This window comes from Amphiprion ocellaris, chromosome 3, assembly GCF_022539595.1.
Source record: "Amphiprion ocellaris isolate individual 3 ecotype Okinawa chromosome 3, ASM2253959v1, whole genome shotgun sequence".
NCBI classification, from domain to species: Eukaryota; Metazoa; Chordata; class Actinopteri; family Pomacentridae; genus Amphiprion; species Amphiprion ocellaris.
The window spans coordinates 34042974-34523979 of NC_072768.1; the positions used below are offsets into that span (position 1 = coordinate 34042974).

The 481006-nt window shown below is 38.6% G+C and overlaps 6 protein-coding genes and 2 long non-coding RNA genes across 11 annotated transcripts; 4 read left to right on the top strand and 4 right to left on the bottom strand.

The window, feature by feature from the left end:
* Nucleotides 1-10949: 10949 nt before the first annotated feature.
* calb2a (calbindin 2a) lies at nucleotides 10950-35841 on the bottom strand. Its single transcript, XM_023297092.3, has 11 exons — nucleotides 35623-35841; nucleotides 31368-31444; nucleotides 31196-31285; nucleotides 29204-29284; nucleotides 26060-26116; nucleotides 22454-22531; nucleotides 20866-20921; nucleotides 20688-20727; nucleotides 20456-20509; nucleotides 13552-13623; nucleotides 10950-11788 (listed from the first exon to the last, which is right to left on the bottom strand). Exons 1-11 carry the CDS (start codon nucleotides 35717-35719, stop codon nucleotides 11672-11674), a joined length of 819 nt encoding a protein of 272 aa, XP_023152860.1. The 5' UTR covers nucleotides 35720-35841; the 3' UTR covers nucleotides 10950-11671.
* Nucleotides 35842-43633: 7792 nt separating this feature from the next.
* pnp6 (purine nucleoside phosphorylase 6) lies at nucleotides 43634-61427 on the bottom strand. The gene is made up of 6 exons (XM_023297106.3): nucleotides 61269-61427; nucleotides 56460-56629; nucleotides 55170-55273; nucleotides 49202-49377; nucleotides 48923-49113; nucleotides 43634-47139 (listed from the first exon to the last, which is right to left on the bottom strand). The coding sequence occupies exons 1-6, from the start codon at nucleotides 61319-61321 to the stop codon at nucleotides 46943-46945; spliced, it is 891 nt and encodes a 296-aa protein (XP_023152874.2). The 5' UTR covers nucleotides 61322-61427; the 3' UTR covers nucleotides 43634-46942.
* Nucleotides 61428-65583: 4156 nt separating this feature from the next.
* hydin (HYDIN axonemal central pair apparatus protein) lies at nucleotides 65584-186125 on the top strand. Its single transcript, XM_055008991.1, has 95 exons — nucleotides 65584-65646; nucleotides 68141-68248; nucleotides 69475-69600; nucleotides 71179-71298; nucleotides 73031-73165; nucleotides 73586-73785; nucleotides 76016-76140; nucleotides 85162-85363; nucleotides 85636-85840; nucleotides 87976-88075; nucleotides 90316-90434; nucleotides 91711-91934; nucleotides 92149-92216; nucleotides 92353-92594; nucleotides 95926-96026; nucleotides 97130-97265; nucleotides 99360-99524; nucleotides 99621-99773; nucleotides 103803-104041; nucleotides 105666-105960; nucleotides 106060-106203; nucleotides 107100-107243; nucleotides 109781-109873; nucleotides 110082-110302; nucleotides 116763-116931; nucleotides 119357-119566; nucleotides 121636-121860; nucleotides 121960-122134; nucleotides 123481-123611; nucleotides 125178-125305; nucleotides 125681-125817; nucleotides 127613-127740; nucleotides 127873-127986; nucleotides 129542-129622; nucleotides 130837-130986; nucleotides 131589-131828; nucleotides 133002-133131; nucleotides 133243-133368; nucleotides 133551-133721; nucleotides 135229-135402; nucleotides 135703-135869; nucleotides 136116-136190; nucleotides 137382-137565; nucleotides 137665-137806; nucleotides 139687-139834; nucleotides 139961-140054; nucleotides 140179-140282; nucleotides 142044-142166; nucleotides 142284-142374; nucleotides 142681-142784; nucleotides 143487-143651; nucleotides 144001-144207; nucleotides 144333-144530; nucleotides 145570-145796; nucleotides 145876-146058; nucleotides 147158-147277; nucleotides 147355-147514; nucleotides 147600-147772; nucleotides 147927-148125; nucleotides 149879-149972; nucleotides 150305-150401; nucleotides 150511-150679; nucleotides 151536-151618; nucleotides 152049-152204; nucleotides 155247-155352; nucleotides 156591-156795; nucleotides 157046-157278; nucleotides 157387-157532; nucleotides 166179-166395; nucleotides 166599-166698; nucleotides 167069-167320; nucleotides 167467-167609; nucleotides 169525-169749; nucleotides 169825-169985; nucleotides 171157-171251; nucleotides 171445-171673; nucleotides 172026-172226; nucleotides 172306-172432; nucleotides 172689-172854; nucleotides 174081-174228; nucleotides 174718-174925; nucleotides 175044-175265; nucleotides 176154-176323; nucleotides 176411-176609; nucleotides 176933-177085; nucleotides 177175-177345; nucleotides 178067-178176; nucleotides 178406-178628; nucleotides 179900-180109; nucleotides 180262-180425; nucleotides 182694-182844; nucleotides 182925-183155; nucleotides 183258-183482; nucleotides 185001-185282; nucleotides 185672-186125. Exons 2-95 carry the CDS (start codon nucleotides 68168-68170, stop codon nucleotides 185879-185881), a joined length of 15273 nt encoding a protein of 5090 aa, XP_054864966.1. The 5' UTR covers nucleotides 65584-65646; nucleotides 68141-68167; the 3' UTR covers nucleotides 185882-186125.
* A 2504-nt stretch (nucleotides 186126-188629) lies between these two features.
* necab2 (N-terminal EF-hand calcium binding protein 2) lies at nucleotides 188630-421633 on the top strand. 2 transcript variants are annotated; one of them, XM_055008046.1, is made up of 13 exons: nucleotides 188631-188997; nucleotides 195078-195102; nucleotides 277180-277288; nucleotides 284178-284203; nucleotides 284412-284509; nucleotides 319485-319621; nucleotides 321396-321520; nucleotides 345983-346062; nucleotides 359028-359084; nucleotides 396735-396847; nucleotides 407709-407786; nucleotides 408402-408493; nucleotides 413273-421633. In XM_055008046.1, exons 1-13 carry the CDS (start codon nucleotides 188671-188673, stop codon nucleotides 413299-413301), a joined length of 1296 nt encoding a protein of 431 aa, XP_054864021.1. In that variant the 5' UTR covers nucleotides 188631-188670; the 3' UTR covers nucleotides 413302-421633. The 2 variants fall into 2 exon arrangements, with proteins under 2 accessions (XP_054864022.1, XP_054864021.1); XM_055008047.1 differs by lacking the exon at nucleotides 359028-359084 and having other exon boundaries at nucleotides 188630-188997.
* Nucleotides 270102-276500, top strand: si:dkey-184n3.2 (uncharacterized). The gene is made up of 3 exons (XM_055008048.1): nucleotides 270102-274713; nucleotides 274995-275084; nucleotides 275548-276500. Exons 1-3 carry the CDS (start codon nucleotides 274624-274626, stop codon nucleotides 275869-275871), a joined length of 504 nt encoding a protein of 167 aa, XP_054864023.1. The 5' UTR covers nucleotides 270102-274623; the 3' UTR covers nucleotides 275872-276500.
* An 8252-nt stretch (nucleotides 421634-429885) lies between the features above and the next one.
* LOC129348129 (uncharacterized) lies at nucleotides 429886-433579 on the bottom strand. The gene is made up of 3 exons (XR_008600588.1): nucleotides 433083-433579; nucleotides 432291-432449; nucleotides 429886-431376 (listed from the first exon to the last, which is right to left on the bottom strand). It is a non-coding gene; the product is annotated as an uncharacterized LOC129348129 (long non-coding RNA).
* A 1007-nt stretch (nucleotides 433580-434586) lies between these two features.
* Nucleotides 434587-465366, bottom strand: slc38a8a (solute carrier family 38 member 8a). 3 transcript variants are annotated; one of them, XR_008600587.1, is made up of 12 exons: nucleotides 464697-465366; nucleotides 461284-461482; nucleotides 460299-460455; nucleotides 457490-457594; nucleotides 454393-454450; nucleotides 447088-447202; nucleotides 443808-443955; nucleotides 442463-442668; nucleotides 442330-442381; nucleotides 438858-439028; nucleotides 438688-438763; nucleotides 434587-434878 (listed from the first exon to the last, which is right to left on the bottom strand). XR_008600587.1 is itself a non-coding variant. In XM_055007723.1 (10 exons), exons 1-10 carry the CDS (start codon nucleotides 464892-464894, stop codon nucleotides 438926-438928), a joined length of 1341 nt encoding a protein of 446 aa, XP_054863698.1. In that variant the 5' UTR covers nucleotides 464895-465366; the 3' UTR covers nucleotides 434587-438925. The 3 variants fall into 3 exon arrangements, 1 of the variants encoding a protein (XP_054863698.1); XR_008600586.1 differs by having other exon boundaries at nucleotides 438688-439028; XM_055007723.1 differs by having other exon boundaries at nucleotides 434587-439028.
* Nucleotides 465367-467042: 1676 nt separating this feature from the next.
* On the top strand, nucleotides 467043-471582 carry LOC129348187 (uncharacterized). The gene is made up of 3 exons (XR_008600662.1): nucleotides 467043-467136; nucleotides 469003-471353; nucleotides 471417-471582. It is a non-coding gene; the product is annotated as an uncharacterized LOC129348187 (long non-coding RNA).
* The last annotated feature ends 9424 nt before the right edge of the window (nucleotides 471583-481006 follow it).

A 481006-nucleotide genomic window follows, 5' to 3' on the forward strand; every position in this document is an offset into this window, starting at 1 on the left:
GGTCCTCCCCACTCTTCTCCACGCTTTCCTGTCTGTCTCTACTTACCTATTGAATAAAGCCAAAAAAAGGCTTTAAAATGTTTTTAAAAAATGAATATGCAATCATAGTGCCTGCCCTATGCTGGGCTCTAGAGGTTTAAAGAAGTTTAAACTTCAGATATTGAAAAATCATTTCAAATACCTCGTTGGAATATAAAACTGTGATGTAGTCACTGTTTTGACTCAGTTGCATTCTGTGGAATGTGATGCAAAACATGGCCGACTGACCCGAAGACACTCGAGGTGACTGTCATAGCCTGACTAGGCAACTTTTCCTCCCAGCCAGCAGTACTGATCGTAGTTAAAGAGCACAGAGAATCCTCCCATAAATTAATATGCCATTTAATTCACTGTAGATTCTCTCGATTGCTGTCTTTCATACCTTTTTGCATGTGTTTCTCTGCTTGAATGATAACTGAGCCTATGCAGACTCAGCATATTGACTCATTAAACGTCTCACGCCCTCTGCGGCTGTGTAACGTTCAGTCCAAGTGAAAGACGGATTCAGTCTTTCCAGGAGGTTTTTCTGCAACTGAAAATGGCCATATTGATCAACTAATAGTACTTCCTTTCCCCATATCCCTTAAGGATCCTCTTTCATATGTTCTTCCTGAACCATCTTATATTGGCATAGTGGCAAGAAATAAACATTACTGGGCCACTGGGACTCAGTAAAAGGAAAAGGCACGATAAAGATCATTAGCAATCTGTGTGCAAGCCAAAGGAAAAGGGATTCATTTCTGCAGCTCGTTCAATGTTTTGGATTTCCAATATGATGATCTCACAGAAAATTTGAGTGCCTTAACTTACATGTTAATATGACTCTGGCTCACTGTACCTTTATGTTGAGGGTTTTGCCAGTTACCATGAATCAGTTTTACAGCTCTGGAACAAGAAAGTCCCATCATTAAGAATGGCTATAAATACAATATTTAACACAGGAAGAAGTGATAGTTTTTAATTTAAAGGAATAGTGTAATAGATATACACATACTAAAATAATATTTTCTTTGAGAGTTGGTGAGAAGAACACCGCTCCTGTTAAAGCAGCTATAAAGTATCAAATGACAAGGTCAAAATGCAAAAGAGGTCAAACATAAAGAGAATTATCACTTAATTCTGCAGCTGCCTTTGGCTTTATAGAGCTTTATATCTGCTTTCAGCTCATTTTTGAACTGTCAAGCTGCAAATTTACTGCTTTGGCTTGCTCACCACTCTCATAGCATTGTTTTCCACCATATGAGGAAGACAAAAATGCTCTGAAAACTACTGTATACTACCAGCTGGGATAGCACCAAACAGCAGACAGACACAGCTAAAGAGACAGATATTTCCCTCTAGGTGGCTAAAAAACTCAACTAAGCAAGAGTGAATTCAATTTACATTTGCCAGAAATTCAACTCTGAATGACTACATGCTGCATGTGTTCACTGTATCAGTTAAAAAGGTAACTAGAAAAGCACTCAGAGAGCGCAGTACTCCGCCAAGGCTGCTCAGTTGATGTATCATTTCCGATGGATGAAATCTTTAATAAAGAATGATCTTGTGCTGAGCACAGGCATGTGATATGCATGTGCATGTTATGTACAGATACCAAATTGCGTGTAAATTTCTCTTATAAAGGTCTGCTGATCAGTTCATCACTTTTGGCAACTTGTTCTGCAGCATCTGGGAAATCAGTTATTGCAGGTTCAAAAATGAAGTTAAAGGACCCCACCAGGAAACAGTCCTGACCCACCTCAGTTTTTCCATGGATTAAAGAAAAAAATTCTATTGTGCTAGTGAACCTCAGTGCCACTGGGGTGTTTTATTTTTAAAAGCCTTTGCCAAGTTAAGCTAAGTGTAGCTTCACATTTGTCATGCAGATGTGTGAATGGTACTTTATTAATAAATGAAGGAATCTCTATGTGCACGTCTTTCCACTCTTCTTATATCTCAACGGATCCACCTCAACCGGGTGAGTATATCGCTCAGAGCACGAGGAAGCACAGTGTCATGTTGGAAGTCAGATCAGATTTATACAAATTCTTCAGCTAGACCTATTTACAAATTTTTTTAAAAAGTGAGAATAACACTAATAAGTGTAATTAATTATAACTAGGCATGGTTATAAGTGTGTTCACAACTTTATAAGATACATAGAGATACCATGGCAATGCATACTGAAGAGAACTAAAATTGACAGCATTGCAATTACTGCATTTCACAGTCTCATTATACAGTTAAATAACCTTAGAGCTAAGAGTGTTTGATCTTACAAAATAAGAAATGACCATAGTTTACAAAAATAAAATAAATTCACATTGTGGCAGTAGCTTAGATTGACTATTTACTGACCACTAACATCATGGCCAGAAGATGAGTGTACATAATGCTTTCCTGCAACTGATAGCTGTTTTGTGAATGGCATCATCTTGTGAGCATCCTTAGAGTTAGAGGATACATCAGCAGGAACAAATCAACAGGGTCTGCTTTAGTTTGTTTCATGCAGTCTGCTGCAGTTGGGCCATAGGTCACAAAATCTGGCTTATTGCATGTGCCTGGTCATCGTGATATTTTAAAAACCCTGTTCCTATTTTGCTTATTTTAAAGGATAGTTATTGCGTTTGTCTAGACTTATCAGGTGAACATCTTCTTCATCCTCCAGATTGGTCACCTCTGCTTCACCATTCAGGAGTCTAGCAGACAAATGGCCTTTTTTGCCTCGGTACCTGGTACTCTCTATCTGAGTACTGGTGACTATCAGTCAGTTTTAACTGCATCTTTTTCAGCTGTAGGAATGACTATGATGTAGCACATATCAGTTTGGGACTCTTTTAAGTCTAGATGATTCAAAACCTCTGATAGTTTTAAGCTGTGTAGAAAAAAAAGCATAAGATAAACAGGATGAACAGCCAGAACCTTTGACACGTAGCACAACACTACGACTATGTATTATGCTAGTGGCAACAAATGTTGCCGTGCTTATGTTTACTCTTCTTATGATCAAAAGATGCATGCAGGCATAAAATTCTCATTATATATCAGTAGTAGACCCTTTTAAAACTATATGTACAACATATTTCAGTTATATCTGTCAAGGTAATTAAATAAATTCTTCTTGTTCAAATTTGAGGCAGACATCTCCTTCCATCGGTGCAGGCAGGAAATAAAGAGGCCTAGTCATGTGACCATTCACACTAGTTACATGACATTGATGCAATTTAGAGGAGACAACCTATTCTTTGATTTTAAAACTTGCATTAGCTGTCCAAAGCCAAAACAACACTTTTAGAGAATAAAAATGAAAAGAAAAATGAGCGGCAACATTTGTTGCCAGTGGGATTAAAGGGGTTAAAAATCAGCCGTCTCCAGCTAGAATAGTCAATTACTACATTAACAATGTCTAGACTGGATTTCCGATTATTTTACTGCTATGGTAATTGAAAAAAAAAAGTTTTTTATTTTTTCAAAAATGAGGACATTTATAACCCCAAACTTTTGAACGGTAATGTATCTAAAAAGGCATTAAAATATATATTCCAGATTGTTGAGTAGACACTGCACCAGTTGATCTTTATTCTCACAAAAACACAATCTTATGAGAGCTTCAGTCATTCGTGTCTACGGACAACTAACCTTAGTGTGATGCAATGAGCAGTGGGCTGGAAGGGACAATCCTCCTGGTGACATGTAGTTGTCATGTAGCCATTTATAATTATTTGAATCCTGCAGACCAACAAATCTGCTTTATAATCTGCTTAATAATTGTAAACAACTGCGATTAGTTATTCTAGTTCATTGAAATGTTTGTACAGTTTTGCGTCACAGTGCTATGGCTGCAGCACAGAGTCAGTGTGTGTCTGTGTTAAGTTGTGAACGTGCACGTGCGTCGTGATGTGACGTATGTTTACACGTGCACACACGCCTGTGTAAAGTGTTTGCATATGCATGGGTGTGTGGGATACACAAGAATCTGGGTTGGAACATCTATTTCGATCACTTATTTAATTCGCATGAGCTATATTTAAAGAGATCATAAATAAAATACCAGGGTTTCTTTCATCAATGAATAAATCATGGCCGTTATTCTCTTATATTCATATTCTCCTCCTTCTTGATCCTCCGCATGTGTAGCTGGCTGCCTCCGGTCTTCATTGCAGTGGTTTGTCACAGTCGGCTAGATGTATGATTGAGTGTATTTATGTGCAGTACAGTATCCTTTTGTTGCTCGCTCTGCTAACTCAGCTGCTCACTCATTGGGTTTGCTTGTGTAAACAGTAGCCTGAATAAGTGCCATTCCGCCGTCATGTAGAACCCTGAATGTGACACAAGATTCAACAGTGTTTAGCGTCCTCAGGGAAATTCGGTTTGCCAGAACGAGACAGAAGACGGCGCACATCAGCGAGCAGCGTGTCATCGCCCTCAAACAAAAGAAAGGCCTCAATTTGAAGAAATCACATCATATCTGTGCCCCAAATTGAATTGTTCCCAAATGGAGAATTTGAAAAGAATGGACTTTTGAAATTATAATTTGGAATTATCTCAGATTTTAAAAATGTATGGCGCCATAAAGTCTCCCATCTAAGACTGAGGACCACATTTTCTATCTCTCTGACTGCAGCAGTGACTTCTTCCACTGAAATGAAGCATTGGTCCTGGAAGAGCACTGAAGTCTCTTACAGCTTCCTTTATACAGATGGGCTCATTCACAGCTGTGTACAGTATAACAGCTACCAGTGGTAGAAGCTAAGTAAATTTACTCAATTGTGATATTTCAGTAGAATTTTGATGTTTATTTCCATTTTATGCTTCTTTACACTCCACTACATCTCACAGGGGAATATTATACTTTCTACTCCACTTCATTTATCTGACAGCTTTAGTTCATTTCAGTTTAGAGATTTCACACAATGAGTAACACAACAAACTTTTAAAATACAGGGTTTTTCAACCTTTGCTGCTTCTGACTTCTTACAAAAAGCAGTGTGTAGTCAAGGTCAAACTTCAGATGTCTATGAGTTGTTTTCAGCTTCATCAAATAGCGATTTTTTTTCCCCTTCTAAAGCTCACATTTTGTTTCAGTAAAAGCAATCTTCCATTGTTTTAATACCAGCTACAACAGTAACATGCTGCTGACACACTGACACTTCACTATTAATAATCTAATGCGGTCATATGTAATATCAGTCAGAGAGACCAAACCAGTACTTTTACCTAAATATTTTAGCTACTTTGTGTTGCTGATAATTTTAGGGTTTTTCATGCATGACTTTTTCTTGTAATTGAGTATTTTTATGTAGTTTTCTTTGTGCTTTTACTTAAGTAAAGGAGCTGAATACTTCTTGATCCAATCAAGTAAGTAGTAACATCCAGTCATGTTCATTCAGATGTCCAGTGACACAGATAGCTTTTCAGTCACCTTTCCTGACTGATTTCATGAGCTTTCAACATCACCTTATGGCTGACAGATGCAGTGTTGATTTTGCCATAGTAAACTTACCCTGTATACTGAAGAAGACAGTGCGACGGTGATGAAAGCTCTGGGAAAATGAGAGTAAATAGACCAGTGGAGTAAATTCAGGATGTAATTCTCAGTGACTTAAAATTCCGACGATGTCCTGTGCTACTTTGTTTTGTTCTGGAAATTATGATGGTTTCTAGGGCTCTTTAGTGTTCTTACCTATGCATAAATCTGCTTTTGAAACACAGCTTTAGTTTCAACCGAATGTGAGGCAGAAACATGTCACTTGCAAGCACAAAAGTCAACCTAATGAACAAAATTATAGGAGAACCAAAGTCATGAGGATTCATCCTCTGGGAATCATGAATGTCTGCACTTCAGTCAGTCAGTTGCATCTGACGGAATCGGTGAATAAAGTTCTTCATCCAGCTCCCTCTGTCCAGCATTGCAGTCGAAAGTTCTTTGCCTTCCAGACCTGTGTCTTCTTCTACCACCTTTCTTAATGTTGTGCTAGACCTGTCAACCCTTCTGACAGTATCAGGTTTCCATAGCAGTACTCGACCAGCTGCTGCATTGTGTCTCACCACATGCCCAGCCAGGGCTAGTTTATGTTGCCTAATGATGGTTGACAAGCGTGGATGTGGGCCATATTGCCACTTGTTGATGAGGTGCAATTTACAGGAGATGTTTTGTACCATCTGTAGCATTCTGAAATAAGTCCTATCAATTCTTTTTGAGAGTGTCTTCGATAGTGACCAGGAGTCAGATCCATAGAGGAAGATGTATTCCACTGACGCCTTGCATACTCCCATTTTGGTTGTTGTTTTAATTGGAGATATCCATATTTTTGACAGAGAGTTTAATGCTTCCCAAGCTTTACCAATTTTTGTTTCTAAATCATGTGCTGTGTTGGTGTAGCTTCCAAGATATAGGATATTGTCAACTTTTTCGATTTCGGACCCATCTAGTGCATGCAGTGTCTCTTCGGATGTTGGGTTAAGGTGCATGAACTTCGTCTCTCCAGCATTCAGGAACAATCCAATCAGTCTTGTTTCTTGCTATACCCAATGCAGAAGGTCTTCTGCTTCACTGAGAGTGTTTTCCAGGAGGGCGATGTCATCTGCGAATGCAAATTGTGAGAGGACTTCTTCAGGGTGCCTTGTACTTTGATGACACTTTAGGATCAGGCCATCGGAGGGCAATCTTGTGTGATTAAAAAATAGTAGAAAGGCAAAAACATGAAACCTAGACAGTATAGTCCATTGCAATTCCATAGTACAACTGTGCTATATATAGTGGACAGCATTAACAAGAGCACTACTGGTAATTTTGGATTGCCAGTAGTCATATTTTCAGCATAAAAATCTGCTTTACATTTGCCTTTTTTTTGTCAAATAAGTGTATATTTGTTATTAGTGTGCTGTTTTTCTTCGCCATGTTCCTTCTGAGCATATTTAGAGCCAAAGAACAGAGTTCATCCTGCATCTGCTTGAGAACAGTCTGATTTTAAATGTAGAATCTAGTCCCAGATGGTAGCAGAAGGCAGCGCTTAGTGAGACAGCGTCCAGGGATTGGAGATGCTTCTTGCCTTCTGCGTTGCCTTCAGTTCAGATGCTTCCTGTGGGTTAAAACTCACACTGGAGGGTCCTCTTTAGAGACTGGAGCGAGCGAGAATTCATTATAACTCAGTTGAAATGTCAGCGTTCATACAGAAGGTACGGAGCATGTGAAGATGATGTCTTTATTTGTGGATGACTGACACAAGAGAGATTTACTTATAACGTATTGTTCAATCTCTCAACGACTGCATCTTCAGCAAAATGTTTAATTAGCTGTGCTTCCTCCCTGAAAATCTATCAGCAGCTTCTTTTTAATGATGTGGAGTTGTAAGAAGTTATTCCCACCCCAGTGCACCCAGCTCCCTTAAGCGTTTTTTTTTTTTTTCCCCAGCACGCTCCCCCCTGCCTGGAAGTCTGATGATAACAGCTGAGTCATCTCTGCACTTCACTACCAGACAGTAATTAAACATCTCACATTGTCAAGAAGAGTGAGACAGTACAGCATATGAATGTGTGAGAGAGAAATGTGCTGCTGATAGCTTTTGACAGGGATGCACTGACCCACCTGTAGGCTGCAAATTATGATGATCAGCAAGTGTCCGAAATCTAAATTTACTGCTCTTTGTATTGATGGAGCTGTTGAGTGGGGTGATTTTGGACAGAGTTTTTTTTGTCACAGTGCAGCTGCAGGAAGGATGTGCATGTAGATTTTATATCAAATAAAGCATTTTTAAATATACTGTATATAAATACCGCTTTAAAGTTAAACTGTTTAACTTCTGAAAGAAGAAATGCCTAATTCCTGTGAAAAAGTCTTACGTCAAAGTTACAAAATGCACCAACCAAGCAAAGTGGGGTTCTGCTAAGCACCAAAGGCTGTGAAGCCTCAGACTCCCTGGGTGCCTTTTTTGGTAATTTAATGGCACATAAACCTGACTAAGGAGGGCCCTGTAGTATTGGCTAATTTTATGGCTCTGTCCTTTAGAAAGGGCCCCTGTTTTCTCATGGTGCATATTCCTAACTAAAGTGGTTTTTGGGGGTCCAGTAGTAAATGTATGGCGAAGGCCCCCTGACAGTGTATTTTTCCTGTGAATGCTTCCCTGCTGAGTTCAGTATGTTCACTAGTTTTGCTGGGATGGCTTTACTTGTGAGCTGGTGTGACTATTTATGGTGGTTGACAATAAAGAAATCAGCTAACTTCAGATTGCTAATTGATTTTAACTAACATTATTTAGCCAGTGTGCCAAATTTGATATGACCTTTGATGCAAATTACTGTTATAGTATGTTTTTGCATTTAAAATGATTCAGAAACTGGCACTGCAGTCAGGGCTTTTAGTGCTACAACGTTAGCTGGCTGAGTAGTTTGTGGAGTTAGTCAACTACAAATTCACATTGCTTTCTAACTTTCATTAATTATTCAACCAGTCTTGCAACTCCTCTGTGTGTGCCACTGTCACACTTTGTTTTAGCACGAAGCATTATTCTACAGTTAACTATTATTTCTTTCATTAAAAAACAATTAGATTTTCCTGCGATAACATTAGCTGGTTCATAGCATATGGTTGCTAATGCTATCAAACTTCAGATTGATCATGCTGTGTAGCTTTAATTTTTTAAACCAGTGTGCCGACTATTGAATTTTTTCTGCACCTGCTACTGCTGAACTATGTTTTAGCATTTGCACTTATTCTGTAGTTGTTTATTATTTGAGTGATAAAACCCACCATTGAGATTTTGCTGTTACAGTGTTAGCTGGTCCAAAAAGCCTATAGTTGACAATGTTAGCTAATGATAGCAAACTTAAAATTCATATTGCTGACTTTTCTACATACTACAGTTCACTAGTAGCAGTTTTCACCATTCATAATTTCTCTGTAGCTATAAAATGATAAAAACAAACCTTTGCTCATCAAATCAAATCAGGGGTTTTGCTTTCATTTATTATTCAGCCAATGTCATGACTTTTGACACTTCTCTACATGTGGTACTGTTACAGTATTTTTAATTATTATTCTGCAGTTGTCCCTGAGTCTCTCAGTTAGTATAATCAGGATTTTTGCTGCTACAGTCCTAGCTTATGCAATAGCTGATAATGTTATCATTTTTTTAGCAAAGTTTATATATTTGTATATATTAGTATTTGTATATATTACAAATACTGACATTATTCAGTCAGCGTGATGATGTTATGTATTTTTTCACTATCTATATTAGTATTACATTATGTTTTAGCTGTAATTGTTTCTGTATGACTTTTATTGCCCTAACACTGACTTTTACGCTGATCTCTCAGACAAATCTCACTAGTAATTTTTTTTTTTTAACTTGGTTAAACTTTTACTAAAAATATTACCATTATTCTGTATTTCCAATATTGTAGTCAATTGCTTCATGCTCAGTTTATAATTCGTAAGGTCTGTACCTTACTATGCAAAGCAGTAATATGACATGTGAATCTGCGTTATAAAATAAAACTGAATTGAAACTTGAAATGACTTGCTTGTTAGTTTGAGGAGTTTTACAGCATCTAATGCCTGCAAACAAAAATGATATGACTTGTTAACGTTTTGCCTCTTCATGACAGTAACGCAACATTTTAGCATTTAACACATTTCCTCTAATTGTGACTTCTGTTGCACAGTCTCTCTAAATAGTACTTTTATCAACTAAATTCATTTTGAGTGATATGTACACTTTTCCTCTGCAGCTGTGTGTCATATAAAGATTTCAATGCCTCTGATTAATTGATGTGTGTTTGCACCAGCTCCTCAGTGAGCAGGGAACTTGTGTGCTTGCTGTATTATTCAGTTGGCTTTAAAAGCATGTCAAGTCAATTACAGGGGTTTTACTAGAAATATCATGCCCTGTCCTACTACCTCAGGAGTCACAGCTCGCTGCAGCTGCAGAGAAAACCTCCCATCCTGGATGCAACTGGAAAAGTTGAAGGCTTCCAATGCATTACTGGAATGCAGCCAAAATTTTGGGCTTGCCAGTTTAGGTCATTGTTTAAGTTGAACCTTACCAGTATATTTTTATTGCAAGCTTTATGTAATTGGTGCTGCATCCATGTTTTTAGTGACATTTAAAGCTTTTAAGAGACACCGTGCTTTTCCTTTTAGGTTATGTCAAATCAGATTGATGCTTCAAACAAATACCAGGTTACATATTCCATCTTTAAGATATTTAAGCAACATTCCTGGACCTATCTAAGCTTTATTTGTTGATTACATTTACAATAAAGTCTGTTACACATGAACTGTGGTGAAACTTCAGGTCATGTTTTGTGCAGAAGTTCAGGATTGCTTCAGCAACTCAAAGGCCAGGGAGAGGCGTTTTGTTATGCTGTTTCATTTCATTCACACGGGGGGAAAGCACAGACATTGCCTCGCGGCGCTGACTCAGCAATATCACCGCACTTGTTTCCTCAGTCATTTTCATTATGCAGCCGGGAGAAGAACATCATGCTGCAAATAAAGCTGTCTGCCTCAGTTGCTACAGTGAAACATACATTATTTCTGCTGTCATCTCGACTCCGCTGCATGCTAAGCAGTAAATTTTAATTTAAAACGCACCTCAAGTTGCAATTGCTTGTGTCCCATTGCCCAACTATCGTCAAATGTGTCCAATTTCTATAAAGTAACTTTACTGAAGCTTTAAGCTGCACACCGTCTCGATCTTGGTGGGATTTGCAGCCATTGTTAATCCGTCTTATGCTTTTGCTAGCAGATGGAAGGTGAGGAAGCAGTTTAAAGCTGGGAGGCCTTGATAAAAATGGCCAGGTTGGTATGCAAAAGGGCAACACAACAGAAAAATAATTAGCCAATGTAACTGTGAGAGAATGACACGAAACAAAAATCTACCACTTGCAGTTACCCAAACAAAATCACATCCAAACGGCATCAAAGATCATTTTATCTTAAGATATTTTATTAATATTTTCAATTGACAGTATCAGCCAAAAACAAACATTGAAAATGAAAATCATGTCATGGCATTGGTACACAAGAGTTTCAATGGAATGAGATGGTTTCAGGAGAAATCGAGGTGGAAAAATCGTTATCAGTTCCATTACAGATTATAAATGCGATCACTTCAAACACATCTGTCTGCGGTTTAGTTTGACTATATATCGTATCTAATGCAAAGTTGAAAGAGCGAGGGAATGGAGGGGTCAATGAAGCCGGGGCAAGACTCAGGGGCTGCCAACAGGTCGAAAGGGAATTTCTCTGGAATTTAGGGGGTTTGGAGTTTTGGTCAGGAGTTGCAAGTCAGGCACAGCATGGATGGAGGATGAGGTCAGAAACGGGGGAGAGCTGGGAGGATAGTCTGAGGGTGAAAAGCTGGAGGTTTCAGGAAGGTCACGGTTGGGGTCGAGAGGTCGGTTTGCAGAAAAATGAGGGTTTCAGGAAGGAGAGCTGCTGCGTGCTGACAGTGCAGTTGTCATTCATTCTGTATTTTGTTATTCTGGGAGGGGTGGGGGTGGGACATGATCGGGGGTCTGGGGGGGTGGGGGTGTCCGGCACATGCACCTGGTATAAGTTGCCACTCAGCTGAAAGTGGGTGTGGTCTGGGGAGAAAAGGGCGGGGCAGGCAGAGAAAATGATATGCAACAAGGAGAGTAGGAAGAGTCACAGGATTTGGTCCCTGCAGAGGACGATTTCCAGCTCGCCACGGTAGAGCTTGCCTCCGTCGGACAGGCTCATGATGCTCTGCTTGTAGCCCGTCAGGTTCTTCTGGTCCAGCTCCTGAAAGAGAAACATCGAGGCTTCAATCGCAAACCATGCTAGGCTAGTTCAACTCAACCAGTACTGCCTGAAAGGGTCAGATTTTAGTTAGTTACGTGGGATTTTTATTTTATAGCAGCCTCGAGGAAAGTAAAAGACAGTACTACACTGTAAAAATACTACTTAACTGTCTTTACCTGTACTTTTTTAGCAATTTAAAGTTATTTTATAGATTGACTCTCAAAAAATCACTGAAAACAGTATCGATTTACATGTAAACAGTTAAAAAAACAACAAAAATGGACCAAAGCTGTAAATAACGTGAGTATTTTTACAAATCTTAATTCGTTTACAGTGTTTGACCACAACATTACACTATTTTTACTGTATTTAAATCTGCAAAAAAAATTGTTATTCAAATGATAAATACATTTTTAAATGGTTATCGCACATATTTTTCCTGTTTTGCTAAATTCCAGATATTATTTAGTAAAATCACAGAAACAAAGTAGTAATTTACATATAAACAGTTAAAAAAAAATAGACCAAAGCCGTAAATATCGTCCACATCCAAAGTCTGTATTTTTACAAATGATAATTAATTCATTTACATTGTTAGACCACAACATTATACTATTTTAACTGTCTTTCAATAAGCAATTATTATTTTACAGATATTTGCCGTATTTAAATGAGAGATTATGCATATTAAGGACTAAAAAAATATATATTATCTTACACATTTCCCCTGTTTTGTTAGAATACAGATAATAACCAGTGAAGTCATTGAAAAAGTATGAATTTACCCATTAGCTTAAAAAAGAAACAAAAACAACAAGCTAAAACCATAAATAATATCCACATCATAAATTTATATTTTTTAAAAAGGTAATTAATTCCTTTACAATGTTTGGCTGTAAAATTGCACCTTTTTTTATTGTATTTAAATCAGCAAAAATATAAGTACTTTATGGATATTTTATGGTATACAAACAATAAATACTTGAATACTTGAATTCCAGGTAATATTTTGTAAAATTTACAGAAAATATTAACATTTACACGTTTACTGTAAAAAAAAAAAAAAAAACAGGCCAAAACTAATTTTTAATAATATTCACATTAAAAATCTGTATTTTTACAAATGGTAATTAATATTTTTTAATAATAATGATAATAATTTAATTATTTTATTGTATTTAAATCAGAAAAACTGATCATTATTTTACAGATACTTGCTGTTATTTGAAAGAAAAATTATGTATATATTAGGCATATTTTATTGTATCTAAATCAGCAGAAAATATTATTTTACAGAAATTTGATGTTTTTTTCAGCATTTCTTTGTTTTTGCTTTTCTCACAAGTTATTATTCCCTTTTTTCTTCCTTTTTCAATCAGTTTTTTCTGGCACTCTTGCTCCCAGACTCTCACTTTTTTTATGGGACTTTTTTTTGTAACAATGTGGGTTTGGATAGAGATGATAAACTGTTAATAAGCTTGAATCATTTGATGGTATTAGCAAAGCTTTTGATCTGAGCTTTTGCAGCGCTGAGAACTGGAGCAGTCAAACTTACTCAACACATGCAGAACGTTTAATCATACAGGCATGTAGGAATGGAAGGCTGTGTTTGAAAGTACAATTTTAAGGTATATAAGAAGCAGAAATAAGTGCAAAGAAAGTGAATTGTGGACCAAAAGTCACAACATAGGTCTAACCATACAGTATATATATATATTTAGAGGCTGTAAACCATAAAGAGTGACACTTTATCTCCTTCTCACCGTCTTGTTTGTCTGGTAAAGGTCTTTTAGCAGAGCGTCCAACTCATGCTCATCAATGTAGCCATTGCCATCCTGGAAGAAGTTGACAGAAACACCACAAATGTTATTTTCATTTCCAAACCTTCAGAACAGTCTGAAAGGAAAAGCATGATTATTGAAAAAATCTGGGCAACATTATTTTTAATTATCAATAGTTACACCATAATCAGCCGACCAGTTTGCACACGCCTGATACACTTGTTTGTTTTCACTGGTCTCTCTTTAAGAGGTCATTTTAAAGATCTCTACCTTTGGCGACACCTGAGAGGAGACGTTGTTTTTGAACCTCACTTGCCAAAGATCCAAGCAGTTTCACATTGTCAAAAGTCAATAAAATTAGTTTCACTTTGAGTTGGCCAAAAACTGAAGTAGTTTTCATGGATTCTTTTTCAGTTCCATGTTTAAATGTATGAGTCAAGATCAAAATCAATATGTTGACTTATGTAGTGAACATATTTACTTTGGGGTGTCTCAAACAAGTTTTTTGCTTTGATATTATCAGAGACATTTAATATTTAGTATCTGTTGATACCATTTTTCTCGATGAGACATTTAAAGTATTGTACCTGTAGTACCTGGTTGCTGATTAGTATTTAATAATGTAGCAACCCGAGGAGATGGACAGTGCTTTGTTGACTAATAGAGAGCATTTGGGGGGCAAAGTTAGTAAAGGCGCACCATGACAAAGTCTTCTGTGATGCTTAATGACCTCTGGCCAGCTCACATGTATTAACTTAAGCCAGGACCATCTAGGAAAACATTTTATATTCTAGTCGAACAAGTAACAATTGTCTTGGTTGACTATACCAGGTGTCCAAGGCTTAAAATAGCAATAACAGCACAGTTTAAGTGCCCAGTGTGCTCAGATTGAATTACAAATTATTGAATTTTTGACTGATAATCCTGCATAAATTAATAAAGTCATTCAAATTTACCAGTTGTGTGACAGCGAGTGTAAATAAAAGGATCAATCTTAGATTTGTGCTAATACTAATGAGGTAAAAATTTCTTTGATTGGCCTCTATAATGGCATCTGTATCGGGAAATATCTAAAAGACAAATGATGCGCCAAATGTCCCTTTTGATTGGAGCCCACAGAGATTGCTGGTTAACAAAGAAAGCTGATGACCACCATCGTGATGCCAACTCTGATTGGAGTTTCAGGTTTTGTTGAGCCAGCTAACAGAAAAACAGTTGGGCTATGTCAAACCTGCTTCATACTACACCTCTCTGGGCCATAACAGAACTGCTGGATGCTGAGATATGCAACACTAACTGAGTATGACTTGTAATCTTGAGTGGGAACATTGCCACAGATGCCCATTTTGTATTAGTAAATGCAAGGACTTTCATTTAATTTAATCAGTGGCTCAGTCACCATTGTGTTGTCTCATTTTGCAAAAGATTTAAATGAAGATCTTTGAAACTACCACTCCAAGTAAATAGACAAACCCTACATTACTTTCTAAACAGTGCACCAGTGACTGTGTGTTTAGATTCTGAGCTGTTTTGTTTACTTTGTACTGTCCTGCTGCTCGACTTCATTCAGTATTTCATGGCAGCAGTCATGAATGTACCGGCCAAATGGTTTAAAAAGACTTCCCATTCACAACTCTGTGTAGGGGGGTTAGCTGCAGAGTCAATATGGAGCCTCTTTGCTAATTAGAGAGTTATGTCTCACGGTGGTGTTTATAGAATATGGGGCCAGGAAATATGTCCAGATTATTGGAAACCTTCCCTTGGCAAGTGACACAAAACCATGTTCTGTTCATCTAGGCTCGGTCTCAAGATGATTTCATAGCCGGGTGTCTTGCCAGTCTTATTTTTTCAACTTTGGGAGATGCTCTTTGATGTTTACAAAACTAGACTGAAGTGTCCTAGATCTTGGGAATAAAGTGTGAATTCTATTTATTTTCCCTTTATGGATGAAAGACGCGGCTCTCTGCAGAGCTCTGGGAAAGCATAGCAACATCAGGTACCAGCCAGTCTGTCTAAGTTGCGTGCCATCTTGCATTTTAGACATTTTCAAGTCCTTGCACAGTTCGGGGGCTGCGGCACTGTGAGCCATGTTAGTGTTCAGCTGACCAGCCACACTTTGCCCTGCTCACGATCTCTCGGCACCAGAGACAGCAGCTGCCAGTGTTTCAGCTGCAGGGACTGAGCTTATAACAAAACGATGAAACTAATTACACACATAAATGGTGGTGCTCCGTTCGCAGAGGCTGTCTACATGAATGGACTGCAGCGGCTCATCTAAAATTGAACATTCAACCCTGTCTTCTGCAAGTGAGCTAGAGAGAGTGCAAGCCTTTAGTCCAACCCGTCACATGAACTGGCACGCAACCCTCTCCACTGCTGATGGACTGCTCTTTCCTGACATCTTGGCCTCTAACTTTTTTTTTTTTTTTTTTTTGCTAAAGATAGTATGTTAGCCAAGGCAGGTGCAAGAAATCAAGTATAACTTAAGAAATATTTAACTTGAAGTGTCTATGTAGAGGTGAAACACTGTCAGGAACCGAAATGAGAAATCCAGTTGCTTTCTCCTGAAGCATTTAGGATTTAGTTTGATAGGTGGTTAGATAGATGGATGAATGGATGGATGGAAAGATGTAAGGATGGATAGATATTTTATTCATCTCCTTTGGGGAAATTCAAGGAATCCAGTAGCTCAGACATGTTACATTCAAGATAGAAGATAAAACAATTCACAAAAGAACAGATAGATGGTTAGATGGATAGATAGATGGTTAGATAGATATTAGATGGATAGATGATGTTAGATGATAGATTGTTGAATTGATAGATTAATGCTTAGATGTTAGATGGATAGATAGATGTTCAATAGATATAGATAGATGCTTACATGGATAGATGCGTTAGATGGATAGAAACATGGTTCGATAGATAGATGCTTAGATAAATGGTTAGATGGATAGATGTTAGATGGATAGATAGATGCTGAGATTGTTAGATGGATAGAGAGATGTTAGATTGATAGATGTTAGATGGATAGATAGATGCTTAGATTGTTAGATGGCTAGATAGATGTTAGATGGTTAGATGGATAGATAGATGCTTAGATTGTTAGATGGCTAGATAGATGTTAGATAGATGTTAGATGGTTAGATGGATAGATAGATGCTGAGATTGTTAGATGGCTAGATAGATGTTAGATGGTTAGATGGATAGATAGATGCTGAGATTGTTAGATGGCTAGATAGATGTTAGATAGATGTTAGATGGTTAGATGGATAGATAGATGCTGAGATTGTTAGATGGCTAGATAGATGTTAGATAGATGTTAGATGGTTAGATGGATAGATAGATGCTTAGATTGTTAGATGATAGAGAGATGTTAGATTGATAGATGTTAGATGGATAGATAGATGCTTAGATTGTTAGATGGATAGATAGATGTTAGATGGATAGATAGATGTTAGATTGATAGATGGACAGATAAATGTTAGATGGATAGATGTTAGATGGTTAGATAGATGGATAGATAGATGCTAGATGGCTAGATACATGGTTAGATGGATAGACGGATGTTTAGATAGTTGATTCATCCTCTTGGGGAGTTTTAAGGTATCTGGAAAAGTAAAAACAGATATAATGTGAAAATAGAACTGCTAATTAGTATATTGGCTAGGATTACCGGTTGAACGTCTATTATTGAACGTAAAAATAATGGTTTGCCTAAAATTTGAGGTCATTGCACTTACTGCAAAGCTTTTAGTACTTTAAGTCATAGCACATAGACTTCATCAACAGATTAAGATGAGGTGTGGCAGAAAACTAAAAATTTGTTAACTCTAAAAAAAAATTGGTTAAAAAATGTTTTGCATTGATTTTGCAAACTTTTCATTTCAGCCCCAAATTGAAACCAATACAAACCTCTCTCCATCACTGTCATCTCAACTCTACAAAATTCATTATGTAACATTATGGAAAGTGGAAATGGAATATTCTCTAAAGGGAAATGATTCAAAGTCAATTACAGACGGTAAATACAGAAGAGACATGCTAATATTTATCATATTGGATAATGCTGTTGTCTGGTCATTTTTTGACTGTAAAATCACTTTAATGAATTGTGAATGTTTTGGAACCAGCTCTGATCTGGTTAATTCACTTGGACTAAAATACTATTATGAAGCAAAACATATACTTTAGTTCACGTGTAAAATGGAGAAACATGAAGAGCATTTTGCACATGAGGGCAGAGCTAACTAGAGTCTCGCTACTTTGCCACATCAAGCCGAATTGTTTATTTCCTCATAAACTGAGTCAGCCTTCTTACAGCTACCTAGATTATAGTCAGTCCCTCCAGCACACAAAACTACACAAGATACCATAAACAAGAAAATTTATTCAGCAGATGTACAGCTCCTTGTTCTCTCCTTTCTCACTCTGCGTCGTATCGTAACTCTCCCTTCCCCTCCCCACCGATCTACTGCTAATGTGGAAAATATGGCCATTAAGTGAACCGCAGCTCAACCACCCTGAGCTGTTTACAGGAGGACAGGTGTGCCAAGCCTGACTCATTTCCCTAGATAGACGGGGAGTGCCAATGGTAAAAAAAAAAACACAAAAAAACATAATTTGCATATTCATGGTTTTTGGAAAACTCCTAAACAAACAGCGCTGAGTCATCCACACAACAATCTTGCATATTTTCTTTCAAACTCTCTTGCAATTACGTTTTTCTTCTCCCCACTCACTGTAATAGCAGATCAGCTTTCAGACTACCTATTCCTCTACGTTTGGCTAAATTAAATTAGTATCCCCTCACATATAAGCACAGTGTTTTTATTATCTGAGCCCTCCATAGCCCACAGTTGTAAAACTGCAGCATCCACTTGAAACTGTCTAGTACTATTTATAACGGACATTATAAAATGCTCCGTTTTTAGTATGAAAATATTATTACTGTAAGACGACAACTCTTTCTACCACTTGGTATTAAACCAATTTCAACCATTTTCCAAGTTAGTATTTGACTTGGAGCAATTTTCCTTTATTCTAAAGATGTTTAGTCATAGAAAACTTGAATAACAAAGTACATTATACATGATTTGGAGGGATTTTTCTAGTGTGGCAAGTCTGTAACAGTGGGTTTCAATGGGCATCTTCTTCACTGCATCGAGATTACATGTACCAGTTGTGCCACCTATGGCAATTTACGGTGTATATGAAAATATAATGTATAGGTTATGTGGTAAACATTAAAGTTTAACCCCATATGCATTCAACAACCACTTTATTAGGAACATCTGTGACATCCAATCCAATCCAATATAGCAGTTCTGACAAAATCTACTTTAACGGTCCTCATCGTGCTCAAACTGAAATGGGTAAAAAAAACTTTCAGTTACTCGGCACCCTCTACTTGGAATACCCTCCAATCTGAACTAAAATTGTCAAAATTTGTTTCATTGGAGGCCTTCCGCTCTATTTTAAGATATCGACAATGGAAATCCTTTGAACAGTGCCTGTGTTCTGAAATTATTACAGTAAAAATGACTCCTGTATTTTATGTATCTAATTACTTGTATTTAATATTTTAATGTTTGTTGTTATTATCTGTCTGTTTTTTGTTGACCCTGACGTTTGCTGCTGCCTGTCTTGGCCAGGTCACCCTTGTGAAAGAGGTCTCAATCTCAATGGGTCTTTTATCTGGTTAAATGAAGGTTAAATAAAATAATAAAAAATAAAGCAAATCTTCTTTATCTTGAGATTCTATCGACTTTGAAAGGTGATAATTCTCTATTATGTTTATTATTGAGATCATAGCATTTGGTGGTTGCGCACTAGACTGCATTACATTGAAATGTGTTCCTAATATTTTGTAGGAAAGCAAATATCATGTGAAAATGCAATATAGTGTGGTTTACAATTCCAGTTTTACCTATTCCAAAGTTGCATTTTACTGAGATATGTTAAACAGTTTCCTGTCAATATAATTTACTTTTAAGATGCATATTTTGATATTATTGATTCAATAATGCTTAATAATGTATGTACTAATCAAATTTAAATGGTGATACTGATGCAGTATTGTTTTACAAAATTTGCCTGATAACAAAAAGACAATAAAACTTATCATTTTCTTATTGAAAGGGCTGCTACAAATAGTTTAGACAAAAATGAATAAAGCCGATGCTTGGGTTATAGAACGTTAAAACGGTAATCAGCATAAAAACTAATAACTGACTCAATCTGTTGATTGACTATTTATATAAAGTGCATTTTTGTTATAGATGCACTCTAAGACAAGTAACTCTCTCAACTGTATTAACATACATTTGATTTTTGGAAAAAAAAAAAAACCCAACACAAATCTATCCTTAAAGTTGGTGATATTTCATGATGATCTGCCCCAGCATAAGAAAATACTACTACATTTTTAAAAATGAAATAGAAACTCAGTGATTTCTTGATAAGAGGATTTAAAATGAGATCAATCAAACCAATGCTTTGGTTTAGATGGTTCAAAGAAAGAGAAAAGTGATTTCATTCAACAGCGTATTTTCAAAGTGCTCCCATGGCTAAGACTAACGAGGGATGCAGCTGTTGTGAGTGAAATAACTTTTCCTCCTATTAAATATGATGAGGTGTTCAAACGCCATCACCCAGAATTGTGTAATGCCAATTTATCACTGAGAACATGGACAGAAAACCCCAGGAGCAGCCGGCTTCTCAGGAAGACAGATGAGAGAAAGCATCGCTGCCAAAATACATCGACAAGTGAAATCTAGCGGAACAAAAGCTAACCCGGACGGTCAGATACCAGCGGTGTGTTCGGGAGTGTGTGGAGTGTAGTTGACAGCTATATTATTCCTACTTTGAATAAAATGTCACCTACCTTGTCATAGTATGTGAAGATGGCATTGAACTGCTCAGAGGTCAACTTGACACCCTGTAAAAACAAGTTTGGACTTTGATTAGCAGGCTGCAGATTGCCAAAAAGCACCAGTAAAACAAAATTCTATTAAAAAAAAATTAAGCGTAGCATCAATATTAAATGGGTTTAAGCCTTTCACTGGCATTAATTGTGCATAATATGGCCATTTTGTTTTGCATTAGCATCTCCGTACCTGGAATTTGAGTAGGAAGTTCTCCTGGACGGGGAGAAGCCTTTGGGACAAGAAGGACTTCATTAGCGGACATAACAGTCGTTAAATTATTCAGAGCCGCTGACTTTGAATGAACATCAGCAGGCAATGTGTTTCAACATTTATATAGCGAGCAGAAGCCGGTAAAATTGCACATTACCTCGCCATCTCTAACAGACCCAGCTTCCCATCTCCATTCAGATCAAACATCTTGAGCTAGAAAGCAGAACAGAGATTGGAGGACACAGAAGACAAGCTGAAAGGAAAGGTTTTTTTCATCGGTATATGCAATAAAATGGGGGAAAATCTTAGAAACAGAATGTGCAGACATAATTTTTCTATCTTTATTATGCATCCACACCACTTTTTCATTGTGCAAGATGTTTCTTGTTCTAATAAAGGGACTGTCCATAAACCTTGCTTCAAATATTCCAGCCAGTGTGGCTGAATAATAACCCAAAAGGTCCCTTTTTTTAAGGAGACTTTGGAAGGAAAGAATATACCAGAAATAGTACAATGAGACTTTCTTAACTTTTCTCTCTAAGGAAAGCAAAACTTGGCTTAAGATTGTTCAGTAGAGCTTTCATTAAATGACAATCCATCTCCTGCCGGTATGATCAATAATTAAGCTTATTTTTCAAGAAAAAAATGTTTTTAAAAAATGACATTTTAATGTTCTCACATTGGAAAATTTGCTGCTTTGCCTTGTCTTATATTATTAAAACCAGTCATTTAAACATTTTGGGCTGTTACTCAGAGGAAACAGGTCATTCCACATATTTTTTGATGGTATTTTTAGTATAAAACTGTTAATCTCAAACATGTTGACAGTTTCTAGTCAGAGAATTTTCACTGAGAAACAGATTGAGAGGTTGACATTATGCTACCTGCAGCTGTTATTTATAATCAGAGTTTTACAATGACACAAAACCATGTGTTCGTTGTCTTGGCTGGGCATTGTGCCTGTTGTTGCATCATATGGGTAGCTATTTGTAGGCTAATCTTGGCCATTGTCCTGCACAATATTTGTGTACAGTTTTTCAGGTGGTTTCTCTGTCATAGTGGCATGTTTATTAAAATTATACATCCTTTATCTTAATTTTTCACCTCTAATTTGAGCTTTAGTGTTGGATGTCCCTGTTAGACAAGGGTTAAATGCTAAACCAGCAGCATCTGAATGATATCGAAGCCTGTGCTGGTACTTAACGGGGGGATTACTGGACAAATCTCTAAGAGCTCGCCGCCTTCACTTTCTGGAACAACTGCGAAGAAACAATAATGGCCAAGTTTATCTAGAAGAAAACCGCTGCAGAAAATCAGGTCAGGTCATCTCTGGGGCTTCCAGGAAGAAGCAGATGTTAGCACATCTGGGCTGCAAACTCACAACCTGCCGGACATGATGGGTCACAACCACTCAGCCGCACAGCGCTGCTGCTGCCACCAACATGACAGGCCTCTGAGCTGCTCCCGGCCACATGGGCTTCAGACTGAGACCTTTCATCAATGATTCTGTCGGATTCACTGACGTTTTCAAGACTTATTATTTTAGTTTAGCCGTCTGTCGAGACGATGATGCATAATTAGCATCTCGTTTTGGTTTTGTCACTATATTTTCTCCTCATTTTGTCCCACTGAAAACATTTCTATGCCGAGAGATGATCTCGCAATGCTAAAACCTCCTTTTCCTAATGCTATGCACACTGTACATGTGGGGTTTTCCATTGTGTATCTGAGTGTGTGAGTCTCACTATGGTTTGTGTGTACTCCTGCAGCTTCTGATCATCATAGTGTCTGTTAGCTTTCTCCAGCAGGTCTGAGAGAAAGCCCTGAGGACAAAGACACACATAGATAAGAAAAAAAAACAGGCAAGTAGCTCCATCTGATCATCAATTTCACATGAGAGAAAACATACAGAATTTAATGCACAGCATGTGTAGGTGGTATAATATGTAGACTCGAAAATACCATCACAGGTCAATGATTTCAAACACATATTCACATTTTAATAACATATAGTATCAATTATGCTATCATATTGTAAATAATCTTTTCATATTCAGAAAAATCTCATGTAAAACACACAATACTGTAAACACAGCAATAATTGCTGCGCTCAAACCCTTCACTGGACAAAAATCATATTATGTACAAGGAAACAAAAGTAATGACAGTGATAGCAGAGTTTAAATTATCGGTTTTCTTGTTTTTAAATTACTTGACACGGAAAAAAGAACAAATGAATGGCATGTGCAAATAAGAGAAAGAAACAAGGAAAAACTGAGGTTAAAATGGCAAAATTTGATTATAGAAGGTAAAAAAATCAGGACAGAGAGAGAGAATTATTAAATTATGAAGTGATTTATGGGTTTAGCTTTTGTTTTGTATGTCAGAACCTAATAAAAGTAAAGGCAGCCATTAGTTACAGTAAATGTAGAGCAGTAGAAAGATGACAGATGGTAAATGATAATGCCTGTTAAATGAAGGTGCTCCATTAGCATTGCGTCAAATGTATTATATCACTTGTATGGCGCTTGAGTCAATATTTTCCACGTCTGCTCACAATTGTGTGGTGAGACACACGTCTGCTGCCTTCAGATGAGTTCTCATCTGTATCTTTCCGAAGCTTTCAAAAAGCCACACCTGAGTAACTCATCTGCACCTGGTCAGCTGGAAGAAATACGATTCCCACAACAGCCCGGGCAGCCAAGTTTGTGCGTGACGCGTAATCGCTGACCCCATTAACGCTCAGCTCTCCATCGTGGACCACTAGCCTCTCTATATAATGTCACAAAACATTCCCAAGAGGTGTTGAAGTGAATAAAATGAGCTCTCTTTGCATCTGAATCCTCACCCGATGACATAAACACTCGTGGTCATTGGGGAATTCTGTTTCCTGTGGAGCAGTCACTTAACTCTCCTGAGTCAAAGCTGCTATCTGACTTGACTCGCCCATATGCACACAATGTATACATTCTCACTGATTATTTCATAAACTGTGATAGTTTGAAAGGGATGTTGCTTGTTAGCTCTAAAAAGTGAAGAAAATCTCAAAAATAAGAAGTTGACATGTCGGTAAATATGCTTATTCGCTTGGTTGTGCAGACAGAAAGGTGGAGGTTGCTGATATTGAGCTTGTTAGCTTGATAGCATTAGCCAGATTTACCATCCATCCACGTCCCTTGTGCATGAGCATGAGCGTGCAGGAGCTCAAACATGCACGGAGCATACTGGAATAGTGTTGTGTACACAGAATGTCAAAAAAAAAAGACAAAAGGTGCCTTAAACCTGCAGTGTTCCTAACAGCCAACAGAGGGCGACCCCTGCTTGCAGAAATACATGTAACTCTATAGAAGCCTTAGCGAAAATGACCCTACTTCTGCCTTGATTTGTTACCTCAGTAAGTATTTTCCTCATAAATTTATGGTCTTAATTGCTAGTTTCAAGTCTTTAGTACAGCATGAGGTGCATTTTGTATTTTATGCTCTCATTTAGAGTTTTAGGGTGTGGCTAACTCGTGATTAACACATTGCTACTATATGAGCAAGTGCAGTCTCCTTGAATGTGCAGACTCTCTGCTTCAGTGTTGTGTGGATCACTTTGTTTGGTTCCCATTTACGAAACCAGGCCTGTATATGAGTTTTTGTTTTTTTTTTAACACCAGCACTGCACAGAAAGCTAGAGGATAATGAGATATTCACTGAATTTGAAGAAATTGTGATTATAATTGCCAATTTTAGCTTCAAATGAGGAGATGAGGCTGTTTTACACTGCAGGAACTAGCAGATTGTTTGAATAAATCATTAAGAAGCCACATAAGTCAGCTGGATGGGTTCAATCCCGTGTTTCAGCAGCAGCTTTACAGGCTTTTGGTCAGACGATTTGCAGCTGTAATGCTTAAACTATGACTTGGAGGGCAGTGGTGTCTCTGGTAGAGGTGGATAGTTGACGTTCAGATTACTGATCAGAAGGTTGAGGAGTTCAAATCCCAGTGCTGCCACTGATGGGCCCTTGAGCAAGGCCCTTAATCTTATCTGCTCCATGGCAGGTTATCGTGACTGACCTTTGTAGTTTCACAAGCCGGAATATGGGGAACAAACTGAATTTCATGGTGCTGTAAGACGACTTCTTCTTCTAGTGCAAGCCCATACCTTTGTAGGTGTTCTGACTGCTAGAACTTCCCCTAAAGAACCTCTTTAGGAGCCATTTTGAGGAAAGAAAGAAGCACTTAGGTATCTCTGAGGGACTCTGGTAAACTACTGTGTGGATCACAACAGGGATTGGTTCAACTTGAAGAGAACAAGGGTCATTTTCAGCATAATTTTCTTTCATAACTTTCTCGACATAACATTTTGCATACATATCAAACCATCAGTTGTTAGATTTGCTACTGTTCATAGACCTAGAGTTATATCCACCGAATATTTGTTGTCATTTTAGTACCTTCAGAGTTAACATGATGGTCAAAGATGTTGGAAACATCAGTGGAAATTGTGGAGGCCGTTCCTGTTAACCTGTGCCACCTAATGCCTGACATGAGTGGAAAGCTGTCTATTTATACGACTGTCACGTCTGTACAGTAAATATGAAGCCAGGAGACACTTAGCATAGCTTAGCACAAAGATAAGGCAAACAGCAAGCCGGGCTTTGGCCAAAGGTAGAAAAGTGTACCTAGCAGAACCTTTAAAATTTACTTAACATGTTGTATGCAAACAATGTAATTTTACAAAGAGTCACATGCTCTTACTACTTCTTTGTGCCAGACTTGTTGGATGTCTCCTGCTTCCAGTCTTTATGCTAAGCTTCATGCAGGCTCCAGCTTCATATTTTTATGTAGCTAAGCAAATAAATGTATGTAGAAAATGTCAAATAAAGGTAAATAATAGGGTAACTGCTGATGATAATATAAAAATATATAGAAAAAAATGATTTTTTTTTGCTTTCTTTGATTTTATTGGTGCAAACAGGCTTACATGAATAATAATATGTCTACTGTACATAAAAATATGCATACAGATTAATACACGTTGTATACACTTTTATGCAGTCAAACTTTGCATTTAATAGATGTGAGGAAATCATTGATTACAGATTATGAGGCTTATTAGCTCCTCCTGTCTGCTAAGTACCGTTTAGGGTTGTTAATGAATGTATGTGTTGATGTGAATGTGTGTTGGGGGAAAAAAAGAGAACAAAAGATAAAATAAGTATGACAAAGTATGCAGATGAATGAATAAAAATGTTTAAATTAGGCTATAGGATGAAGATGAAATATTCCATCAAAAACATTCTCATGAATTGATTGCAGTACTTCTTGGTTTCATATGAATGTACTGTTGAGTGTGAAACTTATTTACCTTCAGCTCATTTGCTTCAATGTAGCCACTGCGATCTGTATCGTATCGCCTCCATGCCTGAACCAAGACAACAGAAGACATATTGAACTGAAAGTGTTTTCTCAGCACTGATGCACGAAGCACAAAGAATCTGTTCTCCACTGTGATTTACATTTCTCCCACCCCCCCACATAAATCCTCTCTGATCGACCCATGGCTCACTCTTTAACTGCGCTTAGGGTTTGACTTTTCTCTGGTGCAGAGCAGAAATCGTTCCAGAGGGGACGACCACAAAAGCCCGGACCGTCGCCGTAATCAGTTTTCAAAACAATCCCGTTTGCCCACATACAGAGCAGAGGGCAACGAGACGCAAGGAGAACAAAAAGAGGAGGCAGAGAAAAGTCATTTTAATGAATGTTTTAATCTAGCAGCTGTCCCTGTCCAAAGAAGGTCTCCTTATCAAAGATGGATGGTCTTCCCCCTTCTCCTCCCCCTCTGCTCCTCCTCTCCTCCTCTGGGCTCTGCAGAGAGGAGCTACAGTGGTGTTATCCATTATGTATGACTCTGAAAATAGAAGGTTCTGCTTCCTCATTCTAACCCTTTAAAAACCTCCCTCTCTCCCCACTTCCTCCTCCCTGCTCCCTTCAACAAAGACTGATTAATCCCCCCCCCCTCTTGTTTTATGTTCTCAAACTCCAGCTCTCAACTTCCCATCGACATTTCATTTACGTCCTCCCTGTTCCCACTTTCTCTCATTTGCCCTTTGTATCTTTCTCGCGTTCCACACCTTCTCTTTCATTCATTCCTCTCCTCTCATTTCATTATTATTCCCTCTCAATTTGACACAGGAGACAAGGACAGCTTCTTCCCCACATGTAATTGGTTTCTAATTGGCTCCGTTCTTTCTTTGCGGCAGATCTAACATGAAATCTGCCATTTTTTCCCCCTTATCTTCCGGAGGCACATCGTGGAATAAATGATTTCCTTTTTCTACTACCTTTCAGCACATATCTTGCTCTGCAGAGGGCTTTTTGTTACTCCTCCGATCATTTATTATTCAAACCTCACAGCAACACTTAAACTTTAGAAATTCTTCAACCATTTATTTATGAAAATTACCTCTTTTTTTGCTGGTGATTATTCACGTGGTTAATTGTGAACGTCTTGAGTCTCCACTTGATCACTTCAACATACTTCTTGGATAGTGAAGTTAACTGTTCATCATCAGCTAATCTGGTTTTCATCTTCAAGTTTGTATATTCTGATTGTTAGTGTTAGTTAAGCTGACTAACAAGCCACTGGTTTTTGGAATTACCATCTCATTAAATAGATGTGATCATCATTTTACATATATACCAACAAACACAATGACCGCCTCTTTAAATGGCACTTTGTTATCACCTCATTTAATGTTGGTGACGCCACAATTGCACATTTTTTTGGAGCAAAAATCCACCATTTGGCTGAATAAAGGCCAATTCATGCTTTCCATGTGTCCGCAAGGGTTTGCATAACCTAAATTTCAGCCCCTTTGTGGATGTGTCTCATTAGGAGGAAAGACTGTGCATGGATATTTTTCTGACATCCACACCTTTAGAATTTGTCATTTAAACAGTTGTAATTGAAACAATATAAGAGACAACGCGACTGTCCATGTAGTAGACCAACATGTACCTATTGTAGTATAAATAGGAAACTTCACCCAGGAAACTTGAGTTCAAGTCATATCTTGGACCATTATTCTATTTTTTTTCACTTAAGTCTCACTTTGACTTTTGTTTCCACTAACTAGCTGTTGACTTGTGTTTTCACTTGGTATTTATTGACGTATAGGCAAGAAAACTACCCGGTTTAGCTTAAAATACAGCCTGTCGCTATGTTTACCACATATTACAAAGATCCATTTTGGACATTTCCAGGGTTCACCAGAAATTAAACACACACTTAACTCAACTGCAAGAAGTTTCCTACGTTGTCGAGGTTAATCTTTTGTTTATCTCTGATCATAATGAGCGATAACGTGCATTCTGACTCATTAAACTGTGGCGGAGGTCCCTAGTGGCTGATATGTATAGGGATGATTTCCAATAATAAGGGCCAATTAATGGATGGATAATGTCTAAAACAGTTTTAGTAGGTGTTGTTTTACTACAATGTTACAGCATATATTCACATTATTCCGTATCCAGTGTCTCATATCGTGCAATAAAGGATATTCTATAATGCCTTTCAACTGTGCCAATGGTGGGCGCCAACGTTGGAAATTTTGGCATTATACCACTGGAGACACATACTGCATGTCATTCATCTATCCCAACAATTCCTGTCTCTTTCTATCTATCTATTAAAAAAAAAAATATATATATATATATATATATATATATATATATATATATATATATATATATATATATATATATATATATATATATATATATATATATATATAATTTATAATTTTTTTTTTTTTTTTTTTAAATAAGAAAAAAGCAGGCCAATACTTGTCTGCATGGGGACATTTACATGCATCTTCAGAGTTCTCAGATAGTCAAACTTGTATTTTGCAGCAGAGATGCCAAATATCATAAAAGTATTTCAAACTATTCACTCTTCCATTTAAATTTTCTTAAGACTTTGCACCTTGGCTGTCTTTTTCGATAGCATTTTCTGCCCTCTCCTTGCTTACTTGTCATATATTAGCCTTTACCTTTGGTTAGCCAATTATCCAGTCACTGCCTGTGATGAACTATGGCCATTTGATTAATAATACAACCGCTTTTTTCAGCAGATGTGTACCACCATATGCAATCAAGGGCAGCAATCTGTGCTTTTCTATTCCAGACTTCTCGGACTTATTTCACTAATTGGTACACCTTCACCTGCCCAGAGGGAATTAATCCGTGAAATTAGCCAGTAGGCGGGAAAGAGAACGTGAAGTCTGTTGGCTCTCCACGGTTGACCGAGCCTTTTCTATAATGTATAGTTGGTTGAAGCTAGTATGTCCTGACTAATGACATTTTATAGACAAAATGAAGCTTCTGTACATTTAAAATCCAAAATGCTTACAGAGAATTGATCAAATGACTGAGTCCATCAAGCGGAGCAGCAGCTTTGCATGAAAAACAATATACCGACCAGTCCATGCACGCTCAGAAACACACTTACCGCCATAAACTCGGCGCTGGAGCTGACAAACTGTCTGAAGCACAGCAAGAAGTTCTCTTCAGTTGGGAGAATCTGGGCCAGCTAGAGAGAGAAAGAGTGGTGAGAACACAAGATGGTGGAATTCATATGTTGGGAGAAAAAAAATAGAGATTGTGGAGTTTTTTTTGTCTGCAAAGCCTCAAATGGGCACCTCAGACATAAATAATAGAAAGCCATAACCTCAGAAGCCAGCTTATATACCTAGGATGGGAATATTTATTGTTTTTGGGTGTTCAGACAAAGACTTTATGCGCAATGTTCTCACCCGAGCAATTGAACCTCTAACTCATTTGCGGGATTTCTACTCCAGCAGTGGATTATTGATACCGCAGAAGCCTTCCTTCTCACATCTTTTTCAAATCACACTCTGAAAATGGTAAAATCGAGGGAAAGCAATACCCCGAACTGACGCTCCATAGAGACCATCATGAAGACCGCATTTATGCAATCGATCAGAGTATTGAACAGGCCTCTGAAGACTCCCATCTGCACTGTATTTTCAGCTCTGTGTATTATCTTAGCTTTCGTTCTTACAGTTTTTCTCACCGTTCACACAGCATCAAGCATACAGCTTTCTACTCTCTGAGCAACATTTCAATTACTGCTGCACATCCAAAAGCCTCATGCAATCATGGCTGCTGCCCAAGTAGAGGAAGTCCACGAAATGATTTTATTGTACCAAATATTTGACCATACTTAGTTCGTCTTTCATTTAGAATTTAAACAGATAATTGGCCAGTTTGGGAAATATGCTTATTCAGTTTCTTGGACCTATGGAACAGGCATTTAGTTAGCTTAGCAAGACTACTGAAAACTGCTACCTCTATTAAAAAGAGTCAGGAAAGGTTTTTAAAAAAAAAAAAAAAAAAAAGCTTCCCAGCAGCTCTAAAGCTCATTAACTGACATGTTATATCTAATTTATTCTGAAAATGTCCAAGAAATCACTCAAACCAGCCAACAAATAGTTGTACATAAACTCTATAAAACAACAAATTGGTGTTTTAACACTTTTTTTTTTTACAGATCCACAAATGAAATGTAACATCTTATTTATGTAGCTTTATTCACATTTTCTTTAGATTTAGTTACCGATAACCAGAACCAGACTCTTTTTGTCGCTATTTCCAGTCTTTATGCTAAGCAAAGCTCATTAGGTTTTTTTTCATTTCTATTATATATTAAACATTGTAAATATATCATTTCATCTTAACAAGAAAATTAAAAAAAAAAACAAAAAACGTATATATCTTAAAATGTTAAACTAAGGTTTTGTAGAGCCAGCTGCTTCTCTGTGTCTAGTCTTTAGGCTAAGCTAAGCTAAATGACTGATGACTGTTTGCTGTTTATGCTTCATGTTTCCTGTTGGCAAGACAGTAAAAAAGCATATTTCCCTGAGTGCCAGACTAAAGTGTGGTAGAGACTACTTCTTTGATGTCTTCATGCTAAGCAAAGCTAACTGTCTGCTTGCTATTTTCATCTTTGTAAAACAGATATGAAAGTGATATTAATCTTGTCATTTTTCTGTGGCCCGAAAAGTGAAAACCCTTTTTCCCAAAATCTCAAACAAAGGTGTGGTAAATTCTAGCAGTTCCTCTTTTACTCGCTGTGCCCCTGTTTCTGGTCTTCATGCTAAGCTAACTGGCTGCTTGCTGTTCAGGTTTTATATTTGCTGACAGACACAAGAGTTAAATCAATCCTTGCATCTTACTTTTGGCTACAAAGTGATTGTGCATATTTTCTTAAATGTCCAGATAAGCTTTGTTGGAGGATAGATGTTCCACAGTCTTTATGCTAAGTAAAGCTAACTGACTGTTGGCTTTGGCTACATATACAAGCATGGTATCAATCAAGCTCTTGACAGGAAGGCTAACAAGCTTATTTCCCAGAACTTTTCCTTTAATTAAAACACCCAGATTTGTAAGCAGAAAACCCAGAGCTGGTGCAAGGCCTTACCTCTGACATCTCGATCCGTCCATCTTTGTTCTTGTCAAACTTCTGCATGAACTCCTTCATCTTTTCTCTGAATGTGGGGTTTGAGGGGTCCTGGAAGTTGTACATACATGAATATAAGTGAAACCTGAGTGATCCATTTGTGGATCTGTGATTGACCTCTGAACAGACTCACCACCCCTGCTCCTCTCCGAGCCATCTCCAACTCCCTGAAGAAGTTCTCCAGCTCCTTCCCCTCGATGTAGCCATTACCTGGGAGACACACAGACCACAACTGTGTGTTACTGCAACATACCAAGGATCTGCTTTTTCCGGTATTGCTGACATGCAACAGCCTCATAAGATGTGGTCACAGTGTCCCAGCATCAAACAGATCCTATCGTGGCTCAGTTTTGCCCTGGTATTGATTCAAACATGAGCTGTTTACCAGTAACTCTCTTCCTTCCCCTCTAATAGATTCCACTATTGACTGACACGATGCAAACTGATCACTCCTCAAAGACTGTGTGTTCACAGGATTGTATGCCAGGAGAGGCTAAATATGGAAAATTGCTTTTCTTGGATTTTCAAGGTGATGATCCACATGCAACTTCTTTTATTCCTCAGAGATCAATAAGTGCATTCAAATGGAGAGTGTGGCAAATAGGGCAAATCAATACAGATAACGGTGTACAGTGAAAAATAACAGCGTAAAGTAAAAGGTTAAATTCTCGACAGTTTAAGCCAGAGTTTGCTTTTTTAAGATTATCCAGCTGTGAAAGTGATTTTCTTAAGAAGCTTAACAACGTGCTATCAGTCATTCTGACAAACCAAGTGTCATTTTTGTCAGGTGGTGCTCAACCTCAGATGGTATCAATCATGTTTTTAGATGCTTTCATGACAAATTTATCTTCTGGGGGCCATGAAGTTGATTTCCTTCCACTCTGATCTTCTTTTCTTCTTGTTCCCGGAGTTCTGTTGCCCTGACAGAGGACAAATGAGTGCGGACCGCCTTACCCAGGTACTATGTGAACCTGTGCCAGTATTCTATCAACAAGCCTGCTGAATGGCTGGACAGATGGCTCCAAACGATGTGACTAGCTGCTTCAGTAAAACCCTGGAAGGCAGAGCTGCCTCATTAAACACCAACAAAGATTATTATGCCATCCATTTCCTCTCCTCTCCCTCTAACTCGCTGCCTCTCTCTGTCATCTTCGATCTAACTCCTTCGCTCTATCCAACCAACATCTTAGCGTCTTTGTTCCATCCATGGAATATTTTATGCCTTTGTGTGTGTGTGTGCGAGCTCACATGCGTTCCTTAGCGATGTTATCAAAACTCATGAATACAAACTCTGCTGTTTCGATAAGTGGGACAGCGAAATGCCTCGCTGCTATCGAGCATCCCTCCTGTGGGTCTTATTGACATTTAGCACTCTGGAAAGGAATGGCCCGCTTGATAATTAATCAGAGTAAGATGTGATTAACAACAAGGCGAACGGCATAAAGTGACAATAAAAATAGATTTATGAATAGATTATCCGGGGCTGCTGTCGTACCTCCAATAGATGCAGCTATAGATCCATACAGCCCATTATATTGGCGTATGGGAGCATCTGTTGGTGGCTGCACTAAATCAAAAGTAGGATAAGTGCTTTTCCTCTCAAACAGCCCTTAAACCACAACAATATGTTTGCTATGAAACACTATATGTGCTGCAGCCTCATTACAGTGTGTCCATGTTGCACTAAACTGTCCCAAACCGCTGCAGTAAACATATTTACACTATATGAATATGTAAAACAAAATCCTTGCCTGCAGCTACATTTTACAGCTGATTTCCACTCACTCCCAGATCGTTTTGCTTAAATGTCAAATAACTAGTTTTATACACCATAATGAGAGCTCCCCAGCCAACTTGCTTTCATATACTTTCTGCACAAGCACTTAAAGCTTCCACCAACCGGCGAGATAAAAGGTTCACAAAACCACTTTTGGTCCAAACATGCGCTCTTTGGGATACTGCGTCACTGTGTTCCCGGGAGACGCTGGTAAAGACGCTTTTTCTTCTGGTTTAGATTCTAAAATTCAGCCCCAACACAGGAAACCTCTCAAAGTGGGCAGTTGTGCCAACTAAGTGCATATTTAAAGCCTATATAAAGTGCATTTGCCTTTCAAAGCAGAGTGCAGCCCTGTCTATTCAAACATTTTGTGTTGAGATCACAGCTGGGTCAATTCAGGAGGTACAGTTTTGTTTTTTGAGTGTGCTTCATACTCCAGATTTCCATATCCAGGTCAATGAAAAATAATTGACAGCAAATGCTCTATAATTAGCAAAAAAGGAACTGCAGTTGTTTCCTTTTGCGGCTTTGAAGTGACTGAATTTGAAAGGGCCTGACGGAGACAGCAGAGAAAGATGAGAGGGACACGGAGCCACAATCCAGATGAGATTTGATCCTGAGCCAACAGGGGAATGTGTGGTTTCTTCATCTCTGGGTGCATCGCCTCCTGTGTATTTTTATCTGCAGCTCAGAGACGTTTACTCAATCTGAGCAAACAAATTAGCTCTCCTTTCTGCCGAGCCACGAGCCACTCCCAGCAATGAGAGCAGAAATCAAACACTGTACCCAAATCTGTGGATGCTCGCTCGCTCGCTGGGATTTGATTAGCAAAGCAGCTCGTTGCAAAGCGACTCAGACACCTGGGCGGTGGTGGAGGGAGCCGAGATGCTCCGCCAACACCGACACACAGGGCAACTTTTCTCTCTGCCCCTGGTAGGGGGAGAGCTCAGCTGCAGAGCCCCTCCAGTCCCACCTGACTCCTCACTCCACCTTGATTTCCCAGTGGGAAACATTTCAGCATGTGTGCAGGCGTCAAAACACTCCACGCTGACAACAAACTCCCAGGAGAAAGTGTGTTGAAGCAAATAGGTGCAGCACAACTAGCCTCATCTGCAGGTGCAAGTGGAGAAAAAGTTGACCAACAAGCCGGACTTAAAAAACTCGGCTTTCAATAATGACCAGCTGCAGCCAAGAATCGGCCTCATCACATAAACGTCACAGTCTGATGATGTAAAATTTGAATGAGTTGACTGTGTTTGACGACTAATTATCAGTGCGTTGGTTAATAATGCCGGTTTGATGCTATTTCTTAATTATCTGGCGCACCAGAAGGCTCATTTATCGTGCACTATAAATACTCTCGCAGTCCAATAAAGGACAATAAGTTTTAAAGAAAAGGGAAAAACTGTTTCCTCTGCAGATGAACCACTTTTAAGTCTGTCCATCAGCTTGCAGCAAATCCTCAGTCCTCAGAGGAGTGTGCAGACCTTGAGGTGAAATGAAAATATCCATAATCAGGCTTCTGAGGCTTCATTACAGCAGCAACGTGCAGATGATTTGCAGGAAGACAGCAGAAAAAACCTGACACAAGGATCTAAAACATCCATCAGGATTGAGATTTGCTGAGACCATGCGCACCATGAGTCAATTTTCTTTTTTTTTTTCAGACATCACATCACATTAATCCATTTGAAAGCTCCTCTGCGTAAAGGGCACCGACCACCTGACACACTGAACTCATTGATGAAACGTTAATTAGGCTGTTTGTGATTGGAAACTGATCATTCACAGGCAATTAGCCAACTTTACGCAACCCGTCGATGATTATAGATCGCTGGAGGCATTTAAAACACAAATTAAATAGGGGATTGATTGCAAAATAAACAGAAAATGGAATGCATTCATTAATGAAAAGCGGCAGCACCAGTGATGGAGCGCACTGATGAAGCTGCGTCCATCTAAACTCCCATTTACTCAGCGTTTCATGAGCGTTTTATACAGTTTGCCCAACATTTAGACACATATCATCAGAGAATAACATCGACTCCTGGTAGATTTCGGTATATTTTGCCTTTTTCAAAAGAATAACTCCATCAAAATTCGTCTAAAAACCATTTAACTTTTATTCCTGACAGTATATTATCCTCTAAAAATAGCTGTTAAACATGCTTTAACTCGAAAAATATACCTTTTGTGCAACTTAATTCGTTTATCGAGCTGAAAATCAATGGCACAAAGAATATATGCGCAATTTAAGGACAAAATAATCTCACTTTATCTGTCAGGACTGCAAAAGTAAATGGCCAAAACACAATATTTCATAATTTTCCTAGATTTTCAACCCCCTACAGTGCCGATTTCATATTAAAAAAACCTCGACAAACTTTTTTTTTTTCAGTTTGATTCTCGTCTTTTATTCTAAGCCTCATAACGGTTTCAGTTTATTATCTTAATGGTGCATTTCAACCTTTTTTTCTTTAGTTTTTCCTGAGTGATTATTCTCGGTCCCTCTGCAGTCGGCTGAGTTTTACAGCAGTGATATCCCATTAAGTCATACATCATGGATTTTGAGTTGTACTTAACTTTTAGTGGGGAAACATCAAACTCTTACCGTCAGCGTCGAAATGTTTCCAAATGTCGAGGAACTGGGACGCGGTGACCTCGGCCAGGTGCAGGTGAGGAGGCTGCTGTGCTGCTTTGTTTGCCATGATGCTCTCGACGGATGCTTTGCTGCAGGTCAGACGCCAGAAAAATCCGCGACTAAACTTTTTTTTTCTTCTTCTTCTCTCTGTGTCTCCTGTTCAAACACACCCCACACTGTGGCCCCAGCGCGCCGCCCGCCGCTTTTTAACCCCGGCGCTGGAGCCGCAGCACCGACGCACCGCCGCTGGGGGCGCAGCGCCACCGACAGCATCCATCTGAGTCAGCGTCCGTCAATGTGTGTGCGTGCGTGTGCGTGTGTGTGTGTCCGAGCTTGATGTAGTTGTGCGACAGGACGTCTTGGGCACTGCAGTGTGTGTGCGTAAAAGGAGAGCTTTGCGCACAGAGAGCAGATCCAGTGTTTTGTTGCTCATCATCGTTGCATCATCTTTCTTTACAGTAGATCCCGTGTGTGTGTGTGTGTGTGTGTGTGTGTGTGTGTGTGTGTGTGTGTGTGTGTGTGTGTGTGTGTGTGTGTGTGTTTGCTCTACTTGCATGCATGTGAGTTCCCATACTAGCCTACGTGTGTGTATCTAAGCGTGCAGCTCCCAGAGCCTGTGTGAGGCTTCACAGACTTAATTAGAACTCACACACTAATCACATTTCCCACACTGCCTCCAGCCAGCAGTGATTAGCCCACATAATAAATGTAAATTCAGAAAAAAAAAGGGAGAGGTGGGGGTATTTTTCATTAATGGCCAGTCTACTGTGCGGAGGGGCAGGCGAAGCCACAGATCCTATTAGGAGAATGAGGATGAAGGGAAAAAAAAGTATTCATATATGTATTTCTTCAACTCATTTACAGCGTGAGGTGATAATATTCAAGATGAAATAATAAGACTGTAATGAGCAAGAGGACAAGTATCCCTGCAAGCATGTTCCTCCACAAATCTGCAGGAAACAGCTTCTGTGTGAGGAAAATTCAATTTTTAAAATCATGGGTGTGCTTTACAAGTCTTATTGGTTGATTTCAATGCTGGCTTTAATACATAAATTTGACTGATGTCGCTGCTTGTACAAAGCTGCCATTGGTGGCTCATTTCAGACGGCACTGTTCTTCTCTTCTGCTATCTTTGTGTTACCAGTTTAAGACTCTACTTCACTACAGTTAACAACAACCTCCGCATAGCAACTTACAACTCTGAAAATGTCAAGTTTTGCAGATGATTGGGGTCGTGCAGTAAAGCAGCCCTGCTCATTTTTTGGTGAATTGTCTAATTTAATTGCAGTGCATAATGCTCATCTCCCGTCGTGCAAAAGTTCCACCAAAGCAACACCAACCATTGCTACTTAAAGGGAACACCAAAGCTGCATCCTTCACTTGGCTCTGCCCAATACAGTTATGATCATTTTAAAGAAATAAAATGAAGATTTATTCCTCCTCTATAGCACAGTGATAGTGATGTGCAGTCGGACCATTCTTTACTCCAAAATGGTCTGGCGAAACAAGACTAGACTAAAAATTAACAATGGTTTGGATTCATTTTACAGCCAGTAACCAAGTACAAACTCCTAGGACAGGACTAACTAAATGGTCTGCAGCTGCTATTACTATTCAATTAACTGCACATAGTTTTTTCCTGATATATATCAAAATGAAGTTCAAATTCCAGAGCTGAAAATGAAGCTAACATTGAAGTGTCAAAACTGCAGTTCCTCAAAAAGCCACTGGCAACATGCATATATAGTATATAGTGTAAATCTCTTTTGTTCACATATGTGGTTGGATCAAAAAACTACATGCTAATTCAAAAAATTGGATATTGTGTAGAAACCATGCACATTTTCTTATATTTAGCAGAAACCGAATAACTGATGCCATCTTTTTCTCTGTATTAGAAGGTATTGTGGTCTAAATACTCCACTCTGAAAGCCTCTGATTCAGTTCACCACTCTGGCATTCATTACTTATGACAGTTATTCCACTCATCACTGCTTACTGTACGAAAAACTTAGCTGAACGTCTCTGGCAATGAGACGTGACCAAGTTGGTTTCCTTTATATATTTCATAAGGCAATGACCGGGAAAGAGCAACCAAACATAACTTCTTTCTTAAACTGGTCTCGAAGTCATTACTCAGCTCATTTGAGCAATTAGCTAATGCTTGAAGTCGTGCGGAAAACTGCTTTGTTTAAGTCCTCACACACCTGGAACATTTTACAACAAACTTTGACACTTAACCCAACTGTACCTGGAGGTTAATTTAAAACCAACCATGATTACAAAGTACTCTGCACTTCAATGCAACTCTTTAAACTGTTGTCGGTTGGTTGTTTTCTTGGTAATAAGAATGTATACAGCTACAACATACTTCTTTGTCATAACATTGCATCTTAATTTTTTACTGGCTTGCTCATATATTTAGCGCAGTTTGTAGCTCAAAATGTCGTCTGTCTGTGCACTCACGTTTTTATTTTTGCGCCTGACAAATGGGATGTATCTTCTTCTGCGCATTGAAATATGGGTCAGAATGAGCAAAAAAACATGTTAGCTTGCAAACTGCTGCAGATATAGTCGGACATCCTTGTATGTCTGCCAGACTGCATTTGTATTGGTACCAAATGACAAAACTAGGGCTGATATATAAGTCAGTGAGAGTTAAGCACCTAAACCTGCAGTTCCTCAAATGTCCACTTGAGTATGACATTGTTGCAAGGCGGTAATTAGCTTAGCTTAGCATAGCTAAGCAGACTGCTCAGCCTGAACACCTGGATTAGCTCGTTCTGCTGTGCCAGCAGAATTAACTTTATTGACAATTTTAACTGTTTCTGGAACAGGCCAGAATATTTTAACAGTGATGGCATTCATCCAAACAGGTCCGGCAGATCACTTTTAATCTCAAATATCCAATACACCGTCCACACTTCAGACTGACTAGTGCCAGTGTTTACATCCATCTCTTCTTCACGCTCCACTGAACCGCCTCCCAGCTACAGCGCCCCCCTCTGTCCCCACCTGGAACTCCCCCCATCTTCCCCTCCAGCACACCCACTGCCTCCCCCCTCTGGCTCCCCCTGCCCGTCACCCCCGCTCTACCAGAATTCAACAAGCTGCCAAATCCCCACCATCATCAGCTTCAGACAACCTCGGCAGCCCTCCCTCAGAAACTGCCATTTTGCTAACCTTCGCCCACTTCCACGGACCTCACAGCCTTGTCCCCAGAAGCCCTCCCCTAATCACACATCCACACTTCACCTGAACTTTGCCCTCTTCAACACCCGCTCCGTCACCAGCAAAGGCCCCATTCTACAATTATTCATCCTGGACAATAAACTGGACTTCCTCTGTCTAACCGAAACATGGCACAAACCACTGGACTTCTACCCACTCAACCAAGCCACCCCCTCCGGATACACGTACCTCAACTCACCCCGCCCAGAAGGTCGAGGAGGCGGCATCGCAGTCATCCACAAACAGGTCTTCACAACCATCCCACTTTCCATCCCTGCCTCCCCCTCCTTTGAACACCTTGTTTTTAAATCACCCGGTCCCACCCCAATGGTCACTGCTATCATTTACCGCCCACCTAAACCAAACCCCTCATTTCTCCCTGACTTTTCCCACTTTGCCACCCAGCTATTAGCTACATCTCTGTCAGTCCTCATCCTTGGTGACTTCAACTTTCACATGGACAACCTTCACAGTAAATCTGCCTCTGACTTCCTAGATCTCCTACAATCACTCAACCTCACCCAGCATGTCAATTTCCCCACCCACAACCATGGACACATCCTCGATCTGGTCTGCTCCTCTGGTCTTACAGTCCTAAATATCTCCAGCTGTCATCTCTCCATCTCTGACCACCTAGCAATAACTATGGACATCAGCCTCCCCACCCCCCTGCCCAAGGAAAAACGGACAATCTTTTTTAGAAACACTAGATCACTCTCCCCCTCTGTATTCTCCGCCTCACTGACCACTGCATTGTCCGTCTCCCCTCCCCCGTCAATCAATAACCCCACTGACCTCATCAACCACTACAATCATACTCTCTCTTCCTGTCTTGATCAGCTTGCTCCCCTCAAATCCAAATTAGTTACTTTCTCCCACTCTGCTCCATGGTACACCCCTGAACTCCACCTCATGAAAGCCCATAAACGACAGCTAGAACGTCTTGTCAAGAAAACAAACCTGACAGTTCACCGCCAAGCCTACTCCGACTTCCTCCAACAATACAAAGACGCCCTGAAATCTGCACGGTCCACTTTCTACTCTGACCTGATCAATACCAGCTCCAACAACCCCAAATCCCTCTTCTCAACTGTCAATAAACTCCTTGCCCCCCCGGACACCGTCTCAAAATCGTTCACCACCGACAAATGCAACCTGTTCCTCTCTTTTTTCCATAACAAAATCATCTCCATCCACAGCAGCCTTGTCACCTCTCCCACTTCACTTGATCCCCCCTCTCCTCCACCAAACCCTCTGAACTTTCCCCCCCTGGCCCACTTCTCGCCCGTTTCCCCCCTGGACCTGCCCAAATTCATCACTGGAACTAAAAACTCCACATCCTGCCTGGACCCCATCCCCACTGCCCTCCTCAAAAACTGCCTCCCTGTCATCGCCCCCCTCATCTCTAACATCATCAACACTTCCCTCAGTACTGGCTGTGTCCCCTCACCCCTCAAGCTCGCCTCTGTCACCCCCATCCTCAAAAAACCTGGTTTGGATCCAACCTCCCCTCACAACTTCCGGCCCATCTCCAATCTCCCCTTCATATCCAAAACATTAGAACGTGTCGTCGCTGCCCAGTTAAAAACTCATCTCACCTCCAACAACCTGTATGAAACCTTTCAATCCGGATTCCGCTCTCATCACAGCACTGAAACTGCTCTCCTCAAGGTCACCAATGATCTCCTCCTCTCCTCAGACTCTGGACAAGTCACCATCCTCATTCTTCTCGACCTCTCTGCAGCATTTGACACAATCAATCACTCCATCCTCCTGTCCCGCCTTCAATCCTCCATTAACATCACCGGCACCGCCCTCACCTGGTTCACATCATATCTCACTAATCGACAACAATTCATCAAGGTCAACAACTGCACATCACCCACCGCCCCCCTGTCCCATGGTGTCCCTCAAGGATCAGTACTTGGCCCCCTCCTCTTTATCCTGTACCTCCTCCCCCTCGGCAACATCATCCGCCGCCACAACCTACACTTCCATTGCTACGCCGACGATATCCAACTCTACATCTCCACCAACACCACCGCCACCACCACCCTCCCCTCTCTCTCCAGCTGCCTGGCCGACATTAAATCCTGGATGAGGAAAAATTTTCTCCTGCTAAACTGTGACAAGACTGATCTCATCTTTATTGGACCTAAATCACTCACACCATTTCCCCACCCCCCCATTACCATTGATAACACCACCCTATCTCCTTCTGCTCACATCCGCAACCTCGGTGTGGTATTTGACAGCAACCTCACTTTTGAACCCCACATTAATCAGATCACCAAAACTGCCTATTTCCATCTCCGCAACGTCGCCCGTCTCCGCCCCTTCCTCTCCTTCTCAGCCGCTGAAACCCTCATTCATGCCTTCGTCACTTCCCGCCTTGACTACTGCAATAGCGTTCTCTTCGGCTCCACCTCCAAAGTTCTCAATAAACTTCAACTCATTCAAAACTCTGCTGCCCGACTCCTCACCCGAACCTGTTCTCACGACCATATCACACCCGTCCTGCGGAACCTCCATTGGCTCCCCATTTCACACCGCATCCAGTACAAACTGCTTCTCCTCACCTTCAAGTCCATCCATAATCTAGCCCCCTCTTACCTTACCGATTTGCTCCTCCCCTACACCCCCCCCAGGAATCTCCGTTCCTCCCACACAAACCTCCTTTCCATCCCGCACAGGACCAGCCGGCGACATTGGGGGGACAGAGCCTTCGCCATTGCCGCCCCCACACTCTGGAACTCACTCCCCCATGCCCTCCGTGACTGCACCAACCTCACCACATTTAAATCCCTTTTAAAGACTCACCTTTTTAGATCTGCTTTCCTTAAGTGATTCTGTATTTTATCTTGAACTTGTTTACTATCTACTGATTTTAATTATCTGTTTTGTTCTATCTTATTGTATTTTATGTACAGCGTCTTTGAGCTTTTGGAAAAGCGCTTTATAAATAAAATTTATTATTATTATTATTATTATAAAGAGTGGAAGCCGGTGGAACCTGCTAGGTTTTACTGCTAATCTACGTCTCTGAAGTCCACTCAATATCCTTTGTATTTAATGTTTCTGTTATGCAAATTTAAATAAAACTTCCAGAATCTTCATTTTTGGCTAGTACTTCTGTGCGTTATGGGTCTACTTTTTCCAGAGCCACATACTGCATACGAGTAAACAACAGTGAACTAAATGTACGGGTTGGTTCATGTTTAGAGGCTAGCTCACTGTTTCATCTTGCTTTCAGTCTTTATGCTAAGCTAAGCTAAGCTAAGCTAACCTAGAGGCTGTTTTCCTGTATTCCCACTCCAGCCAAACCAGACATTCGGCATGCAATAATTGAGTGTAAGTGACAGCTTTAGTAGCTCGAGGATGGATCTGTAATGTGTTGTCATTGTGCTCCCAGTACGACGTGACTGTGCACTTTATGCCAGTTGTTAACATTTCATTTGCTCGCTGCTATAAATCAACACTGGTACCGCACTAGAAGCTGCAGGCAAATAATTAAGATGATCCAGATAAACCAAGTTGGCACCGCCGCACTTCAAGGATGCTGTGCTGAACTTGACCTGTCACATCTCCACAGAGGTGGAGCAGTAATTTTCCAGATCCAGCCTGCACAGTGCTGACACGCTGCTGGCAGCCGACTCGTTTTGGATGCAGCGCGTGAAAGTCAGCAGAGATATTCAACACTAGCGCTGTTTCTTCTGCTTGTACGAGTCACATTCACCTACAGGAGGAGGAGCACTGCTGTCTCACAGACAACACAGGTACATGGCAGCGCATGAGACCAGCCCCGGAGGAAAAAGACCGAGTGTGTGACGGCGTGTGACAGTGTTTAAGAGTGTAAACTCAGCAGAGCTGTCCCGCTCTATTTCCTCAGCCTCTCTTTTCACCCTGTAATAATCAATAGTGGGCCCTAGGCTCAGTTGGCACGGTGACAATAGATAGATCAACATTACATTACAGATGAGGCTTGCCGCCAGCCTGTAGGGACTGCCGAGTCAAACACACTTCATTCTCCTCTTATTCTCTTCAGGCTCCCCCTTCATCTGTCTTCATCCTGTTTTCCTCTCTCCTCCATCCAAAGCAGTGTCGACTATTTGCATCCGACAAGCATATCTTTATAGATGTCTCACTATTTTTTCTTTTTTTGTTGCAGTGAAGTTGTGAGGCGTCTTTTGCAAATGTGTGTAAATGCAATGGAGCCAAGTACAGGTGTTGTGTTTGTGTTGTCGGGCTGCCTGGTTCATTTGCATTAATATTTCAGCTCCACAGTGGGCTGCACCTCGACTTGCTGTATGTAGATGAATTATGTAAGAGAGCGGAGCGGCGCGTGGAACAGCCATTTCCACTTCATCTCAATCTCACAGCGACTTCATCTGTTTGAGGTGTGTTTAAAGTGAAGGATTGAGAGAGTGAAGCTGAAAACGGAGAGAGCGAGTGTGTGTGTGTGTTGATGAAGTGTGTGTTTTGTTGGTTGGGTGTGTGTTGGCCTTTATCTCCAGGCTTTTCACAGCTATCTCCCTGTTCACTGATCCTCATTATCATTGAAAGTGGAAGAAACTCCTTTTCTCCTTGAAAACAACTTCCATATTGACTGATTTTGGGCTGTACACACACACACACACACACACACACACACACACACACACACACACACACACACATACAGATACACACACATTCACACAGAAACAAACATGTGCACTCATCCATGACAGAAAATACCAACACCCGGATATCATCTGCAGGTTTTTATTTGACAGCAGCAACATTTGGCATGAAAATTAATTGCTTTATTATGTAAGTGAATTAGATTCTAACCTGAGACCTGAATACACTAAATATGATTAAAGACAGCGTACAGTATATAGACGTTCATCAGTCTAATACACATGAGGAAGACTAGAAAACAGAAGACTGAAACAAAAAGCCCAAAACATGGTACATACAGTCAGGCTTTATGGAGATTTTATGATTCAGAAACAGACAAGCCGTAGATCTTACATTTTCACGATGGAGGGCTTCATTCTGATTAGAATTCCCCTTTAAGACTCTTGATGTTCAGCCTGATACAAATGGTCTAAGAGGTGGACTGCTGATCTTAGCTATTCTCCGACCTTTTCCAGCTCTAATGAATGAAGCGGTCAAGAGAAGTTGGCAAGAGGCTCGAGATCAGAGCAGAGAAGATTGAAAGCTGCAGGTCCAGGTATTACAGCCCTCCCTGATATTACAGTGTTGTGGTCTCTTTAGTGCGCAAATAAAACTGAACCAAACGCAGGAAATAAACCCTTCATACATCACTGCCGCTTGACCAGATTAGTCTTGGACTTCTGGCGTTTCTTTCAGATTATATTGTGCTTTCATTGCGATTCATTAGATTTCTAAATATAAACCTGCTGATCTACAAGATCACTGAAACTAAGAGCTTTCCATTAACTGATTCAGCTCAAACTTGCCTTTTCAAACTAAAATCTGACAAGCTGGTTCCACTTTCTTACTTTTTCATAATAAATATATTAGATAGGTGCTCTAAATAATAATTTATTTTTAAATAAACAACTCTTGATCACAGTAAAATGCACATATACTAACTTTGGTTTTTAGCTAAAATAGGTATTTATTTTTCATTGCTAATAACAATCACAAAAGAACAAGGTAGGAGCCAGTCGGTTCCCAAGATCGCTTTATATTCTCCCTAAATAGCAGCTATTATCATGTGGATGTGAGTGTGGTGTTAATGGGCTGCACTGACATGTTAAGTCGAGCCCATAAGTGCACAGCAGCACCTGAATACATCTCAAATGGATGCAGTCAAAGGTGGTGCTTGTATACAGTACATTGCTTCTGCTAAAGGAAATTAAGACATCGCATGTAAGACATGAAAGTATGACCAACAGAGGATGATTGTACAGGCTGCCAAGTAAATCTGAATGATGAACAATAATCTAAAAATGAGGTAAGAAAACACTACGCAGATCTTTATCAACAAAAACCTCAGTAAATGTGTTAGCAGTCAACATTGATATCAGTTATAAAGTAAAATCTTCAACTTTTACTTTCATAGTAGAGTTTAGACAAAAAAATGTAGGTTCAGTCTTCAGGAAAGTCCCATATTTTTGTTTTGCTGCCTCTGATTATAGCAGGCAACGCAGGGAAAACCCCAAGCACCCCGCAGCAATACTGTCAGGATAGAAATACACACCGACAGTTATACAATACCCACCACCGTAGTCCTGTTACAATTATTGATCTGCGATAGAAGAGTCTAATTGTAGTTTTAAATAATGTAATGGTATACTGTGATTGTATGTCATGATCTTAGTGCTCATGATTCTTGATTTAGAGCTAAGCAAACACTCAACAGAAGTCGGTATGTCAAACACAGACTTTAGAAATGCTCATTAACTGTCATTACGAGACAAACAGTCTCTGCTTCCTCCATTCCCTGGTTCCAGATCTCACTCATGTGCACCACCTATCGTTGAATAGAATCATGTTTTTGTTGCTAAACATAACCTTGCTGCAGAGTTAAAAAGATGTACTGCAGGGTGTGGCAGTCACTACTGGACATGGCTGCAGTCAACAGTGAAAACTGGATAAAATGTCCATCTAAAGATTGATTTATACTCCTGGGTTAAATCTACTCAGAGCTAAGCTGTAGCCTGTGTGACCGATAATGTTGTGAACATTCGTCCATGTACGCTAGTGTGTCTTTGTTGCTACGTCGGTTTGTGGTAGTTTCTATTTCAATGTGTTGAGTTACTATATGTGTTTCACTGAATGACAACTAAAACAGAATGGATCATGGTGGAGTTGAGGTTAATAAATGTTGAACAACAGCTATGCTAAAAGGGAAGACATTGGAAACCAATTGGGTCAATCAAAAAAGCACATGACTACATTGGCAGATTACTGCTTTTTGCAATTGTAGAAACAAGTTCAGGCTTTCATATACTATATTTTGTTTAACAGAAGCATTATGTTTGCAATAAGTCATGTAAGGAGTAAGAAAATTTGACAATGATATATTGGCCGAATTGTTCATATTTATGTTGGTCAAATTGAAACATATAATGATAGGGACATTGTTTATAACAGTGAATTTCAGAAGCTAGTTAGCGACATGAAAACAAAGCTTGACTCCGCACCACCATCTGTTCAGCGGTGTAATGTGCTCTGCAACATGTGCTGCCGATAGTTCTGAGAGTAATACAACAGCTGAGTTGGAGCCGCTCTGCTGGACAAACTATGTTATTACACCGTTTCTAACTTACCCTAAGAATCTTTTTTTTCTGTATTATGTTCTGTCAAAGAAAGCTTTCATATCAGCGTATATCAGACAAGTACACTAAAGCGATAAATCAATGGTAGATTATTATCGGCTGATAATATCATTACATCAGTTGGACTTTAGTAAACACAGCATATTACTACTTACCTGAGCAAACGAGTAAGAGCTGGCACCATTTGGGGAGTTGTATATCATGTTATGGTGCAGGTTATGGTATAGCTACAGTGTAGATTCAATGCAGGAGTATAAACCAATCTTTAGTCTGGTGTTAAGTTCCTCTTCGGGTGTATCAAGGTTGTCTGGTCATCCCCTGATAATAAGCATTACAGAACCCAAGGGACTGGACTAGAAGTCAAAAACTGCCAAAATCTAAACACATAAAAACAATCATTGTCAGACTAGTTGCTAACTAGCTTGTTGTGGCGCTTTCAATTCAAAACTAATTCTGCTAGCTGTCCAGTCAACTGGAGTCTGGCTAACATTACCTGCTTTGCAAAGGTCTTTTTGTGATAGCACTGACTGGAACCCAAAGTAGCCACATAACTTGTTCAATATTCATCAAATACTGTGGACATTTCCAGCTCTTCTAAGAGTCTCCACATTAACCGCTAATAAGTTATAACCTATCCACCCAATCTGAACAACTCACCACGTACTTTATACCTTTTATTCAAAGTTATGATTATCCCATCAGCAGTGATTTATCTGCGAGGCTGGAAATCTTTTTTGTGTGCAAACAGATCCTAGCTGAAGTTACTAGATCTTGGTGATGAGGTGGCTGACCAGCCGCTGGAGGTCCTGAGTTCGGAGCACAGTGGTCTTCAGCACCTCTTCATGGTTCGCTTTCTCATTGCTGTCGTAGTCCGTCACGACCTTGTTGGTGATGAGCGACAGGCCCAAGACTCGCAATCCACAATGACGAGCCACCACCACCTCCGGGACGGTGCTCATACCTGGACGGAGGGTGGAGGTTGATCATTAATTATATACAAAAACGTACCTATAAAACTCACGTTATTTAGTATTACACATGAACAAATGTAGGAAACCTGCAAGAGACAGATTATGAAGCAGAGATATCCTGACTATAGGTCTATGATGGAACTACCAAGTCATATTTTGTAACTTCACAAAAGTCAAGATAACCTTGACGACATCTTCACTTATTCCCCTAAAAGTTGATGCTAGAAACTGTTTTCATACAATAATAAAACACTGCCCATGACAAATAAACTTAACTTGATGTGTAAAACCAGTCAACAGTGAATAAAATCCTGTAGTAAATGATTTATAGTTGCTTGGGAACACTAAAAATTAGCTGTGAATGCAGTACTAAGATGTTCTTAGTTTTTAAGCTTGTAAAGACAACGTGTTAGCAAACAGTTGTCTATTTACACATTAGGTACAACATTAGCATGAGTCAAGTTTCTGGCCACATGAAGACTGTAAGACCAATACTAACTCTCTGTTTAGCTTTGTTTTAGGGGAAAATTGGCTCTTTAGCATTTAAATATTCACTAGCTTGGAGCTAGCTTAGTATTTCTGTCATTTGGGATTAGACAGGTAGCGTACGGTGGGTTTTTGAAAGTTTTAGGACCAAAAACAAATGATCTGATAAAGCTACGAAGCTGACTAATAGGAATGACAGAGTTGAGTGATAATTATCATCCTTCATGTTCTATACAGCAGCTTAATCATTTGAACTTACACTGTTATTTTAATTAGGCTGTAATATAAGGATTATTCCTTCAAAAACCACACATTTCCCTACAATTTCTCGACAAGGAAAATCTCAAGTTGTTGCTAAGCTCTTCAGTTCTTATATACGGACAAGTTGTGTTTGGTGCTAAGCATCAATATCGTATCATTAAGCGTCACAACATTACGCTCTTTTACAGCTAAAATGCATTCTCAAACATTTTATTTCCCTTGTGCTGGAATCATGTTTGTAAGGTATCACAACTATTTTTTTGATAAACACATCTTTGTCCTTTTATTTTATAGTTTCATTGCGTCTCCTTTTACGCTGACCAATCATACATTACATGGGGTGGGATTTGTCACCCTGGTAACCCAGGAAATGAAGGATATATTTCAAACATGTAGTGAAAGGGTCGTAGTTTTAATCAAAACCATGACATTTTTCCTAAATCTGACCACATAATTTTGGGGCCTAAACTTAACCAAGTTTCCAACATGTAAACTGTCTTTTCTTAAACTGAACTACGTAATTTTTGTGCCTAAACCTAACCAGAAAGCAAGTGAAAATAGGAAGCAGACAATGAGAGACAGTGAAACATGGATTTTGCCACTCTTTCAAATTGACTGCTTTTCCCACTATGTCACAGGTCACAAATTTTATTTATTTCATTTTAAAAAAATGACGTTTCCCTCAAAACGTAATTGAGAATGCCATTTAGTTTCAAAGGAACATGAATTTGTGAAGAAAATATTGCATTATTTGCACTGCACAGTGAATGTGGGAGAACTGATGATGAGTTATTGAGGATAAATCTTGCTGAATATCTTAGTGTTTGCTTACATTTTGGCAAATCTGCATCATGGGAAGTGATGCATGTTTGGCTACTAGCAGTTCCTATTCCAACAGTTAGTACGACTGCACAAACTCTCCCTATCTAAATTATATTTCAGATTTGTTGTACAGATGTCCTGTTGAGAGGTTTTCCCACTGTGAGGTAGTGTGACTTTAAGTGAGCATGAGGGAGCAGCACTAACCCACAGCATCAGCTCCGAGCTTCTGCAGGACTCTGCACTCTGCGATGGTCTCATATGTGGGTCCAGCCAGCATGCAGTAAACTCCTTCCTGCAGGAAGCTGCTGCAGCCCTGCTCCTCGGCCGTCTCCTTGGCCAGGGCCCTCAGATCTCGGTCATAAGCGTCCGACATGCAGGGGAATCGCACTCCGAACCTGCAGCGACATTCAGCTCATGAGTGACACGCGGCAGTCATGCGCCGGATACAGCTGCTGTCAGTCTGCTTCGAGCTCTGTGCTGTACCTCTCATCATTGTGGCCACACAGAGGGTTCTGCCCTGCAAAGCCCGGCATGTTGATGTGATCCTTAATGAGCATGATGTCGCCCACATTGTAGGAACCGTTGAGGCCCCCTGCTGCGTTTGTCACAATCAGAGTTTTCACGCCCAGCAGGAAGAAGACTCGCACCGGGTACGTCACCTGTGCAGAACGAAACACACTCGGATTCAGAGACAGGCTGTTGTTTTGATGTTTGTCAGAATATTACAAAAGGGAGATACAAGACGGAGGCAACCTGGGAACAACGGCGAAGGAAACAAACCACACGAGAGGCCAATATTTTCGGAGCGCCTGCTTCTTTATGCACTGATGTCGATATAGCCGAGTATTGTTATGACTGGAGGTTCTTGTGTGTGTGGAACAGTTGTGGCTCTGCGCTAACCTTTATAGGGCAGCTGATGGCCCATAAATGACTGCTGCTACTTTTCACTGCACTCACATTTAGAAATTGCTTTTTCTACTTCACATTTCTCTACAGATTGAATTGCCAGTGAAAGTGTTTTGCTAGTTAGGGCAGGAGTGTTTTCAAGTACCCCTGTATCTTGATGAGGTCAGTGCTGTCACTTTGGAACATTGGTGTGTTGCATTTAAGTTATGCATTTTATAACAGTGGACTGTGTGGTGAGGATGAAATGTAGTAAGCTGCATATAATAACAGGACTGTAGTTACAATACTTAACTATAACTGCAGTAGGGGGTTTGTAAAAAAGTGGAATTACTCAGGAGACAATATATTTTTAGTCAACGTATGTTCAGTCCTTAATAATTACAACATGTGTGATTATACTGCCCACTTTTCAGGTAGAAAAGTAGGAAAAAGTCACCAAAAAAGATAGAACTCGTAAGAAAACAGTCACCATAGCAGCTCAGAAAGGTGCTAGTTGGGTGTTTTGAGCTAAATGCTAACACTGGCATGCTTACATCCATCCATTAGCTATTCAGCCTGCACAATATATTGTGATGTGCACATTTATTATAGTCACATCACAGGAGCTGCAAGGAGAATTAAGGCAAACTAACTCAAACACATGATGCCACAACTTTTTTTTGGTGCTTGATTGAACAAGAAATCATTTTTCATGATTAATCTGTAAGAAAAGTCACAATTTAAGGGTTCTTTAATATACTAAAAGAAAAAAAATAGAAGACAGTTTGTGGACATGCAGGCTCCACTTATGCACATTAAAATCAGAAGAGAACAGGAGAAAAACACTGAAAAGGAAGATCTGGTTGCAAAAGAAATTCAGAATCAGCTACAAACTGATCTACTCTGTCTTACAACTGTTGTCACGTACACTAAAATAATTAGTTAGACCATTTGAATCGGCACCACTGGGCATCCAAAGCAAGTGTTTATCATTCTCTTGTCTGTTTTCTATCTGTCCTCCTGTTCTCTTTCTCTTTTACCCTCACCCTAACCAGTCGAGGCAGACGCCGTCCTCACTGAGCCTGGTTCTGCTGGAGGTTTCTTCTTGTTAAGGGGAGTTTTCACTGCTTATTTTTGTCAAGTTCTGCTCAAAGGAAATAATCAGAGTCAACTTTTTTGTCAATTTTGCCATATGTACAGGACATAGACGAGGTGGAAATGCTGCTTCTCTCAGACCCCAGTTCAAACACGCAAGGCAGCAGAAAAAAAAAGTGCAATAGATAGTGCAGTTGTGTAGTAAAATACAGCCTGACAGGTGTGCAAATAGATATTTACAAATGTTGAGTAGATAGGTATTTACAGATGACTACAGTATGTTTTACAGAATAATAAGAAGTGCTATATATCATAAATATTTGGATTTATTAGGTTTTTCTCATGAGAACTTTCACCTTTCTGTGTCAAAGTCCCTTGGGATAATAGATACTGTAAAATAGCACAATATGAAACTGAATTAAATTGAAATGAATGTCTTTTCTGGTGTTAAACTACATGCAGAAGGTTCCGAACAGCTTTTTTCAGCCTTTTCTAAGATTTCCTTATTTTTATTTTCAATGCAGATGCACTCCACTACAAACGTATCCACCAATCATTCTAGAATAATCAAGTCTCCAGATAGACTCATTCAAATCATCCATCCATCCATTATCTACACCCCTTGATCCTCATTAGGGTCACGGAGGTGCTGGCGTCTATCCCAGCTGCCTTAGGATGAAGGCAGGGGACACCTGGACAGGTCACCAGTCTATCACAGGGCTACATATACAGACAAACAATCACACTCACATTCACACTAGCAAATAATTTAGAGTTACCAATTAACCTCAGCATGTTTTTGGACTGTGGGAGGAAGCCGGAGTACCCAGAGAAAACCCACGCTGCACCGGGAGAACATGCAAACTCCATGCAGAAAGATCCTGGGAAGGCAGGGACGCGAACCTGGGATCTTCTAGCTGCAAGGCGAAAGTGCTAACCACTAATCCACTATGCAGCCTCATTCAAATCATCTGTTGAAAATTCTAGTATTTTTTTAATATCACTATATACATCGCAGAATTACAAATTATCGCAATGTCAGTTTGTTTTTCAGTATCTTACAGCCCCGTTTCCTGATTTATCCTGTAGAGGGTCACAAGTGACACTGGGCAGATTGTGAGAATAACACAAACACGCACACAACTGCTCACACTCACACCTACAGTCAATTTAGAATCACCAACTAACCCATGATGTATGCCTTGTGTTGCGTTAGCATGCTCACAGTTAATGTTTAGTATAGCGTGTTGACCAGTTTAGTCACCATACTAACATTTATTGATTTGTACTAACCACAAACTACACAATTGTCTCATAAACTTGCAGTTAATTATGCAAACATGTGATCATAAAGCAAAGTATTGGATAACAACCAACAGTGGGATGTTCACTGAATCTTGATATAAACTGATGCTCATCTCATCTGATCTCCTCAGTTTTGTTTTCTTCAGTGTGCCAAGAAGGACTTCAGGAAGATAACATAGGACAAAGTCTAGCACAACTTCTCAGTAAAAGCCTGTTTGTAAAGCGTATTGTCTGGAAAAGATTTACCTCAGCTGTCTTGGGCGGAGTCTAAACTTTTAGAGTTCACCTCGTTCAAAATGTAGATGATTCAATTGGAGGCATTTAATAAACGGCTTATCTCTGGTCTGAGCTGCATACATGAGGGTTATAATGCATCTACTTTCTATTACTGTATGTATGAACGTGGATTTTATGATTCAGCTGGGTTATCATTTTATGTGAAGAAGGCACATCACAGCTGGCAATAAAATAAAACCAGGATTCATCGTCTCCACAGGCCAAAGGCCGTCCCATGGTGGGTCATCGCAGCTCTGCAGCTGATCATTCAACACAAACAATAAATTGTTAGCCAAAGCTGCGAGCTATGCAATGATCTGTCAAGCTCTGGTCAAAAGTCATTGAGATGCCAATTTGCACATCTTTATATGACAAAATTACAACATAATGACTGAGGAAAAGATTTGAAATGTCCCAGAGAGCAGCTTTATCTGATTAAGGAGTTTTATCTGATGGTTTTATCTGAGTGTGTCAAACTGAAAGTGCAGCTTAAGCCATTAAACTTAGAAAAATAACCCATTCTAACAACAGTTTCATGTAAGCACCGGTTACAAATACTTTTCTCTTCAATCATCAAAACAACTGAGGCCTTTTTGGAACTTAAAATAAGGAGAGTTTTCTCAAAATCAATCTTCTCCCTGCGGGACAAGAATAACTGAGTAAGCTTTTAGACACGTCCAGGGTTTAAAGATTAGTCCCACACCTACAGAGGCTGGGAATGTTTTTCTCAATGTGATTGACAAAGTCAGAGTTTAAACTGCCAGCTTTAGCTCAGTCACTCTGTATAATATATCATTTGCATCAGCAAGGTCTCAAAAGACAAAACTGACTTGGCTGGTGATGGAAATTGCGACAGAAAAGCTGCTCACGAGGCAAATTAGAGCAGAAACAAATGAATATGACTTCATCTCTGCACCGTTCAGTGTTCATGTGGGGATCATTCCAAATTAGTCTGCTTTAATTTAAACAAAGCATATTAGCAGATATTAGCAGCCTCGCTATATGGATGGCAAAGCCAGAATCTGGTCCAGATTGAAATATCTCAACAACCATTGGTAGAGTGATAATAGACTGATATTCATGTTCTCCCCTGGGATAAAACAGGGACTCATGAAAGCCTATTTTGTTTGAAGCTAATAACACTCCCATCAACCTCAGTACTTTATGTTTAGTGCCAATTAGCTAATATTAGCATGCTCATACACCAAGTTACTATTATAAACCTGAGAGATCAGCATGTTATTTTCATATTTATGCTGATTTTTTTATATTTTACTTTTATTTCTTCAAGTAATTAAACATTGTGTATGTGACTCGGCTTCAGACAAGGTCAGATATGATTAGATGTGTTTATGAAGGTAGTGGGTTTTTTTGTTTGCTTGTTTAGATGACTCTATATATGGTTTCTTCAACTTTGTTTGTTGGTCTTTCGGTGTGCAGACACTGAGTGCTCTTGTCTCTGGGGGAGAGACCTAAATGCATATAGTGATACCGCAGTAAACATCAAAAAGGCAGTTCACTTGTCTACAACATTAGCATTTTGCTCAAAACACATACAGCTGTACATAAGTACAGTCTCACACAGCCAACAGCACAGCTGTAGTATCTTAGTTTTGCCTTTCTTTGAGTATAAAGAAAGTAAAAGAAGTTTAAAGCCCCTTTTAGTCACTAATTATACCCTTAAAAAGCCAACTCTGTGCGTCAAAGCTACACATTAAGAAGTTTCTTCCATGAAAATAATAATTTCCTGCCAGTAACGGAGCTAGAAAACTATTAAAAGTAGCCAGGCTGAGGTCTTGCACACACTGGGGAGGCACAATGTCCTGTTAAATTTTATTTTTTAGCAACTCGCTGTAGGAAAAATTATATTTTTTTTTTGGTAACTTACTCTTAGTATTTGCTTTGGTAGGCAAGACTGCCATATAAACTAGGAATTAACAGATTTTCTTTTTGTGTTTTTTTTTTTTTTTTGGCTGATTAATTGATATTTGGAACCGTTATACATTAAATGTAATGTTTTAACTTGGTGATAGCAGAGAACGTGTCATTCACAACTAGTCTTCTTCATTAATAAAGGTGACTGTGACTGAATACATAAAATAGAAATAGGAGTGATTAAATTAGGAAACTCTTGACTGAGATTGATCAGTTTGCTGCAGTTACAACTGTTGTTCTTCTATATTTTATTATTATTTCACTGTTCTATCACTTTTATTGCCCACTATAGTTCAGACTTTGAAACATTATTAATTATTGTTTTCCAGACTCTGTTTCAGGTTTATCTGTGGCTGCTTTCTAACTTAGCTGTTAGCCTTTAGCGTAGCCTTAGCCACTGTGAGAGAATAATTGGTCTATCCCTAATATAGACTTTCATTTATACTATATGAAGCTTTTTTATTTAACCATCAATTGTTTGATCATATATTTACCTTAAAGTTCCTTTCTGTTAGTTCATTAAACCCCTGATTTTTTTTATGTGAATCAAAGTTGCATATTTAGAAGGTTTTTCCATCAAAATAATCCCCTCCCGCCTCAAAATGGTTGAGCTGTACCTTAATGCGGCTGCTTACTTTAGAATATGACGACGTATGAAGGCCCTCTTGAGCACACCAGCTCACCTACAACTCTGCTCAAACACTGTAAAACTGCTGTACGCTGCACAATGCAAATTGTAGTGTTGGAGTCAAACATGTTCAACGCTTCATCATTAGTACACAGTCGTTCTAAGGTGGAAATGCTCACATGGTTGACTGCTGATTTCACTCGTGATGTGTCTTCCAGCATGTAAAACACCATATGGACATGTTAACAAGGTGAAAAAACCCTGTATTTTCACCTCTCTTTTAGAAGGAACATGAACATGCAGTAGTCTTTATGTGGTGCAGCTCACCGTGTGGATGTTGTAGCCCTCGTAGAAGTGGAATCGTCCCTGCATGCAGATGCACTCGCGGCCCTGCAGCTTCCCAAACACCAGCTGACCTGCATGGCCCTGAACTGCACAGCACAAGTACAGGATGAGCAGCTGTTAGCACACTAATGTACACAGTCTAAACAATTATGAGTGTTTCTTTATATATATTTACATATATATGTACTGTATATACACTCATTGGCTATTTTAAAAGGTCCACCTCTTGCAAATCAGCCAATCATGCCAACAACTGAGTGCATTTAGCTAGGTAGACGTGGTTAAGACAACCTCCTGAGGTTTAAATCAAGCATCAGAATGGAGAAGAAAGTCGATTTAAGTGACTTTAAACATGGCTTGGATGTCGGTGCCAGAATTTTCACACACAGGCAATGCTAAGGTTTACAGCGAATAGTACAAAAAAGAGAAAATATCCCGTGAGCCGCAGTTCTCTGGCTGAAGATGATTTGTTGATGGAGGTCCAAGGAGAAAGGCTAGACTGGTTTGAGATGATAGAAAGCAAGAGTAACTCAACTGAACACTGTTAAACCCATCTCTTAACGCACCACATGTTGAAACGTGAAGCAGATGCAGCAGAAGACCACACCAGGTGTCACTTCTGTCAGCTAAGAACAGAAAACTAAGGCTACAGTTCATCAAAATTGGACGATAGAAGATTGGAAAAGTGTTGTCTGGTCTGATGGGTCTTGATTTCTACTGATGGTAGGGTCAGAATTGGACGTAAACAACATGAAAGCTTGGATCCATCCAGCCTTGTACCAACAGTTCAGGCTGCTTGGCACACTTTGGGAAAACCAAAGATAACAGCCTACCTGAGTATAGTTGTTGACCAAAGAAGGAAGGAAGGATGGAAGATGGAAGGAAGTAGATGGATGGAAGGAAGGAAGGAAGGAAGGAAGGAAGGAAGGAAGGAAGGAAGGAAGGAAGGAAGGAATGAAGGAAATAGATGATAAAAGAGAATAAAGTGAGTAATATAAGGTTTTAAAAGTGAATTAAATGATAAAATTGATGATAATAATAATAATAATAATAATAATAATAATAATAATAATAATAATAATAATTATTATTATTATTATTATTATTATTATTATTATTATTATTATTATTATTATTATTATTATTATTATTATTATTATTATTATTATAAATAAATTAAGAATTAAGGCAGGTCCAACCCAATACTAGTAAGGTGTAGCTAATAAAATGGCCAATGTGTTTCTATATAAATCTAAGAAACAGGAAACTTACCAGTGCTGGTGGGGAAATGTGGAATGTCTTTGTAAGGGAACACCTTCTTGTCATCCAGCAGCTCAGCCAAACCGCCCAGACCTGAACCACAGATGATGGCCACCTTAGGACGCTGCTCTGTGTGGCTCAGCAGCCAATCAGCTGTCTCCTTGTACTCATCGTACCTGTACCTGAACATAGTGACATATTTCTAGACCAAAGCCCTGATGGTGATAAATCAGTTGCACAAATTAAACAGCATAAACGCTAATTAACATCACGTTGATGCGGGCTAGCAGGAATAACATCGACGCTAATGTGGAGGATTAAAGTACAATTTACAATTTCATTTAGCAGATGCTTTTATCCAAAGCAAAGTACACTACCAGTCAAAAGTTTGGACACACCTTCTCATTTAATGGTTTCATGACTATTTACATTGTGGATTCTCACTGAAGGCATCAAAACTATGAATGAACACATATGGAATTATGTAGTAAACAAAAAAGTGTGAAATAAGTCAGAACATGTTTTATATTTTAGATTCTTCAAAATAGCCACCATTTGCTTTGATCACAGCTTTGCACACTCTTGGCATTCTCTGGATGAGCTTCATGAGGTAGAACCTGAAATGGTTTTCACCTCACAGGTTTGTCTTATCAAGGTTAATTTGTTGAATTTCTTGCCTTCAGGTCAGTCAGTCTGGAAAGTTGCATAAAACTTTGAATGTACAGAAACAATTTGTGATAGTCGGTGTTCTTGTGGCAAGAAACTTTAAGTTGTACAAATACAAGGTTGAAGTTCAAATGCCAAATAGCCCCACTCCATCACAAAAGTCCCCCAAATCCCCAAATGCAGTTGCAAAATCCATCAGGCGCTATGACGAAACTGGTTCACATGAGGACCACATGAAAGGAAGACCAAGAGTCTCCTCTGCTGCTGGGGATAAGTTCATCCAAGTCACCAGCCTCAGAAATCCCCATGAAGCTCATCCAGAGAATGCCAAGAGTGTGCGAAGCAGTAGTCAAAGCAAAGGGTGGCTATTCTGAAGAATCTAAAATGTCAATCAAAGTTTATTTGTATAGCCCTTTACGACAGCCCAAAGAGGGACCAAAGTGCTTCACAATGAAAAACAAGAGAATAACTTAAAAACAATACAGTAACTTAAAACAGAGACAGCAATAAATTATGCAATAATAAAATAAACAGCAATAAAACAGCACAAAAATATACATCTAAAAGTAATAAAAATAATAAAAGGTCACCATGCTGCTTGGTATTAAAAGCCATTTTAAACAATGAGGTATAAATATAAAACATGTTTTGACTGATTTCACACTTTTTTGTTTACTACATAATTCCATGTGTGTTCATTCATAGTTTTGATGCCTTCAGTGAGAATCTACAATGGAAATAGTCACGAAAATAAAGAAAAACCATTAAATAAGAAGGTGTGTCCAAACTTTTGACTGGTAGTGTACATCTGAGAGTAGATGCAAAGATCTAGTCTGGAGAAAACAACCTGGAGAAGAGCCATAAAACAAGTTCAAGTGTGATAATAGGACTGTCGTGCCTGCAGGTAGTGTGGAAGGTAATAGGAATGGTTATTTTTGCAGTCTAGTGTGTCTAGACAGTGTTCATTGGGTTTTTAGTCTTTTTTAAAGACTGAGAGGGACTCGAACAGAGTTTGATAACTCCACCAGGGAACCACAGAGGAGAAGAGTCCAGCTATCGACCCATCCTGTTGTGGTGGTTGTATCAGGCGCCTTCTGTAGGCCGAGCATAGTGAGCGGGAGGAAGTGTAGATACTAATGAGGGAAAGTAATGAATGCACTTAAATGAATACAGTTTGCTGCATGAACAAGCAATATAAAAAGACAGTGCATACACACTATATATTGAGGAAACTAAGGGAAGACTCCGCTGACAGGAAAATATGTTACCTGACAGCAAACAGACCTACATGAACTATAACTTTGCAGTAGACCAGGTTCCACTGGATGCTGCTTTAAGCCCTTCAGGTCAACAGTAAAACGGAAAGTCAGCTAGAAAAGTCAGCTGTGACTTTTGCATTGCTTAGATAAGGAGATAACTGGTCAAAGGGATTAACAGAACCTGTCCTACTGGTATATCCAGCTCCACAGTGTCTCTGTCATGACGACTATGTCTCTGAAACTCCAGCTCACTGTCATGGTAGTGCTATCCAGTATTCATAGGAGCCGTGTTAAGTACAAGATCAGATCAGCTGGAGCACAAGGAAAGGAACTCTGCTTAAATAATACATTGCGCAACACATTTACTGGTTTTCACTTTGCCATTTGAAGTGTACCAGTCAAATTATTCTTCAGGGTTGCTGATTGGACTGGGAACGCCTCAAGGTGCTACATTAGACAAAGCCTGAACCAGTCTGTAATTCTGGTTATAAATCTGGTTGTAAAGCTATAACCGTGTTAATGTTCCCTCTCTGCCTCGAGCTTTGTTATTAAAACACAATGACACTGGAGGCTGCAGCCTTCACCGGACCAGGAAGCAGTCTGATGTCTCTCAGCCCATTTCAGAGCTGCCATCCAGGATGACTGCTGCATCTGAGTGGCCTTGGGTGTTCAATCTCTGCACAGTTTCCCCTCGTTTCCTCATTTAAATGTGACTCAGGATAGATGTGGAAGTATTTTACTAACAGGCACCTGGGCAGGAACGTCGGGTACAAGTTTCTATACGTATATGAAAGTAAATTCATCCTACAGTATGTGAACAATCACCATGACTACCAGCCTGTCTGTTGCAGAACTTGTTTTTGATGTAGTTGTTCCGGTGGTAAAGGCAGCGTTACTCACACCTTATGCTGGAATGAAGCTAACAGAAAGTGGAGAATGAATGACAGCAGTTCAGTGTCGTTTAACCTGAACATCTTTTTATGATCAGTAATTTATAAACCCGAGATTCCGAAACATGTAGGCATCAGCAGAATGTGTAGCCGGGTCATAAAGACGTCTTTTATTCGACATGATGATATGTCAGGTGTCTGTAATTGTGCTATAATGTTTATATGAGGGCCAGTTAACTGCTTCTGTTACTTGATTTAGGGTTTGAAAGATGGACTGAACAATCTCACAGCTGACAACTGGAAAAACTCAACAGTGGACAGTTTCACAATGACTAAACCTCCAATCTAACATTAGATATCTTATATTCAGTCCTGCATTTTTTTATTATTTTTAAAAAAAATTTCTGCTTCTGCTGTCATTAAATGTCATCTAATGTTTAATATGATTTACGAAGGCTTTTGAGAAATCTGTAAAGTTCACCCATAACAAAAAAAACAAAACAAAAAAAAAAAAAAAAACTGCAGTTGCTGCGATTTGAATGTTGCACTTGGCCATATAGTCAGTTTAATAATATTTTGATCAACTTTGAAGCCCTAATTTGTCCCAGCCTTAAACCTGACATCTACCATTCAATTCAGTCAGTGTTAGTATTTTATAAATCTATTTTTTAAATAAAAAATTTTTGAAAATTATAAGTGTTTTTTAGTTTTTTTGATGTTTTTTATTTTTTAAATTTCTGATTCTACTGCCTTTAAATGTTGTCTAATGTATCAGTGTCCACACAATTTTATGTTATAAATTTTTAAAAATATATAAAAATTAATAAAAGAGAGGCAACTCCACATTTAAATGACCAGAAGCTCAGATGCTTTAAAACAAAAATGTATAAATGTTTTATATATGCAATTTTATTTTTAAAGAAAGATTTTTTTTCCCTTTTTTGTTTCTTTTTTTAAAATTCATGGTTCTACCATCATCAAATGCCATCTAATATTTATTATTTATGTTAAGATAATTTTCTAATTATTTAAATTATTTTTTAAAAATTTGTAGAAGAGTCAACTTTGCATTGAAACTATGCAGATGCTTTTTTGTACTGTATATATGTTTAATGCATTTAATTCTGTTTTTAATCTCATGCTTTATTTTTCTGTTAGATGGTATTTAATTTTTTTGGTTTGTTTCTTCTTCTTTTTTAAAATGCTTCTACTGTCATCAAATGTTGTGTAATGTTTATTATAACTATCAGGAGAATTTATAATTATCCTATTTAATTTCTTTAGAGGCAACTCTGCATTTAAATTATCAGAAGCTGTTCAAATGCTTTAAAAAACAAAACTAAACAAGAACATATATATTATTAAACGTTTCCTTCTTTTTCTCGTTATTATTTTTTTCATTTTTTTAATTTCTGCTGTTACCAGCTTCAAATATGGCCTATTGTTTATTATGGGATACACGTACCCTTGACATCACACCGTGTTATGTAACGTAGCAGGAAGTGAGTTCTGCGGGGTCTCCCTGCTGCTCTAACGGAGCTGTCCGTGGTGCTGACGGGACTTCTCGGTATCCCGGCTCCGGAGCAGGCAGCGGGGCGGTGTGAGGGAGTTCGGGGGGTTCAAGGGAGGCCTCCAGGCGCTGAGATGCACATTTTTTGGCAGCAACTTCACAACAGGTCCTCATTAAAACACGATCGAGTTTGACCTGACCTGCATGTTGCTAAGCTACGAGGCTCTCAGTCTCTATTGACATATTAATTTTTCTGTGTCTAGATACAACATGACACCTGTAACAAGCCTACGTCAGTGACAGGAAGCCCCCTGATTGGCTGCTGTAATCCTCGCAGTCAGCCCTGCTTCTCTAAACGCTCTTTAAACCGCAGAAAGATGCAAACTTCCGTCTGGCTGCGAGGCTTTTTTCGGAGCATCACTGATATAATAGCAGCACACGGTAGCCTTGACAACCGGGGAGCAGCCGTGACAACATCCAGCCTCATCGGTCTTACCTGCACTCATTCCCGGAGGCGGACGAGGAGCAGGACCGAGCCGCCGCGTCCATATCTGATGGCTGAGCTGCCGATAAAGGTGCCGTCTGCCGAGCCGAGTTTGACGCCAGTTGAGCGGCTGATGGAGAGTCTCTCTGCGGCGGAGGACGGGGCGGCGCAGGTCATGCTACGCGCTGACGTCACAGGTCGGAGAGGCGTAGGGGCGTGGCCTCCGCAGACACGCCGGTTCCCCATTGAAGATCCTAAATCCAATTTTCTAGCAGGCTGGGCAACTCACTGATGCGTTCACTGACCGGGCTGGGAACAGAGAGGGAGAGCATAGCAGGGCTGCACAGGAACAGCAACACAGACAGATGAGGAAAATACAGATAAAAAAAATACTAATTAGTTATGAGAAAAATCTAAAAAAAAATTCCGTGGGTTTACAGCTCAGCCTGAGCCTGCTGTGTGCCTGAGGCTGTACAAATAGTTTCCCTCCCTCTTTCTTTCTGTCTCTCTCTCTCTCACACACAGCCTGCAACAATTCAAAGTGCTGACTCATGGGTTGGAAGAAGAGAATGAAACTGATAGTGCACATGAAAAGCAAAACAAAAAGCTACAACTATAGGCTAGAAATAGAAAACCCAACCAATGTGGTGCAGCAACACAAGCTTCAATAAACGGCAATGTTTGTACACTTTTTTTGTTTGTTTTTTCAAAAATAAATACATTTTACAGAACTTTTCCTGTACATTTTACAGATTATTTTCCTCAGATTTTTGAAATACACCACTTATCTATAAAGTTACAAAAATGTATAGTGAATTTACATATCTCATATAACCTCTATCTCTGAATAATAATCATACATTTTTTTAGAAGAAGAAACATATTTAGACTTAAAAATTACTCTAAAATTAAAAACTCTCTAAAATGCTGTCTAAAATACTAAAAGCCAAAAAAAAAAAAATACACGTGATCTCATGTAAGATAAAGGCTAGGAATGACTGTATTTGTTGATTTTTTTTTTTTAAATGTAATTTTAAAAAACTATATGTTTGTGATCTTTATTTTTCCTTTATTTTACAATATTCTCTTTTTCTGCACCCAAGCTGCCAAAATATTATCAGTAGTAGTAAAATGATGTTTCTCATTTTAACAAATTGTATGATGTGAATTCAGCCAACCAAGATGAGAGGAGATCATGTTTTTGATATTATCATTTCACAATATAAAACAAACATAGTGGCTGTTTTAGAGGCTGTTGCCAGCATTTTTCTGGTTGTTGTATTAATTATATGACTTTGATGTAAACAAAAATACATTAAAGAAAATATGATAATATGAAGAAGGCTTTGAAATCGCACTTTGGCTTTAAAATGAGCAGTAATACCCACATAAGTTGGATTTCATTGCTCTTATATTCCCTCACACGAAGCAAATTGGCCTCCATGAGAAAAATACTTATCAGCCGTGATCAGGGTCAAACGGTCTCCACTTGAGGGGAATGACAAAGATTAAGAACCCCTGTACCACATCAGTTCAAATATGTCTGCCATGAATAGTCAGTCAAGAGGGATAAGTGGATTTGTAAACTTCTAGATTAAATTAGAAAATTTCTGCCGTCATCGTGCTCACTGGGGTTTGAAATCCCTTTTGTAGTCATGACTTGCCCTTACAGTGACCCTTTTAAACACACAGTGCTCGGTGGATGTTGTTTTTGTGTACATGCCTGTGTGTCTGTGTGTAACACAACATGCTATGAGGTGGGATGTGCACTTCATACATACCAGAGACGACGTATGATCCAATGTAATAGTTTTTTTGTTGATTCTTTCTACTGCGGGCTTATAAAGAGACGTTATTTCTCCCTAATTCAAGGAATTTGTCCTTTTCCAGAGTCTGCAATCTACCATGTAACACTCTGAATGAAGCAGACCGAGACAAGCTGCTTTAATTAAAATGAAGGACAAATTCAGTGTCCAAAACCATTAGTGAAGTCTTAAAATGCTTCCACAAATAAACGACCAAAAACCACACATACAATTTAAATCCAGAAAGTACATTTGCTCAAGTCTGACCTAGTTGTGAGGTCCTTGTACAGCGTTTTAAAACATATTTTTACATTTTGAAAGTGATAGGATTACATTATATTTGAGAAATAAATATGAAAACAACAAAGATAGTAAGCACTGAAATACAAGGGCAAACGTCTATGTATGTATATTAATATGTGTGTACACCTTTATGTATGTTCAAAGGAATGATCTTTAATAAATTAAACAACACAACAGGAAGTGATGTACAAACTAGTTAGAGTTCTCTATATTCATAGCATAAAATGAATTGTACTTTGAATAGTAGCATAGTGGCCTATATGTAAACCTAACAACTCAGATTTACTGTATTAGAAACAAAGGCCTCACAGTAGCAACTCAATGCAACATAAGTCAGTACATCTTTCTTTACTGAGACTGAAATATTCTATTTTGTCCCCCTTTATTTTTGATCACCAGTGCAATAATCCTCAACATGGAGCATAACAGTGTTGCCAAAAGATGTTCTGTTATTCTTCAGAGAGTATTTTTTTCAGCTGCTCTTTGCTGTAGCAGTTCTGTTGCTCTACCTTTCCATTTAAAACCCCCCAAAGGTTTTCTGTTGGATTGAAGTCAGGCTACATTCTTGGTCAGGACATAGTTTCCTTGTTTTTCTTCTTCAGCAACTCTTGTGTTATTTTGACAGTGTGTTTGGATGATTATATGTTATTCCCCCAGTAACTTTTGTACTCATGCAGCCCCGTCTCACCACAATCTCACCTCCGTGCTTCACTGTCAGGACTATACATTCACTGTGGTGGTCCTGACCAACAGGCCGGACCCCATCTGAGCCAGATAATGTGACCATTATTTATTTATTTATTTTAGTCTTATCTGACCAAACAGTGTGCTTCCAATAATCACCAGGTTTCTCTTCATGTTCTGTAGCAAAAGTTTAATCCTCTACTTTTGTGCTGAAGAGCAGGCGGGAGTATTTTTTATGGCCATATCCTTAATAGAAACCGTCACAGAAACCTGATTTCTGATTTTAGTAGTACAATAGTTGGTCCTTTACTTCCTGATTCCTGCTGCAACTGTGTTTTTGTAGATATTCAGTTGACTTCCTGTTTTGATCTTTGTGAAGTCTCACAATCAGATTTTCTGGACAATTCCTTTCCACGTGGAGCCATGATGTAGACGTGGAGACAGTCACAGCCGATAGGCCAAAAATTGGGAAAGTTCTGATGCTCAGAGGCCATTTTGTAACCTATTTATGTAATTTGATTAGTTGAAAATCACATATGTGCTCAGTTTTGTTGTAGTGATCACAAGTGTATTCGCTTTTGTTGTATTAAGTCTCTACTTTGGGGCCTGTATGTTCAATGTCTTTTTTAAAAAGTATTTTTTCTAAATATTTGATCTTTCATAAAAATGAAGACTCCTTGTCAACTTAGAAATAATGCAATTATTGAGAGGTGATACAGTTTTGAATCATTTGATACCTTCTGCTGTAAACTGTATATACATATTGAATATTGAATTGAATGACTGTATTGATCCCAAAATGGAAATTCTATTGTTACAATAGCAAACAGAAATAGCAAAGTGACAACCACAACAAAAGCAAATAAATAAGCAGCAATATCTATTAAGTAAGGTTAAAATTAAAATAAAAAAAGAAATAAAAAACTTAAGTACAAAATGCACATTAAAGTGTAAAACATAATATGAGTTAAAAAAGCACTCAAATTAATATACTATAGTAAAAATATACAGTGGTATATTGATATATATGCACACCCGTGTATGTTTCAAAACAATAATTAAATATCAATATGATAGTCTGTCATGAATTACAAAGAGTAACGTGATCAAACAGTAAGCAATGTAAAATATAGCTGCATTTTTTTCAACTAATTTGTTGCCACATTAAAATAATAATTTGAAAATCGAATATAGTGATTTAAGACTCTGGAATGGGTCAGTCTGCATTATAATATTATTTCATTATGATGCTTTCAGCAGTGTTTTAGGCTGTTAGGTCGGCATTTTTCTCCACAACAGGCTGGATTATTGTATTCTGTAGGCTTACAGGTTTTTATTTGAAAGATCTAACCTTCATTTTATCTTCAAACGTAGATAATATACACATTTTTGGGAGCATTTATCCCAAAATATACGTTTTATTTTGGGGCACATGCTCCCAGCAGGCGCCGTTTGTGCTGAGACGGCCTTCAGCCAATCAGGAAGCGGTTTACTGGGACCTCCCTGGGTGCGTTGCCACGGCAACAAACCACAACGAAGTTAACTTGCGGCTGAATTTGAGAGAGCATCATGTCAAACTGAAGTTCATTTACAGGGTGGTAAGACTTTATTCAGCTACCTTTTTTAAATCAGTACTTCAAGACAACAGGTTGAATCGTTATTTCTTTATTTTGAAGCGACACGAGAAAGTCCGTAAACTGGTTTTATTTTCGTCGTAACGTACAGCGAGTCAACAGGATGGATGTAAACCTGTGAATTGTGAGCTTAAAGTGTTTTTTGAGCGATTTAATACTAATAACGTCTGTTTTATTCTACTTAGAAGTAATTACAAACCCACTTTAACCAATTTCAAGTACGTTGTCCGGCGGAGTACATGCTAAACAGAACTTAACTGACAACCGTTAGCTTGTACGCGACTTCAAACAAAACCGGTGTCTTCTTCTGGTCAGTATTGATTTGTTTTCATTATTGTGCTTAAATTTACTAATGCACATTTTGGATGGACACCTTCAACCAAAACCGACCCCCTCCAGCATCCCATATGACTTACAATACCAATATTTCACAGACCATCCTGTGTTTTTCCAGGCCTTGCTAGCTTAAAAACGCTAATTTACCCCCAAGTTTTTCTGAATTTTAATATGTTTTCACTGAAAACTCATCCCTGTGCATCAACAGTGCATATTTAACAGTGTTTTTCCGTGGAAATATTCCCCTCCTGCCTCAAAATGGCTCAGTTTTAACTGTACACTGTTGCTCACTTTACAAAATGTAGATCTACACTGTAGTTTCAAGGTGGAAATGCTCAGCTACTGTTTATTTAACTCAGGATGTGTCTTGTAGCAGAAAAAAAACACCATATGGAAATGTTAACAAGGTAAAAAAAAATTGTTTTCAAGGTGTCTTTACTAGTTCTGTTCCTAAAACATCATAACGGGGAGGGTACAGAGGAAAATGTGATTAATTCTCAGCTTCTCCTAATTAACACGCTGCACACATCCTCATTTCCTCCCGGATGTTTTTAGACTTTCCAACTTTCACCACCTGCTCTCAAATGGGCAACTAAAGATCTTTGGTTTCTTAATAAGCGTGATTAATTGCAGTGTTCAGTGCAATAGGGATGACTCATTTAAGTAGAAGTTTTTAATTTTAGTTTTAAAAGAATAGTAAGTAGCTGTATCTAATTATATTTAAGATTCACCTTCGATTACTTCTCAAAATATATTGTAGCCCAGCGTCCTTCCCTGTTGAGCTCTGTAGTTCATTGAAAACACTTTCCCCAAGGAAAATTAAAAAAAAAAAAATTTAAGCTGTTTTTGAACATAAAACCCAGTCCAAATAAACAGGTAACGTTCCCTCAGCATTGGCCCACATTACCTACAAGTTCTAATAATATTTTAAAGAAATTATTTTAATCTGACATTCAAAGATTGTTTCAAGAATATTTATCATTTCAAATAATGTTCCTATGAGGTCAGAAAGTTTTAACATTTAGAGGATGTTTGGAGGATGTTGTGAGATTGTGTTCAGTGATAACAAAATGTTCTCAACTCAACGTTCAAAAAAATTTTTTTAAGATGTTTTCAGAAGATGTTTCTGTAATGTGACGTATTAACAAAGGTAGAACATTTTGCCTGTAGTACGCTAAGGACATTTTGGGGATGTTGTTGTTGAGATGATGTTCTCACAATATTGGCTAACATTACCAACTAGTTGTAATAATGTTTTAAAGCAAACATTTGAATCTAATGTTTAAAGATTGTTTTGAGGATATTTGTCATTTCAAATAATGTTAACTAAGGCAGAATCTTTGGAAGATGTTGTCCGATTGTGTTCCATGATAACACAAGAAGAACTTTCCCAAACCAACGTTCAAAATATGTTTTCAAGATGTTCTTGAAGCCTAAGAAGGTATTATGTGTTTTATAACACATTCCTGTAGTGTAGCATATTAACAAAGGTAGAGCATTTTGCATGTATTATACTAAGAACGTTTTAGGGTAGTTGCTGGTGAGAAAATTTTTCTAAATAACGTTCTCACAATGTTACATGATAACAATGGAAGGGAAGTCTCAATACAACATTCAGAAAATGTTTTAAGAACACTGCCTTTAAGGAAAATTCTGGGGACTAAAAGAAAATTTGCTGCCGAAAACAATAGTAGAAATTTGCAGAACTTTCGCAGAACATTTTGAGAACAAAATAATTCTAGCTGGACTGGCTCTTCAGTGATCATCTCATATTTTGGTCGTACTGATTCAGGTCCCGAGCTCACAATGTCCCATTAAGCAGCCAAGATGGCAACAAACCTGCACATGCTGAGACAACACTGCATGTCTCTGTTCTTTATGAATCCATATTTCACTGTCCCAGAATTCAGTATAGCTTCATTCATCTGAGTGTAGATTAAGCAACCAAAGTCTTCACAGAGTTGAATTTGTTAAAACCTAAAGCTCTCACAACCTAGGCACGATCTTAATTGGATCTTAATTTATGCGTAGGAATTGTTGATTTATTATAAAATGTTGGCTTAGTTAGCATTTTAATTACATCATGGCTTCTCTTTCCTTTGAATTTTTTTCTTTTTTGCAGGTGATTTTGCTCCAGAACACTTCCAAAATGAATGCGGGTCAGATTCCTAACAAGGCGTCTCTGCTTTGCAATGCTAAACTTGTTGTAACAGAAGACAAGCCAAGGCGGGTGAGGATGCCATGCTGTTTTTCGCCTTTTCTGTGTTGACTAACTTTTTCCACTGCTCGCCAGTTTCCCAACATTATGGGAACGTGACACCTTGTGAAGTCACAGAGAATTAAAAGTCAGTGTTGGAAGCAGGTTTTCCTCCTGAATTAACAGGCACCCAATTTCCTGTGACCCACGTTTTTGACATTGTCCCATTCTTTTAAAGATCCTGCTTCCAATGACAGATTGTCCTAATAATTACCTTGGCTTCTTATAGAGAACAAAAATCAATATCTGACTGCAGTGTTTTGTTGCAATGATCTCAGCTCAGCAATTTTAGCTGCTTTTTCACTTACACTAATCTCAGGTCAGAATGAGGTCCACATGAAACTGATTATCTGTCTTTGGTGTTGATTATATAGATTTCTACCCTTGTTTGGTGATATCTTTTCTATTTTTAATCACACAGCAAACTTTGTTGTTGTTCTCATTTCCCATATAATATAAAAACTTAAGTGCAACACATACTCGGTTAACATCTAAGATAATTCTCTCTTGTGGTTTCTGTTGTTCTCTATCTATTGCAAAATTAAATAAAAACACTATAGAAATGTATAATTTTATGTATACCGCAGCACAATGTTTACAGTTTTATGGGCATTTCTCTGATGAACACCAAATGATAGAAAAAGATTTGAAAATTTGCCATCTAAAGAAAAGCCTCGTCATTTTACAACCTGCCTCCTTGAAGTATGGTGTTTTCTCAGGAAACGTTGTTGTCTCTGAATAATAGATTGAAGTGTATTATGAATACACACCTGACCGGCAGCTATTAAATATTGCATATTCAATAACCCTGTGTGCTACATTATTCATTCAGATATTAAGCTAAAATCTTTTTCTGACCTAACCTTGAAATAGGCTAAGTGCAGTTAGATGTTTCTGTGCTCCTGCTGCACTGATAAAGAGGTGCCAGAGGAATGTATGGAGAATATAACACTCACAAAATGCTGCTGATGGTCCTCACTGAAGCAGGAGATATTAACATTTGTTGAGTACATGGGACATGAAATCAGCTCATGTTGCTAATAGAGGAACTCTTTGCATATCAGGCTTTAAGTTGACAGATTACAGCTTTTCAGCTTTTTGTCTGTTTTCTATTTTCTGTTGCAGTTGTAACAGGCGCTGCTAGTTTAAAGCCAGTGAACAGAGTTAGTGTGTGAGCCTGTGCTGCTGTTTGTTTGCAGGTGACTCCGTCGGTTTTCACCCAGGAGATGCTGCAATCCACAGAGGAGCGGCTGGCTAACACCGCTGAGGTGCACCAGCCTCGTATCCAGGAGTTTCTTGGCATGGACACAACTACGTATCACAGTGTAAAGACCTGCTGATGTTGCGATATCTCAGTAGCTTCATAGACGACTTCTAATGGGAGAGCAACCAGCAGAAATGGCTGCAAATGCTGCAGCGATCGTTAAAGCTGATAGTTGGCACTGATAGCTGCAATTCTATGATGTAAAACACCAGCAATGACAGTGACAGTAAAAGATAAAAGGGGGACAGGCGTTTGCTGTTACCACTGTTGTCTTCAGACTGGCTTCAGCTGCTGACTTTCATCTTTTTGAGAATAAAACCCAGGGGAGTTTAGTATAGAATTTGCGTAGAAAAGAATACATTGAAATTTGCATTTGCTTATGACAGGCTGTCAAAGCGCTTCCTTTTAGAGCATTTGTATACTCACACTGTAACCTCTACTCTTAATTTATCAGTTGGCCACAATGTGAGCTGCTATGTAGATAAATAAAAAGCAACAGAAAAAGCAGTAGGCCTCTTCGAAGGGAAACTAATTGAAACCAGAAGGGGAAAAAAAAACAATTTTCTCATTATTTCATCATTAATCCCCTGAATACTGAGCACGTGCTGTCTGCTGAGGGCATTTACATTGTACCTAAGCTGCTTCCTCTTAGTCAGCAGGCACTAATTAATGGGCAGAGGGCAACCAATGTGACTTAATGCTCGCTACTTTTACAGGCAGAAGTTAAGAGGGGGGGCTTGGAGCAGAAATGCCATCAAAAGTTCATGAGATGCCTTTGAAATTAATAAATGTCCCCTCATCACATTCAGTGGGACCCATTTTTGCATCTCACCTTGTGCACATTTTTTGTTGACTTGTCAAATATGCAGATGTGAATGTAGACTAACCTCCAGTATGCAGATATGAGTGGGAGCAATGACCAGTAGGGTCTTTATAGGTCATCCTGAGTGCCACAAAATCTGATATCCAGGATTGTTTTCACTCTGGCAGCAATGCAATGATAGAGGATGAATGTAAATAATTCAGTTTGACTTCGAGAGGCTGCATTTCCGCATATGCATGCTGTAAAGGAAACATAATATAGTATAGAGAATAGTCACTGCTAATGACTAGATGAGAAGCTGGAGCGATTAGCCTTTTAGCTTAGCATAAATATAACAAAATCACCTTCCAGCACTTCTAAAACTCACCTATTAACACTTATGTAGCTTTTGTCATTAATCTGAACACAAATAAATGTTTAAACTGCAGAATAAATGGCCATGTTTTTGCCATTTCACGTTATGAGCCCGATCCTAGTGATTTTCACCTTCTTCGGATCTTTTTTTTAAAGCTAATCAGCTGCTGGTGGCACTGTAGCTTCATATATCATGGGCACAGATAACAGAGTGCTATTGATATTCTTATTTATAATGTCAGACCTTCTTCAAGAAACTCTTTTCACTCTTGAAAGTGATTAATAACTTAAAATAACCAGAATGTAATGCATGTTGTAGTTATGTAGAGTGCCAGGCTTTCCTTTAAGAATGCACCATACTATCCCTTTTTCTGCATTTTTTCACTACAAATTTAAGGACTGTCTACATTATGCATGAGGTGAATTAAGTAATTAATCCTGTTGGTGTGTATGTGTTGTCAGTTTTCCTTGGTAGATGTACATCAGCCGCTTTTCCAGCCCTACCCGTCTGAGCTGATTTTCCAGAACTTCACTCCTGCACAGACCTACAAGTTACCGTTGCTCCTCCTCAACAATGACAAGGTGTGTGAGTGAACAGAGTCAAATTTATTCTGAAAGGACATTTAAATGCAGTAGGAGTTTAAATTATAATGCTGTACAGGAACCATATAAGACTACAATAAAACACAGTGAATAGATTAAGACAATAAAATATCAGGAATGGGGATACACCAATTACCAGCCAGACCAATTATTGTTGGCCGAAATGCTCTACTTCAGGTTTGATGCAGCTTCCTCTCTCTGTTTCACTCTGTGGCCTCAGAAATGTCTCTCAAGCAGCAAAAACTGAACAAGAAACACAAACCAGGAAATTAGCTTCTCTCACAGTGGCTAAGGCTATGCTAATGGCTTGCAGCTAAGTTAGAAAGCAGCCACAAGTTAACCTGAAACAGAGTGGAAAACAATAGTTAATAATGCTTTAAGAACTGGACCTTAGTGGGTGATAAAAGTGATAGAATAGTGAAATGTTTAGAAAATGGAGAAGATCAGCAGACGTTACTGCAGGAGGCAAACTGATCAATCTCAGTGGATCCCATATAAACCCAGGAGATAATCTAATCACTCCTATTTCTATTTTTCCTATTCACTTACAGTCACACTTCTTAATGAAGAAGCCTGGTTATGAATGACAGGTTCTCTGCTATCACATGCTGTGAAAACAATACATTTAATGTACAGGGTGTCCCAAAAAAATTGACATCATTCGAGATGTCCATATTAGAGTGACTACATGTTCAGGAGAAATGACACTTACAAGGATTTATTTTGGACATAAAGTGTTTTATTCCACAAATTTCAAATGAAAAATTCTGGGGGATGGTAATTTTATAATGTTCCAAAGTTACTACAAATGTTCAATGTGTGCGCCGCTTCTGAAACTTCTGAAACTGCCGGGTGTCCAGATCCTTTTTTCCGACACAAACGGCCTTCCTTTTGAAACTTCTTATGCCACGTCCAAACCTGCTTTCCTGTTGGCACTTGTTTATGAAATTTTCTAACAAATTCACATCGCACATTCACATTTGACTGAGTCTGAGCATACTTCAATACACGGAACGCCTTTTCTGTTGCAGTAAACAGCATGTCTATTCCTGAAAGCAGAAAAATAAAAATGATTACACTTTTTTGAGCAAAAAGTGCAAACGAATTTTAAACAAATTATTAGGTGATGACTTAATGTCAAATTTTTTGGGACACTCTGTATATTGGTTCCAAATATCAGTGATTGCCCTTGTTTGATTACCAATAATCAAGTCAGTATCTCAAATCATCCAAAAATGTTTTGCAGTTTTCCAACTGGATGACGACAGTGCAAGAGTTCTGTTAAATAAGGTGGCGCTACACCACTTAAAACCTTAAAACAAACCACATAGTGTAAAAATCAATCCTGAAATGAATAGGAAGCCAGTGGATTAAGTTTAAAGACAAGCTACTGCATTTTGTATCAGCTGCAGACGCTGAAGAAACGACTGCTGGTAAGAAAAATAGTTTTTTAAAACAACATGGTTGCCGAGCTGATAGTTCAATCAAAAATATCTGTGAAATGAAACGACACAAGCAGCAGAAAAAAAAGGAAAGATTAAAGCGTGTGTGTGTGGCAGTGTGGGTTGCAGACAATGATTGGAAAAGGTCATGGGAGATTGGAGGATATCTGTACAAGACACCATCAGGTGATGCTAAATAAATCATCACTTGTGAGCTTACCTGACTTTTTATAAAATGCGTGTAATGTTTTTTTTTTCTTTTTGTCCAGGTTTCACGCCAAGTGATGCTTCAGCAGCAGGACTCTGAGTATTTCTGTGTGGTCGGTCCAGAAGATCCAGGTAGAAAGGTTGCACCAGGATTACCTGCCACTTACACCGTCTCCTTCACCCCTCAGGAGAATAAGGTACACTGTAAATAAATGTTTTTAACTTAATAATTTACTGTTATTTTACAGCATTACACATAATAACTAGCAAAATAACAGTTTTACAAACTACTCTACGCTCCACAGTGGTAAGTTGTAGTATTGGAGTAATTCAGCCATACAACCAGAAACTGATTTTCAAGAAATGTAATGAGACAGAAGGCCCGACCGTACAAATCGGCAGGATCTTTTCCTTAAATTTATGATGGTTTTCAATGGTGGAAATACTTAACTATGTACTGCTCATTTTACTCATGATGTGTATTCCAACATTAAAAAAACAGCATACAGACATGTTGAAAAGGTTAAAAAAAAAAACACCATTTTCACCACTGAGGTGGTAATTGATGAGCTAATTGCCTGAAGGTATTTGCATCTCTTTGTACTTTCTTCATGCAGGACTACGAACACACAATTGTTTGTGTGACAGAGCGGGAGCGGTTTGAGATCCCGATCCGTGCCATCGGGCCACGAGCCATCCTCGACTTTCGTGATGAGATTCATTTACCTGTTTGTCCTGTGAAATCCTGCACGGAGAAAACTCACCTCGTCCGCAACATGGGAAACAGCGAGGCCAAATTCGAGTTACGCACACAGAGGTGAGAATCAGTACAGCGTGGATGTACACTACCGTTCAAAAGTTTGGGGTCACCCAGGCAATCTTATGTTTTCCATGAAAACTCACACTTTTATCCATGTGCTAACATAACTGCACAAGGGTTTCTAATCATCAATGAGCCTTTCAACACCATTAGCTAACACAATGTAGCATTAGAACACAGGAGTGATGGTCGCTGGAAATGTTCTTCTCAACCCCTATGGAGATATTCCATTAAAAATCGGCCGTTTCCAGCTAGAATAGTCATTTACCACATTAACAGTGTCTACACTGGATTTCTGATTAACAACAAATGGCCATTTTTTATCACTTCACATGGGTTATGAGCCCGATCCTAGCTATTTTCACCTTCTGCAGATCTTTTTCTTAAGCTAATCAACTGCTGTTGGTACTGTAGCTTCATATATCATGGGTACAGATAAGAGAGTGCTATAAATACTCTTATTTATCATGTCAGGCCTTCTTCAAGAAACTCTTTTCACTCTTGAAAGTGATTAATAACTTAAAATAACCAGAACTTTGTGAACATGATTAGCTAACACAATGTAGCATTAGAACACAGGAGTGATGGTTGCTGGAAATGGGCCTCTGTACCCCTATCGACATGGAGCACCATCATCCTGAACACGGGGGCCCCCCAAGGATGTGTGCTGAGCCCCCTACTCTTCACCCTGCTGACCCATGACTGCACTCCAGCTCACAGCTCCAATCTTATTATAAAGTTTGTGGATGACACAACTGTGCTGGGTCTCATCAGTAACAGCGATGAGACACAATACAGGAGTGAGGTGAGCAACCTGGCCAGGTGGTGCAGCACCAACAACCTCTCTCTGAACGTGGAGAAGACAAAGGAAATGGTTGTTGACTTCAGGAGAGGACATACCCAGCATGCTCCTCTCAACATCAATGTTGTGGCTGTGGAGAGGGTGAGCAGCACCAAGTTCCTGGGTGTGCACGTCTCAGAAAATCTCTCCTGGACCAGAAACACAACATCACTGGTCAGGAAGGCACAACAACGTCTCTACTTCCTGCGTAAGCTGAGAAGAGCCAGTGCCCCGCCCCCATCATGTCCACCTTCTATAGAGGCACCATGGAGAGCATCCTGTCCAGCAGCATCACAGCGTGGTACGACTCCTGCACCTCCTCCTGCTGCAGGACCCTCCAGCGTGTCGTGAAAGAATCAGAAAGGATTGTGGGTGTCTCTCTCCCCTCACTCCAGGACATCTACGGCACCCGCCTCACTCCCAAAGCACTAAGCATTGCAGGTGACCCCACACACCCGTCCCACAACCTGTTCAGCCTGCTGCCATCAGGGAGGAGACTGAAGAGTCTGAGGACCAGGACCAGCCGACTGAGCAACAGCTTCATCCACCAGGCTGTCAGGAAGCTGAACTCTCTCCCCTCTCTGCCCTCTCTACCACCCCCTTCCCCCACATACACAAACTCTGGTCAGTAACCTCTGATCTGCACTGAAATAGCACATTCAACCATCAAGCATATTTGCACTTCTTGGACTGTTACTTATTTGCACTGTTCTGAGTATTCTGCACTAAATCCGTCACTTTATCTCACGGTCATGTTTACATTTCACTCAGTTCAGCTTTTCTTAGTTCTTAGTTGTTGTTCGGCTCTAATTTTGCTTCCTTTGTTCTTTTTGCCCTTTAATATCTTATTTTCTAAGTGTTTATTTAATGTCTACTGTTGCACGAAGAGAGAGTAACGAAATTTCGATTCTTGGTATGTCATGTAAATATTGAAGAATTGACAATAAAGCTGACTTTGACTTTGACTTTGACTATGTAGATATTCCGTTAAAAATCAGCTGTTTACAGCTAGAATAGTCATTTACCGCATTAACAATGTCTAGAATGTATTTCTGATTAATGCTGTCTTTATTGAAAAAAAATCCTCTTCTTTCAAAAATAAGGACATTTCTAAGTGACCCCAAACTTTGGAATGTTAGTGTATGTATACTGTGTTTGAGTGATTTTCTGTATTATATTTACTCTATAACTCTATGTAGAGTAACTCTATAAACTCCGTAAGCTCATATATAGAAACGGTTGACTTACACATCAATGCCATCAGCAACTGGTCCAGAACTACATTATGTTTTAATTTAAATTTGCTATTATTACTGTTGACTACAATTAAAAGTTTTCTAGAACATTTCCTCTGCCAATTTCTGAAACACCAATCTCTAATTTCAGGCCTTTCTCAGTGACACCTTCCTCTGGGACTCTTGATGTAGGCGAGAGCATGCAAGTGACTGTGGTTTTCCACCCCATGACAACAGGAGACCACAGGCAGGACCTGCTTCTGCACTACCACACCGGTGAGATTCAGGCCTCTCAAGTACACATATATCCAGATTTCTCCAAACACTACGTTCTTCTCTTTTCTAAATGCCTCCACAGAAGAGAGGTGGTGAGTTTTCAGATGTTCTCGCTCAGTACTTCTCAATATATTGTAGAAAGCAGTGAAGTTTAGCTTAATCAAAATTTATTGTTATTAATGTATGCACACACAACAATGAACCTGCCCAGTGAGACAGTGAGACAATAGAGAAGTGTCACCTCACAATGGGCTTGGTTTGTTACGGGCCGCCACACACCCTCATATGAAGAGAAGATTTTATAAACTACAAGAGGTTGCATAATCAGCAGATTCAAATAGAGTGGAACTAAAAGGATGGATGTGTTTACTGTAATCACAGAGGCAAACACCATAATAAGATTCTCTATCTGCAGCAGTGGTGACCCTGAAGCAGAACAGGACTGTTAAACAGGACCACACACACCACACTATCTCCTCAGTCCAGCTCAGGATCTGATGCTAATGGCCGATAATCAGGCATTCGCTTTAGTCAGATCAGTTTGTTTCTTTCTGCGTGTGTGTGTGTTCCAGTCTTATCAGTGTTCTCCATCCACTGAGGAATAGATTCCACAAGCCAATTCAATTACATGCTCATTGTCTCTTTTCTACTTGTCTTCTTTTTTATGGGCTCCGTGTAAACACAACATGCTGTGTGCGACTGCAGAATGTGTTCATGTATGAGTATGGCTGGCTTTGGATTCAGAATGACAGCACATGTAGCAGATGAGTAGATACTAACAAGGTGCTTTGGGGAGGTGTGTGTTTGTGTGTTTGCGTCTGCTGGAGGCTGTGAAGTCAAAGGTGAAGTAATTAATGGTCATGAGAAGAGAATCTATAGCGTCCTGAGGGAGGAGGGCTGAGAGCACAGCAAGGATTTAGCTCATGATGGCTGTGGTTGGATCGTATTTACTGCTCAGTGAAGCTTCCTCCCAGGACTTGTTATCCTCCTCTCCTCTTTATCCTCTCCTCTCATCCTCTCTTTTTCATCCTCTCCTCTCCTCTTCATCCTCTCCTCTCCTCTCCTCTCCTCTCCTCTTCATCCTCTCCTCTCCTCTTTATCCTCTCCTCTCCTCTCCTCTCCTCTTCATCCTCTCCTCTCCTCTTTATCCTCTCCTCTCCTCTCCTCTCCTCTCTTCTTCTCTTCATCCTCTCTTCTTCATCCTCTCCTCTCCTCTCCTCTCCTCTCCTCTTCATCCTCTCCTCTCCTCTCTTCTTCTCTTCATCCTCTCTTCTTCATCCTCTCCTCTCCTCTCCTCTTTATCCTCTCCTCTCCTCTCCTCTCCTCTCCTCTCCTCTCCTCTCCTCTCCTCTCCTCCCCTCTCCTCTCCTCTCCTCTCCTCTTCATCCTCTCCTCTCCTCTCCTCTCCTCTCCTCTCCTCCCCTCTCCTCTCCTCTCCTCTCCTCTTTATCCTCTCCTCTCCTCTCCTCTCCTCCCCTCTCCTCTCCTCTCCTCTCCTCTTTATCCTCTCCTCTCCTCTCCTCTCCTCTCCTCTCCTCTCCTCTCCTCTCCTCCCCTCTCCTCTCCTCTCCTCTCCTCTTTATCCTCTCCTCTCCTCTCCTCTCCTCTCCTCTCCTCTCCTCTCCTCTCCTCTCCTCTCCTCTCCTCTCCTCTCCACTCCTCTTCATCCTCTCCTCTCCTCTCCTCTCCTCTCCTCTCCTCTTCATCCTCTCCTCTCCTCTCCTCTCCTCTCCTCTTCATCCTCTTCATCCTCTCCTCTCCTCTTCATCCTCTCCTCTCCTCTCCTCTCCTCTCCTCTCCTCTCCTCTTCATCCTCTCCTCTCCTCTTCATCCTCTCCTCTCCTCTCCTCTCCTCTCCTCTCCTCTCCTCTCCTCTCCTCTCCTCTCCTCTCCTCTCCTCTTCATCCTCTCCTCTCCTCTCCTCTCCTCTCCTCTCCTCTTCATCCTCTCCTCTCCTCTCCTCTCCTCTCCTCTCCTCTCCTCTTCATCCTCTTCATCCTCTCCTCTCCTCTTCATCCTCTCCTCTCCTCTCCTCTTCATCCTCTCCTCTCCTCTCCTCTCCTCTCCTCTCCTCTCCTCTCCTCTCCTCTCCTCTCCTCTTCATCCTCTCCTCTCCTCTTTATCCTCTCCTCTCCATCCTCTCTTCTTCTCTTCATCCTCTCTTCTTCATCCTCTCCTTTCCTCTTCATCCTCTCCTTTTCATCCTCTGATCTCCTACACCAAAGGATTAGAATTTCAGAATACATTTTTAAATAGCATAAAGAACAACATACTACCATGTTAGGGTTGCCAAATCTCATGTTTTGCCATAAAAACTAGGGATAGATTATTAATCAGCCTGACAGATTATCATGGCCGATATTCGACAATTTCACGATTATCGGTATCTGTATTTTTATTGACTGATTATCACTAAATTAAATGCTCTACTTCATGTCTGATGCAGCTTTTTCTCTCTGTCTGTCGTCACTCTGTGGTCTAAGAAACGTCTCTCAAGCAGGAAGAACTGAACAAGAAACACAAACTGTTGCAACAAACCAGGAAATTAGCTTCTCACAGTGACAACAACTTCAGAAGTTTGAGATTTCAAGTTCTTAAAATTGTAAAACTTTTTTAAGTGATTGCTCATTTCACATACCACTGATTGTAGTTTTTTGTAGTTCATTGGCTGAACATGATTTTTATTAGAAGTTGTCATAACACGTAAAGACTGATGCCAAATCGTTCTTGTCGAATCGCAGTTTTTATTGTGTAATAAGAGTCCAGTACTGGACTGGAAAACTGGGACGACTGGCTCCACCTTTTGCAAATGACTCCTCAAAACCAGATTGTTTGCATACTGAAGCAGAGAAAAAAGAAGTGACTCGCACTGCTTTCAATTTAGATCTCTCTGCTCGTAAATGCACTGAAACAAGTAAATGATGTTTATTTTAAAAGGTAAATTAATAACTTAGCAAAGCTGCACTACGTTTATTAGTTTAAGATGTTTCTAGCTTCGGCTCAGTGCAGTAAAACAATGAATCATTCATCCTCTCTTTGTTTATTCATTTAACATTATTTGATAAATGTTGATATTTACACAAACTGAAGTGAAACTATCTCTGCTTTCCAAAATTGTGTTTTTATGACAAATCTGCTCTGTTGGGAATAATCTTGTTAAAAATGTTTTATGGTTGTTTCCTGGACTTCATCCACATCATGCAGTTTGATGAACACAGGTCACATTTTTTGTTGTAGCCTCAGTTATCCTCACAATTAGCCAGTGTCCTCGACATCAAAAGCAAAAAGATGTTTCTGGTGCACACAAGGGGGGATCAATTAGAGGTGAAAGGAGAAAGTTGTTTGGAAACATCACTTGACGGCTTTTATCCTGTTCAGCAAAAATTACAAGAGTTTATTTAACTGGGGCTTAGTTGGTTTAAATATTTTATTTTCTTGCTGGAGCTCATCCTATTTTAAACACCTTACATGAATGGTGTTGTAAAATTGTGTGTTTTTTTTGGGCCGTGAGGATTTAATGTCGACTTAAAAAGACAAGGTTTCACCACAGTTTCATCAGGAGCTCAGCTTACAGTAACTTGGCAACTTTTACTGTGTGTTATGATCAGAAAGAGAGCAATTTGTCTGCCAGCTAGGCGTTCGGGGATAAAAATAGCAATGGCAAACACGACTAGATGGGTTGATTAATCACAAGGACGCTTCAGTCAGAAACAAATCAGCCTCACTCCTGACCCGAGCTGGCCACATCAAAGTCTCCTTTAAAGTTAATTTCCTCTCTGCAGCTTTCTGAAAGTAGAAGAATCCCATGGTGTTTAACAAATGCAGTGGAAGAGCTGTGCACCATGCAGAAAAAAAAAAAAAGATTTGAGTTCACTCCCATTAGCTATGCATCACCTGGGTGGATATTCCACGGTGTACTAACCCCGTGTGTGTGTGTGTGTGTGTGTGTGTGTGTGTGTGTGTGTGTGTGTGTGTGTGTGTGTGTGTGTGTGTGTGTGTGTGTGTGTGTGTGTGTGTGTGTGTGTGTGTGTGTGTGTGTGTGTGTGTGTGTGTGTGTGTGTGTGTGTGTGTGTGAGAGAGAGAGAGAAAAGTCGGTCGCATGCTGACACGACAGTCATTCTGTTATCAGTAGTAGTCCTGAAACGCAACCACAGCAAAGTCACCTTGTGGAAACACTGCCTGTTTTTGATTGGATGCTGCTGGATAAGAACAGTTCTAACTTTAGATTCATATTCATCCTTTCTGGGTTTATCATTTAATTATTGTGACTCTTTTTCCCAGAGCAGAGAAAGGCTGATTTCTGAGTTAAAAAAAACTCCCAGCAGCATGTGTCTTTGGATGAGTGTCGTGTTTCCTTCCTGGTTTGTACTGTAAAAGGAGATTTTTTTTTTTTTGCCTGTGCGTGACCTTAAAGAAGGTGGGTTGCTGTGCGGCTAGCTGAGCAGACGGCTGTTCTGAGGGAGGGCCAACAGCGGTGGCGTTAAGCGGCATTAAGCTTTTATAATGGGAGGGCCAGCGCAGGTCCAGAACACCACTCACAGCCCATCAAGAGACGATCATTTTTAATTTAGCACCTTTCCCTGTCTCCCTCACTCTCATGTATGTTTCAGGTCGGCCTGCTGCAAAAGGGCTCCGTGGAGACTTCAGCATAAGCTGGCCGACAGTCTGCATGTGCATATGTGCCGCACGGCCATGTGTGCTCATTTGCATGTACATTACACCACAGTGCCCTTTTTATGTCTCATTGGCGGTTTTGAAAAATCAACTCAGCTTTGCTCGTTTTTTCCATTACGGCATGTTAGACAATCCTTCTTAAAAGTGACTCTGCTGCTGCTGCTTCAGTAAAGCTCCCCTCCTTCTCCTCTGCCACCGCTGCTGATTTCAATGAGAAGATGGACAGCTCTTGGGGAGCGCTGAGGCATCTGCTTTGACAGGGCTACAGCGCTGAGAGGACGCAAGCAGCTGCACGTAAACAAACACGCATGCTCAAATTCACACGCTCATGCTGCAGATCTGCGGTTTGTGCCTTAATCAAAGGTAGCTGCGGGAGTTGAGAAGTTCTGCTGCTGTGTACATGGAGAAATTATGGGAGGCGAGTGAAGGTGGGGGGGAAGTGGACAGCCATGATGAAAGCTTAGCAATAAGCTGCAGCTCTCCCTGCTTGTCAGCTGCTGTCATTGCATCCGGATGCTCAGAGATAATTGCTTTTCTCTCTGGATCCCCCCAATTCTTGGTTTTCTCTCCCTCATTTCCTTCTATCACTCATCCTCCATCTCGTACGTTCTCTCTTCTCTTCTCCCTTCTCCAGCCGATGATATCTCACAGTTTTGTAGGCTTTTCTGGCAGAGTAAAAGAAAAAGAGCTGGCCTTTCCGTGGAACTCTGCCAGGCTCCTTTGTATTCCTTCTCTCTGCCTCAAGGTACATGATGGAAATCTCTGTGATAATTGGCCCTTTGGAAGCAAGCTCAAGCACTCCTTGAATTCTAATATGCGTGTTTTTTTCTGTAGGGCATGCATACTCATTGTATAGATTATTACCAGCCTGCATTTGTCACAGTCTGGTTTGTTTTGTTTTTTTTTGTCTTTAAGTCCACCAGGACTGCGGTCAGTTTGTTGTTGGTGCATTTAAAAGCTAAATAAGTCACAGTGGGAGAGTTTTGCTTCGAGTCAGGCTTTCATGTTCCTCAGAAATGAAGTATTTCAGGTCCCAATTAACGGCTTCTTCTCCGTCGTGTTAAAGCCCAGCCAGAGATGGATTAAAAGCTCTCCCACCCAGTCTACGCTGAGCAGACTTCAAACCTAATAGGAGGGCGGCTCATCTTATGAAAATTCAACACATTTACTTGTCTGTGTTTTTGAAACAGCCAACTGATGCTGGAATCAGATCCGGAGTCTGGTTTCCCATCTTACTTTTTTTTTTTTTTTTAGTGTGTTCTTTTAGAGGATGCTGTGTTCATTGATTTATCCTCCGCTGTCATTATTAAGTAAAACTTGAATGAACAAAAACAAATAACTCAAGCTGTTCCTTAAGCTGATTTTTGAGTTAGGTTTTTTTTTTTTTGTGTGTTGACAGATTTGACAGCTTATTCAGACAAAACTATTTTTAAAGAAAAGACTCTTGGAAACAGTTTAACTAAATGTCAGTCGAGCTGAAAGTTGCTGTTATTGATTGATTTTTCTTCTTTTGCGTTGTGACTTGGAAGCAAAGTTATTACAGGGATTACAGCGGAAGCACCGCGGGTCCTGTTCAACCCCACACCTGTTCTCTTGTTTTGTTGTTTTGTGATAAGGATGCCACTTTATTTATTTATTTTTTAATGTACAGCTCTCTAGCTCAACAGTTAGGATTATAATGAATATTTAGCTATATTAACACATAAATAACCTGACGTAAACATGGTGTAGACTAGGGCTGAGCAATTAATTGAAATATAATGGAAACTGCAATGTGGCCAAGTGCATTATTCACATCACAGCAGCTGCAGTGTGTTGATAAAGGCCATATGTGTTCAAATATACCACTGTAAATAAAGCTTTGTGGTGCTGCAGGGATACCTGGGGCTACAAACCATATTCCTCACATGTAAGGAAACATGCATATTTGGTTCAGACAAACAAGCAGCAAAAGCACATTATCATTTTTTATTTTAGTTTCAGTGGAGAGGAATTGACATTTTGCACTACAATAGTGCTCTGTAAAAAAAAAAAAAAAAATAAATAAATAAAAATACTGTAAGGAAACAGTGATAATTTGTTAGCAAGAGTGGAAGAAAAAACTGTGGAAGACTGTAAAAAAAACTGGGAAAAAAATGGTATAATAATTTTGTTTTTAGTCGGAATAATACAATAAAACTGTGTAATTTTTGGTCACATATTATAAAAAAAATTCTATTTGCAGATTTTTGATGTGGGCATTCTTTACTATATATTTTTTCCAGTCAACATGTAAACTATTGTTGTTGTTTTTTTTAGTGATTTTACTCAATATTTTCTGTAATTGAACAAAGTGAAAAATGTGTAAAGTAACAGTTAACAGTGATATCATTTTTTTGTCCTTAATGTACATAATTATCCATTCAAATAATGACACGTATCAGTAAAAAAAAAAAAAAAGAAAAATCTGATTTAAATACAGTAAAAATCATTTAATTTTATTGTCAAATGTGAAATAATGAATTACTCTTTGGAATAATACATGTTTTTGCATTAAGAATCCATATTTTTGTATTAATGTTTTGCTTTTTTTTTTTACAATTAGTATGTAAAATAATGATTTTATTTTATTTTTAAAATTCTGTTATCTGTAATCTATCAAAACAGGAAAATTTAATTAAAAATAATTGTAAATTATTATTTTTAAAAAAGGCCAAAAAAATAAAAAAATGAAATAAATTTACAACATGGCTCATGTAATCACGAAATCAGTCAGAAATAATTTCTCCACTGTTTCCAGTGGTGAATCTCAAACTTGTGGCTGAATAAACATTTAAAGTATTTTTTGTACAGATTTTCTACATTGCTGCAGGTTGGTTTTGGATTTGCAGGTCCAGAGCTGCAGTCCTTAAACCTGCTGGCACTGCAGCTTTACAACTGGATGTGGTGAACCTTGTTTTGGGTGTTTTTCATCAGCAGCACTTTGCCCTTTTTTATTTAAAGACTGCTGGATTCACATTAACAGCGGCACACTAGAGCTGTTTCAAACCCCAAAATGATTTTTCTGCACTTTCAAACCAGAGTTAAAGCTTCTAATCCTCGACCAAGAGCAGGATTTTATTCAACCATCCAGCAAAGCAAACATCAAGCCTCTGAATTATGCCACTAGTTCAATGAACCAGGTTTTCAGAACACTTTTATTACCTTTGTCAGAGTGAACTATGTTTGAACCAAATCCAAAAATTGTGAGTAGGAAGTAATAAATGGCAGGTGTCCACAGTGGTTCTGGCTGGAGACAAGCTTTGAAAACACTACAGTCACAATGAAATGAAACACCCACTGGACTCATGTAGGTGTCTGTGTTTTTATTAACTGTGGAAATGTTGTATCAAAGAAATTATGAACCACAGAAACACCTGGGAGAGAGCGAGAAAGAGAGCAGAATTAATACTATATTTTCTTGTATCCAAAATGACCTCAGATTTATTCATATTAAAAAGATTTCAACCTTGCAGGTGCAAATATAAACTATCTAAGGATAAGTAGAGCATTTCCGCAGGCTGAAGTTTCTCCTCCTTCCAATTTGAATGTAAACAAACACTCGTTAAATTTACATCTGGCCTCATTCTTTCGTGGCTTTATACAAAACCCTGTTTTGCATCTTGTTTCTGTTGCTGGTTATTGTTGCTGCTGCAGTGTGTTCACATTGCAATGCTGGCACAGACTCATTAGTTGTGCTGTTAACCATTAATGATTTCACCTGTTGCTGGGACATAATATCTGCTATTAGTCGCCAACATTGTGATTTATACGCTTCATATTCATTTAATTTTGTTGCATTTCACATTGCTGCCACTCAGAAAGGCTTCGGCAGCATCCTGAAGTAAACCTGTTTCAGATGCCAGTTTTCCAGGATATTTGGAGAGTGATTTCAATTGCTGATCTCTGTAAGGCTCAGTTTGGTCCAGATCCAGTGTTTCGCAGCGAGTCTCTGCAGCATGTCCTTGACTCCACTTTCACGTTCTTTTTTTAAAATCTCTGCCCACATTAGGCCTGAGACTCCCACAGGACCAGCACTGGGTGCTCACTAACCTGGCTGCTAGTCTTTTCTTTTTAGCTATTCAGTGTTAGAAAAAATGAAATGAATGAATGAAGTCAAAATTCAAAAGCACTGGCTACAGTTTTGTACGGTTTGTTTGGGCTCTTGTTGGATACAGACTATAAAACAGCTGGTAAAATCACTCCCTTTGGACTCTCTGGCAACATTTAAGTATAATAAATAAGTCTAAGAAGCACTGGCAAAGTCTATGAATGGATATTTGTCTGTGCATTTCTGCATACTGATGGTGTTTATCGTCTTCTGCCCAGGTGAAGATGTGTACATCAGCTTATATGGGTCCTGTGAGGAACTGGACATCCGTCTGGTACCTGACTCTGTCTGGTTGACCGACACCTATATCTCTTTGGCCAATGTACATAAAGTATCAGTCACCAACAATAGCGACACAATTCTTCAGTACTGTTGGACAGTGTCGGCCAGCCAGCAAGAGGAGGACCTGAGCTTATTGAGGTAAACATGGATGCTCACAAACCGTTACAACACATTTTTTTCATTAGAGAAGTCCTCTAGTATACTCTCCTCTACTTTCTGTGTTTCTCTCTGTACATGTAGCATTCCCTGCTGTGTTGTATTTCTCTCTATCAAAGCATGCGTTGCCAGAAATAGCTCAGATGTCTGTCATTTCTCTTTCTGATGGCAACGCTTTGTTCTTCTGCTCGTCTCTTTTTCCCTCTCTGACCCTTCTCATTCACTCTTTGTTTTACTTTTCACCTTCTCTTGAGGGAGAGCTCAGTGCTCCAGCAGAAGGATGAGGAGGAGGAAGAGGAGGAGGAGGAGGAGAGGGAACGGCCGGTTTTTCAATGTGACTTCGACCCAGTGCTCCATTACCTCCCGCTGCTGTCCAGAGCCTTGCAGGAATGCAGAACTCAGGCTGCAAAGGACTGTCTGTTGGCCCTCTCTCACAGCTGCATCGCTGTGGACCCAGTGGTGTGTTTGTGTTTCCCTGCCTTTGCATGTCATTTCCCTTCCACACAACTCATTAGTTGACCATAATTGTCCACACAGCGGCTATGATTTCCTGTCTCTGTACTGCGGAGACGATGACTTTCCTTTTCTGTCTACATATTAATGTTGAGGGAGTCAACAGCTTTCACTGAGCTGGCAGGGATCCAGTCGCTTGTCCAAGAGCACTAGAACATGATGGAATTAGCAAATTTTAGCATGAAAATCTACTTTGGAGAACATGGCAAACATATCTGCAAAACATCAGTATGTTATCATTGTTACTGTGAGGCTAATGTTAGCATATAGCTCTGACTCGTATTTAGCAAATACCTGCATCAGCCTCATCTCTAATGTTGTGTTTGCTGCAAATTAGCAAGCTTTAGCACAATGATGCACCATGGAGACCATGTAAACATAATATCTGCCTATCATCACTATGTTATTATTGTTACTGTGAGTATGTTAGCGTGCTAATCTTTATGCTAAATCCAGCCACCATGGTTGTCCACTCTTGTTATGGGTTGCACAGGATGTTTGGACTTTTCTTACTAAATGCTAAATCGCCAATGCTGTGAAAGTAAGGAAATGAATTTTGTTTTTTTTTTTTAAAGTTATTTTTTTGGCCTTTTTTCGGTGCAGTGAGAGAGAGACAGGGGAAGACATGCAGCAAAGGGCCGTGAGTGGGAATCGAACCCGGGCCGCTGCGTCGGGGATTAACCCCTGTACATGGGTCGCCTGCTTAACGCGTTGAGCTATATGGGTGCCCGGGAATTTTAATTTGTTGATGAGCTCCAAGATGATATGTGTCACAAAGAGTTAAGATCCAGCTCTGCTTTTGCATGTAAATCCCCTCTGACTGCTTAGTGACAGGAGGGTCACAGACTGGGCCTTCTCTGCTCAGGGACCTTCAGGTAGCCTGACCTGTTCTGACACCATCACCCTCCTCTTCTCTGCCAGTGTCTCCTCTGCTTAACTCAGCCTGGTTCCCTGGATAGAAACAGAGAGAGAGAGAAGCTGTGGGGGAGAGAGAGAGAGTAAACAGTCTGCAGGCCAGTCACAACACAAACTTTAGGAGGGCATTTATAAGAGAAATGCTCAGCGGTCTTCACACACATACACTCACACACACAGACACACACAGGTTAGGAGTGTGAACTGAGCAAGAATAGAATCAGTCATCTTCAATTTTATTTTCTACTTCACATCTGAGGCCTGTACTATGAAGTAGGATTTGAGATTAACAAGGTTTAACTCTGGGTTTCAACATCACAGGCCACTTCTGATTTGGTAACTTATGCTGAACATCTAACCTGCTCCAGGACACATTATGTTCAAGACAACCGATCAAGGTGCTTTAAAACACCTTGAAAGATCTGTGAAGCTCGATATACAGACAGTGAGAGTAGAAGATAGGAGTCTATATGCCTTTGTAGAAAGATATAATCCAAAACCAGAATGTGATTAAAACACTAAAGCCTGACTCCGGTTGACATTATAAGATCTGCAATAACGTTACTTACGGTACATACAGTTTGATGTTTTTATATTTGTTCTTTACTTGCTCCCACATTGCCAGGGTTGCAGCTCAAAGAATAAAACTGTCTTCAACGCCAGAAAACCGCACACCTAAGCAACACATTTATTTAATGGAATATACAGTTGTAATGATAGTCAGGTCTACCCATGCCCTAATAATTTGATAGTTATATCGATCAGTCTGTTGACATTCACACAGTTTGCAGCTGTTTGTCAGCCTTCCCGCCTGCTTTGGCTGCTGCAGCTCTCTTACTTTTAGTCTGTATTATGTGTTTGCAATCTTTGTGTTTCTCTAATGTTATAGTTTGCTCCTTGTTTGTGAAAAAAAGTCACTCCAGTGCAAGTAGACATGTCCATATGTATGATTGGTCGTCACAACTGTATATCTATAGTCAGATTTAGAAAATCCTGGTTGACTTACTGGGTTGCTATCCAGCTTTCTCGTCAGTTAGAGAAAAGAAACCCTGCAAATTTGGAACTTGCTTCGTAGTACACTTGTCTGTTCTTCTAATGTTTGCATTTCCAGAAAATATCAGTTTCATCTTGTTTCACTTAATCATTCTTGTCTTTCATGGCTCTAGGAGGGTGAGATCTGGCCCGGCACCACAGCAAACTTCCTCATTGTCTTCAAGCCTGAGGAGGCCAAACTTTACCAGCAAACTGTATACTGTGACATCACAGGTCAGTGTCATTTATGTTTTAGATTCAAACGATTCACAGTTTTGCGTGTATGTGTACATTACAGTAGCAACCAGCAATGTTTAGATTTAACCATGCTATCACTGTAACATTAGCCGTAGGCAACATCAGTCGACCAGCACAACACTTTGGTCCACGCTGAAATATCGCGAACTTTTTGACAGATTACTGTAAAATCTTGTGCACACAGATGATCACACTTACTGACTTTGGTTAGAATTGTGCTGTAGTGCCCCTATGACGTCTGTGTTTTTGCTTTTTGGTGAAATGTCTCAACTTACAGGTGTGAGGTGGCATGAATGAGCCCATTAATCAGCTCTGTTAGCCTTTCTCCTTATATTGTGGTGATGGGTCTGACCTGAACTCTGAGTGTGCCAAAACAACAGCCAATAGTAGTTACAGTACTCACCTCTAGTTTTTAAAAAATTTTATTTAACTTGTTTTTTACCAGGAAGTCCCTTGAGATTAAAAATCTAATTTCCGAGGGAGACCTGGCCAAGACAGGTTCTGTAGGTCTGTAGGAAATAGAGAAACAAAGGGCTGTTATGTTAATCTATATGGTGAATTATACATTTAGGATGCCAATGTTAGAGAGAAGAGGACAAACACAGTGAGAGGACAGCAAATTAGTGCTCGTTGTCCTCTTCGATTGTAACTTATATATATATATCATCTGTATGTTATGTTTGCTGCAAATTAGCCTGTTATTGTTACTGTGAGAATGTTAGCATGCTAATGTTAGCATTTAGCTTCGGCTAAATACAGTGACCATGGCTGCCCACTGTCCTTGTTGGTTGCACTAGCAGGGTCTGCAGTCTATCCCAGCTGACTTAGGGTGAAGGCAGGGGACACCATGGACAGGTCACCAGTCTATCACAGGGCTGCACTTAGAGACAGACAGGCACACTCACATTCACATCTGTGGACAATTTAGAAGTATCAATTAACCTCAGCATATTTTTGGACTGTGGGAGGAAGCCAGAGAAAACCCATACATGCACAGGGAGAACATGCAGACTCCATGCAGAAGGTCCCAGGCCGGGACACGAACCAGGGATTGTCTAGCTGCAAGGTGATGGTGCTAACCACTGAGCCCCTCCACGACTTACATATTGTCTATTTTATTCTTAAACACAGAGTAAATGGGCTGGAAAAACAGTGCCAAATCACAATTTGTCCTTTGTGTCCAACTTATCTTTTTAATGTAATGCTGGATTAAAGGTCAAGCTAAGAATGTGTATTAAGGTTTACAGCAGTTTGAGAGCAACACAACACAAAGTATGACATGTTTACTGAGGCGAAGCCCTCATAGAACCAGGGGAAGACTCTTTTCTTTTGTTTGTTCTTCACCACTTTGCAATTGATTGTTTTAACAACTTCAAGCACACACTATGCCCCTCCTGTAGATCAATAGCTTTGTCTTTCTCATAAAAGATTCTCCTTCCCTCTGTGAGTTGGTGCAAACAAAGGTTAGACAAGACAGACAAGTCTGGGTAGCAAACCGTGTCTGTCTGTCTGGTTATTGTCAGAGGACAACAACTCTTCTCAACTACGTCTCTTTTATGTTTCCTTCTCCTTCACTGTATGATATCCTTAATTAAACTTGGCTGAAACAACACAAATGAACACATGCTTTAACCACGGACGGACTCCTTCCTACTTGATCTCATTTTCATATTAGACAATGCGCTCATAGTGCCCCAATATATTCATCTCACCCCAGTGGTGGTAAAAGGTTGTTGGCAAATTTGCATGTGGCCTTCATCTGTGTCTTCAGAGCCGGAGGCCAAATTTACATTAATTTCCATGTTTTCTGAGGCAGGTGATGACCTGACCAGCCCAGGTCAATGACAGCCAGACTGGACACTCCTGTGCAGTGGGTCCTCACTTTGCAAAAAAGATTCACAAGCTTACTAAGCAAAACAGAAAGCCAGACCTCTTGCAGCCTTTAATAAGTCCACATATAGAAAGAAACATTGAATATTTAGATAGAGTTTTGATTCAGTACTTTTAACTACCTTCGCAACCTTCAAAATCCAACTGAACAAGACACTGTATCTTCAAGTTTGACAGAGAATCCTTGTCTTGAAACACTAAGTTGTCATTTTTAATATGTTTTTATTGTTTCTGTCTCAGTGTTTCACCCGACAGTAAGTTTTCTCCTCTCTCTGTCTTTAATTTGTAATAAATCTTTCTTCATGGCTGTCTGTGTTTGCCTTCAGGCCGTGAATCCCGTCTACCTCTCACAATCAAGGGTGAAGGTCTGGGACCCAATGTCCAACTCGACTATAACCTGATAAACGTAGGAAATGTATTCATAGGGGACAAAAACCAGTATGAGGTAAGAGAGGTCATGCCAAAGTGGACAGTTGGGTCTTTTTAGAAAATGATCAGTTAGGACAATTATGGTGGCCTTAATGTATGTTTATTAACTCTATGAACCCTACAACCTGCTGGCGGGTTTGAAGGCATGTAATCTTTTTTAAAAAATCTCCAAAATTACAGCATTTGTCTGGGGCAGAAACTGTAAGAATTAAAAGAATTATTTGATTTTAAAATCTACGATAGTCCTCGTACGAATCACATACAATATGTTCCTCCATTTCACCAAATCTAAACCTAAAACCATGACAGTCACTTTATTCTACATGTTCTCGTTTGAAAATTAGCCAAAAATAAATAGTTTGCACCAGATCCTGCCAGTAATGTAAGAAAATTCAGAGACTGCTGGGCTGAACTGCAGAGGATGTACACAGAGAGAGAATGACAGCTAAATAAAACACACTTGAGCAAAAACATAAACGCAACATGGCTCAAAAAGGATAGTGTGATAAAATGATATATATTTTCAGCAGGCTGAAGATACATTGAGCATGATGAAATGTCTTTCAGCAGTTAATGTGCAGAGTAAACAGAGTAGGAGCAAAGTAAGAAAATATGTATAGCATGTGAAGCCACAATTTTTTTCCCCAGTTTTGGTAAAACTTGTGGACACTTGGACAAATGTTCTACATGTTGATCACAGTTTTTTTTCCTTCTTTTTTGGGAAATAAACAAAGAAATTTTGATTTATTACATTTTTGGGTTCTCTCAACTTCTAGTCATGGCTGTTCTGTTTCCACTGAGTTACAAGATTTTATATTGCAGTAAAAAATGAAGCCACAGTGAGTAACAATGTGATAACAGGAAAGCATTCAAAGATAGATATATTGACCCATGTATTATCTAATTCTTGACAGTTTCTGCCATTTTTATTTTATTTTTTGCACAAATGTAATAATGGCATCAACTTTTATCTTTCACGTGCTCCTTATCGGGTATCTGTGCTTATATTTAGTAGCAAAAAAGTAGTCCAAACCAACTAAACTGTTAAAATTTCCAACATAAAACAGCTCTTCTGCTTTTCTATTTGTGGTGTTGTCAACAGTTTTCTGTTTAACAAAATCCAGCTCGAAGACTGCTTCTGGCATTGTTTGTCTTTTGTTAACACCAACTTCCAATGGATTACATCAGTAGTCATAAATGTGGTACCTACAGTTGTTCTATATTTTAACTTTCTAGCTCACACAAGGAGAAATAGCTGAGTATTAAATCAGTGGATGCTTCTCTTTGTCCAGGTGCAGGTGTCAAACAGAGGCCTGATTGATGCTCCTTTCAAGTTGTCAAGCCCCGACACCACTTCTGGCCGCTGTTTCTCCTTCAGCCCTGAGGAAGGTGTTGTTCCCCCCGGGGCCTGCCAGATTGTGAAAGTCACCTTCCACAGTCGCATCTTGGGAGCTTTCTCGGAGGATTTGCTGCTAACTGTGACAGGACAGCCTCAGCCACTTACCTTGACCTTTAGGTGAAGCTGGGAAGGACTGGAAGTCGTGTTCTGTCCGGACATTTAAATGTGTCGAAGAAATATTTAAAAAAAAACTCTGCCCTAAAAGTTGAGGCGATGTTAAAAATCAAAATGCCAAGCAGTCACTTTTTGCTGCACTTACAGTAGCTAATTTAGAGTCTCTCAACTTGTTTCCAAAGTTTCTCAAGATTTGTGTCTTTGTCTTTTCTTTCAGGGGTTCTGTCGTTGTGCCCACATTCCACTTGAATGTTTCAGAGCTTAGTTTTGGAGATGTTCCTTTTGGTGAGTTACATCATTGTTCATGAATATATTTTCATGCTGCTATCTGAGATATATCATCCAGAGAGTCACAATATTTATAAAAAAAAATGTATCTTCCCCGTCTTCTATCTTTCTTTCTCGATGTCTCTGTGCATAGGTTTCCCACAAACATTGTCTTGTACCCTCTTCAACACCTCCTTTGTTCCTATGACGTTTGCCCTGCGTGTCCTGGGTGACGGATTGGGTTCTCCCAGCGTTTCTGCTGCGAAACAGGTGTCCGAAGCGTCACGCAAGACTTGGCAAGGCCACACTGCCAGAGACCTTCATGCTCTGCCTGCAGAGTTCACTGTCAGCCCTGCATCCAACTTTGTGCGTGCCATGTCAGATGTCACCTTTAAGGTACAGTTAGCAGACAAATGAACAGAGAATTCATCCAGAGATGTGCTTTCATGTGAAGTTAGATTGTGTGTGGATATGCTTCACTGGGTACCATGAACATAACACAGATCTTGTGTTGTCAGTTTTTGTTTTTGGTACAAGATAGCACATTTTTACAAGTTGTGACGAGACCCAGTGAAGCACCTTTAGCTACTCTGGCCATGGTCCGCTATGCTAAAGTTAGCACTAAAGTGCAAATACTCTGTGACACTGAGTCAGAATGTAAGCGCTTCTAACCATTAAAACCCAGCAGCAATAACTTATTCACAACACAAACACCACATTTAAAAATGATTTTCAGACCCTAAAGCAGCTATAATGAACATAGTGGAGCATTTAGCAGCTAAAGAGCTGTTTATTTCCCTGAGGAGTTGGTAGAAGTGAAGACCTGAACTTAAATTTATTTATGTGGTCAGAAGCACTGGTTTGTTCGCCTTGTCAACTTAAAAGATGTTAATATGTCGGGGTTGTGTACACAGTTGATTTCCACTGCCCTCCAGTGGTTATTGCAGGTTTAATAACAAACCAGTTTATACTATTTTGGTGTATACTGTTTGTGTTTCAGTGTGTTTGGTTTGATTAAAAAACCCTTCTAGTCAAATATTATTTACTTTATCTTGCTTACATGTTGATACAGTGTTTTTTTGAATGTTGGCGGACATATCATTAGCGAAATAATCAGTCAGTACCGTGGCGCAACGCTTTCACCTTATGACTGCTGTGTACCAATAACAGTCTCAAAACACGGATTCAGACTTCTGGGGTTTCATGCATAAGAAAACCAAAGAACCAGTCTTGCAGGATGGTGTTTTCCGTACCAATATTCTTTTTCAGAATTGCTTTGAACATGTATGACTGAATCAGTCAAATATTGCAATTTTGCTCTTGTGTAGCCTAGACTAGTTTTACAGGACTTGAACAGAATCATGGGTGAGCAGGTGTGCTCCAGCTGCAGCAAGTAGTGGAGGAGTGGATGGAGAAAAAGACAGGAGCTTCACAGATCTGCACATTCTAGGGAAAGCTACATCTATGTCCCTTTAGGACAGGAATGAATTATTTCAGTGGAGAAACTTCTAAATATGTAACTTTGATCCACAGAGAACAGTTTTTACATGATCAGAGTTAAATTTAGCTGCAACAGAGAGCATTGCAGTCCTTCAGTTAAAGGTGTTCATTTCTGTAGAGAGAAATTTAACAAGTTATTTACTGTTTAGGGCTGCACAGTGGTTCAGTGGTTAGCACTGTCGCCTCACAGCTATAAGATCCCTGGTTCATGCCTGGGCCTAAGATCTTTCTGCATGGAATTTGCATGTTCTCCCTGAGCAATGTGTGTTTTCTCCAGGTTCTCCGGCTTCCTCCCTCAGTCCAAAAACATGCTGAGGTTAATTGGTGATTCTAAATTGTCTTTAGGTGTGAATGTGAGTGTGCTTGGTTGTTTGTCTCTATGTGTAGCTCTGTGATAGACTGGTGACCTGTACAGGGTCAGCTGGGATAGACTCCAGCACCCCAATGACCCTAATGAGGATTAGGGGGTGTATAGATAACGGATGGATGGATTTACTGTGTATGTAGAGGCTACATGTTATCTCATGTGACTAAATATTCTTGAACCAATTAATGAATCATGAAATCATGTCCACAGAAATCAAGTGCATAAACTCAGTGTGTGCCACTACCTACCGTGTCTGAAGGAAGAAATTATTAGTGAATGTAAATAAACAGTTTACTTATTATTCATGTTTTTTTTTTTACAAAATTTGTTTGTGTCTAAACTAGGGCTGGGACTTTAACACGTTAATTTGGATTAATTAATTACAGTGGAAATAACGCGTTAAAATAACAACGCAATTATTTGCACCCTCCTCAGTTCCCTCATTTCTGGCACACCGGTAACTCTGATGAACACTCCAGCCCAGTAGGTGGCGGTAATGAACCTAAAGTCTGTTTGTAGCCATGAAGAAGAAGCACAGGAAGCACTGAGTGAAGTCAGGCACTGGTGAACAGTGAAGGAAGATGAGATTGAGCTTGTTGGGCAGAAATTTTCCTTTTAAAAATCTTCCTGATGGCAGCTTGGATAAAAGCCTGGTTGTGTGTAAATTGTACAACAAAGAGTTTTCTGATCACTGCGTCACTTCAAGCTGACGGTATCACCTCAATGTAAAACATGTTGCTGTTAGCACCAGAGCTAACGTTAGCTACGAGTCATGCTAACGGCTAACGGTGTAGCCATCCCATAATAGACCACTTTTCTAGACAGTGCTTGAGTTTACAGAAAGTCTTAAAATGTTGAGTAAAATTGCTATAATTGCACTTAGATTTGCAGTAATCTGTGAATGTAGCAGACAGATGAAAAATGCAGATAAATAGAAATGAAACATTTTTGTGGTTTAAGTTTTTACTCCATCGAGGTTCTGCCTCCTTGGAGGAGGAATAATCTAAACAACAAAAATATCTCTTTTAATAACTTAATTATAAACTTTTTGCTAATAAAAAAATTACATAAATAAAAATTGATATTCCTATAAAAAGAACCATCAAAATTACACCATTTATCAGACCCAGCAAAGATGAAAACAGAATGAATCTCTGGATTTTCTACTTTCTGAAGCTCCTTGAACTACTTATGCTGATTTTATGTGCCATACAGTGGAAAAAACAACTAAATTCAGGGTTTAAGTCATCAAAATCACTTTTTTCTATATGACCCATTTTCCTTTTTTAAAATAAATTTTAAATTATAAACATGTACATGTCTATTCATTGATTCAACTGTCAACCACAATTTTATTTGAATTGAAAAACTTCACTTATTGTGTCAAATATTGCTATTTGACAAAACTGCAATTAATTGTGATGAATTAATTACAAAGCCTGTAATTAATTAGATTAATTTATTTAATCGTGTCCCACCACTAGTCTAAACAGATATTCAGCATTACTGGTTTTTCTTAGGTGTAATCAGTGAGACAGAAAGGGAGAAGAAAAACCTAAAAGAAGAAAGGAGGGACGGGATATTCTACTCTGTTTGATCCGCTGTTCTTAACAAAGCCAGTTGAAATTGTAATTAAGTCGTCAATTACATATTGTTCTGTTTCTAGCATGAAACACAATCACATCTTCTGAAATATTTAAGAAGCAGTCATTATCAAGGTGGTCTGATGTTAATATCACCACTACGTCCATCAGTTTAACCTAGTAGCTCTTCCTGGTGTTTATTTAAACTTGTGACACTGGTTTCCTGTTCTTTGGACTTCTTGTACTCTCATACAGTTTGTGTTTTGTCTATGTACAGGTGACGCTGTGTTCCAACACAGTGAAGAGATACAGGTTGGGGCTGACGGTGGACGTTGAAGGTGTTGGCAAGGAAATCCTGACTCTGCCTATCAACGCCAGGTTAGACACATTTACAGATGTGAACCTTTAATGTGCAAACATAAATCTCTGGAAGTTAGTTTTGTTGTGTTTCACAAGTTGCACTTGAATAAATATAGCTTTTGCACATTAAAGACCACAAACACAGATTACTGGGTCAGTTTTTTTCTATTTTTTTCTCTTGTGCCATAACGCCGTTTGATCTTTTTTTCACTGTGAAAAGATACTTAATAAAACATTAATGAACGACAGTTAATCATCATCCCTCTGTTCCAGTATGATGGAATATAATCTCTTCTTCTATAGTGAGTGTTGAATACAAACATTATATTTTGACAGAAAATGAATTTAATGTGACTTGACTTTTAACTGAAGTATTTTCTTAATGTGAGTACCAAACTCTAATCCTCTAATTACTTGTACTTTACTTGAGTTTTCCCAGTTATTACAACCTTGTAATTATATATTATAATATATATACGATTTAGTTCAAAGGAAAATATTGTACTTTTTACTTCACTACAGTTATTTGAGAGCTTTGATTCCAACTTTCTTTAAAGATTACATGCAAAAGATATGAATAATTGATAAAATACTATTATAGACTGCACTGCTAGTTGCTAATTTTGTATATCACCTTGCTCAGAGGTGAGTATATTCTACACCATGACACCTCTACTTACACTTGTGTCACAAGTTGCCATCATTCTTTTTCCAGAAGTAAAGTGGCTTTTTTTCTGGCAGTAACCTCTGCTGCGCTTCTTTCTGGCTGTTCTGATGCTTTGACAAGCTGTGAATATGGTCCATTGAACTTGCATACAGGTGTCGACAAATCAGTGGAGGATATGTTAAATATTCAGGACTCCATTTGCATAATAATACAATGGAATGTCACCTGCACCATCACTCAGAATAGGGCTGCGGTAATCTGACTTCCTCACGGCAATCAGCGTCATTGTAAATTTATGAATCGGTTTTAATTAATAGACTTCAGTTTTGGCATCATGCAACGCATCTACTGCTGAATTCATAAATAAGCCTCTGATCTTTTTTTTCTCTACTCCTGTCCCTGTTGTTTTGTCCTTCTGCTCCTCTGTATTTTGTGTTTTTCTCTTCGTTGATAGGTGTGTTGTGCCTGAGATTGTTGTGGAACCTTCAGTGTTGGACTTTCAGAGGTGTTTCCTGGATCACCCCTACAAACAGTCAGTGCAGCTGACCAACCCCAGCAACATGGCTGCCTGCTACGGCATACTGGATCAGGTGTGTATGTTTACTGTACATGCGTGTGGCAGGAGAGAGATAATATAATCAGATAAACAAGAAATAAAACAATTAGGCCTATGCATTCACCTTTTAACACATGATTCAGTTCAGGCTCATCTAACAACTTATATATTAGTCTATACAACATGATGCTGGAACAAGGAGACCATTAGCTTAGCTTAGCTCATCATAGCAAGACTGGAAATTGGCAAACGGCTCTCCTGGCTCTGCCCAAAAGTGAAGAAAATCCACTTACCAACACTTCGAAAGCTCAATAAGTGACACTTTGTATGTCATTTGTTAAAAGGCAGGCTCACCACATGTCTTTATCCACATTAGAGGAGCTATTAGTCACTTTAATTATGACTCCTGTCATCTCCTGTCCATGAAGATTCCTTTTTAATTCAATTCAAGTGTGAGTAATGGTGGACAAATGTGCTTCCTCCCAATAGTTTCTCGCTTTCTAGCTCTGGAAATGTTGTACTAAAAACACACACTGACCTTTGAAGGAATCCAAGTATCATTTGAAGGTCTTTGGCTGAACTTTGAAATGCATTTGTCTGTGTTTTGCATTCAACAAGAACTATTGATTTTGCCACAAGCACATCAGTTATAGGTACTTTCGTTGGCAGTTTGAGGAAAATCATTTTTCCAAACAAGAAAACCATTCCAGTGTTCAAATACGCAAACAAATAATAGTTGCATCTATTAGGGGTGTTATTTGTCAGGCTGTTTCTTTACCAAGGACGGAGCTACACTGAAATTTTAAGAAAGGTTAACTGTGGTATCCCTGGTTTATTTCTGGCCAAAGACGTGTTTAAAGTGTACCTCTCTCCTTTCCACCATGTTTTCTGTGTGCGTCTTTGCTTTCCACGGTCTAAATGTCTAACAAATGTCCTTGCAATATTACATATTGAAAGTATTCTCTTCTCTAAGTCATTCCCTCTTATAATGACTTAGATGTAATTCCGCATCGTTGCTTCATATAGAATGTTCTCATCTATAAAGTCCCTTCCTCTCTCTTCACACAACCCTCCCCATTCACTGCAGCCCGAGCACACCAGCTTCCCTACAGCTCCACTACACAATAAAAAGTTAGAATAAAGAAAGAAAAATTAGAATAATTGAACCAGAAACTGAGTGTGCAGAAGTGTATTGACACAGAACACACCACCCTACTCGCTGACAGGTTTGGCTTTTTAGGTGTGTAACTTCACTGGCACAGTACAGTTCCAAGGTGGAAATTGTCAGCCATGACGTTAACTTCATATTTTGTGCTTGACTTGTGTTTCCACGTATTTAAAACACCACATGGATATATTAAGAAGGTATAAACTTGATTTTCACTTAAACTCCTGTCTACTAGCTGTAGCTTCATATTTTCTGTACGGTCATGATAGTAGTATTAATCATCTAATGTAATTTGCCAAAATGATTCTATTAAGTGATAAAATTAGATATATTACAAATCAAATCAATGTATTTCCCAAAACTTTCTTCTTAATTTCCCCTCAGGGATTAATAAACTATTTCTCTTCAATTCTATTATTCTATTAAATGTCATTCGGGCTGCTGTGATGAATCAATTAATTATCAACCATTAAATTAATCACAAACTATTTTGATTATCAATTATTTATCTGGGTTTAATTTTTCAAGATGAACAAAAAAAAAAAAAAATCTAATTCCAGGTTTTTAAATTTGAATGTTTTCTGTTGTCTTTACTCCTCTCTAATAATGAAGTGAATATTTTTGGGTTGTGGACAAAACAAGACATTGGAATGCGTCATATTGGGCTTTAGGTGTAGCTTGTCAACATTTTGTTACATTTTATAGATAAAAAATACTAATTAATTAATTAAGAACACGAAAATAATCCCTAGTTATAGTTTTAAATTGCCAAACAAGAGACTTTGCAATAGTTTTTGAGACAGACGAGACAACAGCGACTGCATAAAGTGAGTTCATATGATTGACATTGTGTGGGATTGTGTTGTTTTTGATCCCACCAAGCTGTCACCAAGACCGTACATGCTGGAACTGTATGCCTCCATTAAAAAGCCTCATTTCTATCTGTGTCATTGTTTTCAGGAATATGAGGAAAGCCCCTCACTGGTTTTTGGCAGTTCTGAGCCCAGAGGAGTGATTCCTCCTGGCGCTTCACTGGAGCTTCCTGTGTTTCTGCTCGTTAAGACTGTTGGAAAGCTGCATCACACTCTACGTATCGCTGTGTTCGGCAGCCTCCAGCCTCCCTTGGTCAGCAGAATGTCTCTGCAGGATAAGAACATGTTTTTCCCTAAATTAATTAGCAAACTCAGGTTTCTAACCCGTCTCTTTTCTGTTCTGTTCAAGGAGGTGTTCTTGTCGTGTATCGGCCAGGGAGCAGTCGTTCATGTTCAGAGCACACAGCTGCAGTTTGGCAGAATACCGGTTCTGATGGACGTTGTCAGAACCCTGCAGCTGCTAAACCAGTCACCTGTTCCAGCCCACTTTACTGCTCGCATGGTACAAACACCAACACCCACACAGACTCACACAGATAGAAAAATGCACCTCTTCTTACATAAGTTAAAATTATGGAAATGTAATGTAACATGGGATCAGATCCAGAGTTTTGGAGGACATAGTAATGCAAAAAGAAGCATAATCAAGTCTTAGTAGTGGATTTTCTATGTAACATTGAGCTGAAAATTTTCAAACCCAAGGCAATTATCATTTATAGTGAATTTTCATTGGAACAACAGATTTGTTTTAGGTGGTCATGACCATAACATATCACAGAACACAGTAATTCATTAAGTGAAGGGATGTTAATGGTCATTTCTGACTAGTTTTTTGTTGTTTTTTTTTTTTATTTAACATATTTTACTGAAAATGCCTTGTTGACAATTATCCATACCCTCAAGAAATACAGCCTCTATACTATTCGAAGGATCCTGTTCATTTTTACCATGTTCCAGAGCATTTTCATACACTATATAATAAAAACAGCTGATGTACTAGTTCTAGTTAGTGACTAGACAACTCACAAGATGCAGATTGGCTAAAATGTAAAGCATCATCAAAAAGCCGAAAGTGATCCCTGCACTGACAATAATGATAATGTGAGAAGAACCCAAGGATCACGACCAGGACCACCATGATGAATCTGAGCAGTTGCAGTACCAACAACTCAATCAGATACTAAACAAACCTGGTCTCCATGGACACCCACCAAAGAGGACTCCACTTCTCCAAGGCAGATACATAGAAGCTTGCATAGCCTTTGCAGAAAAGCTCACCTGGACAAAAAAGACAGCTTTTTGTCATCCTTTTGGTGGTTAGATGAGATGAATATGGAATTATTTGGATACAGGAGATTAGCTTTTGCCTGGTGAAAGAAGGAGAAGCATTCAACCCCAAGAACATCATCCCCACAGTCAGTACTTTGAATGTGATGAGGGGATTTTCAGCCAATGGGCCAGGCCACTTTGAAAAAGTGAACAGCATCATGAGAAAAAAGGAAAACATCAGAAAGTCTGCAAATAAAACAAACAGACAATGATCTGGAACATATAGCCGAAGTGGTCAAAAGATGGTGAACAAAAAAAAAAAAAAAAACAGCAGCCCAGGAGTCCAGACCTGAATCCCATCAAGAATCTCTGGAGGAAACTGAAGACCAAACCTTTCAACCTCGAAGACCTGGAGATCTTCTCAAAAGAGGAGTGCAATGAAATCCCAGTGGAGACATGTAGGTGGCTTGTTAGCAACAAAAAGAACTGTGGTGGCAGCTAAAGGCTTTGTCACTGACCACTGAGAAAGAGTATGATGGTATTTTTGTAAAACAGCACATAGATGAACCTAAAATCCATAATTATCATTTCTAAAGCAATGTCTTACCATCTTTTGTTCCATCTTCATTCCATTTCCAGCCAGAAGAAACCTACCAGTCAAATAAGAATTCACTGTAAATCAAAACTTGGCATGGGTATGAATAATTTGAGGCTTAACTGTATCTGTCCGGCCATCTTACCGTTCACCTCCGTAGTTCTTCTATAAGCCTTCTATCTATCTTCTGCTGCCCCTGTGACTAATTAAATTTCAGTCTTATTGGATATGTAATTAATGAGGTAATGGATTCAATGCTTTGTTAGCTCTTGAAATAATTAGTTGCCAGTTCAATTTTAGTCCTACTCCTGGAGAATAAGTGATTTTCCTCAGAGTGGTGCTCTTTGCGTTGCCATTATAAACCAGTCAGATGGTGACATTTTGTCAATTCCGAATGACTAAAATTAAATAGCAAGCATGATCTAGGATGAATGAATTGATTAATCAAGCTTAGGTTGTTTCTGGTGTCACATTTTACGCACAAAACGATCACTTAATTTCTTCTGTGCAACAGATATTTCAACTTTTACCTATTAGTCTTGAGCCATGAAAATGACTGCTTTCATCTTTTAGCCTTTAATGATAGTTCAGTTTTTTCCATTTGTTGCTTATCAACTCTCTTCTAAGTCTTAACAAACTTGTAAAATTCACTGGCTGTTTTCTCCTTGTTTTTATTCATCTTGCTTACTCGCTGCAAACGAAACACTAAACTCTACGGCAACCTGAGAGCTACAATTCATCATATTTAGTGTTTCACTTGGCTCCTGAAAGCTCCTCTGTCGCTGCGCATCGCCTTATCAGCGTCGCCTGATATCTGCAGGGAACAAACTTGTGACTGGAACAATACCTCAACGCTCCCGAAGCCGCCACAGACACGACTGTGCACGCACAAATGGGTTTAATAAACACACACAGGCAACCCCAGTGTAACTGCAGTTGTGTGACCCTGTCCTCTCCTCTAAGGCAGTGTTGAGGGAAGGAGTTTCTCCTCTGCACTCTGAGGCGTCAATCGATGCAGATTCTTCTAGAATTACATTACATCTCGCTCAATAGGCTGGCAGAGAGCCACACAAATAGACCCGATGACAGAGGATCATGGGAATATTGCATGAGGTATCCACGCTTGCTTGTCATTTAAGTGACCATCTGTGAGAACAACTTCCTCCCTAATCCAACATAAGCTTCATACAGTGTCAGAAATGTAGAAAATATACAGCCAGAGCACAGACTTTTCTGCCGTCTGTTTTTCATTTCTATCAGCAGTGAGATAAAGAACTAGAACTAGATACATATATAACCTGAACCACCACAAATTTCCTATTGATGTTGTTGCAATCTGTGATATTTGACATGAGAATAGTCGCTGCAGCCTCAGTGCAGGATTTATCTAGTTTGATGCTCCGTTGATAGCCGTCGAGCTCACAGCACATATCTGAATTCTAAACCGTTCCGACTTCTTGCTGCATTCAAAAGCAATCAATGCTAATCAAGCTGTGGGATGCGGCGGGTCTGATGTGATTATTGAGATTCCAGTCATCTTGCTCCTCACTCCGGGGAGTCAACCCTGTCCTCTTTCTCCTCGTCTGACTCCTCCCACCCCTTTACCATGATCACCCCTGTATCGACCCAACCCAAGTCCACTTCCACCACCTCCTTCATGCAAACGCTGAGCAAAGCCATCTATGGCTCCCAAAGTCACTCGCCGGTCAACTGAGGCATTTTCTTTCAAATGTGACTTTTCTTCCTCAAAGTTTTCCATGAGAAAATCTTTATTTTTAATTTGTCTATTTTTCTTGCCATCTCTGCTTCACTAAGGCAACACAAATGTCAGCTGCAAAATTTGAGTGAAGACATTTTCCCCCATTGATCAACAGTTTACTGTGTTGTCCTGGAGGCAGTGAAATCGCCCAAGCTTCACTGCATCTGTAGGAAGCTCATTTTCAAAATCCCAATTAAAAGTTTATGTTCCACCCATCCATCAATGGAATGCTGTATAGAACATTGATTGTGATGTCGACCACTGCTTGGTCAGATTTATATACAGTACACTGAGCACAATGAGGAGCTTTGTGCTTTGTTTGAAAGATCGGAGATGAACATTAGATTTACGTCTGTTTTCTTATTGCACTGGACTTTATTCAGAAAAAGTTGGTAAATAAAATGAATATTGTTCATCCGTAGTCCTTGTTTCTGCAAAGAGAGTTTACAGTAGATGTGAGACGAATCACATTTTTAAACTATCCATGTGTTAAGGCTTTTGTACAGGGAGGTATATACTCCACTCAGCCTCTACACTGCTGCACATACGTATATCATCTTCCACATATTGTCCTCCTCATCGTAGGGATGTATTTTGTCTTACTTATGTCAGGCTGGGAGCTGCTGCTCCTCTTCTGTCTCTGGAATCTCATGCTGCACTGAAATGTTGATGTGATTATGCAGCTATATGATATACACATCTATCTCCCAAGGTCCATCTATGCTATAGGTTTCAGTGGCTTCTGCAGCATAGTTAGAGGAAAGTGCCCCCACACGGGAGTGATTTTCATGCATCACATTTCAGTCACGCAGGCGAGACTGTTGCTATGCCCCTGTTTCCAAAGGCAGGCATCCTGTGGTAACACTTCAGACTGTAAATGGACTCAGATTGTGTTTCTGTTTCCTCAGAGCAGTGCAAAGTCCTTTTGGCGTGTTGAGCCCAGTGAAGGGGAAGTGCCACCAGATGACCAGCTGGAGCTCAAGGTTGTTGCGCACTTGAAGGACACGCTTCAGTTCCAGAACACGCTGGAGGTGTCAATACAGGACAGTCGAACACTCGCTGTCCGTCTGTCCGCCACCGGCACCGGCACTACTATTGTCAGTGACGAGCCTCTGGGCCCCAGCCTCGACCTCGGCACACACTTCAGGTAGATCACGCTCATGAATCTTATTTTTTCCTACAAGGGTACTTCAAAAACTTCTCGACCCACCTGGAAACAAGAGGGTAACTCACATTTTGAGCCATAACTATAATTTATCACTGCTGTTGAAAACTCAAATGTATGAAATGAAATAAACAAGGAGAGAAAAGCTTTAAGCTTGAGTGCTGCAGGATGATGCAACTGTCTAAACAGCTTCAGGTGAACAGAAGCAGCTAAATGTAGCTTTGTGCTGTTGCCCCATGAACCTTACTCAGCTCACTGCACTGTCTGACTTCTGTTTTCCAAGCTTGCATGGTTGTCATTTTCAAAGTAAAGATGAAGTCATGCATGCTGTTGAGGAGTATCTGGAGGCTCAAGATGTGACAGGATACCAAAGCTTGAACATCAGTGGACCAAGTGCCTTGAAGGGAAAGGAGACTGCATTTGAAAATGATGCAAGAATAAACAAGAAAAGCGCTCAGAGAGCACAGTACTCTGCCAAGGCTGCTCAGTCATATGATTTCTGGCGGATAAGTCCCGATCAGTCCGCAGCGGTGGATTCGTAGTAGGATCGCAATCATGTGATCATCAGCAGGCAGCTGACGTAGCGTTCACTTGTTGTCATAGTTAGTGACGCCGTGCCGCTATCTCACAATGATACAGAAATCTTTAACAAATCCGTGAATCCAGACTATAAGCCACATCACTGCCAAAACCTAATCAGGTGGTCCTTGTGTCATTTCTGACCATCCCTGAAAATTTTATCCAAATCTGTTGGTCCATTTTTGAGTAATGTTGCACACAGATAAACAGACAAACATACGTTGATTGTCACATAACTGCACCACGGTCCTTGGCGGAGTAATTATCTTTCTCCTGTGACAGTTTACTGGTGAGAACTATTTGAAGTACCCTTGTAATATTAACTCGCTGAACCATCAAAACCCACCAGTGGATTATTTGAAAATCATGTCTTCTTTTACAATAAGGCCAAAATTGGACCATTTATAAGCATAAACAAAAAGAATCATCAAATTTTCAGTTTTCCAGTGGTCTGTGAATGTATCTCATGTGGCATGTTTCCTTTTTGCACCAGATCCTGCAAAAACAGTAACATTCAAAAACATTCAGGTGCAGTCACGTGACAAAAATTCAGATGAACTGCAGGCTGTGTTTACATAGAACAGAGAGGAGAAGACGGGAAAGACTGAGAGGAAAATATATCATACTTGATCAAAATATACCTGCAGCATGGTTCACAAATGGTATACAGAGGAACAAGTTGTCAGCAGGTTGTTAGAGAATACATTCAGCATGGTGGTGGTGTGAAGAGAAGCCACAATGGTTGCTGTTTTTTTAATGGTTTATGGTATTATAACTTTGTCATACTGCACAGAGGATACTTTTTGAGTTCTATTTCTAGCCATGGTTGTGCTGTTTCTATAGAGGGGCAAGACTTTATACTGCAGTGAAAAATGAGCCTACAGTGAGTAAAAATATGACAGTAGCAAAAAACAGCCAAATCCTGCTTCAGGGAGTTAATAATATGGTGATTTAGGATTTAAAAATGTAACAAGCTAACTAAAAAGCTACTTCAGCTTTGTTTTGACCTCTTCATGTTTTGTACCAGCCATGAGTCATGCGAGTATCACTTCAAGTTGACCAACTCTGGCCAACGGAGGCACCTGATATACTGGAGAAACGCCGGCTTCCCGTCCTCCACAAAGACCCGCAAAGGTGACACCTCACCAGGCCGAACCTTCCTACCTCCCATCCCCACTCCCAGGCAGAGAGGTGGGCTGAACCGTGGGTCTTTGATCTCGAGCAGAGAGAAGCCGATGTTCAGCCTCAGTCCGGCTCGTGTGGAGCTTTTTCCAGGCGACTCCGTCGACATGGTGCTGAAAGGATGTTCAGACTCACCTATGGTAAACCAGTTTGGCCTACAAATGAATAAAGTCATGATCAGTTATTCAGTAGATCCATGTTGCATCACATGTGTAGACTGTAACTTCTCATCTTTCCAGGTTGTACGTGAGCGTCTGGTGTGTCAAGCCATAATCGGTGCCCAGGGCTCTTATGAGCAAATCATGTCTGTAGATATTACTTGTCGCTTTGTGGCTCCAGTGCTCAGCATTTCCTCAAAGGAACTGAACTTCTACCTCAAGAAGGTTGGTCATGAACACATTCACCAGCTGTGCTCTCTTTAGGATTATTTAACACTGTTTATTGCATCACTCTCTACTGTATCCCGCAGAAATGTCATCACAATGTTATCTGTAAGCTAAAAAGTGAGTCACGTACAGTTTTGAGATGCTGTAGCAGGAATATAAATAACTTCAAGAACATTTTCAGATCAAATTAAGATTAAGTAGAAATTATGTAACATAAATACATGTTTAGTAGTGTTTAGATTATTTGTGCATTTTGTTTGAGACAGAACTGAAGGCTGCTGGTGCCCTTTCATAAAAAATGAAATTTATATTGCTTACAGATGTGTATATGTCTTCAATGGTGTAAGAAGTATTCATATCCTTTAATCAAGTAGAAGTACCAAGCCAGCAATGTAAAAATACTAAGTAAAAATTTCACTTTTTTGTCTTTTTCTATACTGGATCATTGGCACGTTTACTGAAATGAAAAATAGAATCACAATCTATAATGTAAGCCTGACTATAAACTTTTTTATGTAAGATGTCAGCACCCAAAAACATCAAAAACCACCGATTTAATCTGTAATAGTGTGCTGTCTTTCAAAAGCCTGTTACATTAATAATTGTGTAAAATCTCCACCTTTAAAGTAACTAAAGCTGTTAGATACATATAGGTAGTAGAAAGTACAATATTTTCTTTCTGTAGTGTGTTGACAGTATATCATAACCTCAAAAATACAGTACTTTAAGTTAAAGTAAGTCATGTCTTTATTACAGTTTTTGCTTTTTGGGTTTTTTCCTTTCCATCAGGGTGTTAAAGAGCTGCTTTTAGTGCATGTGAAAGATCTGCAAATTTACAAAAGAAGTTATTCTGACAAATAGTAAGTGACTCTCAGCTACTGTTCATCTTACAGGACAAAGGGAAGCATCTGCTGCCCGTCTATGAGAAGCTGCTTTTAAAGAATGTGTCGTGTCTGCCTCGATCTGTGGAGCTTTCGCTTGTGGAACCTTTTTCTCTGTGTGAGGCTTCAGGAGAACACAGCTCATTTACAGCAAAGGTGCACATCTTTACTTTCTCCTTTATTATAAGAATCTTCACTGTTGTTGTCATTTAAAGAAGGATCCTGCTGATTTTAGATGCCACCATGAACAGAAACTTAAATATTCTGTCATTTACTCATACAGTTGTTTCTGAAATTAATCACTGAGGATATTATTATGTTTTTGATTTTTTAATTATGTTTATTTAAACTCTTTTCAATCAGTTTTGGAAAGATCTGAGGTAGTCGGGCTACCGTTTGTTCAGCTTTAGAGCGCAGAATGTGCCTTTAAAACAGCCAGCTCCTCTCAAAACATAAAAAAAGACAGCGCTAAATTATTGATGGTTGTTGTAGCTCGTCCTACCTTCACTAACTAGAAACTACAGCTGTCAGAAAAAGGTAGTGAAGTTAAAAATATGTCCCTGTGAAATGTAGTTTAAGATTGGACAGAAAGAAAATTAATATAGAAACGGTTCCTCAAAGCTCTAAGTAAATTTACTCAGTTTCTTTCCTTCTCAGCAAAGAATAAGGACTGAAACAGTTTAAACACAATACAGTAGAGTGAGCTTGTTAATGTACATTCTGTGCAGTTTTATCTATTTTTTATTACCTACATCTCCTTCTATCCTATCATAATGCAAATTTTTGTTAAAATTTGCCTTTTTTCTCCATTTGATGTAGAATTAGGTAGGAAAATCACGAGAGGAAATGTCTATTAGCCCTTGTCAAACATAGGATACATAACATTTTGACTTTTCCAATCTATTTAAGTGACTACATTCTGTCATTCAGACCAAACAGACATTACATCCATTGATGCATAATTAGTAACAACGCACTAATAAACAAAAGACTCAATCTAAACTAATGCCAAGTTTTCAAACTATCCACAAAAATAATAACCTTGTCTTTGTGATTTTCTTAGTTCTGGAAATTCCATCTGTGTTTAATTATAATCTAACTAATAAAATGAAATATGTTACTGAAGCTGAGGGCAGATTAGAAACTGAATATAAACTGTGACTCTGTGACATCTCATCTGTCCGAGGTAAATAAAAGTCCACAGTGCTGTTGGATCCTGATCGATCCTGTCTCCATGTTGGGGATAGTTTATGATTAAAAGCAGTCTAATTATTGACGCTGCCCCGCTGTGCCACATATTCACCTCTTTTGCTTTGAAGATGCCCATATGGATCCTGCTGCTGTTTGATGCCGCAGGTATTTATAAGCTCAAAAGAAAGACTCCTGCAAACAGCCGGAGGCAACAAACTAAACTTCGGTTTCTGTTAATGTTTTGTCAAAACCTGGATGTACCTTTAGTGAGATAATCTCATTAATCTGATCTGTTACTCCATCCTCATCTCAGTTAAGTTTCATCTTTATGGACATTTCAGTTTGTAATATATGTGAACAAGAAAGGCACACTTTTGTGCACTCTATGTCATGTTTTTGGACCCATACTGGTGCTGAAATGTGGAGAAACCCTTTCCCAAATTTCTTCATACAACTTGAAGGATGTTGCCTGTCTGGTAACGCAACAACGTGCTGTTCAGATCTTCAAAATGATACAGGAATGTTAATAATAGTCACACTGATGGTGTGACTTTTGTGGAAAATGTGTCCAAGGTGTTCATTCAGACACGTTCACATACCATCAGATTGTCAAAAAACCATGCACGTCTTAAGGGAGCTACTGAGACATTATTGTTTTTTTCATTATTTCATCTCTTGACTAGCATTTGACCATGATTGCTGTCTATTGCATATTAATTTGTGTTGAGGAATTTTCGTTAGAGTTCAGGATCAACTTTCGTTCTGTGATAAATTCAGTGTAATAGGTGCTACTGAGTGTTATTTAAAGCAGGCAGGAACATGAATAGTTGACATAAATATTCCATAAGGCTCAGAAACCAAACTTTGCTGAGGTGATGGTAGGTTAGTCCACACTGCTTTATGATACATTATGCATGGATTCCACAGAAAAGGGCACCTGTAGTGAGTATGTCCTCTATGTAAACTTTAGCCTCCTTTAATTGACTGATCACAGGTAATGAATTGTTAACTAATTGTTTTGTTGACTTGCACTCAATGGTGTTATAATAAATCCTGATAGAAGTTCATTTCACGTTTCCCCGCACCGTCCATGTTTTAGTTTTATCACAGCTCAGACTTCCACCCTGTGAGTTGATTAAAATGCAGGATTGGAATCCACATTAAAATGGCTTTGAAACTCCTGGCAGGTCTCAGAGTGGAACTAAAGAGGAGCAGGATATTTTGATAAGCTCGGGTCCCATGGCAGGATTACAATAAATGTCTCATTAAATTGTGGGAATGTTTTTTAAAAAGGGTTGTGAACTCATGGTTTCGAAGTCATCAGATATAAAAACACGATTTATTGATTTTTCATCAAGCTGCGAGACCAGATTCTAAAAAAAGGAGCTTCTCTGATATGCTTTTGATTAATTTGTCTTCTGATTCTATAATCCTAAATATTGCAGCAGTGACTCCTTTGATGCCCTTTTGTTATATTTTAATTACAGTATGTCTTTCTCTAGTCTATGGTTGTAGGTGCCAGGAGTCAGACTGAGTTGTGGATATGCTTTAATCCAGCTTTCTATTCTGATCACATGTCTCGAACTGTGGACGAGGTAAACATGATACTGTTTTATTATAATGCTTTGCTTTTTTAATTTGTGCCCTTATGAGTAGTGATTCCCATGCTAAGGCCATAACCTGAGCAGCATTGCTTCATTTAAAGAGCGTGACAACCAATAAAGATTAAAAGCTTAACTCATTTACTCATTTTCTCACTTATACAACCAAATATATTTCATCCTTCCTTGACATTTTTTGCAGTTCCTTGACGTACATTACCCGGGACACCAACAGGAAGACGTGGTGAATCTGCACGCCGAGGTCCACTTCCCCAACTTAGATTTCTCCTCCACCACAGTGGATTTTGGTTGTGTGTTCAACTGCACAGGGACTCGCAAAGTAATCACAATCACCAATTGCTCCCCACTGCCTGTGTCCTACCGTTGGGGTTTCCTGGATGACCAGAAATACAGCAACATCAGGTATTTTTACAGCTGTGATATTATGTGTGAATAATAATAGGCTTCATTTGTATAGCACTGTTCTTAACAATGCTACAGAGTGCCTCATGAAAAAGTTTAAAACAATAAGACAGGAATAAAACTTAAAAAAGAAATGTTTTAAGACAAGATTAACGCCAGATTCAACGGCAATCCATTTTGCAAATCTAATCCGAGATGATGCCCAGGCTCGTGTCTGTTTAGTAGATTCTGTATGTAGGGAAGGGATTGGTCATGTAATGCCTTAAAAACAGTAAAATTTAGCAAAAATGAACGGGGAGTCGCTACAGAAACGTTGTTCAGGTGACAAATTATGTTGCTTTTTTTAACCAAACATAAACTTGGCAGCAAAATCTTGAGCCATGAGTAATAACTGTGGAGACTACATTATAGAATGTATATTTCACAAAACAAAAGCACGGAGAACCCTGTGTAGATTCTTGAAAGATAAGAAGGATCCGTTTTGAAATTAACTCAATGTAAAATAGTCAGACAATATATAATGCAGACAATACAGGGAATATTTGGCAATTTTGTCAACAGATGAGCAGAGAGATTGAAGTCACTAAGCAGGCATATCCACTAGATGATATTAAAATAACTAGAATCGATGCTCTCTAGCAGTAGTGCTCGCTGATTAGCACCATGTTTTTACTTTATGTTGCCAAAACTTAGTTCAGCCTCACAATCCAGTTTCAGGATGTATCTTGCAGTGGCAAATGCAGACGAGGTTTATTATGCCTCTTTGGTTGATGCACTCTTTCAGCTTATAAATACTATTCTGCTGCTGGTTTTATCTGAGCCATAAAAGCTGAACATGGTGTCCGTAATGTTACATTACATGTTATTTCTACAGGAAAGATAATTTGGCAATCAATACTGTTAGAAAAAAGGCCAACAGTCATGTTCCTCTAATTCTCTGTGCCCATTTGATTGCTTTAAGAGAGAATTTCTTTATTTGTTGGGTTTTGTACTTTAAAATGTAATTTTCTTCTTGGGGATAACTGGCAAAGCTACAAAGGAGATTGAAAACAATGGACAAGTTCTGCTTATCATAGCTATAGAAAAGGTATCAGGACAGAAATAACCGAGACAGATTAGGAAAATATTGATCACCAATTGAAATTACGAGCATCGTTTTTCCCTTTCAATGACAGAACAGGAAGCTGTCTTTTGTTACGTTTATTGTGCTGCAGGACTAAAGCAGTTTGAAGCGCTTGTGCTCTGTAAGACCTGCTGGAGTGTAGAACAAAAAACAAAGTGAAACAATGAGATTCTGAATAGACAAGATTCAGGGACAAGAACAGAATGGATCTCAGCCATATATTAAAGCTGCCACGGGAATGAGCCAGTACAGTAGCTATACATTTAACCCAGTGAATTGAAAGCCAAATCCATTATACATTCTCTGGGGAAGATACGTTTACTGATTGTGTGCTTTATAAACGTTCCAGTGTGCCTCTTTCAACCCTTCACTTTGGCTCCCCGCCCCTGAAATGAACTGTGAATACTATAGCAATCTTTCAGCCCGTGGCCTTGAACCAACCAACTGCAATACCTCTACAAGATTTATCATCCTCAATCATCTTTGCCCCCTCCCTCTTTTTCATTTATTGGTATTCTTCCCTCTTTTTCTTCCCTACTGCTGCTCCTCCTCCTCCTCCTCTGCCTTTCCTTCTGTTTCCTACCTAATCCTTACCAACCTCACTCTCCTCTCTCCTTCCCCTCTCCCTCTTAGATTTTGACCTCTCTTAACAATCTGTCTCATAGGCCGTCTCGCTAATTAAATGGAGACCTCACTGTGTGCACTCACACACTCCCTCTAAAGTCTCTTTCTCCCACACAAAACATGCACTATCTAGCCATGTTCGGCTAATTACATCACTATCAGTAATTACACCACAGCCCTGGGAGAGGGGGGATTTCAGTAGAGCTAACTCCTTTCCATCCATCTATTCCAATCATAGATAGAAGCAGTACAATACATTTAGGTACTGTACCTTCCCTGTCTCTAAAGACTCTGTTTCAGCCGGAAGTAAACTTGAAAGCTTAAGCTAATTCTACATTTTTTTGACTGTGCATGATGGATTAGATCACTGTGCATGGCTAATAAGTACAGGTACCTCAGATTATGTTGAGCTAAAGTACAGAGGGACTAATGCAATGACAGAGATAGAGATTCTTCAACTTTCAATTCAATCTTTTGAAACCAAGAATTTACTTTTTCAAATCGCACGAGGGTCAGAAACATTAAGTTCATCTGTATTGGATTGTAAGCTGGAGGCTTTGTTGTGTCAATAGCAAGACAAATCCATTGTTGATCTGTACACAACGTACCGTATCCGTATTCGTACAAACAAATTTTTTGAGAAAATTGGGTTCAAAGTTTTGTGTTTTCAAGAATGGTCTAACATTCGAACGTCACTGTAACGCTGTGTTTGGGTTGTGGGTTAGACTGCATTGCCACTAAAATCTAACCCATGAAATATTACAGAAATTATATTTATTTACTACCCATTTCTGTACAGCATTATGGTCTATTATTCTGCTGTAGGGGAAGAACTGTTTGTAATTCTCTAAATCAATCACAGTTGTTGTAGGCGGTGCTAAGAGAAGGATGCAACTTCAGTGTTCCCTCAAAATAATGACGAGTGGAACTGTTTTGTCCAATGCTAATTAAAGCAAACGAAAATTAAAATAGCACGATCCAAAATCCTCTGCAAAACTTGAAATTTTCAACAGTGGTAGGTTGCTGCCCAGAAGTTGTTCTTGTTGACTCCTATAGTAAAGAAAATGGTGACGTACAGAAGGCGTTAGGGAAGGCCAAATCTGCCTGAAATGAGCTAGAACAGAAGAGAATTTCATTGCAAATGTGCTGTGAGATTATTCAGTTATCTCTTAGTGCATAGTAATACATAGGTAGTAGGAATTGCTACAATGTACAAGTCCAGACGGAGTTCAGTTCTCTTATGACTCTGGGGTAGAAGCTGTTTTTCAGTCTGTTTGTCTGTGATTTAATGGAAGTGTCTACCTGAGAGTAGTAGGTCAGACAGATGGTATCTAGGATGGAATTGGGCCTTAAAAATGTTTGCTGCTCTACTGAGTCAGCGAGAGCTTAAAAAGTATTATTACTACAATAATAAAAGGCAGGCTTATAGCTGTAATCCTACATCAGGTCAGTCGGTCTACATTTGCAGTACAAATGAGAATCCTGATGCCAAAATTTAGAAAAATACAAACACAGAACTTTGAAATGTCTGTGTTTATTTCGGCTTTCTATATGTTTAATTAAAAGACAACTTGTTCACATTTGTCCTTCAGTGTTGATTGGCTGTTACTTATCGTGTATAACCAATCAGGTAGTGCAGGGGGCGGGACATCGCATGACACCAAAGAGTGATAGAGACAACAGAATTAGAGCCACAGTAGTTCATTCTTACATTAATCAATAAACTGAAAAATCCACAATTTTGTTGTGATACAGTGATTTATATTTTTCAATTAATGAAACAGCATCACAAAAATTGTATCTGACAGACTTACCAGATTAGATTACATTCAACTTTGTCAGAGGAGGTTCCAGGACAATGAAATGCAGTTTAGCATCTAACCAGATGCAAGCACATGTAATTGTGTCTATGTATGCTGGAGAAAAAGTAAACTTCATGGAATTTCTTTACTCTAATGTTGCACCATGTGGTCAAAATGGGAAGCGAAGATAGAAACTGAAGAAGAAATTTAGGCAAAATACAAACATCATACTCTACAATTCTAATTTTACAGAACACAGGCAAGTGGCTTATGTAAATCATGCTGAAATTACACTTCAAATTACATGGATAAACATACCCTAATGGCCATGTCAAATATTATGTTACATGTCCTGAATCAACAATCTGACCTAAAGTGAAAATAAAGAAATTTTGTCAGCAAAATGTACTCAAGGTGGCTTTCAGTGAATATTTGTACAACAGCAATGTATCAGCTGACAGTGTACCTGAAACTAAACAGAATTAGCAGCAGTATCTGGACATTGCAGAGCTTCATAGTTCATTCCAGCCTATTGTTTAGCTGTCCTGCTGCAACTTCACTGTTTAGGTTATTTTGGTATTTTCCTGACAACTGTTCCCACTGAAAAAAAGTCCACACCTGCTCAGCACTGAGCAGCAGACAGAAACAGTTAGAGTGTAGCTGGTTAATGTAGCAGAGCGTTTGGCAGATAAATTTCCAGATATTTCCCTCAGGAGTTGCAGAGATAACAACGACCACAAAAAAACAACAACAACAAAACTGAGCTGATAGTGAGAGAAACATTTACAAGGTAGTGGCCCAGTTTTGCTCTGTAACTGCTGGATGTGTAAATAAACAACGATTTGCTAACAAATTTACAGCTATTTAAGGTTTAATGTGATAAAAAATAAAAATTAAAGCACTCTTGATGCAGCAACTCCTATCAATGTTATAATTTAAAATATTCTTACTCAGAATGTGTTGCTGACATTTTGATGTTGTAAATGGTCAAACTGGAGCTAATTTTAAGCTAAGAACAAATTACTCTCCAAAGTAGCTAGTAAATATAGCTGTCAAATAAACACAGATGAGTAACAAGAGAAACACTCAGAGAGCGCAGTACTCCGCCAAGGCCGCTCAGTCATATCATTGTTGACAGCTGAAATCATGAAAAAATTCATGGCAGAAATCACGGCACCATAGAATGTGGCCATTTAATGTAGATGTACCCACAAACAGAATGACCTGGCGCTGAGCACAGGCACGTGTTATGCAGTTTTAGTTGTAAAAAATCTATATGTGTATTGTATCGATTCTGATAAACACTACCAGTCGAAAGTTTGGACACACCTTCTCATTCAATGCTTTTTATTTATTTGTATTATTTTCTACATTGTGGACTGATACTGAAGATTAACACTTTTTTGTTTACAATAATAATTCCATATGTATTCTTTTATAGTTTTGATGTCTTCTGTATTAGTCTACGATGTATAAAATAATGAAATAAAAAGCATTGAATGAGAAAGTGTGTCCAAACTTTTGACTGGTAATGTACTGTCTAGTTTAATAGTGGTAAACCTTAAAGAGCCTTTTTAGCTCACTTATACACCCACATACACATACATGCACGTGCACACTCACATGCACACTCATAAGTTGGATGTGGTTTGTCTGGTTAATTTTTCAGCATCATCCTTGTTTCCCATCATTCTTTTCTTTCTGACTGAATCCTGGAAGGGAGATGTTTGTGGTTCAGTAGTTGCTGCTGTGCAGGTTTTTTGGGCGAGCGTGAACGCAAGAAAACACACCCGCGGTGAGCACAAAGAAAAGAATAGATGGAAGAGAGCGAGACAGACACGAGAATGTCAGAGCTATTTCTGTTTTGAGCCGAGCTCTTGCAGAGTCATCATCTGCTGCCTCACCATCTGCTCCTCTGTCCGCACCAGTGGGTTTTAAACTCTTTCTTAGAGGACCCGCGTTTTAAAAAGCTGTTTTTTTTCTCCCACAGGGTCCAGAATTGTTTTTTATGAGCCCTAACAAACTCCCTTCTGCCCCAGAAATGTTTTTGAACGCTTTAACCCAGAGTGTTTGCTCGCTGTTAGATCTCACATTGCTGGACGGACTAATTTGTGATTCCCAAGGCCAGACGTGAGGCCGGTTTGCCCCCTAAAACATCCTTCAGTCAGACTGATCATACAACAGTGCCCCCTGCTGGTTGCATCCACTCTGAGCTGACACACCACTGCTGTAGCATTCCTGCAGAGCTGAATGCTGCCTTACATGTACACACACCCTGAGGCTCTCACACACAAACACACACCGTGGCAGTAATGTGGCCACTGTTTGGGTGATTTAATATAGAACTTGTCCAGCCCAGCCTTGAGATAGCTTCACTCACTAAATCTCTTTCATTCTGATCCATGTTTATTCAGCACTTCAGTGCAATCTATCCTGACCTGTTTCCTGCTGCTTGCCTATTAAAATTCCTCTTAATTATAGAACACTCTGTTTAATTAACTTGATGGATGCACCCAGTGTGATCCCACGGGGAAGGAGAGAGTGGAACAGAGCAAAAAAATGAGAATCAGACTTCTTTTGGATGTGGGTGCTCGAGAGTTTTTCCCCCACTTGGGTATTACATTATGTGTTAGTGATATATTGGATATACAATGCATGCTTATATAATTTGCTCTCGGCTGTATTTTCTGCGTCAATATGCTGCTCTGCTTCTTCCTCGCGGAGATTTTTTTTAATTGTCTGTTTTCACAATGCTGAAAGGCAGTGATATTCCATTAATCATACATTTTCTCATTGTAAGAGTTTCTCCCTAATGTGTCATTTATCGCAGGTCTTTATATGCGATTATCGTTTAATTGTGAAAATAACTATTTAACCTGAGGGGTGTTTTCTTGTCCTTTTGCCCTAATAGAGAGACAGAGATGCTAGTGGAGGAGAAGAAGCTGAAAAATCCAGAGCATGAGGCTGAAGAATGGCAGGCTTCATCTGGAACGCTCTCTCCTGCCTGCTCAGTTCCTGTTAGCTGCAGTCCGAGCACAGATGAAGGAGCCAGTGCACAGCGACCAGTGCGTGTGGAAGAGGTAGGCAAATGCTCACGTGTAAGCAAATCAGGGTTTCCCTCAGTTTCCCCTCTGTCACGAGATGGAGAGAACCAGCAGCTAACGAGCAAGTCATTCTCTCTCTCTCTGTGCTGCTACAGTGGAGGGAAACACCCGGTATGAACACTCATGTTTGCATTATTTATTTATTTATTTATTTATTTGGTAGGGACAGTGCACATTAATGAACGCCCATTTATTCAAAAATGGGCGTAAATATGCCGGATTATAGCACAATAATAGCAAATTTACATCTGCAGTCCCTAATAATAAAAAGACATAACAGTGGTACATAAAACAATAAGTCACAATAAAAGCACATTGCATTCTAAACCTCCCTTTATTGGACTTCTTACTTTTTTCTGCATTTAGGCAATCAAATCATCTTTTCAAACCCAGTGAAATCTATATGAGACTATCGTTTACTGATCTAAAGCCTAATTGTAAGTTTCCATTACTAAAGAGATCAGAGAACACTTTGATCACATCTGTGCATGTGCAACTTAATTAGGGCAACAGAAGTCTGATTCACTGCACGTAGACTTTGGGTACAAGCAAGCCATGTTTTGAAAATTCCCTTTGCTAGTCAAGCAATAACAACAACGTCCTAACGAGGACCTTTCAAACTGGAAGAGGATTTGGATCATGTAATCAGTGCTGGGTTCATTCAGCCAAATACACTGAACCAACACCGTTGCTGCATCCTGGGCTTAACACTGCCCAACATGACTATGGCTGGTTTAAAGAAATACAAAGGGCAATATTAATGAATGAGTTGATGCATAAATGTATATTTTATCTTCACATTCAGTCATTTATATGACTCTTCCTTCACGGGATTATGCAGACACATTAGCTAGCAACAAACCAACCAGCTTCATGTAGTATCAGCATCTTCCAGGCACAAACCACCACATCAGTCAAACTTAAACATAAAAATTATCTAAACATAAAACAAACCTCCTATGAATAAGGCCCAGGGAATGTTTTACACTAGAACATTAACAGTTATCGCAAGAACAGCAAGAAAAGCACTCAGAGAGCTCAGTAATCTGTCAAGACTGTTCATTCATTTTGGCTTGCTCTGGAGGTCAGGCATATGGGTTCTGTAAAGCGTCTCAAGACAATTTGACTGTAACTGGCGCCATATAAATAAAATTGAATTGAATTGAATTGAATTGAATTGAATTGAATTGAATTGAATTGAATTGAACTGAACTGAACTGAACTGAACTGAACTGAACTGAACTGAATTGAATTGAATTCCCCCCTATGGCACTGTCAGAAATGCAGCATTTTTTTTTTTTTTTTTTGAAAATGCAGCATTTGTTTATTAGTTATTGATGATCACAAATCACGGCAACATAAAATGTGGCCATTTAATATAGATGTACCCACAAACAACATGACCTTGCGCTGAGCACAGGCGTGTGTTGTGCATGTATACGTTATTTACAGATACCGAATTGCATGACCTAAATATGTAGTGGGCAGCAGGAATTGATGGGACTCAGAAACACCTCCGCAATTTAATCAGTTGTTTTCTTGTATAATGTTGGACATGTAAGCACGATAAGTCTGCAGTGGTCGTTTTGTAGAAGGACCGGAATCATGTGATCGTCAGCATGTTGTCATAGTTACAGTGACGCCGTGTTGCTATCTTGCAATGATACAGAAATCTTTCACAAATCTGTGGATCCAGACTATAAGCTGCATCACTGCCAAGACCTAATCACTTGGTCCTTCTGTCATTTCTGACCTTCCCTGAAGATTTCATCCAAATCCGTTAGTCTGTTTTTGTTGCTCACAGTTGGAATAACAGACGGACAGACAAACGTACGGAGATTGTCACAGAACTCCACTGCATTCCTTAGCAGAGTAAAAATTACAACAAGGAATATTATTTATTTTGTTTTCTTGTCAAGTCCAATGTAACCCAGAAAGACAAAGTCATTTAATATACACTGACTAATTGATTAATCAAGAAATTGTTTCCACTAAACCATAAGTAGAACTTAAAGAATATTTGGACCAAAAAGGAAATGCAAATGATCGCTGAATTAATGTAAATAAATACACTGGATGCATCTTGTTTGTTCATTTTGTAGAAAAACTGAGGTGTTGAAACAACAGTTAATTGTATTAAATTGGTTCAAATTCCGTAACTACAGTATTTGTTGGCCAGATGCAGTGACTTCCTGTAGTCTCAGCTGGTTTAGTCAGTGACATCAAGCACATAATTCCCAATAAAACTTGACATTTAAACTGCTTGGCTTTCGTACATCAGATGATTCATGATCGAAGAGCAGCATGCAGCAGTGCGTCAAAACATTCCTCTGATGGGAGCATAAAAATTAGAATTAATCCTGTGTGTTGTACTAGTTTTTTTGTATGTGTGTGTATGTAGGTATTTGATATCTTGCCGATGTATGGTCATCTGCAACCTGGTGACCAGCAGCAGGTCACGTTCTATTTCTACGGCCACGAAAACGCCAGCAGAGAGGTGGTGGCACAGTGCCACGTAGACGACGGACCTACGTATGAAGTTAAACTCAGAGGAGAAGCATCAGTGATCAGCTACAACCTCGACTCCACTCATCTAGACTTTGGTCTGCAGGTATGTAAGCAGGATTTCTTTATCCTGAGTTTAGCCTGAATTAATTCAGGCTTCGTGCTTCATCACCTTAAAATAAAATAGTGGATAATACATTAAAGTGCCAGCTTTAATTTAAGGAGGTTTCATTAGTGATTAAAGAACAGTGTGGGTTAAGAGACATTTAGACTGGCATTGCCCAAAGTTTATGGGCTCAGTCAGTAGTAATGATACTTTCCATTTGAACTGGGAAGTCAAATTTGTACTAGTCAGAATTTTAAACTGGAATGTCATCTGTAGTTGGGTTATTCCTTGAAAAATCAGAAGAACCTCACTAACCCCAACTGCGAAACCAGAGACAGTTGCTCAATGCATCAACAGTAGGGCAAATTATAGCAATATGCTATTTATTAACCATTTATTAAGTCAAATCATGTCAATTTATGCAGCACGTTTCAAAACAGTCTGAGTTAACCAAAGTGCTGTACATGTTATAAGACAGGCAACAGTAAAAGTATGTGCCAAAAAGCGAGACAAAAACATGATACAAACTTGTAAAGATATAAATATATAAAGTACTAAAAAAACAGACAAAACAGATAAATTAACAGGTCAAATTCTTAAGTACAACAAAATGCTATAATATTTAGACCCTAATGAGCAACCAGAAGCAATTTTAGCAGCAACACTGATCAACCTTTATCTGGAGACATGTTTCTACAGTGTTTGAATGTGCAAAATAATTTGGAATTAATTAGTAATTTGTTGTTATCAAACAGTGTTGGGGCTAAAACAGTGAAGGCAGGGTCCCCTTTTGTTTTAAGCCTGGACCGTGGGACTTTTACAAGTTGCTGATTCTCAGATCTCCAGGGTCGAGGTGCAGAATAAGGTGTTAAAAGTTCAGAGATGTAGAGTGAAACCAGGCTGTGTACTGATTTAAAATTGATCAGCACCAATTTTAAATTAAGTTCTGTAACAAATCTACTTTTGTTTCGTAGTTGAGGCAGGTTTATTATACGTATCTCTATACTGATATGAACCTCCTCACATTAGACAAGAGACTGGACATAGAGGCTGCTGGTGATCACAGGATTTGCAGGAACTCAGGCTTGTTTCAGCTACTTCCATTATTTTGTGTTAATTTACTGCTTTTCTTGTTCTTCTCCTGCCATCTGTTTGCTCCTCCATGTGTCCCACATGGCATCTCTGACAAAACTAATTAGTTTTTTTTTCAAAACTTGGGATAATTATGCAATCTATCATTTAAAATATGGCAGATATGTTTGTGATTGTGAATGATAAAGTATTGGCTTCACTGATGCAGTTTTCTCACTGTTACAATCATCTTTTACTCTTCATTGTTTCTCTTCTTTCTGTTCTCACATAATCTAATCCTGGAGAATAAAACTGCAGGATAGGTGCTTGTATCTAATGTGTTTTTAAGATGAAATATCTAAGCTGATCGTGGTGTCAAGTATTTTGCCCACTTTTAATACTAGTGAGAAAAAGCCCATTAAGTTTGAATGTCACTGCTTAGTTTTTCCATGGTTTGGTCTGTTGCACTTCCACTCCCTCTTTAAGTATGCAAGCCATCCGGACGAGTTATCATTGATATTCAAAACAAGGACATATTGATTTTTGATTTTGTTGAAATAGCGATTCAGCAGAACATTTCTGCGACCTTCCTGTCTGTTCAGCATTCTTCTCTCTCCCTCTCTCTGGCCCGCTGTGTTGTTCTGTTGTAGTTAAAGATTAGATTTTTCCACCTAAGCTAGCAAGTCCTCAAACAACCCCATTTGTGCATGCACAGGAGCGCAGCTTTGAAATGGTCCAGCAGATTTACTCATATCACAGTAATACTGTAGAGCCAACTTATCTCCAGTCCTATTATATTTTCATGATGCATATTACCATAAACCATTAGGTGCAAATAGAGGCCAACACCATGAATACACTGAAAAATTGATGTTTTCTGTTTTAGTTTCAATATTACAATATGTACAAAACACTAGGTGGAGTAGTTTGACTGTTTGCCATAAAGCTGCTTTACATAAGTTTTATCTCTCTTCTCAATCTGCTTCTTTTTCTGTTAGCTTTTTCAACATGTTGGGGAAGTTGAGGTGATGCTCAGAAATACAGGCAAGGTGGGCTTCAAATTCAGCATATGCCCCCAAAATGGGAGCAAGGAGGAGGCGGATGAGGAGTCAGGAGGCGAACTGAAGGCCTGGGAGGAGGATGGGCAGCAGCAAGAAGACAGTAAACTAAATGAGGAAGAGCAGGAGGTCAGACCTGGCTGGCCGACAGTCATCCCTGCTGTGGTGAGTTCAGCCAGTGTGGATGTCTGAGGGTTTCATTATTATATTTATGGAGGATTTTACCAGTTTTTTCACACGTGTTTGTTTGTGTTTGTGTGTCAGGGTTACATAGATGCCGGTAAAGAGCAGCGTCTGCGTGTGCTCTACCTCCCAGGCTTCCCCGAGGTGTTTGAGAAGCTGCTTCAGCTGCAGGTGGCTTTCCTCCCTCCGCAGGACGTCACCCTGAGTGGAGTGGGAGTATTCCCAAGGATCAGCTTGAATTTGCCACGAAACTTGTGTAAGCATAAATATGCACTCATACACACGGATATGCTTTTATGCTAAGTCAACAAGCCCATGGACAGAACTTTGCAGTGATTTATAGTTGCAATATTTAATTCTTATTTTGATGCTTGTCGTTATATCACAATATGTATCTGCAATAGAATAACTGCTAATATTTTGTGTTTGTCCTAATTGCCTGGATGTATTTATGGTGTCAGGTAATGCCACCGGATGAAATTCCTCTCTAGGCACTTCAACAGACACTTTAGCCTTTTCAGACATGGAATATGCAACATTTCTGGCCTCATCAGTCTGTTAAAGTGACGACATTCTGTCATTTAGGTATAGATCGCTTTTACATAAACCTGTCTCACGTTTTAATCCAGTCACACTCGTGACAGTGTCGGACAGGGACACAGTAATATGAATAATGCATAACAGCACACTAATAAACAAAACACAAAATTGTGACTAGAAAGTTTATTACGGTATACTGTCCAAATAACTAACACCATAGATGGTTTAGGATTTCATAAACTGTGAAAATTTTGTCCATGTATGATGATAATCTATTGTTTACCAGCAGTAAAGTGAAAAGATCCCGACAGCTGTGATGGAGCTCACACTGCTATGCAACAAATGATTAAACTGCATTTCAGTGTGTTACAGCTTACCTGTTTAAGGTGAAGAGAAGTTCAAACTGTGACCTGATTACCTAGATTACATTTATTACATTTATTATTAATGAGTCTCATTACACACAGCTGTTACAATCTCTGGCTTTATCAGTGAATCTTATTTTCATGGGCTTTGCAAAATGTGTCTTTTCTGCTCTGTGACTTTTTCGGTTTGATATTTGGGTAAAAACCTTTAGCAATACGCTTGACACTTTCTTGTGCTTGCCGATACGTTACCATGACAACCTGCAGTGCAGACTTGTGCCGTGTTGAAAGTGATACAGAAAAGCTGCGTGGTCCGATCTGTCATTTAGAAGTGAAGCCGTTATGGTTGGATAACATCAGATTAACAGAAAGGAGTCATCATAGTAATCATAGTTAAACTAATGGTAGTGTAAAGTAAGTTTACCATTTAATGTACTCTAACAGTTTATTTCTCCACATGAAGGAATTATCAGAGAACTGAATTAGCTACACAACACCGCTGGCCTCCTAGAAATGCTTTTGCTAACTTATGTTCACTGCTTAGCTTTTCAGCCTCTTTTGTATTAGAAAGAATTCAAGTCCAGTTTTCTTGCAGATGGACAGGTGTCCCTCATATTCATGTCTTTCTGCTAACAAACATCGAGACATAAATACAAGTTTTTATTCCTGCGCTGGTCTGACACTGATTCTCTTGCAGCAGATGAGTGCTACAGTGATGTGGTGCAGCAGGCCAGAGCAGCTGTGGAGGCAGATAGAGTCAGAGAGGAGCTTATGGATGGAATTACTGCTGGCGGAGGAGCAACAACAGAAGCTGCCTGCACATTCACAGTCAGTAACTAGAATAAACAACATTCATGTTGGTGAAAACCTTGCGTTTTTCTAAAATCTGGTTTTTGATGATTTAGAAAAAATGCTCCTACATTCTGATTTGTAAGCATGTTCTCAGAAGATACCAACTTTTTGATTCAATGTTGTGGTTATGTAGGATAGTAATAAGTGTATATGGTGAAAACTATAGCTGTAGTGTTTTAGTCTAGCACAAAAAATAACTCATTTCTAAAGGATTTAACCTGATTTAACAATGGTTTGTACCCTGAGTAAAATATAATGTTTATTTTCAACAATATTTTTCTACAAACTGTGGTTTAATGTAGTTTTTCTTGTTTCTTGTTCACAAAAAAATATATTTTTCTGTGTATATATCTGTATAAATGACTGTGTCATTGTGGTCAGGCATTATGCTGCACATTTTCCAAATGTGTTTTCTTTCCATATGGGTACAGCAGTGCCACTGCGTCTGTGCTGTATTCTGCAGGGCTTTCCCTGCTTATCTGTGTATTGATTTTCCTGGTAGTCCTATTCACCTGGACAAGAAGCACAGAATTATACTGGAAATTGCTATTTTCTGCTTATCCCCTCCGCATTTACTCACAGTTTTATGTGTCTTCTCAGTGAGCTTTCAGACATTTCCCCCTAACGCATGAAAATACAAACATTTCCAGAGTAGAGAAGCATTGTTTCCTAGGAAATCAATAATTCCTGACAAATAACTTGAGGAAATGCCAACATTACTGCTTCATCTCCAGAAGCACCTGACCTGAGTATGATCTGTTGTTTTTAAGGAATTTTTTTGATTTTCAGGTTTTGCTTTATTTGTTCATTAAACTGTGACCAGTGAAATGATAGAACAAGACGTGTGCATTTAAAATTTGACTATGATTGTTAATATTTCCAATTGACAACTATTAGTAAAACAAATACACTTAGTTTCCTGATGCATAATACAAATACCTGCAATTCATTTTTGACTTCTGGAAGCATTAAGATGTATCAGATAACATTCTGTAAAGTAACTTTATTTACTGGAAATAGCATTCAAATGCAACTGTGCCTCAAAGAGCTGAATAGGCCAAGTTCTAGTATCACAAATAAAGTGAAAATGGAGGTAGCTGGTAGCTTTATTTCATTTTTATCTTATGAAGGCAGTCTTGAGTCAACAAATGTTGGATATATTCAGCTACCAGTCTCACTGATTACAGTGTGTGTTTGTAGGTATCTTCAGTTTTTATTCTGACTTGCTGTTAAACTCTGAATGCAATATCCTCGTTTTGATCACTCCTTCCCTTGACTGAGATCTTTTACAGTCATAGACTTTTCTCAGGCAGCCTGCTCTGCTTTACAAGGCCGCTATCATCCAGTATTGTGTGATATATTCTGAAAGGGAGCTGAAAAAATATATTTGGAGGTACCTTGAATTTTTGGTCTTCCCTGTCAGACCTTTTTCTTGCTTATGTAACTCTTAAAAACTTTTTTGGTAACTTCTGAGTGTTTACTTACCTCTTCTTCTGTATCCCCCTGCCATTTTATTTTCCCTCTTTTGCTTGCTGTCTCCAGTATGAAGAGCTGCTTCACATGGAGATCGAGAGATTTCTGGTCAAAGAAAATGCTCTCGCTGTGTCCGGTAGCCTGCTGGAGCGCAGAGACTCGCAAGGTTTCTCGGCAAAGTGGCAAAAACTCAGCAAGTACGTACAAAAACACACACAAACACTTTGGCTTAACAGATGGTCCTCTCACTGGACTGAGGGGAGAACTGTGTGAAACTGTGCTGTGGAATTCTCAGTCTTCCTTAATGAATGTGGGTGTTTTTATTCTATCGTACTTCTGCAAATTAGCGGCTGCATAGTGTGCATTAGCTGTTTTCACTTTGTGTACTTCACGACAAATAAAACATATATAATAAAGTTGATTTCCAAGGCAAAAAGTTGTATTCCATTGAAACAAAAACTCTTCTCACATCTTAGTAAAATATACTACTAAAATGTCAAATCCTGCTACAGAAAACACTTGTTACTCATGTTTTACGTACCTCTCTACTCCAACCTGTTTCCTTCCCCCAGGTTCCTACTCCCAGAGTATGTCCTCGATTTTGGTTATGTTATTCTTGGCAGCGTTGTAAGTCACACTGTAAATGTCACCAACAGTGGATCAATACCTGTGTCCTTCAGCGGCAATTACAAGAATCTTGCAGGAACAGGTAACTCAATGCCTACCTTTATCATGCGACATTTTTAGTTCGTCATTGCTCCTTTCTTTCTCATAATGTGATTTTTCAGTATTCCTGCAATTATGCCAAACACTTGGTTTGATGATGCTCGTGGCAGTGGTAAATTAAACTCAACTGTGCTTTTATGCCACAAGATACAAATACAAAAGGTGTGTAGTATTATGAAAAAGTTTTATGCATTTCACATATTTCCTAAATACTATAACAATTTACACATCAGCATACCGCTTTAAGGATTTAAAAAAAAAAAACAAAACTGTAGGAGTTTATGGACTTTTGACCTAGTGTGTGATGAAACACTTAAACTAAACAAGTCCTGCAAGTCCTGAAGAACAACTAGACTCGTGTGCTGAAACAGAAACACCTGAGACTGCTGAAGAAGTGACTAAAAAATGTACATAATGGAACGAGTGCAGGCACAATGTGATCATCCTGCATCACCAAGGTATGTCAAAGGCAGACGGGTATTTCTAGACGTGCTATCAAAGCTCATCTGAAGAAGAAATGAGTGAGGCTGAAGAGTAGAAACACTTTTCAGCCAGGGAAGCTCATTATAGTAGATCAATCAAGATGATTTCCCTTTGAAATCCAAAGATGTCTGGCAGTGCCATTAGCTCAGGAATGGCAGGAAGTTTAGGACTGTAGTACAACCTGTCTCATTTAGTTAACTCTGGTCTGAAGTGGTCTTTATGGATGACGTGCTACCAAGGTGTTGTTTCCCCTATGGGAAAATAAATCCAAACGACTCAATTTGCTCATAAAAAACGCATGAAAATTATTAAAATAGGCCACAGGTGATCTCAAAAGGTCCGTCTCTGATAAGTTTATATTTGAAATATATAGCTCTAGCTGCAAACATTACTGCAAGGGTTAGTATCGTCAAGTAAGAGTAAAGCATGGAGGAGTTTCTTTCTTGAATTGGTACTATTGATGTCCCATTATTCATATCTTCTCATCCAGTCTGATAACATTTTCCTAGATAATGCTCACTTGAAGTAGTGCATCTTAGTTGTAGTACCTGGTTGTGCCACCAGATGGAGCCTCTTGCTGTTTAATAATGTAGCAACCAGAGAAGGCGGTGACTCCAACTACCTGCTGTTTGTGTTGGCAAGAATTAAGAGTGTTTAGCTCGCAACAGGCCACCATGACAAGGTCTTCTATGGTTCTTAATGACCTCCAGCCGGTGCTCGTTATGACAGATGTAAACAAGGGATTGGGTTTAGGTTTGTGGTGGTAGCGATCAGTTAAAAAAATGTCTTTATCAGCCCATAATTGGTCTTTCTTCAGTGCTGAAAGGCATAGGTACGTTCATATCCATAATGCAGTACCATCATGGAGGTATCTGATCGTTCCCAAATTCTTTCTGCTACAATGAAAACACCCCAAATATGAGACTAAATCCACAGAAGATCTGAGTGTAGTTTTATCCAGGAAAACTGGTCCTGATTTATTACCAAAGAATAGTCAAACCAAATGTTTGAGCTAGTGTCTTTCTGGTAATGGATAGACAAAATCTGTCCATGCGATGTTCATGGAAGGCATCCTGACTTTACAGTGATTTTTCATATATGCCTAAGCCTTTTTGTACAGTACTGTGCAGGAAGTAAAAATGAACAGTTTAGTCAGCTAAACCAGAGCATGCACACACAAAACACACATAAATCTCATGTTTTGACCATATAAAATTTTGTATTTTCTATTTCTACCTAATTGCTCACACTCTGTAGTCATGCAATAAATATTAATTGTCAATGGTCCTTTAAAGGGTTCACAGCAGAATTTGAAAGAGTGAAGAACCTGCCCTGTGGTGAGACCCAAACTTTTACTGTTAAATTCGATCCTCAAGGAGCCAACGTGAAGATGGGCGACATGAGTGTCATCATGCTAATACAGGTAAACATGGACATGACCATAAACCTGTGATTATTTCACAATTGTATTTCTTAGTCTTTGTTGCTTTTGATTCTCTGTTTAATTAGCAGCTTTGTGACTTTGTGCTAAAGATGGAGTTGCTTGGTTTTGCAGGTTTCAAGTGGTCCAATGGTTCAGGTGCGACTGCGTGCAGTGGTAACCAAGCCAGCCGTCACCACTTCCAGGGAAACACTGCAGTTTGACACAGTGCAGTGTGGCATGTGTCAGGTAATGCAGTATATAAAAAAATGGATTAAAATGTAATATTATGTAGCCCTACTTTCCTCAAGGTGAAAAGCTACAGAATAAAAGTTGGAGGTTTGTAACCTATGAGACCCGTACAGGATCAGATGGGCACCACATTTGAATCCAATTCACGTTTACAGCACATTTTATTGCACTTTAATGTAATCATCATGCATAAGTAGAAGAACAGGAAAATAGGTGAAAGTCCTAAGGGCTTAACACTGCTGAGTGTGTGCATGGAACACTAATTAGGGCCACTAACGAGAGACCAGCGTGGTGCTTCACTGTGGTGCCATCTTGCGATTATTTACTGTAAAATCAGGTCAAGTGAATTATTTTCAAGTATTTCTTCTTATCACACCTAAGCTCTTGAACAGTAAATATTAAAATAAATAATGCGGCTTTCCAGCTTCTTATTCTTTAGTATTGGTTTGCGTTCCAAAAGACATCCAAGATGCTGTGATTTTAAATCTAAAAATCCTTTATTCATTTGGAGACGCAGATGAACACTCTGAGTCAAAACATATTGGTTTAATTGTATCTTAATACCAGATTTTTAAGTTTAAATTGTTTAAATCAGAGTGCTTTGGATACTTTGTGGACTGTCGACCAATACTATGGACTAAGAATTGGAATATTCATTATATTTTCATCTTTACTTAAAGCACCTTATTTAGTATTCAGTATTTTTACTCTACTAACATTATTGTTCTTAATCCAGTGCAGCACTCCCTATTTTTCTTCCAACTGTACGCTTAAACCTTGACTATCTTAAACTTAAAAAAAATAATGCTAGCTTTAGTCAGGTTAATCTCCATAATTAATAATAGCATTAGATTTTAGCCTTATTTATCATAGTCAGCCAAAGTTGTATCATATATAGTTTATTGTAGGGTTTAAAACCTTAATATTGGAACTACTGAGATAAATTAACACCATAAATAGCACTGTAGAGTTTTAACCTCAGTATTTCAACTAGTTACTTCAGAATCCCACTGTTTTTTCTGAAACTGAAAAGCACTTTTGCACAATGGCAGTTGCCTTAAATGTCCTATACAAATAGTGGTGACTTGACTATAGCAGAGTTTATAAATATAATACAGTAGTCAAATCTGATAGATTTCTAAGCATGAAAAAGTCTTTCAGTGTCTTCCTTTGACAGGGTTGAAAGTAGGAAATATTTCTGAGATGGTAAAATGCATTTCAAGTGATGTTTCTTACCTGGGATTGAAAAGCTAGGTCAAGGTCAACATGGTACCAAGTTCCTTTCATGCTTCATGCTATTTATTCATAGTCGGCTTTTTAAAATGAGCACTAATGTGAGTTTGTCTTTTGTTGGCCTCTTAAAGACATGTATAAATGTCTTCGATTTACACCCAGTTCTGAATTATATCATAGTGACACGCTTAAATGATAAGTGATTTTATGTTAATGCACCTTGAAGGACATTTGAATTAACTCTGTTTAAGCCAGACAAGACAATGCATTTGTTTTTGCATAATGTAATAATCCTGTGCTTTCTAACCTTTCCCATCAGATGAAGACAATACAGCTGCTAAATGACGAACCCGTGCCTTGTTATTGGAGCATAGCTGAGGAGGTGAAGCCTTTCAAAAAGGTACAACTGTTGTTTTGTGGATACATTTTCTCATAGAAAATGTATCCACAAAATAGAAACTGTTTCCATGTCAGGTTGTCCGGTTGCACAGTGATCCTGATTGAATGCCTATTTTCAAGTCCAGCCACATTCTCAGTTGGAATGACGTTGGGGTGAATGAGTGTTTTGTCTCATATCTTGCTGGAAAACAAATCTTCCCAGGTCACAGATGGCATCAAATTTTTCCAATACTGTGTTACATTTATAACATTTGTGACATTTCTTGTTACATTCCCACATCATGATGCTGCCACCACCATGCTTTACAGTTGGAATGGTACATTTGTGATGATGTGCAGTGTTTGGGGTCTTCCAAACATGCCGTCTAGTCTGATGGTCAAAAGCTCAATTTCAGAGCAAAGGCTCATTCTTCCAGTTGACTTCAGAGTCTCCCACATTCCTTCTGGCAAACTAGTTGAGATATAACATGATAACCTGTCATGAGATTTAAACAGTGGCTTTCTCCTTGCTACTCTCCAATAAAGCTTTGACTGATGGAGAACAGATAACAGTTGCTGTATGCACAGTCTCCTCCATGTCAGCCACTGACACTTGTTCTAGTAGTTGTCTTGGTGACCTCCTTCATTCGTCTCTTTCTTGCACGGTCACTCAGTTTTTTAAGACAGCTTGATCTACTCAGATTTACATATGTGGTATATGCTATATCTTTTCCATTTCTTAATTAGGAATTTATCCATACTCCAAAGGATATTAAATGACTTGGAAACTTTCTTGCTACTTTTTAATAATCCTGAAACAAATTCACTACACTCAGATAATCTCCACTTTATTAATTGTGTTATCTCTAGCACAAAATAACTGCGTCTTTGCTGAAACAGGTAATCCACTTTAAAGGAGGTGACTATGTATGCAGACACTTAGTTTGCATTGTCTATTTTTAATTCATTCACATTACTTTGTAGAAATCTGTTTTCACTTTGACATGAAAGAATCTTTTTTTGGTAAATTCTTTATAAAAAAAAATTACACTTATCATGATTCAGTGTTGAAAAGTAATACAAGGAGAACACTGTAATAATAATAATAATAATAATAATAATAATAATAATAATAATAATAATAATAATAATAATAATAATAATGTAATGTATAAAATATAGACAAATACAGACATTAGTGCATTATGGTGAGCCCTGCTGTTCTTGATTCCTCAGTTCGATAAGTTCCTGCCTCTTCATAAGCGTAAAAAGATCCTGCAGGAGCAACGTCCACCTCCACCGGTATTTGAGATGATTCCCTGCTCTGGCCTGCTGTCACCTTGTGAACGGGTCAACGTCAATGTCAAGTTCAGCCCAACTGAGGGGGTAAAAGCTTTTCTCATGTTACAGTGATAAGTAGCAGTAGTAGTATACAGTTAGGTATACACTACCCCTCAGAAGTTTGGGGTCACTTAGGAATGTCCTTATTTTTGAAAGAAAAGCAATTTTTATCAATGAAGATAACATTAACTTAATCAGAAATATGGTCTAGATATTGTTATTGTGGTAAAATGACTATTGTAGCTGGAAACAGCTGATTTTTAATGGAATATTTCCATAGGGGTACAGAGGAACATTTCCAGCAACCATCACTCCTGTGTTCTAATGCTACATTGTGTTAGCTAATGGTGTTGAAAGGCTCATTGATGATTAGAAAACCCTTGTGCAGTTATGTTAGCACATGAATAAAAGTGTGAGTTTTCATGGAAAACAGGAAATTGTCTGGGTGACCCCAAACTTTTGAACAGTAGTGTATTTCATAGCGCTGTATCATGAATGTAGGTTATTGCTTTGGTATTTTAAGACATAAAAATTTGTATTTCTAAAATAAGTGCAAAATGCAGAATAATACCATGTGCAAAGGGAAGTCTTAAAGGATTGTTACAAAATAAAAATGAGAATGCTGACCTAGTGTATGCGTCTTTCAGCGTGCGTACAGCAGGCGGCTGGTGGTCCGTGTGGCTGACAGCACCCAGCAGGTGTTTGTTACAGCTCAGGGTCAAGGCAAAGAACCACAGCTGGAGTTCTGCCCATCGGTCCTGCAGCTGGAGCCTTGTCTCCCATTCAACACCGAAACCGAAGCTGAGGTCACCGTTAAAAACCCCTGCTCGTTTCCCATCGAGTTTTACTCCCTGGAATACGACACACAGTACCTCACAGAGGAAAAGGTAGCTCTCATTTTTACTTTCCGTAACAATACATTTATTTTCTTAAAAATACATATGAAAGTTGTGAAATGTTATGCAATGCTATCTCTGGTCTCATTGATGGAATTCTGCATGATTACATTGAGATTATAAAGGGAAAAATAAAGACAGTAGGAAGCAAATGAGCAAGCAAAGTTGTCAGCTCATGATATTACATCTTCCTCAGGTACAAAGTCAATAAAACACACAGCATAGTTGAATGAAAAGTCGTAAACCATTCATCCCCCAGGTGGGAGCATAATCACAGTCACAGGAAGTTACAGAAAGGCTAAAAGACATAAAAGCAAACAGAGAAAGAAATGTATTCACATAACGCTATTACAGAGTTTTATGTTTCTGCCACATTTTGCTTTTTTCTTTTTCTGTTGTTTTCTTTTGTGTCTCTAATGTGAAAAAATGACACTGCAATGTGTATTAACTCTCTAAACCCCAAGCATTTTTTGCTCCTCTCACATTTTTCCTCACTGTGGACTCATTTTTCACTACAATATAAATCCTGCACCCCTATAGAAACAAAACAACTAAAAGTAATTTTACAAAAGTGGAATCATTTGGAATAAGCGTGTACACATGCAAGTCATGGGAAAATATGTTGGCTCTACATACTATAGACATTTTACTACTTATATTTTTACAACCTCTACAGACTAGGCATTTTTCATACTTTTAGAGATTTATTTACCTTCAACATGCCATGCTAGGGATATTTTATTGATCGAGTATGTTTTATTTTGCCCTCAGTCTCTCTAATAATTTGCCATACTTGTCTTCTTTTTGCTTTGCTTTAACACTGCCTGCAGTTCAGCCGAATAGCCCCTCTATTTTTGTTACTGTACTGCTGGTTGCAGCAGTTTTTTTTTAATAGAATCTGGTTAGTGCAAACAGTTTATATTTTGGTGAATTTGTAAACGAGACATCAAGAATAAAGGTAACATGCCTTTTCGACCTGCTAGTAGATGTGAGAGTTCAGGGGGTTAATATCACTTCTATCCCTTCAGAGCTGAGTGTAGGACATATATGAAATCATTTTACCAATTTGTCCCTCTGACTAATTGTTTACTTTTAATTCACCCCTCTGTGTTCATGTTTGTGTCTTTCTCTGTTTCCTCTTCCTCATAACTTTGTCCTGTGCAGGTCCTGCGTCTGCTGCAGGGTTACGATGAGAACAACACATTGCTGCTTCCTCCCAGGATCCCTGGAGAAGCTCTTCCTGCAGAACTGCTGGACTATTACAAGGACCACTGCTCTGTGCTGAAAGACGATGGTAGCGTCAGCCACACGTTGTCATAAGTGATATTGCACACCTACACGTGTCAGTGCCTGTTTGTTTTGGTGTCCATCATGATGTCTGTTCTAATCTATCTACGTGCACCAGAGCTGAAGGCAGGCGTGGATAAAGATGAAACTAAGGAAAATGACACGCAGGAAGGAATAAAGGAGTCAAAACGAAATGATTCCCATCCAGAAATTAGCACTCTGAGTGTGAGACCAGCAGAAGTATGTAAGTACAACCATTTCACAAGCAGAGTTTCAGACCGGAGGCAAATGCAATTTAGTGTGATTTCCACAGACACTGTGTAATATTAGAAGATTAAATGCTCAGTTTTAACTTTTCTTGTTCATAAAAAGAACATTGAAGTCATTGCTTTCTCTCTCTAAAACTTGGAAGTTCTGTGGATTCAGTTGTTTCAGAGTTGACCAGAGAGGGAAGCAGTGGCAGACTGGGACAGTTGGAGATGACTCCCGTCTCCAGAGCAGTCGCCCGACATATGGGTGTCGACCTGTCACCTGAGAGTCTGGCTGCACGCAACCGCAGAGGCATCACTCTTATTGTACATGGAGCCCCGCTGACTGGTAAAAACAGCAGATTTTGCACAGGATAAAGTAAAGTCAATTCAAAGGGACTGCATAATGTACAGGGACCATTCAGGAGTATCTATATTTCTGCATATATATGACCTAAAACATCATCGGGTTTTCATATAACACCTGAATGTAGACAAAAAACAGCCCAATTTAACAAAATAGACAAAAATGTTGCACTTTATTATTTATGTATTGTGGAAAGTGATACAATATTGCATGTCCGTGAGCACAAAAACTATGTAAACCTCAACAATTAGCTTTTAATTGAATTTAGAGACAGTCAGTAGTGAGTGTGCGCCTTGTTTTATGGAATAAACTGGAATCTATCGAAGTCTGATCCTCGCAGCATGTGTTTTGTGGAGGTGTATCATTGCACATGCAAAGGTGATTTCAGAGGAACTCAGAAACTTAGCTGTTGATGCTCATCAGGCTGGAAAAGTTTAGAAATCCTCTCCCAAGAGTTTGGACTCTACCAATCTACAGTAAGACAGACTGTGCACAAATGGAGGAAACTTAGGGCCACTGCTAGCCTTCCCAGGAGAACAAAGATCACTCTGAATGCAAGGGGAATAGTTGTAAGGTCACAGAAAAACCCAGTGCTTCTCTCACGTTGGCTGGTAATGTGGATGTCCACAATCAAGAGAACACCAAACAACAATAGTGTGCATGGCAGAGGTAAAAAGTAAAATGTTGTGTCATTGGTTTAAATGTGAAGCGTTACGTTTGGAGAAAGGAAAACACACATTCCAGGACAAGAAATGTATCCCATCTGTGTAGCATGAAACAATGACTGCTTATGTATGGTGCAAACTCTGTATAAGTAAGGGTGAGGTCTGCTGGCCGCCATTCATGAAACAGTGAATTCAGAATTACACCATTTAACTCCAAAGAAAAATGTTAAATCATCTGTCTGTGAACTGAATCTTGAGAAAGTTGGTCAACAGCAAGATAGCCACCCTGATCACAAAAGTCTTTCTACTAAAGAAATGATTAAAGACTAATAATGTTCATGTTCTGGAAGAGCCAAGTCAAAGTTTGGACCTTAATCCAATAAAAATGTTGTGCAAGGCATGAGGCGAGCAGTTCATATGAGAAAACCCACCAACAGCCCAGAGTTGAAACCGTTCTATACAGAGGAATGGGTCGAAATTCCTCCCTACTGATGTGCAGGACTGATTGACAGTTGCAGGAAAAGTTCAGCTGCAGTTTTTGCTGCACAAGATGGTCACATGATACACTGAAAGCAAATGTTCACATGCTTCTGCTGCTTACAGGTAGGTAATATTGTCTAATTTTCCTCAGTAAATCAATGACCAAGTGCAATATTTTTGTCTTCTTTGTTTGATTGGGTTGTTTCCAGCTACTTTTAGGGCTTGCATAAAAATGTGATGATGTTTTCATCCATTTTTATGCAGAAATATGACACAAAATCAAAAGGTTCACAACTTTCAAGCTCCACTGTAAAACTATGTTGTGCTTCCATTTTTTTTTTCAGATAAGAGCGGCACAGCAGCTGCTCTGGCGCGTCACTACGGAGCTGCATGCCTCAGTGTTGATGCTGTGGTTACAGATGTGCTTCTGAAAGGCACATCACCTGTTAGCCTGAGAGCAAGACAGCTGTATGACCAGGCTGCTGCACAGCACGCTCACAAGAAGGCTGAGGAGGCTGGTAAGCATCACATACTGTGTGTGTAATTTAGCTCTTTCTAAATGCTCCTTTGGGTTTTTGTCTCTGAATGTCTGTTTGGGAAGCCACAGCAGTGTAGATGTTAGAGAAGTGGCTGTAATGAACAGATGGGTGATGTTGATATGCAGTTTAACAAGGAGGTTAATCACCAACAGTGTGGTTAGCAGTAAAGGCCTGTGACTGCACTAAGCAGCTCTGTGATTAGACATTATAAATCTTCAATAATAAGGCAGAACACTGATGCAGATGACCACAATATAAATCTATCCTCCTTGTTTCCAGCTCAGGCTGCTGAAGAAGCCAATGAACCAGAACCAGCAGCAGCTCCTGAAGCCTCAGATTCCGTTGATACTGTGGAAGGTTTTGCAAAACACACTGAGGACAGCTCGAGTAAAAATGATTCCAAGACTCATCTGGACACTGAAAACCCACATGTTGCCCTTTGCCTGGTATGTTTACAGTAGCTGGTGTATTTTAGCCTCAGAATGGACATTTTACCATTATATAACCGTTATAGTCCACTTTTTTTATAACCTTTTTCTCTTTAAAGTAACTGTGTAAACCCACAGAATACATTTTATCTTTTCAAGTAATATCTCTGTATTAAGTCTGGGTACTAAGTTTGTAAATAGTTGTTCATACTGTGTAGCTTTTTAATATAACAAGGCAGTTAATTTGATGTGATTTCACTTCAGGGAGATGATGTGACTGTACTCAGCAGTCTCTTGCCTGAACAGCTTCTGGTTGATATTGTGGCAGAAAGATTTCAGGTCAGTTCACACACAGTTTGCTTTTAGTAGCGTACTTTGTGGCACACTGCTCAGGCCAAAGCCACTGAACCTTACATATAAAATAGTGCAAACAACTCCACGTTAATTCAAATACAAATACTGCATGCGTACTTTGGAAAAGTCCCAATCAATCAAGCAAGTTTATTGATATACATTACCATTCAAAAGTCTGGGGTCACCCAGACAATTTCATGTTTTCCATGAAAACTCACACTTTTATTCATGTACTAACATAACTGCACAAGGGTTTTCTAATCATCAATTAGCCTTTCAACACCATTAGCTAACACAATGTAGCATTAGAACACAGGAGTGATGGTTGCTGGAAATGTTCCTCTGTACCTCTATGGGGATATTCCATTAAAAATCAATTGTTTCCAGCTAGAATAGTCATTTACCAATCAATCAATCAATCAATCAATCAATCAATCAAAATTTACTTTTATAGCTCTTTACAACAGCCCAAAGGGGGACCAAAGTGTTCCACAGTGAAAAACAAGAGAATAACTTAAAAACAATGCAGTAACTTAAAACAGGACAAACAACCATGCTCGCATTTAGAATAATCATTTAACCTCAGCACATTTTTGGACACATTAACAATGTTTGGACTGTATTTCTGATTGATTTAATGTTATCTTTGTTGATAAAAAATGGTTTTCTTTCAAAAATAAGGACATTTCTAAGTGACATCAAACTTTTGAACAGTAGTGTCGCTTAGTCAAGATGCTTTATGGGCACAAAATAAAGCATGTAATAGACAAAATACAAATTACAGCAGAATAAAGTCAATTAAATTATTTGACTCAAAAACAATACAGACAAACTAAATTTAGGGTTGGGGTTATTAAAACTGATTGACTACAACAGAGGGAAAAGATTAGAAAAATAAAAGCATATAAATGATTAAAAATACTATAAACATGAATTCATATAGCATACAAGTTAAATATAAGTGCTCACAGTTTAATCCAGATCATTTGTGATAAAACTGCCTTCTTATAAACAATGAGAAAAATAACTGTCTTCATTGAAGTGAAGTTACAGACTTCCAGCTATTCGTTATTGTAATCTGGCAGATGCTGTGTGTTATATATGTAATTCCTAAAATGTGTCTTTTCGTGCTCGCTGTCTTGTCATTTTCATCCTCTCTGTGCTGAATGATAACAGTTAAACGACTGTCAGCGTGGAATAGTGATTGCTGGCCTGCAGTCTGTGTACACTCAGTCTGCAGTGAACGCACTGCAAGTTGTTCTCAAGGCCCTCAACAACCGCAAACACATCTATGCCGTCAACTTATCCGACTCCTACGCCGCCCTGAAGGCACGAGAAAGAGCTCAGAGAGAGGCTGAATGTAAACTATGCACCAGCACACGCATGCATTTATTCCTACATCAGGTGTACAGAATTCTAAATACTATCAGTCATATATATATTTTTTTATTTCCTCCAGATGCTCTGCAGAAAGAGCGAGCAGCCAGGGAGCAGCAGTGGATACAGGAGCTGGATGAGGAACAGTATGATGCTCTGTCAGAGGAGGAGAAGAGGAGCATCACTCAGCGACACCTGGACGCACTCAAACAGCAGAAACTCAGGTACTGACTGGAAGACGTGTAAAACTCTCTAAATTACACACACTTGAGGTAAATCGTTCGTTTTAACTTGACATATGCTACATGCTGCCTTCATGAGATGTCCTCCTTAGCAAGAGGCTGTGTGTTCTGCTGTGTTTGTTGTGTTTGTGTGTGTTTGTGTATTCACAGAATTGATATAAAAGTGTATAAAACCGACTTTTACACCGCTGTCAGAAATCAGTAAACAAAAAGACAAGTTTAGCAGCTGTAGTGTTAGAGGACCCAAACTGTTCTGAAAACTGTACAGCTGACTATAATGTGTCATCTGAAGAGAGGATGTGAAGCTGTAGGTGATTGTATACTGTTAGATGCAACAATGGGTGATAGAGAACCTGCAGACACATCCTGAAATACACCAAAAACAAGAATGAGCTTTTAGAAACTGCTGAGTAATGTGGCAAGTCATGATAAAAATGATAAGTGGACAGAATATTTAGTTTATGTTAGATTAAGACTTTATCGTTCCTCAGTCAAATAAATGTCAGTAACCATAGGGGAAAAAATGAAAAAGATTGTATTCAACATTACAAAAGTAACTCTGTGCAAAAAATTCAATCTAAAAATTAATCTTAAAAGAGCATTTCCTATTTTAATGACAGAAGTATTTGCCAAATATTGACCAAACCCAGATGCTTCCTTGTCTGACACAGAAAACCTACCCAGGAATTAGTCTGATTCTTAGGCCCTGTGAGCATTTGCATGGCAGTTCTGGAACATTTGAACTTTGTTTGTACCAAAAATTTTAACTACAAGATATTTAGTGCAAGTTCCCTTGAAAAATAAATAAAAATTACCTTGTTGACAAGCTAAAAGACAACACTTCATGAGCAAAAAATAAATAAATTAAAAGCAGTCAAGTCCATGGATGAGTATTGTTTAGCTTAGAGTACTTTTATGTTATTTGAGCAGAGTTGTAGGTGAGCTGGTGTGCTCGAGCTGCAGGCCATCAGGTGAATGTGTGTGACTACATAATTTACATTTTCATTATATGCACATTCTGAAACAAGCAACTGTATAGAGTTACATCTAAGCCATTTTAAGGCATGAAAGGATTAATAGTAGAGTAATTTTTTTTACATATCATAAATATATCTTGTATATACTGCATATAGAATATTCACATATTAATGTGTCATTTTCCACGTGTGACATTTTCTATGAATAAACCAGTTTCTATGAGTGTTTTCTCTTGAACATTGTGTATCGGTCACTGAATGGCTTTGAAATTTTTTCACTTTTCTTGTGATTATGAATGATGCAGAACGAACAAAGTGTTGAAGCAAGAAATAGAAGAGATTAAATAAAATTTAAGAAGCAATTTAAATGCTGAACAGTTAAAATTTAGAAATACAAGTAAATATTAGATGTGTCTGCCTCCCTGGATGTTTTTCATATTGTGTGCAATACCAGTTTGAAGGTTGACTCCTTAGATAATTTCCACTGTTAAGCTAATAGAAACAAAAAAATTCTCAATATTCAAAAAATGCTTATATAATTTGTTTTTAATATGGCATTTTGAAGCATTTGGAAATGTATAGTAACAGTACTTCTCCTTTGAAGATATATTTGTATTATTACAGTTGTGTTTTACTATATTTTCATTGATTCTTATATATCCCCAAGGGAGGAATATACATTACTAAATAATAAATCATCTATTAAATGTTACATTTACTGCATATAAATGCTAAATAAGGGACCTTACTGTGAAAGTGTTGCAGAAGTTCCCTCTAGAGTGTAGATTTTGCTCACTAATGCTTATTAGACTGTGGGTTTCCTGAATACATAGCCATTTATTTTAAAGAACTCAATGTACTTAAAAGAATATGCCTGTTTGTCAGGGAGCAGATGGAGAAAGAGCTGGAAGAAAAGAGGCAACAAGAGGAGATAGAGAGGCTCAGAGAAGAAGACTTGAAGAAGAAGAAAAAGGCAGGAAAGAAGGACCATAAAGAAGTAGTGAAGAAGAAGAGGTTGCTGGAGAGAAACCACGTCTGTATATGAAGCCCAGCTCCCCTCTTTTAAATACTTCCTGTGTGAACAGAAATACATGCAAACTCCAATACATGCTGTCCAATTAGTGCTCTTGTTTATTCATTTGTTTCATTTCCTCTGCAGTCATCAGGAACCCCGAATGGACAGAAGATGTCTCTCGGTAACAACTCGAAAGAGTCGCTAGTGGATGCAAAAGAGCATTCTAATTCAAATGAAGGTGCAAGAAACTGTAAAACAAAACACAACATTGAAATTCTTAAATATTTTTTATTAACTTCCTGCAAAATGTGAGTAGTACGAGATAAATAATACAAACTGTAATCTGATCTCTGTTCCTGCAGTGCATCCTGGGAAACAGGCTGATGATTCACAAAAGCAGACAGAAGAAACCAAAACATCGAATGCAGAATCTCCTCAACCTACAGGCAAAGTGGAAAAAGAAAAGGTCAGTTTAGGCAAAAACAGCAGCACAGTAAACCCCGTTGCATCATACACTACCATTTAAACGTTTGGGGTCACTTAGAAGCGTCCTTATTTTTGAGAGAAAAGCAGTTTTTTCAATGGAGAACATTAAATGAATCAGAAACACAGTCTAGACATTGTTAATGTGATAAATGACTATTCTAGCTGGAAACAGCTGATTTTTAATGGAATATCTCCATAGAGGTACAGAGGAACATTTCCAGCAACCATCACTCCTGTGTTCTAATGCTACATTGTGTTAGCTAATGGTGTTGAAAGGCTAATTGATGATTAGAAAACCTTTGTGCGGTTATGTTAGCACATGAAGAAAAGTGTGAGTTTTCATGGAAAACATGAAATTATCTGGGTGACCCCAGACTTTTGAATGGTAGCGTAAGTGTTAGAATATTCGGGTTAATACCTCCCTGAGTAAGTGTGTTTTTAAAAAAAAAAAAAAAAACAGGCCTCAATGAAATATGATACTGAACTTTCAGTTGAAAAAATAGCTGAAACTTAAACTCTTAATAAATATCCCTATAAGTTCTCTATATATGGGTGTAAAACTCACACAAAAATGTTACAAAAGTATATAAAACAGACTTTTACTTAGCTGCCTGAAATCAGCCAAAGTACAATATAAACAGAAAGTGCAGCACTCTGCCAAGAATGCTCAGTCGTTGTATCATTTCCAACAGATAAGTCCTGATATGTCCGCAGCAGTGGATTTGTAGTAGGATCACAATCGTGATTGTCAGCAGGCAGCTGACATAGTGTTCACTTGTTGTCATAGTTACAGTGACGCCATGCTGCTATCTGGCAATGATACAGAAATTTTTAACAAATCCGCAGATCCAGACTATAAGCTGCATCACAGCCAAAATCTAATCACTTGGTCCTTGTGTCATTTCTGACCGTCAGTGAAAATTTCATCCAAATCCGTTTGTCCGTTTTTGAGTAATGTTGCTAACAGACAGACAGGCGGACAAACAGGCGGACAAACATACGCCGATTGTCACATGAATCTGCCATGTTCCTTAGCGGAGTAATAAGTTTAGCAGAGCACGTCATGGTGTTAGAATAGCCGTCTCCAACCTTTTTTGCACCACGTACTGGTTTCAAGCAAGACAATTTTCTACCGGCCAGTCATTGTGCACATAACAAATAATAATTGTATTTTTTTATTTCAAAAATGTGTCCTAAATGAATAAAACCTCTCTCCCTCTTTTCAAAGAAGCTCTCCAGGGACGTTTGATCTTTATTAATTTTGGCAGGGGTTAGATTGACGGCTTTATTTGACGGCCAGGCATTAAAACGGACAGACTCAAGTGCAGGAAACGAGCAGAGACGACAGTGATGGGAAGACGTTTTAGTCATTTCTCAAAATAAAATATCCTGGAAACAAAATAAAAAACAAAACATTTTTATTCTCTCTGGTGTGTTAGAGGATCCAAAGCATTCAGAAAGCTGTCTATAGTGTGTCATTTGAACAGAGAATGTTATATTATAGATGATCTTACACTGTTAAAAGCAACAAATGGTGACTGAGAATCTGCAGACACTTCATGAAAAACTCTAACAATGAGGACTGTAACCTAGAGGGTTAGTATTACCGGTAACTTAAGGCTCACAATCTGTCCGCCTCGAGCTGAAATCAGAAATATGTGGATCTGCGTGCTGTATGTGATCTAGTGATGGTACACAACTTTTATACCTGACACAAAGTATATTTGTGACTCGATCTCAGAGTACAGATGCTGCAGAGATAAAGAGGCAAACGGAAGACAAGGAGCTGAAGAAAAGCAAAGAAGTGATGGAGAAAGATACTAAAGAAGTCCCAGAGAAGAGAAGCCTGTCTGGTCAAAAGGAGGTCTGTACTCACATGGCACTCAGTGACTCGTCTGTGGACCAAATACTCAAAACCAGATTTCACTCATACATTATTTGCCAGTTAGTAAGTGTATTTGTTTCCTTTTTTTTCCTCCAGTCAACAGTTTCACCGGATGATCGTCGGATGTCTAAAGACTCATCAGTGGACACAAAAGAGCATCAGAATTTAAATGAAGGTGCCAGTAAATGTAAGAATTTCTTTCCGTCAGCTCAAAGGAACCTTTAGAACCTATATTAGCAGTATGTATGAAAGAATAAGCTCTAACTTTGGTTTCTAGCCTCACAATTTTATTGATGTACAGAGATTTTTTGCAACGAGGGTCTCCAAACCCAACAATAACTGCTAAAAAAAAATCACATTATCATTAATTACAGCTATTTTACAACACCAAAACAGAAAAAACCAACACAGTCCATTAAGACATGATTGTCATTCTGATTATTATTTAGAAGAAAAAGACATCATCAGAAATAATTCCTCTTTCTTAATGCAGCACATCAAATTAAAGAAGCTGATCAGTTGCATGAGAAGGCAGAAAAAGCGAAGAAATTACAGACAGAAAGTCCTCAAGCTGCAGACAAGCCGGAGGGAGAAACGGTGAGTTTCATGTACTTTTAATCCTGTGATGCATGATATTATTGCAATAATGACAGCAAGTATAAAAACAATACAACAGCATGTTTTGTGTCACTGGAAAAATAATCGTAGCATTTACTCTATTACTGGTATTTGAATTATGCTTTAAAATCTTACGATAAATACAATGGTTGCATGGTCCAAAAACAAATGTATTTATTTAGACAGTGTGCAGTTTGTCCGTTTGAAACTAATGTTTTAATGTTAACGGACCTTTTGAGCTCATCCCTCTCCTACGCATCTAAACCTCATGAACCTCAAAAATTATAGAGAACAAATAAGGCAACAGTGGGAAGAAAAAAACTCCCCTTTAACAGGAAGCAAAACAGAACCAGGCAGGGAGAGGGCAGACATCTACCTCAACTGGTTGGGGTGAGGGTAAATGGACGACAATTCCAGAAAAAGTGCTTTGTAAATCAATTTTAGGACTATTTATTTTGCCAAATCTCATCTGTGATGAGACACAGCAACAATGAATTACATCTATAGTTTTCTAAATACAGCATAACAGTTTAAAAAAAAAGTATATTGCAATTAACAGTTTTGTAGTAATTACACAAAGATCATTTAACGTGCATAAAATCACAAGGCTAGAAGATCAGATGGTCAGACCGAGTCACTGATAAGTTAGTTCCACTTACTCGTCTTTGCTCACCTGTCCAGTCGGCTGTGGATAAGCTGCAGTCTCAGTTCAGTCAGTATGAGCAGAGCCAGGCCCAGGTGGAGCACATCCTGCGTCACTGGGACCGGACCCGGGGCTTGTTGTCGGTTCCGATGCCAGCTGAAGAAGCCACAGCCGGCTTAGATGATGTCCTGATAGAGAAACCGGTGAGTTTGCCGACTGTTAGTTGTATTTTCTCAGTGATTCGTTTAAGGCTGCTCATCCTCCACTAAACTGTTTCAAGACCCAACAGGCTGCCTCATACCAGCCAAAAATGATCTAATTTGTGCTTTAAGTCTGTGTATTCTCATGATTGGTTTTAGTGTAAGATATGCGTTCAGGTTTAGCAAACTGGAGCATATTTGTAGAGTTAAATGTAAACAGGCTAAATGTTCAGTAGTTACTTTACCTGTATTTCCTGTCAAACTTTGTATTTGACTACCCAGACAAAGAATAACAAAGTATGACTACAGCTCGGACCCATCATTCTCATCCATTATCACCCCATGTCCACAGTCGCCCACTGGAAAAAGGAGCAGGAAAATCAATAGCAAAGTCGCTCTGTCTCCACTGCCGTGTCAGATAGCAGCAGCAGTCGACACAGCAGGAGAGAATCTGTCTCCGCCCAAAGCCATCCCTCACATTGTGCTAAATGCCACAGAAAAAGTCTGTGTGAGTGTCGCAGAGCTGCTAAAAGGAAGCACTTTGCCTCCATCAAATGAGGTATGGCTCACATTTTCCAGATTTTACTATTCTTCTTCTGTAGTTACTATAATTTCTCCTCAATTTTTTTTTTAAGTGTTGCTTTTCCACTAATCTATTTCCTTTCTTTTCTTTGGCATCCTTAGGTGTTGGATGATCTGGGGTTGGGACCCAGCGGCCCACCAATCCCTCCTCCCACCACCTTCTCCATTGTTACTTTCCCCAAACACAGAGAACAAGCTACCGTTCAACAAACCTGCTTTACCTTCCTGGTTCCTTCAGGGCCGGACGAACAGGGTGAGGAGAAGGAAGCGTCAGAGGATACGCCAGCATCAGTCATGAAGGTAATGATAATGTACCACATCAAAGCATAGGCATCTATGAAAGTGTGGTCCTAATTTGAAGAGAAAATAGCACTAAAAAGAAATACAGTTGTGAACAAAAGTTTTTCACTTGTAAAGATTGCAGTTTTGAGTCTCCAATGACCTCTACAACTTTTAGTTCCCTATAATGGAATCACTGAAACACTGCTGTCATGCTAAAGGAAAGCCCTTCCTCTGGAAAAGGCACCTTAAGGCTCAAATGAAGTTTGCTTTTGGTCACATGAGCAAGGAAAGACCTTCTGGAGGAAAGTTCTGTGGTCAGGAGGAGAGAAGGTGAAGCATGGTGGTGGCAGTATTATGATCTGGGGCTGTTTTGCTCCCAATAAACTGGTGCTTTACACCATTTAAATAGAATAATAAAGGAGTATTACCTCCACGTTCTTCAGGAAAATCTAAAATCATCACCCAGAAGGAATGAAGGTTTCAGACCGGCCTCCCCAAAGTCCTGACTTAAACCACATCGATAAGCTATGGACTGCGCTGTAGAAACAAATCTGTGTCAGAAAGCCAATAAATTTAGTTAAACTGCACCGATTCTGTCAAGAGTTGTGGTCAAAGATACAACCAGAAGCTTGTGGACGGAAACCAAAAGCTCCTAATTGGGGTGAAAATGGCCAAAGGACATTTAATCAAATATTAGAATTGCTGTATGTATATTTTTGACCCAGCAGATCTCATCATATTCCCAGAAGATCATAACAAATCTATGAAAGAACCAATGCATTATTATTTTTACAAAGACTGACGTGTTTCAATGATTCCTTCATAGAAAATTTGGAGTTATAGGAGTCATTCGAAACCCAATACTCCCATGATATATATGGTCTTTACAAGGGTATGCAAACTTTTGTCTCCACCTGTACAAGCTAACACTCATCTCCATTACGGCCACAAAAGTTTATGATACCAAATTATAACAACTGAATCAAAAGTGCAGATAAGCTGATAATAAATAAGTTGAATGTGAAAGAATCAGAATGCTGTGTGTTTGTGCACAAAGTATGATGAAACAGCAACCTCTAGAAGTCGCAACAAGGGCAGCATAAAGGAGAGTGCACTGCCAAAGGACAAAGACAAAAAGGGGAGAGAGAGTCAGCGAAGCAAGAGACGGACTTCCGCCAAGACAAAAGCAAAGGGCTCGGACTTGCCTCGTTCTCCTTCACGTGCCACCTCCACCTCCGACCAGGACCAACACCAGGGAGACTTAGAGCTGAAGCGCAGTCAGAGGCAAGAGGAAACACACACTGATTGTTTGCTTTGTTGTGGTTGTTTTACTAGCTGTGTCTGTGCATGTATTTGCTTGTAGCCTGACAACATTTCGCTGGGTTGTGCCTGCCGGCGACGAGGTGGTGCTGAAGATCTGGTTCTACTCAGAGTCACCTGGGAAGTTCGAACAGACCTTCAGCTTTGAGCTACTGGGGACACAGAGACGCTACCAGCTCACCTGCAGAGGAGTTTGCACCTATCCTTCCATCTGCAAGGACTACACGTCAGTCTGTACTGTTTGATAAAAATATAGAATAGAATAGAAATAATTTATTGATCCCCAAGAGGAAATTCAGTTGTTGCAGTAGCAAACAGAAAGAATAAAGTGACCACCACGACAGATACACATAAATAAGCAGAAATATCCGATAAGTAAAGTAAAAAATTTGAATTATATTACAAGAAAAACATACTAAAGTACAAAATGCTCAATACAATATGAAACATACTATGAATAAAAATGTTCTAAAGTGAAAAATGCACCCTAAAATGTCAAATTTCAGGGAAATATACATCCACACATTGCGTATTGTTCCCATTGCTGCATAGAAATCTTATTTTTGTCTCTTTTATTTTAAATGTTTAAGATTGAATTTTCTTACTTAAGTCTCTTAACAATGATCTCTTACTGCAAAGCCACTAGAGTCCAGATTAGACAAGATGTAAGTTGGTAAAAAATGCAGATATGGTCATCCGAGTCGCTTTCAGTTTCAACATTTTAGCTTAGCAGTGATTGTAATTTCAGTCTTGCTAGTTAGCGTTTAGCTTAATTGACAAGAAAGACTTGAGTGTTTTTGGAATGCTATTTGTGGATGATGGACTGTTCAAAAGTTTGGAGTCACCCAGGCAATTTCATGTTTTCCATGAAAAGAAGGGTTTTCTAATCATCCATTAGCCTTTCAACACAATTAACACAACGTAGCATTAGAACACAGGAGTGATGGTTGCTGGAAATGTTCCTCTGTAGCCCTATGGAGATATTCCATTAAAAATCAATCGTTTCTGGCTGGAATGGTCATTTACCACATTAACAATGTCTAGACTGGATTTCTGATTCATTTAATGTTATCTTCATTGAAAAATGTTGTTTTTCTTTCAAAAATAAGGACATTTCTAAGTGACCCCAAACTTTTGAACGGTAGTGTATAGAGATAGAAAATGTGTCTCCATGCAGCAAATCAAATCCAGTACAAACATCAATGCTTACTTATAATCCACAAAGTAAACATTCAGTGAAACTGAAACGTGCACTGCACAAGCAGTTCAGTCCAGGTGCTGGTGTGCTCCATTGCTGCAATTACAGTTACATGTTGTTTCCACAGGACACTTTTTGCCCTCACGAAGAAGGTGCCACACATTAAAGAAGGGCTTCAGAAGACATACGTAATCAAACCTGGATACTTTGAATTCGGACCTTTACTCTGTAGCAAGACCAGAGACAGGTGAGCATGATGGCAGTGAATAGTTTAATGTGGTTGTATCAGTCTTCCAATTTACAGATTTATTTGCGTCTGTGCAGATACAAAGAAAATAGGTACCCAAAGAACACAGAGAAGCTGATGATTCATAACAACTCCGGTCTGGAGGCAGAAGTTCAGTTCTGTTTCCAGCATGACACTCAGGCCACCACATTTCTGCTGGACCCCCCAAACATGACCCTGAAGCCTGATCAGAAACGGGTACAGCATCACACATTACACTGATGAGTTAACACAGCGGCTTGTGCTGATATTAGTACATGTGAATATTCCTCCACCCCGCTAGGAGTTGACAGTGTGGGCCTACCCGACCAAAGTGGGACAAGTGAAGGACAGCGTAGTTTGTCAAATCAAGGACAATCCGGAGCTTGTGGTCATCGATCTCTCCTGCTGGGGCGTCCTACCAGAGCTGGAGCTGGAAAAGAAGCATTTGCACTTTGACCGGATTTTGCTCTACAGGTATCGGAAATATAAAATACAAATTCAGACGTGCACGATAAAATCAAAATGTTCTACGTCAGCAACAGCAAAAACGGATTATTTCCTAATTCTTGTGCAAACTGTCTTTGTCCTTTTCTCTATTCAACCCACCTTCTTTCATCCTCCTCCCCAGGACCGACAGACGTAGTGTGACGATGCATAATAAGACGGCTCTGCCAGTATCCTGGAGGCTGCAGGGTGTGGAGGAGTTAGGAGACGAGTTCACTGTGCCACAGGATCACGGCATCATCACACCCAACTCCTCTTTTCCTTTGAGCTTGCAGTTCAGATCCAGGAAGCCACTGCATGTGAAGAAGATCTTACGTCTGGAGGTGGAGTAAAACTAGCACACAAGCTGTAATTGTCAACAAATATAAAATATAGCGTGAACTAGATCTAATCTCAAGATCTTGTAGACAAGTACGGCAAGACTAGAGCACATTTTATACACAAAGGCAATTTAAAGTGCTTGACATACAGTAGAGCAAAAAAATTCTTAAAATAGGGCTGGGACTTTAACACTTTAATTTCCATTAATTAATTACAGAAAGAATAACGCATTAAAAAAATAACACATTTCATTGCACCTTTCTCAGTTCCCTTATTTCTGGCACACTGGTAACACTGATGCACACTCCAGCCCAGTAGGTGGCGGTAATGAACCTAAAGTCTGATTTCCAGCCATGATGAAGATGCACAGAACACACTGATGTCAGCGCACAAGAAAGTTTGGTGAACAGTGCAGGAAGACGAGACCGCTATGAGCTTGTTGGGCAGAAAGTTTTCTTTTAAAAATCTTCCTGATGGCAGCTTGGATAAAAGCCTGGTTGTGTGTAAATTATGCAAAAAAGAGTTTTCTGATCACCGCAGCACTTCAAGCCGACGGTATCACCTCAATGTAAAACATGTTGCTGTTAGCACCAGAGCTAACGTTAGCTACGAGTCATGCTAACGGCTAACGGTGTAGCCATCCCATAATAGAACACTTTTCAAGACAGTGCTTGAGTTTACAGAAAGTCTTAAAATGTTGAATATTATCACTATAATTGCACTTTGAGTTTGCAGTAATCTGAATGTAGCAGAGAGATGAAAAATACAGATAAATAGAAATGAAAGAAACTTTTTTTGGTTTAAGTTATTACTCTGCCAAGGAGGCGGAGCCTTGGCGGAGTAACTTAAACCACACAAAATATCTATCTTTTAATAAGTTAATTCTAAACTTTTAGTTTCTAAAAAAAAAATTTTTGTTTATAAATAAAAATGTATATTCCTAAAAAAAGAATCATCAAAATTACACAATTTATCAGAACCAGAAGCTATGAAAACAGAATGAATCTATGGATTTTCAACTTTTTGAAGGTCCTTGAACTACTTATGGTATGTGCCATACAGTGGAAACTAAATTGATTCTTTAAATAATCAAAATCACTTTTTTCCACATGTCCCATTTTAAAATTTTATTAATTTTATAATTTTTACATTATTAACACATATTTGTCTATGCATTGATTCAACTGTCAACCAAAATTTATTTGAATTGAAAAACTTTTCTTGTGTCAAATATTGCTATTTGACAAAAATGTGATTAACTGCGATTAATTAATTACAAAGCCTGTAATTAATTAGCTAAAAATTTTTTTAATCGTGTCCCACCACTAAATTGAAAACACCACATTCTGATTCACAGAACAGTAAAAGAAAAGATTTAAAGATTATATCTAAAGTTTTTCATACTACAGACAGCTTTAGTAAAAGCACAGACAAGTTTAAATCAGACTTTAGAGTATGTAAAAGTGGCACATTAAATGCAAGTAGTGGGACAAAACAAACCTTCTTTGGCTTAGTTTTTGAAATGTTGGGACAAATACAAATCCCATGCAGAGCTGACAAGTCCCTGCTTATCTGAAAGAGCTGACAGACTTACAATCTGCAAACATTTTGATATATTTTGGGACCAGGCAGAACATTTTTGATATGAAGTAGTGCTTTGGCAGAGTAATCAAAAATACCCTTAAAAATGCAGGAAGCCAGTTTAGATGAGAACGTTAGAGCCACTACAGATGCACAATCTGTGTTTTGTTTCAGGTGTCCGACGAGGAGAAGATTGTTGGAGTTGTTCACACCGAAAACATACAAGTCACTGCCGAGGCTTATGATGTAGCTCTGGAAATCTCACCAAGTACAAACCTCAACAGGCTGGAATTTACTTTCCTGACTTTCTTACCCTTTACACTAACCTTTTAGCAGCCTTAATATTTTGGTGGTGCAAGCAATTTTCCTCCATAATGAGGGGAAAATGTGTGTTAAATGTTCAAAATAAGAATTAGAATATTTTTCTTCATACTGATCATGAGGAAATACATTTACCTTTTTCTCATTTTTAAATCAATGCCATGAGCATTTATTAGATCTGCACTTTTAGCAACATTTGGGCTTTTAATGAGTTTAATTATGTGATCTCAACTTAGCTCATAACAGTAAATAATACACAGAATACTCTTGTTTCTGTAGCAGATGGACATCTAGACTTTGGAACCATCAGAGTCTTTGAAGCGGTCAAACTGTCTCTCAAACTAAAAAACCTCGGAAAATATGAAATAGCCTACAGGTGAGTTTGAACTGCTGCTTCTTTACTTCACTGCATTTTCAGCTCCACGTTAACTTAGTGTCACTTCAGTCTGGGACTTTTATTCACTGTTTTCTTTCCTTTTCTCAAGGTTTGCTTTGGAGCAGATAGACCCAGCTCAGCCAAAGCTAGACTCGATTTTCACAATTTCTCCCCAGAGTGGAACTATTGGCCACAACGAGAAGCCCACCATGGTGCACGTCCTCTGCAGACCCAATAAGGAACTGTCCATCAGAGAGCAAGCGATCCTGCCCTGCCAGGTCCCAGCCATATGCTGATAATAATAACTTTATTTATTTTATAGTAGTTTTATTTATATAGCACCAACAGCATTCACAAAGTGCTTTGACAGTCAAAACATGCAACATAGAGAGTCAAGCAAGATATAGGAGACAAGTCAAAGCAGTCAATTAAAATAAATAGTAAAAATGATAATAAATTAAATGAAAAATTAGCTAGATTAGCACTATTATCAAACAATGGAACTAGGCAGTTTAAAAATTAAAGAATAAGATTTAGGGTTAAAGTTAGAAATTAAAAATAAAAAAAAATTGAGAATTTAAGAATTAGAGAGGCGACATTACATCTAAAATAAACAGGACATAATACAAAATAAAACACTGAAACGAAATGAAGCTATAAGTAAACTTCACATAAAAGCAAGTCTATAAAATTGGGTTTTCAGAAGTGATTTAAAAGAAGTTGCTGACTCTGCAGGTCTTACCTCCTCAGGCTGGTGATGTCACCTTGGAATGAAAGGGGCTTTTTAAATGCTGGTTTTTGGTGCCATACGTTTTGAGTTTAAATTGTCTCTCCCTATGATTCCTCTCAGCATAATGTCAGCATTATATCAAACGATCCAACAAAGGCAAAATGAAAAACTAAATTGGTACAAAAAAATATAGAGACAAGAATGCAGTGACGTTCACTGATGGATTTATATGATCCATTGCAGGAGCAGAGTTTGGACAGTGTTTCAAACTTTGCATTTATTTCAGAAGACGCATCTTAAATGATTCGAGATTTCAAGTTTTCTCTTAACCTGAATTTGTAAAAAATAGCTTGTTTACAAAGTACCTTTTGTAGTAACTGACTAACTGAACTAATTCTCTGCAGGTGATTGAACCCAAAATTGGGAAAGGAGGAGAAACCATAGTCACCCTGAACATTAAGGTTTCCATCCAGGCTGTTTTCTCCAGGTTAGTACGTGATTCACACTGTCATCTTCAATATTACATGTACTATCAGTTATCATAGTTAGTGCACTATTTGTTTTACAGAATCAATCTGAATGTATCACTTGCCGTCTCATTGCTGTTTTTAACCCTTTGATGCGCAACATGGGTCAAAAGTGACCCAAATCCAATGGAAAATGGGTATGTCCTGACCCACACTGCACATCAAAGGGTTAAGCTGAATATTTCCTTCACATAAAGCAGTTCAAAGATTTAGAATAGGATAGCTGCTTCATTGTCAATGTTACAGAGACGATGAGAAAGAATTTAGCAACATCTCTCTCAGCAGTGTAGTGCAATCAGCATGCAATAAATGGACAGACTTGAAAAAAAACAACAACACAGATTTACTGATGCACAAATTGGGATTAATTTCTGTGTGGTCACTTTCTAGATACACCATCAGTCCTGCATGTGACATCAGCTTTGGTCCTCTGGCTTTCGGCACCCAGAAACGTCAGAGCTTCACCATCGAAAACACTGGATTCTTTGAGGCCCACTACACCCTCCGCAGCTTGATAGCAGACCCTTCACTCGTTATGAGGCCCGGGTAGGAGCTCAGAACACACTCAAAGACACACACACAAAGCCTAGTACACCTCTAAAACCAAAGTTACAGTGGGATGTCATGTTTTTATGTGCTTTTAGATTAGCAGAAAAGTGAAATTTACTGTAGCAGTTTAATGGAAAATGATCTCGACACATTCCAAATAATACAAACAATGTTATTATTGTGTTAAAATATGTAATAACATAATATATTAACAACATAACTGCAATGTAAGGCTCATTAGTGCAGTTGCTGCAAATTTGCAAGATTTGCAAATGTTTAACAAATGAAAAACTGAACTACAACAATAACTATTAAGATTTCCTTTGATATCACATAACTTCATGTATTTTTTAATTTTGACTAGAGCAACCAGATCGTGGCTGTAACAAAACGTTACAGAAATAGCCTCACACGGCTGCACCATAAAAATATGTAGTAAAATTTGGAGAGATTAGCTTCATACGGCTGCACCAAACCATGTAGATAAAAGTGTAGGCTGCAACACACCTGATGGTAGAAACTACACTTAGTGATTAAAATTGCACTCGTTTATCAGGGACACCACTTAAGTGTGTTATCAAGGCCAATTAAGAGACCTTTATCAAGAATATTTCAAGTTCAGTAATCATTCATTAATCAAATCTACTTATACTGATCAGTCTCATTATGAAATTCATAGACACTGATTTCATTGACCTCCAGTTCCCAAAGCAAAGACATACACAGTAGAACCAACGATAATTATACACAAACATTTATTAACCCTCCTGTTGCCTTCATTTACGGGCACCAAAAAATATTGTTTCCTTGTCTGAAAAAAATCCCCAAATTTCAGAAAATTTGCAAAACCTTCAGGAAGAAAATGCCAATAATTCCTTAAAAGTTTCCCTTAAAAGTTTTATAATAAAAAAATCCTCCAAATTTGGCAAGTAAATTCTTGTAAATATTTTCAAAAAATGAGTAAAAATCTTCCAAAGAAATCCTAAAAATACCTAAATTGATTACATATATATATCAGTAAAACTTCTAATATTTTCTTTAAGAACATTCAGAAAAAAATGTGATTTTTTCTGAATGTTCTTAATTTTTTTTTTTTTTTAACATTTTTTTTCTCACCAAAAAATGTCAAAAATTTCCCAAAAATGTTGAAAATGTGGAATGTGTTTTTTTCCCCACATTTTCAAACTTTAAGACGGGTCAGTTTGACCCGCAGGACAACATGAGGGTTAACCAATCCTACAAACAAACAATAGACAAAAATGATGTAACAACAACAGACGGTGAATAAATGAATGAATAAATGCAGATAAACACACTAATTAACTGTGATTGTCACTGCAAGCAGTTGGCTGGAAGGTGATGGATTTAGAATTACTTTGACACTGGAAAACCAATGGTAATTTGTGAATTCACCCGTTTAGCAGAAGGAAAGTGATACTTGCATAGCCTTTGTAGGAGTGACAGGGAGACCGCTGCAGGAAATGACGTTGTGAGGACCTGCTTGATGATATGGATCAGGAAGACAGAGGCAAAGAAGCACATGAGCAGGTTTGCATTGCAAAAGCATGCCGAAGTAAAAACACTAAGAGTCCAAGTTCATAGTTATGAAGAAAATATAGCTGTTGTTGTATTAAAGTTAACTTAAGAAGTCAAACTTGAAGTAAACAATTAGCTTAGACGTTCCATTTGGATGTGAGTTTTAAGTTAGCTGTCCCCTGAAATGGTTTCTTACCAAATTTACAGCTTTGGAAAAGGGTCTCTGGATCTTTGTTTGTTGTTCTGGAATGTTCTGCTCCTTAGTACGCTACATGGCCTAGTACCAGTTTGTGCAGTGTTACAGTGTTACAGGGTTGCAATAAGATGATATGACAAGAACAAGTCATTTACTTCTGCTTCATTCAGTTTAATATCTTTTCTGATCTCTCTGAATAGGGTCAGCATCAGCAGAGAAAAACTACTACCACATGCTTATATATACTTAAATACTTATATCTTCTGTCAGCCACCAGAAAAAGATGTAATAATTACAATACTGTATGAAACAAACAGAAAAAGACACCCTCCATTGCTGAGTTTTCATGTTAAGGAAGATTAGTTAACAATGGAAGTATTTTCTCATGTATCTATCCTATCTAGCAGGATATTAAGACAAAACTTAAGTGTCTGTTTCACCGTTTATGTTGTCTTTTTACTTTACATATTACCTTGACTAGAAATGTAAGTTTCTCCTCAGTCAGTAATGTCCGTATTGTAATTTAACTGGAATGTCTGTGCTTCACACTGCAGTTTCTTGTTGTGTTCATTTGCTAAATGTGGATAGTTTCTCTTTGATCTCGGTAAATCTCTGCAGTTTTCAAAAGTGGGACATGAAGAATTGAAGTCGGCTTTGCGATTACACAGAGAATGGAACTAAAAGGTTATTCTAGGCAAATTATTTTTTATATGTCTTAACCTTGTCTGCAATGGGCCCTGAAAATTCTAATAATCTGCCCGTTCTTATTCTCCTCGTTCAAAAAGATTGAGAACTCCTGCACTGATGTGATGGTGGTGGCATCACAGAAACAGTGAACGATGATATAAAATGTTGTGGTTTATGTGGGCTACTGCTAGTTTCCATATTAATGATTTAAAACGAAAAATGTCCCTTCAAACTGTCTCATTACATATGATATTTTTATCAGGTAACATCTGTGTATAAATAGTATTATCTTTGCGTATAAAAATGGATTAGCTTTTGCTTGTAAGAGTCACATTTCAAGCTGTAGAGCTCAAAATTGTCTGCGCAAAGATAACATTGCAGTATACTGCAATATCCTATAATATGGCTGTATCCACTGTGGACCTGAAGAAGCCTGATAAGCAGAATTTGTCCCACATTAACACTGAAATGTCTCAACAGCTGCCTGGAAATTATGACAAGTTCATAGTCATTAAACTGTCTTGTTGTCGTTGCCTCATACATCATTCATAAATAACTCCTAAATCTTAAAATGTTTAAGTTAAATTGTGTTTTTTTTTGTCCTTGAATTCTGGCCTCAGGGGTCCCAGTAAGATGACAAATCCAGAGAGCGTTTCAGGGAGGCCCGATAGTGCCGGTGCCAGAGTGAGACGACGGTCCGCCCAGAGAGACCCGGGTTTTCTTCAGGTAAGTGTCTGCTGGTGGACCTGACAGCCAGTTCCTGTTATCTCATGTAGTTTGTCTTGTATTTGTGAAGCCATTAGCTCCCATCGTGTTTGTGCCAGAGACTTTTACCCCTGATTAAGAAGTTGCTTAAAGTGTCCTTCCAAAAAATATATCTTCTCACTCACCTTTAGTCAAATCTTCCCTGGTTCTGTCAGGTATCTGTTTTGAAATTAGTCAAGCTAACATAATGAAACCATGACTAATTGCAAAACAGTCTTGATGAGGTTTTTTTTTCCTTTTAGCATCGCTGTAACTTGTTAAATATCTGTATTGATATATAACTGCAGCTCACATTGCAGTCATTGCCGAAATGAGGCAGCATTCACGTCAGTAGTTCCACTGGTGCATCAAAATATCTGCTGTGAAAATGTCTCATAATCTAATTAAAAACATGAAAAAGAGGGCTCTGAGTCTATTATTGTAGGACTATGATGGTTCAGGTTTGCAAGATTATTCATGAAATAAAGACACCAGACGCTGAAAATCATGTGTTTCACCTTGTTAATGTGTCCATATGAGGATTTTTATATCCTAGATGATACATCATGAATGAAATAAACAGTCAACACCATGGCTGAGCATTTACTCCTTACAACTACAGTGCATCGATGACTTCCAGAAGAACCAGTTTGTGTTATTCTCCTTCAGAATCATTGTCTAGGTTGAACAGGTACACATGAATTACTCCAGTATTACACTTGGCACTGTGTATCTTAGAATAGTTATGCCATGTTTAAACAGAGTATAAGGTGAGCTGGGATGCTCTAGCTGCAGTGAGTTTGGAGGTGTGAAAGAGAAAGGTGAAAGAAAGAGGCTTTTTGAAGGAAGTGACAGTGTAGACTTACATCTAAGTCACATTTTATTCATTGAAAAATAATCAAAATATGTACCTTTGATACACAGAGATTAATTCCTTAGAGTTAAATCTATGACCACAGAGGAACTTTTAAAATGTATGTAAAGATGGACAGACTGGGGACGGTAAAGAGAAGAATAACGGGTGATGAGCAGGAGAGCTCTGTATTTATTTTTGTATCTATTGTCTTTACTCATTTTAAATTTGCACTGAAATGAATGAACAACATCCGTAAATGTAAAAAAGGTTCATCTGGGATTTTGATACAGCTACTTGAAGTTTGCCAAGTATTTCATCACCACTTTTCTCTCCTTCCTCTGTTTCTTCCATGTGTCCATCCCAGAATCGCCTCATCATGGGGGTGTTCTCAGTGTTTCCCTGCACAGGAACCTTGCAGCCTGGATCTCAGCAGCAGGTGACAGTGGACTGTATAGCTGACCAGCTGGGCAGCTGGAACCAGGATCTACTCATTGACATCAGTGGCCGAGACCCTTCAGACCACCCTGACGGCATCCCCTACAGACTGCTGGCTGAAGTCTGCAAGCCAGGTAAGAGCAGCAGGAGTCTTATTTGGTTAGTGAACCTGACCAGGCTGTGACTTCTTTCCAAATGGCTCATTTCCAAACGTGTTATTGTATGCATGAATACTCCAAATGTCACTTAGAGCACCGGCTGTGTTAACGTTTAGAGTGTCTATGTAAAGGAAAGACGAAACTGAATGTTACCAATTCTCTACCTCTCCCTGGTGCTATTTCTTAAACAAATATTGCATCTAATTCTTTTTTTTTCTTTTCCCAGGCATAGTGTTAGATGTGGCCTCCATCTTTGAGGAGCACCATCTATGTCACAGCAGCAGCCAACTTTCCTCTGAGCAGTTTTGCAATGCTGAATGCATTTATGTCCTGGAGGAGAACAAGTTTATTTTCAACAAAGTCCTGGTTGGACAAACCACTCAGGCCCGCCTCAAATTCACCAACAACAGAAAGATCCCCTGCATGCTCAGCTTGGCCATTAAATATGCTGGAGCTAAGGTGAGGCATATAAAGCTGTGTTGTGCCACTATGTGGGACTTTCACCAATTCTGGTACGGTAGATAGAAGTTAGATCAAAAGTCAAAACTATTATGTGTTTCCTTACAGACATTTCGAAGCATGGAGGTCTTTGATTTGTCTGCTACAACACTGCACATTCCCAACCAGTCCCAGGCTTTTGCTTATGTCACCTTCACACCTCAGGCGATGCAGCTCTACAGTGCTGTGTTTGAGGTCACAGTCGAGGGAACCAGGTAAATACAGTTTTGAACAAAAATCTCCATAAACTTGTAAAGACCATGGCAGTCTTGAGTTTCCAGTGACTCTTATACCCCTTAATTTTGTATGATGGAGTGATTGAAACAAACATCTTTTCACAAAAAAACACAATCATGCATTTTGGTTCTTTCACAGATTTATTAAAAGTCTTCTGTAACTGTGTTAATCAAATTTTCTAAGTTGCATGGCCTCTTAACTTCTCATAAATGATTACAGTTGACTATAGCTGCTGACTCTTTTGAGCCAGTACACTACAGATCTAAAACAGCAAATCACTGACTTGAACAAGTCAGGAGTGTCACTTAGAGGCATTTTTAGAGAAGCTGCAGATCCCAAAATCATCTGCAAACCATTGTTTGTAAGTATAAAATGCATGGCACAGCTGTGTCACTGCCATGATCAGGAAGAAAACATAAACTATCACCTGCTGTTGAGAGTCAGTTGGTCAGGATGGTCAAGAGTCGACCAAGAATCACCAACAATCAGATCTGCAATGAATTAGAAGCTGCTGGAACACAGCTGTCAGTGTCCATAGTGTTCTACATCAACATGAGCGCAGAGGTTGCCATGAAGAGGGAAGCTCTTCATCTAGAAGTGACCCCTTAAAACTTGACTGAAGACTGCTGCTGATCACATGAACAAAGAAAACACCTTCTGGAGGAAAGTTCTGTGGTCAGATGGAACAAAAAACTGAGCTTCTTAATAATAATTATAATTAAAGCTGCAAGCAGCGTTGGATGGGTCCTCGCATCCGAGCGGCCCACGCATATCCACCAGGTGGCGCTGCAACTGAGAGAGTAAAGTTTCAGGCAGATTGATTGGACCATGTACAGGCTACTTACACAGCACTTCCTGTTTCATGGTGAGAAATCCAAAAAGATGAGGTGTAACGTATCCTAAACATTATGGATATCAGAAATGCTCATTTTGATAAGGCAAGATTAAATTAATACCGTATTTGGAAGACACAGTCACTATTTATTTATTTATTTTTGATATTAGATTTTGTTAAGTTTGGCACAATCAAAATTGTAAATAACTTGGAAAAAAAACTGTTTCTACCGGTATGAATGTTATTGTGCATATATTGAATCACCAAAATATACAGCAAGCAAATTAAATAATTAAAATGATTTGCTCTCAATATGGTGAAAGCTTTTCCAGCTCCTAAAGGAAGCTGTTTGTACTCCATGCTTGATCGTGCTTAATTTAGTTATTCACCTTCTCTCATTACTTGTCTTTATTGTCAGCCCAGCTGTAGGGAAGCCAAACTGTTCATCTCTTTGAAATAAACATTTAAATGCAAAAAGATGAAATTACTTCATGCGCATAAGTTAAATAACTTAGCAAATGAAGTACTTAAACGGGAACATATTTGCTTAAGTCACAAATATTCCCGTTTGACATTTTCCACAGAAAACTCACTAGATGAGCCAAAAATGCTCTAACATCTCAGCTCCAACATTATGACATCATGTTTAGAGAAAACTAAGGGGGACTGTACTTTTAAAAGTTGCTAACATATGTGAAGTGCAGAAAACTAAAAACTGAACCCTTCTTATTGTGTTGATGCAGACACACGTCATTTTTTCCTTCTCACCAATCATCATTAAACCACTCAATCACTCAATTAAGTTGTGGAAAATGTAACATCTGTACATGATATGAGGAGGAAGTAGTTTAAAGCCTGAGTCATGTGGTCTCACATGCAGCCTGTCATAATGTGGTGAGAAATGCTTGGTAATAATAATAATAATAATGCCTTTAATTTATAATGCACTTTACATACAGAATCTCAACGTGCTACAATGGAGAAAGTACAAAAATACATTTACAAAACATTTCAAAAACAATAACAACAGCAACATGTTGTTGGTGTTGTTAGCTAAGGCAGCTAAGTGTTACATTGACCCCAGTCAGTCCCAGAAAGGTACTTAAGTATTTCACAGGCTTTATGACAGGGTTTACTAGGGCCATTGTTTGGCCAATCAGAAGAAGGGGTAGGTTTTTGTTTGAGACAGATGACAGCATCTATCTGTCACCAATGATACAAGTGTCTGTCATTTTACTTTTGCAATAAATGTGCTGGAGCACAGAGGCTAAAGAACACTACATGAGTAACTATTAATTTAGTTAATTGTATGTTCATGTATCCATTTATGAAATGCAATCAATTCAGTTACATTTTTTTAAAACATTTTATTTTGTTTGCTATAAAGTTTCTTTCTATAAAGTCAATCACTTTTATGTTTTGAATATTCTGAATGAGTATCACTTCCAGAAATGACTGAGTGGCAAACAACTTTATTTTTTTAAGTTCTTTTCTTTTGCTAGTCAAACACAGTAGTGACTGAAATATATACAACAGTGCCACCACAACTGCGGTGTTGACACTAAAACAGTTCAAAGAAATTAAAGGGTGATGTTGGACATTGCCAACATCAGTGCGCTCATCGCATCAGGGAGCTTAGGACTTGATTGCTGGACTTTTGTCGTCAGCTGGTGGCCAGTCTGGGGGCCACTACTGATTCTGGCTCTGTTGTCTCTTTGCTGGGGCAAATTTCCACTGGAACTTAGATTGTTCGGTGACCGTCTCCGGTGTTCATTGTTGAACTTGCCCCTGTGGTTCCGCCGTGGTGTGAACCTTTGCTGGTAGTTGTAATAGTTGGCCCTTTTTACTTGGTCTTTGCAGTGACAGCAGAAGTTGCCAGTGTGCTGTCTCTGTGTAAAGCCTGCACAAGAAGGCTTTCTGTAAAAGGTTGCATCCAAGGGTCTGCCATGATAATAATCAGCTTGGTACGCTGGTCTGTTGTACCAAGTGGGCCTTGGATTGGTGAACCTTTGGTATCTTGGATACCTCTGCCAAGCCCGTGCACGGAAGAAATTGTTGTCTTGCGTAGGACCCTGGTTTCTTTGACGACCAGCAATCCATTGCCTGCGTGCGACTTGTTTAGCAGCGTTGCGGCTGGTGTGGGGTTCTTGTCTTGTAGTTCTCCCACGTTGTTGCAGAGCAGCAGAAAGTTGCTGCACATTGTCTCGTTGAATTTCAGGTGAATCCAGCGTTCTTCGATACTGGGCACGCTGTTCATGTCTGCGATTTGCCCACATATCAGAGGAATTTCTTTTGGGCGCTGAGTCAGAGTTTGTACGACGGCTGAGATGTGACAGTTCATCAGTCGTTCTTCTCTTAAACAGAACGATGCGGTTCTGTTCCTTATTTTCAGTTGCCCCATTGTCTTTTTTTGGCTTGGATCCATCCTCTTTTTCTTCATTTGTCATTTCAGTGTCTTCCACTGAATCAGAGATTCTGCGGTAGCGGGCAAGTAGTTCAGCCCTGCGATATTTACGCAGTGCCTTCAAATCCATGGAGGTAATAGCTCTCCTGTGTGAGCCATTTGTCTCAGCAGCTTCAGAGGTGCAGCTGCCTGGGTTGCTGCTCTGAGTTGTTCCAATGGTAGGTTTTGCCTTGGAAACATCGTCTTCCTCATCCAGTGAATCAGGGATTTTTCGGAAGTTGGCTAGCAGTTCATCTCTGCAATATTTACGTAGTGCCCATAAATCCATGGAGGTAATAGCTCTCCTGTGTGAGCCATTTGTCTCAGCAGCTTCAGAGGTGCAGCTGTTTGAGTCTCTGGTCTGAGCTGCTTCAGAGTCGCTTTGTGCCGCAGGTTTAACTTCTTCATCATCTTCCACTGACTCTGAGATTCTGCGGTAGCAGGCCAACAGCTGGTATCTCTGTTGTTTGCGCAGGATCCACAAATCAGAGGAATTCCTCTTTCGTATGGAAACTTGGCTACTGCAACGGTGGACAGTGATGGTGGTACTGCCTGTCACATTTTTGGCTGGTGCCTCAGTTGTGGTGGCATCTCCTAGTGCCTTGGAGATCTTTCTATATTTTTCCAGCATCTTGTAGCGATGCAGTTTGCGTAGTGCACACAAACTGGACGTATCTTTCCGTGAGCTCATTCTGTTGCGTTGTGCGTAGACAGGCTGGTTGTCTGTGTCTTTCGAACTGACTTTGCTCATGTGAGACCTGTGAAGATGTTCTGCTTTTTATAACTCTGTCATCATTGTGATGTCATATGGTATTGGATGACACCATTATGATGTCACCAACAGATTCTGAACATTCTACTGATAGAATGCTACAGATTCAGCACTGTAGAACTGCAGGATTTATTTATTTATTTAACAATATTTGAACAACAACACTACGGAGATTTGAATTTGACCTTTTTACAAACCCATTTGCAATTAATGTGGACAGTGCTGCACTAACAGAGCTGAAAGAATTAGAGTGCTATGGTGCACTGAAGGCCAAGTTTGACTCTTTTGGGCCAGGCAAGTTTGCACCATTTATCTCAAGCACAACGCTAAAGCTCCAACTTCAGGCTCCCATGTCATGAATATGAACCCCCATTACCCCTGTGAGCAAATGTTCTCTGAGATGAAGATCAACAAATCCTCTCACATCTCTCTATTTATGTATGTCATTCCTTAGATGTTTGCACTATCTTTGCTGCTTTAACACTAAATTTCCCCACTGTGTGATTAATAAAGGCCTATCTGATCTGATCTGATGTGATCTGATCTTATGACGTGGTCTGTTCACAAGGGTGGGGCCTTGTTTGTCAGAGGGGCGGAGTCTGTTGTTGTCAGGAAATACCCTCATTGTCAACAGGAAGGGACCAGTGACTGAAGGGCAAGAAAGAAAGAGTTGTCTGTTATGTAATATCGATAGGGCCTGTTTCGGTCATCACACAATTTGGGGCTTGTTTTTTGCCAGTGGGGTCGGAACGCACTACTCAACATCCAGTATCTAAATGAATGGAGATGAAACATTCACTAGTAGCTTAGTGCGTAGATGTTCTAAGTAATGGACAAAGCCAGTGCTCTACAAAATCCAATGTTTCCATAAATACATTGGGTATAGAGATAAGTGTGTTGGATTTATAACCTTTGAGGAAATTACAGGTAGGCAGCACCTGCAAACTGCTTGCATTTCATCAGAAAAGCATTAGAGATGGATCTTCAGCCTACACATACTGTAGGTGGTGTTGCATTTTGTGCAATGTGTGGGTGGTGTCACTCTTGTGTCACACACCAATGTGGCAGGAAAACAATGTGTTGTTATAGTTAGCGCCGACTCCACCAGCTACGATATTAAATGATTCCTACAGTCTTACAATATATCTCCAAGATAATGAGTACTTTTACAGCTGATAGTGTGTTTTGCTGATAATATACCATCACTGTGTTTTGCTGAAAATGTTTGAACTTTTTGTTTTTCATTACTCCGCCAAGGAACGCGGCGGAGTTATGTGACAATCGGTGTTGGTTTGTCTATCTGTCTGCCTGTTTGTCTGTCTCAAAAATGAGCTAACGGATTTGGATGAAATTTTCAGGGAAGGTCAGAAATGACACAAGGCCCAAGTGATTAGATTTTGGCAGTGATGTGGCTTATATCAACTGATTTGTTAAAGATTTCTCTATCACTGCCAGATAACGGCAATAGTACAGTGTCACTGTAACTATGACTACCAGTGAACACTACGTTACCTACTGACAGTCACATGATTGCTATCGTAGTGCAAATCAACCGCTGCGGACCACGATTTTTTTTGAAGATTTCATCTGTCTGAAATCATACGACTGAGCAGCCTTGGCAGAGTACTGCGCTCTCTGAGTGCTTCTGTTTTGAAAATGTGGTAATGCTGCTGGTTAGCAGGGAAAATCTCAACAGAAGTCACTGTCTAATCATAGACTTTTAAAGTGCACTAACCTATCACCACAAATGAACCCCTGAACACTATCATTTTAAAACACACAACAAAAAGAGCTGTGAAACAGACACAACTTGCTTCAGGCATGAAAAAATATATTTACAACTGAGCCACGTATTGACATCTTTCTGCAAAGAGTAATGTTTTTTTTGTTCTTTTTTTTTGTTTCTTGCTGTTTAGACTTCTTTGAGATTTTTATATTGATGTCTAATTTAATAATAAAAAATATAATATGAAATATTTTATTAGTGGATTTAATTATGTTACTTTATTTATTAGTTTGGGCCATGATAGCAGATACACTCTTTCCACTCTCTTAAACATATAAAGACTAACCACCTGTTTATTAATTAATTGTTAAAGTGTTTCTGTGAATGCAAAACAGACTGGTAGTTTAAAAAAAATCTGGTATGGAATCAAAATATAATGGTTGGGTTAAAATAATACCCTGTTAAGGACTGGAATATGTCTGTAGCGACTCAAAACTTGAGTGTACCTATGGCACATAATGGGGATATTTGTTTCAAAATGTAGAATATCATCAGAATCAGTGGAAGACACTGATTTTGTGAGGAGAACCACAAAGTAAAATTAAAGCTGCAAGCAGCGTTGGTCGGGTCCTCGCATCCGAGCGGCCCGGCTGTCCCACGCATATCCACCAGGTGGCACTGCAACTGAGAGTGTATATCGGCCTGTGGATGTGATTGTGGCTGGACTCTGATCACACGTCAAGTTTGAGGCAGATTGGAGCATGTACAGGCTAGTTAAACAACACTTCCTGTTTCATGGTGAGACATTCAAAATGGCCGCCAGGTGGCACTATCACTTTCACTGTATATTGGTCTATGGAACTCATCAGGGCTGGACTCTGATCACACATGTAAAGTTTGGGGCAGATTGATGCATGTCCAGGCTAGTTATACAGTGTGCCAAATTTCAGAAGTCTAGGTCAAAGGCTGTCCGGGGGCAGAATTTTCTTAATTTTCTAGGGGGCGCTGTTGAGCCATTTTGGCACGCACGCGTGCCTTTTACTTGAAATATCAAATTTTTCGCCGGTCCTGATGTCTGTGGCGATTTTCATGCGTTTTCGTGTATGTTTATGGCGTCAAAAATGCCGATTTCCCGGCTGATGAAAAATAGTAATAATAATAATTCCTAGGGTTTCAGTAGGTTCCTCACACCACTTCGTGGTGCTCGGACCCTAATAATAATACATTTTATTTATAGGCCCCTTTCAGAGCACCCAAGGACACCGTACAAAGTAAACAGAGTTACAACACATTCAAATAAACAATATAAAACTAAAAGATGTAAAACAGTTAAAAGAAGGAAATTTAGCAATTTTTAAGCAACAGAAGAAGAAAGAGAAATGGTTGTCAAAATGAGTATGCTTGTTTGAACAGGTGGGTTTTGAGATGGGATTTGAAAATATCCAGTGTGTCAATGTTTCTGATGTCAAGTGGGAAGGAGTTCCAGAGGCGGGAGGCAGAGCGGCTAAAGGCTCTTGAGCCCTTGGTGGTCATATGGGCAGGAGGGATGGTGAGGTTGAGGGAGGAAGATGATCTGAGAGTGCAACTGGGTGTGTTTATGTGTGGGAGATCAGTGAGGTACGGAGGGGTGAAGTTATGGAGGGCCTTGAAGGTTAGCAGCATGGTTTGGTAGATGATGCAGTGTGTGATTGGGAGCCAGTGAAGTTGTTGGAGAACTGGGGTGATGTGATGGAGAGAAGGTGTCCTGGTGATGATCTGGGCTGCTGCATTCTGTACTAGTTGGAGTTTATGAAGGGACTTGAGGGGGAGACCAGAGAGAAGAGAGTTGCAATAGTCTAGGCGGGAGGTGACCAGCGAGTGGACCAGGATGGCGGTGATGACAGGGGTGAGGGAGGGACGGAGGCGGTTGATGTTACGGAGATGGAAGTATGCAGACCGAGTGACGTAATTGATGTAGGTTTGAAATGATAGAGTGCCGTCAAGGACAACACTCAGGCTCTTGACTTGTGGGGAGGGGGAGAAAGAGGAGTTTTCAGTGGTAATGGTGAAACTGTTAGTTCTTGTGAGAACGGATTTAGAACCAATGAGGACACCCCAGTTTTTGTCCACAATGAGCAGAAAGATGTTTTGAGGACAGGAGATGAGGCCTTTAACCCCAAGAACACCAAACCTCCCACCAAGCACGGTGGTGGCAGTATTATGCTCTGGGGCTGTTGTGCTGCCAGTGGAGTTGGCAAAGTGAACTGAAAAATGAGGAGGAGGATTACCTCTACATTCTTCAGGAAAACCTAAAATCTTCAGCCTGAAGGTTGGATCTAAGATACAGGTAGGTATTCTAGCAAGACAATGACCCGTAACCAGATAATAAATGGTAAAGAAATGGCTCAATCAGGCTAGAATTAAGGTTTTAGATTCTCCTTCCCAAGGTTCTGACTGAAATCCCATCAAGAACCTGTGGGCTACACTGAAAAACTGTGTCAGACAGAGAGCAAATTTAGTTGGACTGCTCCAATTCTGCCGAGAGGAGAGGTCAAAGATACAACCAGAAGCTTGTAGATGGCTACGAAAAGCACCTAGTTGAGGTGAAAATAGCAAATCAGACATTTAAGCAAATATTAATATTGCTTTATGTATATTTTTGACCCAGCAGATGTTATATTTCCACAAGGCCTATAATAAATATATAAAAGAACCAAAATGCATGATTGTTTTTTTGTGTGTGTGAAAAAGATGCATTTGCTTCAATCATTGCATCATAGGAAATAAAGATTTAAAGGAGTCATTGGAAACTCGAGACTGGCATGATAAATGTGGTCTTTACAAATGTATGGACACAACTGCTGTCCAGCGTTCGTCCCGATGCATCCAGAATGACGCCCACAGCCAAAGGCAAGGTGCTGGAGTTCCAAGTGATGGGAGAGGGAACTCTCCCCAGTGTGTGTGTGATTCGTCCAGCTTTGAGGAGCTGCCATGGAAACCCAATGCTGCAGTTCAGACGGGTATTGGTAGGACGCAGACACACTCTGCCCCTGGTGCTGCTAAATGATGGAAATATTCCAGCTCAGGTGAGAGGAAACACATTACTCTGCCCAGTTTTAGATAGAAATTTAAAAAAAAAACAACTAAACTTTGTTCTTTCCACTTGATTCAAATGCAACAAAACCAAAAACATTATAGATGTATTACATTTTTATAATATCCTTTCAAACATAGCACAGTCTGTGGAGGAGCTTGTCAATAAAATATGTCTTCTCAAATTGTTGTGTAGGTCCAGATTGAGATGTTGGATAAACATGAAGTGTTCACCCTCAAAGCTGCTCCTGGCAACACTTGCAGCTCCACACAGATCGACAGCATCACTGTCTCAGGTAAAACTTAAATCCATAAATCTCTGTCTACAAAATAATACATCTCCTCTTCACTTGAATAATTTAGAATTACATGCATTTAGACCTCGATACTCTGTTTGCGTTTGCTTAATTCTGTTTCCATGGACTAGCTACTGGCTCAGTATTACAGCATTTCATCAGTCTCATCTACAGTATATCCCAGATGTAGTCCCATTACCCACATTAAGTCCTAAGCTCTGGACCCTCACAGACTTTAATGGACTGATTTCAGCCTTATTAAATGTGTTTTTTGTACTGATATTAATGCAGCAGATTAAGCACATAGCTGTTCTTACCTACAGTGTTGGGATGATTAGCTTTACTGTGTTTTGCTTTTGTCCTGGTACAGAAGAATCTTCTCCTTCCCAGTTGATGCACAGAGCCGTTCTGAAGTTGAATGTTAATGAATCGATGGGGTTTGAGGTTTGCTTTTGCTCTGACAAACCCCTGAGTGTCAAGGCACAGATGTCCCTGCAGGTGAAGGACAACCAGTACAGCGATACCACAATACAAGTGACAGGAGAGGCTTACCAGGAGCTGGTCGCTATTGATAACATCAAACGGTCATCGGAGGAAATGGGTCAGGAGGAGGATGAGGAAGGTATGAAAAGAAACATACAATGTGGAAGAAATAGAGAGGAAAAGGTGTCAAGTGGGTATGTCATGAGTAGCAGCAGCACCCTGATTGTGAGAAATGCTGTGACTTCATAAAATACAAGCTTACAAGCGTTTATTTCTCTCTTTTAGAAAATTATGAGGTGCTAAATTTTGGTGACTGCAATGTAGACTGGCCATACCAAGAGAGTTTCACCTTGATCAACCACAGCAGCAGCCAGGTGGCGAGGTTTGAGTGGCCTCCTCCTGGACCCTATATCGTCTTTTCACCTCAGGTAAAGCACTGTAGGAAGAAATGCAGGTTGTAAAAAAAAAAAAGGAAATCGTGGGCCACACTGGGACATAGTTGTAAAGCACTGGTTCATCACAGTAACGTACATCAGTAACAGTGACTACATATATTCACTGTAATAATAATAAATGTTCTAATATGAGGTAAAATTCATAAATACTGGCCGTTTGTAACTTCCAATCATATATAACCATTGGCAGATCAATTACAACTGTTCCTGGACATAAACCTGTAAAAACATCTATAATCTATCCATAATCTACGTAATATGGGATATTGATGTTCATTTTTTTTATTTTCCCTGAATATTTTCAGAAATACTTTCACTTTCTGGCAGGGAAGCTTGTAGAAACGTTGACTACCAAACAAACTGTTTAGATTCTAGTGGCTGGAGATTATTGGTCAACTCTCTCACAAGTAAACCAGTTCATTGTTGAACTTTAGAGTTGTGCTGTGGGGCATTGCAAAGAAAACTCTATTTAAGGTGCAGAACTTTCTGTCAACATGAAGAATGGGTTCAACAACAACAATCAATGTTTGGAACTAATTCAAATTCATGTGAAGCTAAGAAGGTCATATTGAATATTGTTCTACTCTTTATAGTCAATGTATTATCAAGGTTAATGAACAAAAGGATTAAATTCTACAACATGCATGCCACAGTTATGAACTCTATGAACCGTAATGTACTTCTCATGTGTCAGAATTTAACATTAACTATTCACCTGGACAGTTAAGAAGCTCTATCTGATAACATTGTAGTCCTTGATGATCAAAACATATCGTCAGACATCAGCTCTTCTCTGTTATTATGTTTGGTTCAGGAGATAAGGTGTGAAATACATAATTTGGTTGTGGCGGAAGGTAAAATAGCCACCATGGCTGCCATTTCTGGAAATATTCAGAGAAGTCCCAAACTGTACGAGTACCAAGTTTCATGTTTTTATGAAAATGTGTTCATACTGACAAACTAGTCAAACTCAAGTCACATTTATTTATAAAGTACTTTAAAACAACCGGAGTTGACCAAGGTGCTGTACAGAAGAGTAAAAACATGATCAGAAGAGAAAAATAATAGAACTAAAAGCAAAATACACAATAAAACATAAACAATAAATAGACTAAACAGACTGGACTGCCCATCCCAGATACAATATACATGCACACGGAAACAACAAACCTACGTGACGTGAAAAGCCAAAGAAAAGAAGTGGGTTTTAAGAAAGGTTTTGAAATTAGACAGTGAGGAGGCCTGTCTGATGTGCAGCTGTAGTTCATTCCAAAGTTTTGGAGCTTCAGCCTTGTTTTGGTCATCCTCAGGAGCAGCTGGTCAGCTGACCTGAGCGATGGGCTCAGTGTATAGGGGTGTAGAAGCTCAGAGAGGTATGGTGGGGCGAGACCATTTAGGGATTTAAAAATAAAAAAAGAATTTTAAAATGGACGAGCAGCCAGTAGAGTGAAGCTAGAGTCGATGAAATGTGCTCAAAATTTCTTGTGCCAGTTAAAAGACGTCCAGCGGCATTTTGAACCAATCAGAGACAAGCGATGGAGGACCGACTAACCTCCATATAACATGCATTACAGTAATCCAGCCGAGTGGTCACAAAGGCGTGGATCACTGTTTCAAAATGCTGTCTCTGAAGAAAAGCTGTCCACCTATCTCCCTCTGTTACCTTCACCTGTATCCTGTGGTTAAAGCTATAATACAATACAATAACTTTATTAATCCCCGAACCAAAATTCAATAATAAATGAAAAAAATTAAATAATAAATGAAACCTAAAGTAGATAATGTGTGCCATATTAACATTCTGAAACTATGAACTGCTTTTATTGTTTTCTCAGGATAACATTTGGCTGTATATAATAGAAAAGGCTTGCTTTTTTGTTCCTTGTAGGTCGGACACCTTCACGCTGGTTGCTCAAAGGAAGTGACCGTCACCTTTAGGTCCAGTCAGCCGCTGACTCTGTCCAGAGAATCAGCGAGATGTAAGATTTGTCAGGTGGAGTTCCAGCAGCCGCTTGAGCAGGTGGCCGACTGGGACGACAGGAAGAGGACGGTGCAGTGGCTGAGCTCTTCAAAGCAGACTTTAGATGGATCTCAGCAGCCTGCGAAGAATAAGGTGGTCTCTTGCTCGCTGGGCTCAAGTGACCAGCGGACGATGCATTTGTTCATGCATGTGTTTGTTTGCGTGCAGGTGATGAAGACAGATCCTGAGCCCAGCTGCTCTGTGGTCGACGGCTCTCAGCGGGAGTTGGATTTGCGCATCAGTGCAGTTTGTGACTATGTGAAGTTCAGCTGCAACACCGACAGCATCCACTTCAAAGACACCATGCTTTACCAGACCAGGCTCCACCAGTAAGTCAATAAACTGACAAATAGAACAACAAATAGACATGCTAACCCTGTAAACAAAAATGATTTACTCAGAGGAGGTCTTTGTAATAAATAATAATAAATATGGTTCACTGACATTATGAGTAAACAGAATATGTTCAGATAGATAGATGGATAGATGGATAGATAGATGGATAGATTTAACAACTATTTACAAAAGTAATAAATTACCAAAGTCTTAGAGCAAGGTAATAAAAATATCTGTAATATATTAAGCAATGTGCAAGACACAAAGTATAAAAAATACGCTATATACGAGAATGTAGAAACTCTGTAATGTAAAAAATACAGAGTGTAAAAAATGACTTGCATATCTTAAATCATAATATAAGATTTAATAGAAAAAATTGTAAGGAAACGTTTGGAACGGTCTCGGAATATATGTAGCATATGTAGAGAGATAAACATTTGTACTCGTGCATTACACAGCTGTCCTCTGTGCAGCAGGTTAGATCTTATTCCTGCCCATAAAGCAGTCTTATCAGCTATTAGAAGTAGATCCTGCACCTCTATGAAATCAACCCATTTCTAAAGATGTTCTGATGAATCACCTCCAGGTTGTGAAGTAGGTGTGCAGGATTTCTCATCACTGATTTCAGTTTTGAGAGCCTCCTCACCTCTGTCGCTTTCTGAATAGTATCCATTCCAGTCCTAATGATGGAACTGGTCTTCCTGATCAGTTTTTTAATCCTGTTGTTTGCTGTGCGAGCAACTTCTCTCCAGCATACCACACCAAAAACATAGCAACAGCCACTATAGTCTGACTAAAGGTGCACAAAAAGGCCCTTCACATGTTGAAAGACCTTCATAAAAAATACGGACTGCTTTGCTCCTTCTTATCAAGCGACTCCATGTGGACAGCCAGTTCATTTTGTTGTCCAGCTGTACTCATCAAGTTTGACAATACATCACATTAATTTAAAACTGACATATAGTAAATAGTGTGGAAGGCCGTACTTGTCATTTACAAAATTAGAAAACTTCTGAAGACCAAAACAACAATATGGCTTGAATACCTCATGTTGCGTAGCTTCAAATCCCTCCCTACTGCAGCGACCACCATGAAATCCTGTATTAATGAATATCTACTTATTGTATGTTCATATGTGTGTCTGTGTGTGTGCACATTTAGACTGCAGATAGTTAATGAAGGGAATGTTCAAGTGGATTTTTCCTGGCAAGTCTTCATTGATCCAGACAGCAGCATTGTCAACCGCGACCAAGGAGGTACTACAGAAGTATTTTTATCATTAGTTTAACTTGTCAGTGTTGGATTTTACTTTAAATATCAACTTTAACTGTACCTGCTGTACCGTTGTGTTTCAAGATTGAAGATGTTATTGAACTGTTATTATTTTGATGCTTTAATGGAAAGACTTTGATTCTGAGTATAAATGTAAACTTGCCTTGTCTGTAACAGGTGGAACCTCCACCCCTCGACCTGGCAGCAGGTCTGCAGGATCGCGGACTGGATCCCGACCTCCCAGTGCTCTGGCCAGCGTGATGTCTGTTCTGACGGGGAACCTCGAGGTTCCTCCTCTCAGTGTTGAGCCCAACATCGGGACCATAGAACCTGGAGCCACTCAGGACTTCAGTGTTTGCTTTTCACCGCTGGAGGTGGCCCAGTTTCAGGGCAAGCTGTTATGCAGGTAACTTAAATGTAAAACTGTAAAAATAAATATTTTTGGAGAAGAGAAGGTGAGGCCTTATACCCCAACAACATCAAGCCTAATGTCAAGCATGGTGGTGGCAGTATTATGCTCTGGGGCTGCTTGGTGTGAGTGGAACTGGTGTTTTCAAAAAGTCAGTGAAATATTGGAAAAAAGAGGAGGATTACCTCTACATTCTCCAGGATAACCTAATATCACCAGCTAGAAGGTTCCAACAAGACAGTGAGCCCAAATGCACATCAGAAGTGGTAAAGAAATGTCTAAATAATTCTAGAGTTAACACATTAGACAGGCCTTCCCAGTGTCCTGATTTTGCACACATTTCTTCCAGCATCCACAACCTGAAGGATGGGGTTGAGGCTCCCTCTATTTCGGTTTGTGGTCGCAGCTTGTTGCCCCATTGCCACTTTGACCTGGAGGACTCCGACTACATCAGCGGGAACCGCCGCAACCCTGAGTTCAGGAGCTGTCTGGACCCCAACACCAGGGTTTTAGAGTTAAATGCTATCGGCGTATCTGCACCAACAACAAGGTAGTGAAGGGAGAGTTTAGAACCTTTCATCTCTATCAGTGTAAACCCTAATGGTTTATGTTCATGGTTTGCTCTACAGATGTTTCAGTGTGGTGAACCCAACCAGTAAGTCCTACTCATTCCAATGGAGGTGTGAGGACACAGCTGGCAGTCCGTTTGACTGTCTTACACCATGTGGAACCATCCAGTCAGGGAAGAAAGTGGAAGTAAGAATGGAAACGCACACAGCCAAGCAGTCTTAAATCATATAGGAGTGTCTCATAATCATTTTCTTCCAGTTTCCCTGAATATGTGCCCTTGTCCCCACCTCCTTTATTTCATTGCTTGTTATCCAGTTTCACTCTGTCTCCTTGGTTTAACCTTTTCAGTCATCACTAGACTTCTCAAACTTAATCCATCTCAGTCCCCCCCTTACTTTTTCCTTGAATTGTCAGTAGTCCTCTGGCTTGTCTGTGTCTGCAGATGTGTTTTGAATATGTTACTGAGCAGCTGGATGTGGTGGAGTCGTTCTGGAGCTTCGTGATTGAGTCTCTATCTGTGTCGGTTCCCTTCCTGTGTGTGGGAACCACCAGAGAACCACTCGTTTATCTCGACAGACCTCACCTTGACTTTGGAGAACTGCACGTTGGTATGTAACACTGATAGACACACATACAGACGAGTTGTGACTATTAAACAATATTACTAACGCTGCAATTCACTTTTAACTACTGCATTCGGGTCTTCCACTGATCAGAGCAGAGTTGTAGGTCATCTTCTTGTAGTTGTCTCAGAAGCCTTGTCGCTTTTTACTTTCCTTCTGGGGAACTTGAAACAGGTTCCCCGAATTTAGGGTAAAGGAAAAAGTCACACGATGCTAAATCAAACAAATAGAGAAGGTGGTCAAGTACTGCAATGTATTTTTTTGGCCAAAAAACTGCTTCACTGAGACCTGAGTCTGCTGGTGCATTTTCCTGATGTAGGATAAAACCATTTTATTACAGCTGTGGCCACTTTCTTCTGACCCTTCCTTGGAAGTTTCTAGAACCTGTTTGAAATAGTGTTGCTCCATTACGTCGTCATTTATTAACAACTCCTCAAACGTTCATGCAGGAGCATAAAACGTTATTTTCATATTGCAGGTGCATGCACTTCTTGAACATTTCTTCTTTTGGTGGTGACATTGCAGTTAGTTTCAGTATTTAAATGCATATATCCTTTATAGTTCAGAGTAGATTTGGAATTTAAAAGGTTTTTACTAATTTATTTTGATCATGTCCAAACACGCCTGAGTAGGATTATGGTTTTGTTAAGTTAACCCAACAAAAACCACAGTAAGATTAAAGAAAGATCACAGTTACTGTGATCTAAAACTATGACGTGCACTGATTTGCAGTAAAAGAACTGAACCCTCACTGCAAATCTGCTCACCCAAAAACAATACTTTATACTCTGACAATAAAATGAAATTTCCCTTTTTATAGGTGACATTTAAACTAAATAGGTTAGTTTAAATCTGAATAAATTAGACCTTGCAGCATATAATTGAATCATTTCAACAGTGAATGATCCAGAAATGACGTTGAGCTGAATCACACCTAAATAATAAAATCTACTCTGTTAAAATGAAACAAACTTAACTCCATTTGAGTCATATAATGGGTAGCCGAATGTTAAAATTTCTTGTCTTATAGTGAAATACAGCACATTTCCCTGTTAGTATGCTGTTAGTGGTTTAAAGGTTCAAATTAGAATTACATCTACATTCTAAAATTAGGTTTATTGGCAGATGTGTGTGAATGAATGATGCATTCCACTCTATTGCATGTTTTTATTCTGAGTGATGCAGTATTGTGCGTGTATTTTTGTGTACAGGTCATAAAGCGGAACAGACAGTCGATGTGGTGAATGGAGAGGAGGAACCCTTCAACTTTACAGTCCTACAATCATCTCTTCTCTGTGAAGACCAGCAATCGAACCTCAGTGTGCAGCCTATGACTGGCACAGTGGCATCAAAGGACAGGTTAATGACACTCTAACTTACAATGAATACAGTTAGACATAAATGGCATCATACCAAAGATAAGATAAGATAAGATAAGATAAGAAAGCTTCATTGTCATTATACACAGTGTAAAATGAAATGCCGGATGACTGTCTGCTTTGTAAACATAGAAAACAACTAAGTTAAGAAAACAAAATAAAAAATAAAAAATAACTAAATACCATAGATGACTAAAGTACGTAAATAGAAATCTTTGCAAAAAACGTGCAAGTGGCAACATATAAGTAGTTTGGTTCGATGTCATCGTATTGGTACTAGATAGACAAACTAAGATAACAAAAATGGCAGAAAGTCAAGCTGCTGCATCTGCACGTGCCGCCATCTTTGAAATGTTTTTAAAATGACATACTGAACTTGCTGGTTTAAAACTGTTGCTGTTCTGTGACCTCCACCTCACAGCATATTAAAATGTGTATCTATCACTTGCTTGTGAACTCTCTGATGCAGGTTGCCGTTGTCAGTGTCCTTCACACCTTCCTTGGAGGGAAATGTGAGCTTCAGACTTGTAGTGAGGGTGAAGAGGAAGCCAGAGCTGCTCGCGCTGACGGTTAAGGCCGACTGTTTCACCATGAGTGCTTCTGTTCAAGTTCAGGATCCAGATGGAGAGCTCAGAGAGATCAACCCCAACCACCAAGATGCTCTAGACTTCGGAAAGGTCAGCACACGTTCACACTACAAGCACAAATACTGAGATGCACAATCACACAGCTTTATATTTGAGCTTTAAACATGACACTCACCACCCTGTGTGTCCGCATATACACTGTTTCTAGGTGGGGATTTCAGAACAACTAGCCTTTAATTTCCTGGTGTCCAATCAGGCCAGATTCACCATGGAGGTAAACTTTGACCTGACGGGTCCCACTGAGCTGCTGCAACACTTAGAAGCAAAACCACAAAATGCTACTATTGAGGTTGGAAAGCAGCTGCAGTCAGCGCTGTTCTTTTGTCCACTGAAAATCTGCAACCTGCACGACGTCAGACTGAACATCAAGGTACTGTTGGTTGGTTGCTACAGAGGTATTTTAAATGGATCAGCAGGGCTTTTTAATCCAAAATAAAAGATTCCGTGAGTAGTTTGTCTTTGTCAAGCTGAGTAAGATTCCCTCAGTGTACAGCCATAAATAATTAGTGAGCAGTGATACAGACTTTCCCCTAATTCAAGCTGCTATTTCCTCATTTTCTAAAGCGTAGTGAAAACAACTCAAGATTTGGCTTTGTAAAGCTTCAACAACTTTATTCATCATTTGACTAAAAAGCAAACACCAAGTGACAGTATTATTGGACCAGGCTTTCACTTCATCGACTTAAAACCTTCAAAGCAAACCAACAAGCCATTTATTGAGCAAAAACACAAAGAGAGACATCTTCAAACTTTAGCTGCTAATCTTCAAGGGGTCTCTTTATGTCTGGGGTTTTTTCTGGCATGGAGGAATTTTGGGCACCACTCAAAGAGGTTGTAGGAGCCTCTTTAGGAGGGTTTAGCCAGTGCCAAAGGAAAATTAGCAACAGCAACATGATCAGAATTGCGAGTGTTAATTGGCGTTTCATTTACTCAAGCATAGTGGACATTTGTGTTTATCAGATGGTCAGAAATAGCAGCAAATGTCTAGATTTGTGTCAAAGGTAACACTGACTTAATGCCAATGAGAAGATGGGTCATGCTTACTTCAAAGGCCCATTCTGAACCAGGAAAACTGACATGTCGCACCATGAAATTGTATAATTTGGTGCAACTAACTCTTCAATCCTGAGCTGTACATCAGTGTAAACCGACAATAGCAAATATGATTATAATTCTAATGAGTTAGCATTAAATATAAGCTATAATCATAAGTTGTATTTGGTGACTTTCTTCTCTCATGTGTTCTTTATCTCATCAGGTGAAGTTTGGGCCAACATTTACCTTTGCCATCAAAGGCAGGGCTGTAGCTCCCAGCCTTGAATTCTCCTTCACCAAGTTCAACTTTGGCAAGTGCTTCTTGTACCGTCCTGGCATGGTGCCGCCATCCAGGACTCTGGTGATAAGCAACAAAGGCAAAAGGGATATTAGGTGTGTTTAATTCCTAAAGAAACGTGTTTTTTGAGTGTAAACCCAAGTCTAAAACCAACCATCTGTGCTTTTCTTTCCTCTCCTCAGCATCCAGTGTCAGTTCAAGAACACTGCTGTCTTTGAGATGGACTTCCAGCCAGACATTTTGTCCCCCGGTGCAGCGATGGAGGTACCAGTCACCTTCTGTCCCCGTGAGGCGCGTCGATACCATGAAAAACTCACCTTCATCTTAAGCAGCTCTATCACTAAACAGGTGGACATATCGGGGCAAGGCGTCGAGATGAAGGTGAGGAAGAAGGCAGTGTGTGTGTGTGCTGCTGTCAACATCAGTATTTAAGTATTAGGATCTGATACTGATAGCAAAATGACATGAGCTAGCATTACCTCCTTGGGAATACTGCTTTTCACATAGTTGGAATACGTCTTCTAGTGAGAGAAGCTAAACTGGACTGAGAAGCAACTGCAAGGCCTTGTTTGTAAATGCTATTTTAAAGCAAGCTTATGGACAATAAATATGTCTGTTATTGCCATTTCACTTTATATAGCTCCTGCAAAATCTGTTAAAATCACATATATTTAACATCCTGTACATGTATCATTCTGCTTTAGCTGGAATTGGAGGATCCAAGGCACAAGAAGGTGAAACTGGGATCCCTGACTTTGGGTCAGAAAGTGAAAAAACAAGTTGTTCTAGTCAACCGCAGCAGTTTAGACCTTTCTTTCACCCTGACGCTAAACACGAACACACCACTGGATCTAAAGGTGGGCAAAACACACACACATATACACACACCCACAACGATAACCAGTGGTCCAGTGAAGCAGCACCTAATAACGTCCCCCTCCTCCAGGATCTATGTGTCACGCCAGCAGGAGAGCTGAAGTTAAAATCTAACGGCGGTTCGTGTAACACTGAGATCCAGTTCTCACCTCGTCAGCACGTTGTTCCTTTCACTGCCGAGCTGCAGGCAGAGTTTGCAGGCTTGGTGCTCCCCCTGCTGACCATTGAAGGCTGCTGCCAGGTAGGCTGTGGACCACAATTCCTTTCCTTGATGCACTCCTGTGTTTAACCTGATAAGCATAACATTGTACACTCAAGTAAGCTTATTGGTGCACTGTTTTCTAACTAGTGTGTTCAGAAATGCCATAGATGTTGATTAAAAAACAAGTTCTGATTGTTATTTAAATAAGATGAGATAAAATAAGACTTTATTTATCTCTCATCTTGTGCCAGATATTGCTAAAAAAAAAAAAACCAACAAAAGACATAACATCAGAAATGCAGTGTTTAAAAAGTAATACAGCAATAAAGTATAAGTAGGATACGTTACTAAAATAAAATTAGTAAACTAAAATAAGGTTCGAATAGCATAAATTAAAAGTAACTGTAAAATTACTCATATAAACATGATAATGAAATATTGAACATTAAAATATAATATTGCACCTGAAAAATGAGATGAAAGTAAAATATTGGCTTAAAAAAATAACATGAAAATGAAATGTTGCAGCTGGAAAATGAGATGAAATGAAATATTGCACCTGAACATATTGGGTTAAAATGAAATATTGCACATTACTTTGACAATGTTGTTCATGAACATGAAATATTGCACATGTAATATGAAGATAGACAGTATTTGTGAAATGGGTGATTTCTTAAATGATCCTCTAACAAGCAAGTTTTTCTGTTGACTCTGTATCTTGGCTGCAGTAACATTAAATACTTATTTAACCTGTCAGGATGTGGAGGTTCTGCTGGATCCGGACCACCTGTCCTTTGGAGCTGTAGTCCAACGCTGTCAGACCAGAAAGAAGATTTTCATCATGAACACTGGAGACTTTGGTGCCAGGTATTATATTTTCCAGAATGGTATTTTCTTAATTGTCTGTCTCAAAGTTGAAATCACTACTAAACTGTAGTAGAAACATCCACAGTGATGCAGAAATACTGAAAAACAAACACTTAGACTCACAGTTTTACTACAGACAGTAGTAAGATACTCAGAATTCTCTGCATATCCTGGTTGGATAATAACCTTCTCTCTGCTTTTTATTTTTCTCTCTCCTCCTTATTACCAGGTTCCAGTGGAAAACAGAGAGCTTCCCTGCAGAGTTGTCCATTAAACCAGCTAAAGGATACATCAGTCCGGGCACAGATGTTCCCTTTGACGTGACTTTTGCCCCTGTGGAGCTCAGTAATGACATCAGATATGAGAACCTGTCTTGCCTCGTGGAAGGATCTTCCTCACCCGTTAAGCTCACCGTCACAGGCTCCTGCATCGCCGCCTCCACTAACAAAGAGGTTTGACCGATGAAGTAGAAAAATCTACCTGATACATTTGATCGATTGTGGGGCATTTGCTCATTTTCTCATCATTTTGAGGATTTACCAGTGTGACTTTTTCCCTGTTGGGAGCAGACACATTTCATCTTAATTACCGACCCCTTGGTTAGATTTGTATTATGATTACCAACATGAAGTAAAGATTGTTTTTTAATGTTAATTACTGACATAAATGTGTGACTTTAATCTCAATTGGAAAGCACTTTGGCTGTTGTTTAATATGTGCTATACAGGGTGGGCCAAAAGTGGGCTAACACTTAGTAGGTTGGATTTCAGTGAATTAACCATCAAACCTGTGCTTCCAAGTGTATTTCTTATGTGATAAATTGCCTGGTGTGAAGGTGGGGGTGTGTTAAAGTCTCCTTGTCATGATGTGTACACCTGCTCTGCATTTTTACACTTCCAACACTGCTTTAGTATCCGTTGTCTTTGCTCTTAGTTTAATTTGTTTGCCATTGCTCACAATCCCTATAAAAATGTAAAAAAAACAAACAAAAAAAAAAAAAAAAACATAAAAATCAAAAGCAAAATTGGAAGAAGTAGCTTAATAGCATTTCCAAAATGTGAATAAGGGATATGGGATACTGGTTTGGAATTATGGTTTGGATAAATTAGATCAAAAACGTGAAACAAATAGTGAAACAACTGTAAATCTGTATCTGTATAAATAACATGCACCATAACATTAAAGGTCAGAGAGTGTTTTAATTTCCCATCCCAAGTCAAATATTTCCTTCAAAAAGACCCTTCTGAACATATTAATCAATTATATAGATATACAGTTAGTCACACGTAACACATCAATGTAACTAAAAGGCTTTTACTCTGGAAAAACTAGCAGTTTGGGAATTTGAATATTGATTTTGAGGCTCTTCCAGCGGGCATAAAACCTAAAAGCTTCCTTGTCAGCAGTGTAGCTCCTCTGTGCAGGGATGGTTAAAGGCCAGCGTCACATAATGTGAGACGTTGATTTGGCTCATTTGGAACGGGCTGTTGACAGATTTAAAGATTGGCAAAAACCATCAGTTGGTTTCAGTTAGCTGAGTACCTCTGCCATCTGAGAAACGGCTGTAGAAAAGTTGGTTTTAAAAAGAGTTAAGTGTTCATTTTATTATAAAAGCATGGATACGTTTTTGTGTCACAAAGAGGCAAAGACCTATATTTTTACATTTGTAATTTAGGCACTATTTCATAATTTCTACCTGTTTGTGATCTTTTTGTGTCTCCAGGTACTGAATTTTGTTTGCCCGGTGCGCAGCTCTCAGACCCAGACACTGTCAGTGGTCAACCCCACAAACCAGCGCTGCAGCATCAGACCTCTTATTGAAGGTGAACAGTGGAGGGCTTCACCTTTTGTGACCTTCGAACCGCATCAAAACAAGGCATTCGAGATCACCTACCAACCGCTGACCATGACCGCTGATGAAAAGAAACACCTGGTAGATGGAGCCATCATACTTTTTTTTTTTTTTTTTTTTTTTTTCCATCATACTTAAAAACGATTCATTCTGTTGTGTATCAACTAAATGCATATACAAAGTGCTTAATCTTCGATACGAACTTGATGAATTTGGCCTTCTTCTTTCCTCAGGGTTCAGTCTTTCTGTCCTTCCCTGATGGGACCGGCATGCTGTACACCCTGCAGGGAACCGCTGATCCTCCCAAGGCTGAAGACACCTTAATGCACGAGCTGCCTGCTAAAACTCACCACACAGAGCTGCTCCCTGTTCACAACTGGCTCTCCAGGCAACAGCGGTAAAAATCACACACCTTGAAGTCACCCGTCTTTTAAACTGTACACCAATCAGACCACCTGCTGCGTAGCTCCCCGTCGTGACGACAAACTATCCCTGACCTGTCGGGGCATTGACACGAGGCCTGGGGGTGTCCTTTGGAGTCTGGCATCAGGACTTTGCCAGCGGATGCTTTGTTTCCTTTGACTTGTAGGCCGGGGCCCCCGTGATTCGGGCTTATTTCATTCCACAGATGCTCGATTGGACTGGGATCTGGGGATTTAGGAGGCAAGATCAACGCCTCGGGCTATTTTGTGTGTTCTTTGAGCCACTGCTGAGCAAGTTTTGCTGTGTGGCTGGGCTCACTGTCCTGCTGGGGGAGTGCTGCTGCTTTGAAGGGGTGTGTTTGGTTCGTAACATGATTTAACTCGGTGTCAAAGGTTTTCTTTTCAGAACATCTCAATCTACTGTCACTTAACCTGCCGGTGGTTTTAATGTTGTGGCTGACCAGTGTATGCATCCTGTTTTGCTGTCCTTTTGTAATTCATAAACTTATAGTAACTTTATTTACACCCTCATGCCCACTGGAAACAAGCTGTGAACACAACATTGACATATGATAATGTGTTTGCCCCTGAAGGCATCTTGTGACTAATTAAATTCCTCTTAGTCAAATTAGATTTGATTACCTTTTAAGTTGTTTATACATAACCGTTGCTTGATTTACACATGCAGCAGTTACAGCGCGACATTAGCGTTCATTTGGATTTGTGTGTCAAGCCACCAGATGAATCAACGTCCAACATTTACTCTCTGTTTGCTCAGTTTTTTCATATATGAACTCTTAAAGGAAAATAGTGGACTCTGTAGCTGCTAAATGCCCCACTAGGTTCATCATCTAGTGCTTAACTGTGTCTGCTGCCTAAACCGACACTATGAGAGCAATGAGAGTGAAAAAAATATTAAAGTTGTGAACCAGACGACTAAAGAAAGAGCTGGAACTCACTTTAAAGCTCGTTAAAACTGAATGGAGCTGCAGATTTAACCCACAGCCCACCTTGACACTAGTATTATTATTATTATTATAAATATCAGTTATTAGTGCTTAGGGTTAGGCTTCCTTTTTATAGATTGGACACCATGATAACTTTGCAATAAATGATCAACACATGAGTAGCGAGAAGTGAAGTGAAATTCCACATTTTTGCATTTTTCAGCTGCTGTGTGAAAGTAAAGTGGAGAAAAATATTTTACAACAGTATTTGAGCTGCCAAACCTTTTCCACTGTGCCAACATGAAACCAAGTAGTTTCTGGTGAATCATACAATAAAAGCTATTAATATAATTGTTGACAACCTTTTTTATTTAGCACCAGGATTTACAAAATGCTTTGACAGATGAAGAAAAAGCAGGATACATAGAAGACAACATAACGGCAATTAGGATAAAATTTAAGAACAAGAAGGCAGCAGATACAAAAATGCACAATGAAATATGTCGATATTAATCAGGTCAAGTCACTATTATTTCTATAGCACATAATAAACAAGATTACATCCATAAATGTATACATTTATTTAAAGGTTAAGACCCCAGAATTTTATTCATAATGTAAATTTACCTGACTAATTTGATCACTAAGGTTAACACTCTACAATATTACATGTAATATAAATTAACCAGACTAACCTACAATGTTTTGTTCTCCAACAAATTATATGACAAATTTAAGAAATTAGGTTACAAGCTGCACACTGTTTTAAAAAAGAAGACGACAGATGCACAAATTCGTAATGCAATATGTTAATGTTAGTCAAGTCTAGTCAACAATATTTCTATAGCACATTTAAAGCAACAACCAAAGTGATTCCCTGTAGAGAAACAAGATTACCACTATACATTTTTACATTTATTTAAAGGTTAACACCCCACTATTATCAAATCATAATATGCATTTACCTGAGTAATTTGATCACTAAGGTTAACATTCTACAATATTATATGAATATGAATTAACCTGACTAACCTGCAATGTTTAATTCTCCCACAATTTTGCTGACATTTTTTAAAAATAAGGTCACAAGCTACACACTGTTTTAAAAAAGAATGCAATATGTCAGTATTAGTCAGTTCAAGTCATATTATTTATATAACACATTTAAAGCATCAGTTATTGAGCCAAAAGTAAATTCCAGTAGAGCAGTAAGACTACAGAGCAGAATTATCTAATCTACCTAATTAACCTAAAAACTGAGGCTACAAGCTGTACATGGTGTGTTTCTGTCCTCAGCTTCTGTGTGCTGCTGGAGACAGTGAAGCCTGACAAACCTGATCCTACCGTCTCCCTCACGGGTCTGAAGTACATCGATGTTCCTGCTCTGTCCAGCAGAGACTATGAGATGTCTTTCTTTATGTACAGAGAGGGGCAGTACAGCACCAAGGTTTGATCTCCCTCACCTTTCTGTGAACACATCTGGACATACTTCTGAGCCTCACATGTCACTTTAACCCTCTTCCCCAGGTGACCTTCTGTAACAAGGTGACAGGTGAGTACTTGTTCTACCTGGTCACCTTCAAAGCCACGTCCCCAGGAGTCCTGTCCACCATCGAGCTGACGACTACTGTTCGACGAGCCGTCTCAGCCACAGTGGAGGTGGAGAACCCTCTGACCAAACCTGCCAGCTTCACCACCGAGTGTAAAAGCCTCGACATCAGTGTTCCATCTCAGCACACCGTGTCAGGACAGTCCAAGGTGGAATCTGACTACACCTTCTATTACACTGCAGGGGGAACACAGTGTTTCCACAGACAGACTCAGGCTGACGCTCTCCTCGTTTTTTTTTCTTCTTTTCAGGGTGTTTTGAGCTTTGACTACCAGCCTCTGCAGACAGGCGAGTCAACAGCTCGACTGACGCTGTCTAGCAGTGATCTGGGCTTCTTCCACTACGATCTGCTTCTCAGAGCTCTGCCTCCACCAGCAGAAAAAGCAGTACACTTCACCACTTCACTGGGCAGCAGCGACACCGTCCCGGTCAAGTTCATCAACTGCTCCCGCTTCAAAACCGATTATGCTTGTACAGTAAGCAAATATTTCTCTTCATCTGTGCCAGATCTGTTTTTATTTGCAGAAATCAGAACAGTCCAGTGTCTGTAAATAGGGATATTTAGCATTTTTCTGATTATCTGTATCATTATTTTAATTCGCTGATTATTGATAAGTTAGAGGTTCTGCTTCAGCCTCCTCTCTGTCTGTCGTCACTCTGTGGCCTCAGAAATGTCTCAAGTAGCAAAAACTGAACAAGAAACACAAACCAGGAAATGAGCTTCTCTCACAGTGGCTAAAGCTACGCTAACAGCGAGCGGCTAAGTTAGAAGGCAGCCACAGATTAACCTGAAACTGAGTGTGGAAAACAATAATTATTAATGCTTTATAATCTGGACCTTAATGGGTGATAAAAGTGACAGAACAGTGAAAAATTAAAAAAATATAGAAGAACTTCAGATGTAAATGCAAGAGACAAAGTGATCAGTCCCAGTGGATCCCACATAAACAGAGGAGAGCATCCCAATTTAATCACTCCTATTTATATTTTACATACTCAATTATAGTTACTGTTATTAATGAAGAAGTCTAGTTATTAATGGCAGGTTTTCAGATGCTGAACATTACATTTGATTATTACTGGGTCCAAATATCGGTTATCAGTCTTTCTTGATTAACAATAATCAGCATTATTATCGGCCCAGTCAGTCCCTGAAAATATCAACATTTCTATTTTGATTTCCTGTTGAAAATGTCAGCATTTATTCTAGCAATACAACACCTGTGGCCTAACAAAAGTGATTTTTGTCTGTTCTTTGTAACCCATAACTGCAGCTAAAGAGAGAGAAAAGTGGAAGTTGTGTTTGGTTCTCAGCACAAGAGGAGGATATGCTTTGTGACACAATGATACGAAGAGCTTCAGTAGAAGGCAGCTGGACTTTTTTTTGTTCTTGAAGAAGTTTCACCTGTAATCTACGAGGCTTATTCGCTTCTAACTGACTGTTGGATTGATTCAGGTATTTATCTCGGGGCTCCTGGATCTCCCCTCCAGTCAGGTAGAAGACAGAAGAAGCCTTTTGGGTGAAGGTGAAACATCTTTAACAACCAGAAAGAGAAGACCAGTTGACTTCTGTTGAAGTACTATGACCTGGATGGCTGAGAATCTTCACAGACACTCAGAGACGTACTTACTGACTGTAGCTACTATGGTGCAAAGCTCAGTATTTTCCTTTTACACAAGCAACGGTCCACCTCTGTACTGTATATTTCTGTTTATAACCAGCTTCTTTGTATGTGTGGAATATGTTATGAGCTGGTTTTGATCGAAAGAAATCAAGCTGAAAGAACCCATTAATTTTTTAAACCTTTATGCCAGCGCTATAAATGTACAGTGGGACGGAAACTCAATTTCCTGACATTTGTTACACACTTTTAGTCATAAACCAAAACAAGCTGTGGGAGAGAAAACACTACCAATGAAACCACACGTTAGAACGTCTCATTTGTGATTTACTCGCTGTCACATGTTCCCTGTCTGTTATCTCTCTCCTCCAGACAGATTGCTCAGAGTTCAGCGTGGACAAGAGCGTCCGAGCATCTCCAGGCTTTGGGGAGGGATCAGAGGCCTGCGTGGAAGTTTGTTTCGAGCCTCATCAGCTGGGGGAAGTGAGAGGCCAGCTCAGCCTGTCCTCAGCAATCGGTGGCGAATACATCTTCCCTTTACGTGGGATCTGCCTGCCCCCCAAAGCTCAGGGTCCGTTCAGCATCAAGGCCGGTCGCAGCATCAGTATCCCCTTCAAGAACGTGTTCCTGCAGGCCACTGCCTTGTCCTTTCAGGTGAGGAGCTCATAAAGAGGCCCCTATAGAGATAACAAGATCATAGATAGGAACAAAAGTTGAAATGTCTTATTTTGGGAGAGGAACTGAGAAAGGAAGCGATTAATAAGATTCTAATACAAACACAGGCAGCCGCACAGTGGCTTTACTGAGGCTCATTTTCTTTCAGTATTTACACTGGGTGCACTGCCAGCCTGCATGAAGCACACACATTTAAATTTAGCCTGGAACAGCTTGCAGAGTGGTCGCTTTTATCCTCTCATGTTTAGAGTAGTCTTACTCCTCTTTATCCTGGATGCAACCTTTACATGTTTAACATCCAATGAAGGCCCACATTCTGTTCATTCTGTCTGTAGTAGGTGATCTGAACTGTTTTGTGCTGCTCCTAGGTTGACAACCCCTGCTTTACTGTCAAAGGAAGCGGCAACCTCCCATCTAAAAAGACCCAAAACATCGTGGTGTCCTTTGAGGTTCCTCCAGAAGGCCCTCCAGGTCCGTGGTTCGGCAGGTTGTCCATCTCCAGCCAGCGCTCCGAGGGCCACCACAAACCCTGCTCATGGATCTATTACCTGAAGGGTTACCGCCCCGAGTCAGGTTAAGGACATGTAGATGGCAAAATGAATCCACATCGGCATCCATTTGTGCTTTTATTGTTCTTATTTCTATTTATCTGATGCGTAAGTTGTTGATATTAACGTTAATGCCAAAAAATACAAGCCAGAATTGCCTCGTGCGTATTTATGTGGTTTAAATAATTAGCTCTCACAACTGTGTTCGTAAATATTTAATATTTAACTGAATAAACGCTGCAGAAAAACCCCAACCTGGCAAGTCCTGCCATTGCGTTCTCATTTCCACATGGGGGCAATCAAGTCAAGTGATTTCAGTGCTTCAGCTGAGGGGGCCGAGATGCATAATCGACCTGACTTTCCTGCCTTTTTGGTCATTCTGATAAGCTGTGTATTAAAGTGTCAGCTCTCCAACAGGAGTTCATTTGTCCAAACCACCCTGTGTGTTGTTAGACACTCTGCACATTGCAGGAAAAAGACTCGCCACCCGGCGGAAAGGGCAGAGCGGAGGGAGTCGCTCATTACCAAAGGTTAGATCTGTCACATCACACATGCAAACGCGCACACGTAAACCTCTAATGAGCCGCTGGAGTGACACTTACAGAGACACTCCTTTCACTCCAGGAGAAAAAGCCTCTGATCCTCCCTTTGGGACGCAGCAAGCAGCACAAGACCGGTGGCCCAAACCTCCCTCTGAGGCTGTTTAAAGGACGAACCCGCTTTGTTCTGGTTAGACATTAAACCAGAGGGAAAAACAAAGTGATGTCATCACTTGTCTCACTATCCAGCCTGCTTTTAAGCACTAATTAGTGGTTTTTGGTGGTCTGTAGCTTCATGACAACATGCATGGAGGTTATCTGTCTGCTCACAGCATCTACATACGTTGTAGAAAGAGTGCTAGGAAGAATACAAAAACTGTAAAACCAGCAAAAATAACAGCAATCTGTAAGACAGAAAGACAATATAATGTTACAATCACACATTGTAAAAAAATAAAATACTGTTTTCAGATATGCAGATTTTTGAAGTAAACATTATGCACAATTTTGACCTTTTCATAAGGTCAACTTGGACATTAATGCTGTTTTTCTGTGACTTTACAAAATAGTAGATAACAGAAAAAAGTATTCACCATCTTAAAAAAAAAAAAAGTTAAAATTGTTTCATTTTACAGTCCATTGTTATAAAAGGACAAATCAGCATTTTAAATGATTTGGAATTTATTTACAAATTTTGCCTTTTTTTTTTTACAGTCAACATATAAATAATACATTTTATATTAATCATTATTTTATTTTATCTATGATTTCACAAAATTGATCAAATCTGTAAAATAATTTTTAAAATCACCATTTCAAAAACACAGGATGTTGATGTGAAAATGATCTACAGGTGCTTTCTTATGGTTAATATTTGAATAAATCTTTTTAAAATTATTATTATGATACTATGTTTAATTTCACAAACTTTGGAAAAGCTTTAAAATAACTGTTAATTTTTTTTTCCACACTTGGCAAATGACAAAAAAATCAGTAAAATTAGAACATATTTTGCTGATTTAAATCCAGTAAAAATATGCAAATTTTATGGTCAGATGTTATAAAACAATTGATTATCATTTAATAAATTAAAATAAAAGATTGTTGATGTTGACAGTGTTTACAGTTTTAGTTGTTTTATTTTTTGTGGATAACTTGTACATTTTTTCTGTGGATTTACATATTATTTGTAGTTGCACAAAATATTAGAAATATATAAATTAAAAGTTTAATTTTTTTAACCATCTTTCAACTTAAAAAAAAACCCTTAAATTCAATAAAAGCAGTCTAATTTTACGGTCAAATATTGTAATAGAACAAACTACCATTTAATTAAAAAAATAATAATGTAGACTATGTTAACATTTTTTTTTATAGTTAACATTTTCCCTGTGGTTTTACATGACATCTGTAATTTCACAAAATAGTAGAAATCTATAAAGTAGCAGTTTTGAAAAATATATTTACCATCTTTCGATGTAAAAAAGATTAAATACAGTAAAAACTGTCTAATGGTGTTGTAAAGGAACAAATTATCATTTAATTAAAAAAAGATTTGATGAAGACAGTATTAAATTTTTATTTAAGAAAAAGATTTACATGTAAATTTGTGCTCTTTTCTGTGGTTTTACATGACATTATGTGTGATTTCCCAAAATAGTTGAAATCTGCGTAACACTTGAAATATTTACCATCTTTCAACTTTTAAAAAAGGCAAATATCTAAAATTTTAAATACAGATTGCTTTAAGTCCAGTAAAAAACAGTCTAATTTTACAGTCAGATGTTGAAAAAAGAAAAAAAAGACTGGTTATGATTTGCAAGTCATTGTCTGTAATTTCACAAAATAGTGGAGTAACAGTAAAATTGTTCAAGGAAAAAAAATACAATTTACAAACTATTAAGCTATTATTTTGTTTACAGTGTACAACTAGAATAATACAACAACAAATCCTGCACTTTGCCATTTTAATAGGAGACATTGTGGCTTCACTCAGGGCAGTAAACTGTTTGCTATAAATATGGAATTAATGGGATGTAATAAAACAATATGAGATCCAGTAAATTCCATAAAGTACATTAAAGTCACTCGAAGTCTCCAAACCTTATAAATCTCATTTCCCACCAGATCGAAGAGTGTTTACTGGTTCCATAGGTACCAGTGGGTCTGAGTGGGATGCGTGGGGTGGGTGCTGTGATGTAAGAGGGGAGCTGGGGGGTTGGGGGGCTCCTCTCTCTCTCTCTCCCATAGAGCGCAGCATGAGCGCTCCGCAGCAAAAGGATGTGTGAGCAGGCAGCGCGCTACTGTCGGGACGGAGTCCACAAACTGCTCAACAAAGAACAAGCCAAACTTCGAGCCCAGGAAAGCCGCGAGCAGCCGAAACCCGTAGCCGGTCAGGACAGCGAGTCCGCGACGGCAGCGCAGTCCGGAAACAGCGGCGCCCAGCCCGGTGGAATCGACGGGCTCGTCCGCTGGATCGTCACCAAAATGAGCGACAACAAGAACATCTCCAGCCGGGAGTACGCCTCCAGCAAGGAGGAGGTGGCCGTGGCTCAGGAGCAGTTCTTCGCCCCGGAACCGCGGAGAGGCATCTCCGTGATTTTGGATGTGAGTATGTGGAGGCGCCGGGCGGGTTGGGGCGGGATGGAGGCATCCGGCGAGCGGCGCAGTGCGCACTTACGCACGGAGGCGACGGTGCAGATTCCTCCAGACTTGTGGCTCCTTCTTGACAGAGTAGATTTCACAGGTGAACCGACAACCGGTGAGGCACGTGGGTGTCACGGATTAAGCCTCCCGGTGTCTGAACGCGCGCAGCTCATTGTGCTTGTCCAAATTTATCCGTCTTATCCACATTTATCCACAAATTCGCTGCGCTTTTATCGCGTTTTGTGAGTGAAATTCTCTTAATCCGGTCTGAAAGTTCGCAATCTGATCGATCAAGCAGTGATCGGTTTCACTTTTAGAGATTTTACTGTCAATCCAAATCAACTCTGACGCACCCAATCCAATTTTATCACAGCTCTTTAATTATTAACACAGATGTCTTACTACTGTATTGGTATCGATCCTGCTTTACATCTGAATCTTCCCTCTCCCTCTATGATGTTTTCATTTCACCCTCCCTGCACTGGAATTATCACTCTGGCAGCTCAGTGTTGATTTATCTCCCCTCATCAATGCTATTGAGTTATTTTTCTCCAGGTCTCTCCTAAATGTTTGGCCTGGAGATCTGCTGATGCTGCTTTAATATAGGCGGGGGGAGAAAAAAAGTAGTTCAGCTTCTGCAGAGCCACTTAAATAGGCTGACAAAGAAGCAGATCCATGAAAACCTAATTATAATCAAGACCAGAGGGCCGATGTATCCCAGTACCCCAGTAAACTCATTGTGTTTGTGTGTGAGAGTGGAGGGGGTGCTCAGGTGGATGCTGCACTGAAATCCTGTCTTAAAGGAAGCAGTTTGCATCAGTTTAATCAGTTTTCTGTGTACATTTCCTGACGGATTAGCCATCTTCACACACAAAACCCAAACTGTACAAGGTCTTGACATCAACTCTGAACTCATTTTTGGCATTTTCTTCTCCCTGCGACGCCTTGAACTTTGAATGTTAAATCATTTCACCGTTTTCCAATATTATTGACCCCGGCATTATCATCGCGGCGAGTGAAGCCTCCACCAGAGAGGCTTTGAGTGACGGCTGTGTGAGCGTACTGGTGCCTGCAGGCAGTGTTTTCCTCATTAGACCCTCGACTCGCTTGTTTCTGCTTCATCCTAACCCTTCGGTGCACCTTCCTCGCTATTCCTCAGACTCCTTTCATCCTTTGTCCCTTCCCTCTTCTCCTCATCTCCTCCATATCCTCCTCCTCCTCCTCAGAAGCATCCATTCTTAATAAGGTTAAGAGATGGATTGAAACACCCTCCCTCCCTCCTTCTCCCTCCCTCCTTCTCCCTCCCTCCTTCTCCCTCCCTCCTTCTCCCTCCCTCTCTGTCTCCTCTTTTCTTGGATCTGCTCAGTTGCTCTTCTTCTCTGTTTTCTCCTACAAACTCTTTCCACACCAGCCTCCTCCTCCTCCTCCTCCTCCTCCTCCTCCTCCTCCTCCTCCTCCTCCTCCTCCTCCTCCTCCTCCTCCTCTCTCAGCTCGTCTGTCTCCGGCAGAGTTGGCTCTTTTCCGTGGAGTTGAGTGCGCCCCAGGGTGCAACCGGAAAAAGCAGAACAATGCGGAGCAGCTTGTCATTTGGAGCGTCTCAGCACTTAATGTTTTTCACTTTGGCCTGCTCAGATGGCTGCTGCAGTCGCTGCGTAAATGCACCACTTATTTATAGTTTTAGAAGCCATAAAGCTGTGGTGCACGAGTCCCAGCATCAGTTCAGGTACTTCTGGTGCACAAAAACACACATTAGTCAATAATTAGTGCGCACGTTTTGTCATGTAAACTGCACTCCTTGTGTTTTTGCCTCGAAATTATTGCTGCAACTAATTAAACTTTAGCAGACTTTTTGCAACTTTAAAAAAAAAAAATCAATTAATACTTCTCTCGTCATTTTATTCTATATGGTTCTGCACTCTTTTATGTGTCATTTTTTTTGTTTAAAAAATAAAAAAATAGTCACAAATGAGCCCACATTGACTTCTACAACCAGCAGACCGTGAATATATTATTTTTTTCTTCTAAAAAGTAAGAAAATGGTCAAAAATGAGGACAAAACACACATTACAAGAAATAGTGTGCAAGTTTTGCTGTGTAAACTTAAAATTTCAGTCAATATTTCCTTGAAACTATGGCTGCTACTAACTAACTTTGAGTTCTACTATGGATGAATCTGCAGACTTTTTACAGTTTTTATCAATTAATTCTTCTTTTTGCCCGTAATTTTTTTTATTACATTTGGATCAGCCCTCTTTTCTGTATTCATTTTTGTCTTAAAAAGTAAGAAAATAGTCAAAAGTGAGGCCAAATTGACTTATTCATCTAGCAGCCCAATACAAACTGGGATGCTAAACTACAATACATTTTTCTGACATGCATGACATTCTTTTTCCTTATATTTTGTGTCTTATTTGTGTAATTTTGCGTCTCCTTACTGACTTTTTTGTCTCCATTTTGTTGTTTTGTGTCTCATTTGTGTTGTTTTGTCTTGTTAGTGTCATTTTGTATCTCGTTTGTGTCATCTTGTGTCTTGTATCTGTCATTTCGTGTCCTTTTTTTGACGTTTTGTGTCTCATACCCTCTGACTAGTATCCATTAACCACCACAAATTTACTACTGTGACAAAGATAAACATAAAATCCTTCACATTTGTTCACCAGAAGTACATAATTTTCAGTCGTACAGTTACAAAACCACACGTTACTAAATAATTAGCGCACAAGTTTTGTTGTGTCTGGACAAGAAACACAAACCGGGAAGTTAGCTTTTCTCACAGTGACTAGGGCTACGTTAAGGGCTAGTGGCTAACGGCTACGTTAGAAGGCAGATTAACCTGAAACACCATCTGATAAACAGTAATTTAAGATCTGGACCTTAATGGACAATAAAAGTGATAAAACAGTGAAATATTGAGAAACAGCAGACGCAACTGCAGGAAACAAATCTTAGCTAAAGATAAATCTCAGTTGAGATTTTAATCACTGTTTCTATTTTACATATTCCTATTATTATGAAGAAGCTTAATAATGAATGACAGGTTCTCTGATGTCACATGCTGCTAAAATATTACATTTAATGTGTATCAGTTCCAAGTATCGGTTATCCCCCTTTCTTGACCAGCAACAATTTGTTGTGATTCCACCTGTTTTATGAAATTGTCGTCAATTTTGCCTTGAAATTTTACTGAAACTTTCCTTGAAAGTTTACTGATGTTTTCTGGATTTCGCTGTTGCCTTGAGATTATGGCTGCAGCTAACTAATATTAAATTCTATTATGGATGAATCTGCAGACTTATTGCAGTTTTTTTAATCAATTAATTCCTCTTTTTGCCTCTATAAATGTCAAAAATGATCCCAAAGTGACTTATTCAACCAGCAGCCCAACACAAATACATTCACAGTACTACTATGACAAGGAAAAGCATGAAATTCTCTCATTTTAGGACCTTGAAACATACAACGGCAAACATTTTTGTCTCGAAAAATACATCAAAATTGTTGCTGCTTCATTTTCCATCAGTTTTATTTGAAAATTCAATGTTAGAGTCATAAAATCAGCGTAATTCTAAGCTTTTCATGACATTTACATGAACAGTTCATGTGGAAAGTCAGCAAGAAGTCTATTTTTCAAACAGTTGTAAAGATTTTAAAGTGACAACATTTACACGCTCTGCTGCCGTTCTCTTCTCAAATGTGATGGAAAGGAATCTGCACTTCACAGACCTTCACATTGTGTCTGCGCAGTGACGTTTAACGTCTTCAGTATCACTCAGTCCTTGAAGGTGTCTGAGAAGTTGTCAGTTTTGTCACTCATCCACACATTCCTACAGCATTAATCCACTCCTCTCCCATCTGTGTGCTCCAATAAGTATAATATTGCCACAGAATGTGTCTAGATTTCTGCTCAGAATTAGCATTATCAGTTCACTTCACCTCCCTGCATCTCCACCTTGCTTCTTTCTGTCATCCTGTCTCCTCGTTTCATCCTCACCAAGTCTTTCTCTCCATCTTCCCCCTCGTCATTGTGCTGTTTTGTGGCTCTCCTCGGCAGGAACACTTCATATCGCGCTCTGAAACACTGATGAAAGTACCAGACCTGACACTTTCGGCTCCGCAGGGAAGGAAGCTTTCACCGGAGCTATAAATTAGCTCGCACACGCAGCAAGTAATCATCAGTCAGCTGTAGATCGGTGACTTTGTTTGGCGTGTGCTCTTATCTGCTGTCACACTAATAAACTTTTCAGGTACCAGACTCCTAACAAGCCTTATCACACACGGCGACTCCTTATCTGGTCGAAACACACTTTATTCTCACTGTATGGATGGCAGTGCAGCATAAAACTACACTAGATGGTTGACTGACCGTTTCTATTACAAGTTATTCACCATCTGGATTCTGTTTTTCCTGCAAAGATTTAGTTGTTCTCGTAAAGAAAAAAGGAGAAAAAAAGCCAGCACATTCTGTGTGTTTAACCATCTGTCACCTCAGCTGGAGCTCTGGATATCCATTAACAAATCTCATTCAAGTAACAAATTGCATCAGCTCCATTCTCAGAATCCAGCATGTTGAAATGTTGGCTATGGAAGCTTTCTATTACTCTTGTTCGATTTAGTCCACAACTTTAAAACCAAACTCCTACAACTGTTAGTTCTCTATTCTCTTGAGGAAAATGTGGCCGTTTTTGCTTCTAGAAAAGATAAGCATCTTGCAGCCGCAGCACTAAATTACAAATGAAGACAGCTTAGATTTTAATTAGATTTTCAGACCTCACTAATGGTGTTCCTCAGGGTTCAATACTGGGTCCTGTTTTCTTTTGTATGTCTGCGCTTCCACTCAGCTTTGTAGTGTAGAAATACAGTATCTTGTTACGCAGATGATACTCCACTGTACCTCTACACATAAACTACAATAGAATAACAAAATATTTGCATCAACTCCAAAAGGTTTAGGGGTTTAAATTAGTGCTTATGTTATTGGGCCACTGTGTGAAAGCCGGGCAAGGCAGGCAATATTCCAAGAATGTCTCATATTTTTCATATTACAATTTTAAATTCCTAAAAAAAAAACCTTGAATGTTTGCTGGGATTTAAAAAATCATAAATTTACAAGCAAAAACATGAACATTTTCTGACACTGAAGTCACAAATTTACAGGAAAACATCCACATCGCTTCAGTTTGCGAGATTGGATGAACCACATCATACCACGAACACCAGATAATACGCCTGCAGTGGATGATCAAACTCAAACTATAACAGTGCAGTCAGATTCAGCAGTAAGGAAATATTTGTGATTTTCGTGCAGAAACGTGGTATCATTATACGCATCTGCACTTTGAAGAGACATGTCCATGAACTGGGCCTCCTTAAATGAACATAACATACAAAAATCTGGATGAGATGACAGCTTTTACGTAGCAGAAAGTACAACACAATGGACAGATCCAAGGTCATACTCCATGCCGCTGCACTGCCTCACTAAAATGTACTTTTGGCAGGTTTTCTCTGTAAATTTATCTTAAAACTCACAGCATTTTCTTGGAATATTACCTCCTCCAGCTACTGGGCCACTAAACTGCTGTAAACAGTTGGTCACGTCACTTCGCCTGCATGACGTAAGCTCTGGTCGGTAGGCATTAAGCATCACATGAGACTTTCTCATGGCAGCCCTTCACTAGCTAAACTTATGCAATCCTCTCTGCTTGCCAACACAGAACTGGCATTAGTCTGAGTGGCTGCTACATTATTAAACAGCAAGAAGCTCCATCTAGTGGTGCAACCAGGTACTACAGCCAATCTACAATGCATCTTCTGACATGCATGGCCTTCGTCTTTTGTCTTATTGGTAAACTAATTTTAATCGGTTAAATTACTAACTGCAGTAATTAAAAATTCATGACTCTAATCTCTGATGTTAATTAGTCACCACAGAGCAACTTTCCCAAACAGAGGAGTTCTTGCCTTCCTGTTTATACCTCCCACATCTCACTGTAGATCCCTTCGCTGACACTAACTGCACTGTTTTTCTTTTCTGTTCACAGATATTCAGAAGAGCTGACAAAGACGGTGAGTGAAATTATGCACTATCTTAATTGGTCTCTGTAGACCTGGTGAGAAAACACGTCTGTTGGTGTTGGTTTGTGTAATGTGTTTGTCGAGCAGAAGGTTCAGAGACGTATGGTATGTTTTCATCCGTCTGCGTTGGCGTTTACAGGATTCCCGGTTTTACACATGCACATATGCTGCACTCATAATCTCAGATGGACTTTACATCCATCAAGGAGCTTTTTCATTATATTTGTTGTTTTATAAGTGTCCATCTTGCTCATTTTAATTTGCAACATATCTTTATGTATGTCTTGAACCCTTTTTAAGTTTTAAATGTGCAAATAAGACTTAACTTTTTCTCAAACCCTGCACGTAAGAAAAATGCATTTGTTATTCATAATGTTCTTGTAAAGTTCTCCATTTACTTGTGTGTTTTTAATGGAGATAAAGCCAGATGCAAATGATCATTTTTTGACATCTTTGTAGCTCTTTCCTGTTGCCGACATTTGGTGTCCATTTAGATGTTTCGTGGCTCAGATATTGCGCACATATAAATCCTACTGATGCATCTAAATGCAGCTGTGCTTTCTCAAGTAATGGAAACGAAAATGTCGACTGTAAGAAGAACTTTAAAGTGCTTCGGCAGACAAATGCATCTTCTGACTGTTTTCTAGTTCTAGTTAATGCAGCTTTTGGAGAAGCATTATTTTGGCCTTGTCGTTTTTCACACAGACGATTTTGTTTCAACACAAACGAGAGATTTATTGACTCTGAAGGCTTTTGTGGAACTGTACAGTGTTAAACCTTGTCTGTCTGTCTGTCTGTCTGTTTGCTGTCTGAGGCATCGCTGCTGCACTCTGCTGTATTTTTAGCTTGTTGGGGCATTATAGCGTTTTCGGAGGGGAAAGTTTCTGTTACTGTGTTGCTCCACCAGCGAGCAGTTTGTTTGTACCCTCTGGCATTTCAAGTGCTGCTATTTTCTCTTTCTCTTCATCTCTTCTTCTTCTTCTCTTCCTGCTTTATCATCTTCCCTCCTCCCTAGTTTTAACCAATCTCCAAAAAAAAAAGGAAAAAGAAAAATGAGCTAATGAGGAAACGACATAAAAAGATTTGCTTAATAGCAGCCAGATGGTCATTTGCTCTTCCAGTCTCAGTGTGAGTGTGAAAGGATTTCTCTGCTATCCAAGCTGATTACGTCGTTGCCCTCTCTCCAGCACAGCTATAGTCCCACAATGCAATTCTGTGAAGAACACATCACTTTAATGCATCACCACAATCATTCCTTTGGCCGCCGCTGATGCTCACTGCTGAGAACCAGAGAACACAAACACTTTTTACTCAAGATTTAAGTGCTGTCATCACTGCAGTCAGTGCATTCTTATCTTGCTTGGCGTTATGAATGATAGTTCCTTTACGACAGCCTTTAGCTTCAGCTGTCAACGTTTTAAATACTCACCTTAATTACCAACTGCTCTGATTCAGAACATCAGTTAAGACAAATTTACATTTTCATTTCACACAGATCTTATCCTGAGTTGTGTTTGCGTCTCAAACAAGCTGCTGGATCGTGTGCAACTTTTCTGCTAACGGTCTCGTCGACTCCCAAACACAAAGCTGCCTTTAAAACTGCCTTTAAAGAGGAAGATACGAGCGCATTCGGCTGAGCTGCTGCAGCTCCGGAGAGGAACAAAGATGGTGGTTATTATGGAGAAACGCTGTTATTTGATGTATGGCGGGAAAGAAGCAGTGAGCAGAAGCTGAAGAAGAAGAAGCTATTTTTACCCTCCTCCTCGTCCTCCTTGTCTTCTCTCCTGGGAGAAGACCAGGGAACTGTTTTAATGAGGGAGGGAGAGGAGATGCTAACGGGGGAGAGGAGAGAATTGTTAAAAAGAAGAGAAGGTGCAGGGAGGCAGAGATTGACAGGAGGGGAGGCGGGAGGTGGCAGAGTCTAACGGGGAGAGGAGGCTGCGAACAGGAGTAAGAGGCGGCATCATATATATGAGAACGGGCCAGTAAATGAGCTTTAATAGGGAGAATTCTGTCTTCATATTCACAGAGCAGATTTCAGGGTCGGCCTTCCTGCCCTTGAGTTGCTGAGACAGCAAGTAGCTACATCTACTGCAAGTATAAGCAGCAGTTTTTGTGTCGTCGTTTGGATGTATGTTTATGTCCCTACACGTGTTTGTGTGTGTTTGCGATTATCTCGGCTGACACTGATGTGCAGTCGGCGGAGTGTTACAGCGGCCCATGAGCCTCGGAAAGAGTTGCATCGTTTGTCAGCTTTCAGTTTACAGTTTGCGTTCGCAGCAGCACCTCTAATAGGCCACAGCCCATCAAGCTGCTGCAGCCTGAGATGGGTCGCTGTTTTAGTGGTGGGTTTTCTGCAGATGCTGACTGAATGAAATGAAGGTGTAATTTAATTTATGTCACACTTACAAAAATGAACTCAAGTTAATTGACCCTCTGGCAGGTTCTGAGTATTTTTGCCACATTTTTACTCACTGTGGGCTCACTTTCCCTACATTATGAAGTCCTGCACCTCTATGGAAATGATACAAACATGGCGAGAAGTCATTTGTGCCTCATGACAAAGTTATATTGTAATCATCAAAAAAAAAATGAAATAAATGCAAATTTCTTTGATTAATGTATTCAACAAAAATTGTAACAATCTGGAATCAACATGTAAAACATCTTCCCAAGTGTCCACAGGTGTTACAAAGACTAAAAACAATGTGACTCTGCATACTGAAGATAATATTCTTCCTATGTTTTTGTTTTGTTTCCATATTTGTCTTCTATCTGTTCTGTGTTAACACTGCCTGCAGTTCAACTGATAAGTTCCTCAATTTTTGTCATGTGACTGTTGGTTGCATGTACATCGTGAATAGATTCTCAGTTGTGCTCAGGAATGCAGAATTTTTAGATTTATTTAGAGTTTGTTTAGTACAAACATGTTATTTTTGGTGAATTTTTGAATGTGATTTGGTTCCATACTTTTCTACTCTCTGCTTTGTGAAAATACAGTCTGTAGTTCAGGTGAAAACTCCCTGAATTTTTGTTACATGACTCTTAGTTCATTTGAGTCACTAATGGTTTCTCAGTTGTGCTCAGGAATGCAGAATTGTTTGTTTTTATAGAATTTATTTAGTGCAAACACTGTATTTTTGGTGAATTTTTCATTGAGATTTGTTTCCATACATTACTTCTCTATTGTCTGTGCAAATGCTGCCTGCAGTTCAGATAAAAAGTCTCTCAATTTTTGTTAAGTGACTGTTGGTTTCAGCTGAATGAGTTATTGTTTATACAGAATCTCACACAAACAGTTTATTTTTGGTTGAATTTTTAAATGAGAAATGCAGAATAAAGTGATTTTGATGAAATGTCAATATTTCAAGCGTCCATTTAGCTCATTTTCCCAACACTTCTACTTCACATGTGCATCAAGGGCTGTCAAAAAGTTGAAAATCATCAGATTATTTCTGCTTTTACGGTTTCCGGCTCTAATAAAAGGTGTCATTTTACCTGTTTTTAAAAGATAGCATGCTCAGAGGCTTATGGGTTTAAACTTGTTTAATTTGCACTGGAAAACGTGGTCATGAACATTTTCATATTTTATGTACAACATTTTACCTGCATGTTTATCTTGAAAACAAGGAAAATACCCACAACAACACATATCTTGACTTGTTTACCTTTTAAGTTATTGATTCAGATCCTCTCAGAGTTCAACACGTTGAGTTAAAGCTGACGAACAACATCCCAGAGAGTTTTCTATGCATAGACAGACACTTAATTTATTCATTTCTTTGCTAAATAATCAGATCGTTTCCTCAGCAGACATTCTGGTTTACTCCTGGCATTAATGAATTCCTCCATTTGATTCAGTAACTGGGTGAGACAGCAGGAATAATATCAGGCTCCAATAGTTCATCTAACACAAGCTGAAATTATCAGTTAAGAATCCCCGAGGATCCAGGTTTACTCCATATCATTGGTTCCATATAATGTGATTAAATGCAAATTTGTTGGAAATCTGCACCACTGGAGCAGAATATTAACTCTGACAGGTACTCAGTGCTCCGGCTTGTTTTTAAGAGGATCTGGTTCTAAAATCTAGCTTATGTTGAATTCAGTTGTTGTGATGTTTTGTCCTTTTTTAAATGAAACACAGAGAACATCTGGTAGGGTGGCATCTATTCACTATAGAGGTTAAATAAGGCAGCAGCAATTTAATTATCAGTACATCACACCATACTTTCCTTTTATTATTAATCCCATCAATTAGATAAAGACTAAGTGCATCTACATCAAACATCTGTATCTTTTTGAATGGTAATTAATTCTTTTACAATATTTGGCAGATCAGGGTTTTTTTTGCTAATTTATATCATTAAAATATATGTATTTTACATATATTTACCCTTGTTTACAATTTTAATTCATTTTTAATTTAATACATTTTTAAAAATTAATTTAAATAATTGTAATTTTTAAGCAATTGATTCACAATTTTTTCCATATTTCTTAAATTACAGATAATATCCAATAAAAAGCATTTTTAAAAAGAGTTCATTTACACATTGATGATTAAAAAAAAAAATAATGTCCACATCAAACATTTCTATTTTTACAAATTTGTTCTGTGTTATGTAACCATAAAATCAATTAAATCACATAAAAATTCTAATTATTTTGCAGATATTTGCCATTATATATATATATATATATATATATATATATATATATATATATATATATATATATATATATATATATATATATATATATAAATATATATATATATATATATATATATATATATATATATATATAAAAAGATTTTGAATGTTGCAGAATTCCACCGTTTTAATGTATTTTTTGTGGCACCCTTTTCACTTATTATTTTTAAAATGATATTATTTATTTTACTTTTTAACTTTTTATTTAATTTCATTTTACAGTACAACGCTTGTTACTATATGGGGCTGCTAATCTGAAACGCTTGAATGTACGGTCAGAATTTTGCGCTCTCATGAAACGTGACTTCAGAGATAATTGATCCCATTTTCAGATTTACTGTCATCACTGCTGAACCGTAAACGCATTAAAGTTGTTATTTTCCTCTTGCAACAAAACTTTACGCGTTTTAAAGCAAGTGCTGTTGCAGCAAAACAGTTCATATTAGAAAATACTGCACAGAAAACAATTAATATTTAGCCTTTTACTGGGTAATTTATACTCTGTAGCGGTATGTTTTTTTTCTCTTCCTGTTACGCACAGACGCACCACGTGGTTCTATTGACGCCGGAACTTCTTGTAGCGTTGGAGCGAAACACCGAAGCTTCTTTTCTGCGACATGGAAGCTCTTATATCGCTAGTTAAGTTATCTGTGGAAGGTTTAGGCTGCAGTTTACATTTTTAAGTCCAGATATCAGAAAAGTTTGAACCAGAGTAAAGACGGAGAACACGTGGAAGATGAAGCGCACCTGTTTGAAACGATGCCAGCAGTCAGTGTGGATTTTTTAACGTGTTTGGGACTAAATATTTGTCCGGAATTACTCGTGTGGACGTTTGCCAGAGTAACCAAACCGTGTCTGTGGGATTTTATCGATCGGTGGATTGTTTGGAGGCTCCACAGGTGAGTCGCATCACTTCTGTTATCGTTTGTCTTCACTCTGATAAAAACGTGGATTGTAGCTGCTCCAGAGCGTCAATCTTGAATTAATGGAATCGCAATAATCTCAGCTTTCCAACGATATATAACACGAGTTGTGTACCAGTTGTGTAAATAACATTTTTTTTTTACACAACTGTGGGCAATTAAACTGCTTGCGTATTTGCACATTTTTCCCAGAATTCATTGCACGAAGGTGAAAATTTCTAAAATGAAATTTGGACAATGGAGACTGCCTTGGAATTTTGAGTTTTCTATTCTTTCTACAAGCTTATTCCACCTTTCATCAATCATTTGTTAAACCAATCAGCTAATATTAGTTTAACATGTAGGAAATTGTGAAGAATAATGATACAGGAAATGTCATCCTTCAAGATGACATGATTGGTTCTTTAGGCTTGTGATGTATGAAACCCAGGAAGTCTGAATTACAGACACTTTCTGCACGTTTCTTATATAAATATTGGAATATTATAGTCTATCCATGGATGGAATGGATAGTGGTGTAGTAAAAGTTGTAAAAATGGATGAAGTTCGACCTGAGAAACTATTTTGTAAACCAAGAATTTAAAGTAGATGGCACGCAGTGTTTATTTACTTTTACTTTAAGCTGATTAACAGGAGTTTAAATGACTTTGGATAATGTGAAATAACATGTTATACTATAATTAATGCAAGAAATAAAAATTAAATCAAATAAACTCAAAGCTTCAACTTAAAATCTCTCACCGTCAGTTAAATCCTTAAAAATCTCATTTCTTTACATCATTTTGCTGCTACTACTACTTCTGCTGTAATTCTCCCTTTCAACACTGAGTTTCTTCTTCATGTGGAGCATCAGAAACTCTTCTCGCTTTTTCTATTTTTCTTTTTTTACCTTTCTGTACTACGGAGGGGCATAATCCAGATTGGTAAAGACTTACATGCAACTGACGTCCATTTTAATTTCTGCAGTCCAGCTTTAAACTGCCTAAATTAAGATTTTATTAGAGTTTATTGCTTTGGAGTTTTCTGTTCTTTCTACAAGCTTGTTCCATTTTTTATCAATCATTTGTTAAACCATTTGGCTAATATCAGCTTTAGAGTGTCGGTTGGTTGTACACAAAGAGACCCAACAACACATTTGTACCCTCCACTGTGGTTAATCCAGTAATGATCCACGCTCTTCTTCACTGTCACTAATTACAGACGTGCCAAAGTGTCTGCAGTAAACAAAAGCTTCTCTTTTGTTCTGTCTGCAGGTTTTTGTTTACGTTTTGCAAACCTTAACAAAGGAGAGCTTCTTGTTAAAAGTCCGGCACGCCCACGCTGACTAATTAGACCTCAGAAGGCCTTTTAAGCCGAAGACACTTTGGCGTGTCACAGTTTGAAAAGCACAGGTGTGAATAATCAGACCCGTCACGGCTGAGTTTCATTTCATTGCCTCAGTTTCGGGGTTCTGGTGTGTTTAGTTTCCATCCAGATGTTATTCAGATTTTAACCAAATTCCTTCGAAATTTGGCAAAGAAAATGCAGATTGATGCACGTTTCTTCCACCTACGGTTACGCATCAGAAGTTAGTTCAGTCATCTGTTGGAAGAAGAGTGTTCAGTGAGTTTTAACTGAAAGCAACCACAGACAATGGAAACCTTGTGGAAAGCATCTCCTTCGTGCTCAATGTCTCCTTCAATGTCTCATCTGCTGCTGCTTTTTGTCTTTATTTGGCAATATTTCAGCGTTTTTTACCCTCAAATTTCTAGTGTTTCCACTCAGATTTTCAGTTGAAATGTGCATAAAAGCAGCTTGATGGAAACACACTGGTAGCCATGGTTTCCTGGTTTAGTGACCAACACAAAGACATAGTTTAGTGTCAAAATGTCTACTGTAAAAAGAATACTAAAATACACTATTTACTGTTTAAGTGAGCGTCTGAATGTGAAATTTCTCAATATAGTGACCTCAAATATTCCCATGATGGGTGTGTTGTATCTTAATTTGCTGTTAATTGTAAATAAGATAAACCTTTATGAGACAAGATAGGCCTTTATTAATCTTACAGTGGGGAAATTTACAGTAGAATCAACCCAAACTCGTAAAATTGACTTTTTGTGGTGCATGGATAAACTATACAACATTAACACTGCAGAAAGAACCAAAAAAAACCCCCCAACAAGTTGAATATAGAAAAAGACTAAAAAAAATGCTAAGTGGTGCAACAGGAAGCCACTTGTGTGTATGTGTGCAACATATAAAGAATAGTTGTAGTGATTAATCGACTAGTTGTCATCTATTTAATTGGTCACCAACAATTTTTATAATTAGTTGTTCCGTTTGAGTATTTTTTTTAAAGAAAGAACCATCTAAATTCTCTGATTGTAGCTTCTTAAATGTGAATATTTTCAGGTTTCTTTCCTCTTTTGTGGTTGTAAACGAAATATCTTTGTGTCATGGACAAAGCAAGACATGTAGCATCGTAAATCTTTGTCTTTAGGAGACATTTTTTCACCATATTGCTGACATTTTTAAGACCACACAACTGATTAAACAAGAAAGTAGCTGACAAAAAATAAACAACAGAAAATTAGCGGTGTCTCAAAGAAGTATTTTTTCCCCTGTCGAGTTCATTTAGTAGTTAGTATTTGCTGATACTCCATGCTAATTTCCTAGACAATGAATGTTAAATATTATAAATTAGCCGTTGTAGCTCGTACTGTTTAATACTGAGGCAGCTAGATGAATTGGATGGTTACGTGTTGACAGATAGACGTAGTTGTGGTAGTTTAGCTAGTAAAGGGGCACCATGACAAAGTCTGCTGTGAGGCTTAATGACCTTCAATCAACAGATATGTGGGTTATTCCATCTCAAATAGCTTAAAATGTTTTCATTATAAATTACTGTTACTTAAAACAGCATCTGTGAAAGCACAGTGTCATATATCAACTACTTTTCACAATAATTTTTTGAAATAAAAACAACCCGTCGGCCCACTTTCGGCACTTTTCGGGAATTAAAATTTCAAGTTGTTTGACTAACAATATCTCAGGAACTGTTAAAGATAAAAGCCTGAAATTTCCCTGTTATTGCTCATAATGTCATCAATTCAGAATCTGCAATATTGGACAAGTAGATCGAAGAATCTCTTATTGTGGCTGAGTTGAAATATGCAAAATAAAGTTGAGCCATCACGAAAAGTCTCATTATTGAGCTCACTTTAACAAAACAATTTCTAATGCAGAAGTCAACTAGTGTTATTGTCTGAACCATTTGTAGCTACACGTTGCAATAATACAAAACAAAAACATATAGAATACTTTTAATTTGAAGTATGTAGTCATAAAAATGAAAAAGTTGTGTTCTCTGAACTTGTAATAGCTGTTTTTTTTTTTTTGGCCTGCAACATGTAACTGTGGCTTCAGCAGTAAAAGTAGAGGTATGCAGAGTTGTCATTTAATCAGTTGTTTGATGTTACTGCCCATATTAGGTACATTATTGAGATGCACAACTCAAGCACAAATGTTAACAAAGGTTCTTGCCAATATGGATCACTTAAAAGTTGCATTGATTCTTAGATTGAGCTCAAAACATTCCTAGAAATAGTCACAGCTCTATTAAGAGGTAGTGAACGAATGAAGGTGGCGCTCCGGATATCAAATCAGACAACGTAAATGAAAACATCTGTGAAGGTGAACCTCGGTCAACTCACTTAATTAAAGGAATAAACCTTTTTAAATGACACAGTGACGTCTGGGAAGACAACAAGTGACACATGCAGCAATTTAGTATCTGAGCTCTCATCCGGCTGGATGCCTGTTTTTTGGGGGTTTTTTTGCTTTATTTTCTTGGCTCTCGCCTCGTGACTCATCAACCATCTGCTAATTATCATCACCGTGTTTGACATGAGGACCGAAAGCAGGCAGAGTTTAGGGAGGCTTGTTTATCCGCGCTGTCAACACTCGACAGAATTACGGCGTTGGAGCTTAAAGCAAACAGGAGGCTGCAGCTGCTTCATCTCGCTGAGGCCGGAAGCAGCTCAACTGCGTTCATTAAACCCACGTCCTCGTTCTGTTTGGATTTTGTCTGGATTTTGTCTGGAGATTTGGTGCCCAAACGTTCTCCTCTTCCTCCTGTCAGATCACCTGTCGATCCGTGGTGGATTTTCCGTTTCTCTGCTGGTTTTCTGTCATCATAGCTGTCGCAGCTCCAGCTCAGGTCTGACTGTAAATATTGAATGAGAAAGAAGCTAATTTGGGAAAGCTATGACACGTTTACCTCTTTGGATTTAGATTTGGTGAGTCAGCAGACTGACTGCCTCCCTATTCAATGAGATGAAATGATTTTGCATCAGTTTTAACATGAAATAAGTCAAATAAAGAGCCATCATGAGCTGTCATCTCGAGATATGTTGTCAGAATCCCTCAGTATTAGTATGTAACAGGAAGTAGTGGGTTGTATTCGGTTAGCTCTGTCTCAGTCATCATCTAAATCATCTTCTTGACTCTCTCTGATTTGAGGAAGACTTTTAAATCAGAAACCATGGATGTTTAAAAGGGTGTCTGGGTGAGACAAAGAAATATATACCAAATAAAAAAAAGAATATGTATATTTTTCTAGTTACATTTGGAGAACCATTTGGGAACTCTAGAGTTGTTTGGATTGGACTATCTCACAATATTTAGTTTTTGGGGTATAGCTCAGTCCTAGAAGTACAACAAAAATAACTTTCTTTCATTTTTGTGACCAAGTTTTTCACATTGAACAGTATTCTATGTTTTGTTTTGTATTTGTGTGACATGCAGCTACATGTAGTTGTGCATTATCATTCTTTTTGTTAATGTGAGCTCAGAGATGAGACCTTTCATGTTGTCTAATCCTTTTTTTTGCATATTTCAACTCACCTATAATCAGAGATTATTTGATCAATGTGTCAAATATTACAGATTATTCATTAATGACATGATGAGAAATAACAGTGGAGTTTTCAGGCTTTTGTCTTTAACAGTTCCTGAGATATTGTTGTTCAAACAGCCGAAAAAACCTGCCAGAAGTCCATCGACCAAAATTTATCCTGGAAAGTACTTGATATACCAAGTTAATATCCTACAGATTTTAAATTGACCACAGTCTATGGTATAAAAGAGTCCAGCTAATCAGAAGTGGTTAAGCAGAAGGCTTCTAAAGATTTGAGATTGAATAACCCCCATTTATGTTGATCGGAGGTCATTAAGCCTCACAGAAGACTTTGTCAAGGTGCCCATTTACTAGATAATTGTCCAGTATTGCAGTTTTTAAATCACTGACACGATGACAAATGATTTTGAATTTCAGACTTTAATCTTTCACAAATTTGACCAAAACTTGCTAAAAATGGATTGATGGCCAGCTTTTATTAAAATTACCTGTGAAAGGTGATACATCAAGCTAAAATTTGGTAAATATCTTTATAAATATCTGTATTTTATGCTATAAAAACTTCATAGATATCAGAGGGTCAAGTAGAAATATATACAAAGTTGATGATATTAGATGAAATGACTCATTTTTATATTACATTTATATTTACCTGTCTGATTAATATTCATTAAGTGATACAGCTGCTCTGCGATACATTCTGCTTTTATTGAGTTTTTACATTTTCAGGTTATTTATGTGTATTATTTTTTATTAAGGTTATCATTGGTGGCTTTTTATGCACTGTATTACACTGAAAAGTAATAGACCAGAATTCTAAACTTTCTAACAATCTCAGCAGAAACTGAGAATGTAGAAGCTTCATAAAAGTGAAATTTATGGCAGAGCTGGCGTAATGTTGGATCCTACAGATGTTCCCATAAAACTCTGAGTGTAAATTGAGACAAAGTGAGTGAAGCTCGACCGGCACCTTTAACTGCTTCAAAATGAAGCCATTTTACTTGTTTATTATCAGCTTCTTGGTGATTTTCTCGATTAACAGATCAGACCTTTTCTGTGCTTTGATCACCATCACTGTAACAGTATCTGGACACACAGTGCAAAAAGTACAGCAAGTTGTCATTTCTGTGTTAGATTTTGCTTTAAAGTTGACATTTAACTCACTTTCTGCAGCAGTTAGTCATCAACACTTATGCATCACTTAACTGTTTTCTCGTTTCCAACACTTTGAGTTCAGTATTGTGTCCTAAGATGCATTCAGTGGTTGTTGTGCTTTATATTTCTTGCTATTTTATAAGGCTTTTGGACTTAAAAATGTGAAGTTTTAGGATTAAATTGACAGAATGTTCACAATATGTACAGATGTTGGCATTAACTTCAACTTGCGTGGTCTCTGACAGGAAAATTCTGACATTTTTGACAAATAGCAAACTGCAGTTTTGACTCTAAAAGCAATAGAGAGCTAAATTAAAATAAGCAGTGTTACTTGTTTCATCCTCTGATTTCAGCAGTGAGTTTGAAAGTTCTGTTAGATTAGTTTAAAAGAAGTTAAAAAAAAGCAACAAAATTACAGAATTTATTCGAGCTAGAAACTGTGAAAATGTGAAAATCTGACAATTCTTCTGTTTTTAAATGGTCAAATCGTGTGACTTGTGGTTTCATTGGATAAATTAATGAAATAAAAGCTTGATATCATGATATTTAATCAAAATCACTTTCTTTTCCGTGTGCCATTTAAAATTTTTGCCAAAAATGTAACATTTGCAACAGATACTATTTCTTAAAAGATAATCCATTCTGAACACCTGAAGTCCTTAGTGACTCAGCTGAAACAACAGTCAAATGACAAAAAAATCCAATTTTAGTGTTGTCGACTCCAGATTTTTTTCTTTTTTTTGTAAAATAATAAAAAATATACTTTTTTTCCTCTTTTTATTGATTTGCACCATTATAACTGTATTACTGCACAGGATATGAGCAAATAAACTTTACATTTTGTAGAATTTTTTTTTTTTTAAAGTGACCAAACTCACTGACAATCAATACAACATATTATTGTAGCAGTTTCGCAGCTTCCAGTGTAAATATATATTTATATAAAATAATATTAAAGTTTTATTAAACCTTATTAATTTCTCTATATATCCCTTTTTTACTACCTTGTAAAATTGCTGGCTATATTGTTTTGTTTATCATGTTAAAAATTAAAGATCTGATTTAAAAAATATAATTACAACAAGCATTAAAGCACAAAAATTACATACAGTTTTTGATTTTTTGCAGTCTTCACAGTTGTTTTAATCCGTTTCTATAGTAAGATATTTCCTCCTCTAAACTTTGTCGCTCTGTTTACGAAACTGTACGAAAGTTTGTGCAGATTTGCAGTTTGACAGATTCACATTCTGAAAAACCCGCCTTACAGTTCAGATAACTACATAAATATTTGATAGAACTAAACACTTGGAGCGACTTTGCTTCACCTGTTTGAGGCGTAAACTCATGAGGTGAGTCCTACTTGCTCAGAGATTCAGCGACACAACAGCAAAAAAGCTTCTTTTTTTTAACCGGCGCACAGAGATGAAGGTGACAGACGAGCAAATGTGGGCGAGACTGGAGGGAAATTAATAAATAGTGATCAAACAGACCAAAATAGTGGGAGGGAAAGAGGTGCTGCAAAGAAACCGAGTCTCAGTCGGTGTCAGACGAGCGAAGAATCTAAATATGTGAGTTGAAGGTGAGGACAAAGAGAGGAATCGCTGCATCGAGCAAAAAACAAGACATCAGTCAGCGGAAAGAGACAAACTGACGAGATGCAGACATGAAGGAGAGGCAGTTAGACAGGCAGGCAGGCAGGCAGGCAGACAGACAGGCAGACAGGCAGACAGGTAGGCAGACAGGCAGGTAGGCAGATAGACAGACAGGCAGGTAGACAGGCAGACAGGCAGGCAGGTAGGCAGATAGACAGACAGGCAGGTAGACAGGCAGACAGGCAGGCAAGCAGATAGACAGGCAGGCAGGTAGGCAGATAGACAGGCAGATAGACAGGTAGACAGGCAGATAGACAGGTAGGCAGGCAGGTAGGCAGATAGACAGGCAGGCAGGCAGGTAGGCAGATAGACAGGCAGATAGACAGGCAGACAGGCAGGCAAGCAGATAGACAGGCAGGCAGGTAGGCAGTTAGGCAGGCAGGCAGGCAGGCAGATAGACAGACAGGCAGGTAGACAGGCAGGCAGACAGGCAGACAGACAGACAGGCAGGCAGACAGACAGGCAGGCAGACAGGCAGACAGACAGACAGGCAGGTAGACAGGCAGGCAGACAGACAGACAGGCAGGCAGGTAGGCAGATAGACAGGCAGATAGACAGGCAGGCAGGCAGGTAGGCAGATAGACAGGCAGTTAGGCAGTTAGGCAGGCAGGCAGGCAGGCAGGCAGGCAGGCAGATAGACAGACAGGCAGGTAGGCAGACAGGCAGACAGGCAGGCAGGTAGGCAGATAGACAGGCAGGCAGGCAGGCAGGCAGATAGACAGGCAGATAGACAGGCAGATAGACAGGCAGACAGGCAGGCAGGCAGATAGGCAGACAGGCAGGCAGACAGACAGGCAGGCAGATAGGCAGGCAGACAGACAGACAGACGGACAGAGACAGGCAGGCAGACAGACAGACAGACAGGCAGGCAGGCAGATAGACAGGCAGGCAGATAGACAGGCAGACAGATAGACAGGCAGACAGACAGACAGACAGAGACAAGCAGGCAGGCAGGCAGGCAGGCAGGCAGATAGACAGACAGGCAGGCAAGCAGATAGACAGGCAGGCAGGTAGGCAGATAGGCAGATAGACAGGTAGACAGGCAGATAGACAGGTAGGCAGGCAGGTAGGCAGATAGACAGGCAGGCAGGCAGGTAGGCAGATAGACAGGCAGATAGACAGGCAGACAGGCAGGCAAGCAGATAGACAGGCAGGCAGGTAGGCAGTTAGGCAGGCAGGCAGGCAGGCAGATAGACAGACAGGCAGGTAGACAGGCAGGCAGACAGGCAGACAGACAGACAGGCAGGCAGACAGACAGGCAGGCAGACAGGCAGACAGACAGACAGGCAGGTAGACAGGCAGGCAGACAGACAGACAGGCAGGCAGGTAGGCAGATAGACAGGCAGATAGACAGGCAGGCAGGCAGGTAGGCAGATAGACAGGCAGTTAGGCAGTTAGGCAGGCAGGCAGGCAGGCAGATAGACAGACAGGCAGGTAGGCAGACAGGCAGACAGGCAGGCAGGTAGGCAGATAGACAGGCAGGCAGGCAGGCAGGCAGATAGACAGGCAGATAGACAGGCAGATAGACAGGCAGACAGGCAGGCAGGCAGATAGGCAGACAGGCAGGCAGACAGACAGGCAGGCAGATAGGCAGGCAGACAGACAGACAGACGGACAGAGACAGGCAGGCAGACAGACAGACAGACAGGCAGGCAGGCAGATAGACAGGCAGGCAGATAGACAGGCAGACAGATAGACAGGCAGACAGACAGACAGACAGAGACAAGCAGGCAGGCAGGCAGGCAGGCAGGCAGATAGACAGGCAGGCAGGCAGATAGACTGCATGCTGGGCTGTACGGAGCATTTAGTTCATGGTTTATTCAACAGCAGCTGATTCACGACAGCTCGAGTCGTAGAAAGAGGCCAAAAGCATCAGATCTCTGCTAACCGTCGGCTCCTCAAACCCTGTTTTAATGTCGACTTCTCAACACTTCTGACGTGTAAAGGAATGTTTTGACATTTGGGGGGAATAAAATATTTATTTGCAATATTTCTAGGAGTTAAAGTCAAAGATTGAAACCTCTGTGTCAGCTAAAAGTCATAGTTTTTAGATGTTGCGATAAAGATTTGATTTGCAAAGTGAGTTTTAGGTATGTAGTAGATTTAAAACAAGTGTGATAGAGCAGGAATTTGAGAAAACATTTAAACGCTGTAATATCCAAAATTACAGCTTTTGCGATGTGCTAATTACTTTAAATCATTTAAATAATCAGTTAGTTCTATTTCACGGGACCTGTTTCCACCACTTAGTTAAATGCATGGTTGCAACATAAAAAAGTCAGATTTCATGATTTTAATAAACCCTTTAAGTTGCAAATATAATTTTTATGAGTTGACACCATAATGCTGCATGAACTTAATATTGTGTGTAATTTGAACACAAATTTCTGTTCAAGTTGATGTAACCTAATAAAATTGGCTTGATGACTACATTTACATGCAGGATTTCAAGTTCCCTCCTTTAGCTACTAAACAGCAGAGCAGCTTTATTTTATAAATTAGACAACTTAAAAGCTAGTTTTCATAATTAATAGTGATTATATAAGCAATACACCATAGCACTTCAAAGTGCTACGGTGTAGCACTTTGAAGACACAAGGTCAAAGTGCTTCACACTTAGAATAGAAAAAGTGCAGAAACCATCACCTGGAACATGTGGATGATGCAATAGAAAGAAGGGCAGATAGACTGTAAGTGTTGCAAAATAACAAGGTTTTAATTAAATTTTTGGAGTGACTTAAGGTAGTTCCTAGGAGGTTTGTTCCATACAAAGAGAGCAAAGTAACTAAAATCTCTTTCTGTGGACTTTAACAAAATTCTGGGCAATCTGAGAAGACTGGTACAAGAGGATTAGAGAGACGTAGTTGCATTATAGGCCTTTCATGCTTTGTGAACAGGATCTCTGTGGTGGTGTTAATCTCCTCGTCTAATCCAGCATATAAAATGAAAAATAGGACACGTGTAAATCTGCCCAGAGTGTGACTGTACAAGGAAGAGTCAAGTGAGAGAGGCCACCAAGACACCTATGACTCCTCTGAAAGAGTTACAAGCCTCTGAGAACGATGCTGTTGAAAAAGGCTCATATTAAATCTCAAGTAGAGTTCAACAAAAGGCATGTAGGAGATTCTGAAGGCCACTGGAAGATGGTTCTTTAGTTTGATGAGACAGAAATTGAGCTTATTGGCCATCAAACTAGACACCTACTTTTTACAAACACGCCACCCCCACTGTGAAGCACGGAGGTGGCAGCATCATGATGTGAAGCATGGTGGTGGCAGCATCATGACGTGAAGCACGGAGGTGGCAGCATCATGATGTGAAGCATGGTGGTGGCAGCATCATGACGTGGAAATGCTTTTCAGCAGCTCCTGGAAGGCTTGTAAAGACAGAGGGTAAAATTAATACAACAAAATATAGGTAAATCGTGGCGGACAACCTGACGCAGTCTGCAAGAATAGCGCCACCTGGGAGAAGATTTGTCCCAGGAAGACAATGACCTGAAGTAAACAGCAAAAGCTACACAGAGACAGTACTTTAAAAGGGCTGTTCACTTACAATCTCTGTGAATTTGACAGAGATCAACCAGTTTTGTAAAGAATCAGACTAGATTCTACCTTAGGTAGACACCAAACACTGGACATGTACCTCATCACAAATGTACCATGCCCACTGTAAAGCATGGTGGTGGCAGCATCATGATGTGAAGCATGGTGGTGGCAGCATCATGATGAGAAGCATGGTGGTAAGTACTAGCTTGGAATACCTTCAGAGGACTCATAGCTGTCTTGGTGGCCTTTTATTTTAGCAAATTCTTGCCAAAAAGAGGCCAAATTACACTAGTGCATACATTTTATAGGCTATGTAACATAATTGTTGCTAAACTGACTGTTTTGGTGGTTTATGATTTGGAAACAGCACTCTAATTATAGCTACATCTCCAGTAAAAACGTCTTTAAATGTTGCGTACGGCACTTGCATTTTCCATCTGAAACCACGCTGCAGAAGCTTCGGGCTCGTCTGCCGGTAGACGCTGCAGCTCTCTAGTCAGCCAATCAGTCAGAATGGTGTCATGTGTGTCTAATTACCTGCAGTCTTTAATCACTGACACTGTTGCTAACAAGCCCCAGAGTGCTGCATGCCGAGGGAGACAGACAAGACGAGAGAGAAGAAGAAGTTCTGTCAGAGTGACAGTGAGGGAGGGAAGCGCTGTTTAACACGAGTGTGGCTACAAGAAAACAAGGCTGTGCTCTCACTCTGTGCCCTCGGAAACCCCTGAACTTATTTTTTTTTCTTAAATGTTCCATCTAACAACTGGAGGGTGTAAACTGCAGACACCACATGCTGTCATCTGACTTGCTGCCAAACCTACAACAATATTGCCCCAGCGCTGCACCGAGAAACGCATCAGATCACAATTTTATGCTCAGGAAAGCAAACAAAATGATAGTACACAGCTTAATAACACCTCGACAGTGGCACTCCAAATGAGTGATTGTAGAGACGCTCCGATCCGACTGAAAGTTTTCTTCCATCGCTCTCCTCTCGGTATCTCAGGCTGCAGGGTCTTGTGACTTGACTTAATTAAAACTCTGTATGGTGCTGGAACACTGAACTGATATCCAGCCTGCTGCTTGAAGCTCCAAACTCTGCAGTCCAACTTTTGTCTTCCAGCTGAGACATGACTTGATTTCTTTAGTGTGAAGCCAAAAACTAGACTGCTGGGTGTTTAACAAGGAAACACTGCAACTCAATGCTGGAGCACATTTAACCTTCTTAATGCCGAGCAGTTTCTGGGCGGTTTTTGCTCACATTTGTCACATTTTTAATCACTGTCGGCTCGTTTTTCACTGCAATATAACGTCCTGCACCTCTTTGGAAACAGCACAACCATGGCTAGAAGGAGAGAAGCCTCAAAAATGGCTTTTGTGCTGTATAATAAAGTTTTAAAAAGCCATTAATCATAAACAAACCAAGAAGAAGGTTCAATTTCTTTAATTGTTTTGCATTTTGTACAAAATTTGAGGGAAAAAAATGGAATGAACATGCAAAACCTTTTCCCATATGCCTATAGGTTTTACCAATACTGGAAAATGTTGCTTCTACTTACTATAGATACACACGTGGACAAAACTGTTGGTATGTCTCGGTTAATGAAAGAAAAACCCACAATGGTCACAGATATAATTTCAATCTGACAAAAGTAATAATAAATAAAAATTCTATGAAAATTAACCGATGAAAATCAGACATTGCTTTTGAACCGTGGTTTAACACAATTATTTTAAAAAATAAACTCATAAAACAGGCCTGGACAAAAATGATGGTACCTCTAGAAAAGTCTGAAAATAATGTGACCATAGGGACATGTTCAATCAAGGTGTGTCCTCTAATTAGCATCACAGGTGTCTACAAACTTGTAATCAGTCAGTCGGCCTATTTATAGGGTTACAGTAGTCACTGTGCTGTTTGGTGACATGGTGTGTACCACACTAAACATGGACCAGAGGAAGCCAAGGAGAGAGTTGTCTCAGGAGATTAGAAAGAAAATTATAGACCAGCATGTTAAAGGTAAAGGCTATAAGACCATCTCCAAGCAGCTTGATGTTCCTGTGACTACAGTTGTACATATTATTCAGAAATTTAAGATCCATGGGACTGTAGCCAACCTCCCTGGACGTGGACGTGGAGGAAAGTTGGTGACAAATGGAAGAGACGGATAATACGAATGGTAACAAAAGAGCCCAGAACAACCTCTAAAGACATTAAAGGTGAACTCCAAGGTCAAGCTACATCAGTGTCAGATCACACCATCCGTCATTGTTTGAGCCAAAGTGGACTTCATGGGAGATGATCAAGGAGGACACCATTGTTGAAAACAAATCATAAAAAACCAGACTGGAATTTGCCAAACTGCATGTTGACAAGCCACAAACCTTCTGGAAGAATGTCCTATGGACAGACCAGACAAAACTGGAACTTTTTGGTAAGATACATCAGCTCTATGTTCACAGATGCAGAAATGAAGCATATCAAGAAAAGAACACTGTCTCTACTGTGAAACATGGAGGAGGCTCTGTTATGTTCTGGGGCTGCTTTGCTGCATCTGGTACAGGGTGACTTGAATCTGTGCAGGTACAATGAAATCTCATGACTATCAAGGTATTCTAGAGAGTAATGTGCTGCCCAGTGTCAGAAAGCTTGGTCTCAGTCGCAGGTCATGGGTCTTGCAACAGGATAATGAGCCAAAACACACAGCTAAAAACAGCCAAGAATGGCTAAGAGGAAAACACTGGACTATTCTGAAGTGGCCTCTATGAGCCCTGATCTAAATCCTGTTTAACATCTGTGGAAGGAGCTGAAACATGGCGTCTGGAGAAGGAACCCTTCAAACCTGAGACAACTGGAGCAGTCTGCTCATGAGGAGTGGACCAGAATACCTGCTGAGAGGTGCACAAGTCTCATTAACAATTACAGAAATGGTTTGATTGCAGTGATTGCCTCAAAAGGTTGCACAACAAAATATTAAATTAAGGGTACCATCATTGTTGTCCAGATCTGTTTCATGAGTTTATTTTTTACAATAATTCTGTTGGACCACCGTTCAAAAGCAATGTCTGATTTTAATTGGTTAATTTTCATAGAATTTTTATTTATTATTCCTTTTGTCAGATTCAAATTATTTCTGTGACCATTGTGGTTTTTTCTTTCATTATCCGAGGGGTACCAACAATTTTGTCCATGTGTGTAATTTACTACTGACATTTTTAATTAATTTTCATACTCGTCTCCTGTCTGATCAGTGTAAACACTGCCTGCAGTTCAGCTGAGTCACTAATGGCTTCATGGTTGCACCAAAGAACATAGAATTTTTTTTTTATTTATTTATTTTTTTTTTAAACAGGATCTGCTTAACGTAAGCACTTTCTTTTTGGTGAATTTTCAAATGTGACTTGTAGAAAGAAGCGGTTTTGGATGAAATATTATAATTTTAAGCCCAGATGCGTGATGTAACTTGATGATTAGTTCAAGGACCGCGAGAAAGTAGAAAATCTGCTGATTCCTCCTACAGTTTCAGACTCTGGTAAATGGTTTAATGATGAATTTTTTTAATTTAGTTTTTAAGAAAACCTTTCAAACCTGCTAATGGGTTTTGGGGTTCAGAGGGTTGATATTTGGAGGAATATGTACCTTTAAAAAAACCTAAATTCTCTATCAATGCAAAAAAACCCAAAAACCTTGTATCCAGTATACTAGGTACAAAGTGCAATTTTTTAATCAAATGTACTGCACTTTATTTCTGTACACAGGAAGATAAATGTCGCAGTCCAAATAGGTAATTCAGATCACATGTATCAGCACTGCAGATGATTCTCAAAATGCATAAATGAACCCCTGCATTGTAGCAGAAATGCAACAACCCTGAATGCAGCATAGGAAGGGTTTGTTTGGAAGTCTGTTACTTATCTTATTGATCTTTTACTGTAGACATGTCGTACACAGGACCTTTACAAGCCCTAATCAGTCATATCCTGACATTGGCTGAGCATATGTTCGGCCTTAAAAGGTCCACGTGTACAAGTCGTTTTCAAAAGCAGCCTTTTCTATGTGTTTCGGCCTTTTATCCACTGGCAAACGCAGTTCTAGATCACTGAAATTGGACTTTTTGGCAAAGCAGTACTCGGCTTTCAGGGAAAAGATGATCAGAAATGGTTGCAATGTTGACATGTAGACAGAAAAACAGAGTCTTGGGTATCGCCACATAAAATGCTGGTGCAAAGCTTGCTAACGGAGCTTTATCTATTCTAAAAGATAAACGAATAAATTACTCCTCCACTGTGCTTAGAAACAGAGGCATCAGAGTCTGTCTCCAATAACATTCATTCAGGCTTCAGATTGGCCAACATGGCCTAAGGGTTACTGTTATATCAGCACCTGCTGGTTTGGCTTGGTCTTTACAGCACAGTTTATATGGATGGAGGGTGCCTTTGTTTGTTTTTCGAGAAGGAAAGAGGAAAAATCCCTTTTAAATGTCACCCACATTTACTAGGCCTAATGCTCATATAATCTGAACATCAAGACATTTCACCCCACAGCTTGCTTTCACCCCTTAACGATCACTAATTTTTACTAAAAACAAAAAATATTAAGATGTTTGTGGGTGAAAACACTTATTAAGTCAGTAATTCAACAACTATGAGCCCCTGCAGACGGCAGCTAAAGTCAGAAACCAGCATTTTACAGGTGTATTCGCTCTCATTACAAAATAAGAAGCTCTTGCTGTTGCAGCTGTTTTCTTGCAGGGGTCTCTGTATCTTAAAATGCTTCACACCGTTCGACTTGTGAATGCTGTATAATTTGAGTCAGAAATATGCTGATGCATAACACAGCAGCATAATTTTCACTCGGCCTGCATTCAGGCTGAAGGTGTTCAGGACATCATCAAGAGTAGGATTCAGGCCGTTTTGTTAAAGTCAGCAGCACATTATGGGAAACATACAGCCAACAACAGTCAAAGACTACTAAACAGGAAGAACCAGGTCGTTTGAATGCGTGACACGACTGCTTAAAGGACTCATAAGAGCTCGACAAATCATCTGCATATAAAACAACCCGCTCAAGAATGCAACATGAAGAATGTTAGTCTTCAGTTAGTAGTTTTGTATTTGTAACTTTGGTAGCCTCTTTGTAAAAACTGTTTTGTGTACCAGGGTAAGAGGGTGTGAGTGTGAGGTTGATGTTGCTTTTTTTCTCGAGAGTTGAATGGGAAGACTGGCAAGACTCTAAACTCACTTTTAATGATCGATTTTAATGAAAAGCTGCAATAAGAAAGGGTTCAATTTGAATATAACCACCTTAGAATGTTTGTCAAAGTACACTAGCTTCAACATTAGCACAAAACCTTAGCATAAAACAAACTTTGCACACATAAATGTCAATAAATAACAATAATGGATCATCTCACCTTCATATACATTAAATAAAGAAAGTAAGGAAACCAGGAGGTGCACAGAGGGTGGAGCTGCTGCACTGATTTGACGTTAGATCCTTCCTGAGTTTTGCCGAGAGCAGTGGTCGGACATAGCACAGGATACCTGGAGAAAGTAGAACGTCCAGCTTGGTTTGGGCTCCGCAAATAAAAACATGTACAAATCAAAGAACCTCCAAAGTCCAGCAGCGAATGCTTCAATTACAACTCTGTCAGGGTTGAAATACAAAGGATGCGTGGATGACAGTGAATCACTTCACATAGTCTCATCCTACCAAATATGGGTTTTAAGCACCATTTATTTTTCTGGCACGTGTTTTGAAGTGCCTTCAGTTTGGAGAGTCCACACTGTGACATATTCTGCGCTTCACAAAGATGTCTGCATAGGAGAATAAATTTGCTAACATGGAAAGCAAAACGGTCCAAACATGAGGCCTCTGGGGCCATTCCTTCTCAGATTATGTTTTTAGAAAGATTTCTGCTCAGCCGTCTCTGATTTGCCTGAAATTTTCATTACATAAAATAGGAATATTTCTAAAATTATTTCTGAAATTTTAGCTTGACATGTTAATTACTTTGGAAGATTAAATTTGATATTGCACGGCAATATCATCCACAAAAAATCTCACAAATTGACTTCTGCGTTGTCTTTTTTTTTTTTTTTTGCTAATGTGTGCTCACAGGTAGGATCACAGATTTTTTTTAATGTTTTATTTCACCCACAATCACAAACTATTGATTAGATCCTGAATAAATGACTTGAAAATTTCAAGCTTTTATCTTTAACAGTTCCTGAGATATTGTCGTTCAAACAGCCTCAAGTTTCAGTGTCTGAAAAAACCTGCTGACAGTGAATTGACTGGCAATTTAAACAAAAAGATAAAAAAATAATAATCTTGGAAAATACATGGTATATGATGCTAAAATTTCACAGCCACCATTTTAATATCCATAGTTTATGTTATAAAAGTTTTAAGTAAATCAGAGACAATCCAGCTGAAAGACTCTGAGATTAAATAACCTACATCTGTTGATTGGAGGCATTAAATCTAACAGAAGACTTTATCATGGTGCCCTTTTACTTGCTAAACCCCTACAATGCTCCCTGCTTGTCAACTTGCCCGCCTCCTCTGCTAGCTACAATATTAAACAAAAAGAGCTACTTCAGCTTATCCACAACACCTATGTGTTATCTAGTAAATACACAAGCGAAACTATCAAACTTTTTATCAAAAAACGTTCTTTTGCTGTTGATGAAATGAAGTGATCGTTTTGTCGCTCAGGGCTAATAATAATGAGCATATTTGCAGGAAGATTACAGGAAAAGCATATTATTTCTAGCAATTAGATGTGAAGATTGGCACAACTCACATCTGTATGTTACGTTAAAACCAGCTTTTCTTAACATAAACTGCATTTCACCTTCCCTAAAGCCACAATTTGTCATTCTTACTCGTCTTCTTTGTGTGCTGATGAAACAAGAAGTCAGATACTGAATGTTGAAGGTTCTCGTCGTCTTTGGACAGATCAGGGTTCGCCGTTTTACTAAGCTAACAGCATGCTGGGTCAAGAACAAAGTCGAAGCCGTCTTTTTATCTTTCAATCACAAGAAAACAAACAAAAAAAGCCCAGTTTCCAACAATAAGATGTCCAAACTATGCATCACAGGGAATGAATACAGCAACTCAATTCTGGATATGTGGACAACAGATGCTCAACGTCACAATAAAATTAATGTGACTCGAACAGCACGACTCCCGCAGGTTTCAGTGACTTAAAGGTCCAACATCAGTGTTCCTGAAGGAGTTAATGGGGTGCAGGAGTGCTGTGATGTGAAGGAAACGCCGCAGTGAAATATAAAAAAGGACTCTATGCAGGTTTCCTTTGGTGGCCCCACAGAAGAAAAAGAGCGAGGAGGCTGGAGGGGATTGAAGTCTCTTTGTTCACCGTCTGGGTCGTCTGGATTTCCATCAAAGGCTGCGAGTTAAGACGCCCTTTGAAGACGTTTTCCTCACCTGATGCCTTCTGCCCTGCCTTGGTTCGGGATCAATCCCTCGCTCCTTTCAGCTCATTCACCGGGAAGATTTGGGCTGTATCTAAACTGCAGGAGCACAAAGCTGAAATGGAAACCTTTTATACACAGAATTATCATTTTATGAGCTTTTTTTAACAGCAGTAGAGGGGAGGGCGGTTGAAGTGTTGCCACATTTTGTAGAGCAGAATATACATTTGCTCTTTCTTTCTTGCCATTTAACTCTTTGTTTTTATCCAGGGAAGAGACATACGAATTCAAATAAAAAAGCTCTATAGAAACAGAAAGACTGTCAAAAGGAACAGCCCCCACTAATGCTCTTTATCCTGTTAAATACTGTAGTAATTTAAGACACAAAAAAAATGCCAGATCTGGCTTTTGCTTGGATGTTATTTCATAGTCTTGTGCTCTTCTGGTTAAGAAAAACAAGCCTGGCTCCTCTGATAACATGTATTTTCGATGGCAACTCTGGTAGAGGTTGTTTGAACCATTTGTCAAGGCTTTCCATCATCACTTTCCAAAATTTCAAAACCGTGGGAGTGTCCCACAGAACATATGAAATGTGCCCATTCCTTACATTTAATGTCTTGTGTTAAGCCCATTTTTAAGCACAAAATATGTGCAATTATACCAAAATAATAAGACGATTAAGCCTAAAATTCTTTCCACCAATGTCAAGTTTTGATTTGCAGTGATTTTTTTTTACTCAACCAGTACCCTTCTTGTGGCTGGAAATGTGATAAATATGTGACAAAAGACAGAACTATTTGTATATGTTTTTACAAAATTTTTACTGAGAAAATCCAATTCAAAATTAAAGCTGCAAGCAGCGTTGGACGGGTCCTCACATCTGAGTGGCCCACGCATATCCACCAGGTGGCGCTGCAACTGAGAGAGTAAAGTTTTAGGCAGATTGGACCATGTACAGGCTACTTACACAGCACTTCCTGTTTCATGGTGAGAAATCCAAAAAGATGAGGTGTAACGTATCCTAAACGTTATGGATATCACAAATGCTCATTTTGATAAGGCAAGATTAAATTAATACCGTATTTGGAAGACACAGTCACCATTTATTTATTTATTTTTGATATTAGATTTTGTTAAGTTTGACACAATCAAAGTTGTAAATAACGGAAAAAAAAAATATTTCTACCAGTAAGAATGTTATTGTGCATATATTGAATCACCAAAATATACAGCAAGCAAATTAAATAATTAAAATGACTTGCTCTCAATATGGTGAAAGCTTTTCCAGCTCCTAAAGGAAGCTGTTTGTACTCCATGCTTGATTGTGCTTAATTTAGTTATTCACCTTCTCTCATTACTTGTCTTTATTGTCAGCCCAGCTGTAGGGAAGCCAAACTGTTCATCTCTTTGAAATAAACATTTAAATGCAAAGAGATGAAATTACTTCATGCGCATAAGTTAAATAACTTAGCAAATGAAGTACTTAAACGGGAACATATGTCCTTAAGTCACAAATATTCCCGTTTGACATTTTCCACAGAAAACTCACTAGATGAGCCAAAAATGCTCTAACATCTCAGCTCCAACATTATGACATCATGTGGAGAGAAAACTAAGGGGGACTGTACTTTTAAAAGTTGCCAACATATATGAAGTGCAGAAAACTAAAAACTGAACCCTTCTTATTGTGTTGATGCAGACACACGTCATTTTTTCCTTCTCACCAATCATCATTAAACCACTCAATCACTCAATTAAGTTGTGCAAAATGCAACATCTGTACATGATATGAGGAGGAAGTAGTGTAAAGCCTGAGTCATGTGGTCTCACATGCAGCCTGTCATAATGTGGTGAGAAATGCTTGGTAATAATAATAATAATAATAATAATAATAATAATAATAATAATAATAATAATAATAATAATAATAATAATAATAATAATAATAATAATAATGATAATAATAATAATAATGCCTTTAATTTATAATGCACTTTACATACAGAATCTCAACGTGCTACAATGGAGAAAGTACAAAAATACATTTACAAAACATTTCAAAAACAATAACAACAGCAACATGTTGTCGGTGTTGTTAGCTAAGGCAGCTAAGTGTTACATTGACCCCAGTCAGTCCCAGAAAGGTACTTAAGTATTTCACAGGCTTTATGACAGGGTTTACTAGGGCCATTGTTTGGCCAATCAGAAGAAGGGGTAGGTTTTTGTTTGAGACAGATGACAGCATCTATCTGTCACCAATGATACAAGTGTCTGTCATTTTACTTTTGCAATAAATGTGCTGGAGCACAGAGGCTAAAGAACACTACATGAGTAACTATTAATTTAGTTAATTGTATGTTCATGTATCCATTGATGAAATGCAATCAATTCAGTTACATTTTTTTTTTTATTTTATTTTGTTTGCTGTAAAGTTTCTTTCTGTAAAGTCAATTACTTTTGTGTTTTGAATATTCTGAATGAGTATCACTTCCAGAAATGACTGAGTGGCAAACAACTTTATTTTTTTAAGTTCTTTTCTTTTGCTAGTCAAACACAGTAGTGACTGAAATATATACAACAGTGCCACCACAACTGCGGTGTTGACACTAAAACAGTTCAAAGAAATTAAAGAGTGATGTTGGACATTGCCAACATCAGTGCGCTCATCGCATCAGGGAGCTTAGGACTTGATTGCTGGACTTTTGTCGTCAGCTGGTGGCCAGTCTGGGGGCCACTACTGATTCTGGCTCTGTTGTCTCTTTGCTGGGGCAAATTTCCACTGGAACTTAGATTGTTCGGTGACCGTCTCCGGTGTTCATTGTTAAACTTGCCCCTGTGGTTCCGCCGTGGTGTGAACCTTTGCTGGTAGTTGTAATAGTTGGCCCTTTTTACTTGGTCTTTGCAGTGACAGCAGAAGTTGCCAGTGTGCTGTCTCTGTGTAAAGCCTGCACAAGAAGGCTTTCTGTAAAAAGTTGCATCCAAGGGTCTGCGATGATAATAATCAGCTTGGTACGCTGGTCTGTTGTACCAAGTGGGCCTTGGATTGGTGAACCTTTGGTATCTTGGATACCTCTGCCAAGCCCGTGCACGGAAGAAATTGTTGTCTTGCGTAGGACCCTGGTTTCTTTGACGACCAGCAATCCATTGCCTGCGTGCGACTTGTTTAGCAGCGTTGCGGCTGGTGTGGGGTTCTTGTCTTGTAGTTCTCCCACGTTGTTGCAGAGCAGCAGAAAGTTGCTGCACATTGTGTCCTTGAATTTCAGGTGAATCCAGCGTTCTTCGATACTGGGCACGCTGTTCATGTCTGCGATTTGCCCACATATCAGAGGAATTTCTTTTGGGCGCTGAGTCAGAGTTTGTACGACGGCTGAGATGTGACAGTTCATCAGTCGTTCTTCTCTTAAACAGAACGATGCGGTTCTGTTCCTTATTTTCAGTTGCGCCATTGTCTTTTTTTGGCTTGGATCCATCCTCTTTTTCTTCATTTGTCATTTCAGTGTCTTCCACTGAATCAGAGATTCTGCGGTAGCGGGCAAGTAGTTCAGACCTGCGATATTTACGCAGTGCCTTCAAATCCATGGAGGTAATAGCTCTCCTGTGTGAGCCATTTGTCTCAGCAGCTTCAGAGGTGCAGCTGCCTGGGTTGCTGCTCTGAGTTGTTCCAATGGTAGGTTTTGCCTTGGAAACATCGTCTTCCTCATCCAGTGAAACGGGGATTTTTCGGAAGTTGGCTAGCAGTTCATCTCTGCAATATTTACGTAGTGCCCATAAATCCATGGAGGTAATAGCTCTCCTGTGTGAGCCATTTGTCTCAGCAGCTTCAGAGGTGCAGCTGTTTGAGTCTCTGGTCTGAGCTGCTTCAGAGTCGCTTTGTGCCGCAGGTTTAACTTCTTCATCATCTTCCACTGACTCTGAGATTCTGCGGTAGCAGGCCAACAGCTGGTATCTCTGTTGTTTGCGCAGGATCCACAAATCAGAGGAATTCCTCTTTCGTATGGAAACTTGGCTACTGCAACGGTGGGCAGTGATGGTGGTACTGCCTGTCACATTTTTGGCTGGTGCCTCAGTTGTGGTGGCATCTCCTAGTGCCTTGGAGATCTTTCTATATTTTTCCAGCATCTTGTAGCGATGCAGTTTGCGTAGTGCACACAAACTGGACGTATCTTTCCGTGAGCTCATTCTGTTGCGTTGTGCGTAGACAGGCTGGTTGTCTGTGTCTTTCGTACTGACTTTGCTCATGTGAGACCTGTGAAGATGTTCTGCTTTTTATAACTCTGTTGTCATTGTGATGTCATATGGTATTGGATGACACCATTATGATGTCACCAACAGATTCTGAACATTCTACTGATAGAATGCTACAGATTCAGCACTGTAGAACTGCAGGATTTATTTATTTATTTAACAATATTTGAACAACAACACTACGGAGATTTGAATTTGACCTTTTTACAAACCCATTTGCAATTAATGTGGACAGTGCTGCACTAACAGAACTGAAAGAATTAGAGTGCTATGGTGCACTGAAGGCCAAGTTTGACTCTTTTGGGCAAGCCAGGCAAGTTTGCACCATTTATCTCAAGCACAACGCTAAAGCTCCAACTTCATTTTGGCAGTGATGTGGCTTATATCAACTGATTTGTTAAAGATTTCTGTAACACTGCCAGATAGCGGCAATAGTACAGTGTCACTGTAACTATGACTACCAGTGAACACTACGTTACCTACTGACAGTCACATGATTGCAATCCTAGTGCAAATCAACCGCTGCAGACCATGATTTTTTTTGAAGATTTCATCTGTCTGAAATCATACGACTGAGCAGCCTTAAGATAAGATAAGATAAGATAAAGTTCTTTATTTCTCCCCACTCCAGGGGAAATTTACATTGTTACAGCAGTTTTATTTACAATATATACAAGGGTGGCAAAATTTTTAACAGAAAAAATAAAAATAAAAATAAAGTTTAAAAGTGCAAAGATGTGCAGTGCAAGAATGTCTGTGCAAATGTTATGGTTTGGGGTGGTAATGATATAGTCCAGTTTATGTTAACATCAGCCAGTGATGCTGATGTTGTAAAGTCTTATAGCAGATGGAATGAAGGACCTGCGATAGCGCTCTTTCTTGCAGGGTGGATGTCTCAGTCTGCTGCTGAAGGAGCTGCTTAAAGACCCCACAGTGTCATGCAGTGGGTGAGAGGGATTGTCCATGATGGATGTGAGCTTTGACAACATCCTCCTCTCACCCACCTCCTCTATGGAGTCCAGGGAACAGTCCAGGACAGAACCAGCCCTCCTGACCAGTCTGTTTAGTCTCTTTCTGTCCCTTTCAGTGCTCCTGCTCCCCAGCAGACCACTGCATAGAAAATAGCAGACGCTACCACAGAGTCATAAAATGTCCTGAGCAGAGCAGCCTTGGCAGAGTACTGCGCTCTCTGAGTGCTTCTGTTTTGAAAATGTGGTAATGCTGCTGGTTAGCAGGGAAAAATCTCAACAGAAGTCACTGTCTAATCATAGACTTTTAAAGTGCACTAACCTATCACCACAAATGAACCCCTGAACACTATCATTTTAAAACACACAACAAAAAGAGCTGTGAAACAGACACAACTTGCTTCAGGCCTGAAAAAATATATTTACAACTGAGCCACATATTGACATCTTTCTGCAAAGACTAATGTTTTTTTTTGTTCTTTTTTTTGTTTCTTGTTGTTTAGACTTCTTTGAGATTTTTATATTGATGTCTAATTTAATAATAAAAAACATAATATAATATGAAATATTTTATTAGTGGATTTAATTATGTTACTTTATTTATTAGTTTGGGCCATGATGGCAGATACGCTCTTTCCACTCTCTTAAACATATAAAGACTAACCACCTGTTTATTAATAATTATTAAAGTGTTTCTGTGAATGCAAAACAGACGGGTAGTTTAAAAAAAATCTGGTATGGAATCAAAATATAATGGTTGGGTTAAAATAATACCCTGTTAAGGACTGGAATATTTCTGTAGCGACTCAAAACTTGAGTGTGCCTATGGCACATAATGGGGATATTTGTTTCAAAATGTAGAATATCATCAGAATGAGTGGAAGACACTGATTTTGTGAGGAGAACCACAAAGTAAAATTAAAGCTGCAAGCAGCGTTGGTCGGGTCCTCGCATCCGAGCGGCCCGGCTGTCCCACGCATATCCACCAGGTGGCACTGCAACTGAGAGTGTATATCAGCCTGTGGATGTGATTGTGGCTGGACTCTGATCACACATGTCAAGTTTGAGGCAGATTGGAGCATGTACAGGCTAGTTAAACAACACTTCCTGTTTCATGGTGAGACATTCAAAATGGCCGCCAGGTGGCACTATCACTTTCACTGTATATTGGTCTATGGAACTCATCAGGGCTGGACTGTGATCACACATGTAAAGTTTGAGGCAGATTGGAGCATGTAAAGGCTAGTTAGACAGCATTTCCTGTTTCATGGCGAGACATCCAAAATGGCCGCATTCCGCTGGTCACCATGGCCACGCCGTCAGACTTTTGTGGAGCATTTTGATAACCTTTGATCACCCATGACTAGTGTCCATCCTGACCAAATTTGAGCTCTCTCGTGGTTACTCTGTTTGAGTTAATAGCTCTTGAAAATGTCCAAAAATGACAAAATCGTCCAAATTGTGAATCATATTTCAAAATGGCCGTATTCCGTGGCTCGCCATTTCCACGCCCTCAGACTTTTGCGGAGCGTTTTTATAACTTTTGATCACCCATGAAATGTCAAATTTTTCGCCGGTCCTGGTGTGTGGGGCGATTTTCATGCGTTTTTGTGTATGTTTAAGGCGTCAAAAATGCCGATTTCCTGGCCAATGGAAAAAAAAAATTCCTAGGGTTTCAATAGGTTCCTCGCACCACTACGTGGTGCTCAGACCCTAATGAGCATTACCCCTTGAGATTGGACCGTCTATGCTACTCTAAATGGTTCTAGTCATTTCTACCATGTTCTAGTCTAGAGTGTTCGAATACACTGTAAACCATGAGCATCTGATGGACTAGGTCTCTAATCAGTTCGTAGTTAGTTGCAATCCATGGTTACAACGAAAGATCTTAGTGAGCTGTTATTGAGGTCAATTATTGAGAGAAAGTTGCATACTGTGGTTGCTGACAAGGTTGAAAAAGGTTTAAAAGTTGTATTCAAGTGGTTTAAAGTGCCAGTGGTCATGGTGCAAGGTGTCATCAAGACGTTCTGCACTAAAAAAAACACAGTGGAGATGAAAAAAAGAAGCATTCATTCCCAAAAATGGCATCTTTACAGTCAGACATGGTGCAATGTGATGCTTTTCCAGGCAACCTTGTCAATGTCAAAGGCACCATGAGAAAAAACAATGACGTTAAGGTTTTGAAGAAAAACGTCAAGTAGTCTGGAGAAAAAACTTAGGCAGCATTGGAGCTACCAGCAAGATAAAGATCTGAAACATGCAGACAAGTGGTGAAGAAATGGGTAACAGAAAACGTTCTGAAGATGTTGGAGTCCAGACCTGAATCACATGAAGAGTCTGTGGAGGAAACTGAATACCAAAGTGATGCAGTGGAACCTTCCAACCTCAAAGACCTGGAGATCATCTCAAAATAGGAGTGGAACAAAATCCCAGTGGAGACATGCAGAAATACTGTTAGCAACTTTAAGAACTGTTTGATTGATGTAGAGGCAAATACAGGTGCAGCTTAAAAAAGTAGAACATCATAAATCGTTGTTGTTTTGTCATAAAAACTCATATATTCTATTACATATAAAGTGAAATATTTCAAGCCTTTTTTGGTTTAAATTTTGATGATTATGGCTTATAGCCCATGAAAACCAGAAATCCAGTATTTTAAAATATTAGAATATTATCTAAGAATCATCAAGAAAGGATTTACAGTACAGAAATGTCCAACTTTTGAAAAAAATAAAATATTTGTGCAATCAGTATGTGGTTGGGGTTCCTTTACTACAAATTACTGCTTCAAAGCAACAATATATAACACTTTAACTATAATTAAAGCCTTTGCCATTGGTTACTCAGAGATAGTAGGAATCAGTGTGGACATGCTTTTTTGTATAAAAAGTACAAATGACCAAACAAACCAAAAAATTGAACTTATTAAACTGTATTATTCCAACTGACTAAATTCTGACCACCTACTGCATCAGGTAATCTCAGTTTACAGTGTATTTGAATGGTCTAGAAAGATAAGAAAGATCTTTAGATAATGTCTTTAGCACCACATCTTAATGTCTTTTGTGACTTTTTTTATGTTATTTCCAGCCAAAGGAAACCTATTGCTCAAATCTGTATTCACTATTAATCAATATTTTGGCACAAGTATGACTCATTTTTAGCTTCATTCCACATAATCATAGCTTCTTCTACATTTCTTTACACTTGCAGATCTTTTTGTCATGTTTTTCTCAGACATTTGTATGTGTCTAGTATGAGAATTTGACTTTTTTAATATATAAAACCTTGATTGAGTGCAGAGCGTAACATACTGTAGGAATATAAAGAGTCTTCCTCTTCCCTCTGTCGCCCACAGACAGATCTGCTCCTCAGCTGTGTTCTTCCACTAAGTAAATTGTTCTTTCAGCTCCTGAAATGGTCCCTGTAGGGGTCACTGATAACACGCTGGCCACCATTTATCCAGCAGAATTATTATTTTACTGATACAGACTGGAGGGTTTCTGCTTCCTTTTCTTCTTTCTTCTTTGTCAACTTTTAATTGACTTCTCCCCTTTTATTTCTTTCCTTTCTTTCCTCTTCTATCCACCTTATTTCCTGTGTCTTAATCGGGCCCTCATGCAGCAGGACTCCCCCGTAGAGCCACATCTGGCTCTGCTGCAGAAACAAAGCTGCACTGATCTTTTTAGCGGCGCCCCTCTTCCTCCCGTCGCCTCTCCTCTCCGTCAGTGAATCCTCCAGCTGCATGGCTGTGTAATCACGTCTGTTCCATCCTACTTTCCTGCCTCCATCCGTCCTTCATCTGCTGATCTCCTCTCGGAGCAGATCGAGCTCACGGTGCGTGACGGAGAAACAGCAGAAAAAAGGAAGAGCAGAGCAGCTTCCAAACTCTCGTCCAAATTGGAGTTTTTTTTTGGCATCATCAGGAAAAAAAATTCACTTAAACTGCAATGTGAAAAAAACTAAACAAAACTGTAAATACGACAGTAAGGATGCAAAAGAATATGTAAAAAATGTTATATTATAGTGCTTAAACAATGTAAAGGATATTAAAAAAATGAAGTAACCTCTTTGGTTTAAATGCCTCAAACAGTGTAATGATCTGTAACACTGTTTACAGTTAACATGTAAATTAATAATTTTTTTTGAGTAATTTCACAAAATTGAGAATATAAATAGAAGTAGTATTTTTAAAAAACATTCTTTTCCGAGCCTTGACATTTTTTTTTTCAATAATGGATATTATTTTGGACATTATTTCCAGTTTTTGCCACTTTTATTTACAGTTAACATGTAAATTAAAACATTTTTTATAATGTGATTTTACTAGTTAATATCCACAGTCACAAATTTAGAAATTTCTGTAAAATAACTGTTTTCTTTTTTAAAATAAACTTTCAATCTTTAGTATAGATAATTTTTCTATCTAGTAACAGCAACTATCTGTAAAATTACTTTGTTTTACAGATACTTTTTTTTTTATGTAGAATAATGCTTTCTTCTGGGATTTTTTTTTAAAAGTATGTGTATTTTCTTAAAACTGAGAATATAAGTAGCAATAACTTAAAAAAATATTTTTCAAGTCTTAATATAAATAATATTTTTACAGTTAACATGTAAATTAATAGATTATGTATAATGTGATTTTACTAGTTAATATCCGCAATGTCACAAATTTAGAAATTTCTGTGAAATAACATTTTCAGATTTTTCAATCTTTAGTATACATAATTTTTCAATCAAATAACAGCAAATATCTGGAAAGTAATGATTCTTTGCTGATTTAAATTCTGTGAAAATAGTGTCATTTTTACAAGAGGAACAAATTAGTATTCGTTAAAAAAAGATACTTTTCAAGGGACATTATTTACAGTTTTGTATGTTAATTTAGACTTTTTCCTGCCATTTTTCCAGTTATTTCCTGTAATTTAGCCAACCTATAAAATTTGAATATACTTTTTTTTTGCTCATTTAAATGCATTAAAGTTGCATAATATTATAGTCAAATGTTTCAGTAGTTTACCGTTGACATGAATATTTATACTTGTAGGGTTTTTTCCTAGTAATTATCTGTCATTCAACAAAACAGAGAAAATCTGAAAAATAAAAATGAACTTTTAAATGCATTAAATTTGCATAATAATATGGTTAAATGTTGCAAAAGAACAAATATAGTTTACAGTTGAGATGTAAATTAATCCTTTTTCAGTCCCCCCCAGTTATCTGTGATTTAACAAAGCAGAGAAAATGTGTAAAATATTGAATTGTTCAAAAAAATTACCGTTAAATACTGCTTACAATATTAACTTTTCACAGTGTATGCGATTCTAAATACCACTTTTCAGAATAAAATCCTGCCTTTCTCTGTTTGTTCTCAACCTTCACAATCACCTTTTCTGAAGCTGCACAAACGAACGGGAGAAAAGGGATTTTTTTTCAAATAAATATCTGTGGAAATGTAGCATTTTTTGCTGATTTAAATGCATTAAACTTGCGTAATATTTTGGTCAAATGTTGCAAAAGAACGAATAGTTTACAGTTCATGTGTATTTAAACTTCTGGGTTTTGTTTTGTTTTAAGCTATTTTCTGTCATTTAATAAAACAGGGAAAATCTTTCAATTAACAGTAAGATTACAGTTAAATAAAGCTTCAAATATGAACTTTTCACAGTGAATGTGATTCTAAAAGTCAATTTTTGGAATAAAACCCTGCCTTTCTCCATTTATTCTCAACCTTCACAATCACCTTTTCTGAAGGTCTCTGGCTCTATTGATTGATGTTATGAGCAAAGGAAAGAAAAGATTGAAACCGAGAAAGGCCGAGCAAATTATGAGTCTAAATAAGTAATCAGGAACAAAGCAGAGGCTTTAATCAGTCCCACCAGATTGTCTGCTTAAGTGCCGGAGGTATAAGAGGCAATCATTGATCCACTGATGTGGCCTTTTCAACCTCTCCGTCCCTCAAACACTCACACAAAAGTCCTCTTGAGGATCTGAACAAGCAAACAGTGATGAGATCAGGGCAGCATTGCCTCCTGAGCAGATTACACCCGCTGATTGTGTGTGATGTGGTTTCGGTGTGGGTGTGTGTTTGTACGCAGGAGGAAATCCTGAGTATTGAGCAGGGAGGAAGTTTTTATCCATTAAATAAAAAGAGAAAGACAATGTCAGCCAGTCAGTAAACATTTCGATAAAACGCAGGTGTAATTAATATCAGCTACAGAAACTGCTTTTCATTCAGATTAACCAGAGCTCTGCTAATGTGCAAACAGGCTTTCAATAATGGGATTAGTTCCACGTAGTGCCTATAGCGACTTAACTTGACTTAACTTACAATGTGGAGTTTGGTGTAGAAAATGTTTTTAACGTCATGTAGCACAAAAATAAGCAAACCATGACACTTGGTGAGGTGTGATATACAAAAATAACTGAGCTGGAGGTGAGGAGTGTTCTTTTCTATACTGCATATCTTTCCAATATCAGGAAGGCAAAAATAGATTCAGTGTTTGTTATTCCTCTGCCGGCAACAGCTACGATACTGTACATTGTGTTTTCAGGTTGTCTGTTCATAGTGGTTATTTATAGTGTTTACCCCTCTTGGAAGTTATCACTTTTTATTGCTTTTTAGCATTGACTCATATTCAATGTATTTGATTTTGCCAACAAAAATGTGCACACCCCCCCCCCCCCCAAAAAAAAAAATAAAATAAATAAAATAAAATTTTTGGAAACCACCAAGACGCCTATGACTCCTTCAAAGGGGTTGCAAACTAGTATCCACTACTGTGCTTCACACCATGATGTTGCCACCACCATGCTTCACATTATGATGCTGCCACCACTGTGATTCACATCATGATGATGCCTCCACCATGCTTCACATCATGATGCTGCCACCACCATGCTACACATCATGATGCTGCCACCACCATGCTTCGCATCATGATGCTGCCACCACTGTGATTCACATCATGATGATGCCTCCACCATGCTACACATCATGATGCTGCCACTACCATGCTTCGCATCATGATGCTGCCACCACCGTGATTCACATCATAATGATGCCACCACCGTGCTTCACAGTGGGGATGGCGTGTTTGTGATGGTGTGCAGTTTTTGATATCCAGCAAACATAGTATCTAGTTTGATGAGACCCAAATTGAGCTTTTTAGGGTTCAGACTAAAGTCTTTTCTTTCAGTTGACTTCAGAGTCTCCCACAAGCCTTCTGGTGAGCTGTAGTTGAGATTTAATATATATATATATATATATATATATATATATATATATATATATATATATATATATATATATATATATATATATATATATTTAACAGTGTCTTTCTCTTTGTCTCCTATATAGCTTTGGCTGGTGAAGAACAGCCAACAGTTGATGTATGAACGGTCTCTCCTAGATCAGCTGCTGAAGTCTGTAACTCCTTCAGAGGAGTCATAGGTGTCTTTGTGGCCTCCCTTACTAGAGATGTTTAGTTACTTCGAAATGTTCTTGTATCCATCCTCCAACTCCAACTGCTTTTCAGTAGTCTTTGACAGAGTTGGTGTAATTATAGTCAGGAGTACTGGTTCACCAGTGACCAGACTTTCCAGATAGAGGAGTCTTATTGCTTCAGTCAGTAAATGTGTCTTAATTTACACAGTCACATTAGAGAGGGTGAATATTTATTTAATCATTTAATTTACATTTTAAATGTAAAAAGCGTAGATTACAGTGAATCTCCATGCACAGCCTCGCCTCAAAACAAGCATTTGTTTTAAGCACCATTTGTTTTCTTGGTACACTTGCAATGCTTACATTACATCTCGGATGACTAAATTTATGCCATGCAGATCCTTGTGGATGCAGAACGCCTGAATTGACCTTTATTGACAGTACTAGTTCCTCAAACATTAACTTTCTGCCCTGTTTCTGCCCACATCTGCAGTTCTTCCAATGGCAGAAATTGCCGCAGAAATGTGAAACTGCGAATAGACTGAACACAGCTTTACAGGTTGTTGTAAGTCAAAGAATGAAAGAAGCCATTTTTGTTGGACTGGTGTTAAAAACATCAAGTGAAACTGCTTCTGTAGCTTTTTTGTCCTCTGAGAAATGCAGCAGGGAAACACTTGCTACTGATCGGTTTGGGCCAAATACCAACTGCATCCTAACTGCTTTTTTTTTTTTTAAACTTTATTTTTAATAAGTTTTTCTTTTTCTTTACAAACATGAGGCAAAACATAATGAACTGATAGACCGACAAGATATAAAGAGAAAAAAAAAAAAAAAAAAAAAAAAAAGGGGGGGGGGGGTGTAGTTTACAAAGAGAGAAAGTACATTTTACAGATACAGGATTGTATCGCTACTCGATTTTTTTTCCTTTTTCTCCAAATGGTATGTAGTTACAGAGAAATTGTTTCCATTTTCTCCAATAGTGTTGTCCTTTTTCTGAGGTTTGCCTCAAAGAGAAAGTTAGTCTCTCCATTGTGTATATTTTGTTTGTTATTTCAATCCAGTCCGAAACATCAGGTGGATCCACATTCAGCCATTTCTGCGTAATGGCCTTTTTGCTTGCTGCTTGTAGGATTTGCAGAAGATATCTGTCCTCCTTTTTTAGTCCGGTTGGCAAATTTCCAAGATAAAACAGTGAGAAAGTCTCTTCCAATTGTAGTCCTGTGATTGATTTAATATTACTAAGTACCTCTGTCCAATAGGGGGCAATCTTGGGACATTCCCAAAAAATGTGAGAGTGTCCTGCTGATGTCTGTCCACATCTCCTCCAGCAGTTTCCATGTTCAGAAGATTTTGTTTGTAGAGCCTTGATTTTTGGGGTAATAAAATATCTTAGTGTGTTCTTCCAAGTGAACTCTCTCCATAGTTCAGAACAGGTAGTAGTCGTGATTGTTTTACAGATATTTAACCAATCCTCATCACTTAAGCTGATTCCCACCTCTTTCTCCCATCTCTGTTTAATGTGCATAGTAGAGAGCTTTTTTCTAGATTGTAGGATTGCGTAGACTGAAGAGACCTGTTTTTTGATAAGTTTCCCTTTGCAGGCATCAATGAAAAGCAAAATTAAAGAGCAACTTTCATGGTGTTTGGATCTAATATCTGCATTAAAATGATGTCTTAATTGAAGATATCTGAAAAAGTCATTTCTTTCCAAGTTATATCTTTCTGATAATTGCTGAAAGGATTCCAATCCTTTGTCATTAGATATTTTCCAGTATGCAGTTATACCTTTACTACACCAATATTTAAATCTATTGTCATTTCTTGCTGGCATGAAAGCCTCGTCATATGCGGGCCAGCGCAAAATTTTTGCATGTTTTTCCACTGCTTTGTCTTTAAGTTCTTTTAACCAAATATTTAATGGTGTTTTTATCCATGAGGGTACTTTGGGTAAGAGTGATTGTAGTAGTTGCTTGTCCCCTAAAATAGAGGGGAGAGGAATTTGGATCTCAGCTTGATCCATTTCCTTCCATCTGGCATCACATGACGGGTCACACCACGCAATCAGAATTCTAAGCAGTGCAGATTTATAGTAACTTTTAAGGCATGGAAGAGCTCTACCTCCTTTATTTTTTGTTAATTGCAAGGTCTCAAATTTTATCCTCGGTCTGCGTTTGTCCCAAATAAACTCTGAAATAATTTTGTTCCATTCATTAAATTGCTTGGAGGACACCTCAACTGGTAGAGCCAAAAATAGATATAGTAGCTTGGGTAATATTGTCATTTTTATCAAATCTATTCTATTGTACATGTCCATTGGGAGAATTATCCATCGTTTCAGATCTGATTTTATACTACATGTTAGGGGTTCATAGTTATATTTACTAATATCTGCCAATTCTTTAGGAAAATTAACCCCTAAATATTTAATTGTTTCATTGCTCCAATTGCATTTTAACCATTTTTGCATCTGTTTGTCAGGATTATAATTAAACGTTAAAATTTGGGTTTTATGGAGATTTAACTTGTAGCCAGAGTAGTAACCAAATATGTTAAGTAAGGATAGTAATGATGTCATACTAGTGTCAGGTTTGGTTAGGGTCATCAAAATATCATCCGCATACAGACATATTTTGTGCTCCGTATTGTGTATGGTGACCCCTACAATATTTTGTGATTCTCTGATGGCTTGCGCTAATGGCTCGATGAATAGTACAAACAGAGTTGGACTCATTGCGCATCCCTGTCTACAACCTCTTTTCAGTGCAACCAAGTTTGATAAATCTCCATTAATTTTTATCCTTGCCGTAGGTGAACTATACAAGGATTTTAGACATTTGGTAAACTGGGTACTGAAGCCAAATCGTTTTAAAGACAAATATAGAAACTCCCATCTAACGGAATCAAACGCCTTTTCTGCGTCAAGGCTAAGAACCACCGATTCTGTGTACTTCATGTGATGAATGAGGTTAAACGCTCTGCGTATATTATCATGTGTTTGCCTATTTTTAACAAATCCTGTCTGGTCTGTATCTATCAGTTCTGGAATTATATTTTCTATTCGTTTGGCCAGTATTGTCGTAAATATTTTATAATCCAAGTTTAGAACTGATATGGGTCTGTAGGAACTACATTCAGTTGCATCTTTCCCTGGTTTGTATATTACAGAAATAAGGGCTTGATTCCAAGATGGTGGTATTTCTCCACCTTTAAGGACATAATTGAAACAACGCTTTAATATCGGTAAAATCATTTGCCTTACTTTCTTGTACCATTCTGATGGAAAACCATCTGGGCCTGGCATTTTATTTCCTTTTAGGTTTGATATTGTCTTATTAATTTCTTCTTCTGTTATTTGCCGTGTAAGCCTCTTATTTTGTTCTATACCTATAGAAGGTAAATCCAATGAATCCAGGAAAGGAACTATGATATCAGGACTTGCCGCTGGAGGTTGGGAATATAAATCTGTGTAATAGGAAACAAAAGATTTTTGTATATCTTCTAGATTATATTGCATCTTCTTAGTTTGTGGGTTTTTTATTTTATGTATACAACGACTGGCTTCTTGTTTTCGTGTCCTCCAAGCAAGTAATTTCTTGGCTTTAGGTCCATTCTCATAATAGTTTTGTTTAATAAATTTTGCTTTTTTAACTACCTGATCTTCATAAAGTTCATCTAAAGTCCGCCTGGTCAAGGTTAACTTTTCTAAACTCTCTGCATTATTATTCTTCATATGCTCTGTTTCTAAAAGTTTAAGCTCCTTTACCTTATCAGAGATTAGTTTCTCCTTTTCTTTTTTCCTCTCCGAGGACCACATTATCAATTTGCCTCTCAGGACTGCTTTAGCAGCATCCCATAGTACACTTGGAGAAATGTTTTCTTTATCATTGTGATACATGTAATCTGCAAACTCCTCTTGAGTACGTTTATGGAATTCTGTCTCATTAAGGAGGTTGCAATTCAGTCTCCAAACTCTTTCTTTCAGTTTTATATCTAAATGTATTGTTAGGTAGACCCCTGCGTGGTCGGAGATATCCCTAACTCCTATTTTACAATCAATTATCCTATGCCTGTCAGAATTCAACATAAAGAAATAATCCAGTCTAGAAAAGGTTGCGTGGGAGTGGGAGAAGAAGGTGAACATTTTTTTGTGCGGATGTAGGTCTCTCCATATATCAATCATACCGAGCTCTTTCAATAGTTTTTTAGCATGTACTGCTTCTGGTCGCATTTTCCTCCTACTGGAAGAGGAGTCTAATGAAGGATGCAGGTGTATATTCCAGTCTCCTCCGCATATCACAACCCCTGCCATTTCAAAACACAATAAGTCTAAGACCTTTTTAGTAAACTGTTTGTCGCTTCTAGGGGGGCGATACACATTAAGCATTGTAACCTCTTTGTGATCAATAAAGCCTTTTACTAAGATGTATCGCCCTTCGGCATCAACAACTTGTGAGGTGAATTGGAAGTTTACATGGTTTGAGATAAGAATAGAGACTCCCCTAGCTTTATCTGTTTTATAAGAAGAGTAATAAGCATGTTTAAACCATTTCTTAAGCTTTTCGTGTTCGTTGTTTGAAAGATGTGTTTCTTGCCAAAATATGACATCTTGCTTTTCACGCTTCATCTTGGCTATGACTTTACTCCTCTTTATAGGATTGTGTAGGCCATTAACGTTAAGGGTAATAAAGTTATACTTCTGTCTAGACATTTTGCTTATCAAAGAGGGAATACAATTGTTGCCTGGGTTAGACAGTCAAAATAAATACTGAAAAATGTCGGTCTATCTAATGAACAATAGGAACAGGTAACAAAATAGAACAGAAACGACTTCCAAGTGTGAAGTGCTTTATCCACTTCTGAGTTGAGAGAGACGTCCTTTGAAACTAAAGGAGTCGCTCTCAGTGCGAACCGTGAACTCTGATCCGTGTCAAACAGAGCAGCTCGCATAGGAGGAAAAACAAGCATGCATTTCCCAACTAAAGGGTCAAGATTACTAATGTATTTGAGGGATGACTGATACTTTAACACTCAATGACAGTCAGGAAAGTGTAAACCTTAATTGGTGCCGTCTTCGTTGCGTCGGAATTCTTTCAACCTTTCCTGAATGTGCTTGATTCTTTCCCGTTTACGTCGTAAGGTGCCAGCATTTTGCCACGCAGACTGTACCGTCTTCATTCCTGGTGACTCCCGGTGCTTTGTTATCTGAGCAAAAGTTTCTGCATCAATCAGTCCTCTCCTCTTCAGGTCAGTCGCGGCGTCCTGAGCGTCTTTGTAAACCATCGGACCGGTTTGGTAATGTACTCGGAGTCGTGAAGGGTGAAGTGTCTGGAAACGCACTTCTTTCTCTTTCAGCGTCTTTCTGATGGGGGCGTATGCCTTCCTCTTAGCCAGAGTGTTGCTGGTATAGTCTTGCTCGAAGAAAATGCGTCTTCCTTGGAATTGGATGTCTTTTTTGCTCCATGCAGAACGAAGTACGCGTTCCTTGGTTTTAAACTCCAGAAAACAGAGGATGATGGATCTCGGGTTGGCACTTTGGGGAGGTTTAATGGAGGATGAACGGTGGCATCTTTGTATTCCGAGGAGAATGTCGGGGAGAGCAAGCTCCGTTTTAATAAAATGTTCCATAAATCCAAGAATATCATCTTTTTCGGCCCCTTCTTCAATGCCGTGGATCCTTATGTTGTTTCGCCGTGAGCGTGCCTCTAAGTCCTCGAGCTGTGCCTGGAGATTTTCTTGTAATTCGAAAGTGTGGGACAGCACTTCTCTTACATCGGCGCTGAAAGTCTCCATTTCCGTAACTCTGAGCTCGGCTCCTTCCATCCGGCTAGTCACGTCCTTGATGTTGGTTTCAATCACACCGAGTCGGTTGTTCATTTCTCCTCTGAAGTCGCTAAGCTCTCTTTTAAGCTGGTCAGTGGCTTCAGAGAGCTCTTTCGTAATGTCCATACGTATTTTTTGTATTTCGGTGATGATGCTAGCCTTCATAGCCTCCATACTATCGGCTAGCAGCTTGCTATCACAGACGTTGCCGTCTTCACTATCACTCAATGGTATCGCGTTTTCTTCAATAGTCGCTGGTGTCTTTCCTCTCTTTTTCTGTCTGGAGGCCCCTGGCATTCTTTAGAAGAACTTTCTGTTCAGTAAAATACTATAAAAGTCCAAAGGGGAGTAAGACCCGTTGGGAGGTGATGAATTACGTGTCCGCTTGCTCTTCCGCCATTTCCGGAAGTCCTGCATCCTAACTGCTTTGATATTTTGTTGACACCAGTGTCACAGTGCAGAGATGCAATAGAGCGTCCAGCAACAATCTGCAAACTAGCTACAAAGAAAAGACTATTTTCTGCAGTCGTGTTTCAGCTACTCCGAGCAGGTAAACATCTGAGAGAAAAATGCTCCTGTGTGCTTTAATATTTTATCACTTAATTTGTCAGACACATGGACTTCTCTAGAATCACACAAAACCCCTTTATTCAGGTTGTCATTGATGTTTCACTTTTTACAGTTCTCCTTTATTTCCCTTCCACTTGTTCTGATTATGCTGTTGGCCTCATTTAGCAGCACACAACACAATCATGATCTCTTTTTTTTTGTAATGCCACGATTCATTGCCTTGTTGCACACGTGTTCAGTGCTTGTACGGACAAGTAGAGGTCCCTGGACGGTAAAACGTGGTGAGAATGAAATCTGCTCCCCAACATATGGCACATCTGCTCCTTGCGAACTACAATCTTAGCCCGCTTCGATGGTGTGTTGGAAACTGAATATGAAATCTGACAATGCGTGTTTCCGTAGAAGCATCCATTATCTCCCTGTGACGCATGTGCTGATTGCTGGATTGCACCATTAGCAGCAGAGGAAGTACCTGCCACAGCAAAGTGTGGCGCCTCGGCGTCAAAAAGCCGCGGGGTTACCATGGCGAGCACAGCCACGGTGGATGATTGGCAGCGCCGGTGATCAGAAGGAAAAGCTGCTCGGTGTTTGCTCTTTCCACGAGCCTCGCTTCATATTGGGAGAGAATCTTTCAGCGATGGCTAATACCCGACTTTTCTCTCTCTTAATGAGCAGCGGTTGGAAGCTGCCACTCAACAGTGGATGTGTGTTGTGTTGTGTTCTCTGGTTGGTTTTTGTGTGAGTGTGTTATTGGAAGAGTGTGGGTCTTCTGTTATAAGCCTGAGAGCACCAGGGGCTCTTAAGACATGACATTTACATGCCACATAATTAACTCCGTGGCCTTGCCGGGTGTGTCTGAATGTGTGTCAAGTGAATACTAACGCTGCCTAAAGGTCTCTCGGAGGGATGATTGGAGCAGCTACTTTTATTTGCCAAACTCTGCTTTGTGTTAACCTGAGATTATTATGTGATTGATGGATTTCTACGCCTGCTGTGAACTTATGGATTTCTCTCTATGCTCATTACTAAAGGTACACATGCATTAAAACTAATGAAACTCTGGTGATCAGTCATCAAAAACCAACATCATGCAATGAATTTACCCTAGATGTCCTGTTTTGGGCTGCCACTAATGACTACTACTACTGATTAATTTAGTGTCTATAATCTAAATGATTAATTTTCCTTCAGAATTGCAACCACTTCATTTAGGTTCAGTTGATTCTGACAAACTGTAGCAACACAATACGAAAGGGAAACAAGGCTTTACATGTTAAAGTGCAAAATGGTGGATATTTTCCAAAGACAGAGCAGCCAAACCAACTGCTTCTCTACTTATTGTGTAGTTACTGTCTGACTTTGGTAGTAGTTTACAATTTTACTAATCGGAGACAGCTTTGCCCTCATCTTTAACTTGTGTAGTGAATTTGTCCGACATCATTGTGGTTATAAAATCAGGATTTCCTCGGTGTAGAGCAGCAGCTTGGTTAGTATGGAGTCTGAATGGTTTGTAATTCGGACACTGTTGCATCATCTGACAACAGAAACGGTAAAATATGTAAATGAGAACAGCTTTATTGGGATTTCGGCTGTGTTGTGATGAAGTAAATGTGAGCACAGAGAGCAGAACAAAAGCAAAAGGACATACAGTGAAGGGCCTTTTGAATAGACGAATATCTCCCGGATGTTTTCTCTTCACGTTTTCATGCATTTCACTGTGCTGGTGTGGTCTGCCATTGAAACTCTACAGTACAAACCATCTTTTTGTTCTTTAATCATTTGAAGTACTCCTCAACTTTAATTCCCTAGGGTCTTTGAAAAATGTTAGACTAAACTGAGTCGGACTCTGCTACTGCCAGCATGGTTTGTAGTTCTGATTTATGAGGAATTAAAGCTAAAAAAAATGGAGGTAACAAGACGAATATTGATGCATTTTCAGCAAAGAAGTCATTGATTGTGGCAACTAATCGTGGTATCCTTTCAGAACTTTTGAATTTCGCTACATTAACTTTTCCTACCAAAACCATTGGGCACCTTGTCTGCACCTCCCTACTGGGACTTTCATTTGCCACCAGAAAAGTTGTGTACGCAAAAGGCAGCAAAAAATAATCCAGACACTAATGCTAGCCAACACTGGCATTGCAAAACACATTGAATAGTAACATAAAGTTGTTATCAGCTTAAATAACATTGACTTCATGCTTGTGGACTGATCAGGGCAAATCACTGTATGAAAACCAATACAGTAGTCGAGACTTGAAACAAATGCACAGAAATTAGATAAATAACACAACTGAAATACTTTGTTTTTAATTTAAATGCTTTTTGAGGCACTGACTGAATCCTGGATGAAACCTTTGCTTTTCATCTGTGGTGTGAGAGGCCAGTTTTGTTTTGTTTCTAGGGAGGACCAGCAGTTTCAATGGGAGGGGCCCACATGCACAACAGGACCAACTGCTGAAATGAGGGACAGATTTCACTCTCTCATAAGGATTCCATTACTTTGTTTCATCTTTTCATAGCTATTAGCTGCTATATTATTGCTGTATTTATGTTCACAATCTTGCATATTGCACCTTTAAGTATCAGCTTCACAATTATTTTGATGTTACACTAACTTGTAATAGAAAGAATCTTTTTTATTTGACACAGCAGTTTTGTTAATGTACCAGAATCCTGTATTTGCCCCTCGTGGCCACAGAGGCCTCTGTTGCTGCCCAGCAAAGGTCACATAGCGCTGCTTTAACTGAACTGCAACTCATTAGGCTAAATGAGGTGTCCTGTCCTCTTTCAACGTTCTGTAATAAAGCACCAAACTATCGGTTTACCTCTGTTCAGATACAGCAGCCCTGGTGACCAGTCAGTTGCCCCTGGTTACAGCATCCCTCTGTTCTCCTCCCATGAGGCATCATGGCCCGCTGTTGCCATGACACCAAAGTTAACACCCCCACTCTCCTCATCTACCCCCCTAAAAAACATTCCTGTGCAGCTGTTGGCCTTCGGTTCCTAATTTGCACTCGGGTGTCGCCCACCACCTGAGGACACACTGAGCTGAGTGGAAACATGTTTTTTTCAGGAGGCAGCGTTTCTGTTCATTACTTTCGGTCTGGACTGAAATGTCTCGGTGCCTGCTGGATGTATTGTTTGAAGTGACTCGTACAGTCTGTTCCTCAGGGAACGGATCCCAGTCAACTTTGGAGATTGCCCGAAGTTTCCTCGAGTTGCACTCTGAGGTTGACACCATCCCCTCAGGATGAAATCTAACAATCTGGCACCACCTTCAGCTCAGTGTGTCGAGTACTTCTGGACCAACGGTCCTGCAGAAATACTGTTGGTTCCATTAGCCTCAATGTGTAGATGGTAGTTAGCAAATAGTAGCAGCTATAACTAAGATTAGTGGAAGGCAGTCTAATGGATGATCTCAATGAAGTAGAATCTGATTCTCAGAAGAATAGTTCAGATGACATCATTACAACTAACCAGTTAGTAGCATATAGTTATATAATATACAATTATGAATACTGTGTTTGAAAAGGAACAAAACGCCAATACTTTCAGTGCTTGAGACTATGCAGTAACTCCACCAGCAGTACACTGGATATACACTACCGTTCATAAATTTGGGGTCACCCAGACAATTTCATGTTTTCCATGAAAACTCACACTTTTTTTATTCATGTGCTAGCGTAATTGCACAAGGGTTTTCTAATCATCAATTAGCCTTTCAACACCATTAGCTAACACAATGTAGCATTAGAACACAGGAGTGATGGTTGCTGGAATGTTCCTCTGTACCCCTATGGAGATATTCCATCAAAAATCAGCTGTTTAGAATAGTTGTTTTCCACATTAACAATGTCTAGACTGTATTTCTGATTCATTTAATGTTATCAGCATTTAAAAAAACTGCTTTTCGATTTTAAAAAAAAAGGACATTTCTAAGTGACACCAAACTTTTGAACGGTAGCGTACATCAATAACATCTGGCAAAAAAGAAATGAAAAAAAGTATTTTTCCCCTCTAAACAAGCTGTTGGTTTTGCTGTTTATTTCAAGCCCTGTCCATTTTAAACATTACAGTAGCTTAATTTACTGAATTTACTAACTTAAAAATACACGTTCATAACTACAATATTGAAGTACATAACACCAATTTTTTAATTTTTTTATATAGCATCAAAATGAAAGTTGGAACAGCTTAATTTTACCTTAAAGACTTGTTTTTGATACCAATCATTAAGTACTTGAAATACCTTCAATAATATGAGACCACCTGATGCCAATAACTCAGTGTAGTTTGTTGTTTTATCATAATTTCAATAGAAGTTGCTGTTATTTAAAAAGACTGATGTAACGTTGAGCGAAGTCGTAGCTGGAAGTAAAGTAAAAAGTTTCGTTGTGCATTAGGACAGAGCATTAATATCATAAATCATTTTTAAAAAAGCAGAATTTCTTTTATTATATATTTTACCCCCAAAACAACCTGGAATCAACAGATATAAGTGACTAAAGCTGTTACTAATACTAGAAAAAAAGCCGACTCTACGTACTGTAGATATTTTGCTACTTATAATCCATTGTGCTTTGTGTGAACACTGCCTGCAGTTCAGCTGAGAAGTCCCTGAATTCTCCCCACTTGAGTGTCGGTTGAAGCTGAGTCACTACTACCTTCAAGGTTTGCACTAAGAAGCGCAGAAGTTTTTGTTTTAATGCGATCTGGCTCATCTAAATAGCTTAGCTTCTGTCTGTTTTTAAATGAGACCTACAGAATAAAATTATTTAGATGATTTTAAGTGTAAGTTTGGTTCACTTACTGATGGAAACGCACATCAAGATTATCTAAAAATTTAAAATCTGGCAGATCTTTGTGTTTTACGGTTTCTGGCTGTGATAAATGGAACCATTTTGGTAATTTTTGCTTGAAAGATAGAGAGTTTAACAAAATCATCAAACATTTACTGGCTCAACCTCCGCAAACATATTTTTTGTTAAGCCCAGTATGAAAGTAAACTTGGTTTTTACTTGATTGACAGGACACAGGAAGCTCTTTAAAGTTTCAAAGTGGCCCCTGAGAAGTGATCGATGGGAATTTGTAATACTTTCTATTGTTAATCAATGAACGTGAGTTAAAAGTAGAAGCTGCTTCACCATCGAGGTCTTTTCAGATGAAGTCGCAGTAATATTCCCAGCACATGTTTTGCAGTTGTTCTTAGTGCACATACAGTATACGGAGCCATCTGCCACACATTTCTCGTCACTGTCACCTCTGATCTTGGTGAGATTTTAATTTTTATTCTCTTCATTGCCTCCCTCCACACCTGTAGCTACGCCTCCGCCGTCACATCGCAGCTGCTCCCGCATTACCGACACACTTCACTGATTTACTGTCGACTTACATTTAATATTCGCCTTGCAGCTGGCATCTCGTGCAACATCTGTTCCCCACTGATGTGCACCCACATCGCTTCAACCGGAGGATTGTTTTTTCAGTTCGTTTTGCCATTCAGCCCGAGAGAAACGGCTTCATAACTTGTAAGTTTAACTCGGCAGCTCGTAGCGAGAAAGATCCTGCTAAATATCCCCGAGGTCAGAGTCTGAATGGTGTCATTCTGTGGAGACGACCTGCCCGATGCATGCTGGGATATCCTCCTCTGACCGTCAATAGGAGCAGGACTCTCGCTATCAGAGGACGTGTTCGTACAAACGTTTCATTTAGAGAAACAATCCAATCCAAAGAGTCTTTTCAGCTTCAGACAGGAGTCGGCTTCACGGCTCCTCACCTCTGTATCTTCTATTTAAATCTCACTGCTGCTCCGAAGACAAGAAGACTCATCGGGTTAAAGGCCACAAATCCCATTTCAGCTGACAGATATTAAGTATAAATTCAGTCACAACGTCACGATACAAGAGCTACATCCTCTGCTGGTGGTTTGCCAACTTATTTTCTAGATTCGTGGATTAGTTGTTTCGTCAATAAAATGGGCGAAAATGCTGAAAAATGGCCATCAGTGTTTCCCAAACCCCAGGACAAAGTCCTCAGATGTCTTATGTCCATATTCAGTTTACTGTCACAGAGACGGAAAGAAACCAGAACATCTTCACAGTTAAGACACTGAAATCTGAAAATTTTGACACTTTTTCTTAAAAAAAAGTTGCTCAAACTCATTAACTAATTGTCAAAGTAGTTGCCGATTAATTGACTAGTCAACAGTTAATCAATTAACCTTCTGAACTTCAAAGTCCTGCACCTCTATGGAAACCATGACTAGAAGTATAGAGAACTCAGAAATGTCTTTTCTGCATCATGACGCAGTTATAATGCCATAAATCATAAAAAAACCCTAAAGTTAAATTAATTTGCTTATTTATATTATAAAAAAGGAAAGACCTGGAATCAACATGGACAACATATTTCAAAGTGCCCATAAGGGTTACTAGTACAGGGAATAAATGCTGACTCTACATATACTATGGGTATTTTACTTCTTAACTCCATTTTCCAATCTGCTTTGTAAATACACTGTCTGCAGTTCAGCTGAAAAGTCCGTCGAATTTTTGCCACATGACTGTTAATTGCAACTGAGTCAGCAGTTGCTCTACATTTGTGCCAAAAAACTAAGAATTTTTTATTTTTGAGAGAATCTGTTAAAATCAAATGCTTAATTTTTAGCACATTTTAAAACAAAACATGTAGAATAAAGTGATTCGTATTAAATACCACGATTTTAGGCTTCAAGTTGGTAAATTTGTCTGACAGAATGGAGTTCAAGAATCATCTGAAAGTTCGAAGTCTGACAATTATTTCTAATTTTATAGTTTCTCGGTCTGATAAATTGTGTAATTTTGACTTTTTTCTTCTTTTTTAAGACAGCATGCTTTTGAAACTGGCGTTATTTTTCTGGAAAACACTTTAGTTTTTAGGGATTTGGACTTTGAGTTTTAATATTTTGGTTTTTGAGAGAATTTGGTGAGAGCGAATTGTTTATTTTTAGGGAATTTTTAAATGAAGCAAGTGAATCTGATGAAATCTCACAATTTTAGGCTGAGATTGGGTTAATTTTTCTCACAGAATGGAGTTCAAGAATCATCTGAAAGTTTGAAGTCTGACAATCATTTCTAATTTCATAGGTTCTCAGTCTGATAAATGGTGTAATTTTGACTTTTTTCTTATTTTTTAAGATGGCATGCATGTCAAACCAGCACTATTTTTCCTGGAAAACACTTCTAAATCTGTAATGCTGGTAACAAGGGATTTAGTCTTTGAGTTTAAGTATTTTCATTTTTGAGAGGATAATGGCTTATTTTTAGGGAATATTAAATGAGACATGTAGCATAAAATGATTTTAATGGAATACCACGATTTAAAGCTTAGATTTAGTCAAATTTCCTGACTCTAATGAAGATAATTGTTTCATGCATTTTGATCTGAACATATTCCACACTTGAAATGGCATCACTGCAGTCCTGGTGACCGATGGAGATATTCTAGAAAAGTGGTTGCAGCGTTTTTTCATCTCATTTAACAGTCTGTGCATCTCTGAAGCTCTTTGTGAGATTTATTGAAGCCTACCACGGTGGCTTTAGTGGCCTCTTCGCTGTCTACAGTCTTGTTAGCTGTCTGCCTGGAAGCCTCTCGTCCTCCTTCAGCCCGTCGGCTTCCCTCGCAGACTGAAAATGAATAAACTTTTCTCCTTTCTCTTCCTCGTTCCACTTCTCTTATCGCCTCTTCTGCGAGGCTGCCACCTTCTGTGACAAAGGCAAAGAGAAGGAGGCCGCCGTGGGAGTATAATTGAAACGTTTGAGTCCCCCTATGGAAATCAAAAGGGGAGTTTTTCATTAGTACTTACAGTGTGTGTGAGGGAGGAAAGAATGAGGCCTGGAGTGGAGGAAGGAAAAGAAATGATGAAAAATGGTTTCCTTTCTCACCTCTTTCACATCCTCCTCTTGTTTTTTCATCCGTTTCTCGTCACATTCAGTTGAACTCCCCGAGCATCGAGTTGCCTCTCGTCTCCACTCTGCAGCTTCTTCTTTCTTTTCTTGTACCTGTCAGGCTTTTCTACAGCTGTTAATCATCACTCAGGAGGCCGTGACAACAGTTGACGGCCAAGTGGAACTCTGTTAACTGAACTGCCATCAGTACATGTTGGGTTTAATCGAAGCCCTTTCCGTTGCCCCAAACTTCAGGTTACATTCAAACATCTGAAAACGTCTGAGTGTTTAGCTGATGAGCTGCATCTAGCAATGAGGAGAATGATGTTAACTGAGTTCCCTGATGTATAATTAAGCTCAAAATGACCCTTACTTGTGCAGGAAAAGTTTCTCTTTCCCTCTTTTAAGGCACTTCCTTGGAGCAGTTAGCTGACATCATCCCAGATTATCTTCTGACAGGCAGACGCTGTAGGAGGAAGATATGCCAGGACTCTCTGCTCTGGTCAAGGTTAGATATTGTCTATTCTGGCTAAGCAGACGAATGTTCTCCAAATTGGTCTGTAATCTAAATCTGACCCCTCTCCCAACTACAACATATACCTGAAGATCAGAGAGAATCCTCAGAACTGATGCTGGCATTGCTTGCATGTACTGCTGCTCTGTCAGTGTCACTTCTCCTGATATCAGTAAACCTTCAGCCTAAGTCATCTAAATCTCTCTGTCTGTCTCCTCATCTTCTCGCAAAGACCTCGCGAAACTTCCACAACAATACTCAAACATACATTTGATTTATAGTGATTTTTTTATTTGACAAACACGCTTCTTCTGCATGGAAATGTCATAAACAAGCCACAAAAGACAGTAAGACTTTGTGTTTGAGATGTTAATGCAGAATTTTAATTATTTCTATGTTGTTTTTTTAGGTTTTTACTAAAATACTGTACGATATTGTTGCACATGTCTGAGAAATCACTGCTTCTATATTCTTCCAAATGACCCTTGTAATTCCTGCCATGCAAAGCATCTTTTAATCTACTGCAGGCAACAAACATAAGACTGATGCAACATTTTTTGTTTTGTTGTTATTTTTCTTCTAAATTTACAATTTTCATCTCAAAAATGTAAAAAAAATCCCTTCAATATTACAACTACTTGTTTGGTTTTTTTGTTTGTTTTTTTAATTAACCAACAAAGACTCCATACTAAAGAAAAAACAAACACATTTTATGATTTGTTCTTGTTTTTCTCTCTAAATTTAAATTGGCAACATTTGTTGTACATTTTAATTTTATTTTAATATTTACTTTAAAAATATTGATTAAATCAAGTTTCACCTAAATAAAATGAATATTAGTACCTCGAGTGCTGAACCTGTTAGATATTAATTTAGACTATTTTATATAAGTTGTTTTTAAATTTTGACTAAAAATGACCATAATATAGAATAAATACCAGGTCAAAAATGTTTATATCCTTTGTCATTGTTGCAAGTGTTTGAGAAAATGCTGCTTCTTTAATGATTAAAATAGTCCTTGTAATTCCTGCCATGCAAAGCGTCATTTAAAATGATCGTCCACTGCAGGCAACAAACATGATGAAATTATTGCAAGCTTGCAAGTTAAATGATGTAGTTAAAAAAGGGGAGTAAAAATTCTACATTTGTTATTTTTTTCTTCTGAATTTACAACTTTAATCTAAAAAAAATCATAATTTTTCCCTACATATTACAGCTCAGTTTTTTTTTTCATTTCTATTTTGTTTTATTCCATCAGTGACTTCCTGCTAATTTGTGGTTGTATATTTTAAGATGATGATGAAAGAGAGTTTCACCTAAATGCAGAAAAATTTAATATTAGCACCTCTGGTCCTTTTCTGAGCCTGTTAGAGATAACTTTAAACTATTTCTACTAAAACTAACCATAATATATAACAAATACCAAGCCCTAAATTGTTCATACCCTTTGACATTGTTGCAAATGTTTGAGAAAATGCTGCTTCTGTAACGTTCTAAATGATCCTTGTAATTCCCACCATGTTGTACAGCCTCTAGTACACTATAAAGTGAGAACAGCTGATGCAGTAGTTCTTTAGTCTGCTATTAAAATCCATCACTGAGAGAACGTGTTGCTGCTCACAGGAATGAGAAAGGCTAGAAAGTCATACTGAAGTGTTTTCAAGTGCCGGTGGACACAGTGGAAAGTATAATCAAAAGGAAGCTAAAAGTGACCCCTGAACTGGTGAGGATGGTGGAGGCCAAGAAGAATCCACTGATCACAGCAAGATCATCCTGATGAATCTGGTAGCAACATCTCAGTTAGACACTGAACAAAGCTGGTTTCCGTGGACACCAACCAAAAAAGGACTCCACATCTCCAGGACAGACACATAAAAGCTCATCTAGACAAACGAAGAAACTTTTGGTCATTAGTTCTGTGGTCACATGAAACATAGAAGGGAGTTGTTTGGACACAGTGAGGTGGCTTTCATTTGGTGGAAGAAGGGAGACAACACCACCCTGATGGTCAAAAATGGTGCAAATGGGATATTTTGAGGATGTTTTTTCAACCAATGGGCCAGACAACCTTGGAAAAAGTAAATAGCATTATGAAAAAGAGGACGGCACGCAGATTCTACAAGGAAACATCCGTCAGTTTGCAGAAAAACGTGTCTTTGAACACCGTTGGACCTTCCAACAAGACAAAGATCTGAAACATGGAGAAAAAAATGGTCAAGAAATGGTTTAAACACAACAATAGTAACATTTTAGAGCATCCGATCAAGAATTTTCATGCCGCATTTAATCTTACCCCTTGAAATTGTTGCCACTGTAAATGGTTCTAGTAATTTCTACCATGTTCAAGAGTGTTCTAATACACTATAAACTGAGAACAGCTGATGCACTGGTTCTCTGGTCAGTTGCTCGTCGATTGCAGTTTGTGGATACAGCCAAAGAGCTTCGTGAGCTGCTATTATGGTCTATTACTGAGAGAAAGTTGCACATTGTTGTTGCTCACAACACGGACAAAAGGCTGAAAAGCCATATTCATATAAAAAGCCGAGTGTTTCAAAGTGCCAGTGGTCACAGAGCAAAGTGTCATCATAAAGTACAAGAAGTTCCACATTGTGAAAAATCACAGCGGAGACGGAAAAATGAAGCATTCAGCCCCAAGAACAGCATCTCTACAGTAAAACATGGTGTGAATGTGATGCATGGGGGGTGTTTTTCAGGCAGCCTGGTCAAAGTGAACAACATGAGTAAAGAGGACGACATTATGATAAAAACATCAGTGTGTGCAGAGAAACTAGGTGTTGGGTCAACATTGGAGCTTCCAACAAGACAAAGACATGAAACATGCAGCCAAAATGGTCAAGAAAATGGTTTGAACAGAACAATACGAACATCTTGAAGTCCAGACCTGAGTCCCATCAAGAATCTTTGGAGGAAACTGAAGAGCAGAGTGATGCAAAGAAACCTTCCAACCTCAAACATGTGGAGAACTTGTAAAACGTGGAACAAAATCCCTCTGGAGACATGCAGAAAGCTTGTTTGATTGGTGTAGAGACAAAATAGGCTCAAACACTGATTACTGAGAAAGAGTATGAATGCATGTGGACTTTGCAATTTTAATAAAAATGTAAAAATGAACAGAAATGGTTAAAATGTGTCATTGCAGGTGACCACTGACCAGTGAACGCATCAGATATTCTCAGTTCATTGTGTATTAGAATGCTTTAGACCATGTGGTGACAAAAAAAGGCTAGAATAATTGCCTAAAAAGGGGTATGAATCATTTTGGATACAGATTTTTGGTATAAATATATCACAAAAAACTGAAATAGTTTTAAAAAACATAATTTTTTACTGACTTTGGTCATTTGTTCATGTCATTTCTGGCCAGAAGAAACCTACAAGTCAAATAAAAATGGACTTTAAATCAAACATTTTAGATGGTTATGAATAATTTTAGGCTTAATTGTATGTTTGTAGTTAAATATATTAAGATTTGAGCTGTATTGGTTGGTTTTTGTTTATCTCAGTAGGAAATTTAATTTGCTTATGCTTACAGCAAAACCTTGAACTACATTGTTGGCGTGATGGAAGCAACTAATTATTATGTTTTGGTGTTTATTCTTCATTTTGCTTCAATGAAATTAGAGGTTTCTTAAGAAAATGTGAGTCCTCTTTGGGTAAGTTCCCTAAAAATGTTACCAAGTACTTAATGGTAATATTAGTTAATTGCACTACTTTAAATAGCTGCTACATGTGTGGTTGCTTCTAGTGATGAAGCTACAGAGAATTATCAGACTTTGCAGCTTCGCTTTTCTTTATGGATCTTTATATTGTATTTTGGCTTATTGCTGAGCTGTCAGAACCACAAGTTTGTGTTCTGGTTCACTGTCATGGATCTCACAGTGTCTCCTCAGCAGCAGGCAGCTATTTTCAGAGGAGAAGCTCTAAAAACCCACTGTACACCTGCTCAACACCAAACATTCTGTCAGCACAGTGACGTATTTAGTGGGTAAAGAGACGCAGATTTTCCTCAGGAGTCCACAAACCATTATAGACAATAAAGAACTGACATACTTTAGACCGTCAGAAACGGAAGTAACCGTTAAAATGTTGTGAACAAACTCAACCAAAAGTCTGATATGTCAGTTTTGCTGCATCAGACCTGAATGTAGACTGTAAATGTAGCATTATAATGAATTATTTTTAGACAAATAGGCTTCTTCTAGCTGGAAATGACACAAACAAGTGACCTAGACAGTGAATTTAAACTATTTCCATGTTGTTTTTGAATTTTATACTAAAAATACCAAGTGCAAAATTATTCATACCTGCTGAAATTGTTACAGGTGTTTGAGAAAATGCTGCCTCTACGTACTAGTACACAATTCCAAATGATTCTTGTAATTCCTGCCATGCAAAGAGTAATTAAATCCGGTCATCAACTGTAGGAAACAAACATGATGAAGTTAATGCAAGCCTGTAAGAGAAGTGATTTGGTGACTTTAAAAACACCTTTTTGTGTATTTTGTTGTTATTTTTCATGTAAATTTACAACTTTTATCTCGGAAAAGTCAGAATTGTTCCCTAGATATTACAGCTTCGTACATTTAGAAAAAAATTAAAATTAACCAACACTTGGTTAAAATCACAATATTAGTTATTTTTGCAATAGAATTGTGTAACCATGAATTAAAAAGCAGCATGTAAACTTGAAAAACTGTGGTAGAAAACTAATTTCACAAACTATACAGCGAGTGACCTGATGAGAGCTTTACTAATGGTAATGGCTTCCTGAATAAGATCATTTTTGATCCTCCAACATGAGAGCATAAAAATATTATATAATAACTACATTTGTTGCTAAATCTAATCATAATAATCATAATTAATCCTTAGGTGCACGAGTGATTGAACTCTATACTCTCCATAAGTGTGTCAAAAATGACCCGTATGAGAATCAATGCGTTTTTAAACCATTTTTGTCATTTTGGTTAAGAATCATAATTTGTACTCTTGTTTGTATTATTTTTTTGTCCAGACAAGAATGATTTTATGTTTGAAATGTGTTTATTTTTCACCTTAAAAGAGATTTTGAACATTTTGATGATTGAAAAACAAGAGTATTATATAGAACAGCAACAGAAGAATGTCAACAGACATTTTGTTGGCATTTTTCCACTCTTTTCCTCCAGCTGTTGCTACTCCGTGTCCCTCCAAGTTTGTGCACTGCGTTGCTTCTTGTCTGATGTTATCAGTGATAAAGAGCTTGGAGTAGTAATAGAAATATTACAATTTCTTTAAAAGTATAAAAGGTAGCTTAAAACTTTAAATGGAATGGTATCAAAAACACGTTTTTGAGGAATAGTTGGCAGAAAGAAATGATACAAACTTTTCATTACAAAGATATTGCAAGAAAACGACCTCACCGGTTCATTTTTGACCCACTTATACATCTAAGGGTTACGAAACAAAAGCACCTTTTCAACTCACTGTGCTACAAGCTAACTAGCCTAGCTTAGCGTTGCCTTCTCCCCATTTACCATGCTAATCTGCTAATGTGCTGTTGTATGTTGTAGGAGAATATTTACTGGAATAGTATATTGATTAAATCGGTTTTCACCCAAATAACATGTCGAAAAATTTAATATTGGTACATGCAGTCTTTTTCTGAGCCTGTAGCCACAACCTTCACCAATCTGGAGCTGCTGCCTCAACTTTATAACCTGACAGTCAAAACTCAGCACGAACAAATTCTGTAAACTCAAAGATTTTACTGAGTACATCAACTTGAATTCTAAAATTGTGCAGACAAGATGCTTTAGAAATGTGAGGGAGCTACGGAATGGAAAAGCGACTCCCTCGTAGCGTCTCCTTTCACATCTGGAGCCCCTCATTTTAAATACAACATGATGCCTTCACGCTCATAATGAAAACACATCAGTCTTTGCATTAACACAATATGAAGAGATTCCCTGCCAAGCGTGTTAATCTGCTGCTGCACCGGGGCGTCGTGTGATAACATTACCCACAAAGAGCTCCGACACCGCAGGCACAAATGACCTTGTTTAGGCTGCTGATATTCTATTATCTGCCATTAAACACCATCACACCACATTAAAAAAAAAAAAAAAAAAAAAGCACCATTGTGGGCTATGCTAGTCAATTACAGTGTGTTGAAGGAGCATGTCAGGCTGTAACAGGAGCCATAAAACACTATTTGTGCAAATGAGGCCTCCCCACTGGGCTGATGGAAACCGGAGGGGCTGCCAATGTGGCTTCAGATAGCGCGATGTGCAGCGGAGGAGGCACCTGAATGCATCATCCTCGGCGGCGCGCTGACACGCTGCTATTATCTGCCATCAGCTAGGATTACTCATCATTAGTTATGGACCCGCACACACTCGCAGTCACTCCTGAACTGTGCAACCGTCTGCCCTCTCCACGCCCATTGTATTGTGCGCAGCCTCTAATAATAACATTATTATGTTCATCCAGCAGATTGATGGTGATTACAGATCATTCCACTCTCCACTGAGACAGAAAATAGATAAGAGCGACTGATGATCATCCGCTGTGGCTCGTCTCTTCATTCAGACAGACACTCGGCGTATTGTTTCCATCGGGAGCCATCTGTCACCCACAGCATCATCTCCTGCTCATTAGGGCAAATTATGACCCACATCCCTGTTTTTATTAAAAAACAGAAGCACGGTGATGCCTTCGGGTTCGTCTGAAAGCACGATGACCCGAGTAGATCATGGAACAGTCGGGTTAAAAGGTGACGCTAGTGACTGTCACCCCTCATCAGACTGATCTATTGTGTTGTACAGTAAAAGATTCACAACATGGCAGTGATTATTTGTCCAGACTTGTTGCTTGTCATTATTGAAAGGTTTGAAGATTGATGTTTTTATTCACTGTGGTTGTGAAAATTGGCTTGTAGAGGATTGAAATTTCCTTCGGTGTTTATCTTGAGCAGATTGTGGATAATTTTGTTGTTGACACATTTACCCCAAAAAGGCTTAAAAGACATGTTTTATTTAGAAAATCACCAATTTATGACAGCTAGAAACTGTAAAAGCAAGAAAAATTGTTGTAAAATTGGGATATTTCATCAAAATCATGTTATTCTTCCTGTCCATTTGAAAATAAACCATTTGAAGGCATCAGATCCTGTACAAAAAGCCTAAAAAAGCTGTCGATAACTGAGCTGTGAACAATCGTGACAAAAATTCAGTGACTATTCAGTTGAATTATTTGTTTTTTCACAAAGCAGAGTGGAGACAAATATGGTAACAAATTAAAGACAGTGGAAAGGAAACCTCCCATACTTGATCAATAAATGAAATGGCTCAAAAAGAGTATACAGATGAGTAAATTATTATAAGTGTTTGGAGAATACACACAAGTGAAATATCTTTAAAATTGTGATATTTTGTCAAAATCACTTTATTCTACTTTCAAAAATCTGCCAAAAATGACCGTTTTGAAGGCATCAGGTTCTGCAAAAAACTAAATATTCTTTGCTCCTCAGCCTAACAGTGATGCTGTTAGTAACTGAGCTGCAACCAACAGTCATGTGACCAAAATTCTGTAACTTATCAGCTGGATTGCAAGCAGTGTTTTTTTCACAGAGCGAAGAAGAGACAAGTATAACAACAAAGACATTTGGAAGGAAATAGAACATACTTGATGAATAAAATAAATGCAGCATGGCTTGAAACAGTATACAGAGAAGCAGATTATTGGCAAGTGCTTGGAGGATACATTCTGCATGGTGAAATATCTTTAAAATCTCGGTATTTCATCAAAACAACTTCATTCTACTTGTCTCATTCAAAAATTTGCCAAAAATAAACCATTTGAAGGCATCGGATTCTGTAAAAAAAAAAAAAACCCTGAAAGTTCTTCTTTCCTCACTGCAGCCAACAGTGATGTGACAAAAATTGTGTAACTTATCGGCTGAACTGCAGGCAGTGTTTACAAAGAGCGTAGAAGAGACAAATGTGAAAACAAAGACATTTTAAAGGAAATTTGACTTACCTGATCAATAAAATAAATGCAGCACGGCTTACAAATGACCTACAGGGAGCAAATTGTTGGAAGATACATTCAGCATGGTGAAACATCTTTCTACAGATGATGAGTAATGTGAAAACTATAAGTAATAAAATATCTATAGTATGTAGAACCATTTTATTCCAGTATTACAGAAGCATTTTAGCACTTGAAAAAAATGTTGTACATGTTGATTCATTGTTGTTTAAATTTTTGCAAAGTGAATATTCAAAGAAATTTACTGTTGATTTTGGCTTTTTTTAAGTTGATTTACGACATGATTGTATCATACTTAACAGAAGACACGTTCAAATTCTCTCTGCTTCTATTCATGGTTGATTTGTTTCCATAGACGTGCAGGATTTTCATATTGCAGTAAAAAATGATCCCACAGTGCATAAAAATGTGATAGGAGCAACAAATTCAAAGCCATATGGGTCCCGAATTATAATACACCTACATAATCAGCAGGAAAATCACTTGCATCAGCTCTAGACTCTCCATGTTCATGTCGACTACTGATGTGGGTCTCATATGTAAGAAAAAAAATGTACAATCTTCAGTCTGTTTTATAAATGAGGCTCCAGAACTAACTGGTTGGTGGGCAAATGCACTTCCCTGCCTCCATTAAAGAACATTCAGCGACTCCCCTAAACACTTGTAAGAAACCAACCGGCAGTGGATCAGACCGTCCCTGACACCGCCGACTCTTCATCTACTTTTAGAGGCAAACAGCAGCTCCAAGGTCTCTGAATCATTCAAGCTTGTGACCTCCAGAAGTAAGAAAGAGAGCTGCTGAATTAGTTCTCCTCTTGCAGGCGTAGTAAAACCATGCGCCGGAAAAGCTCCTGTTTTTCATCTTTTCTTCAGAAATGTTACCTTTTTCTTTTTATCATACATAGTCACAAACATTTTTATCTTAGTAGTTTGTATCGAGGCTTCATGTTTTTTCCAAATTATCTTACAGGTTAAGAAACTGTAAAATATTGTCAAGATTTTTCAGATAGTCTTTAATTATTCAGATGTAGCATGTCATTATATTGAGAAAATCAACCAAATCTAATCAAACAATTGTGATATTTTGTCAAAATCACTTATTCAAAAATCTGCTAAAAATAAACCATTTGAAAGCCTCAGATTCTGGAACAAACTAAAAAGATGTTTTCCTTACACTGCAACTGTAACACTGTTAGTAACTGAGCTGTCATGTGACAAAAATGTAATGACTTTTCAGTTGAACTGCAGGCTGTGTGTTTCAATTTAAATGTAAATCATAGGTGTGGAAATAGCTGTGTTTAAGGATAAAATTCTCAATTCTTCAAAATCATACCTGGAAACCATCTTTAGTCTCTCTCTTCTTTGCATTAAAACGAGACCTTGAACGCAGCTCAGTAGTATGAAAGCTACATGTTTTCCTCAAATATCTGCTCATTTGAAATCATATGTGATTAAAACCAAATTTCAAATAAATAATTGTCACATATGAACAGTTTTGAGCAAATTTGTATTTTTATGAATTTGCTTGAATATTTGTGCTACACTGATGTGAAAGCGTGAAATTTGAATTAATTTGTGACTCAAATTTTGTGAAAAACATATCTGAAGTACTGTTTTTGGCACCAGAGAATGAACTGTGCTGCTACAATACTTTGACATTTAAATATTTGTGCTAAACTGACATGAAACTTGAAAATTTGAATGACTTTGTGACTCAAATTTTGTGAAAAACATATCTGAAGTACTGTTTTTGGCACCAGAGAATGAACTGTGCTGCTACAATACTTTGACATTTTAATATTTGTGCTAAACTGACATGAAACTGCAAAATTTGAATGAATTTGTGACTCAAATTTGCACATAAAATACCAATTTTGGACCTGAGAATCAACTTTGCCTCATAATACTTTGACATTTTCATTTGTACATCTCTAAAGTCTTTACAGACAAAGCTTAGATTGGCTTCGTATGGCCGGCTCTACTCCAGTCTGTGTCCCGATGACCCAGTTTGTGGAGCTAAATGATCTCGTCGTCCTGCTACCTGGTGTCAGTTTTTCTCTCCGATCCAAATTTAGCTCGATTGGCTGCAAGGTGAACTTATTAAATTGTGCAGATTGAAGCTTGTTGGTTCAATATAACAGTTGCCTGTGAGGACGTTCTGCTAATTTGTGGGCTGATGGTTGCCAAATGCTCCAACTCTAATGGTGTTAATCATAAATATTGAGCCGCCTCGTGCCGCTCTGAATGAGAACATCTGTTTATCCTCAATGGTGGAACCAGTCAATGGCACATAGAGTCCAAAGAGAAGATCCTGATTGGTTAGAAAGTGGGACAAGGCTGTTACTTTCTTGTGAAACTTGAGGGACCGCTAAGTGAAATGCCACATTATGCCACATATAATGGATGTATGTGTGTGTGTTGGAGGTGGGCAGCGGTGATGGATAGGCAGGAAGGACAGGATCTGACAGCTCAGTGAAAATCAGTCCTGTTGCTCATCTATCAGATGAAACAGCAGCTCAGCGGCGGCCCTGAAAACACAAAGACACACTCTCAAACACACTTTCTTCTCCTGATACTGATTACCTGCAGATAATTTAGACAATGAGGGGAAACACTGCAAACAAAGCAGGCGATGCGGAATGAAGAAACGGTTCAGAAACGTGCAAACAGGCAGCGGTGTATGTGTGTTAATGGTGTGGAAGAGATGGAGATATCCTGAGCCTGAAAAGGAGGGTCAACTCCCCTCTTCTTGTTGCTATGACAACCCGTCATGCAGCGGCCCCAAAAATAATGATAAACAGCCAGAAAGGCAGCGCGAGGAGAGGCAGCCGAGTGTCCTCTTTAAAATGAAATTAAAGTGCAAACACACCCAGGAGCAGGCGGCTGAATGCAACATGGTGGAGGTACGTTGGAATGCTGCCGCTGTGTGCAGGAAGTGGAGCCCAGCAGGAACAAGGAAGTGCTAATTGCTTCTCTTTAGTCCACAGAGAGAAAAAGGCGAGAGCGGTTATCGCAGTAGGTCCACCGCTCCGACCGGCCCCTCGCCTCAACGTCGCTTTTTCTTCTTCTTTTTCCATCCCACACAGCGAGCAGTTGAGCTTCTGCGGCGGCGAACAGTAAACCCCAATTCAGACCAAAAAACTAAAAAAACAGGGAGGGTCTACATGTTCCCACACTGTTTTCCTCAAATATTTTCCATTTGAAACCATTATATGTGATTATAATCAAGCTGTTAATATGTAATTGTCACGTTTGAACAATTTTGAGCAAATGTATAAGTATTTTTTTATGAACTTGCTTGAGTATTAAGGCTAAAGTGATGTGAAAGCATGAAATGTGAATGAATTTGTGACTTAAATTTTGTGAAAAACACATATATAATGCTATTTTTGGGACCAGAGAATGAACTGTGCTACTACAGTACTTTGAAATTTGAATATTTGTGCTAAACTAATGTGAAACCGTGAAATTTGAATGAATTTGTGACTCAAATGTATACACAAACACACACAAAATGCCACTTTTGGAGCAGGGAATCCACTGTGCCGCATAATAGGAAAAACTTCTTAACTAGGAACATCAAACTCTTCACTGAGGGCAGACAAGAGGCTAGATTTATGCTGGGAACCAGCACTGGGACCGAATTCATCCAAAGAAATTCTGCTGCATACAGCCAGGGTCTGCATGTTCCAACACTGCTTTCCTCAACTATTTTCCATTTGAAACAATTATATGCAATTATTATCAAACTGTTAATACATAATTTTCACGTTTAAACAATTTTGAGCAAATTTTTTACATATTTTTTTATGAACTTGCTTGAATTATTGTGCTAAACTGATATGAAACTGCGAAATTTGACTGAATTTGTGACTCAAATTTATATGCAAACATGCACAAAAAACCAATTTTGTACCAGAGAATGAACTGTGCTGCATAATGCTTAGAAATCTTCGCAAGTACATCTCTAAAATCTTCACAGATAAAGCTTAGATGGGCTTCATATAGCATGTCTCCTACCCGGTGTCACTTTTACTGTATGATCCAAATTGAGCTCGATTAGCTGCAACTTTTCAGCTGAACTGCAGGCTGTGTATTTAAATTTAAATCATAGGTGTGGTAGTGAGGATGTTTAAGAATAAACTTGTGAACTAATGACAGCACAATCTTCACTGAGGGCAGACAAGCAGGGAAAGATTTATGTTGGGAGCCACCATTGGGCCAAATTCATCCCAAAAACTTCCGCTGCGTACAGCGAGGGTCCATGTCTTTGAAGGAGACTCATGCATGATGCAATTTTTCAAAAAAATGAAAAACAAAACCAATCAAAAGGAGCCCCGGACAGGCAGACATCGTCCCATTTAATAGTAGAACTGACCTCCAGGCAGCTGCAGCAGTAGATTGGAACTGTATTGGAGTTCAGGTGTCAGTATCATCCTCCAGATCTGCTTGTTTTGCAGACAGATTGGCTTTGGGGAGGCTGTATATGATCGTTTCTGTAAGTTTCACTTCGACATAAAACCTACTTCATGCTGTTATTGGTCAGCTGTGCAGGTGACAAGTATTCTACGCTTCTCTTTTCTCTGTAGATCTTTTTAAAAACTTGATCTACAACCATTTGAGGTGTTTTTCATGGAAGTCAAATCTGTGAATGTCTTCCAGAAGGCTGTAACTGGGAAACAAGGTTAGCGGCTTAGCCAGATATGTTGATCTGAAGTCGAAGTTTTCAGTGTCATGGTGGTGACTCTTCTTTAACTTTCTTTAAAGACGAGGTCGAGTTTGAATGTGGGATTTAAAAACTTTCCGTTGATGTTGCCACCTACAATGGAAGAATTTCAAAACATTGGCACACACATGAAGTGAACCGATCGGGGAGTCTTTCATTTAGAAATGCTTTGATTTAAGTCACTTTTTATGGTCAAATAGTTCAATAGGTTTGCTTCTAAATGTCGAATGAGAACATCATCTGTACTTATTGATAGAAAAGTCAACACAAAGTGAGAAATGAGAGGGCAGCTGGACTTTAATCTGTCCGGTTGGTTTCTCTGATGGAAGAACTGAGTCGGTCCCTCCTTCCACGAGCATGTCATGTTTACAAAGGTGACTCCAATCTGGAATTACTCTTGAATCAATGCGTCTTCTGAAAATGACGGGGTGCGCCGGTGGCATTTCAGCACCTGTAATTTGTGACTCCACAGATGTTATTCAGATTGGCCTGTTTTTCCACGAGCAGCTGAACAAAGAGGATTTTAGCTGCATGATTTCCTTCGTGGTATTTTCCCAAATGAACAACTTTGATGAGAGAAGTGGGCTGTAAATGCCACCCTGTTTGTGTCGCCGACGGCATTCCAGGGAAACAAGCCAAGCTTCAGTCTGCATAATGTGATTGTTGATCCACTCATTCATCACCTCTGAATACTTTTTGTCCACTTTGTGCGTTTGTATTTGCTACTTGTGTTCACATTCTGACAACAACGGTGACAGTTTCCGAGTTTTTTGCAATGCAACTTAAAACAGAGCAGCAGCCAAAATTATGCTATTTGGCAGATCCAGAAACTGTAAAAAGAGGAAACATGCTTGAAATTTCAATCTTCAGACACATTCTGCATTGATATTAATGCAAAGTGTGTGGTTGTATCAGGAACATTGACCAAATCTATGCTTAGAATCGAAAAATGAAGCCATTTTTTATAGCCAGAAACTGTAAAAACTGAAAAAAATTGTCAAAAGTGAACTTTCAGATAGTCTTTTATTTCCTTATTTTCATGTAATGTGCCATTCCATTGAGGAGATTAACCAAATCTGAGCTTAAAATCATGACGTTTCATCAAAATCAGTTTATTTTACTTGTGTCATTTTAAAAATCTGTAAAAAATAAACAATTTGAACGCATCAGATTCTGGAAAAAGCAAAAAATTATTTGCTTCCACGCTGTGAGCAGTTGAGCTGCTCCAACCGTCATGTGACAAAAATTCTGAGACTTTTCAATTGAACTGCAGGCTGTGTATTTAGATTTAAATCATAAACTTCTTCACTAGAAACATCGAAGTCTTACCTGGAAACCATCTTTAGTCTCCGCTTCTTTGTGGTGCATTAAGACAAGACCTTGAATACAGCTCAATAGTATAAAAGCTATACTGTTTTGCTCAAATATTTTTCATTTGAAGCCATTATTTGTGATAATCAACTTATCACAACTTTAAACAAAGCAGTAGCCAAAATAATCCATTTGTCAGAACCATTAACTGTAAAAAGAAGAAACATCCTTGAGATACGTTCCGCATTGATTATTAATGCAGAACATGTGGTTCCATCAGGAAAATTAACCAAATCTACCCCTAAAATCAAAATATGAAACCATTTTTTAAAGCCAGAAACTGTAAAAACAGGGAAATTTGTCAGTAAAAGTGGGTGAAAACATCAACAAACTGTTATTTCCTAGAAGGAGCTCTGAGTCACACAGGAATCATAGAAAGCAAACAATAGAGACAAAGGAAGCGAGCAGGTTTTTTTTCTCACTCATTCATTGCATAAAGTGGTAAACTCTCTCTATGTAGGTTTCTTTGTTTTTTTGTGTGCGTAAGTGACAGATTTCCATAATATAAGCTTTACATTTGCAGTACAGGAACTTGTGCAGCAATGAAAATAGGACAAACACTGAAAGAAACACGATAAATATAGTCAGCTCTGCATTCAGTCTGCAGGTTAAAATCAGAGTTACCTGCTCAGAAATCATCCAGCTTTTCACCTTGTAGACATTTTCTGGAAATAAACCAAGTGTTGGATTATAACCTGTCACACCTTAAAGAAAAAGACCTTGTGGAAAACTCATTTTCTCACCTATAGCCAGTGACAAAACTGGTAAATATGAGGCTTAACCCTTAGAACCTCTTTCTTCTGCATTAGATTGCTCTTCAAGTATTTATGTCAGCAAGGTGTCAGGAATATCAAATGAAACTTCAGGGTTTGACCTTTCCGGTGATGCCAGTTGCTTTTCTGTGCGACGAAGTGTCTGCGAATTACTCATCCACTTGCCCAGATGTGGAACATGTATCGTAGGAAAGCTGGAGCTTCCTAATGAGGCTTGTCATGTAGTTAAACATTATCAGGTCATGAAGACGGATCAAACTTCAGCATAGTGACGTATTTACTAATTTGGTCACACATTTTCACACTCCTGCCTCTCCATTTTATTAAGTTCCTGTTGGTATCGCATATCAAAACAAGAAAAGCCCTCAGAGAGTGCAGTACTCCGCCAAGGCTGCTCATTCCCCCGTATGGCATTATCAGAAATGCAGCATTTTTTATTTATTTTTTTTTAGAAATGTAGTATTTGTTTATTAGTTATTGATTATCAGAAATCACGGCACTGTAGAATGTGGCCATTTAATATAGATGTACCCACAAACAAAATGACCTCGCTCTGAGCACAGGCGTGTGCTATGCATGTGTACGTTATGTACAGATACCGAATCACGTGACCTAAATATGTAGCAGGTGGCGGGAATTGATGGGACTCAGAAACACCCCCACAATTTAATCAGTTGTTCCTTGGATCATTTCTGGTGGAAAAGTCTCAATAAGTCTGCAACGGGCGATTTGTAGTAGGATCGAAATCATGTGATCGTTAACAGGCAGTTGATGTAGTGTTCACTTGTCACCATAGTTACAGTGACGCCGTGCCGCTATCTTGCAATGATACAGAAACCTTTAAGAAATCCGTGGATCCAGACTATAAGCCGCATCACCGCCAAAATCTAATCACTTGGTCCTTGTGTCATTTCTGACCTTCCCTGAAAATGTCATCCAAATCCATTTATCTGTTTTTGAGTAATGTTGCGCACAGACAGACAAACCAACGCCTATCATCACATAACTCCGCCCCACTTTTTGATGACATGGTTGTTTCTCTTGGTGATAGAGTATTGTTGTTTAATCCGGTAACACCAGCTTTGTCTTCAATATGAGGCTGAAATTCCGTTCCATTTTGTATGAAAAATAATCAGATAATATAATTTTTTCTTTGGTTTGTCTCTCCTGATGATAGACCTTTGCAAAGAGGTTACTGTATGTGCACGTCAGTGGATAAAAACATATTTTACCTTGAAGCATTGTTTAGTCCAGTTTCCAAGCCCCATAGTGCATTATGCTTCTGATGCTTCCAGATTCCACACAACATTCTAGGAATCCATACACCAGCGATTTGTTGTTTTCTACACTTTATAAATCTGAGGCTGCAGATTTATCAACACACTTCAGATGGCTTCAGGGATTCAGTAACCTGAAAGAGAAGCTGCTTTCCATTAAGTTTAAGGCAGCTGCAGACTCAGATACATTAAATGTAATTATTTTTCTTTCCCTGACTGTGGAGAAATGATTAATTTACATTTCAAGCATCGTTTTGCTGCACATTCGCTTTGCTCTTGTTAATAAAGTCAACAAAAGTGGCAGCAGTCGTGTTTCCGCGGCGTCTATTCTCAGAGCAGAGTCGACACATTTTCCATCAAACGACTCGCTTCATCTGAACCTCTCACCTGTTCGTTGCTTCTCCTCCCACCTGTGCAGAAACACCGGCTTCCAAAATACCACCAAAAGGCGGCAAAGTGAAATTTCAAGGCTGAGAAAGAAACAAACTGTCAGAGTGCTGCTCCTGCTGGTCATTGTAATCAATACGTAGACACTTGTGTTTCTCCCACTCGGCTTCCCGGCAGTCTTGGCTAGTAAACCTGCATTTTCTTACTACATTGCATACAAATAACAATCAGTCAGTCAAGTATTTTAAAACAAGCTTACTTCTAATATTTTTAAGACCATTTTTTCAAGGCATAGCAGCATCTGATGCAATAAATAAACAAGCTCACATGAGTTTATGACAGGTTTTTTGACAGCAGGCTTGTGGGTAATGGTGCAGAATATCCAAATGACTGTCAGAAACCTCGATTTTTCACACCTTTGAGGTTTTGTGGCTCCTTCAAACTGCTCGTCAAACACCTGCAGATCTGATGGAAGTTTGACCTGATTCTAAAATTACTTAAAACTGGGCTCAGGCTGTATAGTTTCAGCCTGGCTAACGTCGTACACAACACAGAAACTATTGAAATTGTCGACTAACTGTCAGTGATCTTTGAAAATGAGCTTCTGATTTCACAGTAATCATGTAATGTCTTATGTCTCTTCTTTTGTAGGTCATTCCACCTCAATTCACCAAACGTCTGCCCATGTTCAAATTGGCAAAGTGTTGAATATTGATTGATCATGACTGATCATGTGTAAAATCTGCGCTCATAGGTAGCATTAGTTTTTGAGTTAAAAGAAGGTGGGGTCATGTCCATTTTTGCAGGGCATGGTGGTGGCAGTATCATGCTGTGGATCAGTGTTTGAAGTGCAATAACTTGAGAAACAATACAGCTACAGTCCTGAAATTTTACAGGCTCAATGATACAACCCTGCTGTGACAGAATAATACAAACCAGTTATATGATGGTGCAAATTTGGTGAAAAGATGTCCACTTTTTTTCTACTCCAAATTTCCACCAATCATAAACACCTTAATTTTTTCCCCGAAAACTCTATTTGGTGGCTACTTTTCATGAAATATTTTAAAGCTCTATGTTTTAAAAAAAACTATGATTTTCCTTTTAGCCCAGTAGTAATATTGTATAACTCTTCCAGTTGGGACGCTATCGGAGTGGTTTCACCATCATACCTTTTCAATGCATGTTCAAATGTTGGCCATAAATGCCAAATACATCATTTGAAACTTTTTGTCATGAATTATGTCTCTGACTGGCACAGCATTCTACATTTTTAAAGCTCCTATTGATGCCAAACACAGGATGAAATCAGCCTCTCAGAGTGAAAAATTAAGGTTTTATGGTTTGTGGAATATTTTTGGACAAAATGTACACAATTGTGACTAGTTTGTATTATTCTATCAAGGTGAAGATCAGATGTACATATTAATGAATCTACAAAATTTCAGGACTGTAGCTACATTATTTCCCAAGTTATAGCGCTTCAAACATCAGTCAACAGCATGATACTGCCACCACAATGCTCTGCAAAAATCAACATGACACCACCATCTTTGAGAATTTTTACCTCAGAAACTAATGTTACCTATGAGCCCAGATTTTACACGTTTTACTTAATGACATATGTATGCACAGAAAAAACAATCAGACAAATATGAGATGATCAGGTGTGAACTTATTAAAAATATTTGGTGAACTGAGGTGGAATGGTCCCTGTATTGTGTCTTTGTTTTGTAGTAGCGTTTGAATTCAAGGCATTTCGAAATTTGAACATAATTTCCTCATTTGCATGTATGTGTTTGTGTGCACACTTTTCATACTTCATCAGTAAAACTTGTGGCCACCTACATACAAACCCACCCGGTGCAGCTTCGACGCCGTTTATCTGATCCCCTGAGTGCTCGCAGTTCGCACTGCTGCATTCACCTTTTTCATTTTGTGCCAACACAACGTCCTGTATTGCTAATGTACAGGACCTTGGCACAGCATGATTAAATTATGGAAATCTCACTCCAAAACGCACGCACGCACACACCTCCAGTTCAGGGACAACCTGTGCTGTGCAGCAAATCAGAGTTGCAGAGAGCGAAGCCTGAGGAAGTCTCCAACGTTCAGTTCTGCTATTATTTGTTTGGTATTAGTCTACAAATCTATTTGTCTGTTGAAACATTTGACTGTCTGAGTAGTAAAACAAGTTTCCAGATCCTTCATTTAAGTGTTAGCAACAGCACGGCAATACAAAAATACAACAGACTCAAGCATTCCAATTTTTACCTTTTAAGTAAAAGTAAGTATAGCATGAACAGACTTTAAAGTACAAGTAATCATTGTGTATTATAATTGCATTCACTATTGGTTTAGTTCAACTTAAAAAGTGCATTAGAGCTGCTTTTATTTTTCTATCGATTAATCTATATTGACTTTTTGTCTAAAGTCATTGATTAAATGATTCATTTTCCTGCAAAAGAAGAAAATGCCTATTTAAGTTTATTTTCATGACAAACTTATTGCATAATTGCAGCACAGTATGAAAAGAACACAAACGTTTACATGTGAAAGTGCAAAACTGAAGCATTGAACTAGAAACTCCAACATGATAAAATAACAAATCACATGATGAAAAGGTTTGGTCTGTACATTAAATGAAGATTAACATGGATGTAGTGGATAGTTTATAGCACGTAGAAGCTAAAGCAACTCTTTTTTTTTCGCCTTATTGTGTCATTTTTAATTGATTTTGAGTGTAGTTTTAAATTGAAAATCCGGCGGAATTCACAGCACAGTCACTGTATTTAACTCCTGTGTTTGATTAGTTTGTCAGACGACGTTGTGGTTTTAAAATCAGGTTTAAAGTGGTGCAGAGCAGCAGCTTTAGTTGGCATGGAGTTGTAATGGACCACATTTTAATCGCTATTTCATACTTGTTGTTTTGTCTGACAGCAGAAAGAGAAAAAAACATAAATGAGGAGCGCTTTCGTGGGAAATTCGCTGGATTAAAGCACTGTATGTTTGAGCACAGAGGGCAGGAGAGAAGCAAACAGGTGTAAAGAGCCTCTTTTGTGTTTCAAGTGTTTGTGCTGCTGTGGTGAGCTACAGGAACTCTGCTCAGTGAACAAACCACCTTTTTGTTCTCTGATAATTTGAAATTTTTAGAAATTTTTATGCTAAACTAAGTCAGATTCTGGCGCTGGTGCCGGTGTGTAAAACTGTAGCGCTGAGTGCAGCCTATAGGAGCCATAAAAAGACTGAAGTCATGATACTGAAGAAGAATATTTGTTGTATTGAACTAAAAAAGTCCTTTGAAGAATCTCAATGTAGGCGCATTTATAGCATCGTTGTCCCAGCTCTGATTGCAATACGAAGTTGTGATGTTGTTTAATTTACAGTTTAATATATATTATTTGCTCTATCATACCATTGCAGATATCATACAGGCAAGATACAGTGGTTTCAATGAATTGAAATGAGGAAAATGGAAAAAAAAGTGGTTTTAGATATTGATATCAATGCATTTTTACCATCATCATCATCTTAGAGACAGGGAGGAGGAGGGGCTTTGACACGGGTATAATCACTGATTTTTTAATATTTGTTTATTGATATTATGTATTTTCTATTTTGTTTGTAAATATGTACATTTATAACTATGGGAGTGGGGCACTGAGTGACTGATGGTCAAGATGGACAAGGGGTAGGAGTAAATAAGCTTTTGCTTCGTCCTACTCCTTTTTGGATATGTTGGGTTATTACTCCGCCAAGGAACGACAGAGTTACATACGTGGACAAAATTGTTGGTACCCTTCGGTTAATGAAAGAAAAACCCACAATAGTCACAGAAATAATTTGAATCTTTACTTAATAATAAATAAAAATTCGATCAAAATTAACCAATGAAAATCAGACGTTGCTTTTGAACTGTGGTTTAACAGAATTATTTTAAAAAATAAACTCATCAAACAGGCCTGGACAAAAATGATGGTCCCCCTAGAAAAGACTGAAAATAATGTGACCATAGGAACATGTTCAATCAAGGTGTGTCCTCTAATTAGCATCATAGGTGTCTACAAACTTGTAATCAGTCAGTCGGCCTATTTATAGGGTTACAGTAGTCACTGTGCTGTTTGGTGACATGGTGTGTACCACACTAAACATGGACCAGAGGAAGCCAAGGAGAGAGTTGTCTCAGGAGATTATGGCAACTGCAGCAACCTTCAGTGCATAAGGTTATTGTATAAGATGGTCATACTGCATGTTTTTTATACAAAACCTTAATCCAAAAGGTAACTAGTAGAGAAGTACTAGCTAGATAATGAACGTTAACTGGAATGAGTCTTAAAAAGAAGAAGCTGTTGCTACATCAGTATAATGTAGATTGTAAAGAGCAGCGATGAGGGTTTATTTATTTGTTTAACCTACATTTTGTATTTTGCAGCTCGTGCACTTCAATCCGAGGGCTCTTTAAAGATGATTGACATTTACCCGGCTTCTCTCTCTTTAATAAAAGTGCCGCTGCAGGTGTTGGGGGAGTTTTAAGAGCGAATTCATGCTGTATGTGCCTGAGTTTGCTGCTGACATCAGTGGAAAGAAAAAATAAACACAAAATTTGCTTCACATTGAAGAGTTACTCCAACTTCGCTTCCTCTTAGCACCTCATCTCCTCCCTGCTGTTTCACGATACATCTGCGAGCGTGGGTCATTTCCTTTGCATCAAAATTATTTCCCTCTGCTGACCGTTCTGGCGCAAGTAAAATAAAGGTAATTTCAGCAAATAGAGCTGATCTGCGGGGTCTCGGAAGCTGTTGCGTCTCCTATTCTGTTGCTGTCTTGTGGTGTGGTTACTGGCAGAGAGGATGTCAGGGTTGTTGTACATTATTTATGTTGGGGTTTGCAGGGTGAACTAGTGGCTGCAGCACCGGGACTCCGATAATAAGAAACAGCTGACATGATCCACGAATGCTTGTCTGTCATATTGAACAACAACAAAAAAATCTCCCAGTGGAGGAGAAGGAAACTGGCACATTAGAGAAGCTTTTGTGACAAAAAAAGACTCATGTGAGCATTTGGCCAGGAATCACTGTGGGTTTTTGTTAGACATGTGTAATTTGGGAGCATTTCATGCTTTTGGAAATGGGGTTAGCGCTATCTGCTCTGCTTGACTGGTGTGTTACTGGAGAATTCCTAAGTGGGTCTAACCAAGCAGAGCTGGCTGCACGCAGTAAATTGGGTCACTGCTGAATTAAACACCAGCTTTCAGTGCTGCTACACAGAGAGGGACAGGTTAGAAATAGTCATGGGCACAGAGTCCGAATGCAAAGAGAAAGAATCGGAGCTGCGAGGAAACAAACCACCCGTCCGTCGTGGAAAACGTTAGGCCAGGCGTCACCAAAAGAAAACAAATCATGAGGGCGTTTTCTGACTTGGCCTCATTGTGCTGCAGCAGAAATCGACACGGCACAACATCTGAGAGGCAGCTTTAATTCGGGGAGGGATGGTAGATATGGAGGGAACAGGGTGTAAAGAAGTGAGGTGCAGAGGAGGCAGAACAGGAGCCAACAAAAAAAAAAAAAAAAAACACATTCTGGCTCCGGTGGTGGAGTTGCTGGAAGTTTTTTGACAGTTTGTCAGTGAGAAAACCACCCGAGGTTTGGACCAAAACTCCAGATTCTGGAGAGTCACTGCACCGGAGTGGAAGAGACCAACAAAACGGAACACAAAATACCAAAAAGAGAAGTTGCAGCAGAAGAAAAATAGATACAGTCTTGATGTTACAATGAGAAATTCATTAACACATGCTTCCTTAATCCTGCAGCTGAGAAACAGCGAGGGGAATACATGAGGCAGATTCAAGAGCAGCACATTTGCATGCAGCTCTCTGGAAGGCTGCAGTCCCAGTGGCTTCCCCAGTGCTCTGCAGTGGTCCCACCGCTCAACCTGCTGCATCCAGTCAGCCACACTCAAGGACAAACACACTTTGAGGGCAAGGGAATTAATATTTGATATCTAGCTCTGCATCATGTGGTGAGACAGACAGTCAGGCATTCAGTACTAGCAAGCAGATTTAGAGTGGAGTCGATGAATAACCACTCCCTGCTGCAGAGCCACCAGGCAGCTCACCATAGAGAGGCTGGATTACAGATGAACAGCAAAATGCTTATATAATAGTATAGTAAAAAAAAAATGCTGAATACGGGATTAGGGCTGCAACTAACGATGAATCGTCTAAGCACAATACGTCATCAAAAGTGAAAGTGAGCGTGCCATGAAACAGAAGTCACCGTCCGGGCGGAGCACGGAACACAGACAGACATCCACGCTGTATCATGCATATATAATATATGCATATATGATATATGCACTTTGCAACACGGACATCCGTGTTTACGTTTACAATACTGTGGACGATACAGCGCAGTTGTCCAAACTCTATTGCGCATATATATGTACGATACAGTGCGGATGTCCGTCCATGTTCAGCGCTCCGCCCGGACGGTTATTTCGGTTGCAAAGCACGTTCACTTCTGCTTTTGATGACGTAGTGTGCTTAGACGATGAATCGATTCATCGTTAGTTGCAGCCCTATACGCGATGCAGTAATTGGTTCACCTTATCTGATAGACTTCTAAAAAAAATGCTGAATGTTAGAAATGGATGGCTTTAGTGTCAACACTGTTGCAGCTTTACAGGCGGCCAAAGGTTTGCCTTGTAACATTAGCTTAATGTTGCAAAAAGATGGATTTGAACCCAAATCATGATGTTTTTCCTCAACTTAACCAAGTAAATTTGCTGCCTGAAGGTAACCAAACAGCAAGAAAACTACACTTGTGTCACAAAGCAAAATTAAAGTTAAAAATATTGGTCCCACATTGGACATGGATGTCAGACTTCTTGGTGAAAGTCCTGTGACTTACGCCGCCACCATCAAATACAATGTTCTTATGCTGCTGGAAAACTCCTACACGTGTCAGATATTGACATGTCTGGCCCCAACACCAGCAGAAACCTTGTGCATGCCGCTTAGATGCTGCCGATTTTGACAAAATGACAGTTTTTGACTCTCTGGTAATGAAAATGGATGGTTGTGAGTGCAAGTGCATACAGCATGAACTTCTAAAGGCACTTTTCATTGCTTTTTGTAGAGTTGATGGACCAGAGATATAGATCTGATTCTTTTGTATTCTTGTTTGTATCTCTATATCCAGTAGGAGCTGCTCAGTTGTCTAATAACACACTTTAACAACATGAAACTATAATGAAACTCTGTCAGCTTCCTATAAATCTGCAGCTCTTGTTGACAGGAAGTTAGTACGAGTATACATACTGCAGCTCTGGACAGTAGTCTATAAAATATGCTACGGGCTTCCTTTAGGGCTGCCCATTAAAAAAACATGCACGCTGTTCAGGCGTCTCATGCAAAAACACTATTTGCTTCAATAAGTCAAAGACTTCCTCTGTCAGTGTGATAATTCCAACACTGTGTGCTTCAGCGCAACATTCAAACCTGCTTCTATTGATCGTTACATCGGCCCACAGATCCAGCAGTGTTTTCTCTGAGCACACTGGTTATCGGTGGAGCTCCCAAAGGGCTGCCAGGTTCTGAAACATAATCAGCATTGTGCGTTTACCACAGTGCAGCGGAGACAGACGGCAGGGATTCGGCTAAAGGTCTTGCAGCAGACTGAAGTGCATGCTGGATTGATTTCACAGCAGCTCCAGAAATCACTGAAGGCTGCGATAACACCGAACTTGAGAGACTGAACAGCAGAGGAAGCAGGGATTGCACCTGTTTTACATAAAATATGGGCGATTAAAGACAAACAAGAGCTTATTAAACAGCAGGAAGGTGTTTAGTGGAAGCTGCAGGTCTGATAAAAAATTTGACGGAGGCTGAAGGTCTGAGTGTTTAAGTAGGAAAAGATAAAGATTGAATGACTTCTTCAGGCCAGTAGAGGATAGGAGTGGTTTGATTTTCAAAGATGCTTATCGGCTGAACAAAAGCAGTCGTACTCATCGTCTCCTCTACTGTTAGAGATAAGCTTTGGAGACAGAATGTGTAGCTGCTGGCCACGTATTTAAAGATAATGCGCTCGGGCTCTTTTGAATGAATAAGAGGGACACTGGCGAGACCAAAAACAATGAAATGTGAAATGTCACACGAACACACTAGGGTTGATCTGCAACTGGGAGCTAAACTTTAGACAACAGCGAGATTCTGCAGCCATGTAAGGATGTCTTTGTATGGAGCTAAATGAGGGCAACGGCTACATCAGACCTGGCAACCCATTTATCCAACAATGGTGATGCCTGTTAGAAAGCCGCATACCAACTCATAGAACTTTAGATTTGACAAAAGTCCGTCTTTGGTCTGATCTCTGTGTATCAAAGTTACATTCATGAAGTCCCTGAATCTTTCTACGTCCATCCTCCACTATTTCCTGCAGGTCAAGCACACCAGCTCCCCTATGACTCCATTTACAAACTTTAATACTACTCTGCACTACAAAAAGTTGTAGTATTGAAGTGACCATGTTGGAACTGGATTCTGCAGAATATTCATACAGAAAATCCCACCCTTCAAGTCATCAGGATTGGTTCTTCAGGTTTGTTACTAGGGATAAACTAATTATCATGGCCAATACTTGGCAATTTTCCCATTATCTGTGTTTTTTTATTGGCTTATTATTGCTAATTTAAATGCTATTTCAGGTCTAATGCAGCTTCGTCTTTGTCGTCACTCTGTGGTCTCAGAAATGTCTGTCAAGCAGCAAAAACTGAACAAACACAAACCAGGACATTAGCTTCTCTAACAGTGGCTAAGGCTATGCTAACAGCTAGCAGCTAAGTTAGAAGGCAGCTACAGATTAACCTGAACCAGAGTTTGGAAAACAATAATTAACAAAGCTTTAAGATCTAGACCTTCGTGGGCAATAAAAGTGACAGAACAGAGAAATATTAATAAAACAGAACAGCAGACAGAACTACAGGAGACAAACTCATCAATCTCAGTTGATCCCACATAAACAAAGGCGAGTGTCCTATTTAATCACTCCTGTTTTTATTTTACATATCCAGTTATAGTCACCCTTATTAATGAAGAAACCTAGTTATGAATGACAGGTTCAATACGATCATATGCACTTAAATATTGCATTTATTGTATATCAGTCTCAAATATCGGTTGTCGGTCTTGCTTCATTACCAATAACTGGCATCAGTATCGGCCATAAGTAAAAGACCCGTGTCATAACATATGAAACTCTGTACCTCTGAATCTGTGTTTTTGAGACTGTCTTCAGCATTTAGTTTAAAATGTGTCCTCTGGCATATGAAACCATATGAGCATGTTAACAAGATTAAAAAGATCCACAGAGTTTCAGTTATGACCTGTACTGCCACCTCAGTTTCTTTCATGTGCTTTAAAGAGCAGCAGACTGAGCCCCTTAAAACCGTGCGGTCGATCAAAGCTACATCCATGAGGTCCCGGCCTCTTTCTACAGCCACTCTCTGTTGTTTGCTGCAGCTCAGGCACACCAGCTCACCCGCTACTCTGCACTACATAGGATTGTAATATTGTCAGAACGTGTTCGACCTGGATTCCAAAGAAGAAGAATGATGCAAAAAGCTCCACCTTGCCAGTTGACAGGATTGGTTTATGGCATTTATGGAAGTGCAGAAGTCTAAATCTGTGTTTTTGAGATTGTCACTGGTGCACTGCAGTTCTAAGGTGGTCATTTCACTCATAATGTGCATAGAAAAAACACCAGATGTGCTTATTAACAAGGGAAAAACTTGATTTACAGTTAAAATTCTGAGTGAGTTTCATTTAGATTTCTGCTTTCGTGAAGACAATTTACATTTATGAAATTTATCAACTTGGAATTACATGTTGTTCCCTCAGTACACATTTAACCTGCTATACTCATTTGAGTCAACCTGAACCAATTAGGTTTCTCATGATGCTGTGCGTCTGACGTCATGACGTCTCCGCCTTCTCCAGAATGTTCTACATGCAGTTGCGCCATTTTCTCAACAGCAAAGGATTACTACTTTTCCGTCGTCTCTGAAGGTAAGTCAAAGGTAAAATAAATCCTTTAATATGTTGTATATAAAATGGCCCAACTGTATTGGTAAATTTGTTAAGTTTTTAGTAAACTGACCGACCCAAACCGGCTATCTTTCAGTCCTGCGGACATTAGCAAGTTTTACATTAGCACAATTTCAATATAGTTTGCTGGTTTTGTTAAAAATCTATTGTTATAGATTCATGTTCAATTCACTGATGTGTGATATCGAGAAAATGTATACTCCAGTGATACTTTAGCGGGTCAGTAAATTAGCTGTACCCTGCTGCTGTGTTAGCTACCGCTAGCATTCTGCTAGCGGGGCTTTCCTTGAGCTGTTCATTATCAGACCAATTGGTAGTTTGAACTTGGACAGGTCAGTTAGTAGTTTGCGGGCGGGACTCTCTTGGTTTAGTATCGTAGCTTAATGTTGTGTATTCATGCAGCGTATTGGCGTTGACTTAAGTGTAGTTATTCTGTAACATTAGCTCTTTATAGCAGCAAGCTAGGCTCTCGTTTCTCTTGAGACGACTTCGGGCGCGCCCATTTATACATGAGTGTTGGTTCGCATGCCTGTCGGCGCGCGCAGTTCATGCGGTCACGCTTTTGGATTGTCCTCATGGCCACAGGTAATGTGGGAGGGAAGGTTGATTATGTTTTAACTGTGGTGCTTCCAGGATGCGTGAATTTACTGCCGCCTGCGTCGTTTTCAATATACTCAACGTTAAGAGGGAGAGGACAGAGGGTGCGTGCGGCGCACGTACACACCGATCGGTTGTGGTGAGGGAGAGGGAGTATATGGTGTGCGGTGTCTCGGTGACAGGGCTGCTGTCGTATTTACGCTGCACATGGAGGCAGTAGTGATGACTGTTTGCTGTGTGAATTGTGTCCCAGCTTCGTGTTGTGCCAGCTCTGTCCCTCCGAAAAAATAAAAGTAATGTCAACAGTTACAATTTGTGTTTTGTTTTTAGATTAATACAGAGTTCCAGAGGATCACTGCTGTTCCTCTTGAGGAGAAGTTCGTGGCACAGTTAGACATGCACTCAAGTCAGCTGATCAAAGTCATCCGTGCCAAAGGAGGAGCAACACGCCAAAAGACTTCAGATATCATGGACACTTTGGACCAGGTAGATCTGCACCATCAAACGAAACCCTTCATAACTAAGAGGGCTGTCACAATATATCTGTAGTCTTCATAAATACATTAATATGGGCAGGCCAGTGCTGATCATGGCTTTCATATGCATAAATGTTTTTAGCGACTCAAACACTACACTGAGCTCATCCCTTTTTTCTGTAATGAATCTCTGGGCTTGTAAATGACTGTTTTTGAATAAAGTGCAAGAGTTAAGCTATAAGAGTAAGGATGTCTGTACATCTGTATAAAATTAATCGTTTGTTGTTCTAGACTGTGGACATTAATCTTCGGAGGGAATGTGTGCTGAAAGCCCTCACCATCTTCATGGGAGAAGATGTAAATGACCTCAAGGAATATCTTGTAAGTTTCAACAGTTATTTGCATGACAGTACATCTGTCAAAGGGACACAAAATATTCTAGATTTAATGTACTATAAAAGCGAGATTTTCTCAACTGTTGTTTTTATTATCATGGCCATATTGGATATAATGTAATTGCCAGCACCAATGCACAACATATTGGATCAAATGTGTGTGTGTGTGTGTGTGTGTGTGTGTGTGTGTGTGTGTGTGTGTGTGTGTGTGTGTGTGTGTGTGTGTGTATATACATATATATATATATATATTTTTTGCCAGGCTTATTTGATTATGCAAGTTCAAAGGAATAGTTTCACCTCTCTCTGCAGGTTGTGGTGTGTGATGACACCCAGTCAAGAAATAGCCCAGCACATAACACAGATAATGTGATATCACCCAGAAATTTCATCACAGTAAGAAGTGAGGCAAATGATGATTTGTGTTTGTGTCCTGTACCCTTCTGTAGGACTCTGGAACAGATGATACTCAGAGGGAGCTGGAGCAGCTCACCATGGCAGTGTTTGTCATTCGGAAGGAGGGGGAAGGACTTCAGGAGCCACCTGAAGACATTGGCATCGTCATTGACGGCACGGAAGTACTGCATGAACTGACTTCGGTTGCCTCAGCTTGTGCCATTCTTTTAGGTTTGATTTATGCACTAAACCTAGCTTATCCAAAACCCCTTCACTTCACTTTTGAAGTACTCCAAAAAATCCTGATGCAGCTTGATCAGCATAAGATGTCCCCCAAAGTCTATAATCTGTATAGCAAACTTCAAACCTCACAGTAATGATACACTACGATGGATTCCTCCTCTGGGCCAACAAATGGCCTAGTGCCATACTGTGAAAAAATAATGGTGTTTGCACATAGTGCATTTAAAAAACGTGTCTCTTTCTGTTGTTGGGCCTCATTTTAATGCTTGACGAGACTCAACAAATGTTCCTGAAAACCACAATTTGAAGTGCTTTTACACTGATTTTGTCATGGTTTGGCAGAAGTTTGTTTTCTCCAAACATATTTCCTTCTGTTTGTAGGGAAAGGTTGCATTTCAATTTGGTGTGTTCAGTTACACAACAAACAGTTGTGACCATGTGTAACTGTGATTTAATACTCTCATAGAAGTGTTCATATTTTTTCATCCCCATTATTCAGTTATAGTGTTCAGATCCATAATATTCACTTGCTTTAGTTGATGAAAGAGGTTTCTGCATAGTCTTGGCACGTTTTCATAGTTCTGACAACACTGTATGTGTTGATATTGTTAGGCATATTTGTGTAATACTTTGATGCACTATTTTGCACTTTGCCAACAAAATTACTTTGTGGTCTTACTAACAGTTGTGCATTTTGTGCATGTGTTTTAAAAAGGACAAACGTGCACTGTGTTGGCCCAAAAGCTGTGTTGGTGGCCGTGAATTTAACATTTACACAATAAAGTATAAAAAAAACCCGATCAGATTTGGTTTTTGTTTTTTTTTTGTTTTTTAAAATATTCTCAGCCAACTTAAAATTGTAATTTTAGTTATATTAAAATTAAATTTCATTTCAAGGTTACTACAAAAAGTAATTTTCATGAAACCATAATATTAGGTTAGAATGGAGCATTATTTTACTTTTGGGTTATGCAAATTACTGAGTTGGAAAAACTGAAAATTTTAAGTTGACTTTCTTAATTTTAAGTTGGATTAATGCAAAATGTTGATTTGAGAATAATTGAATTATTAAGTACATGTTACTTGAATTATTAAGTAGATGTAACTTAAATCATTGTGTTAATGTAACTCAGTAACCTAATTTCAAATATCTTAAATAATTAGATGTTACCACATGAAACAATTCAATTAAGTTGTTCCAAGTCTTTTCTTTTTTCAGTGTATCACAGTGCAGAGCCTGTAGTGTCACTTCACCTCCTTTCATGTGCTTTAAACGGCAGCAGACAGTTTACATGGTTGTTTATTCTGACAGGTCCTCACAATAATATCGTGCAGGGCTGTTTTATTGTCATGAACAAATGTCCAGAGATGTCTGATCATCCTGCCTTCTTCTGCAGATGATTTCACACCGATGTAAGTGTGTGTTTGTGTGTTTGATGCAGATGATGGGAAGCTGTCTCTGGACGAGTTCCAGGCTTTCTTCTCGGATGGCACGCTGAACGAGGAGGAGCTGGAGAAGCTGTTTCACACCATCGACTCTGATAACACCAGGTCAGCACTGCTACACCATTACTGCATGTGTGTGTGTGTGTTTGCCTGCAGCATGCATCGCTCCTGCATGATATACATCTGCATACAGTGCATTTACATCGCATGTTTGTGTGCTCGCTGCACCGTGACTTTGGGTTTGATCGCATCTCACTATCAATTATGAAAAGGAAGGGAGATGCAGACAGCTGCTGCACAGCCTCAGTAGCGCTCTTTTCCATTTTCTGTGTCTATATGTGTGTGTGTGTGTGTGTGTGTGTGTGTGTGTGTGTGTGTGTGTGTGTGTGTGTGCACGTGCACTCAGGTAAAATGTATGTAATTTATCCTGCAGCCAGGAAATGTCACATCCACTTCTGAAATCTCTTTTTATGGAGAACCTTCTGCACCGAAGCCCTTTTCATGAAGCAACACTTTGAGGGAGGAGAAAAAAAGCAAAATAAAAGAACTAAAAAATGAAACGGGAGCGGAGACAACAACGTAAAGAGGGAAGAAATGATGAAAGAGGAGTGAAAACTGAGGAAAGTCATTGTTACCTGTTTTTACGTCTTCCCTCGCTCCGTCTCTTTGCGTCAGCCGTGCGACGCTGCAGGATATTACAACCCTCTCCTCGGCTCTCGAGGACATTTTGTTTTGATTGACTCTCGTTACATCAATCTATTTACCCTTTATAATCAGCCAATCAGGACAAGTGTGCTGACACAGTGGGGCCTGAGTAATCAAAAGCCCGGCTCTGTTCATTTACACAACCTTCCCAATCCTGTAGGGCCCTTAGAATAAAACGAAACCAAGCAGAACAAAAGCTGACCTTTATAGTTGTTGTAGAATTGAATTAGGTTCAATATATAAATCGTGCAGCAGCCAAGATTCTTTTTTTTTTTTTTCTTTTCACATCAGCGCAGTAAGTGGACCATGCAGCTGCCACCATCTCTTCCTGTTTAAATCCCCACAGTGGATGCAAAAATTTCTATTCATTAGAGTTAAGTAGACTTGGTGTGAAGGAGCCTTATCGTCGTCACGTGACGGCAGGTAAGGTTATCGATTGGTTCGAGTAGCAGCAGAAATGATGGTGTAAGCGTTTCCTGTTTGAAGCAGGGGTTTTGATGGATGTGGAAGAGGCTGGACGGAGGCAGAGACTGAACGCTGTCCTGCCTCCAGTCCTTCGTCTGTCTCTGTCACTCGGCGGTTTCGTCTTTGTTCCCCTCTCAGCCTGTTTTCTTGAGCTTTCTGTCACGGTTTCATCACTCTGCTGCCTCTTCATCCTGCCTCCATCTGTCACTCACTCCTGGCTTCAGCCCCTTTTCTGGCATCTCTCTCGCTGTTTGACTTGACTTTACTTGATGTACCGACTGTGTGCCGTAGAGGAGGAACACCAAGAAATCTCAGCTTATGTCGCTTTCAGACTCGCTTTAATTAGCATCTGATAGCGGATTTTTCACCAAAATGCAGGAGCAAACTCACCTGCAGGTCAGTTTAACGGAGAATATTGTGGCAGCTGAGGAAATCTGAGCAACTCGAAGTCGTGGACATCTACAGATGCAACTGTTGCAAGTTGTTTGTCCTATAAAATGTCAGAAAATGGTGCCAAAAATTGGGCTCATTCAGCAGTTAAAATGTTCAAACTGTAGAGAACTCACAGAAACAAACTTATTATTCTCAGAAGAATGCATGAGTTTGTACAGTCTCCACTTTTAAAATGCTACACAGGCTGTGATGTCTGTTCATTGTTGATTCATCTTACATGAATTCTCATGTAAATCAGCATCAGATCAGTTTGTATATATATATGAGTGGACCCAGCCTGTTCCTCTCAAACTATATAAAGAAAAAACACTGATTGAAAAGGCAAATACAATAGCATTGTATGATAGTACGCAGGACAACAAGCTTTTGTTACTGATCTGTCAGATATCCAGGGCTGAAACATCTGCACAGATGTTAGTTTAACAGTTCTCACCTTTCTTAGCAGAAATATGGGCGTTGCTAAAAGCTTTCAATCATTTAAATCAGCCAAGTGTTAATATAATAATAATAACAATAATAATAATAATAATAATAATAATAATAATAATAAATAATAAATAATAAATAATAATATTTTATTTTTATAGCACTTTTATGGGCACTCAGAGACACTTTACAGGTAAAAAGCAAATATTAAAGCATAAAATAAAGTCTGATAATGATGCAGAAACAATAAAACCTGCAGCCAGTACATCATTTCTGTTCTAAAAGGTCTACAAATGTGTTTTCTACCTAAAAAAAACCCTGTTTCTCTGGAAACTCAATATTTTTGATCATCCTGAGTACATTATGTTTCTTCTAGTTGAAGAATACTTTTACTCAAGATAAAAACAAAGATAAAATTCTGTGATTACAGCTCCTTCAATGTGAATATTTTCTGGTGTCCTTCCTCCTCTGTCACACTAAACTGACGATCTTTGGACCAAACAAGACATTTAAAAAAAAAAACTGGATTCAAGTAAATGTAAAAAACAAACAGCAGACTGCAGGTCCAATAAGTTTAAAAACTGAAAGCTGATTAAAATGCACAATTAAATCAGTTTTGGCATTCATAAATAATCAAAATTGTGCACCTGGAGTCAATGAATCTGCAGTAGAAATGATCAAACGATTAGTTGTTAACTCTTTAAATTAATCAATTAATTTGAGAACACATTTAGTCAAAAAAATGCCTAAATTCTGTGTCTTTGCAGTAATAAAAGAGTTAAAGTTTAAGAAAAATTGGTCTGGAACACCTTGTTTAGATAGTAAACAGCAGACTGCAAGTCCAAAAAGTTTAAAAGCTGAAAACTGATGAAAATTAACAATTTAATCAATTTGTTGCATTAATAAACAATCAAAATTTTGCCCCCAAATGTGTTCAGCCTCTCTTGCTGATATATATCAACCACACACGTAGAGTAAACCTTCAAAATCGATATATGTCCATTTAAAATCTCTATAAATCAGTTACGATGGAAAGTTTCTGTCAGATGTAATATATCTACAGTATCTACACCAATCAGCTGTTAGATCAGGTGAGTCAGACGTTTCCCATCATGCCTTGAGGCCGTGCAGTCGCAGGAGAGCAACTGCAGCGTGTCGATCTGCTGATATTATTGTTGTTCACGCTGACCAGAGTGAGTCAGGATCAAGTGCAACACGAATCTAACATTGTGCGTCAATCGCCGACAAGCGATTGAAGACAAATCAATTACAAGCTTTTAAGATGCCATTTATTCATATGTTAATCATTTGGTCATAGTTAGTTTCTTCAACCTTTATTCATTTTGAGGGACACTAAGTGTTTACAGGTTAAACTAATCAGTGTAATAGAATAGAAAAATGCAGCACATGTTTAAAGTTTCAGTCTAAGGATTCTTCTTTGGTTAACTTAAGGAATGCAGGACTTAAAGGTTCTCACATGGTAATTAAATTGAACCATAACGGTCTAATCCAGAATTAGCCGATGGCAAAAGAGTTTGTATTCACTGTTATATTGTAAACAAGCCGTCATTATTCCCCTCTGGGAGAGAGGAGTTGGACAAGTTGTCACTTTCTCCTAATTGCTATGGAATGAATTTACCAACAACCGAGCACACAGTTAGTTTTATTATTTAAAGTAATGAGAGTCAGAGCAGCATTTCCACGACGCCCTCAAATGCTTTTTGTCCTCAACCCAATGAGTTTACTGTCACAGAGGAGGAAAGATTCCCATTTATGAAGCTGAAATCTGTTTTTCTTAAATAATCAGTCAAACTGATTAGTCTTATCAAAAGATGTGACAAATAATTGATCGATTGTTGCAGCTCTATTCAAAACAAGTATCTCTTTTTTGCTTATACCCAGAACATGACTCCCAAAGACTGGTGTTTTTACAGAAAATTAAGGGTTTATTTCATGTTTACTGTGTATTTCTTCTTCTGATCAGAGGAAAGTTGGGCATAAGAGCAACAGAATTGTCAAATTCGGTGCGGATATCAACTGATTTGTAGTCTTGAGTGTCAATCCAGCTACAAAAACATTACATTTCCCATAATTCCCGTAATAGTGAACATGCATCTCTTTTAGCCACCAGCTTATAAAACTGGCTGCACATTTGTAGCCTTTAATCTCTCAGGATAACGCTCTTCCCAGGTCAACTTCAACCCCTCTTTACTCCTTTTATTGAAGTGCCACTTTACGAGCAATAATACTTAATAAACGCTAATTTAATTTAATCTCATTTTAATATGAACCTCGTCGACACCTTTGCTTCTGCCTGGCCTGCAGACATGAATGAGAAACTGCATGGAAGCCTCATGTCAGCACTTTTGCTTGGTTTTGTTATGAAACCTTATTTTTCTGAAATAAAGTAAAATCCTAAATACTCTAATCACTGACCTAAGGTGGCTGTATCCTTTACAGAGAACATCAGAATTACTAGTTTATTTGCTCTGTGACAATTCAGCTTGCATTTAGAATAGGAATGTAAATTTTAGATGGGTTGCTTGACTGATAATCAGCCACATTTATAATTAATTATTTGATAAAATGAACAAAATAGGTAGGTTTTTCCATATGCTGAATAAACTGTTGAATCAGTTCGAGTTTATACTCAGAATAAAATGAGTTCTGTTTTGCGAAAAGTTTGCAGAACAGCTAGAGTAAACACCAAGTTATTGAACTGAAAGCTAAACAAATATTAACTTCATCCAAAGTGTTAAACACAGCACACGAGCTGCACTTATCCACAGTAGATAATCTGTAATGTTCCTAATCTCTTCTCAGTAGTTTGATGTCAAAATAGTCCTGATAGCTGATTTACATGATGTAATGACTTTAAGCTTGTTTTAGCTGGAACAGATGTGCACAAATACCGTTGCAGTAACTTTAACAGTCCAGGAACTCTGTTAGTATTTACTGCCAACTCTGAAAAGTTTTTATACTCAGAGCAGAGTGTGGACAATACATTTAAGTTCAAATGTTGTTGTGAAATCATTCTAGCTGCTCTAGCTGCTGACAGGGACTTAGCACCTGGTCTATGTTAGCATTTAAAAGTCCTACGTTAGCATTAGCATGTTGGCTAGCTAAACTGGACACCATTTTCACAACTTTATTCTGCAGAATTCATCAACATGAGTGCGATAGTTAGTAGGTAGACAACAGTGATGTGCACTTGTTTTGTGAAAACCTCATGGCACGTGTCCACATGATCCATCAATTTCCCGCAATCCATTTATTGTCTATGTGAAACGCACCACGTTGCATGCTGGTTCCATTGTGGTGCGTTTCGAGCTGCGATCCGGTGCGTCTCCCCGTAACTCATTTGCTTAAAATAGACTCGACTTCTTTATGCAAATTCCATGCGGCAAACGGAGGTTCGATGCAACACATAACTTTCGTTTAACTTCCAAACTAGCCATCGTTCAACTAAAATGAGGACAGATTCAGCAGCTGCACAGGTTATGTCTTGCCTCAAATGCTTTCAGAAATGCTTTTCACTGAACTGTTTTCATAATAAAAGAGAGAGGTTGCAACCGAGCCGCCATGTTGGTCCGACACATCTACTGGACTGAAGCTTCAGTGCTGTCATGTGACCACGTCGTGGCCCACTAGTGACCCACCGACCAAGCAGGCGATTTTCAGATGCAGTCCATTGAAATGCGAGAAAAACGGATCCTGTGGACATGTACCATTAAGTTAATCAACAATACCCCCTTGCATGTGCACACAATTACTGCACCTCTACACTCTTGTCCTTGCAGTGTACTTGCCGTACGAACATGAATTTTGGTCTGCATGTGGACAAACTCTGTGAGACTTAAGTAGATGATGAACCAGAACCTAACAGATCTTTGTGTACTCGCAAAGTATAACAGTCACTTTGAAAAGTCAGCAAACACATATGTAACTCCATCTCATTACACACTGATGGTTCAAGCAGGTATTAAAGCAAATCTACAATACTTTTTCTGACAGATAAACCACATGTCCCTCATCATGTTCTGCTTTATCAGTTAATATATTTTGAATCGCTTAAAGTACTAACAGTTAATCATAGATATTCCTAATCTGAAAATACCATTTAGATAGTAAACAATCTGACACTTTTATTTTAGCCAATTAGCTGTTGAAGAATCTTTATCCTGTCATTAAGCTCCAAATTCAACTTCAGTCTACATGTGCTATCAGTAAACATGAAAATGCACTTAATGTTGAGTAAAACTAAGCTTTTGTTGGACGTTTTTAAAGACCATCTGTCACAGTAATGGATCAGGATTCATCCTGGCAGACGCCCTGCATGTGAAATACTTAATAAAATAATTCAGGTCCTTAATAATTCAAGACTGTCTAACAAGGATCGACAGAATGTTCAAATGGCATTTTTACAGTGTTTATTTTCGACATTCCAGTTGTCATTATACGTGCAGCTTTACTGAACAGTAATCTGTTATTACGATGGACAGATGGAGTGTTTCTGCTCGTCTCCTCTTCTGGCTCAGACTTCTTCCCATCATCGCTTACATCTCATCCCTCTTTTGGCTGCATCGTCCTGCTGCCTTCATCCTCGTCCTCCTCTTTTCTGTCCTGGTCAGTCAACCAGGGAAAGCCTCCTTTACACCAGTGAAGGATTCGCTGCCAAATGAGTCCCCGCACGGCGAACCGAGCATGAATGATGGCAGCGGATTGATTCAGAGTCCTGTCAGAGAGTCTTGTTAGATCGCCTTGTGCCTGCCAAACTCTTTCTGTGTGTGTTTGTGTGCATGTGGAAAACAAAAAAAAAAAAATACAAAAGCCTTTCCTCTGGTTCTGACCCTGCTTTCTCCTTCCTTTTCCTTCCCGTTTTCCTTTTCTTCTGACCCTCCTTTTATTCTCCTCCTTCTGCTGCTCCTCTGCTATGCTGTGATAGTAATGTTGACACTAAGGAACTCTGCGGTAAGTCGACTGCCCACGCACACATCACACACATTTCCCTGCCACTGCCCTCATTTCCACTCTTATCTATTATTAAAAAGGGCTTCTCAGTTGAAATGCAATTATTTTCCTTTAAAGTATACGATAGTAATAGCACTTTGGGGCTAACCGCCGCAAACTATTTTGTGACTCTGAAAGTTGTGCACGTTTATATGTGTGTGTAAAACAGACTACTTTGCCAAGCACATGGGGGACTACGAGGGAGTTCTGGCTTCGCTGGAAACGCTCAACCTTTCCATCCTCAAAGCCATGGACTTCACCAAAAAGGTAGGAGTTTGTTTGTTAAAGAGAAAGGGATGGTGGCTGGTGACAGATTTTCTTCTAATCCTGACTATTTTAATCTGTCTTTTCGTTCATCTTGAACAGACGACGCAATTTTTGGCTCTGAAAACACATTTGATATGATGATTTTTTTTTGGTTTTTCCATTTACTCTCCTATGCAATAGCTTGTTTTGTGCATGTAAAAGGTCTGAAAACTTACAAAGCTCCCACAGAAAACACTGCTCAATACCTGCCTGAAACACCATGACTGGAGTCCAGGCAGCTAATTTCGTGTAGTTCCAAAAGTTAATGGGATTTTCAATGAGGTTTTCCTACTTATGCAGCAACAAGGCTCTGTATGAAAGCAAAGTTTAATCTTGTTTCCGAAAATTTCTAGAGTAGAGGAGGCTAGTGCAAAGTTATTAAGGGAATTATGTAAGGTTATAATTAGGTATGTCTCTATCAAGGTTTGTCTTTTCGCTGCTGATCCGATCTGAGTCATTTTGTATATACTATACTGATACCCACTACCATTTTTCCAGATAATACACGCCTCAAGTATTGTAGATTTGCTGTAGTACCTGGTTGCGCCACCAGGTGTAGCCTATTATTGATTAATCCTGTAGGCAGTCGCTTCCATGTTGGAAAGCAGAGAGCATTTGCAGATTTTAGCTAGTAAAGGAGCACTGTGCCAGAGACTTGTATGAGGTTAACTGACCTCAGGCCTGCAAACAAGTGTTAAATCAAGAGGACATAAGGTAGGAAAGGAATCCCATGTGTTAGTAGGACATCTGAGGGCCATTTTGCAGCATTTTGTTCACGCTTCTGTGTAAGAACAGATACAAATATAGAATTGGGCGAAGGTTTGTGCTGACGTACATTCCATGATCGACTCTGGTGTTCAGATTGGGGTTTGGGGTATCCATAGTCGAAATAAACTTGAATTTTCTTTTACAGGTTCTCTGTGTAACATTCAGAAAAGCCTTGTTATTAATGTGTAGATCTGGACATTATTCTAGACATTATTAATGTGGGAAATGACTATTCTAGCTGGAAACAGCTGATTTTTAATGGAATATCTCCATAGAGGTACAGAGGAACATTTCCAGCAACCATCACTCCTGTGTTCTAATGCTACATTGTGTTAGCTAATGGTGTTGAAAGGCTCATTGATGATTAGAAAACCCTTGTGCAGTTATGTTAGCACATGAATAAAAGTGTGAGTTTTCATGGAAAACATGAAATTGACTGAGTGACCCTGAACTTTTGAATGGTATCGTACATCGGTGAAACATTGACGTGGCGTCTGTAAGACTTAAGCTTAATTTACACCTCAGCATTGAATCTGCATTGCTGTGTACCCTACATTTTAGCCTGAAACTAGCCAGTAGCCAGTAATTACACTTAGTTACAATCTGGGATGCCTGTGATTGGTCCATTTGGTAGTATTTTGCTCTGTTTACCCCAAAGATAATGCTTTTGTGAGGCTAAACATAGTATCTAATATGCTGTAATTGGATCTGGTTGGCTCATGATCCAAACACAAGAGCCAGAATGTGTCAGTGTTGCCAGATGCCATTTTTAATAGCTCTACCAATCCATGCATGGACTCAGCTGGTTCGGACGTCTTCACTCCTCTCTGCACTGCAAATACTGTCGTTGTATTGTAGTTGTTGTATTGGTTCCATTTATTGTCACCAATGTGATCTTCACCTTTTCAGTATTTGAGCTACAAACAGTGACATAGAAAACCCCACTGCTTACTGGTGCTTTTGCACACAATTATAAATGCTGACTCCGGCGTCGGCCACTTACGGTGCCGAATCATTACCGATTCAATGCAGGAGTATAAATCAAGCTTTAGTGTGATTGACCAGCATCATGTTGAAGGGTGAGATAACTAGTTGCTCTGTCATTATGGACTATAATGGACATAGGGTTGGTTATATGAGTTTGCAGTTTGACCAATGTTGTTCTTTTTACTGTTTTTTTTCGACTCTTGAAACGAATGTCTTTTTGTTGATATTTAGTCATCTTTGGACATCAGTCACGCTCCTGTTTGGTTAGAAATTTCCTCAAAAAACATAATTTTGGTGCTTACATCCAAATCTTGCAGTTGTTTTTTGTTTTTTTTGTTTTTTTAATTGATGTTATCCGGATTTGATCAAGTCTTGCACACCTTTGGCCGTGGAAGGCAACCCAGAGCAACACATCCTTTAGATTTTTGCTGCAAAATTCCTCATTTAGATCAAACTCAGTCTAGATGCCGCTTTTCGAAGGTCTCATTTTTAAGTTGCATTACAGTCTGTTCACACACTGGCATTTAACAAAAAGCAATCAACACATGTTATTTGCTTCCTTTTCTTACCTTTAAAGCCAGTTCCATCACCAGGTTCTATGCAGCATTCGCTCACACCGTGGTGCATTGTGTGGCTGCAAATGAAGGGAATATGAAATCTCACAGCAGACCTTAAAGGAAGGAGATTTAACCGATACCGTGTTAATTATTGGCTCGTAACACAACCTTATGTTACATTGCTAGGGAACCTGAAAGCTCAGTACAATAGCAGACATAAAAGATGAACAACCATATTTCTGTTTGACTCTATTAAACGCCAGTCTGTGAGAACAAAATGTGTGTGTTTGCCACATGAGTGCAAGCAGCGCGTCCACATACGACCCTCTGAACATACATCGTAATGTATATCGCCGCCATAGATCAGGTGTAATGACGTGTGCATGTGCAGTGCAGCAAAATAATGGTATGTCAAGTCTCCCTCTCATATAGAGCCTCTTGCTCCTCGGCCCACTGCTTCAGATTGTGTTTGTGAGTGCATGTATATGTGATTTTGTGTGCGTGTGTGTGGTAGCTGCACAACAGTAATGTGTTATTCCACTTTTTTCCCCATGTTCTATATATAGAAGCTGGTCCACAGCCACTCTGATACCCATGTTCACGGATCCTGCTTGTGTGTGTCTATATCTCCATCCACCAGCTCCGTCTTTATCTTTCTCTCAGCTTCAGGCTATTCGGCAACACACACATAAGCACACACACACTCGCACACACAACCTGCAGCTAGTTTCTCTCTAATGAGCAGCCATTGTTTAATCAATCAGTCGAGTGTCTCTCTTGTTCTGCTGCTGCTCCCTCTTCTTTTCCCCCTCATTCATACTGTCCTTTTCTCCCTGTAACACACTCACACACACTCTGATATCATTATAATGCCTTCTGCAGGAAGTGAGCAGCGCTGCGCTCGGCCCAAAGAGTCGAATTGGTACACTGGAGCTGCTCGCGAGACAAATATTGACAGACATTTCGTTGCGAGTGTGTGTTTTGTGCAGACTTTGCTGCAGAGGAGGAATGAGGATCGGAGTTTCTTTTGTTTAAATGCAGCTTTGAGGCTGCAGGTGTCACTCCTTTTTTAAGATTTATTCTGCAGAAACCTCCTTTGATTCTTCTTCTGCCTCTTATGTTCACAATGCTTTTTTCTCTGAATGTGCTTTTTTTTTTTGTTTTCATCAAACTCCTGTCACTCTCTGCACCTTCAAAATAAAGCAAAAGAAGTGCCCCAAAAGAAGATTTATATTGTTAAAGTTTCTCTTGCATTGTGTGCCGTGGAAGCCTAATTTACAAGATGCATATTTAGAATATAGCTAGTTGAGAAGACTGAATTTATAATATCGATTGATACATTTGGTATGATTTTAGTCGCACTGAATCCAGTTTCTGGAGGGGCTGGAGTCTATCCCAGCTGACGGAGGGCAAAGACATCGTCATCAGTCTATCACAGGGCTACACATAGAGACAAACAATTACGCTCACATTCGACACCTATGGACATTTTAGAGTTACAAATTAACCTCAGCATGTTTTTGGACTGTGGATGGAAGCTGGAGAACCCAGAGAAAACCCTCATATGCACAGGGAGAACATGCAAAGTCCATGCAGAAAGATCCCAACCGGGGATCTTCTAGCTGCGAGGCAACAGTGCTAACCACTAAGCCGTGTTTTGCTACCCACATTTTAACTTCTTTCCATTCTTGTCCTCTTCTTTCTGGTCTGTGTAAACACATCCTGAAGTTCAGCCCCGTTTTTAGATTGAAAAGACCCTGAATTATTGTTACATGACTGTTTGTGAATAACTAATGTCTTCCCCAATCGCTGTAAGGAGTGCAGAATTCTTAAGTGTTTGATATTTTTTTTGCAGCATCTGGTGTAAGCAATCAGTTTTGGATGGCTTTATTCCAATCACCAAACAGCTTTCAATTCAGCTGGAAAGTTCCAGATTTTTTGTCATGTGACTGTTGGTCACAGCTGAGTTGCTAACAGCTTCCTGGTTGCACAGCGGAACACAGAATTTTTAGTTTTTTACAGAATCTGGTTACAGCAAACTAGTTATTTTGGGGAATTTTCCACATAAGGCATGTGGAATAATGTGATTTTTAAGAGAAAATCTCGACTTTAATCTTAGTTTTGGTTAAGTTTCTCGACCGAGTGGCAACATCACAGATGGATAGTTGGAGCACTATCAAGAAAGTTCAAAATCTGATGGCTTTATGCTGTTTTCACAGTTTCTCATTCTGGTAAATGGGATAATTTTGATGACTTTTTAAAAGAAAAACCAACCTTCAAACCCAGTGGCAGATTTTGGGGTTAACTACCCAATTTTAGGCTCCCACTTGAAATTATGTAAGGAATTATGTAAATTTATCTTGCAGTTTGCCCAGCTCTTTGAATATTTTATGCTTTACCAGTTTTTTAATCTTTCAAAGGGAAACTGGAGCTTATCAGCTCCTCAGTAAATGTCTGAGTGGACGGTTTGAGAGCTGATCTACATGCAGGAATTAGAGCCTAAAAATCAGTGGACTGGTGCCTCACGTCCTCTGAAGCTTTATTTTTCACAATTTTTTATGCTTTTCTGCCACATTGTGAGATGTGGTGATCATCCAGTTGTGTCCGTCACAGTTTTTTCTGTTTATATTCTTCTATTCTCCATCCTCGTGTCCCTCCCCTTTCACACCTTTTAAATAGACAGCGGATTTATTAGCAGCAGGTTGTTTTTAGCAATAGATGGGACATAAATCCACCTTTGAGAAGGAACTGCTGTCAGGACGGTAGTTTAATGAAATTATCAGGGATCCTAGAATTGAGATGAATCCATCAACTCCTGAAAATGTCACGGTATCTTGTTAACGGGGGTTTTGAGAGGCTTTTTTTCTTTGCAAAACTGCCAGAAATTGCTCGATTTATCACCCATAGCTGCAGAATTTAGCATCAGTGACGTCTATTTCTTCATCTTTCCCCCTCTGCACCTATCATCACCTCCCATCTACTTCACTCCTGTCACTGTGTCTTTGATTCTCGCTGTCATTCTTTCATGTGCTTAAAAGACACCCGGTCTAACATCCTCACTGTAGATGTCAAAATATAGTCAAGATCATACATTGAAATGGAAACCAGCAAAACGTCCAGTGGACTGTTTTTTTTTTCGCTTTCAGAAAAGGGTGTTTCCAGACAACATGCATGTACAAACTGGAGAGAATCTCCAAATTGAGGCAGATGTGAGGAGGCGGTGGAGGTGGAGCTAGAAGACAGAGCGTGATATTAGTTTGAGCAGAAAGCTGCAGCCGGAGCCGTGGCCTTTCAGAGCCCGGCGACAATTGATTGGCTCTCCATCCACCTTAACAAATATAGACACATAGGACGAATGAGTGCGGGAGGAAGCCAGGCTTTGTCCTCCGCAGTTACCCACTATACTGGACAAAAGTTTTTTTTCTTCTGTAAAGCAGCGGGTTTGGCATCCAGGGGCGGTTTGCAGTAAAATAGGTCTCCGGATTATTCAGCTGAAACTCATACAGCAGCAGCAGCAGCAGCAGCGGCGTCGGCCCTGCTGTGCTGCTGCCAAGTCTGTGCAATGCAACACGCAGCAAATACAATTAAAGACTGAGGGCTGATCCTGGAATAAAACAGTCGCCAGTTCCATGTCTGCGTCGTCCTCAAGGCCGTTATTCCATCCTCCTGAGGAGAAGTTTATCTGCAGCCGGACACACTGTGAGGAAGCAGAGGATCCACCGTCATCCTCCCTTTCCCGCTCCCCACGGGACCACTAGTAATTCATGCAAATGTGATCTTTCCGTTCACTTCATGCAGTATTCATTATTTTTGGACTGTCAAGGTATCAATTAGCGCCGCCCGTCCAAAGAGGTTCGTGAGTTTGTGCAAATGAGCCGATCATAAAGTAATTAGTGTTGGTTAATAAACTCCAATCACCTCTGACCTCACGTCAGATCAGTCCAGGTATTAATTCTAATTATCCTGCTCATACACAAAGGAAGCACTGCAAAGACGGGATGATCTTTATCTATGGAAAGATTTCTGAACAAACTGCATAGTCTGTTTTATTGCCTGTTTGTATTTTCGTTCAGTGAGTAATTAATGTTTTAACACAATAGAATATGAAAAAATATACAAATGTGTCTCTGTTTTTTGGAACCAAATTAGTTTTAACCCTTAAAACTAAGGAAAAACAGTGAGAAAACATTTAATATTTGGCATAAATAAGGATTTCAGTTCGTTATAAGCTAGAAAAAGAGCAAAAGATGAATAAATTGAATAATCTGTTCTGTTTCTATTCATTATGTACCAATTTTAATGACTTTTTAGTGTTGTAACACAACAAAATTGTGAAAAAACATCCACAAATATGTTCTTGCTTTAGAACCAAATTGTTTTTTTTCCTCTAAACTGTGGAAAAATTGCGAGAAAACGTCTTTTGTTTGATATAAACAAGGATTAGCGTTTGCTATAACCTAGAAATAGAGCAAAAGATGAATAAACTGACAAATTTGTTCTGTTCCTATTTATTGTGTACCCATGTTAGTGACTTATTAGTGTTTTAACACAATTAAATGTGAAAAATTGTACAAATATGTAAGTTTTTGATTTTTCAGACTGGTTTTAACCCTCAAAACTAAGGAAAAACAGTGAAAAAACATTTAATAATTGGCCTGAATAAGGACTGCAGTTTGTTATAACAGAAATACAGCAAAAGATGTTTAAACTGACTAATTTGTCCTGTTTGTATTTATTGCACACTCATTTTAGTGGCTTTTTAGTGTTTTAACACAACAAAATTGTGAAAAAAACTTAATATATTGTTTTTTTGGTGGGTGAGATTGGTTTTAACCCTCAAAACTCTGGAAAAACTGAGAAAATGTATATTATTTGACATAAACAAATATTACAGTTTGTTACAACATTCAAATAGAGCACATTCACTGCATTCCTATTTTAGTGACTTATTAATGTTTTAATGCAACGAAATGTGAAAAAATTTAGAAATGTGTCCCTGATTTTTGGAGCCACATTAGTTTTAACCTGCAAAACTGTGAGAAAACGTATATTAATTTGGTATAAACAAGGTTTGTTATAACCTAGAAATACAGTAGAAGATTAATAAACTGCCTAATCTGCTCTGTTTCTACTTATTGCATATACATTTTAGTGACATTAGTATTTTAACACAACAAAATCTGAAAAAAAATCGACAACTATGTCCCTGTGTTGGGAACAACACTAGTTTTAACCCTCAAAACTGAAAAAAGTGTGAGAAATTGTATATTATTTGTAATCAATATGGATTGTAGTTTGTTATAGCCTAGAAATAGAGCAAAAGATGAATACATTTCTGTTTATTGTCTACCCATTTTAGTGACTTTTTAATATTTTAACACAACAAAATTGTGAGAAAATTTACAAATATGTTCCTGTTTTGGGAACCAGATTAGCTTTAATCCTCCAAACTGTGGAAAAACTGTGAGAAAACATTTTTATTTGGCATATATATGGATTACAGTTTGTTATAGCATAGAAATAGAGCAAAAAGATGAATAAACTGAACAATCTGTTGTGTTTCTATTTATTGTGTACACATTTTAGTGAGTTATCAGTGTTGTAACACAATAAAATGTGAAAAAAATTGACAAATATGTCACTATTTTGGAGGCCAGAATTGGTTTTATTTCCTCTAAACTGTGGAAAAACTGGGAGGAAATATCTAACATTTGGCATAAATAAGGATTCCAGTTTGTTATAATCTAGAAATACAGCAAAGGATAACCAAACTGACTAATCTGCTCTGCTTCTATTGTGTACCCATTTCAGTGACTTATTAGTATTTTAACACAATAAAATGTGAAAAAAATCTACAAACATGTTCGTGTTTGGGCGACCAGATTGATTTTATCCTCTAAGCTGTCTAAAAATGGTGAGAAAACATCTGTTATAATTAAAGATTACAATTTGTTGTATCAGAGAAATATACAAATTTAACATTTGATACATGTGTTCAGGTCAAAGCAGGAAATGCACAGATGCAATCAATAGTATTTGTCATAGCTTTGATTTGTTTAGATGTAACTTAGTGAGAAACTTAATGGAGCTGTTGTTATTTATGTGTTTTTCCTGCTTTGAAAAAAGTCTTATTATTGGAAAAATGCCTGCAAACTTGAACCAGATCATTGGTTTTTAGCAGCATTTGTCCTTATATAACTGGTTTCGGGTTCAGTGTGTTGACATTGTGTCTCTCTGGACGAATCAGACAAAAGCATGATTTGCTGGAAGTCTACCTTCACATTTCTTGAACTATTTATGCAAGTGCAGTATTTACCAAACAGCACACCATCTGATCTATTCCACCTTAACTCACCCTTTTAATCTTTGCATTCATTCATGAACCCAGCAACTAGTCCACGACAACAAGCCTTAGACACCATTAAAGGTCAACTGATGTGGGTTTTTCCACTGGCTGATGCTGATATTTACAGAGCAGAGCCCTTTAATAAAGTATCTCAACATATATGTGCTGCTTTGTGATACCTTGAACTAATCCTGCTTGACTTATTAGTTCAATCAGGATAAACAACCAAATATTATCACTTAAAATCATTTTATTCTACGTGTCTCATTTAAAATTTTGTCAAAAATACAGTTTGCTCAAGCAAGATTCTGTAAAAAGTGAAAAGTTCTGCACTTCTCACTCTAACCGGGCAGCCCTTAGTGACTGAAATACAACTAAGTGCTACGTGACCAAAATTCAGGAACTTTTCACGTACACTGGGCTGAACTGCAGGCAGTGTTTTCACATTACAAAGCAGAGACAAGCATAGAAACTAATTAAAAATATAAGTCATAAATTATCTCTAAAATGCAGTTACTATTTTTTCTGATACTGGTAACACCTGTGGTAACTAAATGTTGATTTCAGGTAAATTTCTAAAAAATAAAATCGACTTTGGTATTGTTTATAGTATTTTAACAACTCAGGAAATACATTTTTAAGTTCTTTCTACTTCTTGCCTTCATTGTGCAGTTTCTACAGAGGTGTAGGACTTTTTATTACAGTAAAAAAAAAAAAAATGAGTAAAACATTGAGTAAAAATGTGACAGGAGCACAGAACACCCTGAAAACTTCCAGGGGATGACAGGCTTTATTGGGCTGAAACTCATTAAAAATTGGTGCAGAAGATAAGAAAAAAAAAGCCCAAAAAAATCTCTTACAACTTTTGTAAAATTTTAAAGTTTTTTTTTTTTTTTTTTTTAAACTTTCAACTTAAAACATGTGAGTGTCAGTCGCTAACTTTGCCTCAAACATCCCACTGCAGCTTGTGTCGGTACAGCATCACCTCAACAGTTCTTCTGGGTTGCTATGGCGACAGTTGCCATGAGTACAGATGTAGTTGCTGTCAGTCCAGGCTTGTTTGCAGAAGATCTCGCTCTGCTAAGTTTTTCAGTTTTTTGTCTTTGCAAGTAGATTCAACTGCGTGTCATTGCTGCTTTGTTTGGTTTTAGGCTTTACTTTGGTTACCGTGGCTTTAATTTCCAACAGCGAGACTCTCTAATTTATCAAAGACGGACTTCCATCGAGTGTTGCGAGCAAAGTTTAAGAGAAAACTTTGTGACAGGAACAGCTGACGGAGAGTTTGTGCAGCCCGTCTGCTGCTTCACAACTCGCTCAGATTCCCACATGACGTCTCTGAACGCCACGATTCCGCCGGAGAACAAATATATGATCCACAGAGATGGAGCAAATGTGTGGAAATGCCTCGAATCCAGCGTTCTTTCAACTATTTATCTTATTTTCTGTTTTTTTTGTTTTAAGCTTTTATGGCACTATCAGAGTCAGAAGTGGTTCCAGAAAACAATTTTAATTGGCTCTCCAGCAGGTGGAGATAAGCGACGTGTCCTCCCGTGAGGTGTGTGAGGAAGCAAAAAAAAAAGAAAAAAAAAGAAAAGAGAATTCATTAAATCTGCTGTCTGTCCTGTGTAAAAGCTGTGTTTAATGAGCCGCTCTCATTAGCACTTTATTTTTTCAGCCTTTCCTGCCATGTTCAACTCTACAGACACACAGTTACTCTAAAATCTTAAGCCTGTCTGCGTTTTTTTTTTTTTGGTCAAATCTGTTCAGGAAATTGTTTCGTGCCGCTGAGTGACCCTCCATGAGCTCTTTCAGCTGCTTTCTCCTCTGACCCCTCCTCCCCATCTCCTCTGCCTCCCTCATTCTCTCATCTTCTTTCATCTGAGCTCTATTGTCTTCCTCCCCCCCACCACCGTCACCTCCTCGTGCTCTTCATCCCTCGTCCTTTTCTTCAGGAAGATTAAGGTGAAGCGGATGACGGTGGAGAGGAGAGGCGCTTTGGTCTGTGCACAATAGACGTAAGAGGAGCCGGGAGATTGATTTGAGGAGTTGGGTGAGGAAATGAAGATGGGTGAAATAATGAAGTGTGTAAAAGCAAAAAAAAAAAAAGTGATTGTTGGTGGCGTGGCGGAGGGTTGTACAGTGTTCATCACTTATTCATCAGGATTTAATGGGGATTGCACATGTTCATATGCAGCGCGGCATGCTGGGAATGCTGCACCGGATCAGGGTTGCACCGTTGAAGCCGAGCCCACGGTCGTGAACTTTTAGCCTTTGGAGAGTTTGATTTTACGCGTCACACAACTTATGAAATGCAGCCAAAGGGAATCAAGAAAGTCAGAAATCGAACTGAATACATGAATAAATAATTCTGTTATGATTACTATGTAGAGCTGAGAAATGTAACGCTTGCTACATGTCCTTAAGTAGCCAATTTGGTGATCCATTAAGAACAAGAACTTCGCCAAGGCTGCTCAGTCGTAGTATCATTTCTGACGGATGAAATCTTTAATAAAAAACAACCTTGCGCTGAGCACAGGTGTGTGTTATGCATGTGTACGTTATGTACGGATACCGAATGCCGTGACCTAAATATGGAGCGAACGGCGGAAATTGATGGGACTCAGAAACACCCCCACAATTTTTTCAATTGTTCCTTGTATCATTTCTGACATAAAAGTCCCATCAAGTCTGCAGGGTTGATTTTTACTAGTATCGCAATCATGTTATCATCAGCAGGCAGCTGGCATAGTGTTCACTTGTTGTCATAGTTACAGTGATGCCGTATCGCTATCTTGCAATGATACAGAAATCTTTAACAAATCCGTGGATCCAGACTATAAGCCGCATCTTTGCCAAAATCTAATCACATGGTCCTTGTGTCATTTCTGACCTTCGATATAAATTTCATCCAAATCCGTTTTTAAGTAATGTTGCAAACAGACGGACAGACAGACAGCTGTCGTCACATAACTCCACCACGTTCCTTGACACAGTAATAAAAACACTCTCTCCTTCTGTCTGGCCTCATTTCTCCTTGCAGTACAAAGTCCTGCACCTCTATGGAAACAGAACACCCATGACTGGAAGGAGGATGAATAGAAATATGTCTTCTGTGCATTTTAATAGAGTTATAATAACATAAATCCCCCCCCCCCCAAAAAAAAAAAGTTTTGGGTTTTTTTTGTTTATTCATTTTGCAAAAATGTATAAATGCGTACAACATTTAATCTAAATGCCCACAAGTGTTACCAGTGCTACAAAAAAATGGTGACTATAAATACAATAGATATTTTACTACTTCATAGTACATGTTTGATTTGTTTATCTGCTCTGTGGAAACACTGCCTGCAGTTCAGCTGAGAAGTCTCTGCCCAACTGCCTACAAGTGTTAGCAATACTTGAAAAAGCATGGTGTCTTTACGTATCTACTGTAGATATTTTACTTTTTACTTCTTTCATCTGTTTCCATACTTGGATCCTCTCTACTCTGTCTGAACACTGCCTGCAGTTCAACCCAGTTCAGCCAAAACGTCTCAGAATTTTTGCCATGTGACTGTTGGTTGCAGATGAGTTGCATGACTTCTTGGTTGCATTAAGGAGTGCGATTTTTTTTTTTTTGCAGAATTTGGTACAAATAGTTTATTGTTGCTGATTTTTTTTTTTAAATTAGACCGTGATTTTGAGGAAATACCGCAATTTTAAGCTTCGATTTGTTTACGTTTTTCCACAGAACAGCATATTTACAGACGAATAGTCAAAGGATTGTGGACGAGTTTAAAAGCCAACAATTATATATGTTGTACTGTTTCTGATTGATGATTTTGACATTTTTTAAAGGTTCCATAACTATTATAGCTAATTCATTGTTGCAGAAAGTGAGTCGTTTTACGCAAAAACATTAGCACAGATTAAAGCTGGTTATAATTTTGAGGGTTTTAAGGTGTCCAGAACATCCTGAACTCTTAATTTAACAGCTGACAATTGATCAGCAACCAGAATCCCCCAAAAACTGTCTTGTTTTGTAGACAGTTAGGAGCGCTCACCTCAGTTTCCTCTCGCTGCTTCACATTGAAGGCATTTAGCTTGTTCTGTGAAGCTCCAGCAGCAGGAGTTCTTGGGTTTGCATTAGCAGTAACTTAGTAGATTGAACAGTAAAATGCATTTATGCAGCCAGGAACACTGGATCACATGCTGCATGTTTTCCTGTGGATCGCTTGTGCATGTAAAGCAATTTCAATGAAAAGTGCACCGCTACAAATAGAAACTGCTTTGTAGAAGGTAATTACTGAACATGCATAAAGTGGCATGTTGCTGAAAAAATGCAGAAGAGTAATAGTAGAAGAAGCTGGATGGAGTTTGAGTCCGTTTTTTTACATCCTGTGGGAGTTCCGAGTGGATTTGCTGTTTTTCGTGTTGAAAGGAGCCAGCTGAGGTGGATTAGATTAGGAAGCCTCCTGGGTTCCTTCCTTTGGAGGGTTTTCTGGGCACTCCCAGCTGAGAGGAGAACCCAGGGTAGACCCCAAACTCGCTGGGGGGATTACACATCTCATCTGGCCTGGGAACGCCTCGGGATCCCCAGGAGCAGCTGGAAAACGCTGCAGGGGAGACGGACGGCTGGAAAAGCGGCTTAGACTGCTGCCAACTCCTGATAAGCAGAAAAAAATGGTTGAACGGACTTTTAAAAGTACATTAAATATTACAATTATCATCAGTATATTTTTTTCCACTTCTTGATTAAAGAATGAAAACATTTTAATTGAAATAAGATAGGATAAACTTTCTTCTTCCTGGTGGAAATTGTATTGCAAGTACAATAAACAAAGCTTAGTGAAATATACACAATTACAGAGAGGTTAGTAATTAAATAGAAATCAAAAAAGAACACAAAGCGCACAGTGTCTAAGTGGATGCCAAGGGATAAAAAATAAATAGATAATAATCAATAGAAATAGAAATAAAATTAAACAAATTCAAAATGTAAACTGTAACTGTAAACTAAATAAGAAATAATCTAGATTTTCACAATTGACTCAGTTTTGAATTACAGTGAAATGATAGAAATAGTGACTTGAAAGGAAAACGATTCAGATCTTATCAAGAGATATTCCATCGCAGTGACTTAAACCTAACTGGCTTCATGACGTTTTGAGAGTTTATAAATTGCGCGTTTAATTATTACAAATCAGTCGAGGGAATTCCTGAAATAACTGCAACACAAGAAGAAACAAATGCAGTATATTGAGGATTATGTACATGTGTATCGCTAAGTGCTGTCAACCCCAACAGCAAGTGCTTCCCTCAGCCTCTAGAACCTGGTGACCAGGGTTACTGTTGCCCCGGTAACCAAGGAGGCGGATGCTGTAGTCATGGATGTCGAAGAAGCTAAGTTAGAATCGGGAGAGGAGGCAAGTGATGGTGTTAATTGGGAAGAAAAACAAGACAGAGGGGGGAATTTAACCAAGAAAAGAGACGTGGAGAAGACATGCAGCGACGTGAGGAAACAAAGAACAGATTAGGAGAAAATAAGAAGCTAAAGGAATGTAGGTGGTGGTGTATTTGAGGAGCAGTTTGAGATAAACCAAGAGGTCAGATACAGTAAGTGAAAGAGGTGAAGGAGGCTAGAAACCTTGCGAAGCATCTTTCTCACGGCTGCCATCACAGTCTGGACGAAGCTCAGCAGCTGTGTGACTGAAACTGATCACTGATTACATGGTTTTCTTTCATCGCTCAGCTTTGGAGCGCTACATCGCTTTGCTGTATCTCACTTCTCTTCTCATGTAAACAATTTTGCACTTATAATTGATGAAGCTAACAGTAGATCTACAATTAAGTAGGCTACAGATGCATCTATAATGGCGAAAAAAATTTACATCCACTTGTAAAGACTGTGACAGTCTTGCGTTTCCAGTGATTCCTGTAACTCCTGATTTTCTATGTTGGAGTCTTTGTCATAAAAACAACATGTTTCCTTAAAAAAAGTAACTCCAATTTGGGATTACAGCTGCTACAGAGAAACCACATGGATGCATGGGGACGGACGGATGGAGGAACGAGCCGAATATTAGGATCAGTTTGTATCGTAACGTCCGACAGGAGACTGACGGATGAATTGACGAGTTGAATACCGATGGTGCGAGATCATCCGACGGTGGTGGTGGGGGGATTCAGATCTCAAAAATAATATTTGGATACCACCGTCGCAACCGAATATTTGGATATTTGAGTCCAGCCCTACTACATAATCTAACAAATTACCTGACTGCTAGTAGTTGAGAAAGAGTTAATTTTTGCTGCACATTTTCCAGCTAAATCCAGCCAAAGCAAGTGTTTCTAAGCTCCGGGATGTAACTTCCCAGAGTACAAAAAGTCTTCAGCTCATCAGCGATCAGTAAGTCAACGTCTTAGAGTAGCGTTCAGACATTAGTCTGTTTGCACAAGAAAAAGCAGCGCGCTCCAGACAAGTTTTCGTCCAGTAAAATTACCTGACTAACTCAAAAATTACATTTTAGACCCTACAAAACTGCACATTGAAAACTTGAGCTGCTTGTCTGGAGAGTATTGACACTAAAGACCTCACATTGACGTAACCCTTAGCTAAGGGCTGTTTTCCACTGCAGGAACTTGTGCAGGTTCCAACCATAGGAGCCACTCCTGTATAACCTCTTTTGAGATCATTTTTAAAGATGAAAAGCTGCATTCTCTGGTGTAGAAACATCTACAACCAAAGCTGGAGGGATGGTGGAAGAAAAGAATCTTGCATCTAACTGGCTACCATTGTCCACCCAACATTTTTGCATTAAAAACACCTTCTTCATCCACTTTTCTGTTGTTTTCATCCTAAATATATGGCAAAAATGACCTTCAGGCACCACATTCTACTGACTCGAGCATCTCCCTCAATCCCCACATCTCCAGGAGCCTTCGTTTCCCATCAAGCAGCACAGATGCTCTGCTTTGGTCTTTTCTGCTTCGTCTAAAGTCCTTTCTGCCAGCTTCCCTCAGCTCTCTGCATCTGTGTAGAGTTTAATTTGTCCAAAGCTTTGCCCACTTGAGTAGGGAAGAGTGTCATTTTTCATTGTAATTGCTCATTGTTGTAAAGTTGAGTGTACCTTTTAAAGAGGCAATGTGCCAGAGTTTAAACGTAAATATAGCAGTAACCCTTTAAAACAAGAGCAGTTTCTGGGCTTTTTCTGCTCCTGTCACATTTTTACTCACTGTGGACTCATAAAATCCTGCACCATAGTGGCTAGAAGTAGAGAGAACTCAGAGTAATCTATTGTGTAGTCTATAATACATTATAATGCCATAAATCATTAAAAATCTTTAAAGAATTTTTAAAAAATTGGACAAAATTTTTGAGTGACCACGGGCATTACCAATACTAGAAAAATGGTGACTGTTCGTACTATAGATAATTTACTATGTGCATTTTTAAGTTGTGTCATTTCTGGTCATTCTGCTGTGTAAACACTGCCTGCAGTTCAACTCAGTTCAGTAAAAAAATCCCTGATTTTTTTATGTGACTATTGGTCGCAGCTGAGTCACAAATAGCTTTCTGATTGCAACAAACAGCACGTTTCTTTAAAAAAATAATAAAAAAATAGGGAATCTGTTTAGAGCAAATTCTTAATTTTTCACAAATGAGACATTAAATAAAGTGATTTTACTGAAAATCATGCAAAACTGCATGTTTGAGATGAATAGATCAAGGTTCTTTGGAAAGTTTTGCAGTTTTTTTCAACACGATATGCCTCTGAAACCCACTGGAGACAAACAACTACCTGCTATGTAAAGAAACAATGAAGTAATGGTATCCATAGCAGGATTCACACTCCAACTGTTAGTGTTGCAATCTGAGCTTCTCTTTTCTATGTTTAGGCAGCCACATGTGCATTGTAGTGCATGTGAGTCCCTCCCATTGAAACTCCCTGCATCCTACACTGTATTGCATTAGCAAAAAATGTAGTCCAACATTCAGCCAGTACACTAAAAATCCAAATAATTTAAATATAAAACATTGTATCTTTTTTATTTACCTTATTCATGTGCATTTGTTTCATTCTAGCTCAGTGGGAGAGTCTCCAAAGCTGTTTTGAATCTCAGATGTGCTTCTGCTACTCCTTTGTCCCTTCATATCTTTTCTGCTCCAGTCTTTGTGAAAAAAAATTGTGTCACAGAATCTGTTTAGATCAAATTCGTGATATTTTTGCAAAATTTTAAATGAGGCATCAACCAACTAGTGGCAAACAAATACCTGCTATGTAATGATAGAATGAAGTAATGGTATCCATAGCAGAATTCACACTCCATCTGCTAGTGTTGAAATTTGAGCTTCTCCTTTCTATGTTTTAGCAGTGACATGTGCATTGTAGTGCATGTGAGTACCTCCCATTGAAACTGTTGGCCCTCCCTGCATCCATACATCATGCTGGCAAAGCAAAAGTGCCATCCAGCATTCAACCGCTGCACTAAAAGTCCAAATAATTTAAAAACAAAGCTTTTTATTTTTGTTATTTAGCTCATTAATATGCACTCATTTCGTTTTAGTTCAGTGGGAGAGTCTTTACTGCTGTTTTGAGGCTATGCTTTTCTTCTTTCTTACTAGTGTCTCTCCTGCTCCAGTCTTTGTGTGTCTGTTTCCTCACATCTGATGTGCTCCGGTTCAAATAACCATAGGAACCACAAAAGCAACCATTCAGTGTTTTTGCAAAGCTATCATGGACTAACTGTTGCGATTGGATTACCTTTTCCTTCACTGTCATGTATGCAGTCTTTCTGGTTGGAAATTAAAGTAAAAGGAAGGGTGTCTGTCGTTCTCGTTTGTATTAGTACTAGACATTGCACAGAAAACCCTGCAGCTATTAGTTAGTTCTTCTCCACCAGTAAAACCAGCCTGCACTGTAACAGTAGTAGCCACCACAGCTCAGCCCATCCCTGCCTGTTTATCGAGCCTGCATTAGAATTGTAGATCCACTATTTCCAGTCAGAGATGGTGCAGGGAAGGTATTACTGGAGGAGCTTTACGTATATGTGTGTCGACCTGCTCGTCCTCTGCCAAAGTGAGGTGGAACTGCGACCAACGAATCCACCAAATACGCAACCGACTGACTTGAATAATTTGTGAGTGGGTGAGAACTGGCAGTGTGTGTTGTTGTCAGCTGGGTGTGTGTTGCTGGGTCTGATGAGGTTACACCCAACGCATGAATAATGCAGAGGACTGTAGGAGTGAGAAAAAGTGAGGGAGGTGGGGGAGGTAGATGGGTAATTGGGTGAAAGGAGAGCAGAGAGAGAGGCAGAGGAACTCAGGGATTTACTACGGGGTTGAGGGAGGAAGTAAAACCCACAGATGAACCAGAAAGACCAACACAGTATACAGAACATCCTTCTCATTGCCTCATCGCCTTCATTGTCTTCTTCTCTGCATCCTCTTTTTCCTCCCTCCTCCCTGCCCCCCTACTGTTTCTTCCCCGCCTTCGACCTCCATCCTCCCCCCTCGCCTCCCCTCTGGTCTCACCTCCCTCTCAGTGGGCTGATGGAAGCTGGCGAGCTTTCTGAAGAGGCTGCATGTTTCTGATGCTTGTTTTTGTGGACTCGCCTTCTGTTTAGAAACAAACTCGGGCACGCTGCCTCCTGTTAACCACTGCCACACGTCCAGCAGCCACTTCCACCAGTTAAATGGCTCCAATAAACCAAATGTTTGGGAGGGTATTATCACTTGCTTTTTATAGCCTCCCGCCAGTACAGCCCAACACATATCTCCCCCTGATGATGTGTTATGTTAAAATGAGTCAAATTTTCATGTTTTTTTTTTTTTTAACTTATTCTGGTACAAGTGATTTGTTAGTTGATGAAATGATCATATTTATTTGAAAATGAACCATTTACTGAGGGAAATCCTCCATAGTTCATGTTGCTGTGCCTGTTTGACTTTGTTTTCCATGGCTCATACAGGGTTTATGATGAATGGTTTGCAGAACAATTAATAGTTCAGTGGTAGTACATGTTTTTTGGGCATTTTAATCTGACAGTACCTCAAGATGTGGACTTCCTGTCTGAATGGGCGTCCAGCAAACTTTTCTGCAAAAGTCTCAATGGCAATCGTACCTGGACTTGACCTTGAACTAGTTCCATGCTGCTATATTAACTTATAGCCACACACAAGTAGCAGTACTTGGAGTTGTATAAAGTGTTTCTGGGAAAGATTTTTGCACATTTTAGCACCAATATCGTTCTAAAAGCATCTCACAGAGTGCTAAAGACACGGTTTGCTGTCAGCAGCCTGCAATCTGGCCCAGTTCAGTTGAAAAGTCCCTCAGTTTTCGTCACATATCTATTGGTCACAGTGGACTTGCTGATGGCTTTCTAGTTGCACTGAGGAGCGCTGAATTTTTTGTTTTTCACAGAATTTGGTTCAAGTAAAAAGTATATTTTTGGTACATTTTTAAATGAGACATGTAGAATTGAAATGTTTTAGTGAAATATTACAATTTTAGGCTCAGACTTCGTAAAGTTTACCAACCAAAAGGCACATCATAGATGAATGGTACAAGGAACGCTGGAAGTTCAGAATCTGACGATTCTATTTTTACAGTTTGTGGCTCTGATAAATGGTGTGTTTTGGTGGTTATCTAAAAATAACATGTCTTTACAACCAGATGGTTAAATAATTAAACAGCCTGGAGGTGCTAAAATCACAGTTTTTACATGTTCATATGAGAGAGCACTGCATCAGGCACGAATGTTCTGTGATTTTTACAACCCAGCGGCCGTGCAGGTTCTCAGCTGTGCACATTGTTTGCAGGAAATGAGGAGAATAATCCAAGATCATGGCTGAACAATGGAGGACAAAGTGTTCTGAGCTCAGCTGTATTAACCTTTTAGGAGGGAAATTAACTGCTGGGAGCCTGTTTACCAGCCAGTCTGAACACATTTTGGTGTTAATAAGTTTAAACCTTGTGCTGAACTACCAACACTTACTAACCAAGACTAAAAGTACAGTTGAGACTTGCACCTGAAACATTCTGACTGCAATCTGCAGCTACAAAACCCTCCAACCAGGCCCAGCCTGCTATTATTTTATTATGTGAGCATCATATCTGCAAAGTTTTCTGGCACAGTCAGTAGAAAACACACAAATGAGACTCACAAAGGTGAACTGCTCAGTATAAATCACAGCCTGGTTGAGTGACCGTTTGGCTGAGCTTCCAGGCAGGTGCAATGATGCTTAGACACCAATTCAATCAGTCAGGACAGGAGGCAGGACGACGGAAGAGCAGTTAAAACCATCAGCCAACTGAATTATGTCAGGGTTATTTATACAGTGCAATTTAAACAACAGCTATTGAGCCAAAGTGCTTTCCAGTAGAAGAATAAGACTGGCACTGCAAATTTACAAGTTTAAATATTAGGGTTAAGATTCTACAGTATCAACCATTCTGATAATCATACAAAATTACCTGACTTAATACAACATAAAGGTTAAGACCATACAGTATTATATATTATACAAATAAACCAGACTAATTTAGGTCTTAAGGTTAAGAATCTACAATACTACATACTCTAACAAATTATCTCACTACCAGTAGTTGAGAAAGGGTTCGTTTTGCTCCATGTTATCCAGGAAAACGCAGCCAAAACAAGTGTTTCTAAGCTCCACGATGTAACTGTCAAGAGAATAAAAAATCTTCAGATCATCAGAGATCAATAAGTCATAGTCTTACAGTAGTGCTCAGACATTAGTCTGTACATTTAAAAGCAGCGTGCTTCAGACAACTTTCTGTACAGTGAAAATTACCTGACCAACTCAAAAATTAAAGTTTAGATTGTGGAAAATTATCTGGAGAATTATGGGCTTTTTTCCCACTTGTAGTTTTTTAGGGTGACCAAAACCTTTGTGCAGGTTCTGACCATTGGAATCACTCCTGTAGAACCATTTTCAGAGTATAAAAACTACCTAATCTGGTGTAGATTAGTGTAAAAATGACACTGAGATGGAACAGTCGACTGCAGGCTCCGATCCAGGACAGGGCCTTTCACGTGCTGGTTAGCATCTTGAATCAGGACAAGGTTAATCACACCAAAAGGGGGAAAGGAGTGCAACATCACAGGGCTGCAACACTTTCTTTTCAGTACAAATCCTACCCAGCAGAGAATAGGTGCTGAGAGTGCAATGTGAGTGTCTGCAGTCAGGTTAGCGTCATGCTAATGGCCTGATGGATGTCTCCAGAGGTGGAGCAGTGGGTGGTCGGCCACCATCGGCCTCCATTAGTGCTCAAACTCTCACATGTATGCAGTCGGTCGAGCTCTCTGTGGTCGGCTGGTTCTGCAGCTGGGATGACTTCGTTACAAGAGGAGGCTGAGAGCGCTAAGAAAGAGGGTTGTAAAAACCAACAGGATCAGGCTGAGTGAGTGTGTGCAGTGCACCGCTGCCTTTACAAAGCTATGAGACTGTGACAGAGTTTCTGCCCACTGACAGAGTCCAGTTCGGTGAGAAGAAGAAGCGTTTAAGAGGAATGGGTGCTTCTCTGCTGCTCAGATATAATTTCCATACTGCTAAAACGTTGTTGCTTAGAGACATATTGACTGGGGTTGCTAGGAGACCGTTTTAATTGGTTGATTTGTGAAGCCGAGGCAGGGTTGTGGGGGTTTCTCGGAGGTAGCGCTTGTGCTTCCCGACACATCAAACCCTCCTGTTATCCTCGCAGATGTAGAAAGCTGCTGCTGGGAGACCAAGCCGGCTCTGCAGAGAGACTTGTGAAAGAGGAGTTGATGCCTCTTAAGCTGCGATATAAAAAAAAAAAAAAAAACTCAATTCAGACTCACTGCAACATAAACAACTTTTATTGGTTGCCATGGCAAACGAGATCAAACCAATGGAAAGTAATAAAAGTTCTAAAAATAGGCAGGAAGTCTCCAGAGAGAACACCTTGCTGAGATGTGGGCGTCATTTGTCCTGGAGCCGTTTGAAGACCAGCTGGAAGGGAAACACTGCAGCAGCAAACTGAAAGACCGAATCTCTTCTCTTCTCTTCTTTTTTAACAGCTGTGTCTATGACCCACTTTCTCATGTTTGAAGGCATCACTGTGGTCCAAGTTTTTTGATAGTTTAGTTCCAGAAGGCTTCTGTCTGGCAAATCCTGTCCAACCCCTGTTTGACAAAAAGAGGCAGGGCTGAGAGTGAGGATGAGGTGGCAGGGTAGCAGAAAACAGTCAATCAATACAAGGAGAGCAAAACATTTTACTGTAGCAACCAAAGAAAGCAGGTATTTGCATATTCACAAGCATAAAGCATTGTGCTAATTTAGCTAGTAAAGGGGCACCATGACAAAGTCCTCTCGGAGGCTTAATGACCTCCAGCCAGCCCCCAACTACTAAATCACAGTGCTCTTATATTTCAGTGGCATATATTTTTGTAGATTGCTCCATGTTGCCATGTGACAGTGGATGTAATCAAAGACTCAGGCTAAGCTCTCTGCCAGCACTAGTCAGTTAAGAATTGCTTTGATCAGCCTTGATTTTGATCTTAGGATTGGTCTGAGCACATCCCAAGGTAGTCTTAGTATTGTTATTAGTGTTTTTCTGTAATGTGGTAGTCTCCTCTGTAATGTCAGCCAACCATTTACCAGCTACTACACAGAAATATGGCATTGTTGTCGCATCACTGCAGCTGTTTCTGTAACAGTATTTCAATTATTGCATCAGAAAATGTTCATGAAAATGGAGAAAAAAAATGATAGAAATTATGGTGACTCTACATATGATGTATATTTTACTACTTACATTTTTGATTTGTTTAAATACTTGTTTCCTCTCCACTTTCTATAAACACTGCCTGCAGTTCATCTGAAATTTCAGAATTTTTGTCACTGGCCTGTCGATCCCAGCTGAGTCATTATTGGCCACACAATTGTAACAAAGAGCACAGAATTTTGGGGGGTTTTGTTTGTAGAATTTTGTGTAAACGTTCTATTTTTTAAAAAATTTTAAGTGACGTTGTTGAAATATAATTTTAGATTTTTTTTAGAATTTTAATCTTCGATTTGATCCTGTTTCCTGACTGAATGGCACATGCAAATAAGTTCAAGAACCACAAGAAAGCTGAAAATTTGACAATTCTTTGTTTTTACAGTTTCTGGCTCTGATAAATAGTGTAATTTATGTATTTTTAAAGAAAATGTGCCTTTCAAATCCACCGTTGAGTTTTGGGGTTGATATTTGTTGTTCAAAATACTAAGATATGAATGCTGCAGTAATTCTGGCAATACACTTTTTTTTGTTTCTTCATTGATTTTCAGCTTTTATTTTATGTTTCTTCCAATTCACTTCAGCTGCATCCCTTGATGCAGCCCAGGTATGCTGTTCATGCTTTCAGACGGATATTACGACCGTTTAGAGCTACATTTTCCTCTATAGTCTCTCTTTTTTTTTTTTTTTGCACCTGATTGCCGGTCCACTTCTCTGAGAGCTCTGACTCAATTTGTCTCCTCTGAGACTGATTGAGCTCCTTCACGCTAAGCTGAAGGATATAGGGCGTTATCGGAGGATCAATACCAACACTTACACCCCTCCTGCCAGTTGTCTGTCTGTCTGCAACACTTTCCTCTTCCTCCCGACGCTGGGAACACTGTGGTTACATTATTTAGACTAAACAGCACTGCAGTCACAATATCATGACCCTCAGTTATTACTCTTGATTGGTGGTTGTGCAGAAATGTGCCATTATACTGCACCCTATCATTACAGACTGGTGCATGCTGTCTCTCATGTTGACCTCTGACCTCCCAGAGTTTGTTAAAGTACAGAAATTCAATGAGAATCCCTGTTGTGGCTTTTAAAAGTACAATTTTCAGAAAGCTCAGTGTGGCTGAAGATAACTGGGTTGATGCTGCGCAAGAGGGTTCTACTGATTGCTGGTTGTTTACATGAGTCAAATGAAATGAATCCTGCTTGTTTTCTGAACAATACTTGTCAAATATGGAGAGTGGATATTTTACAAGACAGTGTGGTAGAAAATCAAGTGTTTTTTTTTTTTTCCAAAAAAGGGCGATATACACTACCAGTCAAAAGTTTGGGGACACTTAGAAATGCCCTTATTTTTGAAAGAAAGACATTCTTTTTTCAATGAAGATAATGTGATGTAAAATAGTCCTGATAGCTGATCTACGTGATGGAATGACTTTTAGCCTGTTTCAGCTGCAACAGATGTGCACAAATACTGTTGCAGCCACTTTAACCGTCTCTGAAATGTATTTGTACTCAGAGCAGAGTGTGGACAATACACTTAAGTTCAAATGTTGTTGGAAGCTTGAAATCAGAGTCTAGCTGCTCTAGCTGCTGACAGGGACTTAGCTTCCAGCCTGTGTTAGCATTTTAAAGGCTTATGTTAGCATTAGCATGAGGCGCAGTTAGCTAGCTAAACCAGAACTGTTTCACAACTTTATGCTGCAGAATTCATCAACAAAAGTGTGACAGTTAGTAGTTAGACAACAGGGGAGTGCACTTGATTTTTAAAACCCTGAAGCTAGCCCTAATGCTCTAAATGTGCACTCTTGTTCACACTGTGGTGTAGTCTTGCAGTCATGTGCAAAAGGATTATTGGAGACTTGGTGAGATGATATACACTATTGTTCAAAATTTGGGGTCACTTGAAAATGTCTTTATTTTTGAAAGAAAATCTTTTTGTTTTTCAATGAAGATAACATTAAATTAACCATAAATCTAGTCTAGACATTGTTAATGTGGTAAATGACTATTCTAGCTGGAAACAGCTGATTTTTAATGGAATATCTCCATAGGAGTACAGAGGAACATTTCCAGCAACCATCACTCCTGTGTTCTAATGCTACATTGTGTTAGCTAATGGTGTTGAAAGGCTCATTGATGATTAGAAAACCCTTGTGCAGTTATGTTAGCACATGAATAAAAGTGGGAGTTTTCATGGAAAACAAGAAATTGGACCCAAAACTTTTGAACGGTGGTGTGAATATAATGGTTTTCAATCACAGCCATATCTTAATTGTACTGTTCAATTTGTGTATTAAATGCATAAGAAGGATTTTTTTGTTGCAAATTCGAAACAGATCATTTCTAACTGACAGAGTTGTTCTGTGATATTCCTCCTGGAACACCGAACGGCTCAGAGTTTGCTTTTCTTCCACCCTGGTATTCCTCCCTAGCTGAAGGTAATGAAAACATGAGGCCGTCTTGATGTTTGCTTCAGGCAAAAAGAAGCAGGTAACTGAGGCTCTCTCCACAGGTTTTCTTTAAAATGTGCTTTTGTATGTGTGTTCTGGCCTTTTTCAGCTGTAGGTCACCGACAAAAGCTTGTGGAAAACTCCTACAGTAAAGATATTCAGAAACTCAGTTTGCAGTGAGGACGTAAATAAGAGAATTTGTTTAGATGTTGTCCAGTGGTGGTCAAAATAGTGCCAGTTCTAACTTTGATAACAAGACTTTCTACATGTTTTTTACATAACTGCACAGTTGTTCTTCCACTATGATGAAGAACAGAGAATTAGTCCACACCTCCTTCCTCAATGCACCATTGTCTATATCCTACTGGAACAGATAATAGCTTGTCTTATGCCTTCTGATTGGCTAAAGTGACATACGGTTACAGCTTTGTCACCGCCTGCTGTTTTTGGAAGCTGTTTCCAGCGCTTCAGTTGTGTTGTTTTATTTGTGAGATTTTCTTTGAGAACAAAGAAGGAAAATCCCAGTTTTTATCGGACTTTATCATAGATTATCCGTCCAACATGCAAACCTTCTAAACTCGCTGTAATACAAAAATCTAGAGTTTAATCTCCCATCTTTGTGTCTTTTGCAAGTATTTATTAGTGACTTTCGGAGGTCTTGCATATTATATTTAAAGAATTTGGGACATTAAATGGCTTACCTTGTTTCCAGGCTTTACACTAAGACAGAACTAAAGCTTCATACTGAAAGAACTCAACTAATTTTAAACATCAGAGTCAGTTTGAAGGGAGAGGAAGCAAATCAGTGTCTTTCCCACAACGAACAGTTCTTTTAGGGACTGTTTGCCTTCTTGGTTGAACAAACTGCACGATTGTTTGCAGATGGGACATGAATCAAATATCTAAATATCTCTTGTTTTTGCATCCAGAGGCACATGACAGCATCGCTGCACTTTTCCCTTTTTACTGTGAGATTTGTCATCTGCTGTGTTTACATAATGTGTTTTATGTGTATTTTGAAGCTTTGCATGAGAAAACATCAATGGAAACATCAAAATTAGGGGAAAAAGATGTTTTTTTCACTGAAAATAGAGTTAATCTGCTTAATGGGGCATTTTTCCCCTGAATAAATTGTGATCAGACTTTTTTTTGGACTTTTCTGTTTTCTTTGTCTCTAGAAAGCTTGAAAAATGACAAACACCAACTGACATGACAGTAGAAATACAAGTTTATTAAAGACTTTGGTCATTTTTTTTCTCACAGATTACCAAAGTTTTGTTTGTTTCCTTCTTTTTTGAGGTTTTTATAGCAGTTCTTCTCTTTGTTATTCTTCTTGTTCTTCTTCTTCTCCATTGCAGCCTAGAATTGTCACTTCAAATGAGATAACAGAAACAAGCCTAATTCACGTTTGCTTTCAAAAAATGTGTTGCAGCATGTCAAATATTGTATTTAAATTTGTGCAAATGGAAACCTGACCTGTATTCAGATGACCAGAGGAGACATTTTAAACACACAAATGCAGCTAGTAGGAAAAACAAGACACATATGCTGCAAAACATTGCTTTGATAGCTTCGAAAGGATGTTGTCAGCTTTAGTGAGTCCACCTTGACCTGCTAACACACTTTCTGCTAATTTGAAAGTGCGTTAATGGATTTTTTTTAATGAGACGGCAGCATGTTATTATTATTTGGCCTATTTAAGTTGTGTTCTGTGCTTTTCTTGCACTTTGTTTTGTATGTTACCTCCTGAAATCTATTGCGATGGGGCGCTGACAGCCTATTGTGCCATTCAAATTTCATCCCTGTCACCGCCGCCTCTCCTCAAAGCCTCTGTATCTCCATCTGAGACATGAAGATGGAGTAATTTCCCCTAACGAGGCCAGCCTCTGTAATCACTGATTACCACCTTCTACAATCTCGTGTAATCAGCCGCCTCCATCTTATCACAAAAGACTGTGTGTGTGTGTTTTGTAGGGGGAGGCTGAGCTACACACTGATGCACATGTGTAGGTGGATGGTAATGAGGAGGTTTGTTGATAAGAAATACACCAGATCAGAAGCAAATGCACCCGCGGGCTTCGGTGACCCCCACTGGCTCGGTCAGTTACTCCCACTGCAGTACATTTAGAGAAATTATGTCACCTTTACTTTGCAGTAAAAGATGTTGATACTCAGAGACTTCGGGGCTTATTGCTGGTTAACCCTCATGGCCTGCGTGCTCCGTTTCTAATGAAGCTTTTGGCAACGCGTGACAACGAAATGCACTGAGCCTAATAGACGTGATGAGTTCTGGAGAGCTCTGTCATCAATCACCGCTCAAAAACAAGCCACAAGCTGATCCGTGGAGGTGAACACACACACTCACACACAGATACTAACAGTGTAGCTAATCAGCAGTGTGTTGGGCAGCCAGAGGAGAGAGACGGTGTCTCCACTCCTGGGTCGGTGATCTGTGTGAATTATAGATTACAGCTGTTCTATCCCAGGTTTTGCAGCCAGGCCCCCGGGACTCTCTGCAGAGGGAGAGGGAGTAAAGAAATGGAAGAACTGTGGAGCAAAAAAGCGTTCAGTCGACCTTTAACAGAATGCACAAATAAGCTCACTGCTTTTCTTCTTTATCAGTCTTTTACTCTTTGGACGTTTTGGATGTTTAAACTGGATTAGCAGAGCGAATCCTCAGAATACCAGGAGGCCCGAAGCTGCAGGATTAATTTATGTTGGCTAGTTAGCACTAATGTGTTTAGTAATCTACTTTTAAGACCTTTATTCTTTCAGTTTCGGGCTCATATGTTGGCCGGGGCAAAGCACAGGAAAATGGTCCCAGAGGCTAATTTGAGGTTCCAGGTTAATAAAGCCGAGCTCAGAGCGCTTTGTCCTCCATTGTTCAGTCATGATCTTCCATTGTTCTCCTCATTTCCTGCAAACAATGTGCACAGCTAAGAACCTGTGTGGCTGCTGGGTCTGAAAAAGTAAAGAAACGTTCATGCCTGATGCATCTATCTACAAAAAGTGTTTTTTTTTTTTTTTTTATAGCGCTTTAAATTATTTAACCGTCTGAAAGACATGTTATCTTTAAAATATTGCCAGAATTACACAATTTGTTATAGCTACAAACAGAGAGTATCTATTTTTAGTGATATTTGAAACTGTGTAGATCTCTATTGAGTATCAAAGAAACATTGAAAGGTAAAATAATTAAGGATTACAATGTTATTTATATCTGTATTTGTAAATAGACTGTTTTGCACTATTTTTTTTTTAAGATTTCTTGCACTGAAAAGGACAAGCTTTCCAATTTCATTATACACTGTATAATGACAATAAAGCATCTTCTATTCTATTCTAAAATGACTGACGTGAAATGATTAAGAAAAATTATCTAGAGTAAATTTTTTTGTCTTTTATTTTTTGTATTACTGATATTCTGGGTTATTTTATGGATTGTACAGGATAGGCAAAAATAAGCCTATTCCTTTTTCGGTTACAGAGCTTGTTAAAAAAAAGTTTACTGCAACCATGTATGATAATTCTTTGTCAGCTAAATTCACACAATTAAATTTTTGTAATGTAGATTGTAACCGAAACAAACCATTCATTCATTCATTCATTTTTTTCACTTTCTGACATGCTTTTACAAATGAAAACTTGACCAAAGCTAAGTTTAAAAGCATATTTCATCAAAATGATATTATTCTACATGTCCCATTTAAAAATTTGCCAAAAATCATACATGTACAGAAGACTATGTAAGAAAATGTAAAAATCTGCTCTACTAAGCGCAGTTGTAAAGACGTACAACCATCTCATGACCAAAATTCAGGGACTTCTCGACTGAACTGCAGGAAGTGTTTACAGTTAGGAGTCAAGTATGAAAGCTAATTTAAAATGCAAATAGTAAAATATATATAGTATGTAGATCTACCTATATTGCAGTGTTGGTAACACCTGTGAGCACAAAATATTGGACATATTGATTCCAAGTTTTTAAATTTTTTTGTAAAATGAATCATCACAAAAATTGAGCTTTAATTAGTTTTTTTATAATTTATGTCAGTGTTTTGGTGTTATACTGTGCAAAACACCTTTCTCAGTTCTCTCTACTTCTAGTCATGGTTGTGCTGTTTCCATAGAGGTGCAGGACTTTATATTACAATAAAAACTGGTTGCTTTGGTTGGTGCAACCAACCAGACCGTCCACTGAATGACTATAGATCGAGAAAGACACATTTTATATTCTTTTTTTTAATGTAAAATTGTTTTTTAACCAAAAAAATGATACTCATAATTAGAAAAATGCTGAAAATCGGTTCCAATAATGGATCGACCATTCGTCTTGACCAGAACTTTGGTCACCCTTTGGGCTGTTGTAGAGGGCTATAGAAAAAAAAAAAAAAACTGATTGATTGATTGATTGATTGATTGATTGATTGATTGATTGATTGATTGATAGAGTTTGAGTTAAAATATTGCGGCAACATTCAAATAACAAATCTACTGAGCGACACTCCAAACAGTCTCTGGAGTTTATTGCATGACTCACTCTGTTGAATAGACGTTAGTGTGTCAAAATGGGTGGTTTATGGTTAAAAATGCCCTCAGCAACAACAAATGTAGCCACCATGTTTTGTTCCCATCTCAGCATTCATCCATCAGACTTTACCTCCTCCATCCATCATGACTTGAGCCATTTTTCTTCTGAATCTTTAAATAAAGCACCTTCAAAATGGCTCCTGAGGGAACTATCGTTGCGTCGTTTCAAATAATGTCAGTGCTTAACCTGCGTAGCTGTTTGGAGAAATCATGCTTAAAATGCAAAATAATTGGCGAGAATCTCTCAGCATTTGCTTATTTAACGACTAAGTGCCCATAATGGACTCGTAATGCACTCATAGCCTCTGGAAGAAAAGTGCTAAAATTCTTATTTTTCACTTCTGCTTATTGAGATGTGGATCCCGCTTTGGTAATTGAATCTCAGCGTGGCGGCCATTACTGTCATCGGTGCCTCCTGGGTAGAAAAGCGAGAAGAGATGAGAGAAACAGAAAACTGAAATTGTATAATCGGTGTTTGCTGGTTTACACATATTTGCTGGTTGCTCTTGAACAAACAGAAGTGGCTGACTGGACTTTTCTGCACATGGGCTGATGAGCATGTGTGTGTTAGCATGTTTGTGTGTGTACGTGTGTGTGTGTGCACGAAGCCATCGACTGTGATAATGGAAGTCAATACGTCCTGTGTGATTCGGGGCCTTGTGGGAGCGTTTGTCTTTGATTAGAGCGCAGCAGAGAATGGCTGACTGCACAGGAACCTTAATTGTCTCCCTGAATCACTGCACTGTGACTTCTGACAGTAAAGCTGACATGACCGAGTGACTCCGTCCTCCAGAGTACATGTGTAGTCAATTATGGCCTGCTGTTTGATAGTGAGGTTTCTTATGCATTATTCTGACAGGTTTTGGGGCCTTAAACTTGCCTTAAGCAGCGCGTCAGTTAGTTTTATGCAGTCGTTGAATGTAAAAAAAAAAAAAAATCAAAGCAGAGTCTCAAAGTCAACAGAGCATCTTAGTCGGTGTTGCCTGTCAAGTTTGTGAAAAACAGATATAAGCAGCAAAAACAGAAGAAATTTTGAGTGCGTCAGTGTTGCTTCTGCCTGTTGCTATGTAATGCATAAAGTATAATTTATAAAAGTACATTTTATTTTGAAAGGATCAGTTTCTTTTAACATTTCTGAGCTTTTACTTTGAAAGTGTAGCATACTTGACAGAATCCTGTGAGCTCTCTGTTTTTCCTGGGCTTTGGAATTCAGATTATTTAAAAATAAATAAATAAATAAATAAATAAATAAATAAACCCATGTTACAATCGAGCTGCTCACTAAGCTCTGCTACTGGATACTGGCTCTTATTTTGAAAGTGACCCAAACATACATATTGTTTGTCCATCAATACATGTATGAGAAAGAGACATAAAGTTCCACTGTTAAACTCCTTTAAACATCAGGGAGATTTTGTTTTGACAGTCTAGTACAAGGGGAAGTGATGAGGTGGTGTGTTTATTTTGAAAAGCCAGCCTATTTCAAATACGGCATACTTTTGAAACATTTCAGATTTTTATTTATTTTATATATTTTTGGTAGTGTAGTGTTCCTACCTTTTTTTGGATCTAAATAGGGGCTTTTACTCTGAAAACCCTACATCCTTCCTTTTTTCAGCCTTTTAGGGTCTTGTTCCGTTTTAAAGAAAAGTAACAACATGCAGCTGCTATAAATCCTTAAACCACTGGTACCTGGGAGAGACTCTTATTTTGAAGTTTCACACGACAGATGTGGAGCATCTATATCTATATTGGTTGGGGGACACGTTAGAACCTGTTAGAAAAGTTTAAAACCTGGTAGAACATGTTAAATGACTCATTGTTACATGAGAATGTTATTTTTTTTTCTAATTTACAATTTTTTTGAAGGTTCCAGTAAAATTGCAAGGTTTTCGGGATGTTTTAACTCTTACACTAACCTGGTGATGGGACAAAGAAGCTTTTTGTGTTTTCAAATTCTCATGTGTTCATCGAATCCAAGGTTTTTTATTTTGGCTTTGCAGCTGTGAAGTTGTTACTGATGGAAATTGGAGCTTTTGTTCAGATGGACCTTTCAAAAACCAGCCGAGGTGCTTCAAGGCTAGAACCAACAACTTTATGAAAGAGGTCTTTACATTTCATGGTTAAATAGGAGACACTGTACCAAAGTTACAAAGGTTGTAATTTTAATAAGGCCAGAAAAGACACCAACCCAGCACACTTTAGCTTGAAAGAAGTGTTCAGCAGAGGGTACTTTTTTTTAGCAAGATCCCTGAATAATTAAACGCTGTCGGTGATAAGGTCATTGGCGTTAAAGCAGGAGCTCCGGTCTTATCTGAAACACTCAACTCCTCTGATACTCGACTGTGTTGATGCCGTCAGCAGAGCAGCTCAGGATTCTCTCCTTTGATGCCGTCATCAGGATGTCACGTCTCTTTTGCCTTTGAAAGGGTCTCACTCAGGTTTAACATCCTCAAACTGTCCACCCATGCAGGTCCGTCATGTTTAAGTAAATCCTTATTCTGATAGATTACCCATCAAGCTTCCATGGCGGTACTTGTGACAATTTAAAGCAAGTCTATGAAAATTGATTACCTATAGATCAATAGCTGTCTGGTGTCAGAGCTCTTCGTACTGTAGTAGAGCAGTGAGTGATGCTGACAGCTAAAGACTGTATTGATTCTTGGGCTTTTTAACGTAATGCTGTTGGGTTTAATGGGAGGAAAACTTACAACAGTAACAAAACTGCACTTTTACGTTGTGGTGAAAACTTGGACTCAAAAAATTACTGTTAGTCATCTGTGTAAAGAAAAGTAACTGGATTTCTTACTTTGCACATAAGTTTTTGTAATATTGACAGAGTACAAGTCTCCAAGCCAATAGATGATAAAAGATCTTATACTGTTTGTGTTGGAAATTAGGACATTTTTATTACAAATCAGATGTTGTTACGAATGCAAAAGATAATGTGTCCAGGTCAGCTTGACCTGATGATGGGAACAGAGAAGGAGAGAGCTTTTGTTTTTCTCTTTAGTTTTTGGAAATTACGGCTTGTTTTTGTTCTGTGAGAACATTGAGTTAAAGTTCCCTTTTTTTTAAGAAGAGACACATTAAAGAGATTAATATCATTACCATTATGTGTTGTGGAAGTTCAATGAGGTCGAGAGAGGATGAGGAGGCAGAAACAGAAACACTAAGGACTCAGATGACTTAGGTTGTGAGTACTTTTTACTGATATCAGGAGAAGTGACACCGACAGAGCAGCAGTACATGCAAGCAATGCCAGCATCAGTTCTGAGGATTCTCTCTGATCTTCAGGTATATGTTGTAGTTCGGATAGGGGCCAGATTCAGATTTTGATTACAGACCATTAAGGAGACAACTTGTCTGCTTAGTCACGTCAGAATAGACAATATCTAGCCTTGACCAGAGCAGAGAGTCCTGGCAGATGTTCCTTCTACAGCGTCTGCCTGTTGGAAGATAATTTGAAATGACGTCAACTAACGGCTGCGAGGAAATACCTTAGAATGGGGAACGAGTAAATTTCCCTTCTCATTATGTACCATTATCACTATTATTACTATAAATATTTATATTAATAAGTAATGCATGCTAAATGTGGAAATGAGGAATTAAATTATGAATTATTAAACGTATGATTATAAACACATGTAGATCTCTTTTTCCACTGTAATGTGGCGGTTACGGATGTCAATGACTAATTGCTATCAATTAATAGTTTAATAGATTAAAATATGTATTAATCATTACTGATAAGGCTGAATATGTATGCTATGCAGTTTAATAGTCAGTAAATGTAGTGTAGATTTGCTGTCGTGTCTCTTGGTTTCACCAGTTTTAGCTTTTTACTGTTTATTTAGATGGAGTTACAGGTGTGTTTGCTGACCACCCATAAAGGTCTAAAAAAAAAACAAGCGCACCTCCCTGCTGCCTAGATGCTAATTGATGAACTCTGCAGCATCAAATTGCAAAAAAAAAAGGTGTCTAGTGGCAGTCTGGTTTTGCTAGCTACCTGAGGCTAATGCTAAGCTAATGCTAACACAAGTCAGGAGCTGAGTTTCTGTCAGCAGAAAGCAGCAGCAACATTCAAACTGTGATGAAGAATATTTGTGTCGCTCTGTTCTAAGTATAAATCCATTTTAAAACTGTCAGTAAATACCGACGTATTTCCTGGACTGAGAAAGTTTCCACACCAGTGTTTGTGAACATCTTTTTCAACTGAGCAGCTGTTTGCAGCAGCTGGACTAACGTTAAAACTACACAGAACAAGTCGCTCTATCATGTAGATCAGTTACGTTTTCTGTATAACCTGGTGTTTGGTTTATCTGTTCTTCAAGTCCAATTTTACTGTGAATATTAACCTTCTCAACTCCATTTTTTGCTGCTCTTAGCACAACCATGGCTAAAAGTAGACAGAACTCAGAAATGTCTATTATGTAATATGACACAGTGATAAAGTCATAAATCCTAAAAATGAAAGTTTAATTTCTTCATTTATTGTACAAATATTGGACATTTTCCAAGTGCTTCTAGGTGCTTATGGCCGTTTTTTAAAGAAGACATGTACAATAAAGTGACGTGGTAGAAATGTCACAGGTTTCGTCAAGTTTTCCAACAGAAAACAAATGATTAATTCAACTTTGTTTCCCAACTTTAACCATCGTACATAAAATTGCAGTTGATTGTTTCTGGCTCTGATGAAAGGTGTGATGCTGGTGCTTTTGTGTTTTTTTTTTTAACCCTTTGATGCACAACATAGATCAAGAGATACCCATTTTCCATTGAGTTTGGGTCACTTTTGACCCATGTTGTGCGTCAAAGTGTTAAGATAGCATGCTGTCAGATGAGTTTGGGGTTTCAAGGGTCAAGTGTCAATAGTTTAAAGGGTATTATCAGCATATGGTAATGTCCACTGTATTCCAGTCATTTCAATGATAAATCAATTGCTGATTTCTATTGTGGCCGACTATCACTTCAGGAAATTGCTGTAAAGATCGAATCCCTAGAAATTAGATGTGTAGGACTGTATACAAAATAAGCTATTTAGCTGGACAGGCTTTTGCATTCTATTCCTTACACTTTTTTCCAATGGTGTTGGTTTGGAAAATCAAAATACAGCGATATTGAGGAGAACTATGCATCTCTAATCCCTATTTTCCATGGTTTCAACTCAGACTAAAAGGTTTTTATGGTTTATGTCTGGCACAAACTTTCAGCCCCAAAACCTGCATGTTATAAACTGAAAATACAAGGCACTAGTCTATTTTTGACTTGCTTGTGTTCACCTTGAGAAGCACTTCATGCATCAAAAACACGCCAAGAGGGAACTCAGAAAGATTTGTGCTTGGGAGACTGTAATGCTGTGATCCATGAAAGACACAATAAAGGAAAATAAACTTTCTACAGAACTTTTGCAGACAATTTCCTGTTCAAACCTTTGACCAAGTCACGTGTTTATAGCATCGAATAATAAATGACATTCTTGTTTTGCAGGTCTACGAGAGAGGAACCAACGTGGAGCAGTTTGTGACCCGTTTCCTGCTGAAGGAGTCGGCCAATCAGATCCAGTCTCTCCTGAGCTCCGTGGAGAGCGCCGTGGACGCAATTGACGAGCAGCACAGCCAATCAGGGTGAGCCGAGGACAACATCGGCGGCTGTCATGTGTGAAATTGGAAATGTGCTTGTTCGTGACTGTGCACGTGTCGTGGCATTATGTGTGGAGTGTCAACGGCTATAGTAGAAACCAGGAAGTGCTTTCAACTCAAATCTGCTTTGGCTAAAATGTCTGTCACTCTCAAACACACACAGAGACACTCATTTTCATCTCTTTTATCAAAATTATATCACCTTCAAAAAGTTAGCAGCCTCACCGAACAAACAGGAGAAGGATTGCTCTTTTTTGCATTACTTTTCAACAGCAGTCTCCTCTGACTTCAGTGCACTTGGTCGACTAATATTCAAGCTTCACTATCCTTTCATTGAGGAAAGTCACATTTTGAGCTTCCAGATTCTCCTCAATAGCATGCATGACTTTATTATTACTCTGAAAATGACACAAGTGGGATTTCAGTTTCAGTTCAGTTCAACCAAATGGATGGAAGCCAGACAGTACTTCAAAAAGTTCTTGTCTTCACCTGGAAACGTCACAGGAGAAAGATTTTTCTTGCTATGTTTTTTAACATAGTCTCCTTTAAATTCGGTACACTTGGTCCACCGATGTTCAAGCTTTTATCTCCCTTTGGGGAAGAAGGTCACATATTGAGCCTCCAGATTCTCCTCAACAGCTTGCATGACCTTTTCATCACTCTGAAAATAGCAATTTCGGTTTAGGACACAGAAGTCCGATGGTTCAGGTCTAGTGTGGGGACTTACTCTTGTTTTTGTTCAGGCTGAGAACTTTATGAAGTAACCTCGTAGATTAATTTTGGTTTAATTTATTTATCTTCATTTGTATATTTTTCTCCTTGTCTAAGTGTACATTTTTGCGCTTGGTGTTTGAAGTAACTGCTCTACACTTGTCTTGGATGCTGTTGACAAATGAACAATATAACAACTGAAAATTGTCAAAAAATGTTAAGTGTTATTTAACCCCATAGAGCCCAGTGTAGCGTGGGCGCTATGATTACATATTCATTTGGGGCGGTAGATTTGAAACCAGAGAAGACAGATTGATCATTCGTTTTGCATATAAAATCTGGGGAGTTAGACTAATATTTCACTCATTCCCCAGGTCTCAGAACGCTTTTTTGTTGCAGTGATGGGTTTGTAAAAATACACAATAAACACATTGCACAATGGTAGTCTTAAAGGATTAAAAGATTTCCCCTGTCAGACTGCATATATTGCATAATGAGTAAAATAATCTTGTCAAAATAGCAAAAAACTGAAAACTTGTCTTGTTACTTGCCACAAACCAAATTCTACAGATGTTAGAGGCCTTAAATGCTGATAAAGTGTCAACTAAAGACTGTATTTTTAGTAGAAAATATGAATACATCCATATATATATACACACTTACAGGAACTTTCTGGGCCTCCATTTAATCATCTGGATCTGATGGAAACTATTCTCTGTCCCCCCAATTTCATAGTTATGGGAGTTAGATTTGTGGAGATACTGAACCCTTAAAATGGCTGCTCAGGGTAAAAAAAATACGTAAATTCCCAGTTCTGAAACCATGAAATTCTCAAAATTCAGCCAAATGTTTTTACATAACTTAGTTTTAGGTTCAAATAATGACTATGTAAATAGATGTACCATATATTGCACAAACAGGAGTTACACCCCTTGTTTCCAGGTGATTAAGCCAGTTCTCCAAAAAACAAAATATTACTTTTTGTTTGCTCTAAAACTTTTTCTCTTCCCTACACTTCTTTCTCCTTCTCCACCTCACTGTATTTCAGTCATCTACCTGCCAAGGTGAGTCCACGGATGTCAGAGAGGCGTCCGGTAAACACCGTCCCTGACTATCCCCCGAACAACAGAGTCAGCACCAGGGAGGCTGTCAGGACCATCAACACTGCTTCAGGTGACACACACAACACAACACACACAGTCACAAACACAAACACACACACCCTGATTTTATGGTCGATGGCCGTCTGTCTCACGCTTCTATGATTAGGGTCGTATCCACCACCTTCAGTGAGTTTACATCACTCTGGGTGAGCAGAAGTCAAGTTCTAAGTGCTTTTCAGCAGTTTTTCATCCACTGTAAACACTCACACACAGCTGTATGTGATGTACTCTCCTCTGTAAAGACCCTTCAATCAGCCACCTGCACAGGTCTGATGCAGCCTTCTTACAGCAGGAAAGTTCTCAGAGAGTTGAGGGAACGGGGAAGAAAGAGTGGAGGAAAGTGTAGAGAGGTGGTTAAATTCTTAAATGATGAAAAAAACGCATCCAGTTGCTGTTTTTATCCAGAAGCTATAGTCTACAGCTGCGGTCTCCAACCTTTTTTGCACCACAGACCAGTTTCAAGCAGTAATCTTTTTTTTGGCATTGTTGTTATAAAAAGTGTCCTAAGCAAATGAAATGATTTTTTATGGCTAAATAATGTTTATTTTTCCCTTTCTCAGCCACTCCCTATTTTCAAAAAAGCTCTCCAGAGATGTTTGTTCTTTATTGATTTTGGCAGGGGTGACGGCTTAATTAACGGCCGGGCATGAAAACTGACAGTCAAGTGCAGGAAACAAGCTAACCCTAACCCTTTGAGTACAGTCAGCACGAAACAGCTAAAATCTGCTGTGTCGTGTTGTTTTTGTGCGTCACAGCAGCCTAAAGCAGACTCCAGATTGACTGATTAGCTGGTAATCTCTCCCTAGCGTACTCAGTCCTCCTCTCGCCCTCATCCTCCACCAACTGCCAGTTAACGTCGCTCTGCAAACCCAACTCGACACTCGGCAACTCGCACGTCGAAGCAGCGACACTTTAAAGGTCACGGACGTGGCTTCACTTAATCGCAATGCAAACTCGGAACATAAACAGCGGAGGCTCAGGTGAGAGGAAAGTCAAGGGGCAGTCAGTCACTTCTCAGATGTTGGTATTGACGAGTTAAAGGTGAAGAGTGTAGTTTCAGGGTCGGCGTGTCATTCAGCCTCCATTTGCAGGATTAGAAAAGAAGAAGGTTATTTCTTGACAAGTTTAAGCCGGACTGGAAACTACCGACATGCTGTTGGAAACACTGTCAATGTCAGAGAATGCAGCTGTTGTGCATCTTTAATTAGTTACGCTGTGGCTAGCAGATGTTGTATAGTAGAGGTAATAGTGAACATGTTTATATTTACCACACTGAACATGTTCAGACAGCAGCACTGACTCTCTGCTACATATGATGCTGCAGGTACTAGAGTTGAGCGGTATGTTGTTTTTCAATTATCTAACCTGTTTCAGAAAGTCTAACAACTGGTGATTGTAGATACATTCGCAAAAGTGTTGTACGCTTTTTAAAAAAACACTAATTTCAATTGGATTTTTCTGTTCTTTTGCTGTCTGTTTGTTACCGTTTCCTTCATGTTGGGAAACCACAACCTCCGAGCAGCAAGCTCACTGGAAATGTCAAGTTTTGCAGAGGGTGCAGCGAAGCAACCTTGCTAGTTTTTTGCTTTCAATAATGCATTTTAATGACAGTGCTTATCGCAATGCATGCAAAAAACCCACCACAATTCTACCTTGTACCATTTTGAGGAAACACCAGAAATGTATTTTTCATGTAGCCCCACCCACTATGACTATATTGGTTTAAAGAAATATAAACAAGCCAGTACGGCTGGCCCGAAAAGCAATTTCTGGGCTCCGGATATTCAGCCTGATTAATGACGAATATCCAAATATTCGGATCGGTTCGTAACGTCCGACGGTGGGGAGGGGGAAGACGAAGGAACGAGCCGAATATTTGGATCGGATAGTAATGTCTGACGTGGGGAGATGGGGGTAGTTGAATATTCGGATCTCAAAAATATTCAGATACCACTGTAACGACCAAATATTCGGATATTTGGACATTCGGACCTTTGGGTTCGGCCTTACAAGCCAGAACTTTTTTTACCCCAGTAGTAGAATGATAATGTGGTGCTGTTTTCATCAAATTATGTGCACATTGAAGGATTTTTGTGTGTTTTTCCCTGCTGAACACAAAGCAATCTGTAGTTTCCAAATGGTTCATATCATGAACAACTGACACATTCAAGTTCTCTCTGCTGTTAACACAATGCTGTCAGTTTTGAAGATCCAATCCTTCAGTTAAATTATTGTGAGCTTGTGAGATGTTGTGTCACCTTTTCAGATCCTAATCGTGGCAGGGAAACTTGTCATTTAGGTGAAGGGTCTTTGCTCTAGCTTGGCTTTTAGCTGCTAACTAGCGTTTTCTATTTGGATCAACTCTGCAGTGATAAGGAGACACTGTTATCAAACGTGATGCACCACATTTGTAGAGCTTTTGTACCAAAATGTGGTCCTATCTACACTACAGCTGCAATGATTTGTCAGTTGTCAACTAATAAATTAATCGCCAACTATTCTGATGTGATGTGAGCCATTTTAAAAGAAATAATCTGCCAAATTTGTCAAATTCCAGCCTCTTAAATGTGAATATTTTCTGATTTCCTTTCTCCAAAAACAAAACATTTGAGGGCAACATCTTGTGCTTTGGGTAACACTGATGGACATTTATCACCATGTTCTGACATTTTTTAGAGCATGCAACTAACTGATTGAGAAAATAATTGACAAATTAATCTACAATGAAAGTAGTCGTTTATTGCATCCCTAATCCCTAATCTGCACACTTTATGGCTGATGATGGTAATTAACTGAACTAATACACCAGCAACTCAAACTCTACATTGTAGTGCAGCTTGGAATTGCAATTTATAGGATAATTATTTACTGAATTAAATTCTCAAGAAGGCAGACCATTAAATTAGGCAAAAAAACCAAAAAACACCCTAAACAACTAAGCAAACAAAACAGACTCAACCAATACCCAATATGTCCGTCCAGTTGGCCCTCTCTCACACGGTTCAGAGCCTCGAATCTGGTAAGTTAACACAACTCCTGGCGTGCTTCTAATGATTTAATAATAGAGTTGGATCACTGAGATTGGTGGCAACCATTCTTAAACTTCAGACTGATCCAATTCTGCAAGGAAAAGCTGAAAACATACAAACTCTACATTGTTGTAAAGTGTACATGCATGATGAAGAATGGTCCATAGTCACTGTGTTTGCAGAGTGAATAGGACACAATGAAATAAGCTTTAACCCACTTTAAATAGGAGAAAATTAGAAAATAAATAGTGGCAATGAAAGTTGATACTGTAGTGATCCACCATTAATTCATCAGTGCACAAGAAATACTGATCTGATGTCTTTGATGTCTTATTAAAGAGTGTTGGACTCCATTAACACATCTCCGGTTATTCAAGCTACAGTGGACGTTCTGTAAAGTTATGGTTTGCTCTACAAAATACAGTATTTTAAAAATCACTTGCAATGTTTAGACAATGTGAGTCATATTTATGTAAGAAGCAGCTCTAATGACGCTTTTAATATGATTTACTGATGTGAAAATACGACACAATCTAGTAAATAATTTCTCCTGGAGTGTAACGGCACATAAGCGTACCTTTGTGGTGGGACGACAACTTCTAAAAATGTCATTCTCTGTCTCTGTGGTCAAATATGACTGAGTGCTGTCGAGTAAACTTACACCAACACTAGAGATGCTGTCACAGCCATTATCGATTTGTCGAGTGATCAGCCGAGCAGAGATTGATCCGCTGTGGTTTAATAAACAAAGTGTCCCCAGCGACATCAGTCTGGGTCGTCTCCTTTCACAGGTCACATCTGATACAACATGTATGCCATAAATACCGAGAGCTCAGACTTCAACATGGAAAAAACAACAAATTAAGCTCGTATGAGTTTGTTGCTTTGACGGGATTTTTGTGATTTATGTCTTCACTGATGCAATTAAGCGAAAAGAGAGCCGCTACCAGCTGCGATGCCTTCAAGCCTCTTCGTTCTCGCTCAGCCTTTTGATTCTGACAGCAAACTACTGAGGAACAGTTTACAGTTTGTACTATACCCTGGAGACAGATTCCTATACATGATACACACTGTGTGATGACAAAAACAACACAGATCTTGTTTTGTTTGCATGAAACCTGGTAACACACTGATGCTGCCTGCTCAGACAGGAAAAATAAACGCAGGAAATAGAGAATATCACTGAATTTGTGTGCACTAACAGCATCTGTAACCGTGGATACCCAGCTTAATGTACTGTGCAACTCACTGATTGCACTGTACATAATAGTTGAAACATAAATGTGTCTAACGCTGTAAAGTGACAGAGCAGTTGTTAGTGGAAAATTCTTTACTTCCATTATTTTTTTTGGAAGCCGTTCCCTCCTCGTACTCAGGGGAGTAGTTTGACATTCTGGAAATAGCTCTTATTCACTGTCTGGCAGAGTTAAATGATACCACTTTTAAATCTGTTCACTTAGGAGGTGCCAATTTCTGTACTTTTATACTATAAGTACAGCAGAAAAAGATTTAGTATGTCCCAACACAAAGGTAGTACACCAAAAATACCCAGATTTCCAACTACATTTGTCCTTTTCTGGCAGTTCTGGCAATATATGTCATGCTGTACATAAAATAGTATATCTTGGTTGTATTAATACTTAATGCAGTACTACATATTTTGTCAGGGCCACTGCAGTACGTATTCAAAGTGAAAAAGTGATGTGGAACCAGCAGCCAGTTAGCTTAGCTTAGCATAAAGAACCGGAAACAGCAAGACTGGCTCTGTCCACACTGAAAAATTTACCTTAAAGTCAGGACTGTTGTGACCATAATATAATAGCTGACAATAATTTCCATATAAGTTATTACAATTTAAAGTCTAATTATCATTTTATGCTTATATTAGGTTGAGGTTAGTGGTATTAGGGGCTTTGGAAAGCCACCTTTCAGCTGTAAATCCAACAAAATCACCTTGGACTCTCCTTTTTTCATTTGGCTTCCAACCAAAATATGTCCAGAGTGGTGCTGTGGCTGACTTTAATGTTAGCAGATGCTCAATTAATTAACAATAAAATAGTATTGGTTGCATATTAGGAGTTGGGTGTTATTAGATAAAGAGTTAGTACCATGAAACAATAGCAAAGGAAAGAGGCACAAATGATGGAAATGTGGCATGAAAATATGAAATTAGTGTGAGTTTGATCCAGATATTTTTATGCAAGTGAACACAAGTGAAACTGATGATTATGAAGAATGATCACAGTCATCTCAAGTCTTAGTCGGGTAATTATTACTCCACCAAGGAGGCATTGGTTTGTCCGTCCATCTGTGTGTCTGTTATCAACATTACTCAAAAGCAGATTAACGGATTTGGATGAAATTTTCGAGGAAGGTCAGAAATGACACGAGGACCAACTGATTTGGCAGTGATGCGGCTTATAGTCTGGATCCACGGGTTTTTTTAAAGATTTCAGCCGTCGGAAATGATACGATAACTGAGCAGCCTTGGCGGAGTACTGCGCTCTCTGAGTACTTTTCTAGTCTAATAAATGTGACGAGCCTTCTTACAGAACCTCTTAGAATACACGAACATGTTATATATCATTTGTTTGAATAAATGTAGTATTTCTTGTATCGTAAATGTATTTTACTATATTAAACTCATTCTGACATTATTAAACTGTTATAAACTCATCTGTGTTCATTACAATTGAACACACAGAAGCATTTTCTTCATGAAAATAATCGCTTAGTGTCTGAAAATGGTTTAGATGTAATAAAGTATGTGCAAAACTGATCCCAACCCTCTTTCTCCAGCCACTTGCTGCAGCTTGAGCACACCAGCTCACCTACAACTCTGCCTAAATGCTGCACAGGTTGTAATATTGGAGTTATTCGGCCGTACATGACTGACCTGGAAAAGAACTTTGACACAAAAAATCCCACCCTTGGTTCCTTAGGTTTGTTAGATACTAAAAAAACAAGATATAAACACGTTAACAAGGAAAGAAATGTTCACTTAAGGGCAAGGAGTCAACATTATAAAGATGCTTTGCATTTGGTGAAAGGCACAAATGTGTTAGCTTTGACAAGGAAGAATATTTAGAATAAAATAAACAATCTCTGCTATAACAGTAGAGCAACAATTAATCTGTTAGGCAACTAATGATTCAATCAACAATTATTTAAACCTAAATGTAAAAAGGACTTTTTTTTGGCCGAGGCACAGAAACATAATGGGATCTTGAAATATTCAAGCACATAACTCACCTGTAAAACCACAACATGGCATTTTTAGACTGCATTTTTATATGAATTTAACAAGATAAAATATAATTTATTGGATTTAACAGGTGCTGGTAGGCAGATCTTTATTCCTTATGTGTATAGCCAAGCTTGCTGCTTCCAGTCTCGGTGCTAAACTAAGCTAACTGGCTGATCGCTTCATATATACTGTATAAATAGAAGAGGGAAATAAATGTCAGACTCTCTTTAAATGATAGTAAAATGGTGGAGTTTTGACACTGCGGTTACTGGTGCTTGTTATGTGCTGTAAAATATTTCATTTACATCATGACACCAGCAGGAATATAGTCCTCGCTTTATACCTTCAAGCTGCTAAATTATTGATTAAGCTGCCTTTGGGCAAATAGAAAAGGTTGTGTTTACTTTAAATTGCTCACTGCTGGATATGTGGTCCTTGACCGTGTCACGGATACAGATGTGTTGGTGGAGGTAATATGAGCCAGAGATGACCCAGACTCCTGACAGTGACATACCAGTCCAATAAAGCCCAGTCTGAGAGCTGCTGGGTAATAAAGTGGCCTCCAGTGGATCCAGTATACGACCACACTCATACAGCCGAGCTACAAATTTACTTTAGCTTCTCTATTTGTATCCAAATGCAAAAAACATACTAAGTGCACCTTAAATTAACAACATAAACAACTGCAAAAACCCTCTTGTTCCTCTGAGATTGTCTGATGTGAATGAAAAAAGATCTGAAAACACATTCTAATTAGAAAGCTCCTCTGGTAAACCATCTTAGTTAATGAAGCGGCTCTGCACTAAAAGCAAAAACGTACTGAATTTAGGCTTTTTCCATCTCATTTCAACCCCTTTTTTCTGTTGCTCTCATTGAAAATTAATGTTCAAAGCCTTGTTCAAAGTGCATATTATATATAATTCTGTGGCTCTGTTAAAAAATAAATGGAAAAAAAACAACCTATCATCTGACAGAAAAACGTCAATACAGAAGAATTTTTGCTTTTTGCCAGAACAGTGCGTGACGGAGAAGAGAAGCTCGTTTCTGTTCTCAGCCATCAAAGCGCAGAAGCAATAACAGGTAGATGGCATTCAGAAAGTTTCCACGGCAGCGACAGGAGTTGCTGTGATGTTGAGGAATTAAAAAGTTTCTCGCAGTTCTTCGGTTTCGTTGTTGCACAGAAGGAAAAGCGATTCATGACTCGTACAAAGGCGACATCTCAAACCAACTGATTTTTGTAGTTCTTCCTGTTTGAGAGTCCAGACATCAGTCACCCGTCAGAGGAGGGCATCCTGGATGTGTTTGAAGACAAAAGGCCACTGAAGTAATCTGCCACAAATTTAACTGAGACTTAGGTTTACATTTTGGTTTAGATCAGCCCACTTTCTTCAAACTCCTGTGCATCATCTGTTCAAACCCCCTTTAGATGAAAATTGACTTTTTTTTACCTTGTTAACAAGCCATTGTTTTGTTTATGTATCCTAGGAGACACATTGAGTAAACAAACAATATTATTTCCACCTTGAAAGTGTAGTGTACCATCGCAAAAACACAGATTTACACTTCTAATTTCATCTAACCCCAATACGTTTGTGGATGTTTTTGGTTTTCTTCAACTTTTTTGTCACTGTGGGCTAATTTTTAACTGCAGTTTAAAGTCCTGCATCTCTATGGACACCGCACAACCATGAATAGAAGGAAAGAGAACTTTAAAAATGGATTTTGTGCAGTATAGCACAGTTATGACAGAAATAAAAAAAAACAAAAAAAGTAGTTTCTCTATTTATTTTACCAAAAAATACATTTAAAAAAACCTGGATTGAACATTTACGACATTTTTCCAGATGTTCACAGGTGTAACCAATACTGGAAAACTACAATACATCCTCTGCATACTATAGATTCTTTACTATTTGCATTTTTGATTTGTTTCTATACTTGTCTCAAATCTGCTCTGTGTAAACACTGCCTACTGTCCAACCCAAGTCCTGAATTTTTGTCATGTGACCGTATGGTACACCTGACTCACTCTTAGTGTCTTAGTTGCACTGAGAAATGCAGATTTTTTTGTTTTTTACAGAATCTGGTTGCAGCTGGTTTATTTATGACAATTTTTTAAAAGAACCATATTAAATACAGTGATTTTGCTGAAATATCACAAATATAGGCTTTGATTTGATTCATTTCCCTGACAAATGAGTAGTTTAAGGATCGTCTCAAAGTCAAACATATAATTTTTTCTGTTTTTATAGTGTGGTGGTCTGATAAATGGTGTAATTATTTTTTTCTTTTTTAAGACAGCATGACTTTCCAACCAGCCAGCAGGTTTTGAGGTTCAGATGAATTCGGGAGAGAATTATTTTAATAGAAAACATTTCTAAAACTGTAACTTTGGTGCACAGAGATGAGTTTTTAGGGATTTAGCCAATAACTAGACAGGGACTCTTGGTCTTCCCTCTAAAACCTCACAGTTTCCAGCTTCATCTGCACCACTGCTGGGTCGCTGTGAGGTTTGGTGCCTTTTTTCAGGGCATAGAAGCAAGAAATGGTGACTCACAGGAGGTGAACCAGTCCAATATCAGACCAAATGACACATCACTGTGCAATAAGAGCGCACATAAAAGACATTTTGGTCCTCATTTCAACAAACATTTGCATGTGGCAGCTCAGGGCGACTCTGAACATCATCGGGTTTGATTTCAGCCCAAAGTGTCGTCACATTAATGGCTATTCAACAACAGAACGGCTGGACGGAGGCTGCAGCTGAAGTATTAAACGCTGCCTGATTGCAGCACGTCCCGTCTCGCTCCAATAACTGTACAGCCTCCGCGTTCTGATTAAGACATTTTGTCATATTACACCAAATTGCTCTGGTCTGGTTTTTAATCTGCCGCAAGTTCAGCCAGTTTGTCACTTTAGCATTCGGCCAGACTGAACTGTCCTCAAGCAGCTTCATTTCCACATCCCAAAAAGCAGTTTTTCACCCAGATGTGCCCTGTTTTCTTGTTATTTCCAGAGAAATTGAGGGGATAAAATGTCTGGAGTTGCATCCAAGTGTTGAATTAGCATTTGGTAGCTGTTCATTGAGGCTTTTAACATGTGGTCCAAACAAGTGTTGATTCAAGTGAAGGAGGCCATCATTAGGATGAATAAAAAACAACAAATAGACCTGTCAGAGATGTAAGGATTGTCCAAATCAAGTGTTTCTGAAAATTAAGGAATCTGCTGGTGAGTTCAGCAACACTGAAACTCAGAAAACCACAGAAAATGGCTAAAATGGATGACTGTCAAATTCTTTCCTTGCTCAAGAATAAACACTTCACAACACCTAAGTCAAGAACATCCTCAAAGAAGCGGGTAATAGAACCTTACAAAGGACTGTTTCCTTCATCCAACTCCGGCTGGATTTCTAACAATAACGCCCAATGTCCGCTCCCAAAAAATGTCTTATTCGCACCATGTTCTATTGACAACTGCAAATAGACACAGACAGAAAACAACCAGAAAAAGACAAAAAATACCACAAAAAGACACAAAACAACCACAAAAAGACATGAGACCAAACAGGAAAGAGCCACAAACTACCATGAAGAAACAAAAAAAGATAGTAAATTAACACAGACACAAAACAACTACAAATAGACACAAAAGACCATAAAAAGACAAAAACAACCATAAAAAGAAGAAAAAATACACAAAATGGACACAACAAACCATAAAAAAGCACAAAACAACCACAAAAAAGACTTCAGAGACAGAAAAGAGAAAAACTACAATAAAGAGACACAAAACAACTGCAAATAGACACAAAAGACCACAAAAATATAGAAAACAACCAGAAAAAGACAAAAAAAACACCCACAAAGGGACATAAAATTACCACAAAAAGACATAAAAAAGACCAAAGAAACAGAAAAGAGCCAAAAACTACCATGAAGAAAAGAAAGATAGAAAATGAACATAAAGAGACACAAAGCAACGTAGAAATAGGCACAAAGGACAATTAAAGACAGAAAACAACCAGAGAACGACAAAAAAAACTCAGAAGGAGCTTCACATATTTATAGATCAGGGCTTCATGGAGCGTTAAAGTGTTGGAAAACACGTTTTTTTACCGTGTGGTATTAATAAAGAAACACTTATCTGTCATTAATAATGCAGTAAAATTACTATAATTTTCAGTAGAATAGTGATTCTAGGGCTTTTTGTACACATTTCATATGGTTTTACATAGTATTCTATTACATGCGTTCAGAAAGAAGTGCTTTATCGTTGAAGGAGAGTTTACTTTGACCAGGAGAACAGAACACAGATTGGATATCAACATTTTGCACTTGTGTCGTCATCAAGTCTCGTCTTTTTCCATCTTTACTGGGAACAACTGGGAAACTTGTCCGCTTACTTCAGTGCTTTGCTCTTGTCTTGTAAAAAACTGCTTTAATCTTCTTTTCACCGTCATTTGTTGAATCCATCCGTCTTGTGTTAAATCCCAGGACATGCAGTTTATATGTGCATTTGCAAGATCTGCATTGGGTCTTGTTGCGTCCTAATCCCAACATAGTCCTCTAGAAGGTATATTATTGTCTAAGTCTGCCATCAACAGATACCTTTATGAAACTAGATATCTACAGAGGGTTTACCTCAAGATTCAAACCCATATAACACTCAAGAACAAAAAGGACAGACTAGACTTTGCTCGAAAACATCTAAAAACACCTGCCCACTTCTAGAACTAGATTCATTGGACAGAGGAGATCGAGATGAACTTGTGAAACATGGTGTTTGACTGCCAATGGAACTGGATCACTGGCGTTTATTGATGATGTTACAGCTGATAGAAGTACCAGGATGAATTCTTAAGTGTGCAGAGCTTCACTTTCTGCTTCAATTCAGTCAAATGCTGCTAAACTGAGGGGAAAGATTGATATTAACCCAAAAGATACAGTGACAGCAACCCAGTAGCTTCTTAAAGCAAAGAAATGAAATTATGCTGGAGTCAGTCACTTGACCTTAACCCAACTGAACTGCTTTTCTCTGACTGAAGATAAAACCGAGGGCAGAAAAACCCACAATCTCGGTATTCAATGATGTCAATGAGTCAGTCATTTGCTAGACAGGATTTGCATGCAATTATTTTAGAAATAATTTGTGTATTTATGATTTTTGTTAATTATTTTTCCCAATTACTTTAGAGCCTGTGAAAGTGGAGGGGCAATATAATTCCTAAATGGTTAAAGCAATGTTTTTGTTAAGCTCGAGGAATTAAAGCTCACATCTCAATTGCTTCATTTCAAATCCATTGTGGTCATGTGCAGATGCAAAATTAAGAAAACTGGGTCACCGTCCAAATGATTATGCCCCCACTGTAGGGTTTTTTTTCCATTATTAATACACAGCAAACAGAGAGAGTGTATTTGATAATATAATATAATATAATATAATATAATATAATATAAATTTCCCCATTGAGAGATCCACAAAGTTTAACTTTGCTTGTCTTCTTTCTTATCTTAACTCTTTTAAACTTAATTTAACTCAACTCATCCCATCTCAACTCAAGTCGGCTCAATCTTATCTTAATCTTAACTTAATTTTAACTTATATGTATCTTAACTGGATCTTATTTATCTTAACCTTATTTTTATTTTAGCTTAATCTTAATTTAATGTTAACTTAATCTTAGCTTAATCACATTATAACTTAATCTTATTTTATCTTAATCTCAATTTAAATGTATCTCAATTTTATTTTTGCTTAACTTAGTTTTATCTTAACTTAATCTAATTTTATTTTAGCTTAATCTTAATTGAATGTTAACTTAACCTTAACTTAATCGCATTATAACTTAATTGTATTTTATCTTAATCTTATCGTGACTTAATGTTATTTTAGCTTAAACTTAATTTAATTGCATCTGAACTTGATTAGATTTTGTCTTACTTTAATCTTAACTTAATCTTAACCTAATTGCATTTTAACTTAATTTAATCAAAATCTTATCTTCATTTTATCTTTATTTTGCTTTAACTTAACTCAGTTTTATCTTAACTTAACCTTATTTAAACTTAATCTTAACTAGAGTTTATTTTGTCTGAACTTAATCTGAGCTTAATCTTAACTTACTCGCATTTTACCTTCATCTTATTTTATATTAATCTTATCCTAATTTTATTTTAACTTAATCTTATCTTAATATTAATTTATCTTAACTTAATTCCATCTTAGTTGAACGTTGTTTCATCTTCATTTTATTGTAACTTAATCTTAAATTAATCTTGTTTTAACTTAATCTTATCTTAATATGTAAGAAATGCAACTATATATAATATATTAAATGCTTCACATAAAAATGAACTCTTATATTGTCAGTCATTCATTTTAGCATTTTTAGTTTCACTTTATTATCATGTCACAGGAATTGTCATAATTGTTGACATACATGTGCATCAAAGAACTCTTTTTCCCCTTTAATGTTTACTTTGATGCATTGTGACTCCTAAACCAGATAAATATGTAAAACCAGCCTGTTTTTCAGCCTCAGGTCTTTCTTTTCATTCTCATCTCACTTTTCTTTCCTCCCCCACCTCCCACCTCTCTTCTATACTGCCGGCTGTAAAGCAGCACTGACAGCTCAGGTCCTTGATGTCAGCCGCACTTTGTCTCCAGTCAGTACGAGTCGATTGATTAATGACTCCCAAATCCTCTCCCCCTCGACTTATAGCTACCTGCACTCCTATACAGTCGCCTTGAAGTTCTGTTATCGCGTCTGTTATCGCCATAACGCCGCATATAGAGAGACGTTTCTTCTGTGAACTGGAGGTGGAGGGAGAAAGGAAAAAAGACAAAGCAGTAAGTGAGAGATGGGTGGAATGAAGACAGAGTGAGGGAAAGAGAATAAGAAGCTAAAAATACCCAACTTTAAGTCGAGCTGCTGTATTGTGTGCAACGCTTCAGTGCGTCTCTGCTCTAAGTGTACCTGTCACTTTAGTGTTCAGGGCTTCTTCAGACACAATCGTGTACATTTTTATACTGTATGTGTCCCAGCTTGTGGATTATATCATAGTATGCTCTCCAGAGGGATGTTTTCTTGTGAGTCTTAATTGAAATTTCACTAATTCCTGCAGGACCTTACAGGAAATTCATGTCAAAGTGAGGTTTTGCTTTTGAATTAAACCTCCTTTTGTCTTGAGAATCAACCATCTGTCAGCAGCTGGGGACAAACTGAAATGATGAAAAAAACTAACTTCATAAGTGAGTAGTTGTAGTCTGTAACAAAGATCTATTTTAGGGGGAAAATAAGTTCTCACATTAAATTCAACATTCATTATCCCAAACATAAAGTCATGAGTTGTTTACCCTTTTAAACTAGAAATGGTTCTATATAAGCAAGTATTTACCATTTCCCCAAATGGCAAATTTACAAACTCTTCACATGAGACTCAAGCTTTACACAGTAGGATGCTCCATAAATGACAGACCGACACCCTGTTTTCCATTAGGCAAAAGACAACGTTTGACTTCATTGTGCAATCTTCTTCAATGTAACAGTCAAGTATCGACCAGACAACAAATATTAAACAAAACCAAAGCAAGACTGTGTTTTGTAGACTTTCAAAAATGGCAAAAATCGTGTCATTACAAAAAAACTAAATGTGGTACCCTAGTGTTGAGATGACTGAGAAAAATTCTGTACTAGCAAGTATGACTCTAGTGTTTAATAAAAGCTAAAGAAAAAATATCTTGGTTGCTAAGTTAACTACACATTCCTTTTGCTTACATACCTTGGTCTATTAGGCTACTTCACTGCAAGTTTCACTGCACTAAAGGCTGCATGCATTCAGGACCTTGTCGGAAATGCATGTCAAAGTGAAGCTTTGCATTCAACTTCAAACTCCGTTTATCCTCAGAATCAACCGTCTGTCAGCAGCTGGGGACAAACTGAAATGTCTCAAATAATTAAATAATAAGTTTAATCTTAATTTTGTTTGTAAATGGACGGACAGAGTGGCTAACATTAACCTAAGCTTTGACAGGATCCAATTCAGTGTTTGATACAGTAGATAAATAACACACAATGGATGTGCTTCTTGTAAAGGGGGCTTTTTTTAAACTACCATCTGTTCGTTTATTTTCTTCCATTTATCTGAAGTTGAGTCTCAGATGTAGCAGTCTAAACAGGGCATTCCAGATGTTCCCCTCTGCATTAAGGTTTTCCAGTTCCTCCTGGGGGACCCTGAGGTGTTCCGAGGCCAGATGAGATATGTAATCCCTCCAGTGAGTTGTGGGTCAACTGGGATTTCTTTCCAGTTGTCTAGAAAACCTCCAAAGGAAGCCATCCAGGAGATATCCTGATCAGATGCCTAAACCACCTCAACTGGCTCCTTTTGATGCAAAGGAGTCCTGAATCTCCTTGAAGCTGCCTCCAGATGTCCAAACTCCTCATCCTGTTTCTAAGGCTGAGTCCTGACACCCTATGGCGGAAACTCATTTTGAATATTTGTAGCTGTAGTCTTTCGGACATTACCCACAACTAATGGCCATTGATGAGGGTTGGAAGTTTTGAACTCCTCCTCAGCTCCCTCTTCACCACAAGAATTCACTACAACGCCTACATTACTGCTGATGTTGCATCAATCCCTCTGTCTGTATCATGCTTTATTTTCCCGTCACTCGTGAGCAAGATCCCAAGATATTTTAAGTCTTTCCTCAACCCCCAACTGAGACAGTTTCCAACAGAGAACCATGGCCTCAAATCAGAGGTGCTGACTCTTATATAAGTTGGTTAATACTCAACTGCAAACTAGTCTCAATTTGTGCTAAAGGTCACAGCTTGATGAAATGAACAGAATCACATCATCTGCAAAGAGGAGAGATGTGACGATGAGGTTCTCAGTCCAACCCGGTTTCATCTTGAGATCTTGCCCATGAATGTCATCAACAGGATCAATGACAAGGACAAACCCTGTTGGAGTTCAAGGTTTCTAAGCAACTGTAGTAAATTTACAATGCTTTCTTTGGAAATAATGTTCTATATTGTTATAGGCAGTGACACTGGGTGATATCCCCTAGAACCATAAACATTTTTTTCATTTCAAGAGTTTTTTTTCCCCCTGGATACGTTTTTTTTTTTTGGAAGGGGACTACATATGACACCAAACATCGTTGGTCTTTATAGAAGTCGAGTCTCGTAGCTTATGTATTTGCATAAAATATGTCCATCTTTCTGCTATTTTTGTCCATTTAAGAAACTAAAATGGCTTTATTATGCACATTTACCTATGTAACGATTTAATCAGGACTTGTTAAATACATTTTTGCATCCTTTTTTCTGGGTTACATGTTTAAAATTGATTTTGCATTATACAATGCAACAGACAACTAAAAAAATCATGGTTCTTGACCTTTAATGACATTTATTTAACATTAACTAGTAAGAACTTTTTACTTTTTGCAAAACTTTGTGTCATTTTGGTTGTTTGCACAGAATTCGAAACTCCATCCATCCATTATCTATACACCGCTTAATCCTCACTAGGGTCGCGGGGGGGGCTGGAGTCTATCCCAGCTGACTCAGGTGAAGGCAGGGGACACCCTAGACAGGTTGCCAGTCTGTCGCAGGGCTACATACAGAGACAAACAATCACTCTCACATTCACACCTACGGGCAATTTAGAATAATCAATTAACCTCAGCATATCTTTGGACTGTGGGAGGAAGCTGGAGAACCCGGAGAAAACCCACGCATGCACAGGGAGAACATGCAAACTCCATGCAGAAATATCCTGGGAAAGCCGGGACACAAACCAGGGATCTTCTAGCTGCAAGGCGAAAGTGATAACCACTACGCCACTGTGCAGCCCGAAATCGAAACTCGATTATTTTATTTTTATTCATATTAAGTGGTTCAAACCCTGTTTACAATTGTGTGTAAATTTTTTTTCACAACTCTAGAAAGACTTAAACGATCCTAAATTCAAAGTAAGGGAGTTAGATTTGAAATAAACCCCTATTCCCTTGGTCTTTTTTAATTAGTTCATTAAAAATTATCAAAAATCAACTCATCCAAACCCTACTTATACTGTATCTACAGATAAATAGTACAAGTTTTTAATGACTCAGTGTCCCTTCCTTTAACTAGATTAACAAGATTTTTTGAAGCTGTCAAAAATACACCAGAAGACAGAGTTAACATATTTCATGCATTTATTTGCGTAAATCCAGCTGTGCCAAACACTGTGCAGCTGTAATGGAGAGAAAAGTAAGCAGCCATATGTTTTCCAGTCTGCTGTGACAGATTTCTGTAGAAATACAAAACACACTAACTGCTAATTTATAGCAGTAGGCTATAATAAATTTCTTTATATGAATGTGAATTATCTCATTAACTGCATCTGACATCCTAAACAGCCACTTACATGTTACTTATTCTTATCTGCTGCCAGAGTAGCAGTGGGAGCGCCATCAGCATGAAATACCAAATGTTCCGAACCGCTGGGAAGATGCATTTATCTGTGACAGAACGTCTGTGGTGCTGATAAAGCTGGAAATGGGCTCTGAGTGGGTGGCAGTGGCTGAGTGGGCCAGTGTGCAGAAGAAAGGCGACGACCTTTTACTTCTTCTTGTTAATGTACATACAGTAGATGTCGGTTTGCTGCTCTGTTTGGTGTAATTCAACTCCATTATTATTATTTTGCATCCTAAACAGCAGCTGTCTGGCAGCTTGTTACAGTGGAACAGAATCTTCTGCTGTGGAAAAAGAGGTGATCTTACATAAATATAGTTTCTGAAAGAAGGCTATTTAGTATAAGAGAAGGATTAATAACTACCTCCCACACTGTTTGACTGACAACTCATCTGTGGGCAGAACAATGCTGTAATCTCACAGCAGTGACTGATTAGTTTGTCAACACAATGTTAGCAAACCTTTGTTTGTCCTGCTTTTGTCCTCTGATAGGCTGTGCTTTCCCTCTTAGCTGTTTCTGGCTTTGAGTCCAGCTTAAATATCTTATTTTTTTTGGGTGTTTTGGACATGACAGCCCATTCAGAATTTATCAGTGTCCAGGGAACCCTCCGAGCTTAAATCTGCTGTCATTCAACATTCAGATAATATTCTGCAAAGCAATTTTACTTCAACACCAATAAAGTGCGAAGTTAAGCAAGATTGCTTGTGGAAAACCAGATGACAAGGAACGACACATATATGATTCATGTGGGCTTTATTCATAAGTCAGAGGAATTTAAAAACAATTCTAAAAATTGTGTGCGGCCAATACTAGAACTTTTTTAAGTAACCCAATGCATAGAACATTGTTATTATCTTGGTGACTTGTGATTGCGTCTTGCAGGATAAAAGTCAGAATGGCAGGCAGTACTATAATTTTTCCAGTTGTTTTTGCTGTATGTGCCTGTTATGTCTAATATGCTGGTTTATATTTGGAAACTAGACTAATTATTTAAAGATGAGTTTTGTATATACACTCACCGGCCATATTATTAGGTACACCTGTTCAGTTTCTTGTCAACACAAATAGCTAATCAGCCAATCACATGGCTGTAACTCAGTGCATTTAGGCTTGCAGACATGATCAAGACAACTTGCTGGAGTTCAAACTGAGCATCAGAATACAGAAGAAAGGGGGTTTAAGTGACTTTGAACGTGGCATGGTTGTTGATGCCAGACAGGCTGGTCTGAGTATTTCAGAAACTGCTGATCTACTGAGATTTTCATGCACAACCATCTCTTGGGTTTACAGAGAATGGTCCGAAAAAGAGAAACTGTCCAGCGAGCGGCAGTTGTGGGGATGAAAATGCCTTGTTGATGTGAGAGGTCTGAGAAGAGTTGGTAGACTGGTTGGAGATGATAGAAAGGCAACAGTAACTCAAATAACCACAAGCTACAACCAAGGAATGCAGAAAAACATCTCTGAATGCACAACATGTCCAACCTTGAAGAAGATGGGCTACAGCAGAAGAAGACCATACTGGGTGTCACTCCTGTCAGCTAAGAACAGGAAACTGATGCTACAATTCACCAAGTTTGGACAATAGAAGATTGAAAAAACATTGCCTGCTCTTTTGAGTCTCGATTGTATGGATCCATCTTGCCTTGTATCAACTGTTCTGGCTGCTGCTGGTGGTGTAATGGTGTGGGAGATATTTTTTGGCACACCTTGGGCCCTTTAGTACCAACTGAGCACAGCCCACCTGAGTATTGTTGGTGATCCTGTCCATCCTTTTATGACCACCGATGGCTACTTCCAGCAGGATAATGCTCCATGTCACAAAGCTCAGATCATCTCAAACTGGTTTCTTGAGCATTACAATGCGTTCTCTGTTTTCCAGTGGCCTCCACAGTCACCACATCTCAATCCGATAGAGCACATTTGGGATGTGGTGGAACGGGAGATTGGCATCATGGATGTGCAGCCGACAAGTCTGCAGCAACTGCATGATGCTATCATGTTAATATGGACCAAAGTCTCTGAGGAATGTTTCCAACACCTTGTTGAACGTATGCTACAAAGAATTAAGGCAAAAGGGGGTCCAACCTTTTACTAGCAAGGTGTACCAAATAAAGTGGCTTGTAAGATGAGCATAATCATTAAAATATAACCCCATGAATTCAACCAAATCAGTTTTATGCATTCATAACATTTTAGCCACTATGGAAGAGCTGAAATCCCTTTTTGTCTAGATGAAAACTGCTTCATATGAGTTGAATTATTTTCTAAGCTTATAAACTGATTTAAAAAAGGCTGCTTTGGTAATAATGTAAGTTGCTAAGAAGGTAAAATAACCCTAACACATAGGGATAATTGCAGAAGATTTCGTTATGACTGTTTTACCCAGAAGAAAGCAGCTGTAGCTGTGTACATAAACTGGGCAATTTCGCTTTAACTAGCAACCAAGCTCCTGCAGGTTGTTTTTTGGCACAAAACTGACATTTGTTGGTTCTAAATAGGTCCTTGTGTGGTACATTTCCAGGTTTTTTGATTTCAGGCATGAGTTTTTAGATACCTGAAGACCTCTAGACTAAACTTTACTTGCATATATGCATCTCGGGGAATTGTGATCTTAGTAAGTGAGGGGGTTAGAAGCAGAGTGGTCTAACCCACAAAAATCTGAACTGAGTTTTATATCATTTCTGTAATATTTTCTGGTTTATATTTTAGCGGCAAGCTTGCCTAACCCACAACCCAAATATAGCGTTACAGTGGTGCTTCGAATGTTAGACCATTCTCTTCCATCACTCTGCTTAGAAACCCTTCCAGTAATGCCAACATTACATGCTAAAAGTGGATGCATGCTGCAGTTTTTTGGTGTGAAATCCAAATATATCACACACCAGCAGCATATATTGACATCTACACCTTTGCTTTTGGACATTCAGAAACAACTTCCAGCTTTGGCGATGACCTTTAGACACGTCCAAAAAGTTTCTTTGCTGTTTAGCTGAACTAATATCACTGGCTTCTATTAGACATTTTACTGGTGTAAATTGTGTCCAATAAAAGATGAACAGAAGAGAACAAGACTGAACAAACATTTGAACTTTATCCGCTTAATTAGCAAGACGGCGTAACAACTGCGCACCGTTTTCCATGATTCATGTCAACACATTTTAAATACGGGCTGACAGAATGGAAAGTTAAATTAGGTGAAAGTGGAATAACTCAAATCAGGTTTAATTGAGTAGAAAGTCAATAGAGACTCCCCCCAACCCTTCAACCCGCTGCTACATTCGAACGCTGTAATTCTTCACACACTTCTATAATTGACCGGGCCACTTATTCTCTAAGTTCCATGGAAATGACCAGTGGGCTTTTATCTCCAACTGTCTCCATGGCTACAGACTGTGGTTTAGTTGATGAGTGTGTGTGTGTGTGTGTGTTTAGGGTGGAGGGAGGAAGCTCCTAATTGACTAGCTGTTAAAGCTTTTAATGAAGAGTGGGCAGCCCGCTCTCCAATTAGCTGTAAGGGGGCCATCAGGGGAAGAAAAGAGGCCAGCAGCTCGGAGGGGGTGGGAAGAAGAAGACGGAGAGGGTGAAGAGTGGGATGGATCCGAGGGAGAAAACAGAGGGCCACGGAGGTGATAAGAGGCAGCCAACTAAAGTGGGGTAAATGAGAGGGAAAGATGATGTTTTCAGTGCCGCTTCACACACTTTTCAATCGTCCGAACGCTCGCACAAAATCACCAACAAAAACGGGTGGGTGAGGGTGGATTTTATAGTTCTTCACGACACAGGAGCTGATGAATACTTGACATTAGGATATTGTGAACACAGTTTGAGATACTCTACATGATTACTGTAAACCCATAAGAGCATCACAGGGAAAAAAAGAGGTTCTGCGCTGTTTTTTTTTTTTTGCATGAGCGGACATGTTGGATACAGCACAGGAGAAGAACTGAAAATTATAGTACAGAGAAATACATGCATGCAGAGGAGGATCATGAAATAGTAAAACAGCACATACAGATGGGTGTCAAATTAAAGGAAAACTCTGAACCCTTGGATTCTCCAGTGAGGTGATCCAGTGGCTCCGTTATGTTAAGGGTTGCTGCAAATCAATGCAAAGTTGTTCCGAGTGGTTTCTGCTTGGATGACAGTTCCCCCATTCATAGGACCCAAGGGTTAATGTAATGGTTAGTAAGTATGAAAATAATGTGAATTGTATTCTATTGTTTTCACAGTCACCAATTCTCAACCCTGTTGCCCTTCTGTGGGGGATTTTGGACTTATTTGTTGGACTGGCGGTATACATTTTGTGTCCATTAGTATGTGAGTGTCAATTTTGTCATCTCCCTTCCATAGACATCCACTTGCAGTCCAAAATTTGTCTGGCCATGCTGCAACCACGCTGCAATTTACCAGGTTGTGGAGAGAGAGAGAGCGAGTCGACAAAATCTGACTTTGAATCAAAGTGGTGACTGTTCTAGACCTGCTCGGTTATTATTTCCACCAAAAGGCACTTTTTTTTAGTTTCACTACCTAATCATGAGTTAATATTGCATTCATCAAACATGACTGAAATGAAGGATTGTTTAACAATTGCCTCTGTCGTTATGATTACATTTTAATGTCATACACACACATATTATGTGTATTACACACCAGTACACACAATGCATGAGTTAGTAGATAGTACTTGCTGCACATGTTTGCAATCAAGTCTTCCAAGCAAACCCCTGGGAACTACAAAAGTAGTATAACAACAATAACTAGGCACAGCAGAGGGAGTTATCACTTCCATGTACACCTGTATATTTTTGATGGACGTTACCAATTGGTTTCTTGAGCACCAGTTTTAAAGCTTCAGTGCCAGTTGACCCAACAAGCTTTCCAGTTGAGTCAGATACCAAAACAATACAACTATGTATGAAATACAAAGTAAAACACAAATCATTACAGCAACTAAAACATTAAACCAAGGTAGCAATAGATGAATAAAGGGGATAATACATAAAGGGAAAGTTGAAAAAATGGCGATCATATGAAGTTGTGGTACGTAATGTTGATACTGTGTCTAAATGACCTTTAGTCCTAGTTTGGAGTTTCTGTATTGTTATACTGATATACTGTCAACCAACAGAACTTAAATATGTGGCTTCTCAATCAAACCACCACTGGTCTTATGGGAAGCCAGTATTAGTTTGGCTTTTTTATTCATGGAAATCAATCCAGTGCTTTATAGCGATTGATAATGTGCTGTATTCATGCTTAACCTGGTATATACCACCCTATTCTCCACCACCAATTAAAACTGTTGTACTAAGGGCTTTATTCTGTTCTGGTTTGGGGATTTCAGTCCCATCATTTAACACACGTACATATTGTGAGATTCAGTCACTTTCCTATGTTCTGCAGTTAAAGTGAAATATTAAAACGCCTCAAAGCAAATGACGGACGAGCTCTGCTGCTTCACCGGAGTTCTTTCTTACTAAGAAATAAACATTATGTACCAAAGTCAAATATTACTTGTTAGACGTAAGCTAATTAGGAGGAACCCTGTGTGGCTGGGCATCTTAAAATCACACTGGAATAAGAGCCAATTAAACAGAGCACCTCAAAGGAGCTGGCTTCCCATCCGTCCATTCCTTTACTGTCTTTGAACGGGCCAAGTTCCTTCCGATAAACACATATAATTGCCTATTTATCTTTCAAACTCCCACTTTACATGAAATATTCATGATGAAACAACGAAAAGTGAGAAGGAAAGAGCAAAGACAGCCTGGCATTGGGTGGTGTATATTTACTGCACAGGACCTGCTCAGTGTAGCTGTGCTTTTATTGTAGTTTATCAGCCATATAAGAGGCTTCAGGAGTCACAGCAGCGTACATCACCATCTGTGGCTCCTCCATACGCTACTATATTATTGAGGATGATGTAAATGATTTAACTAACATGGTGTGATGGCGTGATGGCTGAAAGAGGAAAAGGCAGACTGTATATTCATGGATGAGCTGATGACTCTGAGGTGTAAAAGACATAAATATTGCAGCTTTGCAGAGGTGCTGAGAGAAAGTGCATCATCTGGTAAAATTGCAATTGTCTGTATAGCCTCAGTATGTGGTTCTCACAGAACAGAGATCAATGATGACGCAATGTTGCATCAGCTGTTACTTCCAGCTGTGTGAACTCAGTCTGCAAGAGCTGCAGTCTTTCCCTGCTTTTGTCAGGATGAAGCCTGGTGAAGTTTCCTTTTGGTTTTCCATTTAAAGACATCAAAAGAAGCAACATCGTTGTTATATTCACCAAAACTGTTATTTAACGGTTGCAAATGCTAATTTTTTAGTATTTTGAGAGCGTTGGACAAATATTAGCCGTAATACTATGAACCCCAAGCAGTTTCTGGGTGTCTTATTGCTTGCACATTTTTACTCACTATGGGCTCATTTTTTGCTGCAAGCTAAAGTCCTGCACCTCTATGGAAACAACAAATCCATGGATAGAAGGAGATAGAATTTAGAAATGGCTTTTTTGTAATATATGAGAGCTATAGTGTCATAAACCCTTTCAAAAAAAAAGAAAAAAATCTATCAACATGTTCAGTATTTTTCCAAGTGTCCACATGTTTTAACAATACTGGAAAACAGGATGACTAGATACTCTAGATATTTTACTACTTACATTTTTAAGTTGTTTGCATACTTGTATCCAATTTGCTCTGTGTTTAAACACCTTGCAGTCCAGCTCAGTTCAGCTCAAGAGTCCCAAAATTTTTGGAAAAGGAAACACCACAACCATGGCTAGACAAACAGAGAATTCAACAATGTCTTTTTGGTGCAGTATAACTACAAATTAACTGAAAATCACAAAATGAAAGTTGAATTTCTTGGATTATTTATTTTGCAAAAAATTAAAAAGTTACAATGAACGTGTACAACATTTTTCCAAGTGCTCACGTGTCAACAACACTGGAGAAAAATGGGCACACCGCATACTATAGATATTTTCTCATTCGTACTTTGTTTCCACATTTTTCTGTTCTGTGTAAACACTGCCTGCAGTTTAGCTGAAAATCCCCAGAATTTTTGTCACATGATTATTTTGTCACAGCTAACTCAATAATGGCTTTCAGATTTTGCTAAGGAGCATACAATTTTTTCTTTTTCACAGAATCTTGGTAGAGCAAACAGTAAATTTTTGGCAACTTTTGGATGGAGATGCATAGTATAAAATGAGTTTGACAAAAAGTTGTGATTTTAAGCTTAGATTTGGTTCAGTTTTCACGCAGAATGGCATGATACTGATGATTAGTTCAAGCACTGGTGGAAAATCTGAAGATTCTCTGTTTTTATGGTTTCTGACTGAAAAATTGTGTAATTTTGGCAATTTTTTCAAAGATAGTATGCCTTTTAAACATGGATTTTGGTTTTTAGATGGCTAACTTCTGCATTAATAAATATCTTAGGTTTATATTCCTGTTTGTGATGTTAGTCGTTAATGTAATGTATTGGAAAAAAAGTTGCCCATGTGACAATCTGGTGCTGCACGTTCTTGGAAAGTGACAGTTGCAATGGCAATCTGCAGTTGGGTTTGGGTAAGCTGATGTTTAATATATGTAAGATCCATTTGGATAAATGTAATCCAGGTGCCTCAGATCTGATCACGAAGCAGAAACAGGGGACGCAGGTTAAAGTGAATTTCGACTGTTTCCGTCAGTGCATTTACAGTGAGTGTGTTTATGTTGCAGGTGCAGTGGAGGTGAGGAAAGAAGGTCTGGAGGCTCAAATCAACCGTCTGGCTGAACTGATCGGACGACTGGAGAATAAGGTAAAGAATACAAACACGCACACACACATTCAAGCTTGTTTTGGTCATTTAGGAAGAGATTGCATTGATTAACATGAATTTCTTGGGGGATTATTGTAGCTAAAACCGCTACAATCCTCACCCAAACCCTTGATCAAAGCCCGAGTCTTAAAGGATAATCCCTGCAGTGTTCAGTATTTTTCTTACTGTCAGCAAATACTGCAAGAAGATCTGTCTTATCTCCGAAAACTATTAAAAACACATCAGTGAGGCTCACTATTACATTGGATAATATGTCCTTCATAACCGTAAACTTGGGTCTTGTAGTGGATTTTGAGTCAATCCCAGCTTTTACCACACTGCTGCAGAAAATACTCTCTAAAGCACATAAACTGTAATAATCTGCAGATAAAGATAGTCCCCTACAAATGCACATTTTTCTCCTGAATGTGTGACTTTGGCTAAAAACTACACTGTCCAGGTATTTCTACGAGTTAATAAGTCTTGTCTAATTGTCGCTAATTTAGAAATTCACATTTGCAGTTAGAACAAGCATGACATTGGTGATTTCGAACCATTTTAGGTTGTGACTCTTAAATGTCAAGCACCCTTATTTAAAGGTTACAGTTTCCAGAGCTGAGAGCTCTCCTTTGACTTAATCATTTTTAGAGATCCTGAAGGGGAAAATCTGATCTAATTTATTCATCATGTAACGACGTTTGAGAGGTCATGAGATGATGGACCAACAGTCACGTTCTTGAATCTGAAAATTTCTCTGCTTTGTCTTGGAGAACCAAGTTTTTTAGAGGTTTGTCCCATAATATGACTGTGTGAATGGATGAAAGATGAGTTCTTTACCTTGTTAACACATCAATGTGGTGTGTGTTTTTATATGTTAGTTGACACTCCATGAGTGAAAAAAGCAGTCAAAATAATGTCCGAGTGTTTCAGTGCACTGATGTAGTGTACGGATGGCATTCTCAAAAACACAGATTCAGACTTTCGGGGTTTCATATCTGACAAATTTCTGTATCGCTGTACTTCGAATCAGTTTCCTGACATGTATGACTGAATTACTCCAATAATACAACTTGACATTGTGTAGCGGAGAATAGTTTGATGGTTGCAGTGTTGTAAGTAGGTACAATCAAACAAAAGAAAAAAAAAGTAAGTAGGTACAATCAATCTAGTCAATGAAAATCAATATTTACTGCCAACGAATTCATTTATCAGTTACTTTGTGGTGTCATTGTGAATCATCTCTGACTGGACTCAAGTGTGCCACTACCTGGTGTGATTATATTAAAACTTTCTCACAGTCTGGACCAAGTTCACTGCTGATGTTGGCACAGGAGAACTGGAGGAACACTTGAATTAAAGATAATAACCGCCCGAAGATGTTTACATTGGAGGAGCCTGGACAGAAACTATAGTGCTCTACCTTAAAGCTATCATTAGTCTGTTACTGGTCCACAGTGGTCCTCCATCAAAAAAGAGACTTTAGCTACATCGGTGTACCAGGCATTGAAACTCTCCATAAAGTATTTACCAACTCGTCTAAGCTTAGGAATGTCGCAATCTGATCTCAAAGACAGCAGCCAATAATGGGATTATTTAGCTCATTGGTATTTATACAAACCTATGCTCAACCCTTCACTTATGTACGCTCTCACACAAGTGTTGTAGAATGAAAGCACTGTTTGTTTGTTGGGGGGGGGGGGGACATTAAGGATGCAAGATTTAAAAAAGTTTCCAAATTAATAACCAGCAGCAAAGATAAATAAGTAAGAAATCGCTAATTAATTAAATCATGGCACAAATTGGACACAGTGGACATTTGTCTTGTGGAGATATTAATGATTTAGACAACTGACACATGATTTGGGCCTCAAAAGCAGCTCTGTTATATATTACTGGAATATAGGAACACTATAGTCGATCCCTGTTTGTCTTACACGCATGAGCTGTGGCCGGAGGTCATTAAGCATCTCAGATGTCTTTGTCATGGTGGCCCTTTACTAGATAAACCCCTACAATGCTTTCTGCTTGCCATCACCAAACTGCCTTTTGCCGTTTTGCCAAAGTGAACACCTTCTCTGGTTGTTACACTATTAAACCGTAAGAGGCTCCACCTGGTGGAACAACCAGGTACTACAGCTAATCTACAATGCATCATCTGATTTGCATTTTAGACTGGTTCCATTTTCTAGAAAGCAGACATCCCAAGGCATTTCTCTTCAGCTCATGGCATATTGCATTTTTGACGTTTATCGTGTGCTTAATTGACTTCATGAATTTGCCGAGCTAAATTTTGCCTAAGTTGCCCTTGGCAATAGACGTAAAAACATGGCCAACGGATCAAATGCAACTTTAGCACCCAATGATACTGCAACGTGCATAATATTTTTTTTCTGCGTAGTAGTGTAAAAATGTAAAATTATGATCAAAAAATATGTATCCATGCAACAGCAGTAACAGGAAAAGATCCAAGGGAGCTCTGTTGTGAAATGGGTGTGGTCGTACAGGAACTATTGAAAATTCATCTTGAGCAATTAACCCTGTGACCCCCACAGTAGCAAAATTGCAACATTTATTTAAAGCTGTCTAGCTGTATCTATTTGTTTTGTTGCTATCTTTTGGAGCTTCTAGAGTCTCACCTACCCTCTCCACACTACATTGCAGTATTACAGTACTACAGGACCTTGCTATGAAGGTGTGTAACCACCTTCATAATACGAAGTAACAACTTGGATGCAGAAATGTCATTTTCAAGCATTCACATTGGATTGATATCAATAACTTTAATGCACTTGAAGTGTGTATTATCAAGGGAAATGGTATCAGACTGGGACTTGGCCAGTGCTCAGTATTACTTGACTCTGATTGTATCAAAGGCAAAAACTTGATTGAGAATAGCTGAGTCTAGGAAAATGCACTGTTGTAGCTGCACAAAGTGCACAATGGGCATCGTAATTGTCTTTATTGTTAGTTAGCATAAACCTAAAACAGCCGCAAGATGAATCTAAAAACTGATAGCAAAATAAGAATTTCTTATTAATTGTCCCATTCGTAATTTGTGTCCAGATTCGACACCCTATTTAAAAATCCAAACAGTTGGGGCGCCCAGATAGCTCAACTGGTTGAGCGAGCAACCAATGAACAGGGGCTATTGTCCCCGATGCAGCATCCTAGGTTCGATTCCCACTCACAGCTCTTTACTGCATGTCTTCCCTCCACTCTCCTCCCTACTTTTCTGTCTGCCTCTCAACTGTACCAATCTAGTAAAGCCAAAAGGCCAAAAAAATAACTTAAAAAAAAATCAAAGCATTCGTGCATTGCAGACCTTGTTGTAGGTGAGCTGGTGTGCTCCAGTTCCATTGAGTGACTGAGGGAAAGGTGAAGAAAGGGAAGTGATGTCACAGATCAGCACAAGTTAAAGGAAGCAACAGTGTAGAATTACATCTGAGTCATTTTAAAGGCAGAAGAGGATTACTTTCATGGAAAAATATCTCAATAAATATTTCCCTTTGATACACAGAGATGAGTTTTCAGGGGTTTAATCAACAACCTGAGAGGAACTTTAATACATCCACAGACATCCATCATAGCTTGGCTTCCGCATTTTCTGTCTCATGGAAAACTCATCTCATGGGAAAAAAAAAAAGCAATTTTGTTTATCTGACCTCTCGGAGACAAATGTTTTGTAAGTATAAAAGAAAACGATAATGGAGATAGGAAACCTCATTACCATAGATCACATGTGTCCAAACTTCTTTTCTACTGTCATATTTCAAAGAAGTGAAGAAAACAGTTGTACATTAAAGAATGCTTTGTGTGAAGGGATAAAACAATTTCTTCACAGACGGAGAAAATGAAAGACGGAGGGGGTTAACGAGGAGCTGGGGGAGGGGAGACAAGGAGTTAATTAACACTAAGTGATGGAGAGGAAGGAGGGAGTGAACAAAGAGAGATGCTGTCTTCGTATAGCTGCTCTTTGGCCTCTTCATCCTCCTTCCTCCCCTCCTCGACTCCTCCTGCCCCCCTTGTTCTTCTGCATTGCCTGCATCTCATCCAGTCCTGAACATGTTGAAGCTAATGGCGCCCCAGCAGACTCAGCTGTCTTCTGCAGCCACTATAGCAGAGAGAGCTAAGAATAACTAAACACTATGCACTGCCACAGGGGAGGAAGAGATGGAAGCGGTGGGAGGAGAACAGGTGGATATTAAGGGAGAGGATGGGAAGAAGAAATAAAACCTGAACAGACCTGTATCACAAATCCCTCTTTAGAAGCAACCTTCAGCCCCTTGAGTCTTGATTTAATACAACAACAAATTTTCCAGGTTTAAGTAAAACTGCTTTTGTGATAAAGGTCAATTCATGGTTTCTGCATCTACTTATTCAAACCGATGCAGGCTTTTAAAATGCACAAAACACAAGCACAGGCTATCTGGAGATCTGAGAACTTCTCACCAGTGATGGAAAGCTTGTACAAATCAAAGCTCCTCCAGCAGCGACTACTTTAATTACAACTCTGTTAGTAGTGAATTCTAAAGGTGTGGATGAAGGAGAATCACTTGACACAGTCTCTACTTATAACCAGCATTTGTTATGAGTAGGGATCAACTAATATGGGGTTTTAGGGCCGACAGAGATGCCGATTATTGGTGCTCAAGAATAGCCGATATTTGGAACTGATAGACATTAAATATAACAGCATGTGGCAGCAGAGAACTTGTCATTCATGACTAGATTTCTTCATTAATAAGAGTTTCTATAGCTGAATATGTAAAATGGGAGTGATTAAATTGGATGCTCTCCACTGTTTATGTGGAATCCACTGAGATTGATCAGTTTGTCTCCTGCAGTTACGTCTGCTGTTCTTCTCTATTTTCTGAATATTTCACTGTTCTATCACTTTTATTGTCCACTAAGGTCCAGATCTTAAATCATTATTAATTATTATTTTCCAAACTCTGTTTCAGGTTAATCTGTGGCTGCTTTCTAACTTAGCCGCTAGCCGTTAGCATAGCCGTAGCCACTGTGAGAGAAGCTAATTTCCTGTTTGTGTTTCTTGGTCAGTTTTTGCTGCTTGAGAGACATTTCTGGGACAGAGTGAGACCAGACAGAGAGAGGAGGCTGCATCAGACCTGAAGTAGCATATTTAATTTATCAGTAATCAGCCTATTAAAAAACAGATAATCACAAAAACATCAGCCACAGTAATCAGCCAGGCTGGTAATCGGTCTGTCCCTAGTTTTGATCACCATTTGTGTCCTGACACATGTGCAGTTGGTCACTCGCAAACATGGACAGCATTTACTGGTCTTTGCTTGAGTACATTAGTAAAGCTTTTTACGGCATGAAGGTAGTGAAAAGATTTTTTGTGCCACAGTGAATCTTGCAAATGACAGAAAGTAGAATGAAAACAGGGCGGTACCTACTGAGAGAGACTCATGAATAAATCACAAGTGTTTTTAAAATAATGTTTCACAATTGCAATGTCTTTTTAGTGAATAGCAAGATTGAAAAAAAACAGCACAACCTTTCATAAAATAACACAGGATGTAGTTTTATATGAGTAGCTTTAAAGTAATGGCTCTTTCTGAAATCATGAAAACATACTGGATAGCATGAATATAGGTTGAGAAAAAGAAGCTAGTCTCTGATATTAGGAAAGAGCTTCTAATAGCTTCTTTTTTAATCTTGTCACATCATCAGATCCTAAACACCTGAGGAGGCAAATGCATACACTATAACTCACTAACTTTGCCATCTAAAGTGTTACCGAGGGTGGTAATGGAGGGAATCAATCACACTGACATCGAAACCCTCCGAGCCAAATGATAATATTAATACTTTTTTATTTAATGACACCTTTCATAGCACTCAGGGTCACCTTACATCACATAAAATCAGTGATAAAACCTGCATTAAGCTGCAGAGCTCAGGTTGGCATTAATTTGTACATGCAGCGAGGTGGGCTGGTTTAAAAAGTAGGGGGGTTTGATAGCAGTTTTAAATTTTGTGAATTTTGAAGCTTGGTTGCAGCAAAAAAGAAGACTTGATGGCTGGTAGTTCCAGTAGACCCACTGATGAAGACCACAGGAAGCAGAAAGAAGTCTCGGTGTGAAGACAGTCACAGTGTGTTTGGTTTTAAGGCATCGTACACACACACACACACACACACACACACACACACACACACACACACACACACACACATATATATAATACGCTATATATAAAAAAGGCAACTAGCCTGCCCAGTTTCATCAGGGGACACAGCAACATAGAGTTGTGTCATCAGCATAGCGGTGAACAGAGATGCCATACCCTGCGGGGAGATGCTAACCAGCTGCAAGTAAACAACTTTTTCACATTTTTTCTTCATATATTTTGACAAATTTAGAAGATGAACACAGCACAATATTATATACATAGCTGAGAATTTACAATTTACTGGCATGTAGTATTATTAATAGTAGTAGTTTCCCTTTTTGGCCTTCAGAAAACCTATTTAATTCTGATGTAGATTAATGATTTCACATAATTTCAAAAAATACTTCAGTAAAAATAAAGATATTTACCTTCACATACCTAAAACCCAACTGAAGAAATGAAATAATCTAACATAGCCTATTTCATATTTAGCATTTGGACTTGATAGAGTTTAGTGTCATCAGCATAGCGGTAAACAGAGATGCAATATTGTGCGGGGTGATGCTAACCAGCTGCAAATAAACAAATTTTTCAAATTTTTTCTCACATTTTTTGACAAATTTAGAAGATGAACACAGCATAGTATTATATGCATAGCTGAGAATTTCCAATTTACTGGCGTGTAGCATTATTACTAGTAGTAGTTTTCGTTTTTGGTCTTTAGAACTCCAGAAAACCTGTTTAATTCTGATTCAGATTAATGATTTCACATAATTTCAAAAAATACTTTAGTAAAAATAATGATATTTTAACTTCACATGCCTAAAACCCAACTGAAGAAATGAATTATTATATTCAGTATTTGGACTTGAATTTTCATGCAACTTTCTACAAAAGGCAGTGAAAAGGTTTCTTTCAGGACAGAGAAGAAAAGAAAGTGCCCGTAAAATCACCCTTGCATTGACAACAAAGAATAGCAGAAAATCACTACACGTAAGGGGAAAAAATTGGGTCACCATAACTTTCATGTTGCAAAGTGTGTTTTCAGAATAATGAGAGCTGCAGAAAGTAAACACATGAATAGGCAGTTTGTGCTGAATTACATTTCCGGAAGAGCAGACAGAACAGTGGAGGAATCATATTAAATCACAGCAAAATGAGTCTTTGTGTCTTTGTGTGTCTGTTTGGCTGAGTATGACCTGCGTGGATCACACTATTAGGACCTTGCAGGTGTCTGGAAGAGGAAAATGATATTATCACACTGTCAGAGTGAATCATGAATTGTTTACTGAATGAGCAACACGCCAACAACACACTGAGCAATGCTGTACCTGGTGAGATGAAAATAGTGCCTTGCGTTGGCACCACAGCTCCGTGATGACACGCTGGAAATCCTGTTGGCTGCAAAAACCCTCTTCAGAGTGGTAAATTCATGCTGCTGCCGTCGCTCTGTCTCACTTACAGATTCTCCTGCTGTCATTGGCATTCTTTGCTAGCAAAATAACATTATACTTTTTGTTCTCTTTGTGCTGCAGACAAGAAAATGTGTTTCTCCCCTGGAAAAGGGAGGCATGATGGGCTTTGATTGTTGCTGCACATCTGGTGGAGGTGATACGGAAGCTGAATACTGACTGACTAAATGATGCAGCTTTCTTCTTTTTCTCTCAGTAAACACAATGCTGCCTTTGATGACTTTAATTGCAGCGAAATTGAAGGAGAGTGGGCAGGACAAAAATGGGTCAGCTGCAGGATTTTATGTTGACACAAACCAAATGAAAGCTAATGTCGCTCCTTGGCTGCAGGATGTGCAAATAGCAGCCACTGGTCACACTTTTGCTGTAATGGGATGATAAGTCAGTGTTGTATTGGCAGCTGCTTTTCCCAAATAGCCCAAATAATATAGTGCAAGTGTGAAAAAATGCAACCATGAGACCAAAACAAAGCAAAGTACAGTAACTTTGAAATCTGCAAGTCAACTGGTTGGTCGATATGCTTTTGTCCAGCCAAGTTCTCATTGGTTAGACAGTTGCTGATCTCACTTTTGTAAGGAAAAAAACACTACTTCAACAGTCATAGAGGGTTAATCTATTATTTTTCTCAGTGTGAGGAGCAAGCTACCTGTGAACACCCCTTTGAGCTGGCAACATATCAAAGACGGCACATTTTGTTCAGAAAGTCCAATGAAAACCTGGCAAACAGCAGTAGGTCTTCATATACCTAATGTTTTAGTGCATAAAAGAACCATATTTTCTAATGTTAGATAACTTATTTTTTTCATTTCTGAGCAATATCTGGCAAAAGACTTTCCTTCAGGATTTAAAAAAAAAAAATCTTATTTGATCTTTTGTTAGCTTAGTTTAGCTTAGCTTAGCTTAAAAGGTCCGAGATGCAGCTGGGAAAGAGAAAACCATAAAGGGCCTTAAAGGAACCTCTAAAATTTCAAAATCTATGCTAAAAAGTTAAGATATTGATGCAAAAATGTCCCACCCAGAACAATGCAGTGCGACGACAGTAAATGCCACATCTGTTTTCTTTCACACCGTTTGTGTACATTCTAGTTTCTGGTAGTTGGTCTCCGGCACTTTTATCGTAAAGTTGTGAAAGTCTGCAAGCTTTGATTAGTCAGTGATAAACACAGTCTATATATGTTGTGTCTTAGCAAAGACTAAAGCATAATTTTTGACTCTATAACGACCTAATCTGACACACTGACCGTGTTACCTATCAAGAGTATTGTGTAGTCTGAATCCAACATTAGCAACGACAAAAACAGAGCTAAAACAAGAGTAAACTCGAATTCACATCTTATGTGTCAGTAAATGAGCACATTTGCTAACAGCCATGTTAGTGTTAAAGGCAATAATACATCAAGGTTGTATTTGCAGCTTGTTTCCACTGAATCGCCAAAAACATCTGTTAATGCAGCAGTTAATAATGTTACTACACCTGTGTTTGACAGGTCCCACCTTGAGAAGAGGTGTAATGCGTAAACAAAAAAGTATTTCAGTGTGCAGTAAAGGAAGTGGCAGGCAGTGAGTCAAGTCTTTTATGTGCTGAACAACCAACAACACGCAGCAGCTTCCATTTTCAGACCAGCTGTGGCCAATATGTCATATTGAGCTCAAATCAGTCATCCTGGAGCTGCATTCATGTGTTTGGACGTGTCACCTGCCCACTGAGCCAGACCCCACTGCCTTTACTGTCCCCACTGTGTTTGGTAAAAGTCTCAGCTCCCCTCAGACACCATCCAGACAGTGATATTCATCAGTCACCTTGGTGACAGAAACCCGCAGCGTTTACTGTGATTTATGAGAGCAGGTTTATGTAACTCTGACTCACAGGCAGCAACACAGGAAGAGAAAACTACAGTTCATTGTCTTGTCATGTTTGCACTCAGTCGCTCTCCTGTCAGGCCACCTGCTAATGTCTGGCCTGGAGAGCATATTTGAGCTGAACTGCAGTTTTAATTGTGTCTCTTTCGCTTAATTGACCTTTTGCTAAACCCCTCCACTGAATCATGGGGGACATAATAAGAGTAATACTCATTATCGAAAGAGCCTGGAGGGCGATTTCTTTTATTTTAATCTTTCCAATACCAATAACTAAAGTCAAAATGTCTAAGAAATGAATTAAAGTGTCACTGACAGACAGTTTTTATGAGGCAGAAATAAAAATTACAGTATTTGCAGGAGTTTTACGGCTGTCACTCTGTGCTGATGATGGGGACAAGAAGGCTTATTGTACTTCAGATTAATCCCAAGTACCACTAGCTCCTCCGTAAAGCGCAGGATTGTTCATTTTGTCCTTAAACTTATGAAGCTGTTTCTGATTGAGTTCGGGGATGTTTTTGAGATGGAGATTTGAAAAGATATCCGAGGGCTTAAGGGGGTAACACTGGGGTTACTAGCTCTGCACTGCAATATACAATTCTGCTGTTTATTTCCATATCTTATACATAGATCCTCAACTGGTGAGGATGCTGGCTGTGTTGACTGTTAGATTTGTGTGCCGCTAAGGCAGCAGGAGTCTCTCAAATGCCAGAGATGACGCATGTAGCCATCATTTACATATTTAACACCCTTTTACCGGCTTATAATTTAGAATAACAACAAACATAATATTCTTTATTTATAGAGCATTTTTCAATCCATGTTACAAAGTGCTTCACAAGGACGCTGGAATTAACCAGACACGTCATTAAAAGACAGATAAAAACTGAATTTGGCATATAAAAACATTTTGAAAAGCAATCAGAGAGTTCAGATGAAATTAAAACTCAAGCAAAATCAGGAGAGGCTCTGTGATAACAGTATCTTTGAAGAAGTGACATAAAAGAGGTCATTGATTCAGCCGACCTAGTTTCTTCGGGCAGATTGTTCTGGAGACTCTTGGCTGCACACATTCTGACCCCTTTAGTTTTCAGTCCAGAAGAGGCCTCGCAAAGACCTTTGTCAAAGTGCAGAACGATACTAAGAGGTCAGAGATATAGTTGGGAGAGAGATACAACAAACGGCCTTAAAAGGCAGTAAAATTTTAAATTTGTTGTAAATTCTATTGAGCACTGATGTAAAGAGGCAAAAACTGGTGAGTTTTCTACATTCTAGAGTCTACCAGTCTACTTTTTTTTAGGTTCAGGCAGGTAAAAACGCTGTTGCAGAAATCCAGGTGTGATGAGATAGCATAGCAGTCTTTGTGTCTTCAGCAGTTAAGATTGATCATATTTTTGAAATAGTTGTAAGACGATAAAAATGCCCCCAGAGATCAGAGGAGGAGCATGAAGCTTTGTCTGCTCTGAGGCTGTGAGTTTATAAAAATTAGATTTTCACATTCTGGATAAAATCAGAGCAACAGACTTACTGTGTCATCACAAGTCTACCCATAAAACATTTTGAAAGCACATTTTCTTTGCTCTTTCCTCAAAAATCCTTTGTTGCTTCGATGGCCTTTCAACTTCTGTCCACGCTTTGTTCAGGTTGGCTCGCTAGACGCTAGCTCATCCCGATTCATCATTTTTGTGTGCAGTTAGAAAAGTACTGATGGGAACAAAACTGGTGAAGATTCATCAGTACCTCTAAAAAAAAAAAACTCCGGCTATACCTCGAGAGTTACCTTAAATTTGGCTTTATTGAAGGACAAGACAGAATTGTGTTATTTGGGGCTGGGGGTGCATCTTATAGGGGGGGCTCCAAGTCAAACAGGTTGGGAACCACTGACCTAGAATTTATCACAATAAATCTACTGTGGTTGTAATTTTAAACTGCAAATCTGGTGTGCAAGGATAGAATATTGGCAAGGATAGTAATACTAGCTAAGGATGGGGGTCAGTCTCAGTATTATGCACAAAGCTCCTTCTTACTAAACCCTACCACCTCTAGCTGTTTCATACTAAATCCTACAACCTCCAGCTCCTCCTCACTAAATCATAACTCAGTCATCCCATCTCTAGTTCCTTCTTGCTCTATGCTACCACCTCTAGCAGCTTTTTATTAAACCCTATCACCTGTTACTCCTCCTTTGTTACCTTTACCACTTGTACGTCCTTCTTACTGAATCTTACCACCCCCACGTCCTTTTTACTTAACCCTATGATCTGTAGCTGTTTCTTACTAAACCCTACCACCACTAGCTCCTTCTTTTTATAACCTATCAACTGCTCCTTTCTACTAGATTCGACTACCACAAATTTATTTGTACTAAATCCTACCATCTCTAGCATTTTCTTACTAATTCTTAAAACCCTGGGGCACCCAGATAGCTCAACTGGTTGAGCGGGTGAACCATGAACAGGGGTTAAAGTCCCTGATGCAGGCCTGGGTTCGATTCCAGCTCATGGCCCTTTGCTGCAGGTCCTACCCCCATTCTTCTCCCTACTTTCCTGTCTAATAAAGCCAACAGAAGTTGGCTTTATTTATTTTCTAATAAATATATAATAATTAATGATAAAAGTCCCAAAAAAATAACTTAAAGAAAATCTACTTCCGTCTTACTAAACCCTATGACTTCTATCTCCTTCTTTCTAAACCCTACCTCCTCCTATACCTTCTTCAAACTAAACTCTACCACCCCTAGCTCCTTTGTACCAGACTTTGCCACCACTAGATCCTTCACCCTGAAACCCTACAACCTCTTACACCTTCTTACTAAATCCTGCTGGCTGTAGCTTCTTTCTACTAAACACCATGATCTCCTTGTTACGAAACTGTACCACCTCTTAGTTCTTCTGACTAAACCCTACCAACTGTACTTCATTCTTTGTAATCTAACCACCTCTACTTCCTTTTTACTAAACTCTAGAATGTCTACCTTCTCATTACTAAACCTTACCACTTCTTGCTAAAACTTGACCTCTTAACTCCTAACTAATATCTCTACGTCCTTCCTACCAATTCTATAATCTCTTGCTCAGTCTTACTACATCCAACCACCTCTAGCTGCTTCTTTCTAAATCCTACCACTACTAACTTCTTTTGCACAACTGTAGCATCTGTACCTTCTTTTTACTTGCATTACATTTGGCATGTTTTTGTGTTTTTCATCTTAAAAGCTGACACATACATGCATATTCTCATTTTTTTCGTTTCTCTTACTTCCATGCATCCACCTCCTTTCCGATTCCGAATCTCCTCGGCTTCCACCTAACTTTACTTCACTCTCCAAAACCCATCCTTTCCTGCTTTCATGTCTGTCTCCACTCTCAGCATGTCCACGAAAACCTGTCGCTTTGAGTGACTAATGTCTGCTTCGAGCTGTTGTTGTAGTAGTTGCTGTCGTTGGTCTCGTTGATTGACACGTTGCCGCTGTTGTTGTTGTTGTGCTTCTCCTTGCAGACGGTCTGGTTTGATCTGCACCAGAGGCTAACAGACACAGATGGCACCACCAGCGCAGTAAGTAGACTAAACCCTAAACCAATAACCGTTGTACATGACACTGCAGCACACAGCCTCAGGTCCTGCACCACTTACTGCTGCCTCACAAAAGACAATAATCACCATTGCAAACCTTTGTGCCTCGAGACATGCCTCCGTGATGCAATTAACATAGCACAACACTTGTGCACGAGCAACACTGTCCAAAAATAATCCAAGTCTCAGCGGTAGCGACATGATCTTTTGAATTATTTCCCAGGAAATGTGTGTGTTTTGTTGTCTAGACCTGAATAATTTATAACATATTGTACAGTAGAATTAATAGCCTCACACTATCTTACAATATCTAACACCCACAGAGAAAATAACAGCAGTCTGAAACACATGCAGCCTCTTGAAGTTGTGTGTAATGATCGGTGGTTGATGCGAAAAATGCCGCAAGTACTGACTTCTTTTCAAGCCTGCTTCGGATTGAATCATATGTCAACAGTTTTTCAGCTACATGAGCTCAAATATTTGACACCATTTTCAGATATAATTCCAGCCAAGAGGCTTATCGCAAATATCATGCCTTCAGTGAAGTAATGATTAGACTACAAGAGGGCAGTAAATAGAGTCAAAAGCTATATACAGATGCCTTAAAAAAGCCAAAACTAATCTGTCTCTTTGGAAAATATGGATTTATTGTAGTTGTATGCACCTGTAAGACCTGTGTAATAAAAGGAAGTCACATGAGATAAGAAAAGCTTGCTGCAGTAAGAAGAGCTCGGGTGTGTCTGTTGTATATGTTGGTTTAGATCAGTGATTCTCGAATTTTTTCTGTCGGGCCCCCCTTCAGAGGACAAAAAACTTTCGTGCCCCCCCAATAACTTCGTGCGTGTATATATATATATATATATATATATATATATATATATATATATATATATATATATATATATATATATATATATATATATATAAATAAACTGTGAAAACATGAATATTCAGGGCTGTGTTATTTTATCTGATTCCATTTTGTTGTTTTTCACAGTAAAGATCAGGGGTTTCAAACTCATTTTAGTCCAGGGACCACATAAACCCAATCTGATCTCCAGTGGGCCCCACCAGTAAAATCACAGCATAATAACCTATAAATAACCACAAGTCCCCTTTGTTTTAGTTCCAAAAAAAGTACATTCTGAAAATGTTCACATTTAATGAACTATCTTTTTACAAAATATTATGAATCTGAAATTTCTTAAGGAAAACAAGTTCAGTTTCAACAGTAGCCTATTATGCCTCAGTTCATCATGTACACATGCATTGTAACTGCCAGATAACAGTTTATCTATAAAAACACAAAACATTCAGTCACAGGTATCTGGTACTGAACAATCTAGTATTTTACTTCATGATCAGAACAACTTGTCAAGTTCTAGAAATTATTTTAAATTTACAGTTTTACAAATTTACAATTTACAGTTAATGTTGTTGTGATTTTTATCATTTGTAAAGTCGTCCCGCGGGCCGAAATGGACCGTCTGGTGGGCCGGTTTTGGCCCACAGGCCGTATGTTTGACATTGCTGGTAAAAATAATCGGAGGAGATGAGCCGAGTACGTGACGTGATCAAGTACGCTGGTGTTCCGACTGCACATTAACGATGCCTTCTCCTGTTCTCAGGAGTCTGTACTTCGGAGTCTCAACGGCCAGTGCATATACCATAAATATATACAGAAGATCATTATTATTATTAATATATATATTTTTTTTATATCTATGGCATATACAGTCTATGGGCCAGCACAATTTCAGTATTGTTGTACGCCGCGAAAAACAGGCCGACGTTAAAACAATAGTTCAGCTAATTAGTTCCGCGTTGAAGGACCTTTTCCTCCCAGTCGCCCGCGCCCCCCTTGACATGCCTCTGTGCCCCCCCAGGGGGGCGCGCCCCACTATTTGAGAAACACTGGTTTAGATGGTGTAGTTCACGGCATTGATTCGTGCTTGTAACAGACTGAAGGATATCTCTGGCACCTGTATACAGTTACAGTAGACTTGCACCAGGCCAAGTGACAAATGAACCCTGGAAAAATCTATTCAGCGTGGTTTATTTATACATGAAGCACCAGCCAGTAACACTGAAACTCTGCTCAAAGACAAAAACCTCTGTAAACTTTCTTATCATTAGAATTATAAAGCTGTGTACGAAGAATTTTGATTTGTGAATCTCAATCATTGGGGAACACGCATGCATGAGTCCCTTGCCTCCTGCCTGGGTTAGCCATAAATGGAGACGTATGAATATTTCTGCCTGCTCCACCTCTCATTAGACAATAATGACAAGAAAAATGAAGTACATGTGTAATACCATCAGTTCTCCAGCACTGCCGTAACAGCTGTCATTATGAACAGCCATTACACTGGGCTCTGGCTATTCAGAGCCCATTAATTCATCTCATGAACTTGTGAATTGGAATAATCATCAATAAACACTGAATATAATTAGCATTTAGTTGCGTTTTTGTAGACTTACGCTCTAGTAACATGCTACTCCTATTATCGGCGATCCTGTGGAAGTCATCTGTATACTCGATCGCTTGCGTATCTGACATATCTTGAACTTTTACAGTAGAAATACCAATGCAGACTTGCCACATGTAACCAAACACAGAGATCCTGTAATAGTTCTTATGCTGTGCCGATTGCCCCTTTTTGCACGTTCTTTTGTTTTCTTTCCACTTTTCTTCTGCCTCTTTCCAGCTTGAGAATTATGGCGGGTGCACTGGCAATTAGAAATGGCCGTTTGCAGAATTTTTGGTGCAAAACTAAGGAGGTGTGTCACTACATAAAGTGCAAAATCATTACGAATGATTAGATGGATGACATGTATGGCAGAGAGCAGGAAGGAACACCGTGCTGTCTTTCAACACACTCACCAGTGATCGTGTGGCAGCCTATTAATATATCCACAGATAATGTCGGTAAATGTGAGTAAAACACAGGCTTTGCTAATCCCATCAGAATGCGCACATTAAACACAGATGTGGAGGCATGATTTCTAAATCTCATGGGGTCTCCAGGTAATATTGGTCCTGTGTGAATAGGAATTTATAGACACTGAAGCAGACTTTATAAAGTGTTTCTCAACTGAGGATGAAATAGAAAAGAAACACTGAAAATAAATGAAAATAAATAAGACACAGTAATATTATCAGCCTCAAAAATAATTCCAAATGATTAAAATATACATTATTAAGACAAGATTAATAGTCTGTACCATGCTGATGCCCCAGAGGGGCTGGATTTAAGCACAGTGATTTTTGATAATTCTTTGCAACAATATGCTGACATGTGCAGAACGACAACGCTAACATGTTAATGTTTAGCAGATATTAAGCCCTATAGCCCACAATTGATCGCTTGTTAGTCTGACTTACCAAATGAAGATTATGGGTATGAGATTGCCATTTTGCACACAGATAATGTGGCTTTCTCCTCCTCTTTCACTACCCGGGTGGGCTCAGGGAAGGAAGATCTGCCTCGACTGGTTTGGGTGAGGGTGGATGGGACAGAACAGATCAGCAGATGGAAAACAGACAGTGTTTCAGAGAGCAATAAACAGTTTGGAAGTCATCGAGGCTAAAAACTGTAGATCAGAAATGTGCAGCCACAGAGCCATAGATACCTGTAGAGAAGATGAAAACACATACAAAAACTATGAAAGAGAGAAGACACAAAGTTAGCGACATGCAATGGTGGCAGCCTTAAAGATTTGGAGTCTGCTTGGTTCTTTCACGAAGTTAGCCATTTTAGCAGCAATTTTGCATCCCTGCATGCAAATGTTCTACCAAAAAAATTCCATATCTCTGTTTGCCGGGGCATCATTGCTGCATCCTGGGCTGAGCTCTGCCCACGACAGTTGTGATTGGTTTAAAGAAAAACAAGTCAAAGCGTTTTTCCCCACTATAGCAGAATAATTAGTTTTGCAGTAAAACTGGCTAGCTTACACTTTAGCAGTGACAATTCAGCTGTGTTTGATTTGTATCACTTCACACATAATATCATTTATAGATCAAAGCTGTTACTTTTTGAGAAATTTGATAAGATGTGAGTTGTGAATGCAGGTGTACAATTCACATTTGTTTGAGACAAGAATGAGAAGCCTGTCTTCTACTTAGCTGTAGTTCAAGTGGGATGAACCAAAGCTGACGATGTTGTTTCCTTGTGGTAAACATTTGTGAAACATAGTCATGGCACATACATCAATCACTGGCATAATTTGCTCCCATTGGTAGTCGCCTCAAAGCTGAGATCAGTTTAACTTGAGAATTTGCCCTCTTTGTGTCCCAAATGGTTTTTTTAGACTCTCATCACTACATGTTGGCAAATTCCATTAATGTTCCATAGTGTCTGGTTGCCACATCGCTGCTGCTCTCTTACTTAATCTTTACCACGTTCATCGTCTTGGTTGAATATGCTACCATGCTAATATTTAGTAATTAGCTCTAGTCTTGAAGATATGCAGTTATAAACCAAACTACTGTACACATTAATATTTTCACCTGCTTATGGATTTTGATTAAGAGTCACTGCCATTTATATTTAGGACAAACATAGTATATGTCCACCTTAGAGTGACACTAGAGGAAGTCTGAGGGCAGATATCTCACACAAAATTTCATTGCAGTTCATACAATACTGGGATTCAGGTGTAAAGACATTGTCCGTCTGGACCAGAGAAACCCATAGAGTCTTGGAAAAATTAGAGGTCAACAAGTCCTCACCTCTTCTACGTGTGACCAGACTGAAAAAGATGCAAAACAATTTGTAGTTTCTTGTAGTTTTGTTGGCTTCTGCAATTGTTTTCTGCTTCTTTGCACCTCTTTGTAGTCATTTTGCTTCTATTTTTTTCATGTTGCACCGTTTTGTTGTCGCTTTGTAGCTTGTCGGAGATGTTTTGTGCTTCTTTGTTGTCATTGTGTGACTCTTTGTCAATGTTTTGGCCAGGCTGGAGTTGGCTCATGTTGAATTATAGACTGTGTGTGGTGTCTTTAGTATTTTTGGGACATTTTGCAGGTAGCAGGTAGGAGTTGAGTTGCTAGAGAAAAACATGTGTTATCTGGTCTAAAGTACATATAGATACATATTTTATCACCACATAGTCTTTCATAAATGCCGTGGTGTGTTTCTGTGAAATGCCGTACAGTATGTATGTTTTTTTTTGTACACACTGTGGATGTTACATCTAGTCTAAGATCTGTAGTTCAGGAAGGTAAACACCAGATCTTCTCTCTGCAGAAAAACAGTGTGATAATCACCTATTACACTTTTGCCCACAGCAGTCGGGCCACTTATGGCTCCCCATTAGCTGCTGGGAAGCTGTGAGAGCCCTAATGAAATTGTCCTGTTGTCATGGCCACAGACACAAAAAGGTTATTAGAGACTCCTCACATTCACCGAGGGAGAGAAGTTTCAAGTTCTGATTCGTCTTCAAAACGCATCTCCAGGAAATGCTGCTAAAACACTCGACAAAGTGCAATTATATGAAGACAAGAGGACAAGGAACAGACCAAAAGTAAGAGAATATAATTGAGGAACCAGTGAGAATATTATGTTTTAAACAAGAAAAAGGAAAAAAAAACATCCCCCTAAAACACTTCGAGGCAATTAGAGGAGTAGCTATCGGCAATTACCTCGCTTTCCAGGGTCCATTTGGTTATTGGGAGGTCTGTTTTACAAAACAAAGTAAATAGTATCTGGTGGGGACATTTATGCCTGTGAGGTAATTGTATTTGTGCATTCACACAGACTGGGAAAACACTTCGCTACAGTTCCCATGGTAATGCAGCACCAGCTTCATCTCACTACCTCAGAGCTTCGAAAATGTGTAAAAGTGTAGTGTTGATGCACAAAACCGGTCCGTGCAATTAAATGTGGAAACTCGCAACATTTTAAAGCGCTAATACTGTAGGTTTGTGTTTTTAAGCATATGTTGCATTTGTTTTCACACAAAACACAGTGCAGCTTGTGTAACTTTTTATTAGGGCTGATGTTCCATTGATTTCAAATCAAAATCTTGACTTGAAACAATGCAATTAGGAATTTGTGAAGACTATAGTTAAGGGTATAGAACACACAGTGGGTCTGATCCAGGATTTAAACTGCTGCATTAGTGGTTTTACAAATTATAAACTTGTGTATTAGTAGTGTTGATGGTGTCTCGTGTTTGTGCTCAAGTCAGATTACATCATGGTGATGTAATAAGTTGCGAAAAGACAAGATAAGATGAGGTAATGATAAGTCTTTATTAACCCCACAATGGGGAAATTTGTAGTCTCAGCAGTAAACAGTGCTATTGTTTAAGGAATATCAGTTCAAAAATAAAAAATAAACCAAAATGTACAGAAGTACTAGTTCTAATTACAGTATTGCACGTATCAGTGGTATTGCAGTGATTCTTTTTACAATTACAAATACTGAGAGAAGTATCAGTATTGCACAGTTTTTTATCTATATTGCACAGGTTTGTCCATAAGTAGAAAAACAGCATATATTTTAACAAGAAAAGCACAGCACTCCGCCAAGGCTGCTCAGTCGTCATATCAATTCCGACGGCTGAAATCTTGAAAAAATTTGTGGCAGAAATCATGGCACTATAGAATGTGGCCATTTAATATAGATGAACCCACAAACAAAATGGCCTTGTGCTGGGCACATGCGTGTGTTCTGCATGTGTATGTTATGGACGGATATTGAATCGCATGACCTAAATGTGTAGCGGGCGGCAGGAAGTGATGGGACTTAGAAACACACCCACAATTTAATCAATTGTTCCTTGTATCATTTCCGACAGATAAGTCCCAATAAGTCTGCAACGGTAGATTTGTAGTAGGATCACAATCATGTGATCATCAGCAGGCAGCTGACATAGTGTTCACTTGTTGTCATAGTTACAGTGACGCTGTGCCGCTATCTCGCAATGATACAGAAATCTTCAACAAATCCGTGGATCCAGACTATAAGCTGCATCACTGCCAGAATGTAATCACTTGGTCCTTGTGTCATTTCTGACTTTCCCTAAATATTTCATCCAAATCCGTTAATCCATTTTTGAGTAATGTTGTGAACAGACAGGCAGACAGACGGACAGACAAACGTACACTGATCATCACATAACTCTGCCATTCCTTGGCGGAGTAATAAATGCAGGAAAAGAGATGTTGCACTGGGTTTTTAAATGCACATATTTCGCTGTTCCACCTTAAAACCTTCTCCGTTCCACAATAGCATGCAGACTTTTGGTTTTTAAAGTAGTTTAGATCCATCCAGAGTTGTATTTTCCTCTCAGGCAGTGACCCTCTGCAGGTTACCTGCATAGAGGAATTCACTAAACTATACTTAGATACGCTTTCATCCACAACCTTTTCACACTCGCACTTTAGCTTGTGCTTAATACAGACACTGACCTCTTTACAGTTACAGCAAAGCCTTTCCTCAGATGTTGAGATTAACTCTTGAAGTCAAATGTTTTAAAGATGCTTTTGACTCCATCGAAAGTGAAACTTTATATGTATATATATATATATATATATATATATATATATATATATATATATATATATATATACATATATATATAAAATCCTTTTGGCAAATTCTGTCAGGTTCGAGGTTAGATTCACAGTACGTACTGTACATGCAGCCATAAGTAGATGGTTCTGCCCACAGAGCAGAACAAGAGAGTTTAAAGGGTCACAGTTCAAACTTCAGTGGTGGGTGTTCTGTTGTTTTCTTTTGTCCTCTTCAGTCTACAAGAACTTTCAACATCAAACATCCACTTTTAGCTTCGTAGGAACCAAATAACATGGACCGAAACTTTACTGAATCACACAGCTTTTGTTCTTCAAATAACAGAAAGTACAAAAGATAAATCTGATATGTGAAGGGTCTGCAGAACAGAGTCTGTAAAACCTCAAAAATCCATTTTACTCCACCTCCTAAAGGTGCCTCCTACAGGTGATCCTACCAATTATTTGAACAGTAACACTCTGGGCTATTAAACTGGTCTAATACTAAATAGAGACTTTATCAGAGCTGAGAATTCAGAACCAAGTCGATACCAAAATTCTGAAAAGGCGATTATATTTTTGTTTCATGCTACCAAAGGTACTGAAAGTACTGCAGCTGATTTCAACAGGTTTGCTGTGACTTGTGGGAAAAAGACAAACACAACACTTCAAATGTCATTTATGGGGATATTTAGTGTTTGAGCTTATGGTCAGGGAGAAGTTACAGCCACCCAAAGTTAGAACAATGTTGTGTCATCCTTAATATTGAAATATAATACATTACTACAGACGTGGTGAGAAAAATACTTATCTGCTGGAGTTACTTGACCGTATCATGCAGTTTTGAACAGTAATATACTTCTAACCTTGGAAGATAATACATTTCCTCACTCAGGCTTTTGAGAATCTACAGGTCAAAATGATCTTTTCTTCCCTACTGCTCTGTGCATAATATGACTACATCTACGATTTCTCTCTGAATGTAAGTAATATGCTTTATTCAATACCTATCAGTTGAACCAATTTATTCATACTATCACTTCACATAAAAAGGTGAAGACCTGATAATATGAAACTGACAAACCCAACGGATCTAAAGATTCTTTTGGATTCCATCTGAGCAACACTCTGCAATAATTGGAAGAAAAACTCCTTTTTACTATCTAGAAACCTCAGGCGGAACCAGGTTCAGGGAAGGCAGACATCTTCCTTGACTGGTGAGGGTGAGGGTGAAGGGAATAGAACAGAATAGCAGATAGAAAACGAACAGTCCATCAGAGATCAATAAACACTGTGGAGTGTTTATTGAAGCGCTGCAGATCCAGAGATACCCGTAGAGAGAACAAATCACTACAAACTACAACTATAAGAGAAAGAAGATGCAAAGTTAGTGACATGCTAGGCACCAGCAGTCCAAACCTATAGCAGCATAACTAAGGGATGGTCCAGTGTCACCTGTGCAGCTCCAACTATATGAACTTTATCAAAGAAGAAAGTTTGAAGCCTAATCTTAACAGTAGAGATGGTTTCTTCCTCCTGAACCCAAACCTAGAGCTGATTCCACAACAGAGGAGTGCGATAAGTGAAGGATCTGCCTCCCATTCAACTCTAGAAACCAAAAGTGAACCTGCAATCTGAGAACAAAATGTTCAATTGCTATAATATGGTACAAGAATGTCTATAAGATTAGATGGCGCTTGGTCATTAAGAGTTTTGTATGCGCAAAGAAACGATTTTAAACCATTCTGGAGTCCATAAAGGGAACTAATGTGGGAAATATATGATCTTTCGTACGGAGCTTTGGCTGCATCATTTTGAATCAGCCGGAAATTATTGGAACCAAGTCCAGCCTAGAAATCACAGATGCATGAACTGTTTTTTTCCGTCATCAGTCTGAAACAGGATGTTCCTGATTCTCAGACCAACACAATTTCCGTCGTCATGGGATTCAATCAGAAAGCAAAGAAAAGAAATAACAAAAATAATGTAGTGATGCTGGAAGTAGAATTATACTTCAGTGGCCCTGAAAATGTAATGTCTGTTACTCATTTTTACCTTGAAATCACTTTTAAAAATCATAGCAGCCTCCACAATTTACAAAAAATATCTGACTAATCCACAGAACAACTATCTCTCCTGTTGTGTTCATTCATTACCTTCTCTCTTTTCCTTGCAAAATATGTGATATTCTCTTCTGCTGCAGCCTTCAGTTATAAATCAGCAGCAATCTGCATCTGCTTTTCAGAAAGTATCTCCACAGAAACCTCATAAATCGCCCGCACCTTTTAGGAAACTCTCCATTAACCAGATGTGTTATTATTTCCTCCAGTTATTTGCGTCCTCTGTTCAACACTGATTACACACAAACTGTGGGTGCGGGCCGGCGAATGATGAATAAATCAGCAGAAAGCTTCTGAGAGCATAAGAATAAATCTGGCCTTTCGCTCCCAGGCTTGCAGAGAGACACAGAACATGTAATAAAAGTGAGATCTCCCCTTTATTTTCCTGCCATCCCTCTTCACCTCCCCTTTTTACCCCTTCATCTCACCCTCCTACCCCACAGCCGAGTGTACGCCACCTCTGGATGACCTGTTGTCTTCGCTAACAGCCCGTTCTCGCCTCTGAACACATTCCTTTCCAACAAGGTCACGCTCTGCTTCAACCTTTACATAATTCCGGCCCTCCTCGTCCTCCTATCCGGTCGCCTCTGACCTTCCACACTTCACCAGGAGAAAGACGTGATTACCCATCATCTCCTCTCCCCTTTCAGTCTGTCAAACCAATCATCCCTCCCCTCTGCATGACAACGCCACACAGGAAATCATATACCACACGAGATGCTGGATTAGCATGTGCATTTTACCTGTAGTGGACACTTGTGATTATTCCTGTCATGTGAAGTAGGAAAATCAATCACATCCACTGTATGTTTCCAGTCCTTTGATCCCCGAGAGGCACATCAGGAGAAGTAATAAAAACCAGGAGAAGCTGGAGCTGATAGAAAACAACAAGAAGAAAGGGGAAAATGTAAAGAGGTGCGTGGGATGGATGGGCAGATTATCGGGTAATGAAAGAAAGATAATAAAAAAAGCAGGATGGAGAAAGTAGAAAAGGCCACAGGGACACAAGTGTGCTTCTGTTTTTTAAAAAGGGATGTTTTTAATAGAGCCTGGAGCGACTTTTAAATCTTACCAGTGTGGATTTGTTGTTTTTCCTCCTTTTTTTTTATCATTGCATGCAATATCTTTGCACAGTTCTGTTTATCTAAATGAAACACATAATTAACCAGAAGGCACTGAGCACAAACCGACGCCAACACTCTGATCCCCCCCCCCCCCTCTTGGAAAGCGGCAGCCGCTAAATTATCTGTCCTCAAGGTTTGATTTTCCAGGAAATGCATCATATAAATGCAGCTGACCTGGATATTACACACACTGTTTTTTTTAACCTTTTCACCTGAGTTAGATGATTGCTAAAAGGAAAACATTTCACATTAAGCATAAATTAATGGCAATTCATCCATAACATCTCAACTCTTATTGAGGTTTTTCACTCAAAATCTCAAATGAGAACCTGACTCTAAGTCAACACAAGGGTTAACCTTGTGTTGACTTAGAGTCAAAAATGACCCGGCCACTATGTTTAACAGCAGAGAAAAACCCCTAAATAACCTTTTTTTAACTTGAAATTCGAAGGCTTTTCCTAAAATGATCCCAACAACACAAAAAGTGAAACATCGTCTTTCTTTATATTTTCATCAAATCTGTACACCACCAGGGTACAAAGATTGTCTTAGCGTCATTTTTGACAGTTAAAAATCACAGTCACAATGGACTAAAAGACACACACACAATGAGAAAATAAGATTATGTGTGATACCGATTTATCTCAGAAAAATGCCAGCTTTCATCTGCACTGTTGTTTCCCTTCAAAAATGCATTTAAAGCAGCTTTCTGCACATTTCTGGTCCTCAACAGCTATGACAGATAGATGTAGTGTAAGTTAATGAAAAAAATAAGTTAATTCCGCTAAATTCCTGCATGATATTTGACAGTGTTTATCTTCTGGGCACTATGAATTTCCAGGTAGTGTTACAAATGTTGCAGGAATACTGGGAGCAGAGTATCACCGTGCAAGGAGGCTAGCTCAACAGCTTTGACAGATACATTTTGTGTCAAAAAATGTGTTTATTCCACTAAATTCTTGGGTGATATTTGACGGTGTTCATCTTCTGGGCAATATGAATTTCTGACCAAGCTAATTTATCCTGGAGTTCTTAAAAAAGTGGAGAAAAAACAGTGTTATAGTGCTTGACACATCTATCACATTTCAGCCATTTTTTCTGCCAAATTTTCTGCAGTCCCTAAAGATATTTTGCAATCCCTCCAAGCTAAGATATATGATCCTAACTACTTTGTGGATTAATAAACAGAACAGCCCAATTAAGATAAAAGCAGATTAATGAAAGGAATGTGTGGGAAACAAGCTGGCATTTAAAAACAAGTGCGAGGGCTGGAAAAAGTGAGTGGAGGGAGAAAGTTGAAGCTGAAATAAAGGCATCAGCAAAGAAAAGATGCCAGCTGAGACTAACAGAGAGGAATAAATGGCTTAAATATATAATGTACACTGCAGTAAGATGTAGATAAACGGAACAGACAGTCAGGAGGTTACAGGAGACAGTAAAGTTCACAGAGGGACATTCAGGACGCTTTGAAGACCATCATGAAAAATAAATCAGGAGGTTATAAATATGGATATTAGCATACGAACGGGTCACGCACTCCACCGCGGCTCTCGCTCAGATGGACTCTGAGAATTATGGGTAATTCAAACGCCATCAGTGCTGACTCAGGTTCAGAGTGAAGTGGGTCCCATCTCACAGCTAATGCGTGTCAACTGCAAATAATGGTGCGTTGTTACTCCAACTGTGCAGTTTATTCAGCAGAGGGCATCATTCTATAGTGGTGTCAGACTGTAATATAATGGGCATTGTATGCAGACTCTCTATATTTTGTCATAAATGCACCGCTGTAGAAGAAAATGTAGTTTTACTCAATTATCCGCCACCACAGGCTCATATTACTGCATTGGCGTTTCACTAGTGCTTTAAAAAGATGCACTTTTTTCAACTGCTGCGTCAACTCTTAAGGGATTGTTTTGGAAATATGCATACTCCCTTTCTTGTAGAGCTGCGTAAGATTAACGGCATCCAAAACACCAAACTGTGACCAGCTATCTGTTAGCTTAGCATAAAGACTGAAAACAGGGAAAGTGTTTGGTGCCAGTTGAACTAATAGAAACGTACACATAGCAACACCTCTAAGCTCACTTATTATGACATTAGAATCTGCACATAACTTCTTTCTGAATGCACTGGGAGCAGAGTGTCACTGCATAAGGAGGCTACCTCAACAGCTATGACAGATATGTTTAAATTGTACACAGTTTTTGATTTTTACAGCCACAATCTCTTTTTCAATCCATGCAAAATTGCAAATAAGTCCTTTGCAGAGCTAAACTGGCTCTAACTTGACCTTTAGTGTGCAGACATGACGTTGGTGACTCTACGAGAAAGTGAATAAGCATATTTTCCTAAATGTCAGACTATTTGTCAGCCTCGTGTCACCGAATGTGTTTTAGCCTTGTTACTTTTTGTGACCTTTCGTCCTCAACAAAAGACTATTTTACCTTTTTTTTCACTTCTATTTAGGGTTGTACACTAATCTTAATTGCAGTTCTATGTAGAAGTAAAAGGTTGTGAAAGTCTTACACATGACTTCCTGAAGCCTGCAGATGTGCTCCAGTGAAGCAGTTGATGCTGCTTTTGCACGAAAGGTGTTCATATAAAGAGGGTTCCTCGTATTCGTTTTCTTCATTCACATCCGTCATCCAGCGTCTGGTTGCCGCTATTCTCCTCTCATGAAGCAACACATGACAGTTCAGTTACTTTTAACTGTTAAATTCAGCTCTAAATGAGCTCTTTCCTTCAGCTTTCAGTGCACCGAGCTCACAAAGATTTCTCCAATAATATCAGAGCGGCTCTCTTGGGGACGTTTTGACAAATACAAGGTATAATATCGCATCGCATAAAGAGCACCAGCTGCCATAAAGGCCAGCAGTCGGTTGGTTATGCTGTGAGTTTTAATGTTACGAGGCATCACTGTCGTTATTTGAAGGTTGTATCAAAGCGTGGAAGGAAAAAAGACTGAGAAATGAATCCTTATTGAATTCAGATTGATGTTTTAAAATCAAAGAACGCAGTGAATATTGCAGAAGGTGAAGCCTCGGCAGCGTTTATATCATATTTACTGTTATAGAAAGAGATAAAGAATCCGAAAGAGAGGACAACACCTGCTGGAGGAATGCTTGAAATATTGAGGAGAGCAGGCATTGGTGTGAAATTGCTCATGTTTCAGACCTGCAGATTCAAACTACATGAAAAGTTAAAGGAGGCAGGAGAGCTGCGGGACTTTCTGTTAACTAGAAATGTTCTCAAGGACGACGAAACCCCGCCAGCAGCCGAGTTTCACCTCTGACCTCCTGGTAAAAGGAGGCGAGAGACATCCTCCTCCTGGGAACAATGCAACAGTTTCTGTGGATGTGTGGAAACTCCTCAAAACAGCACTGTTTCTGCAGGTTTTGGAGGATTATATGAGTCTCGCTTAACCTTCCGTGCAGTTTTAGTCTCATTGAACAACTGTAAAGGCTTTTAACATCTTTATGATTTGGCTGAAAGGTCCTTAGCAACACACCAAAAAAAACTGTCAGACTTCTTTGGTACAATATATGAAGAGTGTGCACTGTAGAAATCCTGTGTAGTATTTATTTTTGTACATACATGAGGATATATGCTGCTTAGTTTTCTACTTAGGTGTAATCTGTGCTCTATCAGTATTTCTGTTCACTCAAAAATGTGTGCAATACTACTGATATGTGCAATAATGTTATTTTTAGAACTAGTACTTCTGTTATATTTTGGTTTATTGTATTTTTATCCTACATTCCTTATATGTTTAGACTATCTTTGCTGCTGAAACAATGCAAAATTCTCCATAGTGGGATTAGTAAAGGCTTATTTTATCTTAAAACTCTTAAGCTTTTTGGCTTGCATACAAATATAAGATAATATGTATGATACATGACTAAAATACAAGTAAACTAAATGAGGCTAGATAGAGCAGTAAAATGTAATGCTGACAATTATATGATAGTAATGTGTACAAATATCCCCAACACATTTTGCCGCTAGTGTGCAAGAGCTTGTATTTTCTATTTAGTATTAACAAGAAACGGACCAAACTGCAAGTTACTATGACTACTTTAGACTTGCTAACGTTAACATTTAAATGAAATCAAATTGCTTTTTTAGATCTATTCAGTATCACCACCTGCCTCTCTATACAGCAGTTTTCACCTGGGATATTACAGTTCCGAGGTGTTTTTTGCCTCCTATTCAATCCGAAGTAATTTAATATTTAGGATCTGCCAATATCAAGTCTCATTTTCCCCAGATATCGCACCCTCCAAGTACATTAAAGTTATTAAAATCAATGAAATGCATATGCTTGACAACTGAATAGCTCTGCAATGCATTAAGGAAAAAACTGCATTGCAAGCTGTTCCATAAAGTTCCATAGGTGGTCGCAAACCTTAATGTAAAGCTTCACTGTCTGAAATGTAGGATATAGGAGGGCAGGGTGTACTTCAGCTCCATAAGCTCCAAAAAAAAGCTGTATTCTTTACAAATTCGATTAACTAGGTGTTTTTCTCTCTATTCCACATATCAGCTAGGAAGATATTTCACCATGTGGAATGTATCTTCTTTGTAAACTGCTGTTGAGTAATACTGGATTTTTTTAATATTCATTTTGCTCATGTAGGTTTCATTTTCTTCTCAATCACTTTTTATCTTGTTCTATATCTTGTCTCCTCTCTGTTCTGTGGAGACACTGCCTGCAGTTCAGCCGAATAAATTTGCATTGCATCACATAAGTCACGACTTATCCAGACTTTATCGTGTTTTTTGTAGGATCTGGTGCAAATGGGTGTTTTATTGGCAAGTGTTTAGGTGAGATGTACAAAATGAAGGGATTTTAATGAGATATCACACAATTTTAACTTTAGATTTTGTTTATTTTTTCCCAATAGAACCACATGTCACACATGATTGTCATGAAGTTAATTCTTTGTCTTTAGTAATAATAATAATAAGAAGAAGAAGAAAAGCACTCAGAGAGTGCAGTACTCCACCAAGGCTGCTCAGTCATCATATCATTTCTGATGGCTGAAATTTTGAAAAAAATTTGTGGCAGAAATCACGGCACCATAGAATGTGGCCATTTAATATAGATTTTCCACAAACATATTGACCTGGTGCTGAGCACGATTGTGTGTTATTCATGTGTACGTTACCGAATCCCGTGACTTAAGTATGTAGCGGGTGGCAAGAATTGATGGGACTCAGAAACACCCCCACAATTTAATTGTTCCTTGTATCATTTCTGACAGTCCCGATAAGTCCATTTGTAGTAGGATTGCAATCATGTGATCGTCAACAGGCAGCTGATGTAGTGTTCACTTGTTGTCATAGTTACAGTGACGCCATGCCGCTATCTGGCAGTGATACAGAAATCTTTAACAAATCCATGGATCCAGACTATAAGCTGCATCACTGCCAAAATCTAATCACTTGGTCCTTGTGTCATTTCTGATCTTCCCTGAAAATTTCATCCAAATCCGTTAGCCCGCTTTTGAGTAATGTTGCTAACAGACAGACAGACAAATGTACACTGATCATCACGTAACTTCACCATGTTCCTTGGCGGAACCAATCAGGCTCTAATCTCCACCTTATTCCAGGCCCCACAGTATCTGAATTATGAGCACAACTTCCAGTTATTCGTAACACTGAACTAGCATTGGCAAGAGATTTTTGTGAAATAAATGCTGTTGAAACACATTAAACATGATGTTTTTGAGTAATGTTGCTAACAGACAGACAAACAGACAGACAAACCAACAGCAGTTGTCACAAAACTCTGCCGAGGCGCCGCCTCCTTGGCAGAGTAATAATAATAATAAACTTTATATCGCACTTATCAGAATACATGTTGCAAAGTGCTTTGACAGCAAGTGAATCATGAAGTTTAAAAACAGATTTATATAAAAACCGGTGCAGGTAGAAAGGTAAAAAGATAAAATATATAAAAGACCTATGAAATAACTTCAGGATAGGAATGGTTTAAAAAATTAAAATAAATAAAATAAAAGGGTGTTAAAGAAAATCAAAGTTCATGTAAAAGCAGGAAAAGCTGCCTGATTTTTTTTAAAAATGCTTGAAGAAGGGATTTTAAAAACTCTACAGTTTCTAGCTTTGATAAATGGTGTAAATTTGGTTTTCTTAAAAATATAACGTGTCTTTCAAGGCCGCCAGCAGGTTTTGGTATTCAGAAGGTTTAAACAGGTTGTTTTATGCTTTACTTGGTGACTTTACTCATATGAAAAAGCTGCATACTCAAAGGACTACTGGGAGCTTTATATGTTGTATGGAAATGGAGCACAGCTCGGTAGTTTTGCCAGAATTACATCTTATGTACTCCCATAAAGCAATATAGTAAATGTGCTGTAAGCTGTTTGTTAAAGGATCAGACTGGTGTTGTTCTGTGGTTTTCTTACCCTCAGTACATCCCATAAACAGGCCAAACTCAACATTAACTGATGCTACCAACAAACGCTGTCTGTGCACCAGAAGTCTGATGTATTTCATTCCTCTGCTCCATTGTTGCACAGGGTTACCTCATCACAAAGAACATGTCCACTCTCTTATTTTTAGTTCGTCCAGCATACAGTGTCCAGCACTGTAACAACTCACTCGTGCACAAAATTGCGTAACTGAAAATACACTCGTCTTACTCTTGTTTGCTAAAAACTACAGCTATTTTGGGGGCTAAAACTAAGGAAACTTTATCTCCATGGTGCATTTTTAAAGATTTATGTCTTTAGTATTTTGAGCTCAGAGCTGAGAGCCAAAGGGATTACTGAGAGCAAAGAAGGAAAAAATATAGAGTAACAGCAGATTTAAGACCAGAAGAAGCTGCTTCTTTTTTTGTTTACAGTCTCCAAATGAAGTTCCCTGCAGCATATTGATGTTGCGATTCATTACAATGGATAAATAGCCTAAATACTACCAAAAAACCCCCAAACACAGGGTAGGGTCAGATCAGACTAAACTGTGTCCAGCGGGTTGTTTTTTTTTCAGAGATGTGGATCTTTTCACCATCTTGATGGATGAACGGTGGCGCTTGTTCCCTGAATCGCCCCAAACTAATCCCCTGGTGGCTGTTTGTGTTCTTGGCACTGGAGGTTTTCTCTGTAAATTCAATAACTGCTTCTACGTGCATTAATCAACCACAAACCCACGCTGCATCTTTCCCTCTTCCTCCCTGTTTGTTTCTCCTCCTCCTGCGACACAGTTTAGTCCAGTTAGGCTGCAAACCTGACAGCCTTTTTGCTCTTTTACCTCCATATTTTCTGACTTTATTGCCTCCGTTTTCACTTTAATTGACTTTATTGACTCTTTTGTTGCAGGCTTTTACCCAGCCGACGTCTTACCTAACCCAACTGAAGGGCCTTGTTGTCTCTTCTCTCTTTGTGGTCCGTATTTAATTATTAGCAGTCATCCAAACCCAGAAACGAAGCGCACAGCAGCAGGTCGTCCCGTTGCACGACTCGTGAGGATGAAAGTGGAAGATTTTTATGCAAGCAGAAGGTCAGCGGGAATAAAAGCAAACGGCAAAACAAGAGAATTACCCCAAAGGATCCTCAGGATCAAAGCCACGAAGCACACACTTATACACACACACTCCACAGCGTCAGCTATTTTTTTAGTTGGAGTCAATCCCGCCGCCTTTATTTGTCTCTCACAGTCAGCACAGCAGTATTTCACACACATGTAGGGCTCGATAAACGTGAATCACAATGTCAGTGTAACTAAGACGCACTGACGTACAATAGAGACGGAGTCAGATATATAGAGACGGAGTCAGATATATAGATCCGTACGAAGAGAAAGTAAATGGAAGTGAGAGACGGCAGAACGAATGCAGATGAAGCAGGCGACATAATGAATGAGACTGAAAGTAGTTTTTACTCACTTTGGGCTCTTTTTTTATTGCAATTTAAAGTCCTGCACCTCTATGGAAAGAGAACAAGCATGACTAGAAATAGAGAGAACTCAAAGAGATCTGTTGTGTACTACAGGAAAGCTAGAATGTCATAAATCATTAAAAAGGTAAAAACAAATATTACATTTCTTTGATTATTTCTTTCTTTAAAAAAGAAAAACAAGTGGAATCAATACATACAACATTTTTCCAAGTGCCCACAGGTGCCAATCAATATAATATTTTTTATTCCTTCCAGTTTTTATTCATTCCGGTGCTTGTTTCATATCTGCGTTTGTGTAAACACTGCCTACAGTTCAACCGAGTTCAGTCGAAAATCTCTGAATCGACTCTTGAATGCAGCTGAGTCACAAAGCAGCAGAGAATTTTGCTTTTTACATAATCTGACAAATTTTTGGCATTAAAAAAAAGATGTGTAGAATAAAGTGATCATTTACATACAACCCAGAAAGGTCTTCTTTTCATAATGCTATAAATTTTAAAAGTTTAATTTTTTTGATTATTATTCTTTAGTAAAATAAAAACACCTGCAATCAACATGTACAATATTTGGCTGTTCTGAGCATCTACCTGGCTTTCTGCATAAGGAGGAATGGCCACCAAACTCCCCTGACTTCAGCCCAGTTGAGAACTGTTGGGGAATCCTGAACAGTCGCGTCTTTACCAGTCCACCACCCACCACCATGAAACAGCTCAACTCTAGGGCTGTGGGGGAAGATAGAACCATCCACACTCAAGAACCTCGTACATTCCATGATCAAAGTGAAAGGGGGAAATGCTGGTTGTTGAACAAATTGATTATATTGCATATTCAGTCTTTGAGCTTTGTTTTTCTGGGGAGAACAAACTTTTGGGACATGGTGTAGGTAAAGTTAAAAAGCTAATATCAGCCTCCATAAGCTGCTCATTATACCAAAAAGCACATAAGTTGTCAATATCTGCAAAACCCCTCAGTGGACCGAAAGGAGCAAAGTTGCTTTTTATTGCTTAAGATCTCTTATTGTCTTTATGTAAAATACTACTTACTGTCACTTTATACAACAAGGAAAGATTGTTTAATATAAGCATCACTTCATACTAATAAAACCTCAACTTTTCCTTTTTAAAATTCAAATTGCGTCGTCCTCAGTTGCCCAAACAAGCTTGAACTGAAGTAGAAAACTCATCAGGCATATTTCTATGAGCGAGCTGGTCGTGAGACTCATGCAGAGAAGCAACGCTCACCGAGAGACGTAAACACTGATAAAAGGAATAATTTCTACGATAGATGGAAAAGCAACAAGCAGAATGAATTTAGAGGAACCCAACAGCAGAGGAGGAAAACATTCTCCTGACAGAAACCTGATGAAAGCCTGAAATTTAAAGATGTGTGGTCGTTTTAGTTGTTATTCCTCATGATATCTGCTATCTGGAAGGTCATTACAACACATACAATAGCCCACTGAGCCTCGAATATGAACAATGACGGTGTGAGAGGAGTGAGTTATGGTGCAATAGAGACAGTGTGATCCCCATAATGAAACATGTTGGAGCTGCTGGTATGTCAGATGTGTGAGAGAGACATGGGATTAAAGAGAGCTGGAGACGGATGAAAAGACTGAGCCAAGGTGGCTGCAGTAGAAAAGAATTTGTCCTTGGAAATAGTTGAGCTGCTGTTGCGTTATCGACAGCGACTTCCATTTCAATTGTGTCTCCGATTTGAGGATTGCAAACGTGGACGGCACCTCAGGGACTCGCTCAAAAGACGTGAGTGAAAATGTCGTGTAAAAGTAGTTTTAAACAACATAAAAAGACGTCTTCGGGTTTTCTAGCTGTGATGATGATTATTTGTGCAGGTGAGCAGCTCATGTCTGTGGTTGTCCTATAAATAGGAGTGTGTCTAAGGAGATTTGTTGTTGTTTTATCAGATGTGAACGAGTAGGCCTGCAGTCCCGCGGTGCATTAGCGCATCATCAAACCTCAAAGTGTTCGTCGCAGTCGTTCACCCTGATTTTACCAGGAGAGTTGGAACATTTTTAACTTGCATCAACGTGGAATTTTAATACATGTGATAACATCGGGGACACTCTGGTGCCTTTAATTTGTTTTGTTGTTGCTTTTGTTTTCGCGTTTTGACTGCGAAGGCCTGATTCTGTTCCAGATCTTATTTGTCAGGAAGCACTTTTGGGACCGTGATGCCCCCTTTTTTATACTTCTATCACTTCATACCTACAAATTATAGTAGAACACCCATTTCTGTTATCATCTTGGCTCATTCCCAAACGTATGAACCAGTAGAGATCTCCTGCACCTTCTAGTACACTTAATAGCCCATTATCATCCTTTAATAGAGCTCTCTTATCATAAAATTTAATCCTCTGAATCCCAAAATCCACTGACGGGCTTGAAAGGCGAGCTATCTATAAATCTTTAAAATATTAATTAATACACCATTTGTCAGAAACTCTTAAATCAGAAAGAGTTATTAGCTTCTCTACTTCCTGATGGTCTTTGAAGTACTCATCTATGACGTTTCCATCAGCTAAAGCTAAGCTTAAAAATGTGGTATTTCATCAAAATCGCTTTATTCGACATATCTTGTTTAAAAAAATAACCAAAATAAGAATATTTGCTCTAACCAGATTCTGTTAAAAAGGGAACATTCTGGGTTTCTTGCAGCAACTATAAAATATTTAGCGACTCAACTGTGACCATCAATCACTTGACAAAAATTCTGGAACTTTTCAATTTAAATGGGTTGAACTGCAGGCAGTGTTTACATAAAAAAGACAGGAAATAAGCATGAAAATAAGTTAAAATAAAAAAATATATATAGCTGGAATATCTGGGGATATCATGCCTGGAAGATGGGGCTGCTCTTCCAAACACTGTCAGGTTGGAACAGATAAGCTTACACTGTGTAAAGGACACAACTTGTCGGGCACAAAGGCAATATATTCTGTTTATTTTTTGTTTCTGTGCATATTTCATAAGCATAAATACGAGTTAAATTGTAAATATATACATACAGCATGTGGAGTTACCATTTTTTCCAGTTTTGGTAACAACTTGTGGACATTGATTCCATTTTTTTTCCAAAAAAAAAAAAAAAATGATTATTGCAGCTTTAAATACCCAGATTCCCTCTTTTTGTCTACAACTGCTGTTTTTTTCTATAATTATTTAAACTCCATGTTTTAGATTCTAGTTCTTCCCTGCTGGTTCACTCTGAAACACTCATTTACTGTGCAGATTGCACTTGAGCAATCGAGCAAACATTACACTCATTTTCCATTCCATAGTGACTCTCAGTCCTCTAGTTATTCCATATACAAGTCAAATGCCCTGAAAACAAAGAACAAGATATGATAGAAGAGTGCTGCAGACCAGAAAGGGTGTTAACCACTGTCTGCTTCTCATTGTGAGGGATTTCTTCTCGTTCTCCATGTGCTACAGTCAGCAGGTCACTGTAATCCATACTGTAGTCGTCCATCTATTATTGTAGCCCGAGGAGAGATGCAAATTATTCCTGAACTAATGAAGGGCTTCTCCTCGTCTTTCTTTTCTCATTTGAGTCAATGAGGGATTCCTTGAGCCCAGAGCAAGGGGAGGAGGGAGGAGGGAGGAGGGGTGAGGATGATGAAGGGAGGAGGAGAGAAAATGGAGGGACGATGGGAGCAGAAGTCAAAAACAAGAAATGAAGAAAAGTGGGGCAGGAATTCCTGAGGAAACGATAAGATGGATGTGGGGGGATCAGGGGTCGACAGCGAGAGGAGGTTCGAGAGGAAGACCTATATGTGGGTATTTCCCAGTTCCCATGGTAACGCCACACCGATCCCACCCCCCACAACACGTACGCTCACAACCTTCTGCTGCTCCCATTTTCACACCCAGTGGGATAACATCATCCCACTCCACAGCATGCTAAACACACATTAACGCAAACACATCCTCAGCACACAGCGTATAATGCAGTCTGAGAGATGGTGAGTCTCATTCCTACAGCACCAAGTCAGAGCACAAGTTCGCTCAGGGCGGTTTACATAACATGATTCTACAGAGAAAAACCCAATAACTCCATCTTGAGCATCACTTTGGCGACAGCAGGGAGGAAAAATTCTCTTTTAACAGGAGGAAATGTCAAACAGAACTGGGAGTGAGCCGCCATCTGCCTCCACCGGTTGGGGTGAGAGAAAAGATGAGAAAAGATAAACACCAAGCAGGTTGATGAAGCCGGGAGATGCAGATCAGAAACATGCCGGAGATACCTGCAGAGAGGACAAAACACAACCTACGGGGGAGAGAAGACTCAGAGTTAACAAGAAGCAGCAGTGGAATATAAATATACAGAGAGTGAAGTGATTATCACGGCATAACTAAGGGATGATTCAGGGTCACCTTAAAGGCCCCACATGGTGAAAATCCATTTTTGTTGTCTTCTGTGGTTCTTATAAACTCGGAGGTGTAAAATAATTTGACTCTTGGTGCTGCTTCACACCTAACTAACCCCTAACTGTCCTGCTCAAACTGCTCTGGCTGTCAATCACGAACAGGGGGAGTTTTCTTCCTGAAGGGATCGGGGAAAGCAGTAGCTCATTGATTTTTCAGCCTAAACCAGTAGTTATACAGTCATGGTGAAATGAATCATCTTTGCGGTGTTTTGAGCTAAAAAAAAAACAAAAAAAAACTGATACGTGAGGTTTGATTAATTTTATGAAAAGCGACACAATATGGGACCTTTAAAAGTACAAATGGTGTCCTGCCTTCTGAACCCAAACTAAAAGCTGATTCCACTGAAGGATTAGTTCCAGCTATATTTTTGAAAACCGTAGGACCACATTTGAGCTGGTATTCTGAGAACAAAGTGCTCTGGTGGGATAATAAGGTGTTATGAGGTCTTACAGATTTGATGGAGCTTAGTTTTGTATGTTGGGAGAAGGATTTTAAACTTTGTTCTGGATTTTACAGGGAGCCAATGATGAGAAGCTAATATGGGATAATATATATATTATCTATGTTGCATTTTGGATCAACTGGAGGTCTTTCAGAGAATTATTGGGGGTTAAAAATGTATGGATTAGTTTTTCAGCATCACTCTGAGACAACATGTTCCTAATTTTGACAATATTATGCAGTGGCAGAATGTTGTCCTTAAAACTCACTTCATTTGTGACTTAAAAGGCATTATTTGATTAAAAAAAAAAAAAAGCTCAAAAATTCCACACAGTACTGCAGAGAGAAATTATGGGTTTCTGAGATGTGTAGGGTCAAATCCAATAACTTAATTTCAATTAAAATTCATATCAGATATAGCCTATATAACCCCCGTTTTTCATGAAGCTTTCATGAAGATTTCCTCTTTAAAGCTTAAACAAACTGCTCATTTATTTTAATATTGCAAGAAATTTGTTGAACAAAGTATGTAATTTGAATGTAAGGATCAGTGTTTTTAAAAAAAATCTCATGTAAAAACAGTACTTTTGCGAGACACACACCTTATTCCCTCTACAATAACACTATGTGTAGCCTGAAGTAATATTAATGTAAATTTGAGAACAAAAAAATATAACAAGCAAAAGGTTTTTGAACCAACAATCACACTTTTACAGAAATGTCTTCCTAAAAACATTGAATCTGCAGAGTGAGGTTAAGTGCATGTTAGTAATATTATGTCTGTTTTCTGGCGGATACAGAAAGTTGTAATGTTACTGGGCAGATCCCTGTTGCTCATGAAATACTTTGAAATTCAAAGTTTCAACTCGAGTATTATTGGAGGACATAAGACTTTTTTACTTTTGTGACATATTTCAAAATGTTTGATTTTCATGTTGAAATTCAAGGTCAGTGAAGTTACCGTATTTGGTTTCTTGCCCGTTAGTGGTTTTAAAAAAAAAAAAAGACATTCCAAGAAATGTATATATCATCATTTAGCCCAACTACTCAACTGTAAAATGAGTGAGTTTCGTCAACTAACCGTGGTTAGTTTTGACTTTTGGACCGCAAATATGGAAGAGAACCGAGCCGCAATTCTGTTTTTTCCAACTTTGGAGAAAAGAGTAAGCTTGATACGTTCCTCTACTGATTGGTCAAATGCCACGATGTAGTGTTCTGTAACGTAGAGTGATCTTCGCTGATTGGCTGGGTGACAACCACATGCTCGACCTCACTGAGAGGCGGAAGCGACGCCATGTTTAATGTGTGCGGAAGTTGCCAAATATGATCACTTGCCTGATGAAGGGCTACACTCAATAGACTACAAATTATCTTTTTTTTTTTTTTGCCACTGGGATTATTTCTGCTTTCTTTATTTATGGTCCATCAATAACTCACTACTATACATCAAACTGAAGGTCTGTAGAGTACTTGGATCATGTAGAAATACGGCTTTACATGTGGTATTTTTTATGCTTGCGTGCCAATATGTCAAATTTGTTGCTCAAAAAAAGAACAAAACATGTCCTTTTTTGATTTTTTTTCTCTATGTTTGAAAAAGCTGCACGACCTCAAAGTTGTGCTTTTAATAGCATCGTTCGTTGGGAATTTTAAGTGAAGTCAAAAGTCTAGCCTAACAGTGCTTAAACCTCTCAGCTGTGAGTCAAAGACGCAGAATAATAGTGAAATCAATAACGTTTTTACAAGCATATGAACCAGGCTGAACGTGTTTTTACAACTTTTACGGTACTCAGCTGCTTGTCCGATCGAACGGCAGAGTAGAGTAGAGTCAATAGCGTCCTATAAAAACACACACACATGACGCATGCAATATTGTGAAGGTTTTATATGCACAACAAGAAACAGTGTTATGGATTTTCTTGCTCACAAAACGCACATTTGCACACATGCCGTTGAAAAGCAAAGACAATACATCAGATATATTGAGAGCTGAATGCAGTTAAGTGATAAAATGTAATGAACTGCTGACAGGAGGATGTTCATACTTCACATCCGTGGTATTTACTCTACTCAACTTCCACGGTTTGTGTGTCTGCTCCACGCCTGAGTTAGCATCTTCTTCCCCACAGGGAAAATATGTTATTTTACTGTGTGGTATTAAGAAAGGGCATTTTTTTTAATCACTTTGGGCTCATTTTTTAATGCGGTATAAAGTCCTGCACCTCAACGGAAACAGAACAACCATGACTAGAAGGAGAAACAACCAGAAATGTCTCCTGTGCAGTTTGTCATAGTCACAACAAAAAATTTATTTCTTTTCATTTATTATTTTATTTAAAAAAAATAAATAAATAAAAACTAGAATCAACATTTCCTTGTTCAAGTGCTCACAGGTGTTAACAAAAGTGGAAAAAATAGTGACTCTACATGATAGAGATTTGACTATTTATATTATATGCTTATCATTAGTTATATTTTTACACTGTACTTAGACTTTATAATTTTTTTTATTGTAAATACCAGCAATTTTGCACCTTTATTGGAAATACAGGAATTTCTCAGCTGTATTTCTTCAACCAGCACAATTTGTATGTTCTTTTGTACATCAGTTTCCTTTTCTTTTTGAATGTAACGTGTGAGCTGCTGGATACCTTGAGTTTCCCCAATGGGCTAAATAAAGCATCCATCCATCCATCCATCCATCCATCCATCCACCCACCCACCCACCTATCTGTCTATCCATCCTTCCATCCATCCATTCATCCATCCATCCATCCATCTAACCATCATCCATTCATCCATCTATCCATCCATCTAACATCCATCCATCCAACATCCATCCATCCATCCATCCATGGTACTTTAATGGGTTAAATAACACCTTCCAGTAATGATATTAAAAGAATAATATATATTGTTATTATAGAAACACTTTTCATTACAATATGTTTATTTGTGCACATATTTCTGTGAAGCTTAATGTCAGTTGTATATTTTCATTACAGTTCATCCATCCATCCATCCATCCATCCATCCATCCATCCATTATCCATCAATCCATCCATCTAGCCAGCTATCCATCCATTCATCCATCAGTCTATCCATCTATACATCCATCCATCCATCCATCCATTCGTCCATCCGTCCGTCCATCAGTCTTTTTAGCCATGCTCCATTTATTGTATTGCTTAAGTGTATTTATATTTTTCAGTTTCTCTATAATGTGTGTCCATACTTGTTTCGGCTCTGCTTTGTGTAAACACAACCAAAAAAATCCCAGATTTTTTGTTATGTGTTGGTGGTTGCAGCTGAGTCACTTTAGGCTTCATGGTTGCTTTAAGCTTTGAAGAGTATTTCATTTTCCTGCTAGAATTTGTTTAGTACAGTTAATCTTTGGTGAATTTTTGAATGAGACATGTAGAATTCAAGACAAAAAACATTATTTGTCCTTTGGGGGCAATTTAATATACATAGAACAGTTTGATCAGCAAAAAATGGACACGAGGTGCTAAAAATTACAGGATTTACATGAGGTAAATATTTTGAATTTGGATGTGTTTCCCAACTGAGCGACACGTTACAGATAAGAAGTTAAAGCATTGTTTAAAAGTTTAAAATGTGATGATTCCTTCTGTTTTTACAGTTTCTGGGTGGAATTAGTGGTGTCATTTTGGCGATTTTTTTAAAAATACCATGCCTTTTGGGGTCCAGATCATCTTTTCAGCTTCATTTGTTGACTCCATCCTTCTGATTGTGGTGAATTCTGACACTTGAAGATTATTTTTCGACTGCAAAGATAAGACTACCTGCTCTGACACAGTCCTCTAGTGTGATCCAGTCAACAGCTCCAGACAGATACTAAATGGACAAGCTGATGAGATTGTTCTATCAATTATTGGTAATTAGTTTGTAATTTCCAACATCTACAGGTCGCTGGAGAAGGATTCCATCCTCGTTCCTTTCAATCAGTCACGGGTGTGTAAACAATCAAACGAGCCAATTAACTGCTGTACGGTCTGGTGTGTCAATAATAATGACAGCGTTATCTGTGTTTCCCCTCCATCAAACTCCAGAGCTGTAAATCTGACGTGGACTTAAGATTCAAGTGACAGAAGATTTATCTTTGACCAGCATCTGACAACTTCACTCAGGCCACAAACCCATTACACAGAGATTTGAGGGACAGAAGCATCGAAATTTACTTTTTTTTAACAACTTTAAAGCTGTTTGGTTGCTGAGCTGCCAAAGCAAACACAAAGCCCCCTGAAACTCAATTAAAATCTTTTAAAAGAGTCAGAAACCAAACTTTTGTGCACAAAGACTCGTTTGCATCCACATTATCCTGCTACTTTGGGGACAAGAAGTTGGTACAAAGCTTGAAAAGGTGTTTCTAAGTGGCAGGAGAACACATGAATGCTAATTTACACGCTCAAAAAACAGATTTTACTGCAAAAACACTTCATTTTCTACATCCCCTCTTTGAAAATCACATTTTATTCAGTACTCCTTCACAAGAAATTACTCTGCTTGGTGCACAATACCAGCAGAGGGATTTGTAAGAGGTCTGCAGCAATATCGCTGCCATTGTTTAGTCCCTCTTGTTGCTTTTCGAGCGACTTCGAGTGCAGCAAACTCATCTTTGTGAGAAATGTGACCCTTCGTGAATTCTGATACATATGTGCAGAGACAAAAAAAATATGGAAGATTATGCTGCCTGACATTTCACTTGTGGAAATGAGCAATTAGCAGAGCGCCGTGTTGCAGGGACATAATGAGGCCTGAGAATTCATATCAGGCATTTAACTAATGTCACTCTCTGTTGCAGTAAATTAAGAGTGTTTACTGAAAGCGTTACATAAAATAAATGGAGGTATCAGTTAAATGCCTGGTGAGGGTTTCCTTTTCAGTCTGCCTGCAGAGCACAAATAAAACTCTTACTGAAGATATCAAGGATACGTCTCCAGAGCTGACTTCATTTTTATGCATAGAAGTTGCAGCTTTTTAAAGGGTGGTATGATTTTTTTAGAAAGTATTCTTGATTTTTAATTCTTGTAGCTGATAAGTAAAAATACAAGGGATTACTGCAGGCATTGCAGAACAACTGTGTAAAAACAAAAGATTTTACTTTAATCTTAAATTAGCTGACTCATTTTTCTTCATTATTGGTGAGACATTTATCAATTTAAGATTTTTTTGTTTAAAGATAAGTTTTGGTACATTTACATATTACAGCAGCTTGATTTAAATGAAGCAACATAGGAAACAAGACAAGAAATACAAAAGTACAGTGAGGATAGAAATAAAGATACGATGATAATAACAAAACATGATGTATAATGTACCCAGTTGTAGTAAGTTTGACTTTCTACTGTGTGTGATGTTTCTATTTATTACGGTGATTGCTAGATGTCCTGTATTGGTCGATTTCCCTCCCACTCCATCTGAAATTCTGGTTTTGACATTATGGTCCAGTAGCTGATGGGTAGGGAACAACTGTTGCCTGCTTGTTCTTACTACTATGTGCTTATTATTAGTTCTATTTTTACACTGTATAATATTTTTTATTGTAAATACCAGCAATTTGCCACCTTTACTGTAAATACCTGCAATTTCGGCACTTTATTTCTTCAGTCAACATGATTTGCATGTTAATTGCACATTCTTTTGAATATTGGTTTCCTTATCTTCCTTGAATGGAACATGTGTGAGCTACTGGATACTTCGCATTTCCCCAAGGGGATGAATAAAATATCCATCCATCTGTCTTAGTGGCTCACATGCATCAGTACACATTAGCTTGCTGGTTGTACACAGAGAAGCCTCTAGTCTCCTTAGACATGTATGTGACCAAAAACTACCTTTTAAAATAGTGAAATAAGACTTTTTAATATAAGATTTAATCTAAACTAAGTGGTTTTATTTATGTGAGCAGGATGCCCAGAGGCACACACAAAAACAAGACACCAAGACAGTGCATATAACAACTGTTGCCTGTTCTTCACAAAGCTTTATGGGAGAGTGACAAAGAGAAAGCCACCGTTGAAAAAGCTCATTTTAAATCTCAAATAGAGTTTGCCAAGAGACGTGGGAGACTCTGAAGTCAACTAGAAGAAGGTATTACACTGCACATTATACCAAACACAGCATCCCCACTGTGAAGCATGGTGGTGGCAGCATCATGGTGGTGGCAGCATCATGACATTAAGCATGGTGGTGGCAGCATCATGTTGTGGAGATTTAGACCTTCATTTTGACCGTTAAAAAAGGAGAACTTCCAAGGGAGCAGCGTACTTTTTATGGGCCCTATATACACACATTTATCAGTCCTGTTTCGGACATAGTGTGTATATTTCAGCCGTAGTTATGCATCCTTTATATGTCGCTGGTGCAGAAAACACTTCCACGAAAGATACACGTGTGCATGAGAGATAAATTTTACTGGTTTTCAGCAAGTTTTAATGTTTAAAAATGCTGAAAATGTATTATCCATTATGCATTGTGTATGCAACTAACTTCACTAACACTGAAACCATCACAGTTATTTTAAGGAGACTCCGCATAATTGCACATAACTCCAGGCATTGTGGAACAATAAAGAAATACATTTAACAGTGAGCTTCATGTTAAATGAACAGACTTATGTTTAACACAGTAACAGACCTGCTAAACCAACCAATGAAAAGTCGCACCTGACAGATTTTTGGATGCATTTGAAGTTTTTTCCCTCTTCCTTCCTGTTTGAAGACATTGACATCTTTGTGTTTTGTATTTATGTTTCTTTTTTTTTATATAGCAGTAAAATATTTTTGAACACACTGAACCTATCTTCTGTCTATCTCTGGTTTCTGTACTTAACTTTAAATTCTATCTTAGCTCCTGCTACTTGCTACTGACATCCATACAGCTTTGAGAGGATATCAGGACAGAGAAAACCAAGCCGGAGAGTTTGAGGTTCTGATTTATCACCTCTGCAGGGCCACAGAGTCAGAAGGGAGCAGATGTAATCATAGCGAGTCGGTCAAGGCACCAGGATGTTTAATGGAGTGGTGGTGATTAGATTAACGGAGGCTGCTGGACGATGTAGTGTTTCTAATTGAGTCGGTGGGACGTCTGTGTGTATTTTTTTTATGTGTGTGTTGGCGTCTTTAGGTGGACTGCGGAGGGGTTATAATTCTGTCACCTTTTATCGCCGTTGCGGTGCTTCACGGCCGCTTGCCGGTGCCATCATTGCCTTGTAAATCACTCACATATACGTATCTTCACTGAGGAAAAACCAGCTGTTCATTCATGCGGTATAATGTTGCTGCAGTGCCGCTGCCTCATGACAAGCAATTGAAGATAATAGCAGCAGCTAAGCAGTGATGTCGACACATAAACAGTCATTATGTGCCTATAAAACAGACAATCAGAGAGTTAGATGCACACTAGCGCACAAGTGGATGCAGATGTGCTGCACACTCTGGCTGCACTTGTACAACCTGCAAGAGCTGCAACTATTACGTGCTAAACTGAAAGCTCTCTTGTTAGGATGTTTGATAGCATTTCGCTATTTCAGCCGCATAATTGGATATTTAATATCCTCATAACAGCGACAACACTTCTTCAAACGATTAGGAATATTTCTTATTGCAGGGGTAAAGGAGTGGAAGATTAAAAACAGAGCAGCCTCCCCAAAGGGTTTACCTTCCATAATAAATAGGATTTGATCACATCTGTATTCGAGATGCAGAATGAGGACAGAAGAGGAGAAGCAGCAGAGAGGAGGACGAAAGTGTGGATCGAAGAAGAGGGCTGGTGTTTGGTAGAAAGGGTGCAGGGAGGTAAAAGTAAAGTAGGCGTAAAAATAGGACATTGCTGAGGAGGGAGAGGAAGAGAAATGTGAGTCAAACCTAATGGGGAGTAGTTTTGGCAAATGGAGGGAGAAAAGACTGAATACTTATAGTGGGGCAGATAAAGGTTTTTTAAAATTGTTAGCTACAGCATTTTTCAAAAATTCAAGATTTTTGCTTAAGTACATTTTATTTTGCTCTTATTTTGATTTGAAGCATGGTGGTAGCAGCATCATGATGTGAAGCATGACGGTGGCAGCATCATGATGTGAAGCATGGTGGTGGCAGCAACATGGTGGTGGCAGCATCATGATGTGAAACATGGTGGTGGCAGTATCATGATGTGAAGCATGGTGGTGGCAGTATCATGATGTGAAGCATGGTGGTGGCAGCAACATGGTGGTGGCAGCATCATGATGTGAAGCATGGTGGTGGCAGTATCATGATGTGAAGCATGGTGGTGGCAGCATCATGATGTGAAGCATGGTGGTGGCAGCATCATGATGTGAAGCATGGTGGTGGCAGTATCATGATGTGAAGCATGGTGGTGGCAGCAACATGGTGGTGGCAGCATCATGATGTGAAGCATGGTGGTGGCAGCATCATGATGTGAAGCATGGTGGTGGCAGCATCATGATGTGAAGCATGGTGGTGGCAGTATCATGATGTGAAGCATGGTGGTGGCAGCAACATGGTGGTGGCAGCATCATGATGTGAAGCACGGTGGTGGCAGCATCATAATGTGAAGCATGGTGGTGGCAGCATCATGATGTGAAGCATGGGCATCATTTCCGATTTTGCAATGCCATATATTGCATGTATTGATGATCTAGCCTGATCTAGTACAGTCATATGTTTACTGTCAAAATGTTGAATTTAGCATGCAGAATCCAAATTTGCTTATTCTAGCTTAATAATTTGCATCTTAATAGTATCTTCTGTCTTTTTTTGTGTGTGTTGTGGAAACTCGGACTCAGAAATTACTCAGAGAAGACTAGAAACGGGCAAGGAAAGAAAAGAGAACACAGAAATAAACACACACAGGAAGCATATACACTCAGTGGCCACTTCATTAGGTACACTGTAAAAACAAAGCAAAAAATGGTAATATTCTATCAGCTGGAATGCCTAAAAATACTGTGTAATAATTAAAAATATTTGTTTTTCACAATTGAATTACATTTTGTTGCATTCGTTACTAATTGTATCTTGTTTTTCAAATGTATATTTCCAGTTTCTAACTTGAATTTAACATTTTGTTTAGATGTATAGATTAAACCTTTATTGATCCCGTAGCGGGGAAATTTGCGATTCATCCATTGCACCAAAAATAAATATTTGTGAATTTATGATACCTTTGCAAAGGTTTTTAACTTTCTATGTCAAAAAATTCAATTATCTTGAAAAAAATTATTTTATTTTTGTCGTTCAAAAATGGAAATTAATATCTGTGAAATAAAAAAGAGAACGTCAAAAGATTTTATTTGGATTTTACAGTGGACACCTGTGTCATTACAAATGTTAATGAAATGAGAAAAATGAGGAACACTTTTGGTAATGCAGTTCAGTAAACCACCGCTACTCATTATGGTTTCCACAATAAACATGAAACAGAATCTTTGCACTCTTGACAATGTCTCACAGAAAATGTTTAAGCTTCCCCAAAATAGAATTTATGTTGGAGCTGATGTGTTGGATTGTATTGGATTTTAGAAGTGTACCTAATAAAATGGCCAGTAAGTGTATATTAAAACAAACATTGATAAAATAAGCATAATGTAAATCTGTTAAAGCAGAAGTGCCTAAGTGTGAAATGAAGTATAAACATCTATGGCATAAATGAAGACCTACAAAACACCTTCATTTATTTTCTGTTGCATCAAATGGTGTGGATTTGATTTAATCATATTTAACTTTATGATTTTTGTGGATTATTTAAACATTCTGTGGTTCAGCTCTGCTATAGATTGTTAAACATTTGGTTTGTCAGGTTTAATATTCTGCTTTAACAGTTCTACCTCCAACGCTGTAACAAATCCTCTCTCTGTAGTCATGATTTTATTTCCGCTAGTACTGTAGCTCTTGTGCTCGTCGCTGAAAATTTCAGGAGCACCAAGATAAATCATAAGCACCACTTTAATGGAGTTTCAGTGCGGCACATGCATATTTTTTCCATCTTAAATGCTTTAGTTCTAGATAGCCAATTTCTGTGCAGGAGGGAAAATCCACAAAGCAAAGCGGTGAATAAAGTTGCTGCATTTCCCTCAGTGTTTCCCTGCATAGTTTATGATTCCTGCTGTTGTGCTTCACGCAGGTGATTTATTTCACTAACGTTGCCTTTTAAATATTTATTCTTGTCTAAGTTTTTTATTTGTGTGCCTACATCTTTTATTTTTCTTACTTGGCTACATCGTCAATGAGACCTTCATAAGCTTAGTGTCTTAAATAAATCAAGTTTAAAATGAAGGTTGAATGAGTGAATGAATGTTTCAGGTTTGAAGGGAAGCTTTGCTCCTTTCTTTGCAATATTGCAGCAGTATAAACTGCATAAATCATTCCTGTAGGAAAGAGTAGGTCTGCTTTTATCAGCATTAAATCACCTTTTCTGGGTGTTTTTTTTGTTTGTTTGTTTTTTTAACTGTTCCCGTCACGTTTTTTTTCTCATTTGAAGCATAAGACCCAACAAATTGTTAAATATCTTGGAAATAACCTTTAAACAAATGTTGAAACATGCATATTTACTTATTTGTTATTATTTAACCCTTTGAAATCCGAGAAATTCCTCAATTTTCTTCACTCCTGTCACATTTTTCTCACTGTGGGCACATTTTTACTGCAATATAAAGTCCTACACCTCTATTTAAACTCAGAAATATCATCTATATCATATTTATTTTGCAAAAATAGAAAAAACTGGAAATAGTGTCCACCGCTGTCACCAATACTAGAAACAATGATAACTCCACATGCTATAGTTACTTTACTACTTATAATTGGTTTTCGTGCATGTCTTCTATCTGTGTTGTGAAAACACTGCCAGCAGTTCAACCCAGTTAAGCTGAAAAGTTCCTGAATTTTCATCAAATGACAGTTGGTCACAGTTGAGTCACTAATGCTTCATGGTGGCACAAAAAACCCCCACAAAATTTAACACTTTTTACAGAATGTGGTAAGCGCAAATGTCTTTTCAGCAAATTCTGAAACACAATAAAAATGACTAAATATCACAATTTTAAGCTCAAATTTTCCAATGGAACGTAACATCACAAATGAGTAGTTCAAGGACCGTTGGGAAGTCGAGAATCTGACGGTTCTTGCGCCTCTATAGAAACACCACCACTATGGTAGAGAAAACTCAGAGATGTCATTTGTGCAGCATTTTTGTAAAATATTGCAGAATTTTGCCTCTTTTTAAGCTGAAACGTGTATGAAACATAACCATCGGAGTAGAAAAAGTGGAGGTGCTCTTTAATAGGAGCACCAAGAAGTGTGTTTCTGCATCGGTGGACTTGGAGTGACGGCTGAAGGTGAGCATGATTGATGAACCCGACAAGCTGACACTCCGAATGTTAAATAATAGATAAAGAGGAGATGCGAAACAGTCTGCTGTGTGAAAGTGTGTGTGACTGGTGTGGCCTCGGCGGATGTGTAAGTGGACATCTGTGTGTGTGTGTGTGTGTGTGTGTGCGTGTGTGTGTGCGTGCGTGCGTGCGTGCGTGCGTGCGTGCGTGTGTGTGTGTGAGAGAGAATGCATGTTGTGAAGTCAGAGTGAGACGCCGCTGGAGTTATCTGGGTCATCGTGGATTAAACTTTAATTTCACTGTAGTGAGCTTCAGTAACGAGTCTCATACGAAGCTGCAGCTCGTCTGATCAGCTCTTTGTTAGAGAATTAGATTCACGTCAATAACTGTAAATAATGTTGTTTCCTCACCTCGCCGTTCTTCCGAACATGCAGATACTTTTCACACACTCCTGCTCCATGCTGGGCCGCTGGGAACGGAGCTGCTGTATTATGTAATAGTTGATATGAAACAGGGAATGTTGCAGGAAAAGATGTGCACTCACTGTCACACATGCAGGTCATAGGACATGTCAGAGTTGGATTTTTAATGCGTCTTAGACTGCAGAGTCCCCCGGAGGCCCCCATCAGAGCATTTCCAGAGACCGTTCTTTAGAAAGGCACTGCATCATGTCCTCTTGTTGTAATTTATCATCACAGAAACTGCTTGTAGTCGCCGTGGAGGCAAAATACTTATGATTACGGATCAATAAAAGGATTTGCATTGTGCTAGGAATCTCCTGGTAGCTGCAGATGCTGTAAACCCGATAACGGCAGAAAACAATCTTCTCATTAGTCACTACTGAAGGCAGCTTCATGGAAATACAGATGTGCTACAGGCTGGTTAGCTCAGCGTTTTATAGCTCGCTAACAAGGAGAGACACATAATTAATGTGAGGTAAAATGAGCAGTTAAGGAGGAACTTGCAGGGTGGCGACTTCGATGAATTACTACGATGGAAAATGAAGCGGAAAATAGATTTTTGAAAAAAATGCGACTCTATGCACTGCAGTAATACAAAGCCAGGTTCAGATTATTAACAAGAGATAAAGATTCTGACGATAGTTTGAATCAGAAGGTGCTGCTGCAGGAACCGCAACAGATATCAGTCTCACAGTGTGGTGTCAATAACCCATCCAGAACTACAATTGCCCTACAAATTGTCATACAAGTGTTAAATTTTGCATGTGTGTTACTTTCTAGGACATGAAAGTGATGCGAAAATTTAAAATGGCAACCATTTTTCAAATCGGCTGCTATTAGAGTCAAATTTTTGCATCTTTTTAAATATCTTTTAACTCAGTTATCCACTATTGGTGATAATAAACATAGTTTTATACATTTTTGACAACTTAGAATTTGATTCTGGTAACAGAGAGCATTTATAAACCTTCTAAAGACAGTAGAATGTCACTAATATATAGTAAAAACAAGTGACTCAATGTCCTGATAGGCTGGAGTTTGTGCAACCTGCAAAAACACAATAAATGACCATGATGTAAATATGTTAAATGCATAAGTAATTAGCAAAAAATGCCAATTTCACAGCTGCTCCAAGGCCTTAATGTGGCTTTTTATTAGGAAAAAGCATTCAAATTGCCTACATTTTCATCTGAACTTCTGCCTTTTTGTTTCTATAAACATATAAAATCGCACATTAGCTTCTTAAATGATCATTTACAAGAAATATCAAGTACAGATTTAGTTTAAAAAATCAAACTGCATGTTGCTCTTTAAGCTATTGCCAAAGTAATAAAAGCACAGTTCGTCCCGAGGGGGACGTGAACATCTGCACCAAATTTTACGAGAAACAATCCAGTCATTGTTTGGACATTTCAGGCTTAACCACAAATGTCAATGCAGTTATGGTGCTGGAGTGAAAATCAGGGGGTTGACAAAGTCCTTGGGATTTATCTTTCTATACAAAATTTTATGACAATACATTTACAGGTTGTTGGGACGTTTCAGCGTAACAATGAACAGTTTAATTACTGCTTTTTTTCCCCCTGCAAGCCAAGGCCAAAGGAAAATTGCCAACACAGTTGATAAGAATTGGGATTTTTTATTAAAATACAGCCAGTTTTGTTCATTGTGATTTCATTTAGTGGAGCATAATGGACATTTTTTTTAATCAAATGGTCGAAAATAACAAAAAAATGCATTTATTTCGGTCAAACAAGGCAACACAGAGTCATTCTTTACTGTATGTATGTGGACTGATCATCCACAAGAAGTAAATATAATGTTAGTTAGGTGTAGTTGTTATTATTGTAGAAAGAAAAGACATTTACAGTAAATATATTTGCAGACTGAGTTGGGATTTGTTTTCTTGTCTTCCTGCAACCAGAGCATCATTAACAGTTAGCTCCGTCAGCACTTGTTTGCAGAAATCCGTGGTCTTGGTTAATTACTGAAAAAGCCACACAAGATGCAATGGCTCTACTCCAAGCAATACTATATTTTCTCCACAAAATATCTAAAAGCAACGCTGAGAGAAAAGTATTTTAGTGTATTTATGGCTGAACGTGATACATCAGCCCACGGGGACAAGCAGAAAAGTCCATTAAAAAAAGCCAACAAAAGTTTGGCTCATAAAAAACACAGCAGATTTGCAGTAATATAAAAAAGGTCAGACTAAAATTGACCTCCTTCCTCATCTCTCTTCCTTTGCAGTCCTTGCTGCTGATTCGTCAGGAGATGGTGGTTTCCCAGAAGAAGCTCGGCGACTTCTGCGAGGCTCTGAAGCAGTACCTGAAGAACGTCTCTGCTCAGAAAGACTGCTTTCAGTAAGTCTGGCTAAAGTTGCTGCTGCTGCTGCACTGCAACCCTAATCACTTTAAATATTTAATATGTTCCATTTTCAACATCAGTTTTTCTCACTTTATTAAGCACTGCCTCAAATATTCCCTCCTCTGCTCTTAGATTGTGTCTTTTTTTTCTCCTGCGCACACATCAGACACAGTTGTGCAGCTCTGAGTGGGTATTTCATCATTATCTTCCCAAAATCTGCTGTAACTCCCAGGTGGTTGGGGCTGGTGAAATACTAATTCTGTTCCACAAACCCAGAGCGTCTAACGCTGTACCTGTAATATCGTGTGATGTACGCATGCTCCAGCTGTTCTAAGCCTCCTGAGCCTCGGGGTGCTGCCGAACTCTCTAATATCCAGAGAGATTTCTGCAAATCCCAGACTCAATATGCTGTATGCATAGTCCAGAGTCATATCCTGCAGATGCCCTCGGCAAGACGTCAAGGTTCTGCCTCTGCTGCACTACTTGTACAGTTTGTAGTACAGCAGGTTCTGCAGCTTGTACTACAGTCAGGACAACTATGTGCTGTTTACTCTAGTACATTTGTGATTTGGGGAGTCATGTCACAAGTCATTAATGATGACGACCAGACAGGGTCAAAGTGAGTCAATCATCATGTTGTGCATCTTAGTGTATCTGAGAGTCAACATCATGTCAAAAAACAAAATAAATCCAGCTTAAAGTTGCAAGGATAAAAGGTACAAAAGTAAGAGTGAGGAAGTGTTTGATTTCTCATGTTTCCACTGGGTTGCCGCCTTTAATAGATGTTTGTTCTTAGACTTGTTATACTTGCATTTCTGCAGCTTTAAGAGTCTCAATCTTCTGACTGATGATTTAGGTTTTCCTAATATATACTACAAAAGTTTGGGGTCACCCAGACAATTTCATGTTTTCCATGAAAACTCACACTTTTATTCATGTGCTAACATAATTACACAAGGGTTTTCTAATCACCGGTTAGCCTTTCAACACCATTAGCTAACACAATGTAGCATTAGAACACAGGAGTGATGGTTGCTAGAAATGTTCCTCTGTACCCCTATGGAGATATTCCATTAAAAATCAGCCTTTTCCAGCTAGAATAGTCATTTACCACATTAACAATGTCTACACTGGATTTCTGATTAATTTAATGTTATCTTCATTAATAAAAAACTGCTTTTCTTTCAAAAATAAGGACATTTCTAAGTGACCTCAAACTTTTGAACGGTAGCACAGATATAATCCTCCTTTTTCATTATTCCATATACTTTGTGTAAAGCACCAGTTTACTAGCAGCAAAACAGACCCAGAGCATGATAATGCCACCACCATGCTTGACAGTAGGTTTGGTGTTCTTGGGGTTAAAGACCAAAACAAACAAAAGTTGTTCTATTAATGTTAAAATTGGAAACTTGCTAGCTAACAGTTGTGCTGATTTTTCCCTGCTATTAGGAAAATAATGAGCAGAAAGATGCTACAAAGAACTTTGATAATTATCTTCTTTTTGTCCCTGCAAGGGACTTCTTTAAACAGAATCATTTGATCCTCATAAAGTTATTGATCACAGCAGCTTTAATAATACTTTGTGGCTGACAAGACAAAGATCACATCTCCATCTGCAGTGCTGCATAAAAGCAATCAGCCCTGTGTTTGTTTTTACAACACTGAATCATAATCAGTATAAAAAGTTGATTAATGGTTAGACTTTTCTCAGAAAAAAAGAGTCTTTTGTCAAACTGACAACAAATCTTTACAAATGGCCTAAATTAAATGAGTAGAAAATAAATGATCCAACATCCAAATTATCACTGGAGCAGCAAACTGTGTTTAGAAGTGTGCAGGGTTAAACATTTTCTGTCACGATGCATCATACAGCACACAAATCTTACCCACACTGTGTGCAGTGAACAGCCCTCAGAGCAGTCGTTAAAATAACAAGAGTTCGGTTATAAATTGGACCCAAAATCAATCCGTGTGAGGAACGGCCATTAAAAAGGCCTAAAGCAGGTTCTGTGGTCCGTTGAAGCTTTTTTTTACAGTCACACTGAACAATATGTTGAAGTCTTTTCACACAGAGAAGACTAGTCGTGGCAGCGTCATGTAGCTCACCTTGGAAGGTTTGTTATAGTCGGAAGTAGAATAGGAGGGTAACCCTGACGGAGCTTGAGCAGTTTTCTAAGAAGAATAAAGAAAAATAAAGTCCACATGAACTCAAGGCTGCTGTAGATTTCTGTGCTCAGTACTGACGTAGAGGAGGACAAACACATGCAGTGGCTTTTATAACTAACCAGCAGCTACATCCAGAAACAAAATACTGAGCAAAGCAGGACAATAAATCAATACTTTTTATGTTTGTACCCACCCCGTTCTGCATTAGTTCCCCACACTTTGTGACCTCCCAGCACAACAGTGGCAGCATATCTTGTAACAGAATGGAGCCTCTGGGGAGGAACTGTTTCAGAGCAAATAATATCCTAAAATCATTTGCCTGGAAGATGCTGAAAAGCGGAACGGGCCAAAGGTTCTGCAGTCGGAGCACGTTGTTGTTGTTTCATTGTGTTTGTGCTATTATGGAAAACTTGGTTACACTCAAATCCCAACAGACAGACTGTGCTGAGAAAGTTGGAATTGGATGTCCAGACCTTTGAAACACCATCGTATAAAGCCTGTTCTTTCCAGGAAGCTCAGTTCAAGCATCACCTTTTGTCAAGTTGTGTGTTTATACGGTTGTGAACAACAGTTTGCATACACTTTCAAAGTCCTTGCATATCATAGCAGTGTTAAGTTTTCAATAACTCCTATAACTTAAAATATTCTGTGATGGAATGATTGAAACACGTGTCTTTGTCACAAAAACAATTATGCATCTTGTTTCTTTGGTTTGAATTATAGGTCCTCTATAATATATCTGCTGGGTCAAAAATATACATACAGCAATACTAATGTTTGGTTGAACAAATTGCAGCTGCTTTTGGTAGCCATCTACAAGTTTCTGGTTGTATCTTAAACCCTCCTCTTGACAGAATTGGTGCAGTTCAACCAAATTTGTTGGCCTTCTGACAAACTTGTTTCTTCGTCAGTCCACAGGTTCTTGAGGACTTTGAACAGACCAGTCTAAAACCTTAATTCTAGTCTGATTTTAACATTTCTGCACCACTTCTGGTGTGTGTTCAGGGTCATTGTCTTATTGCAACACCCAACTGTGTTCTAGTTGATGATTTTAGGTTTTCCTGAAGAATGTTTAGGTAATCCTCTTTCTTATTATTCCTTTTACTTTGTGTAAAGCAGCAGTTTACTGGCAGCAAAACAGCCAAGAGCATAATACTGCTAGCCGCCATGCTTGATGGTAGGTTTGGTGTTCTTGGGGCTAAAGGCCTCACATGTCCCCTTCAAACATATTTCCAATCATTGTGGCCAAATAGCTCAAATTTTGTTCCATCTGACCACAGAACTTTCCTCCAGAAGGTGTTTTCTTCGTCCATCAGCAGCAAACTTCAGTGGAGCTTTAAGGTTCTGCTTCTAGAACAAGAACTTCCTTCTTCATGGAGCCTCTTAGCCCATGTTGATGTGAAACACTGCGGACACTGACAGCTGTGTTCCAGCAGCTTATAATTCATTGCAGATCTGATTGTTAATGATTCTTGGTTGACTCTTGACCATCCTGACCAACTGATTCTCAACAGCAGGTGATAATTTGTGTTTTCTTCCTGATTTTAGCAGTTAAACAACTGCACCATGAACTTTATATTTACTATCAGTTTGTTGCACAGTTGATTTGGGAATCTCGAGCTGCTTTGAAATGGCTCCAAGTGACTTTGCTGAATTGTTCAAATCAGTGATTTGCTTGTTCAGATGTTCGCTGAGCTCCTCAGACTTCCTCATCATCGTGTTTGTGACTAAGTCTAATTAATGAGTGTATGAAATGGGCCCTATTCAAATTGGCTCAGAGGAGTCAGCAGCTGTAGTCAATTGTGATCACTAATGAGAAGTTAAGAGGCCATGACACTTAGAAAATTTGATCAGTGCAACTGTTTACATCACAAAGAATAAGAATTAATAAATAATAATTTGGTTTGCTTTATGTAAATTTTTCACCAATATTGTCATATCTCCAGAAGACCTAAAATACATCTATGAAAGAACCAAGATGCATGATTGTTTTTTGTGACAAAGACGCTTCTGTTTCAATTATTTCATCATAGAAAATTAAAACAGTGAGTCAAAGTAAACTCAAGCATTCTGCCAACTGTATGTATGTTGTGAAAATTAACAAATCAAGTCATACAAAATTCTGGTGATGTATCCGAGTTTCCACACTGACATAAGTTAAATGTTTTGTTTTCAGAATTACCAGAAAATGTTGCAGCCTGCTACACCTTATGAATCTTACTGATATTTGACATTTTGTTGGAATCAGCAAGAAGCCTCCTCTGAATATATAATCTAGCCCTACAGCACAAACAAAATATATCATGGTGTTAAAGCTTCTACCTCGAGTCCCCCCATGTTGACCTATGAACACATCTGACTAAAACAGCATCCAAAGATGAATATATTTGCACTTTCTAATGCTCACCATGGCAAATTTTCTAAAAAGCTGCACTTGAAATACTAAGTTTAGGATGAAATAATGTTGTTAAAGAAATCTATATAGTTCATTTCTTCTCTCTTCCTTTTATTTGGATCCAGAAGCAGCTTCATGATGATTAACAGTAATAGCAATAATAGCTAATGATATGGGAATATCACATATTCAGAACCTTCTGTGATTGTTATTAATTGAGCTTTGGTAGACTAGGAACTAAAACGACAAGAGTTTAAACAACTTTAAGACCCTCTTTTGTGAAAATCAGGATTTGTTAACCTTGTTAACATGTTCATATATTGTTTTTTTTTTTTATATGCTAGAAGACACATCATAAGCAGAATAAGCTGTCAAAAGGCATGGTGGTACTTTTTGCATCATTATTCTTCTTAGAATCAGTTTTTGGTTTCAACATGTGTGGCTTAATTACTCCAAAATTAGAAACGTAGAGTAGTTTTACAGTGTTTGAACACATCTATTCACCTTCACCTCTGTTCATATAGTGAATTAATTTACATGTTCATAGATCTGTGCAAAGAAAGCAACGGTATAGAGCTGCATCTAAGTCATTTTAAGCAGGAAAGGACTATTTTGCAGGAAAAGGAACTTCTAAATATGTAATTTTGATGAACAGAGATGAGTTTTTTAGGGGTTCAATCAATGCAGAGAGAGGAACTTTAATTTCCCCTGGCCCTGCTGTGGAAACAAAATCAAAGAGCGTAGGAGGAAAAACTAAAAATCTGTGAACTTTAGCTCCTGGAAAATGAAAGTTACTGGAACTTGTTGGGCAGAAAAGCACCTTAAGATGGTGAAATTAAATATTGCTTGCTAGACACCGTGCTGCATGTCAGCTTGTTTAGTTCAAAGCATTGCTGTGACTCCTAGACCCCATAATAACCCTGTAAGTCCCAAAACCAGCCAGTGGATTTGAAGGCACATTATATTTGAAAAACAAATTAATAAACAGCAAAATTAAACCATTTATCAGAGCAACAGCCTGTATAGTCAACTTTCCACCAGCTCTTGAGCTACCCATCTGTGATGTGCTGTTTCATTGGGAAAATTGATCTTATCTTAGCTCCAAATCATGATAATTTATTGAAATTACTTTATTCTACATGTCTAATCTTTTTAAAATTTTTCAAAATGAACTTTTTGCACCACACTCTGTAAAAAAAAAAAAAAAAAAAAAAGAATTTCTGCTCTCTTCTGGGCAACTGAAAAGCCATTATTGACTCAAAAATCAGTCATGGGACAGAAATTCAAAACCTCTCGGCTGAATTGCAGGATGTGTTTCCACAAAGCAAAGTATGGAGACAAATTACAGATACCAAGAGCAAAATATAGCATGTAGTATCAATAAAATAAATGCAACATGGCTCAAAAATGGTGTAGAGAGGAGCCAGTTGTTGGAAGATACATTTAGCATAGTGAAACATCTATCTAGAGTGGAAAACACTCAGTTTTTAGAGGTTGTAAAAATGTAAATAGTAAAATATCTATAGTGTGTCAAGTCTTTATTTTATTTTCAAGCATTAATACCACTTGTGGGCATTTGGAAGAACTTTTTTGCACCACATTCTGAGTTTCTGCTCTCTTCTGGGCAACTGAAAAGCCATTAGTGACTTAATTTCAGAAGCCTCTCAGCTGAACTGCAGGATGTCTTTCCATAAAGCAAAGTATGGAGATGACTTACAGATACCAAGAACAAATTACAACATACAGGATCAATAAAATAAATGCAACATGGCTCAAAAATGGTGTACAGAGGAGCCAGTTGTTGGAAGATACACCCAGCATGGTTAAACATCTTTCTAGAGTGAAAAACACTCAATTTGTAGAGGTTGTATAGATGTAAATAGTAAAATATCTATAGTATGTAGAGCCTTTATTTCGTTTTCACGCATTAATACCACTTGTGGGCATTTGGAAAAACATTAAACATATATATTATTACATGCATTCCGGTCTTTTTCAGTTTTTGTAAAACAGACGTCAAAGTTCAGCATTGCTTTTGTATTAGTTTGTATGATTTTAACTTTGTAATGCTGCACAAAAGACATATTTTAGCTCTCTACTTCCATAAAGGTGCAGAAATTGCAGTGAAAAATGAGCCCACGGTGAGTAAAAAAATATGACAGGAGCAAAAAATTCTTGGTGATCAGAAGGTTTAAAAAAGGCAAATTAGGTTTCATGAGAGGAAATTATGATTTCACAAATGCTGGCTCACAAATAATAAATAAATCCAGCGCTGCTCGGTGAGTTCTGCTGAATGTGGATTCTGTATTTTACTATCAGCTTCATCCATCGCTTCCAAACCCCGTTTCCTTCAAGGTCTGTGGGAACCTTCGCTGCAGCTGCTCTCCTAACTGATAAAAAGCTTCACTCCAGTGAGTCACACCTCCTTCACACTGTGCTCCTGGAGGACGGCGAGTATTAAATGCCTCGCCGTGGTCAATAAATAGCACACACAGCTGGAAGGGCTGCAGGAGCAACATCACACTCACTCTGATGCTACTGTCGGGTTTGTGCTGTTTGTTTTCAGCCGTCGTCCGTATTTATCCCTTTATAATAAATGCAGCAACACGGAGCTTATAGGTATCTGAAGTAAATAATACATGAGGGAGAAGAAGGTTTGTTGATGGAAGCTGCCTCCTCATTACCTGTGAACAGACTCCTCTCTGCTGCCTTGATCTCTTCCTGTTATCTGCCCTCTCTCTTCATGTCTTTGTTTAATCTTCCACAAACTAGCTGTAATATATAAAGTTTATTTAGTCCCTGCCTCCCCTGCTCATTATCTTTTAGGGTGCATGTGTGATTGCATGTACAAACACTTTATTATATCCTCCAGCAGAGCTCACACAAATCAGGTTATTTCTTTTGAAGCCCTGCGGAGACGTCGCGCTCCGCTGCAGCCTAGTGCCCTCTATAGGTCCAGACAGGAACTACACATTGATTTTGAACCTTTAGACTCCTTATGCACGTCTTAGACCAAGTAATTAAATCAAATTTTCAGTTAAAATACAGGATATGTTAATTAGTATTGGTATTATTCATAGAAACTCAAAATTATGCATGAGTGGAGCATTATATTTTCATTTAACCTGAATTATGGAGTTCCAGTATTAATTCAAAGTTAAATAAATAATTTTTCTTTCTACTTTCTGTCTTCTAGTCTTTGATGGAGCTCAGGATGGATGTAGTAATCCTCCTTCCTTCACTGCAAAGACTCTCTGCAGACTAGTTTATCAGCCTGCAGTGTAGAAAACTATAAAATATCACAAAACCGGATGAGAAATGTAAATCAATCAGTGTCAGAACTTAAAGATTGTTTTCCTCATTTTTGCAAAGCTCTGTGCTTTCGCTGTGAAAATTGGAATCCTAAAATATTGAAAATGAAAATTGTGTTTGTGATAAGAGGCACCCAGAGGGGGCATAAATCCGAGTGTAATTTCATGCCGAAACAAAGTGCCGAAATGGGACTGCACTGCCTCATCTGCATAAACACAACCTCAGCTGCTGCTTCGGAGAAAACAGGTGCAAATGATGGACCCAAGAAAAGAGGAAACACAGTGAGAAGTTAGCTGTGTCTTACTCTGCTTCTATTTCCCACCTGAATCTAAACACTTTTACACACCAGCTGTATCCCTGTTTAAGTAGTTTAGCCCTTGTTCCTGTCACTTTTTTACTTACTGTGGGTTCATTTTTCACTGCAATATGACGTTCTGCACCTCTATGGAAACAGCAGAACAACGGCTAGAAGTGGAGAAAACTCAGAAATGACTTTTGTGCAGTATGACAAAGTTCTAATGCTATAAATCATCAAAAAGGAAAAAAAAATGAAGCTTAGTTTGTTTGATTATTTGTCCATAGTGTCCACAGGTGTTGCAATTGCTGTGGAAAAATGGTGGCTTCACATTCTGTAGATATTTAACTATTAACATTTATAGTTATAGTATAGTTTCTAGTTATAGTTTATAGTATGACCGATACAAACTAGACATTTTTCACTTTCTTCTAAGATGTTTCACCATGCTGAATGTATCCTCCAACAACTTGCTCCTCTGTACACTGTTATTGGGCCATATTGTATTTATGTTTTTAATCAAGTATGTTTTATTTTGCTCTCAGTCTCTAATTAGTTTCGATACTTGTCTACCATCCTGCAGTTCACCTTAAAGGTTCCTAAATTTTTGACCAGTGGCTCTTTGTCACAGCGCAGTCACTCATGACTTCTTGGTTGCGCTGAGGAATGCAGATTTTTTTCATTTTTTAAGAGCATCTGATTAAAGTAAAGGGTTTGTTTTTGACAAATATTTAAATGAGGCATGTAGAATAAATTGATTTTGATGAATTTTCCCAATAAAACCCTGAGGATCACAGAAGATTATAGCAAGCACAGTTGCGATGTTTGTTTTTACAGGTTCTGGTTTTGATGATTGACAACTTGCTCCTCTGGATAGTATTTTTATAGCCATGCTGTTTTTATTTTATTGCTCAAGCATGTATTGTTTTGCTCTTAGTCTCTCGAATTTGTTTCCATGCGTGTCCACTCTGCTTTGTGTGAACACTGCCTGCAGTTCAGCATAAAAGTTCTTCAGTTTTTGTTGTGTGGCTGTTGGTTGCAGCTCCAGTCACTAATGGCCTCTTGGTTCCACTGACGAATGCAGAATTTTTTGTTCATCTCGTAAAAGGAAATACTTTGTTTGTGGCAAATAATTAAATGAAGCATATACAATAAATAGATTTTGATGAAATTTAACAATTTTAATCTTTGATTTGGTGAATTTTCCAAATGAAACTGTACATCGGACAAGATTAGTTCAAGAACTGCTGGAAAAGTTTTGACTGATAAATTCACAACGTGTACCTCTGTATAGCGTTTTTAGTATTATTTTATTACCAAAGTATGATTTATTTTGTTCTTGGTCTCTCTAATTTGTTTACATATGTGTCTCCTCTCTGCTTTATATAAACACTGCCTGCAGTTCAGCCGAAAAGTCACGGAAATTTTTACACGTGACTGTTGATTTTAGCTAAGTCACTGATGGCTCCACAGTTGCACCAAAGGGCACTGAATATTTGTTTTTTTATGGAATGTGGTTAGAGTAAGTCGTTTATTTTTGACAAATTTAAAATGAGGCACGTAGATTAAAGTGATTTTGATGAAATTTCACAATGTGAAGCTTTGATTTGGTTAATTTTCCAAATGAAGCTGCACGTCACACAAGAACTGCTGGAAAGTTGAAAATTCAAAGATTTTTTTCTGTTTTTAAAACATCTCTCTCCAATAAATTCACAGTTTGTTCTTCTGTATAGTGTTTTTAAGCCATGCTTCATTTATTTCATTGTTAAATCATGTATTATTTTGCTCTCAGTCTCTCCAATTTGTTTCCATACCTCGATACTCTCTACTCTGTGGAAACACTGCCTGCAGTTCAGCTGAAAAGTCACAGAATTTTTCACACGACTGTTGGCTGCAGCTGAGTCATTAATGGCTTCACAGTTGCACCGAAGGGCGCTGAATTTTTTATTTTTTTTTTTTTTTATAGAATGTGGTTAGAGCAAACAGTTTATTTTTGATGATTTTTAAAACAACAAATACAGAAAAAAAGAGATTTTATTTGGTTAGATTTTCCAACGGAGCCAAGTGTCACTCATGGGTAGTTCGAGGACCATTGGAAAGCTGAAAATCTTGCAACTCTTTCTGTCTCTGGCTCTGATAAATGGAGTGGTTTCTGCAGTTTTTTAAACATAAACATGCCTTTTAAACTTGCAGGCAGTGAAGCTCAATGTTGGGTAAAATTGTTCCATCATGTTCACGGCTCCAGTTCACAGCTTCAGCCCTTAAATGCAGCATTTTCTGAATGATACTAGAGGTAAACATGGACAAAGATAAATGTGGATTATTACCAGCACCTTGTTAGAAATAAACATCCTTTATGCTTCTGTGGATGCAATCAGGTGGATCCTTGGTTCTTTACAGCAAAATGTTCCCTATAAAACTCCTCCATAACATCTGCCCGGGTCACACACGTTTCCTTTTTCCTTTTTATTATTGCAAATTTCATTTTTACTGATGTCATTTTGTCTTTTTGGTGTTAAGCACCGTGACATCAATATCTTACGGGTTGAGATCTGCTGCTTTTATTGTTTCATTTCCAGAATGTGTCCTTTAATGTGCACTTCTTGTGACTTTCCTCCCCCATTCTGTCATCCTCCAACGTTCCCATCATCTCCTCTTCTCACCTCATTCCTATTCTCTCTATCAGTGTGACTGCTGTACGTCTGCCGGACGGTTTATCCTTCGTCGTCTACGAGTTCTGGGATGGAGAGGAGGAGTGGAAGAGGTGAGTCTTCAGTCGTGTTTGGCTCAGCTTTTTATTCCTAATCCTGAACCCCCTGCTGGAATCTGTCATTCACAGCAGCATTAAGAGCTTCTTGGTTTTCTGTGACTTGTTTGAGCAACAGGCAGAATGTCAATGCTGAGGAGGAGGAGGAGGAGGGTTCACTGCTGCTGCAAAGTGATTCATTCCCGATGCTGAGCCACTTTAAAAGTATTAAAAGTCATCAGAGAGTGAGGACATTCATATTGTTTCTGAGAACGGCTCGGCGTCAGCACTCTGGAAGTTTTCTGGACCTGAGCTCGTCCCTGTTTTCATTGATTGGCCAAATAAAGCGAGCGCTCACTCCTCTTCCATTACTGTCATAAGCCCATTGGAAAAATTCCTCCATCCACATTTAATTAGAGTTGCTGAAGCACTCGAGCTGCGTCGGGTCGTCATGATTTAGTGATGCTGCTGATGTAGCTGCCCGCTGATCTCACTTTCTGCTCCACTGCTCGCAGAGTTTCACCAACATTAATATTTCAGCTCCTACAGTAAAGGCTCAGGGCTCCCAGGTCATGTGTGCTTCTATTAGCGGATGTTGTGTGTTGGAGTTCTCACCGCCTCCTCTGGTTGCAGGCACCTCCAGTCAGCCCCCAACAAGGCCTTTCAGCATGTGAAGGTGGACACACTGTGCCAGCCGGAGGCCGTGTCGTCTGTAGCTGTACCAGGTCAGTCAAATGCTACAGAATGAACTTTATTAGTTTATTGTCTTGGAGAGTACGCCTGTGTTTGAGTCTACAGCTCCTTCCAGATGTGAACTACTTTCTGTTAATCTGACAGCATTTGAACGCATCACTTCATGTCTGAATTAGCAGCTGGCTCACTTTTCCAGAAATATCACAACAGCAGTCATATTACATAGGTTCCTTACTCCTAATCTAGATACCTCATTATAGTGAACTATGTAGGGAGCTCCTCAGAAAAAGTAGAATTATTCGAGTAACTGCATCATTGCCATCGCTCATTAAACATATCAGATGGGTGCCAGCTTTAGTAGTGAACCAACCAGTATTTCTGTGACAAATTCATATCATACTAAGCGTATTTTCCAGAATTAAAGTAGTAAAAGTACTAAGTAAAAATACACTTTTTTCTTTGTGTTGTGATACATTTCTCTGCTTCCATTGAACATATTAATATGAATTATTAGTTAGAATTATTTTTCACGCCGTAATTCATGGATTTATCCTGTACCTGTTTTCAGTTCAACAATATACACATATAGAAAGATATATTCTATCGAAAATAACACTATAAAATATGTCTTTACACTGTAAAATATGACTTTACACTATTAAAAAATACATCTTAACACTATAAAATGTATTTACTCTATAAAAAATACATCTTAGTACTATAAAATCTGTTTTAATGCTATTAAAAATTTCTTTACACTGTAAAATATGACTTTGCACTTTTAAAAAAATATGTTAACATTGTAAAAAATACATCTTGATACTATACGTCTTAACACTACAAAATATGTCTTAACACGATAAAATATGTTGTAGCACTATAAAACGTCTTTTCACTATTACAAAAATACGTCTTAACACTGTAAAATACATCTTAACACTGTAAAAAAATACATCTAAACACTATAAAATATGTCGTAACTATAAAATATGTCTTTACACTATAAAATACATCATAGCACTATAAAAATACATCTCAAAACTATAAAATACATCTTAAAACTAGAAAAAAGTATGTCTTAACATTATAAAATACATCATAACACATAATACATCTTGACACTATAAAAAGTCTAAACACTATAAAATATGTCTTAGTACTGTAAAATGTCCTAACACTATAAAAAAATACATCTCAAAACTATAAAATATGTCTTTACAGTATAAAAAAAATACATATTAACATTTTAAAATATGAGCAAGCAATCGAATGAACAAACAGGCACAATAAAGCAAGATTCCTCAAATTGTGTGAAGTGATTAAAGGGAGGATTTTTCAGTACATTTGCCCCAATATTGGTACAAAATCAATGAAAAGACAGTTTATTGCCAGAAATCACAAAACACATTTTAGAATAGAATATATATATTGTCATTGCAATTTACAAAGCCAATTAATCAGTAGTCAGGTCCAGACAGTTAATGAGAGAGCTTGACAGTTTTGTTTCAGAATCTGTACTCGATCAGATAAATGAAACTCTATTAGAATAAATATTATCCTTGTCAACAGGAGCTGAAGTTTAATTTGTTGCTTCCAACTGTTTAGGAGTTTTTCCTCTGAGTTTATTGAATTTCTGCAGCTTCAAACACGTATTTGCCAAGCAGGCACAGCAGGGTAGCTTCTTTAATTACCTCTAATTATAAATTATCCCTGACGTGAAGAAAGGATCGATCGAGATTTAACAGCAGGTCACACTGTTTACTTTCTACACTGACAGAGTGACAGTCTATCAGCTGCAGGTAAATCATTATATGCAACAGCAGACTGGACACTTTTATTTGACTGAAGTGGCAGTCATGAATAAACCAGGCTGTTTGATGAGCTCCTATTAGTTCATCTGTACGAAGCTGTGAGGAGGATTAACGTAAAAACGACCTAAAAAAATGAGCTGAAGTGTAAAATACATTGATTTATGCTAAGACAGGAGTTGCAAGATGGGAAATGTAGTACTTAGAGTTTATAGAGAGCAATCTGCACAGGGAGTAAAAGTGGCAGTATTAAAAAAAATGTATCTATTGAAGATTTCAGGCTGTTATTTGAGGTGCAGATGGCATTTTCAAATCCCACGTTGTGTATTTCTATAAACAAAAAAGGCTCATTCAGAAAACAATTATCAGAACAGACAAATTTTGAGTTTTTAATCAGACTCTTGTCAAATATATGTGTGAACAATTGGCAACATTAAACATCCACCAAAAGAACATAAAATCACAATATTTAACAATAAAATCAACTTAAATCATTTTTAAGCGTGTCTTTGAGGGTTAGTGGATTTTTTATTGTCTTCTGGTGCTTCTTGTAGCTGCCAAAGTTAAGGCTCAAAGCATGTTTAGATTCATCAAACTGCTCAGATAGTTTATTGTTCTTGTTTTATTTAAATCGCACCGCAGTCACAGTTACATGCATCTAGTATTTCATCTTCTTTTCTCCTTTTTAATTGGTCCCAAATCCACTCTGCAGCCTGACAATAAACCCAAACATACAGTCAGAAACATACAGAAAGTCCGATGGCAGATGGTTTGACCCCCACAGAGGCCTGATCTCAGCATCAATCAGTCAGTTTGGCATAAAATGAAGAGAAAAGAAACTCTGAGATGAACTAAATCCACAGAATGACCTGTGGCAAGTTGTTCCAAGATGATGAAAAAGTTACCTGCTGAGGACTAGTGCTGATTAAAACCCAAAGATGCCAAATATACTCGAGCAAAACTTTGTTTACTTCGCTTTAGATGAAGCAATTTATCTTCAAAAGAGCCCTTACTTGTACTTCAACGCTGAAAACTTTAGTACCGTTCTGCATGTTTCCCACAAATACACGAGTCAGGAGAAGGTCCATACTAACTCATTAGGCTCCACTGTTAATTATTATTCTATGCAGTAGTGCCACAGCCCCAATATCATGTCTTAAAATAGCTTTATTTTGTCCAAACCCAAAGATATTAAGAAAATATCAAGAAAAGCAGCCAATCCTCAGTTTAGATCACGACTGGATTAACTTCCTTCGGGGCAAAAGTTTGTCGTTGAGCTTTACAACACGTCAGATTGTTATTTTATAGATACCAAGAAACCAACCAAGTCCCGCAGAAATGAAATGATTAGTGGTTTAGTCAGTTGACAAGTAAGACAAGAGAAGACTGCAGCACAATGATATGTTATTTGTTTTAAAGTTTATCAGAAATACATTTTACACCTTCATCAGCTAAAATGAAGGACAAAAAAAAGATTAAGCCACATAGGTCCAGTTAAATTAGTCAAGTATTAACACACATTAATTTACAGAAAAATAAACCATTACAGTTGATTAATAGTTGAGTCTTTTAAGCAGAAATGCCCAAAAATGTCTAAAATTCTCAGCTTCTTAATGGGACTACTGGCTTGTTTCCAGGTTCTCTTGGAGTGTAAACTAAAAATTGATGGTTTTTCCAATGTTTTGTCAGAACAAAAAAGATAGTGAATCTGTTAATTTTGGCACCAGGTAATATTATAGGCAGTTTTGCCATTTTTTCCAACAAAAATCATTAATTAAAGGAAATATTGGTCACATATTGATCACTAATAAAAGCAAAAACTAAACTAATGCAAGTTCATCAATGTGGAGGATAATTTTAACTCGTAGACTCTTTAAAAAAGGTTGCATATGTCGGTTGTTGGTTGCAATCTGTGCGTGGGTGAATCCCCACAGCTATAAGTATACAGGATGTCCCTAAAGTCAGGACACATAGGAAATCTCATTAACTCTAATATTTTTTGCCTCCACAGATTTAATATGGCTTTGTCAAAAGAAGAAAGAATTGAACTGGTGCTTCTCGGTGGACGTGAAGGATGGACATATGGAAATACAGGGTTAGGGTTAGGGAAGTGATTTTTGGGGCTAGCATGAATTTTAGCCATGACCAATTCTTTAGTATGGGCTGATACATTTGGTCATCCAGAAAGGGGTTTGTCCATGACACTGCCCGTTTCTTTACACTTTTTAACCACCTTCACCACCGTGGAAAAGCCGAGTGGAATCCTCCTTGGATGACCTGCATTAAATTCATCTGCTATCTTTCGATATGTCCATCCTTCACATCCACTGGGAAGTACCAGTTCAACTCTTTCTTCTTTCGACAAAGCCATATTTAATCTGTGGAGGCAAAAAAATTTATAGTTAAAGAATTTCCCTGTATCCAGACTTTAGGGAGACCCTGTAAATGTCACATTGCCGATCATGAAACTTACATCTCTGTGCCTGTGCATGAACTTGTCAGAATACAGTTCAGACTTGTCCCATGTTTAAAGCGACTGCTGTTGCGAAAAAGAAGCCAAGACGTTCAGCTGCCATTAGATTGTTATAAAGAAGTCGGCGTCTGAAAGGAACTCCATCCTGCAATGGATCGAAATGAAAGCAGTGACGCAACAGAGCACAATTACAGGAGCCGAACACGGTTTCCTCACAGTCCCGAGGAAGCGATTAGTGTTTTGTCAAGAACCCTGACTGTGTCATTATCTGAAACTCAAACAACTGCAGCAACCTGCTCAGAAAATGGCAGCGTTTAAATTGACTGACACGAATCCGAGACGGGCTGTCAGTGATTCAGGCTGATGTTTGGATGGCTGCCATCCTCGGTGTCTCACTTTTTATCCGTCGCTCTTCGCCATCTGCCAAATTTCTCCTCATTTTCCCCCCGAACTCCCCTCTAGGGCTCATTTTCTTTAACATCTTCCTCTCTGGCCTCTTTCTCACCTCGCCTTCCTTTGTTTTCCTGCAGCCGCCTGGTGCAGCGTGAACAGGGACTGAGCATGAAGATATTCAACTACACGCCAAGACTCCTGGACACGCCCCACTTCTTGTTCTTCTTCTTCTCCCTCCTCCTCAACTTCCCTTCCCTCCAAACCCACCTTAAAAAAAGAAAAGCCTTCCCTCCCCCTGCGTTTCACCCCCACATCTTCCCCCCAACTCTTTTTGTAAGTACATGTTTACATAGTGCAAATGAACGGTGTCAACTGCGGTGAAAATTTGAACAAACAGTGCATTTTACAGAAGACGTGTTTCGCATCTCACCACAGGTAGTTTTCGCTGGAGATTATTTCATGTTTCAAGTAGCTCCGAGCCACTTTACGGGGGAGTTTGTCATGTAGCAGGGACCCCGAGTTTGAGTTTTCCATGTAGCAGTTACTGGGTGGTCCATGTGGGAATGCGGCATTTTAATTTTTTATCACTCATTAGGGTTCAAACGATCATCTGTGTAGCTGCTGGTTCACCGTTTACGAAAGAATGCAGGAGTTTTTTCGTTGGTAGCCGATCACGTTTTGGACATTATTCTCACATCGGCCATTTCTGAAGTCATAAACGAGAGCGGTCTAGTTGTCAGATTAGCATGCAATCTCAGGAAAACAGAACAGTAAGTCTCTGACAGCTAGCTAAAAGTCCTGAGTATCTGGACTGAAGTGCAAGCAAATTGTCTGCACTGAAAACGGGCAAAAAGAAAGCAGGAAAGTCGTGCATCTAGTGGCTAGAAACATCAGCTTGCAGACAAAATGCTCATTTTAATAATGTTCATATAACAGGACTTTTGTTGTTGATATTCTCAAAACGTAGCTGCAGTTTAGCTGGAAAAAATATGAGCTTAGCCTGAATAACCCCATTTAGCAAGTCGTTTTTGCGTAAGAGGCTTAAAAAAGGAAGAATGGATTCTCAAAAAGTGACGGAACAAGAGTATAATTGTGGAGTAGAGTTGCTCACAGGTGTTTTCTTGTATGATTACTGCTGCAAGAAAGAGCCAAAATGAAAGAGTTATTTCTAATAAACTCTCAGAAAACCAGAGTACAAGTTGCAAATTTAGCTTTTTAGCCAGTTAGCCGAAATTCTCTCACTATTTTACCTCCATCAGATGCTTCAGATCCACTCAATTGTTCTGTTCTATGAGCTTCATCTGCATTTATTGAACATATAATGGCTGCTGTGGGAGTAATGTCTATAAAGGACATGCTAGGCATAACAAAAAAATGTTTTTTTCATGAGCAGCAGAACCACAAAACCCAAATCTGAGAAGACAGATGTCAAAATTCAAAAACAGTCAAGAGTCAGTCATTGATTTCTAGTTCTTCATGTAGCTTTGTTTTCATCATTGACATCAGGGTCATTAGATGAGTTTTGCTGTCGAACGATCATTTCTGATTTATCCACTACCTTGAGAAAGAACTAGAGAGTCACGAGCAGCACGTCACTGTTCTCGGTTTGATTTCTTGCCTTCTGTTTGATTGTCTGAAGCGGCGATGGGTAGCTTCTCTTAGCTGTGCGAGTCTAGTAGAGGTTGTACATATTGCCAATGTTGTTCTATTATATTTGTATTTCTCTTTTAGTGCTTATGGTGCAGGTTTTCTCCTCAGTGAAAGTGGCAGCGGCTCTGTAGGCGCTGTGGCTTCTCTGTATCCGAACAGCTACCATCACAAACCAATCTGAATGACGCTAAATATAAAGCCTTAAACATCACCACACGGGCGAGGAGGTTCAAAAGGGTTATTTAAAAGATGATTATTCTGTTTTTTCAATGAGTGAATTCCCCACTAGCATTATTTCTTTGTAGAAATCAAATCACATTTACTTTCAGGACGTACTGCAGCTGCTAATTTGGGAATTCGTCATAACATTTGAACCTTAAGCTTTAGCGGTCTTGCTTATAAATCCGTCACAGTCTGTAGTGCAAAATAACAGTCATCAAGCTTCTTTGTGCTCTGCAAGAAACCTTGATGTAACAGCGTAGATGATCGTGGGTCAGAATATGTAGAAAAGCATACTAGCTAGCATACCTGTATCTTTTTCCTGCATACTAAACAGTATGGCAGTATGGATATTGGAACGCACCTCACGACTTCTGTTGAAGTAATATTATCGATACAAGTTTCTAGAAGTCTGTGCACAAGACCTACTCAGTTAACATCACTGGAAGAATAACCTCCACAACCCTTAACGTGCTGTAGCAGCTACAGTACGTTAAGAGTTGTGGAGGTTAACGTACTGTAGCAGCTAAATCAACCACCTTCGCATGAAAATCTATTAATGTGATCACATGCATTATCACTGTTGACTACCTTTAAACAAATGCAAAAAAACACTTTTAAATAAGACATTACAGAAAGTTACATTATCTGCAAATGTAGGCCAAATCAGGTGGATTTTGCCTTTAAAAATTCAGCCAGAGCATCCTCTAGAAGTACTAATGAGCATTTTATTCTGATAATGTGGCTAATGACAATATTATTTAATGGAATTTGGCAACTATTTGGCTCATGTCGGCTCATTTTGCAATCCTGCTACATGCAAATAGACTAAAAGCTCAACCTGAATGCAATCATGGGTCTACAAATTCCAATCTTTGTGTACTGGTTAGCTTTATGAAATACTCAAATTACTTAAATGAATGGATTAAGTCAAGGTATATTCAGATTTTTTGCCCCATTTTAAAGATTTGGTCAACTGCCATTCTTGACTACCTTTAAAAATGGAAAAAAATTACACTAATTTAAAGAACTCAACATGGCAGAAAGTTACATTTTCTACAAATTTAGGCTCAATCAGGTGGATGTGGCCACTAAAAATTAAGTCATAACATCCTCAAGAAGCATTGATGTGCATATTATTCTAATAATATTTAATGGATTTTGGCAACTAGCTGGCTTATATCGGCTTATTTTACAATCCTGCTACATGCAAGTAGAATAAAAGGCCCTAACCCCCTAACCCTAACCCTACATGAATGAGATCACATGTCCACAAATAGCTAAAAATGTCAAATTTTCACATGCTGGGATGCTTTCTAATATGGTCAAATTATGTATACAAACTGATTAAGTCAAGGTATAGTCAGATTTTTTTGGCAGTTTTAAAGATTAAGTCTGTCACCACTGTTGAGCCTACCTTTAAAGATGCAAAAAAAAGCCCCACTATTTTAAAGAAACATGGCAGAAAGTTGCATTTTCTACAAATTTAGGCTTCATCGGCTGGATTTTGCCTTTAAAAATTAGGTCAGAACATCCTCCAGAAGCACTGATGAGCTTATTTTTTTGATAACCTGACTGACAGCAATGCAATTTGGCGACTAGCTCGCTCATCTTGGCTTATTTTTGCAATCCTGCTGCATACAAGTTGACTAAAAGCTCTACAGGAATGCGATTATGTGTCTACAAATAGCTAAAAGTCCAATTTTCACATGCTGGGATGCTTTCTACCATGGCTGAATTAGGTAAATGAACAGATTTAATCGAGGTATATTCAGATTTTTTGGTCGATCGCCACTGTTGATCCTCCCTTTAAAGATGAAAAAAAACCACTGATTTAAAGAAGTCGACATTGCAGAGAGTTATATTTTCAACAAATTTAAAAAGACAAATAGCTAAAAGTCCAATTTTCACGTTGGGATGCTTTCTGACATAGTCAAATTATGTACACAAACTTAACAATTCAAGGTAGATTCAAATTTACTATTTACTGCCCTGATTCGATTCAGATCTCTCCTATCTGCCTCCTCACCGCCACTGTAAGCCCACCACTGTAACCCAATCAGACTCGGAAAGCACAATGTACAAATGAGTGAATATCGTGACTTGAAGATACATTAGAAGTTAAGGAGTATGACGAGAGTATTTAGAGATCTATATATAGTATTACTGTTTATCTGGGTAAAAAGATTTGTTGATGAATCACTCTGTTCTTTAAAAAGGTGCCATGTTGCCATCCACCTCACTGTCGGGTCTATTTTCTCATCTTGCCGGTACTGTGGTAGCAGTGAGTGGGGATCCAGCTACACTGATACTGATGTCGATCTGCACCGTAAACCTTCGTCTAGCGCGCCGGGCTGCACTGAGCCGGACAGGACTGTGTGAAACATGGAAGTGTTGATTATTATTGCATATATACGGTAACAGAAAAACAGTAGGCTTGTAGAACAGGCATGCAAAGGCGTCGCTGCTTTATAGGTGAAATGTTTTTACTAATCTGAGTGTTAAAGGCACCACGTGGAGTTTTGGACCACTAATGGAGCAATGTTTGTATAATTTCACAGCAGTTATTTAATTCAGTTAGTGGCAATAAAATGCCAAGAAAGGTAGTAATGTGCAAGTTACTAGCTCGCAAACGTGGCTACAAACAATGCTAGATATGAAGAAATCAAAGGTCTGCTTTGCTAATGTGTTATTAGGAAAGAAATAGATTTATTTCTTAGAAGTGAAGCTGTCGCTGTGCCAGTTAGCATTTAGCTTAGCTGTGGTTTAGAACGACAGCGGAACTTGCAGTGGTTTAAAATGGATCTGAGTGCTAAACTGTGTAAAAACGAGCACAGATCTATCATAAAGTTACCCTTAAAGTGGCATGTTATGCTAATTTTTATCCCTTCATTATCATTCTGGGACTCTACTAGAGTAGCTTTGTCACTTAGCATTTAGCTTAGCTGTGGTTTAGAACAAATGCGGAAATTGCAGTGGTTTAAAATGCACCTGAGCGCTAAACTGTGTAAAAACAAGCCCAGATGTATAATGAAGCTACCATTAAGGAGACGTATTATGCTAATTTCCAGCTCTATATTTTCTTTGTCGGATTCCACTAGAGTACCTTTGTCTGAAAGAAGCCATTTTGCTCCTGTCTCTTTAAGAACCTCCTCCCTAAAAGCCCATTTTCTTCTGATTGGCCAACTTTAGGAAGCCTGCCTACCCAAAACTTGTCAGCAATGCCTCTTATTCTTGCCTGTGTGGAGGTTTTAAAAGCAAACTAAAAAGCCCTAAAGTGATATAATTTCTCGGTGATTGGAAATGGCAACTTTTCAACTCTATATGTTCTGAACACAGCAACAAAGATTAAAGTCAGATGTTGTTGTTTGGTAAATAGTACACTAGTTACTGGCTTATTGTGTGAGGTAACAGTGGATTTAATCTTATTCACAAGCCGTATTTTTTCTACATGTTCCCCTCATTATAGATGGGAAATTAACTAAAATGCTGACTACAGTAAAAAAAAAACATCAAATTTTACATAGCAAGAAATTGCTCATGTGCTGTTGGCAAACAAATGTATGGTATAGGTGTGTTTTTTACTGGAGCAGGTGACATATAAGGAAATCTGTGAAGAGTTGATGTTAGTAAATGGCAAAAGTTGTAAGAAGTATAATACTGGGAGGAAAAAAATAACTGAAAATGGAAGATATTGAGATTGCAATATGTTAAATGACATTTGGAGACTTGCATTGTGATTGGATCTAGGTGTACAGCTTTAGTATGTTTTCTGAAGAAGACATCAATCCTATAAGAAGAAAAGCTACTTAACTCCACCTCTTCAATCACAAGAACACATTTTAAAACCAGGAAACCTATAAAGCTGCTATGATTCTCCAGATAAACCGTCCATATACAGATTTTCTGTCGGTTTCAGGTATAAATGGGTCAAAGTGATTTCTGCAGGACACAGCAGTTGGGTTAGGTGTATATCTGCTTCTGAGGACCCGGCTGTGAGACAGCATTTTCCTCCAGCCACCCTGAACCTTAAACCGCAGCTAAACTAATGACGCAGAAACAGCTTCAGTCTGTTTTGGACGAGAAACTGAGTGTAAACAACATTTTGCCACCAAGAAAACTCCACAGGGCGCCTTTAACCTCTCACTTGTTACAAAAGATTTAACCACTTGCACTCTTGTGCCACTACGAATCTTTTCTGCATTCGAGAAGGAGCTGCTAAACTCTCAATAGCAACATAAAGCCATATTGCATGGATCGGTGTTTACATGTCAGTGACTTACTATCCTGATAGCCATAGTTTACAGCTGAGTGCAGCCCGACCGCCGTGATTGAGGGTCATCCTGTCGTGTACATTTCGCCCAGCTCGGTTTGGGTCGTGTATATGAGGTAGATAGTCGAGTGAACTGTCAGAAATGCCAATACTGTTTCCTGTTGATACATTCCTGAATGTCCCTCAGACTGTGTTTCTTTTTTCTATCCTCCTACTCCTCAGTGCAACCTGCACTCGGCCGTATGACGGAAGAGTTTCGCCTTTTAACGTGAGCCGAAGCAGATCGAGAAAGAACGTTTTACCGGCAGCGGGGTAAATAAAGTGTGCAGATCAGAGGACTGTACTACGAAGCAGGATTAGTGGGTTTAATGAGGTTTGTTTAGCCTAAAGTTTTCAGTATCATGAAGGTGGCTCGGATGCTGTGCAGCTAACCTGGTCTCCTTTTTGACCAATCGTTTCCTCATTATTCTCAGCTGAAGAAAAATGTTTTATCTGCAAACGTGGAACCGTACATTGCTAAAACCACCGAATGAAGCCGTGTAGTTACAGTATCACACATTGTATTCAACGCGTTGCCATGGGAACCCAACACATATTCATCCAGTGATGCAGAAATGGCATAAATATGGATTTATGTTTGATCTGTTTACTCTGCTGGTACTTCAGCTGATACAAAAAATGGATTATTCTACTGGTATTTATTGCAACAAATATTCAATCAGTAACATTAGTTTCACTTTGATTTGGCCAAAAATGAAAGTAAATTTTCCTGCATTATGGAACAGACTCAGACCAAAAATACAATATCATGTTTAAATATACGAAGTTTAACAGCTCTAATGTGCAGCTGTCAGGAATAAACAGCAGCATTGATCGGTAAAATAGATATATTTACACAAGTTTACCAGTTTTCTATCAGCTATTTTGATAAACGATTTATTGGTTTGAGCAATTAAAAAATAAAAATTGGATGCAAAATTCACTGATTCCATCTTCTTAAAATTGATTTTTTTTTTCCAATTTCTTTCCCTCTTTTGTCACATTTAAATTGAAAATCTTTGAGTTGTGGTTAGAACAAGCTATTCAAGGACATTATTTTGGGCTTTGTTAAGCACAAATCAACATTTTCCACCATTTCCTGACATTTTAGAGACCAAATTAATTGGTCAATCCAGAAAATTAATCGGAATAATAATGAACATCCCAGCTAGCAGCAAGCAACATCTACGCTAACCATAGCTATGTTGGCTAATGCTAACTCGTGTATACCTAAGCAACAAGAAGAGTTTTACTGGATTTTCAGTAAATCTAGAAGTAAAGGCTTACATTTTTGGCGTCACAGAGCGAGGATACTGTTGTCAGATTGCGCTGATTTGACAGTTTGATGAGCAGAAAGAGGCTTTTGGTCAAATTTTTTGAGACAGATCAAGTTTTATCCATTTAACACTTACATGGTGGTGTTTCCACCTGAGGCTGAATAGTAACTGTTAGTTGCAGCCTTAATTAGGTACTTATCCATAGTCAGTGTGTTATCTAAGCCTGTCTTGCTTCATTTAGCAGTAGCAACGCTTTTTAACATAATAATTTCTCAATGTTTTCAATAAAACAACCTGTTGACTGAAGTACGATCGTTTCATATTGTGCCGAAGACTCAAATGACGTGTTAAATGCCCTCATTTAGTTTGAGTTCGAAGCCCAAAGTCTGAAAGAAAGTTGAAAACCTTCATGATGCCTGATTTTTCTTGACTGGGGTTTTAGTTTTGGTGAAGTTACACAGAAACACGCCTGAATTTGTCGAACCTGCTTCGTCGTTCATTCTTCTGTGGCTGTAGGAAGCTGGTGGACTGAACACGTCATCAGATTTACCTCCACGATGCCAAATGAAACGAAACCAATCAGGAACTTTTGCCAAACTGAGCGACGTCGTAACTCTTCCCTCGTCCGGCTGCGTTCTTTTCTATCCTTCAACTGAGTGCATGTCAACTGAATGTCCAGTAACTTCTTTGCTGTAGTATTAGGCCATGCTACTCTTCAATGGGTTTTGTGCATTTCTTACCTTCTTCTTTCTTTTCTAGTATTCCTACGAAGGGAGACAGAGATTAAAATATATTATATAAAATATATATATAAATATAAATATGACTAGAAAAATGGCATACAAGAATGAACATTCACTTTTATGGCAATGTTTAATGAAATATTAATTCTTAATGTATGTTTCAGTAAAACTGCTTTCTCTTCTTGAGTGTAGAGACTTATTGCAGGGATGCAAGTATTATATTTGGTCTTTGAGGAATATCTTGTTGAAATTCTAGATGATGTAGAGTGATGCAATTCAATAAAAGTATAAAACTGAGAGCTGTGTGGCTTCGTTATTAAATGCCGACGGTTATTCGTGGCTCCTTCCTGCTCAAATGTTCTGGAAGACGTGGGATTAATCTGAATTTTTCATTTGTCATATCAGTCTGCATTAAAATGAACAGTGAGTTTCCATCTGATCTCAGTCAGAAAAACACAAGTACAGATGTGGAACAAGTACTCAGATGTTAGAAATAAAGTAAAACATATAGCAGATATAATGTAGCACAGTGCAGAAATACAGTTACAAGTAAAAGTCATGCATTAAATGTGTACTTAAGTGTTAAAAAAAGCATAAAAAATATACTTAAATCACCAAAAGTAGAAGTACATACAATGATAATGATGATAATGTATATTATTGATGTATTTTTATTATTGTATTGTCTTTAAAGGAAGCTGAGGTGATTTAACTTCTTCATATGACGAGTTTGTTAATTTCTTCTGCATGGTTTTCTTAATCTATAGTATTATATTGGTTTATTTATTGATTGTTATTTATTTTTGTATTGTTTCTATTAGCATATAAAACGTAGCAGACTAAAAAGTATAATAGTTGGCTCTGAATTGTAGTAAAGTAGAAGAAAATGGAAATGCAAGTAACTAAAAATTGTAATTAAGTAATGTTTTTTCAAACAATTTACTCTGTTTTCTTTTATTCTTTTATTTAATTCTTTAATGTTGTCTGGAATTTATTTGGTGCTTTTAGTATTTTATTTGTAATAATTGGAATTTGTTCTATTAATTAACTTATAAGGAAATTCTGTGTCTTTGGTCTTTTTTTTCTTGCCTTATTACCTGACAGTTTTTTCTAGTAAAGATAACTTAACGACTTTATATAGTTTATTTACTCTACTTTTACTTTATTTCCTCTAAAGTTTTATCTTAATTTAAATATTAGATAATTTCACTGAATTCTTATATCTCTTTTGGATTTTTGAGCCAAATCTGCTAAGGAAGATAAAATACTAACCCAAATTATCAAATGAATTTAGTGGGAAAAAGAAAGTTTAATATTTGGCTCTAAATTGTAGTAAAGTATAAAGTAGTACAAAATGAAAATAACTTAAGTACTAAGTAACTCAAAATTGTGCTCAAGTACCTCAGTAAATTTACTTTTTTTGTTATTGTCATTCCCCTTCCCCGCCTTTTTTTAATAGTTTTGTCAGTTTTCTTTTATTCTATTTATTTTATCTGTATTTTTGTGCATTTATTTAATTTTTTTTGTATTAGTTGCATTTGTTCTATTCGTTTATTTGTAACTAAACTCTATTTTTTTAAAATTCAACTACGTCTTTTTTGGCTTGTCTGTCAAAGTGCATTGTAAAGTCTGTTTTGTAGAAGTTACTATATAAAAAAGCAATTATTATGATGATTATTATTACTTTCCACCACTGCACTAGAGATATTTTCACAGTTTTAACATCACTAATTTTAGCCACTATCCATTTGTCCTTTTTCTTTTACATTTTCAAACTAAAGTTCTGGTTATATTATGGGGGAAACAAGTTCTACAGCTGAGAAAATCTAGCGAGAAAGAAAAAGGCTGTCTGACGCCACAGTAGGAGAATATTCCAAATATAGCTTAAACAGATATATATTCGTTATTGACAGATTTCACAGCTGTTTCTGCAAACTGTCCTGATTGTTGGTAATAAACTAAGAAACCAAACCTTCCTGTATGTGTTTTGTCCTTAAGAGCCTCCATAATCTATACATAAACCCACTGCAGACTTTAAAACAATGGAGAAATTGGATTATTCACTACTTTTGACACAGTTTAATCCAGGGCTATTCAATTAAAAATTGACTCGGGCCGGATTTTCAGACTAAGAACATGAGCTGGGCCGGATGTTTTTAGCAGACAGTGAGCAAAGTCAACTATTTAAAATAAACACAAACAGATAAGATAACAAACACACTGGATGTTTATTAACGTATTGCCACATCCAAAAGGACATAAACACAATAGAAGAGCAGTACTTAAACTAAACCTGTGCTGAAATACTGCTTCTTTAAATTTTACATTTCAAACACACAACTTCAACACATTTTGATAGGTAAATATAAGCACAGGTTAAGGTGCATATGAACACAAAAACTAAGTGCAGATTAGAAACACCATCTTTTGTTTTGGTCACATCTCAAAGTGCATTAAAAAGTAACTTGCTTAACAGTAACTTTTCAGAACTTGAGACATTTTTCTTCTTTTGAAATAACAAAAAACAGAGTTTGTCCCTGTCCATATTTGATCTCATCTGAGACAGTCACATCTTCAGTGCATATAATCAAAAAAATAAACAGTCGGCACAGTGATAGTTACTATCCCTTTGAAACGAAATAAAGCTGACATCAAAGTGCATAATAAAGTGATACTAAGTGAAATAACTGTCAAAACAAAATGTCTTTCTTAAATATTAAACTTATAATAAGTGAACAGAAAATAGTCACATAAATACATAAAACTACCTTTAGTGTCTGCTACAGCACGCTGCTTTGTTGCACTTACCATGTCTTGAAGACATCTGTGGTGAGAACATCAACCCTGCGAATGTTTGACGTGTCAGACAGGCAATGTTCCCTGTAATTTTTCCTGAGTGTGAGCAAACACACAAACTCCCTGAGCGTCCCTTGGACCACTGTGAGCAACATCAGACGTGTGCACTGTGGTCACACCAGCATCACATCCATTCAAGTTACATGGTTCATTAAAAGAATCAAATTACAGCATTTACATTTCTGTTAAAACACTTTGTCAACAGGAGCCAGTTGAAGGCTGCAGTGATTTTAGTGACACTACAATGTATAAGAGTGAAGTTATTGAATATTTGTCTCTCTTTACTGTTGCAGCGGTTTTGCAAATTGCAGACGGATCCTGTTCACTCCATAGACACTAATGTTATTCCTGTAGCTTGAAAGACAGCTACTTTTGATAAAACTGGGCTTGTAGCACATTGTCTGCCTTGCAACAATGGGAAAGAGGCACCGTTTATGTTTTGACAACCTATATCTAATGAGTTATTGATGCTGGAAGTCTGAATCTGTGAATATCTTTCCAACTTTACTGAACTTGGGGCCACTACCACCTAAGGAGTGATATATTTAATTTTGAAAAAAGCATTTAGCCATACTTAAAGCTTTAAGTGCTTTATTAACACGGAACTAAAAATTTTGTATTGTTTTATGATCACAGGTTCTGTCTGAAAAGAGGTGGCATCATTTTAAACAGTGAAATCAAACTAATAAAATGTAATGACCAACCAGTGAGCAATACTGGATTCTGCAAAAACATAAACAACTTTTTTTAAAATCTAAATCTTATCTTAACACAGTTAATGTATTAACTTATTTTTGTGTGTATGCATGTATTTATTGATTTATTTAGTACTGTTAACATATCAGAGTTCTGAGTGAGTTTTTCTTACGATAGGCAAAGGCCATTTATTGATCACATATAGGCTGTTAAATGTTTATTAAAAACTAAAAAGCATTTTAAAAAAACAACTTAGGCATTTATTGAGTCACTAAAATACTGTAGAGTACAGACCACATCAGCATGATTATAAGCATCCTCTGGTAAATGAACAACCAGATACTGATGTCTCTCACCATATGGACTTCAGGAGATGACTGGGGGATGATAAACTGTGACCTACTGGTTGGGTTCTCTCTGTTCTCATGTTTCTTACATGTTTGTCCCCTGACAGCCGGGTTGTAATGTTTTCTGAGCAACACACCATACTATGACGTTTTTACAATGATGGTTCTACTATGGAACCAGTTTGACATGTTCAGGTGTTCTTTGTGTGAAAACTCAGAGATTTCAGGTATCAGAAGGTGGTTTTCAACTTTCTTTATTAACTTTCTGCTTCAACTTTAAACTAAATTTCCTTCACTAACCCAGCCCTCTGGACTTCCAGTAAGCTGTGTTCCTATTGGCTGTCCAGGTGGCTGCTTGGTGTTATCAGGAACACCTGAGCAGCTCAGTGTTATCAGGAACACCTGAGCAGCTCAGTGTCTTCCTGCTTCATTTAGCTGCAGACAAACATTTCCTCTGCTTTTCTTCACCACAGAACTGGGTTTGGCTCCATTGCTTTAGTTTGTTTTTTAGGCTTTGGCTTGCAGCTTCCAGCAGTAAAATCATCTTTAATGTGTTTCTTGGTGTGTTTTAGGGCTTTGTACTGGATAGTTGTCTTGGTAAAGGTGGTTCTTTAGCCACAGCTAGCACATGGTTCTAATGTGTACAGTGATTAGTGGATTTGGTGCAGCTGAGTTGTGTCTTTATCTTGGCTGTAGTGAGTCTTCAGAGGTTTCTGGTCAGACACATTCTGTATTCTTGTTTGTGAACCAGCGTTGGTTGTCCAGAAGGTAAGAGTTCCTGTCCTGATTCTCTGTTCTCAGAGGTTCTCTGGTAGGCTGCAGGAGACTTTAGTGTTTGGGTTGTGCTAGTTTGGTTTTTGTATGGTTTCATTTGGACGACTATCTTGAGGCCCCTCCATGTGGTTTAGTGAGGTTTTCTGCAACAGTTCTACAAAGCAACCTGCAGCAGAAGAGACTTAAAGAGTTTTTAGGAAGTTCTGGGGACCAGACTTTAGAGCAGCAGAAACATTTGTCAGTAGTTTGAGCAGGAGAAGGTGAGCTTCAGAGTAGAAATGAGACAGAAACCTTCTTGACCCGTGTGGTGAGGTCCTGTACCAAGAGTTTGAGCAGGTTGTGAAGAGTCTGTAGTTCTTTGGTCTGAAAGCACAAGAATAGTCGACTCATTAAAGGAGAAAACAGGAGATATTGTTGGTTCTTCTGTCGCTCTGCAGTTTCCTTAGACTGAATATCAAGTTTATATTTTAAATGATTTCCCATGTGAGCCCAAGAAGACTTCAATAAACTCCCTCCATCCCCTGGACACGTTTTATTACGATGTTAAATCTTTTTTTTATTTTTTTATTTTTTAAATGTTTTTGAGTTTTAATCATAGTTTTAATCATAGTTTTTTCTCTTTGCTTTTTTAGTTTTGTCATCTGTGTAAAAGGTGCTAAACAAATAAAGTTGAATTGATAAACTGAATAATTGACTAACTCGTGATTGTGACAACAGAAGTATTTTCATTGTGATTTAAGGGTTTATTTCATTTTTAAGGTTGGGGTTAAAATCTTGACAGAAAAAGAAGATGAAAGAAATAAACTACATAACAAAAAGCAATTAAATCAAAGGAAAATTTTTTTAATACAATTAAACTTTTAAGAAGTTTTATTATTAAAAAGATGAAATGTAAGATGTAATTTTCTAATTAAACATTTAATTTTTTAATTAAATGTTTTGTCTTTTTAAAGGTTTAATAATCTAATTAAATGTTTTGCATTTTTAAAATGTTTAATATCTTCTTGTTTAATTGCATTTTTTAAATGTTTAATTATGGAAAATATTTTATCTGTAATTTTTAATATTTGTATTTTAAAAGTTTTGTTTAATTTCATAATGACATGTATCTTGTTGAATTATCTAATTCAATATTTTGTCTAATATAATTTAATTGTATTTAATGTTTAACTATATTAAACAGACAAAATATTGAATTAGATAATTTAACAAGATACAATACATGTCATTATGAAATTAAACAAAATTTTTAAAATACAAATATTAAAAATTACAGATAAAATATTTTCCATAATTAAACATTTAAAAAATGCAATTAAACAAGAAGAATATTAAACATTTTTAAAAATGCACAAAATTACAAAATACATTTAATTAGATTATTAAACCTTTAAAAAGACAAAACATTTAATTAAAAAATTAAATGTTTAATTAGAAAATTACATCTTAAAGACAATAAAACTTCAAATAGGAGTTAAACAGAAAATACAATGAAGCATTTAAAAAGAAAATTAAACATTAAAAGGTGGTAAAACATTTAAAAAGAAAAACCTTCAAGATTTAATCAAAACATTAAATATTGGAAAGGAAAAAAAACTCAAGCCGATAAAACATTTGAAAAAAACAATTAAACATTAGAAAGACAAAACATTTGGAAATCAAATCAGACATTAGAAAAGAATAAAAGGTGAGAAAAGAGCAAAACTAAACGTTTAAAAAGAATCAGACTAAAGACAAAACATTTGAAAAGACACCAGTTAGACTTTAGAAGATCAAATTAAACAGAAGAGACAATAAAACGATCAAAAAGAGCAAAAACAGATAAAGGTTTTAAAGCGTTTTCTAGTCTGAAATGAAAACATCAAGTTGTTTCTTCAAACATTTCCTCTTTCTATGTTCTTGGTTTGATTGTAGACAGATTTACTAAGAACTCATTTCAGAAAACTGCTTTCCAGATAAAGTCTACTAGTAGTTGAAGGCATTGATCAAACTAATGTTACCTTCTGATCTCCACAAACTTTACTGTTCAGTGAAGAGAATCAAAGTTTGTTGAGGATTTCTAAAAAACCCACAGGTGAAGGTCTGAGAAGAACTCAGATGGATGGTCTAAATGTGATATCAAGACTCATGCTCACAAGTTTTAAGGCTTCTGTTAACCAGAAAGTTCAAACTAACAGAGAAGTACTGAGAAACTTTTAAAATTTCAGTCATCAGACTGTCTGAAGGTTCAAACTAACAGAGAACTACTCAGGAACTTCGAAGATTTCAGTCCTTGGACTGTCTGAAGGTTCAAACTAACAGACATCTACTCAGGAACTTCAAAAATTTCAGCCCTCAGACTGTCTAAAGGTTCAAACTAACAGAGAACTACTGTGGGACTTAGAAAATTTCAGCCCTCAGACTGTCTGAAAGCTCAGGTCCTGAGGACTCGGGAGGTCTGGAGGCTTTGGAAAGTCTTGGAACTGAGGGTTCAACCCTCCAGCACAAAGGCTGAAGTCCAACCCCCTGAGAAAAACGGTCGAGTCGAGACTCGAGTTAAAAAAAAACTCGAAAATGGCAAAAAATAGATGATAAATGCGCAAAAAAAAGAAGAATTAGTATCTGAGCGAATAGCTCAGGAGGATAAGAGGACAGGCTACCAAGTGGGAAAGGTCGCAGGTTGCAAGAGCCCCCACGGGCAGTTTTTCTTTGTTTGTCTTTGCAGGATTTTGAGAGAAATTTAAGAAGTGTCTGGTCTTGAACCAGCGACCTGCAGCTCCATAGGCAAATCCTTAACTCCACTGAGCTATCAGATTCAGTATAAAAAAAATAAATTTCGTCGTCCTTTTGACATCGTAGTTCATGAAGTGACCACATGGGCGTGAGCCAAGTGGGTCGGAGTCTGGGTGGAGTCAGGGCGAGAGTAGGCGGGGAGGTGGGTGGCGGCCTCCCCCCTCTACTCCCCCACCATCCCACCACACCTCTCCAGCGCCCGACGAGTTCTCGTGTCTCCACGAGTTCTTCGAGTCTCCATGGGTTTCCTGAGTTTCTGGAGTTTCCACCAAGGTCGAGGCAGAACAAGCTGTCATGAAGAGGTGTTGAAGGTCGGCAGAGGATGGACTGACTTTTTTACAGCACTAGAAGGAAGACGACTAGAAGAGCAGGTCTTTAAACCACCATCCATAAAATCCATGGATTCGGCTCAGAGAAATGAAGGGAAGGTCAACTTTTTATCAACCTCCATCCAGATGTTCAACTTTATCTTTACTTTGAGATTTTTAGTCACCACAAACCTTTAGTAGTCACACTTTAGTTAGCATTCTATTAGGACTTCTCATGGAATCCACCAGGCAGAGATTTAGTTTTTTGTTGACAAACTTTATTCTTGTCATCGTGGGACTGCAGTATTTAAAACTGTTCCTTCTATTTGACCTCATGTTTATTAGTTTTAGTGGAGAAAGTTATTTTTAGTCTCTTAAAAACCAAATAATAAATTGGATTAGTCAAGAGGTTTAAATTTCTTACTTTGTCATATTTTAAATATGACAAAAAATATAAAAATAAAGTCTTGAGACAATTTGACCTGTAATTGGCGTTATATAAATAAAATTGAATTAAATTGTATGTATCTTGTAATGTTGGAGTAATTCAGCCATATATGTTGGAAAACACATTTTCTTTGTCCATTAATCTGTTGATTGTTTTCTCCAGTAATTCATTTCTTGTTTTGGTTTATAAAATGTCAAACCCAAATATATTCAGTTTACTGTCATAAAAACCAAAAAGATTTACATTCATGATGCAGGAATCAGGCAGTTTTTCACTTTTTATCTTAGTTTAGTCAGAAAGATAGTTGATAATGTGTGAATTGTTGCAGGCTGTGAGCCGTTAGGAAGGTTTTAATCTTTGGGGCCGAGTGTCAAAAAACATTTAGAAACCAACATCAACAAAACACTCAACAAAGATTTGAACATCATTAAAGGGAAATCCAACTTTTGCATGACAATGTCTAATTAAAGGACATTTATTTCCAACGTAAATGTGTGATATTCATCCTCTGGAGCTTTCTCTTCACATCGTCTTCCACCTGGACTGGTTTGGTCGGGAGCATGTGCAACAAACATTTGAAAAACTGCACTTTAACATCAATGAATGACACTGAAGTTTAATCTCTACATAAATGAGACTGAGTCTGGATGTGCTGCTCTGTCATTAACTCCTAAGTTTAGGAAAAGTTAAAACAAAAGAGTTCAGATAAGACTTGAGAATGAGCTTATTTTGAACAAACATCTCAGACTTTCTGAGCTTCAGCACCTCTAGCAAGATATTTTAACAACAAGCAACTCAAGAGATCCAGAAGTTGGAGAGAGTTAGCTTTAGCTGAGCCAAAGAACATGTGGGACGCTAACCTAGCAAACATTTCAGACTTTTCTCTGTGAATTCTGAGAAATAATTTACTATTTAATGACAGAGCTACACATCTTAACTCAGTCTCATTAAAACAGACTCTAATTCAGTGTCATCCATCCATATTAAAGTGCAGTTACCCAAAATGTTTGCTGCATGAGCTCCAACAAAACCTGTCCAGGTAGAAGGCCACTTTGACAAACAGGAAGTGGACGATTCCAAGCAGATTTATAGGAGGGGGAACCAGACTGTACTAAGTGTGGCCGAGTATAAAGGGGTGTTTTGTGGGTTTTTAAGGCTGATAATGATTATTAGTGAGACATTTGGAGTAGATATTCATTTGGATATTCATTTGCAGTAAATGAAAGTATTTAAAATCTTGGAGTTAAACTTTGAAGAACACAAACTAACAGAAAACTTTGTTGATACGTTTTTGTTTTGTTTACAGATGTTAAGTTAAAGGAGTTTTATTCGTTACGTATAACCAATCAAATCACTCCAGAAGACAGAGCGACCACAGGTAGATTAAGGTTCAGAGCCAAAGTATCACCATTTTTAAATGTATTTATTACTGTAAATCAGTAAAAAAATAAAATACTGATAATCAGTAAATCAGTCAGCCCACAATTACTACAATTCTACAATGTATGTCTCTTTCCTTTGACTTGTTATTTGTACAATATACGATGTATATTGTATATTGTACCGCTGCACTCCTCCTCTGTTGTTTTCTGGATTGTACTCAGCTGCATGCTTTCGTCCACCCGGCCTCCGTTGACTCGTCCCGCCTGCCGTCTCTGGAGCTGAAGCTGGATTGGAACAGACCAAAGTACAGTCCAATCATGATGCCAGCTGCCTCTCAAAAGGCTCCTTCATCTGGCAGGTAGCGGCACTTCTTCTGAGGGGAAGCTGAGCTGGACCAGCAGAACTTTGGAGATGTGTTCCAGTGGTTGGTGGATGTGTGGGGAGATAGAGAGGGACCTTTGAATTGTTCACAAAGGAAAACAGGGAACCCATTGGTAGTTTTAGTTTAGGCTGCTAATGCGGTGTGTTTTTAGGTTTTAAGAGGTGAACAGGAAGTTTTTTTCTGTATTGATTATCTTTTACTTTGTTCCTGGTTGGAATGTCCATCAATGTCAACGTGAAGTTCACTTTTAGTTCTGTTGATTTATTTTTATTTTACTAACACCCATTTGTTTTTAACCCCCTCACATGTTGTGTTGTTGTAAACTTAGTCTTTCAAATAAATTCTCGTCTAACCCTCTGGAAACCAGCGTTTGGACTGTTTTTGTGTTGCTCCTCACCTACTGACAGCTGTGGACTAAAGGCTATACTGTGATGTTTGTTGGGCGACATGCTATACTATAGGCTTTTTTAATTGACATATTACTGTGACTTTTTTTTGTTTGTGTTTTTTTTGTGTGTTTTTTTTTAGCAACATATAAGAATTCGAACAGTTTTAAAACTTACTATACTTTTACTTGTGCAATGAAATTATTATTCTATGGCATTTTTTAGATGACATATTATACTCTGATGTTTTCTTGAATAACATACTATTTTGACAATATACTGCACTATGACATTTTTTGAACCACATATCATACATGACAATTTTAGGCAACATGCTATCATTTTGCGCTTTTTGAACCACATAATAATCTATGTTTTGTTTTTTTTTTCTTGCCAACATGCTGTACTATGAACTACAGGCCATACTATGTTATCCTTGAGTAAAGTATACTATACTTTGACATTTTCTGAACTACATCCTATACTATGGCGTTATACACAGAGTGCTTTGGTTACATGTTGATTTATAATCTAGATTTTTTTCTGTTTTGTTTTTTGACGGGATTACCACAGACCTGACTGTGAACACCGTTGACACCCACCTCAGGGAGACGCTGTCTAAGATCTCAAGGCTGCTTGGTCGTGGTCTTTCTGGCACGTACTCTTCCAAGATGAGCCGGGAAGTTTAACACTGATGGAATAACACCAGGTCTAAGCCGACAAACTTCCAATTCCTCCTCAACCCATAGTCTCTGGGAAACCTACATGGAGTAAGAAAAGTAGACAGAGAAGTAATTAAGTCTGTACACAACATATTAAAAAGAAATCATGCTAATAAATTAAGTACAAAGAACCGAATTCGCCAATATACTGGAGACCAGAGCTATTTAATTTGATAAGTATAACCTTGTTTAGTAACATTTCAATTATTTGAGAGCAGTCCTAAAGAACTGCCTGTAATCCCAATCATAAAATGGGTTTGGAGGAAGAACATAGATGGTAATCTGGATATACATGAGTTAGGCTTTATAACTACTATTGGTAGTATTGGTGGTAGTAATAGCAATGTGACTACTACTACTAGTAGTAGTGGTAGTACACTAACTACTGCTGCTGATACTCGCACTGCTACTACAACTTGTAATACTATTACAAATGCTGATACTACTTCTATGACTCTAACAGCTGTTTATACTACTACTGCTGCTTGTACTTTTAGTATTACTACTACTGCTTGTACAACTATACTACAGCTACTATTAATTGTCTGGTGTTTGGTTGTCAAGCTGCTAGCTCGCCTTAGCATTTTGCTAGTGGCTAACTAGTTAGCGCTCATAGACTGGAAGCTCTCAACAAGATTTCATAATGAAAAAAGAGCCAAAAACTATTCTTACCTATGAAAAGTCATTCCAAGTTTCCTTGTCTCAATCGTACGACGTAGTGTGTAACTATATGCAGTACAGTGAGACGGCATACTTGTTGTTTCCGTTTTCACGCCGTCTACATCAACAGAATGCACTGAAACTTTTCCCCCACTAGCTTAGCCTCGCTGTAGCACGCAGCTCAAAGGGGCGTGTCCTATCTACTCATTCATATCTATGAGAACAGCGGTGGCTGCACATAAGGACGCCTGACGTTGATTAGCTGCGTAAATACCATTATATACAGTCTATGGTAAATACGTATGTGAATCGCATCATTGGCTGCAGCAGCCAGTCACCGGTCACTCACTGACTCACATTGAAAAATAGCACAGAATGAATTGTTACGTGTTTATTTTATTTACAATTTAGGTTGGATTTTTTTTTCTTTTTGTGCGCAGCGCAGATTTTCTGTGCGTGGAGACCGTGTCAGCAGTGCGCAATTGCGCAGCTTAGAGGGAACAGTGCAGACAGGAGTACCTGTTTGATAGCAGATGTCACACTCGTCTTAACTTTATCGTCCGTTAAAACTTCATCCACGACAGCCAACATGCAGTCCTTCACAGTTTCTGAGTCTGTGAACAGCCTCTTTTTCGTGGCCCTTTCCTGAGCTGTGCAGGTCCGCTTCATTGTAGTACAGCTCCGGTTGTAAGATGCAGTCAAACTTTCAATTATAGCCGCTCTCTCATGACATCCCTCGGGAAAGTTTGTCCGAAACGCGGCACGTTTTTCCAACGTGGTGTCTTCGGACATTATAATCTTTCAGCGCTGCAAAGCACTCGTTGCAGAGTAAACGCATTGGTTTGGCGTTCGGACTTGGTGGTAAATAAATAAATACTTGTCAGTCCACGCAGGATTAAACCGACGGTTTTCCTCACCGATTTGTCGTTTCAGGATAGAAAAAGACACGCTGCTATTTTCGCCTGTATAGAACTGCTAATGTTAACTTTTCAAACGCGACTCCTCAACACAATGCATTGTGGGTTAGTTGCTAGGTTACGGTAAGTGTTGCATTCAATGTTTGCAATAATGTTGGAATTTTTGTAAGAACTTGTCAGTGTTACTGAAAGATGTTTTTCTGTTTTTCTCGGACCCAAGTCCCAATCACTCGGCAGTTGCTTTAGGGCCACTCGAGGGTTGCTTTCGGGCCGCATGTGGCCCGCGGGCCGCTAATTGAATAGGGCTGGTTTAAGGCTTCAAATAACCGCAAACCTCATGTCACTCTGTCTACTATCAAATAAAGGAAAAAATTACACATTTTTTAAAAGTAATGTCCTGTTAATGTGGCAGTTTTTGCTGCAAGTTATTTTTTTCCAGCTTTATCAGCAACTAGAAGTCATCTGGTCAATGAAAATGCAGTTTCCTGAACCCCTTAATTCCTGTTATTTGGGTTTTTTCTTGATAAATAAAGATCTAAAATGTTATGATTCCAGCCTTTAGCATTTTTTGTGCCTCTAAATCTTGTACTCAAGATCACTGCTGTTTATCATAAAAAACCTATTTTATTCGGTTTTCTCCTCTTGAACACATTGACAATAATTACAACTACTTTCCACATCCTTACTAATTTATCTGAATTACAGAAGGCAGCGCTTATTATTTAAAACATACAACATGAACATATTTACATACAAAAACATCAGATCATCCTCTTCTCTGCTGCTTGCGGCACCTCAAGTAACCTCCGTCAACTTTTCTGCCTCCACAGAAGAGGAAATATCCCCCACCAGACCTTCCTCATCACTTTTTCCAGTAGTGTAACTTACAAACTGTGTAAATGATGAAAAGGAATTACGATTAAAATGAGAGCTTTCCTCCTCTACGTCGCCATGTTTGACTCTCAAGATCATACAACCCCATATCCAACTGAGTGGAATCTAAGTAAATACAGACCATATCGACTGCAAATCCTATATTTAATTGGAAATTGTACAAAGACAGCATAAAAAATGTTTAAAAATTGTGATTTTGTGAAATATAAGTGCTCATTTTGAAGCTAAACATGTTTGAGAAAACAGGCATTTTTACAATCAGCTGAACTTTTAATAAAACTTTGGAAGAGTTTATTTTGACATTCTGTGTTTTACATTTTGTAACTTTGGTCTTTTTCTTTCCTTTTTACCTGACTGGCTTTCTGGTAAAGATAACTGAACTACTTCATATAGTTTATTTACTTGGTAGCCTTGTGAATTTCCCCTAAAGTTTCATGTATCATTTTATTTAATTATTATATCCCTTTTCAATTATTGAGCTAAATCTGTGAAAAAAAAAAAGCTACAAACCCAAGTTATCAAATAAAGTTAGTGGACAAAAAAAGTTTGAACTGCAATAAAGTATAAAGTATAAGAAAATGGAAATACTTAAGTACAAGTTACTCAAAATTGTGCTCAAGTACCTCAGTAAATTCACTTTTTTGTTATTACTCCCGCTGAAGTAATGATGATCGGCGTACGTTTTTTCTCTTTTTGCAACATTACTCAAAAATGGAATAACGGATTTGGATGAAATTTACAGGGAAGGTCAGAAATGACACAAGGACCAAGTGGTTAGATTCTAGCATGATGTGGCTTATAGTCTGGATCCACGGATTGGTTAAAGATTTCTGTATCATTGAGAGATCGCGGCACGGCGTCACTGTAACCATGACAACAAGTGAACACTATGTCAGCTGCCTGCTGACGATCACATGACTGCGATCCTGCTACAAATCCACCGCTGTGGACTTATCCATCAGAAATCATACAAGAAACAACTGATTAAATTGTGGGGGTGTTTCTAAGTCCCATCAATCCATCAATTCGTCCGCTACATATTTAGGTCACACGATTCGGTATCTGTACATAACGTACACATGCATAACACACACCTGTGCTCAGCGCAAGGTCATTTTGTTTGTGGGTACATCTATATTAAATGGCCATATTTCATGATGCCGTGATTTTTGTCACAAATTTTTTCAAGATTTCATCCGTTGGAAATGATACGATGACTGAGCAGCCTTGGTGGAGTACTGCGCTCTCTGAGTGCTTTTCTTGTTTTCATTTTACCCCCCCCCCCTTTTTTTTTTTTACAGTTTGTCTATTTTCCTTTACTCTATTTATTCTGTTTTGTTTGCCATTATTTATTATATCTGTATTTCTGCGTTTTATTATTTTGCATCTGTGCTTTTAACAAAACTTTGGAAGAGTTTGGGAGCCCAGAGAGGTGAACTACGAGGCAAGATTAGTGGGTTTAGTTAGAGATTAGCGAAGATTGTTGAGTCAGAGTTTTCAGCGTCACAAAGGTGAGGAGATAGAAACTGTTTGGGGTTTAAATCTGCTTTCCTGACATTTCTCTCGGAGTAATATAGATCTCGGCTGAAGGAATACGTTTTTAAAACCTGCTGAATATATTCTAACCTGCCGAGCCGTACGATATAAATACTACAGTATCTCACAGTGTATGCAAAGCGTTGCCATGGGAACCATTTAGTTGGGTGATGTAGAAAATGCATGCGTTTCTATACTTGGTCCTGATTCGCTGCCAAGTTTAACTATTAATAATTGAAAACTAACGCAGCAGCAGAGATACTGATCAGCAGGAAAACCACAGCTACACTTCCAAAAACTCATAAATGTGACACCGGAAGTTACTGACGCGCAAAACTCCCACTGAAGACACACTTATTCCCTGACTTTAAGATACCACAACAGGCCGATCAAGTAGTAAGACATGAATTAAATTACAATTTAGAGAGGAGTAATATTAATGTGACATTGGTCTCATCCTCTTATTACATGTGTTTGGTTTTATTCATAACTATTAATAATAATATGACATAATATTCAAAAGATTTTATTAGACGCAATGAATTTTATAAGGATGATAAATAACAAATAATGAAAATGTGAAGAAAACATTAGAAACTATGTCTGTAAGCTGTGAAAAATAAAAACTGTCAAAAAGTGAAAGATATTCTTAAAACTATAACAATTTTTCATAATTAAAATCAATTTTACGCTGCTGGTGCTGCAACTGATTGAACACAGATTAGAAAACTGAGTGTAGCAGTATTTATCACAGAGAATATTCAATCAGTAACATCATCTTTAACTTTGATTGGGGCAAAGCGATTTACACAAATCCTTCATTACGGGACAGTCGGACCTAAATGTGCTTCTTCAAGATCATATTTAAGTGAATTAAATTAGACTTTTAACATCTCTAAAGTGCATCTGTCTAGTTAGAAATAAACAGCTGCATTAATAGTGGTAAATTAAATATATTTACTGTTTTCTACCAGCATTCCTGTCTTGCCTTATTTGCAGTAGCAGTGTTTTTTACTGTAACAAAAGTCCATATTCTTCGTAACTTTCCATTATATCAACCAGCTCCTCTTTACTCAAGTAGACAGAACATGATTGGTCCATTTTGTGCAGAAAAAGAGTCACATGACGGAGGCTGTGGAACAGTTTCTGCACTTCTGAATCTTGTATATTTGATTTTTCTTGGCATGGTGGTGTTCCTGAGCAGGAGTCGGTGGATTAGTGGATCCAATACTTAGTTTTTTTCATTTATTGGTGTCGATTTTTGAACCCGATTCCTCATAAAATGAATTTAAAAGTTAGCGGTGCTTCGTTAACTATCAGCAAGTTATTGGTTTTCTTTATTACCTGTAATTAGTGTCAGCCTTAAAAAAAAAAAAAAAAAAAAAAAAAAAACTGATCGGGGGACTTTCCACTTCAGAATCGATTTATTTTATTTATTTATTGCAGTGACGCCTGAAAATCATAAGATAAGTCATTTAATCTTAATTTATCGCTTACATACTGAGAATATTCTGCATTTTCTGAATCTTTTAATGATTTTATGAACCATAGATGATGAAATCCCCAAATCAATTTCATTTAAATTGTGAAACATTATTCTTACGTGCTCCACATCTTTACTTTTTAAAGACTGAGCTTCTCTAGAATGCTCTTTTTAGACTCACTAACCATTTACTAACTAACCTAATTAGTTGTAAAACATTCTAATATGTGCTTTTTTGGTGTCCCTGTCCCAACTTTTTGGAAGCACATTGCTCTAATCATATTCAAATAAACTGCACACTGTTTACCCAGCAAAAATATACTTATTCCTATTTGTTTTTGGTGCTAGACCTAAAGATCTCTAAATTAATGCATATTTGTAAGTTAGACAGCCTGTAGGAGTTAATATGCTGCACCTGTTTCATTAATGAGATGTGCAAAGAATAATTTTGAGCTCATATTTCTTAAAAAAAAAAAAAAAAAAAAAATTTTCTCAGGTTCAACATTTGATATGTTGTCTTTGTATCAATATTTTCAATTAAGTATAAGGTTTAAATCATTTGGATCCTGTTTTATTTACTTTTTTCTCAGCTTTTTTGGAAATCAGGTTGTATCTTTAAAGTGTTGATATTGTATTTTGAAAGTGATAATTAAAATTTTTGTCGTAAAATCTATTGCTGAAAGAAAAAAACTGTAACAAACACGTAAAGCTTTCATGTTACCCAAACTCTGCATGTAAATACGCTGATAAATGAGACAAGATTATGTCAACAAACTGCAGAAAATACCTGAGGATTCAGTCAGATGTCAGCAGAGCAGGAGGAGGAGATGTGGAGCGATTAATCTGAGTGAAATCAACGGTACCTTGAGGGACGGAGGTTCAGTCCGTTGTGGTAAAAGTCAGAAGCTGCAGCTTTGAAGAAGCTTCTTCACTCGTATTTAAAGAGCCTGAACTCACCACAGACTCTTTAAAGGATCAAGGAGGAGGTTTTCAGTTCAGATCCAGTCTCCATGAAAACACGGGACTCAGATCTTTCCCAGGAGCTGCATGACAGCGATGGTGGTGCTCTGGCCGAAGATAAACGCTCCACAGATCAGAGTGATGACGCCCCAAACCGTGAGGACCTTTCTGCAGAGGAGAAAAACACAATACACAATCAATCAACTCATTGATCAGACTTTATTTATAGAACACGTCTGAGATAAATAAAAGATCAAATATTACTATCACATATTATTAATATTGTACATTGTTGTAGTTGTATGTTGTTGTTATAGTTGTTTTTGTTGTTATTGTAGTAGTTTGTTGTTGTTGTAGTATGTTGTTACTGTTCTGGAAGTATGTTGTCGTTAATATGATAAAATATCTATTATTAAAATATACATGGATAAATAGGTGAAAGACAAAACAAAAATTGAAAGACAAACGAAGAGTAATAAATAACTAAAATCCATCAGATCAAAATAAAAGTTTGCATTACATTAGATCCTGTAAAACCTGGACTTTAAACTTAACATGGCAGTATTTATAATCCAGTGTATTTCCAAGCAGGACATTTTCACTCTGTTTCTCTATGCATTTATTAGATGTGCTGAAATATACAGTCATAAAAGCTAAAATATAACAGTTGTAATTATTTAGAAGAATGAAAACCTCACTAATAAACTGTACTGAAGATACATGCATGTAAGAAAAGACTACATAAAACAACAAACACATTCAAGAAAGTAACAGCTGTTAATTTTGTCTGACCTTTAATGAAAGCACTAAATAAACCATTTATTTGACCCACTTTCCTTTCTTCATTAGCAGGACTCTACACTGCAGTTTGTCACTTAATAAGCACAAAATGATTAGTACAGTCCACAGATGGTTTTGCAGTTGTTGGTCTTTTAACAGATACCAAACCATAAACTAAAATGTTCCTGTAAGAGTTTCAACTCATTATTTGTTAAATATATACTGTACAGACACACACCTGGGTTCATAAGTGGCTCAGAGAAGGTTTATGCATTTGATTAATGCTAAGGAGGAATAAAAAAAAAATAAAAAAAATCCCCCAAAATAGAGAAGTTTGATCTAAAGTTTGCCAACACTTGAAAAAAACTTGTAAAAATCCTGACAGTGACTGACAGGCTCGGAACAGAAACGCTGACAGGGAGATGTTTCCATCTTCAGACCATCAGCAGCAGCAAAGTTAAAGAGTTTAGGACCAAAAAACATTTTGAAGTTTCTGTTAAACTGAAGTTTTATGAGCTGAATGTTCCTCTATGAGAATGTCCAAAGTAACATTCTGAAAATCACCTTTTCTGTCAGTTTCTGCTTTCAATCCACAATAAAAATGCATTTTTGATGCCCCAAATGGAGCTTTGTGTAAAAGAACAACTTGCAGAACCTTCAGTCATCACTTACACTGACTGTGAAACACATTATTTTTATTATCTGTGTTGATTTTGTCAGACAGCATCGATCAGAGGATAGATAATTATTCTGCACAGTGACTTTAGAATGACTGTAGCTTAAAATATGGAATTTAAATCAATATTTCAAACTGCATACAATAAAAAACCAACATGTGAACACAAACAGTGTAGGAGGCCTCAGAGACAGAGATGTGACAGAACTGCAGCTGAATGGCAGCAAAGATGATTTTTTCAGTTTTCTAAATATCGACAGAACTAAAGCTGTCGTGACTGATTAGTATTTGTGAGGATTTTACCAAATTACATCCCAACAGTGAAATAGGTGTCAACCGATTATCAGAAAGGCCAATAATTGGATCCAATATTCAGCATTTTTTCAATTACTGGTATAAATTATTCTCTTTTTCTGTTTAAAAATCTAATTCTGCAGCAAATGCCCAGGCATGAATCTGAATCCACATCTTGTGATCACACCATACCTATACATGTAAAAGCCACATATAGTCTTTTTTGACGTGATAATAGGCATACGTTTGTCTGTCCATAAGCAATATTACTCAAAAACGGACTACCAGATTTGGATGAAATTTTCAGGGAAGGTCAGAAGTGATTAGATTTTGACAGTGATGCAGCTTATAGTCTGGATCCACAGTTTTGTTAAGTATTTCTGTATCATTGTGAGATAGTGGCACGGCATCACTGTAACTATGACAACAAGTGAACACTACATCAGCTGCCTGCTGATGATCACATGATTGTGATCCTACTACAAATCCACCACTGCAGACTCAAGCTTGTCTTATGCTTGATGAGTCCATGAGGTCTGTGCGACTCGGTGCGGATGAATTATGTCATATTAGCAGCCACATCCCCTCACACAGCCCTTCTCAAGCGGAAAATTTCTGTTGTCACGCACCTCCAAATTTTTCTAACAACGTGGACGGAGACACAGGGAAAACTGGCAGAACAGGAGCTCCTAGCAGCAGAAGTTCAGAAATACCGGCATCTATATAATTCATCACACAGAGATCACTGAGACAACCGCATTATGAACAACTCATGGCGTGAAAATAAAACTAACTGCTGAAATGCAACTATTCAGTAAAATGCAACGTTGTAAGTGGTGTAAACAATGGCAAACAACTTCTACTCTAGTACCAGAGTAGACTAGGTAGACGTGTGTTTGCGATACACTGCCCCCTGCAGTTCGGGAGCAGATGCTGCATGGAGCATAAAGTCACACGTTCTCTCGAGTGGATTTCCAAGTGTCTGATTTCCGCGCCTCACGTTCATGCGGAAAGCATAACCCAGCCTTTAGTGGGACTTATCCGTCAGAAATGATACAAGGAACAATTGATTAAATTGTGGGGGTGTTTCTGAGTCCCATCAATTCCTGCCGTCCGCTACATATTTAGGTCACGCGATTCAGTATCCATACATAACGTGCAGATGCAGAACACACGCCTGTGCTCAGCGCAAGGTCATTTTGTTTGTGGGTCCATCTATATTAAATGGCCACATTCTATGGTGCCATGATTTCTGCCACAATCTTTTTTAAAGTTTTCAGCAGTCGGAAATGATGTGACTCAGCAGCCTTGGCGGAGTACTGCTCTCTCTGAGGGCTTTTCTTGTTCTGTATCTGTAATTTATGCCGCAGTGTACTTTTGTATTTCTTGTTTTGCCTCATTTGTACTGAGCTGCTGTAACATGTAAATTTCCCTGGTGAAGGATCAGTAATTTTTCTCATCTCATCTAAAGAACAATTAAAAATTAAACAGAGATAATTATCCATTAGTTAAGTAATCCAAGAAAATGGATAATAAAAGTTTCAGATCCATTTTCTATTTGATTCACTTGGATGGTGTGAATTGAAAAAGTGTTAAATGAGCCAAACACCCACTTAGTAGTCATTTTACAAACTGTATTCACTCTGTCCCTCTTCTTTGGATCATCCCCCGTACATATATTTACACTACATTAACATTTAAATGAAGTTTTACGCTCACCTGGTCTTACAGGACACCGGCTCAGACTGCATGGCAAACATCAGGCAGAGTCCTGTTCAAACACAAACACGAGCTTTAACAGGACGTGCACAACATGTGGCAGAATTTGTAATAAGCAACTACAGAGCTCTACCTGGGAAGATGAAGATGAAGAAGGCGCTGATGCCTCCGATGACGCTGATGACCTTACTGATGTCCGGCATGAACACGGCGATGAGCAGCGTCGCCACTATCCACAGGACTGTTAGTACGTAGCGACTTCGGCTCTCAAACTCCACCGTTAAAAAGCCGCCGTGACGCCGCCGCCGCCAGCTCAGGAGGAAGTCCTGGATCACTGATCTGGAGAGCACAAACAGGCAGTCATCCTGGTCAATTATTGTAGGTCAAAAAAGAAATCCAGCTGTTTTACTGAAACTCTTATTCTCACCATTTCTAATAATCTGAAGATTGCAACCCATAAAAAGAACTTAAAGTGATCTCAGGTTGGCTATACTGTTTTCATGTTTACCGAGAACTCAAATCTAAGACCAATTCCACCTCAATTCACCAAATTTTTTAAAAAGTTCACAGTAACATTTGTCAGATTTTTTTCTGTGCATTCATGTGTTATTAAGTCAAATGTGTAAAACCTGGAGTCACAGGTAACATTAGTTTTTGAGTTAGAAATTCTTTAAGAAGGTCAGGCCATGTTGATTTTTGCTGGGCATGGTGGTGGAAGTATTATGCTGTGGATCAATGATAAAGTGCCATAACTTGAGAAATAATGTAGATAAAGTCCTGAAATTTTGCAGGCTCATTGATACGCATGTGTGGTGTTCAATAGCCAAGTAAGTTTCACATATGAGAAATCTGACTTAGTATTGTAGTGCATAACAGTAACACGTAGATTAAAAAAGTGTTGGGTCATTCCACCTTAATTCACCAAATGCCCCACGCCTGACCATCTTCAATTTGACAACTTATTTTTAAAGTGGTGAATACTGATTTAGTTGACCAGGAGTAAAATCTCGGCTCATAGGTAACATTCAGTTAAAAATTCTTAAAGAAGGTGGGTTCATGTCGATTTTTACTGGGCATGGTGGTGGCAGTATCATGCTGTGAAGTGCCATAATTTGAGAAATAATATAGCTGGAGTTCTGAAATTTTACAGGCTCATTGATATGGACATGTGGTCTTAAATGGTACAACCCTGCTTTGATAGAATAATACAAACCAGTCATATAATGTTGCAAATTTAGTCCGAAAATTTTCTTTACTCCAATATCTCACCAACCATAAAACCTTTATTTTTCACCCTAAGAGGCTTATTTTTTTTCTTCCTTTGACTGGTACCGATAGGATCTTTAAAATGTTGAACATGGTGCCAACCAGCTATGGCCAATATTATGTCATCTGAGGGGAATTCGGTGAATTGAGGCAGAATAATTAGTGCTGATCTTAAAGTGAAATATTGAGCAGAGTTTGCACGAGTCACCGACCTGCCAAGCAGCAGGGTGATGGGATAGACGGTGATGATGGAGACTCCAAACAGCAGCCGGGCGATGACCATCAGGACGTCGTCACTGGCGTACGACATTAAAATGTCGGCCTTCACGTCCTTTCCAAATGTCAGGTACCCATAAACCCCTGCAACGGAAGGGCAACATTTTCTTTAACTGTCACCAATGACACTGAGCAAAATGGTTGTATTCAAACTAAAACTATTTCTCTTTTTATTGGGTGGGTATTTTAATGATATTATATATACATTTTGTGCAATGGAACAGTGTGCCTAAAACGTGCAAAGAACATATTATAGACAGTGATTAGTATGTGGTATTTATGTATAATAATCCTCACTGAAAAAGGTCCAATTGCAGTGAATTTGTACGTTTCTCCACGGGTCGTTATCTTGCTGGAAAACAAATTTTCTCCCAAGTCAAAGTTCTTTTGTAGACTGCATCAGCTGACCTGTGATGGTTTAAGTCAGCCAGGATTTCTCTGTACTTTACTGCTTTCATTTTACCCTCTACATGTAAAGGCCTTCCAAGACCTGCTGCCAAGAACCATCCCTACATCATGATGCTGCCACCACCTTTACAACATGATGCTGCCACCACCATGCTTCACATCATGGTGCTGCCACCACCTTTACAACATGCTTTACAACATGATGCTGCCACCACCATGCTTCACATCATGGTGCTGCCACCACCATGCTTCACATTATGGTGTGATGCTGCTACCACCATGCTTCACATCATGGTGCTGCCACCACCATGCTTCACATTATGGTGTGATGCTGCTACCACCATTCTTCACATCATGATGCTGCCACCACCATGCTTCACATCATGGTGCTGCCACCACCATGCTTCACATCATGGTGCTGCCACCACCATGCTTCACATTATGGTGTGATGCTGCCACCACCATGCTTTACATCATGATGCTGCCACCACTATGTTTCACATCATGATGCTGCCACCACTCTGCTTCAGATCATGATGCTGCCCCCACTATGCTTCACATAATGATGCTGCCACCACCATGCTTCACATCATGATGCTGCCACCACCATGCTTCACATCATGATGCTGCCACCACCATGCTTCACATCATGGTGCTGCCACCACCATGCTTCACATTATGGTGTGATGCTGCCACCACCATGCTTTACATCATGATGCTGCCACCACTATGTTTCACATCATGATGCTGCCACCACTCTGCTTCAGATCATGATGCTGCCCCCACTATGCTTTACATTATGATGCTGCCACCACCATGCTTCACATCATGGTGCTGCCACCACCTTTACAACATGCTTCACATCATGATGCTGCCACCACCATGCTTCACATCATGGTGCTGCCACCACTCTGCTTCAGATCATGATGCTGCCCCCACTATGCTTCACATAATGATGCTGCCACCACCATGCTTCACATCATGATGCTGCCACCACCATGCTTCACATCATGATGCTGCCACCACCATGCTTCACATCATGGTGCTGCCACCACCATGCTTCACATTATGGTGTGATGCTGCCACCACCATGCTTTACATCATGATGCTGCCACCACTATGTTTCACATCATGATGCTGCCACCACTCTGCTTCAGATCATGATGCTGCCCCCACTATGCTTTACATTATGATGCTGCCACCACCATGCTTCACATCATGGTGCTGCCACCACCTTTACAACATGCTTCACATCATGATGCTGCCACCACCATGCTTCACATCATGGTGCTGCCACCACCATGCTTTACATCATGATGCTGCCACCACCGTGCTTCACATCATGATGCTGCCACCACCATGCTTCACATCATGGTGCTGCCACCACCATGCTTCACATTATGGTGTGATGCTGCCACCACCATGCTTTACATCATGATGCTGCCACCACTATGTTTCACATCATGATGCTGCCACCACTCTGCTTCAGATCATGATGCTGCCCCCACTATGCTTTACATTATGATGCTGCCACCACCATGCTTCACATTATGATGCTACCACCACCACCATGCTTCTTAGTGGGGACGGTGTCTTGTGATGATGTGGAGTCTTTGTTGTCCATGAAATATAACATCTTGCGTGATGATTAAAAAGCTAACTTTTGGTCTCATCAGAACAAAGAACATTCTTTCAGTTGCCTTCGGAGTTACTTGTCTCTTTCTTGTACAGTCACTGAGTTTTTGAGGATGACCTGCTCTAGGCAGATTTAGACATGTACTATATTCCTTCCATTTCGTCATGATGAATTTAACTCTGCTCCCAGGAACAACAAGTGACTTAGAAATTTTCTTGACATATCCACTGACTTGAGCTTTTTACAGAGTTACTTGGATTGTTCTTTAGTCTTCATGGTGTTGTTATACCCAGGAGTACTGATTCACCAGTGACTGGACCTTCCACATACTACAATCACTGAGACACATTCACAGCACTCATATGATCTCCATATCCTAATTGTGTGACTTCTAGCACTAACTGGCTGCACCTATGTTGAATTAGGTTAGTCAGTTTTTTAAAAAAGGTGATTATTTACTCAAAAACTAATTTCACATTTTTAGTTAAATGACATTACTTTGTAGAAATCTGTTTTCACTTTGACATGAAAGTGTTTTTAGTAAATTATTGACAAAAGAAGTCAAATTAAATTGACAATGATCCATTTCTGAAAAGAAATAAATATTGAATATTTGATATACGTAATAATGAATATATATGAGGTCTTATGTTTTTTTTTTTTAAATTAACTCATGATACTGTATGGAAATCTGTGTCACTTTGACATGAAAGAGTCTTTGGTTTTTGGGGTAAATTCTTCTTAAAAATCCTAATTAAATCTATCATAATTCAAAGTTGAAAAGCAATAAAAGGGAAACATTTCCAAGAGGGATTGAATGTTTTTGATAGACATTGTAATCATAAAACTAGAATAAAATGAGAAACAGTAGGAGTAAAACATAAATACTTAAAGAAAAGCTACAAAACAAGTTGAGAATTAATACACAGGCCTTTTTAACGAATGGAGCCATGTAGTTTCTATAGTGACATTTTGGTGTATTTTTTATGTCAAATGTTTATCAGACTATCTGCATTTATAAATTAATGTGCAGTAAATTAAAATAAGGGTGCAAAAGCTTTTAAACTGTCAGGAAAACAACAAAAAATGAGCAGTTCTACAGGTGTATTCACAGTGTTTCTGTTTTAAATGGTGTTATTATGACTGGATATTTAATCAGGAGGTGTTCTGACCTGTGAGGGAGTAAATAATGAGGCAGAAGATCATGGAAACCACGGAGATGAAGACCCAGTGGGAGAGCCTCTGGTTCTCCATGCTGCTGTAGATGGCGATGGACGCCTCGTGGCACTGAAACAAGCACAGAAAACAAGGAAACTCATCTCGCTTCATGTCCTAGTTCTGTCTTTGTGGTTGAAGCTGACAGCGGGGGTCACATTGAGACACATTCAACCAGGGATTGTACGACTCTCTTTCAACAAACATGAGATTTTTCTCATCAGCTGGCAGGCTGAAGATCCAAAGGTCTTATTACCTCCGATCTTCCTGCCACTGTGATGGACTGGAGGTCAGGAATTAAATGGAGGCACAAAGGGGCCGACTTAAACCATCACAGGTTTCAGGAAACACACTCTTGTCCCCACTTGATCCCAGCTGCCATCACCTGGCTTTAAATCTCCCTCTCCTGCCCCCAGCTGCCTCTCAGGATCTCATCAGCTTCTTTTCAACCTTTTGCACTGCAATCATTCAGCCGGGGGGACCGTGTGTGTCGAGAGGACGTGCATCAATCCTTTCGCCTTTTATTAGATCCGGCCGGCAGCCTTCAGGGGTTACCTTGGCAACTTGGGAAGTTACACATTTGTCCGTCCTGCTTCGGATTGACAGAATGATCTTTTTCCATGCACTCTACCTGGCTATTAAATATGAAAAGCTGGCTTTGCGGAGCTCCCACTGAGCGCAGTCAGAGTCGGCCTGCTGACCTTTACATTACAGCTAACACACTGCAGAGAAAGCCCAAAAGATTACACTGGTCTACAAAATTTTGGGAAGTCTCTGCTTCAGAGATAAAACTTGCTAAATCTTATGTAATTTGATACAATTAAGTGAAAAACAAACATTAAACGTCTTAGTTGGCTACTCTTTTCAAGATATTTAATGTTAAAGTTTTATTGCACAAATGCTGGGGCTCAACAAGGGGTGAGTGTTGGACATTTTTCTTTCCTGGCTCCAAGGACTGTCGTAGCGGCCAGTCTTTCCTAACATAGTGAGATTCCCTGGCTTGGCTGTCCCATTCACATAGAAAACAGCAGTACTTTGTATATCCACCCTGTAGCCCAAGTACGAGTGCAACCACTTTCAAATCTCCACAAATCTGCCACTGATGTTGCTCATACTTTATACACCTTAAGAGCTGTTTCATATTTTCGTATGTTTCCTTCATATGAACGGCATGACCAACTGGAATGGATGGCAAAACATTTCCATTGTGGAGTAAAACTGCTTTAAGACTTGTTTTGGATGAATCGATAAACAGTGTCCATTCATCTGGATCATGAGTGATGCTAAGGGCTTACATCAAGCCATTGATATCGTTGCAGTAAACCAGATCACCTTTCATCAGAAAAAACTCAACCAGACCTTTTTGGCGATCACGAAAGCTAGAGATCCTGACATCACTCTCCAGGAGATTCCATTGTTGCAGCCTGGAGCCCAACAGCTCTGCTTTACTCTTAGGCAGTTCCAAATCCCTGACTAGGTCATTCAGTTCACTCTGAGATATAAAGTGTGGTTCAGGAGAGGAATGTGACGGCCTGAAGTCTGGATCAGCTGATGTTGATGGCTCAGGACTAGCTGCACCCTGATCATCATCTTGGTCATCATCAGAGTCTAAGGAGTAAGATTCTGGTGCATCAGGAACTGGTAGGTCTTCTCCATGAGGCACAGGGCGAAGAGCTGATGGAATATTTGGATACTGCACTGTCCATTTTTTCTTTCTGGAAATACCACTTGCAACTGGGGGTACCATACAAAAATAACAATCAGTAGTGTGATCTGTTGGTTCACGTCAAATCATTGGAACTGCAAAAGGCATAGATTTTCTTTTCTTGTTGAGCCACTGGCGTAGATTTGATGCACGTGTTACAGCAATAATGTGGGGCCCAGCTTTTGTCCTGGTCACCTATTTTGCATCCAAAATAAAAATGGTATGCTTTTCTCACCATTGCTGTTAGAGTCTGCTTTTGTAATGCAAAGGTTACCTCACCACAAATATAACAGAAATTATCTGCATTGTGTACACAGTTTCGAGGCATATCTGCTTCGAGAGTTAAAAAACATAAGAGTTCCATAGAAATATGAGGTCCTGGCAACTTTTCAGTTATGAAAACGGCTGCATGGGAATTATAATCCACAGGTCAACTCGTGCTACTGATCAAGAAATATCTCTACATTAATACATTACCTTAACTTTCAAGACACAGGTTTTCTGCAAGTAATGTGTCAAATACAGGATGCTCATTCAAATTTCTATTCAACATGATAGTATTCTTGTTTGGAATCACTGTTTGAAATCGATTATGTCTTAGGGAAATATATTCCCATTTGAAATGGGACTCGATTTCTCATTAATTTTCCAGAAATTTCACAATTTGACCTAATACTGTATCTTGAAAACTATAGCTAATTGGCACTTCTGACTTATTTTTTCTTTAATAGTGACCAAAAGTTGGTAAAATTTCACTACTCTTATCCAGGAAGCATTTTGCTTGTAGACCAGTGTTATTGAGGAAACCTACTATTCAATAACTGCCATTACTCTTGACACGAAGATATACTGAAGCTTGAAATGAAACTCTAAAAGACATTTTCTTTTTTTATCTGCTCAGGTTTTGAGATAATCCGTCCGCTGCCATTGAAACACGACGGCAGTTAATGGAAATTTATGTGTGGTGATTTCAGTATTGAAAAACACACATTAATTTACAAGAAATGCCTCCACATTATACAGATTTTCCACCATTTAATCATGATTAACAGCAAATACAATTTTTTTTTTAAAAAAGTCCAGGGTAAAAGTTCAGGCAGGTAGCAGATTGTGTTGTGTTAAAGCATAACATTTGTCTTTTTGCAAATTTGTCTGGGATTTTGAAATTGTGATTCACAAACATCATTACCTGTGGCTGATTCTTCCTCTAATGGATGTTCCTCTGGTGTAGTTACAGTTTAAAGTCCCATACAATGATGATGACCTCACTTTTTGTTGATTTTCAGTAAATTGTGAATATATTTTCCTACCATTTAAATTGTAAATAAATTTATGATTTGGATTTTTTAATGGATTTTTCTGTTGGGTTTTTGCATCCTTAAGGGTTGTAAGTTTGGAAAAATTACATTTAGAAGTAATTTGTATAAGAAGATAAACTAATTAACATGAATTAAATGTTTTTTGGGGTTTTTTTTGCTGCTAATCCATGACCAGATTGTAACTTAACAGCATGTAGAATGATTTCTATATAAAAGGACTCAAAGGTTGTAGTCTCCTGATCGATTGGTTGGTCAACATGATCACATCTGACCAAATTCTCATTGGTCAAACAATTGCAGATGTTACTTTAATAAGGAGAAAAGCTCCGCATCAACAGCCTTACATGACTGACCCGTTATTTTTTGGCAGCAGAAGGAACAGACTACCTCTAAACACTGGTCCAACCTAATGGAGTTTGCTGGATCTAACATATTTATGAAAGTTTACTCAAAGTTGGGTCATAACTAACTACCAACATCTCAAAGAAGTCATAGATGTGGTTGCATGTTGGCCAAAAAAATCAAGTGTAAACATCATAACCAGCAGTTTGTGGATCGCAGCTCAATATCCAACATGCAGATGATCTAAAAACAGCAGCAAACTTGTCGGTCTTTATTCCTCTTCTAGGTTTTGTGCTGCAATCACCAGTTGATATAGTTCTGTTGTCAGGAATCATATGATTATGGGCAGCTGATCTGCTCCTAGTCTGTTGTTACCATTTCAGTTTTTTAAAAAAACACGTTAAAATGATTTAATAGTTTGCAAATACTGGCTTTTAATGCTTTTTTTAAGTAATTAATTTAGGTTAATGAGGCTGCAGGTAGAGTAAACTCAGTGTACAGTGGCTCCTTTCAGTCATCTAGAGATACAGTGGATAGATTGTTTTCAACAACCAATCAATAGTTTGAAGAGAAGGTATAATTTCAGCCAGCCAAGATAATCTTTGGTTCATTGCAGCCATAAAGGATATGGGGCGAATTTTCAAATTAAATCCGAAGGAAATGACATTTCTACTCACTTGTCTCAATACCTCCCTTTCACTCTCCAACTGCACAAACACTAGCTGACATTATCTACAAAATTTAGCCCAATATTCTCCACAAATTCCAACAAGTTCTCAGCAAAACACAAACTCCAACACTAACTCCAGGAATAGCACAAAAAACTGCATAAAGTTGAGTCTAGTGAAGCCTGTGGGACCAAATGGGAAAGTGGTGGATATTAGGGGAAACCTAAAGTCAACATCAGCACTAAGATGTTCATTTTCACAGCAAATGATGCCAAATATCAGTTATTAGTCTCCTTCATTACTAATAATTGGTTTCAGCCCTCAAAAAAAGCGGTTGGCCCTAAGTCTACTGGCTCAAAAATAGTCTGCTAAACTATAGCAACAGTGTAAGCTTAGTTCCCTCATTTATCAACATGATGCAGGTCAATCATGGTCAGTCTCATCTATGCTACGCCCCTGTAACATACCAACCAGGTTGAAGGATGAAGAAACTGATTAAGACTGTAACAAGAACTCTGACTGCAGTTCACTTGATGGCTACCGATGTCATTAATGTGAAGGGTTTCTGAATGTAGCATGGAAAACCTTTAAAAAACTTCAACAGCAGTGTGTTACTCTGGAATTATTGAAACACTTTGCTGTTACCAAGTTCTGTTTTCAGTGTTTGTGCTGATCTTTGTGGCCACCAGTTGACTACTTTTTCAAGCATAATTTATGAGTAAATGTAGCTAAACATTGTCAACCATGAACATTTGCTGGAGGAAATAGTACCATAGTACTGATCCAACTAAAACAGAGACTTTCCACATTTCTGTCCAAAATCTCTCCCAACATTCAACCCTACAAACATTCGGCAGTAATTCAGTGAACAGCGCAGAAATCTGCATCCTCACTAATGAAACTGAACTTCCTCCAACTGCCAGGCCTCCTCCAGCATCAGCAGCTGTTTGTGGAAATTTCTTTTTGATTCAAACATTGTGTGACTCAGACGGTGTCAAAGCTCTGCAGACTGAAGCCAAATGGTTGAAGCAACGTTACCGAACCGGTTCACCTTAAAATCACAGCTTCAGAATCATTACAATCGGACGTCACGGCTGAGATGAAGAGACAGAATTGTTGGATTCCAGGATTACACATCATTTTCCTTCATTTCACAGCCAAAAGCTACATTCATGAGTGTTAAAATATGATGATAATATGACACAGAAGGAATCGTGTCCAGAAGACGATCCTGGTATCAGAATGTAGATAAAAATGACATCTTTCATTGTCTATAACTTGTTCTGACCAACCACCTATCACACACACTGTTAACTTTACCATAAATGCACTTTTAAAAGTTTTAAGAATTATCTAAAAAGAGCAAACACATCCAGTACCAATGTTTCTTTCTTTGACTCTGTGTCATCATTAAACTGGTGCAGCTGCTGTTGAAACTATGATATATCCCATTTTACTGATGGTCCAAGTTGGTTTATAACATGCATTTGAAAATTTTTTACTAATTTTGATTCTTTTTTTTTACTCATTCAGGAAACATTTATAATAACTTTGGACGGATTTGTGTCATTTTTAGAAAGTTCTGGGTCTTTTTTGGACCATTTTTGAGTCATTTGTCACAAATTTTGGCCAAGTTTTGAGTCATTTTGCCCAAACTGAAACAGAAAACACATCCAGGGTACCAATGATTTATTCTATGACTCTATATCAGACATTAAACTGGTGCAGTCTTGGGACAATTTGCATAAGCTTAAGGTATTTTGGACAATTCTTGAGTTATTTTGGCCAAATTGTTGCTCAAAGTTGGTTACATCCTCTCAAGTTGTCACATTTTTTTCTACTCGGAGCATCAATATCATGGATTATATCATAGTGCAACAGCAAAACTGCACCAGTTTAATGTCTGACATAGAGTCATAGAAACAAGCATTGGTATGCTGAATGTGTTTTTTACTTAAAAATTGTTCAAAGTGTTGCATATTTTGTCCAGTGTACCTCAAATACATGCAAATTGCCTCAAAACCTTTTCGAAATGACAAAAAGTTGCCCAACATGACTCATAATTTGCTTCAACATTACTTGAAATATTTCCAAAATATAAAGACCTTTAAAGACTGACTAAAATGACATAAACCCACGCAGCTTCATTAGAAACGGATGAGTTAAAGATGGACCAAATGACTCAAAACTTTACAATAAATTTTACAACAATTTTTGAACATCGATATCATGGGATATATCATCGTTCAACAGCAAAACTGCACCAGTTTAATGTCTGATATAGAGCCATAGCAACAAGCATTGGTATTCTGAATGTGTTTGTTTCAGTTTTGCAAAAATGACTAAACGATTGTGAAAAATGTCTTTTAATTTGTCCAATATACCACAAACACATGTAAACTGCCTCAAAAACCATTTCAAAAGGACAAAAAGTTGGCCAACAATGACTGAAATACTTCCAAAATTAAAAGAATTAAAAGAAATTTGGCCAGAATTATTCAGAAATTGTCCCAAAAACCTTTCTAAATCAAAAATTTGCCCAAAATGACTGAGTTTTTTTTCCAAAATGACTTAAAATTTTTCCAAAGAAATTTAAAAATGGGCCAAAACGACTTCTGATGTGCACAAAATGACTCAAAAATGGTCCAAAAAGACTCAGAACTTTATCAGAATGACACAAATCCATCTAAATGTATTAGAAACATGCTCCAAATGAGTTAAAGATGGACCAAATGGCTCAAAACTTTGCAATATATGTTATAACCAATTTCGAGCATCAAAAACATGGGCTATATCATCGTTCAACAGCAAAACTGCGCCAGTTTAATGTCTGATATAGAGCCATAGAAACAAGCATTGGCACCTTGGATGATTAAAAAGTCCTGGAAAAAGTCATGCAAATAAAAAGCACAAAATTCTAACCTACCCTTATGAACTTTAAGGGCCTGTAAGTCTGAAAGTGAGGACATCTTCTTCTTTAGATTTGGAAAAACCATCCTTTAAGACCAAATGGAGACATGCTTCTCTTGTAAATCACTTTTCTGTGTAGTAGCATCCATTTATAACCAGTCATAACCACACAGTGTGAAGCATCCATACATAATTCCTCCTCCCCAGACAGCTGCACACTCAGTGGCCTCCAGCCTTACAACAGCACGATGCTGCAAACACATGTTAACCGAATCTCAGACGGTTTTACACGAATACGTTTCAAACAGTGGCACTCACTTGGAAGCCGAAGCAGATGGTCGGGATGACGGTGAACATGGAGGCCCAGGAGCCGACGCTGCACACAGAAAGACACAGAGAGTCACTTTGTGGAGTTCAAAAAGGCCACGAGAAAGAGAAATAAGCTGCTATTAGGGCGCCCCTGATAATGCCGTGGCATTTCGAGGCTCTTCACTACAGAGTTCATCTGCCAATCAGACACAGACAAGTCAGTGATCCAGACAGAGCGTCTTAACGGGTTCAAGGAGAGGACGGAGTCTTTCCCGGTGGCCTGGATTCAACACAGATTTATGGCTGAGACTCAGGGAAGCCATTTTTTCTGAGAGCAACCTCATAAAGTGGACTTTCTCTGATGATTAAGTAGTTTCATGACCGAGCAGATGACCTACATGATCAAACTTTACTTTTTAAACAAAGACACAAAAAACTTTAGAAAAAACTGATTACATGTTTTTTTCTTATTTTCCATCCTCACTACTGAGCTGTAAAAACAGATGATAAACCCTCAGCCAGTCACAGCAGTAAACACTGATTTCTATGAATATATTTACAGTAAAATGGATTCTAATGGAACAAACCAGTGTTATCTGATAAAAAAGTTGACTTTTAATAGCTTTAAACAGGTTTGTCTCATACCAGAGTTATATCAGGGCATTAAGGGAAACCAAAAGAACATTTAAAGGAATTCTTCAATATTTTATGTACACACACTACTGTTCAAAAGTTTGGGGTCATCCAGACAATTTCCTGTTTTCCATGAAAACTCACTTTCAAAAAATTTGACTTGAGTTGACCTGAAAATGAGTCTATGTTAGCATGCCGTCATGCTAAATGTTAAATCTATATCTAACTTTGTTTTCTGTCACCTCCAAATGTCTACTAATGGAAAGCTTCTTTTAAAAAGTATAAAAATACTAATTTTATTGAATCTGCAGCAGATGTCAGCAATGCAGCAAAGTGAAAATGTGTAAACTGACATACACTACTGTTCAAAAGTTTGGGATCATCCAAACAACTTCATGTTTTCCATGAAAGCTCATACTTTTATCCATGTGCTACATAACTGCACAAGGGTTTTCTAATCATCAGTTAGCCTTTCAACACCATTAGCTAACACAATGTAGCATTAGAACACAGGAGTGATGGTTGATGGAAATGTTCCTCTGTACCTCTATGGAGATATTCCATTAAAAATCAGCCGTTTCCAGCTAGAATAGTCATTTACCACATTAACAATATCTAGACTGTATTTCTGATTAATTTAATGTTATCTTCATTGAAAAAAAAACTGCCTTTCTTTCAAAATTAAGGACATTTGTAAGTGAGCCCAAACTTTTGAACAGTAGTGTAAATGGACATCTCTGGTTATTTGCACATTAATAATTGCACAGTTCTTATCAGATTGATATTTTTCTGCCTACTTGCACACCATCTACACAGGTTTTAGCTTTAGTTTATACATTCTGTACGTAATTATGCCTTTAGATTTTTGTATCTCTATATCCCCTGTGTGTTCTGCTCTTATCTTTTATTTCTTTATATTCTCAATGTTTAATATTCTGCTCTGTTTCTTGTATTTCCCTTGGGATCACTGAAGTATCTACCTAGCTTTTTGGATATGCTTTTTTTAGATTTGTTATCAAAAAACTAGATGAGAGGTTTGAAATTGCTCATAACATCTGAACTTCTTTCTGCAGCACCATCAAAGTGAAATTTGGTACATTGTTATACAAGAAGTGAGGGAAAGTTGAAATGTAAAATTAGTTTTATTATTCATATTTTAGTAGGTAAAGCAAGAAAACACAAAAATTGTATTTTTAAATTCCTACTTCCTCAGAGATACATACATTAAGTGACTAATGCTTAGAAATTTAATGGCGTCAGTGAAATCTCTAGTTTAACCTCAAGTCGTTTCTGGGTGTTTTTTGCTCCTGTCACATTTTTACTCACTGTGGGCTCATTTTTCACTGTAATATAAAACCTCTGTGGAAACAGCACAACCATGACTAGAAGCTGAGAGAACTCAGAAATGTCTTTTTTGCAGGATAACAAAAATATAACGCTACAACTCATTGGAAAATAAAAATGACAGCTTGATTACTTTAATTATTTAATGTACAAAAATGGTAAAAACTGAAATCATCATGTACATTTTTCCAAGAGCTTTCAGGTGTTACCAATACTGGGAAAATGAGGCCTCTTCATACTATAGACATTTGATTATTTACATTTTCATACTCTGCACATCAACTCTGGGAAGATGTTTCACCATGCTGAATGTATCTTCCAACAACTTGCTGCTCTGTATAGATTTTTTGAACCATGCTGCATTGATTTTCATCGATCACGTATGTTTTATTTTGCTCTCAATTGCTCTAATTTGCTCCTAAAATTGTTTCCGCTATACTCTTTGTAAACACTGCCTGCAGTTCAGCCAAAAAGTTGCTATATTTTCGTCACATGATTGTTGTTCACAGCTGACTCACTCATGGTTTCTCACTTTTGACAAAATCTGGTGCAAATTGGCACATTTTCTGCAAATTGAATGAGATTTGTAGACTGCAGTGATTTTAATGATATATCCCAATTGTAAGCTCAGATTTGATTCATTTTACGAATGTAAGTGCACATGGCACATAATTAGGGATTGTCAGACAGCTAAAACTTCAAGATTTTTTCTGTTTTTACAGTTTGTCACTCAAATAAATGCTAGAATTTCTCCAATTTTTACACAATATTATGCATTTCCAACTCAGCAGCAGGTTTTAGAGTTCAGAAGGTTAACACACAACTAACTCTCTGCTAGAAAATCCAATTACTATATTTGCAGAAGACATCAAACTGTTCAACACTTGCAACATGAAAAAAAAAAAAACACTCCTAGAAGTGTGACAACTCAGCAAGCATACAACTAAAGCTGTGAAAACAACCGAGTCAACCACAGTGTTGATAATTTGCTGAACTCTCGATGGAGCCAATTTATCTCCGGACCAATTTTAACTTCGCCAGCTATTGCGACCGGCGGAGCAAACAGATTGTTTGGAGGCGTCAATCCCATCATTTGTCCCCTCAAACACTTGCATACATGGACACGTACCCGCTGGTGTAGAGAGGGGTGCTGCGAACCACAACAGAAGGCACAGTGTGGTATTTGATGATGATGGCGATGGTCAGGTAGGTCGCAGCCAGAGTGCCCAGAACGCTGAGAGAGGGCAGAAACGAAACAGGTGCTTCAGACAGACACCGGGACATTTACGTCAAAGTGAAATAAACAGATGAATGGATGGATGGATGGATGGAGTACTGGCAACTGAGCACAAAGGTCAGCGCTCTCAATGTGGTCGTGTCAGCTGCACATTTATCCACATAGAGGCATGATAGAGTGGAATAAATGCACGCAGGACAGAAAATTCAGCAATATTATCTACTAAAACTTCTAAAATGACCATAAAGTTGAATAAACACCTCCATAAAACAGCTATAATCTTCATAGAGGGAGACGATTTTGCACAATATGTCAGTTTCAAGCTTCAATTTTCATTTATTACCTCAAGAAATGTCATGAGAATGTCTGAAACTTAAAGAAAGGATCTGGATGCTTATTTCACTACTGGTGCAAATTATAGTTAGTTACAGAGATTTTGATGAAATATCTCAATTACAAGCTTAGATTTGGGTAGATGTCTGTGACCCGTGTTCAGTCCAAAGTCTGTTAGAAAGTTGAAATTCCAATGATGTGTCCTGTTTTCACAGTTTCTGGCTCTGATGAATGGTATCATTTCAGAATTTTTTATGAAAGCAGCAGTTTTTAGGTTTCAGAGGGACTACAGACGACTAACTGCAAAAAAAAGCAATATATTTCCCTGTCAAACTGTTTCTCTAGCACTCCTAAAAGTGTGACAACTCAGTTTCTAGAGAGACGTTTTGTTTTTTTTTTAGCATGAAATTTCATCTATTACCTCAAAAATCTCGCCAGAAGGTCTGTAAGCAACTTTAATTTGGACCAGTAGTGAAATAAACATTCAGATTCTTTCTTTACCCGAGGGAATCTATCTATTCGTCTGTCCATCTGTCTGTCTTTAAGTACAACTGATTTCGATTAAATGTCCCAGTTACAAGCTTAGATTGGGCTCATTGTCTTGACAAAGTTGTATGTGACCCATGATTAGTTCAAAGTCTGTTAGAAAGTTAAAAATCCAAGGATGTGTCCTGTTTTTACAGTTTCTGGCTCTGAGAAATGGTACAGGTTTTAAAGTTCAGAGGGTTAACAGTTAACTGATTCTGAAAAAAAAGGCTTTATTCCCCTAAGATGTAAAACTGTTTCACACTCCTAAAAGTGTGACAACTCATTTTCTAAAAAGCTGTTATTTTTGCATGTCAAATTTAATTTATTTCCCAAAGAAATCTCACCAGAAGGGCTGTAACCAATTATAATTTCCATAAGTAGTGGAAGAAGCATTTAAATCCTTTACTTGAGTAAAAGTGCCAATGCAACAATGTAAAAAGACTTGATTACAAGTGAAGGTTCCGCATTAAAAATCCTACAATTAGCAGCAAACTACAGTTAAAGTATGAAATCTGAAGTACAGGTTTGGTCCCTCTTACTGATATATTATTATATCTGACACTATTAGATCATTAATAGTGAGGCATCAGTGTGTCAGCAGCATGTTACTGTTGTAGTTGCTGCAGATGGAGATAGTTTGAACCATTTTATATCCAGTTTTATTTACAGGAACAGCAGCAAGTATGATTAATTTTAGAAGAAAGCAGAAAAAACTATTTAAATTCACAAAACTAAGAACAGTTTTTGGGTTTTTCCTCTAATCTTTGGTTTTTGGTGAGATATTTGAACATTTGACAAGTTTAGAAGGAAAAAAAAATCACAATTTGGTGGTATATCTGTAGCTGTAATGTATTGTAAAAGCTTGGTATACTGTCTTTGGAGTAAAATCTTCATTTTACATGTAACTAAAGCTCTCAGATTAATATAGTGGAGCAGAAAGTACAATATTTCCATCGGAAGAGGAGGCAAAAACTGAAATACTCAAATACAAGTGACCCAATAGGTGGACCTTGTGATGAGAATTTATCTTCATTTCATTCAGGTGCATCTAATAAAATGAAAACTGCACTTGTTCCAAGAGATAAAGGTTGTAATAAAGGTGGCAGCAAAGAAAAAGGTCATTAATCTCTTTAATGGTAATCTGCCCATTACATTATGAGTGGTTGGTGGATATGACCTTCGTTTTTAATTTGACATGCTGGCCTTTGGGTGGCACCACAGCAAAGTTTTTGAAACATCCAAAATAGACACCACACACCCTCCAATGAGGAATATGCATGCATAGATCTAGATTTTTCTTATGTGCAATTGATGAATGAAAGGTTTGGGGATCATTAAATCCTAAGAAATTAGTTAGTTTTTTATTGAAGTTATTATGGACAAACTGTTGGTAAAGGAAGAGTTCTGGCCTCATGGTGGAGCTAAATTCAATGGAAATCTTCCTGGTAGTTGTTGTGTTGTTGGTCAAATAACACAATCTATATTGAAAGCAAACCACTAAAACTGGTAGCACATGCAACATAAGGCTGCAACAATCTACTACTGTCATTGCCAACTGATCTGTTGATTATTTTCTCAAAGAATCAATTGGATGCGTAGTGTGCAAATGTGAGAAAATGGTAAAAATAGTTCTGTTCTATCGACAAACCAAAGACAATCAGTTTACTTGTCATATAAGAGGAAAGAAACAAGAAAATGTTCAAATTTAAGAATCAGGAATCTAGAATTTTGACTTTTCCGTCTTCAAAACTACTCAAACAATTAATCAATTATCAAAATAGTTGACAAAGAATTAAATAATTGATCAATTATTAGTTCCCGCTGTAGTGCGACACCTAACCTGATGTATTTCTGGATGCTGATCTCTTTGGAGATGGACAGTGGCAGGATGAGGAAGGCGCAGAGCAGCACCAGGCCGAAGCGTTGGTCGGTGTAGAAGTGATACGGCATCTCTGACTTCGGTAAACCGGTCACCAATTCATACAAGGATTCACACACTGATGGACACACAACAGACACACAAGAACATACAACAGTGCAAGTCAAAATGCTCAAGAGAAGGCAGCGAGAATGCAAAATAATCTGTAATAACTACATTTGTTATCAAGTGTTTTAAATAAAACTAATGTCAAGTCAGACAAACAATGAAAACAAATGGAAACAAATCAACAAAATCTGAAGCGTGCAACATTACAAAAAAATAGCTATGTTTTTTGGGATACACCATACCTATAGCCAAGCATGGTGGCGGCAGTATTATGCTCTGGAGTCGTTTTGTTGCCAGTGAAATTAAATGGAATAATAAAGGAGGAGGAAAATTATCTCCATAGTCTTCAGGAAAACCTAAAATCATCAGTCAGTAGGCTGGGTCATGGCACTATCAAGTTTTCTGTAACTCTCTTTAAGGACTCCGTTTGACAGAATTGGTGCAGTTGAGCTAAATTTGTTTGCTTTCTGACACAGATTTGTTTCTTCATCACAATCCACAGGTTCTTGATGGTGTTTAAGCCAAGACTTAAGGCGTCTTGTGTTCCAACAAGACAATGACCCCAAATGCACATCAAAGATGGCAAAGAAATGGTTAAATCAGGCTGAAGTTAAGGTTTTAGACTGGTCTCCCTAAAGTCCTGACGTATTTAATTATGTGTTTAGTCTATAAAATGGCACAAAATGGTGAAAAATGTCAATGAATCATTAAAGATATTCAGTTTATTGACATAAAATTAGACAGACGCCAGAAAATATTCGGATTCACAACGCTGGAAGCAGAGAATTTAGACTTTTTTTTGTTCAAAAAAAGTTTATATAGAACCTCTTCAACTCACACTTCTCCAGCTGGTCGTCCACGATGACCAGAAAGGCCACAGAGATCATGAAGAGGTTGAAGACGAAGCAGATCTCACAGAGCTGACCGATGGCCGGACCACACACCTCCTTAACCACCGCCTGGTAGGTGCACTGACCGCTGATGGACGACGAGTATCCGAGGATGATCAGACCGCTGACCAGGAACACCAGCGAGATCTGAGCAGGACCAGAAATACAAAAAATGGACCTCAGAATCGACATATTTTAAGACTCTTCCACTAAAACTGAGTCCAACAGAAACCCCTTTAAAACTAACTTCCAGCTTCAGCTCCTGGTTAGACACTAATATGCAGGTCGACTAAATTAAAGCCAACAGTCACTTTTTGCTTGCCTGCACATATTTTTGTTGTTCCCTATTTAAATGGATAGTTTTGATGGATAGCACAAGTCACACTAATACAGTTACTGAAAGCTTGTGTAGATGTGTGTCATTTAGTGGCTGCAAAGCAGAGTGACAAGTCTATTTAATGAAAAGCACTTACAATGAAACTAATCACAGTGAAAAATGACACCAAGGAAAAATAATAAGGACAGACACCCATTTAAAGGGCTGCCTCTGGGGATGTGGAATCAAAAAGCAGAATGCTGGGTCAGAACATAGAACTGAAAAGCCGAACTTAATCATAATATTCTGATATGGCAGATTACAACATAAACACACATACAGCAGTGATTATTCAAAGAAAGTCCATAGAAATCTGAGGTTTAGAGACCTGAAAGTGACTTAAAAGTACAAACTTGCACCACAAAAGTCTGTAGAACCACTGCAATGTAACCTGGAGTGACTGAGGAAGAGAAAAAACTTCAAAATCACATCTTCAATCTGGTTTATCACCAAACACACTGTCCAGGAAATGTTTGTTTGGAGATTACAAAGAGGAAATCTTTAACGGTGCACAATGAGCTAAATAGTTAAACAGACAAAACCACTAAGTGTAGGAGTAGATTAGTCTCTGCTTTTGTCTCATTGCAGTGTTTTAATCTCAATTTCAAATTTCTGAAGGTGTAAAACATCGCTTTCGCTCTACTGTTTACATATCTTTGGAGGATACTCTGAAAACTAAAGTATAATTTTCTAGTTACAAGTTTGTAAAGCTCAATAACCCAACAGTCCCAAAGTCAACCCTATTCAGCACAGACAGAAAACAGTCAGTTTGGAATCTAATCTAACATAGGTCCATGAGGCCCAAATCATTCCTACCCATGTTAAATTGTGATTTATAATGGTTTGTAATGGACTAGTAGGGTTCCTCTGGCTAGAAATGGCATAAACAAGTTACAAAGATAGTTAGACATTGTGTTAATGACAAGTTTTAACTATTTCTATGTACATTTTTACAAACAAAAGGTTAATGTGTCCAAGATTGTGTGTTTTCAGCCAATGGCAGCATTGGACTGTCTAACAAGACTAAACTAGATAGATAGATAGATAGATAGATAGATAGATAGATAGATAGATAGATAGATAGATAGATAGATAGATAGATAGATAGATAGATAGATAGATAGATAGATAGATAGATAGATAGATAGATAGATAGATAGATCGGTCATACTGTATCATCACTAAAATCATGAATAGGACATTGTACAGTCTTTGGTCACTTGCTTATGTAATTTTTAGCCCAAAAAACCTATTGGTCAAATAAAAAAATATACTAAAATTTTGCATGAGTACTTTGGGGCTTAATTGTGAATCATAATCCTAAAAATGGAAGCTTGCCTTACCATTTGTGCTAACACTGAGTGAAAAGACTCAGTCTGAAACTCTGCAAGGCTTTGAAGTCTCTTCTGCCTAACTAGCTAAATAGCTAACTAGTCAACGCTAAGAGCTGAGCATCAAATTTAACATTGCTACTGAAAAATTTAGCACCAAAACAAAATTAATTTTCCTCCAAGTTTGTCAAAACTACAACAGAGCTACAACTACAGCAAATATTGGAGATGTATTTCTTGCATCATCAGAAATACAGCACTAAGTAAATGCTAATGTTGCTAAGTGCAGTTAACCGACTGCTACCTAATGCGCTAGCCATGTTTACGACTTTAAATGCTGACAAATTTGTGCATTTATCAGCTTGTTTTGAGTTTTTTTTCTGTCCATTAGTGACTCAAAATTATCATTTGGAAGTTTTAGAGGACAAAAACTGAAAAAAATATCAGTTTCACCTCAAAGTTTGTTACAAGCAGGAAGTAAACGAGGTGACAGTAAACAGTTCAGCAGAGGCTGCAAAGATGCACATTTAAACATATAAACACATTTTTCCTGCTAGAAAAACACACTGATATTCAAATGTTACCAAAAACTATGCTAACAGTAGACACATTTTTGAATATACATGCAACTTTTGGATATCTACATAAAATGTGTGTATTTATCTGCATTATTTGACACATAAATTGCACAGAAACATGAATTTCACACTGCTTTCGGCATAGTTTTGGCAGACAATGCATAAGATAAACTAGTTACTGAAAAAATAACATCTAAATTGACTAATAATAGGAAAATAATTGGGATAACTTTTACTTCTGCTATACTTTCACTCATAGCTACTTTTGGAGGGCACTGTGTACATTAAATGAATAATTTAAAAAACAAAACATTTAAATAATTGGGAATAAACACCATCCCTTTCTGAAACTAATCCTTTATATCTTAACTCTAGATGCAGTGCTCAATGCTCATCTGTTTGTGCTTTTTCTTCATATATTCAAGTAAAAAATAGATCCAGAGCATCTGTCTGTTTAGCTCTAAAGTCTACAGAGACAAGAAGCAGTGAACTGAATATTTTTCAGAGTTATGGATCATCTCCTAAAGCGGGTGATTTATCCAAAAAGACAAAGCTAGAAATGAGGGCAAAGCAGTGATTTATGTTTTCTATCCAGCTCTTGCACTGTAGGTTGGAGTTCAGCAAAAAAGAAAAGTAAATTATAAATGCTTGGTTTGCTTAGTTGCTTGAGTGAAAAGGAGAAACTGAACTTAAATCACATTGGAAAAGAGCAGAAAGACTTTAAAACAGACTTTTTTTCCCTAATTTGGGGCCAATGTGATGGAAACTGAAGTGAAAAAGTTGCAGAATAAAGTGCAGTTTTGCTTTGATGTGAGCCACAGATTGGAAAAAAGATAAGGAGAAAGTGGATCCAGGAGTGCCGAGGTCAAACCAACACACCTGAAACTGATCACAATCTCATTAATTGATCTGCAGCTGTCAGCAGATAAGATGTTTCCACAATGAAGTCCAGAAGTATCAGTAAACACATAAAGTTACCTCCACTGGCGATAAATCATCTCCTCAGCAATGCAGAGAAACCACTTTTTCCAGCAGCAGAAATATCTGTAAATGATCTAAAATGACTGAATGCCCACCAGCTCCACGGTCACTGCGCTGCGGATCCCTCCGGCTCTCTCGAAGGCCCAGGGGAAGTTCAGGAGTCCGGCGCCCAGAGCGGACTTCAGCATGATGAAAATGGCCCCCAGGGAGCCGAGCCGGGGCCTCACGTCCAGCGGGGGCTTGGCTGAGGCCGAGGCCAGCAGGCTGATGCTCTCTCGGGCCAACTCCTCCATGCTTCAACCGGCGGGAGACTCGGAGCGGCGGTGCGCACAGCGCGGCTCTTTACGCACATGTGGCGTTCAGGTCGGGTCAGCGCTGCGCTCTGAGGGCCGCAGCCGCCGACCGAGCGAGGTGAGGCGGCTGGAGGAGGAGGGAGAGGTGGGGTCTGATGGAGGACCCCTGCTGCTGCATTCACGTGCTGCTCGGAAACTCAAATTTTACTCTTTGACCGTTGATCCAGTGTGCGAAAAAGTGAGGCGCACTGGAATATGGAATGCAGCTTTATCCAATATTAAATAAATATAAATACAGAAATATTATTATTAAATCAATACCCTGGATATAACACAAACCCTTAAATATAAATACATAAAAATAAATAATAAATATAGTTCTAAATAAATAAATCCAATTGTTCATTAAATTTAATTGGGTTTTTTCATAATTTGACGGAACTTTTTCATAATGTTACATTGATTTATTTCAGAATTTATCCCACAGACGTAGTTATTTATTTATTAAGAATGTTTACAAATTTATTATCGAATAAAACAAAATTCCAAACAATGCAATGTTGTTTAATTCAATATTAAATACATATATCTACACAAATATTCCTGTGAGATAAATATATATTATGGACTATCAAAAAACAAAGCAAAATAAAAACAATAATATTCTTTTCAAATAAATAAACATGGCTGTGAAAAAGATCTCAAATAAATTAGGCCATAAATCAATAAATAAATAAATGAAAGTTTTTTTTGAAAAAAAAATTTGTTTTTCCGGGGACTATGCCACGTCGGGTCCGTGTATTTATCTGGCAATTTGATATTCCGTTCTGAAGCGGGTATTGAAAAACAAAAAACGAGTGGTTATTTGATTTTCGTTTTAAAATACAAAAATTAAAATTGAAATACAAGGCGTTTTTCCTTTTCATGATCAAAAAGAGATGTACGAAATTTTAAAAATGCTTTGATTTTCATTTTATATTTAGAATAACAAAAAAATAAAATCAGTAAGGGACAGAAACGAAAAAAGGTCAGTTTTCGTCATTTTCTGAGACCGGAAGTTGTCATCAGCAAGTGTGGAGCCAAACAAGATTCTCAGAGGGCGGAGCCAGAGAGCAGTGATTGGTCAGACCATAGATATATATAGAAGACAGCGCGCTAGCGGATCGAGTCTGCTATATATGTATATGTTGTCGGGACGTCTGGTAGCATCTCTGGCTGCTGTTGACCTTGTTTTTGGAGTAAAACACGGTAAGAAAATAAATACTTCTAACCAGTAGCGTTGTCTTGTTGTACGTTAAGTCAGCGACTTGTGAAGAGTTGTGTTTTGTCGTGTTTGAGCAGTTGGTCCGGACACGTTAGCTAGCTAAGCAGCTAAGTTAGCTAGCGGGCTAATTAGCACAGGTGGCTAACTAACCGCTGAACACCTGTGTTAGTTGCTGCAGCAGCTGTCCTCATTATTAGAATAACCTTCTCAACCTGTATTTCTTTGCTGTGTATTTTAGCTTTTAAAAAAGTTATTTTACTTTAAGGTTAACTGAAACCCGTTGAGCTGCACTGAAGTTTAACATTCAGCTGGTTTGAATTAAACCGTGCTTAACTTAACATTGCACATTACCTCTCTGAATCTCCATAATTTCATTAAATTCCTTCTCTCTTCCACTGCTCAAGTTCAATCCAGTGTATAAAATGACATTAATAGTGAATGAACTAACAACCAGCCATTGTATTTATTTATTATTGCATGTATTTGTAGTAAAACATGAGTTGAAACATCCTACTTTTGGATCTAGAACTGCACAAGCCGTTCATTTTCAGTCACCTGATGAGTTAAACTTCCCTTTTTATGTGAGGTTGAAGCAGAAAGTCTGAGTTAACAAAGAAAGCTGTTTATAATTTGCGATACCTGTTATCTCTGACTGAGGCTTTAGTTTTTGTTGAGCCGATTTACACGTAGAAACTTTGTTCAGGAAGATTTCTCAGTAGCTCAGAGGACAGGCTGCTTTTTACACAACCTTGTAAGAGAATGTCTGCCAATGCTTTCAGCAGAATTTAGAAACACAATACTTACTAAACAGATATTTTGAGGCTGTGAGGTTGAACGTTTGAGAGTATATCAGTGTGTTTGTTTGTGGTCTTTGTGTTTCTAGGTGGAAGCTGAATTAGTGAGGATGACTCCTGCCATCTCTAAGCTCCTCCCACATCTTTACCTGCACATGAGGAAAATCACTCCTGTAGAATGCAGGTATGTTTGTCATTATTATAAAAAGATGTTGCCTGGTGACCTGTCAGAAACCCATTATACAGAGTCAGCCAAAATAATATTTACACACATCAGGAAAAGAAAAGCTTGCATAAATATTTCAATACCAAATTTATTGAGACATCACGAGATTAATAAAAGTTATCTTTGGCCTCTACAACTACAAGAGGTGCTCAGTGGTGGCCACTGGCTTCCAGACATTTCTGTTCTGTTGTAGATGTCACTTGTTGATGCTCCGTTCATGAGGGTAGCGCCATCTGTTGGGAAAACATCGTACAACAGGACACAGAGTTATCGTGATTTAATCAAACTTAGAAAGAGGTATCTATATGTGTAGAAGTACTTATACAAATGAAATATTTATAAAAGTTTTTCTTTTCCTGATGTGTGTATACATTATTCTGGCTGACTCTGACTCTGTGAACTTAATGAGAACAAAACTGTCATTTAATTGTTGCTTTGAAAGCTTCTTTAGTGAAAACTGGCTGGTGTTCTGCTTTGAAACAAACTGCTGTTGAGGTCTGTGTTTTTAGGTTTAACCCCACAGTTTCTGAATGAACTGATAGTTTGTTTTTTTTTCTTGATCAATGTGGACGTTATAATTGATGGTAACATTTACTGATCATATAATCAGCATGACAATATAACAGTATAACATTCTGACCACCTGACTAATACTGTGTTGGTCCTTTTATGCTGCTAAAACTCCTCTGACCCAGTGGTTCATCAGAACCTCTGGGGATCCTGTGGATTCTGTGGATCCTGTGGGTTGCAGGGTGGGTTCTACCTAGACCAGGCTGATCCTGGACCATCCCACAGATGATCAATCAGATCTGGATGTGGGGAGTGTGGAACCCAGGTGAACAGCTTAGCTCTGTCGTGTTCCTCGGACCACTCCTGAGAAGTTTTAGTTTGTCCTGCTGAGGGTGGCAGCTGGCATCAAGGACTGCTGTTGCCATGGAGACTAGGGGGTTGTTTGTCCTGCAGTGTTTAGGTGGTGGTACATGTCAAACATCCACATGAACATCAAGGTTTCCCAGCAGAACGTTACATTAGAACAAGATGATGGATGTTGTTCTCTTCAGCTGTCAGTGGTCAGAATGTTGTGGCTGATTGGTGGATCTGTCTGCCTTTACTCTGACATCCAGTTATACAAAAGTGTAGTATGTGTGCAGTGCAGAAGAGATTTACTTTATTGTATGCAGTTTTTTTTTTTTTGTTTTTTTTTAAAGGGAGAGCATTTTTTTTTTTTTATCCACCTGAAGAAGACCTAATCTTTCCCTTTAAAAGATGGTTAATAATTACTATGGCTTCCATAGTGGTCCCATCAGAGGGACTCATATCCATATACAGATTTTTATTAATTCCAGGGCTGGTTCAGTAAAGATTATAATAATAACTACATCAGATAATTCTTTGTTGCAGTTGGAATTTTGCAGCCTGAGAGATGGTAGAGAAGGTTTGCAGTTCTTGTTTTAGCAAAATATGTTATAATAGAACATCTTTATTGTCATTGTACATGAAATTCTTTGCAAACCAGCAAAATGCATCAGTCTGAGGTATCTAAAAATAAATAAAGAAAAATGCTTCTAAAGCCAATAATAAACAGAATATTTTGAGGGAATATTCTAAAAAGGAAAGAAAAGCTCCATTCTCACTCCTCTCAGGATAAACTGTCATTAAAATTGACTTTAAATTTAGCTTCAACATGAGATAAAAACATTTACTTTCATTACTGATATTGTCAAGTTTTAATAAAGTTCATGCTACTTTTATAAAATGATGAAAGTGAATAAATTGTATTTCTGTAATCTGTGCTTGATTTCTGTCTTTTCTCCTGTCATCCAGATGTTCAGAGGGAGATGATGCCACATCTGGTCCAGCTGATGGAAGGTCTTGAAGTTCTCTGACTGGCCTGGACTGAAGATGGTCGTCTCACTGGATTTAAGGTTCAGATGCTCAGTAACAAACTCCACCAATGAGCCAACAGGGAAGCTTTAGGTTTATTAAATGTTGCTGTGGAGGTATCACTGTTTTTCTTTGTGAATGCAATGTGCTCCAACTGAAACTTGAATTAGAACTTAGAAGTAAATCCTTCCATCTGAAAGGATTTAGTTGCATTAATAACCTCATAACATTCTAATTTTTATTCCAGTCTTGGTTGGAAATAGAATCTCTGTATTGATTCAGGTAAAAACTGAACTTCACAGCATGTTGGAGCAAAATAACCAGATGAAAACTGTGATGGTGTTGGATTGTCAGACCGTAATGTTGCAGCTCAAAGCAGCTTTTCTATCTCAGTTCATTCTGACATTCAGCTATGAATCAACACAGCAGATGGTGATCCATGCTGTGGAAGTCTCACATCTCCTGATTTAATGGAGCTGCTGTGCACTTTTTACACTGTTTATTCACCAACACTTTATTTAATAAAAGTCCCATCTAGTTTTTATGAGGAATGTGATGTTTTAATTTCTCTGTGAATAACTGCAGTCTAATGCAACAGCTGGAGTTGTAACATCTGTCCTGATATTGATCATGAAGTATTGATCAGAATACTTATGGTCAGCAGTCATCCCTGAAGTTTTACATTAAAATCTTTACTTGTGTTGTGAACTTTGGTAAGGAGCAGAAACTTTTGCGTTGCCATGGATACATGAGTGTTAAATTCTGTCCATGTTTCCATTTTGGGAAATGCAGTCCAGTTCCAGAATGTGGAGGAATTTAGTCTCACAGACAACAAATATTATCTGAAAGTCGGGTTATTGTTGTTTATCAGCACAATACAAAAAGATTAATGTTAGAAATATTCCAGTTAAGACTCTAGAATATCATGATTTATGTAAATTTACCTCAGTAATATGAATGTTCAGGTTAAGATTGTACAGTGATATTTATTATGTAAGTTTAGCTGATTAAAGTTTATGACTCTGTGTTAGGAAATTCTGTGATGTCGAAAGAGGAATCAGGAGGCAAACCCAGGGACACTCTGGAGACTCAGATGGCTTATGTTGTATGAGAATAAGGTTTACTGAATTCAGGAGAAATGATACAGTGAGTAACACAGTGACGTGAGCACTGGCAGCATCAGTTCTGAGGAGTCTCTCTGGTCTTGGGCATATATACCGTTTGGAAGGCGTGCCATGTTTATGTTACACTCTAAATGTGGAGGCAGGACTGTTAGTTCAGGATCCATCTGAACAGGAACACAGCAATATAATCTTGTTGTTCTGACGTCGTCAGCCAGATAGTTGTCTTTTATCCCTATGTTATGTTTACCAAGCGTCTGTCTGTCTCAGGGTCATATTAGGGGACAGAGAGAGCATACGCAAGTTTGCATCTTCTATCTAGGAGAACCATGAGTCAAGGGTGACCATTTGGGATGACTCAGCATTTAGAATGTCATAAACTAGAACCACCTCAGTCGTGAGAAAGTGAGTAATTTTTCCTTCACACTCTGCACTAAAATATTATTTAAACTGACATTATTATAATATTTAGGGTCAGACCCTACAGTATTGAGATTAAGAAATCAAATATTCTATAAAATGTAAATACACTGAACTCATTTGGATATATTTAAGTGAGACTCTACAATATTATTTGACACAAATCTATCTAAATCAAAATTTTAATCATTTTCATGCCAAACATTTACTGGACTGATTTAAATATTAAAATCACTCCTTTCTAATCCTCTGCTGTACGTTCAAACCTGAGGCCTTAAATAGAAACACACAAGTATCTGATTGAAGGAACTTCTGCAGAGTCCTGGTTCCAGAACATGATGATAGAATTATAGACAAACTTTAACAAAAGCTGCCTGAGAGTTTACAGGTTTTTATGTTGGATTTCTTCAGTAATTTAATGAGAGTTATCAGCAAAAATCAAGTTTTCATTTGATGAACTTAATTTCCTAAAACATCCAGAATTGGAGCTCATATCTTTGGCAGCTGTAAAGTTTCTGCTCCTTCAAAGTTCACAACACAATGAATGAATTCCTAAAACACTCTCAATGCTGGAGAGCGTTTGTGATGCTGAAGCAGTGAGCAGTTTTTCTGTTTCTTCTCTGGAGATGCACAATGAGGGACGTCTGCAGAGACTGAGAAAGAGTCTCACCACATCCTGACATGAGGAAAAAGACTTTATTGAAGACTACAATGAGAAAAACTATCAGACAGCAGACAGCTGCATTCAAGGTGAGCTCTGAACATTTGATCTGGAACAGGAATTCAATAACGACAGCATGAGCTTCATTTCAGTCTGTAGCTGCTGAATTCATGGATGAATCATCTGGCACTAGAGAAGAAGACCATCAAACATCCACGTCAGCTGATGGAGGTCCAAGAGTCTCACTGAACAAACAACCTACAGAGTGAAGACCTCGAATCTGATTGGACGGCCTCCTATTCAGCCATGTGTGAACAAATGCCTCTAAGCTGATTTGTTTTCTAAAATAAATCTAGTTTGTGTCCTAATCAATGCGTGTGTGTTTGCTTCTTTACACTGCTGTTAACAGTTTAGGCTGTTAGATTGTTCCAGATAAGACAAGTACAAGATTCTTCAGAGCCGTTCTACCACGAGCCTGACAGGAAGAACTCCAACAGCTACTGAATGTTCCTGTGGTTCCCTCAAGGCAACAGGAGGAGCCCTACGAGGACGAGCCGGTCCACCTGATGGCGGCCAGTCGCTGTGGTTCAAAGCCAACACCGACTACGTGGACTTCTACTGGACCACATGGAGGCCTTCAAAATGGACCAACAAGTTCAGCGACTCCCCGACTCGTGGGTCTGAGGACGCCGCCGAGCCTCGGTCCAGCCGGCCTCCTGTCTGTGGGTGTTTGAGTGCTGAGAGGTTTATGGATGCATGTGAACGTTCTGTGTTGAAACAGCAGCTTTTGACTCAGTAACGCCGGGAAAAACCAAGAGCTCCTTTATTTGTGACTTCCACTAAAAAAAACTGATGAAAATAAGTTTGCCAGGGTTCTGACTGATAACAGATTATTAAATAATGAAAATAATCGTTTAAATATTCCTTTAAACAATCCTTTTAGGTCTACATTTCCTTTACACTGACTTCTTGGTATATGTACAAGTATTTTGGGTGGAATATACCAATAAGCCCAATGTTCAAGGGTTCTTCTGGGAATATACCATTAAACTCACCTTTTAGGTCTACATTGGAGGATTTTAGGTGGAATTTTCTTCCAAACCGTCTTTTAGTCTACATTTAAGGATGTTTAGGATGGTATATTCTTTCAAACCAACTTCTCAGGTCTACATTTCAGGTGGAATATTCATCCATACTAACTTTTTTTGGTCTACATTGAAGGATTTTTTTCTAAACCACCCTTTCAGGTCTATATTTGAGGTTTTAGGTGGAATATTCCTTTTAACCAGCCTCTCAGGTCTCTGAGGATTTTGGATGGAATACTCAGTTAAACCAACATTTTAGGTGCATGTCCAAGGATTTTTGGTGGAATGTTCCTTTAAGGTGGATGTAAGACAAAAACTCTTATTTTCAGTTGAACTAAAGACAGACTTTGTGATTTTTCTGCTCACGTGTTGTTGTAAACTTACTCTTTCAAATAAATAACCTCCTAACCCCCTGGAAACCAGCGTTTGTCCTGTTTTTGTGTTGCTCCTCAGTGACCCTAGACAGCCGGGTCGTGTTTTTTGAGCAACACACCATACTATGACGTTTTTACAATGATGGTTCTACTATGGAACCAGTTTGACATGTTCAGGTGTTCTTTGTGTGAAAACTCAGAGATTTCAGGTATCAGAAGGTGGTTTTCAACTTTCTTTATTAACTTTCTGCTTCAACTTTAAACTAAATTTCCTTCACTAACCCAGCCCTCTGGACTTCCAGTAAGCTGTGTTCCTATTGGCTGTCCAGGTGGCTGCTTGGTGTTATCAGGAACACCTGAGCAGCTCAGTGTCTTCCTGCTTTATTTAGCTGCAGACAAACATTTACTCTGTTTCTCTTCACCAATGAACCGGGTTTGGCTCCGTTGCTTTCATTTGTTCTTTAGGTGTTGGCTTGCAGCTTCCAGCAGTAAAATCGTCTTTAATGTGTTTCTTGGTGTGTTTTAGGGCTTTGTACTGGATAGTTGTCTTGGTAAAGGTGGTTCTTTAGCCACAGTTAGCACATGGTGCTAATGTGTGCAGCGATTAGTGGATTTGGTGCAGCTGAGTTGTGTCTTTATCTTGGCTGTAGTGAGTCTTTAGAGGTTTTTGGTCAGACACATTCTGTATTCTTGCTTCTGAACCAGCGTTGGTTGTCCAGAAGGTAAGAGTTCCTGTCCTGATTCTCTGTTCTCAGAGGTTCTCTGGTAGGCTGCAGGAGACTTTAGCGTTTGGGTTGTACTAGTTTGGTTTTTGTATGGTTTCATTTGGACGACTATCTTGAGGCCCCTCCATGTGGTTTAGTGAGGTTTTCTGGAACAGTTCTACATAGCAACCTGCAGCAGAAGAGACTTTGAGAGTTTTTAGGAAGTTCTGGAGACCAGACTTTAGAGCAGCAGAAACATTTGTCAGCAGTTTGAGCAGGAGAAGGTGAGCTTCAGAGTAGAAATGAGATGGAAACCTTCTTGACCCGTGTGGTGAGGTCCTGTACCAAGAGTTTGAGCAGGTTGTGAAGAGTCTGTAGTTCTTTGGTCTGAAAGCACAAGAAGAGTCGACTCATTAAAGGAGAAAACAGAGATATTGTTGGTTCTTCTGTCGCTCTGCAGTTTCCTGAGACTGAATATCAAGTTTATATTTTAAATGATTTCCCATGTGAGCCCAAGAAGACTTCAATAAACTCCCTCCATCCCCTGGACACAACATATTTTATTACCATGTTAAATCTTTTTTTTTTTTTTTTTTTTTTAATGTTTTTGAGTTTTAATCATAGTTTTAGCATAGTTTTTTCCTCTTTGCTTGTTTAGTTTTGTTGTCTGTGTGAAAGGTGCTAAACAAATAAAGTTGAATTGATAAACTGAATAATTGATTAACTCATGATTGTGATAACAGAAGTATTTTCATTGTCATTTAAGGGTTTGTTTCATTTCTAAGGTTGGGGTTAAAATCTTGACAGAAAAAAGATTAAAGAAATAAACTACAAAAAAAAGCAATTAAATCAAAGGAAAACATTTAATACAACAAAGCTTTTAAAAAGAAAATTAAACATTAAATACAATTAGATTATATTAAACAGACAAAATATTTAATTAAATAAACAGAAGATACAAAACAAGTAATTATGAAATTAAACAAAATTTTTAAAACAAAAATATGAAACATTAAAGATGAAATATTTTAGATAATTAAACAGTTAAAAAAATACAATTAAACAAGAATAATTTTCAATTTTTTTTAAAAAATACAAAACATTTAATTAGATTATTAAACCTTTAAAAAGACAAAACATTGAATTAAAAAATTAAAGGCTTAATTAGAAAATTAAATCTTAAAGACAATAAAACTTTAAATAGGAGTTAAACAGAAAATACAATGAAGCATTTAAAAAGAAAATTAAACATTAAAAGGTGGTAAAACATTTAAAAAGAAAAACCTTAAAGATTTAATCGAAAAATTAAACACTGGGAAAGAAAAGGAAATTTTTCAAACAAGCCGATAAAACATTTGAAAAAACAACAAACATTAAAAAGACAAAACATTTGGAAATCAAATCAGATATTAGAAAAGAATAAAAGGTGAGAAAAGAGCAAAACTAAACATTTAAGAAGAATCAAACTAAAGACAAAACATTTGAAAAGACACCAGTTAGACTTTAGAAGATCAAATTAACAGAAGAGACAACAAAATGATCAAAAAGAGCAAAAACAGATAAAGGTCTTGAAGTGTTTTCTAGTTTGAAATGATAACATCAAGTTGTTTCTTCAAACATTTCCTCTTTCTATGTTCTTGGTTTGATTGTGGACAGATTTACCAAGAACTCATTTCAGAAAACAGCTTTCCAGATAAAGTCTACTAGTAGTTGAAGGCATCGATCAAACTAATATTACCTTCTGATCTCCGCAAACTTTACTGTTCAGTGAAGAGAATCAAAGTTTGTTCAGGATTTCTAAAAAACCCACAGGTGAAGGTCTGAGAAGAACTCAGATGGATGGTCTAAATGTGAAATCAAGACTCATGGTCACAAGTTTTAAGGCTTCTGTTAACCAGAAAGTTCAAACTAACAGAGAAGTACTGAGAAACTTTTGAAATTTCAGTCCTCAGACTGTCTCAAAGTTCAAACTAACAGACATCTACACAGGAACTTCTTAAATTTAAGCCCTCGGTCTGTCTGAAGGTTCAAACTAACAGAGATCTACTAAGGAACTTCGAAAATTTCAGCCCTCAGACTGTCTAAAGGATCAAACTAACAGAGAACTACTGTGGGACTTAGAAAATTTCAGCCCTCAGACTGTGTGAAAGCTCAGGTCCTGAGGACTCGGGAGGTCTGGAGGCTTTGGAAAGTCTTGGAACTGAGGGTTCAACCCTCCAGCACAAAGGCTGAAGTCCAACCCCCTGAGAAAAACGGTCGAGTCGAGACTCAAGTTAAAAAAAAACTCGAAAATGGCAAAAAATAGATGATAAATGCGCAAAAAAAAGAAGAATTAGTATCTGAGCGAGTAGCTCAGGAGGATAAGAGGACAGGCTACCAAGCGGAAGGTCGCAGGTTCAAGACCCGCCACCGGCCTTTTCTTTGTTTGTCTTTGTCAGGATTTTGAGAAAATTTAAGAAGTGTCTGGTCTTGAACCAGCGACCTGCAGCTCCACAGGCAAATCCTTAACTCACTGAGCTACAGATCAGATAAAAAGAAATAAATTCGTCGTCCCTTTGGCATCGTAGTTTCTGAAGTGACCACATGGGTGGAGCCAAGGCGGAGTCTGGGTGGAGTCAGGGCGGAGAGTAGGTGGAGAGGTGGGTGGCGGCCTCCCCCCTCTACTCCCCCACCACCCACCACACCTTCCCCCGCCTCACGAGTTCTTCGAGTCTCCACGAGTTCTTCGAGTCTCCACGGGTTTTCCCGAGTTTCTGGAGTTTCCACGAGGTCGGAGGCAGAACAAATTGTCATGAAGAGGTGTTGAAGTCGGCCAGGATGGACTGACTTTTTACAGCGACAAGAAGGAAGATGACTAGAAGAGCAGGTCTTTAACCACCATCCATAAAATCCTTGGAGTCGCTCCAGAGAAATGAAGGGAGGTCAACTTTTATCAACCTCCATGCAGATATTCAACTTCATATCTTTACTTTGACATTTTTAGCACCACAAACCTTTAGTATCACACTTTATTATCATTTATTAGGACTTTAATGGAATCCACCAGCAGATTTACTTTTTGTTGACAGACTTTATTCTTGTCGTCATGGGACTGCAGTATTTAAAACTGTTCCTTCTATTTGACCTCATGTTTATTAGTTTTAGTGGAGAAAGTTATTTTAATTGTCCATTAGTCTCTTAAAAACCAAATAATAAATTGGATTAGTCAAGAGCTTTAAATTTCTTGCTTTGTCATATTTTAAATATGACAAAAAAATATAAAAATAAAGTGTCTTGAGACAATTTGACCTGTAATTGGCGTTATATGAATAAAATTGAATTTAAATTGTATGCATCTTGTAATGGAGTAATTCAGCCATATATGTTGGAAAACACATTTTCTTTGACCATTAATCTGTTGACTGTTTTCTCCAGTAATTCATTTCTTGTTTTGGTTTATAAAATGTCAAACCCAAATATATTCAGTTTACTGTCATAAAAACCAAAAAGATTTACATTCATGATGCAGGAATCAGGCAGTTTTTCACTTTTTATCTTAGTTTAGTCAGAAAGATAGTTGATAATGTGTAAATTGTTGCAGCTTGTGAGCCGTAAAAGGTTTTAATCTTTGGGGCCGAGTGTCAAAAAACATTTAGAAACCAACAGCAACAAAACACTCAAAGATTTGAACATCATTAAAGGGAAATCCAATTTTTGCATGACAATGTCTAATTAAAGGACATTTATTTCCAACGTAAATGTGTGATATTCATCCTCTGGAGCTTTCTCTTCACATCGTCTTCCACCTGGACTGGTTTGGTCGGGAGCATGTGCAACAAACATTTGAAAAACTGAGTCTGGATATGCTGCTCTGTCATGAACTCCTAAGTTTAGGGAAAGTTCAAACAAAAGAGGACAGTTCAGATAAGACTTGAGAATGAGCTTATTTTGAACAAACATCTCAGACTTTCTGAGCTTCAGCACCTCTAGCAAGATATTTTAACAACAAGCAACTCAAGAGATCCAGAGAGAGAGAGAGAGAGTTAGCTTTAGCTGAGCCAAAGAACATGTGGGACGCTAACCTAGCAAACATTTCAGACTTTTCTCTGTGAATTCTGAGAAATAATTTCCTATTTAATGACAGACACATCTTAACTCAGTTTCATTAATACAGACTCTAATTCAGTGTCATCCATCCATATTAAATTAATTATGTTGAAAAATTGCATTTTTTTTTCGACATAGTATAGTGAGGCGTTTTTTTGCGCTGAAATTCATGATGTTTTTTTTTTTTTTTTAAGAAAACCTTTCTGGAGTGTTTTTCACGGCCTTCTTTACATTATTTCATCATATGGCTCGTTTTTACAACATGTTGAAAAATCACATATTTTTTTTCGACATAGTATACTATGGCGTTTTTTTGCGCCAAAATTCATGATGATTTTTTTTTCAAAGAAAACCTTTCTGGAGTGTTTTTCACGGCCTCCTTTACATTATTTCATCATATGGCTCGTTTTTACAACATGTTGAAAAATCACATTTTTTTTTTGACATAGTATAGTAAGGCGTTTTTTTGCGCCAAAATTCATGATGATTTTTTTTTTTTCAAAGAAAACCTTTCTGGAGTGTTTTTCACTGCCTCCTTTACATTATTTCATCATATGGCACATTTCTACATCCAAACCATCGACATGTCTTTTAGATCCTATCCCAACTAGACTGTTCAAGGAGGCTTTACCTTTAATTAATTCCTCAATGTTAGATCTGATAAATCTCTCTCTAGTAACAGGTTATGTACCACAGGCTTTTAAGGTTGCTGTAATCAAACCTTTACTTAAAAAGCCCACTCTAGATCCAGATGTTTTAGCCAACTATAGACCAATTTCCAACCTCCCATTTCTCTCCAAAATTCTGGAAAGAACAGTTGCTAATTATGTGAACATTTACAAAGGAATAGCTTGTTTGAAGAGTTTCAGTCAGGCTTCAGAGTGCATCATAGCACAGAAACAGCTCTGGTGAAAGTTACTAATGACCTTCTCATAGCGTCAGATAATGGACTGGTCTCTATACTTATTTTATTGGACCTTAGTGCAGCATTCGATACTATCGACCACAAACTTTTATTACAGCGACTAGAACATTGTATTGGCATTAAAGGGACAGCACTGGACTGGTTTAAATCCTACTTATCAGACAGGTTCCAGTTTGTGCATGTCAACAATGACTCTTCTGAGCATACTAGGGTTAATCATGGAGTTCCTCAGGGCTCTGTCTTAGGACCAATACTGTTAACATTATACATGCTTCCCTTAGGCAATATTATTAGGAAGCACTGTATTAATTTCCATTGTTATGCTGACGACACTCAATTGTATTTATCTATGAAGCCAAATGAAACTAATCAGCTAGCTAGACTGCAAGATTGTCTTAAGGACATAAAGACCTGGATGACCTATAATTTCTTACTACTAAATTCAGACAAGACTGAAGTCATTGTATTTGGCCCCAAACATCTTAGAGAATTACTTTCAAAGCATATAGTTACTCTGGATGGCATTACATGGGCCTCCAGTACTACTGTGAGGAACCTCGGTGTTATCTTTGACCAGGACATGTCCTTTAACTCACACATAAAACAAATCTGTAGGACTTCCTTTTCCACCTGAGAAATATTGTGAAAATCAGGAACATCCTGTCTCAGAGTGATGCAGAAAAACTAGTCCATGCATTTGTTACTTCTAGGCTTGACTACTGTAATTCCTTATTATCAGGTTGTCCCAATAGCTCTCTGAAACATCTACACCTGATCCAAAATGCTGCAGCCAGAGTACTGACGGGAGTTAGCAAGAGAGATCATATTTCTCCTCTACTGGTTTCTCTTCATTGGCTTCCTCTTAAATCTAGAATAGAATTCAAAATCCTTCTTCTGACATATAAAGCTCTTAACAACAACCAATCTCCATCATATCTTAAAGACCTGATAGTACCATATTATCCTAGCAGAACTCTTCGCTCTCAGACTGCAGGCTTACTTGTTGTTCCTAGAATCTCTAAAAGTAGAATGGGAGGCAGAGCCTTCAGTTATCAGCTCCTCTCCAGTGGAACCAGCTCCCAGTTTGGGTTCAGGAGGCGGACACCCTCTATTTTTAAGACCAGGCTTAAAACCTTCCTTTTTGACAAAGCTTATAGTTAGGGCTGACTGGGGGACCCTGACGGGGTGAGCTGGTGTTTTCATTTGCAAAACTGACTTCCCCTCTTGATGTCCCTTAGTTCTGCCCCTAGTTATGCTGCTATAGGTCTAGGCTGCTGGGGAACCTCTCTTGATGCATTGAGCCCTTCTCTAACTACCTGTGTATTTACTATATATACCATTATTGCATTACACTCACTCTGTTTCTTTCTGTGTCCTTTCTCCGAGTGTCCCTGGTCCCAGAGCTGGATGCTTCAGATGTGTGGTTGTTCTCCCACCTCCAGCTGCCCATTTCCACCGATCTACTCTGCAGTGGCCTTACTATACTTGATTTGCTCATCTACATATTTTTGAATTTACCACCAGCTATATATGTAGTATATTTAATGCCAGAGCTGTACACCATAGCAGCAAACTATAATTAGTTTCCATGTTTGTTGTACTTTGCATGTATCATCTGTCTTATCATGCATGTATTATACTGTGTGTTTTATGGTCCTTGTGTCCCCCCCCACCTCTCTATCTCTACCTCTTCCTCTCTACCTCTACCCCTCTATCTCTACCTTTCTATCTCTTCTGTCCCTCTCAACCCGCCTGGCCAGCAGGCAGATGGGTCCCCCCACATTAGAGCTGGGTTCTGCTCGAGGTTTTTTTCCCTGTTAAAAGGGTGTTTTCCCTGCCACTGTCGCCTTTTGGCTTGCTCTGGGGGTCAGGCATATGGGTTCTGTAAAGCGTCTCAAAACAATTTGACTGTAATTGGCGCTATATAAATAAAATTGAATTGAATTGAATTTTACAACATGTTGAAAAATCGCATTTTTTTTTTCGACATAGTATACTATGGTGTTTTTTTGCGCCAAAATTCATTATGATTTTTTATTTCAACGAAAACCTTTCTGGAGTGTTTTTCGCAGCCTCCTTTACATTTTTTCATCATATGGCACGTTTTCACAACATGTTGAAAAATCAAATTTTTCGACATAGTATACTATGGCATTTTTTGCGCCAAAATTCATGTTGTTTTTTTTTTTTTCAAAGAAAACCTTTCTGGAGTGTTTTTCATGGCCTCCTTTCCATTATTTCATCATATGGCATGTTTTTACAACATGTTGAAAAATCGCATTTTTTTTTCGACATAGTATACTATGGCATTTTTTTGCGCCAAAATTCATGTTGTTTTTTTTTTTTTCAAAGAAAACCTTTCTGGAGTGTTTTTCACGGCCTCCTTTCCATTATTTCATCATATGGCACGTTTTTACAACATGTTGAAAAATCGCATTTTTTTTTCGACATAGTATACTATGGCGTTTTTTTGCGCCAAAATTCATGATGTTTTTTTTTTTCAAAGAAAACCTTTCTGGAGTGTTTTTCACGGCCTCCTTTACATTATTTCATCATATGGCACGTTTT

Bases quoted from the DNA above. Each gene is read 5' to 3' on its own strand.
- necab2 (XM_055008046.1), top strand. From the start codon at position 188,671: ATGTGTGAGCAGGCAGCGCGCTACTGTCGGGACGGAGTCCACAAACTG. The intron at 319,622-321,395 runs GTGAGCCGAGGA...ACTGTATTTCAG, and splicing joins GAGCAGCACAGCCAATCAGG to TCATCTACCTGCCAAGGTGA. The intron at 408,494-413,272 runs GTCAGTCAAATG...GTTTTCCTGCAG, and splicing joins GTCGTCTGTAGCTGTACCAG to CCGCCTGGTGCAGCGTGAAC.
- si:dkey-184n3.2 (XM_055008048.1), top strand. From the start codon at position 274,624: ATGCACTCAAGTCAGCTGATCAAAGTCATCCGTGCCAAAGGAGGAGCA. The intron at 274,714-274,994 runs GTAGATCTGCAC...TTGTTGTTCTAG, and splicing joins TCATGGACACTTTGGACCAG to ACTGTGGACATTAATCTTCG. The intron at 275,085-275,547 runs GTAAGTTTCAAC...ACCCTTCTGTAG, and splicing joins ATGACCTCAAGGAATATCTT to GACTCTGGAACAGATGATAC.
- slc38a8a (XM_055007723.1), bottom strand. From the start codon at position 464,894: ATGGAGGAGTTGGCCCGAGAGAGCATCAGCCTGCTGGCCTCGGCCTCA. The intron at 443,956-447,087 runs GTCAGAACACCT...CTTCCGTTGCAG, and splicing joins CATTATTTACTCCCTCACAG to GGGTTTATGGGTACCTGACA. The intron at 442,669-443,807 runs GTCGGTGACTCG...TGTGCTCTCCAG, and splicing joins ATCACCCTGCTGCTTGGCAG to ATCAGTGATCCAGGACTTCC.
- calb2a (XM_023297092.3), bottom strand. From the start codon at position 35,719: ATGGCAAACAAAGCAGCACAGCAGCCTCCTCACCTGCACCTGGCCGAG. The intron at 29,285-31,195 runs GTAAGGCCTTGC...TTCTCTCTCTAG, and splicing joins GACGGATCGAGATGTCAGAG to CTGGCCCAGATTCTCCCAAC. The intron at 20,728-20,865 runs GTAATGTGCAAT...CTTGTCCCAAAG, and splicing joins GGTCTGTTAGAGATGGCGAG to GCTTCTCCCCGTCCAGGAGA.
- pnp6 (XM_023297106.3), bottom strand. From the start codon at position 61,321: ATGGACGCGGCGGCTCGGTCCTGCTCCTCGTCCGCCTCCGGGAATGAG. The intron at 55,274-56,459 runs GTAAGTTTCCTG...TGTGCTGTGCAG, and splicing joins ACATTTCCCCACCAGCACTG to TTCAGGGCCATGCAGGTCAG. The intron at 49,378-55,169 runs GTGAGCTGCACC...CGTTCTGCACAG, and splicing joins AGGGCTACAACATCCACACG to GTGACGTACCCGGTGCGAGT.
- hydin (XM_055008991.1), top strand. From the start codon at position 68,168: ATGAATGCGGGTCAGATTCCTAACAAGGCGTCTCTGCTTTGCAATGCT. The intron at 127,741-127,872 runs GTAAACATGGAC...TTGGTTTTGCAG, and splicing joins GTGTCATCATGCTAATACAG to GTTTCAAGTGGTCCAATGGT. The intron at 146,059-147,157 runs GTCAGTCTGTAC...TTGTTTCCACAG, and splicing joins TCCATCTGCAAGGACTACAC to GACACTTTTTGCCCTCACGA.